The sequence below is a fragment of the Panthera tigris genome, chromosome F2, assembly GCF_018350195.1.
Source record: "Panthera tigris isolate Pti1 chromosome F2, P.tigris_Pti1_mat1.1, whole genome shotgun sequence".
In the NCBI taxonomy this organism is placed as follows: Eukaryota; Metazoa; Chordata; class Mammalia; order Carnivora; family Felidae; genus Panthera; species Panthera tigris.
The window spans coordinates 12655170-13231885 of NC_056676.1; the positions used below are offsets into that span (position 1 = coordinate 12655170).

General features: G+C 41.1%; 2 protein-coding genes across 6 annotated transcripts; one reads left to right on the forward strand and one right to left on the reverse strand.

Moving 5' to 3' along the window:
• Positions 1 to 70336: 70336 nt before the first annotated feature.
• CLVS1 (clavesin 1) lies at positions 70337 to 230837 on the forward strand. Its single transcript, XM_007085004.3, has 5 exons — positions 70337 to 70791; positions 142895 to 143069; positions 196642 to 196752; positions 200504 to 200739; positions 229191 to 230837. Exons 1-5 carry the CDS (start codon positions 70337 to 70339, stop codon positions 229276 to 229278), a joined length of 1065 nt encoding a protein of 354 aa, XP_007085066.1. The 3' UTR covers positions 229279 to 230837.
• An 89-nt stretch (positions 230838 to 230926) lies between these two features.
• On the reverse strand, positions 230927 to 453180 carry ASPH (aspartate beta-hydroxylase). Of its 5 annotated transcripts, XM_015538820.2 has the most exons (25): positions 418958 to 419038; positions 412965 to 413114; positions 409490 to 409558; positions 382124 to 382216; positions 378998 to 379072; positions 374702 to 374827; positions 370973 to 371005; positions 369904 to 369960; positions 369369 to 369419; positions 368889 to 368921; positions 364240 to 364278; positions 363590 to 363625; positions 359282 to 359326; positions 346545 to 346586; positions 305822 to 305907; positions 298687 to 298773; positions 292171 to 292321; positions 289629 to 289765; positions 282250 to 282348; positions 280052 to 280141; positions 274164 to 274301; positions 251650 to 251785; positions 245616 to 245707; positions 245093 to 245226; positions 230927 to 233148 (listed from the first exon to the last, which is right to left on the reverse strand). In XM_015538820.2, exons 1-25 carry the CDS (start codon positions 418965 to 418967, stop codon positions 232998 to 233000), a joined length of 2160 nt encoding a protein of 719 aa, XP_015394306.1. In that variant the 5' UTR covers positions 418968 to 419038; the 3' UTR covers positions 230927 to 232997. The 5 variants fall into 5 exon arrangements, with proteins under 5 accessions (XP_015394306.1, XP_042829422.1, XP_042829423.1 ...); XM_042973488.1 differs by lacking the exons at positions 230927 to 233148; positions 245093 to 245226; positions 245616 to 245707; ... (18 more) ...; positions 382124 to 382216; positions 418958 to 419038 and adding exons at positions 392605 to 393434; positions 395663 to 395704; positions 411176 to 411220; positions 452002 to 453180; XM_042973489.1 differs by lacking the exons at positions 230927 to 233148; positions 245093 to 245226; positions 245616 to 245707; ... (18 more) ...; positions 382124 to 382216; positions 418958 to 419038 and adding exons at positions 392605 to 393434; positions 395663 to 395704; positions 452002 to 453180.
• Positions 453181 to 576716: the final 123536 nt, after the last annotated feature.

Sequence of the window (576716 nt, forward strand, 5' to 3'; positions counted from 1 at the left end):
ATTTGGATGTAGGTACTGCTCTTGGCGACAAAATTATTGGTGTACAAAATTATTTGTATTAGTCCATAACAAAGTACCACGGACTGGGTGGCACAAACAACAGAAATTTATTTTCTCAAAGTTCTGGAGAATGGAGGTCCAAGATCAAGGTCTCAGCAATTTTGGCTTTCTCTTCTTTTTTCTTAAAGTTCTTTTAACTTGAATTAAATTAATTTAAATGAAATATTTATTCTTATTATTATTATTTAGTTTTTGGTTTTTGGTTTTTGTTTTCTGGGGCATCTCTCCCTGCTTGTAGATGTCCATCCTTTCCCGGTGATCTTGCATAGCCTTCCCTCTCTGCATGTGCCTCCCCGGTATCTCTTTGTGTGTCTAGACTTCCTTTTCTCGTAAGGACACCGCTCAGCTTGGATTGGGGCCCATCCATACAACCTGATTGTACCTTAATTACTTTATTGGGGTCCTTAGGTCCAAATACACTCTCTATCTGAAGTACTGGCGTTAAGGGCTTCGATGTGTGAATTTTCAAGGGACACAATTCAACCCATAACACTTATCCTCCCCAAGTTCAGTTTCTTTCCTCATCTCTAAACTAGGGATAACAACTACACCTTCCTCACATGGTAGGCTTGCATATTATGTGAAATGCTGCACGAAAACTGTTTAACACAGCACCTAACACTAGTGCTCAGCCAATGTCTGCTACGTGAGGCAGAGTCTGAAGACGGCAGCCCGCGTGGTGACATTTACAAAGAGGGTGAAAGTACGTTCTTTGACCTCAAAAAGGTGTTTAAGTTCTGTGCTCCTTTCAGTCCACTAGAATTCTTAGATATACATCTAGAACACATAGGAAAGCAGTAATACTAGTTATCTCTAGAGTAAGGAGTATGTGGTTAATGTTTTAATGTTGTTGATACCATTTTTTGTTATAAAAAAGTTTTAAAAACTTCGATGTGGACATTTTACGTCATGTACTGCCTTAATAGCTTTTATCTCTAGACTGGTATATTTAATTACATAAAAAATTTTTTAAAAACCTTCTTTACAACTATATGTATGTTTATATTTATGTTTACTTTTTTATTTTTATTTATTTTTATTTTTGAGAGAGAAAGCACAAGTCGGGAGGGGCAAAGGGAAAGGGAGAGAGAGAGAATCTTTTTTTTTTTATAGCCCTTTTTTATTTTTATTTTTTTTTAATTTTTTATATGAAGTTTATTGTCAAATTGGTTTCCATACAACACCCAGTGCTCATCCCAAAAGGTGCCCTCCTCAATACCCATCACCCACCCTCCCCTCCCTCCCACCCCTCATCAACCCTCAGTTTGTTCTCAGTTTTTAAGAGTCTCTTATGCTTTGGCTCGAGAGAGAGAGAATCTTAAACAGGCCTCTCACTCATGGGCTCACTCTCATGAACCATCAGGTCATGACCTCAGCTGAAATCAAGAGTCTATGCTTAACCAACTGAGCCACCCAGGGACCCCTTAATTTTACATTTAGATACTTAACTCGACATGCATAAATTTTTGTACTTGGTTTTCAATAGGGATTTAATCTTTCTATTTTGTCACCATATAGGAAGTCAGTGGTCTCAACACTATTGAAGAGTTCATCCTTTCCCTATTGATTTGTGATTTCTTCTCTATGATGTATGAAAGTTTCATATGTATGTACTTGGATCTGTTTGGGGCTTCGTGTTCTGTGCCATTAATCTATCTCTGTGCCCCTCTCATAGTTTTAATTATTATCTCGTTTTAAAGAAGTCTTATTATCTAGTAGGGCAGGTCTTTTTTTTTTATCTTTGCAGAATGAACTTATCTATATGAATTTTATTTTATTTATTTTTTGAGGGGAGGGAGGGGCAGAGAAGAGGGAGAGAGAGAATCCCAAGCAAACTTCAGATAGTCAGCATAGAGCCCGATGTGGGGCTCCAACTCACAAACTGTGAGATCATGACCTGAGCTGAAACCAAGAGTTGGATGCTTAACTGACTGAGCCACCCAGGAGGCCCTCTATATGAATTTCAAAATCAGTTCCTGTAATTGGTGATTTTTAATTTCATTGTACTAGAGTCAGAGAAAGTGTTCTAATGACCCCCTCATCCTCTTCCTCTTCCCGCACATTTAGGCTCGTATAGACCTGTGATCTCACCCCCAGAGGCTCTGATTTCATTGGGAAGGTGTGTTTCCTGAGACCTTTGAGAGTTAAGTCTATTCAGGTAATTCCCATGTCTCTGCAGTTGTTTCAAAGTGGATTTGTGGGTGGTAAACTCTCCTGTTTGTCTATCTCACCCCGCTTTTCCAGCATATCTGCCCCGATGAAATACCTACCGTCATAAATGTTCCCTTTGCAGCAGTTTGATGTTTTTCTCTCTTGTGGCTTAAAAAAGCTTTACCTTTATTCTTGGATTCTACATGTGCATTTTTGTTTGTTTTTATTTATCCACTATGGCATGTGTCCCTCTGCCCTTATTCAGTTGTGGACAGCTTTGAGCCATTACCCCTTTAATTTAGGTCTTCTGCCTCTGCATTGTCTTCTGAACAGAGCTCCTGTTAGATGCATGAGGAAATCTTTTGCTCTTTCCTCTATGTCTCTCAGATTCTCATTTATGCGTTTTATCTCCGGGTCCCTCTGTACAGCATTGCACATGAGTTGCTGCATACCACATCCCTTCTTACTTTAACTTTGTCCTGTGCTGAGTTTATCCAGTTTGATAAATTCTAAAAAGTTAATTTCCATGGCGATATATATTACTATTTCCGGGGGTAACTGGCTAGTCCACTCTATTTTACATCATACTTCTGTGGTTTGGTTAAATGAATGTTATTTGTTCTTTATCTCTCTGAGGCCCTTCGCCATTGCTCACGTTAAGATCACTTCAGATTGGTCTATTATTCCAGTTTGTTGGAAGGAGAGTTGCTTGCCAGACTTAGCAAAAACCAACAGGAAATAAAAAGGGTGACTAATTAAAATTAAATTTTATTATTTATTTATTTACTTATTTACTTAAGTATTTAGAGAGAAAGAGAGAGCAGGGGAGGGGCAGAGGGGAGGGATAGAGAGAACCTTAAGCAGGATCCCCCATGTGGGGCTCTATCTCATGACTGTGAGATCCTGACCTGAGCCGAAATCCAGAGTCTGAGGCTTCATTGACTGAGCCATCCAGAGGTCCCTAAAATTGAATTTTAAATAAACAAGGAATAATTATTTTTAGTATAAGTGTGTCCCATGCAATATTCTAGACATACTTATGCTAAGAGATTTTCATTGTCTTCCATTGTATCTGGCAATTCTATGCCTGTTCCGGCACCTTTGGGGCAGTGATCTGTATTTTTAACGCGATCCTCTGGTGACTGTGATGTGCATCAAACTTGCGAAGGACAGGTCTACACCACACTACCTCCCTCGTTGCGGGGAGAGTCATTCCTGATCGCGGTTTGTGGGCTATCTTTCTCAGTGTTAATTTTTTCCCCGTGATTTGAAATGATAGTTTGCTGTAGAATCATAAGTAGTTTACCTTCAAATTTTTCCTTTTTTTTTTTTTTTTTTTTTTTCCTCCCTGTCTGGCGGCCCTACAAGTTGTCTCCATCTGGTTTCCTGGAAGCTCCTGTTCAGACGCAGCTCTCACACTGGTGGCGTGAGCTCCATGGCGATGGTGCAGACATTGTGGAGCCAGTCGTCAAGCCAGTGGACGATCTGCCGCAGGACCAATCTGCAGCTTTAGTTTCGTTTACAGCAGTGCCCATTTCTGGTCGATAGATGGTTTCTTTTGTTTTTAACTGCGCACCAGCCGTTCAAACGAAACGTGTGTGATCTCCGATGGACAAAACAAAGAGGGGAGGTTGTAGTGTTAACACCATTTTTATGAGAAGTCTTTATGGTTACATTCTAATTCCTGTTTCTTTAGTCAATAATTTAGTGGCAACCAAAAAGTACAACGAAGAGTTCTGAAATGCAGTTGCCCTCTGGGAGTTAAATTGATGGAATCCGCCATGCAGATGCGTTTGGCCACTTATGGAAGGAAACGAGGGAGGGGGGAAGGAAATGTGTGACTCGAGGGTTAGGGAACAGCCCCAATCCAAGTAAGATGCTGGTTAAGAGAGGCAGGACTGAAATGAAAGTGTAACTCAGGAAGCTTAGGTCTAACCTCCTGCGGGAAAACTGCAGCACTGAGGGGACTGGCATTACCAAACTCAGAATGGAGGTCCTATACGCTCAGATTGGTGTTTCCAGTCGGAGGGAGTCCCCTGAAGGGCCCACACAGCAGCACATCTGCTCAGTGGGCTCACCTTGCAATGAGTACGAGTGCAATGAGCCTACAAAGACATCGGTTATCTCACCTTGAAGGTCATCCTTTGTTACGGGCTGAAGCGCATCCTTCCAGAATCCATAGGTTGAAACCCTAACGCTAGACACCTCAGAATGTAACTACATTTGGAAATAGTCCTTAGAGGGGTAGTTAAGATATAATGAGGTCATATGGATGGGCCTTAATCCAATGTGACTGGTGTCGTTAGAAGAAGAAGAGATGAGGTTTAGACCCAACATACAGAGGGAGGACCATGCGAGGACACAGGGAGGAGGCGGCCATCTACAAGCCAAGGAGAGAGGCCTCAGAAGAAACCAACTCTGGGGACACCTTGATCTGGGACTTGCAGCCTCCTGAACTGTGAGAAATCAATTTCTGTTATTTCAGCCCCCTGTCTGTGGTACTTTTTTGTGGCAGTTTCAGAAAACTAATATATCCATCCAACTCTTTGCGCCCTGATTTCAGACCACTGGGGTAGCCTTCTGGTTATTATTTGACCTCCTGTGCAGCGACTATTATGGGGAAAGAATGCATTCAGCAGACATCATGAGAATCCTGGCCCGCTTGTCAGCTCTATTCTCCACCGTAAGTTAGCTAACTGGCATTGCGGTTAATGTGTCCGTTTGAAGAGCATGTTTATAATGGCTCAGTCTTTAATCCCCCCCATTACTAGGGAGCCCTGTAAAAGTGAGTTTCTGGGCCTGCAGAGGCATTTTCACGCTGGAAATGTATTGAGCACATCTATTGTGTGACATCAAGTAGCTATCCGGCTTTTACAAATGTTTTCTCTAAGCAGTGTGCACAGCGGACAGCCGCATCCCACCTCAACCCCTCACCTCTGCAAGCTTTGAGGTCAAAGATGGGAGGGAGAAATGGAATACAGTTCTGGTACAGGAGGAGGATATCAGGTATTCAAAGGACTTAGTTTTTTTTTTTTTTTTTTAAAAAAAACCTTAATATTTAGAAATTTGTTTTTAGGCTGCATTAACTATCCTAGCAGTCACTTTAAATTGGCTGTATAAAAAGCATCCAAACTTCTGTTTTGGCAAGACTATGCGGCACACAGATCAGTGGGAACAGACATACAAACAGCTGAAGAGATGAGGAATTGTACCAAAGTCACACTGTGTACCTGAACTTGACAGCCTTTGAATTACAGATCCTATGACATCGGGCTAAACTCATGAGCTAGCTCGTTTGCCAATGATCAAAGGTAAGGTTTAGTCAATGTCTCTCTCTCTCTCTCTCTCTCTTTTTTTTTTACTGTGCTATGAAGAAAAATCAATAGTTTTCACTTGAATTTTCATTTATCTACAAACAGGTTTCTACTAGCTAGAAGAAGTTTTGAAACATCATTATTTCCCATTTGTGTTCGATGGTGTAAAGTCATTATCATAGCACTGAAACCACAAGTGTGTGTCTGGTGTGCATGTGGTGTGCACGCAATGTGTGGGTGTCTATGTATGGCATGTGTGTATGTGTGGTGTGTGTGCATGTGTGGTGTGTGTGGGTGTGTGGGTCTGTCTCCGAGTGCCATCCTACTCATACACGTCAAAGCTTCCCAGGCACTGCTAAAGCAGGTGCAATTCCGTTGACAGCAGGAGAGCTCTGTGGTCGCCCAGCTTCTCGAATGTGTGCGTGCCTGCATAACAATGGTCATGCCTCCGTCCAGGCAGAGGAGGCTGGCCTGGGAACGGAACTGGATCAAAGCCCGTGCCACTGGGTAGAGGAACACGAGTGCGGTTTCTTTCCAGGAAGCTGAACTTCCATCGGCAGATCTCATCTCCTCCTGCCCCGGGTCCCCTCACTCCTTGTTCATGCCACTTCTTGGGTCGTTCCCCAGGGTGTGAACATGGTGGCTGGGCAGCGGACATCCAAGCCTAATTTGTGAGTTGGTCATCTTGGAAAGAGCAGACCAGCCCAGCGTGGCAGGATGGGAGGGACCTAGAACGTATCCCCTTGGCCTTTACTTTCTCTTCTCCAGGCCTGCCCTGGGGCTCAAAATCCCTTTCCTGTCATTCTGAATTTAGGGTCCTCTGGATGAAGAGTGTTTCTAACTGGATTGTATACCAGTTTCTCCTGCAGGTAGTGGATTAAATGTTAGCACAGGCTTCTTGCTCTTTAAATCCATTAGGAACTCATTGTCACATAACAAAAACCGGGTACCAAGGGAATATGATCGAGACGCTAAAGTCCCTAAGAGGAGTGCGAAGGGTCCCCAAGGAGAACCTTTGCCCTGCTGGCCACAGACATGCTCCGCTCTCTAAACAGATCTGTTTGGCCCCTCCCTGCCTAGTCTTTCCGGAGGGAAGAGTTGAGCAAACCTTGCTAGCATCCGTTCTATTGCTTCCGCACAAAGACTGCTGCTTTAGGAAGCTGGGGTCTGGATCACAAGTGCTCAAACATTAATGCACTTGGATTACATTACCTTCAGATCAGGATTGCAAGACGGTGCTTAGCAATAATCCTTGACCGAGGAAGATGGACAAATGTTGAAAACATAATAAGGATTTGAACACATAGTTTTCTGCCTCCTCTGGGACCTGGCCTCTTGCTTCCTGCTTCAGCAGAGTCTAGCCTCTGGTCCTGAGATAAGCCTTCGTTTCGATCCTGGCAGTTGAGGGTGGACAGTTCCTGACTGATACGTGGGCAAGGTTCTCTTTGGCACTCTTCTATCATGGCAGCACACAATCTTTAAAATCATGTGCATTCCACCTTCCTGGCTATTCTAAACACGCTTTCATTCAAAATAGCACCGATTTAAGCATTTTTAATCTTCCTAATTATCCGGAAGAGTGCTCATCACTTGTCTAGATCTAGATTATTCTACCTCCTCTTTTCTAAAATACCATCCTAACTAATCTGAATTTCTTGAAATGTCAGCCCCTCCAAAATTTTTCACTTAACTTTTCTGAGGCTTTTTCACTACTTTCTTGCCTTTTTCCAAGTGCGGTGATAAGTAGCATCTCTAATCTAGGTGGATGTGATTTCGATTTACAGAAGACTTCTTGGATTTAGAGATTTAGAGAGTTGGGTTTCAGATATTTCTAGTTTGCTGAGATATGCATGTCCATGAGCCATAAGGAGGGCCCAGGAAGGGCCAGATGAAGGCGCTACAAATCTTTTTGTCTGACCAAAGGTATGTCTTAAGTCACTGTTTTGCTTCTCTTTTTGGTCATTAGTGACTATATCAACCCCACGGTTCAGTTCAACACATTTGATTTTTTTTTCTTTTATTTATTTTTTAAATTTACATCCAAGTTAGTTAGCTTATAGTTCAACAATGGTTTCAGGAGTAGATTCCTTAAGCCCCTTACCCATTTAGCCCATCCCCCCTCCCACAACCCCTCCAGTAACCCTCTGTTCTCCATATTTAAGAGTCTCTTATGTTTTGCCTCCCTCTCTGTTTTTATATTATTTTTGCTTTCCTTCCCTTATGTTCATCTGTTTTGTCTCTTAAAGTCCTCATATGAGTGAAGTCATATGATATTTGTCTTTCTCTTAGACTAATTTCGCTTAGCATAATACCCTCTAGTCCCAGCCACACGATGCAAATGGCAAGATTTCATTTTTTTTTGATTGCCAAGTAATACTCCATTCAGTTCAACACATTTTAATTAAGCATCTGTTATACACCAGGCCATGGGCTCAGCACAGATGAGATAAACACAAACAAGAGACAGCAGCTGAGCTTATAGTCTTTGGGGTGGGAAAGATAAAAAAACAGAATACCTCACTAAAATGTAGTTGATGCTCAGTCAGAGGTATTTATAGGATTTCAGGGGTCACTGACGGCAGGGGGCAAGGGGGGTGTCCTTAGCTTATGACCGTAGGGCATTATCTGTCATATCCTATGAATTCTCCTCTATGACTCCGCCAGAAATTGAAATACATGACATATTTATGTTTTACCAAAGTAATCTTATAGTTTCAAAAACAGAAATTTTAAATCATGAACATAAAAATGTTTTATGCCTTGTGGTGATTAGCTATGATCAACCACCGTTTATGCTTATCAAATTCTGGGAAATGGGTTTGTAAAAGATCATGCATTGTTATTGTCAAGTGAAATCTTTCCCAGTCTTGTTTGAATGCTCTGGACTTGTTGGGATTTGAAAGTGAGATTTTCCCCTGGATGCCCAAATCCTGGTGAGGCGGTTTGAACTCTGAAGGGCTTTTTCTAAATTCCTATCCCAGTTCCTATTACTGGTTTTACAGGGAATGAACTACTAGCACGATACTTGAACCAGAAGCAACAATAACAACAACGAAAATCCTTTTTGGTTTTGTTTTGCTTTCTTTTGCTATGCAGAATGCAGAATTCAAACAGCAGGGGAATGCATTCTGTAAGTCAGCGTGTGTATTTCAGGCTATTTGCACAAGCTACAATTGTCTGAGCCACCTAACTGGATAGCACATCCTAGGGCAAAATGATTAGTTGGAATTAATGACATTTTGGCATCAACTCCGTCCATTGTCAACCCCTGAGCTGTCCTTAATCTCCAGGATGCATTTGCCTCTCCTGGTAGTGCGTCCTCCTGGGTGGCAATTGCTATGTGTAGTGCCCAGGAAAAAGTCATGTCCACTATTTCCAGTCATACCTGAAAGATGATGTAACCACTGAATTTCTAATATTGTCTCTAAAATGTCCTCTTATTGCTGAAGACATTTCATGTAAGCTTTTTAAGAAAAAAAAATAACTGAATTTCCAATTTGAGATACACGCGTGATAACAAGTAACTTTGACTACAGTGAACATAATCGCTAGGTTTGTTTCGGCTTTAGAAGGTTTGCAAATGGAGCGGAGATGCTTACTGAAGTAAAATTAATATGTTCCAGAAATGAAAAAGTAGAAGCTTGTCAGATAATTATCTTCTTAGACACCTGCTGGCTCTTTTTGAGAGAGCTAGATTAGCGAATAATAAATGTCACCTTTAAAAGGAGAACCGACCCACAATTTCTCATTCAATGGTATTGTTAGAAGTTGTGGTTTCGAAGAGTGACTGCACTCTTGGCTTGGAACATGTTAGACCCTCAGAACGTTGGTTTGTTTTTAATCAAAACACAATTTGCAAACTTTTAAGACCCATGAAGTTTTCCAACTTGAGCCTTGGCCCTTCAAACCAAAGACATTTTTCACACACGGCTGACGCGGTTCTAACCCGATCAGAACAAGCGGGGGAAGAAATGTGACACTCTCCACTTGTGCCTCCTGATGTCTTCCTGTAACAACAGACTTTGTGGTAGAGCTCACTGTGCCCTTAACATCAACAGCGTCGAAGGTGAGGGATACTCTTGGAGTCCTTTTCACGTTGACTTTTTAGATTGAAACCAGCTTCTCTTCACTGGCAATCCTGCAGGCCGTCCTGTGGCATTAATCTCCCACCTCACACGGAAGCCGCTGAGGAAACAGAGTCACACTGGGGGTGGCCGATGTCAGCAGAAAGATCGCTGGTTCCTATCTGTGATCACTGCCTTAGTGCCAGCAAATGATCATTCATGCCCACCCAGCAAAGGACGTAAGGAACCACCGAGTTCTAAAGATGCTGCAGCTGGGGGAGATGACGGTGTCCCTTTGGAATCTAATTAGAATGAACGAGAGTTCCTTTCGGACGATCTGCGTCTTTAGAATTATACAAAGAACACCTGCCCTATGGTGAAGACATATGCTATTCCTCGCTCAGCTTCAGTGTTAAATTTAGCTTTTCTTTTTTTTTTTTTAATGTTTATTTATTTTTGAGACAGAGAGAGACAGAGCATGAATGGGGGAGGGTCAGAGAGAGAGGGAGACACAGAATCTGAAACAGGCTCCAGGCTCTGAGCTGTCAGCACAGAGCCTGACGCGGGGCTCAAACTCACGGACCATGAGATCATGACCTGAGCCGAAGTCGGACGCTTAACCGACTGAGCCACCCAGGCGCCCCTAAATTTAGCTTTTCAAAAGCAGTTCAATATCATATCCGTGATCAATCCTAATAGATAAACTCTGATAACAGTTGAAAGGCACACGATATGGAAGATGTCATCAATGCGTCCATGATGTCTATGTGTGTCCTTAGCTGAATAGAAGTGTCCTAATAAATGAACATTGAGGCAGATTGCCTTATAAAACAAGGTTCTATCATAGACAGCGGGGCTATATTGAGTGAAGAATCATTAAGAATGAAGTCCACTTAGATGTGAGGAACTAGCCCTTCAAGGATTAGGTGAGAAATGTGAATCCTTTGTTATGTGAAAGATTCTACAATCTTTCTGATCAGGCGCACTGCTGTAAAATCTGATTCTGGGAAACTGTATAATCACATTTCCAGCAAACCTTTGATGTACCCTGAGCTGAAACTACACCATTACATTTTCATAAGAACTTGTTATTTGCCTCATTATAAACATTTTGTCACATTTCCTTCTGTTTAAATAGTCCAACTTAAAAAGAATTGTCTTGAAGAGACATGAGTCATTCTTTTTATATTAATTCCTGTTTTGGGTTCTGCCAACAAAAATTGGTATTTGTTTTCCATAAATGTGACACATTCATTCTCGTGTTTACTTTTTTGCTGTTGTCATCACATCCAAAAGAAGACACTGGGAGGCAAGGCTTATTTTGTTCTATAGCAAAGGTCAGTCGCAAAGAAATGAGTCATTTTGAGACATTTTATATTGCAAAGACTGGAACCCACATGTTAAGTTTTGGGGGTTCCAAAATGTTTGGGTGCCAAGTGAGTTAAGGGCAGGGGTTTCCCAGGACACAGGACCTTCAGTGCTAACATTGTAAAATCCTGGACAAACCAAGACTATCGGTCAACCTATTGCTATGACAGCGGAACAGTGGAGCCGTAAGGACAAGACAGAGGGGCCTTCTGCTTTTCTGTGTTGGGTGAATAAGTTAGATATTCCAAATGTCAGGGCAGCATGTAGCACAGTGGTTGATCACACTGACTTCCAGGTCTAGATTCCAGCTCTCGAGTCCCTGGCTGTGTGACCTTGTGACTAACCTCTCTGAGCTTCAATAATCTCATCTATAAAAGGATCATGATAAAGATAGCATCTTACTTAGAGGTCATGAAAAGGAATCCATTAGTTAATAGATAAAATCACTAAAGATAGTCTCTGGAACACAGTAAGTATTGGCTAGAATTAGTCAAGTCCAAGGTGAATTGTAAGGCAAGCATGATCCCTACTATTTAAATTCCTTTAATTGTGTACTTTATAATTTGCTGTTTTCTGTTTACTTCTCCTGTGCTTATCTTCTCAGGCTTCCTACTTGAATACAGTAGGTTAAGTTACTGGGCTTATTATGCAAAATTGAACAATGTTGTTTACTTGGAGATGCAGGATGCAGAAAGCTACCTTCCCTGAAAGCTATTTGGATCTATAGGGCCAGCTGCGTCAGTCCCCATGAGAGATTTGCTTTCACTGAAAAGGACAAAAACTTCAGGTCAACTGCCACCTGCACTCAGTCTCCTCCCTCAGTGAATACATGTGTACACACAGAGAACCCCCAATGCTGGGGAACTTATTTTATAAAGCAGAGATTTTCATTGCTGGATGCACGCTAGAACCATTCAGGGAATTTTAAAAATACTTCTGCCCAGCAATTCTCAGCCTCCACTCCAGACATCTAATTAGAAACTAAGAATGGAAATTATTATAACAGGTTTTTCACATGACTTTGCACACTCAAGTTGGAGAACCAGAGGCTAAGAGCGGTGGGGACCCATGGCTAGAAATGAGGGCAGGATCACTTCACTCAAACCTTATAAGAGTTGCACAATGCAGGAGTGGGTGTGTGCTGGGTAGATGTTGGGGAGGCAGTCGCAGTGTTGTCTATGCGTACATTTTGCTGCAGTAACATTGGATGCTTCCAGACCCTTGTGGCCAAGGGAGAAGCCAAAGAAGGAGCCCTGAAAAAAAGTTCTAGAATAATTTTAGAGTACAGTTTGCATGGGTGACCTCCAGTGGTCTGTTTGGAAGAGGTCTATTTATTTGGGTCAGTCAGATTTGGGACTTTTCTGGATATGGAAAGTCCATGGAACCTGTAGAATAAGAACCCAGGGTCCAAATGCAGTCTTATTTAAGTCCAGATTTTTCCTGACTAGTTTCCTTCATTTGAAAGATACATCACCATAGAAATTCTACTAAATGGAAGCTGGTCAGATCTGCAAATGGTAGGTTGGTTTCTGGAGGTCACCATGATATAATCCATAGTCTTTTTAATGTGTGAATATTCATGAATCTGGGAGCTTTCTTAGTGAAAGCCTCCCCGTAACTGCAATATCAGTCTTGGGATATCCTTTGCCCTGGACTTTTTGACCCAACATCAAAAACATAGCAGTTACCATAGCAACTATCTGGCAATGTCATCATATCTCCCTCTAAGATAAGTAAGGCCTCTTGAACAAAGGGTAACAGTGTTAACGATATTTTATATTTATAGTTTGCGTTAAAATAAACCACCTTGATCATCTCTATAACTCTGCTTAATGGTTGAGATTTTCATCATCATTTTTTTTTTTTTTTTAGTTTTGGTTTCCCAGAATCTTTGGAAAGTAAAACAATATCTAAAAACTATGTAACCGTACAAAGATTTAGCAGAAGGTCAAATACTATGGTTATTTTCGAGCATGTCTGAAGAACATAGAAATTGGTCTAATATCTTTCAAAAGATCATGACTTATTAGTCACAAGACAAACTCTTTAGGCATGTGAACATCTGAAGGTTTGGACTATTTTTTTGAATTAATTTATTTTGAGAGAGAGAGAGAGAGAGTATGAGCTGGGGAGGGGCAGAGAGTGAGGGAGAGAGAGAATCCCAAGCAGGCTCCGAGCTGTCAACGCAGAGCCCCACGCGGGGCCCCATCCCACCAATGGTGAGATCATGACCTGACCCAAAATCAAGAGTGGGACTCTCAACTGACATAACCACCCAGGTGCCCCAGAAGGCTTGAAGCTTTACAAGGAAATCACATATAAGGGAGTTCTCTATTAAGCGAAAAAAATTAGGAAATAGACATTCTCTGCTAGTGAAGTTAAGCAAGGCCTTATTTCATATTTCAACAGGTTCAATGGGAATGTGCAGGGTATCTGCATATTCTGAATTCGCTTGCCTCGTGGGGTACTCAGGGTTGCTAGATGTTCATCACTGCTGTACTTCGTATTTGGTGGGGTACAAACGTGGAATGGACTTCTTTCTCCCTATCATTGCTGTCAGCCATTTTCCATCAACTCTACTCCCATTCTTTCATGAAGTCTCAGGAAGGCCCCGTAGCTTTTTAAAACGTTCAGGTATTTAAAACTCCAGGCCAGTCTAGCCTCGTTTAAAACTTCAGACTCACTTCTGGCTTAACGCTTCTCTCTTTCCCCTCTCCCGGAAGCGGACCTCCGCCAGCCTGCCGGCTGCACTGCCTCTCCCAGCTGCGTACCCCGACCCTCTGTCGCCGAGGTCTGGTCTCCCGCCAGCGTGTCCTCTTGGCTGGGGAAATGGCCTGCTGCCCCCACAGCGCACATCCCCCGCAGAAACCTGCCCAGCCTCGCCACACTCAGGGGGCTGCCCTCCCCCCGCGCTCTGCCTGGCGGATGGGGGGCTTCACGTGGCCACAGCCACCCACCCCCAGAGTGAGATGCCAGCCCCTTCTCCCTGCCCACCTCGTGTTCGGTTTGGTGTTCTCGGAGACTTTTTCCCCCTTTCTTCTTAAGTCAAGTCATCCCAAAGAAAGAGACTTGCTCTGGGGGTAAGTGATATGCTTTTCTGCTCTCTCTACCCTATTCAGGAGGAGGCGAGCAAGGAGCTGGGGTGGCAGGCAGACGGCAGCAGAGTTGGTGGGTTGTTTTTTAGTAAGTCGTGGAGGGAGGCTCCAGCCTCAGTTAGGTATAACTTCCTTGGGAATGGGGGCCAGATAACCCCGTTTGCTTGAGCTTTGTGTCCCAGGCACCCACCTGGGGTGACAAGGAAAGGCGCACTCGGCATCCTATCATTTGTACCAGTTCCCCCTGGAGGGACCTCCGTGTAGGACCTTCCTACAGACCCCCGGCGTCAGGGACTACCAGCCCCAGTGCAGGCGTCTCATCAGCCCAGGCAGTGGCGAATGAGGGCGGGCTGGATCCTGCCCTTGGGTTGGTGGACAGTGAGGGCGTCCTGGATGGAGGGACAGAACTTGGTTTGACCAGTGCTCATCATCCCTTTTCTGCTCTTTCTGTTGGAGTGTCAGCTTGGCAGAGGATGCCTGTGTCTGTGCATAAGTAACCGTGGATAATTACTCCAAAGGAAGAGCTGAATTATCCCTGCTGGGCCCATCTGTATCGATAGAGCTCGTACATGCCTTTTATCTGAGTCCAGACGGGCAAAGACCCAAAGCGCATTTGAGCTTTGCTCTCATTCAGCTGCTCGAGCAGGAGGGCGAGTGTGCTTCCCTAGCGGCCCCACACAGGACTGGAAGAGGGGGTCCTGGCATTTTAGGAAGAACACTTTAGCATCCATGACAAGTCCTGCTAACTGCCGACTGTCAGATGTCCCTGCTTCCACAGGGCAGAGAGCAGGCACTCACTCTTCCCTGGAATGATGTGTCAGTGTCTGAGATCCTGTGTCATAGACATGATCTTCACAAAGAGGAAGCAATAAAAATCAACCGGGAAAGAGTATCAATACATTTCTTACGAATAATGGTAGTTTGCATTTGCAGGTGCTTTTTTATATGCTAGGTTTTGTGCTAAAAGTTCGGAGCATAGAGACACATGTTCCTGTTCTCCAGTGGAGGACAGCTAGAAGCGGTCCCCAGAAGCCAGAGAAACCCGGTCAAGACTTTGTTACTTTATAGGCACCATCCCGTTTGATCCTTACAACCACCTTATGGGACTAGATATTTAATTATCCCCACCTTTTACTTTTTCAGATGAAAAAGATAAAGCTTAGGAGTATACATAACTTGCCCCAAATCGTACATGGCCGACATGTCACCAGCCTCAGTCTCCGGTCTCTGGCACTGAGGCTGTTATCCCTCGTGATATTGACCGAATCTTTACCAGCTTAGGGGATGTGGGTCTCAGCAGGTAAACAGAGGTGTTCAGAGCTCGCAGATTCTGGCATACCTAGTACAAGCGGAGTAAACAGAATGACTGCTGTGACTATCTTCCAGCTGGATCTCTAAGGAGCAGTCCGTCTTCTCTGCACAGGACATCCAATTCCGGGCCGCTCCAGAATGATCACTGTTACCCTAGACAGAGCAAGACGAGTGTCGCTTTTTAACATGACTGTGCTATTAGGTGAACCTGGCAGGCCACGTAAAGAGAAAGTCTAGGGAATGGGGTACAAGGAGGCACTAAAAGCATCTGTGCAAAAAGCATCTCAATGACTCGGCTGTCCTACAAGCAATTACTGTTAGGGTTCTGGAAGAAATGTCTCGAAGGTCAAAATCCAAGCATGTGAGCAGAACACAAAGATATTCCCATAACCTGAGGATCTGTGCCCCAAAAGTGAACAGAGAAACTACCCATGGCCCAACAGAAGCCCATTTGAGCTACACTGAAATGCCTCCTCCCTCTCCCCCTCCCCCTTTTAATGGTTTCGGGAGGCAAAATTTCCAATCACAGATGCATTCACCTAGTTCTGTGCTCTTGTCAATAACCACAATTAAAGCTGAAGAAAATGGAACTCGAGTGGACACATGTTGCATTCTCTGTTTTGTTTTGTTCAAATTTAGCCCAAGTCACCACTTTATTTTCTTAAAGCTTCTGACTGTGTCTTTCAATTAAGAAAAGCGATTACCATCTTGAGGACAAGATCTTTCTATAAAGTAGAGGGTGGAGGGAGAAGTTTTCCGCAAGGTTCCTCTTCCCACGCTGATATTCGCCAGCAGTGTTAAGAAAGGGAGACTCATTTGTAAGCAAGCCAAACCCCACAAATATCAGATGATTTGAACTGAAGATTAATAATATGAACACCTTGCTCCCTGGCACATCCTGTGTCCTGCCGTTAAAACAGAATGCTCAAGCCTCTTCTTGTTGCTCTGGATAGAGACCACTGGGGCCAAGATCTTTGGGGACTTTCCTTCTTTGTTAATCGTCCCCATCTCCAAGCCAGAAGGCCTGTAAACAAAAGCGATATGTCATCTGGCACATGGTCAGGTGTAGTCAGGTTTCCGAGCGATGAAATCAGAGGCTGCAGTCCCATCCGCTGAGACGTGCTATCGATGTCAGGATCCTTTGTGAGGCGTCTGGACCGCTTTCCATAGTTGGAGAGGGAGCAAAACCTGTCGGTAATGAGTTGGCCTTGCCATAAATCCCCAGGCACCCGAGCCAAGCTTTCCTCCATTCATCTTGGCTGTGCTGATCTGATGTTGAAATGAGGCAATGTGTTGCCAAGGTCAAGGAAAGAGAGGGAACGGTAGACTGGCCAAGGGCATGAGAGATAAGCAGGACACTTCTCAAGCCAAAGAAAGGGTGAATGAAATCTGTAAAGGCTATGTGACGAACGTTTACACGGTGGCTCAGAATGGCAATAGATGTGGTGACAGCAGGCAGTTAGAGATGAATGTGTTCGGCTTGCTCACTGCAGGGTCCGGAGTGAGAGCAGGTAGGTTTGTTTCCGGTGGCAGCAGGCTCTAAGAAGGCCTCTTTCCAAGATGCAGCCTGCAGCCGGGCACGCTGACATCCCTCTACAGTCTGCCACTTGCCCAGGCCTCCCTCTGGGACCCAGAAATCCAGCCGAAACCGGAGCGATGGAGTTGAGAGTAACATTTTACAAATGTAGCAGTGGCTTGCTACTCGGTGGACAGCCTTTTCTTTTTGAGAAATCATCTCTCTCCCCCCAGCGCTCAACACCTGCTCTGTTCTTTAATAGCTCCCCAGGGCCTAGAACCAGCTGGGCTTCATTTACGAAAACAAGAAGGATTACAGGTTTTTAAATAGAAATGACTGTAGAGATCATCTAGTTCACTGACCTCATTTTACAAATGAGGAAATGGTGGCCAAGAGAGGCTAAGTTACTCCCCTAAGGTCACACAGCTAGTGCAGGGGGATTAGCTCAAATGGATGAGCCCTCACTCAGAATGGGAGAGGTCAATGGAGCCAACACCTGCAGCCTCAACATCCTGTTCTCATCAATGCTGGTGGATGATGGGATGGAGGGCAATTAAGAAATGGAGTGCAATTAATTAATGAACAAAGTATAAGTAAGCGTGACTATAGTATCATGAGCAACTTGGCCAGAGGACCCAGAAACACTTCAACCCTGCCTTAAATTCATCAATTCTTCCTATGAAGTCCCTAAGGGAAATATATCCATGGAATGATGATCAGTAAAGCAAAATGGAATGTATATAATAGTAATAATAATAATAATAAAGGAGGATATATTTTAATTAGCCCAGACTTTGCTCTCAAACCTAAGAGAATTCTCGTGAATTAAAGTCAAACTACAGGATGACGCCTATTTCTGGCGAAGCTGGCCTAGGCAGCAAGCCTCTGGCAAGAGTGACAAAGTCAATTTTAAGGAGGTGGCTGGAAATGCTGGCAAGGGAGGGAAGGGAAGAGAAAGGAGGTCCACGGAGAAAAGAAGTTCTCCTGTATTTTGAGAATCCTAAAGTCACCGAGCCGGACATAGAAACAGACTCAGGGGTCGTTTTTCCAAGTTCTTCACTTAATTTAAGAGCAAAGAGTATTGAGGTCTAGAGAGGTAAAGTGAATTTTCTCTCCAGCGTTAACAAAACTCGAGGATTTTCAGACAGACCACGATGAAGCAGCCACCCCAGTGGGCAGTAGATTGATAGGATCCTGTGGAAAGCAATAAGCTGTGGGAAGGGCCCATGGGGGAGCAAAGGCCCACCTAAGAAGCTGCAACATTCAGAGATTGTGAGACTTGAGACAAATGGCAGAACCACGTTGTTTCCCCCTCGGAAGTCAAGGGATGGTCAGGAAGTGTGGCCATTGCATCGCATAAACCGTGATTCTCTTCCTATCCTGACGCCCCTGTGAAGAGGACCCTGGGGGAGGTCAGAACTCTGAAATGCTGAGTATGTACCTGAGTCATCCAAGCAGAGACCGAATTAGCTAAAGAGGCACTTTGATCACTGCTTTGGCTTGAGAACCTAATTTGGTCTTAGAGTGGCTAACTCCTAGGGTTCCTCCTATCCCATCCCACATTACTTCCTGACGAAGCAGGGGGTCTCATAGAGAATCTGAACAGCTATAAAGAAGTTACGAAATCATTTGAGACTGGGCCATGAACATTACATATATACATATATATATGTATACATATACATATACACATATTACATCTATCTATATATATATACATATATATATATATATATATATAAAATCACCTATAATTCTTACACTCAGAATGGACCTATAGCTAAAATTTTTGTCTCTCCTCTCTCTTTCCTTTCTTTTTTCTATTTTCTCCACTTTATTAGAAGACTACAGCTTTGTTTCTCCAATGAAAGTATTTCATTCAGTTCTCTGCATGAATGGGTTTTCTATGCTTCTTTTTTTTTTTTTTTTCTGAGAGAGAGAGAGAGAGAGAGAGAGAGCAAACAAGTGAGCAGGGGAGGGGCAGAAGGAGAGGGAGAGAGAGAATCTTAAGTGGGGTCCAAACCCAACGTGGAGCCCCATGCAGGGCTCAATCTCACACTCAATCTCACAACTGTGAGATCGCGACCTGAGCCAAAAATCAAGAAGCGACTGAGCCACGCAGGCGCCCCTGGTTTTCTTTGCTTCTTTTCTTCATTATTATTTTTTTTCTTAATGTTTTATATTTCTTTTTGAGAGAGAGACAGAGATAGAGCATGAGTGGGGAAGGGGCAGAGAGTGAGGGAGAGACAGAATCCGAAGCAGGCTCCAGGCTCGGAGATGTCAACACAAAGCCCGATGTGGGGCCCGAACTCATGGACTGTGAGATCACGACCTGAGCCGAAGTCAGACACTTAACCAACTGAGCCACCCAGGCGCCCCATGAGCCACCCAGTCACCCTTCTTTGCTTCTTGATGCACCTGTGGCCCATTCACACCCACAGCCTCCTGCAGGGTACTTCGAGCCATTCAGTCTCTTAATTGTAATCTCCTTGCACCTAGTTGTTAAAAAACAAAAACAAAAACTTTGTTTCATTTAATTTTATATTGTGTGGAATTTTTCATGCTATTGGATATTTTCAAAGAATATTCTTCCAAAAGAAGACAACAATTGATCTAATCCATCTGCTATCGTGGCCATTTAGGTAGTTTTCTAATATTTTACCCTAATGCATATCTTTGTACATGCATCCTGGTCCATGACTATGATTCTTTCTATAAGGTAAACTCCTTATATTCTTAGAAGGAAAATTTTCATGTTCAAAGATGAACTTATTTTAGTGGTCTTGATATACTCTGCCAAATTTCTTTCTGGAAGGAGCAAACCAATTCACACTCCCACACCGCCAGCAAAATATGTGTCACCATCTCAATGCAGCTTCTTCAGAATTCTACCTTTGCTATTTTGACAGTTGAAAAATGGTGTCCAACTTTCGTTTCAATTGGTCCTTTTCATTTTAAGGACTCTTTATTTATTTATTTTTTTTTAAAATTTTTTTTTTCAACGTTTTTAATTTATTTTTGGGACAGAGAGAGACAGAGCATGAACGGGGGAGGGTCAGAGAGAGAGGGAGACACAGAATCGGAAACAGGCTCCAGGCTCCGAGCCATCAGCCCAGAGCCTGACGCGGGGCTCGAACTCACGGACCGCGAGATCGTGACCTGGCTGAAGTCGGACGCTTAACCGACTGCGCCACCCAGGCGCCCCTTAAGGACTCTTTAAATAGTATGGTATTAATGGCTATATTTGTTTGATTTTTAAACCTGGTCTATCTAGTCTTTAACTTATTCGTGATTGTTTCGTAAAAACATACAGTTGCTTTCTATAAATCTTACACAACGGGACCTGTCAGCCCTACAGAAATATTTCTAAATTTTGTTAGAATCACTTGTGAAATTTGTGTCTATTTCTTTCGTGATTTCTTTGATTGTTATTGTACTTAGAAAGCCATGCCTTAGCCAGAGATGAATTAAATTATAAACTACATATTTTTCGGCCTTTTAATATTGTTTTTGTGATATGAAAGCTAATTTCAGAAAGTGCTTCCTTTGTGCCACTCCTTATGTTAAACTTTCATGTAAGATTTCATTTAATATTCAGATAAGGCTTGCAAAGTGGATACCCTTATTATTTCTTTGTTTAGAAACTAAAGGCACTGAGGCTTGTCGTGGTTAGGTGACCTGACCTCAGGCCGCAGGCCGGAGACCCAGTTCATGCCTCTCTGACTAACACCAGGGCTTCTCCCTAGTAAGCCATGTGGTCTCAGTGTTTTTTTGTAGACTGGGATTTATTTATTTTTTTACATAGCCACGTCCCTTTACTATGGAGAGAAAACCTATTTTTAGCAGGAAAAAAACAGACCAACAAACAATGAAAAGCAGAGATGCGATAAAGGGGGAGAGGGTCTAGCATGCTCTTCTCTGTTTCTTGGATGTTTCTGTTTCTTGGATGTTTCTCTGTTTCTGTTCCAAGGGTTTCTTGGATGACTTCACGCCACCATTGGAATGAAACCAGACTCTTGGATGGGCATCATCAGACCCCCATTTTCCTCCTGTCCGACTCCACTCCCCCTGTACTCACTGGGCTCAATTCATATCAACATTTTCCCTGTTTCTTTAATAGACCAAGTTCATTGCTGGCTTACGGCCTTGGCATGGGCCATTCCCTCTGCCTAGACTGCCCTTTACCCAGAACTTCTCATGGTGGCCTCCTGCCTGTTGTTCTAGAGCAGCCTCTTTCACAAGAAGTCTCCCTCTATTGTATCACTCTGTGTAAGCTTCAGGGCACAATTTCTATTCAAAGCACTCTTACTTATTTTTATACATATGTATTTGTCTCCCACACAAAAACGTATACTGCAAAGAAGACAGGTTTCTTGATTATTTTATTCACAACAGGGATTCTCAATGCCTAGCATTTACCTTGTGTTCAGCAACTTTGCTAAATTTACGTATTAGTTCTAATAGGTAACGCATATACTTCTTTTGGATTTTTTATGTACCCAAAGGTATCATGTTATCAGCAAATACTAAAGATTTCATTTGTTTCTTTTCAACTGTATGGTTTCCCCTACCTCCTTGCACTGCTAAAAATCTACAGTGCAATGTTGAACAGAAGTAGTGATAGTGGGCTCTCTTGCCTTGGTCCCGATCTCAGGGGTAAAACTCTGAGAATTTTAGGATTAACAATGACATTCATTTTAGCTATTTGGATATAACTGTTATCAGATTGAGGAAGTCCCCTTCTATTCATAGTTTATTATGAATTGTTATTGTAAATGAATTCGAATTACCACAAATGCTTTTTCTGTAGCCATTAAGATTATTATTTGGCATTTTTCTATTCATGAGGTGAATTACAGTAATGGATTTCAAATGTTAAACCACCTCTGCATTTCTGAAATAAACTCAAGTTGGTCACAGTATATTATTTTGTTACATGCTCTTGAATTCAGTTTGCTTTTTTTTTTGTTTTTTAGTGGCTGCTATAGGAAAAATATTTATATTGCAGTACATATTTTTAACTTTTTGCCGTCAACTTGGGGTTAATTAATATTGTACCACTTCATTTCAAAAAATGTAAAAAAAAAAAAAAACCAGAAAAGGTAAAAATCTTGCAACCATAAAGGTCTATGTACTCTCTTCCCATGATTCTTTGTTATAATTTTCATACAAATTACACCTATATACGTTATAAACTTTGCAAGACAATGTTATAATTTTTGCTTTAAGTCGGCATACATTTTAAGTAATTAATAGGAAAAAGTAGTTTTTATAATTATGTAAAATTAATTACATTTACCATTTCTGATGCTCCTTCATTCAGGAGGATCTGATTTCCTCTGTAATCCTTTCTGTTCCCCCTGAAGGAATTTCTTTAACATGCCTTGCAGTGTAGACCTTCTGGTGATTATCTCTCTTAGCCTTTCTTTGTCTAAATATGGCTTTATTTTTGTCTTCATTCTTGAAGAATCTTTTCACTAGGTGAAGATTTATGGTTTCACGGGGTTTTGTTTTTGTTTAACACTTTAAACATATTATTACATTCTATGGTCTCCATTTTTTTTTTTTTTTTTTTCCTAATGAGAAAACTGCAGTTAGTTGAATCATTGTTTTTCTGTATGTAATGAACTGTTTTGTCCTGGCTTCTTTCAAATTTTTCTCCTTATTTCAGTTGTTAAGAGTGTAACCATGACGTGCCCAGGTATGTTTCTTTTACAAACATATCCTGTTTAGAGTCTGCTGAGCTTCTTGAATTCATAAATTTGTGTCTTTTACCAAATTTGGGACATTTGCAGTGCAGTCATTTCCTTCAAATATTTTTTCTTCCCCATTCTTTCTCTCTTCTCATTTTGAAACTTGGATTATTCATATGGTAGACTTTAAAAAATTACTCCATATATTCCTGACACTGCATTTTTTAATCCTTTGTTTTTCTTTTTCAGATCGGATGATTTCTAGTCACCAACCTTCACGTTTTCTGATTTCTTTCATTTCTCTTCTGCCATTCCAACTATCTTGTCAATTTTTGATTTCAGATATTCTATTTTCATTTCTAGAATGTCTGTTTTTTAAAAATCCTATTTTCTCTTTCTCTGCTGACATTTCCTGCCTTTCAATGTCCACATATTATCCTTGACCTCATTGAGCACTGACGATGGCTGCTTAGAGCGAGAATTCCAGAGTTGGCATCTGTTGTCTTTTCCCTTGACAGTAGGTTTAACATTCTCCCTGCTCCTTTCTTTTTTAAATCTTTTAAAAATGTTTATTTGTTTTTGAGAGAGAGAGAGACAGAATATGTGCAGGGGAGGGGCATAGAGAGAGGGAGACAGAATCTGAGCAGGCTCCAGAGCCTGATGGGGGGCTTGAACTCATGAACTGTGGATCATTGGTAATTGAGACCTAATTTCAAACTCCTTTCGAGCTGACTTGCACGTGCGTGATTCAAGGGCCAGCAAGAGACTTGGACAGAATTAAAGAGACTGCTGTTCACTTCTCTAGATCTTTACAGGGTGCTTGGTGGTCCTGGTTGCCACGGGCTTCTTCAAATCTGGTTTCTCCAGCCCCCAAAATGCATATTTCCATTGAGGCTTTAGGTATTTGTCACTGCCACCGTATTTGTGGTGAAGCCAGAAAACACTCACCCCATGTTGATGGTTTCCTCCAAACTTCCGTTCGCCTCCAAAGTCTGCCAGTTTTTGCTTATTCTCCAGAGGATTTGATTACTATATGATCCAGCATTCACAGTTGTTGTTTGCGAAAGGTACCAATTTGTGGGAGCTTACCTATTCCTAACAGAAGAGGAAATCTTATAGGAAGGTTTTACTTTCATATTCAATTTCCTTAAATTGTGATACTCTTCTAATTTTTTGTTTCACCTGGTGTCAGTTTTGGACTAGGTTTTTTTAGATTTCTACACATCATCTCAGTTGATGAATTCGTTGGCAGACAGTTGTTCATATTATACCACGATGATATTTTTTTAATGTCTGTAGGCTTTGTAGTGAAACCCTCTTTTCCATTCCTGATATTATTTATTTATCTCTCCTTTAATCAGTCTCACTAGGGGGCTAGCAATCATTTTAGCCTTTCGAAGAATCAGTTATTGAATACTGATGATATATGGTTGTTATCTACTTCATTAATATCTGCTCTTTCATTGTTACCTTCCTTGTACTTTTGGGTTTAATTTGCTGTTCTTTTTCCAACCTCTTAAAAAAATTCTTCTTAAGTTTGTTTATTTGAGAGAGATAGAGACAGCGTGAGTGGGGGAGGGACACAGAGAGAGGGAGAGAAAGAATCCCAAGTAGGCTCTGTGCTGGCAGTGCACAGCCCGATGCAGGGCTTGAACTCACAAAACCAGGAGCTCATGACCTGAGCCCAAACCAATAGCTGGATACTTAACTGACTGAGCCTCCCAAGTGCATCCTTTTTCCAACCTCTTGAAGGGATACTTTACTCATTGATTTTACAATCTTTTCTAGTACAGTTGGTCCTCATTATTCATGGATTCCATCCTTGCAAATTCACCTCAGATTTATGCGTAGCCTCAAAATCAACACACGTGGCATTTTTGTGGTCATCCGTGAATATGCACAGAGCCTTGAAAAATGGGAGTCCCCTCGTGTGCATGTGCTCGGCAGAGACTGAACAAACCCAACGTTGGCCTTCAGGTTTCAGGAGATGATGAGGGTGGAGGTAGGAGAGGGGAGTGAAGTGCCGTGCACTGGGTTTCTGTTTCACCTTTCAGCTCAAAATATTTTCTAATTTTCATTTTGATTTTTCCTTTGATCCATGAGTTATTTATAAGCGTTTTTCTTAATCTCCAAGTATATGGGATTTTTATACATTTTTTATATTGATTTATTTCTTACTGCACTGTAGACGGAAAGCATATTCTATATGAGCAAAACATCCTTAGACAGTTGTTGGAAGTTGTTTTATGGCCTAACGTGTGATTAATTTTTGTAAATTTTTCACGTACATCTAAAAATACGTTTCTGCAGTTGTCGGGTGTTGTGTTCTACAAACAACAATGAAACCAAGTTTCTAATGTTGGCATTCCATTCTTCTATGTCCATACTAATACTTGCACACTCATTTTATTAGTTACTGAGAGAGCTTTGTTAAAATGTCCCCTGTGAATATCCATAGGATGTACAACACAAAGAGTGGGCCCTAATGTAAAGTACGGACTTTAGTTAATAATAATATATCATGCTGGCTTATCACATGGTTCACACAAACTCCAGATCTTAATAATAGGAACATTTTTCTGTAGAGGGTGGAGGTGAGGGGGATAAGGGCATTCTTTCAGGTGTTGATAAGTGTTCTCTATCTCCTTTATGGGCTTCTCCTTGTAATCATTTCCGTTCTGCAAATAAATCTCTACCTTCCTTCTCGTAGGCGTGGACAGCTCTGGTATTTGGTTTCAAGGTGTATCTTTGCAAGTAAGACAACAGAACAGAAAGAGAGGTCAAATAAACCTCTGAGGAAGTACATCTTGTACCATCTGTCAAAAATAACTAAAAGATTTGCCACTGAAGTGTTCATAATTCTGTTTAGAAACCCTGAAGGTTGACTCTACTAAAAAAATAGACCCTACTAAATAAACAAAGGGAAGGTGTATACTTTTAAAATCTAAGTACTACCTTTGACCTAAGGAATACATAACTCAACTTTCTTTCACATGAATTAGTTATTACTGCTTTGGGAGGAAGGCAGCTAAAATATTAATTTTTTAATTTTATTTGTTGTAGTGGTAACAGGACACAACATCTATCATTTTAACTATTTTTTGAATGTACAGTTCTATGGTATTAAGCACATGCACATTATTGCACAGCCATCACCACCATCCATCTCCAGAACTTTCTATCTTTTCAAACTGAAATTCTGTCCCCATGAAACAACATCACCCCATGGACACCTGTCCCCTGGCCTCCGGTAGCTACCCTTCTGTTTTCTGTCTTTATGAATTTGACCACTGTCAGAACCTCATGTATGTGGAATCATAAAATATTTTATTTATTTTTAATGTTTATTTGTTTTTGAGAGAGACAGACAGAATGTGAGCAGGGGAGGGGCAGAGAGAGAGAGACAGACACAGAATACAAAGCAGGCTCCAGGCTCTGAGCTGTCAGAACAGAGCCTCACAAAGGGCTCTCACGGACAGCGAGATCAGGACCTAAGCCGAAGTCGGACGCTCAGCCGACTGAGCTGCTCAGGTGCTCCAAAATATTTTAAAATATTATTTTTTAAAAGCCAACCTACTCTATGTAGAAATCAAACAGTAAGTTACTAGCACAAGTAACTATTCTGAACATTGTTGTTGAGTGCGGCTTTTATGCATTTTGCTTATTAAACCTACGAGGCGGTTTTAGCCAAGGAGGCAATGTCAGAACGTTTCAACAAACTAAATCACCAGAGCCTTCTCATACAGGGCTTCTAAGTGAATTAAAAAAGGCACGTTTCAGAACCACGAGCTTCTCAACGACTTACATGTTTATTGTCATTAATTTCCTAGTCGGAAATATGTTATAAGAGCTGTCGGTCTTACACGGCATGCATTTGGAGTGGTGTTTCTGGTGCAAATGAAAACATGTCTCTGATGTTCACAATGATTTCCTTCCCTGAAATAACACTAAAAAATGGTTTTGATTGATCATAACACATGCATTTTAAAATGGGTGAAAATCGATCCCAACCACACCGTTAGATTAAACAAAACCCAGATTGTGGGGATAACTCCAACAAACGCCATCAGCAACATTGCTTTCATTTTCTGACTCTGTGCTAATCAAGCAGACAGACTTTTCCTTTGCAGCAAACAGGTATTGATAAAACAGCCTTAGCTGTTCGGTCTCCCATTAAATTGACGGTGGGCAGGCCTTCGATGCCTATAAATTTGATCTATTCAGCAAAGCCACACATTTAAAACCTCGACTTTTAACATTTTAAAAGTCTGAAATATATTTTAATTCCAGACCGGAAACACTTAAATTATATATGACTCAGGCACACTTGAAGAGCCTGGGTAAATTGTTTCGGATGCTTTCAATTCCCTGTCCTTTAATTAAATTAACTTTGGACACGCTCCTGTCTGCTCACAAAGTTGAAGTGAGTGGATTTTCTGTATGCACGAGTGCAGGCTGCTGGCTGCAAAACCAGTAAGATTTGTACCCATGTTCCGAGGGTGTTACCGAGCATTTTTCAGCAAATTAAGGGGGTGAGGACTGGGAGCTTTAGAGAGAGGTGAGTAAGAGAAGGAAAATGGGAAAATAGGAAAGCAGACCCTGATGGAAAAAGTAGATAGGCTATTGTTATGCTTATGAATGCATATATGAACCTAGATCCAGAGTTTAGGAAATAAATATGCCCACGTGCCCCTCACTGTCTCCTGCAAACCCTGAAATACCATGTATCTAACTAATGTGCCCTGTTTCTCTAGCCGAGGAGGAGACTTGCTAGGCACTGCTATTTTCTTAAATACGTATTTATAGTTGTTGATGATGATGGTGACGATGACGACTTTACTGAGAAGGCCAGGAACAGGAGAAAAAGCAGGGTGGGAAGAAACAAGGACATGGAGGAAAGCAAGGGGCAGAGTCTACTGAAGAGGGTAGAGCCAGCCCATCCTGCCAAGCTGCTTTGCTCCTGCCGCTGGCCATGCTGCCGTTTTGCAAGAACTTCCAGCCTTTATCGTTTACCTGAGGACGAGTCTCATTTTCATTGCAAAAGCCTTCATTTGCAGTGAATTTAATAACGGACCAAAATTAAATTTGCTGGTAAGGCTGTGGAGAAAAAGGAACCCTTACGCACTGCTGGTGGGAATGCAAATTGGTGCAGCCGCTATGGAAAACAGTATGGAAGTTTCTCAAGAAGTTAAAAATAGAACTACCATATGATCTCACAATCCCCCTTCTGTATCGACATCTGCAGGAAGTGAAACCATTATCTCAAAGGGATGCCTGTGACCCCATGCTCACTGCAGCATTATTTACAATAGCCAAGGTATGGAAACAACCTAAGTGTCCGTCAACAAATGAATGGATCAAGAAAATGTGGGGTGTGTATATATTATATACAGTGGAATATTATGCAGCCTTAAAAAGGAAGGAAATCCTGTCATTTGCAACAACATGGACCAAACTGGAGGGCATTATACTAAGTGAAATAAGCCAGACCGAAAAAGACAACTGCTGCCTGCTGTCATTTACTTACGGAATCTAAAAACCAAAAAACCGGGGCACCTGGGTGGCTTAGTCGGTTAAGTGTCTGACTTTTGATTTCGGCTCAGGTCATGATCTCGAGGTTCGTGGGTTCAAGCCCTGCATCGGGATCCCTGCTTGGGATTCTTTCTCTCCCTCTCTCTCTGCCCCTTTCCCACTCTTGCTCTCTCTCGAAATAAACAAATAAACAAAAAAAAAAAGTTTTTTAAAAATAAAAAAACGAACTTTTAGAAACAGAATAGAAAAGCAGTTGTGAGAGACTAGGGGGTAGGGGAAATAGGGTAAGCTTGGTAAAGGGTACAAACTTTTAGTTATAAGATTCATAAAGTCTGAGGATCTAATGTACAACACGGTGACTGCTATTAATAACACTGTAATGTATAATTGAAATCTGCTCAGAGAGTAGTACTTAAATGTTCTTCCCCAAAAGGAGGAGTAGTAAAGATGTGAGGTGATGGATGTGTTCATTAACTTTCTGGGGGAATCTTTTCACAATGAATACATATAGCAAATCATACTGTACACTTTAAATATCTTACAGTTTTATTTGTCAGATGTGCCTTACTAAAGCTGAAAAAAAGAAGTAGATTTACAGATTTTGAATGAATCGAATGCAAAAAAAATTCCTTGGTATTTTAGTAGTCAAGATAATAGCATTCCTCCAGAAATCAGCCCAACTCAGTTTACCAAAGGGTTGATGATTTCAGATTTTAAAACATTACTTTTTCTCTGACATCTTAGAAGGCACAAAGTGGTGCCATGCACCCTGCAAGAGGAGGGCAGGAAAATGTTCTTTCATGTTGCCGGGGGAATACCTATCAGGAGGAACTCTTTGGAGCGGGATTGAGCCAAATAATCAAGGCAGCCCAGGGGAAGGGTGCAGACCAGGAGACAGAAGTGACCCACCACGCACGGGACCGGCACAATCAATTCTCCCCCTGGTGACCCAGACAGAAAACCCCAACCCCAGCACAGACACAGCTGTTATTTATTATTCTCCTTGCCCGGGGCCACTGAATGGCTTTCCCCTAAACCACACAGAACATCCTTGGTAAGTGAATTCACAACTGCCACTGAGTGAATGGCATAAGAAAGAGGTGTAAGTGAATTCCAGTAGGGCTCAGATTAGAACTTCTATTTACGTGTCTAGTGAAATTGTGACAGAATTACTGTTCTTGTTCCCATAAGAGCTTATTCTGTACAACAGAATGTTTTGAGGCAAAGCAATGCCTCACTTTGGCTTCATTTTACATGTTCCAAAGGAACAGCGTGAAGGGACACCATGAACCCAGAGGAAGAAGATGAGGCATATTCCCCAATTCTGGGCCTAGCAGGCGCAAAATATTTACAAAGTTCCCATATCTGAAAAGTTGCATAGGAAAGGTTCCTAAGCCAGGCTTGGGCAAGAACTGTATAGCCAAACTATTACGGTGTGCTAGCCAAAACATATGTTTAAAAAACACTTGGGGCACCTGGGTGGCTCAGTCAGTTTGGCGTCCAACTGTTGATTTCGCTCAGGTCATGATCCCAGGCTTCGTGAGTTCAAGCCCCGTGTTGGGCTCTGCACTGGCAGGGTGGATGCTGGTTGTGATCCTCTCTCTCTCCCTCTCTCTCTCTGCCCCTCCTGCATGCACTCTCTCTCAAAATAAATAAGTAAACTAAAAAAAAAAAAAAAAAAAAAAAAGACAGAAAAGAAACACTCATGAAGTGCTTTTTTTAAAAAAAAAAATTTAATGTTTATTTTTGAGAGAGAGAGACAGAGTGAGAGCAGGGGAGGGGCGAACCAGAGGGAGACACAGAATCCAAAGCAGGCTCCAGGCTCTGAGCTGTCAACACAGAGCCCGACGCGGGGCTCGAAGTCACGAACAGTGAGATCATGACATGAGCAGAAGTCAGACACTTAACCGACTGAGCCACCCAGGGGCCCCATCTTGAAGTGCTTTAACATATCAAGTCTGTTTAAAAACTGCAGTATATATAATTAGCAACTAAACTTCAGAGTGCATTGAAAATGAAAGCTTTATTTTCAATCTTAGAAATGAAATCCTTATTTTCAGTTTTTAAAATGAAATCCAGTAACCACTGCTTAGATAGCTGGAAAGTCAACCCTGGTTCCTAGGTAGACTTTCCATTGGGGCAGGGGCCAAAATGAGAGGTGGCCTCCTTAACAGAGAGACTATTTTATTGACAGTAAAGGCACCAAAGTACACTCCATGGTATGTAAACGACAGCGTCAGAGGCGGTCCTCACCTTGGTATATCAGTGGAACTTCCCCAAACACAGCAGGTCAGGGAACCCTTAAATAGCAAGAAAATGCTCTATAGGTAAGAATCACTGTCATGGTATCTTCCTTGCTGGGAGAAGTGTTACAAAGCAGTCCTTGTATCATGGTGGATACGGGGTGCAGTCCTGGGTGGAGGTAGGTTAAACATGACAGTAACTGTACCCCAGATGTTTAGGCGAAACCAGAGATGTGGTAGCAGAAGAATGAGACGACATGAGCTGGACGTTGCTCACATGCGTGGCGAGGGGGAGGGACTTCAGTAGCATGGATCACGATGGAAACGTCCATGAATTCATAGTCACCTTGTAGCCTGGACTCGGGAACAGAGACCCACGGGCTCCCTGGGCACTCAGCACCATCCGCGCTCCATGGGTACTGACGGGGAACAGCAGATGGCAAGCAGGACGTTGCCCGGGTGGCAGGTGGTCCAACGCAGCTGTCCGCAGAGCGCCTCATGCGGGGGTGCTCCGGCCCCAGCTGTCCTCTCGAAGCACCATCTTGTATTTTCTCTTTCACCTGTGCCCCACCTGCTGCTGTAACTCCAGGGCCCACCTGAGGCCCCCTTCATGCAAATGTCACCTCTGCCTGGACGGCATGCACACCCCCCCCCCCATTTCTGATTCCTCTTCCTCCTCTGCTCCCAATTTAAATCACCTTTGCTCTGCCCCAGTGCCCATCCAAAGTAGGGTGGTGTTGCCTGTTTTTCTCATTCTCCATTCCAATCCCTTCTTGCTTCCCTTCCTAGCGTTTATGGGTTAGATTGCACTTATCTGGATACCATTCAGTCCAAGCCCTTCCTTTTATAAACAAGGATGCTAATGGCCAGAGCATTGGGGAAGTGCCTGTGGTCGCTCACTTAAATTAACAGAGGTACCACAGTTATGTCTATAACATCTGAAAGGGCAAGGGCATCTGAAAGTCCATTTGCCTCTAAACAAATCCAACAGTTCAGTGATAAAGCAAACACACAGCCCAGAGGAAGGAACAAAACCTTTTCTTTTGCTTTTTTCCTTTATATTGCCTGCAAACAATCTCCCTTTCTCTTCTTCCCACACACCAGGTAAACAGGAAGATGCACCTTCCCCGCCCCCCCCCCACCTTCCCATATGAGGGTCTCATCAGTTCTTCCTCTAACCCTCTAGTGAAGTGGTTGGTTAATAGAAGGAGCTGGAACAAGACTGGGGAAGGGGCTTCAGAGGGGCAAGGTGCTCGGGTCTGGTGTATAAAAGGAGGAGATGAAGAATCATTCTTCCTGGTCCAGCTCAAACACAGACAGCCTCTCTGCACCCAAGTTCTGCATTTTTATTATGCTGAGCCTTTTCTGTTTCCTCTGTCTTCCGTTATCCTGATTTCATAACTGCCAGCTCCCTAGAGGAAGCACCCGTCTCCAGCAGGTGGATAAAGGAGAGAGAAGATAACAATGCTGGGGGCTTGGGGAAATATGGTGACAAGGGAGGTCCCAAAACACAGCTTTGCACGCTGAAGGTGCATGAGAACGGTACGAGCAGCTTGCTTACGTTCGAATTCCCGGGCATCCCTCACCCTCGGAAAGTTGGAGTCAGTAGCTCTGGGGTGGAAATGTTGGATGCCAGAATCTACATGTAAAAGAGGCACCTGGTAATACTGTAAAAAGCAAGCCTTACGTTTTTACCTGTCGTAAAAGAATCAAGCACCGTGGCTTGAGCTCTCTGCTCTGACTCAATACTTCCAAATGAGGCGTGCTCAGATACTGCTCCCCAGAGGCGGCTCCGGGACCCAGCCAGAGGGATGCCCTCGACCAGCCTCACCCATTTCCCCTGCTGGGCCTTATACAAATACTGTCGTCTCTTTTGAGTGGGCTGATGTGGAAGAGATTGTGAGGCATTTTGGCTCAGCAACCCCGTTTCAGAACCCCCACACAGGCTAACTGTCCCTTGAACAATAAAGTTAATTTCAGAACCAAAAGCAGACAGAAGAAAGGCGAGTCTCTCCAGAACATCCTTGTCCTTTCTACACACAAATCGGGAGATACAGAAAGGCCTGGAGGGCATGAGGGCTCCACAGTCTACGTTTTCAGTCAAGACATGCTGTCTTCTTGTGGGGGGATCACTGCTTCTTTCTTTTCTTCCACATTTGGACAGCTCTTCTCGCTGCCTTGTGTTTTTAAAGCACATTATAGGATGCTGCTTGACTGCCCGGATCAAGTGTATGGTTCCCTCGGCCTATCTGCTGAGAATTCGGAAGGGTTTGGGTCCTTGTTCTGAGATGGGGAAAGGCACCGCTTCAGAGAACGTGCATCTGCTGAGCTTGCCTTGGACTTCAGGGCCTGGAAAGATAGAGATTCGGTGCCCTTTCTCCGCCCGCCAAAGCCTGTCCCCTGTTAGGACAAGTTTTCCCTTGACACAGAGCTTCCCAGGCTGCAGGCAGTTTTGGCGACAGGGTGACAGCCGTTCGGGATGCTCTCATGCTTCCAGCTCCTTGCCATTGCCTGACTTGCGCTTCTGTCTTCCAGAAGGTTCCGAGCTACAGCAGCAAAGAGCACTTGTTGCTCTGGGAGTCTGTCACATGTGTGCTCGCGCTGAAGTTACTGGAACAGGCAGAGGGGGGTGGGGGGGCAGTGCTGGTGATTTAAGACGGTCTTACTGGCAATTTCGTTAAACCTGCTGTGCAGCACTGTCTCAAGGCAGGAAGATGAATGCGCCTTTTAGTGATTGAATCAGCTGGCATTTGAAAGAGGAGGAGCAAGAGACAGACACCACCCTGGGAGGCTTGACAGCTGAAAAATGAGCCAGAAAAGTCCACGGTTAAATAGCAGAACAGCTGGCACAAGGTACTGGAAACCAAGTCATATTTGCCATAGTTTAAGATCTCCACTAAAGCCCTCTGTCCCTCTCACTAGCACACAAAAGATAGGGTTTGTGTTTTCCAAATTGCTATTTTTTACCTTCTGCTTTTCTCTGAATATCAACTCTCTATTATTTGTAATACTGCAAACATCCGATTGTGGGAAACAATCCATAGATTATTTTTAGTTGACTTTTAAGTGTCGTTTTGTAAATACGTATGCACATAGGTGTGTTTCATGCTTTGAGAATTCATGTTTAACAAACTAATGAAGTCCCATGGGGCAGATCTCCCTGTGCAAGTGTTGGAATCCTGCCCAGTTCCTGGCCGGCTCCTTTTATGGGCTGTTATCTATAATCCGTGATGTCTTGGGATTCAACATTATCAATCCTGAGACATTTTGTCTAGTAGGAGAGATAAAGTTCAGTGTTTGCATTTCTCCCTTTTTCTTTTGACAAAATGAATACAGTTGCAAATGTTATCATGAAGTTCACCGGGTGTGCTGACCAGGCAGTTTTGCAGAAAGGGCACAGGATTGGGTAGTGCAAGATGTGAGTCTGAGTCCCAGCTGTGCTGCTTAAGCCGCGTAGCCTGAAGCAAGTTATCAAGTCTCTCTGAGCACTAGACCCTTATCTGTAAAGGTTTACTATCATCAGTACCCAGCTTACTTCCTGGGGTAGTTATGAAGGTCAAATGAGATGCAGATAAGAAAGCATTTAGTGAATTGCAACGTGGTTTTCTGGATGTCAAGTGGTCTAGGGCTCTAGGACCAGGTCAGCAGCCCGCATGGTAACAAAGCACTTTCTCATGTTGAGAAAGCAGTCATTCTCGCAGTGATTTGAGTGTGAGATTTTATATATACAAAGAGATAATCTGGCCCGAACAAATGCAAATTGACTTTTTAGCTTTTTAACTTTTCAGTTTCTTTTGAAGCTGCAACAGTATGAAAAGGAGGTATCAGAACAGACACCCGTGGTGAAAGCAAGCAAAGCAGGGAGAAAGGTTCTGGGCTAGGAGTGTCACTGCTAAGCGCCCGCCATGCCCAGGGTGCAGAGTTTGTCTTTTTCTTTTCTTTCTATCTCTGCAGATCATCTAACCAGGAACATGAAATGCCATCTATGTTGAAGATGCTGAAAGTTATGGCCTCATTGGAAATTCCCCTGAGCTCCCAACATATACCCAATTAAATTTCTAATGCCATCAGTTGGTTGTCTAATAAGCATTAAAAAATTAACGTGGCCTATAACAAGCTACTAACCTCCCCTCAAATCCACTTCCCACCAAGCCTTATTTATCCCACGGCAGGACCCTTCACCCAGTGGCTCAGGTCAAAATCATAGGAACCATGCATATTAGCCTCTGGACTGAAACGCACAGGGCCCAGGTCTGCAGCTTATTAGCTCTGTGACTTCAGATAAGTTACTTCATCTTTCTGTGCCTCGGTTTCCTTATCTCTAAAATGGAGACAATGTTGCACCTGAGTCTTCACATTTTGGGGGGAAGATTAAATGTGCCAGAACACGTAAAGCACTCAGAATAGTGCCTAGAACACTGTAGGTTCTAGGTGAGGGTTTGCTGTGGTTAATACCTGGTGCCTCATCCACATTTCTTTAGAAGACATTGTCCGTTCTGCTTCTAAAGCCTATCCTGAATTCCTCTGCACCATCCCACTACAAAAACCCCTGTCTGGACGGACCATCATTCTATATCTGTTGAATTCCCAGGCCCTTCTTAACTTGTCTACTTGTCTGTGCTTTGCCTCTGCTACTGTCCATCCTGGGCACAGCAGGTCCGACCTGCTCTGACTGCTTTCCCTTCCAATCAGTTGCTGCTCTCTCCTTGGGATGGTCTAGCTTGCTCTGACTGCTCTTTGGTATTATTCATTTCTCGACTCAAATGGCACTTCCTCCAAGACACTTTCCCTCATCTTTATGATCAGAGAAGCCTCCTCTTCCAGCCCACCACCGTCCTATCCACCCCTTTTATTTGTAGGCTTAACAGAATCTGAAATGACTGTACAATGGACAGACCTAAGGTTTCCTGTTCATCTCTTCCCATGGACAAGGTCCTTGAGTGTGGAAACCCACTTTGTCTATTTGTTGCTATGTCCTGATAGTGTTGAACTTCATCTGATTCCTGTGATGCTAAGAAATCCGCTCACCCTTTGTGTTCTGAGAAATGGCTTACTTGCAAAGAACCATCCTTCCCCAAATGACTTAGATAAGACTTACGGATGCCCCCCCCCCCATTTCCTTATAACAAGGCCAGACATAGACCCTCCAAATTCCCATCCTTTTCTTCCCAAGTGATTAGCTGCACTGCTTATTCTCCAGTCGGAATAAAATGCTTGTTAACCAAAATTTGGTTAATATCCTCTCTACCCCACATGCCACTGAACTTTGACCTACTCTCAGCATGAGCCAGCAGATGCATAAGAAGAGGTTGGCCACAGGGTGAAACATTCTCTGATCTGCTCCCTGATCAGGCCACTGCCCAACACCTACTCCTGTGTAGTTTTTTGGCTTCTTTCTATAAAAGAAAAACTCTTTTTGCCTAACTCTTGGGGTGCTTACAGAGCTTATGGACATAGTATTCTTCTTGTGGCAACAATTCCTTTCCCCCTTTGCAATAATTCTTAAAGTCTCCCTGATAAATCTGATTTTTTTTTTTTTTTAATTTGACAGTCCCTAGTGTCTAAAATGTGCCTGGTACGTGATGAGGACCTAACAGATATCCATTATGGATTTAAAAATGCATTGCTATTTGGGAGTCTAGTCAAAATATTGTAGCTTTAGTATGGGAACCCTGTGCACAGTGAATCCCAATGCCCATTGCTGAAAATCCCCATGGCAGAGCCCACTTTGGGCTGATTTCTGGACATAGAGTTAGAAAGAATCTTAGGAGAGACTGAGCACTCAGGCCAGGAGTGAGTAGCCGATGGTAGGGATGGGATGGCCATTCACTCATCAACTCATCTCGTTCTTTTCCACTTGCAGGAAAAAACTGCGTACTCTGGTCCTCTTGTGATTTTAGTTCCCTTGTTCCTCACCCAGTCGTTCACTGCATAGGACCTGGGTGGTACACTGAATAAAGACGAGAGTATTACGGTGTGTGTGTGTGTGTGTGTGTGTGTGTGTGTGTGTGTGTGTGTGTCTTGTTATCTGCAAGAGGCTAAATATCCATGTAATCAAGAGTATTATTAGAAATAAAATCTCCCATGTTTCAAGCAGACGCTTAGCAACTTATAAACCTTTTACCTAAACTTGTGCTGTATTCCTGGCTGTGTTTAAAAATTAAAACCAACAGAAACAGAGTAGAGTAAAATAAAATAAGCCGTAAATACTCTGCCCAAAGCATAACCTTCTATTTTTAAGACATTTTCTTTGTTTTAGACCACCCCTGCCTAATGTCTCACCCTTTTGCCCAGAGTAGGTAGCTCACTATTATTATATAGAATTACCTTCAGCCTTGAAAGACAGACCAACTGCTACATTTTCCATATACTGCCTAAAGAGCTGTGATTAAAACAAACAAGTTTCCATACCAGTTTAGTTTTTCCTTTTCTTCTGACTAATCTAAGCATCCATCTTAATTGCAAATATATTAAATGATAATCACGACTGAGGTACATAGCTAATTTGGGTTTATTGCCTTTTTATATGTATAACAAATATGAGCTTTCCAAGTTAGTATAATTATATTTCAATACCCATAAAATATGCTTCATTTTATTGTAACTATATTGCCATTTTGAGTTAATTTATTTATGAAAATTCTGCTCACTGCTATTAAGAAATCTATTTCAGGGTTGGGCATGAAAAAGGCCATTAATTAACTCTTTATTGATGGATTGATCAGGAAAGGAGACTCCCATTCACAGATCCTGATGGTTACTCAGCACAATATAAGTCCTGATGCCAGCTGTTTGGTGATGGGAGAATAATTTTGAACTTGGAAGAATTAGAAATGGCTAATTATTCCAGATAAAAATTTATAAGCACAACATACAGTTTACTGTAAATGTTTCACATGATATTAGGGAATTGACAGTAATTTGTGGCGTATTTTCCTTGTACCCAGGAATGTGCTAAGAGCCAATGGAAGATTAAAACGGTATAAGAGCTATTCTTTCAATGCTGTTTTAGAGAATCTATTTTGCCGCCATTTGCTTAGGTCAGATTAAACATTCTTTGACTTTATTTTCGCCGCATGACTGCCAGATGTACTCGCTTATTCCAGCTGAAATTAGCTCTATTTCCGAGTTTAAATCTTCTGGACAGTTATTGATAATGCCATTTCTCTAGCCCAATGAATCACTTAACCAAGAACATACTTAATTCCTTCAAATTTTTCTTTGTTGCTTTCTTCTCTTCCTTCATTTTAACCACATTCTGATTAGTGAGCTCATTACTGTTTGTATTTGGGTGTCTTTTAACATGTGGCGAATTTGAGATGTTTTCATCGAAGCAGGGAAATTGCTACTTCCCTCTTTCATCCTACTGCAATTGATTTTCAGGCCCCAAGAATTTATCTCCATTTTGAAGATACATTGTGGCAAAGGAGTACACAATCACTGGTTATTTTTAAGTTTGGGTGGCTTAAAATGGACTTAAAACACATCCTTTTTCTCCAGATGAAGTTGCTAAAAATTTGGTGCTGCTTTCTTAAATTGATTAACACTTGTAGTCTCTGATGTCTTCATAATTCATATTAAAAGCTTTGTTCATTTCTCCAAGTACAAATAAGGTTGTCAGACAGCTTTAAAGGCTGCAATCACTGAGTAATACATAAAGAGTGCAACCAAATAAGTAATTTATGGAAGGGCTCTCTGGTGGTGCAAAGAATTAATGAAGTTTTCAAAGGTTCCCTATTTGCAGTCTGGGGATAGCTCAGATGCTGAGAGATTTTGACTTGAAGCCAAAGAAACAAGGACTTAGGGGAGGGAGAGAAATATTGTCTAACCCAGAGATTGCAAACAGGGGAACTGCAGGATCCTTCTGGCTTACAGATTGCTGTTATTTCTTCAACTTTGGTTCTGAATACCTTTAGGAGAGGGAAACTGATCTTCTCCCCACCATGTTGCCCATCATTATCACTGTCTGACCTGTGTGAGCCCAGTCACACACTTAACATTACCTGCCTGGCACCTAAATGCACTTCGATCTGTGACCCAGTCCTTACAGATGAGGAAACGAGAAAACTGCGAGCTGAGTGACATATTCCAGGTAACTGATGAGCAACAGGTCTCATGTGTGGATTACCTCACAAGTAAGTATCTGGAGTCCCATCCAGTGTTCTTTCTACTCCATGTGTGGTTATACTTGTTTGAGAGATTAAAATCAGAACCAATGAAGAGTTGTGTTCATTAATATAACATTTCATACTTTTATGGAGTCACAAAAGTATTTTAGAAGAAAGAGTTATAAAAAGGACATTCAGGAAATTGAGTAATTTGGGGGCACCTGGGTGGCTCAATTGGTTGAGCGCCGGACTTTGGCTCAGGTCACGATCTCACAATTTGTGAGTTCGAGCCCTGCATCAGGCTCTGTGCTGACAAGTCAGAGCCTGGAGCCTGCTTCAGAATCTGTGTCTTCCTCTTTCTCTGCCCCTCCCCAACCACCTCTCAAAAATAAACATTAAAAAAAAAAAAAAAAGGAAGTTGAGTAATTTGGCCAAGTTGAGGGAGAAACCTGGGTTTGGAGTCTTGTATTCAAACCCCACCTCCCACACCCCGTAGGTGGGATTTATTGCTTACTTTGCACAATGAAGGAAGCAACCAGTAAAAGGTGACTGAATTATGGCATTTCTATCAGCTTCAAGTCACAATTTCCAAATAACCCTCTCATAGTCCTTGCCTTCAAAATGCCACTGACCCCTCAGAAGACCAAACCACTGGACTAAAAGAAATAAAGCAAAACCTATGGCATGTATGCTCAGAAATTATTTTCTCTTAACCATCATGTTACTCATGCAAGATTTCTGTAAGTCTGACTTCATTTCAAAACGATCATTTGGGTTGCCTTAAGAGGCCATAGTATTTCTTAATTTAAGGTGCCTTTAATGGGATAACCAACAATCACAACTGCATCATAGAAGCCTAAAAGGCAACAAAGAAAGGTTTAACTTGAGAAATTCTGGATTCCTTGCACATTCTGACTCTGAACTAATCGTTCACTAAAAGAACAATAATTCTTGCAGTTTTCTAAGATATTTGGAATAGGCCATTAACAATCATCAGGGAAGATGCCCACAGAACGAAGGACAAATTCCAGACTGGTAATTAGAAATATACTCTTCCATCATTCTTGGTCCAAATGGTGCCTTCAACATGCACCTACATTTGTTTACAATATTTTCCATTTCTCCCATTCTTATTTTGTAATCATCATGGGTTTGGAATACCCTCTCTTTTCTTGGTTTACTCTTGTTTTTCTTTTGCAGGCTGATCCCAGACAGTTCCCTGCAGGAGATCTACCTGAGTTAGGAGGATTGCTTGAGAAGCCCTTGCATTTATGCATCAGAAAAATTGTATTTTGGCTATTGCCAAAACAAAATTGTGTTTGTTTTTAGACCTTCATGTAACAACTAGACTCTTAGTTTTTTAACCTCCTCTGTGCTCCACAGCAGTTTTTCATATCTGTGCCTAGCACTTATCAGATTGCACTATAATTATTTGCTCTCATATCCAGCAACCTTATTTAACACTGCAACTCAAAGACAAGGGAGTATATTTTAATCAGTTTTGTATTCCTGGCACCTAACATAGTACATGTGATATTATTCAAGGAAAAAAAATGAATGAATAAAACCACACAGATAATAGGTCGGCTGTGAAGGGTTCGGCTTAAAAAAAAAATCCAGGTTTTATAGAGAACAGACAAGAGACAATGGTTGAATTGGAAAAATCAGGCAGGACAATTTATGTAGGGGATGGTGCCATCAAGTGAGGGGAAGCTGGCTTTAGTCCAATATCCCAAATGGATCATAGGACTGGCTGAATGGCTACCATTGACCTCAGATGTTCTCCCTGTCCCATGTCAAGTTCTGTCCTTCCTCCGATGTCTTCTTTCTTACCTCTGCCACCTCACTGATGCTTGGATGAGCTGTGCCAAACTTGTCTTTCAGATTCTGGTTTTTCTAAACCACCATCACATACTCAACTCTTCTTTATCCATATCTTTTTATTTCATGTCTTTCGATCTGTTCAATCCGATTGGAGTCAGGTCTTGTTGGCTCAGAAGCCTCTCCTCCCACCACTGACATAGCACTTAGTAGGTACCAGGCAAGTCTTAGGTACCAGCACTTCCTGTAGAGCTGGGTAATGGGAGCTTTTGTCCTGGCCATCTCCATATTATCACCATGCAATGAGGGGCTCGTGGCACCCAGAAACATGTCCAGCCAGAGTCTGCACCACCCTCCCATATTCCAAGTACCCAGAACGCAAGAATAGCCTGTCCAAATGGCCCCCAAACCTGCATCCGGGACTCGTACAGACCTCTTCCAAAGGTTCTGCTTTCTGAGAGCACCTGTTGTCTGTGGATGAGCTTTGCTGTGTGGAATGTCTGCACAAATATCCATGAGCTCCCCCCCCCCCCACCGCCATATAATACCAGACAGAGACAAGGGTAATTGTAGGAGGGAGTGGTCTATGGGTTCTGGTGGGAGGGTGTCTCCTTTTTCTCGATTACTACTTTTAGCTCCCATAAATTTTAGAGCCTGCTAAACGCTTTACATTCCTTATTTGTTCTTTATAGCAACTCCACGTAGGAGAAATCAAGGTCTTATGGGGAAAACAGAATTGAGGGAATTACTAACATCTCACGTAAACTCATCCTCTCAACGAGTATTTATCGATAGATACAGTGGTGAGCAAAAACAGATGGTCTCTTCCCTCACGAAACTTTTTACATCCGCTAAACATAGCAATAAAGGCAGTGCAGTAAGCAGAGGAAACACTCTGTCATTGTACACTGCTTTAAATAGCAATCACATGTACTGTAACACTAATTTCTGTTTACCAGTCTTGGATGACAAGGAAACATTTAGCTTCTACAGTTGCAAGAAGGTCCTTGTGAATGCTTCCTTTTTGTGAGCATTTTTTTCCTATGGCTTGTCTTCAAAGAAGATGTTAAAAATGTCTCTGATTTTATAACTGGGAGAGGTGGGACACAACCTCCCAAGTTCTCTGGCACTGCAAGTGACACAAACTAATTTGGTTATGTGTGTTGTTGGATGTCATCAGAGATTAAATTTATAAATATATATATATATAATGCATATAGATATTTATTATTTATAAATATATAAATATTTATTTATTCATAAATAATAAATATAAAAACAATAAATAGTATTTATATATAAATATATTTTTAATTATATTATATATTATTGATATATTATATATTATTTATATATTATATAAATAATACAAATATTATATTCATATATAATAATAAATAAATATAAACACAATAAATATATAATAATATATAAATATATATTTATAATGTATATAAATATTTATTATCTATAAATATATAAATATTTATTTATAAATAATAAATATAAAAACAATAAATATTATTTATATATAAATATATATTTATTTTATTTATATTTTATTATATATATTATTTATTTATATATTATATATATTATATATTTATATATTGTTTATATGTTATATAAATAATACAAATATTATATTTATATATAAACAATAAATAAATATAAACACAATAAATATATAATAATATATAAATATATATTTATAATGTATATAAATATTTATTATTTATAAGTATATAAATATTTATTTATTCATAAATAATAAATAAATATAAAAAATAAATATTATTTATATATAAATATATTTTTTAATTATATTATATATTATTATATATTATTGATATATTATATTATTTATATGTTATATAAATAATACAATTATATTCATATATAAATAATAAATAAATATAAACATAATAAATATATAACAATATATAAATATATATTTATAATGTATATAAATATTTATTATCTCTAAATATATAAATATTTATTTATAAATAATAAATAAATATAAAAACAATAAATATTATTTATATATAAATATATTTATTTTAATTATATTTTATTATATATTATTTATTTATATATTATATATTTATATATTATTTATGTTATATAAATAATACAAATATTATATTTATATATAAATAATAAATAAATATAAAAACAATAAATATATAATAATATATAAAATATATATATATGTTTCCCTTTGTCTTCTTCAGTGAAATAGGAGCCTTGATATCACTGAAGGCAACTTCTCTCCTCCAATAACCCCCTTCCCGCCAGTCTAGGACCAGAACCCTTGGAGTGACCAGGTGGGTCTCCTTCAAGAAAGGAAATCATCTTGGGATCACTAAGGGTGGCTTTTCCCTGCATCCCAAGGATGGTTGTCATCTTCCTAATCCCATGCCCCTAGAGCCTCTGGGTCAGGCTTGAGAACCTTGACAGCCTGAGCTGGGAACAGAGGCTGCAGTAATGAGTCAGGTATCCCTGACGGGACTGGCGTCCCGTGTGTAGGAATAGGTTGCTGGCCCGAGTGACCAAACTGTCCTCTCGGTCCCGTGGGGGGGTGGGCAGCGCTCCCCTTCCGACTGAGTTAGCTTCTAAGGCTCCTGGACAATGCAGGAGAGATGGAGACTTCCTGCTGACAAGGCTTGGGGAGAGGTATTTTAGGAACTGTTTTGCAAGATAGGGGACTGGTGGTCCTGCTGCAATGAGAATCTGCGATGCAAGTCATACAGGTTACACTTGGCATTGTAGACACTTGAGGCTTGAAAAACACAGTGATTACCTCTGGCTCCTGCCTCTGAACGACCCCGCCCTGCCTGCGGTGTCTTCACGCCAAGGTGCTTGCTCGGAGCCAGCTCTTCTTTGTGTCCCATCTCCCGCTCCCCATTGGGCAGGGGCAACCGTGCCCACATGGGCCCAAGTCTTCACGCAAAAATTCTGCTCCTTTCTACCTATTCCCAAGAACGAATTCTTTTTTTTTTTATTATTATTCTAGAAGTTTCCCAGAGGAATGGCTTATGAGCTGCAAATTCAGCAACTGAACTCTTGTGGTTGCTGAGGAGATGTACAGAAATAATTCCACGTGTGTTCCACTTTTGCAGAAAGAAGAACTGACCGTGGCGGAAATCCATTTAGAGCCTACTTACGGCACTGATTCTCCAAATCATGATTCTCCTCTGATCCCCTATTACAATACTCCCTGAAAGTTTTAGGGAATTGGGAGGATACAAACTTTAACTGTACAACAAGAATATAAATTTGAATTATTAGTCCAATAAGATATACAAGTAAGGTGGAGGTTTGATTGATTATCTATTTATGAAATATTTGTGTATAACATATATGTCAAACATACCGAATATAAGACCTAGTAGATATTTCACTTAGTTTTTGGGGTCTCAATAACATTTTTGGTAAGATTGGTGTGAATTTTGGAAGTAATACTAATAACTTTGAAATTGATTAATTTCATTAGAAGACATGAGACTTCACAAATCTTGCCGCCCATGAGAAACAGACCGACCTCAAACTCGTGCTCTTCTCCACTGAACTTTTGTTTAAAACTCCCTCCCAGGTTTCCTCCTAAAACTTAATATAAGCTGATCTTTCCTTTGTGTCTCCAGACTTCCTCTGGTTCACCATAGCTTGCACAGCCAGTACTGCGATTTCTCTGCTATTTCCCAAATAAATTCATTTTGCTGGAAAAAAAAAGAAAGAAAGAAATGAGGCTTCATTTAACATGATAGGGTTTGTCGTAAAGGCATAGAACTATATGAGTAGAAGACAAAAGTAACTTTTAAACATCTTATTTTAAATAAGATAAAAAGCCCAGTGCACTTTAATATTTTCTGAACACACTATTAATCATATTATTCAAAGTATGGTACAAAAGGATTAATTTTTAAATTAAATGGATGTTTAAATATGTTAAATAAAGAACCTAATTAAATACACATTTGCTGAAGTATATCCCTTGTATTAGTCAGAATTTTTCCTTTGGAATTCAAAATGATGTCCAATTTCTAAGAAGTCCAATTCTTAAAATCATTGTGTTGACATTTGGTATTGAAAAGCTATTTTATCATGGCTTTTTTAAATAAAATATTGTTTTAAATTGAAATGGAAACGAAAAATAAATGAACATAGTAAGACTATTAAATATCTACACTAATAAATATCACATATTTTATTTTCTTTCCAGTTCTTTTTTTTTTTACTTGCTTTATTTTTTATTTTTTTAACTTGACATCCAAATTAGTTAGCACATAGTGCAACAATGATTTCAGGAGTAGATTCCTTAGTGCCCCTTACCCATTTAGCCCATCCCCCCCTCCCACAACCCCTCCAGTAACCCTCAGTTTGTTCTCCGTATTTATGAGTCTCTTCTGTTTTGTCCCCCTCCCTGTTTTTATATTATTTTTATTTCCCTTCCTTTATGTTCATCTGTTTTGTCTCCTAAAGTCCTCATATGAGTGAAGTCATATGATTTTTGTCTTTCTCTTACTGACTAATTTCACTTAGCATAATACCCTCCAGTTTCATCCATGTAGTTGCAAATGGCAAGATTTCATTCTTTTCAATTGCCAAGTAATACTCCATTGCATATATATACGACATCTTCTTTATCCATTCATCCATTGATGGACATTCGGGCTCTTTCCATATTTTGGCTATTGTTGATAGTGCTGCTATAAACATGGGGGTGAATGTGTCCCTTTGAAACAGCACACCTGTATTCCTTGGATAAATGCCTAGTAGTGTAATTGCTGGGTCGTAGGGTAGTTCTATTTTTAGTTTTTTGAGGAACCTCCATACTGTTTTCCAGAGTGGCTGCACCAGCTTGCATTCCCACCAACAATGCGAAAGAGATCCTCTTTCTCCACATGCTTGCCAACATCTGTTGTGGCCTGAGTTGTTAATGTTAGCCATTCTGACAGGTGTAAGGTGGTATCTCACTGTGGTTTTAATTTGTATTTTCCTGATGATGAGTAACATTGAGCATTTTTTCATGTGTCGGTTGGCCATCTGGATGTCTTCTTTGGAGAAGTGTCTATTCATGTTTTTTGCCCATTTTTTCACTGGATTATTTGTTTTTTGGCTGTTGAGTTTGATAAGTTCTTTATAGATTTTGGATACTAACCCTTTATCTGATATGTCATTTGCAAATATCTTCTCCCATTCTGTTGGTTGCCTTTTAGTTTTGCTGATTGTTTTCTTTGCTGTGCAGAAGCTTTTTATTTTGATGAGGTCCCAGTAGTTCATTTTTGCTTTTGTTTCCCTTTGTGTTGTCGGATTGCAGAGGCTAAGACTTCCAATACTATGTTGAATAACAGTGGTGAGAGTGGACATCCCTGTCTTGTTCCTGACCTTAGGGGGAAAGCTCTCAGCTTTTACCCATTGAGGATGATATTAGCATTGGGTTGTTCATATGTGGCTTTTATGATCTCGAGGTATGCTCCTTCTATCCCTACTTTCTTGAGGGTTTTTATCAAGAAAGGATGCTGTATTTTGTCAAATGCTTTCTCTGAATCCATTGAGAGGATCATATGGTTCTTGTCCTTTCTTTTATTGATGTGATGAATCATGTTAATTGATTTCCGGATATTGAACCAGCCCTGCATCCCAGGTATAAATCCCACTAGGTCATGGTGAATAATTTTTTTAATGTATTGTTGGATCCGGTTGGCTAATATCTTGTTGAGGATTTTTGCGTCCATGTTCATCAGGGAAATTGGTCTATAGTTTTCATTTTTACTGGGGTCTCTGTCTGGTTTTGGAATCAAGGTAATGCTGGCTTCATAGAGTTTGGAAGTTTTCCTTCCATTTCTATTTTTTGGAACACCTTCAAAAGAATAGGTGTTAAGTCTTCCTTAAATGTTTGGTAGAATTCCCCTGGAAAGCCATCTGGCCCTGCACTCTTGTTTTTTGGCAGATTTTTGATTACTAATTCGATTTCCTTACTGGTTATGGGTCTGTTCAAATTTTCTATTTCTTCCTGTTTCAGTTTTGGTAGTGTATATGTTATTAGGAATTTGTCCATTTCTTCCAGATTACCCATTTTTTTGGCATATAATTGCTCATAATATTCTCTTATTATTGTTTTTATTTCTGCTGTGTTGGTTGTGATCTCTCCTCTTTCATTCTTGATTTTATTTATTTGGGTCGTTTCCTTTTTCTTTTTGATCAAACTGGCTAGTGGTTTATCAATTTTGTTAACTCTTACAAGAAACCAGCTTCTGGTTTCATTGATCTGTTCTACTATTTTGTTTTTTTGGTTTTTTTTTGTTTGTTTGTTTGTTTCAATAGCATTAATTTCTACTCTAATCTTTATTATTTCCTGTCTCCTGCTGGTTTTGGGTTTTATTTGCTGTTCTTTTCCCAGCTCCTTAAGGCGTAAGGTTAGGTTGTGTATCTGAGATCTTTCTTCCTTCTTTAGGAAGGCCTGGATTGCTATATACTTTCCTCTTATGACTGTCTTTGCTGTGTCCCAGAGGTTTTGGGTTGTGGTGTTATCATTTTCATTGACTTCCATATAGTTTTTAATTTCCTCTTTAACTGCTTGGTTAGCCCATTCATTCTTTAGTAGGATGTTCTTCAGTCTCCAAGTATTTGTTTTCTTTCCAAATTTTTTCTTGTGGTTGATTTCGAGTTTCATGCTGTTGTGGTCTGAAAATATGCACGGTATGATCTCGATCTTTTTGTACTTACTTAGGACTGATTTGTGTGCCAGTATATGGTCTATTCTGGAGAACGTTCCATGTGCACTGGAGAAGAATGTATATCCTGCTGCTTTAGGATGAAATGTTCTGAATATGTCTGTTAAGTCCATCTGGTCCAGTATGTCATTCAAAGCCATTGTTTCCTTGCTGATTTTTTGATTAGATGATCTGTCCATTGCTGTGAGTGGGGAGTTGAAGTCTCCTACTATTATGGTATTACTGTCAATGAGTTTTTTTATGTTTGTGATTGATTTATATATTTGGGTTCTTCCACATTTGGCACATAAACGTTTACAATTGTTAGGTCTTCTTGGTGGATAGACCCCTTGATTATGATATAATGCCCTTCTGCATCTCTTGATACAGTCTTTATTTTAAAGTCTAGATTGTCTGATATAAGTATGGCTACTCTGGCTTTCTTTTGTTGACCATTAGCATGATAGATGGTTCTCTATCCCTTACTTTCAATCTGAAGGTGTCTTTAGGCCTAAAGTGGGTCTCTTGTAAACAGCATATAGATGGACCTTGTTTTCTTATCCATTCTGTTACCCTATGTCTTTTGATTGGAGCATTGAGTCCATTGACGTTTAGAGTGAGTACTGAAAGATATGAATTTATTGCCATTATGATGCTTGTAGAGTTGGAGTTTCTGGTGGTGTTCTCTGGTCCTTTCTAATCTTTGTTGATTTTGGTATTTATATATATTTTTTCATCTTTTCTCCCCTCAGAGAGTCCACCTTAAAATTTCTTGCAGGGCTGGTTTAGTGGTCACAAACTCCTTTAGTTTTGTTTCTCTGGGAAACTTTTTTATCTCTGCTTCTATTTTGAATGACAGCTTTGCTGGATAAAGAATTCTTGGCTGCATACTTTTCTGATTCAGCATATTGAATATATCCTGCCACTCCTTTCTGGCCTGCCAAGTTTCTGTGCATAAGTCTGCTGCAAACCTGATCTGTCTTCCCTTGTAGGTTAGGGACTTTTTTTCCCTTGCTGTTTTCATGATTCTCTCCTTGCCTGAATGTTTTGTGAATTTGACTATGATATGCCTTGTTGATGGTCGGTTTTTGTTGAATCTAATGGGGGGTCCTCTGTGCTTCCTAGATTTTGATGTCTGTGTCTTTTCCCAGGTTAGGAAAGTTTTCCGCTGTGATTTGCTCACATAACCCTTCTACCCTTATTTCTCTATCTTCCTCTTCTGGGACCCCTATGATTCTGATGTTGTTCCTTTTTAATGAGTCACTGATTTCTCTAATTCTTAAATTGTGCTCTTTTGCCTTAATCTCCCTCTTTTTTTCTGCTTCATTATTCTCTATAAGTTTGCCCTCTGTATTGCTGATTCTCTGTTCTGCCTCATCCATCCTTGCTGCCGCGGCATCCATCCGTGATTCCAGCTCAGTTACAACATTTTCAATTTAATTCTGATTACTTTTTTACTTCTTTTATCTCTGCAGAAAGGGATTCTAATCTATTTCAACTCCAGCTAGTATTCTTATTATCGTGATTCTAAATTCTGGTTCAGACATCTTGCTTGTATCTGTATTGGTTAAATCCCTGGCTGTCGTTTCTTCGTGCTCCTTATTTTGAGGTGAATTCCTTCACTTCGTCATTTTGAAGGGAGAAAAGGAATTAATGAGGCAGAAAAATTGAAATTAAAAAAATTAAAATTAAAAAATTAAACACACACACACACACACACACACACAAAATCTAATAAAAGATGTTAGATCCCAGGTGTGTTTTGGTCTAAGTGTTGAAAATGGTGTGACAGATTAGAGAAAAAAGGGGGGGAAGGAAATCGTTTGAGAATTTGAAAAAAATGAATACACTGAGGTAGACTAAAATGAGATGATGGGAGTAAAATACAATTTGAAAAAAATTACACAAAAGTAAAAAATATAGTAGATAAAAATAAAGAAAAATATTTGTAATAAAAATTAAAAATAAAAATGAATTTTTTCTTTCTGTATTCAAGAAAAAGAAATGAAAAAGAAAAAAGAGGAAAGAAAAGAAATTGTTTGAAAATTTGAAAAAGTGAATACACTGTAGTAGACTAAAATAAAATGATGGAAGTAAAATAGAATTTGAAGAAATTTACATAAAAGCAAAAAATATAGTAAAAAAATAAAGAAAAATATTTTTAATAGAGATTTAAAGTAAAAATGAGGGTTTTTTTCTGCATTCAAGAAAAAGGAAAGAAATGAAGAGAGAAAAGAAAGAGGAAAAAAGGAAATCATTTTTAAAATTTGAAAAGGTGAATACATTGAAGTAGATTAAAATAAAATGATGGAAGTAAGATAGAATTTGAAAAAATTTACACAAACACAAACGTAAAAAATATAGTAAAAAAATTAAAGAAAAATATTTTTAATAAAAATTAAAAATAAAAATGAATTTTTTCTCTTTCTGTATTCAAGAAAAAGAAAAGTAGTGTAAAAGAGAAAAAAGAAAGAAAGAAAATTAAACAGATGGACCTGGTAACAGATTGATATAGAACTGAAATTATTTCATTTTCCCCCAGAAGTCAGATCATGAAGTGCGTTATAGTCCATAAACTAAGCAGGCGGTGAGACTTGTGTTTTCGAAAAGCGAGGTGGGTCCGGTTGGGCGGGGCTCAGTGTAACGGCTCCACTGTCCACTAGATGGCGCTGCTAGCCTCCTGGGGTGGATGGTTGCGGCGCTGTAAGTATGTGCAGGACCGTGAAAATGGCGTCATCCAGCTACCCTGTCTGTTCTCCCCGATCAGCAATCACGCACCTGTCCTCTGTCTTCAGCTTCTGTCCACTCCCTGCCTCACTCTCCATGACCAGGCCCCAGGCAGTACCTCTCTCCCAAGTTTTGTCTCAGATGCGGCTGTTTTCCCCGGATCCTTACTTCTGACGGACTGCGGCCTTGACCCGCTCGGCCCCTCTGCGGGAGGGGCTCACCGAGCAATGGCCGAATGAGCAACGGCCGAATGTCGGCTGGACCCAGGACCGCTTGTGGGACCCTGCTGCTGCCGGAGCCCCGAGACTGCGGCCAGGTGCCAGCCCGCCCCAGACAAAGGTCGCGAGATGGTGTCGCAGCAGCGTCTCGGGGATTATGGAAAATCACAACACACGCCTGGCAGCGGGCTTCACCCTCGACGACCTTGTTCCAGCACCAGCGACTGTGGCCGTTTTCCGGGGTCTGCCTGGACCAGGTGGCTTCAACAGTCTCCACCAAATGTCCTTCCAGCAGTGGAGCCGCTTCTCCCCGTGTGGCCCCAGCGCCTCCCGGACCCCACTCTGCTCCTGGGGATTCGCCCTTCCCACCCGAGCACCGCCAGGTAGGGAGCTGCGGAGTTGCAGTCTCTGCGCCCGCCTTGTTTACAGTCTTAATGGAATTTAAACCGTCTCCTTTCTCCTTTCTCCCTTTTTGTTTCAGTCCCTGTGGCTGTTTCCAATTTTCCACTTTCTCTCCAGCTGCTTTTGGGGAGGGGTGCTTTTCCCGTATTCTCCGCCCCCCCAGGCTCTGTCCTCTCTGCGCCTGCAAAAGCGGCTCCCTGCCCGCCGCCGGCTTCTCTCTCCCCAAGTTCACCTCTCCTCGCCGCGTACCTGCTGAATTCTGTGGTTCAGGTCGTGCAGATTGTTGTGTTAAGCCTCCAATCAGTTTTCTAGGTGTGGAGGATGGTGTAGTGTTGGTCTGGCTGAATTTCATGGATACGAGACACACAAAAATCTTCCATGCTGTTTCGCCATCTTGGCTCCTCCCTAAATAGCACATATTTTAAAGTAAAATTATTTACTTATTTTTATTTTATTTTGGAGAGACAGAAAAAACACACACACATGAGCAGGGGTGAGGGACAGAGGGAGAGAATCCCATGACCCTGGGATCATGATCTGAGCTGAAATCAAGAGTTGGAAGCTCAGTCAACTGAGCCACCCAGGCGCCTCAGTAACATTATTTTTAAAAGAAACTAGATATGAATTTCCCTGGGACTTTGCTTAATTAGTTGTAATAAAAGCCCCATTTGTAAATAAAACAGACCAAAAAATAAATGAAAGTTCTAGAGTATATTTTGTCATATACTTTAAAATACATTAGCCCTTCAAAGCAGTTATTTACTTATTAATATGAATATGCAGATTTTATAGTTTTCTCCTTTAAATGGCATTAACCCTCGCTTGAGAAATGCATGTGTTTTGCAGTCTCAGAGACAATGATAGAGACTCCCCAAAACTACCCAGAGACTTGTACTTGTGTATTGATTCTGCAGTTTCCTTCTCTTGAGCAGAATCAACAGCATCATTACAAAAATTTCCAGAAAGTACCAATGAAATGTGGATTTTCCTGTATGCTGAAAGTCAGCATTAATTTTTGAAGTGTGTGACAATGAGAAGGATAATTACAGAGCTATTCGTGACCCAGAGGGCAAGAAAAGGAGTTTGGGGGTATTCCAAACTGAATTGTGTCCCTGCCCCCCAAATACATTTGTTGAAGCTCTGCTCCCCAGTGTGACTGTCTTTGAAGATATAACCCTTAAGGAGATAGTTAAAGCCAACTTAGATGGGTCCCTAATCCAATATGACTGGTGTCCTTATAAGAAGAGTCAAAGACACCAGGAGTGTGCAAGGACAGAGAGAAAGCCATGTGAGGACTCAGTGATAAGGCACTGTCTGTGAGCTAAGGAGAAAGATCTCATGAGAAACCAACCCTGCCAGCATCTTAATCTTGGGCTTGTAGCCTTCAGAATTGTGGGAAAATAAATTTCTGTTGTTTAAGCCATCCATTCTGTGACACTGTGTTATCAGCCCTAGCAGGCTCATATGGAGAATGCCTTTCCACTCACCAGTCCATTCCTTCCCATGTTTCTGCCGTACTTTCTTTGTTATGTTAAAATTATGTCATCCTATCATCACCCCTGGACATAACCAGTTAGAACAGAGCTTGTCTTGAGCAAAAGGCAACTAGCAATGGGACAGCCATTTTACCTGAGAGGACACTCCTCACCTGATAATGACTAAGTGAGCCAATCATATTGTGGTTCTAAGACAGTTTGAATGCAATACTCAGAACCTCAGTAAGTCATGTGGGGTAAGACACAGAGAGAGGGGGTCGTAGACATAAGGCACAAGTAGCAGAAGTCATGAAGAAGAAAGAAGAATAAAGAAGCATCTGTAGAAACAGCAGAAGTACAGGAAGAAATCAATAGAGACACTGATTATAGGAGCACAGGAACAACACTGAAATATATCTTTTAGTCTCCCCAGAGGCCTGATCATCCAACTCTTTTGGGATTCATACGGTACAGTAAAATGGTGGTTAAGAACACTGACCTTGGGAACAGACGTGGCTTATGCTCCCAGTCACCCAAATAATTCAGGCACTTTACCTCTTTATAATTCAGTTTCCCTGGTAAAATGGGGGCAATAAATGTGCTTCCCTCATGGGATTGCTGTAAGGAGTCAATGACATATTGCTTGTAAAGTTCTTACTATATTGTGTACCTATACAAAAAGCTTTGTAAATTTTAGCTATTACTTTTATTACTGTTATTATAAACTGTGTATACTTAAGCTCCCATCTGATAAAGTAAATGACATGTAGATCTGTTCTTTGCAACCTGAAAGATGCTAGAATGGTTATTATGATGTAATGAATAACCATCCCCAAAATGGACTTACATCTTAGAGAGGTTTGTTGGGAATGAAAGCATTTGGTTTTTAGTACTTAACTGTCTCTTTTTGCCCTAACAAAGGGGGAGATTCCTGTAGAAAAGATTAGGATTCTCCAAAGTCATCTGGCCACATGGTAAAAAGTCTCATAGGCAAATCCTACTATGGGTAATGCCAGTTAAACTCACTACTTCTCATTTCCTTCCCCCAAGATTGGGTATTCACCAAGGGCTCCTATTTTCTGGGAGGTAGACTTTCCTCATGGGACTAGGTCTCATAGGGAAATTATGGTCTGACGAGTAAGATCTCCTCAAACGATTTTAGAGAAGTCAGTAGAATTAAATAGAATCATTTAATAGTAATGATGTAAACCTACTTCAAATGAATTTGATGGACTGGTTCTTGTGGCTCAGATGATTGAAGGAAGAGATGTAGGAACCAAGACAAGAAATGGGACCTGTAAGACTCAATCTCCGTAGGTGTCCAAACTATTACTGGCTCCACCCCTTCCTCCTTTATCCACAGTGACGCTCTGCAGCAGTGATTGACCAGGGTCAAGTGCCTTCCCACGACCTGGTCTGGACAGAACTATTAGGTAACAGTAAAAGGAGCTCCTACAAAGGAGTATTGGCCAGTCAGAAAACACATGTTTACTATAGTAATTCGCCTGAGATCCCACAGCCAGTAAGAGGCAGAGAACTAAACCAAACTTCTATTTCCAGATCTCGTGGTCTTTCTTCAATCATGTGGATGTTGATTACTGAGCTCTTTTGTTTTCAAGTCATAGAAATAATAATCCTGATAGCAGTGGCTCTGCTTCCTTTTTAAAACATAGTAGACATTCATTACAGGTTGAATTACTTTACTCTTCCTTTCTGTCAAGAGCTCCTAACCTTGTGCACTGCCTGCTGTTTGGTCCCGCACAGTGATTCGCTGGGATGAGTATCAGTACATAATAATGCATCGTTAGTTCTTTGTGTTTAGTCTCTCAAGTATGGAAGTGAGATTGTTTGCATTTTCCTATTAAATTTTACTGCACATCAAATACTGCCCCTACTGTTCCCAGCTCCGTGCAGTCAATTAAGACCAAAGATTTATTCTGGTCAATGAGTTATGAGTAGAAATGATATCTGTCACTTCCAGGTTCCAACAATAGGATTAAGTATGAGTTCGCATGTATCTGTTCTCCCTATTGTGACAGATTTGCAAATGATGCATCTTTCCAAAGCCAGCTTTGTGTAGCAGAGCCCTTCTAAATCCGCTAAACCCTATCTCTCTGCCAACTAGCACTGAACCTCCAGTATGAGAAATCAAACTTTGTTGTATTAAACCTCTGAGATCTTTGGGTTTATTTATTATCACTATCACCTCCTGGATAGTGGAGTTCTGTATTAAAGAATGAATTGTGTAGTGTTGACTTAAGGGTTGGCAACACATGATTAGGAGGCTGATATTGAAGGTAGGAAAGATAACAATCCATGTTATGCAGTGGTAAACCATTTGGTACAACTGTCACCTGTAGTAACTTAGGGGTAAGACTGTATTCTTAACAAATTCCCATCCTAGGAGAAAGTGTGTGAAAAACAAAGTGTTAGTAATATGCCCTGGTTATTATTTGCTGCACTTAGCAACATAGTAAAATAAGAAGTGACTGATTTTATAAGTAGAAATTAAAAAAAAAAAAAAAAAAAAAGGAGTGATGCCCAGAAATCCAAGAACTTGCCATGCTGGAAAAGCCAATTAATTTTTGCTCCCCAAGAAAAAGATAAAGTTAATAAAGCATTTGGGAAAAGTCAATTAAAACCAAATATTTTTAGCAAGAATCTGATTCAGGATGTCACCTTCATGCTTACTTAAAACCTCAATGGTTTAGGACTTCTCAAGGAAAAGATCAGATACAGGATTTGGCTTTATCACTTACTACTCCAAAAGGGCTCAAATACATTAAGAGAGGTTTGGAGCTGAAAAAGCAAATAAATATAGCAGATCTGAGATACATATCTCCAAAGAACCATGATGTGTATACTGGAACATAGCACTGATGAAATCAGACAGACAATATACCTCTAAAGTCTTCAGGGAATTATACTTCCATGGAAACTATGAACTTGCAGTGTGAGCCTTAGAGAATTGAAATAACCCTTTGGCCCCCAATCTCCAATGGGAAGGGAGTTGGTTGAAAAACTGTATCCTCTAAAGAAGTTGAGGTATGTATGTTTCAAAGCATGCCTCATCCCATTTGTAACCACCTTACACGTGAAATTGGCTAGATGTGAACTTAATTTGACCTTAAACATTTTAAATGTCACCCCAAAGGAAACACTGCTTTGATAACCATATGGCCACAGTGCTCTGGATAGGTTAGAATATTGCAATATAGGAACATTCCAGTTTAATGATGTAACTCTGAATGTTGTCACTTTGGACCAGTTAGAATGTAAGGTCTATCAATGCCATACAGGTCCCGGCTGGAAGAAACCAGCAGCCTGCTTGTTTTGGAGCAACCCATGATTCTGGTTTCTTGAATGGCTCCAAGAAATATTGAAATGTCCATGAGCAGAAAACAACTGATAGTGGTCAAGCCCAAGAAAGGCTGACCAATTCAGAGATTTATCTTGTATATCACTTTCCCACCTTTTAGAGCTTGCTTATGCATTTAGACTTGTAGGAAAGAAATACTGGAATTTATAAATGTTTCATTATGTGGTTGTGTGGGGTTCTTTTGAGTGCATATTGCTACTCAAGGAACTTGGTGTTTGCTGTAACCCAAATAAAACAGAAATTGAACCTAAATTAGAAACTCAATTTCAACTGAGGGCATATTCTGTAATTCCTATTTTGGATGTGGCCAAGGAGTATAATGGAAAAACACACACACACTCAAAAGCCTCTTAAACTTTGATGCCAGAGGTCATGGAGAACAAAGGAGTAGGAAGCTTTTCCAGAGACCAGTGTAAGGCCCTGATCAAAAACCCTTTCACGCCTGCTTAGGAGGTCTTTGCCACGTGTCCAGTGTGATTTCAGAATTGCTGGGCTCGGTGACTGCCAGGTATCACCCTTGTCTTTCTGACTGGGAATGTTTTTTGTGGTTATCCAGTCTCTCTTCTAATGTTGTCTGTTAGGGGTGTTGGGGGGAGGCACTGCAAATAGTTTACATTTTTATTTATACATCTCTAGAACAAGAGAAGCACGTCTGGATATGTAGTAGAGATAAAACAATGGCATAAAACTAAGAGGTCTGGAACTTGGAGCCAGATGAAGAGAGTAAAGGACTCTGTAGATGGGTTGAGTGTTAGGAAGGGAGCTAAGATATTTTTAGTAACCACAGGGGTAGACTGTTGGAGAAACATTGATATTCACCAAATAGTCCTGTGCTTGTCCACACTTCCCAGCTCCCTTGCCTTTCACAGAGCCCTGTGTCTTGTTCTGGCCAACGGGCTATGAGCAGAAACGATGTGTGCTACTTCCAGCTGAAGCTTAAGAGCAGCCCCAAGTTCTCTGTGCATCCTACTTCCCTGCTGTGGCAATTCCTCACCTGGCCCCTGGGTAACTATTTCTGTAAGTGGTTATAGAAAGGAGAAAAGGAGGAAGAGGCACAGCATAATTAACATTAACATCTCAGGAGGAAAAAAGTTTACAAAGTTTTTAAAAGGATTGAGCTCAAGAAGAAAAGAAGAATATTTGAGTGGGAATGAGAGAAAACTTTCTTTAAAAAATTCACAGTTGATGCCACTTTGTAAGTCGTGTCCATGATTAGATATATATTAGAAGATGCACCTTTAATTGAGCTCATTTACCTGTAATCAAAACTCAGCAGCAACCTCAGATCATTTTGGGGTGGTATACCTTTTTGAATAACTTTCTATATGAAATTCATAACTTTATAAAATATTTAAAAATACATCTATATGTGGGAGGGTTTATCATTCATTTATTCATTCATTCATCATTTATTCATCTATTCAACAAATATTTATTGACTCCTCTGATGTTCCAGGCACACTTCTAGATGCTTGAGAAGCAGTAGTAGTAAACAAAACAAAAATTTCTAACACATGGTGTTAACATTCTATTGAAGAGAGATACAGTAAACAGATACATAAATAAATATATGATGCTACATCATAGTTGGAAGAATTCTGATAACTTCAAACCTTCCATGAGATATATAATAAAAGATTGCTTTAGGATATTTCATAAGTTTTCTTCTTTTAGTAAATATAGGAACTTTAGATAACCACAAGGAAGAAAAGCAACTTGTCCAACTTGACAAAAAGCAAATTTACCTATAATCTCACTGTGCTATCTTATGAGCTCACCAACTTGATATTTGGGGCAGGAGGAGAGTACTGTATTTGGTATTTTGCTTTTCGTTACTATTTTCTGAGCATTTTTCTGTGTTGCTAATAGTTTTTAAAAATAAGTTTTTAGTAGCCACGAATATAACAGGCTATATACAAACAATGTTAATGTTTTTATTATTTTTGACAAACTTTATAACTATAAATAGAATTTATATACATAAGTCTTTATGTAAATTTATGTACATAAATTTTTATTTGCATATCTGATTATATCATTAGGAGAAGGTACATAAAGTGGAATTACTTGATGTATATGTGTGTATATTTTATGATACTGGATGTATGTTGCAAAATAGGCCTATACAAATGTTACATATTCTTACTATTATTATCGTATTGTTACTGTTGTAACAGTATGGGACATTAAGTAGACTTACAACCTCAGCCCAAACTGCACCTTGGTGTTATTTTAAATTACATATCTGTATACTGGTAAGGTCGATGTTTTAAAATAGGTTTCGTATACACTTACCTTTCCTTAGTGAATTCTTTGTCATTTGCTCTTTCTCCTTGTTTCCTCTTAAGCCATAAAAATTTTTCTTTTGATATATGAGACATTTTCTGTATGAAACATATATCTGTTGCAGTTTTTCCAAATAGTCATTTATACTTATGCTTTTATGATAATTTACATTTGAGAGTATTCTTATGCATTCAATCTTATTGATATTTTGGGGGTGGTGATTGCTTCTATTCCTCTTATTCTTAAAAAGCCTTCTTGGGGCGCCTGGGTGGCTTGGTCGGTTGGGCGTCCGACTTCGGCTCAGGTCATGATCTCATTGTCCGTGAGTTCGAGCCCCTCATCGGGCTCTGTGCTGACAGGTTGGAGCCTGGAGCCTGTTTCGGATTCTGTGTCTCCCTCTCTCTCTGCCCCTCCCCTGTTCATGCTCTGTCTCTCTCTGTCTCAAAAATAAATAAACGTTAAAAAAAAAGCCTTCTTTATCAGTAAAATATTTCTTATATTCTTCTAGTTTATTTTTTTAAATAATTTTATTTTTTATTTAGTTCATTAATCTTTGTGTAGCTAATTCTGGTGCGGTGAGGGTTAATTTGAGCCTTTTCCAAGTTGTTTATTTTCTCACTACCATTTGTTAATAAAATAATCCGTGCTTTTCCATATAGGTTTGTGATACTTTTTCATTTGTTAAATTTACACACACACACACACACACACACACACACACACACACGGGTCCGTTTCAGAGGTTGCATTAATCTGAAAGATTCTGTTTTTGAGATTGGTGGTAGTTGGGGTCGGGGGTGATGGTTCCTGTACTTTTTGTCCCAGGTGTTACAAAATTACAGTAATTCTTGGTATTGTCTTGATGGAACGGGGGGAAAGCGGCGGTGCGGAGGCACTTAGGACCCAGGGGAAAGCCAGGCTTGGTATAGAAGGACAGAGTCTCCGGCGCACACGCCTCCTACCAAAATCACAGCCCCGTGGAGCCGGGGCTCTCATTCACAGCTTTCTAGAGAAATCTGAGCCCGAACCTGCCAGAATAGGGGATCTCACCCACTCAGCTCAGCAGCGAGGACACCTGCAGAAACACATTCCTAAAGCAAGGCTGAGCGGCTGTGTGAAGGTATTTGTTGCCTTTTTTCTCCCTTCTGTATTTGCAGCGCCTCCCCGCCTTTCCCCCCAGCTCTTGCGATGCCATGGCTGCGGCGTTTCAGCACTTCGGTGCGTGGACAGCTCCCATCTGCAATCCCTCCGCACTCCATCCCTCCCGCACCCCACTTTCCACGCCTTCGCGGTCCATCCTCCTCCTCCCGGCGCCCGCTCAGCCTGCGCTCCCTTACACCATCAGCACCCCCATCTCTCCACCATCACCGTCATGATCTCCACCATCACCAGCGCCGTAACTACAGTCCACACAACTGTGTCTTGTCACTTAGACAAAGCCCGAGGTCCTCAGGGTAGAGCAAAAGAACCCAAGTTTTCAGGCGCAGGAAGGAAAGTTCAGGTGTACGACACCCTTGAAAACAAAGAGACGCCTGCTTGAGAGAAAGGGAAAGTGAAGCCAGGACAGAAAGAGACCCTGAACAGGGGGACAGATGGGGCACTTGCCAGACACCAGCAGTTAGCCAGCTGCCTTTCAGCAGATTAGGGGCTGTTTTAGTTAGTTCAGCAAATTAACATGGCCTGGGGTATAGTGTTATTCCAGCAAAACAGATATGTAAGCTCAATCTGTGTTTCTGGTTTTCCAATGGAGAATCACCAGGAAGCAGGGTGGGGGTGACTGATGACTCATATTCACCCACACGCCAATTTGCCTTCCTAAGCGTTTATTACAGAAACTCTGGAATTAAGTTTTTTACTGAAATGTTTTGTAAAATGGAGACCCCCAAAGATAAACTCTGTGGCCAGAGTAAAAATTAAAATGTTGATGATGATAACCTAACAAATGTGGCTCTCATTGGAAAGTGCTATTTGTTCCAGGGTCTCTTCCTGTCTAGTTATTTCATTTCGGTTTTCCAACCTTAAACCTCTCTTTGAGGCAGAGAAGATAGATCCCTTGGCCAAAAGGCCAAAGTAGTAATGATATTCAGAGCAGATGGCCTGTCTTTGTTCATCACTAGTCAAGGACTGACTCGGATTTGGAAGGCGAGATTTTTGTGTGCTTTCTCAGTAATCAGGCGATAACACCATTTTCCCATAATAGTAAAGGGTAATAGAGTGCAAAAATTGAAAAGGCATTTTATGTAACTATGTTCTGCTGGGCTCTGCTTTTAGAGTGCCATCATTTTCTATCTCAGCTGAAGGGAAGTTGGAACATCTTTCAAATATCCGGAAGGTCCAAACCCAAGTCATAGCACCTCTTTAATTTATCCAGGATCATCTCTTTTATAAGAGTTAACAAACATCAGAAAATAAGAACTTGAGCCTGTCAGCAATGAAAATCTTTCAATGAATACCCATTTAATCAATTATCACTGAAGAGCAAAGTATTGGGTGGGTTTTTTTGTTTGCAAATTATTTTTCATAAAAATAACAAAATAACCTCTTAATTAAAAATGAAATGGATCGTGTTTTCATATGAAAATAATGTCAGGTCACATGTAACAATTAAGTTTAAAGAGCACAGAGAAGGCTTATTTAAAAATCACTCTTGTACATTTATTCTGCTTTCCTTAAAAAAAAAAAAAGAGTCAATAAGGCAAGTTTTGTCTAAACTGGCTTGCTCATTTTGTCACAAATAAAGCTAGTCAGAAACAAGTATCTTCTGGAAGAAGTTTTGAGGAAAAATTCACACCAAATACTCTTCTGGAATGAAGAAGAGTAGATTTTGTCAAAAGGTACTTGCTGCTATTAATTACATAAATACTGGCATAATTCAATTTGCCTCTAAAATTCATTCACTTTTGAACTCAAACTAAAAAAAACTAGTGAAAATATTTGGTGAAATATTTGCTCATTTATATACTGTCTTTAGATTGGTAATATCCACAGTAAAAAAAAGACCCCTCACATCCCAAAGAAACAAGATTCTTAATATACCCTTATCTGTTTGCAAAGAATGGTTCATCCCAGATAATTTTTTAAAGTGTACATATTGCCTGTTCTAGCTGCTTCAAAACAGAAACTCAGGCCAGGAATCCAGTGCCTCTAATGCTGCTGCCTTCCTGTGCTTAATACAATTTCCTGAGGTTGGGGAAAATTCAAAACAATGCTGCTTCGGTGAGATTTACAGGCATCTGTCTCAGAAGTGATGCCTTTCTCTGATGAAATATTATGCTAGGCTTATTAATTTTTATAGAGTGCTCCTATCCTGGCTGCTTCTTTTATTCTTTCTTCTATTAAGGGCTATTTCACTTTTTTCGTATTTTCAGTAACATAACATTCTCATTTTTATAATGGATTTAAAGGTGAACAGAAGACATATTTTCCATCACAGTGGCATCATACATTTTTGTAGACATGTTTACAAAGGGCACATCCTTTTGGAATCATGGAGTGCAAAGCTGGTAAATTTTTATTTCCCAAACGGGGGACTCGGGAACTCTTCAGAGCTAGTGGTGTCTTCTCACTTTTGCAAGCTTTACAAAAAGACACCTTATTAACCCTGAGAAGTCTATTCATGACTTTACACACACTTCCTCAAAGCAGAGTCATCCTTAGTAAATGCATTCAGACTTATTTGGATCATCTCTCCTTTCCTGTTACATAGTTACTGAGACAGGAGGTAACATAGCAAAATGAATATAAAAACTACGAAGTTTGGTCCCATGTAGTCAGCCCAGAAATACCCCTCAACATTGCCAAGAGAGATCTTTTCCTACATTACACCCTTCTCCCAAATTTTGATAATTTTGATCGTTGTTCTTTTTATCCAGATTTCAGTGGAATAAATTTGTTTCAGGAGATCCACAGTGTGAATTACTGCAAGTCTGTAACCCCCTAACATCAATCCCAAGTGTTGTATCTCTCTAGACAGAACCATGCTTACCTTTCTATCCAAGTTTGTCTTAGCTAAAGCGAAGTTTGTCTTTGGTTTGATTCTTCATAGACGTGGAAATCAACTGGACACTCACCTTCCCTCAAACACCTTTCATTTATTCAGTTCATAAGTTCATTATTGTTCACTACCTCTGCTCCCCTTCACAGCCCTTTATCATCTCTTCTCTGGCCAGGTGCTCTCCCTTTTCATGGACATGTTTCGGTATGAGAAAGTTTTCTGTGTAGGCAGCTAACTTTCTATGAGCCTTTCTTCTTCCTGATTTCTGAGCCAGCAGGAATTTTCCCCATAGGTGTTTCAAGATGATTGCTCTTGTCTTCTGGACCCTTTTAACCACATCTCCAATTTATTGATATTATGTAAGCCAACTTTCTCCACCTCTTCTCCTTAAAATCACATCATGTCAATTCAGCTTCTGTTACTGGTCAAATGTCTTGCCTAAAGCTCCATACCTTTATATGTCTTAAGTTACATAGTGTATTCAGTGTTCATTATGTTGTAGTTTGGGAGGAAGGGAAGTCCTGGGCCTGGGAATGGCGGAAGGGCTCCCATCACAGGTTTTATGAGTAAGAGAACTCTAGCCTGATGTGTGATCAAAATAACACAAAATAAACAAAACATGAGATTCTCCTCTTTTTCTCTCTCTTCCTTCTTTTTCTCCCTTCCTTTCTCTTCGCATTTCTTGCTTACCCCACCCCTTCCTTTCTTCGTTGTTTTCTGTTTACATATAGAGCACACAAGCACATGTACAACTAATGGAGTGAGTGATCTGATAAACTTCTATGAGCATTGGTATTCCAAAAGGAGTGAGACACTGGATGTGCTTTTAGTCTCCTGTTGGACACAGTAGCACCATTTTTCACAGACAGTGTGAGCTTGACCTCACAGGTAATTAACCTACCTTCTCAATCCTTTCGATTCACTGCAAATCCTCTTGAGCAGTGCTTCCCAAAAAACGTACATACAAATTGCCCGGGAATTCTGGTACCCGTTCAGCAGGTCTAGGTGGGTACTGACATCCTGTATTCCCCATAAGCTCCTGGGTCCTGCTGATGCTGCTGATCCATGGACCACACTTTGAGAAGTAAAGACAACAAACAATTTCCTTCTTTTTAAACATTTCCACCTTAATATCTGATTAACAAATAATGGCACTCATACTAAAACACAACAAGAACCATCCTGGGATCTAAGACAATAACAGCTTAGAAATTATAACTGTAGTTGAGGAGAAATTTATACAAATAACCCCTTTCTTCCCACCTCTCCCTTATGCACCTTGTTGTGTTCTATGTTGACCTCGAAGTTTTCTTAACTTTGATTCCTGTGGCCAACATCATCTGCCTAATCACATCTAGAAGGGTCCCAGTCACATAGAATGCTGGGGAAAACACTGAGAGGAAAAGAAATCAAGTGGATTTAGTGGCCGTCTTTGGGTGAACCCTGCCTTTCTTACATTTTTCCAGATCCTCTTCCTCTAAAGAGTCTATTCTTAGAGAAATACCCTCTTCCCTTGATGAGAGAAGAGTCACATGTTTGTTTGTTTTTTCCTTTCCCTCCTGCTGATACTCCTAAGAAGCACAACTAAAATTAAATTTTAAATTGGGGCATTGACTGCCAGTGACTTCTTATGGGGATAGTTTAATAGCATAGAAAAAGTTCTAGTCTAATTTTCTACATCTTAATACATTTTTCCCTGTAGATTGTCTTTATTTAACATACAGTGAGGTGTAAGGTAAACACTACTTCAACTAAATACCCTTCTACAGTGAAGAGGCAGAAAAACCCCATGCCTTCTTTACAAGTTGTCTTTTCCATCAACTCCTTGAATTATTTTTCCCAAAGCAAACTAAAAGAATAAAAGTCGTATAGCTTGTTCTAGAACAAAGGTCACAATCGTCTGTCAAAAGGTCCATCTTCAGCGTCCCAGACTACTCTAATTCTGACCTGGCATTTATTTTGGGTACAAGTTCCCAGTGTCCCTACTCTGATGGAACTCATTCCAATTTACTCTTAATCTTTCTTGTGGGCAAGAGCAAATGGGAGAAGATGACTGTGTGCTTAGTTGCTATTTTAAAGGGTGCCAATGGAGTCAACACAATGAATATTTATATGGCAAGGGTAAGCCCTGGGCTAAGATTGAGCTAAAGGTGATGGACATTTGACCGTGAGCCAGGGGCTAAATTCTGGTCACACTGTACTTTCAGATGATTAAAGGTCTCCCTTTTATCCTTCTAGACTTCTCTTCCTGCCCCTGGTATAAGTAGTTCATAACTGCAAGTTGGGTAATGTTTGAGAGAACATTGATGGACTAGGAACCATTCTGTTCTCCCAGGATTTATGTTCTTTTGCCAGTACTTATGCAGAGAAGTCCTACAAGCCCTAATGGTCAGTTTCAAATTCATCATTTGGAAAAAAGACTCTTTTCTATTTAGCACCAAAGAATATTATAATCAGCCAGCCTCTAAGATTAAATGTAGGTGCCACTGGCAGTAAGGGAGCTTATCATCTTTCGGAAAAGATTTCAAATACAGTTGTACTTAAAAAAAAAGATTTTTGCTCACTGTGATTTTCAATTTTTGTCTAGATGTATCAGCAGCATCTATTTTTATTTCATTCAGTATAAAAATTCCTTTCAGCATTCCTAGGGGAAAAACATAGTTAAAAAATTTGAAGTGAGATTTTAGAAAGGTGAAGAGTCATTGGGGTTAACTTAATTCAATATTCATTTAAAATCTGGAAACATAATTTTCACACCTACTAATGAATGAGGTAGTTGATTAGACTTTCATGTGGAAAGGTTTATCTCTGAGATTCATTTTTCATTTTTTTCTCATAAAAACAAATATGGGTATAGTTTCTCACTTATATTTATATTAATTTAAATTTATGTGTACTTAAAAGGATTCTTTGTATTACCAAGAACATCCCAATGCAATAAATATTTGAAGTATTTTCATTATTTATTGATGTTCTTGTATTTCCAACAGTATCTAGGCTTCATAGATGTTATCTTTCTGGTCGTGACAACAATATACTCTTTCCTCCCCAGATCTGGCCAACTTTACAACATCCTTTAAATGATCTTCCTTAGGACTGGTGGGGTGTGGGTGTGTGCCTGTTGTGTGAGTGAGTCATTGTGAGGGCACAAGTGGTGTAGAGAAATCACCTACACTGAGTGGCAGGGCAAGGTCATTGATAGAACATGGGCTTTATGTCAGGTGGACTGAGGTGTGAATCTTCATTCTTCTAGCTATAATTAATCTATCTAAACCTCAGATTTATCCTCTCATATAATAATTAACAACCCGGCTTTAAAGGTTGGTGTGGAGATGAGATCATAGAACATCAAAGCTGTAGGCACATAATAAGTACTCAGCAAATATTTGTTTCCTCATGCCCCGAGTTTTTAACATTAGTTTATTATCTGACTTTAAGACCAGTGCTTAGTTGTTCTAAGACTCAGTATCTTTTTATTTACCTGGAAACAACAAAATTATGGTATCAACAAGATTACAGTAAGTATAAAATGGAGCTTTTTATTTCCAAAGCACTTTTACCTACATCAGTTCACATGGTCCTCAGCATCTCCTAAAGAATTCTTTTGCTTCTATTTCTTGCAGTACCACTGTAACAATGAAGAAAGATAATTGGTGTAAAATGCTTTGAGGTAATACATACACATGTACATAGTCTGTAGACAAGATCTGGTTATTGGCTTATATTTAATGTGTGTTTCTGAAGATAATGAAATAAATGGAAGTAATAAATTATAAAATAACCAAAATCAATTTTATTTGAATTATTTTGCTTTCTGAAATGACTTTTCCACCTGGACTCTTTAGTTCATAAATACTAGGATATATGTTTATAGGTGTGTAGGGGTGTGTGTGTGTGTGTGTGTGTGTGTGTGTGTGTGTGTGGTGTGTGCGCGCGCGCGCACGTGCACTGAATTTTGCATAAGGGAATACACAAATAGATCTTTTCTAATGGAAACTTGAGAGGAAGTGAGAATCTTAAATCTATGGATGCCATGATTTCAAATATCACGATACAAAGATTCTTCTTTTCTCTCTCTCATACAAAATACTACTACTTAAATGTGTAGTTTATCAGAAAAAACATGCCGTTAGAAGTGGAAGTTAGCTCCTATGTTGGGCTCCCTAGGGCACGTGGTGAGTTACTCTCCATGTATCTGTAACAATGTCTAAAAAAAGAATCATTTGGGACCCAAACAGCAATGGGAAAGATGGTTTCTGAGGCCCACATGCATCTACCTCAAGTACCCTTTTTGATTATCAAGCACATTTCAGTCCCCGGATCATGTTTCGCACTCTGCTAGGCATGGCAAAGTATCAATCCTTCAAATAGAATGGCAAGATCTTTGATCTGGCATTTTAGCCAAAGGAAAATACATAAAGGAAGAGCAAAAGTTTGCGACAGCTGGAAAAGGCATCGACAGCTAGATTTTTTAAACAGCTTTAGTCATCTTCTGGCGAAGAAACAAGGACAACACTAGACTTCTGTAAGGTATGGTATTAGGCTACCGAAGAATGTCTGTCAACTCCTTCAGCACATTTAGGCTTATAGAGTGGTAAATCTAGAAGGAATTTTAGTAAAGGACAGTAGGGTTCTGAGAGGGAAGGTGACTCACTGAAGGTCACACAGCTCTTAAGTAGTAAATATTAGAACCTCTTTGCTACACATAAGAGGCAGAACAGCACAGTAGAAAAGAGCATGGGACTGGAGAAAGATTACTTGGTCTTGAATCCAATATCTGCCAGCTAGTAGCTGTGTAACCTTGGGAAACTCATTTTACCTCTCTATGCCTCAGTTCCCTCACCTGAAAAATGCAGACAATAATATACTCTTCTCATACAGTTGTTCTAAAGATTAAAGAATGTAATATATAAATAGAGAGTATTAAGTGCCTGGGACATAATAACTACAGTTATAATAAATTGGAAATTAAAGCTCTTGTTATTATTCATACCCCTAGGACAGAAAACAACTCCTACTTCATGTGATACCAAGTCCAATGTATCCCTCTATCCTTGTTTGACAAATTTAGAAAAGTTGAATGAGAACCAAGTCCTTCACGTGAACAGAAGATGACAGTCAAGTGAAATGTTACGTCCTGGAGAATGTTCTTGAACGGCATAGCATTTTTAGCCTTAAATATTATCAATTGACATTGTTCTTTAAGTAGCAGTTTATTCAGAGATCTGAAGTGAAGGATTTGCCTTTAATGGAAAATATCTGTTTCATCCTGAGTATGAAACCCAGCGATCCTAGCTTGGGTTCTCTCCCCAGAAGCTTCTACTGTATGCTGAGGACAGAATAAAGATGTAGATTGAAGCAAATTTATTTCAGTTATTATAGATTGGAGGCATAGCTATGTGTGGAAGCAGGCCATGAAAAACGCAACCTCCGCTCTCTCCTTGAACCCATAGTAATTTATTTCAGAAACATTGTAGAGTTCCCTGAACTATAAGGTGTTTAACTTGCTCCCAGAAATTTTAAATCTTCTGAAGGGGACAAGCTATTGCTATGACTTGTCTAAACGTCCTGTGCCATGGCTTGGAACAGGGACCATCACCGAGCATGCTTCAAGGAGGCAGTGATCTGAAGTACAACGTGCCTAGGCTAAATTCTCCTAGGAAATTAAGTTAGCTGCAACACTGTCATTTAAGGAAAATGATTCCAGAGGCATCCAACAGAATGGGAAGCAACTCACTCATTGAAACAATGTTTTGACTACCTTCTTTATGCATTTACTCTCTATATTTTTTCGGGCACCTATGCCCCGGTAGACACTGTGTTAGGTGCTGAGGATAGTTGGTGAGCGTAACAAAGGTGCTCCACCCATGGAGGTGACACTCTTTGTGCCAGGCCCTGTACTGGGGATACACAGATGAGCGGGATCCAGCTCTTCTCCACAAAGAGTTCAGAGGAAAAAGGGAGGGAGGAAAATGGCAGTGAAATGATGCGGTCAGGGCTGTGAGGCTACCAGTGACCTGTGAAGGTCAGGGAGGCTTCCTAGAGAAAGTGGTGTCCAAGATGACTCCTGAAGGGCAAAGAGGAGTTCGTCAGTGGTTATTCTTTGTCAAGGTCCTGAGAGGTGAGGAGAAATGTCAAGTGACTCTGAGTGGCTACTTGGCCAGATGGTGAATCTGGAGAGAGATAGGCACCACACGGAGAAGGGTCTTAAAAACCTTATTACATAGTTTTATACTTTATCCTAGGACAATTGGACAATTCAAGGAATGACATGAGCAGATTTCAATTACAATACAGAGAACGGACGAGAGAAGGGCAAGTTTGGCAGCAAAGGTGCCATAGGGAGAACGTTGCAGGGCTAAACAGACAGTGTGAGATTGGATGGAAAAAATGGGCAGATTTAAGAAATATTATGGAAGTAATTGTCTGGAAGTGGCCAATAAGGGAGAGAGTGGAATAATAGTGGACTCCCAGGTTTTTAGAATGGAAGCTGCACAGAAGGTGACATTAGTCACTAAGGGATGGAGGTGGAGGGACAAATTCAAGATGAGGAACGATGGTTAGTTCAGGTTTAAGCATATGGAGTCTGTGGTGTGTAGAAGATGTGTCCGTGAGGTTGCTGAAAAGGCAGTTGGATATGTAGCCTGGAGACCGAGAAAGAGCTATAGACGGAAGTTATATTACACGTAGGCGGTCACATCATGGGGCAAGATCCTGGAAACACCCACTAAAGTGTTCACAGAAAGAGAAGAGGGAGCAGGGATCAACACGGCTAAAAGAAAAATCACGGCGTCTGGAGTTAGAGAAAGAGAGTGGGAGAATGGGGGAGAGAGTTTTAAGAAGGATGAAGTCAGCAATATAAAATGTTGATAGGGGTCACCCATAAAGAGTACTGAAATTTGTCTATTGGATATAGGAACAAAAATATCATCACTAGTAGGGTGACCATCTTTCTGGGTTTGCTTAGAATTGTCCCAGTTTATAACTATTGTGCTAGCATTATTATTATTATTATTATTATTAGCATCCCCTCATGTCTAAATTTGGATAATAAATTATATGATCTTCCTGGTCAGTTCGTTGGTGGAAATAGTAAGGACATATTGCTGTGAGTGTAGGGATGAACCAGAAAAGGAGACATCAAACAAGGGAATTTTCTGAACGGCTTTTGTAAGGCTACTAGACAGGGAATTTTAACATCAGATGGGTGTTGAACGAGATGGGTTTGGCAGTTTCTTCCAATCCTGGGAATAGTTCGTAGCATTATTTTCCATTTACAATCCTAAGTCCTTAAAATTAGTGAAGCTCAAGACTTTATTCTATTTCTTGTTTTTGCATATGGCAGAGCTAAATGCCGTTTTCTTACAAACTATTCTACAAAGCCAACATTTTACACATCGAATTTCTATTACTCCCTCATCTTGACAATGAATACCAGTTACTTTAACTATTCTTCATCTCCCCTATACCACAATATAAAACAGAAATGTGTGAGTTGACTGTCTCCCTTAAGAACTAACTGGTCATTCTAAATTAAGCAGAAGAATAATTTTGTCTTTTACATTATTTTGTATGATAAAGCATTACCAATAATAACTAAGTTGGGAATAAATATTCTTCCTCTGATTGCAGATACTGTCGACCTAGGAAAGCTAGGAAAAAAAATATGCCTTCAAGTTCATTTACACCTAGTATGTCTTCTGATGTTTAGAACTTCCAGATCATACCAAACAAATATCTGAAGGCATTAGAATATGAATTTATATTTAAAATGAGGAAGATGTAAATAATATAGATGTCCTTCTGTATACCGTTTAGGTGTAGACATCTTAAGAGATATATATGAGGAGATTAAAACAATCATCATAAGTAAAATAATATCTCCGAACAACAGGAAAGTTATGTAAATGGGAGGATTTTTAAGCCTGTGTGGATATTGGGTCAGCAGGAAAGCAATCAGGAGTTTCAAATCCCTTTGCCTTTCCTACAGAAGACTAACAAAGGCAAATAATAAAGCCGCTTGTAAGACACGTGAGCATCCTTTCTCATTGCTGTTGAATTTGATTATTGAAGGTCAGGCTTCCAGCCACGAGGCTGCCCCCCTCCCCCTCCCCCCAGCTGTTGTCAGCTCAGTTTTGAGTAATTAGGTACCTGTGGGGTTAGGATAGAGTGACCTTTAACAGTCCCTTTTTATTGTTAAGATGCAAATAACTGCCTTTGAAAAAGGTGGGGGGGGCATTTCTGTGAAAGGTACTTCTCTTTGAGAAAAGAGGCTAATGGGGAGGCTAATAAATTGTACAGCAGCCCTAATTTCTCTGCCACATCTAGGCCTGTGAACAGCCCCATAAAGCATGCTGTAACAGAGAAGGATCTTTCTTCTTAGTGTTTCTTAAAGTACTTAATAAAAGAGCGATCTATTACTAATCGGACCATACACTATTATGGTAACTAATCAGTGTGACTAGAAAGTTCCAAATATTTGCATATTATGCATTCAGGAGGTCAGCAATAAAATTATCCCAATTACACCATTTTAAAGATAATTTAGCCTTTGTTCTTTGGATACCTAATCAAATCCACAGCACAATACTGCCTTTTTTTTTTTTTTATCTAAGTTCCAATTAATTTGCCCAGATTTTCTTTGTATCATCACTGTTTTGTCTCTCTTGTGTGCATTTGTTTTGCAGTAAGAAATGGTCTCGTTTTTGCCTCCTTTCTGGATGGCCACCACCACATAGGACCTGAATGTCCTACTGCTTTCTAAGAACAGAAAGAAGGCCTTCGATTTGTCTGTTTCAGTGGCAGCTTGGTAGCAGAAAAACTGTTGAATGGGCCCCGATTTCAGCAGACCATCGGGTGAATGGGACCAGTCTCCCTTCTTCCAAAATATCAGCAATTAAGCACTTGGAAAGGAGATTTGGCCAAGATGACCCATTTACAGGCCGGACTCAGTCCAGAGACTATAGAGAAAGCTCGCCTGGAACTGAATGAAAACCCAGATGTTTTACATCAGGATATCCAGCAAGTCAGGGACATGATCATCACCAGGCCTGACATTGGATTTTTGCGTACAGATGATGCCTTCATCCTGAGATTTCTCCGAGCCAGGAAGTTTCACCAAGCAGATGCCTTTAGACTCCTGGCCCAGTACTTTCAGTACCGCCAGCTACACCTGGACATGTTCAAAAACTTCAAGGCTGATGATCCTGGCATTAAGAGGGCTCTCATCGATGGGTTCCCCGGAGTGCTGGAAAGCCGAGATCACTACGGCAGGAAGATTCTTCTGCTGTTTGCGGCCAATTGGGACCAGAGTAGGTAAATGTAGATAGTGTCTTTCCTTGGTTTTTCCTTTTTATAAGCATACGTACTGCATGTTTAGGGTCGTATGGCTTTCATTTAAAAAAAAATGAAAAAAAATGTGTGACTAACGAGCTTTTCTTTAAAAAAATATGTATATGTATATATATATATATATATATGTATATATATATAATATATATATATATATAGTTTCCCCTCCCCGACCCCAAAGGAAGTTTTAAGGCCAGAGGATTACTGTCATCAAATGCATTTCCAGATTCACAGCAGTGTTTTGGAACAATAGAATCGTAGTGTCAGAATGGCAAGACGCCTTAGAAATCATTATTATGTTCATCAGAGTGGGTCATTTATTTTCATAAAATTGAAAGCTGGTCTTCTAGAAGAACCATATATTCTGCCTTTAGTGTTCTCATCTTTAACAGCAAAAACAACAAAAATGGATTCAGTAGATGGCTTTAAATCAAGTGTTTTCATCACGTAAATAATTTCTTGGATCCTCTCCATGACTTTAATATCCTGTATTTCTTCGGAGTGCCAGACCTCTCTACCCAAGTGCATCTCTCCCTGAAAATCCTGTAAAGAACCCCAGACTCAGCATGTGTCAAATCGAACGCACCATCTTTCCCACTATACCTGCTTTTCCAGCCTTCCAGTCTCCCCACCCAGAAATCCGGGTGTCGTCCGTGACTGCTTCTTGCCTTTGCTCCTCACATCCGATTAATTGCCAAGGCCCACGCCTTTCTTCTCAAAAGTCTCAAATCTCGTCACTTCTCTTTGCTCCCCTTGTCACTGCCTTGGTTTAGGTTCTCTTCATTTGTCCCTTGAATTTCTGCAGCAGGCTTGTCACGGGCACCCCTGCCTCAGCTCTAATCTTTCTCGAGCCATTCTTGTCCATACTGTAGCTGGAGTGACCCTTCCAAAATTCTGTGACGTCGCTCTGCTGATGAAAATTCTTCCATGACCTGCGAAGCCTTCAAGGTAAAGTCAGGTCCTTTGCAATCCATCTAGTACATCTCCTATCTCCTGCTGTACTTCATCCTCTGGCCTTCGCGTTCTCTGGTCCAGCTGGAAGGAAGTATAAGCCTTGCTTTGAATGGCTGAGGTTTTTCCATGCCTCCAAGCCTTTGGACTTGCCTCGACAAGCACCTAAAGGAGAGAACCACCACTTCTTATCCCAGTTCCAACCACCCTGGACCCAATCTGCCCTACCATTTATACTCATCTTCCTGCTTCTTCACTCTATAGTCTTCATCTACTGCCAGCCCCAACCCTTTTTAGTTAAGTGCCCTTCTTTTGTTCATATTTCCATTAACCTATTTGCAAGAAGAGTGTAAGAACCATTGTTAGTACAGCTATTATTTTGGAATACTTACCTCATACTCTGTTAAGCATTTATGTATATTGTCTCATTTAACCCAATGAGAACTTTCCACAAAAGATATTATTATTATCCCTAGTTCACATTTGGTGACACAAGACTTTGCGAAATTAAGTAGCTCGCTCAATGTCACAGAACTAGTGAAATATGGAGTGGGAGTGGACCCCCCAGCAGTCTGACTGGAGAACGAGTTGTCTCAACCCGGCATTACTATAATCGTGTGTTTACTTGTATACCCTTTCTTACCTCTCCACCCGAGTCTGCAAGTTCCATGAGGTCAGGAAACTGCCTGTTTCGTGTCTTTCATATCTTTTTGGCACAGGGCACACTATCCAACAAATGTTGAATGAGAAAGAATGCATGTATCACTCTCCAAAAGTTCACCTGTGGCTTTAGTTTTCACAGAGGTATAATTGTTGAAATTTTTATGGTAGCTGGGGAGACGCAGGTTTGACTTTCAGAATAAACCAAATAATTCCTCCCCAGTATAATTAAAAGGAATTTGTAAGGTGGCCCTTTATTACTTCCTATCATTCCTCCTCCTCTTAAAAATGATAATATTATAAACTAAGTAATCACTGGCTATTTTCTGGTTGATAAATTGTGATAGCACAACTTAATCCTGAAAAGGTATTTCAGGGTCTTAACTCTATGAGTCTAGAGTTTGGTCAGCTCTGCATCTGGGCGAGAATGCCTCTCCACGTTTCTGCTCTGTTAACACAAGGTCCCTGCCAGAAAAGAGTCCCCTGTGCAATCCAGTGTCCTTCAGTGTGCAAGCATACGAACAGCTAACTCCCATCTGCCATCAGTGAATTCCTTCTGAGACACACAAACCATCAACACAGGGCATCCGTCTTATACCAGAGAAAACGGCCATCCTTTTGAGAATGGCATGTTAACATGTTGAATTTTGGAACAGGACAATTTTGATGATTCTGGAGAATAATCGTGCTGACTTCATTTGTTCTTAGTGGTTGTAAGTATTCTAGAACTTCCATCTGTTTGGATGCTAAGTAGTAATTTATCCATAAAAATACATCAGAGCAAAATATCTTATTTTGTATTAGCATTCGGCCCATGTATATCACAAAATGTGTTAAGAAATAATAACAAATAATAATAGTAAAAAGAAACGAGTCTCCAAGAGAATAATCCAAATGTTTATGACTACAATAACCTTGAACAAGTTACTTCACTTCTCTGTTCCTCAATTTCCTCAAGTGTAAAATAAGAAGCTCAAGTTAGGTAATCCCTGAGACACCTTCAGCTCTAATGGCTCATGAACGTGGAGTTCATTCAGCCTGATCCTATGGATGGATGGATAGGGATTTTAAAATTCACTTTATAGCTTCCTAATTCACTAGGCTTTTTGAAGTAACCTCTCTCTCTTTTTTCCCTCCCACCCTCGCCCCTAGCCTACAAAGGCTGAGTCTACTTGAGACGATTTTTTTCCCCAAACTATACAATACCATTTGTTCCAAATATTTTGGTTTCAACAGGAAGGTAAATGATCAGGCTATCCCAGTGACAACCAAAGATCATTAGAAACAAGCAAACCTCAGTTGGAACCCGGCAAGTGACGTGTGCTTTATTGGTTATATGACCTGGGACAAACAACCTCTCTGAGACTGTTTTCTCATCTGTAAGGTGGGGATGTCTAGCTAATAATGCAGTTGGGACGACCAAATGAAAGATGCACTTAAGGAACACAGCTCGTTGTTTGGCACATGGTAAGCACTCAACAAATATGAGCTTCTGGTATTATTATTAATATTATCAAACATCCCACTACAAAAAGAACGGAGCACAGAGAGTAGATAAATAAAGATAGAGACAGGAGTACAACACTCGAAAATGAAAGTGGGCCGGTGGGTGCGGTCTGCCTGTATGGCCATCCTAAGAACTTCTTTGTTTTCTCCCCGAACACATTCCCTGTCACACAGACCCAGATTAAATGAGGCCCAAAAGGCCCGGAAGGGTTGGCACAGCTTTGCAAAATGATTACTTCACTCTCATTGGGCCCCTAAGATGAGTGGGAAGTGATTTGAATATCTCCTGTGAAAGGTTTGCTGAGATTAAGATGGTTATTAATATTTATTAAAACCGTGTAAATCTCATTCATCTAAACCCAGATGCCACGAACAAAAGCGCAGAAAGGTGACCGGTAGGAAGCGCTGTCCTCCAGAGGCGGGGCTCCCCGGGCCTGGGTGAGGGTGCCAGCTGGAGTGCGGGGGCACTGGGCTCCTGGAACACACACTGGCCTCCTCCAGAAATCAGGCCTCAGCAGAGAGCTTTGTGGTTTCTGTATTTTCTGAGGCTACCAGGCTGAAGTGAGATGAATTAGATGAAATCAGCACTCACATATTTATTCATAAAATGAAGCTGGCCCTTTCTGAGTCATCAGAGGTCACCTTTCAGCCCACCTGCTTGGTAAGTAATGGAGACCTGGGGGGGCACCACTGCTCAATGGGCCTTTTGATCTGTCTCACCTAGACTCTGTTTCCCCCTTAAGATCTGATAAAAAGGAAATCCATTTCTTGTTTCTTTCTGGGCTGCATACTTGTACCTGGTCATACAGCCTGATTTGCCCGTGAATGCCCTTCCCACAGAGGGAAGTGTGATCATAAAGGAGCATGTCTTGTTTTCTTGGATTTTACTCAGCTACAAAGGAGTTAAGTTTGGTCAAGTTATTTTACTTTCTGGAGTCTCCATTCATCAAGTGGAAATGGGTATAATATCTGGCATGTGGAGCTGTTGCAAGGATTAACCCCAATTGCCCTGCTTGATGGTGTCCAAGATGCGGAATAGAACAGTGATTAAATGCACTCAGAAACTCCGAAGCCAGACAGCTGGCTTCATATCCCAACTGTCTCCTAATCAGCCATGTGATTCTGAGCAAGTTGCTTAAATTCTTATTACACTGTTTCTCACCTATAAAGTGGGGCTGATGATGATCATAGATTAACATTAGTTGGTGTTCCACAAATGGCAGTTGTTTCTTAAGAAAAAAAGAAAAATTCCAGTCCAGCAAATATCTAGGCTACTGGGTCACAAGATGTACTTTCCAAATCCAAATAGCAGGATTTGAACCATTACCAACTTTCCTCCACCTGGAAAGGTATAAAGGATGCAGTTGAGTCCCCAAGCCACCATGCTCCAAAGTGCTTTAGGGAAGCTCAGTCATGACTGGGAGGCTCTGAGAAATGACCTGGTCTTAGTGCCCCTCCCTATTGTTGTTTATTACATTCTCAGGCTATGAGAAAGATATTTGGGAAGGAAGGTCCAGATAATAAAAGTCCCATGATAAACTACCATAATATCCATGTGTAAACCAGCTGGTCCCCAGGGAAAAACAATTGGAAATGCAATGCCAATCATAATATATAAATGACACTTGACCTTCTTTTGTCAGTGTATTGTTTATTTCTCAAAATTAAGAAAACTCAGAAATCCGCAAACAGGTTGAAAATTAGTTGGTCCTTTCAGGAAGCTGGGGCACCTGAAGGAAGAGCTAAGTTAGGGTAATTGAGTAGAGCAAAAAGGGGGCTAATGGACCATTTCATTACTACCTTCATGCTTATAGAGTTATTGTAAGAAGCCAATGAATCTTGTAGACTGTCTTTCCCCACCGTACATAACAAGGGCTGAAGGTTTGGATCAAAGCACAACCAACTGGATGGAAGATTAGGGAATCTGAGCTGAGACCTCAGACCCAGGGCCAGCATGAGGGTGAGGGATGGGGCCATTTGCCTGGGGTGTAAAATTTAAGGGGGGCACTAAAGCTCTCAGTGATCAAAATAAATAATTTTGTCATAAAATGTTTTTATAGTTCTAATTTTTATTTTATTTATTTATTTATTTATTTATTTATTTATTTATTTATTTAGAGAAAAAAAGAGCATGAGCTGGGGAGGGGCAGAAGGAGAGGGAGAGTAAATGTTAAGCAGGCTCCATTCCAGCACGGAGCCCAGCACAGGGCTTGATCTCACTGCTGTGAGATCATGACCTGAGCAGAAATCAACAGTTGGACGCTTAACTGACTGAGCCACCCAGGTGCCCCTGTCATAAAATATTTTAAAATCAAAATTAATGCCAAAAAATCCATGATGAACAAAATGTCAAAATTTAAAAGAAGGCAGGATAAGATCATTAATTTTTCCTTGTGCCTCAGGCTCCCAATATGCCTTGGCAAAGCACTGCTCAGGCCAATCAGATTTCACAAGAGAAAAGCCTTAAGTTGGCTCCTAGTCAATTGTATTATAGCACATAATACTGAATATCTGTATACTATACAGCTGCACAGAACCTTATGATTCCCAAGCGTTTCCGTGTATGTTTTCTGATTTAATGCTCATTAACCATTTGGGGAGTTTTAGTACCACTAAGGGACAGATGACAAGAGATCGGAGGAGGAGAAGATCCTTTCTAACCAAGGAACTGAATGATTCATCAATGGAAAAACTTAGACTCAAAGCTTCTAATTCCAAGCTCCAGAGACATCTGGAGCCAATTGTTCAGCCCCTGAGTGACTAGTTATTCCAAAACATGCACAGAGCTTCTGAAAGTCTGTAAGTGGATTTCCTGGAGGTGGGTACGTGTGTAGATGAGTGCAGTGAGTCACAATGGACAGATCAGCAGGTTAGTGGCAGTGATTCTCAAAAGGAGCACAACGGCCATTCAGAGCTGCTCAGTTCTTAACGCATAGGGCTGTCGAGCATTGTGGAATGTTTTGTATCCCATCTCCCAGGCACTGTGGTAACTGTAAAGGTCACCTTCATGTTTCAAAAGCCCTTAGGGGAGCTGGTGTCCACTTTGAGAACCACTGATGGAGAGTGTCTAGAAATGTCCTAACACCAATGTCAATAACTACCATTTGTTAAGCACCTTTATGCCAAGTTATTATTTATACCAAGCTATACAGTAAGTATATGTATATATATACATATATTTATGTGTATATATATATTTATATATATATATGTATATATATATACGTATATATATATACGTATATATATACACACATTTTTTTCCCTAATCCTTTCCACAGACCCACAAGGATCTATATGGTGTTTAGATAATATATAACAGAGACAGAATTCTTCCCTGTTTTGTCTGAACATAAAGGCTATGCTTTTCTGCTAAGCCTTAGCTGTGGCCTCATTTCTACTCTGACCTCAAAAGTTTCCAGAGCCTCTTACAATCAAAATCTGAATCACTCGTATGCTATTAAGTGTTACTCGTATGTTACTACAGTGTGGCTCCAGGGCCCAAATTCAAGGTGTTTCACAACTTCTCCTCAGTTCCCTCTTCTAGCCAAGAGACACTGGGAAGTTCAGGGTAAACCATAAAGCCATTCCTTGTGCATGCGTTCTAATGGGGCTCCAAAGGTGAGGAACGTGCTTTAGAGGCTGGGAGCACCAGAAGTTGAGATGATTCTGGAGGCTCAATGGCAAGGGCCTGCCTAGTCCCTAATATGAGGGAAAGGAAGTGGAGAAGGACTTACCGCTTCAGATTGAGCAAATACAAAAGCAGTTGGGGTGCTGACCAATAGACAAGAGTTGTCATTCTTCCATGGGATGAATCCAAGCCTCGTTCATTCCTTCATGTACTCAGTAAACGTCCTGAACTACTGCAGTGGTCCAGCCCTGTGTGGGTTCCTGAGGGCCCACAAGCTCCTGTTCTGAGCTCCCGCTCCCAGAATGGCTTCTCACACCAGTTTCCCCTGAGTCCCTCTAAGCATTAAATGACAGGAAGATGAATGTTAGTAAGGTGCTTGACCTTCTCGCCTTCCCAAGTCTGAAAGCAAGGACGCTGTCATATTTACTTTATCATGTAGAAAACAACCTGGCCTCTGTCTGTTCTTAGGGACAGGTGCTTTTCCACTCACTGTTTTGTTCTGGGAAGGTGTTCAGCTGCTCCTCGTCCCCTCATGCCAGGCAGTAATTTATTTGATGGATATGCTGGAGATAGAAGCTCCTTCAAACGTCACTGCTTATTGCTGACCTGTGGCAACCTCCAAAGGGCTGACGTGGCAAATGTCCTACAGCTCTGTGGTGTGATTTGGCAGTGGGAGATGAACAGTAAGTAGGTTCTTTCTTCTGATTAAAACCCTGAGGCAGTAGGAGGGATATAACTCTTCAAACTATAAATAAGCCAGTTGATTGAGGTTCACCTTTAGCTTTTGGAAGAGCATAAAAGAGCTTTTTAGAAGTAGCAGGGGGTCTACGCCTCTTTCAGTTTGACTGTGCTCAGTATAAGAACTTTGTGGCACAAAAGGGGACAAATTTCTAATGTATCCATGCCGAGTATTGGTGAGGTGAGAGGAGATGGGGCAGGCCAAGTGGGTTTTATGTTTCTCACCAGGGCCAGGAAGTCACCCTCCTCCCCAGATCCCAAAGCCTCTTGAGAGCAGCTCAAGAAAAATACTCACCGTCTGTTCTTCCTACAGATACGTTCCTGGAATTGCTCTGGTTGTGATCAGCTTTTCAATTGTTATGAGCTTGGAAATGAGCAAAAATGAACAGAGGGGAGTTATTACAGCCACAAAATCAAACTTGCTTACCAAGTGTTTACCATGTGGCAGACAGTCATGCTGTTACATAGGCACTATTAATATCCATATTTTGCAGATGATGAAATTAAGGATCAGCGAGGTTAGGTAACCTATCCCAGGTCACACAGCTTAGGTAAGTGGCGAAAACAAGCAGGATCTCAAACCTAATTCATTTGCCATTCTTGGGGGCCACTAAGTCAGACATTCGGGGGGGCGGTTCCCAGTGAGGTCTCAGTAAGCAAGCAAGCTAACACCAGTCACTTCAAGGTCTCAGACAACTTGAAAAGGATGTCATAGCTCAATAGGCAAATCCTGTTGCCACAGATTCCAATCTCACAAAATCTAGGCAAATTAAGTGTTGAAAATCTTATCCACTAATTATTTAGCCCTAATTATTTGGCAATGGTAACAGTGATGACAACTTTGATTATCTTTTTTTTTTTTTTTTTAAATTCCAGCTCCCCAAAGGAATCTGGTTGTTCCTTGGAATATGTTACCAAAAGGGGTGTCAATATGAGCCTGACTTAAGATAGTGATCGGAGGCCCTCCCCATACCTTGCATTAAAACAAGTGTCCACATGGACTTTCAACTGGCTCACAGCCTGCAGGCCACCAGCTCTGCAGCCTGCTAGTGACCCTGGTGCCATATGTAATTCTTCTAACGCGTAGTTTCCTCTTTGTCTGGTAATGATCATATGTACTTTGCAGGGCTCTGAGGATTAAGTAAGTTGCTAGATCAGTAAGGGGTCTGGCACATAGGGAGCCATTTATTTCCTTTCTTAACTGTAATCCAAGTGGTTTTTCCACTTTTATCTCTCTATCTAATCCAGAGTCTAAAATGCCCAAGATATGATTCCTTATTCTGTTAAAAGCTGTTATAAAATAGACTATATCTCTGTTATGTGCTCCTAAAAAGCTGATGATTGATGAGAGGATGGAGTTGGGAGAGTTTATGTTGCTTCCTCGCCCTGCTGGACGAGTATATGGCTTGTCATGTGAGTCAGCCAAACGGTTCTTCAAATATTTCTTTTAAATCCCCTTCATCCTCCACAAAACTCCTTATCAGACATTCTCCAGCACTTCCACGACCATTCCGCTCGGTCCAGGGCTCAGCTGCTTTCTTCCCGCAGTCTCCATCCCCTTTGGATTGCGTTCAGGCCCTTGGAAGCTTGCCTGTTAGAAGCCATCTCCCACGGGGTTTGAAAAGGGTCTCCGTTCTGAGATAACGCAGCAGCGTATGCCCCTGCCTAACTGGGTGGCTGGCCCTCCAAGACATGGCAGATGTCTTATGGCTCCTGCAACATGTTACAAAAGCAGGGCAGCTTTGCAGTGAGAAGGGGCTACAGGGACCAGGAAAGCAAGCTTTTATTGACAGCATATCTTTCCAGGCCAGCTGTTCTTCCCAAACTCACACTTAAAAGCCCAGGAGTTTAAAAGACACGACCCTCATTACCTTGTAGATAAAAAACTGTCCTCCAATGGCTAGAAATCTAAGGGCCTAAGAATAACTTCCTGCTCCTCAGCGCATGGCCTGGATAAAGCAGCCAACACCGTGAGCTTGCTCTCAATTACTTGACTTGAAATCATGCTGCTATGGGGGCATGCCCTGCGTCTGTTCTTGTAAAGGCCAGTGTCAGTAAAGGAGGGCACGGAGAAAGGGCAAGTTTTAAGCATGATGTTGCCTCTATGCTGCGTTCACTGTTGATTTTCTCATGAGCATAGCTGGCTTCTTGAAAGAGTATATTGCAAGAGATGGGACCTTTTCCTGTACAACGTGAAGCTCTTCTGGGTGACTAACTGCTTTCCCCAGTTCTCAATAAACCAGGAAGCATCTTCTGATCCCCTTTACAAGGAGGATACTGTAGAAGGAAGCCCTTTGGCATCTGCCCAGACTTCAACCCCCCAATCCCTGAGCCCTGAAACTCAGCTCTTTAAGAAGCCACCGGCTCTCCTGCCCTTTAAATATGGTTCCTAGATAATCGCTCCTGAGCGGTGATATACAGATCCTTAAGCAGCTGCTGGAATGATTAAATGTCTGCGCTTCCCTGAGGTTGTAAATCAGGCTCAGAAGCCATTTATTGTGAGTGTACTATAAAGCAGTAGAAGTTATTGCTACTATACTGCAAAATGTAACATTGGACAGGAAAATAAAGAGAGGGTAAATTTTGTTGTGAAGGCTTTAAAGTGATGTGTTGTTTTTCCTTTGCACATTCTCTTTCTGTTCCTCGTCATTTTTCTCTTCTCCTTGCCTCTAATTCTTCCCTATCTCCAGTTGTCCCTGCTGGGTTAATTTCAAATATGGCACTCCCACAGATAGCACCCAGTGCCTTTCTGGAATAGACAATGTTCATGTTAGTAACGCTCCCAGGCTTCGAGCACCTCCTTATGCTGCACTATTAATTTAATCCTCACAACAATTTATGAAGGAGATATTATTATTCTTATTTTAAAAATATTTTTTTATGTTTATTTATTTTTGTGAGAGAGAGGGAGAGAGAGAGAGAGAGAGAGAGAGAGAGAATCTGAAGCAGGCTTCAGGCTCTGAGCTGTCAGCACAGAACCCAACGCAGGGCTTGAACTCTCAAACCATGAGATCATGACCTGAGCTGAAGTCGGACGCTTAACCGACTGAGCCACCCAGGCACCCCAATTATTCTTATTTTAAATAGAAGGTATTTAATCTGGACAAAATCACAAGGCTGGCTAATGGTTCGATCCCAGATATTTCTCTTTCCCCTTCTTCATGATGCCTGATTATATTTGGGGTCTGCTCTTGGGGAATGTGCCACTGAATCTCTGCTCACAATTTGTTGTAAAATCCCTGCTTGGAGTCTTTAATGGCTCCTTAATAAAGTTGGTTCAGTCCCTTCGCCACACATTGTGCCAAACAAAACCTTAAGAATTTGGCATCACTTTCCATATCCAAAGAATATCCTCTGCTTGAGTCAAATGGATCTCCCTCCCCTCCCCTCCTCCTCCCGGGTTCAGCCCAGCCCTTCCCAACCTTTGCTTGTGTACTTCCTCCTACTCAGTCTCTATTCCTCTAATGAGGGGAGCATGGGCCCTCCAGGAGCACAGAGAAGAGGCATTGCAGAGGCATTATCTGAGTCGAGGGAGAAGTAAGATTAAACAGGTCGAAGGAAGGGAACTTGAGGGAGGCTGTCTGAGACAAAAAGAACGCACTCTGCAGGGATCCAGGGTGAGAGAGCCTGCCCCACTGGGAGAGCTTCAGATGGTTGCATTGAGCATAGAATGTAAGGGTTCACATGAGGAGAAATGAGGCTGAGGAGGTAGGCTGAGGCCAGGAATTATCCTTGCTTGCCGTAAGGAACTTGGGCTTTAAGTTTAAGAACAAACCAAGTCCTACTCATCTTTCAAAGCTCATATTCATGATAAGAAGCTTTGTCCCTGGCTGGGGCAGCACTGATCTTTCCTTTGTTCTTCCCTGAATGCCTGTCACACTAATCTTTGCTGCACACTTTTTCATGCTTTGGGGAAGCTCCTGGAGGCACAATGCTGGTTTTTTGTTTTTTGGGTTTTGTTTTGTTTTGTTTTTTTTTTTTTGGTTTTTTGGTTTTATTTTTTTCCTTTTTTGTAGCCATAGGTACAGAGTAGGGCTCAATGGAGTCCCCTCAACTGACTTTTGGGGAGAAATTTGGAACAATGGAAAGCCCAGACACAGAGGCTCTTTCTAGACTCTTCCCAATGACAATAATCTTGTTGAGGGACTGGAGTCGGGTGCAGCTGAGCTTGAGAAGGAGGGAGGAAAAGACTCGGGTGCTCTGTCTACCCGTTGCCCAGGGATTCTCAGCATGACATAAGGGAGACTGAGTGTTTTAGAAGCATCAGGAGCAACCCGGGCCCAGAATCGGAGCCAATATTGTGGATTCCACAGTGGCTCCATCCACTGTGTGACTTGAGCTCAGGTACCAACTGTCTAATAATGACGTGGAGTACACGACAACCATCATTTTCTCTCATCTCTCAAATTCTATATTCTATCTGTGTCATCGTGCCTAAGACAAAATTAAGGAAATACTTTACATATGGAAACCTTCACTGTCCAGGGCGCTACCTTCTATATAGAGGTCAGGGAGCGGAACCTGATTCCCTGCCTCCTTCTCAGTGAACGACTCTTTATTTCTACTCAGGGTCTCCTCATGCTAACAGGTTTGTGTGGAGTTTGTTCATCCCTCATTTTCTCCTGAGTTTCTGATGAGTTAATCCATCCTATAATTTTATAGCATGCATATTAATTAGTGAATTGCACCACCATGGGTGGAACATTTCAGTCTGCTATTACTCATCTCCCAGAATAATACTGCAATGCCTCATTTACCTTATATCTTTGCGAGGGAAGAGGGTATCCCAGTGACGTTAAGTCTTCAAATAGTTGAGGGCTGCTTTTTAAGGGCCAATTTTAAAGTTTTATTTTATTCAGTTCTGGCTAAAAAAACCAACCAACCAACCTTAGAATGCATTGTATACTCCCTACCTTGTTAAATATAACTTAACACTTCATGACAAATGGTAACTACGAGGCATATGGATTATTGTACCCTGGGCTAGGAAATAGCTAGCAGAATGGGGATTCTGGATGCATATGGGCTGTGCCTTCATGCTACATGGCCCATTGTGCCATGCTCTGTGCACTTCCTTTTTTTTTTTTTTTTTTTTTTTGGTAATTCTTTCTCCTCTTAGCTCTTTGCTGATTACTATTAGTAGGCTTACTCTCCTAAGTTTCTGTGGGCTTGGAAGCTAGAAAACTGAGCTTGTTGAATTATATGCTTTGGGTGAGGATCTATGGGGAATCCCAAGGAGTCAGGCAAATGAGCTGTAGCAGGGCATGAATTTTATAACGTCTCATTTGTGTGCTCAGAAATACAGTTCTGCCTAATGCACCAGCAGGCAGGGCATGAAGCATCTTCCATTGCAGCATCTCTCTGGAACTGTGCGAAATTGAAAACCTGAGCAATTTTTCTTCCAAGGTTTCTCTAACCTTGGATTCACATACAACATGCCTCCCTGACTTATGTATCCTTCTTCTCTATTATACTTCCCTCAGCCTAACAGGAAAGGACCTATATCTTCATTTATACTTGTACTAAAGCCCATTTTTACCAAAGTGGGCACTATCCTTTGTATTTCTTCTTTAGCCTTTGTATTTTCATTTTTCGACTTTTCTCGCTATTAAATATAAGACTTTGTCTCTCATCAAGAAGATAGTGGGAAAAATAAAGTAGCTTATCTTTCTGCTTATATCTTGTTATATGCCTTGTCTTCTCTCCATACCTACTCTAAGCCGGTGGTGGTCCACACAGCACTGTCATGGAGCCCATACCCTTCAGCCCCTCATCTGAGCTACTATTCTCTTCTTATACGTCATAAGACCCTGGCCCCATCACCACGGCCATAATTTTTATATGGATATATTTGAATCTCTACTGTTTTTGTCCCTTAAGTACCCAGTCACCCAGGTGTAGGGACAGGGGTAGGGACATTGGCAATGATCATCAGGTCAAAAACACCTTAGTCAGGGATAGAAACGTGGGAGATACTTTCTTTCTTGTTCTTTGCAGTGGGCTAGGTAGGTAAAGCTGCTAAGTGAAGCATCTTAACTCGGGTCACTCTTAAGAGGGCAGAGGCTTTGGGTCTACAATTGGCTACCGGGAATATGTGAATGGCCTGAAATTTTAGACACATGTATTTGGTGGAGAAGGGACCCAGCTTCCACCAGATTCTCAAGAGGTTCACAACCCAAGGAAGTTTAAGGACCGCCACATTAAATTATCCTTCTACTAGTTTAGCTGTGGATACAATTCCATGATATACTGGGGAGGCAAACATCCTACTAGGATAGTATCATAGAATGGTTGTCAAATGGGTTGATGGCTCTTTTACATGAAGGGTTGTGTGATTATAAGAGTCAGCTTTCTTATTGAAGAAAATCATGAAAATGGAGGAAGTGTTGGGACATTAAAAATTATTCATAATCCCTCCACTTAGCTACTGCCATTTACATTGAAAATTGAGGTATATTTTGCATGCAGACACACACATGGTTGGGCTTATACTGTGCATAACTTTATATATCTACATGGGACAGCACAGTGGTAAAGAGCTCAAGCACTATGGCCAGATTATCTGGGTATGAGTCAGAGCTCTCCCACTTCCTACCTGCTTGAGCCTGGTCAACTTAAACACTCTGTGCCTCAGTTTCCTCACCTATTAAATGATGATAATAATAGTCTCAACCTCCAAGTGTAATAATGAGAATTAAAGGAGTTAATATAAGCAAAAACTCAGAAAAATGACTGACCCATACTTAGCACTCAGTAGATGTCAACTACTTTTTATTATTCTTATTCTGCTTTTTTTTTTTTTCACTTAAGTTTATATCGTGGTTACTTTATTAGTTTACTAAATCTGCATTGGGCACAAAATAATGACTGAATAGTTTAACACTCAATGAATGACTCAATTAATGCCATTTAGATCTTTCAATTTCAATTTTTTGGCAAGTATAAATAACAGTATAATGAATATCTCTCTATATAAATATTTTTCCACATCTTTACTTTCTTTCCCTTAGGATAAATTCCAGGAAGTTGAATTAATAAGCAATGAACACTTTTATGGCTCTTGGTACATATAGTTAAATTGCTTTCTGGAAACCATGTTCAAGTCTCTCTGCCCATCAGCTGTCCATGAGAACCCCACATCCCCTTGCCTCACAGTGCAATGCCTTGTTAGCCCACTATCGCTGAGCAGTGCTTTATGTTGGGTCTAACCAAGTTTTAGTGTTTCATGCTTTTCCTCATTTTTGCCCTTTGGGTTTGGAAGTTATCTGTTTCTATTATGTTACACATTATTTTCTAGATTTTACTATGGACGTTTTACTAGTAGATTTTGCTAAAAAGTCCAAAGTCAGTCAATCTCTCCGTTTCTCACTCAGAATAACAGAAGAAAGAACAATTTCTTTCTGAACTTCTCCATTTTTAAAACCACTGCTGTTTATTGTTTCGGTCCTCCCGTGTATTCAACCGCATTGTTATTGTCACTGTTATTACTTGTAATTAATACCTATTGAAATCTACCAAACAGTTTTAACAATTTCTTTATTCACTTTTGAATCTTACACCCCGTTTTTCTTTGTGAATTGTTTCCTTCTTGCTGAAGCGAGGGGACTGTGGCTAGTAAACTTTCTTAATAACCTTTGTATGTTTGAAATGTTATTTCTTTGTTATTCTCCAATAATAATTTATCTGGGCATATAGCTCTAGATTAAAAATGATTTTCCCTCAACACTTTGAAGGTATTAATTAATTGCATTCTGATTGTTTTTTTAAAAAAAAGTGTGTTGTCAGTCTAATTGACATTCCTTCACAGGTAATCTGTTTTTCCTTTCTCATGGCTTTAACATTTCTCTTGGTCTATGATGTTCTACAGTTGTGTCTAGGTGTTTTTATCTGTATATTTTTTTAATGATTATTTATTTTTGAGAGAGAGAGAGAGAGAGAGAGATGCAGAGGGAGAGGGAGACAGAAATTCCGAGTGTGCTCTGCACTGATGGTGGGGCTTGAACCCACGAATGGTGAGACTATGACATGAGCCCAAACTGAGAGTCAGACATTTAATCGACTGAGCCACCCAGGTACCCCTTATCTGCATATTTTTAAATCCTGCTTGGGATTTGATATATATATTTTTTATTTCACTCATTTTATTCATTCTTTCAATAAATCTTTGTTTTTGAGAGGGCTGATGTTTTCTAGATGCCAGGGACACAGAATTGAACAAAGTTCCTACTTTCAGGGAACTTACGGACGAGCTTATAGTCTTACCTTAAGATTTTCAATCTTACAACTCATAAATTTATTTTTGTTTCTTTTTAAATTCTTTTTTTAATTTGCTTATGTATACATGGTGAAAAGATTCCCACAAGCGAGTTTATTAACACATCCGTCACCTCAAGTATTTTCCCTTGTTTTGGTGAGAACACTTAAGTTCCGCTCTCTTAGCAAATTTCAGTTATGCAGCACAGTGTTATTAGCTATAGTCACCATGTTATATATTAGATTCTTAGATCTTAGTCATCTTGTAACTGAAAGTTTACACTCTTTACCTACCTTTCCCTATTTGCCCTAACTCCCAGCTCCTGGCAACCACCATTCTACTGTCTGTTTCTATGAGTTTGATTTTGTTTTTGTTTTTGTTTTTCTGATTGCACATAGAAGTGATACCATGCAGTATTTGTCTTTCTCTGACTGGCTTATTTCATTTAGCATAAAGCCCTCCTGGTTCATTCATGTTGTCACCAATGCCAGAATTTCCTTTTTTTAAAAAGCTGAATAATATCTAAATCTACCTATCTATATTTATCTATCATCTATCATCTATCTATCTATCTATCTATCTATCTATCTATCTATCATCTATCTATCTAATCTATATATCACATTACCTTTATCCATTCGTCTGTTGATAGACACTTAGGTTGTTTCCAACCTTGGCTGTTGTGAATAATGATACAGTGAAATGGAAGCATAGATACCTCTTTAGGATAATGATTTCATTTCTTTTGGATATATACCCGGAAGTGGGCTGGAACATATGGTGGTCCTATTTTTAATCTGCTATGGAATCTCCATACTGTTTTCCATAGTGGCTGCACCCATTTACATTCCCAGCAGTCCACAGGGTTCCCTTTTTTCCACGTTGTCAACAGCATTTGTTATATCGTTTCTTTTGATAATAGACATCTTAACAAGTCTGTTGAAATAGCTCATCGTGATTTTTGTTTACATTTCCCTGCTGATTAGTGATATTGAGCGTCTTTGTGTACCTGTTGGTTATTTGCATATCTTCTTTGGAAAAATATCTATTCAAGTTCTTTGCCCATTTTAATTGGATTATTTGTTTTTATTTTCTTCTATTGAATTGTATGAGTTCCTTGTATATTTTTGGATAACAGTCCCTTGTTGTGTATGTGGTTTGCAAATATTTTCTTTCATTTTGTAGGTTGCCTTTACGTTTTGTTGGTGGTTTCCTTTGCTATGCAGAAGCCTTTTAGATTTATGTCATCCCCCTGTTATGTTTGCTTTTTTGCCCTGCTTTGGTGTCAGATCCCCCAAACATTGTTGAAACCATTGTCAAGAAGCTTACCTATCTTTTCTTCTAGAGTTTTACGTCTTCAAGTCTTATGTTCAAGCTTTTAATCCATTTTGAGATGATTTTCATCTGCAGCATAAGTAAGATAGGGGTCCATTTTCACCCTTTTGCATGTAGCTGTCCAATTTTCCCAGCACCATTTACTGAAAAGAAGTCCTTTCCCCATTGTAAATTTTTAGTACATTGTCTAAGATTAATTTTTAGTAATATAAGCATGAGTGTGTTCCTGGGCTCTCTATTTTGCCCCACTGATGCAAGTGTCTGTTTTTGATTGCCATACCTTTGTAATATAGTTTGAAATCAGGAATTATGATTCCTCCAGATTTGTTCTTCTTTCTCAAGATCGCTTTGGCTATTCATAGTCTTTTGTAGTTTCATACAAATTTTAGGATTGTTTTCTCTATTTCTATGGAAAATGTCATTGGAATTTCATAGGGATTGCAATGAATCTGTATATTGCTTTGTGTAGTGTGGATGTTTTAACAATATTGATTACACTAATCCATGAATACAGACTATCTTTCCAATTATTCAAGTCTTCTTTAATTTTTTTCATCAGTGTTTCATAGTTTTCAGTTACAAATATTTTACCTCTGTAGTTAAACTTATTCCTAAATATTTTATTCTTTTTGATACTATTGTAAATGGGATTGTTTTCTTAATTTCTCTTTCTGATAGTTTGCTGGCGTGTAGAAATGCAACTGGGTTTTGTATTCTGCAAATTTACTGAATTTATTTATTAGTTCTAACATTTTTTTGGTGGAGTCTTTAATATATATAATATCATATCATCTGAAAACAGAGACTCTGCCCTCCCCCTGCCCACCCCCCATGAACGATAAAAGTCCCATTCTCTGTTATACTCAAAGATAAGCAGGTAGAATTTCCTTTATTCCTGTTACAGTTGGGATTCTCCACTTCCCAGCTGTTTGTTTTATGCAGAGAAACATTTCTAGTTTTAGTCTCAAGGCCTCATCATCATCATGGAAGCATTAAAACCCTAGCCCCTGAGAGACAGATCTGGTTAGTTGCTTCATAAGGCTTCAACCACTCATCCCTTTGATGATTCCTGATTCATTTGGGACCCTTGGAGATTTCCCTTTCTTACTTTTGATTTTAGCTATGAGTTAACATTTTAAAATTATACTTCTCCCACATTGCTGTCTGGTTAGGAGAGGTTTGCTGCTTTCTGGCAGCAACCTATTCTACCACGTTAAGCAGAATTTTTAATGTATGATAATAATAAATATAATAAACAACAATAATATATTTGTATATTTATCTAATATTTATTCACCTTACTTAAGTTTTGAATCTCTTGGGTCTCAAGCATATTCTAAAAGTATTGATAAATTTATTCTCTATTTTATCAACCACTTTCATATCTTTGTTTTTACTTAGGTGTTCTGTCATAAATTGATAGCAGTGGGTCAAATTCTTCCAATGTAATTTTTTTAAATCAGTCTCTCTATAGATTTGCTTCCTATAAGTACTATGTTATTCACTGTATCTTCAGCATTGATTATAGCTTTTTTCCATATAAAATAATGCTCTTTTTTAAAAAAATTTATTTTTACTTATCAGATATTAAAATGCTTTTCTATAGCTCTTCCTTTGTGTGATCTGCTCTGCCTTTGGCTACCTCAGTTGTTTTTCTATGTTACTTTGTTTCAGCCATGGTTCTTTTTTTTTTTTTTTTTAATGTTTATTTATTTTTGAGAGAGAGAAGAGAGAGAGCCTGTCCGTGTGAGCCAGGGAGGGACAGAAAGATGGGGGGACAAAGGGCCTGAAGCTGGCTCCATGCTGATAGCAGACAGCCCTATGCTGGCTCAAACCCATGATATGAGATAGTGACTTGAGCCAAAGTCAGTGCTTAGCGGACTGAGCCACCCAGGTGCTCCTCACCTGTGTTTCTTATAAGTTATTATTGTGGTGTTGTTACTATTATGGTGTTGTTACTGTTTAATGCTTTTTATTTTTGCTGTTTATTTGTGTTTTTTTCTGGTTTGTTCATTTTTGCTGTATAAATTTATTTTTATTTGCATTTTGGGGCAGTAATTTAGAAGATAAGCATTGTGCTTTCGATTTTAATGGCGGTTAACGTAGAATTTTTCAAAGATAATGCTAGCCCTGTATTACATTAACTCTTACAGTAAATAATGAATTTGTTATTTTAAAAAGTATCTGTTATGGAAGAGAAGATACGGAATACTGTTTCCCTTTACTCTCCACCATTCTAATCCTAGTTTGTTTTTTTTATCATAACTCTGTAGTTATGGATGCCATCATTTGGCTTCTATTATCTTACAAATAAAAGTGATCGTTTAATTGACTTAAAAATACCTTTTAGTAATCAATTTTATAACCATTTAAAACACATTTAAGGGGCGCCTGGGTGGCTCAGTCGGTTGAGCGTCCGACTTTGGCTCAGGTCATGATCTCACGGCTCGTGAGTTCAAGCCCCGCGTTGGGCTCTGTGCTGACAGCTCAAGAGCCTGGAGCCTGCTTCTGCTTCTGTGTCTCCCTCTCTCTCTGCTCCTAACCCACTTGCATTCTGTCTCTGTCTCTCTCAAAAATAAATAAACATTAAAAAAAAATTTTTTTTTTAAATTAAAAAAAAAACACATTTAAAACAAACATTTAAATTCATCTCTGCATCTTACGCATTTTTCTGCTCAATGCCTGTCCCACCAAGATTGCTCCGTTATGGACTTGTTTTTATATTTGCTCCATTGTTCTGGCGTAGGTTTTTCAATGGCTTATTCAGCAAGACTGCCTTGGATAGTAGACTTCTGCGTGCTCAAGTAGCCAAGGACATGCTTTTGTTGTTTTCACATGTAAGGGACAGCCCGACTGGGTATTGGCTCAGAGGCCTCATTCTATAGTGGTTTGTTAGTTTGCCTTCCAGCACTTTGACTTAAGTAGTCTGACAACCTAATTTTGCTGTGGATTTTTTTTTTTTTTTTTTTTTTTTTTTTTTTTTTTTTTTTTTTTTGCTGGGTGACTTAGTTTTTTTCTTTCAGATTTCTGGAAGAGTCTCTCCTATTCTCTCTTTTCCTCATTCTCCTTTCAGATACTGAAAAATTCCTCCATGTTATGCTTAGGAGCAGTTCTTATCATGACATTTTGTTTTCTTGGAACATACCGTGTGCTATAAATTTTCTAACTAGCGTATTTCTTTGTCTTATGAAACATTCCCCATATCGCTACGGTTGCTTATCCTGCTGCTGTTTCTTATTAAGCAGTCGTGTTGTGTCCATGCAATTCCTTTTGCCAAAGTGACCGCTTTCATAGCAACTTCTTAAAGTTTCATAGATACGATATTCTCTGGGATTTTTTTTTAATGGATAAATGAGAAATTTAAAAATATTTTCTCTTGTTTTAGAGAGGGAAATATTTCTGACAGTTTCTCTCCTTTCCTATTCTCAGCAAAGGCTATCCTGACCATCCAGTTCAGCATTGTTATCCCTCCCCAACCCTTGAGACCAGATTCCCCTGTTTCTGTTCAATTTTCCTTTGTCCATACACTTATCACTTTCTATTTTCTAGTTTGTTTCATATACCTTTTAATTGTTGTCTTTCTTTCAATCCTCCTCCAGCTTCATTAGAATATAAACTCTTAGAGTGAGGATAGGGATCTTTTTATATTTTGTTCTCTGGTGTATCCCAAGCACCTAAAACAGTCCCTGGCACATACTAGGTCTTATTAAATATGTATTTAATGAATGATCAAATTCTTCAGTGTACCTAAATATCTGGTGATTCTTTTTTTCTGCTTGCTCATATTTCTAGAAACAGATATGTTCTTCTCTAATATTCATTTAAAGTCATGGCCAATTGAAATGCAGTAGATCCCTATGGAACCTCATGTGGATCCTTCAAAGGTCTTTCAACAAAAACAAGAAATGCACATTTACTGTAAATTTACATCAGCATTTCGAGGACCGTCAGCCTGAAGTGAGGGGTGAGAGATGGAATGATCAGTATCAGAGGGTCATGTCTCTCTCCTGCAGAGCATCTCTGTGTGTCTGATGTCAGTGCCTAGGAGCAAGTTTGCTTAAGGAATACGTTTTAGGGACTCCCAATGCCACTGGTGGTACCAAATTCTGCCAGCCTGCCCAAAGAGGAATTTACTCAACTTGTCTTATCAAATAACAAACATAAAGTAAACTAGTTATTGACTGAAATACAAAGTAGAGTAGCTCTTATTTTCTCCTGGAAACAGAGGAAAGGGCTACTGAGAAGTCAGAATAATTGTTCCCATCTTCCCTGGCCCACTCCTGTTCCTTTGAGAAGCACTACTCTTCTCAGCTCAATAAATCAGCAAAGGAAATTAGGGAGCCTCTTTTCCAAGAAAACCTCTAAGATTTCTGTTTATGCTTCTCCTAAACTAAAATATTCTTCAAGATTCAGTTCAAAAATTATCTTTTCTATAGATACCCATCCTCCCAAACAAAATTGAGTCTCCCATACTTTGAACTCCCAAATTTTATTTTTTCAAGTTTTTATTTTAATCACCCTGTGCTTGGGGCACCTGGGTGGCTCAGTCGGTTGGGCGTCCGACTTCAGCTCAGGTCATGATCTCTCACGGTTTGTGGGTTCGAGCCCCGCATCGGGCTCTGTGCTGACAGTTCAGAGCCTGGAGCCTGCTGCAGATTCTGTGTCTCCTCCTCTCTCTGCCCCTCCCATGCTCATGCCTTGTCTCTCTCTATCAAAAAATGAATAAACGTAAAAAAAAAAATTAATCACCCTGTGCTCATCATGACATGTGCACTCCTTAATTTCCATCACCTGTTTCACCATCCCCCTACCTACCTCCACTCTGGTAACCATCAGTTTGTTCTCTATAGTTAAGAGTCTGTTTCTTCGTTTGTTTCTCTGTCTTTCTATTGTTCCCTTTGCTTGCTTGTTTTGTTTCTTTAAATTCCACATATGAGTGAAATCATACTTGTCTTTGACTGGCTTACTCCACTTAGCATTATACTCTCTATCTCCATCCACGTCATTGCAAATGGCAAGATTCCATTCTTTTTTATGGCTGAATCGTATTCCAAAGTATGTATATACCACATCTTCTTTATCCATTCATCAATTGATGGACATTTTGGCTGCTTCCATAATTTGACCATTATAAATAATGCTGCTATAAACATAAGGGTGCATATATCCCTTTGAATTAGTGTTTTTGTATTTTGGGGGTAAGTATCCAGGAGTGTGATTACTGGATCATAAGGTAGTTCTGTCTTTAACTTTATGAGGAAACTCCATACTGTTTTCCAGAGTGGCTGTACCAGTCTGCATTCCCACCAACAATGCACGAGGGTCCTTTGTCACCACATCCTTGCCAACACCTGTTTGAACATTCAGATTTTAGTATTGCATCTCTTATAATACCTAGCACAATCATTCTTACATGAATCCTTAATTAAGTGTGCACATCTCCTCTTTTCTAATATGTTATAAGCACTGAAAGAACAGGAATGAATGTTCAGCTCTCTTTTGCCACATAAAATTTAGAGGCTTAAGAGACAATTTATGATTTTTTACAGTTCTGTGCACCATAATGGGTGCTTATTCCTGTTTTTTTCTGCCCACTCATAAGGTAGCATTTAATGGAGGGAGGATGGTGTCATTGGGCACTGGGCTCAGCTGGAGTAGTTGGGATGGTTAGGCTTCTCTTTCGTCCTTGGTTTCTTCAAGACATGGTGTTCTCAGAGCAGTTCTTCCAGAGGGGAAGTGCAGAAGCTACAAAGTCCGTTGGAGCTGAGGCTTCCACAGTGTCATTTCCACCACATCCTACTGAGGTATCAAAGCAACTCACGGGCTAGTCCAAACCCAAGAGATGAGCAAGTTTCTTTTATTTTTTTGAAGTTTATTTATTTATCTTGAGAGAGAGAGTAGTGAGGGCAGAGGAGGGGCAAAGAGGGAGGGAAAGAGAGAATCCCAAGCTGTCTCCATGCTTTCAACCCGAGGCGGGGCCCCATCTCGGGAACTATGAGATCAAGACCTGAGCAGAAATCAAGAGTCAAACTGACTGACCCACCCAGGGACCCCCCTCCCCCCACCAAGAGATGAGGAAGTTGACTCCGCCTATTTATGGGAGGAAGGGTAAAGTGAGGTTGCACAGGGATATGCAGGCTGGAAGAAATTGTTGAGGCTTTGAATGTTTGCAAAGTTGTGTCATCTGGCCAAAATAATTTGCATCCCTTCCAAATGCAGATATACTCACACCCTCCCCTAAAAGTCCCACTTCAGTTTTCAGCATCAAACTCTGAGGCCGTGATCCCATGGTTTTCATCAAATCCAGACATGAGACAAGGCTTCTCTGGTGCCATGCCTTGGGAGGAGCAGTTCTTGATCTGGACATCTATGAATTAAATGTCAAGTTATCTGCCCCAATACAACCCACATACCACGGCATGAATAACTGCAATACACACACCTATTCAAGAGCGGGAAGAACATGGGGAAGACAAGCACATAGCAGTCACTGACACAGAGCAGTTTTGAAATCTGGCTGGGTCGTCTTAACAGTTCCCTCTACTTCAGGGATAGAGAATGTTCCTTTTTTTTTTTTAACGTTTATTTATTTTTGAGACAGAGAGAGAGACAGAGCATGAACAGGGGAGGAGCAGAGAGAGAGGGAGACACAGAATCGGAAGCAGGCTCCAGGCTCTGAGCCATCAGCCCAGAGCCCGACGTGGGGCTCGAACTCACTGACCGCGAGATTGCGAGATCGTGACCTGAGCTGAAGTCGGACGCCCAACCGACTGAGCCACCCAGGCGTCCCGAGAATGTTCCTTAATTAGAGCTTGTTTATGCTCCTTTGAAGTGTTTTCCTGGTTTATTATTCTCCTAGACTCTTAGCTGTGCCCTGTGGGCTGTTGGTTCTTGTCTCTGAAGCATCTTTCCTTTTCCTTAAGAAATGACCAATGTTTGCTGCTGAGTAGTTTTCTGAGCCTACTTCTTTTGGCTGAGCATTGGAGAGACCAAGAATAGGAAACAGTTTTATTTTCCATATGACACGTTCTGGGCCTTTTACCTCTCCCCTGAGTTTTGCTTGCTGAGTTGAGTTCATCTGTCCTTCGACATAATTTATCATACGTAGCCAAAGTGTGCCAATTGACACTCGGAACCTACTGCCCTAGCTACAAGTTCCTTAGGTACGTTTTCTGTGCTCTGCTTTACCTCAGAAAACGTCTTACGAATGTTCCATCCCTCCATAACATGAATTGCCATCCCCCAGCCTTTAATAGCAATTCCTTTCTGCTCTCCAAGCCTCTACTAACAGCCTTTTCACTGCCTTTCAGTCTTCACCTACAACCTAGAACTAAAACCAGTGCCACATTGTGATATTGCGATTTATCAGAAGGAATATATATTTGGTCTTTGTCCACGTGTCTGGCACAGAGCTTTCAAAACCCTTGGAATTTCCTAAATGATGAGCGCATAAGGGTGTCTTTGTTATGTTAATGAGGTGACTTTTGGACCATGCCTGGTTGTCAGGAGCACCATCCCTGGGAGTAGAAAGTTAGAACTTCCAGTCCCACCCTCTTGACTTCAGGGAGAAGTGTTAGTTTGAAACTTGGAGGGCTTCCTGGGTGAAATCTGAAACCAGCAGGATATGCAGAGGGCAGAGAGAGACCACTACAGATTGGTAGGTGGCAAGATTCAAAAACTAGGAAACTTACACAGGAGGCTTGTCCTGGGTGGCCACAGGATGAGTAGATCTCCGTACCTGCCTGCCACATCTTAAGAGTTTATAGAGAGATTTTAACTCGATTTGATCATGTATACCATTTAGATGGTCTCAACACCGCATCAATATCTCAAGGCTATGTCCTTGGGGCAGCTTCTGGGAGCGAAGACGGCAAGCAAAATGTACATTCCAAAGATGGGGAGGGGGTGAGGATCCTCTGATCACATGGGTCCAGCTCAAGGGTCATCTGGCAGTCATGTCCTCTGGATGATCTTTCCGAAGAGGGAGAGGGACTGGAGGTCAAATCAATCACCAAAGGTCAATGATTTAATCAACCGTGCCTATGTAAGGAAGCCTCCATAAAAATCCAAAAGGAAGGGGTTTGGAGAGCTTCCTGGTTGGTGAACATGTGGACATTTGGGGAGAGGGACATCCTCCAAGAGAGCATGGAAGCTCCATGCCTTGCCCCCATACCTCACCCAGGGCATCTCTTCCATGCGGCTGTGCCTCTGTTGTATCTTCCTATACTAAACCAGTTATCCAGTAACTAAAGTGTTTCTCTGCATTCTGCGAGCTGCTGTAGCAAATTAATCCGTTCCAAGGAGAGAGTCACTGGAACCCCCAGCCTATAAGCTGGTTACTCAAAAGCACAGATGCCAGCTGGGCTTGGGACTGGCATCTGAAAGGCAAGGGCGGGCAGTCCTGGGAAACTGAGCTCTTCCCCCATGGGATCTGCCACCAGCTCCAGGTAGACAGTGTTGAACTGAGTTGAATTCTAGGACACCGGGCTTGTGGTGGAGAATTGCTTGATGGTGAGGACCTCTCCAGCCCTTGTGACACGAGCTGGAACAGGATGCAGAAGCTTACATGTTTCCAGTGTTTGTTACAGCAGAGCTCTGCTTCCCGGTATCGATTTGGGTGTGCCATCTATTATCCGGTAGGAAACTGTACCGAAATTTAGTTCCTTAAACCAATAGTGATTTATTATTTCTCATGATTCTTTGGCCTGAGTGGATGATTCTTTGCTGGTTTTGCCTGAGTTCACTCATGTGGTTGCATTTGGTTGTAGGGTCAGCTGTGACTTAGGCTCTGCTGGAACAGTTGGGGAGCTGGGCCCCTGTCTCCAAGTAGTTAGCCTTTGACCTTGGGCTTCCCTACAGTATGGTGGTCACAGGATCCCAAGGCACAAAGGGCAAAAGGTGTAAGGTGTCCTCCTGGACCCTGGAAGTCATGTTATTCATCAAAGTAAGTCACATGACCAGCCTGGTTTGAAGAGGGGCAGAAAGAAACTCCATCTCTGGATGAAGGGTCAGCATAGTCACGTTACAGAGAGAAACGTCTCCTAAAATGGGAGGAATTTGTGACCATTTAACAATGTACCACAGAAGCCAAGTCCTGTTAATTTTTATATTCCTTACAGCACCAAGCACATCATATAACATAAATAAATCTATAATAGATATTTGTGGAAGTGAAGGAGGAAGAATTTAGGTCAGTAATTCCAAATCTGATGTTCTATTTAAAATAGACTTGGCATTCAGATACCTCCAAAGGCATTTTCTTCTGTTGATTTGGGAGGATTTCAGTCCACATAATAAATGGTGGCCAGGAAGATGCTGATTTTATCTTATAATCCTTGAAACCCTAAAAACATTGTTCAGTTAAAAGATTTTAGATTTGACAGCTCTCATGAATACAATATTCAGGTTATTGTTAAAAGTGAGCTGAAATAGATCTCCATATATTAAAGGCAAGAAAAACTCACACGCATAAGTATATCTCACTGTATTTGGCTGTATAAATGAAACTGTTAAGAAATGAATAGAACATGAGAGAATTCAGAATGAGCATTTTAAGGAGTATAGCCAATTTTTTCTCTTTAGTTAAAAAAACAGGGGGGTGGGGAAAGCTTTGTTTTTATATATTGCAGGAAATCTTATCTTGAAATAATCTAAGTAGCTTTAAATCCCAACAATTTGAAATATGGTCAGTATGAGTATAAACCTGTAGATATCAGTACAGTTAGCATTCTGGTTGTGCCAATAACATCCTATTATTCAAAATCCTGAAGTTCATTTTATATTTCTACTTATTAATGGATAGAACAGTGAACAGAGAATCACTTACCATTTTTAGCACTCTTATTTGTATGTAAATATTTTTTTTCCTCCTAAATAAGCTCTTTATAGTCAAAGACCATATATTATTCACTTTCTCATGTCTGGCTCCAAGCGTTTCATTCAGTCTGCCTACAATATTTGCTGAATTAAATCAAATTGGACTTGTAGTTCCAATTCCAACAATGACGTAATTGTTTCAACTTTTCTGCATGATTTTATAGCTATATGCACATTGGAAGTAAATATTTTTCAGGTACTTTCGAAGGCATTTTTCTCTTTCTCATCATTTAAAGTGGTGTCACAACACACTGGGACCATTGACTCACACCTGAGGATCCTCGCTCCTGCGTCTGGATACGATTCAGTGGTCTCCCCCCAGCTATTAGCACTTAGAACCACTTTAATTAGTGGCATGGGATTCTCCATCTTTAAGCAACACACTGTGCAGTAGCTAACCAGCCCTGTCTTGAGCCGCCTGCACGGATTCAGTCGTATCCACCATGTGCCTGGCACTATGATCCTGAGGAGGGAAAAGGACAAAGTCGCTGCGGTCGAGATATGCGTTGTTTAGCTGAGAAAAGAATATTTACATAAACAATAATAATCTTGGTGATAATAATAGCAGCTACCGTGTCTTGCACACCTACTCTTTGACAAGTACTTCACATGCATCGTCTCTATTCTTCCAAGAACGTTGCGAGTTGGACAATTATTATGCCCAATTTGTAGGGAAACAGGCCCAGGGAGTTTTGGAAACCTGCCCGATACCACAGCTGTAGTAAGTGGTAAAGCAGAAATTCCAACTCAAATTCAACTCAACTTCAACGCTCTTGTGTTGTCTTGTGGTCCAGGGAAGACTGGATCAAGACACATGCAGAACAACCTGTAAGTGCCCCAAATGAGGGTGTGGGACCCCAGCTAAGGGCGAAGAAGAGAGAGACACTACTGTTGTCTTTCCTAATAGGGCACGTTTTGTGGCTGAGGCAGAGGTGAAGCTTGAATTGGAAGGTGAGGGTTCTCTTACACACCCAGGATGGGCGGGATTAGCAGGCTAGATCTGGTCAAGGTGGGCAGGGGGGCTCTATCTCTTCAGCATTAGTTGTTTGCTATCCTGTTTGACTTTGTCCTGGCCAATCTTAACTCTTTTTATCACCTCCCTTATCTTCATCCAAGAACTGTCTGTTCTTTCTTCATTCAATGCCTCACACAAATCTGTTACTTCCGTAAAGCCTCCTTCCCCTTCCGACTGCAAATTCCCTGAAACCTCAGAAGTTCTCCAGCATGAGTCGTTTCTACTCTGCCCTGGATGGGATTTCTATGTGTTTCTCATTTGTGTATTCATGTTTTCCCACTTATGCTGGTTGTCTCTCAGCAGGAGGTAAATCTCCTGGAAACCAAGATTTATTTGTCTTTTGTTCTTAACTCCCTCCTTGACCTGCAGTCTGCTTATGCTGGACATTTGTAAATGTTACAGACTGAATAACTCAGAGGCACATTGTGAGGAATAAATTAAGGCAATAAAATTAATGAATGACAATCCACGAAGGTTCTGCAGAATGGTGCACTGGGTCTAAAATGAAATTTTTATTATTATGTCTGCAAGTTGGACCTATGCATTCTTTGCCTTTTTATTTGTCTTTATTTTTATCAAAACAATTTTTGTTCCTTCCTTTTGATGTTTCTATACTCACATTTATTTTCCCCCAGTATTTCCTTTTAAGGATCTCCTTTGTTTTAATTTAATTTGTTATCAGACAATGCAAATAGTTTCAAAAGTCAAATTATAGTAGCCTTTGGACAGTAGGTATCATCTTTCTACCTTTCTATCTCTCCCTCTAATTCCCACATGTAAATTTTAGTTTTGGCTACTATTTAGTAATTCTACTGTGGAACTTTAACCCCACCTCACACAGAAATTTCCCCTCTTCCAAACATCCCAAAATAGTTCAAACACAATTTGGGGCTAAATCAATATTTAATGTCTATATTACTATAACTATATAAATATTATTCATAGCTGGACACATAAAAAGCTGATTAATATTTTAAATGCTTTTTTAGTAAAAATCTTTGGTGACATTTCCTTCCTTATATGGCATTTCCTATCCCTTAGGTTAGTAATTGCTTTCAATCTTTTTTAACGTTTCTTTATTTTTGAGAGAAAGAGAGAGACAGACAGAGCACCAGTGGGGGAGGGGCAGAGAGAGATACACACAGAATCCAAAGCAGGCTTCAGGCTCCATGTTGTCAGCACAGAGCCCGACGTGGGGCTCGATCCCACGAACCGTGAGATCATGACCTGAGCTGAAGTCGGACACTCAACCTACCGAGCCAGCCAGGTGCTCCTAGTAATTGCTTTTATAAGAGTTTACTTGACATACTATGCATCTGGTACTACCCTTAGACCCAGGCCAAACGGCCCTTTGCCCTGGGCCATGACCTTTAGACTCTGGCCTTCCCCCATCCTCACCCTTCCGTGGCAAGGGATCCATGGAAGCTGAGGGAATGGGGACATGCCCACCTAGAGCCTGGGCCACTCTGTCCTCCTAGACTTTGCTTCGGAGACTCAGACTCCAGGAGTTCCTGCCCAGATGGTCCCGGTGCCCTTTTCAGGTCCTTTTTGGTAAAGACAGGAGGTGCTGCTATGTGCACACTCCAAGGCCAAGGACTGCTTCTCAGGGTCAGCTCTTATAAGCAATGTCCACAGGCTTGTGCAAAACCCCTCATGGTGGAGGAAGGAGCCAGGGCAGGAGGCAGCAGGTGGGCTATGGGCGGGAGGCCTGCAAATGTGAGGGGCCAGTGCATGTGCACCCGTCAGTAGCTCACCCCCAGCAGGTGATGGGACTAAATCTCTCGGTTCCTCTCAACACAACCGCTAACATCTCTGTTCTGTTTTGTTAGAGGAGTCCCTCCCTTCACAGTTGTCCAAGCCCACCGGCCTGCTGGGCTGCAGCCGCCCATCCCCTCCCTTCTCCATCCTTTCTAAAACCCTTTTGCTTCTCCTTTGTCATGTCTCTGCTGTTTTCTGGACCCCATGTCTTTTTCTCTCTTGGATTTATTTCAAAGTTTTTTGAGGATGCACGGAAGATACACGGTCGATCGAAAAATATTTTACTTCATCCTTATGCTAAGCTTGGTATCGAATTTGTAGGCTGGATATCGTTTTCCTTCAGAATTTGGAAGGTATTGCTTTATTGTCTTCAAGCTTCCGATATTGCTGTGAAATTCAATGATAATTAAATCCTGGGTCTTTCCATTGCTTGTCTCCTGGAGTCTATCTCAGGAAACTTGGCCTGGTGTTTCATGACTCTGTACTGATGCGTGTGGCCCGGTCTTTTTCATTTATGCAGCTGAATACTCTGTGAGCTCATTCAGTCTCAGAATTTGTGTGTTTCAATCCATGGAAAGTTTCTTACCCTATTATTGTTTTTTGTGGCTGAATCCCCTCCTTCATCTCCCCTGATTTTTATTTCTGTAATTCCTGTTCATTGAATATTTGCTTTGTAGGAGTTAACTTAGAATTTTTTTTTTTTACTCTTTTCTTCCACTTTTTGAGTTTGTCTTTTTGTTCAGTTTTCATTTTTATTTTTTGGGTTCCCTTGTTGTGACCTTCTCTTCCTTTTCTGCATTTTCCATGCAGGGGTGTCATACTTTCCTACGAGTACTTGGTGGTTGTTGTTAATGGCATCTTATGCTTTTTCTCCCCCCAGAGATGTGGTGTTTTTATTATCTCTCTGAGGATGTTAATTATAATTCTCCTTTTTGCATTTTCTCATTTTCTCCAAGTTAATCATTTCTTCATTTATCCTTGATTCTTGGCCAAGTTATCCTTCTAAGTGGGAGCGCTAAGGACCCATTTGGAAGTTCTGCACGCATGGGAGGGGCCTGCACCTTAGATGAGCTCCACGGTGGCAGGACAGAGTGGCAAGCTGTCTTTTTCTGTGGAGGACCCCCAAATGTCAGCGTCTGTAGGTCTTTCTTCCTTAGCAGATCTGTCCTTTCAGTCTCCTGCCCAAGGCTGAGGGGGGCTGCCCGCTCTCAGGAAGCTGAGAGGGGAAGGAGAGCTGGTGGTTTTGCAGCCTCAGAAATAGACTTTTGCTTCCCCTCCTATCTGGCCCTTGACCTAAGCCTCTCTCTGTTCCAACCCCATGACAGTAAACGGTCCCTCTTAGGCTGAGTGGGCATCTAGGTATCTAACTGTGCCTTTAAACGCATTCTGCAGACTCCCCTGGTTTTAGCCACCTGTCCCTGCCTTTAGAGACTGTATCTCCTGGGCACTTCCAGGAGTTTGTGCTGCATGTTGACTTGCTTCTTACTGGCTTCCTTTCTCTGGTCTATTAGGTCAATAGCCACTTGTCCATCTTCTTGCCGACTTCCAAAATTTGTTGACATTTCTCCATACGTTCTTTTTGTTCCCTAGGTTTATGCATTAAAAAAAAATTCCTTTACTTTTATGTAAATGGAGTTTTAAATGGAGAAGAAATAAACTATGTCCATTCTGCCATGTTTAACCGGAAGCTCTACAACATGTTGGCTTTGTTCATTTTTTTTATGCTCTCCCGTGAATCTATTCTGAATGATGTGAGTTAGCATGTAAAAGACCTATGAATTGTCTTTAATGTCATTAAAGTTTTTGAGTGCTTTCTTTTCTTTTCTTTCTTTTCTTTTCTTTCTCTCTCTCTTTCTTTCTTTCTTTTTAATATAATTTATTGCCATCGAATGCTTTATTTTTATATGCATTTACTGATTATGGGTTTTTTTTTTTTGTTACATTGCTTAGGAAGCAGGAAGAGTTTCAAAATACCCTTTAAATTAGGGCAAGAATAATGTATGGGAAAATTTGAAAGTTTAATAAAGAATCTACATATCCCATGATACATAGGTAAACATCATAGTAAGAAGTAATTATAATCAGAAAATTTATTTAAAAATCTAAGCCCCATCATCTAATTGTGACACCTGACAGAATCCTATAAAGATCTCAAGGGTAAGAGAGGATACTGACTTAAGGGTTCATGACTAACTGAAGCCTGCCAGAAAAATAACATAGAAAGGAAACTTAGGGATTAATTATTAATTAGAAATGCTGAGTTTCAAAACTGACAAAACCAACAACAGTTTAAAATGTTTCCAAGACCCACTGCGCAAGAGCATATTGTCAAATAAAAAACAAATCTGGACTTAGGAAGGAGTGACTTTATTCAAAAAGATCATTGCAAGGGGAGAAAAAAAAATTTTTTTTTTTTTTTGCAATTCAAGATTTATATGAGTTTAAGCTACTTATTTGACATTGCCAAATGCTGAAGCCAGTCCAAAGGAATTCAAACACATGCCACTGCAAGGCAATTCAGTGAGTTGCTTTTTAAAAACAAATTTGTACAGCAAAAATAATCAATCACCCAATCAACCAATTAATTTTAAAATGCCAACTCACAATTTAGACCATGCAATCACCCCGTCCAGTATGCAGGAAGCCATGGGCACTCGGGGCAAGAGCTGGGATGGGTGGCTTTCCTCTGCAGGAGTACCCTTCCCTTACAGATGACATGGGATGTGGAACAATCTTGAGTCTCCTGTTGCAGGAGGGGGAAGGGAACTAGCTCAATAAGAACACTCTGAACATAAATCTGCAAGCGTCTCAAGGGTTAGGCAAAAAGGGGTTTTCTTTCATAAGGAAGAGCATGCAAGGCCAGGAAGAACAAGGTGTGGGGAAGTAGGATTAAAGTCTGCCAGATCAATAATAGATGAGAGAAGGTTTACCCTGAGACCAGGTGAGGATGAGCCAAAGTTCAAGGCCTAGGGGAAGGAAGGAATCATAACCAAATTAGGTTAACAAGCATTGTTCCATTGATCATTGGGGACGAGTGGTTCAACTAATTTATGAGGCAAAGAATGGGAAGCTGGCGGGTCAGTGCCTGCCTTGTCACAGGTAAACAGGGGGTGAGCATCTGTGTGAATCCCACCTAAGTCTTAAGGGAAGGGTGGTTCTTTGCCGTCTGCCGGTGTTTCCTGGATCACAAAGGATGGGAAGATTCCATAACCTTTGCTGTTTGCCAGGATCACAGAAAGTGGGTAAATTTTAACGTTGTCAACATGCATAAGCAAGATGGCTACCCCTGAAAAACTAAGTGGCTACTGAGGGCGATATCTGAGCAAAGTATTTCCACACACAATGTAGTAAGTGCTGTGATAAATAAATATGCAGGTTGCCATGGCAACACAGTGGCACTGCACCTCACATCGGAGGAGGGGCAGGCGGTGAGAGCTACACAGGGTCTTAACGGATGGCCAGAATCTCTCCATGGGGACAGGTGAGCATCAGCCCTACACCAGGACATATCGGCCAAGACCATGAAGGTGACTGTGCTTTGTAAACTCTATGCAGCAGAGCCTGTGTTCAAGTGGACCAGCGGAAAAGAGTCTTTTTCGGCTGAGAGATTTTTCTACTCCTTAGGGCTGTTATACCAATTTTCTTCGGAGTAGGAGTCTATTTGTAAATGTGTAATAGAAACCTAGGCAATACATGTGAATTTATCTAGAGTTTATTTTCTAATTTAAGGCTTTTGTTGTCTTTTGGCATCAAACATCACATTCTAAAAAGTGTCAAACTCCGACTTTACTCCTTTTGAGAAACAGACTGCAGCAAAACAGATTCCTTCTCTTGCACTCCAGACACAGAGCAGAGCCTTTAGGGGGCAGGTAGCAAAGGGTCCAGGGACAGCACACCTCTCCCTTGACTTTGTATTTGTGTCTGACTGACTCGCTGGAAGGAGATCCGTCTGGGTGTCAGAACTCAATCAGAAGGCACACCAAGTACAGAGGATGAGGGACTCTTCTGGGGGGCTGAGGGGTGAAGGACCAGGGTCAGAGCACAGATGGACACTGTCTGAGAGGAGAGGCACGGTGTCCCTCAGCAGGGTTCAATGAGCAGGATTCACTGAGGAAATCAAGAGGTGGGCTCAGGCTTGTATACACCCGCTGGACTCTCCTTCCCACAGTGAGCTGCCAGCCTGGGCTGGGGACTTGCAGCAGACCCAGAGCTGCCCCCAGCAGTTGTTATGACATCTGTCAAGCTTCCCTTCAGACCATAAAGTCTCGCCATACATCCATCCTGAAGAATTTCCAGGATTTACCCCAATTTGAGACTCACATTTCCCTCTAGGAGTGATAAAGATCTGTTTTGTTATTATTTGATCTCTGTAGCTCCTTTCGTAACTTCCAAAATGGTAGGGCATTTGTAACAAGAGGAAAACAAATAAGGTTTTACAAACACCAGGAGAGTAAAACACAACGTGTCCTAAATTTAGAGGCAGTGGCTAGGCATGAATGTTTCACTGGCTTCAGGTCTGGTATCCTGACTTTCTGCAGGAGGGAGGGGTCCTCACCACTCTGGGTCAGGTGGCCTGGAAGTAACCACAATTCTCACTGTCCTGGCACGTTGGTCTCCGTGGGAGGAAAGGTGTGTAGCAAAGGAGGGGGCGAACAAAACAGAAAAAGGAGATTTAGGGGAGTTAAAAGTTAATAATAATAGTGATAATCCTAATCCAATAGAATGAGAAAGGAGCTAAACACCTAAAAATCAATAACATGGCCTAGGAAAAAATAAGGTGGGAAATAGGGTGGCAGATCCATGAACCTGAAGATTCATAAAGATTGACAGAGGTAGGTAGTGCAAAATGCAGGCATCTAAGGCAGGGTAGAAATGAATGTGATCTACTGGTAATGAATAAAAAAGGAAATGTAAACTAAAAATAAAATAAACTTCTCTAACCAAAAATACAGAAGGATAGATTAATCAGCAGGAAGAATGAACCGGGAAACACAAGGTGAATTCAGCATTGGGCTTAGTTGGTAATTAATTCAATGTTCCAGGGTAAAGATCATGTGGCTTTCTTAGCTTCCATTTCTCAAACTGTGAACTCAGTTCGTAATTCAGATGTGGGTACCTGACTACAATAACTACTGAAGATGATTATCTACGTCACCCAGATGTCCATGTTGACTGCAAGGAAACCAGGGGATCAGAACTAGTGGCTCTTAATCCTTGTCTACTCCCCAAACTGTTTCCAGCCCAAGGGAGTGAGCGCTTTTAAACAGCAGATTTGGCTTTACCTGTGTCCTAGGGCCATCCCAAGCAAGTCTGTGTATTTCAGGAATCTCATGCCACAAGTGGGTGAGTTATGGAATGTTTCCCCTTGTGATGGGACCCTCGCCCCACAACTAGTTATTTGCCCTACAACTGCCAGCTAGTCTTGGAGTCTGCATCCTGATTGGGGCTCTCATGCTGCCGAGTCCTGGCCAGCCCCTCCTCCTCTGACCGGAGCAATTGCCGGATGGCCTGCTTCAAATGTACTGCCCTCTTCACACTCCCTGCCGTTCCAGAAACACAACCAAGACACCTGCCATATTTTAGAGATTTCTGTCGCTGTGGCCTGCCTTGCAGATGGGCCCCCATCCGATGTGACCAGTTGTGATATTGTGATCTGTGGTGTGGGCTGCTACCTAAGTGTTTTTACCTACAGCCATTTAATCTGCAAAACAGATGCGTGAAGTGGGCTGCCGTAGATTTTATTTTCAAGATGAAGCAACTCAAGTCCAGAGTCGTTACATAACTTGCCCAAGTTCATACAGCTAAGGACGGGGCAGGCTGGGATCTAGATCCTGGTCTGGGTGACATCGATAGCTTGCATGTTCTTGTTTGTTTTTTTGTCTTTTAATGGTTATTTATTTATTTTTGAGACAGAGAGAGAGCGTGAGAGTGTGAGAGGCAGAGAGTGAGCGAGACAGAGAATCCCAAGCAGGCTCCACACTGTCAGCACCGAGCCTGATGCGGGGCTTGAACTAACCAGTTGTGAGATCATGACCTGAGCGGAAACCAAGAGTGGGACGCTTAACCAACTGAGCCCCCAGGCACCCTAGAGCTCACTTGTTCTGTCACCTCATACAGATGACTAGAGAATATTTACCCTAACGGTCTCATTTTAAAAATGATGAGGAAAGCAAAGAACGTCAAAATTGATTTGCCTCGTGTTGCACAAGTGGTTAATGGCAGAAGTGGCTTTAAAAAAAGTCTCCCTTGGGGCACCTGGGTGGCTCAGTCAGTTGAGCATCCAACTTTGGCTCAGCTCATGATCTCACGGCTCTTGGATTTGAGCCCCTTGTCGGGCTCTGTGCTGACAGCTGGGAGCCTGGACCCTGCTTCAGATTCTGTGTCTCCCTCTCTCTCTGCCCCTCCCCTGCTCACACTCTGTTTCTCTCTCTCTCTCAAGAATAAATGAACATTGAAAAAATTTAAGAGAAACAAAATCTCCTCCCTCCCAGACAGGTAACCAACCTTCAGCAAGAGACCTTGAGACGTGGCACTATAAAATGGGCAGTTTCCATGATTTTCAGTCTCTCTGTGTTTCTTCAGGAAAAAGTCCAGACCACTAGTTAGCATGAGCATGCAACTCACCTTCTGTCACTTCACTTTGTGTCCCTGCAACGCCAGGCACAGAGCCTCCACCGTGCAAATATTTCAATTGAATTGATTTGTTAGGACCGTATACTTCTTCATTTCTGGACGGGGAAATGGAAATTAAGGTTATTATTTGCTAAGTATTTACCATTACAGACACTGTAATAGGCACTTAAAATTTTTTTTTAAACGTTTATTTTTGTGAGACACAGAACGTGAGCAGGGGAGGGGCAGAGAGAGGGAGACACAGAGTCCCAAGCAGGTTCCAGGCCCTGAGCTATCAGCACAGAGCCTGACAAGGGCCCTGAACCCACGACTGTGAGATCATGACCTGAGCCGAAGTTGGATGCTTAACCGACTGAGCCACCCAGGCGCCCTGTAATAGGCACTTCTAAATCGATCAGTGGTTCTCAAACTTGGGGGTACATCAGGATCACCCGGATGGCTTGCAAAAAACAAAGATTGCTGGTTCCCCCTCCCTTTTCCCCTTAACGTTTCTGGCTCAGTAGCCCTAGGGTCCGGTCTGAAATTTTGCATTTCTTTTTTTAAAGTTTATTTATTTATTTGAGAGAGAGAGAGACAGAGAGAGAGAGAGAGAGAGAGAGAGAGAGAGAATGTAGGGGAGGGGCAGAGAGAGAGGGAGAGAGAGAATCCCAAGCAGGCTCCACACTGTCAGCAGAGACTGTTGTGGGGCTCAATCCCACGAACCATGAGAAACTGAGCGGAAATCAAGAGTTGGACACTTAACTGACTGAGCCCCCAGGCACCTGAAAATTTGCACTTCTAATAAATTTCTAGATGGTGCTGATTCTGCTGGTCCAGGGACAACACTTTGAGGATCACTGGTATAGTGTTATATGTATCTCAGTCCTCTCAACTCACTAGGATGCTATTATCTTATTCCTTTTATAAAAGAGGACATTGTGGCTCAGAAATGTTAGGTAAATTCCTAAAATTACCCAGCTAAATAAGGATGAAGGATCCTAGCACAGAACTTTCCGGTTCCCAAACTAGGTCTTCGTTCTTCCAAAAGTCATCTCCCTCCCTAACATGCAGCAGAATTTCCAAGAAGCAGCTGAACTGATGCCTCTCCTTCCTGGTGTAGGAGCTGTGCACGAATCTCCTGAGCTGAGCCCCGGGTGTGGGAAACTCGCACAGGGACCTCTGCTCTGGTTTGATGCTCAGCGGCAAAGCACAGATCAGTCAGGTGTAGTGTAGAGCCAGCTCACCCTTCCCTGTTTTCCCAGGTCAGCGGGCATGGTAATAAAGGGGCTATTTTGTTCATGTATGTGGATTTATTTTGAGGGCCTGAGGATGCTTTGAAGATGAGGGTAAAGAGAGGGATGGAGAGGCCCCCTCAGGCATGACCCTTAGAGGACCTCCTCTACTGTCCCCTCGGGGGCCATGGTGATGCAGGGAAAATGCGCACCAGAGTTCTCTCCCCGGTAGCAATCTGAGCAGTTTGCAGAGTGAACACAGCCGAAGAGACAGAACAGAAAGGACCCTAAGGCATTAGGAATTTTGCTTAGGATGCAAGAGATCTTTATTTTCGAGCAGTTAAGCAACAGGAGAGCGCCTGACCACCTATGGGCATTTATGAGCCCTGAGTGAGATATTGAAGGGTCCCAGTCAGAGCCAGACCTGTGACCTTGTCCTGTGTCCCAGGAAGGTCACTGTGCCTGTGAGGACAGGGTTTCAACTAAGAGACCCAGAACCCCCAGATATATGAGAGGTATCACACCAAATTGAAATATTTGACTTGTATCTAATCAGCAAACAGGTATTCAGGGGAGTTATACCTCAGGCAAGCTGATGGACTATTTAAAAGGAAAAAAAAAGAAAGGGAAGGGGGGGGAGGAGAGGAGAGGAGAGGAGAGGAGAGGAGAGGAGGGGAGGGGAGGGGAGGGGAGGGGAGGGGAGGGGAAGGGAAAGGAAGGGAAGGGAAGGGAAGGGAAGGGAAGGGAAGGGAAGGGAAGGGAAGGGAAGGGAAGGGAAGAGAAGGGAAGGAAAGGGAAGGGAAGGAAAGGGAAGGGAGGAAGGAAGGAAGGGAGGAAAGGAGGCAAGAAGGAAAAAAAGAGAAGGAAAAAAAGAACAAATGTCTTTTGCTGGGTACATTTCTAATTTGAATCAATTTCAATATCATATTGTTGAAAGAAGGCAGAAATCCTATTTATGAATCTCTTTTTAAAAAATGGTTCAATAATTTTAAAATGCTGGGATAGAATTTCAGGTTGGAAGCTTGGAGAATGTGTATGTCCTGGTTTCTGCTTTGTTTTGTTTGGTAAACGAGGTGTCCACATGTCAACTCAGCTCAGGCAGGACATAGGCACTGATGATAACACTCCTCTCTCTCTTACAAGTGTTGTTGATAAAAACATATACCTTTCAAATGCACTGAAAAGAATAAATTATGCCTAGTTGGTAAATGATAGAAAACATTTCCTTTTCAGCTTCTTGATGGTTTCAGTGTTTGTCGCTTCTACTCACCACAATGAATGAATTCTGTTCCACATGTTGATAAGTCCATCATTCTGTTTAGAGGGAATCGGGTCTGAAAATTGCACTGGGACTGAAATTGGATGGAAGCACAAAGCTGTTAAAGATAATAGGTCTGTGTTGAAACCCGACAATGAAGGAGCAGTCCTCTGGCCCCGCACTCGTTGTCCCCCGTGCGCCCTTTTCCACACATACAATGTGTTCACAGCTGGCTGTCCATTTGGGGCACTCGTGAATATGCATGCCCCAAATCAGCGGCCTGGCTCCCAGGCTGGGAACTCACGTTCATGCCCATTTCCTCCGGCTTCTATCCGGAGGACCCCAGCCAATTGTGCGCCCACCATCTGGGGTGACTGTTGGGGCCCGGCTCTCCCAGGGACTGCACACGGGCACCAAGGGCAATCCAGGCGCATCCGGTTTGAGTGTCACTGCGATGGACTCTTCCCCAGGGTTCAGAATTTTGTCCCAGGCGGAAGAAAAATGTATCCACAGGAGACAGTCTGGCAGTATTTTCTACCTTTTAAGGCTGTAGTTGCGCTAGCACATTGGGATAGAGCTACCAGACTCTTACCCAGTGGCTTCGAAGGGGGTTCGCAGAAGCCTAGGGTGTGAACGTCCCTGAGTGAAAACAGCCGCTGTCTCTTCTCTTTGAATGGATGCCGAACTCCCTGCCACTTCCTGGAGGGCTTTGAGGGCTTTTAGTGCTTGGTATCTTGAGTGGCACAATCAAAAAGCCATGAGAAGCTGCTAGTTGGCTGTCCAATAGAAACCGGTAGAAGTTCCAATCTTCAGTCTCTGAGCACCCCACATTCCTGAGAGGTGTTTGCAAGGAACACGCCAGCTAGGGGTGGTTTGCCCCAAATCTCCAGTAGCCCCAAGTGTGGTGAGCCGGCTTTGCTTCCTCTTCTCTCTGTGGAGCATTCAGCCTAGGGTCCCCTCTGCCCCTTGCCCAGGTCCCACCCTGCCTTCGTTCTGCCGCCTGCAGGAGGGAAAGAATTCTCTGCCCCAACCACAGGGGGCTTAGGGCCCTTCTGATCGCATCACTGGCCTGGTGGAAGGCGAGAGAAAAGAGAGCTGAGCCCTGCTAAGAACAAAGGGGTGATGGGTGGGGAGATCCCCTACCCAATGGGGAGGTCTTAGTAGCTTGGTGGCTTCGCCAGTGAAGTCAGATGTGAGCATTTATTGCCTATATCCGTTCTACATGTAACTCTCAGAGGGGAACTGCCTGGGCTGCCTTGTTGGCCGCCCTGTTCGCTGTTGCATTGATCTCATGGGTTGGACTGCTGGGTGTTCTTCGCCGTCTCCCCCTGAAGGGTAAGCTTGGGAACAGAAGCTGTGTTTCCTTTGCTTCTGTTTTGCCTGCATCTGGCGCAGCGCATGGCACAGAGTTCAGTTAACCTTTGCAGCAACGCTGAGTGATATTTATTACATCCTGTCAAAGTTCAATTATAACAAGTTATATTTACGTGGTGGCTTAGGAAAGCAGCCCCATGTGTCAAACGGAGCGCGTTAGGAAGGTCCTCTGGTGTCCCAGAGCAGCAGATACGGACAAGGGACTTCCTGAGGCTTCCAGGAGATCAGTGTGTATACCCAGCAGATTTTTCAAACCACTACCCAATTGTAATGTGTCGTTATTAACCTTTGAAAAGATAAAACAAAGTCCAAAAAAAGCAATGTGTTGGGCACAGAAATGATCAAAGGAAATCATGGTTGGGAGAAGAATGAAAAGTAGTGGGAAAATGTACAGGCACAGTATTTTTAAAATCCCGTTTTTTTTCAGTGTCCATCTGCTTTCAGGTAGTAACACCTTAGGTTCTCTATACTAGAGCAAGACAGAGACCTCATTGTTCCACCCAATGTAATGAAACTAATTGGAAGTATCTTTGGTCATATTTTATTTAGCATTACCTGGTACAACGCAATTCCCTTAAAATACATAAAGTGCTTCCTTCAGATTTGCCGATGATCTTTGGATTTACAGCAAAGCAGTTTTGTTTCCAAGAGATGAACATCTATGGGGATGTTTTATTGGCTGCAGTTTCAACTAACTTTTAGAATGCAGATTCTACTGTAGCTCCTGGTGGCTAGTCGTAAGGTAGACCCATTTAAAAACCATTTTTTTTTTTTACATTTATTTGTTTTTGAGAGACAGACACAAACAGAGCACAAGTGTGGGAGGGGCAGAGAGAGAGGGAGACACAGAATCGGAAGCAGGCTCCAGGCTCCGAGCTGTCAGCACGGAGCCCGACGCGGGGCTCGAACTCACAAACTGCGAGATCGTGACCTGAGCCGAAGTCGGTCGCTCAACCGACTGAGCCACCCAGGAGCCCCATGGTAGACCCATTTTTAGAATGAGTGTAAAATAGGGAGAGGAGATCATTGCACATTGACGGGACAGCTATTTAAGACCTGATAGAGACACTGCTCTGTGTGCTGATACTGCCCGACTCTTAGTGTTGTGGTTGCCCAGCATTTTCAAAGCAGCGTTTCTATAATTAAAGACCACGCACCTGGAGTGCCTGAGGGGCTCAGTCAGTTGAGCGTCCGATTCTTGGTTTTGGCTCAGGTCACGATCTCGAAGTTTGTGCGTTCGAGCCCCACGTTAAGCTCTGCACTGGTGGCGTGGAACCTGCTTGGGATTCTCTTTCTCTCTGCTCCCCCGCTGCCTGTGCTCTCTCTCTCTGTCTCTCTCTCTCAAAAAATAAACAAGTAAACATTTAAAGACAATGCACCTGGACTAAATACTTCAGATCAGTATCAAGTTTTCGTTGTTTTTGTTTTAGTAAGTCTGAGTAATAATAAGTAGCATCCACAAATGAAGAGGAGGATTACAAACCTAAGACCCAGAAATGTGGACCTAAACAGTCTGAGCAAACTGTAAGCAACTGGGGTAACACGGGGTCTCAGGGCCAGTTGCAAAATTTATGTCAAATAAAGAGTCTCCCAACTCCTTCTGAATTCAATTCCTCTGATTCTCCCAAGCAAAATCCTGGGGATATCTCTTACAGGTACAATTTTTCAATTGGGTGATAGGTTTGAAAAAATATCGACACTCTGATATTGTCCTAGAAAGAAACTGCTGTATAAAATAAAATTAAGCTTTCTGTAATTATCAGCCTCAATTCACTTCAAACCTTAATGCTAGGAGCTAGGAAGTGTAAAGAAAGCTCAGACCCATTTCCTCTCTTGAGAGGGCTTATTGAACATGATATATACACACGCACACACATACATATTAATATAAATCAGAATAAAATGATATGACAAGGGATCAGTATGTGCATAGTAGTTGCCAATGTTCATCGTTCACTTACTTGTAAGCCCTGTTTTCAGTTCTTTAAATGTATTAATTCTTTCATAAAAATCCTTTGGGTTTGGTACTATCATTTTGATTATACAGATGAGGAACTTTGATTGTACGGGGAAATTAAAAACAACAAGCTTGATCAAGTCAAAGTGATAGATTCAGATACAACATTCGACCTCGCTGTCTGGCTACGGCGTGTTCACCCTTAACCACTGTGCCACATGGCCCAAGGACTGTCAAGAGAACAGTGCAAGGTTAATCTCTCCTTAATTCAGTAGGACGAGGCCAGGCTTGGTGCTCAGCACATTATTATAGGGTTAGATATCCCCAGGAAATGGAGCGATCTAGTTGGGCTGGATAACCTCCACCTCCTCCATGACCCCACAGCAATCTGCTCACCTCTCGATTTTGGCATCTTGCAGCATAAACTGGAATTTGTGCAGCTGTCCTTCTATCTGAGCTGTTCCAGCATGGAGCATATGGCTGGTACATCACGAGCACTTCATAAATAAATGAATGAATGAATATCCAACTAGGATCTGATCTGAGATACTTTTTCCCTTGTTGAAGGAACCAGCTCTGGGTTGTTGTTGGTTTGTTTTTTGGTTTTTGTTTTTTTGTTTTTGTTTTTTTGTTTGTTTTTGTTCTTTCCCCATTGGTTCTAACACTTACCTTGACTTTTTAGCCATGAGATACGACTTTTGGTAAGCACTGGTTTTCCACCCTTCTTAAATTGAGGTTTTGCAAAAGGTATACTATTTGGGGACTGAGCTACCCAGGAAAAAAACACTGTTTCAGAAAGAATAAAAAGTACCATATAGAATGGATGATATGAAAAATTGTATCCATGTGACCCACTGTGTTACCAAAAAGCAAAGGTATTTTGTTTGCTCAGATTGGCTTATCTGTTGTTTCTCCTCTCTCCTAGTGTCATTTTAGTGGTAGTTTTCTAAACCATCCTCATATGCAAAGTTTTTAATAAAAATAAATCCTTGTGTTAACCTATTAAAGAGTGCATGGGTACTCTTTAATAGCAATGGCACCTAACAACATATGTGTGAGAGCCGAGATAAAGCAAGGTCAACTTTCTTTCTCATGGCTATGTGCCCCAAACACTTGCCAACCACATTTTCTTTATTATAATTCTTTTAATTATATTTTTCCATTATTGACCATAATCCTTATGACTATTAGTTACAAAATCACATTTTCATTTAAAATTTTTTTATTTTCAGAACATAGTAGGCTGGTGTTTGAAATATTCCTTCATGTGAGTGCATCACATGGCACATCACATTAGCTGGGGGCGGGGGACAGATGGTGGCAACAGGTGTCTGAGCAGGTGAGAAATTGGGCCTGGAGGTTGGCAGTGTCACTTTGAGGGGGCCAGGGAGTCCCCCACCCCCAGCTTGGGTTGTAGGGCAGGCATTTCAGGAAACTCAGTCAAAATCAGCTCAAATGACTGCACTACTCTGAGCCCATATCCATTCTAGGTTATTTTAGACAATGAAGAGAGAGCACATTTAACTCCATGGTGAAATATTTTTTAAGGAAGCGTGTTGCTTCAATGGCCTAAGGTAAGATTGTGTCCATCACATCCTAAAGAAAACTTATTAAAAAATGAAGGAACTTCTAATTTCCCTACAATAAGGCATTACACTGAAGAGGTATTCACGTCTGGTATGGGGTCTCATCATATTTCTTATCCCAGGTTGCCGGGACTTGCCCCAAAATGATTACATCAGAATCTCTGAGAGTGGGGCAAGGCTGTCAGTATTTTGGAAGAACTCTTCGGATGTGAAGCCAGGGCTAAAACCCTGCCCTAAGCAGCCTTCACATAGAAAAGTAGAGGTCATGGATGAGGAAAGTAAAGAAAAATTGAAGGATGGGAGTTTTTCAGAGACCCTTAGCCTTTGTATATGTTTGTGCTCACTAAAAAGATAATAAGGACTCCTACCAAACACTAATCATAACTTCTTGCGTGTCTCCAATGTAGTTAAAAGGCACCATGCAATTGATTTCCATCTGTCATCACTTTCTCACCAGCAGACCCTCAAGATTGTGCCCCCCTGAGGTTTCTTTGTGAACTGTTTCTGACTTCTTTTTCCCCCAGATAATTTATTCATCTGACAAATCTCGAGCTCCTATAAGACACAGAGCCAGGAGCATGGCAGATGGCAGTCCCACACTCATGGGGCCTCTCTCCTAATGGCAGAGACATTTGTAAAACAATTCACCACACAAATAATGTCTCAGTTAATTTTTAAAGCACAAGTGTGATAGGAGTTCAGAGGAGAAGAACAGGATGGTCAGGAGTAGAAAGCAGGATCCCCGATCTGCTCTGGGGCAGATATTTAAGAGGAGACCTGAGAGAGCCAGAGTTAGCATCCCAGGCAATGGAACAGTCTGTGCAAATGTCCTCAGGGGGTAAAAGTATATTCAGGAAACTTAAGGAGGCTAATGAGGCTGAAGAGTTAGAGTTTGAGTAGTTAGAGTTTGGTGCCCCCCACTCTTGTTAAATGTACGCACAGTTGAGGCTGCTAAATAGCCAAGTGCAGGGTGGCATAGATCACAAGAGAGGGCTATGGCAGCACCAAGAATGCACACTGAGTTGCGTGAAAAGGCATTGAGAAGGAGTGAGACAAAGCCATGCAGAGCCTGGTGGCCATCCTAAGAAAGGGCAGGAGGAGGCCATTGAAGGTTGTAAGGAAAGGAACAATAGCATCAGTTTTGTCTCTTGAAAACTTACCTCTGCCTGTTGGGCTGAGATGGATTAGGGGATTGTAAGAGTGCACACAGCAGAGACCAGTCCCAAGTCTACTTCCTAGGGAGACGGAGAGGAAGGTGACAGTAGGAGCGAGGCAGTGGTGGGGTAACGTAACCTGGGTAGATGGAACAGCTCTCGGGAGATAAAACCAGCCGGGCTTGGTGGCTGACTGGATGCGGTCAGAGGAAGGGGATAGGGAAGGAGGACGAGGATACCTTTCAGATTTCTGCAGGAGAACCCATGTTTGGGGGCGTGCCATCCCTTGAGATGGGGAGCCAGGGGAGGACCAGATTTGGGCTGTCAGATGGCTCAGCGTGCACAGCAAGTAGTTTTTTGTTTTTGTTCTTTTTCTTTTTGATCCCCCACCTGAATGCTCAGAACCTTCTTGATTTACCACCCGGAGTCAGGAGGAAACTATTTGAAATGATTTGCAATTCTAGTGTACTTGATTCCAAATTCCCAAACTCTCCAGGTTTGAACATTCCAAAGAGAAAAAAAACACAAATGCAAAAGAAGCCTACGCAAGCTAAAGTTTCATAAGGAAGGGGTCACCAATTGGTGAAGAACCACTCTAAGCAGTCACGTCCAGCGCGTCTGGGCTCTCTGGCATTTTCCAAACACGACATGGGTGTGCGCTATACTATGCGCATCTTTCAAGCCCTGTCTGAAAGATCTCAACTGCATCACTGAGGCACACGCGCTCTTTGCCATGTCATAACTTTTTTCATAAAGCTTTAATTTTTTCTCCTGCATAGGCTAATAAGGCTGTGGGGGGGTACTATAGTAACCAAAACACATTGAACTGTGGCTCCTTTCTACTCAACCTCCTGCGGAGTGTTTTTGACCACTGAAGAAAATCCAGTGTCCCATATGGGTCGTTGTTTACTTCGCTTACCAGAGGTCTAGTTAGCATCTCTCACTCAATACATTTTCTTCACTTCTATTTCCCAAGTGAGCTATTTCTCTTGCAAGTCTGTGTATCTGGCATTATCTTATGTTGTATTGGAACGTACTTTTCTCTTTATCGTCAAGTGCGGTGATAATACGTTGCAAGAGGGAACCATTTCAATAAACCGCTAGAAGATTTTTGGTTCCTGAATGGTAGTTTTTATTACTCTGAAGATAAGCTAGCGGCATAATCTGCCATCTTGTTAAATGCACATACACATTTAAACAATTGTCAGACTCCAGGCAGCTTAGAAAATGCATGTTCTCTTTTACCCTTCTTATATCATTATGTTTTTGTTCATGTTCACTGAAACCGAAGGTAAAGCAAAAATGAGCAAAGCAATTACCATGTTGAGTAGAGGGAATGCAGCTGAATGGAAGCCTTTAGTTGCCTGTGTGATTCCCAATCATCCATGTAGTGGTGATGGTAGCAGAGAGCTGCAGGGGTGTCTGGCCCATTTCTGTGAAGCCTTACTCACCTCTCTCTTGCTGTAGAGTTGAGTGGAAATGGCATACTGCCTGCCTTGTGGGCATGGTGTGCTGATGGAAATTTCTAGAAAAGTTTAGGTTGCATGAGGGGGTTGGTGGGGAATGGAGGCATGGCTTCATCCGTTCCAGAAGGATGGGTTTGGCACTATAGTTGGTCCCTGTAAGCTATTTTGTGTAGTACACCCCGCATCTGGTCCTTCCTCTCTACTTGCTCAGGTCTGGACTCCTCTGAGGAATCCCACGTAGTCAGGAGTACTCCAGGAATAGGGTCTTCTCCATGAGGCCTTCACTCCATTTTGAGCAATCTCTCTTCCCCCTGAGGGGTTATGGTGAACTATTCTAGGCTCATAAAGAAGTTCTGGGGCTACAGGGTGTGCTCAGGCTACTTTAGGTCTAGTCCAACTATTTTATTCACACGGATGTTTATTGAGTGACTTCTCTATGCCACACACAGATGCTGCTCCTGTAGAACTTCTATTCAAGCAGCTACTAAGTTCAGGGTTCTAACAAATCCACAACCCCTGAGGCTGTGGTTTTCATGGGTGGGAAGGATCAAGAGAAGCCAGGAGCCCTGCTGAGCCTTTCTGAGTCTGGGCGTAGCTGGTGTGGCTGCAGAGATGAGGCCACTCTGAGAGCAGGGCTTGGCTCTTTTTATCACGGTCTCCTTTGATACACATATGAAAGCTCCAGGATACAGAGAAAAGCAAATGCACACAAAGGCACAAAATCCAACCTCAGATTATGATCCCCTGCTCTGGAAACAGAAAGCCTTAAAAAAGTCTCTTCTGACTTCCTCTCCAGACAAGACAACATAGATGGGCTTTTCTTTGCTCCTCCACACTAACCACAACTGTCATGTCTGGAAATAGCTCCAGAGACAACCAAAGGAGTACCCGGAAAAGTGACAGGAGGAAGGGAAACCGATTAAGACTCCAGGACCGGAAAACGGCACAGCGACAAAGCCTCTTATGTCCCCACCCATGGGAGAAAGCGACCCAGGCCTGTTGTTTCCTGACACCTGCACTGGCCACAGAAAAAAAAAAATCCCAGGTAGGCTCATTCCTCTCCATGGGATCTGACAGTCATCTGCCCAGCAACATGAGGAGAGCCATGCATCATGAAAAAATAGAAAATCTCCACAAAGGAATAGAAGTTATAAACAAGAACCAAGCGGAAATTATGGAACTGAAAGAAAAAAGAAAAGAAAAACCTTGCTGGATAGTCTCAATAGTAGAATGAAGAAAAAAGATAGTAAACTTGAGGACAGATCAATAGAATTTACCCAAACTCAGTAAATAGAAAACAGACTGAAAAAAAAAATTGAACAGGGACTCAGGGATCTGTGAGGCAATATTATAAGATTGTATATCCGGGAGCATCTGGGTGGCTCAGTCGGTTGAGGTCTGACTTCGGCTCAGGTCATGATCTCACGTCTCATGAGTCTGAGCTCCACATCAGGCCCTGTGCTGACAACTCAGAGCCTGGAGCCTGCTTCAGATTCTGTCTCCCTCTCTCTCTCTCTGCCCCTCCCCCACTCATGCTCTGTCTCTCAAAGATAAACATGGAAAAAAAATTAAAAATAGAGTGTATATTCACCTGATGGGATTTCCAGAGGGAGAGAAGAAAGTGTGCACACCCCTGTTTTATTGCGTCTCACTTTATTGCACTTCACAGATCCTGCGTTTTTTACAAATTGAAGATCTAAGACTTCAGTGGAAGAAGGAACTGCAGATGTGGTGAAAATAGCAAGAGAACCAGAATTAGAAGTGGAGCCTGAAGACGTGACTGAATTGCTTCAGTCTCATGATGAAACTTTAACGGATGAGGAGTTACTTTTTATGGATGAGCAAACAAAGTGGTTTCTTGAGATGGAATCTATTCCTGGTGAAGATTGTTGAAATGACAACAAAGGATTTAGAATATCACATCAACTTAGTTGCGGTACAGTGGTGAGGTTTGAAAGGATTGACTCCCATTTTGAAAGAAGTTCTACTGTGGGTAAAATGTTATGAGACAACATCTCCTAGAGAAATCGTGCAAGGAAGAGTCAATCGGTGCAGCAAGCTTCACTGTTGTCTGATTTTAAGAAATAGCCACAGCCATCCCATCCTTTAACAACTACCCTCTCATTGGTCCGCAGCCAGCAACATGGAGGCAAGGCCCTCCACCAGCAAAAAGACTATGACCCACTGAAAACTCAGATGATGATTAGCATTTTTTGGCAATAAAGCATCTTAAAATTAACATATGTATCTTGGGTTTTAGACAATGTCATTGAACACTTAATAGACTACAGTGTTGTGTAGTTATAACTTTTATATGCATTGGGAATTTTAAAAAATTATTTGACTCACTTAATTGCAATATTCACTTTAACTGAACCCATAAGATCTCTGAGGCACGTTTGTATTTGAAGAAATGGTGCCTGAAAACTTCCCAAATTTGGTGAAAACCACAAATCTACAGATCTAACAAGCTGAATAAATTCTAAACAGGATAAAGCAAATTAAGACAACATCATTAAACAAAAATAAGACAAAAATCTTGAAAGTAACCAGAAACATCAGTTCAAATGATGGTGGGCTTTTTATCTGAAACCATGTAGGCTGAAAGAATAAACACATTTTTCCAGTGGCAAAAGAAAAGACTTGTTAACTGTGAACGTCACATCTAGTGAAACTACTCTTCAGTAATGAAGAAGAAATAAAAATATTCTCAAAGAAAAGCTAAAAGAGTTTGTCCCTAGGAGAACTATTAGGAAATACTAGCTATTGACATTTCTACAGACAGAAAGTCAAAGATAAAAGAATCTTGGAGCATCAGGAAGAAGGAACATGAAGAAGAGCAAAAACATCAGTACGTGTAACAGACTATTCTTTTCCTCAGGAGTTTTAGAAATCATATGTGATAATTGAAGCATCAACTCCGACATCTGATACTGAAGGCAACGATATTTAAAAAGTGAAGTAAGTAAAGGGAGCTAAATAGAAGAGAGGTTGTCATACTTTATTGGAAATAGTGCAATGTTAATACCGTAATTGTTCGTTGCATATGCACATTGTAATACCTACAGCAACTACTCTGAAAATTCTATAAAGAAATACACTAAAGACACTATGAATAAATTAAGATGGAATTACAAAAAATTATTAAAGCAACCCATAGGAAGATAAGAAAAGAGGAACAGAAGAATGATAATCAGAGAAAAGAAAAAGAAAGCAATCAATAAATGGTAGACTTAAGCACTAACATTAATAATTATGTTCAATGCAAGTGGTGTACATACACCAATTAAAAGACAGGGATTGGCACTAGATATTAAAAAACAAAAAAACAAAAAACAAAAACTCAGGGCACCCGGTGGCTCAGTCAATTAAACGTCCAACTTCGGCACTTGTCATGATCTCACAGTCCATGAGTTCGAGCCCCGCGTCCGGCTCTGTGCTGACCGCTCAGAGCCTGGAGCCTGCTTCAGATTCTGTGTCTCCCTCTCTCTATCTTCCCCTCCCCTACTTGTGCTGTGTCTGCTCTCCAAAAACAAATAAATGTTTTTTAAAAAAAAGGCTCCAACAATATTTTCTTTACAAGAAAATCACTTCAAATTCAGTAACACAGGTAGGTTGAAAGATATATGTATATATATATAATATATATTATCGCACACATGCAAAGTCGAACCTAGGAAATAGACATAGCAATACTAAGATAAGACAGACTTCAGGTGAAAGGGTATTACTAAGATTATTATCATTATGTAATGAAAAAAGGATCAACCCACCAGGAGACATAAAGATACTAAGTGCATGGTCACCCAACAGGAGTCTTAAAATACATGAAGAAAAAACCAAAAGAGCTGAAAGGAGAAATAGATAAATCTACAATTATCATTGGGGACTTCAATACTCCCTCTCAACAACTGATAGAACTAGTAGACAAAAAATCAGCAAGAACATAGAAAATCGGAACAAGACAATCAACCAACAGAATCTAACTAATATTTATAGAACACTCTACATAACAACAGCAGAATACATATTTTTTGAAATACCCTTGGAACATCAATCAAGACAGATAGTAAAGTAAACCACAATAAATTAAAATGTAAAATAATATAGGGTGTTCTCTGACAATAATGGAATCAAACTAAAAATCAAAAACAGAAATGCAATAGGAACAGCTTCAAAAATATGGAAATTAAACAACACACTTCTAAATCATCTATGGGTCAAAGAATAAATCATCTATGGGTCAAAGAAGACTTTAAAAAAATTTTGTTTATTTATTTATTTAAAAATTTTTTTTTTAACATTTATTTATTTTTGAGACAGAGAGAGACAGAGCATGAACGGGGGAGGGTCAGAGAGAGGGAGACACAGAATCTGAAACAGGCTCCAGGCTCCGCGCGGTCAGCACAGAGCCCGACGCGGGGCTCGAACTCACGGACCGCGAGATCATGACCTGAGCCGAAGTTGGCCGTTTAACCGACTGAGCCACCCAGGCGCCCCCCAAAAAATTTTTTTTAAATGTTTATTTATTTTTGAGACAATGCGAGAGACAAAGTGCAAGCAGCAGAGGGGCAGACAGAGGGAGACACAGAATGTGAAGCGGGCTCCAGGCCCTGAGCTGTCAGCACAGAGCCCAACGCGGGACTCAAACTCATGAACCGTGAGATCATGACCTGAGCTGAAGTCGGATGCTTGAGTGACTGAGCCACTCAGGCGCCCCTCAAAGAAGAAGTTTTAAAGGAAATTTTTAAAATTACATGCAACCAGGGGCACCTGGTGGCTCAGTTGGTTAAGCAGCCGGCTTTTGGTTTCAGCTCAGATCATTATTTCATGGTTCATGGTTTCAAGCCCCGCATTGGGCTCTGCGCTGACAGTGCGGAGTCTACTTGGAATTCTCTCTCTCCCTCTCCCCTTCTTTCTGCCCCTCCTGCTCGCTCACTCTCTCTAAATAAATGATGTCATTTTCATTTAAAAATAATAAAAATTACATGCAACTAAATGAAAATATAAAGAAAAAACATCGATACATGTGGAATGTAGATAAAATACTGCTGAGAAGTTTAACTTCGAGCATGGGAAGTTGCTATTAGAAATTATTGGGAAAGATCTCAAATCAAAAACCTAAACTCCAACCTCTTTCTCCAAAAGAGAAAGTCAAAATAAACCCACAGCAACTAGAAGAAGGCAATAGTAAATAAAATAAATCAATGAAGTTGAAAGTAGGAAAACAAAGAAAATCAATGCGAAAAAGCTGATTCTTCAAAAAAAATCAAGAAGAATGATAAACCTGTAGCAAGACTGACAAAATAAAAAGAGAAGACACAAATCACCAATATCAGCAATGAAATGGTGGTATCACTACAGATTCTACAGCCATGAAAAAGAAAATGAAGGAATACTTCTACAATTTTACCCTTATAAATTCAACAACTTAGAAAAAAATGGAACAATTCCTCAAAACCCACAAAGTAACAAAACTCAGTCAATATGAAATAGATAATCTGGATAGCCCTATAACCATTAAAGTAATTGAACTAATAATTTAAAAGCTCCTGAAAAAGAATCCCCCAGGTCCAGTTGGTTCTACTGGGGAATTTTACCAAACATTTAAAGAATTAACACCAAGTTTATATAATCACTTCCCAGAAAAAAGAAAAGAAGGGAACATTCCCCAATTAATTTTAGGAGGTCCATATTATCCTGAGGAAAAACCAGACAGTAGAGAAAAGAATAACTACTCACAAATGCCTTTTATGAACTTAGACTAAAAAACCGTCAAAGAGTATTAGCACATGGAAACCCCTGAGTAAAGAAAGAATTATACGTAATGACCAAATGGGATTTATTCTGAATATGCAAGGCTAGTTCAGCATTCAAAATTCAAGCAACATAATTCACCACATCAACAAGCTAAAGAAGAAAACTCCTATGATTATATCAATTGACACAGAAAAAGCTATGACTAGATTCAATGCTGTTTATGATTAGAAAACAAGAGGTCAGCAAGTTAAGAATAGAGGGGAATCACCTCAACTCGGTAAAGGGAATCTACAGAAAACCTACAGCTAATTATACTTAAGGGTAAAAGACTGAATGTTTTCTCCCTAAGATTGGAAATAAGGCAATACTGTTCATTCTCACTCTTTTTATTTAACATAGTACTGGAAGTTCTAGCCACTACAGTAAGTCAAGAAAAAGAAATAAAAGGAATACAAATTGGAAAGGAAGAAATAAAACTGCCTCTATTTGTAGATTACATGATGTTTCAGGTTGAAAATTTCAAAGAACTTACAAATACTCTTATAATTAATAAGTGAGTTCAGCAAGCTTATAGGATAGAAGATCAACACATAAAATTGAATTGTGGATGACCAATGAGTTCTCGGAAACCAAAATTAAAAATACAGTATCAATTTACAATAGCTCCAAATAAAATATGATATGTAGGTATATATTTTACAAAACATGTACAGGATCTGAATCCTGAAAACTGCAAAATGTTGATGTAATAAACCGAAGAAATCCAAAACAAATGGAGACGTATTCCACATTTTTGGATTAGGAGATTCAACCTGGTAAAGTTCTCAACTTAACATACACACCTCATGTACTACCTATCAAAATTTCAGTAAGTTTTTCTGTAGACATATACAAGCTTACTCTAAAATTTACATAGAAAGGCACAAAATCTAGAATAGTTAAGAGAATTTTGACAAACAGGAATAAAGTGAGGAATCAGTCAGCACCCAATATGAAGTGTTACTATATAGCCACAGTGTGGCATTGATGGAGGGACAGACACGTAAATCAATGGAACAAAAAAGAGAACTCAGAAACAGACCCATACAAATATGCCAAAAGATTTTTGGCAAAGGTGCAAAAGCAATTCAGTGGAAGAAGGACAGCCTTTTTAAGAAATAATGCAGATGTAACTGGACATAGATTTTTTAAAAAGTCAATTTAAACCTCACATCTTGCATAAAAATTAATGCAAACTAGATCATAAATTCAAATGTAAAACAAAAAACTATTAAATTCTTTGAGAAAAAAATAGGAGAAAATCTCTAGGATAGGCAAAGTGTTCTCAGAGTTGCATCAAAGTCACGAACCATAAAAGGGACAGCAATGGTATACAGGGCATCATCAAGATTAAAAACTTTTTTTCTGCAAAAGCCTGGGTGAAAGGGCTGAGAATACAAGATACAGACTGGGAGAAAACATTGGTAAACCGATTTAAGAAGAACAAATTAAATGGCATAAAAAGAAAACAAAAGTGTAGAACATTCTACAGGATGGTAACATGTAAGTCATAAAAAAATTATATGAAAATTTTAATTTTACAGGACACCTTCTTTTTTTAAATTTTTTTTAATGTTTATTTATTTTTGAGAGAGAGAGAGAGAGACAGAGCGTGAGTGTGGGAGGAGCAGAGAAAGGGGGAGACACAGAATCTGAAGCAGGCTCCAGGCTCTGAGCTGTTAGCACAGAGCCTGACGCAAGGCTTGAAATCACAGACCATGAGATCATGACCTGAGCTGAAGCTGGACGCTTACCTGACCAAGCCACCCAGGCACCCTGTGCCAGGACATTTTCTTAATGAAAAGTTGGTGGAAAACAAATCCTGCTGGCTGTCTAGGGATTGGATGATCTTTAGGTCCCTTCCCTCTGTGATATTCAGACACTGAAGTTCAAATGTTGGCTCCGATATTTATTAACTGTATCCTGCAGGCCTCATTTCTTCCTCATGTATAAAGATGAAGGCTTTGGAACAGATCTAAAATTCTATAATGTCTTAAGGTCACTAGAAATTGATTGTAAATCTCTCAGTAATCTGTTCACATCGTGAGCAATCGTCACTGCCAGCACATTTTTCTTCCAACCTGAATCTTCCAAACAGTAATCTAAGAACTTTCTTTCTTTTTCTAGACGCAATAAATAGAGAAGGAAGAAGAGAAAGTCATCTCCAAACATTTGAAAAATGTTCTTTGCCCCTTATTTATGTCCTTTCCTAACCAGCCATTTCCAGCAAGTCAAATCAATATATAATCATATTGTATACTGTGTGCAGGCCTCTTTCGCCTTTCCAGTATCAATATTTAGTCATTTTTTACTTTCTTTTATACCTTTCCCAAGGCCTGTCAGTCCAAAGTCTAACTAATTTGCTCAGATCACTCCAAACTGCCCGACCAGTATGTCTGATCCAAAGATAGGTTCCAAATTTGGTCAGAATTCCGGACATGGCACCATCGTTCCTCTTCTAAGGTATAAAGCTGAACGTGATTGCAAAGATTTATGTCAACAGTGTGTTTCCTGTTAATGCAAAGCCCAGCTTTGGGAGCAGAGAACTGAAAACCTACCTCCACCATTAAGGTCTGAGTATCCTCAGGACAGAGGCTGCCCAAGTAGATTACTGGAGTAAGAACAGGGTAGAAGTGATCACAAATCTATGAAGCTAGGGTACATCAGACACATTGAGGATTTTAAGTTTTTCATCATAACAAGTAGAAGACCTTATGAGGCCTTTCTCTTTTGTGGTTGTGCTCAATAAAATATACATTTGATTTTTTAAACATTTTTTTTATAGTAGTGTTAGGTTCACAGCAAAGTCGAGAGGAAGGTACAGAGATTTTCCCATATACTCCCTGCCCCCTCACATGAATAGTCTCCCCACTTGTCACATCTCCCACGAGAGAGGTACACTTGTAATAACTGATGAACCTTCACTGACACACCGTAATCACTCAAAGTCCACAGTTTACATTACAGTTCACTCTTGTACATTCTGTGGGTTTGGAAAAATGCATTATGGCCAGTATCCGTCATGATTGTATCGTAGAATATTTTCACTGCCCTAAAATTCCTCTGTATTCCACCTACTCTTCCCTCTCCCAATGACCACCACTAGCAGCCATCACTCTTTTTACTGTTTCCATTGTTTTTCTTTTTTTCAGAATGTCTTATAGTTGGAATCATACAATACGTAGCCTTTTCAGATTGGCTTCTTTCACTCAGCAATAAGGGAACACATAAAAATAAGTGAAACATTCTGCTGTCTTGAAGTTCAACAGTTTAGCCATTCACCTACTGAAGGGCATCTTGACTGATTGCATGTTTTGGCAATTATAAATGAAGCTGCTTTCAATATCCGTCTGTAGATTTTTGGGTAGGCATCCATTTTCAACTCCTTCGGGCCAACAACAAGAACGATCGCTGGATCATACGAGAGTATGTTTAGTTTTGTACGCGACCACCAAACTGTCTTCCAAAGTGTCTTCCACTTTGCATTCCCACCAACAATGAATGCAAGTTCCTTCTGTTCCACATCCTCACCAGCATTTGGAGGTGCCAGTATTTCAGATTTTGGCCATTCTAATACATATGCTTTTTATTATTATTATTATTATTATTTTAGTTATGTGTATGTTATCTAAGTATTTCCCCAAGCAATCTTGAATATTTATAGTATTATTATTTAAAAGTTTACAGGGCACCTGGGTGGGTGGCTCAGTTGGTTGAGCACCCAACTTTGGCTCAGGTTCATGGGTTTGAGGCCTGCGTCAGGCTCTGTGCTGACAGCTCAGAGCCTGGAGTCTGCTTCGGATTCTGTCTCCCTCTCTCTCTGTTCCTCCTCCATTCATGCTCTGTCTCTCAAAAATAAATAAAAGTTAAAAAAATTTTTTAAGTTGTTATTTATATTCTTTACTATGGACATATTTTCAACAGTTTTCTTTTTGCCCCAAGTTGTCTTGTTGATATAAAGGAAATGGCTCTTAAGCTTTGCTTTAAGAAACATTTTCAGTTGCTGATAATGGTTTATTATGACTGTTATTCTAAAATCAAGTCCTCATCATTTAAAGGACTAAATTACCAACCACTCTACCACAGAGAGAATATTAGGTTCTTGTAACTTTATTATGTCTATAGCATATGACCAAGTTTATAGACCCTGTAAAGTTGATATGTGTTAAAAAAATTGAAGAGGGAGAGATTGCTTATTTCTATGATATAAATATAAAGGTGTATCTCTGTTTAATGATGCTAAAAAAGACTGCTATAATCAATTTAGATGTAAGAACTCTGTATCCACTGTGCAAGGCACTTCATTTTACTAGTGGTCAACTTGAACCTTGAAGAGGTAACGTAATTTATTTCAGTATATATACTTAGCCAATGGCAACACCTGGTTTCCTTGTTTCCAACTCAGTGTTTGGAAAACACAGGCACAGCCTAGACCAGTGGCAACAAACTGGTGGCCAACAAGCATTTGCATGGCCCACTCAATGTTTTTCAAATTTTTGAATTAGCTGGCCATGGTACTGTCCTTAGAACTTGGCAGCAATGGGCTCCTGTTCTGGATCTCACATTTTAGGGGAACTTCCTCTGTTCCTAAAGTTGTGCTCCTTTTCAAAAAGGTTAGAAGCTTGTAGGACCAGGAGAAGTGCCCAACTGGAGTCCATACCCTCTCCTTCTAGACTGTGCTCTGGAATCTACAAGCCCAGAGTTGTCTGCCCAAATGATCCCAAACCCACTTCCAAGGTCTGTGTGGATCTCTTCTCCAGATGTGACTTCCCCCAGAGTGTGCAAATGTGCATCTCCAGGCTTGAGACATAACCAAAGAATACTGACTGTAGAAAATATGTCTGGAGCTTAGACACATGAACTGGGCTGTCGATCTCCCTGCATGCGAGGCCCAGCCTACATCAGATGGAGCCAGGGGTGAAAAGAGCAGTGGGTGGGTGCACTCAGGCTCGGGGGCTGGCTTTCTCAGTAGTACTACAATTGAGCATGGAATTAAAAAGATCCCCCAGATTCTAAATTAGAACCTGGCCTTCCGGGTCGTCATGCAGGTATATCTGTTAGAGGAGGGGTTAGCACATATTTTATTTAACAATCTGTTGACTTAGTTTCTAATCTTGAAATATTTAGACAGATGGTATATGGACCCCCATTTGTACTCTTTTCCCAGGCTGCCCAAATGGTAGAAGCAGACCTGTCAGTCGATGAGATTCACATTAGAAATCTCAATTTCTAACTGCTCTTGGTGCCAACTGGGGGCTTCCCCATGGTCACATCCTGCCGGGGGGGCTGCATCCCCCAACCTGCTTCCTTCATTCACAAGCCCTGCCTGGCCATCACAGGCACCTGGGCTGTGAGCCGCTGTACCCTATCTCTAGAGCTGAATTTGGATCTCCCTTATTCTTCTAGCTTACATAGTACTAGTTATGAGCACCGTCCCGTACTGAACCCTGGAGATGATACACATCTCAGCCCCCAAAACCACTTGCAATTTTGGAAAGCCATTCTAGGCAGACTGGATGGGAATTTGGGAAGGAGTAGATTTGTGCAGAGATGGACAGGGATCTGTGTGTTGAGATCTGGGGGGAAAGTCTGGGAAGGGACCACTTAATCATGGTTTTTAGCCAGAAGGAGTAGCTTTCTTGTTGCTTTAATAGGCCTTCCTAGTTTCTGCGTAGGAATGGAGAGAAGATGTTTTTTAATTACCTTTAAAAAAACTTAAATAGAGTTTTACTTGGGGTGTAGGTGATTCTGGAACCCTTCTTTCTCCATTCCTACCATGAAAATTCTTTAACTATAGGAAGCATCCCACAGTCAGAGACACAACTCTTTAAAAAACCTGGCTGAACAAGCATTTTGCGTGTGTGCTTTTAAAGCAGAATCACCAGTCAGTCAATCACAGAACGTAACCAACTCTCAATCCTTTGCAGTCTGCATTGCAGAGGAGGAAGGACAGGACAGAGGATTTGAACTCAACTCCAAATACAACAGGGGCAAGTGGGAACCTGGAGAATTGGGAGGTTTGGGAGCCACGGGGATGCCAAAAGTATGGCCTGGGTGGATGTTGTTCACTCCCAGACATTTGGGGCTAAGGGAAGCTTCTAGAACAGGCATTTCTCCAGGCAGCTGCAAACAGGTTTTCCTCTTTACCTTATTTATGAAGATATTTTGAGCATCAAGACCTATTTTTGAAGGGAATGTTTGGGTCAGATCCACATACCTTGCTCATGGTTCCTTGAGAACAAACTGTGGACTATGCCATTGGACACCTGGGTTCTAATCTCTGCTCATCATTTTGCTGTGTGGCTATCAGTGACCTCAGCAAGGCACAGTTTCTGCACTTGTGTGCACTAATGCCCACTTCATAGGATTGTTGTGAGGGTACTGAGCTTGTGTATGTGCAATTGTGGCACATGACACGTGGCACTTGGTACTTGTTGGTGACCCTTAAATGTCAGCTCCACTCCTTTCTTCTGAGATTAGCCAAAATGAAAATCAGCCAGACCAAAACTGTGTCTTTGGCTTACTGAACCTCACAGTAAGCGCTGTGCCCCTCTGAGATGACTCTGTCCAAATTGCCAGAGTCAGATAAATGGAGAAGTTACTCTTTTATGAAGTTTCAAGATTAGTATGGAGGGGAAAAAAAAAGGTAAACCTTGTTTTCCTTGACAACTTCACATTAGGCTAATTAAAGAATATGTGAGTTGTCATTGCACAGTATCTGGGGCGGAATAACAAACAGATGCTCTCCTACTGATTCTTGAGGAATTTGTGTCTTCTTGCTTAAATAATAAGTAACAAATACCAGAGTGGACTTTTCTAATGGATTTCTTCAGTCTCTCAACAATGACAAATGTGTCCATGAAGAATGCATGAGTCAGTACAAAAGAATGTGTCCATTCAGTATGGAATAATAACCAGAAAGGTCTGTTCTACTTGAGAGTATCCTAGCCCTTCATTTTGTCCATGTAACCCCCCAGGTACCAGCTTGTCTCTTTTGCAAATTGAATACCCCCAAGGATATTCTCCAAGCCTCAAAGTGTTCCACCTTTTCCTGGCCCGTGGATTGGCACAACGGGCTGCCTTAGCTGCAGAGAAGGCTCGTTGGCACAAATGGACCCAATGGTTGTCCCAGCACCCGTCCCTGGGAGCACAGGAGAGCTCTTCAGGGTCAGATTCTTCATTGCAGTCATTCTGGGTTCCTTTAGCTCATCCACCAGGCTTTTTTCCCCATGTGGGGACATCTATCTAGATAGCTTCTATCAGGAATTCATCCATTTGACATGTATGTATTGACACTACAAGAGAAAGATTTTTCACTGAAAAAAATTATTTTTTTCAAGACTATTGTAATAGGAAAGAGAGTTTGAACTCAACTCGGAAAACAACAGGGGCAAGTAGGGATTTACAGCCGACAGGCAGGGCAAGGTAGTAGATGGAACATTACCAAGAGAAACTTGGTTACGTGTCAGGGATGGGTGGTGCAGAGAGGAGTTTGACTAGATCTCAAGGCTGGAGAGATTCTCAGTTTACTGGCTTAGCAGGGTTATTTACTGTAACTGGGTTCTGTAGGCTGAGGATGTAGACCAAGCATGAGGCCCAGGTAAAAAGGGCTCAGAGGAGCCTGACCAAAGTTTGGTCAAGGTGGGACCTTGACAATACTTGTCAATCCTTGTCAATACTTTGCTACTTCCTGTGGTAGGAAAGTCGCCCGGAGAAAGTAACATTTGTCTTAGGGCTTAAAGAATGAGAAAGAGTTGGCCTGGTGAAGGGAAGGGAAAGAACAGTCTAGGCACAGAGGAAGAAAGTGCAACAGAGAAACAGCAGGAGATATTCTTCGTTCCATACACTGCCCAGCTTCCCATTTGAGTTAGTATTTCTTCCTTTGAATGTTCTGTGAGTCTCAGGGATATAGCAGGCACACTGGACCCAAGAGTCAGGAACCTAGTTATTGCTGTGCAACTAACTGCTGATGTAGTTTCTCTGATCTTCTCTGGCTCTGAACCTCATTATTTAAGATTTAAAAAATGCAGGCATTTGGGATGGGCTCTAATTCTGGGGCTTGTACTTCACATTGCAGGATATTTAGCATCATTGGCCTTGGCCCAATAAATGCTGGTGGCAGTATCCAAATAATGTGGAAATCATCAATTCCTCCCCCCCACACATTACCAGACATCCCCCAAGTGGGAGGAAGTGATCTTACCTTTAAATGAGGATCACCACGTAATCACAAAGATTGCTACTCAAGGTCAGTTGCCTTATTCTATTTGAATTGTAAATCCATTCTGGAAGAACCAGTCTCCATCTTAATCCACTCTCCTTCCAAGCTTTCCCAGTACTCTGGCCTGCTTTGGTCAGCAATTACTTGTACATAGCAAGTACATGTAAGCAGTGCTGACGTGTTGCTTCAGGATCTAGAGAATTATGTAGGTGCGTAAGTACCATCACCAATTCCTGAATGTGGGTCAAGCAGACAGGAAGTTTCAGTTCCTTCTGGGAACGTTATGAACCAGAATGAGGAAAACCCTCCTTGTGCCTTGTTTAATAAATAGAATAGGGATGGATAATAGCCCATCAATTTATAGCAGGCAAGGATTAAAGCCAGAGAATAAACTTGAGATAGAACCTTCCAGAGCCTGAGCATTTGAATTTTTTCCTCTTTTCCTCTTTGGAAATTAAACTGCTAATCTTTCCAAGTAGTCCCTTACAGTCTCTGAGATTTTGTTAGAATAAATATAGGCACTGAAATCCTCCTACAATAAAGAGGAACAAAATCCCAAGTCCCAAAATGTTGTATTTTCTCTTTGTGTGAATATTTAAATATGTAAGTTATGTGTCTGTATACATATGTAACGCATTTTCCAAATTCTGTTCTGCTATTCAGAGTAGGATATTTTGGACCTATGTTGAAGATAAATGTATGTTGATGTTTTACAGTATCTCCTGCAGTGTAGCTACTAAGTGGCAGCAATAAATAATAACCGCTGGCTCTAATTGCTTAGAGAATTGCCAAGTGATAATCTGTGATGTAATTAAGTAAAAGAAACTAATGTTGTCTTTAACCAGCTCCATAAAATAATTCCCCAGAGTTTCCCTGTGTAAAGTCACCTTGTAGGGCAAAATCCTCTCCAAGCACACTCTACCTCAGGTAGGAAAAGTCAGCCAATTCTTTGGGGGGTTTTTGTTTTGTTTTATTTTATTTTGTATTGTATTTTTTTAATGTTTATTTATTTTTGAGAGAGAGAATGATCAGGGGAGGGGCAGAGAGAGAGAGGGAGACACAGAATCCAAAGGAGGCTTCAGGCTCTGAGCCGTCAGCACAGAGCCCGACACGGGGCTCAAACTCATGGCCTGTGAGATCATGACCTGAGCCGAAGTCGGATGCTTAACCAACTGAGCCACCCAGGCGCCCTGTACTTTGTATTGTATTGTTACATCAGCTATGATGAGCCTATGTTTATTCTTTTATAAACATATTACGTGTTACCTTTTGTTTCACTTCCGATTCCTAGAATTAAGCAGAGTGGAAATAAGGAGTTCTGGCTGGGGCTCAGTAAGTGCGTCCATCAGAGCTCCCAGCTCACTGGTTTATAGAGTCCAGGGAGAAGGATTACCACCCTTCAGTGTCCATTACGTGCCTGATTCGGGCTGGGTGGAGTGTGTGTGGGTGCATGTGGATCTTTCTCAAGGAGAATTCTAGAAACTCCCATATCTCTATTCTGACACGTCTTCTCTTGCCAATTCTCTATTATAAAGTCACAGGACTCTAGGCTCCAGCTGTCATCTGAAATGTCCAAAAGGTTGTTTTTTGTTTTTCTGCTGAAGTTAACCACATGTCCGGTTGCAGAAGCAGTATAGGGGGTATTTGCAAAAAGCTTTTTCTCTCCAGGCCATGGGAATATATTTATCCTGGTTTCAGAAGCATGTTCAATCCTCTTATCATTATTATGATTTGTGAACCATCACTAAGCATTTTAGGAGTTGATCAAGACCCAAATTTTCCTCATGAGGCTTGCCGTACTGGTGTTCAAACTCAGAAACAGTATAGATGGTGTTAAGAGTCTCTCTGAACCTGATAGCTTTGAAGGCACAGCCACCTTCTATCCTTCTCTCTCCAAGAATCCAATAACCTTAAAGTGTCTTAAGGAAGATAAAATAGTTGAAGGCTGATAGCCAGGTAGAAGAATGTCTACCCAAAAATGAGCCAACAAGTTACATCTCTGTCAGGGTAGATAATAAATATATAAAAATACACCATCTCCGAAAATAAGATTTTTCTTTCTATTACATAATGATTTCCTGTGGCTCTCTCCTTTTCATCTTTCGTGAATTTGATTGCTTGCTGCTGTTTCAGTAGCTTATGATTAAGAGGGCTAGAATTTTTAAAAGGGGAAAGGATAAACCAACTTTGAAAACTTCAATCAGACTGCAGACTCTCCAAATTCAGTCTCCATTAAATATTCTGATGTGAATTATCCATATTTTTCAGGGTTGAGACTCCTACTTACAGACAACTAATTTTAGAGCCTTGGGACTTCTTGGTTTTAAGATATTGTTAACCTCTTTACTAAGCACAGAGATTTGGAATTTTCATCGGAGTAGGCAATTTTCTGAATTAATTAAAATTATAAGATGTTGTATACTTCCAACTCAAGTCACAGGTGTGCTTTCCGTGAAATGCAACATCTATAGGGTTGTTTTGCTAATGTACTATTTAATTCAAGTTGTCTTGCACACTATTATCAAGTTTGTAATTTGGGAAAGGATACTCTTGATTGCAAGAGTGACAGCAGCATACGAAAGGGAAGATGCTCAGGAGGCAAAATCATTCAAAGCAATGCACTGTTATGGGATGGTTGTTTTTCTAAAATACCTTCTCACCTTACTGTCCAGTGTATTATCCTGAAAGCAATTTTGTTGTAATAAGAGCCAGACAGACTCATAGGAAAGAATATTCTAGTTCACGTGGTGACTAGTCCATAACCATGAACCCTGTGCAAAATCTATAAATGTCACTTGAACTCCATTGGAAGTAAGAGTAATGTGACCATCCACCTTAACTCCCTCACATCAAGGGGGATCTTGCTCTTTGTGACCTCAGTTAGGCTGATATGATCCTAGCTCTGTGCATAGTATTAAATACGCGGTACTAATTATTTGCAATCTTGAGACTCTTCCTAGTTTTTACTCTTCTGCAGCTTCTCAGCCAGGGGAGTTAGCAGAAGAGAGAAGCATGAAATTAATTTTTCATAGTCATTTAGTAATGGATGGAATGCTCATAATTCATTTCCATTATAGGGTGGTTTTTTAATTCTTCTTCTGTGGCTCCCTATAGACTTTGGATCAATCCCTATCTGGAGAGCTGGATGAAATAAACCTTTTCCTCACTTGCATGTCAGGCTGTCTTTAAGTGGTATTTGGGGATGAGTTTTTTCCCAGTGGGCTAAGAATCTTATGGTATACCAGACTTCCTATCTAGAAACATCCCCATCTAGCATTTATTATTAACTCTTCTAGATTGTCATTTTCTTGGTCTTAATTAATGCCATTACTAACCTTATTTGAAAACATGCATGGTCTTTTCCTAAGCCAAAATCTAATCATAAAGCCTAGTTTCCTTTCCCCCTCTTGGATACATGGTGCTTAGTAGCACATTATTCTATAAATGCGAGCCATAATGGCGAAAGTGCTTAAGGACACGCATCTGACACCACTACCTCTAGCAATGAGCATAAGAGACATTGATGCGGAGGAAAATTTACCCACTGGTGTTCTCAAAGTGGCTTTTGTGTATTTTCACTGTTTCGAAGCATCTAACAGGTTGGTTTAGCCTACCTGCCTTTCTTCCTTCACCGAGCATCATTTGTTGAGTATCCACTATGTGTAGGTACTGGTGATTGCCAAGGATTCAAAGACAAATAATACACTCCCAGCTCTGGTGAGCTCATAGTCTAGGCTATAGAGGCAAGTGGTCTTTTATAAATAGAACAGGAAATATTCTTGTCTGCAGACATGGCATCTATTTAAAGTGGTATTTCATCACCTGTGTGGCAGGAATTCAGACTCCAAACAACCATGTACTTCCAGGCACCCTCTTGACAGCTTTGGTGTCAAATCATATTAATACGAATATCAACACTGTATGCTGTCCTGGGTGCTGATTATTGCTATGTAAGAACCTCTGTAAGATACAACTGCAGCGCCTGTGACTCACTTCTTACCTGACATTTGTCCTATTAAGTAGCCCTGTCTTTCCTCTCTTCACACCTACATCTAATCTGTAACTAAGTCCTAAGTACTGTCTTTCCCAGTTCTTCTCACATCTCTACAATTTCCATTCAGTTCTCGCCTAATGTATTGCTGTCACCTCCTCCTAATTGGGCTGTGTGACTCCAGTCTCCTGACTCCAATTTACAGTCCCTGTTGCCAGTCCAAATCTTCCTAAAACATGACTACCGTTGCTTCCCCCTACTGCATAAACACTCAGTAGTTCTCCCATTGAGCGGAATGAAGAAGCCACAACCCCATTTCTGACCATATTTCTACATTCTATTCTCTTTGTTCCATGGCATAGGCAAGCATGCCCTGGCTCCCAATACTTGGTCTCTGTGCTCTCAACTTTTACTGGTGTTTGTATGGCTCCTTCTTCCCTTTCCCTTCTCTGTCCAGTGTCCAAACCTTCCCATTCTTCACAGCCCAGCTGAAGATGTCCCAAGTCCCCCAGCCATAAGTGATCTTTTCTCAGTACTGTGGGCGAGTTGCTATGATCCTTCTTCTGCAGATGAGAAAACGAAACCACAGAGAGATAAATAACTTACGAAGCTCACATGGCCAGGAATGGCCAGGATTTGAATCAGAGTCTGCCCAACTCTAAATCTCATTGCTTTTAATGATTCTGCTTCATTTGCCTCCCATATACATATTTTTAAATGTCTCCTACCAGTTCCCATGTACTTGCAGAAAAGGAAAAAAAAAAAAATCCTCTTATCTTACGTGTTTTCCATAAAGTTGAACTTTTGTTAAATCTTTGAATGAATGCCTCCTGACTCCTTATCCAGTTCCAGCTACTTCAGAAATTTAAAAGAAGACATTAATTGATGAGAAATTATATTATCTGTTTAAGTGAGCAGATAGATACACTTGGTGTTAATTTAATTATTTTTAATTTGGGGGAGACTTCAGAAGCATTTGGATCAAATGTGATGAAAACACAGGTTTTATTTATTCAAACTATTTCTTGATTTAAACAAAAAAATAACTGAACGGGATGGAAGACAAGTTCTAGGAGAATTAACTCTAAACGGTGAGTTATTGTAGGTGCACACGCACACGATTTGTACCCTTATTTGCCACAGAAACACAAAAAAGGAAGGACGCTGGCCGACTGGAATTGTGAGCTTTAGTTCCAGTACCATTTTGAATGTCGGGTATGAATACTTGACATTCTTGTGTCTGTATCTCGAGATGTAGGCCTGTCGGGATTGGTCTACAGAAACACGGCCTCTTATCTTCAAGCTTTACTTGAGTGACAAAACACTGTTTTCACCATTTTTATCTCTGTTTTCTCTACATGAGTTCTAAGTGAGGGTCCCGTTCTTAGACAAGATTATTACCCTTTTGTGCTCTGTCCTCTGTAAGCAAATGGTTGGGGAAGAGGTGAGCTTGGACCAGAGATGACAGCCCCATCCTCTTTCCATGTATTGTTGCCATACTTGGTAGAGCTAGACAAACATCTGAAAGGGTTGTACTTGTTTGTATAAACTACACTCCATTTAACTTGAGAATCTGTCACCCGGACTGCGCTAAAAATTCTGAAAGCAGATGATATGCTGTAGCTCGCCCCTTATCTAAAACTCCACACACAGGAAGGGCCCCATATGTTATGTTTGAATGGTATTGAATACATTATTCCTTTTATCTGATGCAGAGGCTTTGAGAACCAGATATTCCCATACTGCAACTAATCATAAATCAATAGGCAACTCATTATTCTGGTGTTACAAGGAATTGTGTTCTTATGTTAACCTAAATCCTATTCACTGACCGGAATAGGATGAAATTAATAGATGATAAGTTAATTGCAAGATGTTCCCTCTTCCTTTTTTTCACTCATTCTTTCTCTTTTCTTCCCTCATCTCTTTTTCCCTTTCTCCCTTTCTCTTCTCCTCTTGAGAGCATGAGCCTCATCAAATCATGTGAGGCAGAATTAAATCCAGGCTTCTGTTCCCTCAGTGATCATCCCTGCTGAGAAAAGTAATTGTCTAATTTACTTTCCAGCTAACATTTAGGAAAATAAATTGAATAGTAAGCGCCTGCAAATATTAAGTCTACTACAGCAAAGCTAAACGTTTTTGTTAGTATCTTCCTTGCACCTAATGTTTTCAAAACACATTTTTTTTCACTGTTCCTTGATTACCTCATTGAGAAATATGGGTTCATTTTCCTCAACGCACAATGACACACAGACATCGTTCAGCTAAGCCTTGATTCATGTAGGAATTATTAGAAGTCATTTAGGAAAATATATCACCAGAAGTCCCATCTCAGACCATGTTTTGAAAACCCTCAGTTTTAGAAGAGGAGAAAGTAAGTTCCTCTGGATAGAACACGATTCAGTTTGTACATTTCTTGTTGTCCTGTTATCATCACCTCCATGAGATCAGTGGGACAAAAAGGTTATCCCTGTAATTCATGCAAGTACCAATACTGCCTCCTATTGGGATGTGCTTCACAAAGCTTCTTCACACATCATTTTGCATAATTCTTGCAACAACCTTCTCATGGAGGAGCAGGAAATTACCCCTTACTGAACTCCAGACTCCTATGAGTGTGGTCGCATATTTGGTGTGTGGCACAGCCGGGATGTCAAGCCTTGAAGTACAAGTCCTTTGGTCCCTTTACTAAAATAGAGTTCTTCCCCTGTCCAGAGACAAAAATGCACCAGAGGATCAACGGATGGAGCACGTGTTCCTCTCCACCTCGGCCAGGGCATCCTTACCAGATAAGGGGCAAAGTGTAGTCAGTAACTATGAAAGCCATGCCATGGTTATTTTGATAATTAACATTGAAAGAAGCTTCAAAGGGGTGAAGACATAAAGAAGCATGCTCAGCTACAATGTTTCTGCATCTGTGAATAGAACATAGATATTTGGTAGCCATCTGCTTAGCTACCATTAGCCATTAGCCATTAGCCATTTGCAAAAGCATTTTGTGGTTTAAGGAGGACTTTAAAAACTTCCCAAGAAAAAAACTAAACACTTGATGACATTGAGTGTGAAGTTAAGAGATTTTGAGATAGAACTGGCCAAAAAGCTTTAACTACAAATATTAAGAGACTTCTTGCTGCAGTAGAAAAGTTAGAATAGGAATATACACTGTGACTTCAGAATGATTAAGAGGCTTCTCACTGCTCTTCCTAAGAACGAGTGTCACTGGCAACCTTATCATATCTTTACATGGTTATTTGATCACATGTAGCAGGGTTTTTTTTTTCCTTATGGGAGTCTAGGATCTAGGTTCTAAGTTCTAGAATCTCCACTGAAATTTCAAAGCACAAAAGAATCACTTCTTGAAGCTTAAGTGTCTTCTCATTGATACAAGGCTTACTATCTCCACTATTTTGCGTCCCATTTGTAGTATGCTCTTGCTAAATTGTAAAGCCTCGGGTAACAATATTGGGTGCTCAGCTCATAAAAACAATAGGACCTAAAAATGAGTCACTGCTTGTAATCTTTAAGTGCTCACAGTATAATAATAAAAACCCTTAGATAAACCATGACTACGTCCTAATCAATATAGATATTAATATAAATATATTATCCTTTGTGGGGGGAGGTTTCTATTGGTTAGTAATATAGTTCTTTACATTCCATTGGCAATTTGTAGTTCATATAGTGCTTTCACATATATTATCACATTTGTGCTTTTAATTGTCAATTGAAAACTGATACAATCCATAACCGACTTCTGTTCTCATTTCTACAATTTACTTAAAGTAGCTGAATTGTTCATGACCATTTTGGTTTGCTTAGAAACCCTGTTAGAAGATTCATGGAAACTTACCACAACAGATTATAAACTCTAATAAAAACTTTAAAAAAACAAACTTCTTGGTTAGAGCAATTTTAGATTTACACAATTTTTAGGAAGAGAGCACAGTTTCCCCTGTGCCCTGCCTTCAGTTACCCCTATTATTAACATCTTACATTAGTATGGTGTATTTATTATGTCTAATAAACTGATATGACCCATTTTTGTTTACTAAGTCCACAATTTATTATGTCTAATAAACTGATATGACCCATTTTTGTTTACTAAGTCCACAATTTACTCAGATTTCCTTAGTTTCTACCTGGTATCTTCTTTCTGTCGCAGGATCCCATCCAAGATACCACATTACATCCAATCTTCATGTCTTCTTAGGCTCCTCTTGGCTGTGACAGTTTGTCAGACTTTCCTTGCCTTTTAATGAACTTGACAATTTTGAGGCATGCTGGTCAAGCATTTTGTAGAATGTCCCTCAGTTGGAATTTGTCTAATGTTTTCCTCTTGATTTACTTGGAATTATGGCTTTTTTGCAAGAAGATCACAGGGGTAAAGTACCTTTTTCATCACCATATCAAAGGATAAGACTATCAACATGAGTTGTCTCTGTGCCACAAATGTGAGCAATAATAAATGATTAGTTTCTTCAGCCGCTGAGTTTGGGGACCCTAGTCGCCGGGCCAAGGTAGGGCTTGGAGGTTTCTCCAGCTTATACTTGTTTCCCTTTCCGTACTGTACTCTTTGGAAGGAAGTCACCACACTCAGCCCACACTTAGGGAGCGGGGATTTATGCCGCACCTCCTTGAGGGCAGAGTATCTGCATAAAGTATTTGGTCTGAGAGGTATTTTTAAATTATAAAAACCTGGGAGGATTTCACAAGTCAACAGTGTTGTAAGGAGGAATGAGGAAAAAGATGAGGAACTCCATAGGAGGAAGGCAAGAAGTAAGGAATTCAAGATAATCATCACAACTAAGGCATGAGGTGAGGTTGGATGCCTCACCGGGGGTTTAAAGTTATGACCTGAAACATAATCCATTCAACTTTTTCCTGCTCATCCAGTTCCTCTGTTAAAGTGAAGCATTTGAACATTGGGGAACTGTAATGAAGTCCAGAATCCCTTCACTTTTCTCCTGAGATCATCCCATGGATATAATACTTCATGCATTGACAATGCCTATCCTTCAGTAAGGTTCTGGTGTTGAAAATGCATGAAATGGTTTCCCCATTTCCAGAGTTCGATACCTTTTCTTGGGAGTGGATTCAAGAGGATACGTGATGAGAAGAGGTGTTATCTCTCAAATTATACTGTTGCATTTGACTTAGTTAACTACTGATATTGGACAGCGGTTGCTGTATAACAAACCATCCCCAAACTCAGTGGCTGAAGAAAGTAATCACTTATTATTGCTCACATTTGTAGGACAGCTAGAGTTTATCCAGCCTGGGTTCAGCTGGGTAGTTCTGGTTCTCATGAAGATCTGTTAGTTGGCTGGGAAGTCACTGATCTGTGTTCCTCACCCTTTTCTTCAATTCAGCATGCTAGCTGTAGCATGTTTTAATCATAGCAATGTCAAAAGGCAAAGGAAGAAGTAGTAATATTTGCAATCTATCATACCCTTATTTCTCGAAACACTCTTTTTTTTTTTTTTTTTGTAACTCAGGACTATCTCCATTCTCTTATCTTTTATTTCCTTAATTCTTCTTCCTTCAACTCAGTACTGTAAATAGGCTCTACCTAAGGTTTTGCCTTATAGTCCTAACCTTCTCCATGTGTGTGCTCTTCTTAAGAAGGCTTATCCAGGGTCAGATTTTCTAATTCCCCAGTGGTAGTTTCCAGTTTACTATTAGGCACTTCCGTATTTTCATAATCTTTAGTCCCATGCTCCCCTTAAAGCAATGTTTCTCCTGAATACAAAGCTGTATGGTTTTTTTAAGATTTTATTTTTAACTACTCTCTACACCCAACACGGGGCTCAAACTCACGACCCCAAGATCAAGAGGCACGTGCTCTACTGACTGAACCAACCACATGTCCCTAAAGCTGTATGTCTGAAAAGGACTTTGGTCTTCATTTAATGTTTGATGTGGATGCAAAAACAAAAAGTCCTGATGAAAACCTATCCTACATTAACAGGAATCTGACAGCTCTTAACGTTAAGAGAACACATCTGAAAGAAAACAATAATGATGAGGGGAGTATTAAACACCATTTCCTATGAGAAACGGTTAAAGTTACTAATATTTTTTTTTTAACCTAGAGATTACATGGGGCATCATGATCATCATGCTTACAGAGTGGAAGGTATGAAATATGGAAGACCTGAGGTGTTTTCTTTTATAGCAGAACTACAGCCAATAGGTAGATTTGGGGAAGAAAAATTTTAGCTTGATGTAAGAAAGAAATTTTTAGTAAAAGAACTGTATGGAAACAGAATGGGCTATATGTATATCTTCATTTTTCAATTATCGTCACCCATCTTTCCTGAAATGTCTCGCTTCCCTTTCTCTCGATCATCATCAAAATCCTATCCATCCTTTAAGATTAATCCCAAGCCTTCATCTCTCCACAAACTCTTCCCTGACGACTCAAATTTTATTGATCCTTTCAACTCACGTCCATAATTTCCTAGCCCACCCCAGCTAAATTAAGCGCTCTTTGAAAATGGAAATACAACATATAACTTTATAATCTTGAGTATGAAACACAATGTTGAGCTTCTAATAGACATTCAGTAAATTCTTACTGATTTACTATTAGAAATCTTCCTGATTTCTCATCCGGAATCATTAGGCTTGGGTTAGAATTTGAACCAGGTTGAAATGCCCAAGAGTCTGATCATTTCATACTTCTTTCACAAAAGGAGATGCCTTCTGATTTTAATAGTAGCCTGAAGAAAATACGGAATTTTGCCATCACTTGCCATCCAAGCTTACATTTTCCTACTTATCAAAAAAGACACTGAATTCACAGGTTCTCTAAGATTTTTGATTTATAGCTCAGATAATTTGTTGGAAGAATTAGCAGAAGGAAATTGGCATCAACTTCCTCATGTCTGAAAATTATCTCACCCAAAAATCATCTGGTGAATGGGAATATATGGCGTGGAGGAACACATACAACACTGGAGAACGTCACTCTCGTTGGCATTCCGGTCTGCCTGTTGTCATAGTTACCGAGGTACTCCAAGCGGTTTCCCTCCTGAATCATACTCTGCAAACCCTCAATGAAAATAAGCTATTCTTCCTGCTTTATTTTTCTCTCACCCAGAACTGAAGCTAGAAAATAGCCTCAATTGCATGGGTGTTTTTATACTTTCAGCAAGATTTTAAGCAACGAGCAAACAAAATTGCTTTTGTTTTAAGCAAACAAAAACAATGAGGAATTTAATCAAAATAAGTGCCTCTGATTGCAGTTTTTACCTTATTGGTTCAGCGATGATTCACTGAGGAGCTAGGTGTCGAGGATACAACTAAGATTGTGGCCCAGTCCTCGCCCTAGAAGCTGACAGAGCTCTGCGAGGGAGAGAGACGGGTAAGGGATGCATTTCGGGGAAATGCAATCAGTTTTGTGCCAGAAACAGAGTATGGAAACCAATGGAAACGCTAAAGAGAAATAACTTTAAAGTTCGGGGTGCTGATGCAGTTGTATCAGAGGGAGGCCCCCATCCTGTGACTCTTGCCGCGTTGTCCCTGTGAAGTTTAGCAAACGTATTTTTGGTCACTTTGGATACAGGACACCTGCATCACCCTGCAGGTTGGGCTTATGGGGCAGCGGCATGAGGCGACCAGCCCTCTCCTCACAACATGCTATCGCCTGCTGATACTCACACACAGTCTCCCCTTTGTGCTTTGGCTCCAGGAACTCCTTCACAGACATCCTCCGTGCCATCCTGCTGTCCCTGGAAGTCCTTATCGAAGATCCAGAGCTGCAGATAAATGGCTTCATTTTAATCATAGACTGGAGTAATTTTTCCTTCAAACAAGCCTCCAAACTGACACCTTCAATCCTCAAACTGGCTATCGAAGGGCTGCAGGTATGTTCACCCAACGTACAGTACGGGACTGTGTGACAGTCTACTTTTGTCTTATTCCAACCCAAGTAATATTTGTCCTTTGGAATAGGAAAGGAAAACTTCGGTGCAGTTCGCCTGTGACTCCTCCATATTTTCACTCCAGCCTGAGTTAGACTTTTTGTAAAAGTCAGTCTTCGTTTTCATTAACAACTCTAAAGTACTGTTACCACAGGCACAAATTACCTACTGTAGCAATTATGAATAAAGTTCAGAGATTATCCGAGAGTTCACAAAAATTAAAACTAGAAAACATCTGCTCTATGAGCACGCCCTATGTAGAGGTGGCATGGGGGCCTTCCACTCTTTCTAGAAACAGTGTTGCACTCTGGAAATGCACCCCGTGGACCCTCATTTCCCAGAATGCACTGTGCTTGAGTGTCTGTACTAAAGTAAACCACGTCAGTGCAAACAAAGGAAACAGACAAAACTCTATGTATTGTTTGTGTGACCAGTTGTCAGGACTTTGGGGAAGGGGGTTTTGTGCTGCACGGAGGTCGGGATGGTCAGTCTTGGGGTTCCTTCTACTTTTCAAAGCCAGTGATTCTGTGAAAAGTAACAAACTCAAAGGGCACTGCTGGGTAGCTTTCTGGTGACAACACTATTACAGTACAAAGTAAAGGCACAGTTCGGGAAGGTTCAGAATCAGCACAGATAAAACCCATGTCCCTTCTTAATTTTGAAGGAAGAATGACTCAATGCGGTGACCCTCCCCAAAGATGGCAGTGACATGAAGCTATGTAGAAAAATAAATACTTGCTAATTCTCAGATCAGCAGCCATTACCCTTGCTCTTCGAAGTGCAAAAGTAGGAGACCCATTTCCACCACTCATCATCGTCTAGTGTGATGGGTGGTTGATGGGTCTGTTTCTGGAACTGTGGCTTATTCGTATCGGGCCTCCCACAGATCTCTAGCACCTCGTAGGCCTCTGATAAACAGGTTTCTTGAATGGATCTTATTTTATTGAAATGGTTTCCTATTTCAAGGGTAGGAGAAATAGAACGGGCATTTCAGAAGAGGAGGAGCAAATACACCCTCTTCCACTAATGCCACGTTATCCTGGGGGGCTGCATCGTGCAGTGTACTGGGGACACGTTTTGGAAGTTGCTTTCGCATTTCTAGACTACAGGCAGTGTCCTGCCTTGCCTTAACCAACCGGATCATGGATTGGTCAGCTCTATACTATCGATCACTTTCTCTCAGCTTTAACTCCTTTTGTCCAGACTCCTCTTATCCAAATCACTGAACCTCTGATCTCTCTCTCCTTACAGCTTTTATCAAAAAGAGTTTTAAAGGAAGCTGCAAAGTTTATTTCATGCTCTATAGTTATGCTGACCATAGTTCCAGGGTTTTCTGTGGTGGTACAAGCTTCATCTGATTTTATCCATTTTAAAAAAGATAATCCAATACACGTATAAGTAGCTGTGATTCTAGCTCTGTTTTTATAAGATTTTTTTCATAAATCAGGAAAGACAATGTCCTTTATCCAAACTTGTATTCCAGTTTTTCTTTCTTAAAACGTGTGAACTATATAATATGTCCCTTGCCAACTCCACTGGGCTGATGTGGGTCTTACTGAGTTAATACATGTGATGAGTTTTAAAAGGCAAGGCTACACATAAGCTCGTAAGATGTTTTTGTGAGAAATAGTAGGTGACCTTTTGTGGGCAAGGTGAGTCCCATCTGGGCCTTTACTTGTACCAGGGCCTGGGATGAATCTCACAACATCCTTCCTACAGCTCTGGTTAAGGAGTAACTTCTACTGAGAGAAGGGAGATGCATGAGGTCAAGGTCAGAGTGGAGTAAAAGTACTTCCTCCCATCATCTCACAGAACAATGACCTGAATCCCTTTACTCCTCTCCCTTTATGTAAAGCAAGGTAAACTCCTTTGACGGTGGGTAAGTATCAGGCCAGTCTGGAGTCAGGCAGTCTGGATTGGAATGCAGATTTTTCTGGGAATTCTGCCTGCCCAGGCCCTGAATCCCTGGGAACGCTTAGGAAGGTGCAGTCTCTCCTGCTAGGAGAAGGAAGCCAATGGTTCCAAGGGAAGCTAAGCATGGGTGTAGCTCCTCCATTTTGGATACAGGCTCCCTGGACCATCTAGCTGTTGTCTGGGCCACTGTGAAAAATCCCTCAGGGCCACTGCAGATAGGTGCTGCTTTTGTTCCACAGAGGGCCGTCAGATATGGCCATTCACTGGCAACTTCTCACTCCAGGCGATTATCTCTGAGGCTCATTCCAGGCTTTTCTCTGAGGGGACATTCAGATACCATCGTCACCCCTCTACTGGCTCTCTCAGTGATCTTTCTTCATTGCAGGGATTGTTTTTATCCACAATGTAGCCATTAGCTCCTTTGACATTTCAAAAAAGTCAGAACTTGTACTGAGCAGAATTCATGCCTTTGGTATTATACTAAGTTAAATAAGTCAGTCAGAGAAAGACAGATATCATATGATTTCACTCGTATGTGGAATTTGAGGAACTTAACAAAAGACCATGGGGGAAGGGAAAGAAAAGTAAGATGCAAACAGAGAAGGATGCAAACCATAAGAGACTCACAAATACAAAGAACAAACTGAGGGATAATGGGGTGGGGGAAATGGGTGATGGGCACTGAGAAGGGCACTTGTTGGGATGAGCACTGGGTGTTGTATGTAAGTGAGGAATCATGGGAATCTATTCCTGAAGCCAAGACTACACTGTATGTTAGCTAACTTGACCAAAAACAGAGAAAAGAATTCATACCCATGTGGTCACCCTTGTTGTAAAAGGAGGATCTCATACAGGTCTCCATTCGCCAGCCACGAAGATTCGAGATTAATTCTACAATACTGCTGACATGGGCAAAGGCATAGATAGACTTTTGCGGAGAAAGGGAACGCGAGGAAAGGCCAGTCAGCGAGAGAAGAGAAGCCCCTGTTCTTCTTCCTGTGCACCCTCTGAGAGGCCTGAAGAGGTTAGAGTATCTGCTAGGCATGCGGGAAATTGCAGGGGACGGAGATCCTGTGTTCCAGTGAGGAGACCTTGCTCTCTCTGCCGTTCTGCCTTTGTAGGGTAGATGTGAGACAGCAGCCTTGTCAGAAGGAATCATCAGACCGCTTTCGTGCTAGGCCATCTGGTTTAGGGTTTTAGCTATTTATAGGAACTGTCTCAGATTACCTGCTGCTCAAACCCTAGATAATTTGGGGCCCTGGGGTATTACCACACATAGGTAATACAACACCTACCGCAGGGAGGAGGGGGTGGGGGCTCACTGCTCAGGCAGTGAGAATTTAGAATTGTTTTTGGTCATCCCACACCTTGCGTAACACACTAGTTCCCAAACCCTGGGTTTTAGCCCTATTACCCCCATTCTTAGTTCTCTGTAAAGACAGTTGTTCGGCGCAACCTTCAGTTACTAATTGTTGTGCATTGAGTTCCTTGAGGAGCAGACTCTGCCAGAGATTAGCATGAGGTTCATCAAGGAGTGCTCTTGGGATCAACTCCTGTAGAAGGGAAGCTATGGAAGAATGTTTGCCAGCAGAAGTCAAGCTAGGATTCTGGCATTTCCCGTGAAAGCCTCGGGTGTTGTGACTGAGATGACCCTTCAGATTTCTCCCTGACTGGGGCCAAGGGGTTGGACTTTGATATTCCCACACTGTTCAGTCATTGGGTACAGGCTGCTCTGGGAAATGGGTGTGAGTTTGGGCGAAGTGACTCTCTTCAGCCGAAGCCCCAGAGAGCACTGTTATCTGCCAGCTTTCTGCTAGCAACATCCCCGAACAACTGGGGAATAACTCCGCAGGCCTGAATGAGGCCTGGCAATATATCAGAATTTCTACCATAATACGAAGCAAAAGCTATTTGGAATATTCTGTAATGTAATGTCAAGGAGCTTCCTTTATTTTGAATCTAGGTGTTGAACCGCTTTTTTTTCTTGGTTACATAAAGTCCTCAATTCTACCCAACGTGGAAGAAATACCCAGTAATACTGAGGTGATGGGCACTGGGCAGGGAAATCAGTGGCCTACCAGTTGTATTTCTGTGCCTCAAAAGGCAATTATATATATTCAACTGATCCTTGATAAAGGAGAAAAGGCAGCACAATGGAACTGAGATAGTCTTTTCAACAAATTGTGCTAGAACGGGACATGTCATGTGCAAAAAACTGAATCTAGATAGAGACGTTACACTCTTCACAAAAACTAACTCAGAATGGATCACAGACCTAAGTGTAAAATTGAAAGCTATATAAATCTAGTAAGATAACATAGGAGAAAACCTTTGTGACCTTGGTTATGGCAATGACTTTTTAGATAAACCACCAAAGGCACAATCCATGAAAGAAATAATTGATAAGCTGGACTTCATTAAAATTAAAGACTTCTGCTCTGCAAAAGACCGTGTCAAGAGGATAAGAAGAAAAGTCAGACTGGGAGAAAATATTTGCAAAGATACACGTGATAAAGAACTGTTATCCAAAATATACAAAGAACACTTCAAACTCAACGATAAGAAAGTGAACAATCCAATTAAAAAATTGGCCAGAGACCCGAATAAACACGTCACCAAAGAAAACACATAGATGGCAAATAAAATAAAAAGAATGCTCCACATCACATTCATCAGAGAAATGCAAATTAAAACAGCAATGAGATACCACTGTCCACCTAAGTAGAGAGGCTAATATCTGGAACACCAATAACACTAAAGCCTTTCAAGGATGTGGAGCCACAGAAACTCTCATTCAATCCTGGTAGGAGTGCAAAATGGTGCAGCCACTTTGGAAGACAGTTTGGTCGCTTCTTACAAAATTAGACATATTCTTACCATACGATTCAGTAATCAAGCTCCTTGGTATTTACCAAAGGAATCAAAAACTTATATGTACACAGATGTTTTCAGCAATTTTATTCATAATTGCCCAAATTTGGAAGCCACCAAGATATTCAGTAGGTGAATGGATAAATAAACTGCGATACAAAACAATGAAATATTATTTAGTGCTAAAAAGAATTGAGCTATCAAACCATGAAAAGACATGGGGGAAACTTAAATGCATATTATGAGGTGGAAAAAGTCAATCTGAAAAGGCTACGTACTGCATGATTCCAACTATATGACATTCTGGAAAAGGCAAAGCTATAGAGACAGTGAAAAGATCAGTTGTACCCAGGAGTTGTGGGTGGGGGTGGGGGGGGGGTGGGGCCGGATGAACAGACTGGGCACAAAGGCTGTGTGATGCTATAATGATGGATACGTGTCATACATCTGTCCAAATTCATAGAACAGACAATACCAAGAGTGAACTGTAATGTAAACTATGGACTTTGGATTATAATGATACGTCATTGTAGGTTCATCAGTTGTAATAAATGCACCACTCTGGGGGGGCGGGTGCTAATAGTGGGTGAAGCTACATATGTGTGTGAGCAGGGGATATATGGGATTTCCCATATCTGTGCCTTTCCTTCAATTTTGCTATGAACTTAAAACTGCTCTAAAAAGTAAAACCTTAATGAAAAAAAAGGTAATTATATTGCGTCTAACAACAATTATCCAAAGAATTGTCTGTGCATAGAACTTTGGTTATGTGCTTCATAGGCTGAATTAGTGAGTTATAATAATAATTCTATAGAAGACTGCTCTTTAAGGGATCATCAGATTTCTAGATCAAAAGTTACGCTGTATCAGCCAGTCATGAAATTCTAATAGTGTATGTATTATACATTCCTCCTTTCACAGCAATGCTTTGAGGAAATGTCATTGTTTAGAATGTTAAGTTGTCCCAGTTACATAAATATTCTATGAATATTAGTTCAAAGAACTTCAGTTAAAATACTAATTTTGAGAATGCCTGGAAGTCATTTTCTCTCACTCAGTTGTTTGATCTCTTAAATGCGGTCAATAATGTCTAAAAGAGTCATGTATCTGTTCATTACAACTTGTTTAAATTTTAATCAAACTTAAAGTAATATTTATGCCACCATTTTAATACAGCTCAGTGTTACTCTCAATTCTGCTGGGGAATTCTGGCAGAATGAGCAACATGCTGAAATCCTGTTCGTGAGTTTTGTGATGTCTCCAAAATCAATTTTTGGAATTATTTCTTGTAAATCATTGTGGCCCAGCCATTACAATCAACACACGGCATTTATCAATGTTCAGCCAACCCAGATACTTACAAAGAGCTTACTGGGCTGAAGTGTTTTACTTGGGAAGAGCTGTAGCCTTGTGTCCCGCAGGCTATTTACAAAACGTTTGATTCCCTTAAAGACCCAGGCATTTGTTAAGGGTTTAAAGAAGCTTACTTTTCATTCACTGGAGGAGAGCCAGGCATCATTCATTCTTTTTTCTCTTTTCCCCTCATTTCTGGGCTTAGGTCGTTTTCCTCTGGCCCATCAGACACTTTTTCTATTCATTCATTCTTCATTCAAGGCTTACTGTGTGACTGTTTTGTTGTGGTTAAGGATGGTATTATAATATTTATATGATAAATACTATAAATATTTGACTTATACTGTTATAAATATTTGATTTACACTGACTTTGCCCCAGGCACTTTTCACACACCATTTAATTTCTACCATAAACCTATGAGGTAATACTGTTATGACACCACATTTTACAGGTGACAAAACTAAAATCTAGAGAGATCAATGGCTTGCCTGAGGTCTTTAAATGGCAGAACCAGGATCCAAGCCTGAATAGTTGGACTCTGCTCTCACCTACATCAAAGCGTGGTTGTACCGCAGCAGCTGCAACACCTGGGAACATTTTTGAACGTTCAGAATGTTCAAATGCTTTCAATAGAGTTATCTCCCTTCCTCCACCTCCCTCCTCAAACACCCAAAGCTTTGAGCCAGCGTACTGCAAAAGGAGGTCCGCTGCTTTTCAAACTCTTAGCCCAAAAGTGAGAATGGATTTGGAGCAATGCTCAGAGGCTCGGCCAGCTGCAAATCATCTCTCTCCTGGGTGTCCCTTTTTGTTACACTGCTTCCCACCTTTGTCCAGTCTCTCTACCCGCTTCCCACATTCTACTTTTTCATCCCTTTTCTAAAACATATGACATGCTCACTTGCCTTTAGAGTATCTCAAGTGCCCTATTCGCCTAAAAGACTAGAACAGTAAAAAGTCTGTCCAGTCAATGGGCAACCTGAAAGTTCTCTGGGGCAAATGAATGTATAGTGTGGTTAGAAATTTGGAAAGGCAGGTTGGGCAAGTGCACTTCAAGTTAGCAGTAGATTCGCACCGTTATCAAGCATCAATGACGCATACATGCAGATACAGTGACTCCCGGTGTATTCATTCCACATAGAATGTGGGTCAGGTACTCTCTAACTAAACAGGATTTACAGCAGAGAACTGAGCTGGCCAGGCTTACTGAAGCTTACTTGCTAGGGCTTTATTATGCAAAGTGTAGTCCACAAATCGGCAATATCAGCATCACCAGGAGCTGGTTAAAAATGCAGAAACTCAGGCCACTGAATCAGAATCTGCATTTCAAGTTCTTTAATGTGTAAGTGGTCTGCATGCACATTAAAGTTGGAGAAACACTACTGTAACAGACGGCATTACAGTATAATAGGATCTCTGCGTCAAGTGCGTCAGACTTCCCTGGGGGGCTCGGTACAAACCCCATCGACTGTATCTCATCTCCAGTGTCTCTGAGTCCATAGATCTGGAGCAGAGTTCACGAACTGACCTTTCAAAAACATTCCCAGGGATGCTGTTGCTCGTACAATCACACTTTGATGTAGGTGGGCATCGACTCTAACTATTTGGGCTTCAGTCCTGGTTCTGCCACCTAAAGACCTCAGGCATGTCATTGATCATTCTAGATTTTAATTTCATCATCTGCAAAATGTGGTGTCATAACAGTACTACCTCAAAGGTTTATGGTAAAAAGTGGATTGTACGTGAAAGGTGCCTGGGACTAAGCGTCACAGACAGTGCTCGCTGAATGATAGAGTGTTATGGAAAGAATGAAGAGACCAGCCCTTATCCATGGGCTCCTGTGCCTCTAACGTATGGATTTAAATGAGTATGCTCTCCATTGTCCCAGGTCTGCCAGTGTGGATCCCGGAAAATGCGATCTCATCAACCCGTTCCCTGGCCCTGAACAGGGAGCTCCCTCTCCTCGCTCGCCTTAGTTAATGACTTAGGTCCAGCTTGTTGTCACCTGTCCAGGCGGTGGTACTTGAGATGCTGTATCTTTCTATTCATGTGGTGTGATCCTTTTCATTATCACCAAACAGTCAACTGTGCACGCTTTTGCAGTTGGGTGATTAATGGGGTCAAAATCGCCTCTTTCATCTGGCAGGACTCTTCAGCGATAGCATTTATGGTGTCTTTTCTTGATCCTTGCAGTTGTCATGTATTAAAGAATATTAGATAGAAACAGATTGAAGGAAAAGGATATTTCTGCTTTGCCAAGAGGTTGCTTAATTTATGTTTCCTGAACACTCCTGGTATATTTGAAGAACACTTTCCCTCCAAACTATTTTTTACCTTCTCAGCCACAAAGCTGTAATTCTGAATTTGCAATAGTGCAATATGTTACTATGGAAATATTAGAAGAATAAAATATCTCCTTTAATGCACTACCTTGTTAAGTATCAATTAAACTCGGGAAGATAATTAGAGCTAATGAGACTCTGGTGATCCTGATGGCAAACAGCATGGCCTATTTAAAACAGTTCCAATTAAATAGGCGTATCTCTAGCATATTTTCGATAAATAGTTTTTCTGGACTTTCATGCATTATAGATCTAGCCAATGCTCTGATTCACCCATTTAAGAAACAGGTACTAAGTCTTTACTTTGTGCCAGTCACAAAAGTAAACAGATGCAGTCCCTGCTTTCAAGGTGTCAGGGGTCAAAGCAGAGGCAGACCCATGAACAAATGATGAAACAATGAGCACGCGCAGAAAGGGGATATGCACCGGGTTCATAAAATCCCAGCCCAGGCCAGAGGTGTTAGAAATGGCATCCTGGGAGGGACACACATCAGCTGATTCTTAGCAGCTGAGTGCAGAATAGCCAAGAGAAGGCAGGGTGGGAGACTTTCAGGCGTGGGGGATAATACAGGCAAAGACATACAGGCAAATATACTCAATAGGAGAGAGAAATGGAATTAATTTTGTATTCCTGGAGTGCACCAAGGACCAGGCAAGGAGCTTGTGTGCCCTGCAGACATTGAGGGCCACTGAATATATTGAAGCAGAATGGCCACACACATTTATATTCACGTGGGATCAATTTGGTGGGTATGAGCAGGGAAGATTCAAAGGCAGGAGAATAATTAAAAGACAAGTGCAGTAATTCAAATAAGAGATAATAAGACTAAGTAGGGGTGGTGGAAGGGATTTGATAACTACACAGGAAGTAAACTAAGGCAGCGTTTGGTGGTTAGATGCTTGAGAATGGGATGTGGTGGAGGAGTCAAGGCAAAAGCTGAGGTGTGCAGCCAGGGTGAAGGGCGCCTTGTGGTGCCAACCAATGAGATCATGCAGACAGGAATGGCAGGTGTGGGGAGATAATGAGCATTATCGGAATGTTGGACATGGTGAGCTTAGGATCCCAGGAAATATTTGAAAGGTTTGTATGAAGTCTGAGCTGAGGGGAAAGGTCTAGGGCGGATCTGTAGAGTTGGTGGTGTCTGCAATCATGGGAAAGGAAAAGATCATTCGGAGAAAAACTAGAGTGATGAACAATGACCGAGAAAAGAACCCAAGTGATGAGCAATGTAAATGAACAAGTTGGACGAAGAGGAGTCCGCCAAAGAGAAAGGGGAGGTGGAGATGGGGAGGTGTGAGAAGAATCCTGGGCTCATCTCCCGACAGGAACTAAGGGACTGGGGCTTCAAGGAGGGAAACCATTTGAGGGTGATGGTGGGAGGAGCATCTAGAGAGCCCTGGTTTGAGGGCGAGGACGGTGGAAAAATCTCTATCAAGAAACTCTATCAAGAAATACGTCCCGGAGACCACAGCAGGTGGTGGAGAGAGGAAATTGGAGGAGAGGGAGCAAGAAGACGGTAGTGGAAGAAGTTTTGCATCTTACTCTTCCATTGGACAGGACTTTCAGCAGCAGAATATATTAAGGGCCTTCACACAGCCGTGGCAGATCAGTCTTGACAAAAGATTGACCCTTGTGAATTGTTTAGTTCCAGGTTAATATTTCTCAATGCACCAGTGTAGAGATCTCTGCCTTCATTATTATGAAACGAGTAGTGACATGGCTATCCAGGGACTCTGCTGAATATATTATATATTTGCAAAAATATGGACTACCTATGAGTTTCTAGTCCTGTCAGTGTCCTAGGGGGCATAGTGGCACAGAGTTAATCGGTATTCAGCTGCCTTGAAGTCCAGCTGTTGAAAGAACCTGTGTGGAAAACCTTGCCCTGTCATCCACATTCTCTGGTGATTAAACTGTAGGCATTAAAATAATACTACATTTCCAAAAAAAATCAATCAGAGCCCCTTTGTTTCCTGAAATGAAACAGCAACTCAAATCTGGCTCAAACAAAAGAAAAATGCAGGCGTGGGACACGTACAGAACAGGAAAGTTCCTGGCTACTCTATCTTCCATATTTGGCTAGTCCTGGAGGCAAAGTTGCAACAATGCTCTAAGAGCTCAGTCTTTCCTTCTCTGACTGTCTCTTAGTTACACCTTTCTCTGTACTGACCTTATTCTCAGACAGGCTTTCTCCTGAGAGTGACAAGGAAGTCTTCAACAGTTCCAGATACAGGTGACCTCTCGTGTCTGCACTCTTGGCAGGAGTGAGGGGGTTGGCCAGACCAGTTTACGAGCCCTCTCAGGATGCTACACATGAACTGCATAGACTCAGAATGTTGGAGGAGTGGCACCCAAAAGATGCTGAGAAATGACAAAAGTTTTGCTTAGAAATTTAAGGTAGAAGATTAGAAGTTTTATTCAAAGTCTTTACTTGCGATACAACGTAGCTACTAGGAGTTTGTTTCTGTTTGGCAACTAATTCCATGGATAACCTTGGGAAAATGGTTTAACATCTGTACACCTAAGGTTCTTTATCAGCAAAAAAACAACAGGATTGGACTAGAGTAGTGGTTCTTACACTTTATCACCCACAAAAATCACCAGAGGGCTTATTAAGGCTCTGATTACAGAGTCTCGACCTTGGAGTGTCTGATTCAGTAGGTTGGCGGGAGTGGGTGAGTGAGAAAGCATTTCCAGCAAGTTCTCAGGTCATCTTGATTTGCTAGTCCAGGAATTACACTTGACAACACTAGACTAGATAATTCCTCACCACCCTTTTTATCACCTAATGCCACAAACCTATAATTTTACCTCCATGGAATAGTTTTATAGCTGATGTTAGGGAAGAGAAATAGGCTTTCCCCACATAACAAATCTAAATACGGTTGACCCTTGAACAACACAAGTTTTGAACTGTGCGGGTCCACTTACACGTGGATTTTTTTTCCAATAAATACAGTACAGTACTATAAATGTATTTTCTCTCCCTTATGAGCTTCTTTTTTTAAAGTTTATTTAATTATTTTGAGAGAGAGAGAGGACAGAGTGGATGAGTGGGGGGGGGGCAGAGAAAAATGGGAGAGAATTCCAAGCAGGCTCCTTGTGGGCAGTGCAGAGGCTGATGCAGGGCACAACGCCGTGAATCCTGAGATCATGACCTGAGCAGAAACCAAGCACCAGACACTTAGACTGAGCCACCCAGGCGCCCCCTTATGAACTTCTAGATAACATTTTCTTCTCTCCGGCTTACTTTATTGTAAGAATACGGTGCATAATCCCTATAACACACAAAATATGTATTTATCGACTCCACGTTATCAGCAAGGCTTCCGGTCAACAGTAGGCTATTAGTAGTTACATTTGGAGGAAGCTGAAAGTTATATGCAGATTTTCACCTGTGCCCCTAACCCCCGTGTTGTTCAAGGGTCAAGTGTAATTAGGTTGCAGTGCAAAGAAGAATTTTGAGGCAAGCTCCATGAATGCTAGCATTTATGTGAGACGTCTGCCTTCATTAGAGATAATAAAGGGGCAAGCCTGCCCATATACACTGACTCAAATAGTCTCACTAACCTGTTCAGGGGACAGTCCAGTGTTCATGGTACAAGAAATAAGGAGAATAACCATAGGGGGAGACAAACATCTCAAGGAGCTCATATTTTCTAGTCTAGGTTGGAAATAAGCACACTTGATGATGCTGATGGTGGTAATAGTGATGGTGGTGGTGATGGTGCCCATTCTTCGTCCGGCACTTAATGTACTTTCGCCCCGGGGCGCCTGGGTGGCTCAGTTGGTTAAGTGTCCAACCTGATTTCAGCTCAGGTCATGATCTCACAGTTCATGAGTTCAAGCCCCACATCAGGCTCTGTGCTGACAGCGTGGAGCCTGCTTGGGATTCTTTCTCTCCCTTTCTCTTTGCCCTCCACTGCTTGCTCTCTCTCTCTCTCTCTCTCTCTCTCAAAATAAATGCATTAAAAAAAACAATAAAAATAAAGTACTTTCACACAATGTCTTATTTGATTTTCCCAACAGTCCTGTGGAATAAGCAGAGCAAGAGAATAATAAATCATCACTTCAAAATAAAAACATGAAAAAAACCGATTGGAACAATCAGTGAAATATCAGTTCTGCGTAAGGTCATAGTTGCCTTGGAGGCCAACTAAAGACCCCAGACATTGTGTCGTGTCCCACCATGAGAGAAGCTGGACTTTGTGAGGATAAATAGGTGATAACTTTCACCAAAGGAAAGCATTTGTTGCTAAGAAACCATTAAGGATTGTTAACCCCTTTTAGCCCAAAGACAAAATTTCAAAGTGCAGTTTCTTATTGTTATATTTAGAAGGACCTAATTTTTGTGTAATAGAATATTGGTGTGCAGTACACAGAGAACTACTGAAATTGTAAGTGAATGCTGAGAAATGACAAAAAACTTTGCTTAGAAATTTTAGACGGAGCGTCTGGGTGGTGCAGTCGGTTAAGCGTCTGACTCTTGATCTCAGCTGGGGTCATGATCTCACGGCTTGTGAGTTCTAGCCCCACATCAGGCTCTGTGCTGATGGCGTGGAGGCTGCTTGGGATTCTGTCTCTCCCTGTCTCTGCCCCTCCCCCACTTGTGCCCCCCCCCCAAAATAAATAAATAAACTTAAAAAAAAAAGAAATTTAAGGTAGAAAGTGAATTTTTCAGAAATGAAAGCATTTAAATGACTCAACACAGATCAGGAAAAAGACCACTAACACTTACCCTGAGGTCCCTCTTTTCTCCTCCCAGTAATAGACTCCCAAAGGTAGCTACTTCCCAACAGTCGACATTGTAGTTTTACCAGAGTAGAGTCTGATTTCCAGAAAGAAATGACACCTCCTGTGTCCAGGTGTTCCCGAGATCAATCATTCTTTTGTGTTACAACCATCATTGTGTGCTACCTGTTTGTACTTTTTTCATCAAAGATCTCAAACTATAGACGGAATTTAAAAATAAAATTATTCTTGAAAAATATTAAGGCTTAAGAAATGCAGTAGCACATTTTCTTTGTGGAATTTAATCAGACAGCAACCACATCTCACAGAATATAGAATATGCAGCAACAAATGTCACAAGAAATGGCTGTATTTAATGCATGCACTTCATTTTTAAGAGATTCCCTCAAACTTTCCCCCTCGAGCCTATTTATTCTCATTTTACACGTGATTCTCGTTGATTTGGTTGTGTCGTTTCCAACCTCACCGTGTGTTAAAAGCCTCTAATAAGAATTTGGTTGAGGGGGTTGGTCCACATTAGCATATAGACTATATCAGGAAACAGCAGCTGTCAGCCGGGGAAGAAACACAAATAACATAAAATTTTACTAATGAAACTGGAAACACCACGACTGAAGCCATTTAGCACAGAAGTTCATGCACCCTGGAGGGCATCAGCATACCAGAGAGACGTATATGATGTACACATCCGTGATCCTTAGTTGTCTGGAATAGTCTCACTCGCACTCAGTAAGCTTTACGGAAGACACTGAAGATGTGTAAAATTGTAGAGAGATTTCATCCAAGATATTTACGTGATATAGAAAATGTCATAGCGTAAGAGACAGATTCTTAGCCGCTTATATAACTAGACAGTCACTTACAGTGACTAGTGTATGTCACTTAGTCGCTTATATAACTTAGGAATCCCAGAAATTATTCATTTTTCTAGAGTTCTAGAAAAGTTTCATTATAGAGTGAAAACAGTTGCCTCGTTGCCAAGACGCATCCCTTTGAAGGTGTGTCTTTTAAATTCCCCGAAACGGAAGAACAGTGCTATTAGCTGTTGAAATCTGCAACATTCTCTAAGCTAAACTTCCACTCCCCAAACTCCCAAACCCCACTGTTGTGGGTTCATTATACATGGTCAGATACAGAATTTTTTTTTTAATACTGGCAATATTGGTCAATAAAAATAAGAAAATGCAAATTGCACACAACTTTACTCATCTTAAACCCAGGCATAGTATACAGTGAACAGTATTCTAGTTCTTTAAATATTGTACCTCAACATCATTTATAATGATGACATAGTATTTTATTATTTAATTATACGATGATGTATTAACCAATTCCCAGCTTTTGAATGTCTAGATTGTTCTCATTTTTTTCAGCAGTATGTTACAATGCTGACATGAATGTCTCTTTAGCTAAATTTTTGACCACATAAATTACTTCCTTAGAATTAATGTCTAGAGGTAAAATGTATCTTGAAGATGCTCTAGAGAAGGGTTTTTTAGTATTCACCAGTAACGTATGAGAAGGTCTGCTTCTGAACTCAAACCCTCGCTGTTAAAAATAAATCTTGGTGTATTTGTAACCTTCCCATGATGGCTGCACCATAAGGCCCCTTTTTGTTTTAATTTGCTTTGATTACTTTGATTACTTGTGAGACAGAACATTTCTCTGTATGTTTATTAGACATTATACTCCCTTTTCTGTGTATTGCCTGTTAACATATTTCATCCATTTTTCAGTTGATGTTTTTAAATCTTATTTTACTGCCAAATTCTAAGAGATTTTTATTACTTAAGGAAATATGCCTTTTATCGTACTGAACATTTTTTTCACAATTTTCATCTAGAATGAATACTATTTATTTTTGCTATCCTTACCTAAAGCAGTTTAAAAAGTTTATATGATCAGGTCTGTTAAGGCGCCTTTCATAGAACTCAGAAGGTCTCTTTTTTCCCCATAATTGTAGCAAAGTCACTAGTGTTTCCTTCTAGACTTAGATTTTTTAATTTAGCTTTTTTTATCTATCAGAATTTGCATTTGAAAGATGTGAGGAAGAGATCTACCTTCATTTTTTTCTCCATGTATTTTGCTTAGTCCTAATACTAGTTATTGGACAATGCATCCTGAAATGCATTTTAGAAGGTGGATAAATCAATGCTTAGGGAATATTGACAGGGAGAGGAATGAGAGAGGTGGTTATTCATTGCACGGTCTCTGTAAGAAATTTGAGGCAATTTTTCATAAGTATGAGTAATGTGAATTGACAAAGAATGGAGAGATGAGACTCACTTCACTTTAGCAACTATTTACTCTACTTACTATGCCAGAATTCCAAGCAGGCATAGATGGAGGGACCAGCTGGTCACGCCCCCAGGACAGAGCAAAGATTAGCTTGGTGTTTCTTTGGAGCCATACGGGAGAAAAGGAAAAGCGAGATGGCTTAGCCAGGTAGAGGGCAGTCATTGTTGGGCCCAAAAGCTGGAGAGCTTGGAAAATATCTTTCACTGCTAAGGAATAAATACTCATAATGAAGATCTCTCCTGTTTCAATAGTATCAGAGTGGAGTTTAGTAAGTTAAAGATGTTTAATGGAGAGTATTAACACTGTGAAAAATCTTAAAAGATTAAGCTAATGCCAGCTCAATTGGAATGTCATTAATTGAGAGGAGTAATCCCTAATGCCTTAATCTGTAGACTCATTAAGGATTTGAAAGAAATTATGAATAACTTGTTCCATTAACTGAATGAAGTTTTAATTAAGATATTCTTGGAAAAATAAGAGTACAGGGCAACACTAAAGAGGATTTTATGACTTTGGAAGGGGAGAACTCAGTTCTAAAAGAGGTCTACAGGTCTAGGTCTCCATCTCTCCCTCCGTCCCTCCCCTGCTTGTGCTCTCTCTCTGTCTCTCTCTCAAAATAAATAAATAAACTTAAAAATTAACTGAAAAAGATTGCTGAACTCATCCTCAGCGTTTCTGATTTCCATAGGCCTAAGCGACCCAAGAGACCATCTCACAGTGTAGACTACATCACTCAGAATAGCTCACAAGGGTTGTTCCCCAAAGGCTAAGTGGTTGGTAGAAAACTCCAGAGAATATTTGGTTGGCCCTAACATATGAAGAATACCCAGCACCATGTCTAGAACATGTCTAGACATGCGATAGATATTTATCCCTCGTTCTAAAACCTGACTTATTATCTGTAATTTCACCTCATTAATAAAGGACATATGTTTGAGAAGGAAATGCATTTTCTAACAAAAGATTTAAGTCTCATTAAAAAGCACAGATATTATTTGTAGTCTTAAATATAACTAATTATGTCTGTAGGATGATTAATATTAATATTGTAAATGTAGCCTTATGCTTAGGACTGACTAAACCAACACATCAGTAAACTCTAGTTGTTTACGCAACTTAAAAATCTATTTTTATGGTATTTGAAACTGGAATAAAGTACTTAAAGAAATACTGCATTGCTCATGACAGAGAATTTTGTGCAATTTATTTTCAAATCAGTTATGAGAAGAAAAATTGATTCAGTTTAATATGTGTACCATTGATTCTCAAGAAAGAAATTATATGTGTAACAGATAGGTCTGATAGTCAAATAGCCTTTTAAATTAAATAAGTCTTTTAATGCATATTAGGCCTTTCCTAACAAATACTAAAATTATAAAAGAAAGTTGGGGTTTTTTATTCAAAATTTCAGAAATCTCAGTAATTACTTTAAGTAGTTATTTTAAGTATGATAAAAGAGTGATCACTGAATAAGTGTCAAGCCAGAGTCTTGTCTTTGCCAGACTGAGTGTTGTAAAAGGCAATGTCCATGTCTAATGGAGAGTTTGCTTGAATTTATTCATTCACTGAATGAGTTTTGTTAAATGTTTTTCATATGCTAGGTTTTGTGTACCCAATCAGACATGGACCTTAATTCCCATTTGTTCATACAACAAATATTTTTTGAGGTCTTCTAATGGGCCAGACACCGATCTAGGCACCGAGAATACATGGGAGGGTAAGACAGACCAGGTCCCTGCTCTTCTGTAGTCTGTAATCTATTGGGTGGTAGAGAGAAGAGGGATAATAAATGATAAATAAGTAAAATACGCCAACTAGCAAGTTCGTACATGCATCATTTTTGTACAATTGTACAATTGTAACTTCAAGATATATTCCCAGAAGTAAGATTTTCTAAAATTAGAAATTATCCATTTGTAATTTGGGTAAATATTCAGAAATAGCTCTCCACGCACTACTACAATATCCACCATCAGTAATATATGAGAACACGTATTGTTCAAGGCCTTGCTCAAACTTGGATTTTTGACAGCCTGATAGAATGAAAAATGTTGTGTCTGTGAATTTTTAATTCGCATTTCCCTAATTATAATTGAGATGGAGCATCTTTTCCTATGTTTACTTGGAATTTGTATCTCCCTTTTTTTTTTTAATTTCCTGTTCTCATGTTTCCCCCATCTTCTTTACTGCGTTATTGGTCTTATCAATTCACGGTAAGAAAATTAGCTTTTTGATATGAATTGCAAATATTTCTCATAGTTTTCTTTCAGTTTTCTTTTTATTTTCCTTACAGGATTTTTTTTTTTGGGGGGGGCTCTGTTTTGCTTTTGCTAGCTAAGAGGATTTTTTACTATAGTGTTTGCCAATTTTGTATGGCTTCTGGAATGTCTTCTAAAGTTTTATGGTTTCTTTTTATTTTATGTTTAAGTTTTTCATCTGTTTGTAGTTTATGCTAGTGTACAGTGTGAGGGTTTTGGCTTTTGTGTTTCCTAGAAGGCTGCCTGGTTGCTCCAACACAATTTATGGAAACTTTTATTTCCCCACTTCTGACTATACTTGCTGTCTTTATCACGTGCCATATATACTTGGGTCTCTTTATGCAAAGATACCCATACTGTTCTAACTATTGAGGCTGGAAAAGAAGTTTTAATATCCAGTGCATCCTCCTTTGAATAATTCTACGCAATAGAAATACATTGGCTGTGAAAACAAACAGAATAATAGAATAATGTATGACAGTAATAAAATAAAATAAAAAATGAGAGGCAAAGAAAAATAAATCTGGGTTCCTGCCCCAAAGTGGTTCACACTTTGTGAAAGTGGCAGACATATAAACTACAGGTCGTAGAGAAAAGGGAGAAGTATGAAAACAAACGCACGCCCAAGATGCTATGAGGTTCTGAGAAAGAAATGCATCACACTGGGAGTTATGCCATCAGCCCCGTGGCTAAGATCAGATCTGCAGGGAACTTTGAACAATTCATCGGTTATAAAAGTCTCAGAGGAAAGACAGAGCATTCAAGCCTCATTTGGAATTTACCAGAAACTCCCCCCCTCCTCCCACATATTTTCCATTCTTGTTTTCTCTCTACTAACAGTGGGGCTGGGATAGTTTTATGACACAACCTGGGGACAGAATGAGGTGTCTTTAATGGAAACATGACCTTGACTTGCCAGGTCTCACACTTGTTTTCCCAGAGACAGAAAAATGGCCTCGTCCTTAGCTGGAACTGCGGGTGGGGTCTGAGGCTTCCGGACTGGTACAAGGAGCCCGCTCTGACCTTCTTCACGATTTCCAGCATGTAATACACTGAGGGAAGCTGTGGGGGAAAGAGAAATCTACAGAGAAAGAGAAACACCTCCGAGGGCCTGAGAGATATCATGACTGAAACAAACCCTCTATGTGAGGAAAACTCTGGCTGACCCTGTCAGGCAGGGCAGGCCACTTCCCCCCAGGCCAGTCAGATGAGGTGTCAAATACAGCTTGTCCTCACAGCACCTGCCTCTGCTTTAGGTCTCCAGCTGGGAAAATCCACCTGCTTATCAAGCAATTTATTAACATATGTTATAGATTCACAAGGCTTCACTTACTCTCTGCACCCCCCTGTCAGCCACAGAGGGAGGCAGCGATCAGGCACCATCTGGGGATTGGTAAATGAAAAGAGTCAACCAAAGTTCCCCACTCCAATCAAACAGGAGATGGGAGTGAGTGCTTCCCTGGGTGAGGGCCCAAGCCTTCGGCCTTAATTATCCTCCCTGGCTCCTGCCTCATCTGCATTCAAGGCCTTTCCCCCACAACCACTTCTCTGCACTTCTCTGTTCTCATAGGCTTTGTCACTTTACATCAGGCCAATTTTTTACAGGATTCAGTTTGGCCTGTTAACACTTTCCTGAGGGTGGGAACAAAAGAAGTGGCCTCCCAAGTGGAGGTGCACACCGGAAACCAGGACACCTGGCCCTGGACGCTCATCGTTAGGGCTGCACTGCCATCAGCCCCCTGATCTCTATTTCACAGTCCTAAACTAGGGCTAGAACATTTTCTAGCTAAAAAAAAAAAAAAAAAAAAAAAAAAAGGTAAAGTCTATAATAAGAAAAAAATGGTCTCTAGGAGATTCTTAATTGTCTTTCAAATGGTGATGGCTAAGGTCATCTCAAGATATAGAACTTTACTCAAAACATCAAAATAATCAGCAGTCCAAGAGATTCCCCCCACTCCCGCCCCGTTCATCCAAAATACCTGGGCAACAATTAATGGGAGGGCTGCAGAGCTTCTGGAATGGCAGCAGAACTGTGGGAATCAAGGGACTTTAAAGGAACACTGGCTCTCACAGTAGCTTTCAAGAGGGTCGACGCATGCTCCCCGCTGTTTGTCCAGACGTGTGAAGAATTCCCCATGAGTGGCCACCTACTCTTTCCTTGAGGAGATGAATCCCACCTAGTGGTCCCCAGACGGTACACAAGATGATCTATAGGAAGAAAATTTTCTGTTTTCTATTTTCATTGATTTTATCCATGCATTCATTTTATACATAAGTATACACTATTGAAAAGTTTGAAAACCCCTGAGCTTGACCCTGACCAGCAGGAAACAAAGCCTGGTGAATTACTTGTACCATGTGGATTCAGTGGATGTTCTTAGACAACACTTGCACAAGAGCTAAGCGGAACCCTGCAATTCTGAAGATATGGAGATGTGCCCTTGGATAACAAGGTTATGGAAATCATGACGAGAGAAAATAAGAAATAACAATCTTCTAATTTTGCGCAATTTCTGGGATTAACAATTATTATTCTGGAGCTACCTTCAGATATGGAATTTGAGAATTCTACGTTTATGTAAAATGGTGACACAAATCAAAACCACAATGAGATACCACCTCACACCTGTCAGAATGGCTAACATTAACAACTCAGGCAACAACAGATGTTGGCAAGGATGCGGAGAAAGAGGATCCCTTTTGCATTGTTGGTGGGAATGCAAGCTGGTACAGCCACTCTGGAAAACAGTATGGAGGTTCCTCAAAAAATTAAAAATAGAACTATCCTATGACCCAGCAATTGCACTACTAGGTATTTATCCAAGGGATACAGGTGTGCTGTTTCGAAGGGACACATGCACCCCAATGTTTATAGCAGCACTGTCGACAATAGTCAAAGTATGGAAAGAGCCCAAATGTCCATCGATGGATGAATGGATAATGAAGATGTGATATGTGTTGTGTATACACACACACACACACACACACACACACACACACACACACACACACAATGGAGTATTACTCGGCAATCAAAAGGAATGAGATCTTACCATCTGCAGCTATGTGGATGGAACTAGAGGGTATTATGCTAAGTGACATTAGTCAGAGAAAGACAAATACTTCACTCATATGAGGACTTCAAGACACAAAACAGATGAACATAAGGGAAGGGAAGCAAAAATAATATAAAAACAGGGAGAGGGACAAAACATAAGAGACTCTTAAACATGGAGAACAAACAGAGGGTTACTGGAGGGGTTGAGGGAGGGGGGATGGGCTAAATGGGTAAGGGGCACTAAGGAATCTACTCCTGAAATCATTGTTGCACTATATGCTAACTATCTTGGATGTAAATTAAAAAATAAATAAACTATTTTAAAAAAAATAAAATGGGGATACTGTCATTTTTCTCTTCTGAATTTCATCCCTAGTTTCCTAAAAAGATCTACTTGAGCAAGATATAGATAGATGATGACCATGATCATGACCAAGATGAAGATAGATAGTGGGGCACCGGGTGGCTCAGTTAGTTGAACATCTGACCCTTGATTTTGGCTCAGTTCATGATCTCATGATTCGTGAAATCAAGCCCTGTGTGGGGCTTTCCACTGACAACGCTGAGCCTGCTTAAGATTCTCTCTGTCCCTCTTTCTCTGCCCCTTCCGCACTCATGTTTCTCTCTCTCGCTCTCTCAAAATAAATACATAAACTTAAAAAAAAAAGATGAAAGTAGATACATACATAAAATGCAGCATGTAGAATAAATATTAGAAACAATAGGTGGAAAAATACTGAATTTCGCATTGGTTCATCCCAAGATAATCTGTCACTTGTGTTAAAGGTCTTGATTCCTACTTTTGCTATTTCACAAAATATGAAATATTGATGTGAAATACACTATGCTGAGCCCTCATCTCTGCATCTACCTCCTTCAAAAGAGTGGACCACAAACAGGAAACCAACGGATACAGCTTCCATCTAAGAATGCAAGAATGGAAAAGCAGCAACTCAGTCATGGGAACCTTCCTTGATGCAGACGCCATTTTTTTCCCCATTATTTGCTATGATCTACTAGATTATCATTCCATACATTGGGGGGGTAAGGTGAAATTCAGTCTTATGGGGCGGAATGTTCTATCAGCCAGAATTCTGAGGAGTTTGGGGTGGGCGGAGGGAGAATCCAAAGAGCAGGATGGGGTTGATTGGTAACAGAATAGCAACTAAAGTGGATGCTCTTCCCCTACTGTGTGGCAGGAAAAGCTATTTGTCAGGAGGCAAGGGAAAGGAGAAATAATCCAGAGGCCCGCCTGGTCGAAGGAGATCGGGAATGGGGAGAGAGACTGAAAAGCCAGCACAAGGAGTGAGATGGAGAGTAAGAGTGAAGTCTAAACACAAAACAAAGAAGTGTAATGCTCGTCAGTAAAGTAGCCCCCACTCTGTCTGCCACCCCCACCTGCCCCGCCCCTGTCTTTATGCCTGTGCATGGGTGTGCTAACACTCTCTATATCTGAATTCTTTAGGCCTTGTTTTTCCACCAGGCTTTTGTTTCTTTAAATGAGGTGCTAAGCAGAAACTGGACCATACAAAGTTCTTGGTTTTAAGTTTGGCTTTACCTGTTCAACCTTACGGTTTTCTGGCAGCCTGCAGCAAAGGCCAGAATTCTGCTGGTTGCTCACTTGCTTATTTCCAGGTGCTCTTAATTTTTTCATCACTACGGGTTATCACCACTATAATATCTCTCCTCTTTTTCGAGACTCTTCCATGGGAGAGGTGAGGGCCTTCTAGTATGTAAATTAATTTTCACCAGCATCAGATGTTAAAAACTATACTCAAAACAGAGAAGCAGGTAGAAAAACATCCTAAGCATTTCCCAACTGAGTACTCACAGCCCACACAGTTGTGCCTACCTATGAATTACAGTCAACCTTAACCACTTCCTTAAGAGTGGTTTGTCGATATCTGGAGGCTATAAGAGGGTCTCTGGACTTGGGAGAAGAAGTTATGAAGAACTTGGTGTAGTCAGTCCGGTGTCTGACATCACACCCAGGGCCAACTGGTCTACTATTGATCCCTTTAGTCAAAATGTCTTATCCCCTCATAGCAGAGACTTTTCTTTTGCTTTTGTACAATGCCCCAAATCCCCAAATCCTAACAAGTGGTGATGTGTTTGTTCCGTGGAAAAGAAACAGCTGCTGTGGGTAGAAATCCCACTGTCCTCTCAAGCAGAAGGTTTGGAATGAAGCCTGGCTCTGTTTATTTCTGGCCCTATCATCTGAGGAAGACCTTGCTTTCCCTCAGATCCAACTTCTTCACTCATAAAAAATGAAGAATTGCTAAGCTCAACCTCATAGTATTATTTATTTTTCTGCTTGTTTCTTAAGTGTAAAAATTGTTGATACTTTTCAAACTACAAAACTGATGCATGCTTATTTTACCTGATGAAACAGGTGCTAACAAAACAAAACTGTATAAAAGCAGGATGACTTCTCCTTGTATCCCTCCCCTCCCACCCTCCTGATATTGGCAATGCACATGGCCCAATGTGTATCCTTCCATTGCCTTCTCCTGGTTCATACAAACACATATAAATAATGAGGAATTTTGTTTGTACCTAAATTTATATGTAATATTATATTCTGCAACTAGAGTTTCCCCCACTCAATATATTGTTGTTTTGAGAAGCAAATGAAATGAGATTCATGACAGAGCTTGGTAAACTATAGTCACCACTCAGCCTCCTGCTTTCTTACATAAGTGACTGAGTGAAGGCATAGGTGACTTGATTGAACACAAATGAAGTCAGTAACTTTGTTGCATAGAATGCAGAGTTGTCTTAGAATGCAGAGTTGCCAGGCCTAGATAGAGTGGGGGCAATTTAAGGGCCCAGTGGCTGAGCAGGAGGAACACCAGGGCCACCAACTCCACGTTTGTCCCCCAAGACCAAGTCGAGTACAGAGTAGCTGACCAGTAAATAAGGGAGGAGATGGGAAAGATAATCAGAAGTATTAATGAACAGACCGATGAATTTAAGAAGGAGCTGCAAATGAGGACCATTTGTTTAAGAAGTGTTGCAGTAAAAATAAAGAAGAAAATAATGAGGGGAAATAGGGAATTTTCTCTAAGAGATTTAGGGATTGTATTTGAATGAGCAACAAAAAAAAATTGCTGACACGCTGAAGGCTGATGGCAAGGGACCTGTAATTGTTTCACCAGCCAAGGGAACTCCGAAGCTGAACTGGAGATCAGGCTTCTCTTTTACCCTCTTAAATTAATACAGTTTAACATAATTCTTTGGAACTTCCTCGGGGAATACTGCCTCTGGAAGCGGCTGACTCACAGAACTGGATGCCTTAGTTATACACTTTATCTTTCTCAATGTCTCCATAGGCTCTCTGGCTTTGGGGGCATAATTTCCTGATTCTAGAAGCTTCTAGACTTTGCATGAACTTAACTGCTTAGTGCAAACCACTAGTTAAAGATGTAATGTCCAAAGGGGCTTCTAGAGTTTCTAAGAATAATTGCCTAACCTCTTGATACTTGCTACTTCCCCATTAGTCATGCTAAATAAGTTTGCTAAGGCTGCTGGCTCAGTAAGGTAACAGGCGAGTAACCTATCCATTATTTACTCAGGTCTGGAAACTTCGAATCTGATTATTTCTAATATAACTAATCTATTTATTTTTTAATGTTTATTTTGAGAGAGAGAGAGAGAGAGAGAGAGAGAGAGAGAAAATGCAAGCAGGGGAGGGGCAAAGAGAGAGGGAGAGAGAAAATCCCAAGCAGGCTCCGTGCTGTCAGTACAGAGCCTAACACGGAGCTTGATCCTACAAAATGTGAGATCGTGAGCTGAACCAAAATCAAGAGTCAGATGCTTAACCAATTGAGCCATCCAGGTACCCCTAATCTATTTCTAATACATATCTAATATATTTCAATAACTTTCCTCCCTTTTATTTCATGGAATTCATATTCAGTATAAGAACTCTGCAGTCAAATTGCCTGGATTCAGATTCTGACTCCAGCGTGTATTAGTGGTAGGTCATGGGGTAAGTTAGTTAACGTCTCTGGACTTTGACTTTCTCATCCCTAAAACGGAACCAATAATATTGTCTTTTATAAGATTATTATGAGATTTAACTGATAAGCTTGCAAAAAGCATGCAGCAGGGAAACTGGTACATGGGAAAAACCCAATAAAGGTCTGGGGAAAAAAAACCTTTTAAAAATCACTGTTATTAGTGTAGGAATTAGGTGTATCAATCATTTATTTGTCTCAAAGACGAATCCTAAATATCGTCTGCAACAGAGTATACAAGCTAAGAAAAAGAGAAATCAAAACTAGCATCAAACATAGGGTTGGTTTTGCTTTTTTGTTTGAGGTCGTTGGTATTTTGGTTGGGATGCAAATCCCATTCTGAGGCAGACTCTTTGAAATATGAGACACGGCTGGCAGGACCTCTAAAACCCACCCCCTCAAGAGAGCCAATGGGATGGCCCTGCTCGGTTGTAGTGAAGAACGTGAGTGTAGCTGTGCCTCTGAGAACATCGCTCCCTGTTTAACATCCAGGAAATGGCAGTTTCGGCAAGGTAGGCGTGGGGAGGGCTGGTAGAAAGCGACACTCCATATAACAAAGCCCATCCTATGCCAGAGCTGAGAGTCTGCTTTAGGTTTTCTCAGAGTTAGCAGGAGGTTTTTGGGGTGGTTCTCGCAGGGACAGAGCCATCCTCCAACCCCCAGGAGAGCCCATAGCTGGCTGATTCTGATGACAGCAATTCTAACTCTGCCGAGTTGAAGTGGGGGTGGCTCTGGGTTGAGCTGATTCTAACACCCTTGGACTATCAAAAGGCCTAAGGTTTCTCAGCCTCCGATTACCAAGCTGTGACCGCTCCCAGGCGCTCAGCAGGTAAGCCCAGCGCTGGTTGGTGGAGTATCCAGTAGAACAAGCTGCCAAGTGTTCCCCCCATTACAGGACCAGTTCCGCAGCTCTCAGACAGTTTCTGTTTCTTTCTCTGGAAACAAAACAGCGGGAGATGTTATTGCTGGCTCTTCGTGGCAAAAGGACGTGTTTGCAGTTAAATGGGAAGAAGACAACCAAATGTTATTTTATTCCTCTGTGGTCACGCTAGGATGCCTTTGTTCTGGAATGAGATGGAAGCGTGCAGCTAAGGTAGACTCCATCATGGGGCGAGGATCTCACAGTGATGCCTCCTGCTGTGAACACACAGATTGAAATACCAGACCCATGAATAAAAATGTTGTGCCTTAGTCAAGAAGCGGGGTTCGAATAATGAAAGAGGATTTTCTTGCTTGGGAAATAGTGTGAACTGGATGATTCTACTCCAGTGCTCAGTGTGTGATTCACTTTCATCAGCTTAATTTTTTTTTTCTTCTGAAGAGAATTTCCAGGTAGCCATAGACATAGTGTAGATTATGTTCAAATTTCTGATTTGAAGTAAGGAATAAAAGGCCTCGAGGATTTTTAATCACCTAAGTAAAGTCAATGGAAATACACATATATATAGAAACTGAAGATTACATATCTGCTACCATACCATCAATTCATTCACTCAGTGGCTACTTACCAAGCCCCTTTCACACGCCAGACGCTGAGTATTGAGTGCTGGCTTTGCAGTGTGCAGAGCAAATGTGGTCACCGAGTCACAGGGACTGAGGTCCTGAGGAGGAGAAAACATAGGACAAATAAGTATGTAACTAAAGATGACATTCAGTGCTATGAAGAAAAGAAAAACACATAAATGTGATTTGTGTGGTAAAAGAAAATTCTCCTCAGCTAAGCTTTCTTGCTATTTGTCTTAGTGGTTTTGCTAATTGCTTCAACTTTCTTGTGTTTAAAACAAAATATATATCCAGTACCTACTTTTCAAATTGCTGAAGTTCCAGTTAGGAACTGTCTTTAACTTGAAGCGGGGGTACCTGGAATATAGAGGAAAATGAGGGATAGGGTAAAAATAAAACAACAATCATGGTGAATCTTCATAAAGGAAAAGCATCTTTAAAACCCATCATCAGCTATGTGTGCTCTGGAAGACTAAAAGAATAAAAGCTACGGAAATGTGCTTATCAACAGTATTTCTTAGTCTACTCATGAGTTAGTTGAAACAACAGGAGGAATTTAAAGAAGGAAAAGAGGCTTATTTACAGAGGGCAGAGGTCAAAGAAGACAGAGGTAGAGTAGCTGCAACCACCCATCACCCTGTCCTTCAGACCTGTCGCAGGTGGGCCGTCCCCCAGCTGGCAATGGATGCGTGATCAAGAGTGAGCCTTCTTGGATGATGAACTAACCCCCAGTATTCATTGATTGGTTTTAAGTTGATTTATTTTGAGAGAGACGGAGAGAGTGAGAGCGGGGGAGGGGCAGAGAAAGAGGGAGAATCTCAAGCAGGCTCCGTGCTGTCAGTCTGTCAGTCATGTGGGGCTTGAACTCATGAAACCGTGAGACTGTGACCTGAGCCGAAGTCAGGAGTCGGGTGCTTAACCGACTGAGCCACCTAGATGCCCCTCCATTGATTTGTTCATAACGGGAAACTAGGTGGGTCAGAGTGAATCTTAAAGGTTTACCAGAGTAAGCAACGTGTGCCCTGCACGGTGGATTTTCCTCCTTCTCTGGCTCTGCCCTGCAGATGAGGCTACCTGCCCTGGTCCAGTCCCCTTCGTCCACCTCTCCCAGGCGGTGGCATCAGAACCAGGCACTTACTTCTTCATTAGCTCATGTAATCCTAAAACTCATGTGAGTAAATGTGTAACTGTTTAACTTTAGCAGAATTTAGTAATACTAAAAATGAAAATACTCTTGAAGCCAGGCCATATAGAAAACGATGGAATTCACAGAACATGTTAACTTATGATGCTCATTAGCTGTACTCAAAACAAATGCGTTATGACTTTTACATCGTTTCTAGGGCAGGACAAGCACAGGAAATATACTGTAGGGATTTCTCCCTGCAAGGGGCACCTGTTCTCCTTTCTCACCTAATTATAAATATCCTCCAAAATGTAATCTGTGTGGTGTTATAGAATTGTACCTAAAAACGTTTTTCAATAAGAGAATGACTGGTAGTGAGGAATGTGTCCTAAATCTGACCAAAGATAAGTATACAATTTGTAAACCTGTATAGGAAAAGTTGACAACATATCTATGCTCCCAGTTCTAAAGAAGGAGCATATATGTGCTGCCCACAGAGATTTCATACGGGTTCTTAGTGTTCTGTAAAGTCTATTTATTGGCCACTAAAATGCGTACACACAAGCAAAACCTCTTATCCAATAATCCAATGGGTAACAGCCAGTTTCCTTGCCTAATTGAATTTAATGGAATTTCCTTTTTGCTGTCCCTCTCTTTTTTCTTTTAAGAATGACTTGTCTTTTCTGGGTTCCCTTAAAATGCTCTTCAGGGAGGTTTCAACTATGCATGCCCTCTCTTACTCTTGCTTCTTACCAGCAGCTGGTAGAGGGATTCCAAATAATTGTACACAGCTGCGTCTTCCAAAAATGACCAGAATATTCCCTTCCTACTGTTTAATAGTAAACCACGTTTGACCAAAGTGTCTCTCAAGTAAGAGTGGACTGAACCGAAATGGAAGTGTTACTGGAGCAACATCAAAAGATTAGAATGGTTAATTTACAAATATGAGAACACTGATTTTTCCTATGTAGCAAAGGTGTCTAATTTACAAATCAAGAATAATCTTCAGAGACTTGGAAACATTTATCAGTGATTTATAAGATTATTATGCAACACTACAGAATGCAGACCAACACCATCCATGCTCATCTCTCCTCCTTTGTGTGTATGTGTGTGTGTGTGTGTGTGTGCGCGTGTGGACACACACACACTATAAAGCCTGCACTATACACAAATACTCTATATCACAGCTATATCACAGAGAACTAATTAGCAAATTCATTAATTAGTTCATGTTTTTTCCCCTAAATTGTCACCTATAATAACTCATTTGTTTTCCCAAATTGTCTGCCATTATTATCATCATGAGTGCCTCTCAGTGAAAACTTGAACCTCACAAAGGTTTTATTCTTCCTGCAGAGCAAAGCCTCTAGTACACCAAGAGTTGTGGGCAAAGCATACAATGTCCTGAACAAATGGCTGCTTTTTGGCGTAGGGAACTAAAACAAAAGACTCATTCCTAGTTTGTTTGTTCTAAGTCACCAGCAGCAAAGAACCACAGACACAAACATACACCGAAGTAGTATGGACTATAACTTCCATAGCCAAGATAATTAATTAGCAGATCATTCATTTATTGTTGCATAGCAGTAGAAGCTTTGTTAACCAAGTAGTAGTCTATGTAGACTTGTCTTTAATTATTTACAAAAGTTTCCATGTTTTCCTACATCTACTAGTAACCAGATATCACAATTATATCTACCATTGCTTGAGTTATTTGTTTCCTTGTGTCTTTCCCCTCCCAAACTGTGTCTCTCTCTCGGAAGGCTACCCAGTCATTTCATCTTTGTATCTCTAATACCTCCACCCTGACACAGTGGATCTCATTACAGAATTGGTGGCCAAGAGCTTGAAGTACATATGAGTTACTCTGCAAAATTTGGGTTCTTCCACTGGGACTGTTCACATAAAGGAAATGCACATAGAACGTGTCCTGAAGAATATACCCCTACGTTTTATGCAGTTCAACTGTATTTATTTCTTTCTCCTTGCTGTGAGCTCTTTATCTAGATGGACATTAAAAATATAGTTTGCAAATGACTACTTATATCTGGGTAAAGGGCTCCAGCCGTGTTGATCCTCTCTCTGCATCCAATTCAACTCTCCAAACATCCAATATGCTGGTACGTAACACAGCAGTCAACATTAGCTTCTACGTACCGTCTAGCTCTTGATGCCCAGCTACACGAGCTGCTTATCATCAGCTGGGATTCCCCTTCCCTCCCTTATCATCAGCTGGGATTCCCCTTCCCTCCCTTCAGGAGGGAAGTCTTGGTTACAAAATGGCATTAATATTTCAGAACGGCTGAAGGGTTGAACCACCTTTTGGAGTAACCTAATTCTCCTAATTTCTTCCCCAATTATGACAGCGGTTACAAAAAGTTAGTAAGCAGAACTTGCCAGGCCTCTCTTTGCCCCTTTTGATGACATTCTTTGTCACCTTCACAAGGCTGCACTCTCTTTAACAGTCTCTTGGTTGTTCATCCTCAGGGGAGGAATAGCTATGTTTGGGAGGGGTGATATATTTTATTTCACCCAATATTTCCAAAATAGTGTCACTTCAACATGTAACATAGATTTAAAAATATTAAAAAAAAGTAGATTCTAGATTCTTTACATTTGGTGGGTACTTTATGGTGACAGCACATCCCAATTTGGACAAAATACATTTCAAATGTTAATAACCTTGTATGTCTAGGGGTGCCTATACCTGACAGCTCAGGGTTTTGAGAATTGATAACTACAGTCTGTTGAAGCTTACTGTGGATTCCAGATGGAGAACTGATGATAGTTCTGGGCCATAAGTGTTAGAAAAAAGTCACTATATCTAGGAAAGAATTTCCATTTTTGTGTTTATGAGAGCATCAGGACTTGTGGTCAAGATGGACCCAATTCTGTTTGAGCTCTGTCCCAGTTTTCATCTGAGAGAGCCCGGATCTGTACAGCCCAGGATATAGTATAGTCAAGTGGTCTTAGAGAATTTCAAACCTTTCTAGTGTTCAATGATTCAGCCCAGTGATGATACAGCTCTTTAGGACCTTAGAAAAATATTGCTACTCAGATTTCTTAATAAATGTTTGTTGGATGGAATGGCCAGATGAATCAATAGGCAAGCTACCAATTCTCTGATACACAAACAAAATATTTTGGGCTCCAGGTTAATGAGCCCATGCTCATTTGCATGCTGGTCTTCTATTTAAAGTGGTTTCATATTTCAAATGAATAATTTTTTCTCTATTGTAAGGTCATAATTTCCACTGGGTTATAATGTAAATTTCCTCATTTTCAAGAATAAGACTAATTTATTACACCATGCACAATGAGCTGTATTTGGATTCTAGAATTATAAAGTATCTCATTAAGACTGAATCTCAACTGTGTTTTTAAAAAATCATTTATTGAAATATAATGCACATACCACAAAATTCATCCTTTTAAAATGCATAATTCAGTGAGTTGTATTCAGAGAGTTGTGCAACCATCACCACTATTTAATTTCAGAACATTTTCATCATCCCAAATAGAAACTCAGTACCCATTAGCAGTCACTCCCCAGTCCCCCTGCCTGCGGAGCCCATGTAGCTCCATTTGAATGGGGGAAAAATCGCCTTAAAGACGGCGTGTAAAGTTTTCATAATCAGAATAGGCAGTGGACTTTTTTGGTGTGGTAGTTTATGCACCCCTACCGTTCTCTTATTCATTTGGTCTACAAATATTTACTGAATAGTGGCTAGGGTATAATGACGGAAGAGAGTAAATAGGTCAGCCTATTAGAAGTGGTTCTTTTTGAGAGAAGCCCAGAGTGCACAGACTGGATCTCGTTTCTGTGCTTGATTGCTGTAGGGTCAGATACAACGTTATTTTATATGAAGTGAGAATTTTAAGTTGCTGGAATGCCATCATTTGGTATCTCTGGCTCTGCAGGGCTGTGAATACATTTTTACAAGTTCGTTTAGAGTTAGCCCGTGGCTCTGATCCAGAGACCACGTGGCGTGTAAGTGACGACGTCTGGCTTGCTTCCATCACACACTCTGCTTCTATTCCCTTCTTTCAGGGGAAACCCAGTGAGGGTTACTCCATAAACTCCAATCTGTCGTTCCTACACATGTGTCATTCTCACACTCGCCTCTTCTACCGGGGGCTCTATGGTGTCACCTTAGTGTACTCAAAACAGTCTCATGGGCATTTACTTCTGTGGCATGGATTCGTTGAAGTAGGAGAAGCTTACCTGACAGACAATTCCCACAATACACAATCACGTCTAGCTCATGATCTTATGCTTCATTGTATACAGACGTATTATTTGTTATTCGTATTCTGTATTTGTCTTATCTTCACAAATGGAATAAGGTTGCCTTGAGAATAGAGAGCAGGGTGTCCCTGTCTGACCCTAGCCCTGTGACAGGGTAGTATGTCCTCATGCCATTAATACATGACAATTGATGGAATTGGCTTAGCTATTACGTGGAAAGCCATAGATTGAACCACCTTTTCTCCTGGCTCCTATTTTGTAATAGAGAGTCGGACCCCTGCTAACCGGTGTTGCTGGGTCCCTGCATTTGGTTTGCAGACCCGGCAAATTCCATTACTGGGTTTACCTCATATTTGAACACCTACTATGTGCCTCGCTCTGTGCTAGGTGTTTGAAAGCAGCACCCCTCCTCTCTGCTCACCTTGTATCCTCACTCTTACCCTGACATTTGTTCTGCAGTGTAATGGCTATTTTGTTTGCTGCCTCTCTCCCTAAACTGTGAGCTCATCAGGGATGGAATGGAGTTTTACATAGAGCCTGGTACACCGCAGGCTCTCAATCGATGTTTTTCATGTGAATACGTAAATAAAAAGGCAATTGTCAGTAGCATTCTGCCTGTCTGAAAGACAGCACACAGACATGGGAAATGATGGGAGAACAAGGTAGTATCATTTAAGGTGCTAATTATGCACAGCAGAAAACACGTAAACCAAATAAACTTCAGCTACCCATGCAGTGTGGAATAAGTAAAACATTCTTTTAAGTACAACCCCTTAACTTCTTTTCTAGAAGTGGGTGGAGATGAGGGGACCGGCAAAGAGGATTTATATGGATGAAGACTAGGAATACCCCAACAGTAATTTTTGTCCTTGTCATGAGTGCAATAAGATTATGAAATGGAGAGAACCTGCCAGTGTTGCTAAAGAATCTTCCTGTCCATTTGGGGGCATGCCACTAGATATTGTGATGCAAACAGCAGCAAGCACACAGAAGTTGTTTGTGACCACTTAACCTGGACTCAATGGGATATCTCATGCCCTCGCCTAACACAGAATAGTAATCACATATCTTAAGAAACGCGTCCTGTGCTCTCCTCCTTGCTGGGATACGGCATTCCTGGTCACCAAGATTCTTACTGGTCCTTCCTTCAGAAGTTTTGGCTCCCCATTTCAATTCAATCTGTGGCCAAGGTTAACAGGGGTCCTACTGTGTCTTCTGTGCCTATGTGTACAGCTATATTCACCAGTCTCCTTAAGTCACCTTGGCCCTGTGATGGTCCAAATCCTTTTACCTGATGAGTCTGAGGACCCACTGCTTTGAAACTCTGTAGTGTGTTTCCAGCTCAGAGGCTAAAATTTAGTAATGTCGATAACACAGCATCTGTGGACCAGTCAGGGTCCAACCAGGAAGAGAAACCACCATAAGTGGTTAAAACAAGGGTAACTTAATTTAACATAAGGAATTGGCTACCCCATGCAGGAGATGGAAAATCTGAGAAGCCAGAGATGATGAAGCAAGCTAGAGATTAGCAAGAATAGGGAGCAGAGACCTACCTGAGGCTGAGAGTGACAGGGTTAGCAGAAAGGGACCCTGACTTGAGGGAGCAGGAGCCCTGGGATGGGTCGGGGGGGGGGGCACCCAAGGTAGAACAACCTGATAGAAATGTCCCGGTTTCTCTCCTTGCTTCACCCACCTCAGAGTTTCTGCCAATAGTTCCTATTGACTAAAAAGGAACATGGAACATGAGGCCAGGAGCAGGGTCAGAAGCCTGTATTATAGCCCAGGTCAGGGGAGGCATAGTGATGGAGGCACCTTGGGGTAAATCAACCCAGGATGTGCACAATCATGAAAAACATGACTGACAAACCTGGAAAATAGAAGGATATGAATGAAAGACAGATATGGTGGCACAGAAATGGCCTGGCCATGTGGCCAAAAGCACTATCACCGAGAATGGGAACAGTGGGTAAAGGCTCAAAAGAGGGCCATGCAGGGCACATTCCAGTTGCCAGATGCTGTGGATTACATACACTGATCCACTGAAGCCTCACAATTGCTTGCAGAATTTTGCCAGAAGCAGACTGAGCCCAGAGAGATTAAGTAACTTGCCTAAAGGCACACTATAGGTGGCTTTGGAACCTCAAATCACTGACCGCCAAGTTTCCACTGACTGCCAAGTTTCCATTGACCGCATTGCACCTGAAATACAGCGTTGCATTCCTAAAGGTGTGCATTCATATGTCCCTTTAGTAAGACCATTAGAGAGACAGAGTTAGTACCGGTGCAGGGACACTTTGCAGTTCATGTTTTTCTATCTTTCATGCCAGGGTCCCTCCTCAGCCCTACAAATATCCTCTTGCCACCAACACTCACGTTCCTCCCCCACGACCAGCACAAAATTTGTGCCAGTAACTGCTCTGAATCCGCTCCCAGGAAATAATGAGAGAAAAATAACTGAGGTGTTACCCCCACAGTGATGCCTTTAATCGACCAGGAGATTCAGCTGTGGGGCAAAGGGATGATTCTTTCATGATGGATCTGTCAGTTCTAGAAGGGGTGCTGATTTGTTCCAGCCCCTCAGTGAGCACCCCATAAGTCACAGCTGGCTCACCTGCTGAGAAATCCAACTTTTGAGTCATTTTTATTTGTAAATTTGAAGGCTTTGAACCCTAAATTTAAGAGGCCTTGCCAATGAGAAAAGAAGGGGAAAAAAACCCGAAATAGATATATATCAACTGTGTGCTGGGGTGTGTGGCACATGATGTGTGTGTGTGTGTTGTGAGTGTGTGTGTGTAAGAGGGGGAGAAAGGAAAGAATAAAATACAAACTTTTATCCTGAGTGAATGTAGGTAAGGCATAATATGGTCGCATAAAATTAAGTAAGAAGGAGGGTAACATTATAATATCCTGAATAAAATCCCTGGAAATCTTAGATACCCTTCGAGAGTCTTTTCCCTCAAGTAGTGGATTTCTCATTGCTTAAGTAAAACTCCGCGTAAGACATGTAGCCAGGACAGCAGATCTGAACTGAGCTTATGTAAAAAACATTCTTCCCCTTGGAGCCGATTGAGATATTCCCTGATCATTACGAATCCCTGATCCTGATCCCTGGTGATGTTACCGTGTGTGTGTGTGTGTGTGTGTGTCATATCATTATATCCAAAAGCATTTTCTTGATGATATAAGCTAATTCTGGAAGGTTTTAATCTGAAATCTTTCAATAAGAATAGTGTTTCTTGGTAGTATAAAATAAAATACTTATAAGAATTTGCGTAATAAAAAGCAGAAAAATCATTTTTCCCAAAGTATATTATAATGGTGGTGGTAAATTTTGTCTAATAGAAAATATCTAATTTTATTAGCAATAATATTCTTTTACTTGGCTGTTATATTCTCAGAGTTTCTCACGGCTGAGTTAAAAGCACCAACAGTAGAATTTAAAACTTAACAAGTCTTACTGGTAAGCTGTTATTTTTTCTGGGATCATTTCTATCATTTTTTAAAATTATCAGTGTAAGTGTCTGTCCATGAAAAAATTACTCAAATATTTATAATGGTCAATATTTGTTAAGGAGCCTATTGTGGTTTGTAAGTTGTGCCCTTAAAATACCACTTATTATTAGACCAATGCAATATATAAGTAAGTGTATAAAGAGTGTTGTAAAGTCTGCACATTTGTCAAAACTCTTTTGCAGATGCCGTTATGAATCATAAGTATATTAATGCATCAGATCTCTAGAGATGCTTACATCAAACATTAAATTTCACGAAACGATTTGGATAGTTGTAGTGTGATTTAGTGAGAATCTTATTTGAATTGTGGAATTAAGTGGTTACAAGTCAATAGAAGCCCCATTCAACATATGAGACAGATAATCAAAAAGAAGAGGTATATGAGATAGTTTTTCAATGCAAGAAAAATAGAATTTCCCCTCAAGGTCACTTTCTTGCCCTCTCAGTTTAAGTCATGTTTTTATTTTTGTTTTAGTTTTGCACTCAGCAAAGCAGCAAACTCATATTTCAGCGTGAGAGGCAATATTTCCTACATGTGCAAAATGGGTCTTGGATCCAATAGGAGGCTCTGTCCAGGCCCAGCCTGGGTCTTCTCCAGGCTCCCAGGTCATAGTGACCTGCCAGTCCTCTCTATGGCTCTGCTACCGTCAGTGTCCTGCCCTCAAGATGACACCAAATCTGTGCTCAATATGTTCCCATTTGAAGGAAAGATTACACTCTATCAGACAGGCTTGATGCCATTTAAACGTAATGGAGAGTGCAGCTTTTTCCCAAGGCCAGAGATCACAGAATTGGAGTGAACAAATAGCTTCCTCAGGAGAAGATCCCGTTCCCTGGTCTTACTTGGTTAGAGCCAGAAACCAGTGGGTCTCTCTTTCAAAAGGCCGGGGACAAGCTGGGTGAAATAGGAATAACACAGAATTCAAATGACTAAAACATATTTCTAACTTTAAAAAAGAGACAAAATACCTTCTTAAAATCACCTACTTGCTCCCTGTAACTATATGACTTTCATAATAGATTTGTTTAAAATAGTATGTGACAATATTTAAACTGTCACACTGCTGACTCAAATCTGACAGATGTGATACCCCAAGTACACGGTTTTCTAACTTACCGAGAGGTTAAGTCCAGAATTTCCCTTGCACATTTTCCAGAAGATTAGTTTGGTTAATAAACTCCCCAAAAAAGGTCCTGTGGCTCAAATCCCATGGGAAACAATGAATCAAGGAGAGTTCAGTTGGTTTCTTTGCTACCAGACTTTTTTTAAAGGCTTTAATTAAATAGACAAATGCATCCTTTAACTTCCAAAGGGAAGGCTGAGTGTGCAGTGTTTAATTTGGAATCCTCTTTTGTATGGAGAGACCCTTCGGGATTAATATTCTGCAGTGCTTTCTTTGGGAAATGCTGGTTTAGTTGATTCCTTTCTTTAGACGTGGTGGAAATGCTCCCACCTCTGGATTTTTACACCGCTTCCCTTTGCAGAAATACCAGCCCTAGGCAACCACACAGCCGGCTTACTCAAAGCAAGGGTTCGTTTCTCAGTAGGCTTTTTCTGACCAGCTATTTATTTACTTACTTATTTATTTATTTATTTATTTATTTATTTATTTATTTATTTTTAAATATGAAATTTATTGTCAAATTAGTTTCCATACAACACCCAGTACTCATCCCAACAGGTGCCCTCCTTAATACCCATCACCCACCCTCCTCTCCCTCCCATACCCCATCAACCCTCAGTTTATTCTCAGTTTTTAAGAGTCTCATGTTTTGGCTCCCTCCCTCTCTAACCTTTTTTTTTTCCTTCCCCTCCCCCATGGTCTTCTGGTAAGTTTCTCAGGATCCACCTAAGAGTGAAAACATATGGTATCTGTCTTTCCTGTATGACTTATTTCACTTAGCATCACACTCTCCAGTTCCATCCACGTTGCTACAAAAGGCCAGATTTCATTCTTTCTCATCGCCACGTAGTATTCCATTGTGTATATAAACCGCAATTTCTTTATCCATTCATCAGTTGATGGACATTTAGGCTCTTTCCACAATTTGGCTATTGTTGAGAGTGCTGCTATAAACATTGGGGTACAAGTGCCCCTATGCATCAGTACTCCTGTATCCCTTGGGTAAATTCCTAGCAGTGCTATTGCTGGGTCATAGGGTAGGTCTATTTTTAATTTTCTGAGGAACCTCCACACTGTTTTCCAGAGCGGCTGCACCAGTTTGCATTCCCACCAACAGTGCAAGAGGGTTCCTGTTTCTCCACATCCTCTCCAGCATCTATAGTCTCCTGATTTGTTCATTTTGGCCACTGTGACTGGCGTGAGGTGATATCTGAGTGTGGTTTTGATTTGTATTTCCCTGATGAGGAGCGGCGTTGAGCATCTTCTCATGTGCCTGTTGGCCATCCAGATGTCTTCTTTAGAGAAGTGTCTATTCATGTTTTCTGTCCATTTCTTCACTGGATTGTTTGTTTTTCAGGTGTGGAGTTTGGTGAGCTCCTTATAGATTTTGAATACTAGCCCTTTGTCTGATATGTCATTTGCAAATATCTCTTCCCATTCCGTTGGTTGCCTTTTAGTTTTGTTGCTTGTTTCCTTTGCAGTGCAGAAGCTTTTTATCTTCATGAGGCCCCAATAGTTCATTTTTGCTTTTAATTCCCTTGCCTTTGGGGATGTGTCAAGTAAGAAATTGCTGCGGCTGAAGTCAGAGAGTTTTTTTCCTGGTTTCTCCTCTAGGGTTTTGGTGGTTTCCTGTTTCACATTCAGGTCCTTTATCCATTTTGAGTTTATTTTTGTGAATGGCGTATGAAAGTGGTCTAGTTTCATACCTCTGCATGTTGCTGTCCAGTTCTCCCAGCACCATTTGTTAAAGAGACTGTCTTTTTTCCATTAGATATTGTTTCCTGCTGTGTCAAGATTAGTTGGCCATACTTTTGTGGATCTAATTCTGGGGTTTCTATTCTATTCCATTGGTCTATGTGTCTATTTTGTGCCAATACCATGCTGTCTTGATGATTACAGCTTTGTAGTAGAGGCTAAAGTCTGGGATTGTGATGCCTCCTGCTTTGGTCTTCTTCTTCAAAATTACTTTGGCTATTCGGGGTCTTTTGTGGTGCCATACAAATTTTAGGATTGCTTGTTCTAGCTTCAAGAAGAATGCTGGTGGAATTTTGATTGGGACTGCATTGAATGTGTAGATAGCTTTGGGTAGTATTGACATTTTAACAATATTTTTTCTTCCAATCCATGAGCATGGAATGTTTTTCCATTTCTTTATATCTGCTTCAATTTCCTTCATAAGCTTTCTATAGTTTTCAGCATACAGACTTTTACAGCTTTGGTTAGGTTTATTCCTAGGTATTTTATGCTTCTTGGTGCAATTGTGCTTTTTAAAATTCAGGTACTTTCCTCAACATTCTGCAGCTTTCTCCCCTGTTTACTTTCCAGTGTAGCACCTTCTAGCTTTTATTGTTGTTGTTGTTTATCTCTCTTTCCCTCCCAGCTGGAAGGGAAGCCCTTCAAAGGCAGGGACCTTCACCCGGCTACATTCAAGGGCCATTTCTCAGCTTTCATATTTTGTCAGCCTCAGAAGAATTTGACCCCTCTGAATGCTCTCTCGATTGGGAAAATACTGAGATAGTCTGAAAATGCTCCTTGGCCTCCAGGACACGGCCCTCTTTCCTGCCTGACGGGCCACCCTTCCGACATCCATCCTAGATTCTTCTCCTGCTTCTGCCTTTCAAACTTAGCGATGCTGAGGACTCAGTCTCTACTCCAGCTTCATTCACTTCCTGGGTCACCGCACAAAACTCACGGTTTGAAGTATCATCTGCAAGATGGTAACCCCCACGTCGTGTCCGTAGCCCAGATGCCCCCTACCATTCACTGTGAATGTCTGCGCGCATCAGGACAGGATAAGTTATGCTGTGTTTGACTTTTCTCGCTCCCACAAATCCTCTCCTGCTGTTCCTGGTGAGGCAGTTCTATGGTCTCCAACAAGTGGCTCATAGTGGCTCCATAGTGGCTCCATAGTGGCTCCCTGCATTCTGGGCCTCCCCTATCTTCTAAGGGCTCTGAGTTGTTCACTTCCAGCCACATGGAGAAGAAAGAGAGAGCATAGAAGAGTCATATCTATTTGATGTTTGGGTCTGGATGTGGTGATCTTACTTCTAACCACATTTCATTCTCCAGAACATAGTCCCATGTGTCACTTTGTAACGGGGACAGGGAAATGTAGTTTAGCCATGCTCCCAGGAAGACGAGGCCAAGGTTTTAATGAGTTCTACCAACTCCATTACAAGGAGGAAGAAGCAGTACCGCTAATACATTTTGTGAATTGTCTAAGCCTGTCCTGACAGAACCCTCCCTACTGTTTGTTTGGGGGATATTTTATTGATAGTTTTTTTTTTTTTTAATTTAGTTTCATTTTACTTTTAATTCCAGTACAGTTAACATACAGTGTTATATTAGTTTCAGGTGTACAATATAGTGATTCGACACCTTCCATACGACACCCGGTGCTCATCATGACAAGTGCCCTCCTTAAGCCCCATCACCTATTTCGCCCATCCCCCCACCCCCCTCCCCTCTGGTAACCGTCAGTTTGTTCTCTATAGTTAAGAGCCTGTTTCTTGGCTTGCCTCTTTCTGTCTCTCTCTGTCTCTCTTTTTCCCTTTGCTTGTTTGTTTTGTTTCTTAAATTCCACATATGAGTGAAATCGTATGGTACTTATCTTTTTCTGACTGACTTATTTCACTAAGCCATATATTCTCTAGCTCCATCCATATCATTGTGAATGGCAAGATTTCATTCTTTTATATGGCTGAATAATACTCCATTATATATATATATATATTTATTTTATATATTATAAATTATATATATATATTTATATATAATATATATATTATATATATTTATAGTATATATTATTATTATATACTATATATAAATATATATAATATATTTATATATATATATAATATTTATATATATATATATTTTTTTTTTTTACATCTTTTTTATCCATTCATCTATTGATGGATACTTGGGCTGCTTCCATAATTTGACTATCATAAATAATGCTGCTATAAACATAAGGGTGAATATGAATCCTTTTGAAATAGAGCTTTTGTATTTTTTGGTAAATAGCCAACAGTGTGATTACTGGATCATAGGGTAGTTCTCTTTCTAACTTTTTGAGGAGCCTCCATACTAGTTTCTACAGTTTGTATTCCCACCAATAGTGCAAGAGGGTTCCTTTTCTCCACATCTTCACCAACACTTGTTGTTTCTTGTGTGGGTTTTCTTTTTAACGTTTATTTATTACTTTCAGGAGACAGAAAGAGACAGAGCGAGAGCAGGGGAGGGGCAGAGAGAGAGGGAGACAAAATTGGAAGCAGGTTCCAGGCTCTGAGCTGTCAGCACGGAGCCCAACGTGGGGCTCGAACCCACGAACCACGCGACTATGGCCTGAGCTAAAGTTGGACACTTAACCAACTGAGGCACTCAGGCGCCCCATCTTGTGTTTTCAATTTTCGCTATTCTGACAGGTGTTATTGGTAGTTTTTCACATGGAGAAATGATGTGTATTTAGAGATTAGAAAATGAAATGTGCTTCAGTACAAGAAAATTTTTGGCCGACTTAGATCTGCAAAATAAGGCCATGTTAAAATAAAGATATCTATGCTATAAAAAGTACAATGTTCCCCAATAAGGCACGACGAATATGTGGATTTTCAGGTTCACCTTTAAAACTTCTGTAGTCCGTATTAAGAATAGTTGTCCATTCTATTCTAATAATAGCAGAATTAATCTTACTGATCTGATTAATCTTACCTGAATTAGTAAATTTATGCATCCTTAAAGCCCACATGAAGATAGTCAACAGTCAAAATTTTGCTGATGTAAAGAGCTTAAATAAGAGGAATAAAAGCTTCAACTATAAGAACAGACAGATCTGTATTAAAATCCATTCAATCTCTTCTTGATGTGTGAATTTGGACAAGTATTTAACTACCCTAAGTAAGACTATGCTTCCTCACTTGTTAAACTGGTATACTTTAATAGGTAATACACTACATATATAATATCTATGTAATATTGTCATGAGTGTTATATGAATTAACACATATAAAAGCTCCTGCCAGATACGAAATGCCCAATTCTTAGCTATTGAGTTACCTTTATTGATTTTAATATTTTTTCTTAAATTGTATTTATTAAGACTTTACCATTTTAGTATCCTTGCTTATTACAGCCTTAGTTACAAACCAAAGACATTTGTGTGGTTAAAGGCTTACCATTGGCTGAAAACTTAGCTTTGAGTGATTTCTGTGTCTTTTCCACCATGCTTCTTTCTCTCAGAGACACCATGATTCTGTGAGTTTAAGCACTAAATTGCAGGTTGAATTATATGAATGATACTGTATCTTCTGGCATTGATTTCCTGTGCAAATCAATGATTCAAGCAACCTGGGTTTCTCCATGAATTGGCTTTTAAATAATGAACAACAATCATCTGTTTACTAGTTAGGGACCCCGAGGGAAACCTGAAAATGAAATATTATGTCCTTACCATAATGTATTTGCTATTTAATAGCCAGATATAAGGTCACCGTGGTTAGAGAAGCTGGAAGTGATTTTTATGGCAAATTAAGTTTCCATTGCTTGAGCTCACCTCTGCAGACTCAGAGCGATCATGCTGGATGGGCTTGTATTTTATTCCTTCTCTCCTGGTAGCAGTCATGGTCACCTTTTTGCTCATCCCACTTGAGCAGCAGTGAGATTGCCAGAGTCAAAGAAGGATGCAATTCTCCTATATGGAGCTCTATTAAGTAGGAAGTTAAAAAGACAATTGGGATTGTCTCAGTGTTCTTGTTACTAAAGCCTTTCCTACCAGACACGAGGTGATACCAGTGTGATCAAGATATTCTTTTTTTTTTTAAGTTTTATTTATTTATTTTTGAGGGAGAGAAAGAGAGAGAGAGAGAGAGAACAAGTGGGGGTGGGGCAGAGGGAGAGGGGGACAGAGGATCCCAAGCAGGCTCCAAGGTATAAATGCAGAACCCAAGGTGGGGCTCAAATCCAGGAACCATGAAATCATGGCCTGAGCTCAAGTCGGACGTTTAACTGACTGAGCCATCCACGCGCCCCAAGATATTCTTTAAATTTATAGTCATATTTTCCATTATCTTGGCAAAAATTTGATGTGTATGCACCACAAGATGATTTTTGAGCTATTTCCCTTCCTTCCTTCCTTCCTTCCTTCCTTCCTTCCCTCCTTCCTTCCTTCTCTTATGTTTTTATGTTTTAAAATAGAGATCATTTGAAACTTATTCTTATAAAATAGTGGTGCTAAGTACTAAACTCTTGAAGCAAAGAGGTGCTAAGCAAATGAACTCTTGAAGACTCTCAAACTCAGTCACATACATTTTCTGTTAGCTCTTTACATAAGGCATTTTTATTTGGCCCTGCAGGACATCCAACCTTCCCCTGATCTTCACCTCTGGCTATCTGAGCTGTTTATTAGCTTTGCTTTAAGGAACTACCATAGAACACAGAACCTAAACTCTGAATTCGGTGTCTTCCCCTCAAAGCATCGTCATTTCCTTATCTCTCCCACTGGACAATGAACTGGTTGAAGCCAGAGAGTATGTTTTGTAGGTCTGTGCACCCCTGCATTTTCCTCATAACAGGGGCCTGATACCTGCTTGCTTAACTGGTGGACAGAAACGGACACCAAAGAGATGGTCAAGGAATGTCGTTTCGGAATGTTGAAACCGGGGAGGGTTCTGAACTTAATCTGCTGGTCGGGTCAGTTTGACAGAAGGCGAGCTTTGCTTACTATGGTTAGGAGCACTGCCAATCTGTTCCAGGATCTGCAGATAAAACTTTTACCCCCTAGCCTGTCCTGATCTAAAACCTGCATTAAAAAAAAAAACCCAGCCCTTCCTAACCTCAAAAGAACACCAGGTCAATACAGCTTCTTAGAAGGCAACAATGACTTCTAGGAGCATGTACTGGAAGAAAATCCATAGCCTGTAATCAGTGGAAGCCATTGACCAGCTGCCTTGCTAATCAGCATGTTCTCTCCTCTTTCATGCTTGCTACTGATATATATATATATCGCATTTGGTGTGCAACTGCTATGGCATGAGCTGTCCATTTCCTTGCAAATAGGTGGATATGTGACTTTCACGCTAATGACTACCACGTGGTATAATAAAAACCCATCAGCATGAAATATAGCATTTTTAGAAGGCTCTCTTGCATCAGTGAAGCCCATTTATGCTGCCAAAAATGTTTTTATCTGTCCGCTCTGATGTGGGAAATGGGTGTCATTAGTAGGACACGCATAAACTGAATAGATAAAGCTGGACTCCATGCATGTGTCTTTATGCTGCCTGCAGACCTCCATACGTGCTGTTATGTGAATGAATGGATGCCATCTGCCGAGGCCCTGAAGAAAACTCAGAGCTGCTAAAGGGAAGGAGGCAGAAAGTCTGAGAGACAGCTCTTGTGCTCATCCGTTCCTTTTTCTTCTTTGCATTTGGTTTTCGAAGGAATCTTAATAGGTGGGGTGGAGGAGGAGTTCATATATTTGGGGATTTGCCTGGTCCTGTTCTACTTTTCAAATAAGGGCAGTGGAAGAGGTGGGAAAGGCTGGGAGTTGGAGAGGGCAGTTGTGAGCAAAGTTCCCCAGGCTTCACAGGGCAATGTGATTTTGAGGTCAGTCATGTTTTGAGCCCCATTGTGAAATATAATTCGCCTGCAGGCATTACAAATCTTAGCAAATGGCACTAGTAAGTGCTTCATTAGCCAGCAGGAAACCCAACCAACTGCCACCAGTAACATCTGTATCTGATTGTCAAAGAAAGAGAGAGGAAATAGTTTTGCCTCTGTCACGTTGCTCCTAAATCCCCATCAAACACAAGAAAAAGCAGCCGAGTGATGCTTGAATAGAGCCAGTGTGAAACTGAAGTGCAGACGAAGTGCCTATTAAAAAATAAAGTACACTTCCAATGGATTGCTGGAATCACTGAACACTGGCCAAAACTCCCAAAGAAAATACAGAAGAGCACCTTAGAATGCCCTGCGATGCATCTTGTGCCTTATGATTTACTTTGGCATTTTTTGTCGAACATTCCATGTAAGACAGAAAAGATCATCTGTAGAAATGCTTCCGTTATACTGTAGAGATGGCTGCTTCCACTTTGGAGACTTTTGGAATATTCACAATAGTCATATTCTTTCATTTTTATTTTGAAATAATGTAGATTCACATGCAGTTGTAAGGGATAATGCAGAGACATCCCATATAGCCTTTATTTCGTTTGCCCCACTGGAAACGTCTTGCAAAACTATAAGCAATATCACAACCAGGATACTGACATTGATACAGTCAAGATACAGAACATTTTCATCGCCACAAGGATTTCATCGCCACATTTTCATCCTGTACCCTTTTAAAGCCACACCCACTTCCCTCCACCTTCACCCACTCTTTAACCCCTGGTAACCACTAAGCTGTTGTTTCTATACTTTTGTCATTTCAAGAATGTCATATGAATGGAATCATACAGTATGTAACTTTTGGGGATGGGGTTTTTTGACTTAGCACGATTCTCTCTCCAGAGATTTTTCTGGATCGTTGTGTATATCAGTAAGCGTTCCTTTTCATTGTTCCTTTTAGTGTTGCACGGTGTGAATGTACCAATATGCTTAACCATTCACTCACTGAAGGACACCTAGGTTATTTCCAGTTTGGGACTATTACAAATCAATCTGCTATAAACACCCTAGCACCAGATTTTGTGTCGACATAAGTTATTGTTTTTCTGGATGAATGCTCTGGAGTGTACTTCTTAGGTCATATGGTAGCTGGATATTTAGTGTTTCAGAAAACTGCCAAAATGTTTTCCAGAGTGACTGTACTATTTCACGTTCCCACCAGCAATGTAGGAATGATCTAGTTTCTCCGTATCTTCACCAGAATTTGGTGTTTTCATTTTTTTAAGACATTCTAATAGGTTTATAGTATAATATCTCATCGAGTTTAATTTGCGTTTCAGTAATGGTTAATGATATGGAACATCTTTTCATGTGCTTATTTGACATCTGTGTATTTCCTTGGGTAAAATGTCTCTTCATGTCTCTTGTCCATGTTCTAACTGGACTGCTTGCCTTTTTGCTGTTGAGATTGAAGTGTATTATGTATCCTACATATTACTCCTTTGTGAGATAAGCGGTTTGCAAATATTTTATCCCACTCTGTATCTTCTTAATGTTGCCAATATCCAATTTATTATTCTTTTCATTTTATGGATCATGCTTTTGGAGTCAAGTCTAAAAACTGTCTACTCCGAGATCCTAGAGATCGTCTCCCACACTTTTTCTAAGTCTGTGTAGTTTTACATTTAAGTCCATGATCCATTTTGAGTCAATTTTTGTGTGAGGTGTGTAGTTGAAGACAGATTTACATTTATTTATGTATATATTTATTTATGCTTATGGAACTCCAGCTGCTCCAGTCCTATGTGTTGAAAAGCTTTCTTCCTTCAATGAAATGTTTTTGTACTTTAGTAAAAAATCAGTTGAACATATTTGTGTGGATCTATTTCTGAGTTCTCTCTTCTGCTTCATTGACCCATGTATTTCCCCCTCCCCTAATACCACACGGTCTTGATTATTGCAGCTATAATAAGCTTTGGTTTTGGTAAAATAATTTCTTCCACTTTATTCTTTTCAAAATTGTTTTCACGATTCTAGGGTCTATGCCTTTCCATATAAATTTTAGAATATCCCTATTGATGTCTACAGAAAAAATCTCACTTGGCTTTTGATAGATACTGCAGGTTTGTTTATCAGTTTGAGAGGAATTGACATATTTAGTATGTTCTCTTTTGATTCACAACATAATATGTCTCTTCATTTATTTAAACCTTCTTTGATTTCTTTCATCAGCATTGTGTAGTTTTCAGCCTACAAATGCTGGATATGTTTTGTTATGCATTTTTGAATTTTGATGGCTTTGTGTTGATTCTTTGTATGTTTATTTTCCATTCTGCAATGTTAATGAACTCAGTTATAGAAAGCTTGTTTTTTTCTTTTTTGGTGTCTGGTTTGTTTTTTTTTTTTTTAATAGATTCCTTGGGATTTTCTATATAGATAATCATGTTATTCCCAAATAGAGTCCCATTTTTCCAAAAGTTTTTTTTTTTTTTTTTTTTTTACCACAAATGGGTGTTGAATTTTGTTAAATTCTTTTTCTACATCACTTGATATGATCGAGTGATTTTTTCCTCTTTGGCCTGTTCAAACAATGGATTACTATTGTAAAGGCACCTGGGTTTTGTTTTAATCAGGTATGGTGAGACACACAGACATGGAAATGACTGTCATGAAGGAAGAAATTTGTTCTTTTTCCAGATCCCTAGAAACTGGGTCAAGGCACGCCGTGATGGGAGGGGCACAAGAGGAAGCCCTGCGGTTTGTCAGGAGGCAGAGAGAGTGAGGAGAAAACTTGGGCAAGGGTCTTCATTGTGATTTAATGGGAAGAAATGAACAAGGCAGGGAAAAGAGGCTAAGCACGATTAGGATTTAGGCTAGTTGGAATAATTTCAGTGGGCTCCTGGGTATAGGAGCTGCCCCTGGTTCCGGGGGTGATTGGGGCAGAGGAATAGTGACCCAGAGTGTAAGAGTCCAATAAAGGAGGCAGTTGGCGTATGGGTGCTGGATTGGTTAGTCTGCATATAAAAGGAGTTCTCTCTTGCTCTAAGAATCAGCCAAGGGACAGTTCCTTCCTCATCAACAAGTCCTCAGATGGCAAGGCATCAAATATAGAAACTAGAAAATATGGTTAATCATTCAGTTAATTGATTTTTAAATATTGAGCCAGCCCTGCATCCCTGGATAAACCCCACTTGAACATAGTGTATAATTCTTTTTGTATATTGCTGAATTCTGCTTGCTAATATTTTAAGGATTTTTACAACCATATTAATGAAGGATATTGATCTTTTTTTTTTTTATTTTGTGGTACTGTTTTTGTTTCACTTTGGTATTTGGGAGATACTAGCTTCATAAATGAATCAGAAAGTGTTTCCTTCTCTTCCACTTTCTGAAAGAAATTATGTAGAATAGATGCTAACTCTTCTTTGAAAGTTTAGTAGAATCTTCCAGTGAAACTGAGCCCAGTTTGGTTAACTTTTAAAATTACAAATGTAGTAATGTTCTTAATAGTTAAGGGCTATTTTAAGTACCTATTTCATATTGGGTGAGTAGTGGTACCTTCTTTCTGAGGAATTAGTCCATTTCTTCTCAGCTGTTACGTATATGTGTGTATAATTGCTTATAGTATTCCTTGATTATCCTTTGGGTGTCTGCAGCGTCTATAGCAATATCTGCACGTTCGTTCCTGATTTGGGTAATTTGTGACATCTCCCTTTGTTTCTTTGTCAATCTTGCTAAATGTTTGTTTATTTTATTGACCTTTTCAAAGAATCAACTCTTAGTTTTATTGGATTTCTTTATTGTTTTTCTATTTTCAATGTCGTTATTTCTGCTCTTTATTATTTTCTCTTTTTTTAACGTTTATTTATTTTGAGAGAGAGAGCATGCGTACAAGTGGGAGAGGGGCAGAGAGAGATGGAAAGAGAGAGAATTCCAAGTGGGCTCCACACTGTCAGTTGCAGAGCCAGATAGGGGCTCGAACCCACAGACCATGAGATCACGACCTGTGCGGAAGTCGGACACTTAACCAACTGAACCACCCAGGCAACTCTCCCTCTACATTCTTTTTTTTTAAATTTTTTTTAACGTTTATTTATTTTTGAGACAGAGAGAGACAGAGCATGAACAGGGGAGGGGCAGAGAGAGAGGGAGACACAGAATCCGAAACAGGCTCCAAGCTCCGAGCTGTCAGCACAGAGCCCGACGCGGGGCTCGAACTCACGGACCGTGAGATCATGACCTGAGCTGAAGTCGGCGCTCAACCGACCAAGCCACCCAGGCGCCCCTCCCTCTACATTCTTAAAGTGGGGACTTTAATTATTGATTCAAGACCTTTCCTCTTTTTGCATATATGTATTTAGTGCTATAAATTTCCCTGTCAGCACTGCTTTAGCTATGTTTCACAAACTTTGATACATCGTATTTTCATTTCCCTTCAGTTCCGTGTATTTGTTTCCCTTGAGACTTCTTTGATGCATCCATGAATTATTTAAACATATGTTCTTTACTTTCAAAGTGCTTGGAAATTTTCCTGTTATCTTTCTGTTAAATTTCCGGTTTGATTCCATCATGGACAGAGAATATACTCTGTATGATTTCACTTCCTTTAAGATTGTTGAGGTTTTTTTATGTCCCAGATATGGTTGGTGTGTCTTGATATATGTTCTATGGGCACTTAATTTTTTTTTAATGTTTATTTATTTTTGAGACAGAGAAAGACACAGCGCTAACAGGGGAGGGAGAGAGAGAGGGAGACACAGAATCTGAAGCAGGCTCCAGGCTCTGAGTTGTCGGCACTGAGCCCGAGGGAAGGCTCAAACCTACGAACCACAAGATCATGACCTGAGCCGATGTCCGACGCTTAACTGACTGAACCGCCCAGGCACCCTGTGGGCACCTAAAAAGAGAATGTATTCTGCTGCTTTGCATGGAATATTTTACACATATCAAAAGGATACTTGTTTAAAATATGAAACATGAAATAATAAAGTGAAATATTGTCTTTTTGGGGATGCCTAGGTGACTCAGTGTTAATGTCCAACTTCAGTTCAAGTCATGATCTCAAGGTTCATGGGTTCGAGAACTGCGTCGGGCTCTGTGCTGACAGCTCAGAACCTGGAGCCTGTTTCAGATTCTGTGTCTTCCTCTCTGTCTCTCTCTCTACCCCTCTGCTGCTTGTGCTCTCTCTCTCTCTCTCTCTCTCTCTCTCTCTCTCAAACATAAATAAATGAACATTAAAAAAATAAAATAAAATAAAAATTATTTTCCCTGTTTGTTCAGACCTATTCCTTACTACCCCATCAGTTTATTGGTCACTGGCTTCTCCTCCATTTATCTTAAGTCAGTGTTATTCTACTTTTCACACTCTGATATCAGATCCTTATCTTAATAACATTGAGATGCTTTAATAGTTATCCCATATGGGAAACCATAGCACATAGTTGAGAACAGCCTTACTCTGCATATTCAGAGAGCAAAGGGGGCATCCTGGACATGAGTGATTGGAGCTCAGATCTGTAGGTCAGTTGTTGAGCCAGTATTCCAGGTAGTAGAGATTTAAAGGTAGCACTCTTTGAATGTGGAGTTAGAATGCTTTGAAGACTAGTCTGGAGGATGTGTTTGCCCTCATAGATATGTGCTGAACTGAAGAGGTGCAAGGTATGGACTGATGTTTTAGTGAAGAATTAAAGATGCTAAAGAAATCATTACTTGATTGCCATTGTCTGTGTCCCCACTACCCCGTGAATGCTATATTTGTATTATTCAATACTGTGTCACCAACATCAAGCAGGCCATTAATGAATAGTTATTAAGTCCAATTTCAAAAACATAATCCCACTAGGAAAGGAGAGAAGGAAGAAAAGAAGGAATTGAAGGGAAGGGAAAGGAAGGGAAGAAGGAAGCAGAGCTTGGGTAACCTTAGTGCTCTCTACCTGCAATTTTAGTCTTTCCCTTCCTAGGCACATGGTTGCATCCCACTTCCTGACCCCTTGGAAGTCAGTCGCGTGTTTGGCTTCTAACGTATGACAGATGAAGCATGTCACTTTCTGGTGGCCAAACCTAAGATCTAAGGTGTGATTCTTTCGGCTCTGGCAAGGAGCACTATTCCAGATGGGGAAGGCAGCATCCGTGGCTGAGAGCAAATCAAGCATGGCTCCCTGCCAGCCCAGCAAGGACATTCTATTCTGCGTGAGCAAAAAATAAATCTTTATAGTTTTAAATGATAAAAAGCAGGGGCTGTGTGTTATTATAATATAACAGAGCCTTTCCTAAATGATAGAAAACAGCAAGAGTATGTCTTCAGCAGTGAGAATATACACGAATTTTCTTTTCTTCTTTCTTGTCTTTCTCTGTTTTCTAGTTTTTCAAAAAATTTTTAAATCTATTTTTGACTTTTCTAGAATGGGTATTATTTTTGTCTTAAGGAAATAAATTCATTTAAAATAAACTGAGGGACAAAATTTATGATTTGTATATGCTTATAATTTGAGATGATGTTATATTTTTACTGAGAGATGCATGAAATGTAGAGAAATTGACACCATTTTCTTGAACCTAGGGTATGTTTTAGCACATATTCACTCTGACAAAGTGTTACACTGTCATTGAATCCTGGCCTGTCATCTTGAGACAGATCTGTTCCAGACCCTAAGAAATGCAACTCAGTATGGATAGTGGACCACTGAGGTCTTTGGAGACATTTTCCCTTTATCCGTGGTTTGCTTCCCTCTATCTGTGGTTTGCTAATGAGACCAGGAAACACCACCAACAAGATAGCCATTGCTTCTAAGAGGGTTGTGTTGGCTAACTTTTCCTTCCCTCATCTTTCCCTGGCACAACACACACACACACACACACACACACACACACACACACTCCATTATTAATAACGTGGTCAGGCTCATTTGAGAATACCAGAACATTTGCACATTGTCTTTATTAGGTAAGAGGGAATTTCATTTGAATCTTTTAGAGAGACCTGAAGTGAAGTGATCCTGTTTCCACTTTGCCCTAAACCTAAGACCTCTGAGGCACAGGATTTTTACGTGCATGTATCTGCACATAGTTGCTGGCTGACCTGGATGAGATTGATAAAATTCCATGCCTTCAAGCTGGCAGACTTGAAGCCAGGGCCAACCTAGAGAGAATTGACTGGGTCTCAGCCCTGTGGTTTTTTTTTTTCAACCTTCTCTGACACAAACCGAAGAGAGTTTTGATGTCTTTGATGATTGAGTTTCCATGGACTAAAACTAAGAGTCTCTAGATATTTTAAAAAGTCTAATGTTTTCTTTAAGATTTTGCCCACTGCCTCTAGAGTATTATTTACAGAGTTTTCTTCCACTTTACTAACGTAAAAATGTGTAACACAATAGATTCTCAATAGAAATAAAAGCCCTGTTGTTGTTCCTCTTAGAAAAAGACGGTAAAGCCCTGGTTTTATAGATAAACCCTTTGTAGTTCTCTCCTCATCTTCTATAGTCCTTCAGAACCCATGCTCAGTATGGGATAATGAGTTTTATTTCTGAATAACAAGTTCAAAAGGACCAAAAAGAGTAAGGTTAGTATTTAGCACTTTTTGTTAAGGGAAAACTCTGGGGAATGATCTTTTTTTAAGGCACCAACGAACTTTTAGATCCCAAACTACCCTAACAGAGAAAAGACAGCCTTATTGAAATCTTTTACATAACTAAAATTAGATTTGGAATAATGAGAGATTATGACACATGTACAAATTAATAAAAAAAACAGCCTCGCCACCCTTACTTGGTGGTTTCATTAAGTTTTTAAAAATAAAATAAATTACTGGGTCATAGGGTAGGTCTATTTTTAATTTTCTGAGGAACCTCCACACTGTTTTCCAGAGTGGCTGCACCAATTTGCATTCCCACCAACAGTGCAAGAGGGTTCCCGTTTCTCCACATCCTCTCCAGCATCTATAGTCTCCTGATTTGTTCATTTTGGCCACTCTGACTGGCGTGAGGTGATATCTGAGTGTGGTTTTGATTTGTATTTCCCTGATGAGGAGCGACGTTGAACATCTTTTCATGTGCCTGTTGGCCATCCGGATGTCTTCTTTAGAGAAGTGTCTATTCATGTTTTCTGCCCATTTCTTCACTGGGTTATTTGTTTTTCGGGTGTGGAGTTTGGTGAGCTCTTTATAAATTAAAAAATATATACCGTCCCACCCAAAGACTTTTAATCAAATTGTCTGGTTTATCTTCAAAATATGCAATTCCTTTGTACCCTGTAAAACATCTAGATAGAGGCAAAAATTATTTTTAAGTTTTTAAAATGTCAACCCTCACGTACAGTTCGTGTACTTACATTGGGAACTAGGTCTCGGTGTGGAAGATTCCCAGGGATCTTGCAGACTCACAGGGCTCTGAAGAAAAGTTAATAACCCTCTTGCCTTGTTACTAAAAAAGACTCAGGCAAGGCATTTCATACACCCTCAGGGATCAGCTTGCTGCCTGAACTGTTAGCTCAGGCGGCCAGGCTCCTTCCGCTTTCCTCTCTTCTTGCTTACATTTTACAAAGATGCTTGTTGCGATGAAATTGATTGGCAGCACACTTGGCAATTCAAATTGCTTCAGGTGTTCCTTCTTTTTTTTTTTTTTAATTCCATTAATCAAGATGAATGCAGTGTAATCTGCAGAAGCTCTGCATCGGGATTCGGGTCCTGGTGCCGTGGGACTAGCTCAGACTTCATGGTCAAGGCCCCTTATTTTGTGGGTCTAATTAGGATGGAGAATAGCTTCTCGGTTTTTCTAAAAGATGAGGCCGTGCCCTGAGCTGTATTCTAACATTGGAAGCATTTAAAAGATGCTCTCATTTCCTAATGTATACAGAATATATTGATGTGCAGAAGCGGAGGCCCATATTTCCTCAGTTAGGGGAATCAACTAGTCCATCAGTCCACAAGTGTCTTCTCCCTGGGCCCTCCCATGTGGGTCCTGAGACGAAAGAAGGAACTAGCTCTGGAATCTGTGGAATAGTTGCCAGCAAATGCTGTCATACGTTGGGGTGACATTTCTGGAGCATTCCAGAAAGCTCCTTCTCTTCAGCAACTTTGAAATCCTTTTCCAATCCCTTCCTACTCCCAGGGAGTTCACCTGCTGTCATGATAATGCCACTGGAAACGGTGGGGGGGGGGCGCAAGAATGAGGGTAGAGGGTATATACTCAGAGCTCGTCTGACATGTGGAAGAATCCCGACTCCCTCACTACCTGGTTCACACATGCTCCCGTGCCACGTCAGAGGTCCTATCACTGCGACTTGGGGAAGACAGGGCTGGCACGGAGGCACAATTTTTAAGTTTTGGAGTCAGAGGGGAGGAAGGAGGCAAGGGGAATAGAGGAGATGTTACCAGCTAGGAAGTGTGTGTGCTTTCTTTCTTTCCTACCACTAGCTGGTGCTTCAGTCAGAGAGAAGTAGGTTGCTCCCGGGGCTGTGGTCCTGCGGGCCCAGTCCAATCTGAAATGTGTGCTAACTGGTGTGCATTTCTCTCTTTCCGCCCCAGGACAGCTTTCCTGCCCGCTTCGGAGGAGTCCATTTCGTCAACCAGCCCTGGTACATTCATGCCCTGTACACGCTCATCAAGCCATTCCTTAAAGACAAGACCAGGAAGCGGGTAATGCAAACAAACACCCAATGGGGGGTGCAGAGGGACAGTGACCGGACCCTCCTTTCAATCTCTCTGCTTCCCTTCTCTCTCTTTCTCTCTCCGTCTCTCCTAAGTTTTCACTGTGGGTCTTCTGCTTTTCTGCACTCCCTGAGCCTTTGAGCCTCAGCTGGAGTTTGCAAATGGCCTGGATTTAATCAATAATTTAGTAGAACTGGGTTATTTTCAGAGTCCCAGCGACCAACCAAAGGAAACTTTGAAGGCATGCAAATACCAGATGCCCATTTTACTGTAAGTGCTCGAGGGAGATACGGGGTCAAGCAGCTTCCCGTTCGTGGGATATTTTAAGAGCTAGCATTTTGTCCTGCAAATGTATTATCCTGATGAAGAATGTTTACCATTTGTTTTTCTCCCCCATGGCTCTTGGGTCATAGCTGCCAGCTCCGTCACCTTTGAGGCTGGGAAAGCATTCTTCACGAGAAATAATAATGCTCTGAGGAGGAAGGCTTTTAAAGTCTTAATTGCATCGGCTGATGACATTTGGGAGGCCAGCACCTTCGATCAGGGCTGGGGCTTTTCATGGCATTCTGATTAGCTGAGAGACTGAACATTGTTTCTGCACTCCCTCTGAATCTCAGTTTCCTCATTTATAAGACAGAGAAACAAACACCCATATCACAGAGCTACTGGGTAATTGGGTAATTTAATGAAGCAGCATGTGAAAGCAGGTAGCATAAGGCCACTGATGTGGTAGAGACTCAGTGACTTTCATTCTCTTCATCATTTAGCTCCCGTTCTTTTAAACTTTTTGATTTCAGCTACCTCCTGGGTCAGGTGCACCACCTCTCAAGGGAATCTGGCCAGGGTCAGTCTTATGGCACCTTACGTATGCCCCTATACCCAGAGGAACCCGTTCTGGGGAAGAGCCTGAGAATTCAGGGGGAATGATCATGTGAGGAACCCCCCTACATACACACCCACATACACACTCTGTGTTATCCCCAACTCCTAGACCTCAGATGCTTCCAGATCCTTAGGAAATAGTACAGCAGGGAGGGGTAATTCTCCTGTCCCCAAATAAGCATGGAACTAAGAACTAGAACTCACCAGCCTAAGGAGACAGGGACCTTTGGAAGCTTTTTGCTAACTAGGGCTCAGGGCATAGAAGGGAGTTTCTGGAACTCTGGGCACAGAACAGAATCTGACAGGTGAAGAATCCAGCCTCCTATCTGCTGAGTTCTTCCATCCCATAGCACTGCAGGAGAGACGGCCAGTTTCCACAGCACTCATTTGCCCTTTCAGAACTGGAGGCGTTGGCTATCGGTGGGAAAGCAAACTGGTGTGGCCACTCTGGGAAACAGTATGGAGGTTCCTCAAAAAGTTAAGAATAGAACTACGATATAGCAATTGCACTGCTAGGTATTTACCCAAAGGATACAAAAATACCGATTCGAAGGGACTCGTGCACCCCGATGTTTATAGCAGCAGTATCGACAATAGCCAAATTATGGGAAGAGCCCAAATGTCCATCGATTAATGAATGGATACAGGAGTTGTGGTATATATATACAATGGAATATTTCTCAGCCGTAAAAAGAATGGAATCTTGCCATTTGCAATGACGTGAATGGAGCTAGAGTGTATAACGCTACGCTAAATAAGTCAGTCAGGAGAAGGACAAATACCATATGATTTCACTTGGATGTGGAATTTAAGAAATAAAACAGATGAGGATGGGGAAAAGGAGTGAGAGGAAAACTATAAAACAGACTCCTTTTTTAAATGTTTATTTATTTATTTTGAGAGATAGAGTGCACGCGTACACAGGGGAGGGGCAGAGACAGAGGGACAGAGGATCCCAGGCAGGCTTTGCTCTGTCAACACAGAGCCCGACTCAGGGCTCCGTCTCATGAACTGTGAGATCATGACCTGAGCCCAAATCAAGAGTCGGACGCTTAACCAACTGAGCCACCCAGGCACCCCAACAGACTTTTAACTGTAGAGAACAAATGCTAGGGTTACTGGAGGGGAGGTGGGTGAGGGATGGGCTAAGTGGGTGTGGGTATTAAGGAGGGCACTTGTGATAAGCTCTGAGGGTTGTATGTAAGTGATGAATCGCTAAATTCTACTCCTGAAACTAATATTACACTATATGATAACTAACTGGAATTTAATTTTAAAAACTTGAAACAAACAAATGAATATCACAAATAAAATTGAAAGTATAAAGAATTCAAAAACAAACAAACAAAATAACTGGAGGTGTTAGGTGGGTGGGTACAAATATTTGCTCTAAAAACCAGAGCTAATATTTAGCTCTGCTTTTCCATGCTTCAGATACTTTAGCTCCTCCTGAAAAGTGTTTTGCAAAAGCCAGAACATGGGAATTTCTTCAAAAACCATCATTCTTATTAAAATTGAAATCCACTGTCCGAAAATGTATATTGTTTTCTGAAGTGCTACCATATTCTTCTGAAGAATCTTAGCACTTAGCTTCTTGTCCCTTTCCTTTCTAAATGATGCCATTATATCATAAATTGAAATCAATGTAACAGAGCAAGGTAGTAAGTGTATGTGTCCGTTACGTGGTATATTTTAATATAGTATATGGCATAATTGATAATACTTTTATGGTATATTATGCTATATTTAAATATTTTAAAAGTCACCTTTATATTACAGAAAGGCTAACTGGTATGCATGCGTACACCTAGGTGAATATAATCAGTGGTCCTACACTTGCCTAACTCATGTGCATTGAGTTTGCAACACGAAGTGTGGGAACCGAGATCACTCCACAGGTGCGCTTTGAGTAGACTTTCGGGAGTCAATTCCTAAATTGTAGGAAATGGTAATTATCAACTAGTGGCTTATCCACTTTGTGGACTTGTCTGAAAATAATTGGGATCTGGGGATGTTTTCTCCCCTGCTCGGCCAGTTTCCATCACCATCCACTATATGTTCAGAAGACGCAAATTTATGTGGGTGTCAGCCCTCAATCCACACACAAATGGAAGATGGCTGCAAAAATACCCATAAATTCTCAGGCCACAGTTTTCAGTTCCACTGCCTAAGAATTGATAAGGCTTTTTTTTTTACCTCGTGTCCACACCACCCTGGGAGCTAGGAACGTATTAAGAGAGTAAGAAAACATCACCCCTTTTCCCGAGGATTCTTCTCTTCCTGTGGGGACGCAAGACATAAATGAACAGATCAGAGAAAATAGGAGTCAGCAGATACTAGTTAATTGGGGGAAGCGAGGAGGAGAACCAGAGTGTGCGGGTGCCTCTGGGACAGAATGAGGAAGAGGCTGCCACTTGGTGAAGGTTTGGGAAGGATGGTGAGATGGGGGCGGGGTACAGAGGGCAGAAAGCACTGGGGGGGGGAGGGAGTGGAAGGAAGAGAACAATGTGGGGATGCATGTGAAGCGTGATTGGGGGTTTGTGTGGTCTACGTCATAGCCTTTTTATCAGCAGGGATAATTAGGAGATTACTGTATGTGTAAATTTGGGCCATGGCCAAATAAGACCCAATTTGTTCATAAACTTCATTTTTTAAGGACTATTAATTCAGCCCCTTTTCTGAGCAATAAATTAACATTTTACAAAGATTAAGCTGCAGACACAAAATTGAATGCCTCTTTAAACACCATGATCACCAGCAGCACATCCAATTTGTCATCGCTAAATTGTGTTTTAGGCTAAATAGTGGCTCGTAGGTTTGGGGGGTTTTTTGTTGATAGTTGTTTTTTCCTTTGCAGATTTTCCTGCATGGAAATAATCTAAACAGCCTTCACCAGCTAATCCACCCTGAATTTTTGCCCTCTGAATTTGGAGGAACCCTTCCTCCTTATGACATGGGAACGTGGGCCCGGACGTTACTTGGTCCAGACTACAGTGATGAAAATGACTATACTCACACTTCCTACAATGCAATGCATGTGAAACACACATCCTCCAATCTGGAGAGAGAATGTTCGCCCAAGCCGATGAAGAGGTAAGACCTGCATTATCAGAGCCTCCAAGTCAGAGGTCAATAAGCATTTTTGATTTGGGCCTATTGTGGGTTAAGTAATTGCAGAACTTTATGGGCACAGAACTTGAATAAAATAAATTGCAATACATTCTCAGCTGATTTCACTAGAATTGAAAGCAAATGGGGCTTGGCTGGCGCAGAAATCTAGTTATCCCTGTTGTATTAAAGAAACAGTTAAAGGCTGGACCTCGCTCATGTCATGATTGCAGTGTTAGTCTCTAGAGAGTCTGTTAACACACACAGAATGAAATGCTGTGCCTTTGAAATACCCTGGATTGAAAAAACAACCTGCCAGAAAACATTCCTATCATCTGTGAATTTAGAACCATTTATTGAGCCTTTGCCTATAAGCACTGATAGGTGCTGCAAACACACGAATAAGAACAGAGACGTATAGCTCTGGAAAATCTGATGAGTAAGACTTTTGTCGACGTATTTATAAAGTGGGTGACATTGGAGCTAGGTTCTGAAGGGTGAAAATAAGCCAGGCTTAAAAAGGTAGAGAAGGCATTCTAAGCAGATGGGATAGAAAGAGGCACAGAGGCTTCAGAGGGATGGGATAGTCTGGTGTGGCAAACAGGTGAGCGAGGGGTGGGGGATGGGAGTGGGCATGGAAGGAAGTTCTAAAGACTGTTGCATCTAGGGCGTGAAATATATTGCATACTGTATTTAATGGAGTGCCGTGAAAGAGGGTTTTTTTTTTTAACTGATGCACAAATAATATATGAGTGCTTTCTCATTGTAAAAATCAAAACCTTATTTTTAAGGCTACAATCTGTTTAACCACTACTCCCAATCTCAATCCCAACTTTTCCCAAAGGTAACCATTGTTATCAGAGTAGGGTGGACCCTTTTCCATTCTATTTTCTAGATATTACCCACATCTATCCATACCCATAGAAAATATCTAATATTATGTATTAGTTTGCTAATCCAACTCCTGCAACAACAAACCAAACTGGGTGGCTTAAGCAATAGAAATGTGTTTTCTCACAATTCTGGAAGCTAGAAATCCAAAATCAAGGTATTGGGAGGGTTGGTGTCTTATGAGACCTCTCTCCTCGTCTTGTAGATGCCTGCATTCTCCCTGTTATCTTCACATGGACTTCCCTCTGTGCGTCTGTGTCTTAATCTCTTTTTACAAGGATACCAGTCATATTGGATTAGGACTTACCCTAAAGACCTTGTTTTACCTTATTTACATCTTTTAAAGGCCCCATCTCCAAATACAGTCACATTCTGAGGTGCTAGCAGTTGGATCTTCAACAGTCCAATTTGGGGGGCAGGGCATGGTTTATCCCGTAACATACTGTAACATCTTTCTATACCAGTAAATCTAGAGACATCTCATGTTTTTCATGCTGCATAGTATTCCGGTACATAGTATTCCAGTATTCCAGAATATGTCACAGTTTAGCCATTTCCCTATTGATGAGCATTTAGCTCCTCTGAGTTTTTTCTCTATTCCAAAGGACGAGACTTAATGAAAGTCCTTGATATGCTTCCTTCATTCTCACAGGAAGTCCCTCAGGTAAACTTGGAGACTTGTAGTTGCTGGGTCAGAGAGTATGTGTATTTTCAATAGCCCACACTGCCCGGTGGCCTTCCTAAATGACGGTACTAATGGATAGCCCCAGCAGCATGTGTGAAAATGTCCTTTCCCCGGACTCTACCTTTCGTACTTGATATTATCAGAATTCAATTCTAATCATTATCCTGATGGCAGGTCAATTCTATGCCATTTTTGTTTTCATCTGTATCTCCTCACTGGACACAGTTGAGCAGAGAAATGACACAATGACAAAGTAAGTCTGGGTTTTATGAGGATCGTGGAATTCGCAGGGAAATATGGACTAAAAGCCATCAGAAGGCTGATGCGGGGACTCAGGTCCAGGGATGAGGGCCATAACTAACACCTAACCAATGAAGACTGGCTGTAGTCTTGAGGTGTTTGGGGACGGAGGGATGTCACTGTGAGAGTCTTCTTTGGATAACTACACTTACACCGAGGCAAGAGAGAATGTCCAGGAGGAGGATCTCCACATTTTCTGCTCCATTGGGAATATTACATGCAAGTGTCTGGTGAAGCCTTTCTGCTGAGACTGGAGGGATCTGGAAATTCATTTACTCCCCGGGTTAACAGCTGACATTCTCTGGGAAGTGTTGGTCATGGGAGCTGATAACCTGGCTTTGTGTCTCCACAGTGAAGAGACTGACCTTACTGGTAGAGGTGAGATTGTCCCGCCCAGATTCTGAGCTGCTCTCAGGCCAGGCTACAGCGCAGTCATCACAGTCATCGTAATAATGTAACAACTCACACTATTGACACCGTTCTGAACCCATTACCTGCATTAACTCTCTAAATCCTCACCATAACTGTATGAGAAAGGTATTGTCACTATTCCCATTTCACAAGTGAGGAAACAGACACAGAAAGGTTAAGCAACTGTCCAAGGTCACACAGCTAGTAAATGGCCAAACTGGGATTCCGAGCTGGGCAGCTTGGCCCCACACTCTGTGTTCATGTCCTCTGTAAGATAAAGCACACTGTCTGCTTTTCCTCATACTTTCTACCTACACCTCTAGTGCCAGCCTTCTCTCTCCAATCCCTCCATGGGCCGGGACAATGACACTTCCTGTGGTTTGTCCTTACCTTATTTCTATAGACTTAGATAAAGTCAGCATACCCTCAGACTTGTTGGAATGTCCGAAGTCAAGTGGAATAAAATAGCAATTTGCCGCTCTTTCTCCAGGTGATCAGTTATAGAGTTACATCTCTTTCGGGTGACCAGCCATGTCCTGATTCCAAGTTCTGCCTCTGAGTTGATGTTGAGGATCAGAGAAGGTGACGGCCTCCGTTATTAGATGGTGGGTTCTAGAGGGTAAAGTCTTTGTATAACATTTGTTCACCTTATGCCCTCCTCAAGAATCCAATTCAATGTCCAACACACAATCGACACACATCAGACACCCTGTACATGCCTGCTGCTTATGAATGAATGAATTAGCGTTGAATGAAAGCTGCTACTTTCAAAACCCATCCTTGGGGCAGTTGTCCAATTGCTTCAGCCAAACTGTCAGCTCCTAGATGGAGAGAGAGCTAATTTCTTCTGGATTTCATGGATCCTGGTTATAGGATCTTACGGCCTAGTAGGGGAGATAAGATCTGCCCACAAATAACTATAATATAATGCAGAGTGGAAGAGGTACTAGACAAGAGATGTAAGAACCTGCTGAAATGTTCTTTCAACCAGGAAGACTCTTAGAGAAGTCTTCATGGACAGAGGTATAGCTGACCCAGGTTTTGGAGAAGGGAAGACATCAGAGTCAAGCTCCAAGACTATGCCAGAGGAGCTAGTAATTGTGTACACATCTCATCACCCCACCATGGCCATCAAGGTGTCCTGCCCACTCCTGCTGTCACAAGTGGTGACATCTTTGATCCTTTGCTTGGGGATTTTAGACAGCAGTAGGATGGGCGGTGAGGAGACTGGCACCAGCAGTGACACCGCGAGGAGGGACCCCCTGTGGAACCGTGCCTGGTGTCAGGTGCTTCACTGATGGAGGTCTGTGCTGACTGAGAAAATTATAGGGACAGAACAGCCACCATTCATAACCTCTCTGAGTCCTCAGAGCTCAAAAGGCCATGGGAAAATTGAAAACAGAATTGGAGATCTTAAAGATCCAGCTTCCCACCTGATATGGTATCTGTTCTCCAGCCCAGGCTGCCAGCCAGCCTCAGTTTGCATTGCCCAGAGATGGGCAGGCAGCTAACGGGGCAGCATACTCCCAGTAGCATAGTTTTAAGAAGTACTTCCTTGGTCCAAGCCAGATGACCTGGGTCCGTTCTGCGGGATAACATTTCACCTTCTAATGGGTAGACGCTGTGTCCCAATCCCTGCCACTACAGTTCCCATTTGGGGTCAAATGGGCTTCTGTGAACTTTCATTGGAACCTAGTCACTATTTATTATGTGGCCTCTGAGTTCCTAGTGGCTCAGAACAATGCTTTCTGGCATATGTAGGGTAAAATCTAAAATGTGTAAAATTCTCAGTGAATTAGTGGTTCTAACTAGCTCTTTTCTTTTTCCAGATAAGTTTGATTCAACCCTTAAGCAGAAAAACTTAAAAAGAAATGTTGGTTTAGATGGAATTTTTTCCAAACAGATTCTTTCAATATTGATCTTTTAAGAAAATGATGCTTTTATAGGCTTTTGAGTGTGTGGCATTCTCTGCTCTGACACACTTTTGCATTTTTAACTTCTTGTTTCTGCTCTTCATTTTACAATTTAGTCTATTTCCTTGCTTCCAGGCCATCAGCTGTCACTTTCTGTTTTTGGAACCACGTATGTAAGAAGCACTCTGTTTCCTCCTATCTAATTTACTACTGGAATACGTTTTAGGTTTGGAAAGTAGGGAGTCCAGCTTAATAAAACTGTCCAGCACATAACAGTAAATCGGCGTTGTCATACTTATGATTATTTTGGCTGCAAATAAGATACAACTCTGGTTGGACTGCTTTAAAGGGTATGGAAAATTTATTATTTCATATAATGAGAAGTTGCAAAGTGAGGTGACCATAGATCTGTGTGTTCCAGAACCTCGGCGGTGGTACCTATGACCCAGGCTCCTGCCCCTGTGTCCCACGTGATGAAGACTTCCCGGGCGGGAGTGCTCCCTGATTCATGCAGGAGGATAGGCCCCAGCCAGAGGGGCTTTTTTCCCCTTTAGGAAGGAGGAGGGGATGGCTTGTGGTGGGGACCCGGCAGCCTTGCTTCAGGTTTGGGATTGCAGGCCTGACGTTTCTGCTTCAGGAAGCAAGTGTGTGGTCTTTTCATCAGTGCGTTGATTTTGTGGTATCTCTTTCACTTATTAGGCATCGCTTATTAATTGCTTTCTGGTTGTAGCCTTTATCTCCGATAAAGTAATTAAAATGGTTATAGATATTATTTAAAAGGCACACACACACACACACACAGAAATGCACTGTCTTGAGCTACTGGTGGATGATTAGTCATTTTTGGAGAAGTTATACTTAAAAATATATATATGTATGTATTATATATGTGTACATATGCTCGGACATACATATACTATATGTTGTGTATGTATGGACATATAAACATGTATGCACATGTATGTATTGAAATATATACAGGTATGTTTTGTTTTTTAACGATTCCTGGTAATAAACCTTATGTAAAGTTTATCCTAAGACCTGGATTCTGAGTAAGGAAATGGGGCCTTTCCCCAGAGCCAGAGCCTGCAGTTAGGGTGGTTCAGAAGAGGGCTGCTCAGACCCAGCGCTCAGAAGGCCCCCATAGGACCCGCCTCCTGAGCCCACTAGGTGTCACAAGTGGCCCAGGATGCCTTGCCTCATTCCTCTGCTGGCTGGTCTCTACTAAGGCCCTGAGAGCCGCTGTAGACAATGGAGCTGCTGATCTCACAGAAATACAAAGCAGTTTCCTGGCATTTCTGGGCAAAAGTAAAAGCAAGCGCTCTGGAAAGCCAGGTTTTGTGCCTTCTGAAGCCACCACCACGGCCAGCAAAGGGAGCATCTGATTTTCCAGGCCTGGGGTGTGTGCTTTCGCTCTGGTGGAGGGGCCGGGTGCTATTCTGGACCAAACAGGACTGGCACAGAAAGGAGAAGGGAAACGGACCAGATCAGAACTGCTGTGTCCCTGCCAGAGCCGGAAAGCATGTGGCCTCTTCCGGGGCAGGCAGGGAGAGAAAGCTTATATTTTACACCATCCTCTTGTTGCTTTTGAGGAGGCTCCTCTGGGCTGTACCAGTGCAGGCAGCTTCTGTCTGCAGGACAAACAGCCTCCACAAAAATTGTATATAAAATATTACAGTTATATATAAACATGCATTCTATTATTCCCCTTATTATCAGGACTTGGGAAATTTTAGAACCAGGGAGATCCTTAGAAGTCACCTAGGGGTCAACAGCCTTTCTGCTACCAAGGACCTCTTCTTTTGCCCCCCGCCCTCCACATGGTATGTATATAGGTTCTGGAGAGAACATCGCATTTATTAGGAAATTACAAGCTCATTTTGCCATAATGTAATTCATGTTATTTCACAGAATTATCCTAAGATCTTTAATTTTAATAAAAGCAAAGCTACTTACGATTTAATTTAAATTTTAGTCTCATAGATGGTAAGATCTCTTAAGTTTTGTGGCTTCTAAACAATGATGTAAAAATATCTGCCTATCCCCGTGCCCGTTCCTGCTTAGGTGACCTAGCAAGCTTCAATAGAGCTCAAGCATCCAGACTTAGGGGATTAGTCTGGTGATTTTCTGGACAGCCATGTAGCCAGCTTCTTCTGAAAGCAAGATGTCTTGCACAGGGTAGGTGCTCCATACGTATTTGATATTTTGTCGCTTGAAAAGTAGAAGTAAATGGTATACATATGTACCCTTGTTTTCCATTGGTGCTTAGATTTAAAAAACATGTTCCTTCTTTTAATTATGATAGTCAAGGTCCTGAGAAGTCTCACAGGGTAACAGACTGTGTCACCAAAGCTATTTTATCGTAGTAATCTTTCTGGTCCCTTGTCTCCTGGAGACTAGGGTAGGTAAACACTGTGCCAGAGTTTGAAATGGAAAATCAGGAAACTGATTTAAGTTCATGGAGACCCAACTGGTCTGAACCGTGGCTGACAATTTTCATCCTCATTGTTTTCTGGAGGTCCCCTCACATGTGCTCAGATGTACCAATCTGCATTTTGATCTGGGCTCAATCTGCCATTCAAGGAAAAGAAATATTATCATTTTTAAGGTCTTAAATTGCAGTCTCCTTAAATTTTTTTCAGTTTATTTATTTAGAGAGAGAGAGAGAGAGTGCGCAGGGGAAGGACAGAGAGAGAGGGAGAGAGAGAATCCCAAGCAGGATCCACACTGTCAGCCCAGACCCCGACACAAGGCTCGAACTCGTGAACCGTGAGATCATGACCTGAGCCGAAATCAAGAGTCGGACACTTAACCAACTAAGCCACCCAGGCGCCCTTGTATTGCAGTCTCCTTGGCTCATTAATTTCCCAAAAGATATTCATGTCTCAGGACTGAAAGAGAAACGCCAAGCCCGATGGTAGTGGAACAATGGCTCCTTCTCAGAAGTTCAGAAGCTGCCATAAGCAGAAAAGCACATTGTATTTCCCTTGTGTAGCAGGTGCACTGCATGGAGTTATCTCTACAGTCAGCCACCTGGAGGAACAGAGTCAGTGTGAGGAAAAGCAGAGCCAGAGTGGCCTTGAAGATACACAGACAGGGGTTCTAACCTGCAGAGTCCAGGGCAGGCAGCAATGGCCACGCCTACCCTGGCCATGTCTATCCAGCAGGTACTTACTGAGTGCCTCCTCTGTGCTGACCACAGGCTTTAATGGAATCCAAAGACCAGGGTCAGCATAGCACCCCAGTGCAAAAAGTAGCAACATTGCAGCATTCATGCACATGAGCATAATCGTAACATTTTGGTTATTAATTCTGTACCAGCGTGCTAAAGTTGGCCTGACATAGCAAAGATTCAGATGCCTTCACTATGTATTTACATTTAAAGATGTTTGTCTCCAGGTTTTTGTTTCAAATGTTTATTTATTTATTTTGAGGGGGGGTGCAGAAAGAGAGACAGAAAATCCCAATCAGGTTTCACCCTCCCAGGGCAGAGCCTGATGTGGGGCCGATCCCACAACAGTGAGATCCTGACCCCAGCCAAAATCAAGCGTCAGATGATCAACAGACTAAGCCATCCAGGACCCCTCCAGGTTTTTGGTTTTTGTTTTTTAGCTATGTGATAACAGCATTCATAGAGTCAAAACAGTCAATTCTTGAAATTTCCAGGAATGCCTGAGTTCATATTTGGTACAGCCTGATCACAAGCAAGGCTTGGCTGAGTATATGCAATAACTCCCACTTTGTTTATTTATTAAAACCTCAGCACTTCTCGGGGATGCAGACAAGTATTTATAGAGGAAGAAATCTAGGCAACCCAAACCGCATTTCCACTCATGCCAGTGAAGAATGACCCCAACCTTCAGAGAAATGATCCACCCTGGTCTACACTGTATGCTACACAACTGGAGGGGCCAATGCTTTGGGGTCTTGGCCAGCTGTACTGTATGGTAGAATTATTTCTGATCCTTTTGACCAAATGCCTCCATCTTTCTTTCCTAAACACCCTTCCCTCCTAGAGGAAGTGAGGAAGATGTGAGCCACCTGATTTGGGAGAAAGGGAGAATCTGGGAGAATGCCTGGGTCTAGTTCAGATTTCTGAGCCAGAGGGAAATTTTGTCTTCTGCCTGGGTGGTATAAGTCAGTTTAACTGTTTTCAGCTGTCCGTGGAATTGGCCATGACCTTGGCGATCTTCCAGCATGCGGTCCTCTTTTTATAGGGTGAAGGTGTGCATTGGCTGGATTAACTACTCACTTCCGGCAGAGTGATACATCATCAAGAAATACAACCCATAGGAAAAGAATGAGGGGTGGCAGTATGGAACAGGAGGACCCTTGTCTTCCAAGCAGTCAGGGCAAAAAGGGTGCATTTTACTGTGTGGCCCGGGAACAGATGTTCCATCTGGATGCCACGTTCAATAAAATCACAGAATGCATCATTTCTTAACGAATGACCCGCATTCGCTACTGCCCTCTAAGTTGTCTTGTGACTAGTTTCCAATCCAAAAAAATTGAACGTCTTAGTTTCAGGCTGTCACTCAGTCCTACTCAGGCAGCTAATGTCTGAGATGTCACCACTTCTAGAAGCAAAGACCTCGCGGGCAAGCCATGAATGCCCAGCATTTTATGTTGGTTATCGGATACTGCTGTGTTTCACGGATACCAACAAGAATTCGTTAACATTTCTTAAGGAACATAGAAAAATGGCTGCAGAGCCTCATCACTATTGTGTGTCTGGCTGAGATGGATTTCCCGCTTTTCTAGGGCTTTCTTTCTGTGGCAGAACTGAAGGGGGGGCGTCTCCTTGCCAGCACATCCTATATAGCCATGTAACATCAGAGAGAAAGAAAATCTATGCAATGGATTTGGTCAATAAGAGAATGAATGGGGCTGGATAAAATGTTGTATTCAGGGGCATGTTTTCTCTTCTTTTTTTAAAGAATGACATGAAAAATTAGGAGATAAAGAGTTCGAAGCTCCTGGCAAAGCAATGAAGTAGGGTTGATGTCGAGAGAAACCAACACATGCGGCTGAACTGGCCGCGTCGTCTCAAATACAAACTGTTTGATTGCTCTCGAAGTGTGTTCTTGAAACGATTCTTATTTACTGAAGCGCCACAGTCAGATGCAACTAGTTGGAAAGGGAGATGTAGTCTGGGCAAGAAAAACAAAGAGCACTTTCTTGTGAACATATTGCTATTGGTAAACCAACATTTTGCCTGATTTCATTAAGCCGATGCCGTTTGGGCCCAACAGCTAGCCCACGATTTATCTGGCTTATAAGCTTTAATGATCATATGGATGAAAACAAATATTTGACATAAGACGTCATCAAAATCTCTTTGCGGTGTCGTTCTTAAAAATGATGTGCTGCTTGCATACAGGATTACGGTGCCTGTTTAGGAACCTAAGGGGAACTTTGTTGGACATATCATTTGGGCTTCAGGTGTGCAAACTGTAGCACTGAAGGTTTTATGTTGAGGCCGCAGAGGAGCGTTTTTGAGCTTCCAGTATCTCGTTGGAAACTCCGTCAAGGCCCCACTTCAGATGTGTTCCTGTTGTTATGGGTGATCAGCCCCAGGGAGCCCGCTTCACGCTTGCTTCACGTTGCTCTGCTACTCTCGAGATGGGCCTCAGGGGGCTATGTACTGCATCCTGAGCGTGGCCTCCTTGCTTCAGCTTCGTAACTTTGTGACTTTCGTGGGTTTGCATTTCTTTGTCTATTTGTCTTTTCTTCTCAATCTTCCCTTATCAGAGTAGACATGGCTTCTGATCACATTCTTCCTCCAATTTTTTCTGGTTGTATGACCTTGAGTAAGTCATTTAACCTCACCCAGTCTTGGCTTCCTCAAGCATAAAGTGGCTGTAACCTTAGGGGATCACTGTCAGGGTCAAAAGGCGGCAGGATGAGAAGTCTGTAGAGCACTAAAGGAAAGCAGTACAGTAAATAGCCCTTTCCTTTCTTCCCCAGCCTGTTCATAAGGATTTCCAGGGGGGCCTGGGTGGCTCAGTCGGTTAAGTGTCTGACTTCGGCTTAGGTCATGATCTCCCGGTCCGTGGGTTTGAGCCCCTCATCGGGCTCTGTGCTGACAGCTCAGAGCCTGGAGTCTGCTTTGGATTCTGTGTCTCCCTCTCTCTCTGCCCCTCCTCGGCTTGCTCTCTCTCTCAAAAATAAATAAACATTAAAAAAATAAAAAATAAAAATTCATGAGGATTTCCATGTTGTTAGAGTTTGGATTTATTTTCCAATGGAAGTTCCTCACTAACAATGAAAATTCCCAACCCCTTAATAGAGAGGCAAGCAGCAGTTAGTTGTATGGGCTAATGGAGGGGGGAGACCTTGACTGAAAGTCAGACTGACATTGGTTGTTTCCTTCTTCTTTGCCTTAATTTATGCATGAGGCCAGTATTGGGCCCTTCTGTACCCTTGGAGCCCTGCACCCAGAAGATGCCCAGGCCCAGTGAGTGCTGGGCACAGAAGGCAAAACCAAGGAGAGGGGGGAATTAGCAATACAGACACCCCTGCCTCTTCCTCCCTGTCTGCCAGGAGGACCTCACCTTCGTACAGCCATGATTTCCCACTCTCCACCCTAGGCAATCTCTCTGCCTGCCCTCTCTGTCTTTGTACACCTTTATTGGTCTTTGCTAACGTTCCCCTCCTCTCCGTCCCTCTAATCTTAATTGTTATCCATCCAGTATTGAGTGTAATCTTTAAAAATGGTAATGATGCCACTCTTTTGCCCAAGAGCCTCCCAACACCTCCCCTTGGTCTTCCGCATGTCATAAAGGCTGCCCTTGCTTGTCACAGGCCTGGCCGCCCTGACTTCTGTCACCCACTCAGTGTGCCAGGCTGTGTCCTGCTCCTGGGCCTCCCCTGCCCTGGGTTACTCTTCCACTCACTTGTGGCTAACTCCTCATTCATCAGGTCTGACTTCTCCAATTACTCCTCTGAAGGGAGTTCTTCACCTTTTCTATCCTGCTATTCTCTATCACCAAACCATTTCCTTCTTAACAGGGATCACGATTCCATAATCACATATTTGTTGGTTTTACTTATGTAGGAAATCTCCCTTCTGTACATTGTTTACTCTCTGAGTGCAGGGATGGTGCTGTTCCATTCACAATATGTATCCTGTGTGCCACATATCCCCTAGTATGTAATAGACGCTCAGTGAATATTTTGTGAGGAAGCAAGGAAGGGGAAAGAGAGAGAGGAAGAAAGAAAATCGAAGAAGGGAAATAGGAAAGAAGGAGGGTAAAAAACACAGGAAGGAAGGCAGGGAGGGAGGGAGGAAGGCAACAAGGGAAGGAGGAAGGAAGAAAGGAAGGGATTCCATGACAGTAAGTGCTGTTAAGAATAAGGTACTTTGTAGAGTGGCGAGGAAATTGTTGCCAACCATCCGGATAGAATAAGACGATGCCATGGTCTTTGCGATCAATGTTTGATTAGAATTTGAAATGGTTTCTGAGTTTATCAATAACTGCCTCCTTAGTCTTATTATTTCTCCTAATTTCTAGATTTCCATTAATAATTAATACTTACAATACTTCTTGTCTTTTTGAAGACTTTTTTATTTATTCAACAAATATTTACCGAGTACCTACTAGGCATCAAGATATAGTATAGGATAAAAGTGGTTAAAAGACCAGAATCTGAAATCAGATTCTAGGAGTTCAAATTAGTAGTCATGTGGCCTGAGGAGTATCTCTCTATGGCCTTGTTTTCCTGTCTCTAAGAGGGGTAGTAATAGAAGTGCCTTATTATTGTGCTGTGACGATTACATGAAGCAAGGATAAATGTTAGCTGCTGTCGATAGCATGGTTATCTCCTGGTCTGAGTCCATAATCCGTAAGGGGGGGACAGACTTTAAACACATTACTATGCAAAAGGCTGTTTCATTAACACCATGACAAGTGTTTTGAAAAACTAGAGTGTAGCATGAGGGTGTATAACGGGGTCCCAACCTGTGGTGGGACCATAGTGGGGGTCAGAAAGGGCTTCCCTGAGGAGGTAACACATAAGCTGAGAGTTGAAGGATGGGAGAAAGAGTTTCCTGGCAAAAGAAAGAGTGATGTGGTAGCAAAAACCTCCCTGTTTAGAAGGGGCAGGGCCAGCTGCAGGAACGACTGTTTTTTAACAATTGTAAATAAGATTCTTTTTTTTTTAACATTAAAAATTCCCATCGGTACCTGGGTAGCTCAGTTGGTTACGCATCTGACTCTTGATATCGGCTCAGGTCATGATCTCACAGTTGTGATATTGAGCCCTGCACTGGGCTCTGCGCTGACAGTGTGGAGCCTGCTTGGGATTCTCTCTCCCTCTCTCTCTCTGCCCCTCCCCTCTCTGTCTCTCTGTCTCTCAAAATAAATAAACTTTTTTTTTTTTTAATTCTAGAAATCAGGACATGTTCTATTAATGACCTCTCAGACTCAATGAAATACAGAATTTAAAAAATAAACCAAAACATCATGGTTGGAGAGCAGAAAGTAAGAAGAAGGATGGCCGGGGATGTGTGCAAGGCCTGCTGTGTAGGGCCGCATAGGTCTTAAAAAGGATATTGGACTTATGAGCAGTGGAGAGCTATAGAAAGATTTTAAGCAGAGAAAAGATATGAATAGGTCGAGCTTATTAAAAATCTCACTCTGTTGTGAGAAGATTGAACTGAAGTGGGAGAAAGTAAGAGTGAGAAGACCATCTGGGGCTCCTGAGACAGTGTAGGTAAGAGATAATGGACACTTGGACTACAGTGGTGGGACAGGGACAGAGGGAAGAAGACAGACTCAAAAACATTTGGAGGGTAGAATAAGGCCTGACAATCAAGTGGTTATGCGAAATACATAAAAGAGTTCTCAGGAATGACTGGAGGTCCCTGGCACGTGAACCTCGATGGAGAGCAATTCCATCTGCCAAGATGGGCAACTCTGGAGGAGGGGCTGGGGAGAGCACCTCCCTTCTCTGGGGGAGAAGGTTATGAGTTCAGGTGTGGGTATGGTTGGTGTGAAGAGTTACGTGACACCCGGTCGCAGTGGGTCACGTAGGCAGTTGCACATATGGTTCCAAAGCTCAGAAAAGGATTCTGGAATGAACATAAATTAGGGACTCAAAGGCATAAAGAAAGGAATGCATGCCAGGGGAATGGAGAATTCCAGAGTGAACATCCAAAGTGGTAGGAGGTAAACCAGATGCATGGTGTCCCTGAAGCCAAGGGGACAGAGTGAAGTCTCAAGGACCGTGGAGGGTCAGCTCAATTGACTGCTGCCAGTGACCAAGCAAGATGAAGACTGAAAGGTGTCCGCTGGGCCTCATGACTTGAAGGCCATCGCTAGCCTTCGCAAGCGTGAAGGTGACATCGCAGCTCAGATGCAGATGGGAGGTGAGGCTCAGAGACAGAGAATAGAAACAATCATCATGGAGGGTTTGTCTGTGAAGGTGGAGGAGATCTTTGTATCTGGAGACGTATGTGTTTTTACTGTAGCTTTTGTTTTATTTTGCTTTTCTTCATCGTTGTCTTCCTCTGCTCTTTATCCTTTTCTTCATCGTCTTCCTCTTTTATTGGAAAATGAGGAGAGGAGAGGGGGATCTTTCAAGACTAATAGCACAGAAATCAGTAAAGAGGGCGAATTTGAAGACATAGAAATGGGAATAAATAGTAACCTAATTAGTAACCTAATTAGTAACCTGACCAAGCAGGTGTGATGGGTTAGGACCCAGCACCTGAGTGGAGGAGGTTTCTGACTTGCTGAGGAAGCTCCCTCAGCAGTAACCAGACAACTGAACGTGGTTGTGGTGGCCTGGAGCTAGGGGGGCTCGGCTCTCATGGGTCTGTTGGCTACCATTTTCCCCGGGAAGTAGGCAAGTCCTACCAGTGAGATCAAAGTGGTGTGCAGGGGGTGGTTTGGATAAGGTGACACGGAGGTGTGCGGATTAAAATTTGTGGAAAGTTGGGGAGGTTTGAAATTGCTTTCAGGGGAAACATAGCAGGTGTAAGACAGTATTGAGAGGAGAGGTAGGAGAGGTGCTAAGGAGTATACAGTGACCTCCATGCTACTGGGTAGCGTGAGCTGCATTTCTCATTAGCTACCAGGCTGACCCGGACGAGCCATATTGTTGGGCCCAACTAAAGTTGGGATTTGTTGGATTTTATTAGATAGTTCAGGGTATGGCCAAGAGAAAGATTAAGGGCTTAACCATGTAATCTCAGTCTGTAGGGAGGGAAATGGAGCTGAGAGGGACCTCGTGCACAAGGAGGTATGGGTGTCGGCCGGAGACGGCTGTAAGGAGACAAAGACATCCAGTCACTGACCAAGATGCTCAGGAGTCATCGCCCTGAGCCCTTGCCCTGTCATTGGACATAGAAGAAAGAGGATGAATGGTGGCCCAACGCCTCGGAGAATGCCAGAAGGAACAGGAACGAGACTGCAGGTGGTGGTGTAGCTTCGCAAAGGGGTACTCGGGGGGGCAGGTAGCATGCTTGCGGTTTACGTTCTCAGGGCCTCGCTCAGAGGCAGGCCAAAGATAAATGTCCAGCGCGTACTCCCTGAATGAAGAATGAATGAAAGAACAGGGCTCAAAATTAATGGAAATATTTTCGTAAGAATTCACCTACCTCAGGCGGTTATGCTTCTGGTGAGTCTTTGACGTTTGACTAAAATCATAGTTCCGCCTATTGATCTGGATGCGTTATTGTAAAATCTGACTTTTGTGTTATTTTGAAAGTCAGTCAGGACCTTTCATTTGAACCAAAGTAAAGCAATAATCCAAGTGAACGCACAGTAACCCTTTATGTGGCTTGAACTATAGACAGACATAAAGCATCGTCCAAGTTGAAAAATGAATTGAGGGGCGCCCGGGTGGCTCAGTCGGTTAAGCGTCCGACTTCGGCTCAGGTCACGATCTCACACTCTGTGAGTTTGAGCCCCGCATCGGGGTCTGTGCTGACAGCTCAGAGCCTGGAGCCTGCTTCAGATTCCGTGTCTGCCCCTCCCCTGCTCATGCTCTGTCTCAAAAATAAATAAAAACATCAAAACAAAATTAAAAAAGAAAAGAAAAATGAATTGAATGAGTTGCACTGTTGCAAATGGAGGAACGGGGAAGGTGTCTGTGGGTTGGTTCTAGGAAGGGAACACCGCTTTCTCGCAGGTATGCTTTAGGATACCCACTGTGTATTCTACCCTCGTGGAGGGTAGAATGAGGCGGGATAGCTGGTTCCCACCACAGATACACAAAGTTGCTGGAGGAGCATTCTTACTAAGCAGCACGTCTCCTTTCCCCGGGGCTTCTTCATCACCTGCTTCCCAGCACCTCTCAACTTCCAGAGTTTCCCGTTTGCTTCTGTTTCATTGTCTGTGTCAGCCCCCACCACCTCTGCAATCAAGTGTCCTCTGACTGGGTCAGTCCTGTGGCCCAACACCTAGACGGATCCCCAGCTTCGAGAAGGCATAATTCTGACTTGACTACTGAGTCTTGGCATCCCCTCTCCAATGTATGAACTAGCTCCAGAGGTGACAGACAGAGGTCGTGATAGTAACTTCCTTCTCTTTCATGTAAGTGCCTTGAAGCCAGAGATTTTTTTCTTTCTCAGCATACAGCGTGCGCTCGAACCTTGTGAAAGAACGTATCGTATGACATAGACGCTGAAAAATGTGAAGTGGAAAAGCAGGATGGCCTCAGTTCCCCAACTTGGAATTTCTGAAATGTTTTCCTGTCCTCCCCACCCCCCCCCCCGCAAATCATTTTTCAGAGACGAAGACAGATATTCCTAAACTGAAAGCTATTCTCTATTAAGCACTATTATTCTCTCATACGTAAGACACTTCATGAAGTCTTTTAAACCTCTAAGATATTGAGTGAACTAGGGAACAGAATCAGGAATGTGGTTGGAAATGAGCCGCACCTGACAAATGCTTACAGCTCTTCTTGACGTAGACAGAAGCAGGTTTCCGCAGTGTTGGATTTGGAGCAATGCTTTCTTTCTTAAAAAATAAAATGAATGTTTATTTTTGAGAGAGAGAGAGAGAGAGAGAGAGAGAGAGACAGAGACAGAGCTTGACTGGGGGAGGGGCAGAGAGAGAGGGAGACACAGAATCCAAAGCAGGCTCTAGGCTCTGAGCTGTCAGCACAGAGCCCGATGCGGGTCTTGAACCCACGGACCTCGAGATCATGATCTGAACCTCCAGATGCCCCTGGAGCAATGCTTTCAAATTTTAACTTGTGCACAAAGCAGCAGGATCTTGTTAAAATGCAGCTTCTGATTCCATAGGTCTGGGGTGAGCCTGAGACTCTGCATTTCTAACTAGCTCTCAGGTGGTGTCCATAGGGCTGGTCTGACGACCACGCTTTAAATGGCAAGGCCCTGAACTGTAGGATTTTTCCCACAAGCCAGAGCAGATACGGATGTTTTTGGATTTGTCCCGAGCCTTCTTGAAAAACGAACCTTTCAGGTGTTTGGGATTTAAAAAATATATAGATTTTTTAAAATAGATGCCTTTTAAAAATAGATTTAAAAATAGATCAGAATAGATTATTCTGCCCACGTTATAAATAAAGTGACTCAAGTATGCAGAGATTAAATGACTTAGGCCAGATTACAGAGCTAGTAGGTGGAAAAGTGTTTTAAATCTAGTTCTTTTCTTTCCAAGTTAAATGCTCTGTCTCCTTTATCACGACTGTTCTCATGTTACTTGTGTGTTCATTCCTTCATTCATTCCACAAAGGTTATCAAGCACCTTTTGGGGGATGGGATTTGCCTTTGCTCGAGCTGCTGCAGCTGTCATGGATATCTGTCCCCATTTCTGCCAGCCCCGATTTCTACCCTGTCTTTAAGATACAGTGGAAAAGCAACTTACTCCCTCCCGCTTGCCATGCACTGTGCTGTCCCCAAACCCCACTGTGAGTGGGGAAGATACAGACGTTCGGGAATTCAGGCTCATACAGTAATATCAAAGGAGATCCATGAATATACTGTCATTTAGATCCGTGAACATACTGTCATTTGACTCAAAAAATAGACTTTTATGAAGAGGTAGTTTCTATCGAGAACGCTAGCCATCCTTTTCAAACTCAGAGCGAATGAGTCATCCTCATTGTCTTAGTTCTTGACAGCTTTTGGCATTTCTCTACCTGCTTCGGGACATTATATCCTAGTTCTACCAAAGCAGCTCCTCTGAGGGTGGGCACCACCAATTTCAGAGGGAGGAGAATAATTAGGAACAAGTAGGAATGCTCTGACACTGGCAGCTCTTTGTGCCGGTCTAATTCTAATGCAAGGTGACTCCATCCAAAGCAGGTGATGCACGCACCTGCAGCCATTTGCAGCGATGCTGTTTTAAGTTATGATTGGGAGCAGAAGAAAACCTCTCCAGAAATATCTGCATGTGAAGAACATATTTTTGTAATGCTCCCGTGACCATCTCAGAACCCCTGAATCATGCCATTCCTCAAAATTTGGTAAACCTACACACACAGAATCTGGAACGACTGTAAGAACAGCTGACTGGTTCGGGTATAGATTGGGTCCTAAGACATCTCTAGACCTCACTCTGACGCTTGGGGTTCCTATGCAGGACTTGGGCCCAACAACACTACTTATGACCTTGTAGGTGCCCCAGGGTGGCTCTGCTTATAGGAATTCTTTAGTAAGTTGCTCGGTAAAGTTAAAATTCTTTTTTTCACGTAGATCGTCTGCTCCATATCTATTTTCTAAATTTGCAGTCTTTGGCTTTCTTCAAAGCCCACTCGGGCTCTCTCTGTCATCAGACAAGTCAGAAGATCATACTCAGGGAAGTGTCAGTGAAAAGATAAACCCTTCCAATTTACATCATCTCTCCTTGAAAGAGCTCTGAGCACTTTATTATATCTCTTATCTCTCATAGCGCTGTGCAGAAAACGGTAATACGATCTCATTTTACAGCTGAGAAACTTGGAGTTACTCTAACAGGAGCGCATAGCTTCCTAAAGAGCGATAAGCCCCTTTGTAAATAAACTAAGCGGATGTCCATTCGCAGCCGCCAGTTTCCAGCGCGGGGTTCCTTGGCTCCCTTCTCCTGTCCCTTCCTCCCTACACCCCTTGGCTCGTCTTTTGGTGGCTGAGCTCTGTTCTCAGTGAAATCTAATCGGCTCCCTTGCTTCACCCTACTGGACTTGCCCTATCGACCAACTGCACGTCTGTATAGGCGTTCCCAGCTATTTGCACAAATGCTGTGCATTTAGAAAAATTATGAAGTATGATTAAATACTCCACTGGTCATTATCGATGAAGATATAACCACATAACCTATAATTCTTAGAACGCTTTCTTTCCTGAATGAAGTTCTATTTTCTTTTCTGATTTCATTCGCTTGCCTAAAAATCACTTTTTTTAAAAAATAAATAACAGATGATTGGTGATATTTGGGTTCAGATTCTAGTTGCACAACGAACTAGGAAAATCTTGAGCAAATTAGTCAACTTCTCCGAGGCCCAGTTTCTTGATCTGCAAGATGGGATTCATAATACCCACCTTGGAAGGTTATTGTAAGGATTAAACAGAGATAATGCAGGCACTACTCAGTGCCAAACCTGGCCTGCACGAAGCGTTCGGTCAATGGTTGCGGTGGCGGCCGATGACGGTGACTGTGGTGACAATAATTATAACCAGCTGTGGAGATGGGAGACTCTCCTGTAGGTGGTAATTCTAAAAATATCCAAATAAAGCGTGTGTTGAAAACTTCTTCAAAACCTCCTCAGACAGATTTCAGACGTGGCCAACAAGGTTTACTAAACGCCGAGTGGGATTTTTTGTGCAAGCTGGAACAGCCTTGGTGGCTACAGACTGGGCAGTGGCCTCCTCTGCAGTGTGAAACTACTCTCTGAGCACAGATCATGTGCAGCGATAAGACATTTTAAATAAACTAAAACACATCAACAATGACACAGGAAAATAGTTATTATGTAGCACCTGGCAGATCTGAATGCAACATTTAGAAACTTGGAGAAGTACAGGGGCTCCTGGGTGGCTAAGTGGGTTGAGCATCTGACTTCGGCTCAGGTCATGAACTCATGGATCCTGAGTTCGAGTCCCACGTCAGGCTCTGTGCTGATAGCTCGCAGCCTGGAACCTGCTTTGGATCCTGTGTTTCCTTCTCTCTCTGCACCTCCCCCGCTTGCTTGCTTGCTCTCTCTCTCTCTCTCTCTCTCTCTCTCTCAAAAATAAAGATGAAAAATTTTTTAAAAAGAAGAAACTTAGAGAAGTATAAAATATTTTCAAAAGATAACTCTTTTTGACTCTCAAGATCTAAAGGTGTTGGTCACATACTAACTTCAGGGAAGGCATTCCATACCTGGCCAGCTGTTGTCATTTGTAGTACTTTTATGCTTTTCTAGAAGGAGGTAAAAACCAATGATGAGGCAGAGAGGGACTTAGACTATGTGAGTCAATTTAGCCTTACATCTGAATTGGAGAACTGTGAAAAGTGCTTTTCAAGATTTAATGGTTTTTCAGAACAAATGCTGATTGTAAGTCAGTCTGGTGGAGTTCATGGAATCTTGGGGCTGAATATATCACCCCATCCAAAATGATTATTTTACAGGTGAATAGTGTGAGGCCAGAGAAGCTGAGCGAGGTACTCCATAGCGCCCACCACGAGTCAGTGAGGCAGTGATGAGAAGAAGGACTTAATCCGTAGCCTAGCCTTCTTCTTCCAGCTCACTTCTCCCAGGCCCCTTACAAGGAACGGCAAAAACCATCTGTAGTCATAACGTCAGTATTAACCAAGTTAGTAGTAATTTTGCTATATGTGCAGAAAGAACTTATTTCTTTTTCGTCAGGTAGTTACAATTTCTAAAGTTTTTTAAATATCACTTATTCATTTAGGGACAAAATAAAGGTATATGTTAACCTTCCTCTAAATGATAGCAAATTAATGGAGTCTAAACTAATGAAGTTTCTTTCTAGTTAGGATTCAAGCAACAACAGTGGTACTCAGTAAACAGCTCTCAGGTCACATGGGACCTTGTGTGTGTCAAAGGGAAGATTAAATCAATCAATGCGTGGAATGAGCTTAGAACAATGAATATTGGCAATGGCAGACAGTAATGTTGCTGAAGTCCTTTGAGGTGGCTATAAATTTCTTTTTCTTTCTTCCTTTTTTTTCTTTTTACGGTTCATTTATTTATTTTGAGAGAGAGAGACCATGAGTCGGGGAGAGGCAGAGAGAGAGAGGGAGAGAGAGAATCCCAAGCAGGCTCCGTGCTGTCAGCATGGGGCTCAGTCCCACGAACCATGAGATCATGACCTGAGCTAAAACCAAGAGTTGGACGCTTAACAATCTGAGCCACCCAGGCACCCCTAAGATGTCTGTGATTTTTCAATGAGGATTAGAGTATTATTCTAGGCTCAGCCATAGGCATGATGGAGTATATGAAGCGCTAGACCAATGTTGCCCAACAGAAATACAATGGGAGCCACATACGTTAAACTGTTGAAGTTGTCTTGTAGCCACATTCCAAAAATAAAAAAGTGCAATTAATTTTAGTGATGTTTTTATCTAACCCAATATATACAAAAATTATGATTTCAATATGTAATTTTGAAAAGTATTGAGATACTTTACATTCTTTTTCTAATACTGTCTTCAAAATCCAGCCGATCTCAATTCAGACTGGCCCAATCTCAGGTCCTCAAGAGTCACGTGCGGTTAGGGCTGGGTATTGGACAGTGTTGCTCTACTCCTATTTACTTGTGAGCCTAATTTCACAACAGCAACGGCCTCCAGCCTTTCTGAAGGTGTGTGTAGTTTTTCTTGGCTCTTTCTTCCTTGTTATAAGATCAGTAGTCAGTGCCCAAGCCCATCACAGCAAAATAGAAATACATTATACATTTAAATTGAGTTATGGTACATAAAAGGCAAAAACTAAGCTGAATGTTTAGCTCACTCTAAAAATAGTCCACTTCAAAAGTAATAGAATATTTTTCTTGGATCAGTTTCTTTCTATTTCCAGTTCAGGAAATTGTGGCAAACTGTATTGCCAGAGTAGAGGGAGGTTTATTTGTTATCTCTTCACTTTGATGGGGAAAAGGTTTGCTGCTTTATGCGAGAAATACTTAGGCTTATCTTTTAAAAAATGATTTATTGATTTATCCTTCGTGATTTGTTTGGTTCAATAAACAGTAATTGTTCCCAGTGAAAACAACTATAAATATGTTGCACTGAAAGCTGCATAAATGATTGCTAATCAGATGGAAATTTGTGTTACTTCTAAAAATACAAGGTAAGGCAGTAAGGTTAGCATTCATGAGCAATAATCTATTTTGAATTTTTTAAATGTTAGTCTTTCTCAATTTTGAAATGTTGGTTCTTCACAATGCACACACAATGTACACACAATTCTCTCTGGTAAACTTTACAATGAAGCAATTGGAACTTTGAGTTGAATCCATGCTTTGTGGCTGCATTTATGAAAGAATTCAGTGTTCCCAGACCTTAAATTTCTTATCTGCAAAAGGGGTAGAATAAGAAGTGCTAAAAATGAATGGGCATGTTTAGCTGAACACGTTATATGTCTCGTTCATCGAATCCTCTTTATTCCCACCTCGCATGATATCATTTTACATACAAGGAGGTGGAATTTGCCCAAGATCAGAAAGCCAGTGGTGAAGCCATTATTCAAGCCCAGGCTGGAGCTCCCTGGCAAAATGTCCTTGATACTTGAAACTACAGGGAGAAAAGGAGGCTTCATAGAATTACTTAGAAGAATTCTTTAATGATACATTTAAAAAAAATATTCTTTCTGTTTAGAAGTCCTTACATAGGCTCATTAGAATATGAGGCAGTTCCATGCTATTCCACAAAAACAAGCCCATCCTTGACTTTAAGAAGTAAAACCAGGGTAATGGAATACTTCCTGATGGAGCGATGAGGTTGGTCCCTGGAAAACAAATGGTTAGGACCTGAGTTAAATGAGGGTTTGACTTAATTGCCTCTGAGCCTCCTTCTATCTCTGGCCTCCCGTGATGCCTGGTGAATGCCTACGGTTGAAGGGCAGAGTTCCGGTGTCCTCCTCACTTGGGGTCTGCATAGTCAAAGCCAGGCAATGGCAGTTCATTAGTAAGAACGCTATGTAGTGATGACTTTGAAGATAAAGTAGCTAAACAAAGTTTTGGAAATAAACTTCTGAGAGCAGAAGTCTCAGTCCGATTATTGGTCAATGCAAAATGGACTGGCTCACGGTGAACATTTCCCACCTTTATCTTGTTCTTTCTGGAATTTAATTGCTTTCGTAATCAGTAAAATTCAACCATGGCTAAAGATCTTTGGTGGTATGGAGTGGGGAAAGCTCCAAACGCTAGAGAAGTGACAGGGAAGGTAGTGGGTAAAAAGAGAGAGGGAAGGGGAGGGAGAGAGGGAGAGAATGAATATAATGGCGGGAAAACAAAATGTTGCTATCAAGGCTGGAATGAAGGCTTTGTTAGGGTAGTTGGCTACACCACTGAGATAACCATGGCGGAAATAGCTCAAATCCCTCCCCTGTCTGCCCTTGGGGTCAAGCTGGCTTCAGTGTCGGAAAGCGGACCCCAGAGAAAAGCCTGAAATGTTTATTTCTGTGAAAGTGTCAAGCTTCTTGTGAGGAGGCAAAGCCACTGAATGGAGAGATTACCACCGAGAGTGATCTGGACAAGGAAGTCGCAAGGCGAGAGGCTCCTTAGTGGTTAATGCGCTAAATACACAATTTCTGAGCACTCTGTTTACCCGTGGTGGAGACACTTTTATCAGTGAGCACTTGATCGGTCTTCTTAGAGAGTACTTTGACTCTGCTGAATGTCCAGAGGGAAACATTTAAGGAGGGTGTTTCTCTTGGGTTCTTTATTTATACCAGATTTGTAAAAAAAAAAGCAACATTTGGTTTCTGTTTCCCCAGTGAATTTCAACTACTTCACAACGCAGTGTGTTCCTTATATTGAATGTCCATTGTGCGACCAGGCACGTGGGATGATGTCATGCTGAGAGTAAAAAGGCTATGGTCATTGTCTCAATCAGGGGAAAGGCAGATAAAAAAGAAAACATTAAGTTCCGTTCCTCATGCTCGGCTCCTCCAAATTGATCAATTTTACCAAGACACACAGCGTATTGACTGAGGTAAAAAAGCCTGCATCGTGTCCCTGCTGTCAGTACAGGTATTGAAAGAAATCACACTGATCTAAATTTGACCCCAAGTGGAAGGAGGAAGAATCACCCGAATGAGCACTGTGAATGATGTCATTGTGTGAATAGCCTTTTCCTTCCTTCTTGTCCTTCTAGAGCTAATGCCTCACCTCCTCCGAACACCCTGTCTTCTGGGTGCCTATCACAGTAATCTCATATCTGTGTGTGAGTCTAGCTTGGGGTAGCTGAAGCAATATTTCCACAAGAAAACTAAGGTTCCTGAACATTTGCTCAGGAGACATCCTCAAACATTTCTCACTATGAGTAAATAAGTGGTTTTTGTTTGAAAATTCAATATTTGACATGTTGTGGATCTGTTCTTTTCTCTTTTTTTAAGTTTACTTATTTATTTTGAGAGAGAGAGCGCGCAAGCAAGGGAGGGGCAGAAAGAGGGGTGCAGAGGATCCGAAGCAGGCTTCTCCCGGACAGCAGAGAGCCTGATGCAGGACTCGAACCCACGAACGGATAGATCATGACCTGAGCCGAAGTCAGACGCTTAACTGACTGAGCCACCCAGGCGCCCTGAATTTGTGTCCACAGTGGCTCCCAAAATAGGGAGGGGAAGTTTGGAAACCAGTCTAACTCTCTTTAAAATCACAGACAATAATTTGGAAGGGTAACAAATTTCGAGATCCAAAGAGACAGAGATAGAGATATGAGCCAAATTTCGGAAGAAGAAATTGGATACTGAACCATGCACCTTCAAGATGAAAGAGGAATGGTTTACCAGCAGCCTATGCGAATATGGCTAAATTTTCCCTCAGCTGTGTTGAGTGGGTGCCAGAAAGGCTAATACAATTTTAGGTGCATTGTCTATGCTTCAACAGAAGCATAGAAAAAGAAAGAAAACAAAAACCAAGAAGCCACGATTTCACTCTATTTTGGGGTGACCCCCTGCGGGCAACCAGTTGATGAAGAGATTCAGGAGAACGTCCCAGCAGTAATTTTAGAAACCGTGGCACGAGAGGCATCTGGTTAGCCTCGGCGGTGGCAGGAAGAGAGGGCTGAAGGTGTAACCTGACCGACGGGAGGTGGCTCCTTGGTGAGTCACAGAGAGAAACGACACCAGGTGAACCGTCACACAAAAGAAATTCTATTTGCGACAAATAAGGAGATCACAGGGAATAACTTCCAAAGTCATGACTTCCCGAGCAAGGGTGGTTAGGTTCCTTTGATTTGGGGTGAAGATAAATATTTAAAAAGAGGCTCCTTGTCACCCTATGTGCAGGTGGGCGTAGGGTTGCGCACGTGCCTATACATATTTTGTGTGTTATGTAAATGAGGCTTGTGTTCCCCGTGGGGCAGAGATTTTAGTGTTATAATGGGGTGAAGGTAATCGTTGGTAGTTCCAGGGGCCACTCCATGGTCCCGTGTAGGCGCGAGTCAGGGGGTTTCTCTCAAGCTGGTCTGGATGGCCTTGTCCGGCACTCGCTATCACCTGAGGGGCGGGGTCGGGTCTCATTTGCCAACCAGGTAAGCTGGAAAGGAGAGCTTAAGGAAAGATGGGGGAAAAGGGAGTGCAAGCGGGTGGGCAGTGATGGTGAGATCTTGGGTTCTAGCTGGCGACAAGGGCACTAGATAAACACTTAGAGGGTGGTCATGTGAGGGCGTCCGGGTGGCTCAGTTGGTTGAGCCTCTGACTCGTGGTGTCGGCTCAGGTCACCATCTCATGGTTTGTGCGTTTGAGCCCCACCTGGAGCTCTGCGCTGGAGGTGCGGAGCCTGCTTGGGATTCTCTCTCTGCCTCTCTGCCCCTCTGCTGCTTGAGCCCATGTGCGCGCTCTCTCTCTCTCTCTCTCTCAAAATAAATAAATGAACTTAAAAAGGGGGGGGTGGTTATGTGGACCAGGCGGATTACATGTACACGGGTGGCTCTAGCAGACAGAACAAGAAACGGTATCTAGAAGCTGCAAAGACAGGTTTGAGTTCAATGTAGAGAAGTTTCTGGGAGAGTCGCCCCTCTAGAGCGGCATGGAGGACTGGGGTTCTCAATTTGGATTGATTCAAGAAGAGGCTGCACGGCCCCTTACTGAATACTCCCTGTTGGGTTCATCTCGAGGGGTCACTGCGGTGCCTTGTCACTCTGTGGTTGTGACCTCCCTTGCCACGTTGTAAACGAGAAGCAACCAGCTCGAAAGTAGGGAAGCGCAGTGCAAGGCCCCCGAAGTGGGACAGCCAGCAGCATCTTCTGCGCTCACCAGGGCCTGAGGACAAGGCAGTTAGGCAGCTGCCTGAGGGGCCACACTTCAGGAGGTGTTTTCTTCCTGCTTATGGCAATGCTTCGGCTCTCAGCTTTGCTATAAACCTATAAATCTATTGCCCCCACCACACACACACACACACACACACACACACACACACCGGACCCCTCATGAAAGCAGAGGGAAATGCATAGCAAATGTGTCAAATAGCTGAGCCATACTGCAAGCGGGGGCTTCCTCCGTCCTGTCCCGGGACAACATGAAGCCATGTCACTTTCAAAGCTTAGGCTTGGCACCCAAAGTGGGACTGTGCCTGGAGTCACAGTAGAGTCAGAGTAAAAATCTATTGTTTTGAGACAATTGTACTAATTTGATTCTTGATTTCTTTAAACTTTCTACGGTACGTGCATATCCTGAATGGACGTAAGAATCTGGGGCCGGTGCGGGGGGGGGGGGGGGGGAGTTATTTTTACAGTGAGGTAAAACTAAGGAACACTAAATAGTTCAGATAAACAGCTCTGCAGCCCTAGGTATGCCCGGAAGTGGCATGATGGTGACAACCCTGTCCTCTATTTGTGTTGCCTTTCCTATGTTACTCGCCCCCCCCCACTTCCTCCCCTCCCCCTCCCCTGTCTATAAAATGGAGATAATAGCATCACTCCTCACGGGTGTGAAAATGAAGTAAGCTAATACATCTAAAGAACTTCCAACAATACCAGGTGCACACAGAACAAGTTGTTAGTGTAATTATATATTATTCTGGGGGTCATTTCGACCACCGCCGGGTTTAATACGTTTCCAGGACACACAGGTCCCAGAAAAGCTGTTATACTCAGTTGTGGTTTGTTACAGCAAAAGAATACAGATTAAAATCAGCAAGGGGGAAAGGTGCATTGGGCGAGGTCCAGGTGCACAGGACCAGTCGCTGGCTTCCGGTTGTCCTGCCAGAGTTTCATTCTCCCAGCAACATGTGACAACATGCACCAAGTGTGACCAATCAGGGAAACTCACCCACACCGTGGTGTCCAGGATTTCTCTTTATTTTTTTAAATCTATTTATTTTGAGAGAGAGAAGGAGAGAATCCCCAGCAGGCTCTGCACCGGCAGCACGGAGCCCAACGTGGGGCTCAATCCACGAACCTGTGAGATCATGACCCCAGCCGAGACCGAGTCGGACGCCTAAGTAACTGAGCCACCCAGGCGCCCCTGGTGTCCAGGATTTCTACTGGCTGACAGGGGTCAGTCACACAGACCTGCAGTCTTCAATTCCTCCTTCCCTACCTGACCCCACAAGAGGTCACACTGATACAGGGTGACTCCAAACCCGGACATACAGAAAAGGCATTCACAAGAAATCACATTTTTAGCATCAACTATATGGCATGGTGCACAGTCTCAAGCATGCGGAGACATTTTATCAGGCAGGATACCCCAAGGGTTCAGAAGAGCCAGTCCAGGGATAGTCCTGAAGGTTTGGGCAACTCAGGCCTTCTGAGTTCACATTTTATTGCGTGTCGTATGTAAATTTTGCTTGTCTGGACAATCAAGTTCAACCATTTTAATGTTTAAATATTTTTGTAATGTTTTTCTTTATTTTTGAGGGGGGGGGGGAGAGAGAGAGAGTGAGGGAATGGCAGAGAGAGAGGGAGACACAGAATCTGAAACAGGCTCCAGGCTCTGAGCTGTCAGCACACAGCCCGACACGGGGCTCGAACTTGTGAACTGTGAGATCATGACCTGAACCAAAGTCAGACACTTAGCTGACTGAGCCACCCAGGCACCCCTTAAATTTTTTCTTTTTTAGCATGTGAACATTTATTGAACGTATATTGCACACCTCTTATAACCTCTCTATATACTGGAAAATAACTTCAGTTCACATTGTAAACCCAAAATAGAAACTGTTATCATCTGATACGAGAGGGCTTATCAGAAACTACGGATTGCTATTACTGCACTATGGTGACAGAATGCTCTGAAAATTTTGATTGAAATTACACGTCAAATGCTTTACAAATATGATTAGCTTTAGTCCTTATCAATAGCAGTGGGAAGTAGGTAATAGTTCTGTGTTACAGGTGACAGAATAAAGGTCCAGAGAGTTTTAAGAACCCCTCCAAGACTCCTCAGCCAGTCAAGGGCAGAGTCTACATTTACCAATCCGATTCCAAACCTGTGGTCTTAACATCATGCATGATAGTTTCCTATGATCTTGAGAAACATGGGCATTTATTAGTATGACCAGTTGGTGCTCAATGTCAAATAAAAAATATTTTAGTTGATAATGGGCAGAAAAAATATGATTTTATGTTTTAAGTATTTGGGAGAATTAACTAAAAAATTCAAAGAAAGGAGGTGATTCAACTAGCCGTAATCACCCTCCATGGATGTTATTACTAATCGTAACCATTTATTACATCTCTTTCTCAATGAATCTAGCGTTGTAATTTTTCTTTTCTACTGGTAGAGGAGAATAAGAGAAGTAATTTTTGTATTCCACCCTTGAATACTAAATACTAAAAAGTATTTGGGAACATTAAAAAAATCCGGTATTCATTTGACTTGATGCATCTCAAGATCCGTAGAATGTTTAGACACTGGGGCAGCCTTGTGGCTAGAACACACATGTTGCTTTGACCACCAGAAAAGATCTTGGCAAAGAGGCTTTCAAGATGCCTCTCCCCATAAATACGTGGTGTAGAACGCAAAAAAGCCAGCAAGAGAGAGATACAAAAAAAGAGGGGGATTATATTGTTTGGATTAATAAGGGGAACTTAAAATCTGAATGCCCTCCAAGGTTCCAAAATTGTTGCCACCATGAATGGTCTGTAACTGCTTCTTTCTCCTTCCCCTATTATTAGATCTCAGTCTGTGGTAGAAGCTGGGACCCTGAAACATGAAGAGAAGGGAGAGAACGAGAACACTCAGCCACTCCTGGCTCTGGACTGAACCCCGGCTCACCCGACGCTCCCGCAGATCGCCAGCCTTCAGTGGTATCAGCCACCCGGGAAGCACGGGCACAACTGACCCACACAGACATGTGCGTTCCCCTTGACATGAGGCCCTCCACTCTGCCACCTAGTAATGACTGTCACCAGCCATCGGTCTGAGCAGCCAAAGTGAACAGACTTGAGAGATGGGTTTTCTTTGTTGTTGTTGTTTTTCAGTGAGGGGATTGGAGGTGAAGCAAGGCGGTATTCCCCTTTATTTACGGTATTCCCCTTCCCCTTTATTTACGGTAGTCAATGAATTGAAAAAGGAAAAACTAAATTGATGCACACACTCCATTAGGACAAGGATTTTTCTGAGGCACCGCAGACACCCTTTCCAGTTTTTGTGATTTAAGAGTAAGCACACTTCCAAGTAGATACACCAGAATTAAACTGTGCAGACACAATTGTCAAGCTCAATGTAAGTGCAAGGCCCCAAGACAGTAATCTCGCCAGTGATTTCCATTCTTATTGAATTCTTTTCTTTGACCTCATCACCAGCATCGAATTGTTCAGCCTAAGGGCATGTTCTTGTAGGTCCGGCTATTTGCGGAGTTTGCTTATTTGGATATCCTGCAAGAATGATTTTGACGTCACATCTTTTTTTCAGGCCACCAGCTGATTACCATGATCTGACTTTGAAGGAAGACGCACACAACTTGAAATATGATTGTTTCATCTTAATAATGTGACTTGTCACAGGCAACATGTATCTGCGGGGGAGGGGGTGGGGGTCTCATTGAAAACACATGTCAGTGATGAATGAATCCATTCAAATTGCCTCACTCGGGTCACTACAGCAAAGAAAAGTGCTACTGAAGCGTTTAGCGCCCCCCATCCTCCTGCAACCAGTTCAAGGTGTGGAGAAGGGACCTGGCTGTTGCTGAGAGGGTACATATCAATCATGGAGGAAGACCCTTAAAGATGGCTAAATATGCAAATACTGAACATAAGAGATTAGGATTGCGGGATAAAATGCCAAAGATCATTTTATTTCTTTGTCTATTCTCCTTAGAAATGGAGTCCCCAACTATCCAGTCAAAGGAAATGAAAGGGAATAGGATACGATATCCTTACTTGGGCCATGTTTCCCCAGATGAGTTGTATGTTTTTACATATATTTTATGCTCCCAGCCATCTGCATGACATGGGCATTTATTAGTATGACCAGTTGGTGCTCAATGTCAAATAAAAAATATTTGAGTTGATAATGGGCAGAAAAATATGATTTTATGTTTTAAGTGTTTGGGAGAATTAACTAAAAAATTCAAAGACAGGAGGTGATTCACCTGGCCATAATCACCCTCCGTGGATATTACTAATCGTAACCATTTATTACATCTCTTTCTCAATGAATCTAGTATTTTAGGTTTTTTTTTCTACTGGTAGAGGGGAATAAGAAGTAATTTTTGTATTCCACCCTTGAAATAAAATTTAAATAGAATTGAAAATATTTCTCAACCAACTGTATCACAGTACAAGTAAAACCAATTCATTTTATGTAGACATTTCAAATAACAAAATAGTAACACTGAAAATCATTCTACCAATGCAGTGACCAAAATGCTTTCCTTATATTCCATGACAGAGGGAAGAAAGATAAAGAATTAAAGTGAATTAGAAAATCCATTTTATTACTTGTGTTTATAAAATAGTTGAGGGATCCAAGTGTTTAAAACGGTATCAGAGTCAATTATTGCCAACACTTTACAACAGTAAGGATAACTCTGGCTTTTCAATTGGCAACATTTAGAACCTACTGTAGTGACCTGATTTGAAATACCATATTATAATTATTAAGTCAAGAGCTAGTTTTTACTCTAGTCCGTGATTTCATTAAATGAACGTAAGATGATGGTTTAACACTGACAACTCATACTTTAAATTTCTTTATGTGTATGCGGTATACATGTAAGAACCAAATTCAGTAAGTGACATGAATATTCTTACAGGAGCATTGGATTGTGTTGTCCTTTGTCAGTCATTTCTTCCGTTCAATAAATACTGAAGGACACAACACCTTTTTATTTTCAAGAGTTTGCTTTTTCTTCTGGACTTTGGTAATTTCGATACTTTCCTCATGTGCTTCTTCATCTATTTTAGTGGGATTGTTTTGGCAAAACAGACGGGAACAAAATATCTTGCAAACCCTTCTCACTGGAAGCTCACGTCAAGCCAAAAGGGTCCATTTCAACGTTAAAGAACTCTTTTTAAAAGACATAAAGCATCCCTCTTTGTCCTTAAATGGAAAGGAAGCACAAGTGTTTTTTTCTACCCGTGAATGAGATTTGGTAACTGCTGTGTCATTTCTTCAGCATTTTTGTTCATATTGGCTTAAAATTCAGGTACATGAATATCATTACATTCACATAGCTATCATTTCTAGTTTGGACTGGAAACATGCAATATTTAATGCATTAATACTCTTCTAAGTTTGATCATCTTTGGAATAAGGAGGCAAAACCATTTTTCAACTGTTACTTCTACGCTGTGCGTAACATTAAAGCTAAACTATGGACAACGATTGCTACTTCAAAGCTATATTTAAATGGCAGAAGTTTCTCAAGCCAGGGAAACACAAGAGTCTTCCAAACTCTGTCAAAGAGGAAGGCGATCTGGACATCCTAAATGCAGGACAAAGATCCTGGCATTCTTGAGGTCTTTCACTCTGCCATCCTTCAGATTTTTACAAAATTGTGGTGGGGACCCACCTAAGGACCTCCTCACTCACGTGGATCTACAACAGGCAAGGAGACTCTGGGTTCCAGCCCTTTCTCAGACGGCAAAGAGGCCAAGGAGCCCGATGTCCTAGCAGCCACCTCGCTATTTGATCCTGAGAGAACGTTTTTACTCCGAGAAATGTTACTTTTTCAAGTCCTAATTCTTGGCATTAAAAAAATTTTCATGTGGCACTTTCATACCTCGATATAAAATAATTCCATGTCTTCTTTCAGTGTGAAAAGTTCCTCTCAGAAAGACAGAGTCTCTACCATTTGCATGGTGAGGAGAGAAATGAAGACACCGTCTTTCAATGACGATTTGAAATAGCAAATGGACTCAGTTGGTAGGAAGCAGTACAGTCCGCAGACATCAGCACAAGTACATCTTTCTCCTTTGTAGTAGGAAAATATAATTGCTTCTTTTATGAGTGTCTTTCACTAAAAATAATTAAAAGAGGGAAGTATGGGTTCACGGGGAAAGTTACCATTGAACAGCATTTCCACAGCTCATTATCAAAATCAACAAGAAAGTAGTGGTACGTGATGACAAAATTGCCTAGCTACCCTAGAAAAATATAATTGCATAGAAAGATTACAAGCTAAAGCGATCCATTCACAGTTTCTACATATCTTCTCATTGTACACTGATTTAGGCCTCTTCTAAGTGGAGAAAGCATCTTTGGCTGACAAGGTAGAAGCTATCCCGTGTTCACCTGAAAATGTGGCATCAGATGGGAGCCGTCATGGGAGGAAGTACAGCAGAGTACTTTCTACATGAACTGCAGCAAGGCAAATATTCCTTTTAGTGTCTTCTAATCCTAGGAGGAGCCTCGGAATTTTTCGGGCTGCAAGTCAAAGGAATCAAGGGCCCCAGACTTGGAACCTGTGTCCCTACACCCAAGGAGATGGAAGCGGAAAGGCAGCCTCTCTCCAGTGTGTCCCAAGCCTGTACAACACACTAAATCGCAGGAAGGCTCTGTCTCTGCTGGGGGGTCAGCTCTGGGTGCCACACGTCCACGATGAATATCAGCCGGAAAGACGCAGCGTCCTGCCATACCTCGTGCTCAAAAGAGTCATCAAAGATGAGCACCTTGCCTTCTTCCCACGTCCTGGAACAGAAAAACATGGGTTCAGATGTCTGAGAATCAACCCATGGCTATGTGCAGATGGGCACTTTCATGATAACCTTTGGGAGATGACCAGATAACTGGAACACGAAGCCAGCATTTATTCTCTCCTTGGCGATTAAGAAAGAATTTAAGGATTCTTACCATGAATACAATTTTCGATGCTGAGCCCTGAACGTGAACACAGGGCAGGGGACTGGTGATAAGAGCATACTGACCTCACCACAGGCTTTGCAATTATTCTTGGAACAAGCCTAGGTGTGGCTTGTAGAGTCAGGCAAGCAGTGAAAGGCGTGCCCCGGTGGCTCAAGCCCACATGACTTCCCGGTCAATGACTGCATGCTGTCCTCCCTTGGCCTTTCAGAGACTGGTCTAGACCTATGGGCAGCACCTGGGTATCTTCATGCCCCGTAGGACACCTGGAAGGGTGCCAGTGCATCTCCAAATGATTTTCTCAACGCTTTCCGTTGGTTAAAGCTCCATTTCGTGGAAGAAGTCCCATTTTATGGAAAGGCAGATTGGGAATGGATTTTGTTTATATTTTTAATGTCATTTGCAATGCAAGTGGGCTATCCATGGAATATTTTAAATCAATGCTGCAAAACATTCTTCAGGGCCTCCAACATTACTTCATAAAATATGTGTATAGAAGCTAAGACCTAAACATAGTACTAGTCTAAATAAAGCAATCAAGACAGAAATATGCAGGGGCAATTACACAATGCCTTTCAAATCCAAAGAAAGTTTATTAGTCATGCTAATGTTCTTCTCTTTTTAAAATAGGTATTTACTGCCAATTTATTACATGCTAAGTTACATTTTTAAAATGAAATCTTTACTAGGAAATTTTCCTTAGTATTAAAATTCCATGCAAGCATTTGATATTCTATATTGTGGATTAGCAAAAAATTAAAATCATAGGATAGAAAATGCTAGCTTGATTTTAAGATTTCAGATAACTTGGGGGCTGTCCTGTGCTCTGCATATGTTTGACAGCCTCTCTGGCCTCTACCCACTAGATGCCAGTAGCACTCTCCCACCAGTCATGAGATCCAAAAGTATCCCCAGTCATTGCCAAATGTCCCTGTGGAGTGGTGGTCGGGGTGGGGGGGTGGCTGTTGGTGAGAGGCACATTCATCCCAGACACATTGTATTAATCAGACAATAACATTTCTACGTTATTTAAAGTAAATGATAAACAAATGAATATTTGCCAGTTGAAAGTTCCTTGAAGTTGAGAATTGACCCCTACTTTTCCACTCGTCCCCACCTTCCTACCCCACGTCACACGCTGTCTCACACACCTAGCCTAACAGCTTGCATTCAATAAACATGGGCTGCTTGACTCTTCGCTATGATTCCTCTTATGGTTCAAAGAGTTCCACTGGAGTTCCATCCAAGTGAAACCAACAACAGAAATATACAGACACCAGAGCACTAGACAGAGTATATATTATTAAATATTATTAGACACATATTAAAACCAAACTTGAAAAGAAAGTCAAAGTTAAGAAAAGGACAAGAAAAAGGAAGTGGAATGGCCCATAGCTTATACAGTTTGGTGGTGATGTTCTAGGTCTTAGTGTTACTGGTGGGGCTATGCAATGTGTATAGGGGATCGCTGACAAGCCTAAATATAGGCAGCAGATAAGGGGGGCAGTGCACTGACGGGGGAGCGGCAGTACGCCCGTGTGCACAGCAGCATCGCCCATAGCAGCCAAAAGGCGGAAGCAACACAAGTGTCCACGGACCAATGAATGGGTACACAAAATGTGGAATATGCGTACAATGGAGTATCATTCAGCCTTCAATGGGAAGGAAATCCGGACCATGCTACAACACGCACATTATGCTCAGTGAAATGAAGCACTCACACAAGAACAAATATGGTGTGAGTCCACTTACAGGCGGTACGTAGAGCAAATTCACAAAGATGGTAAGAACGATGGGGGCGGGGGTTGTTCAGTGTGTTCAGTTTCACAAGATGAGGGGTCCTGTGGACGGACGGATGTTGGCGATGGCAGCACAGTACGAACGTACACAGCGCCACTGAACTGTGTGGATATTTAGAAACGGGATGGTAAATTTTATGTTATGTGTTTCACCACTGTTAGAAAAGGAGAAAAAAAAAAGGTGGGGGGGGAAGGGAAAGGGGAGCATGCGGTAGAAGAGAAAGAGGGAGAGAAACGGCAAGGCACAATGGGCAGGTTACAGCCCTGAGTGGAAGCAGATTTAAAACCAACTGGCCATTTACTACTGTGTGACCTGGGGGGTCACTCAGCATACAGGAGCCTTTGTGTCTTTATCTGATGAAGGGTAGAGAATGTAAAAGAGGAGGAAGGAAAATACAGAAAAAAAATAGGGAAAAGATAAGAGATGATAACATATGTAAGTGGTATAATGTTACCAAAAATAACCTTGGCTTCACGCCCTATGAATTGGCCTTCATTGAGAAGACAAAAATCTTCCAAGGGGGTGAGACACCAAAAATTCCAGAGATCTGCGAAATAACACTTTGTGCTATCATGGCAAGGGGTTCTCAAAGTTTTTTTTTGAGTGGCAGAGGATCTGGAATCTACTTAAAATACTGGAAGTAATTCGAAGAATGGAACAGAAAATTCTAGGTTGCACAAGATGGTATTTTTCACTCGATTCTGATGGGTGTAAGAAAGTCAAAGACTTAGGGATGCTTTACGGGAGAAAATTATTGAACATCTCATTCATTAACTTACATTCCCCATGAATTGGGAAAAGCTTTTAGTGTTGAAACACACTGGTTTATTCGAGGAACACCAGTGCCTTTAAGGGTGGAATTTGAGTGACCACTGTCTGTGGCTTTTCAGATATCTTAAGTCAAGTATGGACCAGTGTAAACCATTGATGAAATAATTTATTTTTTAACAAAAATCTGGGAGGTATTCTAAAGAGTTGGATTCCTTTAGGGCCCTAAAACTCACGGGGAAGTGTGTCCCGTTATCGTCTCTTTGCCCTTCCGTTTTCTTTTTTTTATTTTCTTCTTTTTTTTTTTTTTTTTAATTTTTTTTTTAACGTTTATTCATTTTTGGGACAGAGAGAGACAGAGCATGAACAGGGGAGGGGCAGAGAGAGAGAGAGAGACACAGAATCTGAAAGAGGCTCCAGGCTCTGAGCTGTCAGCCCAGAGCCCGACGCGGGGCTCGAACTCACGGACCGCGAGATCGTGACCTGAGCTGAAGTCGGCCGCTTAACCAGCTGAGCCACCCAGGCGCCCCAGCCCTTCCATTTTCTTTCAGACAGTTTTCCAGAAAAACTGCCAAGATACCCAATTATTTAATGTAGATTCCTTGTGAATACTTCAAAACTGGCATCTTTCAATCCCTCATGAGAGCTAAAATGACAAAAAGTGCAGCCCTCATTAACCTGAAAGGGAAGAACAAAAAAATCCCATCCAAGCCACGTGCAGGCTGAGGGACTGAGGTTAACTTGAGATAAATGCCTTGCTTGGGAAAGGATGAGGTTTTCCAGAAAAAGCGACAGCTCTAAATCGGTCAAAGGTCTTCAGATCTCTTCTGAATAACAAAGACTCTCACTGCAAGGTGAAGAAAACAGTTTTCAGGCCGCTTGCTTTGTGAGCAAAGCTTCGCCAAATATGATTAAGTTATACTCCAAGTATGACCTGAAAGGTGCCCTCTGGAGAAAAGATTTTCAGGGTTGCCCTTGAGTTTCCTGAGGGCGCACGCTGCCTTTCTCTCAGGGCTCAGGAGAGCAGGGCCAGAGTGGGGGGCTGCACCCTCTCCCCAGATGGCTACCTCATCTGGCTTTGAGAATGCCTTAGCATCGAGAGAAGCACGCCTCTCCCTGGTTTGCAAAAGATACAAGAATACCTGGTCAAAGACAAAGTAATGTCACATAATTCTTCAGTTTCTCAAATTATTGTAATTATAATTAACGATCCTGGTATAATGGTGGCAGTATTGTACCTAACAACCACACTGTGTCACAGAATTGTCGTCAACACTTAATCATGCTAAACAATGATACTAGGTGCTTATAGAGTCTGCCACCTAAAAACTTTATTGATCGCATCTCAGTGATCCTTGCTAAAATGTTGAGGTAGGCAAGAGACAGGGTTCTAATTTTCCAGCAGAGGAATCCTATGGAAGCAAGTTCAGATGTCTGCAGTGATACTGCGGGTCTGTGGAAAAAGCGCAAAGTCACCCGCCTTGCTTCAGTAGAGCCCAAACCTTCAGCTAGGGATCACGGCACTACTAGGGGACGTGCTCAGTGCCTGCGCTGCTGTGGGAGGTGGCCTGGAAGGCATTTAACGGGCTGAGTGGAATACAGAAAAAGGGTCAAAGAGCTCAGCAATAAGGCTACATAACACAGTACTTATTAATCCTGACCTACTGAAGTCCCTCAATTCTGACTGCATTAGAAATCCTGGCACATACTAGAATTGTAATGTAAAACTCTTCTCTCTCTCTCTACCTAATACACGAAGACAGAAATACACACGTGCACAAACGCACATTCTTTTTCTATGTATTATATAGTATCTATCTATCTATCTATCTATCTATCTATCTATCTATCTATCGGGACAAAGCATTTTTCTGGAGGCCAGGACACCTGTGTTCTTGTTCTGACTGCTGCTAACTAGCCACGTGATAAAGCACTTCACCAAGGGGCCTCCATTTCCCCATCGGTGCAACGACAGAGATGAAAAGATGGCCTCTAAGGCTCCTTTCCACAGGAAAATTCCCTTAATTCTCTGAGCCGAGTTGCTGGTTAGGACTTCGGTCTTCACACTACATTTCACAGGGCACGCGTAAGCTTCCATCTGAGAAATGGAGAAATAGTATTTGCTGCTTTGTTTCAGGTCAAAATATCAATTCCAATGAAAGACGGCTGACTTCACAAAGAAGCTCTCTTCCCGACAGATCGTGTGCATATGCACCCCTAGCACATCTCCCAGCCCCTCACAGGAGAGCCCGGCCCGGCTGCCACAGGGCCGCCCTCCCCTCCACACAGGCCCGGGGACTTCCCCTGTCTCTGTGGAAGCTCTGGACCTCCTCCTCTTGGTCCTAGGTCAACCAGCAGCCGAGAAAGCCAAAAGGGGGCCAAGAAAGAGAAAAGGCAGAGGAAGGCAGACTCATAAGACCCCAGATGGGATGCCGCTGCCCTGTCCCCACAGACCTCCAGTTCCAGGGTGGGGGCTCGGGGAGGAAAAGGGAAAATGTGGGAGCGGGGTGTGGAGCTCTCAGCTGTGCTCCTGCCGGTCCTCCTTTCTCCGGGATCGCTCCTGGCCCCACGCCTATCAGATCACAGTCCCCATCTGTATCTGTTCCATCCCTCCACACCCTTGGCCTCCTGTCGTGCTCCCCTTTCCTAACTCCTTAAGGCCCCGCCTCCTCCAGGTCACAAGAACCATCTCCAATGGTGGAGGGGTGCTTGGTCTCACTCCCTGGAAGGTAAGAGACAAAGGTCCCCATTTCTACAGCGATCCCACAAGAGGACAGTAAAAGATCAAATACACGGAGTGCTTTTACCACACAGCACTCTGTAAATACAGTCCGGACTGTATCTAGGTGGACGGCTTTCACACTCAAAACCACAGAAAGATACACTTTTATTCTTCTCCCATCTCACAGGTGAGGAAATCAAGGCTTAGAGAGATTATGCAAGTTGCCTAAAGATGGAGTGAAAAGCCTTGGAGGACTGGCCCAGGAACCTCCACATCATTTAATATTGCCATAGCAAAATGGATGCCAACTTTCCCATTTCTCGACCATCACTTCAACAAACGAAATGTTTGCGCACGATTCGTACTGCATGTGGGAATCGCCATTCCCTGTGCAGGGATCGCTGCGTATCTGTGTGTACGAATGCTAACCAGAACAGGGGCTAAGAGACTTCACTGGACGTCTTTAATTCACCAAGTTGCTCAAGGAAAGGAAGACAGGGGACAAAATGTTACTATTTAGTAACAAATACTCAGGGAACACATCCAGGTAAAATGCCATGTTCGACCTGCAATCCCAGGTGCGCAGGCTCGGGTGGTGACTTATGGACGGGTAAGGTCACGTTACAGTTGGGCTGGAAGATGGTTACGTTCTGTGAAAGAGAAGAGCTATGATGTCCAAAGGAGAATCCTCAGACTTTAGCTTCCTGGACTCTTTGTGAAAAAAGAAATGCTGTCTATGAACAATTCATGGTGACTTTAAAAAATTAAGTCTTTCTCTCACTGTTAACATGTTAGCAGGCTTTCCACATAATCTTCCTAATTAAAAACTTGAGAGATTAATGGAAAGAGTATGCTACAAAAACACTTGAGGTATGCTGTGGTAGAGGGCCATTATTTCCACAGCAGCAGAAAGAGGCATCACAGGACTTCTTGCCAACTCATGTCTTCAGCGTGCTGCTGACGTGACACCCATGCACATTTTCCTGACGATCTGGTGGTCCTGTCCAATATTTTTGGCTGGTAAGTTGCAGGCAACAAGCCTGAGTCTCCAGGAGAGCCACACAGTCACTCTTCTTTCCCGCAGCCTGGTTCCAGCACGTCCTGGAGACTCAGTGGAAAGAATTCCCGTGTGCGATCGTCCAGAGCTCAAACAACTTGGCCGCTCCATGGGAGTAACGATGAGTCCTGCTTGCCAGTGGCACATTCATCCGCCGACTCAAGTTCATTCAGCTTTGGGTGGCGATCCTAAACGAGCTCACTTGACAGACCACAAAGCAGGGCTTGTCAGGGGTGACACAAATGGCCCGGAAATGGAGATTCTCGAGCTCGCTGCTTGGCCGTGAAGACCAGCCTTCACACTGATTGCCTTTCAAGTCCAAGATGATCTTAATTTTGTAGCCACCACCAACAAAACCCCCAAAGCCCAGAAATGTATAGTTAGATGCCGTGGGGTTGAGGCTACACAGACTTTCCAACCAGCCTGCTTGAGACCAAACCTTCGTTCTGATATTGTAGCGGGTTGAATGGTGGCCTCCCCAAAAAAGTATGTCCACCTGGAACCTGTGAATGTAAGCTTATTTGGAAAAAGAGTCTTTACGGTTGTAATAAAGATCTTGAGATAAGACCCTCCTGGATTAGGCTGGGCCCTAAATCCAATAGTAAGTGTGTTTATGAAGAGAAGGGGAGAAGATATAGGGGGAAGGTGGTGTTGTGTTGGCAGAGGGAGAGATTGGAGCCATGTGTCCACAAGCCGAGAGACACCAAGGAATGCCAGCAGCTACCACAAGCCGGGAGAAAGGCAGGGCACGGACCCTCCCTCAGAGCCTTTAGAAGAAGCCAACCCTCCTGACACCTGACTTTGGACTTCTGGACTCCAGAGCTACGAGACAATGAATTTTCTGTTGTTTAAAGTCATCCGGTTTGTGGTAATTTGTCATGGCAGCCTCAGGAAGCTGAGACAAACATCAGCGTTTCTTGAGCTGAGTGACCTTGTGGAAGTTACTTGGCATCTTCACACCTCAGTCTCCCCAGTTACAAAAGAGATTTCAATAATCCCTTAGGATTGTTGTGAGGATTAATTAATAATATAGCGCCTGTGGCATGCGAAGAACTACTTCGTACAGCAAGCACGCTCTCGATCACTACTGTGTTCCTCCTCCTCCTCCTCACGGACACACACATGCGGTATGGAGAAGCATCTGGACAGTATCTTGGGGCATCAAGATCAAACATAATACTGACTTTTTTCTATTGTGCTTCTCTGTGTTTTACAAATTACGCACAAGGAATGTGCATCACGTATCAGTTTTACAGTCAGAGGGCACTTATTAATGTTAAGTGATCATTTTTATTTGTAACGATAAAAGGCCACGTAGCTGCGAGCTCGTCGTCAGATAAAAAGAGCGCGGCTGTTCGTCTCCGGCGATGGAATATTTAAACGAGACGCGTGCTAGCAGGACTCACACAGCGCTGGAGGAACAGCAGTGTGATTATTCACACCTGAGAACTACGATGCACGAATTGCTACGAGTAACCTCCTCTTTTGGGAGTCGAGAGCCTCTGAAAATTGCTTCCTGTAGCCTAGCGCAAGGGAGCCCGATTTCTTGGTCTATGTGTTTCTCTTTCCACACTAATAGTATTTCTACGCTAACAGCATGACACTTCCAGGTTTCATATTTCAGTATTTCTGCCTTCAGAGTCTAGAAACTGCCTGTCTCCCATCCAGATACCCAGCTGTTTTCCCCATAGGCATCACACAGTACTTAAATGGAGCCACTTCCCTTATGAAAAACATGAGTTTTGTAACGAAGTGCTTGGCCTGACCCAACCATTCTTGAGTGAAGGCTTACTGAGGATGAGAATGTAACACAACATAAAACTCAAGAGAAGGGGCGCAGACAAGGCTGTTGACCAGCCATCATGGGAGGTGGAAAGGCATCGATGCTGTAGGCTCTTCAGGGAGGAGAGAACAGGAAGCACTTCATCCTCTGCAAAATCGCCTCCCTGACCCAACAACAGGTAGGTGGGTGGGGAGCACTCTTAAATTTGTTTTTTAAGTTTATTTATTATTTTGAGAGCGAGAGAGCGAGATTCCCAAGCAGGTTCCATGGTGACAGCGCAGATCCCGATGCGCAGCTTGAAGTCACAAACCGTGAGATCATGACCTGAGCTGAAATCAAGAGTCGGACGCGAAACTGACTGAACCACCCAGGCGCCCCAAGGAAAGCACTTTTTACTAATCACTGCAAAATACACCATCTGCAAATTACTGTTTTCAACAGGTACTTACAGTCCGTGGAAATTGAGGGGCGGCCAAGTGAACGTTGTTTCTCGAGCTTACCGAGGCCGGTGCAGGACGGACGCTACTTCCTGTCGGTCAAGACCGTTAACCTAATCATGCTTTCAGCTTGAGGGGAGGGCCTGGCAGTCCCTTTCTTTGTCAAGCACGGTCACCAGGCGTCTGCTGGGAGCCTGGTGTGGGGAATGCACTGTGGACGTGCCGCTGGGGCGGCTCTCCCAGTGCCGCTCCTGCAGTTTGAGCACTGCTGGGCTTCTTGTTCAAGCTTCCGGCACTCTCTACCTGCTCCCCTTCCTCACTGCCTCACTCTTTCCAGCTGGGCTTCTTGCTGCCTCAGGCCTCGGATGACAAGGATCAGTTCATACGTGTCTTTCTCCCTACCTGTTCGTAAGTGGACTTTTGTTCAGTGGTGTTTTCCCCCAGAGTATCTATAAGCAGGACAGACAAGAAAATTTAAAAAATAAACAGAAGGCAGGATGGAGGGAGGGAAGTAGATCCAGAGACAGGAATAACAAATGACAGACTTCCAACCACAGGCAGTACTCAGGAAACAGGCCTGGTGCTCTTCCCCGTCTTCACTGCCCACGGTTATTTGGTCTCGTTCCCCGGCATTCTCTCCATTTCCCTGGGTCCCCCATCACGTCCTCACCCTGTTTCCCTTTGGTGGAGAGCTTGTGTACACAGAGTCCCCAAAGGCTTGACAAGGTCCATTTCATCTTGGGAGAAACTTCTTCCTGTCCGGCTGTCTCTGATTCTCGTCCTGGTTCTTCCCACCTCTGCCCTTGGCCGCCCCACCTCCCTGGTGGTTCTCTTTCCTCCTTCGGTCTTCTAAATGTGGATGGGTTCATGGAGTCTCAAGTTTCCTCCAGAACCTGCTAAGTCTGCCTCTCTAACCTTTATGGCCAGACATGGCTTCTCTCCCGAGCTCCAGGCATCTCTATCCACCTGACTCCTGGATGTTTCCATTACTGTCTTCCAGTAGCAACTTAAGTAAAATATATATAAACACTGAACTCATTACTCATTTCCCTGAACTTGCCTCACACCTCCCAAGTTCTCAATATTCGCTAAAGCATCAACCGTCTCCTACTGACCCAAATAGACACACGCCGAGGCATCTTGGACTCTCCCTCCCTTACACCACACGCTTGAGTCAAGGCGCATAAGATCTCCTGTACCTGCCCATTACTCTCCCTTTGCTTCCAGCATCCCGAGTCCAGCTCTTCTTGGGTGGGCCACCATGACAGGGTGCTAACTGTTCTTCCTGCCTTCCCGCATCCTCCCCGCCATGGCTTCCAGAGTAACTTCCTGACAAGAGTCTGATCCCACTATCAAATACTGATCAAAGCTTTCTTTAATTGGGCTTCTATTCTGCTTTCATTTTCCAACCGTATTCTATGTGAGCTGTTAAAATTTTTAGCCAAGAAGGCCGTTAGACGAGGGTGGCTTCCACGCCTTGGCAGCCTAAGTAAGCAAACTAAAGTCTAAGCCAGAGTCAATGCACCTGAATCTGAGAAAGTGAAGCAGAAGAGCAACTGATCACAAACAGCCAACCGAGTTTTCCGAAGCAGGGCCAACTGCTTACACGGTATCTAGTGAAATACTTCCTTTGCTTGGCTTCAGCATCTTCTCTCTGGAAACCCTGCCCTCCAGCTCCTGCCCTGGGGCACTCCTACCCACCTTTGCTTTGACACTATGCAATGTGAATCGATGCATGCCCAAATGAACTCTCGAAAATTTTAATGTGCATCAGTTTACTGAGGTATACTGTTGTATACACTTGTGGTTGCTGGCATCACTCCATATTCTCCCTATGTGCCCTCTCTCATTTTTGGCTTCTGTGCCTTCGCAGATCCTATTCTTTCAGCCTGAAATGCCTCCCCCCCCCCCGCCCCAGCTTTCAATGTCCAAACCCTTCCTGTCTTTAAGAGTCACCACTGTCAAGATTCTCAAAACCCCAGCAGCAAATGAGCTAGCTGCCCATTGTCCCATCTGTAGCATTTTTATCTGTACTGCTCTTATGACTCCGACATTTGAGCCTGTGGTATGTCCCTGACGAAGCACGTCTGGCAGAGGAAAGCCCTATCTGAACCTCCCACAGCACTCCGTGTCGCCACGCCATGTGCAGGACAGGCAGGTCTCTGCCAACAACCAAACGAACAACTCAAACTACCTCCCGAATAGGAGGTACCTCCCCGCCCCATCGGACCTCTACTGAGGACCCTGAGAAATGACTAAGAAGATAGCAACCTGGTTTCTGCCCTCCAGGAGCTTCTAGCTCACAGAGATTAGGCAGAGCATACGCCAACTGATAAAAAGCAATGGGAGATACAGAATAGGATTACTGAGAATCTATACTATATACGCACTCAGAAGTCAGAAGAGAGGCTCCTTTGTATGAAACGACATTGGATCTTAGCAATAGGCTTATTTTGGATGAGTGTAAAGAAGGGCATTCTCGGTGGCCGGAGTAATAGGATTAGGACAGCAAAAGGCACGGGCAGAAGGGCCTAACATTCACCACATCCCACTCATGTTAGGACGTGGGCTCGGTGCCTTGTATGTATTATTTCATTCGATCCTACAATAATCCTGCAGAGCAGACAGCATCATTGCCAATTTCATAAGTGAGGAGGCTGAGGTTCGAAGGGATTAAGGAATGGGTCCAGGTTACGCAGGATTAGGTGGCAGAGCTGGGGTTTGAAAACGGCAGCCTGGGATTTGAAACACACAGCCTGTTTCTGTTGCCCCATGCTGCCTCCCCTAGAGCAACACACGTAAGTATCACCGGGCATTTTCTTCAGGAAGGGGGACCCTCGGCATTGATGAATAATTCAAGTTGTAGAGCAATAAACACAATGTGTAATATGCATAGGGCTCAGCACAAGATGGTTGGTCCTGAGTGCAAGTCTGTCCATCCAGAAAGAGAAGCGAGAAGGCTCTTCACTGAGATGACAGTGGTGTGGGGAGAAATGATTAGGGAGGGCAGCCCTAGACCTGAGGAGTCCCTCCAGACTCACGGAAAGCACAAGGAAGGGACACAGACTAGAGTGTGGATTAGTATCACCCGCTCCAGCCTACTTCAGTTACAAAGGGAGAGAAATAACCCAACTGAACACAGACTGGTTGTAAGGAACACCCCTCTTCAGAGGTGATACGAGAGGAAACGATGGCAGGAAACATACTTGCTCTCGTTGGCACATCGGATCTTGCAGCCTTCCTTGGGAATCACCAAGCCCAGGTGCATCCGGAGCCGGCAGTTGGTGGGGCCCGTGTGCGGCCACACGTGGGTTCCCGGGTGCATGACGGAATACTTGATCTGCACAGGAAAAGTAACACACCGGTCATCCACGCATCGAGGGGTGGAGGAAATGCTACATTAAAGTGACCGCAGAAAATCACTTGGGAAAGTAATTACTTCTTCCAAGAAGGAATTACTTGGGAAGACTGAGAATGTATATTCTCGTCTAGTTTCTTTGTGAAGGAACTGAAGATAAGGACTCTCATTTTCCACGAAGCGATAGACACTGAACATCTTCCACCCTCAGCTCTGCCATCGACCGCACGGAATGGCGTTTCGTTAAAGAGAGAAGAAAAAAAGAGGCCTTTGTTTGGCCCAAAGCAATAACTGTCGCTTTATAAACATTAGCATTCCTTTATTCCTAATAACTGTGTTCTTCGGGTCACCAAAGACACGCTAGGTACTACCTGTCCTCTTCGGCATCCTGTTGTCTCGGGGAATTTATCGAGTAGAGAACAGGTTTTAGGAGCTCCTTTACAGGCATTTTCATTTTTTCTTCCTAGAAGAAGAAATGGTAAAACCATCGTTAGAAACAAATCACAGTAAAATTTTAGCTCATCCTGTTTTGCCCATGGGCAATCTGTATCGTCACCCTCACTGGGAATGAGGAGGCTGAGCAAACACAAGAAGACAAAGCATAAAGTGTCTTCCACCAGCAGACGAGCAGGGCAATGACCAGAAATCTCCACTCAGCGTTGGGCGACTTGACTAAGGATGTCTAACGGACAAGGTGAGTGCCGAATCCTATTTTTCTCCCGGTGACAGGCAGAATAATGCCCCCCTCCCAAGGGTGTCCATGTTGCAAGCAGGAACCTATGAATATGTTATGTTACATGGCAAGGGGAATAAAAGTTGCAGAAGACATTGAGATTTCTAATCAGCCGACCTGAAAATAAAGAGATTGTCTTGGATAAAGTGGATGGGTGTCGTGTCATCAAAGAGTCCTTCAGTGTGGAAGAGGGAGGCAGAATAGTGTCTGAGTGATACAGAAGGAGAAAGACTTGACCGGCCACTGCTGGCTTTGAGGATGGACAGCAAGCTCAAGTCAAGGAATGTGGGTAGACTCCAGGAGCTGGAGCCTCCAGAGGGAATATGGCCCTGAGGACACTCTGATTTTAGCCCGGGGAGACCACTGTAGACCTCCAGACCTGTGAAGGTAATACATTTGTGTCATTTGAAAGCCACTATATTTGTGGTCATTTGTTACAGCAGTCACAGGAGACTCCCTAAGGAAAAAACCAGCTTCTGTTTCTAACCTAAAAATGCATTCCTAGGACTACAGCAAAGAGTTACCTGAACATTTGTCATGGGAGTTCAATGTCATTCTCATTGTACAGATCATTCTTCATACGTTGATAAAGAAGAGGATGTAAGTGAAGAGGGGAAGGCGTCTCTGAGAGACGATGTTTTTCTATAAGTGACAGTGTCAGGAGGACAGATTTTGGGACATGGTCTTAAGCATCCTGAACTATATAAATTTCTTCACCACTGACAAAATAACTGTGTTTTAGAAAAGACGTGCTCAGAAATGTACACGGCATTATTTGCTCTCATGGAGAAAAATGATGGATTTTTTTTTTTTTACAGATAGAAAAACTGTAATTCCCTATTCAAGAGTCCTACAAGGGACTGCTACATCTAAAGCTGAGTTTAACTTTACTTAATTTTTAGTTGTGTCGCAGGATAATCACATACCAAGAATAAAATGAGTTACAAGGAATGCAACTTAAAGGTATTCTCCTTGGGGTGCCTGGGTGGCTCAGTTGGTTAAACATCTGACTCTTGATTTTCGCTCAGGTCATGATCTTACAGTTCTGTGAGTTCGAGCCCCACATTGTGCTCTGTGCTGACAGTGTGGAGCCTGACCGGGATTCTATCTCCCTCTCTCTGCCCCACCCCTGCTCTCTCTCTCTCAAAAATACATAAATAAACTTAAGAAAAAAGTGTTTTCTTCAAATGGACCCCAATGTTCTAGAAAACAATGTCTATATGTACAGTAGCTTTTCCTAAGTAATCTTTTTGCCCCTTGAGTAAAGTATTAGTTGTTATTTTTAGTGATTAATGGAGTTGAATGATAAATGGCAGTTTGGCCAAACAGATTCCTGTATCATGTCATCATAAAGCATTTTTAAGCCTAGCTTCCCATGACTTCCCATATGCAGGATCTGGGGATGGCCTGGTAGAAAGCCCCGATTCTGGGTTCTGTGCTGTGCAGGCAGCAGTTAAGTGAAGTCTGGGGGCTTCAGGAACAGCCAGAAGTGGCTGGACTTTCCGTGGGCGCGGTAGTGAGGACTGAGCAGGTGCCCCGTAGAGAACAGGTGTGTTGTACCTTAATGAAGGGTAACCTAATGGATTGGGTTTCACTAGGACTGCCACTTGGTCAGGGCTAAACTTGAACATCTTTAGCCTTGGAAGACACGGTAAACACATATGTAAACACATATTCTCCATGTAGTAGATGCTTGGCATTCGTGGATTTCCATCGGCAGCTTTAAGTATTCGCACGTGATGGTGAGCATTTAGGAAGGCAACCACAGTTCCGTGGTGCTCACGGTGGGCCAGGGACCACCTGACATACTCAAAAGGACTCATCTGATGCCTACAACTCCTGGCGAGGGAGGTGCCGTCAGAGCTGTGTTTTAGAGAAGAGGAACTGAGGCACAGAGAGGTGACACAGCAGGAATTCAGCCAAACTGGACCCAGAGTCCATGTTCTTAACCATGACCCAAGTAATCATGACCTAAGACCGCCCCTCCCTTACTGTTATTATTATATAACATATGGTTATTAGGTAGTAAAAAAGTAGTACCACTCTCACTTAGTGGATAATTGTGTACCAGATCTTTCGAGAGCACTCACTGATTCTAGTAACAACCCCATACTTGAGGCACGGTTCTCATTGTCCTTTTTCGGATGAGGATCTGAGGCTCAGAGATTCAGGAACATGTTTGCATCACACAACTAACGAATGGTGCGGCCAGGCCTCCAGTTTGGGGTTGCTGGCCTCCAAAACCTCTGCTTTCAGCATAATTTACAACTCGGTCACATCACGGGTTAGAAAGCAGCTGTGAAAAGCAGCTCCCTCAGCTGAGGAGAAGACTGTCCAGCGGCGGGATTCAGTGTGGCCTTACTGCTGTCTGATTATTTCTCACCGAGTTTAAACTAACTCTGAAGAAGCGATAGACTTGGGAGAAGATGGCCCTAGAAGGAGTTTTATCAATGCAGATTTGGAAGAATCAGTTGGATATTTCATTTACATGTGAAAATACTTCATAAGAAATATTCACGGAGGCGGGATGTTTAAAGGTCTTGGGTTTTGTCTTTCTTAAGTTTCAAGGCTCTGCTGGGATAACAACAGGTTCGTCTTGCACGACGAATCTGACCGACTGTCAGCGGCTCCCTAGAACACCGTGTTGAGAAGGACTCAGAGGTTCAGCTCGAGCTTATCCAGAAAGGCTACTGAGACTGGTTAGCACTGTCTCCTATGGGCTCGGGAAGAAAAAGTGCACACATACGGTGTATTTGCCAACTACATATTTTACTGTTCACTGCTGGTGATGATTGATAAGTACGAGCAAAAGAAACACTCCATGACATTCACTTAGCAATTTGAAAACATATTTTTAGGCAAAAAAATAACCCATTATTTACATTTGTTGATTCTTTTCCTCCAAGTCCAAACAGTTGTCCCTTTAAAAAATTTTTTTTAATGTTTATTATATTTGAGAGAGAGAGACAGAGAGCAAGCAAGGGAGGCGCAGAGAGGGAGGGAGACACAGAATCCGAAGCAGGCTCCAGGTTCCGAACTGTCAGCACAGAGCCCGACGTGGGGCTTGAACCCACAGACCGCGAGATCATGACCTGAGCCAAAGTCAGTCGTTCAACCGACTGAGCTGCCTGGGCGCCCCAACAGTTGTCTCTTTAAAAAGGAATAAATATTCTTCAGCCTTGATGATGTTACCTGGAGACCCACCACAAGACCCAGTACCATTGGGAGAAAAATGGAATTTCCAGCCATAGCTTTATGGCCTTCAACCATTTAGCAGCATCCTCTCTTGACTAGACTAGAGGACTACTAAGTCAACTAATTCAGATACTCAGCAGCCTCTGTGTGTGGACCTGAGCTCTCAGTGTGGCTGAGACCGCCCTGCTGCCTCTCTTCCTCATATCTCCCTCCACCGCGCCCCCGCCCCCCACCACAGGATTCTCTCTCCAGTTTCTGCGCCACAGGGCCTGAGAGGGCACCTGGCTTCAAGGATTCCACCCTGCGTCCGTGCAAGCTATGGTACTAGTTGTCTTCGAAATTCTTTAAACTGTGAATGTGTTCGCAGAAACTGGCTCCTGGATTCCTCCCAGAAGCCTGGAACCACAAACGAAAGGCCACAAAAAACCTTAACAAAACTTCCTAAAAGAGGAACCACGTGACTTCTATTGTCTTAGGACGCACACACAAAAAAATACAATTAGAAATTAATTTCTGTGTAATTAACTGCAACTAATTGGAAAACACATACTTATGATATCCACCGCCCCCCCCCCCCCCAAATACACACACAGGTCAACTATTTTGAGTCAAAATGGAAATCAAGCTAGAAATGCAGTCACTCTCTGGAAATAATACAAGTGAAAAATATCACATATTACAGCTTAAGGAATACATTTTGTCACAATTAAATTATTGTTAAATGCGGAAATTTAAGTCAAAATATTGCCTTCAACCAAATCTTGTCACCATCATTTTTTTCTTGCTTGCCTAAAACATTTATTTATTTATTTATTTATTTATTTATTTATTTATTTATTATTTTTTAAGTAGGCTCCACACCCAACGTGGGGCTTGAACTCACAATCCTGAGACCAAGAGTTGCATGCTCCAGTGACTGAACGAGCCTGGCACCCCGCTTGATAACTTCTATCTGCCTATAATGCCCTGCCGATTTCAACTTTATCAGAGCACCTGTTTATAGCAGGGACTGTGGTTCTGGAAATTACTGCCAGGAGGCCTGCTGTACTGAAGCACTGTTCTAGGAGGGCGTAAGGACGCTGGTGCAGAAGCGTATTAATGCCACCGAGGCATCAGATGAACTGGTGAATGCTTAAGGCCAACACAATTCATGCATTCTAGTGAGTTGCCAGCAGACAGATTTAGCATGTTGTTCACATAGTGACCCTGTCACTCCCTTAAAAAAAAAACCTTGCTGGCAAGAAAGCTGACAGTCTCTAACAATCACGCGATCTCTCTTCTGAGAGACTGTCTTTGAAAATGTTACTGAAGTAGCTCTTCTCTTCTGTGCAAACCATTCTGAGAGCACAAGAGAGGAAAATGTGCTTACTTGTCCTTCAATGTAAGCCCCACCGCCTGTCCTCTCGATTTATTTGGTGCCGCGGACTCTTCACCATGGATCTGTTTCTGGATGGCTGTTAACCCAGGTTGACTTGATTTCTCAAGAAGTGAACTGGAAAGAGCCTTACACATAAAATCCAATGCTCCTCATTTACAGGACAGATTGATATATTCACTCATTGAACACACACATATTGGAGTCCCGTGTATGTGCCTGAGCCCGGGTTCAGCCCAAGGGATGTTCGGTGGAATGTGAACCACTTCCTATTCTTGAGGAGCACAGACACTAGTCATTATCTCCTGTCACTCTGTCACACCTGTCACTCTGGACTGTTATCATCTCCGACCCATGGTGACTCCATCTTGGCACGCGACATCATCTCCGTGCTACAGAGCAAATGAGGCTCAGGGTAGGTCCTTTCTAAGATAGTAATTAGCACATGGTAGACTTTCAGTTAAGCCTACACAACAGGGTTAGTCTTTGTAACATATCATTTTTTAAAAATGTTTATTGATGTTGGAGAGAGAGAGAGAGATAGTGAGCAGCAGAGGGGCAGAGAGAGAAGCTCTGGGACAGGGGATCTGAAGCAGCCTCTGTGCTGACAGCAGACAGCCTGATGTGGGGGCTCGAACTCATGAACCATGAGATCATGAGCTGAACCGAAGTCAGAGGCTTAACATACGAAACCACCCAGGGGCCCCTGTAACATGTCATTTAATGGGAAAGACCAGATGAATCAAAATACTATTTATATATTTATCCAAATACACATGTGAACACACACACACACACACACACACACACACACCGGTAAATGTTCACATGTAGTTTAAAGAAACAATAATGGGTTTATTTTTGAGACAGAGAGAGACAGAGCATGAACAGGGGAGGGGCAGACAGAGCGGGAGACACAGAATCGGAAGCAGGCTCCAGGCTCTGAGCCATCAGCCCAGAGCCCGACGCGGGGCTCGAACTCACGGTCTGTGAGATCATGACCTGAGCTGAAGTCGGACGCTTAACCGACCGAGCCACCCAGGCGCCCCAACAATGATGGGTTTAGATAACGTATTTTTTCATCTAGAAGTCAGGAGCTCACCTTGCTGCCACAGCGTAAACTGACTCCAGTCACCTTTCTCCCTCAGGTTTTCATCTTCAGGCAGGAAGAGGCCTTTGGCTTTGTCCATCACTGCAAGGCCTTCATCGCGGATTAACTTCCAGTTTCTTTCTAAGGACTAGAAGGAAGATTCTGGTGTTACTGGACTGAAAACATCCCTGGGAGTCATTATAATGACTCTCAGCTTTTTGTTTGTTTATCTGATTCATACAGTAACGAAATTTGTGCTCTCAACTACTTGCTTATTTCAATTTCCTCTGGGACTTCTTGTCGAGGGTTTAAAAGAAGCCCTATCATTTTTGAGAACTGAATGCCTTTGCGGCATAAAAATTTCAATAACCCCTCAGACAACAGTCCCCTCCAAAACGTAAGTGTCTTGTTTTGTTCTTTTAAGATCGTAAGCGAACAAGACCATTGCTCTTGCTGATCCTGGCACATGTGACCCTGCATGTCACACCCCGGCGTCCAAAGTGGCTTGCAAATCACAGAGTTCATCTTCCAACGGAGGTCCTCGGGAAGATGCCATTCAACACGGTGAACGTTAATCACATTTTAAAGACATTGGAAACGTGTCCATTGGGACTTTTGATGAATTACAGAGTGAACAGCAAAACAAAGCAAATAAATGCCCTCGTGTTTAGAACTCAGCCAAACAAACCTATTTCTTTGACTTCTTATTTATAAGGGTGGTTAGCCCTGGTCAGAAAGTGGGCTTAGGACCAGCACAGCCTGGAGTGGCCAGGCAGATGCTGGCAGACCGGCGGAAGGAGCATTCTGGAGCTCTCGCCTCCTGGTAATCCTCACTACCACGCTGCGATGTTGACGAGGGCAGGACAGAGAGCAAAGTAGGCCGGAGTGAGCAGGTGGAGTGGCAAACGAGAACTACCCTCAGAAGAAAGAACAAAACCTGCTTTCTTACTGTACAATGAGACTAATCGTACAGCTAAACCAGGATTTTGAAATGTTAACAATGTCCAACATTTCTAGGTTAAAAGGAGGTAGATGGAATAGTTGAATATATGGGTACATGGATAGAGAGGAACACAGTACCTGATTTCAACAAGGATCAGGGCTCAAGAGCATGGAACCAGAACTAGTAAGTTACAAACAAAGAGAAAAATTTTGACACACAAAAAATGGAAACAACAATTAGCGCTCCCCGAAAAGGGATTAAGGTACCTTGTAAAACATGGTTCTCTATCTTTTGAATCAATCAAGCGAAACTGGTTGACCGATTATTGGACAGAGCAAGGCATGAGATAATGTGTGAAGTGTTTTTTACCAACCCGTGCTTTATGAATTCATGATTCAACGTAGGAAGAAAGATAAGGAGTCAGGAAGGCTGCATAGGCAGAGGGCCCTGAGAGACGGGTGCCCTCAGAGATTTGTATGAAAACATGGCGTGAACTTCGGCCAAACACTTGTTATATCACGTGACAGTAAGATATTCCAGGGCAAGACCCAGATTTTAAGATTACTGATTTTCTACCTTTTTTCCCCCCCTCCGTTTCTTTGAGTCTACTGGCTTATTTCTTTTTTAAATGTCAGCTTTGTTGAGGTATGACTGACACGTAAAATTGTAGGATACTTAAAAGCGTACATTGTGGTGATCTGATGTAAAAATACATTGTGAAAGGATTTCTTCCACCTGGTTAATCAACACATTCATCACCTCACAAATTTATCTTTCATTTTTTAACTTTTAAATGTTTTGCTGAGAACATTTAAGTTCTACTCTCTTAACACATTTTAATTAGACAATACAGTGTAATCAACTACAGTCACCACGTTAATTAGATCCTCAGACCTTATTCATCTTATGGATGAAAGTTGATACCCTTTACCAACGTCTCCCTATTTCCTTCACGCCCCCCCACCCCCTGCCCCACGCCACCCTAGCCCCTGGCAACCATTTTTCTACTCTCCATGTCTAGGAGTTTGACTTTTTCTTTTTTAAAATTTAGGTCCCACATGTAAGTGATACCCTACATTATTTGTCTTTCTCTGTCTGGCTTATCTCACTTAGCATAATGCCCTCAAGGTCCATCCATGTTGTTGCAAATGGCAGAATTTCCTTCCTTCTTATGCTGAATAATATTCCAGTGTGTGTGTGTGTGTGTGTGTACATGTGTGTTTATGTGTACGTATATCACATCTTCTTTATCCATCCGTTGATGGACACTGTGGTTGTTTCTCTGTTTTGGTTATTGTGGATAATGGTGCAACGAACGTGAGAATGCAAAAATCTCTTCCATATCTCACTTTGGATATATGCCCAGAAGGAGGATTGGCAGGTCATATGGTGGTTCTATTTTTAATTTTTTGAGGAACCTCCATATTGTTTTCACGGTGGCTACACCAATTTACCCATTTTACGCTGCTATTTCTGTGAGACCCACCTATTGATTTGTGTCAAAATCCAAAGCTGTAGCTACCATCACACTGATTCACGCTGGTGCTGTTCATCAGTAATTCCAATGCTACTTCATCCCAAGTAGGTGATTCATAAATAGCAAGTCAAAGACAGAATTCCAATAAAAAGATACTCAAAAGCCCCCACTTTGGCATGATGGTCGTTTTCAAGAATCCCAAGATTATGGAAAAGAAAAGAAAATGCTCCCCGTATATTCACATCTTCTTAAATGGACCAATCGCCAACACTCCTTGTGGCTACTGGAATTTGTTCAAGTTGATGGATAATTCGGTTAGACTCGTGTTAAACTAGCACGCATATGAGGGGAGAATGACCTTTCTAACACATGAAGTTGCTTTTCAGATGAGGTTACGGGAGCCTTACACAGCAGGCTCTTCCCTTTTTCCCTCCTGGTATTTTAGAAGTTTCCTTCATTTCTTCTGAAAGCTGATGTCAGGGAAATCTTTGCAAACAGCTGATCTTTAGTTACTAAAACAGGGCCCTGAAGCCCTAAGGAGAATGTTAAAGGGAAAGCATCACTACACACAACTATTTTTTATTTATTTTTTATATTTGTACTAAATAAAATTTTTAAAATTTTACTTACAATCAGGCTGCCTTTCACCAAAGTAATGAGTGTACTTGTTTTTTTCAACTCTGGAAAGATACGGCACGGTCTCTTTTATCAGTGTCAGGGAGAAATTAGGGATGGGACATGGGAATTTTATTTTTAGGCATAAATCGAGGAACCACATTGTATAAAATCCGCATGATTACAGGGGACTAAACACCAAACCTAATTACGCAGTGTGTGTGCGTGTGTGTGTGTGTGTGTGTGTATGACAAAGAGAGAGAGAGAGAGAGAGAGAGAGAGAGAGAAAGGATATGAATTTCTCTATAGCAATACCACTCAGATGTCCAACAGGAACTTGAAGGCTCACACAGACCAGGCCATGCCTACCTTTTTAAAGGACTCATCTAAAATATTACTTCTTTGATCCTAAATACACCCATTTCATAAAACCGAGAAAAGACACTGACAAGGTTGATACTTGGGTTGGTTGCCGAGAAGATAACAGCTTGTAATTCACGTTCCTTCTTGTGGCAACAGAGACTAGAGAGCACAGAGATCGGATTGTTGTTACGCTACATGGCTTCATAAACCCATCACGGGCACGTGACTTTTGCTAAACCTCACTTACATTTGGCAGTCAAGTCATCTCGACGTGGCGTCCCCAGCTTCGAGCCTCACTAATCCCACGACATACTACAGTTCTCCTGTTTCTCCTGAATCCAACCCCCACCCCCAAGCAGTTCAGGGCATGGTCCTCACGTCCCAGATGTTCTGCTCATTCACCTGGATGGTATGCTTTTCTCTTCAACATCAAATTAGGTTAGGTCCATTTTTATTTTTATTTATTTTTAAAATTTTATGAAAACATTTTGCTTTAATGTCTATTTATTTTTGAGAGAGAGATAGAGCGTGAGCAGGGGAGAGGCAGGGGGAGGGAGACACAATCTGCAGCAGGCTCCAGGCTCTGAGCTGTCAGCACAGACCGAGAGATCATAACCTGAGCTGAAGTTGGATGCTTAACCGACTGAGCCACCCAGGTGCCTCAGATGAAGTCCATTTTTAAAGTCTTCTCCCAAAACAGATTTCTTGTACAACGTCTTTAAAGAAGCAAACTAAAGCCAAACTGATTCTTCTAGTTAAATAGTTAAATTTCTCTGCATATTTTTATTCTTAAAAACACACATTTGCGGGGCACCTGGGTGGCTCAGTCAGTTAAATGTCTGAGTTTGGCTCAGGTCATGATCTCATGGTTCGTGGGTTCGAGTTCCACGTGGGGCTCTTTGTTGTCGGCATAGAGTCTGCTTCAGATCCTCTGTCCCCCCCTCTCTCTCTGCTCTTCCCCTACTTGCACTCTCTGTCTCTTAAAAATAAATAAACATTAAAAAAAATTAAAAGCATAACATTAAACATTTTAAAAAGTCAAATATTACTGCAGGTCTTACAATAAAAGCAACAGTCTCTCACTCGATTCTTCCCCCATCCCGAGTCCAACCCCAGTGAATTCCTTTGAACGCTCCTATTAGGAAAAGTAACAAGTTAACAATCCGATGTCTTCTTTTCCCTCTTCGCCATCTTGCAATACAGTTAATTTCACGAGTCTTTCGCACATCGGCGTAAATTCACGTTAAGGTTTTATACTGTTATCACAACGAGGGATCGTTCACCCCTGAGTAGTACTGTAGTGACACTTCATTCCACATTTTTCCCCCTTTCCCTTGGCTTCATTCTGTAATGCACTTAGAGAATTCTATAGCACTAAAAGGGCGATAGAAAATCTCTTGGTACCATTCTGCCCTTTACCAAACACACCATATAAGCCACTCCTTTCTTCCTCTCTTTTTCTGAGGGTAACGGTGCAGTAGCCATCGGCCTTGCTTTGACCTGGACTGGCTGTTGTCTGGGCCTGCAGGGCAAGCATCAGCAGGGAACTTCGTCTGGCTCCTGCCAGGTACTGGCCTTCCTAATTATTGCATTCTAGCTGTTCCCAAGAACGCAGCGTACGGCACAGGTAAAACTAAAATTCTGAAAATATCTGAAGCTATATTTACATCTGATTGAAGGCGGGGCAGTGCCCCGAATTCTAGGCAGGAAATACTTTCTCCTGAGAATTCTGAAAGCAATGCTACATTATATTATAATTTAGGGTTGCTGTTGGGAAATCTGAACTTTTAGGTGCCTTTTTTTTTGGGGGGGGTCCCTCAGAAAACTTTAAAAGAAGTCAGTACAGAATAGTAGGTACGGAGCTAGACTGCCTGGTTTGGAAATCTGACTCTCCCACTTACCAGCCATGTGATATTGAGCAATTTACTTGTCCACCATGCCTTGAGAGTGAAATATTCCTACTTCCCTCAAGAGTCTCTAAATTAAATGTGCTGAAAGTATCATTGCCTAAGCACAGCAATGATAATGAGGATCTTAAAATCTTCTCTTTGTTTCCAGCTTCTGGAAATTTCCTGGAACTATGCCTTAGTGTAAGTGCTGGTCACTTACCTGTCCCTTCAATATGGAAACTCACATTTTTCAGTTGTATTTCTTTAATAATTTCTTCTCCATTCCTTCCCTATTCTTTCTGGAACTTCTTTGGTTTGTTAAATTGAGCTTCTAGTTTTCCTAACTTCCCTGTTCTCCTTTTTTTTAAAAAAAAAAAAAGTGTTTTTAATGTTTATTTGAGACAGAGAGAGACAGAGCACCAGCCGGGGAGGGGCAGGGAGAGAGGGAGAATCTGAAGCAGGCTCCAGGCTCTGAGCTGTCAGCACAGAGCGCGACGCGGGGCTTGAACTCACACGCCGAGAGATCATAACCTGAGCTGAAGTTGGACGCTTAACTGACTGAGCCACGCAGCCGCCCCTAACTTCCCTATTTTCAATTTGTTTTTTGTTTTCCCTTCTGGGAGATTTTCTTGACTTAGCTTCCAGTGCTGTTATGAAATTCCTACTTTTGCAAATCATATTCCGTACATTTCTGAGACAGCACTATTTGGGTCTTGTTTCCTTTCCACAGTATCCTACCTATTCTTTTTTCCAGTTCCTCACAGCTCTGAGGGTCTTATAGATATTATTTGTGTTGGCATCTGCTTCCGGCGTTTTCCGTTTCCCCTGAGCTACAGCACTCCTTCTGTTTTGTTCTTTATCTTCTTTCACACTGGGTATCCTGCAGGAACTCAGACAATGATCGGGAGGTGTGAAAGGGGAGGGTCTAGGGTTGGCAGGCCTCAGGCTGGGTGGGTGGTTGGGGGCATCGTCAAGCCAGTTTTTTCACTGAGCATCTGAAACGAAGGCAGAGAGAGGCCTGTTCTTGGAGGCCATGCAAGTGCCGTAGTAGCAGCTACCTTCGATTCCTTCTCTTTGGAAGCCCCTCTGCCATCACTTGGGTTTGAGCTTTCTTGGGCTCGCCAAGTCAGATACTTCTCTCTTACATTTTCAGAAGACAAACAAAAAAACATGCTGACGCTGTTCATCTGTTATTGTCTCTCTCCTGCTTTTTTTTAAAGTCATTTTTAAAAAATTATTTTATTATCATTCAAGAGATTTCATGTGGGAAGTATTAAATGTATCACTCAGTTCTGTGTAATCTTTCTTCACTCATATATTCTATAGATCTCTAAATGTGGATTGTTATTTATTTACCTTCTTTTCTCATAGGCTAGAAGGGACTTGTGATATATAATCTGACCTTCCAGTAAAACTCAGAAACAAAATCTTATTAGCCTGCAAAACCCTTTTTTAGTCCCCGGAATGCCTCTTCAAAACCTCACCACACTCAAAGTGATGACGTTTCACAGGACAGAGACAGGCAGTAGAGAGAAGAAAAAAATTTCTCGACATCATATTTCACATTTTAAATCCAACTCTGCTACTCCATATATTGATTGATTGTCACCCTAATTTCTTTTCACCTCTTGGGTGGTGAACGCCCAGTTCCACGATGTGCTCAGATGATGACAGAATCGATTATGATGCTTGAAGTCTGACATAAGATCACTTTAATTTCGTCTTAATCAAGCAGCATTCACCTAACTGAGCTTTAAATATTTTTTTCTATGTAGGAAAATGGAACTGCTCAGAGAAATGTTTTTGCTAAGGCAGTAAGTAAACACTGCAGATTGCTAAGTAAGGAGACTTTCTTCACTAATGGTATTAGCTTGCGTAGGCTGCCATAGCATATAAATACCGCAGACCGGGAGAGTTAAACAATAGAAAGCTATTGTGTCACAGCTCTGGAGGCTGGAAGTCCAGGGTCAAGGTGTCGCAGGGCTGGTTTCTTTTGCACTCTCTCTCCCTGGCTTGTACAAGGCCATCTTCTAGCTGTGTCCTTACCTGGTTTTTCATCTATGTGTGCCCACATCCCTGTACATGTCCAAATTTCCCATTCTCGTAAGGACGCTAGGCATACTGGATTACAGCCCACCCCAATGGCTTCATTTTAACTTAACTACGTCTTTAATGACCCTGTCTCTAAATACAGTCCCATTCTGAGATACTGGGGATCAGGGCTTGAGTTTGGGGGAACACCGTCAACACAGAACGCGAATGTACATCCAAGTTAGAACTAGTTCCAACTAAGAGAGCAAATAACAGATGGAAGGGGATGAGGAATAAACTCACATCAACATGGAAAACTACATTTATAGGAACGAAATAAAACATAGTCATGAAAAAGGCAGGAAAAGCAATGCTTTCAACATGTGGACAAGACAACACAAGAACTCTTAGAGCTCAGAGTAACATAGAAAAGATTCGGTAAGTAACTGTATGATTAGCTGTTAGGAAAAAGGGAAGTGGCAAGACGCAGAGAGAGGCAATTGAGAAGTCCCAGAGATATGTACGTACCTTGTAAGGTTCTGACTCTAAATTCAGAGATGGCATGTGGCCAATGACTATGCTAGGCAAAGTTTGTGCATTGTTAACAACAGGACCTTAGAACAATATGTACCAAATGTTATCTAATTGGCTATGAACATGTTATAGTTAATCATTTGGGGAATTGCATATCTAATTTTTGGGGAGATAAAATTCAGCCTGAGTCCTAGCCCAAACATGTCTATGCCTTACACCATGATCATGAAACAACGGGTAGCATATCCTAGATAAGACATGAGTAGTGGACTTTGCCTTAGAGAGAACAGCCCAGGGTGGAGGGCATCTCTCTGAGCACTGAGCTGAAGTTACGCAATCACAGCAAATGGCACAGTGAGTATAATGTTCTCACAGCAAACTGCCTTTACGAGAATTTTAATAAAATCTCTGGGGAAATTAGTAGCATTTAAAAAAGCAATCTCTTGCTGGAACGAATGCATTTTAATCAGATTTCCTATTTTTCAAGTTTGAACAGAAAGATAACAGGAAGTATCTGACATTTCTTATTGTGGCAATAGATGAGGACCAACTGAATGAGAAAAGCAAAGGCTATTTATTCACAGCATGCCATAGCAAGGGAGTCGGCCACCATCACTTGTTGTGGAAGAGAAGCAGGAAAGCTTAAAGGTAAAAAAAAGAAAGGAAAGGTTCCTGGGTACCCTGAGTGTAGGCTGCTGGAAGGTAACTAGAAGTGGGCGTCCGATGTGATTGGTTAGGAGGGCATTTCCGGTTTTCTTGGGTTGGTTCCAAGTTGGAGGCAGGGGTAAACATTAAGGCGGCTGTCAGTTATTAATCAAGTCCTGGCCGTCTGGGGCCAATTGTTATAGAAGTTATTCTTTAGATTCCTGGATTGTCACTAGAGATTGTTATCTGGCTACTCTGGCTTCCTGCAAGTCTGATTTACAGCAGGCTGGCTTCCTGGGTTATTTATTACAGAAAAGGGAGCGGTTTCCTAGGCAGTTTGCTGCAGGTTGTGGGTCAAGGTTCTAGTTTTACGTATGGTCTGGATGCCGTCTGTACATTCAGTCGCTCATTATCCTTACTGAAGAAAAATGGCAAGATGAGGCACGCAGCACGGGGCAAGAGAAGAGTCTTGGAGAATGGGATTTGGCTCTTTCTAGAAAGTGGCTGAGAAAGGGGTGTCCACTACTAGGATAAAGGAGAAAAGACAGTCCAGGTTACCAGGGGAAACATTCAGCCTGAGGGCTTCAGGGAGCAAATGAGATGCATATTCCTCATATCATAGGCCAGACTGGCAGGCACTGGGCCAACATTTTTAGAGGAAATTAAAAGGGGACACAGGGACCGTCTCCCTTTCCTGTTCCGTCTACAGGGAACAGTGCACTGAGCTATGTCCTAGACAAGCAAAACCCCCCAAGTCCCTAATATCAAGAGACAAGAGTGTGACAGGAAAATATCGAGGGGCTAGGATTCTGATGGGGAGGCTTTCTGTGCATATATACAATAAATCACTTATCTAACAGATAAACAGATATCTATAATATGTATGTACATACGTATATGTAAGACATTGACCTGTGTGGATGCGTACTAAGACACAGATCATGACCAACAGGATTCAAAATTTTGGCACAGCAAATAGAGTACCATTCCACAGATACAGTTCACAATTTTTCTGAAATATTAAACACTGCACTGTGAGTTCCCAAAGAGAGTCACAGATAAAGACCATTTTTAGACATTTTTTTTTCCACTGACAAATACTGAAAACATGCTGATTCCATCTGGAGAAGGAAAACCACCTTTCGGTTTGAAATAATTGAGAGAATGTAAAATATTTTATTCTTTCGCTGTGTTGCCAAAATCGTCATCACACGCCAGTCTAGAAGCTCAGCAGAGTGCTGACTCTTGTTAAGGGCTCCTGTGCAAACACACACAGGCACACACAGCATGGAGGGTTTTCACTGGATTGTGTTTTGTTTTGTTTCATTTTTTTTTTTAACGTTTATTTATTATTGAGAGACAGAGAGAGACAGAGCGTGAGCAGCGGAGAGGGAGACCCAGAATTTGAAGCAGCTCCAGGCTCTGAGCTGTCAGCACAGAGCCCGACGTGGGGCCCGAACTCATGGACCACGAGATCATGACCTGAGCCGAAGTCGGACGCTTAACCGACGGAGCCACCCAGGCACCCCATGTTTTCAGTTTTGAGCCTCATTAAAACCTTGCAGAAGAGAAACTGATGTAATTATTTTGAATTTAGAGATTAAGAAACTGAGGCTCAGAGAGTGAAATGACCCTCCTGAGGGGTCAGAGCTGAGAAGAAAACTAATGTTTTCAACTGCGGAGCCCCCTTTAGAAGCTTCCCTTTGAGTCATACCCCCTTCTAACTCTCCGAGTTCTCTGGACCCTACTGACATTGGGTTGTCATTTTTTTGTGGGTGTGAAACCATCACTGGAATCCTCAAAGTTTAACGTTTGATTTAGAAAAATAGGATTAAACTATTATGTTAATCTTAAGGAACTGCTTTGAGCACTTCTTTGTCTTTATAGGACGATACCTACTTTCATATAAAATTGCTTATCTTCTTAATTTACAGCTTAATGCCACTGTAAATCTGACACTCTTGCTTCTTTCTTAATCCATTTCATTTCAAAAGCAGTTCAGTGGAAACATTCAAATATTTAATTGCACAGACAGAAATGTTGAATAGACAGAAATGCTGAACCACTAACAGATTACTGTATAAGTCTTATTTTTGTCAGGTTGACGTTATTCTTACACAATGGGTTTCTTAATTAAAAGCCACAGTCTGAAGGAAAACAACACGGAGAGTAGCGTTTTAATCAATCATTCTTATGCACTGTGTCGTGCCATCAGAAAAATATTACTGGGCACTCCTCCAACTAATATAACTACAATATGAGGAAGGGGAAACTTGTCTGTGATGCTATTTGCTTCAGAGCAGGTGCTCTGAATAACTCAGAAAAAGGATGCAAAACTTTTCCTTTGGCCCGTGATGAATGCAAAGAGGTATCAGGAAACACAAATACAAAAGGTGTATTTTAAACTATAGTTTTCAGTTGCTGTTCGCTGTTGTTGAGTTTTCAATGTTAGGACAGTGATTTCTATATTAGGAATGGAGTAGTGTACATCAAAAAGCTAATCTCAAAAGGGAAGAGGAAAACTCTGACGGTATGGTGGCTTTTCTCTGGCCAGAAGAGATATTTTTTCTATTTATAACCTAGCAAAGACTTTAATCCATTTGTTTCAATTGCTCTGTGAAATACCCCTAAAGCATTTATAGCTTTGATATTTGCGATCTGAGCAGCAACCTACATGCTTTTAATGAAAATACACCTAAAAGAGAAAACTCTACTGGGATATTTTTTCTCTAATTTTTTTTCAATCAGTTGCCATAGCCTCTTACCACCCCCAGTGCACCGAGTTGCCAAATTGCAAACTACAGAAGGAGGGAAAACAATGAACATTCAACAAGAGGGAAAAACACAGATAATGCATTGTCCCATGCCTTCAAGAAAACTGTACAGTGCGAATAATTTAAATGGAAATGTGCTATCCATGATAGTTAATTGTCATATGAGGGCCAAAAGGATCCTAAAAAGATTTTGGCCAAAAAATGGGGTGTGTGAGTGGCTCAGTCGGTTAATTAAGCCTCTGCCTTCGGCTCAGGTCATGATCTCAGTTTGTGAGTTCGAGCCCCGCGTCGGGCACTGTGCTGACAGCCCAAAGCCTGGAGCCTGCTTCAGATCCTGTCTCCATCTCTCTCTCCCCCTCCCCTGCCCACGCTCTGTCTCTCTCTCTGAAAAATAAACGTTAAAAAAATTTTTTAAAATGTCAGCTACCTGATCTAGAAAGTTTCCACTTTAAGATGTTAATACCCAATCATGGATTGGGCCTCTTTGCATGTTATGTAATTTGTATGTTGTGAAACTAGACATTTTAGATAATGTGGCAACTCTAGAAATCCAAAATATATATAACTTGAAAGTGGAAGGAATATTGATGTGCAAGTGTTTGTCAACTAAATGGTCACTCGCCCTGGATTTCCTTACACAGCAGGCTCTCTCCTGTCACAGTCATTATTGGCAGATGGTCACCTTGAAATTACTTTCTTATTTGAAAGTCATAACCAGACACAACATTAACATTTTTACCAGGAAAGACAGTTAGCAAGTAATGCACTGAGTTTCAAACACAAGATGTCACACACTCTAAGATTCTGTGCTGCTGGGGACCCTACGATCGATGCACAGGTCCTGCTTTTCTTCTTAAATAAAGAAGAACTTAAAGCAGGCAGGGCTGAAATCAAGAAGTCTAGGTAAATAGGGATTTTGAAATACAGGGTTGACAAAAAGGAGGACTTGAAACTAAGAGCAGACGCCAGTAACTCTGAGGGCAGAGTGGGCTACAGAGAAGGTATGGACTTTGGGGACAAAGATTTTCCTTCAAATCCCAGCCCTGCCAGCATTAAATATGAAACCATGGACAAACCTCATTTCTCTACTCCCTCCATTACTCATACATAAGTGGGCACAGACACACCTACCTTGGAGAGTTCTGTAAAGATTAGAAGTACTATATACAAAAGCGCTCAGTGCATTGACTGCAAACACATACACTACAGCTGTTACATTATTATTTTGATAATACACAATATTACAAAATTGCCTTTCCAAGTATTTTGGAAACTAAGAAGTATTTTCTATGGAAACAAGGTAACTAATTAAAATCACAAGTCATAACTAATACTTACTGAGCACTTCCTAGTGACTTGTTAAATCTGAACAGTCAGGGAACAGATCCCATTTCCACAGACACTGCAGATAATGAAATCAAAAGACACAGAGTGTTGCTCAATGTTACACAGCTAGTAAGGACTGGACCAAAGTACCAGAATGAGGCAACGTGGCCACGGAGTCCTATGCTCTAAACCGCTTCACTCTATGGTCTCACTGATGATTGTTAAGGTAGGTGTTTTTCATCAACCCCCCAGAAGCCTATTTATTTTTATTAAAAACATTTTTTTAATGTTTATTTATTTTTGACAGAGAGAGAGACAGAGCATGAGTGGGGGAGGGGCAGAGAGAGAGGGAGACACAGAATCCGAAGCGGGCTCCAGGCTCCGCGCTGTCAGCACAGAGCCCGACGCGGGGCTCGAACTCACAAACCCTGAGATCATGGCCTGAGCCGAAGTCAGACCCTTAACTGACTGAGCCACCCAAGCACGCCTTACTTTTATTTTTTATAGTTTATTTATTTTGAGAGAGTGTACATGTGCATGTACACACACACACACACACACACACACACACACATATTGGTGGGGGGGGGCGGGGGGAAGGGGCAGAGAGAGAATCCCAAGCAGGCTCCATGCTGTCAGCACAGAGCCTCACTCAGGCTTGATCTCACAAACCATGAGATCATGAGCTGAGCCGAAATAGAGTTGGACACTTAACTGACTGAGCCACCCAGGTGCCCCAGAAACCTATTTATTTTTAACATACTTGAACTACAATATAATATCATGGTTTCCTTTTTTAAAAAACAGATTTATTGAGCTATAACTCACATACCAAAATTCATTTGACTTTTATAATACAGTGGTTTTTCATATATTCACAGAGTTGTGCCGCCATCAACTTTATTTTAGAACCTTTTCATCATGCCAAAAGTAAGTGCTTACCCATTAGCTGTCACTCCCTCATCCCATCTCCTCAGTCCCTAGCAATCGCCAATCTACTTTCTGTCTCCATGCATTTGCCTAATCTGGACAGTTCACATAAACAGAATCACGCAAAATAGGTGGTCTTTTGTGACTGTTTTCTTCCACTCGGCGTAATGTTTTTTAGGGTTCATCCATGTTGTACCACGCATCAATACGTCATTTTTCTTATTGCCCTTGTGTAGTTATACCACATTTTGTTTACTCATTCAATCATCATTTAGATTGCTTCTACTTTTTTTGCTGTTATAAATAATGCTATTGCGAACATTCACGTACAGATTTTTGGACGAACGTACGTTTTCGTTTCTCTTGGGTATACACCTAGGCGTGGAATTGCTGGGCCATGATTACCCTGTTTAGCTTTTTGAGGAACTGCCATACTGTTTTCCAAAGTGGCTGCGTTACTTGACATTCCCAGCAGCCATGTTTGAGGGCTCCAATTCCTCCTTGTGCTTCCTAACACTTGTTAATGTTCATCTTTTTTGTTATAGCCATCCTAGCGGGTGTTAAGAGGTATCCTGTGGTTTTGATTTGCATTTCCCTAATGATGAATGACATTCAGCATCTTTTTTTGTGCTTCTTGGCCATTCATAGATCCGCTTTGAAGAAATGTCTATTCAAATCTTTTCCCATTTTAAAACCGAGTCGTCTCTGTATCTTAGAGTTAAGAGAGTTCTTAATATATTCTAGATACAAGTCCTTTGCCAGATAATGACTTGCAAATATCACCTCTCATTCTGTGGATTTTATTTTCACTTTATTGCTTGTGTTCTTTGAAACACAAGAGTGTAAGTTTTAATGAAATCTGATTTCTCTATTTTGACTTCTGTCATTGTGCTTTTGGTGTCATATCTAAAAAAAAAAAAAACACCACTGCCTAACTCAATGTTATGAAATTAATTTCTATGTTTTCTTCTGCAAGTTTTATACTTTTCCTTCTTACATTTAGGTCTATTTCCATTTTTGGTGTAGAGTATGAGGTAGCTTCATTTTTTTTGCAGATTGATATTCAGTTGTCCAACCTGTCCTTTTGTGAAAAGACAATTCTTTCCCTGTTGCACTGTCTCGGCACCCTTATCAAAAAAGCAACTGGTCACAAATGTAAGACTCTCAGTTCTATTTTATTGATCTATATGTGTACCCCATGGCAGTTCAGATGTAAGAGTGACAAGGGAAAAAAATGTACTCTTTTATGTTTACCCATGGGGTTACCTTTTGGAATGCTCTTTTTTCTTCATGTGGGTTTAAGTCATCATCCAGTGTTTTCATTTCAACTTGAACATTTACCTTTTGTTGGGGAGCTGGTCCACCAGCACGAAACTCTCCCAGTTTTTATTTCTCTAGGAATGTCTTCATTTCTCCTTTATGTTTGAGATTATTTTGCTAGCTATGGAATTCTTTTTATTTTTCTTTCCGCATTTAAATGTCACCCCACTGCCTTCTGGACTCCGTGGTTTCTAATGACCACTTAGCTATTAATCATATTGAGGATCCCTTTTCCACAAGGAGTTCTCTTTCCCTCTGCACTTTCGAGAGACTTGCTGTGTTTTGGCTTCTGACAGCCCGAGAAGCGTCTAAGCATATTTTTTGAGTTTATCATACCTGAAGCTCACTGAGCTTCTTGGGTGTGTCACGTAAGCCCTTTCATCTAACTTGCTAGGCTTTTGGCCACTATTTCTTCCAATAATCTTTCTACCACCTCTCTTTCTTCTCTCCTTCTGAGGATCCCATTACACATATATCGTTACACTTGACGGTGCACAAGAGATTGTGTTCTTCATTCTCTTTTCTTTCTGTTCCTTAGTATGAATAATCTTAATCAACCCAACTTCAAGTTTGATGATTATTTCTCCTATTAGCTCAAATCTGCTGCTACGCCTCTCTGGTCATTTTATACTCAAGGTGTTAGTACTCTAACGCTCCAGATTTCCCATTTGGTTCCTTTCTATATTTCTATGTCTTTATTAATATCCTTTATTAAATGAACTATCACTGTCATAATTTCCTTTAATTCTTTAGATATGGTTTCTTTCAGTTATTTGGGCACATTTATAACATTGATTTAAAGCCTTTGTCTAGTAAGTTCAGCATCTAGGCCCCTCACGAACAGTTTCTATGGACTGTATTTTCCTGTAACATATATACTCTTCTGTTTCTTTGTGTGTTATGTAACTTTTGTTGCAACTAGACATTTTAGATAACGTGGCAACTCTAGAAATCAGATCTGCCCTCCTCCAACATTTGTTGTTGCTGATTTCCGTTGCTGTTGCTACTTGTTTGTTTGGTGACTTTCTCGGATTAATTCTGTTAAGTCTGTCACTCTATTGTCATGCATGACCACTAAAGCCTCTTCTGGGTTAGTTTGATGGTCAGCAAATACATGGCCAGAGATTTCACTGATTGAATTGAACTAGTAACTCTCCCCTCTTTGTGGTGAGAGGCTCTGTGTGCGTTCTGGAGTATGCCTGCAATACCCAGGCAGTTTACAACTCTGCTTTCTTCTTCACTTCTTGCCTCCGCGGAGCCTCAGTCAGCCAAAGGCAAAGGACTGTGATCCCCTTGATATTTCCCGGGCGTGTACCCTACAGTGTACACGCACTGGAATATACATCCCCGGCAATACGTCAGAGCTTTTCAAAGCCCCTCATGGGCATCTTGTTCATCAGATTTTCTTTGTCAAGCATTTTTCTTTGCCTCAGTTGGTACAACTGCCTTGGGCAGCTGTGGTATTTAAAAAATGGCCACTGATTGTTTTGACTAACATCCTGGGACAAAGCTGTACTTAAGAGCGAGATCAAATAATAACACTGTCCTGAGCAGCACAAGATACGTCAAATAATGGTAGTGCCCTGGATACGAAACTTTGCAAAATGCCCCAAACCTAATCTGGTGACAGTAATGCCCACAAGGCTGTGGTCTTCACAGCTAGAGTTGTAAGACTGCCAGTTTTCAAGGCTATCTGGAGGTGGGGAGGAATGGATGAGAGTAAGTCAAGTTACTATCCCACAAATCCTTCTGTTCTTACTGAGGTTGAGCAGATTTTCTTGAATAAATGTTCCTCAAGTGGCTGCAACTCTTTGGTTAATGTACAGAGCTCTGCAGAAGTTGATTTCGATGTTTCTTCTCAGCGCTTTCATCACAGAGTTACAAAGATATTCCCTCGGTCGTTCCAAAATCCTGTCCCATCCCCCAACAGTTTATAAGAGTAATTAAATACTTGAAATTTCAACAGGAACTCTGAACACTCTAAATATCCTTACCTATCATACGAATTTCTAGAAAAGAATTTCTAAAGAAATTTCTAAAAATTCCTAGAAAAGAATACCCTTGTCCCTTGTTCCTGAAATAGGGAGAGAGGATCTCTTTCTTCTCCAGGCAGCCCTCTGAGTGCAGTGGCAGTATGAGACAATTTCCCCTACATTCAGGAAAGGCCAAAAAGGATGCTGTGCCGATTGCTCATACGTACGAAATAGAAGTGGTAGGATTTTTATATCCCTGGGACTTCCGACACAACTATGAAACAACTTGAGAAAAGAAACTTTATTATAGAAACTTATACAACAAATCCCATTTGTGAGTACCTACCCTGTATCAGATGCTGTGCTAATCACGCATGAATGTGACAGACACAGCCCTGCCATCTTAGGGCACATGATCTCAGGGGGCTACAGGGAATTAAAGAGGCTGTTAGAATCCTGCGTAAGTACTTAAAAAGGATGTATAAGGTGCTTTTGGACACATGCAAGGAAGGACCTCTACCTTATCCTCCTAAAAGAAATGACCACTTCTCTAACATCTGAAGGATAAACAAAAATTGGCTGTCAAGGGGATAGAAAAGAAGGAGAAAATGAAGGGAGACACGGGCGAGAGACTATCACATGGGATGGTCTGGTGGGAGGAGGAATTTTGGCTGAATTAATAATAGTAAAGGGCAGTACTAAGAAATATGGACAGAGCAGTAAACCTGGGATTTTGAGAAAAGCTGAATCCCTGACCAAAACCATATAGTTGGAAAGGAGTATTAACCATGGGATCACATGGTGAATTAACTTTCACATTGAATGTTAATGTCTCTAGGCAGCTGGAGATAGAACAAAATGAGTGAAAAACTCATTTGGGGAGCACAGCTTTGGTTGTAACAAGAAACTTTCACGGCAGTTGAACCAAAGCGAGGAAGGTTTTTTTTAAGAAAATGAATGACAAGAAAGAGGAGAAAGCAGAGAACAGTGTTTGAATCTGAGCGCATGTCCACAGTCAGCAAGGGCACTGAACACTGGAGGTCACTGGTCCAAACATTTGATGTGTCTCCTCCTCCTTCCTGACAGAACCCTGATTTAGTTCAGATGAGGGAAACAAAGGCAGAAGGAAATGGTAGATAAAATTAAATGTCTTTATAACCTGAAGCCCATTGACAAATATTTGAGGTAAATACAGAGTGAAACATTCCTCCAGGGACTCCCTACTCTCTTAATGTTAATGCTTTCCTAGAGGGAGAAAGGACTTCAGCTCAGCAATAGCAAGGCCCCCAGTATCTTGCGAGTCCGCTTTAGCACATGAAAGTCCTTCTGGAGACCTTCCTTTTTCCTTACCCTCCCCCAGCTCCCAGGTATATAATCAGTCACTCCTCACAACCTTGGTGCAGCTCTTTCTGCCCACAACTCCTATCGCCCTGCTTTAATAAAACCACCTTTTTGAGTCAAAGGTGACTCGAATTCATTCTTGGCCATCAGCTCCGGACCCCCACCACCACTCCAAAATCATTTGGGTGTTCACTTCCTCTCAGATAATCCATTCAACTTAAGAGAAATCTGACCTCTCCCTGGCTTCAGGAGTTGATCTATTGGTTTAAAGATAACGTCACAGCCCCTTGCCAGTAATTCATCCAGAAGGGAAATGTGACTTAACTAGCTCAATCAGACCGAAGGAAAATATTTTTGTTCCCTGGTTGATGGAGAGGTACACTCTTCCTCCAGCTGGACGCGTGCTGTCCCAGCCTGCTGCCAGCTTCCTGGTCCCCAGACTCCTTTGTAACTGTGAATGCCCATGTGACATGGTTATGACCACCAGGACGAGGTCTGCTAGGAGGTTTCTAGAATGCCATTTGGGCCTGGCATGGTGGTTCAACAACGTTATGAAGCTCTCAAACACTTCCTAACCTTTTGTTTCAGGTGCTGCTGGCAGCCATCTTGACATAAGCCAGCACAAGGACGAAGCTAGCTGGGGAGGAAGTGAAGACACAAGAAAACCTTCTGCCTGGGTGCACAACCTCTAAAGTCTGCCCTACTGCTAGGCTTCCTTCACCGGAGTCAATCAAATTCCTTGTTACATAAGCCAGGTTCCAGTTGCGTTTCTGTTCCTTGAACTCGAAAGCATCCAGAAAGCTATAGTTGGGAAATAAACTCACAAAGAGACCAGGAGATAAAAGATTAGACGGTAGAAAGAGAATCAGAAGAGCTCAGTGTGACACAATCTGAGACAGGATGAAATTTCACAATGGAAAGAACCGCTGACAGTGCTAAATGTAGTAGATTTATCCAGGAAGATGTTTTTCCTTTCCTAATTCTGCTTTGGATATAGAACCTCTTTAAATCCAACTGTAGGGGCGCCTGGGTGGCTCAGTCGGTTAAGCGTCCGACTTCGGCTCAGGTCACGATCTCGCGGTCCGTGGGTTCAAGCCCCGCGTCGGGTTCTGTGCTGACAGCTCGGAGCCTGGAGCCTGTTTCAGATTCTGTGTCTCCCTCTTTCTCTGACCCTCCCCTGTTCATGCTCTCTCTCTCTGTGTCTCAAAAATAAATAAATGTTAAAAAAAAAATTTTTTTTAAATAAATCCAACTGTACTCATTGTCACCATACCACGGTTTTCTGGCTTATTAAATATTTAAAATCTAACTGATGGTGGCCTCTTTACAGTTGGATTATGATGATTATAGTGTGCTTTTACAAAGAAATACAGAATAAATATAGTCGAGTAATGCTTATTTAACGTAAGTAAACTGAAACCACCCTGAGCCTTTTTTTCCCCAAGTAGAAAAAATTCATCAGTGAAGACTTAGAAATCTTGCATATTTTGTTCAAGATGTTCTTTAACAAACAACAACAACAACAGCAAAATGGAAAAATGGAAAACACCTAAAAGTAGAGAGAACGGTATAAACTTCCATATATCTATGACTCAGAGTCCAAAGTGATCAATATTTTGTTACTCTTGCTTTTCCTCTCACCTCTCCCGGGAGTAGCTACACTGGCTGGTGGTAAGAACAGCCCTCTAGTTCTCACCTACTTGCTTTCCCCTATCTGCGTGGGAGGGGCAGCTGTCTGCCAGACTAGCATCACTGCCTGCAGTCTAGGCCAGCACAATGGTCCAACCTAATGTGCTTTCCAAAAGTGGACATATTCTGAGTATAAATGAAGAGAAGGAGGAAAAGTAGCTGGGGGTAAGGGAACGAACACATAGGTTCTGGAATGGAGGGAATGGAGGGAAAGCCAATATTGTATTAATGCCTCAAAAGAGGCTCAGGGCAAGAGATGATATTGTCTCTTAGCTCAATTACACCAGATGCCTGAAAAGGTGAAGCCATATATTTCTAGGGCCACTCATACTTCTGGAACCTGATGAGATCTAATGGAGGCCTGCCAACTTGAGCGGCCTTGCCCTGGGAGATATTTTCAATTGATATGATGATGAACTAGACTAATTATTAGTGACTGAATGGAACTCTAGTAATGTGCCAGTATCTATTAACTGTTATGATCCTTTGTTATACAGGATGCATAAAAACAAAACAAAACAAAACAAAACAAAACAAAACAAAACAAAACAGGGGGTGACCTGTGGTATCAGGTTCCTGGCACTGATCTTTGTCTCAGATTCCTGGCACTGAGCTCCTTAAAACCCTTAGGACTTCCTGAATTATAGGAGTGTCTTGTCATTTAAATAAAGGCTTTTTGAGCAAAACTGAGTTTATGTTAATGAGGTGACTTAGAATGGGGCCCCTTGATAACCTCAGGATGGTCACCAAAAAGACCAAATGGTTGAAGGGTTAGAACTTGTAGCCTCACCCACCAGCCCCCAGGACAGGGTAACAGGTATTGTCAATTAAGCTCTATAAAAACTTGAACAAGATTTGCCGAGCTTCTGTGTTGATGAAAGTGTCCACACACCAAGAGACAGCAACATCCCAGTTCCATGGGGACACAAGTTCCTGCACTCAGAACCTTCTGGACCTTATCCTAGGTACCTCTTTATCTGGCTGTTCATCTGTATCCTTTATAACATCCCCTTCACAATAAATGGATAAACCCAAGCAACCATTTCTGAGTTCTGTGAGCCACTCTGGCAAAGCAATCCAACCCAAGGAGGGAGTTGTGGGAAACTCCAATTCATGGCCAAATCAAAGCACAGGTGGCTGCCTGAACTTGCAACTGGTGTCTGAAATGGGGGCAGTCTTGGGAGACTGAGCCCTTAACCTGTGACTTGATGCTCTCTCCAGGCAGACAGTGTCAGAACTGAGTTACATTTGTAGGACACTCAGCCAGTGTCCCCTGAGAACTGGAGAATTGCTTGGTGGTGTTGGAAAACACGTATCGGAGGAGTAAAATCAGCTGACTGAGCAGCAGAATGTTATGTCTGAACAACGTCTATATGGCAGTTAGATTCTCAAGCTGGACGGAAGCCCATCGAACCTATAAGGCAGATGACATCTTCTACATTTTGAGTAGAAAACAACATTATTAAAACTATGAGTTAATTTACCTCCCATTTTATTAATACAGGTAAGAAGAAGGAAGAGCTTACCAAAGCAACAGTAAACTTCTGACCAGCCTCTACCAAAATCACAGACATTCTTACTGTTTGGATTTAATCTACCAAAACAAAAGCTTCCAATTTCTCTCTCTCTCCCTCTCTCTCTCTCTTTGGCATTAAATTGTTAGAATCACTTAGCGATTCTCTATCCTACAAATCTGCCACAACATTTTCTAAAAATATTGCCTTTTATTTTAATAGACTCAGAAGTAGTGGTTCCCCGAATATAGCCCAGGGATACCTAGGGTATTCCTTGCCCTTCAAGGGGGTCTGTAAGATCAAAACCATTTCCTTAACAATACAAGGATGTTATTTGCCCTTTTCATACCCAAATCTTTCACGGTGTACAATGGAATTTTCCAGATGCTACCTGACATATGATAATAATACCACTCTAGATGACATATATGTGAAGTAGATGTGAGAATCCTGTTTTGTATTAAGCCAGACATCAGAGATGTATAAAAATATAAAACAATTCCACGTACTGCATATTTTTGTTTTGAAGACAAAGTTACTTTTTAAGTTATTTATATTAGCATGTAATGAAATGTTTAAATCTTTAAAGAATTCATAAATAGTACATTTCTTTTTAGTGTTAATCTTGAATAGTTAGACTGACAGACACAACCCCCCATATACAGGCTCCTTGGGGTGCTCCGTAAGTTTTAAGAGTGTCAAGGGTTCCTAAAGTCAAAATGTTTGAGAACTGTTCTTCAAGAAAAATTCCTTTCTTCCCCGTCTAAACTGACCTTTTTTGGGTAATGGGAGAAAAGATTCTTTTCCAATCTTTTTTTTTTCAAGTTTATTTTTATTTATTTCGAGACAGTGAGCTAGAGAGCGAGCAGAGGAGGGGCAGAGACAGAGGGAGACAGAATCCCAAGCAGGCTCCATACGGTCAGCATACAGCCTGATGAGGGCCTCGAACCTACAAACTGCGAGATCATGACCTGAGCCGAGACCACGAGTCGGACGCTTAACCACCTGAGCCACCCAAGCGCCCGTCTTTCACCAGTCTTTTTGCAAATGTCACTGGATATAAAATCAATCTCCTCCCTGACATTCCTCTACATGGTAGGCATTCTCTGATTCTGAGTAGAAAACAGACAACGATTCGTGGGCACTCACGTGAAGCACTCACCTTCACCAATTCTGTGTAGCCCGTTTCTTTTGGGGTCCACCATGGCTGGGCTTTCAGTCCATGCACGTTGTAGAGGGAGCGCTGCCACACAGATGCAAAATGTCCCCTCTTGTGCCCAAGCTCGTACCACTTATAGGCCTGAAAGGACAAAGAGACTGAACTACAAACGAAGCATTTTTATTAATTTAAAACTACAGTGTCATTTTTTTAAAAATTTTTTTATCGTTTTTTATTTATTTTTGAGACAGAGAGAGACAGAGCATGAACAGGGGAGGGTCAGAGAGAGGGAGACACAGAATCTGAAACAGGCTCCGGGCTGTGAGCCATCAGCCTAGAGCCCGACGCGGGGCTCGAACTCACGGACCGCGAGATCGAGACCTGAGCTGAAGTCGGACGTTTAACCGACTGAGCCACCCAGGCGCCCCTGAAGTGTCATTTTTGTAACATGTAAATAAACAGCTGCTAGTCAGGTGCCCAAATCTGTTAACACTGGCGAGAATACGATCATTTGATTGGGTTTCTGCTCATGACCCACGATGACAAATGCATGTATGCATTTTAGTTTCACTCTGAGGCTGTATGCTCTTGCAACGCAGGGTTCATGCTGCGATAACTGTGGTCTTCCTTGGAGTGTCCAGCACACAGTCTAGGACATATTTGTCAAGCGGATAAATAACATAAGAAACCATAGCGGATTGTATCTTTTGGCTTTCATTTCTCAAGTTCTAAGTTTCCCTTAAAAGGAAAGGGCTAGGGCTAGGATTTTAATTTCTTCAAAGACGTCTGCATTTACTGAATCGGATTGCTAAAAAGAAATGTTACGTCTTTTCCCATGCACTTTCTTTCCAAGTCCCCATTCCAGAAGCCGGCCCCGAGGTGGCGGAGCACAAATCCTCCATTAAATTAAGCAGACAGAAAGGAAATATCATTCTGAGCTGGCCATAAATACGGCGGTAGCCCACAGTGGACTTTTTTTAAGGGGGAAGTTTTGTTCCTTTTTTGGGTTTTCTGCCGCCATGAGGAATAACATTTGTGGCTTTCATCTAGTCGTAACATGAGGCAACTTGCCTCCAAGAAGACTAGCCTTTTCAGGGACAGCTGGCTGCAGGGTGTGCTGCTCCACAGGTCTCCTTCGAGTGACACCCTCACCATATGCTCCCCAGGGGCCCTCCCCACGGGACTGCTGCACCGCGCAGTCTCCACTGTCTTCGGGGTGGAAGGCCCCCCGAGGGCTGTACTTACTAGTACTGCCTTCATGACTGCAAGTCTGCATAGCGGTTGCTTTGGAAGAGGGCGTTCGAATACAAATTCTGATCGCTTAAACAGAGGCATTTACTATCGGGTGGATGAAGAAGCTATGCAAAGAGAGAATCTTCATAAAACTCCAGATAGACTTAATTAAAAAAATATTTTTAAGCTTTATTGTTTTTAATTCATTTTGGAGAGCAAGAGAGAGAGAGAGAGAGTGCATGGGAGGGGCAGAGAAAGGGGGAGAGAGTCCCAAGCGGGCTCCACGCTGTCAACGTGGAGCCCGACGTGGGGCTTGAACTGAGATCATGACCTAAGACGAGATCAAGAGTCGGACGCTCAACCGAATGAGCCATCCAGGCGCTCCAACTCCAGATATACTTTAATGTAAAGACTAGTACCTTTTAAAGGTCTTAAAATTCTTAGGTCAAAATTTCCTTCACTAGAAAAATCAAGCGTGGTAACAGTACCACGTCATATGTTCAGTAACACTTTTCAGGTTATTGCTCACTTTTACATGTGTAATTGCATTTGATCTCTTTAATAACCTCAAATATCTCCATTTTACAAATGTTGAAGCTAGTATTTAAAAAGGCTAAATATGTTGGGGCACCCGGGTGGCTCAGGTGGTGATCCCAGGGTTGTGGGACTGAGCCCTGTATCAGGCTCTGCACTGAGGGTGGAACCTGCTTAAGACTGTCTCTCTCTCTCTCTCTCTCTCTGCCCATCCCCCACTTGCACGTATGCTCTCTGTCTCTAAAATACAAAAAGGAATTAAAAGAAATTTTTAAGAAATCAGTAAGTATTTTGAAGTATAACCCAAGGCTCTAGCAACTTCATCCATCCTCCTTCTATCTTCCTATCATTAAAAAAGAAAAAAAAAACTATCAGAAGTGATATTCTTATTTATCTCTCTCCATAATACCTCAAGTTAAGAATATATATACTCATCATTCTTACATGTCTTCCTTGAAATACATGTTAAGTTGTAGCCATAAAGTAGTTTCTTTAAAAGCCCGAAACTTAAAGTGGCTAGTCATTGCGTGAATTTTGTTTTTGAATTTTGAATGGAATTTTGAACTTTGCGTTTTACTTTTGAAATCAATTTGACTATTTTAGTTATTTCTGTCCAATTTAAATTTAGGATCTCATTTCCTACACCGTTCAGTGTTAAAAGTGAACAACAATATGAATTACCACTGTTGATTTTTTTTTGAAATGTTTATTTTTGAATCAGGCAGTAATTCATTTTATGGGCCAGGCACAATGTCAGAAGGGAGAAAAAAAAAATCTTCTAGAGAAACCAAAACAGCAAAGCTCATAGCTCTAGTTCAGGAGTTAAAAGTCACAACGTAGTCCCAGACCTAACATTCACCCTGCCGGATGCCTGGGCAAGTCGTTTCACCCACAGTGTCAGGTTACCGCTATCGCCAAGGTCTCTTCTCACACTCAAAGCCAGTCCTACTGGACCCTTTTTTTGTACCCCTCTGCTACTTAACTTTTCAAGAAACAAAACTGTGACAGTGATGCGTCAGGAATTTTAAAAAATCATCTTCAATGAAGGTAAAATAATCTTCAATTATGTAGAGGACCCAATGAATTCAGTCAGGCTGCTTTCTTACAATACAAATTGCTAGAAAATCAATGATCAAGTTAGAATCCTCTGAAAATTCTCTCTTTACTCTTTCCCTTTTATACCTCTAATCAAGGATATGAAAATAAACAGAAAGATCACCTGTGGATACCTTCTTACATGTGTTTTATATTAATGTCTCCTATACTTCAAATTCTTGCCAGGTATGGTTTACACACACACACACACACACACACACACACACACACACACACTCCCACAACACAGAAACAGTATATCAAAAGATCCCCACTCTGAAAAGCCCAGGCCCCGTCTGGGGTACAGGCCTGTCAGGTGTGACCCCAGCTGGAGCCTGTGCCCCTGGAGCTCTGTGCACAGTGGGGCACATGAGCCACACTTGTGGTGAGGACGGCTGGCTGCGGCTGGACCGTGAAGGACTACGAATGCCATCACTTGGACATATGACTTTATTTGTAATTTTGCACCGTACGGTTTTTGAGCACACGATGTCCTGGAAGAAAGTAAGACAAAAGCAATAAACAACAGCCAGGCTTGTCCAGCCCTCTCCGAGGCTGACAACACTGACCGAGCAAGCGGGAAGGTGAGATGGGTGCCAGAGGCTGGGGAAGTGAACTTCCCCAAACGTGGCCCCGACTGCACAGGAGAGAAGTTGGCAATATCATCAAATGAGAGATGGAGCCCAGGAAGAAAAACGGTTTAGAAGAAGACAAGTGAGCTGTCTCTGTGACCTTGCATGGTGCCACCACACAGGCAGCAGACACAGAAATCCTGACTTTGAGTAGGAGACCAGCTAAAATGTGGATTTGTGCATTAATGGAAATACTGAGAACAGCTGCAGGTGAACTGCTCTAAGACGATCATGGTTTAGGGGCACCTGGGTGGCTCAGCTGGTTAAGTGTCCGACCCGGGATTTTGGCTCAGGTCATGATCTCATAGTTTGTGAGTCAGAAACAACCCTGTTAGAAAAACCTTCTTCAAAAACAATTTTATTGTCAGCCTCTGCAGCACAGAAGCTGTGAGTTTGGTCCTCTTTTGGTGCCTGAGCAGAGCCCCATGCATTGGAACATGAAGGATGGTTGCTTCCCAATTTGTAAACTCAGGGCATGACAGTCAATTCACAATACCTGATATCGAGAATATACTAACACGGGTTTCCTATAGGCTTATTTTTGTTCTCCTGTAAGGATGAATCCCAGTGAATTTTTTAAATTCAAGAACTGTGGTGTTCTTTGCCATCTTGATGGTAATTAAGCTGATAGAACAGTCCCATAGGTTCAAATCCCAAGCCCTCGACAAATGTTTAGTAGTGAATTCTTTGCCCTTGAAGTAAGGGCTGTTTTCATCTAAGATGTGAGAAAAAAAATCACAGACTTCTTTTATCTGTCTTTGCCCTGGACCCTAAGAAGTTCAAAGATAAATTAATTAGTGACAATTACATTTATAGCAATCAGACATGAACATTTATCCAGTGTTAGATATTATAGCAAAATCTTTTTTATCCTTCTCATTCAAAAGAGGTACCAGGGATTTATATCTAAAACAAGGAACACAAAAACGAGAACTGATCAGTGAGTTATTTTCCTTTCTTCACGTCTAATGTCTCATTTTATTCCAGTTGACTGACTGGTAGGTTAGAGGAGAAAGGGACAGATGCATAGAAATGTATAAAGCAAACTGACAATCATCCAAATCTCTCTTACCGCAAATCAGTTCATGTCTCTAGCTGGCAATTACCCCATCACAAAACCCCTGCTCTTATGAACCCTCAAGTGTCAAGATACCTCCACGTTCTTATTAATTTTAGAAACCTGACGCTCTGTTATCTTTTATTTTTATCCTTTAAGCCTACTGCATTTTACTACATATGTGGAATGCAATGGTTACAACGATTCAGTGTCTCGCTTCGCCCTTTTGCCTCTGACTGTAAGGAGAGCCCACTCTAGAGCCTTGTGATGATGTAAGACGGAAAAGGTAGGCTTCACTCTCCACCAACAGCCTGTAAATCATGGTGATTGTTGACAATTTGGTAACTTCAGTATATGATGTCATGATTAATAATCTCAAGTTATGTTTAAAGAAGCTGACACGGTACTCAGAAAAAAGCAGTAATCACAAAGAAAACACGTAATTTGGTTTAGCTAGTACATTTTGTGTATCAGTACCTGTCATTACTCTAGCTATAGGTATTCATCTCAAACTTGGCATTAAATACCAGAAGGTAATTTACATAATTAACCACTGAGTTCAGTGTGCTTAGGGATCAGTTGAATAAAGACTTCATTCTAAAAATAACTACTTTTTAAATACCCCAAATAAAATAAAAACAAATCTAGATATATTGTTAAAAGATATTTAAGCAATTTCAGACATCTCTTCGTTTCATAATTTTAAAAATATTTTTTCAGGACAATGCTTATGCTTTATGCACACAGACACACACATGTGCACACACACACACACATACACACATATACACGTACTAAATGAGAGGCTGGTCTCATGATTACTCAGCTAGTTTCTTAAAAGAAACTATAAGAGTCAAAAATCCCCAAAATTCTTTCTAGGCTTGTAGGAGTTGTTGGGTTGCTTTTTAAGAAAAGTTTAAATAGCTAAATAGTTTTGGCGTGCCTGGGTGGCTCAGTCAGTTAAGCATCCGACTCTTGACTTTGGCTCAGGTCACAATCTGGCAGTTTGTGAGTTCAAGCCCTGAGGAGAGCTCTGCACTGACAGTGTGGAGCCTGCTTCAGGTTCTGTCTCCTCTCTCTCTGCCCCGCCCACACTGCTTCAGGTTCTGTCTCCTCTCTCTCTGCCCCGCCCACACTCATGCTCAGGCTCGCTCTCTCTCTGTCTCTCTCTCTCTCAAAGATAAATAAACTTAAAAAAATAGCTAAATTGTTTCAATCACCACCTTCAAAAGTCTACGCTCAAAATATTTTTTCAGTTGTTAATTTCTCCTAGAATTACCCTCCCCACCCCACCTAGTCTACCCTCTGTTAAGAGAACAAAAACTTCACAAACTCATTACCTCTTTGTCCCCAACCCTCTGCATGGCATCCCCCAGGTGGAAGTAAAACCTGCCATCGTCAGTGCCGGGGTCCCCAGATTCTATTCCTTCCTATAAAAAGGACAGTGTTAGCATTTAATGAAAAAATTAAATACCAGCTTTTGTTCATTGATTTACTTAATCTTTATATACCATATAAAAACCTAAGGAGCAGAAAAGTTCATCTCAATATTAAAGTTTGGCAATTAGGTTACTGGTCAACATTTACAGTGCAAACCCAAAAAGAGGTCATAAAGCTTAATTTAACAATACATTTGCCATAAATTAACAATCTCCTAGCCCATAAAATTAATATATGAATCATCTCTGTGGAAACTATCATATTTCAATATCCCAAAGAATTTCTTGACTGGGTATCTATCCCATTTATTTTGCTCTCCAAATCTGACCATATGTCATCTGGAGGCTTCTTATTCCTAAACCAAAATGTTTAGTTGCTCATAAAATGTTTGAAGTGATAGAGACCTAAATGCAAATAGTGTTTCATTCTACTCAAAACAAATGCGTCCTCACCTTTTAATGAAATCTTTTACAAAACTTACAGTTAGGATTAAAGCCAGCTGGAATCTTCGAAAATGTAGCTGTTATTCAACAAATCCTATGCTAAAACATTTAGCTGATTTCTGCCCTGTCTCCCGCATAAGGACTGAATTGAGATGTGTATACACAACAATAACAATAACAAAAAAAAGAGAGTGAGAGAAAAAACATTAAAATAAGAGAGTAAATTTAGAAAAGCATAAGAAGGACAGAAGTAAAAAAATATTTAAATATCAAGAATTTTTTCTAAAAATCTGCATTTTCAGGTCTCTTCATGAGAAACCCATTATCTTTACTAGGAAGAAATTTTATTTGCATAATGTTGGAAGGTAGCAGCGAGGAACAGAAGAATCACTCAGGAGAGGAGGAGAGCTGTGATCGGGGCTCTTGACTGACAGGTTAACTAACAGACCCCGTGCTCTGTTTCCCCATCTCTGAAGCAAGGAGGGTACTAATAGCCCCTTATTATGTCAAAGGAAATGTAAGGGGAACACTTTCAATCAGAGAAACCCACATGCCCAGAGGGTCCTGGCAGAGAATGTAAAGGTTTGCAGAGGCCTGGTGACGGCCAAGGCAGACTGGGGGGTGCGGGCCACCTCAAGGGGACAACACTGCTCTTCTCCAATGCTGGGATGTGGGCCAGATGTGATCTTTCAAGAGAAATCAGAAATGTGCATGATTATATAAAACGCTCAGATTCTTAACTAAAGCAAGCAATTTAAAATTGTTTTTAATAGAACTGTGCTGGCCAAATAAAATATGCAAGTTATTTGCAATCAGTGGATTGCTATTTGAGAGCTCTGATTTAAGTCATGTGAAAAAGAGAGATCATGGAAGTGTGATATATACTCTTACTTAAAAAAAAAAAAAAGTTCATAGGTATTCCACCAGCTACCTGTCTAATATGGTAGCTGCTAGCTACATGCTACTATTTAAATGAAAATGAAAGTTAAAAATTCAGTTCCTCAGTCACATCAGCCATATTTCAGTTGCCCAATAGCCACATACAGCTAATGGCTACCATACTGGAACATACAAACAAAGAACATTCCCACTGTGACAGAAAGTTCTACTGAATAGCCCTTAGCTAGACCAAATGTGATTCTGGTATATCTGCAAGGATTCAATTAGATATACAAGGGGAAAAAAAATGACAGCATATTTTAATCTGAGTATTTGAGCTATCAGGTTTTTTAGGGTTTGACCTATTCAGGTGCCATTTGTTACCATACTTTATGTAGGTTGCCATGAGCCCTTGTTCAACCTAGACTGAATGTATAATTATATTATAACAGGAACATTTAATGCATTGCCCATATTCCAAAGTATTACATTAGTAATTTTGATCTACCTTTCCCATTTCAATAAAAACTAGTAACTACAGTTTTAGGAATTTCTTCATAACGTCTTTTCCAAATAATCTCTGCTCGTATGGTTGGCATTTCTACATCCAACACTCTCAATCACTGCCCATGAATGTCATGGTCAGAGGGTGTACATTCTGAAGATGAAAGTACTCCGCGGTGCATGCCAATTAGTCGACAATGTATAATCAAGGGAATCCAAATGACTCAAAGGAATCAGAAGATGAAAAAAAGAGGAAAGGCAGGGATAGTTACCTTTAAGTAGGGAATGCTCTCAGCAATTTTGTTCTGCGCCTTCAGGATAAAGCCATAATGCACTTTAGCAAAGCCATCATTAGGCGTCACATTCAGAACCTAAACTCAAAGAAAATGGAAAGCTATTGTGACTGATACACATTCTACAAATGGCTGTCAAAGGAAATTTTAATTAGCTTTGCTGTGCTTGGGTCCACATTATGATGTTACAGCTTAAAACACTACAGTGTTTTGTCTCATTGCGATATTAGGCTTCAATACCCCCATTTCTTGTCAACTCAAAAAGTTTGCACATCTATCCATCAGTTCTTCATGAATGAAGAAATCTGGGCACCTGGGTGGCTCAGTTGATTAAAAGTCCAACTTTGGTTCAGGTCATGATCTCACAGTTCATGGGTTTGAGCCCCGCATCAGGCTCTGTGCTGACAGTTCTGTGTGCTTCAGATTCTGTGTCTCCCTCTCTCTCTCTCTGCCCCTCTCCCTCTTGCACTCTGTCTCTCTCTCAAAAATAAACATTAAAAAATTTTTTTAAAGGAAGGAAGACTACAGTGAAAAGGCAATGACCATTAAAGCATCAATTGAACAATGCAAATCAGCAAAGTATGTGTCAACTGATATGACCTGAATATTTTTTTTAGGGATCAGGGAAAAACTGCTTTAAATTTGCTGTATTTAAAGTCAACTCTCAGTGGTTATTATACCTTTCTTTATGTACGTGCTTTACACATTGCCTTAAATAAGAGACAATTTAGATTTTTACAATCTAAATTTCACAATCCATTTATTTAACACAAATTTCTTGAATGCCCAGACCGTTTTAAGGACTGAGGATGAAGTGACAAGCAAATCCAATAGTCTGTGATAAAACCTAAGTAAATATTTAATATACATCGAATCCCTACTATCATATGCATTTATTATGATTAAAGATAAATTATGCAACATGCCTCCAAGTTAAATATTAGCAGGGAGAAAGCAAAACAACAACATTCCCCTTTGAAGCTGCCCAGACAAACTAATTCATGGAACAAAAGCGAAAGCCAACAGTTTGAGTTGAGTGAGCATAAGACGAATGTCCTGAATATCCCGTAGCTTCTCTTCATCCTTCAGCCTGAGTGGGGAAAGGGAGTAGCAGCCAGCCTGGGCTCTGTACCCAGGACCAAGTGAGTAAGGGAGACGGGACGCCCTGCCCTTCAAGAGTCCACAGTGCATACTGCTGATACTTTATAAATTTTCGGTTCCTGTCTGGTCCTGCACCTCCTCCACGCACAAATCCAGTCAGCACCACCTTTCCCATATATTCAGAATCATGCCCCTGCCACTTCCTTCACCACTGCCACCCTGCTCTACGCCTTGTCACCTCTCCCCTGTGTTCTCACACAAGCCTCCTAACTGCTGACCTTCTGCACCACCAGCCTGCTCTCCTATAGCCTGTTCTCCACAGGGGCCCTGAAGGAGCTCACTAAATCCTATGTCAGACCTCATTCTTTTCCTGTTCAGAACCCAGATGGGTTCCATGCCACTCAGAGTAAAAGACTAAGTTCTAGGGATGGTCTCCTGGGCCTCCCTTGAGCTGGGCCTCTCTACCTCTCTGGCTTCCTCTCCTAAGCCCCTCCCACCAGCCAACCTAAGGCACCTTGGACTCCTTGCTGCTGCACAGCAAGCCAAAGGCACCCCTGCCTCAGGACCTTTGCATGTACAGCACTTCTTTGCCTCAAAGAGTCTTCTCCCAAACATGGAAATGGCTCACTCTTCACCTTGATGAAATCTGTGCTCAGAGGTCACCATCTTGGTGAAGCCAACCCCCAACCACCCCCTATAAAACAGAACCAACCTCCCATTTACTAGTCACTCTCTTGACTTTTATTACGCTGATTCTTTTCTTTACAGTGCTCATCACCATTTGACTTATTATTCTGTTATTTTTCCCGCTAAGGCCTCAGCTATACAGGGATTTTGTCTGCTGCACTCACTGCTGATCCCCGGGGCTTACAACGGTGCCCGGCACATGGCAGGTCATCAAGAAAGCTGTGCTAACTGAATGGGTGAGTGAGTGCCAGGCTGTCCTCCTAACCAGATTTCTGAAAGCACAGACTCTGTTTCTTCTTCACCTTCCAAGCACCTGTTACTGAGCAAGAGTACAATAAATGTTGCTGGAACTGAACTGAGTTAGTTGAGGCCACTCATGTTTCTGCCAGCATAAGGGGACTGTTATATGAGGGGACTATTATAATGATTGCAACCACACAGATGGCATTTCTATCTATTCAGACCCACAGTCATCCTCTCAGGTAATTAACAAATGTATTCATTTGCCAGATATTTTAGAATATACAGAGTTCTTCTGGGCTCTGGACACATAAGCATAAATGAGATACACTCTTTTCTCAAGGGAAGTCTCAGTCAAGGGAGGAAGACAGATTCACAAGCAGACAGTGATAATCGACATGGTGATAGACACGAGGCATGCAGGGGGGTAAAGAGGAGGAGTAGCTTGCTCGCTCTAAGATTGATGTGGCAAAAGCAAGGTCTCAAAGGTGCTCAGGAGTTCACCAGGCAAAGGGAAGACGGCGGATGGTGGGGGAGGAGGCACTCAAGGCATAGGAGAAAGTGAGTGGAAAAGAATAATGGACCAGGAACGGCAAAAGGGAATGAGACTGGAAAAAGGGGGACAGAAGGCAAATCACAAAAGGTCCTGTCCCTATTGTAGTTTACATGTAGATGGAGAATGAACACGTAGCTTATATTATCTAATGGCAATCAGCAAAGCTCCATGATATGACAAGTGGCTTTATAAAGTTTCTGAGAAAATAAAATTGAGATTAATATTAATACTGTATAGATTCTGTCTCTTTTTCTTTATACACACACACAACAGAGATAGTGACAAAAAACAAGTATAGTTGATATTTCTGCTTCCAGTATAAACTCTGCATGGCACAGTGCCAAGAAAAAAACCCCCAAATCCTGTAATTACAAATTATTGCATATACATATCATTAAAATATCAATTTGTTCTTTAGCACATAATCCAGTGATTTCACTACTGGGTACTACTGGGTATTTAACCCAAAGAAAACAAAAACACTAATTCAAAAAGATATATGCACTCCTATGTTGATTGCAGCATTATTTACAATAGTCAAACTATGAAAGCAGCCCAGGTATCCATCGATAGAAGAATGGATAAAGAAGATGTGGTATATATACACAATGGAACATTACTCAGCCATAAAAAAGAATGAGAAAGAATGAGATCTTGTCATTTGTGACAACACGGTTGGACCTAGAGGGTATAAGACTGAGTGAAATTAGTCAGATAAAAGACAAATACCATATGATTTCACTTATCTGTTGAGTCTGAAAAACAAAACAAACAAAAAAAGCAGAGACGCACCTGGGTGGCTCAGTTGGTTAAGTGACCAACTTCTGCTCAGGTCATGATCTCGCGGTTTGTGAGTTTGAGCCCCGCGTCAGGCTCTGTGCTGATGGTGCGGAGCCTACTTGGGATTCTCTCTCTCTGCCCTCCCCTACTCTCTTTCTCTCTCTGTCTCTCAAAAATAAATAAAATTCAAAAAAAGAAAGCAGAAACCGACCCATAAATACAGAGAACAAAGTGGTGGTGGCTAGAGGGGACGGGGCTGTGGGGATGGGCAAAATGGGTGAAGGGGAGTGGGAGGCACGGCTTCTAGTTATAGAATAAATCACAAGGATGAAACGGCAGCACAGGGAATAGAGTCAATGGTACTGTAATAGTGTTGTGTGGTGACAGATGGCAGTTACACTTGTGATGAGCTTAGCATAACATATGAAGTTGTTGAATCACTATGTTGTACGTCTGAAACGAATGTAACATTGTGTGTCAACTATACTCCAATAAAAAAAATACATAAATTTTTTTTTGTTCAAAAATGTTCATTGCAGCATTGTTTATTACAACAAAATAATTATAAATAACCTATCCAGGTTAAGAAACAATCTGTCAATCAGCTAAGCATCTGACTTCGGCTCAGATCATGATCTCACGGTTCATGGGTTTGAGCCCCGCATCAGGCTCTATGCTGACAGTTCAGAGCCTGGAGCCTGCTTCAGATTCTTTGTCTCTCGCTTTCTCTGCCCTTCATCCATTCAGGCTCTGTCTCTGTCTCTCAAAAATGAAAAGATGTTAAAAAAAAATTAGAAATAACCTATCCAGCCAAGGCAGTTTAGTTAATGATGATATATCCCTAAGAAGGAACACTTGGTAGCTACTAAAAATGAGGTTCTAGAAGAATATTTATTCACTTATAAAAATTCCGGTGATAGTATGGTTAATATAAACCAATTTAATTAAAAAAGACAAGTGTATGTTCTGTGTATGGAAAAGAGATTAGAAGGACACATACCACATGTTTTCATGGTGGTCTGCATGTGACAATGAGGCTGCAAATGATTTCTGCCTTTTGTGCTTATCTGTCTCCCTTGTTGGTTGCATTAGGCTTCTCTTAAATTTTATCATTAGAAAAGAGAATAAAAAAGTTTAAATAAAATAGAAAATTTTCAGTGACTAGATTTTTTTTTTTTTTTTTTTGCAATTTAATGAAATTTAAGAGTATTCAGAAGACTTCGTCTCATCTTAAAACTTATTTGGGGGCATGCACCTTTCATGATGTACATTACTACCTAACATGTATCTTGTATTATTAAATAAACACCATACATAAATACTTAAGCATACATATCGCACGTTTTTGCTTGAGCCTGTTTCACCGGAAGGCTATGCAACCAGGCATGTGGGAAGACCACTGCTGGGGGCAGTGCGAACCAATGAGGAGTTGAAGCCAAGGGTGGGATGGTCTGATTTGTGTTTTGTGTTGATGAAGGCTGGAGGACGGCAAGCCTGGACAGGATAAATGTGCCTTAGTTTAGGCAAGAGGGGATGAGCCCTTGGGTTAAAAAGAGAGTGGATTTGAAAGATATTCAGAGGGTAAATTAACAGAAGCTTAGGATTTGACATCAGGTTGAAAGTCCATGAACTCACACCATATGTTTGTTTCCTTAACTACCATTTCCCAAGCTGGCGTGTGTGAGTTTCAATCAACACGTGTGGGCTAAGTGAATGGAGGGAAAAATCGGGAAAATGCTAGACTCTAGAACACGGGTGGCTTGGTTAACTGTTAATGCCAAGGGGAACGAGGGTCATCTCTAAACTACAGCTGTCAGCAATCTACATCAAACCATTGTAAAGCAAAGTCTTGTTGAAACTGAAAAGCAGCAAAGAAAAAAAAAAAAAAGAAAAGAAAAAGAAAATCCCAGAAAGGAAACCAACAATGACTTGAGTTTTATAAATTTACTTAAAGACAAAAATCAACATGAAGAAAAGAAAATCAACAAGAAGAAAATTTCTTCTGAAAATGACCTCTGAAACACAGACATATCAGGATCAACTTTGGGTAGGGAAAGAGCATGCCTTAGACATAGCTTATTAACTTAGAAGTGAGGGGTGGGAAGAAAAGGCAAACCTCACATATATTTTCAGACTATTAATGCTTCTTTAAGAAGAAACCCACTCAATTGTGTAATATGGCCCTGTTTTAGACTTTCTGCATCTTGTTATGATTACTCAGATGAGATTATGATTTCAAACATATAAATTACAATAGAAAAACATTATTTTTCAAGATGAATTAAAATGTTTCACATATCTGGCATCTACTAACAGGTAAAAACAATGAATATATTCAAGGAAGGTTCTGGAAAGAAATCCATAGTGAGTGGGAGAATCTAGTATGCTTTCAGATCCTGCCCTAACCTCAAATCTACTTGGTATGCAGTCAATATTTGCTCATGATTTTTGAAAGGAAGGAAGGAAGGAAGGAAAGGAGGAGAGAAAGAAGGAAATCTACAATTCCATCTCTAAGGCTTCTAGGATAGGCAGGATAATGGGTATATCTAGGTATTCTGATATAGGTGGAAAATTCTTATATTCATAAGGTCCTGAATTGTGAAATACATGATATGTCTCTTAAACAAAACTAAGCATTAGGTTTTGGTCATTAGCAACTACAAACCCACATGGACTTCTTGTATGACCTGGACCAGGTATTTTAGTGAATGGCACATATTTTCAATGCTGTAGGATCAATCTACTTTATGCAGATATTACACACATTATAAAATGTGTAATATTATATTACAAATTCAAATATTACATATTATAAATTCAGCAGCCTTCAGAAAATATAAAAATTATGAGAAGGAAGAAGAGAAAATTGTTCTGAAATTCAATGATTTTCAAGTAAGCCTCAACACCAATAAAAGGGAGAAAGCATCCCTTTGTGAATAGATCCAGTCCCTAGCCTGAGTATGAAATCACCATATTTTGACAGCATTTTTAAAACAGAAGGAATTGGGGTGCCTGGGTGGCTCAGTTGGTTGAGCAGCTAACTCTTGATTTTGGCTCAGGTCGATCTCACAGTTCGTGAGTTCGAGCCCTGAGTCTGTCTCCATGTGGACAGCATGGAGTCTGCTTGGGATTTTCTCTTTCCCTCTCTTTGCTCTCCCCCTCTTGCTCATGCATGTGCTCTTTTTTGTCTCTCTCTCTCAAAATAAATAAACTTAAAAAAAAAAACAACCAGGAGGAATCATATTGGATCACTGAGTAGTAGCACTTTGATGTAAAGCACACCAGCTTAAAAACCATGGACCAAAACACCTAAATTAAAGAATAACAGGCAAATGTGTTCCTTTTCTTTTATAGATGCATTAACTTTCTCCAGTGTCAAAGTTCATTTGGTATCCTATTTATACCAAATGAATTCCTTATTGCTTGAAGGAGTCACAGCTTCCTAGATTTATAGTTACTTGTGACTTGGAGGTTATCTATTAAAATAACCACTATAAGGTAAAAATCCCTTCAAAGGCATCCCTGCTGGAGGATCAAAGAGTCACTGCCCTCCAAGAGGTGAGTAATTTACTCCACATGCCTGAAAGGCTCCTGATCTGTAGTCTCTCTGTAGATCGGACTTTTTGTGAAAAAAGGAAAAGGCTATGTATTTTAACGTTCATGGAAGAATGGAGTTTCACTTCCTGTCATGAAGCACACTGTTAGAAAGGATGTCTGTGGACTGATAAGTACAGTTTTAAAACGATCACAATTATAAGTTGAAGGTTTTGCTGTACCAAGTATGAATTAAAATTTACATTTTTCTGATTAAGGGAAAAAAGGGATGAAAACAAAGTTTCGAATATGTTAACATAATAATCCTTACATTCCACTTAACCTAATTTAAAACAAAGAAAACAGGAGATTGGGTACAATAAATGCGATTTACAATAATATTAAAACTTCTTGCTCAAAACAATCTGATGTAGTTACCAGGAGACTGCTGTTTGCTTACCTCTTCATAAACCTTCTTGGCATTGTTATTATCTCCTATCAAGAGGTACCCCACTCCAAGGTCATTCTTTAAAGAAGTATCATCAGGAAATAGTTGAACTAACTTCTGTAGGGTGATCAGGGAACCCCTCATATGACCTGATTTGGTAGGAAGAAACAAACAAACCAACCAACATCAATAATATATCTTTGTATTGAGAGTGTGAATCACAAGAGACTCTTCAATAGAGCCCTTAGACCAGCTTAAATCTGACTATACAGTTTTAATGATGGCCTCTTCAGCTTTCATCATGCAATTGCGATGATTATCAACAACTTCTATAAGTAGATAGTAAATGTAATACTGATTATAAACATTTTAAAGACATTCTCATTTTCTAAATCCATCAACATTTTTCTTACGTCGAATTCCCTCTTTGAAAAGTTTTATCAATTCCTTGTAAAAAAATGTCTCACTGGTGTATCTTTGGTTTATCATGATTAACTTCAAGATTATGAATAGAGAACAAATAAAAAGTCTAACAGATTTCGAGTCTAGCACCTTGTATGGAACTTGAAAAGGCACTGAGGTACACCTCTGTAGCTGTTTCCAAATAAGACTGTCCTCATCTCTAGGTAACGAATAACCTAGTCATGGAGCGAAGGAGACATCATCTGGTATTATGGGACCCTCTGGTGGACGATAGGATACTATGCACAACAGGAATCATGAAAACCCTAGCTAATTCTGGTCGATTTTTAAGGCTATCGGATGGAAATTTAAAATTTCTGGGGCCAACTGTCACTACTCCTCCACACAGAAATAAACTGAATATGGGAAAATGTGCAAAATATGGCTAGTATACATGACAAAATTAATTCCCTAAAGGGCTCAGTTGCCCACAAACGAAGTATTAGCCAAGAGTATGATGGGATATCAGGCTAATGCAGTTGTACGTCCTGCTAACAGTTAACCCGTTTGGCCTAAAACATCACCAGTTTATCCCATGGCCTTCCCCCTCTACTGGGCAATCTTGGATGGATTTGCTGAGCTATTCATTCCCTCACTAACAAATCGGACTCCACTCTTCCCTTCCTCCCTACCTGCCCAATTTAGATTCGTATGTTTCTTCTGTTCCTACAGTTCCCCTGTTAACCACTGCAAAGGCCCAGATGGAAAATCCCTTTGGCTACTATCTCTGTTCCTTCCACGCTGCATCACCCAACTGTGTTCTACTGTGAGTAAACTTCACCACCTTGTCACCTTCAACAACATCTTCTCCCTATAATCCTCTCCTCACAGAGCCTCCTCTCATGAACTTGCCTTATTCTCATTTGGGGAAAAAGACTATATTCAAGTATTGAAGGATGGCTGCAGAAGGGGGGTTAGATTTATTGATAGTCAGTCTTTTTCCACTGGGGCCAGAAACAAGGTGAGGCAAGCGAGATACTCAAAGCAAAGTTGAAGAGGCTGCCAAAAATTCAGTAATCAAGATGAGCGATACTTTTATGCATTCTTTCTAAAAAAATCCACAATGAAAGAAATATCAACATTTTAAGGGCAGACTAAGTGAATAGTGCCTAACAGAGCCATATTGGAGACTGAGGCAAGAAAAACACTCAGTAATACTGATTTTATGCCTAAGGCAAGTGCCTCCAGTGAGTGGCACCCTTGCCTTTTCCATCCTGTGTGGGTGCCATATGCTTTTCTTCTTCTGGACTGGCTCTTCTGAATAGAAGTCTAATGGGCCTTCTAGTTTCTAATCATAACTTGGGTTCTGTTCCTATCTGATAACAGGGTCAGCTGGCTTCCAATATTACTTATATGAGCCTCTCCTAGTGACATCAATAATTATTCACGTAACTTACCCAGCCACTAGCACCCACCTGAGCAGTTACACTTGGCCTAGATTCTTCCATCTGGTTTACTGATGACAAGTTAGGTGGGAGAGAATCACAAGCCTGATAATAATGAAGTTAGGTTAGAGCTAGTCTTATCTGCCTTTGGCATGGGAACCTGGGTCAGAGAGGATGCTTTATGCTGCTCTTTTCAAAGCATTTGTAAATTTACCTAGTGGTTTTAAGAAGTTTTTTTTTTTTTCCTATCATTTTCCTTGGGATGGAGTCAAACTTTGCAGGCAACATTTTTAGTGCCTGGAACTCCTAATATTCCCTCTATAAAAACTGCTGCACTTATAACTTCAACCTCCAGGAATCAATTTGTTATGGTTAAGAGAGAAAAGAGTCTGGCACCGCAGGAAGAGTTTTTGATTCCAGACCTATTAGTTTATTAGCTATGATTCTTTAGGCAAATTATCCAACCTCCGAGCATCCCATCTGCCTAGCTTTAAAATGGGGTGGGGGGTGGGGTGGGGAAAAGGTGGTAAAATACCTTATGCATCTTTCTAAGTATTAAGGCTAGGACTGCCATTTCTGTCTGGGACACTTTCAGGTAAATTACGCGAAATCAGTTATGAAAGTCAGGTTCCCTTCCAGGTAACTACACTCTTCTAAGAATATACAGCATGGCATTTGCTGTTGAATTAACTCTTACTCCACCTTACCCAGAAATTGCTGTCGGTCTGAGCGCCGCTTCAAGGTCAGCTTCAGCAAGTCTGTGGGGACATCGGGCAGACTGGCCACCTCCTGGTAGGTTTCGATGGCCCCACGAAGCACCTCATTGCTCCTTCTTTTCTCGGCCAGATCGTCTTCACACTAGAGGAAGTCCCCACACTGGATAAATGTCTCATGACAAGATATATTTGTAATCACCCAAAATATGCACGCAAACTTAATTTCTGGACATGCATCAAAAGCAATCTGAGACACATTAAAATTTTCTCCTTTTCAAGTGATTCAAAAGCAAACCAAAAAAAGCAAGACAACATGCTATCTAAGTAACACGAAGACGGGTTAGCTATCAAGCTGCAGAGGAGGAAAAATGCCATAAAAGCAAGAGGAATTAATATATGCTGGGCTGATGGAGATCTGTATCATGTTATATATTAACATTACACAGACAGAGCTCCAGTCCGTACTTCCTATTCTCTCAGTAGTTTGTGTGTTCACTCATTCATTCAACAACTATTACCCGAGAGCCACTTGGCAGGCAAAATAAACAACACAAAGCCCTTTTCTCATTCTGCTTCATTATGAACAAAAAGACAACATACAAATCAAAGTACCATGTGCCTGGCAGCCATAAATGCTGTGGGTCAAAAACGCAGCCGGCTCAGGAGTGCTGGCACCGGTGTGGTTGGGAAAAGTTAGTTTAGGCAGGATGAGCAGGGATGGCCTGACAGAAGTGAGGGAGTGAGGCATGAGGATATGTGGAGGAAGAACATTCCAAGGCAGAGAAAACAGCAAAAGCAAGGCCCCGAGGGAGAAGTGACGGGTGGAGGAAAGGCGGGTGCAGGCGCGGGGCAAGGAGGAGACTAGTGGAAGGGTGATGGTCAGGCAGCGAAGAACCTGGCAAGCTATTGCCAATTCCACTACGGTACCTCCATGTGAGATGGAAAGGCACCAGGGTTTGTTTTTTTTTTTTAATGTTTATTTATTTTAAGAGAGAGAGAGAGAGAGCACGCACACATGAACAGGGGGAGAAGCAGAAAGAGAGAGAGAGAGAGAGAGAGAGAGAATCAATCTGAAGCCAGGCTCCACCCTGTCAGCACAGCCCAATGCAGGACTTGATCTCACGAACTGTGAGATCATGACCTGAGCCGCAATCAAGAGTTGGACGCTTAACCAACTGGGCCACCTAGGCGCCCCCACAACAGGGGTTTTTGACATGATCGAAAGGACCACACTGGCAGTGGTATGGAGAACAGACCGAAAGAGTGGCAGAGAAGCACAGAGGCCGGTGAGGATGCTCCAGTAGGAACCCAGACAAGGAGTGATGATGACGGTTTGGATGAAGGTGGTAGGAGATAGCTGGATTACAGATACATTTTGAAGGTCAGAGCCAAAAGATGTGCAGATGGTCTGAATGTGGCAGAAAGGGAGGGAGAGAAGTCAAGGATGAACTCCAGGGTGTCGGCTGGAGCGATTACCAGACAGAACTGCCGTCCTCCGAGAACGGGAGAAGAGGGCAGGAACAGGTTGGTAGGCATTCGGAATCCGGAGTTCTGGTTTGGACCTACTAAACTCAACACTGATTAGGCACCCAAGTGGCGATACTGGATAGAAAGGTACATATAGGAGTCTGGGGTTCAGGAGAGAGGTTGGAAAGACAAGGAGGACCAGCAAAAAGCACAGAGAAAGAAAGGTAAGGAGAAAATAACAACAAAGAAGTGACAAAGTGATACAAGGTAACAAGAGGGAGCGATCAATCATGTTCAAAGTGGCCATCAGCTTGGGCATCTTGGTCATGATGCTGGATTGGGCACTGTGGCACTTCTGATGAGCCTCGTAAAAGCATTTTTTATGGGACAACTGGGGACCCATAACAGAATGGAGCAGGATCAGAGGAAACCAGGAGGGAAGGAGGTGCACACAACCCTTACAGGGAAGCAGAGAAATGGGCCAGTAAGTGGAGAGGAATGTGGAGACCAGGGAGAGATTTTTTTTTTATAATGGCAAATATTACAGCATGTTTCTAAGCTGATGCAAAAGAGTTGGTAGGGAGGGAAAGTGTGAGGATGCAGGAAATGCAAAAATCAGAATGATGTCCTTCAGCAGGTGGCAGAGGCTGGGAAAGGGAACAACTCATCCATGCGAACAGGAGAGAAGGCAGAGCATATGGCAGGAGGGGAAGAGAGGCTGTTAGTGCTGTAGTGGGATCATGCAGAAGTTCTCTTTGGATACTTCCATTTTCTTAGTGAAATAAGCAAGAGTCTTCGCTGGAGATTGAGAGTGGGGAATGAAATAGGAGAGGGATAAAGAGGAGAATGTGTAAAATGGTAGTTAAAATCCCATCAGATTTAGTACACTATAATCCAAAGATTACCATTTGAGGAAAAATGATACCAGTTAGAGGCTAAAAGTGGCATATAAAGGGTTTTCTCAGAATATCCTATTTAACATGTTTACCTTTTCTAAATAAAGTGTGGGCTGCAGTCAATATATAGTTGTCTGAAGAACCAAAATGAAGCACAACTCCATAATTTGAGGGCGTGGTAATAAAACGATCCACCCTCCCCTGTTCCAAATCAGAACTAGTAAGAATCGGCACAAATTGATAAAATACCTGTGGAGAACTCTTCAGAAAATATCACATCAAAGAATAACTTGTTCTGTGTACTGATTAGGTAAGTGTCCCAAGATGATGAGGACTAGAACTGAAGCAGTAGAGAGAGAGAGAGAAGTGGACAGATTTATGATTTTTCTAGATGAAAATTTCCCGATAAAAGAGGGGCAGTTCATCCTAAGTTGACAGAAAGAGCTTCAGAATATACTGCTATCCACCTGTTCATATCTGTAAGTGGTCTGTTTCCATTATAGACTTATCTACCAGGTGAGCAAGTCCAATGTCAATGACCCACACTGGTCATCCTGCCCCTATGGCCTTCGGTATATTCAGATGCTGGCTTTTCTGTTTAGGCATCAGTTTCCTCTGAGTTTGGCTATGGTGAGTTAACTCCCCAAAACATGATTATTCATAGATAACTTCCAGAATGACAGAGTCCTGGAGCTGAGAGAGCCCTTTTGAGACCATGCAGCTCAGTCTCTTCAAGCTACCAAACAGATCCTGGATCCGGAGGGTCTCTTCGAGGTTGGCGGAAGGAGAAATGTCTACCAAGATAATCCTTCTTTAGAGAAATTGAAATAAATATCTAACTAAAACTCAATCTGAAAAGACAGAAAGATGATAAGGTTTATATACCTTGTTCCCTCTCCTCCACCTATCCCAAGTTCCTTCATTTTAATGAGGTAAAAACTTCTTACAACTTCCAGAATTGGGAAAATATCAGTATTAAAATGGCGTATACTTCTTAAAATCTCTTGAATGAAACTAATAGACTGCTTTGAAAATCAAAATTGTACAGATTTATTGCTATCAGCTTAGCATCTGTACGTAAAATGGTTTGGGCAGGTACAGAACATTTGTTCTAGGATGTTAACATCACAAAGCCTTTTGTTGACTTGAAATAATTCAACCATCCAAACTTCCTAGGAAACGTGTCATTTTCTGCCTCAGAGGCATTAATGGTTTGTGTAAGATAATAAAGTGAACTGAATTTATAATTTAACATTTTGTATTGATGTTCAGGGAACTTGGTCAAAATTGATTTTCATGGTGATCCAAAGAATAACATAGTATCAGTGCTGCTTCAGAAATGATGGATATTATAGTTTGTATTTAACTTAACGTTGCTGAATTTAAAAAAAAAATTGTTGGGATATTCCCACAAAATTGTTTAATTTGCTAACAAAGAATGAAAAATTCATCATTTATTCCTCCCTATGGAATCCATCTTCTTTCAAATTCTTATTTTTAAAACTCCTAGGCATTTAAAATTTCTTTTAAATTACTCTATTAAAATTTAATTTACCATGCCTAAGTTTTGCTTAATACCATATTAACATTACTATCAATAACACCTTGTAGCAGAATAGTTTAGGGACAAAAAAATATTGCCTGAGGCCAAAATCTCAAATTCCTACTGTTAAATAAAGATACGAATCCAACAATCACATGTGCGAAAGTACTGAGTTTATTTAGACTCTGGCACCCACAATCACCGTCACGTAAAAAGAAAAATTCTAAACACAAAGAATTTTTGCCACAATTAAATTACCATGTGTATCCATCATTATTCTGTCTAGTTAATATGCTTTCTTAATCAAATGACTGTCAATACTGGTAACAAAGCCCATCAGTTATTTGAACAGGCATCATCTTTTGGTAATGAACACATTCTGTCTTGCTTAACACCAATGAATTTAGCAATTTTGGAGGATGACTGACCAAATTAATTTACAAAAATGATATCATTGCTGTCTACTACCCCTGGTCTGTACCATGGACAGGGGGAACTTCTTGGCATTAATTTTTCACAAACTTAATTTATTAAAATTTAATAAGTGAGTGTTTAATAGAAAGATAAGAATTTGAGCAACTGGGTCTCAAATGGTCGCCGCCTTTAGTTCAAAGCAAAACCTGTTTGTTTTATCCACAGATGTGTCAGTTTCCATGTGAGTGCCATATACAAGTCACGGCACTGACCCCCTCCAAAGGTGTGACGTCAGGTTCTCCTTGGTCTGGGAAGTTTTGGTATTGTGTCCCAGTAGGGCTGAGAATCTCATCCCACCAGGCGGGACTGTGGGAGTTTTGCTGGCTCGACACATCGTGTATCAGCCCTGGCTTTTATCCTGAACTCCAGACATCATAAATTCAATGTCTCCTTGCCATGTCCAGTTGAATGTCCGACAGGCATCACAAAGATTACGGGATGAAAAGTGAATTCTTGACTTCATTCCTACCTCCCCAATCTGTTCCTCTCCCAGTTTTCCCTGTGAGTAACCAGCACTCTCTTTCCTCACCTGGCTGAACCAAAAATCCAGGACTCAAGTCCTGTCTTCCTCTGACCTGTACACCTAAGCCAACATTAAGCCCTCCCCAGCCATTTCTCTGTCTCCACGCCACTGTCCCTTGAGTATACCTGGAATAGTGTCCTATGCTTCTTGCTCCTACTTTTGTTCCCTTAATCTATTCCCCAACCGGGAACCAACACAATCTCTACGAAAAAACAAGATGCCCAAGTCCACGCATAAAGCTGGGGCATGGAAAATACCATCCGTGAGGCCCTGGCCTCACCTGTGCCGCCTCACCGTCTCTCAGCTTGCCCTTCTTGCCGTTCTGGAGCTTGTTCTGCCGACATCGCTTCCTTGTACAACAGCCTTTGGCCTAGCTGTTCCCTCGGCCTGCACAGCTCCCTCAGTAACCTTGTCACATTTCAGCCACTTGCCACCTTGATAGAGTGGCCTTTTCTGATCAACTTATCTAAAGTGCTATCTGCCCTGTCGTCCTCAAATCACCTCACCTGCAGCCAAAAAATCTTAATAGGTATGCTTTTCTTTTCTTTATGGTATGTATTATAGAAGATGATCTAATATATTTATGTTTAATGCCTTATAGTATGCTTAAATATATGTTTCTTTATATATTTACTCATGGCCTTGCTCAACTGTCACCTCCCGGGTAGACTTTTCCCTGACACTCTATCCAACATATCAACTCCCTCCCACATCGTATGCTGTACGGTTTTTGGGGGGTTTTTGTTGTTGTTGTTGTTTAGGTTTTCCTTAGCCCTTACCACTAACAAGCATTATATCTTATCTTGTCCCAGGCTTCGCCATCACAATGACAACTCTGTACGTTTTGCCGAGGGGTTCATCTGCAGGGCCAAGAACAGGGCCTGGCATAGAGTGGGTTTTCTCTAAGTAATTTGTGACTAGGTAGCTTTCAAAATACCTTCCACGGGAATACAAGATCCACAAGGACAGAGACCTCTAGAGTGTTCATTATGATAATCCCAGGGTCTAACAAGAGCATGTGGCATCTGGTGGGTGTATGCAATTACAGATGAATGTGGACACGCTTCACAAAACAAAGAGCTGGAAGGTGGGGAAAGTCAGAGAAGAAAGGAGACGAGGGAATGGAGGGAGGTAGGGAGAAGGGAGCTGGTGAGAAAGGAGTCAGCGGAAAGAAACCACAGCGAAAACAAAGTACATTCCACTTGATATTTTCACGTCTTTCCTAGGCACACTTGCAGCCTCTAGTTACAAAACTGAGGTTCTTAAAGCTCCGAGGAGCCTTCAGTGAACACTTTGAGGAATGGGGCACCACAGTGACGGGAGATCGAAGACAAAAGCATTCTTCTTGACCTTCTTTTGAAAACCAGAGAGAAGTCCGATGGAGGGAGGACAGGAAAATGTTGTTGAATTCACCAGGCCACAATAGCAAGTTAATCGTCTTCTTTACAACAGTATTTTTTGCTTGACTTTACACATATGCATGAGAAATGGATTCTATACATAAGTTACAAGAGAAAAGAGAAGTGCAAAATAGTGGGCAGCGAAAGAATGACACAGAATACAAACACCAAAAACATTTTCTACAGAGGACGGTTTTCGAATACCTGTGCCTTTCCGTATCTCGCCCGTGGACTCTGAGGGTATTTGCGAACCAGTTCTTGGAATGCACTCAATGCTTCCTCAATTTTTCCCTGTTAGGAAGAGGCAGTTACGTAAAGACGGCAAGTTCAGATGCATAATGTTATTCAGTGTGTGTGTGTGTGTGTGTGTGTGTGTGTGTGTGTGTGTGTTTTAAGTAGGCTCCACGCGCAGTGTGGGGCTTGAACTCATGACCCCGAGATCAAGGGTCAGATGCTCTACCGACTGAGTCACCCAATATGGTTTTTTTAATATTCACCAGCTAATGCTGTCAAAACTGCCTGGACTCCATTTTGAGTCTAAAGACAGTTTTACCAAAGATTTTTAAAACATTAACAAGTATGGCAACCGTACAAGTAAAAATGAACACAAATGTACTTCATTTCTTTTAAAAACAGAAACCTGGCAAATGATGTACTATAAGTCTTTGTTTAAAAAGTTGCATCTTCCCTCTAGATGCACAGTTCCCGTGGGCATTAGTTCTTCATTTTCTTTTCAACAGAAGCATAGTTGACACACAATCTGCCATTGGCTTCAGACGCACAACACTGTGATTCAGCAACGCTACGTTACGCTACGCTCAGCACAACTGTAGCTACCATCTGTCACCAACCACTACAAAATCCCTGACTATGCTCTTGAAGACAATATTTAGGTTTTAAGTTGGGGGAAGAATACTGCTGGCAGCTGGAATGTCCTGGGGTCTGCAAGGAGAAGTCTGAAGCACCTGTTGGGGTGGGGGTGAAGCCTGCAGGTTGAGAAGGCCACCTGGCATGGTACCTGTCACCCACTGGACATCAGGATTGATTTGGCTCCTCTCCGATCAACTTTGAGGGTTTTGACTGGGAAAACTCACTGACTCTGGGTCATGTGACCCCTCCCCGGAGCGCATGTGGGCCCTTCAGAAGAGGGCCCAAGCACCTGTGATAAGTCTCTGACCACCACCACAGGAAAAGGAATAGAGGGTGAGGAACCCTCTCCCCACCACACTCCATCCACGGCCATTCCAGGGGGTAACACACGTCTCCCGGTTTCTAATGGACGGATGCAGGTCGAGGATGTTGGGAGCCATGGGATAGAGACGGATTTTTTGAGATGAACTTTGGGAGGCACTTCAGCTCCCTATACACTGGTAAACCCACTCGTTCCTCATCTAAACGGAAGCGTGCTGTGGTTTGTATGTTTTGACGTTCACCGAGCGAGTTTTCACGCAACAAAGTGTATCTCTCCAACATGGCTGTGCACAGCAAACTGTACCTACTACCCCACTGTTATTTACACCGACTTCGGACAGACTTGACTAGAGAAAGGTCGGGCAGTGTTCATATTAAAGGTACGTAAGATCAGTTCTCTAGGCAGACGTTCTCGAAGAAAGAGGTTTTCACTTCCTCTCACGTGCCCGTAAGTGGTGCTGAGGGGCTGCTGGGAAATACATGCACCGTGGAGCGGCTACGAGGGCCGGTTCCAGAGCCAGACCGACTGATGTGAGTCTGCTCTCCACCACTTGGAAGGCGCATGACTTATGGCAAGTTACTTACGACTCTGCCTCAGGTGCCCGGCCTGTAAAATGGAGATGAGGGTACTCGACTCGGCTGTGGGGGTGCCGTTTCGGTTAAGTCTCCTAACAGTGACGAAGCTCTGGCTGACACTGCACGGAGCATGTGCTGTGTGGGGGATGTGTGTGCAGCACAAGATAACGGGGCCCAGCCCAGGGAGGCCTCGGACCCGAGAGGCAGGTTCATGCTGACAACGGGGACTTGGCTGTAGAGATCAATCGGGCCGGGACCACAGACTCCACGTTACATTTAGTGTCACAAAAGTCTGTAGAGCTTTTTAAAATATGCTGCCCTCTCACGGTATTAATTTCTTTAAAGATTTTATTTCTCAAGAGCAGTTTTAGACTCATGGCACAATTGAGAGAAAGTATAGGTTTCTCATATACCTGCTACCTCCCCCACGATTAACATCCTGCACCACAGTGGTACATTTGTTACAACTGATGAACCTGCCATATCAAAATCGCCCAAAGTCTATAGTTTACCTTAGGGTTCATATTGTATATTCTGTTGTATATTCTGTGCGTTTGGACAAATGTATACGGACTGTATCCACCATTATAGTATCATACAGACTAGTTTCACTGCCCTAAAAATCCTCATCCCTCCCCCCACCCACTTTTAAGGGATGAAGGATTCATGTTAAATATCTTTTTCTGTGTGACTTTCTTGTAACTGCCCTGTATTATTATTATTATTATTATTATTATTATTAGAAGAAGAAGAAGAAGAAGAAATAAAAGAAAGGAAGGAAGGAAGGAAGGAAGGAAGGAAAGGAGGGAGGGAGGGAGGGAGGGAGGAAGGAAGGAAGGAAGGAAGGAAGGAAGGAAGGAAGGAGGAAGAAAGGGAGGGAGGGGAGGAAGGAAGGAAAGGAGGGAGGGAGGGGGGAAGGAAGGAAAGAAGGAAGGAAGGAAGGAAGGAAGGAAGGGAAGGAAGGAAGGAAAGGAGGGAAGGAGGGGGGAAGAAGGAAGGAAGGAAGGAAGGAAGGGAAGAAGGAAAGAAGGAAAGGAGGGAGGGAGGGAGAGAAGGAAGGAAGGAGGGAAGGGAGGAAAGGAGGAAGGAAGGAAGGAAGAAGGAAAGGAGGGAGGGAGAGAAGGGGGAAGGAAGGAAGGAGGGAAGGAAGGAAGGAAAGAAGGGAGGGGGCAGAAAGGAAGGAAGGAAGGAAGGAAGGAAGGAAGGAAGGAAGGAAGGAAGGGGAGGAATAGGAGGTGGAAGATAGAAGAAGAGAGGAAAGGAATCACTGATTCCAAGTAGCTTCAAAATGCAGGCAGGTAAATTCTTAGTTCTGAAGGTTTGGAGCTTGAGGCCCTGCCTTCTGAGTCCTTGGCTCTGGCTTCAGAGCCCTTATCTCTGGCCTCTGGGTCCAAGACTCTGCCCTTGGAATTATCTTTCCTTTCTATCGAAAGGGTGGTTAGTGTTATCAGCCTGGTTCTTGCCTGTAGAATTTTAGGACTCTGCCAGCCTTCTTTCAGTTTGTCCTCTGTCCCTTTCAGGTCGAGGTGGTTCTCCTGGTATAAGATTCTCAAAAACCTTGTGGATCTTTTGTGTATGTCACAGGGATTCACACCATTAGACAAGAGTCACGGCCACAGACCTCTCCAGGATAATCCCATCTCTATTCCTGGCTTCTGCTGGATGGCTGAGTAGATCCAAGAGCCACACATCCACTCCCTTCAGGAGAAGGATGTCTAGCATGCCCTCGGCCTTCTCTCCAGACCACCCTTTCTTAACAACGAACTTCCTACCTGTAGCATCTTCTGCAATCTGGATAGACTAAGAAATCTCCCCGAACTGTCATGTCCTGGCTCTTTTTTCTCTAATAGTTTCTTCCTTAATTATCACTTTCCTCTCTTATTTTACGAGAAGCAGCAAAAAAAGAAATCAAGCCACATCCTCAACACTTGGCTTGGAAATCTCCTCAGCTAAATATCCAAGGTCATCGCTTACAAGTTTTGCTTTGCCCAGGCCAGTAAGATGTAATTCAGTTAAGCTTCCTGCTACTCTCTAGCGGGGACTGCCTTTCCTCCAGTTTCAGGGACCTGTTCCTCATTTCCTTCTGGGCTCTGGCCAGAAGGGCCTTTAACATCTCTGTCAACATGCTGTTTGCAACGATAATGTGCATTCTCAAAGATTATCAATAAACCTTTCTCTAAGGTGCTCCTCACTTCCTCTGAGAGCCCTCGCCAGAAGCAGCTTTCGCATGCATATTTCTACCAACAGTCTGCTTCAGGCAATCCAGGCTTTTGCTCTCATGCCTCTCAAAATTCTTTCAGCCTCTACTCCTAACCCAATTCTCCAAAGCCACTTTCACATTTTTAAGTATCTGCGACAGGAGCAACCCACTGTCCAGCACCAAAATCTGGATTAGTTCTCTATAGCTGCTGTAACAAATTACCAGAAACTTGATGACTGAAACAACAGAAATTTATTCCTCAGTGCTGTGGAGAACAGAAGTCCAAAATTAGTTTCACTGGGCTGAAATTGAGATGTTGTTAGAGCCACGTTTCCTCCAGAGGCTCTGGGGGAGAATCTGTTCCTTGCCTCCCGACAGCCTTTCTTGACTGTGGATGCATTACTCCAGTCTTTACTTCGGTTTTCACATTGCCTTCTGCTCTCTGTCTCCTATGTCGTCTGTATTCAATTTCCCTCTGCCTCTCTCTTATAAAGACACATGTGGTTGCATTTGGGGCCCAACTGGATAACCCAGAATAATCTCCCCAGTTCAAGATCCTTAACTTACTCATATCTGCAAAGACCCTTTCTCTAAATATAAGATCCAGGGATTAGGACGTGGGTATCTTTTGGGGGGACTATTTTTAGCTTTACCACATGCATTATGTAACTCAAATTGCAAATGTTGAGGCTATTTTTATGAAAATCATGCCAAATGCACCATTATGCTTTAAAACAGAAATAACAATAGAAATAACAATCTTCATAACAAATTTGCTAAAGTATTTTGTCCCTTCTAGACACTCCCTTAATTGGTCATCAAGGTTATAAAAATAATGGAATATTTGGCTTGACCTAGGCATCCTTGCGATCCCCTTAAGACAGAGACGGTGTTGCCTTGCTAAGGGCTGACAAAGTAAATGTGTTTGCTTTTGGTCTGAAAGAATTTCCCTTCCCCAGAATCTCCTAACACTATTATGCATTTCTTATTTAAAAACTCAAAAGCAAGACACAATGCTTGTGAAGAACTGCCTAAAAATCATCTCTTTCAACATAGCTTACATTTTCTCCCAGGACCAAAGCCAGTTCATTGGAGAGACTCGTACTTGGGCCCCACTGTGCTGGCATGAGGCCAATGGGCCATGCTGAAGGACATTAAGACACCCCCCCCCCCGCCACACACACACACAGATGTGTTGTAGAATCCGCTGGTGTGATGTTAGGGGGGAAGCTGTGCCATCCATCAGTGTACCCTTTATGAAGATCCACAGCAGAACGTTTCTCTCCGGACTTGGTAGAGGACAGCTACTCTGATGAACACCATTAATCTTACAGGACAATGCTATTCCCCGTGTCTTCTGCCTACAGTGTACTTCATTCATCCCAAGCACCATTTAGAGCCTGGGATGTAAGCTTTCATGTGCTGGCCTTACTTACCCCGGCCTTATTACGTTTTCCATTTTCCCTCTCTTTTTTCACTTAAAATACAGTAACAGTAAGTGACTCCAGCAAATAAAAGAATCTTTCAGTATAGCACTTCAAATTCTTTTTTTCTAGGGATAAGGAAGAGTTTCAAGCAATACATACTTCTGAAAAATAGAAGTATTTTAAGCAATACTTTTGAAAAATAGATGATTGAAATACGATCTGATCTATGCACTTTGGATGGAAAAATAAAGTGACCTCATACTTTCATGTAGCATAGCGCTCAAAGCTAGACTGGACCTCCTCCGTCTAGGACATACCTCAGCATGGGCTACTCCAGCACGTCCAGTCGCATCATTTGAAATATCAGCCATAAAAATAACCTTAAAAAATTACGCTGATGATGCAGCCAATAATATGGATCCCTGCTATTTCAGAAGCAAGGACTGTAGCTATTTCTTCCTCCTTTATTTAGTCTGTTAGAAATTCAGGGTGCTTCTGGAGGAATGAATGATAATTTCTCCAAATAAGCAAGAACCAGAGAATACCCCATGGACTGTTCCAGCACTTTTATGTCCCATTGATGTATCTGCCCCTTGGTAACTGAGCTCTTTACCGTTCATTAGAATTACATAAAAACCCTTCTCTAAAGTTGTTCCTTTGTCCTTTATCCCAAAAGTCACCTGTGAAATAGACACCCCACATTTTCACACGTGGCATTTAGCAAAGAGCAAGTGGAGGATGCCAAAGAAAGTGACAGAAAAAGAAGATTCCCACTTCATTTCTATTAAGAAATGCAAATTTCCTACAAATAGTAGAGGGCTTCCTCTTATAAAAGCTACACAAGACAGACTCAGAAATCATTCCAGCAGTTAAACTTAAGGGCAGTGAACAACAACTTGGCCGCAATATTCTCTGACGTGACTACATGTTTATCAGCTGCTAAGGAGGGTAAGCCCTCCTTGGCTTGGGAACCTTGTCTAATACTAGACAGAAGTCTCCGTGCTTACTGGTATGGTTCCGATAAACATGTGGGAAGCACATTCTTGTCCCACTTCAGTTCCTAACTTGTGTGCTTTTGTCGTTGCTTATTTACTTACAATCCCCCTGTCCTATCTTTGCCGCCAATGTCTACTTGATAAAAAAAAGCATTTACAGGAAAACTAAATGTTTACGCAACTAAATCATTACGCAAAGTCTAATTCATGTACAGAGTAGAGAAAGAGCAATTTCCACGGCAAACAAGTAGATGATTAAGTGAAGGTGTTATTAAATGCATTATTATAAGTGTTTGACATGATAATTAGATGAAGAATATGACTAAGAGAACAAGTAACTTCAATCTAGTGTCAACTTCTTTTTTTAACTGCAATATCCAGAAACAAACGCAAGTAGTATTTCAAATTAACGGGTAACAACACAAACCACATAATAGTCTCCCTGAAAACTGCAGGTGCATGGGATTAACCCCAAGTGAGAAGAATGTTAAACCCAGTGTCATTTCACTTAACAGTAACTACCCTAAGAGTACTGGACTAACTTACTTTCTTTTTGCATTGAGATGCTACCCAATCAAAAACTTTTAGAAAGAGTACTTACTATTCTCCTTTTTTTAAATAAGGAAACTGAGGCTCAGAATGGCCAAGTGTTCTGTCCAAAGCCACACAACTAGCAAGTGGTGGAGGGAGGCTGACCTCAGGTTAGCCGACTTCAATGTTAGTTCTACTTCTATTTGGTCATCCAGCCATGATTCTTCCTTCTACTTGACTCATTTCACATGGAATGCTGATGTTCTTGGGGAAAAATCCACTCTATTCAAGGGCTGTTTCTATTGTTGTTGTTGTTGTTATTATTATTATTATTATTATTATCATTTTAACAATTCAAGAGTAATGCCTGAATTTATCTTCATTGCACATTTCTCCACCAGACAAAAACATCAACATACCCTTTTACGAAGTTTTTCTGCAGCGTCAAGTTCAGCTTTAATAGTCTTATCAAATTTATTTAATAGTTTAGGCTTCTTTTTCTTAACTGAAAGACAAAAGAGGTTTTATTTTGTATTTTTTTTTGTCTGGAAATAATTATTAAGAATAGTGATTTACAAGTAATGAGAAACCTACAGCTGCAGGAGCAAACCCACTCCCGGCTCACCTCTTCCCACCCCCATCCCTAGCACGACACAGTCAGTAGCTGCCAAGGGAGGTACCCGCGCCCTTACTTCGACGGTCACAGGTGTTCCTGGGAGACTGGGTGGGTACTGGCATCCTGAAACTCGCGAGGGATACTGGCCTGGTTTCCAGAATAAAAATGGGAGGTGTGATTTATGAACTCTTATTGTCAACTTTTGGGCTAAGTGCAAAAGACTGCTTAAAAGAGCTTTTGAATATTTCTGCAATGTTTCTGATCAGATAAAGATAAAAATGGGAAAGTCAGTGGGAAATCTCAAGGGAGCCAACGCTAACAGAATTTCATAGTCTAGTGCTCAAGGTTCTTCCATTGCATCGTGGATACCACTCCAGCCATATTCCATACTTCAGCCAAACAGGACCACCCTGTCTTCCCCAAATAAGCTCTGTGCCATTTCGGACACTACTTTCTCTAAGTAAAACGGCCCATTTTTTACCTTTGTCAGTTGAAAATACGCTCATCCTGCAACAATCAGCTCTAAACTACACTCTTCATAAGGTTTCTCCAGGTGTCACTCACATAAGTGCTCAGTTCTGCCTCCCTCATGTCATTTCCCCTCTGGCTTAGAGTCCACAGCACCCTGCATCTCTCTCTTTCATGGCCCTTCTCCTATATGACTTGTACTATTTTAAGATTTTTTTTTTTAAACTTTGTGCCCAGCGTGGAGCCCAATGCGGGCTTGAACTCACAACCCTGAGATCAAGACAAGGCACCATGTCTTAGATGCAGACTAAATTGATTCACGCTCACTTAGCATAAAGTCACATCCAGCAGGAGGGGGACGAGTCCTGCCGGTGCACACCTGGCGGTGCCTGTGGGGTGGATGGAGGCCGCATGGTCCCTGGAAGCCTACGGCGGACCGTCCTGTGGGCTCAGGAGAGTGACGAGGGCGGGACCTTGAAGGGTAAGTGGGATGTTCCAGATAGAGAAGGGGGTTGGTAGTGGCATAGGGGGAGGAGACAGAATGAGGAAATGAGGACAGAAGAGAACTTCTCTAATGTTCTGACACTGAACCTACACATCCAATTGCCTCTCTCCTGTCACAGAGGAGGAGGGGCTCTCCTTTTTAAGATCCCGCCCCTCCGCGCACACACACCTGTCCTCGGCCTTCTGCACCTTCTAGTTGTCTCCTCACTCGCTGGCTCTATTCCAAGCATCTCTTGTCACTTAACAATGCTGAAGTCTTCATCGTCTTAAAGCAAACCAACACCAGCCAGGACAAACGTCGGGCTACCCTCGTCTACTTGCCATCCTTTCTTCCTCACCCCTCACTCATGGCCCCCTCAACTCACAGTGCTCTGGTTTCCTCACCCAACACAGGGCAAAAGCAAGTCTTCTGGAAGGAAGGGGAACTCAGCGGTTAAGAGTCAGAAGGCAGGGGGTCTGAGTCCCAACTCTGTGATTTCCGTGCTCTGTGACCTGAGCCAAGCTGGTACCAAAACTTTTCTGGCTCTTACTTCCCTAATCTGTAAAATGGGGATATTGTTTCTGAGAATTAAGTCAAAATTGCACATGAACCTACAGCACAGTGCCTGGCATGCATTAAGGTGCTCCATATCTGACAGCCAGTAATGCCTACGGCCTTCTCTGCCAATCCTTTTGTTCCTTTTTCTCCCGACTTCTTTCAGCACCTGGCACGGCTGACTCTTCCCTCCTTCCTGAAACGATCCCTCTCCTTGACTTTGTTCTGTGTTGTCCGTCTTCCTAGTTTTCCTCGTGCTTCTCTGGACTCTGCATTTCCCCCCCAGCTCCTCTCTGGCTCCTGCCCCCTGCTGGTCCCTGGGATGCTGTCTTCAGGGTCAGTCTTCAGCCCTGTACTGGGCTTTCTTTAACAGTTTAATTTCCAAATGGAACTACAAATTAACTAGTTTAAGTTTCTTTTTTTTTTTAAATTTTTTTCATGTTTATTTATTTATGTTGAGAGAGAGAGCGAGAGAGAGAGCATGAGCAGGGGAACGGCAGAGAGAGAGAGGGAGAGAGAGAACCCCAAGCAAGCTCCACACCGTCAGCGCAGAGCCTGACCTGGGGCTCCATCTCATGAACCGCGAGATCACGACCTGAGCTGAAATCAAGAGCCAGACGCTCGGCTGCCTAAGCCGCCCAGGCGCCGCCCCTCTTTGGCAGTACAAAAATCACAAATCCACGTGCCTGTGATTCGTGACACTGATGTCTCAAGCTCAGCACCTAAGAAATCGAAGGCACTGTTGCTCACTAATCTGTTCTTGTCACGTCTGCCCTCTTTCAGGGGATAGCGCCGTATCCATCTGGTTGTCCAAACCACAAAACCGGCTAGAGGTGGCAAATAAAACGGCAAAGGAGGAGCGTGTGGATTTGTCCAAAGAAAGACTGAATGGAATCGCTACTGTTTTATTTTTAGCATTCACTCTGGGCTGGCCTCCACACTGGGTGCTTTACGTATATCTCCTTGTATCCTCTCGACCTCCCACCCATAGGGAATTTAACTTCACGGGCATGTCACTGAGGTTCCGAAAGGGTTAGTCCCTTGACGCCTCCCCTCGCTCATCCACATGGGAAGGATGGTTTCCACTCAAATGGTTTCCAAAGGGAAGGACACTTCCTAAAGCCTCTTAGCCTCTTGCCTCTCCCCACAGGGGAGATGGTGTGACTTATCTGCTCACTGGGTTGGGGGATATGACAAACTCGGGTGACTCAGTCCCATCCCTTCTCTTCCTCCCAAGGGCACATCTGAGCCGACCACGTGGGGGAACCAGGCCTGTTCCATGCTGCCGGAAGTGGGCAGTTACGTCTGATTCTGGGGTGTATTACTAATAAGCCCATGGTTCCTGCTCATCCCGCCCATCCTTCAATTCAGGCTTCATCAGCAAAAAAGCTGACACTCTGATCATCTTTCCTTTATTTCCTTCCTTACGCATTAAAAAAAAAAATGTTATGCTCTTTTATTTGTTTATTCCATCTTTCTCTTCCCCCTCCCTGAACCCTCAGGACCCCTATTGGTTTTTTAAATAATTTTTTTAAACATTTATTTTATTTTTGAGGGAGAGAGAGAGGAAGAGAGAGTGGGAGAGGGACAGAGAGAGAGAGAGAGAGGGAGACACAGAATCTGAAACAAGCTCCAGACTCCGAGCTGTCAGCACAGAGCCCGATGCGGGGCTCGAACTCACAAATGGTGAGATCATGACCTGAGCCGAAGTCGGACGCTTCACCGACTGAGCCACACAGGCTCCCCATCAGGACCCCTAGTGTTAAAAAATATAAGCGGCTAAAGCAGAGACGGACAAAATAGGGAATAAAGGGCATTTCCAGCTGTGTGTCACTATACGTTAGCATGTGTGCTAAGGATATGGAAAATAAACTGACGTGTGACCGAGATGAGAATTCACGGTGGTGAGCTACTATCTTGTCGTCTCAGCACTGACTCACGTCTCTCAATTGTTCATTTTGGTTTTGCAGAAGTGTCTGTTGGCAGAATGCCAGTGGGACCAAGAAAGCCCAGGGTGTACCCGACTAGAGTATATTATTGCTGGCGTCACTGGTTTTCCCACCTCTGTCTCCCGTTTTATAAAGTTAACATGAGGCTTATCTAGAAGAAGAAAAATAAACTACTGCCAGCTCAGGACATCCAACATAATATGCTTGTTAAACAGCTAAGCTGTAAGTATCTCAATGTCAAAATATTTCAATATTATCACAAAAAAATAGACAAAATATTAAAAACCTTAACATATTTCTTTTCACGTATCTTCAAATGTAATAGTTCCTATTTCGCCTCTCTTTGAAATTCAAGTCTCATCCCATCATGGCTATTTTTATTTTTAAATGTATGAGAAGTCTAAGGCAATTTTCCCGACTCTCAAAAACACAGACAGATCTCCTCCTTCTTGTGATGGGGAGGCACAGAGCCAAGCCACAGAAACGACAAGGAGCACTCGTGGTCAGTGATGGAACCAGGCTGTCAGGTGCTTTTGGCCTCAATGTTCTCTCATCTACCAATGAGTCACTTGGGCTGGTTGTGCTCAGGTCTCTTTGAACTTGGAAATCCTGTGCTTAAAAAAAAAAATTTTTAATGTTTATTTATTTTCGAGACAGAGAGAGAGCATGAATGGGGGAGGGTCAGAGAGAGAGGGAGACACAGAATCCGAAGCAGGCTCCAGGCTCCGAGCCATCAGCACAGAGCCCGACGCGGGGCTTGAACTCACAGACCATGAGATCATGACCTGAGCTTAAGACAGACGCTTAACGAAATGAACCACCCAGATGCCCCGGAAATCCCGTGCTTTTAATTTTCAGTTGATTGAAATCAAGTTAATCTTTCAGAGTAGACCTAGAAGGTACTGGAATGAATTGTGAATTTTGTTGAACACGGATTTAAAAACAAACGGTTTGGAAGGAAGCTATTTATGCTATATTAAACTTTGTGTAAAAATAATCACGGCCATTGCAAGTATTTTATCTTCTTCCAAAAGCACTAAGAAGGAAAAAAGTGCATTTCAGTTGCATTTCAAATTCTTAGTTCCCCTGCCATGCCATGGCTGAAATGGTAAGAAAAAAGAAGAAAAGAAGAAAAATAAAAGAATAATAAAGAGTATGAAAAAAGCCCTCAGATTACATAAAAATTAATGTTGATTCCCTTTTCATCTCTACTTGGCCCACAAATGACGATGTTTTTATATTATGGTGCCTGGGTAGAATTTGACCACCAAGAAAAACAGACACAGAACCTTTGTATTAGATTTGTGTTCTAAAACTACTCCATTAAAACGGAGTGATGGAAATGGCAATGTCTCCACACGGTAGGCAGAAAAGCAACAATTTCCTAGCCAGTCTCCCTGTTTCCAGTCTGTCTCCATGCTCTACACTGTCCCAAGGATATTTCTGTCCATGTCTTCCGCTGTTTAAATACACCCATGGATCCCTGAACATACAAAATAAAAAGTGAAGTTCCTGAGAATATCATGTTAGCACTCCTGATCCTGGTTACCTAGCCAAGAGAAATGCAAACATATGTCCACACAAAGCCTTGCATGTGTATGTTCACTGCACCATTGCTCAGAACAGCCGAAGAGTACAGAAAACCAAATGTCCATCCACCTGGGAGTGGACCATCTGTGGCATAGTGATACAACGGACTACTGCTCCATACTAAGCCATAATATGCATAATGCACCTCAAATGTATCACGTTAAGGAAAAGAGGCCAAATTCAAATGGCTACTGGTTGGATGATTCCCTTTATACAGCATTTTGGAAAAGGGAAAACTGCGAGGAAAGAAAACAGGTATGTGATTCCAGAGGCTGGGAATGGGTAAAAAGGTTGACTACAAAGGGTACAAGATAATTTGGGGGTTACAGCATCGTGTATCTTAACTGTGGTAGATGGACTGTATCTAGACGTCTATACATATGTCAAAACTCATCCCTGCACACTGGGATATATATGGTTTGGACCTAACCACGTGTAAATTATGTCTCAACATGGCCTTCATAAAAACGTTACAAGGAAGAGACAATCTAAGTGATTCTCAGTAAGGATTCTTACTTTATGTACAACAGTATGAAAAGCATTTGGGCATGGAAATATAATACTTGTAAAAGTAAAAATAAAATTGAATCTGATTTTGAGCCCCCTCCTTGCCATGAATCTATTGGGAGGTAATGCAAACTCAACCATAATTCAGAGGCTTCTCCTTGTAAAAAAAAAAAAAAAAGAAAAGAAAAGAAAAGGAAAAGGAGAAGGAAAAAATGCTCCTCCAGACCTAATGAGGCCTTTGGTGACATCTATATATTCTTCCTGTTTAATACCCAGCTACTTTTTTTAATCCTGATTGCTCACATCTTTCTTAGTGTTCATTCCACCCTCAAAGCATTCTACTCTTTAAAAACAAACAAAACAACATCAAGGAATTTTTGACTACTCTTGAACTACATCAAAATGTAGTTCTTCAGTGTTTGAACACAATGGACAGAGCCCGAGGTCTCTGGATGGAGACCAACTTTCTTCACTGACTGGTTCATTCTTCCAACTATTTGCTAAAATCCCACTGTGTTCCAAGGACTGTTGCTAGGTGCTGGGAATTCAACAGAAATCTTCTCAAGGAGGCCACTGTCGTATTGAGAAGAAGGATGTAAATGGATAATTAACCTTCAGAGGAATGAGTTTAAGGATGGATCGGGAGTGGTGCTAATCTATTTGGGAGGCAAAAGAGAAATTTTCCTGGGGAAACTTAGAATTCAAGTATACCCAGGTAGTGGTAGCATTATTCTGGGCAGAGGAAAGAGAATCTGTTTTGTAATTCATTTACAACTGGGGACTTGGACCTTCATCATGAGTTATTTTTCTTGGAAGCGAAAGCCAAGCATCTCCTTCTGTTTGGATGGTAGCGTTTGGTACCACCTATGTGAATGCTCTTATTATGGGAGGCTGAAGGCAGAGATATCGTTCAGGGACTCTGGGCACTGACTTGCTCTCTTCCCACATTTGAGGATCTAGCCTTAGTGATGCTGAGCCTGCTTTAAGAACCAGCAGAGGCCCAAAGTGCATGTTAAGGGAGTATAAGTTTTGTTGAGAGAGGATGTACACCCCAACTGTAAAACGGCAGTGGGGGGTGCCTGGGTGGCTCAGTCGGTTAAGCGTCCGACTTCAGCTCAGGTCATGATCTCACGGTCTGTGAGTTTGAGGCCCGCGTCGGGCTTTGTGCTGACAGCTCGGAGCCTGGAGCCTGCTTTGGATTCTGTCTCTATTTCTCTGCCCCTCCCCAGCTCGTGCTCTGTCTCTCTCTGTCTCAAAAATAAAATAAAAACATCAAAAAAATTTTTTAAAAAAATGGCACTGGCACAGCAAGAATTGGGCTCTTGAAAATATGCAAGACACAAAGTATACAACCGTAACTCCCTACCCCGACCTGGACAAGGGATTCCAGATGCCATGTGTCTTACTTGCACTGAAGGCCATGGTATCTGCTCCTGCCCTGGGCTTCCATTTTGCTTTTGATACAATTTTGTATGCTAATTAAGGACCTTCAATTAACTGAACTCTGAGACACAGGGAGAAAAAAAACGAGAATTTCTCCTGCTAAGTCAAAACCCCCCAAATGCTTCATTTGTTCAAGGGAAATAATGTCCATCTTGAGCTATTTCACAGTTGTGTTTCCTTGAACTAAGTTTACTGCCTTTTGCAAACTGTCCCCTGGTTTCTGTTTTCCTCTCCTGTTCTGTACTGTAAAGCGTTTTAGATTTCCTTTATATAGCCTCTCAAATATGGCATGAACTTCGACACCTCTGTGACTCTTCTCATGGTGTTTTCTTTGTCTGGAAAACACTTCCCTCTATTTCTACCAAGGAATACTCTGCACTTCAACCTTTAAGACCTAGTTTAAATGCCATTCCTCTATTTAGTCATCTAAGACTTCATCATGCAAAAAAAAAAAAATCCTTCTCTTCTGTGCTCTTATAGCATTTTGTTTCTAGAAATAGTAAACTTTTCAGGCTGTGTTTAGTTGGTTGTATATTTAGCTTGTGCACGCTCACCCCCTCTCTCTTCCTACCAAGACTCCCCAACCTTTGCTGGATTGTTAATTCGTGTGAGAAAAGAATTTACTTGCAACTTATTTCCAGCATTTAGCCCATGGCTTGTCCTACAGAGAAAGTCCTTGACAAATGTTTCCAGACATATGTAAGCATGAATGAATCAAGAGATTCTGGAAGGGGGTAGGACAATGTCAGTCTGTAACTTAGGCATATCAACTATTAAAAAAAAAATCAGCAAACCATAAGCAACCAAGAAGAGAACTGAGAGTAGCTTGCTTTAAAAAAGAAGGTCTAATCCAGAAAGCATCAATGGACAATAGTGGAGGGGACAGAGGAAAAAGATAAGACAAAGAAAAAGGTATATACGCAAGCCAATCCTCCCTGAAAAAGTATAGAGAACACTGATACTTAATTCTCATGTCTCATTCCATCCTTATTTTTCAGTATACTCAGCAATTTAGAACACAAATGGCAGAATACTAGCACAACTGCAGGGGCCAAGGGCAGGCTGCCCCAAGATGGGCCACTTTGGCATGAAGACTTCTTCAAACAAAAAGCCATCAAAGCCCAGAAGATTCAGGAAAAGCTCTGTACCTCCCTGACAGCTGCTGTAAAGGATTTGGTTAGAGGACCTGCTCCAGGAAGAGAGCTACCCCCATAGATAACTAACTACGTCATGATATGAAGTAGGCAAGTAGACAGGGAGGAACCTAGCAAGGCCTGTTTGATCCAAGTTCTGTATGTCCCATTGTTTCAAATGGCAAACATTTGTTTACCAAACATTTACTCTTTTTCATCTTCTCCTGAATTGCATTCCTTCCCTTGGAAGTCCCAGATCCCTACCCGCTTCTCCTTAGTTCAAAATGACCTACTGACTGTCCACAGTTTCCATGTCTGTATGGATCCCCCATTGGTACAAAATTAAATTTGATTTTCTCCTGTTAATCTGCCTCATGCCAAATTTGATTCTTATTCTGGCTAGAAGGACCGTGAAGGACAGAGAAAATTCTTCCAACCTAACACAACTAATCAGTAAGTTCTTAGACTGCAAAATTCAGCTAATTTTAGTAGAATATAAGTTCACAAAACATCTTGTTTTTATGTTCTGAGTCATTGCGTAATGCCTTATAAAATTGTTTGCTGATAATAGTTGACATTTACTGAGCACTTACTCTGCTTGACATATGTGACTCACCCAGGCTGTGCAAACTGTAAACAGCAGAAGCCAAGGTTGGATCTTGGGGTTATCTCGGCTGTAATGTCTATGCTTTTGACCATTGTGCTGTATCTCTAGCATCTGGCCCAAAAGTTAAGAAACTAGGGTGTTTCTAAGGGTTTTGAGAGTGATGACAGAGTAGAATTAAATGTTAGTGTATCATGTTGTTGTCAGACAGGAAAAATTCCTGTTCCTTTCAAGGTCCTTCTAGTTGGATGAAGAATCAAATGGCATGAAACAGATTAACAGGAGAAAATCAAATTTAATTTCACACGTACAAGGCATCTACACAGATACGGAAATTCCAAAGACAGTGAGGCAAAATGAGATATATATGTCATCCTGAACTAAGAAGAAGTGGGTAGAAGTCTGAGACTTCATAGGATGGAATGCAGTTCACAAGGCAATCATGAGAAGAGCAAATATTTGGTCATTAGATGTTTGACCTGCCATACGGATGGGTCACTCAGATCAAGTTTACCTCTGGTAATAACTCTTATTCTGAGAAAGACCCCCAATTTAGATTCTTCTATGTAGTTAAAAGCAGAAGTATGTCTTGAGTTCATAAGATCTAAACTGTCTGCGGTGCAAAATAATCTTCATGCAAAAGTGGCCCACTTTGGGGCAGCTTGCTCTTGGCCCCTACATTGTATAAAGGAATAAGGTGACCTTTGTACTGCCTGTCTTGAAGGATAAACGTAAATAACCACAGTAATTTTCCTTTTGTGTCTCTAAGATCCAGGGTTTATACATTATGCATAGACACCATGGCTTGGTAGGGTAATCACAGTGTATAGAGTCTGGGGGCCAGAGTTTGAGCCTCAATTTTGCCTTTCTTCAGTGACTTGCTTAATTTTGCTTCCATGAAATTGGGATAATATCTAACCCTCATCTACCAACCATAAAGGAGCATAAAACATCAATATCAATGTTATTCATGACTCCCATCTATAATAATACCTTATTTTCATGTCTCTTAAAATTCTGTTCTTTAATTATATGGGATATGTGTATGAATATATCTTTGTAGGGGCCAAGGGAAGGCCACTCCAAGATGGGCCACTTTGGCAAGATTATTTTGAGTTAAAAGGAATCAAAACCCAGCGGATTCAGGAAAAGGACTTTACCCCTCCCTCAACTGCCCAAATTTACATTGAAAAGGAAAGCCTGCATCAGCAAGAGAGCTACTAAGAGATTCCTTTTTACCTAAGAAAGCTATTTGCATAATAGGGCAGCCTTTGCTTCTCAAACAGCTCCTCTTACCGTCTGACAAATGGCCTTCCTTCTCATTGTATCCCCAGACCTCTACCTTGGGGGGGGTTATTAGCTTCTTAGCTCCGAATGTCATGTAAGCCTCATGTTGCCAGACTGTCCTTGGGAGTTTTATGTCTGTGTACGCCCTGCATGTGCAACACTAAATGATATTTTCCCCTGTTAATCTTGTCTCACATCAATTTCATTCTAACTGGAAGAACTTTGGAGAGAGGAAACTTTGCTCATCCCCAACACCTTATTAGCAAATGGTTTTAGGAATTATTTTTATTCATTTATTTGTTTTTAAGATACCAGATTTGCTCTAGAGTCTGAAAGGGCGGGCCTAAGGCCGACTCCATCTTGTTCTGTGTCCTTCACCTTGACCACGCCTCCTCCCCTTGAGTAACCTCCCGCTCACCTGCCTAACAGGACTCCGACCCTTCCCCAGCCAATCGGCTGAGGCCACAGCCATTACCTCACCAACTGCCCCTAGGCCCCAATAAAACCTTTGTCCTTCTGAAACTCACTCTCTCTCCCCGGTATCTCACCACTGTGTCGTGCAGGTAGGGGATTGAGCTCCAGCTAGCTCGAATAAAGGCTCTTTTGCTTTTACATCGGACTCGGCTCCCTGGCGGTATTCGGGGATCACGAATTCTGGGCCTAACAGAGTCAACCATTTCCCTGACAGATTTTGGGCACCTAATAACTTTGCCACACTATATCTGTATCCAGTTTGCCTTTTCTGAGTCAACAAAGGACTAAGGACCTATGGGGACACACTATACTTCCCTTGTTCCCTGGACCCTGCCATGCGTCTCCAAGCAGAATCACACAAAATACGAAAAGACTGCTTTTTGTAATAGGTATCCAAAGGTGGAATATGATGAGAAATAATCTAAAAAGCAAAAATATTTTAAGGGACGGAAGAGTAAGACTAAAATAAGACAATGAAGGAAAACATGCTCTCTCTCTCTGAAAAGCAGCCTGAAGCTAAAATAATCATGTAATACACTATTGCAATATTATTCATGTTAATTAACAGTTAACCTAAGACATATTTTAATCTTCCTGTATTAGAATTGGAAGTTAATTTTTCTTTTCTTTTTTTTTTTAAGCTTATTTATTTTAAGAGAGAGACAGCAGGGAAGGGGCAGAGATAGAGGGAAAGACAGCACCCCAAGCAGGTACTGTGCTCACAAAATGGAGCCTGACACGGGGCTCGATCCCACAAACCATGGGACCATGATCTGGGCCAAAATCAAGAGTCAGATGCTTAACCGACTGAGCCACCCAAGTGCCCCGGTTTCCTTTTCTTTTTAAAATCAATGCTAGATTTCAATGTAAGAAAAAAAGTCTCTAAATTTGTCTGACATTATGGCAAATCTATAGATCAAGGCAAATGATGAAAAAGAAGGAAACAATAGAGCAAAATATTCAAGACTTGGAAGAATCCAGTACTAAGATTTTTGATGGGATTCCTTCTGCTGGGTATAGGGAAAGCAAGCCCGCATTTGCTCATGTACCAGTGTTCCTCCAAGGCTCAGGCAGGGGAGGACGACAGGGGCGCACAGTTCTTTCTCTTTCTTTTAGAAGTGTGAATTGAGCAAGATATTTTAGGGGAGCAAATTTTGCCACCCCACCCCCCCACCCCCTGATATGCCTCTTTGGCATGTCGTTTATTTTAAGCTGGTTATTTTTAAGAAAGTGTAGACACAAGACAAGCTCCGAGAATTGAGTAGAAGTTACCCTTTTGTAAGAGACATTCCCATTTTAAGGGAGATAGCCATTTTGAAGGGTGTCTCCCTCTCTGTCTTTAAGGGTATCCTTCCGTACCAGGAAGGAGGGATGACTCAATGTACAGAAACTCTTACCAATGGAGAAAGCCCAAAACTTAAGTCTGCATAACAACCTGATACTCGTTTATCGGGTTTTCCTGCTAAGCTCCCATGACCGACTCCCCAGCCCCACCACCTTTCACCTTTAGCTGCAGATGGTATTTAGGGTGATGGCTTCAGTCATTTTGGAGAGTTACTCAGTTTTCCAGGGTCTAACCCATGGATACAGAAAGTACACGTTATTAAACTTTTTTTCTGTTAGTCTCTCCTATGCCCATTTCATTATTAGACCACACAAAGAACCTAAAAGGGAAGAAGGGAAAACTTCTCCACCCTTACAGTATTCTATTGCTTTGCTTCACAGTGGGGTCTGAAATAAACCTGCTTTCATATCAAGAGAGAGTCATGTTATTTGCTGTTGAGAAGCCCAATCAGCAGACAGCCATGGAAGTGCTTCTGGCAGGAATCATTGTATTATCACTGTGAGAGAGGAAGATTAATGTGTTTGATCCAGAAAGGAACCCCCTCTGAGCCTGCTTCCTCTAATACTGTCTACCTTGTAGGTCTATGGTCCTGGGAGAAGAGGCCAGTCCGGGCAACAACTCTTACCTGCCGGCCTTCACTGCAGATTGGAGGGAAGGAGAATGGTCCACCCTTCTTTCGCCTCCTACAGCTAAGGAATAACGGACCCCTGTTCTCCTCAGAAGTAAATAAATATCAACTATGTAGCCGCAGGAGTTCAATAGTCAGAGCTTAAACCTAACAGTTAACATGAATATTTTTCAGCTGAGAGACACTAAGTAATACAACACAGTAAACATTATATAAAGGCCAATTGTTTTCGCCTGCCCCCTCTATTGAAATGATGTGGGATTCCACTGGGAGCATTCAATGGAGCCAGCAAGTATTCCAGTTTATTAAATGTAGTCTGCTATCTCCCCATAGAGTTGTTTTAATAAATTATACATCACTCCCTTTCTAGACTAATAATCCTTTAACAGATGTGACCCCATATGTTAGATTAGAAATTTCAGAAACGCTAAGTGATGTGTTTTCCATACATAAAAGAAACCCCTTCGGTGCCAAGGCAGTGCACAGGCTTACCGACAGCTGCTTCAGACATTATGAATTTATCTCCATGTGCACTGTTCCATGAGAGGTCAGCCACCTTCCCCAAATCTTATTTTAGATACAATTCTAGCGATCCTGCTCTTCTGGGTAAGCCCTTAACTCACTTTTAAGTAATACATTACAACGAGTGTTTGACTCAGACACACCAGCAGCAGCAAAAAGTAAAAGCTGACAGACTGAAGTAAGAAACAAAAACCAACAGAAATTAGCCCATTTCAACATGGGCCAAACTGCGTAGGGGTAAACAAGTGCCAAACGGCATCACTTCACAGCAACTGATGTTTATTAAAATGGGCATCATAGTCTCCAATCACCAAAGAAAGTTAAATTAAGTGCAGCACACCGTTTAAAGTTTTTTTTAACATTTATTCATTTTTTGATAGAGAGACAGAGCATGAGTGGGGGAGGGACAGAGAGAGAGGGAGACACAGAATCCGAAGCAGGCTCCAGGCTCTGAACTGACAGCACAGAGCCCGATGTGGGGCTTGAACTCACGGACTGCGAGATCATGACCTGAGCTGAAGTTGGATGTTTAACTGACTGAGCCACCCAGGCGCCCTGCAGCGCACAATTTTAGAAGGCAGAGATGCATAAAAAGTATTTTAGAAAGGTATCTACCAAATTTTTAAATTTTTGTTTAATGGTTCTTAAAGGTAATTTAAGCCATTTAATAATGTTTCTATGAAATATTGATTTCCCAGTAATGTTAAACAAAGCAATAATTTCCAAGCCTGGCTGTACATCAGTATCACCAAGGGAACTTGAAACAAAATAGGCATTCCCAAGTACCATCAAGTAAGAATTTTGGGGAGGTGGGTATTGCAAAGGTGAGGAGATAAGGATCTATACAATAAATAAATAAATAAATAAACAAATAAATAAATAAATAGTTATACGTAATTCTATTCTGTAACATCACAGATATAGCTAAATATTAGTACATATATATGAATGAATAACTTAGGATATTTGGAAGCTAAGTTTCTAATGCTACCTTATTTTTTTGATTATCAGATGTCAACGTATGTTTGCTTGGTGTCTGTCAGCATTAATATTGGCTGGCTATGATTATTATATCTTTTAAGACACTAGTTACACCTGATTCATATTTTTTGACAGTAGGTGAAATGTCACCAAACCCAAGTGGAAATCTTTAAATATCATTCGATCACTGTAATAAAAGAAATCCCAAGAGTGCTTTGAGAATTCCTCCCTATGTGAAGAAAATGAAAACCTGATATCAGAGAATTTATTAATCTTGGTTTGTAGGAGTGGGGATAAACATAAGATAGCCACAAACTTTCAATAAGCAATCCAACTGTAAAGATCTGGGTCTCCAGGGAATGAGAAATAGTTGAGCTTATTGGGGAATAGCAGAAAAGTAGGGTGACAGATTTATAATTTAAAATTATAAAATTTTAAAAATATTTAAAATATTTAATTTTTTAATATATTTAAATGTTTAAATTTAAAAATATTTCTAATATTTTAACAAACAGAAAATACATGTTTAACTGATAGACTTTTCATTACAGACAAACATGAATATGGATCAGTAACAGAATCATAAACCTATAATTCAATATATTGAAAAATAAAGCCATTGCCTCTCTGAAACAGATGTAGTAGAAATAGCAATAAAGAAGAAGGGGATATTATCTCCAAATACTAACTTCAAATGCATATATTAAAACAAAATCAAGTTCTTAAAAATTTCCTTATCATATATGAAACAAAGGTTTGCAATTACTTTATACTGGACAATGAAGGGTAGTAATTCCTGAGAGAGAGGAATCAAATTTCTCAAAACCAGTGATAAAAAGAAAACCTTTTATGTAGACAGGGGAGAACAGACATGCTACATATATGGAACAAAAAAATAAGGATGATAGCAAACTTCTTGTTAGAAAAAATGGAAGGGAAAAGAGAATTTTACTTTTTAAAGTACAGTTGACCCTTTAACAACATGGGTTTGAATTGTGTGGGTCCACTTATACTTGTTTTTTTTTAGAATATAGTGCTGTAAATGTATTTTATCTTCCTTATGATTTTCTTTCTTTTTTTTTTTTTTTTTACAATTTTTAATGTTTTTGTTTTTGAGAGACAGAGAGAGACAGAGATTGAGCAGGGGAGTGGCAGAGAGAGAGGGAGACACAGAATCCAAAGCAGGCTTCAGGCTCTGAGCTGTTGGCAGAGTGGCAGAGCTTGGTGGAGGGCTCAAACCCAGGGACGTGAGATGGTGACCTGAGCCGAAGCTGGATGCTCAGTTGACTGAGACACCCAGGGTCTCCCTTATGATTTTCTTAATAAAATTTTCTTTTCTTTAGCTTATTTTACTGTAAGAATACCGTATATAATATATATAACATACAAAAGATGTGCTAGTCAACTGCTTGCTACCAGTAAGGCTCTGACTAGGCTATTAGTAATGCAGTTTTCGAGGAGTCAAAAGTTATAGTGCATTTTGACCGTGCAGGGGGCTCAGTGCCCCTAACCCCTGCATTGTTCGAGGGTCAACTGTACTAACAGAAAAAAAAGTCAGCTGAGAATTCTATACCCAGCAAAAATATCCCTCAAAACAAGGGTGAAATAAAGGCTTTTCAGACTTACAAAAACTGAAAGAATTCACTACCAACTGGCCTATACTAAAACATATGTTAAATGACATCCTTCAAACAGAGGGCAAATGGTAATAGATAGGAATGTAGATGTACACACAAAAAGAAAGGACTGAAATGGTAACTGCATGGCTTACACTATGTTTTCTTTCTTGTTACTTAAATCTCTTTAAAAGATAATTGTTTTAAATAAAATAATTGGTTAAGCAAAAACAGTAACAATGTAGGGTAGGTTTTAAAATAAAGGTGAAATGTATGACAACAATAGCACAAATTTAGAAGGGAGAAGTGGAAGCATATATTGTAAAGTTTCTTATAGTATATGTGAAGTAGTATAATATTACTTAAAGGCAGACTGACAAGTTAAGGATGTATGCTATGGACCCTAAAACAAAGACTAAAGAAATAGTTACAGCTAATAACCCAACAAAACAGATAAAATGGAATCATAAAAATTATTCATTTGCTCCAAAAGAAGGTAGAGAAAGAGAAAAATGGCACAAATAGATGTGACAGATACAGTGAGAAATAGATTTAACCTAATCAAGCCAATACATTAAATTTAAATTAAATTAAATATAAATATCCCAATTAAAAGCGAAAGAAGTCCAGCTTGAATGAAAAAGTACAACCCAACTATGTGCTGACTATAAAAAATGCACTTCCAATACAAAAACACAAACAAGTTAAAAGCCAATGGAAGGAAAATGGCACGCCCTTTTAATAATACCAAAAAAAAGCGCTGGAGTGCCTATATTAAATCCAAGTAGATTTGAGTTCAAAGAATATTATGACTGACAAATAAGGTTATTCCATAACAAAAAAGGAGTCAATTCATTAGAAGAATATAATAATCTTCAAAATCCATGACCCCAAAACAGAACTCTGAAAAGAGTAGAAAAATCTGTTAGTCCATCACAGATTTTCATAGTGCTCATCCAATAACTAACAGAACAAGTAGAGAGAATGTCAGCAAGGATATAGATTTCAATAAGAGTATGAAACAACCTGACTTAACTGATATTTCTAGAACTCTCCCCTCCAACAACAGGGAATACACATTTTTGCAAGTGCACATAGAGCATTTTCCAAGCTTCCACCTTAAAGAAACTAGAAAAAGGAGAGCAAATTAAACCTTAAGTATAGAACAAAGGAAACAGTAAAGCTCAGAGCAGATATCAATAGCTTACAAAGCAGAAATATAAGGAAGTCAATAAAATTAAAGCTGATTTTGAGAAAAGATAAACCGATTAAACCACAGCCAGACTGATTAAAAAAGACAGCAAAAAACCCATAAATAACCAATGAGGAATTGAGGAAATGAGTATCAGGAATGAGTCAGGTGGATCGCTACAGATTCTACAATTATTAAAAGATAATAAGAGAATATTATGAACAATGTTTTGCCAATTAATTCAACATTTTAGATGAAATACACACAATTCCTGAAAGACACAAACTACTAAAGGTTACTCAAAGAGAAATAAATAACTTGAATATCCTGTATCATTCAAAGAAATTGAATTTATAATTAAAAATTTTCCCACAGAGAAAACTCGAGGCCCAGTCATTTTCACTGGTAAATTCCACCAAACATTTAAGGAATAAATAATATATATTACATAATTTCTTGAAAAGGAGGAATGGCTACCCAACTCATTCTATTGAGGTCAGCATTATTACGAAACCCAAATCAGGCAAAGACATTACATGAAAAAAAAAAACAAACTATTGATTTTCCTCATAAGCACGGATGGAAAAGCTTCTAAACAAAATTTCACAAATTAAACCCAAAAACATATTTAAAGGATAATGCATCATGAAATTTAGCTCAGGAATATACATATTTGGCTTAATATATGAAAATCAATCAATGTAACCTCTATTGTAACAAACATATAAAACAAAACCAAAAAACCATATGATCATTTCATTAAACACAGAATGTGTCTGAATCCAAAACTCATACCTGATAAAAACTCTTAACAATGTAGAAATAGATGGAAACTTTCTCAATCTGATAAACAGCAACTATGAAAAATCTACAGCTGACATCTACTTATTGATAAAAGACTAATTTTTTTTCCTCCTAAGATCAGGAACAAGATAAAGATATCTACTAACATAACTGTTCAACATTGTACTGGAGATTCCAGCCACCGAATCAAGCAAGAAAAAACATCCTGTTTGGAAACAAAGCAATAAAACAGTCTTAAATAAAGAGATGACATAAATATCTTTGTAGAAAATCTGATATAAACTACAAGAAAGCTACTGGAACATCTCAGTCAGTTTAGCCAGACTCCAGGATACAAGATCAATATAGAAAAATCATTTTTTCCCCATAGACTAGTAACAAACAACAGAAAATTGAAGTTATAAAGTAATACCACTTGTAATCACATCCAAAAATACGATATACTTAAGGATAAATCTGACAAAAGTAGATCCGTACGTGAAAACTGTAAAACAATGCAGAAGGAAATTTTATAAGACTTTAAATGGAGAGACATACCATGTTAACAGATTAGCAAAACTCTACATAGTATAGACTTCAATTTCCCCCAAATAAATATATAGATTCTATGGGAGAGCAAAATCTCAATAGCCTTCTTCATTTGGTAGAAGACGACAAACTAATTCTAAAATTCACATGGAAATACAAAGGACCTCCACCATAACCAAAACACAACTGAGAAAAAGAACAAAGTTTGAAGACTTTATTCCTCCAGTATTTTTTTTGACAAATCCTGTGATTTCAAGACTTATACAGCTATAGTAATCAAGGCAGTGTGGCATTCCTGTAGAGAGAAACAGATCCATGGGACTGAACAGAGTCCAGAAAGAGACCCATACATACATGGACTTTTCAACAAAACCATAAAGAAAATTGAGAGGAAATAAATAATATTTCTAGCGAATTCTGCCAACATAATTAAATAACCATATTTTGAAAATGGACTGGCATTTATGCCTTTACCATAAACAAAAGTTAATTCAATGGAACACAAACCTAAATATAAAACCTAAAACCATAATACTTCTAGGAAAAATGATATGAGAAAATCCTGGTGATCTTGGATTAGGCAAAGATCTCTTAGGCATGACTCCAAGAGCACCATCCAGAAAAGGACAAATTCATAAATTGGACTTCATAAAAATTTTAAATATCTTCAATAGCTACTATTAAGAAAATGAAAAGACAACCCAGAGGTTGGAAGAAAACACCTGCAAGTCATAAATGTGATAAAACTGCTATAAAAATGGTATATAAATAACTATCAACAATCAAGGAATAACAAAACAGACAACACAATACAAAGTTGGGGGTGGGCAAAAGATTGGAGCAAACATTTCACCAAAGAGATAAGAATTAAGTTCATGAAAAGATGCTCCACACCATTTGTTTGTCACTAGGGAAATACCCATTAACACTCAACTGAGATACCACTACACACCTATTAGAATGGTTAAAATTAAAAAGACTGACCATACCAAGTGTTGGTAGGTGAGTGGGAGAACTGGAATTCTTACACGTTGCTGGTGAGAATGTAAAATCAACCGTACATCCACTTGGAAAACAGTTCGAGAATTTCTTAGAAAGGTAAACATACAGTTACCAAACCATCCCACCACTCCACTTATGACCCAAGGGAAATGAAAGCATGTGTTCACAAAATGACTTGTACGTGAATGTTCACAGCAAATTTATTTGTAATAAATAGCCCCAAACTGGAAACAAGCCAAAGGTCCATCAACAGGTGAACAGATAAGAAAATTATTACATCAATAAAATGGATACTGTTATACACACTATACCATGGATGAATGTCAAAATAATTGTTGAATGAAAGAAGCCAGACACAGAAAAAGGGCACATACTGTATGATTCCATTTATATAAACTTCTAGGAAATGTAAACAGCACGGAGATGAAGGGACCTTAGCGGATGGGGAGGGAAGGGGCATAAGGCGAGCATACAGGAGGGATCACAGAAGGGCAAGAGGAAACTTCTGGTACCATTGGATGTGATCTTGAGGGTTTCATGGCTGCATATATGTCGAGACTTATCAAACTGTAGGCTTTAGGTGAATTTTATCTATGTGAACTAAATCACAAGAAAGCTATTATAATAAACATACACAAACACAACCACAATAGTATAATCATATCTAAAAAGAAATTAACAATAATTCCTGAATATAATTTCATGGGAGAGTCAGTATTTATATTTTGCTATCTTATGAACTCATATTATTAGAGTTTATTATTCTGAAAGGGGATCCAAACAAGACCCAAAGACTGTAATTGGTTTTGTCTCAAACAAATGAGTCAAAACTTCCCATGAGATCTTATGAGATATTAATGGTCCAATAAGAAACACTGAACAAAAGAGTGCCAAGAATGTTTCTGGACATTCGTAACTATTGTCCAATAGCTCCATAGAATAAAAATCCAATCTAGCATCTGACAATCTATTCTGATCTGTTCATCTAAATTTCTCTACTGCATGAATTTGGTTATTCTGGATTTTCTAGAGGAATGTGTACATGAGTTTTCAAATCATTTTGAAAAACATTTATGGAGTACCTGACAAAATATTATGCTGGTCAGCATAGGGGATACAAAGATGAACAGAACACAGTACTGCTACAGATTAAATATTTTTTCCCTTCAAATTTGTAGGTTGAAACCCTAACCCCCAAGGTGATGGTATTAAGAGGTGTGGCCTTTGGGAGGTGACTAGTTCATGAGGGCAGAGTTCATGAAGGGGATTAGTGCTTTATAAAAGAGACCCCACAGAGCTCCCTACTCCCTTCCACCATGTGAGGACTCAGTGAGAAGACACCATCCATGAACCAGATACCAAATCTGCCAGCGCTTTGATCTTAAACACCCCCACCTCTAGAACTGTGAAAAATAAATTTCTGCTAAGCCACCCAGATTGTGGCATTTTTGTTATAGCAGCTCGAAGGGACTAAGACAAATCTCTAGCCTTAAATAATTTAGATCTTAGAAGGGGTGGGGGAAGGAGGAGTCAATTAATGACTAGAATAGAAGGTTGAAAATTATCAGGCAGGGGCACCTGGGTGGCTCAGTTGGTTAAGCGTCCCACTTTGGCTCGGGTCATGACCTCACAGTTGTGAGTTCGAGCCCCGCGTCGGGCTCTGGGCTGACAGCTCGGAGCCTGGAGCCTGCTTCGGATTCTGTGTCTCCCTCTCTCTATCTCCCCCTCCCCAACTTGAGCTCTGTCTGTCTCTCTCAAAAATAAATAAATGTAAAAAAAAACAAAAGAAAATTATCAGGCAAAATGAGAATCATAAAATACTCTGGAAACATAAAGAAGCAAGACATTACTTCTAACTGGAACAATAAGGTAAGAATTACCTGGGGTCTGAGCTGAGTTTTAAAGCCCAGATCTAATTTGGGATGAGGCAGAGGCAGGCAAAAACCTTCCAAAGAAAGAGAAAACTGTAAAGATGGGAATGTGGAAGAGGCAAGCTCAGGACTGAAAATTCAGGCAGAATTGCACTGGGTCGTGGATTAGGAATAGTGAAGATGAAGACTGAGTAAGGAGCTGGGCGCCAGACTATGCAATTTCTTGCACAACATTCTGAGGGATTTAGACTCTGTTCCACAGGCAATGTGGCATTACCGATGGTTTTAAGGAGTGACAGCAAATAACCTGTGTTTTAGGAAGTTCCTCTTGTCAGGAGTATGGGTAAGTAGAAAGGCAAAGAGCAGAAACAGGAGTGATTTCAGGAGGAGGAGAAGATTTCACAGAGCTGAGGGGTTGCCAACGCAGGGAGAGAGTTAAGTTCCCGACTAAATTAAATGGTTAAATTTTAAGTTAGAAAAAAAAAAAGACTTGAACATACAATTCTGAGAAAGAATTGCATTTGAAGCGATCAAAGAAAAAAATTACCATGTCTTATCAATAAAACTCACATTCAGATAAATCCGCTTTCATGAATAATAATATACGCTACATGTTGATTTTTGATAGCTTTTCATTTTCTGTTTAACCCAACGCACTACCGATCCCACCGTCACTTAGAGAGAAGGTGGGGAACATTCTAAAATGGCACAGATGACTGTCAGCCCAAATGATATGTGTTGTGTTGTGATTCTTTTTATGAATAATGTGCACTTTATTTTTATGCCACAGCACACCACATGTTTTGGTTTTTAACAGATGGCAAACTCTTTTTATCAGGGTTTTAAACTTGCACACTGGGAACAAAAACTATTTATACGGTAAACACTTTAGCTGATCCTATCTTTGGACAAGTTTAATTAAAGAATGAGATACCAACAGCACAATCAAGCAGACTCACGGGAGGAAGCAAGAAGTTGCTTCCTTGCTGAATACATTATTTTACCCCTGCAATTTAAAGCATCCATGGAAATAAATGGCACTATGGAGTTTTATAATAAACCCCATAAGCATTTAGCTTTTTCTGTTGTTGTTGCTAGCTGTTTTCAAACCTGGTGTTAATAAAGCTTTCACACCCAAGGAGAAGGAAAGCATAACTTACTTTTTAATGAGATGCCCTGACTCGACTGCTCACATAGCCTCCAGTAGCCTCACACCTTACACAGCGTGTAGATGCTGGTTCTCTACATACAAACACTTTCTAAAACATCCCTGAAGAATCAGTATTCTCTTGCCCCAAAGACACTGAATATGTTGGGATATTGGGAGGATCAAGCTTCAAATTCATCAAGAGCCTCTTAGAAACGGAACATAGGCACATAAACAGTATGAAACAGACTCTGGATTTGGGGATCACTTATATTTTTTATGAAGTAATAAAAGGAGGGAAAGTAACAATAACAGTTGCTCATAACCATAGAGCAGGACGCCTCCAGCAAAGCAGAATGGTCATCCAAGGACAGGGGGATCCTGCAAAAACTGCCGGAGGCCAGGCAGAATTGGCTCCGTATCTTACACCTGGAAGGCTTATTCAAGACCAAAGAGCAAATAGGAATTGGCAGGGCTGACGGTACGCCTCCTGGGAAGGGACTTTTTCATCATACTCCAGTAATTTTCTTTTTTCTTTTTTTTTTAAATACACTTTTTTTTAATGTTTATTTATTTTTGAGAGAGAGTGTGTGAGCAGGGGAGGGGCAGAGAGAGAGAGAGAGAGGGAGACAGAGGATCCTAAGCGGGCTCTGTGCTGTCAGCAGAGAGCCCAGCGCGGGGCTCAAACTCATTAATGGTGAGAGTGAGATCAGGACCTGGGCTGAAGTCAGACGCTCAAGCGAATGAGCCACCCAGGCTCCCCAAGAATTCTCTAGTTTTGATCCAGTGACTTTAACCAGTAAGAGGAATTCCGGTGCCTATGAAGAAAATGTTCCTGGAAAGAAAGGAAGAACTGATGACTACTTTAAAGGCTGACGCAGGCTGAACAGCACTCATGTTCCCACATTTCCTCTCATGTTATTATGGGCCTCAGTCTCCCAACACCACATTCAGCCACACGCTTTAAAAACAAAACAGATGGAACCAAAAATTCAGTCTACGATGACTGACCAAGGGGGTGGGGGAGAAACCGTGTATTTCCATTACTTCAGTGCCTGTGTACTAAGTATGTCTGACCCTGTTAACCTAAGAGCCAATTTAAAACATTCCTCATTTTTAATTTCTTACTAACGAGTCTCTTCACTCATGTTTTATCATCACAGGGAAATACTCCAGGAAGTGCATGGCTGAGCTATTATCATACTTCTCAGGGGGCAAAAGCCGGTCTGCCTCTGGCCTCCTTCCTCACCCCACACAGAGGTGTGCGGTTAATGGCACAACAACAAGTGCCCTGCTGGGTCCTAGACCGCTCTGCCTGAGACTGTCTTCAAGTGCCATGGAAAAATAGACCGCAGAGAGATGCACACGGGGTTCATGGCAGCAGTTATAAAGCAAGATGTGGTATGAATCAAAGTGACAAGGCACAGGAATAAAAAGCTCACCCAAGTTCATTGGTTTTATGTTGAAGCTATAATTTGGAATTAATGCTACTTCCACCCCACGACTAGCTGAATGACATTACTAATGACATCACTAATATGGTGGTAGAAATGCACAAAGGAGTCAGTGATCCTTGGGGGAGAGGAGCCAAATTTCAGTGATGCATAAAAATCAAGGTCATTACCTGAAACACACCGTTATCAAACCTTGCCTTTTGTGTAAAGCATATCAATTAAAGGCATCTTGCTGTATAGATTTCATCCACGGTTATTTCAAGTTTAGTTTTGAGTGTTTCATACAACCTGAAGAGAGTTGGTATTATAATCATGGTAGCTAACCAGCCTTGAAGGCTTCAGATGAGTATATACACACACATACATACATATATACACATTCCTAGAAGTAGGTCCTAATAAATCTTCACATGGACCAGGAAAGGAACAAATAGGAGAAGGTAGCATTAATGGTATTGACAAATTAAAGGAGAGAAAGTGTAAAAACCGATGGATATTAGAAAAAACAAATCATGACGATTTTCCTAAAAGTGGTAGTGTCAAAGGTTTCCAGAAAAGACTCTAACAAATTTAAACTGTTTTACAGACAGCACCCCCATGATACCCTAGCAGAACTGCTCCTGGGGAAAGATGAGTGAACTGTGCACAGAAACACCGAGGAGCTGTTTTCCACACCAACACCTCATGTCTTTCATTCAAAAATAATTAAGTATCTGAATTCACAGGTCTACACAAAGAGAATTCTGTGGATATAAGCCTGATTTGCTACTTGAGGACCAGCTCACACATCTTCCCCCCTTCCCCCCAAGGAAGACTTCAGCTCCCTGCCCACCCCCGCCCCCCTCCTCCCGCCCCCTGGCTGTGAGTTATTCTGTTCTCCGGGCTCCCTCAGCATTTTGACCATAACCTCTACCTCCTTCTATTCTAGTGGTTTATTTGCTCTGTTTTCAGGGCATTCCACAGAACATGGCAAACAAAGGAAGTGGAAATATTTGTTAAATTAATAAGGTATCCTCTTAGCTAGAAGTTGTTGTCCCTTTACTCAGTTCCCATGTACATTCTCGAAGCAGAGTCAATGTTCAGGGGGTGACTCAAGTCCCAGGACCTGGCAAAAGAGGATACACCTTCACCCGGCACAAATGAACCTCCTGTACAAGAAAAGGGTAGAAATACATACAATTCCTCCTCTTACTCTCTACCCACACATGCGGGCTTCTTAAAAATTAGCACAAAGGCAAAAATCACTGTGTTTTCTGATTCTACCATGCCAAGTGAACAAGTGTACTTGAAATGGGTTTAGAATTTGCAATACAAGTTGCTGCATATTTGCCTTAAGTGATTATTAACTACATCAGTGGTATTTTCGTATCACTTTAATGATAAGAGTTTTGAAAAAGTTCACTCTGGCAACCCAAGAATGAACGGGTACACAATGATCCATTAAATGCTGAGCACGTTTTGTGTGCAAGGTGCTCATTGGGAGAGGGCATAGAGGGAACCAATCTAGTCAAATGCACTTGCTTTCTAGTTTTAGGCTCCTATTTTTCTCAAAGCATCTTCGTCCCAGTTAGGAATATATCTTCAGTGCGTGATTTGTCCTAGGTTCCCAGCTACTTTCTAACCCATACATGATGAGGGTTAAATTAATTGGCTCTAACAGTTAAGCAGCAAAAATGCCAAAGAGAACAGTTTCCGTCCCTGGCTTCTGTAGATGGGTGCAGACAGACAACAGGAGAGACAGGATCATTGATAACAACCACGTTCTTCGATAGGTGAAGTTTGAGCACGTGCAGACGGCAGGTAAGAATTCATTAACATTATTCTTTTGCAATACTGGCTCAAGTTTGTGAGGTTTAGCAAAGGAATGGACTTGTGCGAGATGAGAGGAGTGTGCAGATGAGACAGACCAGGGCCCCAAAGGGCCCACGACCAGATTCAGAAGCCTCCCCGGCCCAGCTCAGTATCCTACCAACACCACGATAAGGAAGTGGTCTGTTTTTCTCAGATTCACACACAGTTAGGTTTGCTCGCCATTTGTGACTCATATACTTATTGTTAAGACAGCCGTTTAATAAACTTACAATGGTCCTTTCCCTAGTTCAGGTTCAGCTCACAGTCCAGTGTTGCTGATATCCCTGCACTGGTCCGACGCCCTGTAGCTGTCGTCTGGACCAGCACCTTAGCTGGGCAGGGCTAGCGATGGGGCCCTGGGCTGCGTGCCAGTGCCTCTGGAGGAATCCAATGCTTCCCCTCTACGTGGAAATCCTTCTGTCAGCAAACGTGTTCCTGCTCCCGGGACTTGTTGCCTGTTCCTGATGCCCTGTGATAAGGGCTTCGACCTGTTTCTGAGATATATCTGCCTGCTGCCTGGCCTCCCGGACGCCACCTGCTGCTTGCACCTAATTTTCTGTCCCACCCTTGAGTGCCTGTCTGACCTCAGGCTCCAGCCACTCTCCACCCTGCTGTAAGCCACCTGCTGATCACACTCAGTAATAGCAAAGGACCTTAGGACCTAAGTAGACGACGAGTGGGAAGAAGAAGCATTCTGGCACAGGAAAAAAACATGACTGCCGGGCTAAGGTGTTAGGAATAAGTAAGGAGTCTGGCTTCCTGGGCAGAATGTAATAAAATCGCCTGAACTGAAACAGAGAGGATCTGATTTATCTTCACTATTATTAATACTTTCTACTGTCAACACATATTTGATTTTGAAATGAAAAACATATAAACATACGGCAAGAATTACTGCTGTAAATGCCGGTACAATCAACCATTACATCAGAAGAATAAAAAAATGCTGTGGAGAAGAGCTCTGTAATCAGACTGAGGTAATTTTCCGTAATGCATTTTCCAAACTAATGCGCTCTCCAATTTGAAGCCTTGTTTAAGTAAATGAATGTATCTGACTACTGACGGCACTTTTTATGACAGCACTGTCTTTTTATGACAGTTCTTGAAGGCTTAATTTTAAGCTAGCCTGAGCATATGTGGCTAATATGTTCATCTTTAATTTGCTTCGGCGTACAAATAGACCATGTGTTAATACACAATAAAGTGGATCACTCTGATTTGAAGACAGGGTCATACTTCCCATCAGTCAAAAGAAAATTTAGACCCAGATGATAATTTTCAAACACACTAATATCCGGGTTTTTTCCTTGATAAACCTATTGTGCTCCCCTGCTCATGTTGTCACAACCGCGGCAGAAATCAGCTCTGTAAGCTGTTGAGTGCTCAACGGAAAGCATGAGAATGGGATTTTACAGATAACGAAGAATTTGCTATTATTGTCCTGCGGGTGCATCTGACTGAAGATTCGTTCCGGTGCAAACAGGTGCCCTGAATTATCCCTGGTACCACAGTTTGGCTGAAATCATGAAATGAAAAATAAAAACAAAGCAAATGTGTATTTCAACACGGCTAAAATCTCTACTGCACTTGCTGAGACTGGTAATATATGCTGAGCTCATTTAAATCACCAAAATTGCTGTAATTAAACTTCTCTCTAAATCAGACTTGTAGAAGAGTCAGAAATCTCCTATAATTAACTTATCTGTGGAAGTAATCAGACAATAACTGCTGGTGTATTTTAGGAACCACTAAAACTACAGTAGCTGTTGAATGTAATGATTATAATAAATCTTTAACAGCAGGTTCCCTCACAACCCCTTCTCACAGCTGCAAGGGTGGGAGGGAGACTTCTCCCCGAGCATTTCCTGGAGTTGGTTTAAGTGTGCTATTGCTACACTGCTCTTCGATGATACGGGAAGATTGCTAAGGCGTCACGGTACGGCCTGAATGGAACCACCAGTCGGCGCTACACCTAGGTGGGCTGTTGGTACTAACAATAAGAACAGATAGCGTGTTAGGTTCTGCTAAAGACAATGAACCAAAGCACCTCCAAAAAGCAGCTGAAAGACAGAAGACCTAGGGTACCTGGGTGGCTCACCTAGTTAAGCGTCCAACTCTCGATCTCGGCTCAGGTCATGATCTCATGGTTCGTGAGTTTAAGCCCCACATGGGGCTCTGCTTTGCCAGCGCGAAGCCTGCTTGGGATTCTCTGTCCCCTCTCTCTCTCTCTGCCCCTCCCCCACTCGTGCTCTTTCTCTCCCTCTCAAAATAAATAAATAAACTTAAAAGACAGAAGACCTACCTGTAGAAATCATGCAATAATTAAGTTCAAGGTAGTGATGACTTGGTCAAGCCCATGTGAAGGGCTCTCATAGACCAAAGCCACTGAAGCTTGATGACGGCTGTCTTCCCAGACAGGTACTACCATTTGTATCCCAAGAAGACAAATGAATGAATTATTTGAGGGAAAAACAATGCTTCCAAGCCAAAGCCATCTGAATCAAGGCTGTCCAATGTTTTGGTACATATTTTATTACAACAGAAAAGTATATGAAAGCAAGAAGATACTGCTGGAACAAAGTACTACAGCAGGTGAGAGAACAATATTCTCATGCATCGATTCACACACTAACTTATTTCAACGATTATGTATCTGTAAAGCACTGTACACGAAACTGATAAAGCACCAACTGGGAAAGTATTTTTGCAATACAAAAACCAACAAGGGTTTAATATCAATATTAATGAAATCCTAAAAACCAACGAGAAAAAAAATACGTGAATAGGCAGTTCGCAGAATGGACGCATTTAAGATGTTCAGCTTCTCTAGCATTCAAAGAATGTTAATATTCATATTTCATTACATCAATGAGTTATCACGGATTTAAATAAATTAAATCAATGAAATGTCACTGAAACATTAAAGCACCTATTGGAAGGCACTGGAAAATGACCAAAGATAGGTAGAAACTTATAAACAAAAGAATTTATTCTTGACAGTTTCTACGTTGGATAAGAATGGTAAATTGTTGATCTTTTCAGGTGTGAGGGTACTTGCTCCCCAAACACCCCAAGTCAGGCAGTGGAACTGTGTCCTTCCCTGCTGAAGGGGGCAGGTGACAGCATGCAGAGAGCAGAGCTGATAAAAATTTTAAAGAGAAGTTTTAGATGCAAGAGAACCACAGAAGGGCTGAGATCCAAAGTTTGAGAATACACTCTGCACAGATCCTGGCTGACTGATAACTTTCTATCTTCACGGACAGCCCCTGGGAGGCTGGTGAAAAATCAGGCAGAATCTCAATGAGGATGGACTGCATCCTTCCCGTATCATCAAAGAGCATATGTAGCTGCAAAAACAATTACCCCCAAACGTAGCAGCTTACAGCAACCATAAACATTTCGTTTCTTCCACAAGAAGAAGACCTATTTTGCTATCTAGACCTATTCAAAGTGCTGCTTATGTATTCTCATGGCAAGGCAGCCAGTTTCCTCCAGAGCAAGCAAGTGATCCAAAGGAGAGCGAGGTAGAGTATACACTGACCTAGACTTGGGATTCACCCTCGGTCAATTCTGCATTGCCCTATTAGTCACATAGGTCAGCCCTATTCAATGGAAAGAGGACCCCACAGAAGCACAAATACCAGGAGGCAAGAATCACTGGGCGCCCTCCTGGATGTTAACTACTACAGAAATCTACCTTTGAAAGACAGAACTACTGGGGCGCCTGGGTGGCGCAGTCGGTTAAGCGTCCGACTTCAGCCAGGTCACGATCTCGCAGTCCGTGAGTTCGAGCCCCGCGTCAGGCTCTGGGCTGATGGCTCGGAGCCTGGAGCCTGTTTCCGATTCTGTGTCTCCCTCTCTCTCTGCCCCTCCCCCGTTCATGCTCTGTCTCTCTCTGTCCCAAAAATAAATAAAAAACGTTGAAAAAAAATTAAAAAAAAAAAAAAATGAAAGACAAAACTACTCTGGTGACATGTGCAAGTGTGTTGTGTTTTGCCCGAGTACATTTCTCAATACACACTCAGTTGGGGTAGCAGAGATTAGAAGTCCTAACGGCTTGAGGTATAAGATAGCAGAACCTCAGGCCGGCAAAGCAACTGGAAATTAAGATGGTGAATATCAGAAAGAAGCCCCCAAATCTGAGTATGAATTCTGCCCACATCTAAACTACACAGGCCCAGAGTACCTCCATTTCTACTCTCCAGAGAGCTGAACTTAAAAAATAGCAGCTGGGAGCCAAACAACAACAGCGACGACGACGACGATGACGACGACAACAAATTGAACAGGGAAAGCAGTCACTTTCTGCAGGGGAGATGGATTTTTCAGTTTGAGTCCAGGCAAGTTAACTGTCTACTAGGTAGCAACAATCATTAGAGGGGGAGAAAAGTTCCAGAGTTGCTGTAACAGATTATATACACAGTCCAGCTTTTGCCCACAATTTACTGGACATGCAAAGAAACAGGACGCTCCTGATCCACACTTAGGGGGAAAAAGTAGTCAGTAGCAACTATCTCCAAGTGTGCCCAGATACTGGGTTTAGTGGAAAAAACATTTCAGATCGCTGATTATTAATAAGTATAAACACTTAAAGAAAAGCATGGTATTAATGAATGAACAGATATGGAATCTCAATAGTGAAATGGAAACTATAAAAAAGCAGCAGAGATCTAGAGTTGAAAAGAAAAGTAGCTAGAATGAAAATTTTACTACATGGGCTGAAGAGCAGATTTGAAATAGAAGAAGAAAGACTCACTGACCTTAAAGACAGAACAACAGAAATTATCCAATGCAAGAGGGGAAAATGATAACAAAAACAAAAGTTTCAGAAACCTGGATATTATCATGCAGTCCAACAAGTAACTGGAATACTACATGTAGTGGAGAGGAAAAGAAAAAAAAATAAAAAATAAAAATAAATAAATAAATAAATAAATAAGGCTGAAAAACACTTAACTCATAATAAGAAATTTTGGTAAGAATTAAATGAGAACCTATGTGAAAACAACATGAAATACAGTACATTATAGACAGTTAAGGTTAATTCATATATTGATACTTCTGTTTATAAACTCTTCTTGCCCATCACTTGGGCTATTTGCATCTCATAATATCACCATCAGATGAAGAGGTAAATTAAAGGGAAAGGGATTAAGCCACACTTTTCATACCATAACTATTTATTCAACTCCTATGATATTATGGTTCAGTGCTATTAGAGGGACGTGATGGTTTAATTTTATGTGTCAACTTGACTAAGCCATGGCACCCATATATTTGGTCAAACGTGTCTGCATATTGCTGTGAAGATATTTTTTAGAGGACATTAACATTTAAATCAGTCAGCTGGGAGTAAAGTGGATTATCCGCCATAATGTAAGTGGGACTCATCCAATCAGCTGAAGGCCTAAAGAAAAAGACTGACACTGACCCCCCCCAACCCCCCACCAAGGAGGAGGAAACTCTGCCTTCAGACTGCCTTTGGCCTCGAGCTATAATATCAACTCTCCCTTGGGTTTCCAGTTTCCCTACTTACACTGCAGATTTTGGACTGGCTAGTCTCTACAATCATGCAAGTCCGTTCCTTAAAATAAATCTCTGTGTCTCTGTCTCTATCTCTCTGTAAACATACACACATACATACACACACACACACACACACACACACACACACACACCTATTGTATTAGTTCTGTTTCTCTAGAGAACGTTGACTAATACAAGGTGGGGGAGGGTGTCACGGTTCCTACCTTTAAGATCCTTCTGTCTATACTCAACACATCTCCAGAGACAAGGGGAAACAAAAGCAAAAATGAACTATTGGGACCTTACCAAAATAAAAAGCTTCTGCACAGCAAAGGAAACAATCAGCAAAACTAAAAGGCAACCGACAGAATGGGAGAAGATATTTGCAAATGACATATCAGATACAGGGTTAGTATCCAAAATCTATAAAGAATTTATCAAACTTAACATCTAAAAAACAAATAATCCAGTGAAGAAATGGGCAAAGGACATGAGGAGACACTTCTCCAAAGAAGGCATCCAGATGGCCAACTGACACATGAAAAAATGCTCAACATCACTCATCATCAGGGAAATACAAATCAAAACCCACAATGAGATACCACCTCACACCTGTCAGAAGGGCTAACATTAACAACTCAGGCAACAACAGATGTTGGGGAGGATGTGGAGAAAGAGGATCTCTTTTACATTGTTGGTGGGAATGCAAGCTGGTGCAGCCCCTCTAGAAAACAGTATGGAGGTTCCTCAAAAAACTAAAAATAGAACTACCCTACGACCCAGCAATTGCACTACTAGGCATTTATCCATGGGATCCAGGTGTGCTGTTTCGAAGGGACACAGGCACCCCCATGTTTATAGCAGCACTATCAACAATAGCCAAAGTATGGAAAGAGCCCAAATGTCCATCGATAGATGAATGGATAAAGAAACTGTGGTGTATATACACAATGGAGTATTACTCGGCAATCAAAAAGAATGAAATCTTGCCATTTGCAAGTATGTGGATGGAACTAGAGGGTATTATGCTAAGTGAAATTAGGGAAAGACAAATATCATATGACTTCACTCGTATGAAGACTTTAAGATACAAAACAGAAGAACATAAGGGAAAGGAAGCAAAAATAATATAAAAACAGGGAGGGGGACAAAACACAAGAGACTCTTAAATACGGAGAACAAACAGAAGGTTACTGGAGGGGTTGTGGGAGGGGGGATGGGCTAAATGGGTAAGGGGCTTAAGGAATCTACTCCTGAAATCATTGTTGCACTATATGCTAACTAACTTGGATGTAAATTAAAAAAATAAATTAAATTTTAAAAAGATGCCTTCTGTCTAAAAATTAAGGGAAAAACTCACAACACATGCTAAAAATCTACAAGCACAGGGTGTCTTGGGAGTAGAAAGGAAAAGCACATCTTCTGGTCTGGAGTGAGAGGCAGGGGTGCACTTGGGGGAGGATTCCTAGCAGAGGGAAACTTTAAGCTCATTTCCAAGGAGCAGGAGCTTGTCAGGTGAATGTGAAGAGGAGAGGCAGGAAAGAACATTTTGAACAGGGGAAAGCCATAAACAGGAGCCAGATCCCGAGAAGCTTAGGTGCTATACCAGTAAGTTTAGTTCTCATCCTCAAGACGATGATGAACGACTTTGATCAGATATGTTACATGCAGTTCTAAGAGTCCCAGGAAAAACTTCACTGACAGATGTATTTTTTAATAATGAGAAAACTTCCTAATGAGCCTTGACTATTTGCTCACGTTGGTTTTGTGTTTTCCTTACGATCACAGAAAACCCAGAAGTATTTATACAAGGCACTGGCTGCAGCAAGCTGATTTACTGGCTATATTATAACCTTCTCAGCCTTTGAAGCTGCAAAATGTGATTTCTGTTAGTGTAAAGGTGACTTGTTTTCTAGTGCCATCTGGCGTTTTATTAGGGCACTGATTATTACTTTTCAAAAGAATGCAAACGGTAAGCAAGACACCTTTAAATGCCTAAAAGACAGTCACAGAATCTACTGTTTACGCATATCCTTAATTGTAATGAATGATAAAATGAGATATTAAATATTAGTCTAAATCAAAGAAAAATTTCAGGAAAAGTCCTCGATTCAAATGCAATTTTAACACACACACACACACACACACAGAAAAAAACACATTTCCTTTTTGCAGGCATGGGTATTTTGTTAGTTTTTTTCAAATTCCTTTAAAAGACTCACAAATCCTCAACTAAAAACTAACACTTGATAGGGGCGCCTGGGTGGCTCGGTCGGTTAAGCGTCCGACTTCGGCTCAGGTCATGATCTCACGGTCCGTGAGTTCGAGCCCCGCATCGGGCTCTGTGCTGACAGCTCAGAGCCTGGAGCCTGTTTCAGATTCTGTGTCTCCCTCTCTCTCTGCCCCTCCCCTGTTCATGCTCTGTCTCTGTCTCAAAAATAAATAAATGTTAAAAAAAAATTAAAAAAAAAAACTAACACTTGATAGATGTTAAATCAGCCACCTGTTGCATACTTTTCTGTTCAATGAACTGTTAAAGCCCACATTTTTTCAGGAGCTTCAAGTCATTTTTGGCTCCCGTCTTTCTTTCATACTTCATATCCTATCCATTCGCAAATTCTAGTGACTTTATCTTCAAATACACGGAGAACCCAAATGCCACTCACCTCCACTACCCCACATCCTAATCCCGACCATTACTACCTCTAGGAGTCGCCTAAGTGGTCTCCCTGCTTCCAATCTTGCATCCCCAGAGCTAGAATGAGCCTTTTGTAACGTGCCAACCTTCTGTTCAAAATCTCCCAGGGGCTTCCCACCTCGCTCGAGGTAATACACAAAATCCTTCTGGCTGGTGGCCTTCATAGCCCTGTGTGATTTGGACCCTGCGAGCCCTCGGAGCTCATCCGCTCCTCCCCCTCCCCCTCCCACATTCCCCAGCCGCCACACTGGCCTCCTCTCCGATCCACATGCTAAGCACCCTCCCTCGGGGGCTATGGATATGCCCTTCCATCCCTGGACTTCCTTCTCCCAGATGCTTCCACAGCTTATTCCCTTGCATCTTCAAATGTCACTGTCCCAGAGGACTCTCTACGGAGCAATACCCCTGCTCACTGTCAGGCTCTGTAGTTTTCTTCCCATTTTATATTCCTTTTCATACTTATCACTATTATATTCTGATTTTTAAAAATTACATATCTAACCTTCCCCCTCCACACACATACACATTATAAGTACCATGAGAACTGGGACTTTGTTTTTATGGTGTTAGCCCCAGTGCCTAAAATAGGGCCTGGCACATAGTAGGTACACAGCCATGTATTGAATAAATGGATGAATAAAAGTTAGTGTTTGAATGTGACATCTAGTAAGCCATTTTAGCACTGCATTACTTTGTAGTTCATGCACTTTGCGGTTGTGGAATACAGAATAAGTGGGAAAAGATGACATCCAGTGGGGAGGAACTGATACAGCAACTTTATCTAAAATGGACAGAAGTAATCTGATTCAGTTTAAGAATCTGGCACCTCCAAATAGGGCCTATTTTGGAATAAGCCTTATTTCAAACCCATGACTCCATCAAAATAAACTTAATATGACTCTCTAAAAGGAAGGGACGTAGAATTATTAATTCTTTTTTTTGTAAGTTTTATTTTTACTTATTTTGAGAGAGAGAGAGAGAGAGAGAGAGAGAGAGAGCACGAGTTGGGAAAGGGCAGAGAGGGGGCAGGGAGAGAAAATCCCAAGCTGACTCTACAAAGTCCGTGCAGAGCCCCAAGGTGGGGCTCAAACACTCGAACCACAAGATCATGACCTGAGCTGAAGTCAGATGTTCAACTGACTGAGCCACCCAGGCGCCTCTAGAATTATTAATTCTAAGTAAAAGCAAAATCTTCCATTCTTACCAGCAGTCCCTCAATGCACTTGAGGAGCGATAACATAAGTAGAAAATCAGGCAACCTAATAATTCATCTTGAGATAAATTCGTAATAGCCACTAAAAAGAAAACAAAACTCCAGTTCTATTATTTTGAAACTAAGGTCTATTAAAACACATTCCACTTTTTCACTACATGTTCCACAGGTGGATTATACCGTTCGCTACAAACATCTTTCGGTTGGAACGGATAGTAACTGCCAGTTTTACACAATGCAAGGCGACGAATCAGTCAAGTGAAGCTGTTCCGTGGCTTCTCTCCAGGGATTCCCTGAAGAAGCAGCCAAGAGAGGCCAGCACCCACCACACTGGGAAAGTCCCCTTCGCATCAGAAGCAGCCTGGAGGGCAAGGCTGTACAGAGCATGGCGGGCAGTGCAGAGGGAGGCAAGGCCCCCTGAGGAAGAAACGGAGCCTCTGCAGACAGAGCAGCAACACGGCTTCCAGTCATGCTGTGAGCAGCAGAAACAACACCCACGACCTACCCTCTCCGTCTCTACCTTTGTCAGAAGCACCGGGGCAGACCTCCCAAGAACACACAAGTCAACGTGTGAATGGCAAAGGCTCTGATTTGCAGACACGCACAGGGCCTGGGTATGCCATCCTACTACCTGAAGGAAAATGTCAGCCCCCCCTGCCATGGCGTTGCCTCTGATTTTCTCTCTGACCGCATGGCATATACTCTCAGCTTGGTCAGGGTGCTCTAGCTTCACAGGCTTGGCTTTCCCGCCACAGGACCTTTGCACAGACTCTTCCTCTGTTCAGTGTGCTCCTGGCTCAGCATTCGCACAGCTGCCTTGATTACATGGCTAACCCCCTCAGAGACCTTCTCCCCTTCCCATTTCCCTCCAGCACACTCTCCTGTTTGGTTTCCTTTAGAGCACGATCTCTATTTTAGTTTGTGTATGTGTTGCTGGACTCCTTACTGGGATGTAGGCTCTATGAAAGCAGGGATTTTGTCTTATTCGCACCTGCATCCACTTATCTGGCATGCGGTAGGCATGCAAATATTTAAGTGGATAAATAAACCAGTGTAGGTTTTCGTGAATGATGAGAAATTGATGGTTTTTTTAATTCTCCGGTGACTTACTGACTTTTGAGCACAAAGCAGTAGCCATTTTCATAAAATCTGGTGGCAGGGCATACTTTGGTGACAAAACAGTAAAATGCCGCATGCCCAAGACTGCGAATTGCCACTTCCTCTCAATATTCGATGTTCCTTTCTTCTGTAGAACTAGAACCCTGAATTTTTAGCTGCACCAACATGCTATCAGTTAAAGGCAGTTCTCCCAAGAACTACCCTCCTACTCTCCCCACTTCCTTCCTGTTATCTCGATGTGGTGATAAGGGCTTGGGCTTGAATGGCCCTTTTGGAACATAAGGTTATGGACTAAAGACGGCAGAATGGCAAGAGAGGAGCTAGGTCCCTAAGGAGCCACTAAAGAGGCCCTAGTTTATTTATGTGGATAAGAAATAAACTCTTACCTTGTTTAAGCCACAGCAACTTGAGGTTGTAAAAACTAGATGTAACTGTATTTAATTGTAATGGGAATGTGGTGATCTGTAGGGAAGGTCTGAATCTAACTCAAATGCTAAAGACACAGGAGGAGGGTAAAAACGGGGGGCTGTTAAAAAAAACCAGGATTTTCCTTAAAATTGTTTCTTTCCCTAATCAACATAGGGCAGGAAAACAAGAATAAAGGCCAAAGAGGATCTGTTTTATATCCCTTCTCTGTTATACTTGGGGCTGGTATCTGGGATCACAGAGCGAGACGCTGGCTAACTTGGTCCCAAAGAACAGCCTTGGTGCAGAGGCAGGACAGGAAGTGTTCATTGGTCCAAGGCCAAGCAACCAAGTGAGAGCAAGGTCCAAGGCCAAAATGATGTGGATCATTTTGTGAGTTTTTTTGCACAGCTAAATTTATTCAATCAAAAAAAAACAAAAAACAAACAAAAAAAAAAACACCCTTTATTCTTTCACTTATATGTGTCTTACTTTGGGAGCTAAAAATACTTCTGCTTTTGTAACTGATTATGACAGTACATATGGATCTTTGAAAAGCACTGCTTGAACAAAATTTAAAAACTTGGCACACCGATATGACTGACCCGCATCAACGAACTGAACTGCTAATCAAAAGCGATCCGAAGTCCAGATATTTGGATGGCAGTAGTGTAGCAGACTGCATTTATCATTTACAAATACTAGTTTCATTTTAACTTCCTGTTTTGAAGTAGGGCCTGTGAGGCACGAGAAACACTATGCTTATTTCTGGATGCAGAAACTGTAAGTGTATGTAACACTTTAACGCCAGTCAGTTCTGCGCTCCGAACAGCAGGGGTACGAGGACACATCCACTGAGCTCAGACATACGAGGTCACGGAGGAGATCACGTAGTCGTCCCAGCATCTTGAGGGATGACCACAGCAGTCTCCTTACCCCAGTGTCGCTGATTCAGGTCTGGGTTCCCCATAGATCTCCATCCTAGGAGTTCTAGCTGGGTGTGCTTCTTACTCCAGAGCTTGGGTTTTAAAGAGCCTATCATGTCTGTTCATATTAATCCTTAGGAATTAAAACATAATAGAAATTCATTCAAATACTGACTGAACGCCTACTGTGTGCCAGGCACAAGAAATGCAGCGGTGAGCAAAACAGACAAAAATGCGTCTCCATGAAAATTTAATTCCGGGGGGAGGTTTGAACAAACACGAAAGAATGAGACAAACTATCAAATATAATCACATGGTAGTAAGCGGTATGGAGAAACCAAAGCAAGGAAACAGGGTGGGGAAAGTAAGGGGGGTCGGGAGAGCGTGCAGAGAGAGCAATGCTCTGAGGACCGAGTCCCGGGCACTGGGGTGCCGGAGGGTCAGGGAGACGAGCGGCCATCTGAAGAGGCTGAGAACAAGCAAACAGCAGACAGTCGGAGAAAAACCAAGAGGATGTGGCATCAGCAAACCAAGTGAGAGCAGGATTCTGGAATCGAGGATCTACCCAAGACCCGGTGACATCCTCCTCCTTGCTTTCTTTTTTTCTCCTCAGTACAGTCATCCCCCCTCGTCTGTGGGGGATCCACTCCAAGATTCCTAGTGGATGCCGGAAACCACAGACAGTACTGAACCCTATACAGACCAAGTTTTTTCTGATGCATATACACCCATGATAAAGTTTAGTTTACAGATCAGGCACTGTAGGAGATTAACAACAATACTAATACTAAAATAGGACAAATACAGCAATATACTGTAAGAAATGTCATATGAATGTGGTCTCTCTGTTTCTCTCTCAAAATACCGTACAGTCCTGGACTCATCCTTCTTATGATAACGCCTACATGATGAGATGAAGTGAGGTGAAGGATGTGGGCATTTCTGACAACACGTCAGAAAGAGGGTTCTGCTTCCTGACCACATCTGACCACGGGTAACTGAAATCGCAGAAAACAAAACCGAGGATAAGAGGGCTCCTTACTTACGATCGGAGGATGTCATGGCATCCTGGAAGATTAGGAAGGCAGCGTGGAGAACTTGCGCCATGACTGAGCTAAATCCCAGTCACCTACGTATAAAAACCAACTAACAGTTTCTGATACTGACGAGAAACGTGCAGAATTAGCAAGTTATTTAGAAATGCGTAGGTAAGTACCAGCAGAAACGGCTAAAAGAAAGTCAGCAATGGGACTCACGGACAGGGAGCGGTAGGGGAGAAGACTGCTGTTTTCATGAAAAGTCATATGTTAAAAACTACCCATATTAATTTGATAAAAAATTAAATACAACTAGTCTGGAAAAAAAAAATACGTGACTAAATGCCCAGTTCCCAGCCTAAGGGCTACCGAATTACAGCCAGCGGCTAGCAATTCCACAAGTTTTATTTGTACACTAAGACTGCATACATTATGTGTATTATAACATGTTATGTGTAAATATAATATATCTACTCTAATATCTTCTCAAATGTAGATACCGCTTTCATCACTAAAAATTAAAGGCATTTATGAAATTCTAATGCTTAATCATTAAAGTTTTTTTTTTAATTTTTTTTTAACGTTTATTTATTTTTGAGACAGAGAGAGACAGAGCATGAACAGGGGAGGGGCAGAGAGAGAGGGAGACACAGAATGGGAAGCAGGCTCCAGCCTCCGAGCCATCAGCCCAGAGCCCGACGCGGGGCTCGAACTCACAGACTGCGAGATCGTGACCTGAGCTGAAGTCAGACACTTAACCGACTGAGCCACCCAGGCGCCCCAATTAATCATTAAAGATTTTATCATTCAAATGATACTAAAAGCAAACAGAACTACCCTATGATCCAATAATTGCACTACTGACGATTTACCCCCCAAAAACAAAGAAAAAATAACTAATTCAAAGGGATACATGCACCCCTGTGTTTATCGCAGCATTATTTACAATAGCCAAACTATGGAAGCAGCCCAAGTGTCCATCGACTGGTGAATGGATAAAGAGGATAGGTAGGGTATACACATCTTCAATGCAACGGAATATCATTCAACCATAAAAAAGAATGAAATCTTGCCTTTTGCAACAACAGGGATGGGGCAAGAGAGTATAATGCCAAGTGAAACAAGTCAGCCAGAGAAAGACAAATACCGTAAATTTCACTCATATGTGGAACTCAAGAAACAAAACAAATGAGCAGGTGGGGGGGGGGGGAAGAGAGAGAAAAACCAAGAAAGAGACTCTTCACTATAAGAACAAAATGAAGGTTACCAGAGGGGATGGGGGTGATTAAGCAGCGCACGTATCATGATGCAAATAAACAAACAGATAACTAATTAAATAAATAAAATTACTGAAAAGATTTATGAGAGCTAAAATTTGCAGCCTTATTTACTAGTTAGAGATTCTTACTGACTGGGCTTGAATTAAATATTTGAAAATAAAAATGTCAAGGACTGGAAAGAATAAAGACAAGTGGAATATGAAAAATAAAGCATAAGCACCATTCTGTGATCATCGATACCACTTTTTAACTTAGTTCCTCACTCTAATAAGAGCTGACTTAAAATTCTACTGGATTCTTAAACTTATTGGAATCCCAATGTAATCAACTCTGGGAAGGCAGACATGATTCATTCTATGTGGATGTAACCTTGTTTGCATGTCTTTCCAACAATTCAGAGTTCCTTGAATAAAGAGAACATGTTCTAGTAATCTCTGGATCTCTATTCCTGGCACAGATGCTAAGATAAACAATCATATTTGATGTTTCCTAAGTGCTTTCCCTGTGCTGCACACTTCCTTAAGCACTTTGCACATATTTTCACCCAATTACTATTGTAGAAACAGGAGTCGTCTGCTTCCTGAACTTGGTACTGTTTTATTACCATATCACAGAAGAGGAAACTGAGGCACACCAGGCAAGGGATTCTCAGACACACATAGAGTGAATGGCAAAACGAGGATTAAAAGCCAGGCAATCTCTCTTTAGAGGCTTGGCTCTTAATGTTTATGTAAATATTACTAAATGTTTGATAAAATCATTGGAATAATCAACCCAGAGACAACTTCTTTTAACTGGTAATAAAAAAGAAAGTCATGCTATTCGTGAATGCTATGCTGATTTTTTTCCTATGCATATTTGAAGGGTTGTTTGTCTGATAATCTCACCTTTTTCTTTTTGTTCTGGATCATCTGTTTTTCTATTTGTTTCTGAAAAGTAAAGATAAAACAAAATGAATATTGTGAATGTCACCATTCAATATCTCAAAATATAGGACCATATTTAAATGAATTCAAACAAATATAATTTATGAAAAATATTTCTGGGCATAGAGTTTAACTTTCCAAAACCCTAAATTCTTTCCCACATGAAATTTGTTACAAAAACATTAAGATTAGACTCATTTGAATTACTTAGAAAAGTCACCAGGCAGTGGGGGGTGCCTCGCATCTCAGTCGGTTAAGGTTCCAACTCTGGCTCAGAGCATGAGTCTCACAGCTCACGAGTTCGAGCCCTGGTTCGAGCCCTGCGTCGGGCTGCGCTGACAGGGTGAAGCCTGCTTCGGATCCTGTGTCTCCCTGTCTCTGCCCCTCCCCCACTCATTTTCTCTCTCTTAAAAAAAAGTCACTGAGCAGTAACCAGGGCTGAGGCATCTGGCTAAGTGTTCCACATCTACAGGAAACTGGCCATGGGTCATCCCCACCAATTCTTTTTTTTTTTAATTTTTTTTTTTAATGTTTATTTTTGAGACAGAGAGAGACACAGCGTGAGCAGAGGAGGGGCAGAGAGAGAGGGAGACATAGAATCGGAAGCAGGCTCCAGGCTCCAAGCTGTCAGCACAGAGCCCGATGTGGGGCTTGAACCCACAAACGGTGAGATCATGAGCTGAGCTGAAGTCGGACGTTTAACTGAGTGAGCCACCCAGGCACCCCAATCCCCGCCAATTCTAAGTGCCTCTGTGGGGACAAAGGCAAACTGAAGTGGAGAGAAGCCCTCATCAAAGCTCACTCAATATCTGCATTGTCTCCTAAAACCCTAAGAGTACTTTATAACAGCAATTGTGTGCTTTAAAGGAATACAGCGTGTCCCCCTCACTGGGGTGACACCAGTCTCCCTTCCCTAAGGACTTCACATATACACAGGTGGCCCGCTGAGGGTGCTCGCACTGAGCCCAGGTGCTGAGGAGCCAACGGCTTACCTGTGTCAGCCTCTCACTAAGTGAGTTAGAGTCATAGGGTCTGTCCTACAAACGGGGCTGAGTGCAAACCCACCCAGAACCTGGGCCAGTCAAACAACATCCCCCCTACATGGAAAACTATGGTACCTGATCTGACCATGCACTCATAACCTCATTTCTGCATTATCTCATATCTGGCCTGCTGTTTAATATAGGTTGGGGTCTAGTAGACCAGTTGATTATCGTTCCAGCAGGTTCTTATCCAGCTTTGGGTATTTCTCGGCACACGTGTTTCGGCATGGATGTTGGAGTCGGGATGGGGTAGCATTTGGGAAGCTGATATAAAATCTGACTCAGTTCTTCCCCCATCGTAGCCTGGGCTCTGGGGTGAGATCAGGGATACAACCACAGAACACTAGACTTTCTGCTCCCCAGTTTCCTCTATACGTTCATGATCACACTTATCAGTTTTTAGAAGTGAAAAGTCAATCTGAGGCAGGCTCCCAGACAAAGAAGGAATTTTCATAGGTCAAGTGTTTTTGAGACGCTAGTGGAGAGGAAGGGAGCAGCCTTTCAAAGCTGCAGTGTGCCAGGCTCGGTCTAAGCCCATGGCATCTGTCTCCTGTCTCCTCACACCCGGGAGGGAGGGAGGTCTCATCTCCCTCTGTGCAAGGGAGGAAGCTGAGGCTTAGAAAGTAGAGTGTCTGACGTTATCAAGGTCAGTTTACATCCCTCCAGAGCATATAATCTTCTACCGTGCCCTTCTCTGAAAGAGAAACAAGGGGTAGTGACGTGTAGGTCTCGCCTTCCACAAAGAGTGGGTTTTATAAAGTTGAGTGCCACACACTTCCTGCCACTGAGGCAGGACATACACAGGGTATTTAAAAACAAAAACGAAAGCACGTTCTAGATCTCCGGTGAATGTTCTAGAATTTCTGATCTCATTAAAGTTAGGCAGTGTATCATTTAACAGGCAGACATCAAGGATACAGGATTGAGGGAAATCATCAACAATTTCAGTCCTCGAGAAGTCCTTCCTATCATCAGTGTCTGCAGGAAGGTTGTGACCCTCCACGTCCTCAGTAATCTGTCACCTGGCACACGCTAATGTAATTTGAAAAGTCAAGCACAAAATGCAAGTTCCTAACCTGACTAGAGAAAACAGGCGGGTACTGGTCATGAAGAAGAGTTTAGGGTTCTCCACACATCTTCTGCCCCAAGGGAGTTAATAAGGAAGGAGGAGTGGTTTGATCACATTTTAAATAGGTGTGAGAGGGCCCTGGCCAGGCGTGCTCCCAGGAACAAGGGACACCACCTTTCTTGCTCTTCCAACGGAGTATCTATGATGAGGCAATGAGCTTGACCTAAGAAGGCCCAGCCCAAACTCCCCCAGCTCTGGGCAAAAGCTCTCGCTCGTGTCCCCTTCTGTCCCTCACATCACATCAACATGCTAACATCTGTGACTCATATTTGGATATGGGGAAATGCACAGAGAGCAGGCAGGTTAGCCTCTCTGATTTGCAGTGCGGAAATGCAGCTTAGATAAACGGGTTTTCTAAGAGTTCCAGCTTACTCACTGCTACTCTGCATAGCTAATAGTAAAGTGTTACTCTGCTTTACTTTATTCTCTGCACATACGTGTGTCTGAGACTCTTTATGTGGACCTTGCTGTGCCACAGAGGAAAATCGACTTGTTGGATGCTTATTGTGTGCCCAGCATTGTTCTAAGCACAAAATGCAGATGATCCCATCAATTCCATCGACCCAGTCCAATTCCGAAAGTTATCAAAGTACAGTTCACTTGTATCTCATAGTGTTTAAGCACTCATACTGAAGAAGAAAGACATTATGCAATCTTTAACCGTACTTAACTCTTTTTTTCCCCTTTCAGAATAAGAAAACTCTTACTAAAATGAATGGGATGTTAAATGTCCAAAAATTATCATGAACCATTAAAGAAAATCACTTTCATGAATTGAAAAATCCTCAACTCTATGATGTTCCAGATACTGTGCTGATCTGCTTTCTGGCCAGCTCTTCTTGGACCCCAGGCACATCCCAAAGCTAATTTCCATCCGGGTCTAGTTGTCCTCCCAAGCTCATCACAATGGCATCTGTGACTCCCCAGGACCCAGACCTAGGGCTCTGCTTCCCCTCTGACAGCCCACCCAGCCCAGCCTTCCAGTACAGCTTTCTGTCTTCTTCTGTCTCCCTGCCAGTACTGAGTCAGGTCCTACCACATCACCCGGACTATTACTGGTTAGTCTCCAACCTGCCTGCCCTCCAGCTGTTTCCACCTTCCACCTGTTGCCCATTGCTCACTTCAGAATACCATGAATGACCACGGCTGGCAGGTGTTCCCCTCTCTGACCTTCAGCATTCCTGTCCACAAGCAGGGATAACCCCTATCTGCTGGGGAACCTCAACTCCCTAACGCACACGAAGCACATAGCAGAGTAAATGAGGTCAATAAAAGTGGGTCCGCTTAGCCCGTGTTCAAAGTCTTTATTTTATTGTTTCCTCTGGGCATGCTGGGGGAGAAAACAACACTTTCTGGAATTTTCTAGTGCTCCTTTTCTGCCCAGAGAATGAAGATCAAAAGAGAACTTCCTGTACCCTTTTCTGCTCTACCACCTGCTCAGACTCTCTTCTCAACTAGGATGAAGTTCATTCATGTCCTCACAGAACAATGATCATGGTGGCAGGGGAGGGGGGGCGGTCAGAAGGGTACAAGGGAGTGGGGCTTGCCAAAACTTCTAGGTGCTGAACAAAAACCCTACAACAGATGGAGGTAGGGGCTATTTCATTTTAATCTTGCCCCCGGATGAGTATGCTACTCTTATGTAGCATAAGAGTAAATGGTAAATAAAATAAACATTACCTATTAGAAATACGTTAAGAAAGAGTTGAAGGTACACTTTCAAGATTTCAGTCATCAAAGATACTGTAACATTCTAGAATACTAGTAAGCGTAAAATGAACTGATTTCGTTATATAACAAAATAATAACAATAAATAATGACAATATAGAGAAGAATTCCGCATTTTATTGCACTCAAATAACAGTAAACAGAAGACATTTACATTATTTTTAGAAAATCCATTGATGTTGCCCATCCTTGGCATCTGTTTGTAAAGGCAAGGCTCATTAAGTCAGATATTTGGAATTAAAAAGTATTTGAAGTTGACTACAGCATAATTAATCCTCAATTTCCAGAGTTGTAGAGATGATTATATACAAAACTCCAGCAAAATTTTACTCATTTATCAGTTCTATGTCACTTCTAAGTTTCCCTAAAAAAATATGGCTTTATAAAAAGTAGTGTTCTATAATTCACAATATGAATTAAGAGCTTTATTAGAATTTGAGTAGCAACTCTGTATTACCCATATCACAGCTTCGGAAAATTATTGCTTTTCTTAGTAATTTAATCTTCCGGATTTCGCTACACACTGGGTCAGCATGCATAACTCACTACATTGTAACTATGATCTATAATGATATAAATATAAAATCTCTTTGATTGTAGCCCTAAAAGCAGGAAAAAAAAAGTCACCTTATCTTAAGACAATGTTAACATAATCAAGCTTTCCCTGACATGGAAATGAAATGACTTCTTATGGCTTTTTTTTTTTTTTTTTAACAGCTCATGGTCCTTTTAAATGATGTCACTGACTTCTTTTCTAACAAATGAGTATTTTCATCACAGCAACTATTTCTGAGCCAAAATAAAGCACATCAAAAATAGAAGAAACTCTTCAGGATAGAAGAGAAAAAAGGCTCATACATTGCAAACAGCAGCAGGCATGTGGCTCTGTGAGTGTTTTTCACACATCCTAAATCAACCCATGTAGGGGCGTTATTCTTTAGCAAGATCACTGTGTGGTCTTCAGTGTCGTGAGGGCATTACTTAATTAGCCAAAGGCAAAGCAACCTTTAAGACGTGCACCAGTAACTGATACAGATTTTCTAATATTTAAACCAATACTGACTGGACTACAGCTATCATATGACGGACCCGAGGTGCCAAACAGCATTTTTTGCATTATATACCAGGCCATTCCTTTTGCCTACGTCCCAGCAAGGAATTTTAGATGTCCCCCCCTCTATCTGAAAAATAAATTAATCATGATAATTTAAGACTTTCACTGAAATATTAAACTTTGCTAATCCATGAGCTAACAGCTATAAGAATCTCAAAATTTGAGTTTTACCCTGAATACTCAAAGCTAATGGTAGAAAAGTCCTACGAGGAGATCAGTGCAGAGATACACAACCCAAATCTTTACAGCGAATGGCGACCTCTACTAGTGTTTCTCAGAGCACGGGGCACTCTTCACGGCTTGGAAATCACGTGTATGCGGTTACACAGGTCAGCCCAACAGTTAGTGGTAATTACTAGTAACGTATATATATATATATATATATATATATATATATATATATATATATATATATATATTAAAACTGTGCCAAGGCAATTGCTGCTACATCATCAGTACAATTAACTGCTGTCTGAAAAACACACATAAATGTAGGTAAGACTAAAAGCTTTGTCATGAAAAGAAAAGGAAAAGAAATCCAAAGGATCCACTAATGCTATCAAAAATGCACATGCAGGAATGTAACATCACATGTAATTTGTTTCTAAGAAAAAAGAATACGCTAAAATGCCAGTGGACTATGATCGACTGAAAACATCTTTAGTGTTCATTCATTCCCAAAGATCTTGGTCTGCTCAGTAATTACGTCACAAGATCTATCACAGCCATCTTTTGGAGCGTATGGTTAGGCTGGTCCTCCTGTGGGTAGTGGGGGCAGTCTTTCTGAAGCTTTAAGTATCTGTAAAAATAAGGGGAAATCTAAATTAAAGGACCAACTAGACACAGACTGTGAAACTGCTTCATTTCATTCCACTTAAAAAAAAAAACAAAAAAAAACCCCACCGACAGAAGTAAATGCCTTTTTGCATGTTGTTGTTTTTAAGGGCAACTTGTTAAACAGAGTGATTAACTACCCAGAGAAGTCCCTGGGAATTACTTGCAAAGCTGCTGCTGCGAATTTAAGCTTCTTAGAGCCATCTGAGAATTACAACTGAATTTAAGAATTTCAATCTTTTGAGAAACACAAGCATTAAATCTCTTTCTCCCGCCAGTGTTTTCACTGTATTAAAAAGAAATGTGATAGAGGAAAAAAAATCTAGCATATGGTATTTGAAAAACGAATACAGGAGAGATTTTCAAGGAGCAACTGGATACTGTAGGTTGCAGTTAAAATACATTTCTTTAATCATTTTATGTCAGCTTTTAATGTTACAAACAATATGAATGATGGATTTTTAAAAAGTATGCAGTATTTTAAAAAAAGTAAAAGTCATTCTTGTCCAATTTTTTACAAATATTTTCTCATTCCACACTTTAGTATCTGGTTGACTTTACTATCACAGTTTTAGATCTGTTATAATTTGAGTAGAAAAGAAGACGGTGTATATACAGGCCCAGCCAAATTGCGACAGAATTTCTAAATCTGGGTTATGATCCTTCCTTCCTCCCTTCCTATCTACCTACCTACATAGGTGTGTTTACACACGTGCGCACGTGTGTGTGTGTGTATCCAGAAATTTTTATATAAGCAGAATTGTTTGGTGCTAAAGTGAAGTAACTAGAAATTATATGTATACTTTCATATATCCAACAGAAATGAGTGTTTATGCACAAAACACAAGTACAAGATTATTCATAGAAGCTTTCTTCGTGACAGCCAGAAACTGGAAACATTCACAACAGCCATCAATGTAGAATGTATTTTTTTTAATGTAGTGTACTTACAGTAGATAGTAACGGATAAAACCAAATTATTATACATTACAAAGTGGAAGACACTCATACACGATGCTGAGCCACAAAACAAAGTCACCAAAAAAGTATATACGTATTTGTGTGTGTTTACTAATGTTTTTTATTTAATTAAATTCAAGAGCAAGCAAACCAGTCAATGGTGATCCAGATCAGAATAGTTACTGCTGGTGGGGATGTTACTGGGAGGGGGCAGGGAGAGATTTCTGGGGGACCAGAAGCGTTCAGAGTAGTGGGTACAGGAGGGTATCCCATGTACAAGTGCATCAAACTGTATGCTCAACGAGGGAGCATGTCTCTGTGTGTTAATTATACCTCAGCAGAAAATGTTTCTAAAAAGGAGTTTGACTTTAGGGTGTCTCAGAATTTATCAACTAGCTTGATTGTAAGAGGAATAAGCGTATCTGTAGCCTGTGCAATCAAAAAACCTGAGCTTGTGGGAAGCTGTTCAAAGTATAATGATGAGTACTGATAAAAAGGCAAATAAACTGGAGCTCCTGGCTGGCTCAGTTGGAGGCACACACGGCCTTTGATCTCAGGGTAATGAGTTCAAGCCCCACGTTGGGTGTAGAGATTACTTAAACAAATAAAAAAAATTTTTTTAAAGGCAAATAAACTAAAAGCCCAGTTACAACAATATCCGGAATGCCCTAATTATATGCTCCTAAATATTTAAAGACAACTCTGCTCAGAAGTGGTTCGCTGAGCTGCACACCCAGTATGTCTCACACCAGGCCAGTCACCTCCTCTTTCTCTCCATTTCTCCTTCTCCTATAGGTCCATGAAAGGCTGATCATTCATTCACTCAGGTCAGGAACACGGGAATCATCCTCGACTCTTCCCCTCAATCAGCCCTCTTTCCTGCAAATTATTTCCAATTCCAATGCTCAGGGGTCGATCCTGCCTCTCCAGCCCTGCTATGATAGGGAAAAGATAGGAAAAATAGGTGGAGAGAGAAAGCATAGGACCTGAGGTCCCAGGGTGGGGAAAAACACGTATTCTGAAACAATGATGGGAGTTTCTGACTGTAGCAAACCTCTTCAAGCGTAAGGTTCCTGTAAGACTGTAACAGACCCCACCTACTCCCCCTCGGGTTCCCTCAGGAATTGGACAAAAGACCTGACTAAAGATAAGTAGGAGACCATAGAATGTATGACCCACAAGGAATAATGTGGCCGTAGACCCCTCATACAATGGAAACGAGCCAATCAGGAATGGACAACCCAGCACCCTGAGCTACCAATAAGTGTAGAAACTGAGAAGGAACAAGGAGGGGAGGAAGAGAGGGCTGGCCAGAACCTGATAAAACAAGGACACTTGCCTATAGCTGCCCGGCGTTCACTTTCAAATCCTGCCTCTCTGTAAAGAGAGCTTTTTCATACTATTCTTCCTTTGTGATCTTATACTCTAATAAACTTTTGCCTGCTGTTCATTCTGTGTCCACCTCTTCATTCTTCGAAGCGGTGAGACAACGAATACCAGGCATTGCGGAAAATCCCACAACACTTCCACGGTAGCTGAAGCTTCCGGCCTCCAGCCAGTCGGTACACCTGCCCCCTGCCTAGTCACCCACCTCCTCACTGGGCTGCTTTTTTCACATCTGGATTTGACCATGTGACTCTTCTGCTTAGAATTTTTCAGCGGCCTCCTGCCACTGTTAGGCCCAGATTCTAATTTTTAAGCATCATGTATGGGACACTCCAGGAGGTGACGCCTGCCCATTTTCCCACTTGTCTTATTACACCTATATATTATGGCGCACTGTCTTCGTCCCTGTTCTGTAAGCACTTGCCTCCTCTGCTCCCCGCCTGCCAGCTCCTGGCTCTTCTAACAGCACCTCGAAACTCAGCGCCAGCGTGATGACACATGGGAGGCCTGCCTCACTTTCTGCACCCTTGCCCCCAAAGTTGGGTTAGTTATCCCTCCTTCTGTGTGCTGCCCTGTATGCCTGTCTGGGGAATTATTGACATCACAGCAGTTGTTTTACTCAGCTGTACACTTGTAGGACTGTGAACCACTACGGGGCAGGCACTGAATTGTTCGAGTACCTTCTTCACCCAGGGCAGAACCTGTACCTTTGTAATTGCTCAGTATGCATTTCTTGCATAAATGGTGAAATCTGTAACAATAACATTTATATTAGGTACTTATTTCTTAAGAAATTCTTTAGTGTTTATTTTTGAGAGAGAGAGTGTAAGTGGCGGAGGGACAGAGGATCTGAAACAGGCTCTGTGGTGACAGCAGACAGCCCGATGTGGGGCTCGAACTCACAAACTGAAATCATGACCTGAGCCAAGGTCGGACACTTAACAGACTGAGCCGCCCAGGCGCCCCTCATGTTAGGCATTTATGAACATAAGCTAAGACCTCTAGTGCTGCCACACTAAAGCTGGTTATGTGTCTCACTGATCATGTTAGAAAATGCTGGGTGACCAGAGGAGGCAAGAGTGAAAGTCGGTACAGATGCAGTGGAGTGAAACCATCCCCACTGCTAGGCCAGTCCACACTGGGATGAGTTACAAGTGTTAGCTCCATTTTTGGAGACACAGGAGCAGAAGAAACACCGATGCTCACTCATCTCCATTTTCAATAACATGACTATCATCATAAAACATAATATTAACTTTTTTTTTTCTTGGCATGGTAGGACAGAAAAAAATTGTTAATGGAACCGGTTAGTGAAACAGCCTTCAAGTACTGTTGGGCAGGAAATTGTACTCTGATGAATTTTATAAGCGATTCCTTCATAAATGCATCAAATTGTGCTATGCATATTCTGTCATATTGCTAGAATCACATGCTACATGATTTCAAGTACAAATCTGAGTTTGAAGAGAAAGGTAAAACTTACTGAAGGAGTAAGGGTTACAAAAACAATGTTTTAAAAACATCTGGTATTCAAAATGATGGACTTCTAGAGTCAGAATGATCGATCCTTAGGACTTTTTACATCCTTGTTGATAGCAAAGCACTTATAAACTTACAAATATAAACAAAAAGTGCCAAAATTCCAACTACTGGACAACTGGCTTTTCGACATCAAATCCTAATCTTCAATACTCCCAGGTCCTAACTGAAGTACTAATATATATAAGGAGAAGGATGCTGAAGAATACGTATCTTTAGTTCTACCACATCACAACAGCTCTCAGAACTCATCAGCTCTCAGGCCTTCCCTTATGTAAAACCCTCTAGGGCACAGCGGCCGAGAGTGTGAACTTGGGAGCCGGCACGCAAGGAGCAGCCTCAGCTCTACAGGTACCACCTGTCAGCTCTCGGATCTCGACCTGCCTTGCTGTGTCTCAGTTTTCTCATCTGTAAAATGGAAATAATAGCATGTCTATATTTAGGCTACGGAAGGTATTAAATGAGTTAATTAATGTAATTAGAGCGTCCAACTTCGGCTTAGGTCATGATCTCACAGTTCATGGGTTCAAGCCCCGCGTCGGGCTCTGTGCTGACAGCTCAGAGCCTGGAGCCTGCTTCGGCTTCTGCGTCTCCCTCGCCCTCTGCCCCTCCCCTATTTGTGCCCTGTCTCTGTTTCTCGAAAATAAATAAATATTAAAAAAATTTTTAAATAAATAAATACATGATTGTGAATTTTTAACAAGCAATATGAAGACAGTAGAACTTAGTCTTAGAATGATCAGGGAAGGCAAAGGAATCATCAGCCCGAGTCTAAGGGCCAGGAAAAAGTGAACAAATCACTACCATGTTGCAGAGGGTCCTGAATTAAAGTTTCCACTGAATAACAGAGTTTAAAGATTAGAAGGTAAGGAGAATTGAAAAGTAAGGAGACAGGCCCTATGATCAGTGTTCCTGCAGTTTCTGTAATCACACAGATAATTAAACCCTTACAAAAGCAGTCAGCTTATTCTATAAAAAGATCATGAATATAGAGTTTTAACTATTATTTCTTTTGTAAGATTGAATAAAAGAAGTTGTAATATAAAGTAAGGCTATGAAAATAATGGGAAACAGGCAAACCAAGTGCAATCATTAAAAATCACTATTGTTAACTCTTGGGCTCACAGTGTCTTTTGGCAAGGTCAAACTGTAACTGGGCAGTGGGTCAATCAAATTTTTATGACACCAAATTACAGGTTACAACCTCTTGAGTGGGTCTTTCCGGACTTTACCTCTCTTGATCCACCTCGAAGATCAGGCTAATTAATTACTAAACAAAAATAGCCAAGGTCACCATTTATTGGGAGCTTACTGTAGGTCAGAAAGTGTGCCTATTAATCAAATCTTCATTTTTATGTGCTTCCGTTGTTAAATGGTAAATATCTCATCTAAAAAAGCACCTGATTCCTGCACCCCAACCACGTGGATTTTATATGTATTTTCCAAGGAAATTCTTGGGCTTAGCTTATAAAACATGGAAATAAAAGCACAGACATTTCTGGCCCTAAAATGGTATTACCTTTTATATCTTTGCTAAAGGCAGGTCAATATTAAAAAAATATGAAGTGTAACTAGGAAAAAAGCCAATGTTGTAAAAACTCACTATTTTTAAAAATACTTATAAAACAATTTTCTTTCAAGGCATGAACAATAATCATAATGCTAATTCGGTAACCCTGCTCTGCCTCATCAAGACAGAAATAAGGCACTCCGTGAGGCATCACTCAACAATAAGGAGGAAATTACAAAAGTGGATAGAAACATTAACTCTCCCTGCTCTGTGCACCTTTCCTGAACACAAAATACACACACCTGCCCAGTAGTCATCACTTAAAAGGCCGACTTCTCTGTGAATTTCTATTCTCTTTCACATTATAATACCAACAACTCAATTCCCTTCAGCATTTGCACATATTATTATAAATACACGTGGTATGACAACTGTCTAAACCCAAAACATCCCAGTCGTTAAATAAGCAAAGATGAGCTGGGGTATTAACTAAATATATTCTTTGATTAGAAAAGTTCTTTTTTTTTTCCTTGAAATTTACAATTCCATAGATTCTGGCAGTTTTATAATTACTTCTACCAAAATCAATAATGGTAATACACACCATTGCTATAAAATTCACATTAAGCCTAATGTAAAAAATAGGAGCAAAAATTCAACCAATAAATGACACAAAAAGAAAGAAAATGGAAATAAAACACAGAAACAAGAAGACAGACCCTTGGGAAAGAGGTCCTGGAAATTCCGTCTCTTAACCAAACATGTTTTTCCCACTCTGAGAACAGGAGGCTTGTACATTAATTTCCGACTGCAGGTAGAGTTAATGTCATCTCTAACATGCATTTGAAAGCACAGGCCTTGGTTGAAATGCTGTTCCCATTCTCTAAATTCCCTGCTGACGAGAGGGGCATGTGGCAGAAGGGAGGGAAGACTACAGAAATGGGTTAACGCAGTTGGCTGTAAAAGAGGACTTTGGGAACTGACACGGCCTGGGCAGCCGGGATTGCCCCGGGGACACCGAGATGCTCTCAAGGAAATGGGGGATGGGAAACAAGAGGAAAGTCACAAGGTTATGCGCTATTAAACTTTCATCTTAAAGGCAATTCTGATTCCATATCCTCCATCAATTAGCCTGTCAAAGAAAAAAAAAACCCAACAACAACAACTCCACCCCACCTATTACTATGACTACTACCGACTACAATGGCAGATCATTAATACTCCTCATATCCCAGCTCAAGAAACATGAACTAGACTGATTCTAACATGCATTTCCCTTACTTTGGCTCAACTGATCAAAACACAGACAATTTTAAATTTGGGATAATTAAACCTTCTTTCAGGAGTTTTACTCTTCACACAGACTGGTTTCATGCAGCTACTGTGAATATCAACAGTCCATTTTAAATTAAACAGAAAAGGAAAAAGGCAACACATCTAACAAAATGTCCTACCTGGTGGTACTTCCTGTTGTTCTTCGGCAGGGGGCACATGTGCTTCTACAATAAATAATGAGATCACAATCCATTACATATTGCTGACCAGTGTTAAGTTACAGTGATTATTTTTACAGACATTTTTGTGATTCGATTGCAATTATCACAAAAAACATCAGGTTTTCAGGCTGTTACAACAAAGAAGCATTAGCTATAACTTTGCAAAACGTCGTATACTCTGCCAGTGTTCTGCAAGGCAGGCTGTACATTATCTGCCCAACTGACGAACCTCAAAACTCACTTCCCCGGGCAAAGGAGATATGAACTCAAACCTAGGTTTTTGTCACAATTTTGCATCAGACTTGAAAAGAAAGCTGAGGAAAGACGTTCAGAGCCTCTTGTTAAAAAGTTTTTAATACATAACCCTAATTGTAATGTGAATGAAACAACATGAAGGAGTTGAAACAGAAACCTAAAAGTCAATCACTACCTTTAATAAAGGTTTTGAAAAAGAATATTCAAGTTAACATATCCTAAGACTAGCCAAAAATGTGGATATGACTTTTTTTAACATCTTGCCTTTTTCCTGGCTGCTTCAACCCACCTGCAACTAAAGAGACTGTAGACCTTATCATCTAACGGTACAATCATACATTGATCTGCTTCATTCTATAAAATTACATCATGTACTAAGATCTTCATATCTAACAACTCACCGATCATTACCTTAATCTAGAGATAAGATTATATCAGCTTTCCTTTTGCTGCTGAAGACTTGTAACAGACTTGGGTCAAAAGGAAGAATTTTTAATAGCTTTTTCTAAAACTCATGTATTTATGCATCTATTTTAATCATTTTTCTTCTTACATTATTTATCTTCTAATTTTAAGAAGAATGCATGACCAAATGGCAGATTTGGAAATACTTTACATAAAAGGAAAAAAGGGAAAAAAAATTTCACCTACTCCCCCTAATCACTGTTAATATTCTGGCATATTTCTTTGTTTCAGTGGCAGTACTAGGAGTGTTTACTAGCTTTCCATGTCGTGACTAGCTTGTTAAGGTTTGCCTACTGATTTCATTCTTAGTAAGTTAGAGATATATTAGCACTTTATCAACTGTTAATATTCTTTCTCTCTCTGAATTTCTTTTACTTGTCATTTTACGTTTAAAAAAATTGTGTGCAGCACAAAGCATTAAGAGCTTCCACTGTTATTTCCATCACTGATGTTATACTATGAAAGCCTTAACATTACAAGATAAATTAAATTTTCAACCAATTTTATTCTGAAAAAATGTACATTTAACAAACAAATTACAAACAAATGACCTGAAATCTATTTGGGTAATGATGTAATGAGAGGATTTTGAAAAAGGAAATACCTAACTAATTACACCAGCATAACCTGATTTTCTTTCTTTATTCCAGGACTTTTTAAACCCACTCCAGTATGGCTTTCAACTCCCATCCGTTTACTCAAATAGCTTTATCTATAATCACCAATAATCTCTATATTCCCAAATGCAATTGATACTTGTCAGTCCCCAAATTCCAATGGCAATAGCATGAAACATATTCCCTTTCTGCTCTTTAACATTCTTTTCTAATGATTTTCCTCAGGTCTCGCTGGTTGTTCATGCTCCATCAAACCTCAAAATGTTGGGATTCCCTGGAACTCAGTCCTGGGATTGCTTGTCTACTCTCTCTATACTCACTTACAAAATTTTATCAATTTTCATGGAGTTAGTACCATCTTCGTGATGATGGTTCCCAAACACCTATATCATCAGTCTCACGTTCTCGCCCATCCAGTTCAGATTGGCATATCCAACCCCCTCCTTGATATCTCCATCTGGGAATCTTACATCATTCCTCAACTTAAAGTGTCCACTATGAAGCCTTGATTTCCTCCCCTACACCAATTTCTTCTATATCCTAGTTTTCTTCTCAGTAGATGGCCCCATCATCCAACAGTTTTTCAAACCAAACCAAAGGCTCCCTTTATTCCTCTTTCCTTCACAGTCATCAGAAAGTTCCATCAGTTGTGATTCAAAAATACGTCTCAAATTCTCCACTTTCCCTTCCATTTCCACTGCTGGGACATTACTCCAGGCCACCATGATCACCTCCCAGATTGGTACCCAATCATTTCCTAACACAGTGGTTCCTGCTCTGGTGCTTGTTCCATCCATTCAATTAACTAGGAGTGGAAGTAATTCTTTAAAACATAAGTCACATTATGTCATACCTCACTTAAGTATTTCCCCAGATTCCTACTGTACTTGGAATATAATCCAAATTCCTCACTACGTTCTCGAAGTTCACAACTGACCTGTCACCTGTCTCTTTAATGCTTAAGCCAATTCAAGTTTAGTTTTCTGTTACCTGTAACAGGAAGTACCCTTACTGACACAGATGGGGAAGAAAAGAGGGTTTAGGCACAGGATTGATATAGCCAAACCTGTACTTTTGAGTAGATCACCCTAATGGCATCATGACAGAGAGATCTGGAGGGGACAAATGTGGAAGTGAGAAGATGGGCTAGAAGGGCTACCACTTATTGTCCAGGAAGGTGATGAGGGCTGAACTACATCACTAAAGCCACAGAGAAAAGAATGGATTTGAGAAGCCCATTCAACAGGACTTGGGATTAGCTACAGAAATGGAAGGAGTGTCAAGATGACACTCACATTTCTGGTTTGGGAATGCAAGTATATATTGATGCATTCAGCCAAGTCAGGGAAGAGGAGTAAAGAGAAGGTTGGTGGGTGTGTGAAGATGATGAGTTCGTTCTTTTTATTTTTTTTTTAATGTTTATTGACTTTTGAGAGAGAGACAGAGCATGAGCAGGAGAGGGGCAGAGAGAGAGGGAGAAACAGAATCCGAAGCAGGCTCCAGGCTGTGAGCTGTCAGCACAGAGCCCAGCACAGGACTTGAACCCATAAACTGTGAGATCATGACCTGGGCCGAAGTCAGACGCTTAACCGACTGAGCCACCCAGGAGTTCCAACATGATGGGTTCATTCTCTGTCCATTCAGGTTCCACAGGAGCACAGAAACTACAGGCTGGGGTAGAGGTGCACAGTCCAGAGCCCCACTACCCCCAGAAGGAACTCCCTTCGCAGTCCCAGCCATGTCCTCTCCTGGTTTATCAAAATGCCTGAAACGTCTCAGGAAAGACTGTACTTTTAATACAGGAACGGCAGGGCCAAGATGCATATTGTGATGTTTTGTCTCCTGTATAAAACAATATATGTGGGGTGGGATGGATAAAGTTCTTCCTAGGGATGTGGGGTTTCCATTTGCTGATTCTAACTGAATAAAAACCAGACTCGGCTATATCCTTCAGAGAGAACAGAGTAATCGGAGGGAGGAGCAAATCTGAAGGCAACCCAGCCTGCCACGTGGAGATGAATTGGCGTGTACGCAGTGCCTCCACAGCAGGTGGGTGAACAACGAGGGCAAGTCTCGTATCTCCACGTTGCCTCCACCCCTCCCCATCTTCTCCCATTTCAGTCAACTGTACTATTAGAGATGCTGCCTAACCAAGCTCAAGTGCAGTAACATTTCATCTGAAAACTGACAATCAGTGGCTCACGAATGAATTCTAAGAGTAACTTGTAAAAATTCCCCGTTACATGTTCCCGGTGGCAACTTCCTGCCGTTCAAGCCCATGGACTCCAGAGTCTACTACAGGCCCCACGCCTAGGTCAAATACCAGCTTAGCGACGTCCAGCCTGACGTGGAGCCAGCCACTGACCTCCCTCCCATGTCAGCCCTTCACTTATTAAAAAAGCACAAAGGTATTTATCCCACCTCCTCCTCAGTGTCCACTGTAAGGAACTGAAATAACATACGTGAAGGAACTTTGCGAACTGTTGGAATCTCTGTGACTCTAGCTGGTGTCAAGGCACCACCATGTAATATATGCATCAATTCTACTTTTTCAGAAACAATCCCTTCACTTGCAAAAAGAGTCTGTCCAGCTGTACAGCAACATAAAGGACCCAACTTTCAACCCATCCCTGCCCAAGGCTAACCCTTTCTGAACAAATCACCTCCCCTGTTTAGACTAACCCTCCTCATTTTCTATTGTGCTATCCTGTTTTTTTAATCTCTGTTGTTGCACTTTTCATAACCTTTGCCTACTTTATCACGTTTGACCACCAGAATGCCAACCCCAGAAAATAGAAATTCTGTCCATTTTCAGGCTGGTCCTCCTAGCCCCGAGCACCACATAGACAGCCAAGTGTTCAAGGCACACTTGTTGAATACATGAACGTAATTTTAATACAAAAAGTAAAGCGATCTCTATAAAACTTACCTTCTAAAATTACGTTTGAATCTTCCACAGCGTTATCTTAAAAAAAAACACAAACACACATTTTACATTAACTCACACTACATCCCTAAGTTAGCTTATCTCTACTCAGATACCTAAATTTGGCTAATTTTAGAATGGGGCTTCTTATATAGAGAGACTCACAAGTATTTATATTAGCATATCAACTTTAATCCCTAAATTACATTAGAAGAATATACCAAATAGGCTAATATCATTCCTGATGACATAAATAGGAAACAAATATATTGGCAATATCCAATTACTCCCTTGGAGACTTGAAAATATATTTCTTTTTTAAAATTTTTAAAGGTTTATTTATTTTTGAGAGAGAGAGACAGACAGACAGAGCATGAGTGAGGGAGGGGCAGAGAAAGAGGGAGACACCGAATCCGAAGCAGCCTCCAGGGTCTGAGCTGTCAGCCTAGAGCCTGACACAGGGCTCAAACCCATGAGCTGTGAGATCATGACCTGAGCTGAAGTCGGACACTTAACCGACTGAGCCACCCAGGCGCCCCGAAAATGTATTTCTTACCACATCTGTCTTTGTTCTACAAGTTATCTGAGATTCGATAAATATAAGGGGGGTGGGGCTGACTTGTAGGAAACACCTGTTTAGAGAAAAAGCTTACCTGAACTTTCTATCCCTTCATTTTCTGACGGCTCGTATACTAGAAAATACACAGAAAACATAATCCTTTAGGACTACATAACTCTCACTATAAGACAACAGTCATTGTATGGTATGGAAAGCAGAGACAATGTCTGACTCATCCTTGAGCCCCTAGGGCTTAGTCACTGGGAAGCGGCAGGCTGCAGAGGAGGGTAGGGAAGGGTTTGTAGCCAGAGGAGATGGGCAATTACATAAGCTGTCTTCACATAAAATGGGGGACATTAAGGTTCTTCCCAATCACTTGTGGTATCACCAAGATCCAAAAGTCGTTTACTTCCTGACGGCACTCTCTTTTCCATTTTTTTCATGTCTTTTCCCTTTGTTTGGGGAATAACTCTCAGACCTTCCATGGGGGTGGAGGGCAAACACTCCCGGTGCCAGCCCCTCCGAGCGAGGGTTCAGCTGGAAGGCCCTGAACTCACTGCCTCCCTCCTCCTCCTGTTTACCTGCATGGGGCTCAGTGGCTCTCAGCTCTGCTGCAAAGGAGGCTCGGCCTCTTCTCTCGGGCTCAGCTGGGTCACAGCCTTTTCAGTCAAGCTTTTTCCAGCTTTTTCCTTTCTCCAAAATGCCTCAAATTTTCTGGTTCACTGAGAATGAGCTTATTATTTTCTACCATTTTCTACTATTTTCTTTATTCCTTTTGACCATCTATTATAGAAAAATTTCTGAGTACCTACTATCTTTCAGATAGTACTCTCAGTGCTGGGGTAGAGCAAGGGATGCCAATTTTTAATACATCACCTTCTGTCCTCCTGGTGGTATTTGTAGGGCAAAGGAGCCATGAACGTTCACTTGCTTTGTCACTTTGAACTGTGTTGATATTTAACCATGCTCCAGTGTCTACCAACTTAGAAAAAAAGCGCTTACTTGAGCCCCTTCCCCTCTGTTCCCTCTCTTCCCTCCATTTCACCATCTAATTTCTTCAAAGAATCATTTACATTTGCTGTCTCATCCCTCACTTCCTTCCTCAACCAGGTCTTGGGCCCTGACTCACCCCTGAAAGGCTCTTCCAAGACCACCAGTGAGCACCTCATTCCATCTAATGGACACGTTCTACCCTCTCCAGGTTAGATCTCTCAGCAGCTCCTTCCTTCTCAAATATTACTGCCCTTGGACTTCAGTGTGACCATGTTCTCCTTTTATTCCTTCCTTTCTCCTCCTCAATCTTCTTCATCAATTATCCTTGTCCTACTCGGCATTCAATGCTGGCTTTCATCAAAGGTCAGCCACAGAACCTCCCATCTCCCCACACCGTCCTCCCTCCATAAGTGACCTCAGCCTTCGGCTTTGATGACCTTTTATAGACTCATGATTCCCAAACTCACAACTACAAATTAGAGGTCTCTGCTGAGATCAAAGCACCATCAATAGGCTCATTAGATATTCCCCCAGATACCTTGACATATACTATCAACACATACAGACTGGACTCGTGGCCTCTTGGTCCGTTCCTATTTTCCAGTCTCACCTGTCTTAGGAATACAGCACCGCCATCCATCAAGGGCACAAGCCAGAATGGTGGGTGGGGCTCCTGACACCTTGCTCTCTTCCCCCAGCTATACCCACACCACATTCCTTGTCAATTTTATCTCCTTACATGTCTCAGCTTGTCCACTTCCCTTCACTGCCATCACCCTGGTTAAAACTGCACCGCCATCACCCTGGTTTCTGTCTGTCCATGTTCACCTGTGTCCATGGAAAATGGCTCCTGCCAAGGTCACTGGGAGGCTGCTGCAGTACTAGGTCCGATGCATGTTTTCTCAGTGCTCGCCTCGTGTGGGTCTCCAGCAGCACGAGACGCTGCTGACCATCCCTTCCCTATAACTCATCTCTTCTGACTCCTCTTTTGGCAGAGATGTGACTCAGGGCAAGATCAGATTGGGATAATTGCACACTAAACTAACCGGTCCCCCCATATCCACTCTTGTCTCTCTCCAGTCTATTTGCTGCATGACAGACTGATCAATCTTTACAAAGTGAGTATCCGATTCTATAGTGCCTTGAACAATGCCCTACGGGAAGGTGACCATCCCTGATTACTGATAGGCACTCTCTGCAGCCGGGACATATTGCAATCTCAGCCCGTGTCCCTTACTGCCAGCACTCCAGACACTTCGGATGCTTCCCGTGGCACTCTAGTCACCCGCCCCTTGCCTGGTCAAAGGCTCTAATCTTCACCTCAAACTTCAAGGAAGCCTTCCCTGGTCCGCTAACGAGGTAGGTCTCTTCACTATATGCTCTTGTTACACACCATACTTGTTCTTAGCAGCACTTAGCACAATTGCAACAAAATAGTAAATTGAAGTTATAATTTCTACTCCCTGCTAAAATATAGGGTCCACGGTTATATGGAGCATGGGTGTGTTCTTCACCAGAACTGCTCCAGTGTCCTATGTTTTAGACATAAGGCAGTTAATACATATGCAGGATATGAATCAATCAATCAGATGGTAAGATGACATTTCTTAGGTACATCCGATGTAGGCTTGATGCTTTCTAAATGTTTTTATGTGGACAGCTGGGTCCCTCCCCAGCTTTCATAAGCCACAGGGTCTAGATATGGGGAGTTTAATACACAATATATTCTGGGTTCCCAATGAAAAATGATTTTGTTTTCACCCTACTTACAGCTTCAGTTACACATGTTTACTTGGTTTCCCTAGTCTGGTTCCTGAATTTGACAAAGGTATCTTTTTAGAACAGCGAAAAATCTTCTATTCTATTAAATCCATTGTTTGAAAAGTTTAGGGTCTATAGCCAGGTAATCCAAAGTATCTCACCAAATCTTGATGACCCCTTAGGTCATATTTATTACTCTTTCTTACCATTTTAAATTATACTCATTCTGATATTCTGCCTAAGAAAATACATTTATTGTTACAGCATTCTCATCAGCATGATATCTAATTTTACACTTCTTTCAAGTTTGATTTTAAGGGTCTCTGGATCTAGTCTGCAAAATGCCTTCCAAACATGTTCCTTCTACCATATTTAGAAAAACACTATAATGAGTGGCAGAAATTAGAAAAGTATCTCAAGTCACATCTCTACATGTAACTTTTAATTTCCAAATTCCTATTTTCTCCTTCAAATTCAAAACTGAAAAGAAAATATAAATGCAATCATAGCAGCCAAGTTATTTAATTTCTTATAAAAATATTAGTTCTTAAAGACAGAACCCAGCATTCTTCCAGTGGCATCATCCATATCCCATTAGAAATAGCCACGGTGAATGGTCATCTTAGTAGGACCTCAAACCTTTAATACATATGCTTAATAAATTAGCCTATCAGGTTTATACACAGCCGTTCCTAATTTTCTTCAACTGAGAATCACCAATTATCATGAGACCACAAATTTCGTGAGAGTAGGGACTCTCTGTTGATCATATTTAAATGTTAAGCCCCCAAACCGTCCAGCACATGGAAAGTCCTCCATGTTTCGAGCACTGTATGTTTCTTTATCGTCTTGGTTATACTCAACTGACTTCTTTCCTTTGATAGAGCCATCCTTGAAGGTGGTGGAATAAAAATGGTCCGCCCCTGGTTTTATCATTTCTTATTCACCATGAACTTAGGCAAATCATTTACATTCTCTGACCCTTAGTTCCTTCATCCGGGAAGTAGCAAAAATAGAGTCTACTTCATGGGGTTTAATGAAACAGCATGGGAAGTGTGGGGGCAACAAAAGCAGCTACAGCAGCCTAAATCTGACTCTAGTGCCACTCGCACCACAAACGCGCCCGGACTCTTCTCTTCATACCACTGCTAAGCCTGCAATGACATTTTTTTGTACCTTTCTCATGCTAGCAGATCCGTCACTCTAAGAATGGGATCACTTGGTAGAGGCAGCTAGGGGAGTTAAACTCTGACCAGTTTTCCACGCACAAGACGTATTTTAGTCAAAAGACAGCTATGACTATAAAGTAATGAGGTAAGTTTTCGTGCATAATTTTTAACTGCTTCCTAGGGCGACTTTGCAAAGGGTTTAAGAAATTATTTAGTCAATGGCAGAATTACTGGAGGGGGTAAATGGTCTCCCCAAGTAAATTCTTTGAAAACTACCATTCATTTGGGTATTTTAAGTTGTGGCATTTGCAGCTTAAAACATTATTCTCCACACTTTACAGTCAAGCTTGGAGTATATCTTAAAACAAGAAGATGGCTTAAGGTTAAGAAGTGTTTTCACGAATCTGAGGAGAAAGAATGAAGTATGGCCCTTTGTAGCAACGTGGATGGAACTGGAGAGTGTTATGCTAAGTGAAATAAGTCATACAGAGAAAGATACCATATGTTTTCACTCTTATGTGGATCCTGAGAAACTTGACAGAAGACCATGGAGGTGGGGGGGGGGGGTAGGGGAAAAAAAAAGTTAGAGAGGGAAGGGAGCAAATCATAAGAGACTCTTAAAGACTGAGAATAAACTGACGGTTGATGGGGGGTGGGAGGGAGCGGAAAGTAGGCGATGGGCATCTAGGAGGTCACCTGCTGGGATGAGCAGTGGGTGTTGTATGGAAACCAACTTGACAATAAATTTCATATTAAAAAAAATAAAATAAACACTCAGCCAGAGGAAAAAAAATTTAAAAAAAGAGAAGTGTTTTCAAACCTGGTTCATCATAGTCTTGGTATGTAATGTCATCTGCAAAAAAGAATAAAACCAAAGTATTAAATGAGTCATTCAGTGTCATTGCTTAGCTAAAAAACACAACTTAATCTCAAACACAGAATTCTATTCCTTGCAATATTAATGTCTGCAGTCAGTAATCAGTGCCTCTGCCCAAAAACGAGACAAAATGACAAGTACATTATTTTCATAAAAATCCGTCAAACCGGCAGAAAGCACAATACGCAAAAAGGAGCATTAATGATTAACATCCTATTTTGCGGTGCCAGTGTGGGTGAGGCAAAATATGAAAGCCTGATATATTTTTAATCATCTAATCTCATTACAAAGCAAAAAGACTTGTATCAGGTGTTAAAATTACTCCTCTGACACCGTTGAAAGAAAAATCACCGTGTTACCACGGCACTGCAACTGTAAAGCCTGAAGTGATGTTTACCGTTAATGAAAATATTCGTCTGATACCTGCATCATGGTATGTTCTCTCCTCGCCTCCTGCTACTGGTTCCATGGGATCTAAAAGCAAAAAACACACACCTCTGCCAAACATGAAAAAACCGAACACATTACCAGACACCATTCTAAGGTATTTACAGATTAATTCTCATCTTCACAACTGTGTAAGATAGGTATTCTCATTATCATTCAATGAAGTTTAAGCCGAATAAAGTTCCATAATTTGCCTCATCACAAAGATGGGAAGGAGCAGAACCAGTCCGGCTCTACCACACCACGCTGCCTCGTTAACGTCCCAGTATCCTTTCCAGTGTCCTGTCTACAAAGAGCAGAATCCCAACGGTGGTTTGAAACACACATCTCCTTGTTTCCTCATTCACGCAGGTAATATTAAACTATGTTCAGAAATTTCCATAAATGTCTGGGCAATCAAGAATGGTTATGAGTATTATAAAGAGCACTCTGAGTTGAATCAGAGTGAATCATTAAGCCTGGGGGAAAATGGCCTTGGCCAGTGCTTCACACAGAAACACATATCACAAACCTGGATTGTCCTGTTCGTACATCATCTCCTCCATATCCTGGTTATAGACCTGTGAAGCTATAAATTAAGAAATGATGAGGAAACTTCAAATATGTCTAAAGAAGGATTACACTTGATATTCAAAATAGGTAAAGCACAGTATCTAGTAATGACAGAAGTATAAAATCACATTATAACGATGCTCCCATTTATATTCACTCATGGAACACCCAGGTACTACCTTTGCTAGATGCCTAATAGAAAGCTGAGTAAGACATGACCCATCATCAATGGGTTTCTAATCGAACCAAAATGGCGAAGCTAATATTCTCACTTAAATTATGCATATCAACTGTACTCAGCAAAAGACTAATGAGGCAGAGACAGACAGACAGACAGACAGAGACCACAGACCTAGCAGTACAGGTGAGCCTTCCTCCCAGCCACTCAGCAAGCACCTGCCGCAGAGTGTGCCTGAATAGGGATACAAACATTTCCTAGCCCCTTACACTTGAACTTAAGACCTGAGTACTCCCAGACTGCAATATAATTCTAGTATTTACAGATTTATATTGTTCAGCAATATAGGTCCTAAGTGACAGCCAACAATATGACGTGGTCCTCGAGCACATAAAGAGGGATCTACTTCAACACTGGAAGAAAAACTGGCCAACACAGGCTTACCAAAAGATGCCCATCTCCAATATGGCCGTATCTTCTGGGCACGTGTGACCAGTGACATTCCACAATTCTGACCTTTTATGGACTTTGTAACTTAAGATTACAAAACATGTACTTCTATTGTATCTTCTGACCTAGTAATCCCACTACTGGGAATTTATCTTCAGGAAACAGACTTCAAGAGCACAAAAACTAGATTCACAAAGAAACATATATATGAAATTATGATACAATACATGTATGCCATATATAACAATTAGCTATATATATTACACATATTTTATGATATATTACAAAATACAATAATAAATAATTATAGATAATACATTCTCTCTCTCATGATGTTCTTTTACAGGAAAAGACTCATTCTAATAAAAAAAAAAAGAACAGTATTAAGTTTAAATCTCACCTGTCTCTTCTACATGGTAACTATCTTCAATTTCTGGAAAGAAGAACATCAAATCAATAGTGCTACTTTCATAAAACTGTACGTATATATTCCGCAGATGTATATTCTGAATCTATGCTTATCATTGATTTTATTTTGAAAGTAAATATTAAAATAGAACACGAAAATACCTATTAACTGTCTGCTAAACACTTTATCTTTCACAAGAACTACACTTAGAAACGCCTACATTTTCTCTTCAATCCACTCAATACCACCATAACCTGGACTAACGAGGAGACAGAATAACACAGGGACAAGGCTGGACCCAGGAAAGGGGCGAATTCCTAGTCTACTTCACATTCCACTGCGGTGTCCTATTCTCTAGAGCAAAAGCACACTGTCTACAGATGGGAACATAAGGAAGAACGGAGGAGACTTTCTAAGACGGGGAGCTGAAGGGCAACTGTGTTCCTAACTGAACCCGCACACCCCCAATAGCAAAGTGCTACCAACACAGGGTCCTCACTACTCCTGTGACCCTTGTTAATGCGACAACTACACAAGGTATAAATATTTTTAATTTCTGAAGACTTTTAATAAACAACTTTTAAGTTCACACTGAATCTATGTTCCAAATTAAGATGAAGTCAGAAAGTAAGGTTTTCTCAATTTATAAACTTTTTAGAAGTATTTCTTTCTACTCCCAATCTATAACTCCTAACCTCCAAAATATCAAATTCCTTATGTTTCAGATTATTTGAGTGTCTTAACTGAAATCTGTTATATAAGCAGCATCTAAGACACCAAAATTCCGAGGACCTGTTAATCTTCCTGAGTCATCTTGGCCAAAGACAGGAGGGAGCAACAGATACCAGGGAAATGTGGAAATCATTTTATCAGCATCCCTACTCAGCAGTTAGAAACACTGTTTGTTCCCAGAGAAATTTTAACAGACGTGACAACTAAAGGTCCAAAGTTCTAAAGCTGGTCTATAAATGCCTATTTTTGATATACAGTGCGGCTGAATTCAAATACAAGCTCAAAAGCATTTTGAGTGTACATTTTTCACAGAAAATTCTGTGTTATATACAACTTTGCAGGTTGGTAATGGAAACCAAACCATCACTGGTAACATTACTTCTACGGAAAAGTGTATTTCCAACCTCGACAACAGGCACGAATGTTAAGTTTCTGGAAATACATTCATTCATAAATCAAGAACTTCTTGCTTCTAAAGTAGTTTCCCAATACATTGAATGTTGTGAAAAGTAGATATACTTTACTTTTGTGCTTTAAAAAAGTCCTAGGAACCATTTACCAATTGTATTGTGACCAGGCTATCCCTCCACTCAATTTTCAGCCTGCACAAGGGCTATGGCCCCACCTGGTTCCCACTGGCTATGAGCACAGGTGTGCAAGGCTGAGCTTGTTCATACCCACCAGAGCAGGATGTGAAAAAATAAACAGCCTGGCCACACTTTCACTCGCTCCCGGCTGTACTTTGATATGATCTGGCGACCTTTTACAATTATCCATTTTCGGGGCCCCATACCCCAAACATTACAATTCACTCTGTGTAGAGTGTGTCACAAGTATTCTTTTTAAAAGCTCTCTACGTGATCTGAATTGCATCTAAGATTGAACACCATGGGTAGGCATATCAGTCAACCTTATGTGGACCATATTTGCATTCTCTCTTTGAATCCACAGCTCTATGGCTATGGTTCTAGACCTTCCTACCTTGATTGCTGCTATGGATTTCATTTATTACTTGTTTCTCACAGTCTGCCTACCTGTTAAGACTCGATTTAGGCTTGGCTAATCCCTGAACCCTGCCAGACACCTCTGATCCAGATCCTCTGTGGCTTGTGGTCGTGTGTCGTTGCCTGGGTCCTAAAGCAACTCAACCACGGGCTCTGATGGTTATTATATGGCGGGACATGATGCGCTATATGGTTGACTGGGGGCGGGTGCTGTCGCCCTTTTTCTTCAGTTTGACTCTTCAGAAATGAAACATGCATCTTAAATGATGTTTCAGGGGATTCCTTTTAAGTATAAAATTATATACATGCCATTATATCATTTGTATGTTCACATATGCTAAGTAAAACAACATCAATCAATCAGAGTACAACACTTATGGATTAAAATCTTTCGGGGCACTAGCTGGCTCAGTTGGTAGAGCATGTGACTCTTCATGGCAGGGTCATGAGTTCAAGCCCCACATTGGGCATAGAGCTTAGTTAAAAAAAAAAAAAAGTAAAAATGTTAAAAAAAATCTTTCATGAACTCATTAAAGTCTTAAAGGGCTACTTTAAGAAAAAAGAACAGAAAATAGATACCGTGAGAACAAAACACGTGTACTTGTTTAACAAGGCTTCAAATAATTGCAGTAGGGTCACATTAAGGCATAATAGAGCACAAAATCTATGAAGAAACGTTTTCACCATCACAGAAATGATTTCTCTCTATAGGGCAACAGTGAATGACGACAGTCTAATCTGCCTTCTGCAAATGATCCAAGGTGAACTACACAACTGGTATTTAGCCAGCATTTAACTTAAGATACTGATACAGGACAGATGTCACCAAATCACGGTCTGTAGCTCAGAGTAAGCCTGACTGCTGACTTTGCAAATAACGTTTTGCTAGAACACAGCCATACTTACCCATTTAGATACTGTTCAGGGCTACACTGCACTACGACTGCAGGGCTGAATAGTTGCAATAAAGCCTACATGGTCTGCAAAGGCTAAAGTATTGATCCTCTAGCTGTTTACAAAGAAAGGTTGTCAATGCCTGGTTTAGAGGCTAAGAACTGTGTTCTATAAACTGTGATTATGGAGTTTATGTTAGAATAAGAGCCTGTGATAGACAGCCAAGTAAAATATTTCATCAATTTTCTGAATTTCTTCTAATACACGACACTCCAGAAGAAGTATACAGTAAAAGTAACATGCTAAAGTATTTCACTTACTTTCTATAAGAATTTGTATATCCTGGCAGTTTCCTTAAAAGTGCTTTGACTCAAAGTTGGGATATATATTTATTTTAGGGGAAAAATTAGTTGTTTTTTTTGGAGGGGGGAGGATTAGTTTTCATTGAACTTTTCAGCTTCAACTTAAAAATAAACCATATAGGGGCGCCTGGGTGGCACCGTCGGTGAAGCGTCCGACTTTGGCTCAGGTCATATCTCACGGTTCATGAGTTTGAGCCCCGCGTCGGGCTCTGTGCTGACAGCTCAGAGCCTGGACCCTGCTTCCAGATTCTTCCTCTCTTTCTCTCTCTCTGCTCCCCCCCACCCCGCTCTCAAAAATAAACGTTAAAATATATATGTGCTTGCATGTATATGTATATGTGTATGTGTATGTATATGTGTATGTATGTGTATATATACAAACCAGATAAAAATTAAGTATTTGTTTTAAAGATATTCATGAAGGGGTGCCTGGGTGGCTCAGTCGGTTGAGTGTCTGACCCTAGCTCAGGTCATGATCTCTCAGTCCGTGGTTTGAGACCCACATCAGGCTCTTGTGCTGACAGCCCAGAGCCCAGAGCCTGCTTCGGATTCTGTGTCTCCCTCTCTCTCTGCCCCTCCCCGACTCATGCTATGTCTCTGTCTCTCAATAATAAATAAATGTTAAAAAAAATCATAATAAAAAACTAAAGATACTCATGAAAACTTCAATAACGATAATGAAAATTGCCTATCGTGTTTTACTCTGAAACCAGAGACATGTGTTCTACCTTCATGAAATGCTCCAGTGTCCAGAGGCTCAAATCTATCATCTGTGTCACTTCCTATAAGGAAATCATCATCTTCCAGCGGTGGTTTTCTGGCTGGTCCCTCCTCTTCTTGCTGCACATCGTCTCCTTGAACAATGATAATGAACAAAGCGTCACGGGTCCGCCACGAGGGTCCACGGGCAGCAGCTGACACAGGCACATGCCCCCTCCTGCTGCCGGGCACTCCTTAGCCCCCGTCTGGTCCACGGCACATGCCGTTGCCCACTCTGAAGCTCTGTCCTCACTCCGGTGAAGTGCTCGTCCACCTGAGCGGGGGACAGACCCTTCTCTCACTGGAACGTGAGCTCACCAAGCACAGAGACCTCCTCTATTTTATTTACTATGTATGCCCAGCATCCAGGGCCTGTGCCCAGCCATGGGAAATGCTCAGTAAATATTTAATGATTGAATAAATGAATTCACAATTATTAATATAGCTGCCTCTTCATTTATCACTAGGTTAGAGAAAAGGTCACCCTGTGACCTCCCTCATTGAGAAATGGCATAAAATTCCATGTAACAATCTTAACTAACTACATACAAATATTCTATTGCAAAGAACACCTAGACACCTCTCTAAACCGTATGCCAGGTCATCCGCGTTAGGTCACCTGTATTATACTTTGCATCTAAAGATTACTATGTTTAGCCTGTAAGTCATGCAGAAATGCCCGTTTTTCTCTTCTGAGACTTTTACGACATACTGAACTGTTCTGCTTCTTTTGTGTAGATATTGGATATGCTACGTTATCCTGCTGCAATGTGGTTTAGCTTTCCAGTATGGTGTAAGAAATTCCCCCAACGGTAACTTGACATGGCTTCAGGCACAGAACATCCTGTACATAACGCTCTAGGCAAACAACTCAAGCGACTTAGCTGGGCAGGGCAGTACAGTGGTTAGGAGTGTGAGGTCCGGAATAGATGAGTCCAGATTTAGTTTTGCCACACCAGCTGTGCGACCCCGGAGAAGTTCCTTACCTACTCTGTGCCTCAGGGTTTGTTTCTATGAAAAGGAAATAATAAGAATACCTACATATAACACCGTCGTGAGGACTCAAGCACTTAGAAAACTGCCTAGCCCATAATAAGCACTTAGGTGTTACTGTTCTTGTTGTGTCATTATTTTTACCATCATCATTGTAATAATATTACTATTTCTGCTGCCACTGAGGTCTCCTCAAACACTGCAGGAAGGAGGGCTTCCTTCCTTCACTTTCAGTATGACCCGGCGATGCTCTCAAGCGTCACTGAACTACGTGGGCCCATGTATGTCCACACTACGTGTTTCCTGTATTTCCATCCCAGCCTGCTACATTGTTCTCCTCATTTCAATTTTCTGCTGCACACCAATCACCCATTCCAATTCCTGTCACTGACTTTACCATATTCCTTTTTCCGTATTCTTTCTGAGCACATTGTTTTTTCCTCACTCTTATGTCACCCAGTGCAACTGCATGGTTTTTACGTGAGCAGGATTTAGCTCTCTCAGTCACCGCTGCTTAATGGAAAGTCCCCATTTTCAGTAGGGAAGCCCAGTAAACAGCACACAGTGACAGCCTGGTATGAGGAAAACAGTTCCCTGAAGGCTGGCTACAGTTGAGGCACTGCCCTCTGCAGCCGTTAGGTACTAATATCCCACTTTGAAGGACGAGAAACTTGGCTACAGCCACACAGCTAGTAAATGGCAGCTGCAGGATCTGAAACACAACAATGAAATACAGAATATTGTGGACAGAGAGTCTACTGCAAAGAAGGCGGTCAGGGAGGCCACGTTTGGTCGGACACGATGTGAAGACTGGAACACACACGTGCCAGTAAAAGATGTAAGTACCAAGGCTCCGAAGCAGGGATAGACTTGGGGATGCCAAGGAAAGGAGGGAAGGTCGTCTGGGCTCAAGAAAAGCAACTGAGGGGAGAAAAAGACCAGGCCACATAAGGCACATCACACACACACCAAACACAGCCCCAACTGGATGCTACCGCAGCAGTCACGCAGGAGGGGACGGTGACGCCGACACACTGCAGTCCAGATACGTGCTGGAGGCAAAGCCTGCAGGACCTGCCCGGGGCTTACACAGGAGGCGAGAAGAGGAGACAGAAAAAAAGGAAACACCCCGGTTTTTAGCTTAAGCTACTAAGGGGAGGGGAGACCATTACCTAAAATACAAAAGAGTGGAAGAAAAGCGAAATCTGGGGGGGAGTGAGGGGAGAACTATGAAATGTAAAGGAACCGAGAATTCTGTCTTAGGTACATTTTGAGTCTGAGACACCCATAAAACATGCAAATGGATATGATAAACCGGGAGCTCAGAGGAGAGACAGGGCTGTACACAAAGGCTCAAAAACAACACAAAAAACATGTACGGCCATGGCCTCTGTGAATTCCTAAATAAAGAAGAGAATAAGTCCAAGAGGAAGGCTTGGGGCCAGAAACCCGGGCATGGGAGACTTGACTGCTCCCCTTCTGTCTGGCTTCCTACACCCACCTGCCTAAATGTCTACTGTGTCTGCCCACACTTCTCTCTCCCCAGCTGTGGCTAAATTTGGTTTGAGTGACCATCTTGAGCCCCTTGGATGCCCCCCTGCCATCTCATCCCCCCCCCACCCCCCACCCCGGCACACTCCCTCCACGTGTGCTCACGCTGCAGACAGAAGCATGACACCCTCCAATGTTCACTTACTCTCCGAATCAAGTGCAAACACCCTTTCTCAGTCGCTCTCCACCTATGTAACTCCGTGTGCCAGCCACCCTGAACTACTCTGGGGTCCTCTTTTCCTCTGGACTTTCATACATGCCACGCCCATCGCTTAGCCCTACACACCCGCCTGGCGAAGCCCTACGCTCTCCATCCTCCAGCTACTAAGTCAGAATGTCACTTCTTCTAAGAAGCCTTTGCTAACCCCAAAGTCTAGGCAAGGTGCACAGAGCCACTTACATTTCACCATTACAGCACTTACCTCATCAGACGGAAGTCACTTATTTATTTAGACTGCATCATCCTTAGGTTAGGTTAAAAAAAAAAAAAAAAAAAAAAAGACACAGGAAGGGAAAGCTTCCTGTGTGCTGATAGAGGCAGGTGCGTGCTTGGGTAAAGCAACCCTCCGAGCCGAGGAGAACCTCCTAATGAAAGGACACAGGCTCCTAGACCGGGAACAGCCAAGGGGCAAAAACCTACACAACTCAGCCAAAGCCGGTCTCCCCAGCAGAGCACAGATGGAACCGGATGGGCTGCTTTACATGGAACCCCAAACACCTAAGACTGACTAAGACAGTTTAGCAGAGCTGCTAAAGCAGAGTTTCAATGATAGAGGACCGCATTTGTTTTCAAGAAACGGAATTTTTTCCTTCAGGACTCTCTTCAGCTCACACCAAACCATTAGGCGTATCGGGATACCATGTGTTCTGCCTTCTTGGAAACCCCTTCGTGAGTTACATCTTGGGGTTATCCTCTCTGCTTTTATCAAGGGATGTTTCAAGAAACGGTCTCATAAAATCTTAAAACATGGGTTTCGAGAGTATCATTTAATATTCTCTGTACAGGACTGCACCTAAGAAATGTCTGAGATGTAAGAGCTAGGATACCGCTTGGTAGCCTCTAAGTAGATGGCGTGTTCATTTCCTCTCTGGAAATATGACGCATATAATTAAAAAGTTTCTCCTTTTGCTTTGGCGACCACCCTAGCATGCAGCAGAGTTAGGCTGACGACAGCACCCAGATAGCCCGTTACCGCCTGCCTGGTTCTGTTCCACTTTCCTCCTCCCCGTTCCTGCCATCTGTTCTTGATGTCTCACTGGTCTGGACTTGTTTAGTCTCATTTATCCCTACCATTTCCTTACTAAAATTTATGCAGTACGTTTCTTAACAGTAAGGCGAGGTAAAATAAAGTGAGTCTAGTGCTCTTTCAGAAATACTTGCCCTTGGGGCGGGTGGGTGGCTCAGTCAGTTAAGCATCCGACTTCTGCTCAGGTCGTGATCTCAGGGTTCAGGAGTTCGAGCCCCACACTGGGCTCTGTGGTAACAACCCAGAGCTGGAGCCTGCTTCGGATTCTGTGTCCCCCTCGCTCTCTGCCCCTCCCCCACTCACAGTGTCCCTCTCTCTCTCTCTCAAAAATAAATAAAACATTTAAAAACAACTCGCCCTCTGATAATTAAAAAAAAAACACTTATTCACATTTAAAAATAAAGTCCAAGTCACCTATGGAATTAACCATTATGTCAGCAAGCAATTCATGAGAAAACAGATTTTAATTCATACCATGTTCTGTATACACTGCCTCATGGTGAAGGGACTGAATTTGTTCTTGTACTTCATCGTCAATATTCTGAGGACCTGAAATGATTACAAAACATAACTCAGTAGAAAAACTCTAGACGTGAATGAAGAACGTGAAACATGACATCCATGTAGACACATGCAGTTGAAGATATTTGGTTAATCCACTATGCTACCTTTTTGTGTCAGTTTACCACTTTTTTCTCCATGTTGGCCAATGTGGTAAATATGTAAGATTGGTTTTATTTTGGCAGCAGATATAAATGTTAAATAAAAACCTCCCCACGCGGAATTCCTTCAGTTTCTAACCAACAAAATTCACAGCAATGATAAAATGAAGAAAATGGGATGGGCAAAGCTTTCAGAAAGGGGGGGGGGAAGTTCTGGGAAATAAAGATGAAAATGTGGAAGACGAGGTCACCACGCGTTGAAGTACGTGGTCGGCCACCGTCTGCCCTGACAAGTGAGGCCCCAGGCTGGTATGAGGGCGGAGAGGGGCAGGGTTGGCTGACCACTCCCCAAAGCTGAAGGAAGACCCAACGTTGTAACTGATAATCCTTGCAGCTCTGGAGAAGCCCATCTGACAGTCAGATCCACAGAGGCAAACAGACAGAAATTACAAAATATCAGTAACGATGTTCTGACAACACCATGGCACGTACTGGATTATCAGGTTTATTACAACATCACACACAAGAAGCCATAACGACACTGACACTATTATAAATTTTCTGTGTAACAAACATCCATGTTCAGAAAACTGAAGTTGGAGAGACGTGGCATCACAGACTCTGTCACGTGAAATAATGCCAACCACAGTGGTTATACTGACAAGTTAATCCTCGATGACAAAAACAGGGTAAGCTCATTTGAACGTCAGGTAGGAAAAAAGTTTAACAACCTATTATGCTAATCACACTGGTTTTGTAAACCATTCCTGAAGCACAAGAAGTACCTCCTACTTTTATAGACGTTTGTATGTCACAAAGCATTTATATACACATTTGCATAGAATTACAAAAGGGCCTGCCAATCTCTATTTTTCCCTCCTCGCCTCTCACAGTACCCATGACAGCTTCCTAACCAATTCCCGGTTTTATAACTGCTGACAGCGGCATCCACATAGAATATAATATTAGTAACAGAAGTGGACTATGGTGCCCTGTTCCTTCGCTTAACCCTTTAGTGGCTTCCTCTGCCCAAACAGATGAAAATCTAACTCCTTGGAACAGAATACAAGATCTCCGCAATTCAGCTCTCACATGCCTCCCCAGAATCACCAGCTACCAGCACTGGCTTTGAACTTGGTGAGTGCACCAGGCTGTTTCATCTTTCCATGATTCCATGAGGCTCCTGCTTTCCTCTGGGAGGATTAGTAGAGGCAGAAGCTAGATTACAGTGAACTAAAAACTGAGTGGAAAGTAAGGCAAAGAAAGCAACTGTAGATTCTTTTTCCAAAAATCTGGCTAGTACGGCAAGAACACGGACTGGAGGCCAGATAGAAAGTACTGTAGAGATCGAGAGGGGGTTTATTTTATTGTGTTTTAATGAGAAGTATGTACTTATATCTGTAGAATAGGTAGACAGAGAAGAGAAAGAACCCAAAAACCTAGATAAGAGAAAGGTTGAGAAGGCAACATTTAAACTAAACCAAACACTGCCAAGAAGTTGAAAAGGATTATGAGCTGAAAACTGATGGATTTAGGACAAGTGGTCAGATAATATATATTTATACATGCGTGTACACACATACACACACACACACACACACACACACACACACACACACACAGTCTCTCTCTCTCTCTCCATATAGAGTAACGTTAACAAAAATTTTAAAAGGAGGGGCATCTGGGCGGCTCAGTTGGTCAAGCGTCTGACTCTTGGTTCCGGCTCAAGTCATGATCTCCCAGGTCGTGAGGTCCAGCCCCACATCGGGCTCTGTGCTGACAGTGCAGAGCCTGCTTGGGATTTTCTCTCCCTCTCTCTCTACGCCCCTTCCCCACTCACGTTCCCTTTCCCAATAAATAAATAAACTTTAAAGGAAAGGAGAAAGCAGAAAGAAATAGCACAACATTTCAGAGTAGATATTACCTTTAAGAAGCATGATTTTTAAAGTATAACTTTATTGAGTACAAAGTAATGTTTGAGATGCTAAATCCAAAGACACATTTAAATTAGCACTTTTGCTCCAGAGCTAGGGTAGGATTGCAGTACTTCTAAAGAAATGGGAGGGAGGCAGTAAATTCTCCTGGAATTATGATTTGAACAAATAAAAAAAATCAGAGAAGCATACTGATCTTAAAAGGGAGAAGAGAAAATCACACATTATTCATCCGCGGTGATAAAAGCAGCCACAGCACTTCAGTTGCCAGTAAACATGGAGTGTCATACCGAACACTTCCAGTAGGTGGCGAAATGAAACCAAATTTTGGAGAATTATTAGGTAAACAGAAAATGCGCAGAAATTAAATAGTACTTTGTAATCAATATCACCGCATAAACAGGAAATGCTAGTAATGGATTCAAATTTCATTTGCCAATTGATTCACAGATTTTAGGAGTTTTCATTCTGTGGGTCATAGGTGCTTGGGTGACTTAAGGAGGTATTTAAATTAATCTGTGAGTTCATGTGGATGTAACTCCAGGCCTCACACACCATCGTATGGAGGTCTGGGAGGTCTCTGATGTAGAAAGGAGACTCCCGTATTACAAAGAATGGGAGCCCATAGGCCTCTTCTACTAGACCATGTGACAAACGGCAAAACTCGTGTAACACTACACGTCTAATGGTACTTTCATTTTAAGAAGTTCTGGAACTGGAATCAAGAAACCTAGCATTTAGTTCAGGATGTTCTAAACTGTGCCATCTCAGGCAAAAAGCACCCATCTGGGCCTTGGATTCTTGATCTCAAAAATTAAAACTGTCCTGAGTATTTTAGTAGAAAACATTAAGTTTACTGCAAAATCTCAGAAGAGAAGAAGAAAAAGTACTTCATTATTCCATAAACACTGTGACACAAATTATGGGTAAAACGATTCTGGAAACTGCACGCTGGAAACCTGGCAGGCCGAGGCCCATCGGGTCAGATGTAGAGGTGAGCTTACCTGAACCCTCGGAAACCTGCTCCCCCAGCCAAGGGTATGGCTCAGCTTCTTCCGGTGGGACTGTTGGCTTTGAAGCAGATCTTTCTTTAAGGCCTGCATTTTTAGTCACAAAGTTAACTTAAGTTTTTTTTTTTGTTTGTTTGACATATTAAACCAGGAAAAACAATATTCTCAAACACTTCATCCATAGTACAAATAACTCAGTTTCCAAGACTTTACATACTACATGAAAATGTAGAAATGCTTAAAAACCCAAGTAGGAAAACAGTATGCTCTTTAACTTCGCATGGGCCTTCAACATCTCTTTACCTAAGTTAACCTTTCATTTAAAAACAATAAAACAAAAAATCATTGCTTCAATGTTCACGAATCTCTTAAACAGTCATGTCTGAACTTGCCAAAAGAAGTTCAATAGTTCAAGCTCCTTGTGTTCAGAAATGATTAATGAATTGCTGCTTGAGCTCTGAATCCAGCAGTTAAGACAACTAAGCTACACTTGAACTTTGGTATTGGTTTGTATGCCATATTTTGATTTATGTATAATTTCTTGAAACCTATAGTTAAAAATGAGAACAAATCAGACATAACTATTTACAACCTTCTAAAGGTACCATTTACAATCATACTATGCTATAAGGAGCTAAAAGATATGAAAACAAAGTTTTTTAATGTCTTAAGGAAAATAAAACATCAGGGTAAATTAACATGAGAGCTGATTTCAAAGTCAACACCAGTCTAAAATCTACCAGACCAAATTAATTCTTTGACATTTTATATGTGAAACATTAAAATAAGTCCTCAACTGAATACAACCCTTTAGAAAGCTAAACAGGGTTCAAGAGTCTGTCGATTCCACTTCCCAAATCCTGGCTCTTCACGACCCCCAGTGAGACTCTTGTACCAACAACTGTTCCTGGAGGAAGTGGGTTGTGAGTCTAGAGTGAAAAGGTCAGTACAGAATCGAGAGGCACTTTGCCAACGTTGAGCACTTCATACCACGTCTAATATACATCCGCTACTGTAGTCTGCTAAATTCTCAGTGTCTTTTACTTGCTTTTTGATCACACTTTTCCTTACTGTTCCCTTTTTATGTCTTTATTTTTCTCTCATGGACAAAAACACGATTCCCACCTTCTTCTCCCCAATCGTAAAGAGAAGAAGACAGAGATACACAGGACTCTACCTCACCATTTATATTTGTTTGAGGTACTTATGTCCCATACTATTTACACGAAAAGCCTAAGGCTATTACAACAAACACCAACGGACACAGTTGTGTTCTACTTCTAACTATATAGGGACTTCTAACAAAGGGATAATACACAAGTAACCACGGATCCCAAACGTTCCACTTCGGGGCGTGGCGGGTAGAGATGAAGGCCTTGTTAGTAAAACACATCACGTTTCAAATTCCAAGTTCAGGACTGAAAACTCCCGTGCTCTTTCGCCTTTAAATAATCCATTCTTGCATCTCCCAACAGTAAATGGAACAGGTATGGAACTATTACTCATTGCTACGTTCTGCTGAATGAACAGGGTAAACCTTCAGAATCCTGTAACTTACCTTGGAACCCTGAGCACCTCAGAACATACCTGGCACATAACAGGTGCCTGGTAAACAGCTCAGGGGCTGAACACACCCCACAGTGGGGCTGCTCTGCCGGTACCGATGACTGCAGACATCCTCTGTGGGACCAGGGCTCCTCAGCTACACTAGACAAGCGAAAGGTGGGAAAGGGGATCCGAAACAATTTCCTACTACTACCAGCAAGGAGATTCCTATCTGGGCTCTAGAACCCACTGCTGCAGAACCAGGGGCCTAATTTGCCCGGGACAGTCCCAGGTTAGTCTGTTGTGCTAGTGTTAAGTATCTTGCCCTCAAGAGCATCTCACTTTGGATGGGAAATCACGGGTCATTCTTCACTGATCCTCTAGGTAGCAGGGTTTCAAATTGTGCTCCATGGGTTCGATAAGCAGGGAAATAGTTCCCCACCAAACAACAGAGACTTAAACTGCCCGAAAGCCCCATTCTTATTGGATTTTGTGAAGTTTCATTTGAAAACAACTTATGATGTGAAAAGTGTTTGAAAACTACTAGCATTGCCAGTATTTAGCCATGAGGTTCTCCTCATTGTCAGCTTTCTCTACATCAACTGGAGTTATTTGTCTCTAAAATTGAAATGGTAAAACCACAGGAGAAAGCAAAAGCACATAACAAGAGAAAATACTGTGCAGTTTCCTTTTCTGCCCCAAGTGGCAGTTGAGTTCTAAATTTACCGATACCTGGTCACAGCTATTTTTCCAGAGGTGAAAGCAGTGCAAAAATAAACAATATTGTAAACTTCAAAAAAGCTGAGGATCAAATTAACACATATCCTTCCCCAGACCCCTAAAAAACTTTCTAAAAACAACAACAACAGCACACACTCTAGACTAATTATTACTTTGATAACTCATATGGAAGAATTAGCCATACAAGCTTTCATTTTGGTGTTTCCAGAAATTATACTGCCACCCAAATCCATTTTAGTCCACGAATGAGTGGCAGATACAGGTCTCATATAAGATTTCAGGTCTCATATAAGATTTTAAGGCAGAAAGTAAACAAAATATTAAACAAGAAAAAAATACACATACGGTCAATTCAGAATCAAAGGAAAGGTATTCAAATTGGATTTATTGTGAGGTACAAATGGCAAGGAGACCGCACTGAAATAAGTACTCAAGGTTACATTATGAAATGACTGTCATCAGTGTTGACGCTCCTGGGGCTGCAGACAACAAAACACGACTCACACTGGCTCGGGGGAGGAGGAAATTCACTATGTACTCTCAGGAGGAGCGCGGGGGTGAGCGGGCTTGCTCTGGGCGCTGGCTGGCTTCACCCTCCCACCGCCAGTCGGGGCTTCCCCCGCGGCAAGCTTCTCTCTCGGACCCCAGGGTGTCCAGAAGCAAAGACCCACCTCTTGCTCTGCCTCTCTGGGGCTTGAGGAAATCTTTCCTAGAAGCTGAAGCTTCCAGCAGTCTTCTCCTTCCACTTAACAGTCAAACCAGAACCCACGTCCATTCCCACGCTGGCAAGAGTGACAGGACGGCCGTGGCACCCGCGAGTAACTATCTAGCTGCAAGTAACCACACCAGCCCCTGCGCAATTTGAAAAAGCAACTGTTTCCCTTAAAAGACACCTCGTTTTCAGTTCTTCGGGCACATCAGAAAAATTAGGAAATAAAAAAGTGCCTGCATTTATTAAACATATAATTTTCCTACAATTGTCATTCAAAATGGAAGCTATAAAAGGTGACGTGAGCGCTTTAAATCAAGCATTCATAGCAAATTTGATTATGTGACAGTTACCTTAGCCCAACATTCGCTTACTTCATTCCCTGCTACCCCAGTACACCTGACAGCAATGGGAAATGTGTATTTTCTTCCCATAAATACGCTAACAGTTTAAAACTTACTAAGTTGCATATGGCCTTCGTTCATTCATTCAACAATTATTTGGCACCTACTGATGCAAGGCACTGTTCTACAGAAAATGAGAACTGAAAAGCCCTACCTCTTACAGGGAGGGAACGATTTAAAAAATAAGAAACATGAAATATTTAGAACATATTAGATGGGGGAAGGCAGGGGGCAGGGAGTGCCAGGCCATCAGGGAGAGGAGGAAGCCTATCTCCAGCGAACTGATGAGGAAAGGACTCGTTGATAAAATGTGAACAGATTCCTGAAGGCAGCCAGGGACGTGGCCCTGTGACTCCCACTGGGGGAGAGTACTCCAGATGAGGCTCCGGACCAGCGAGTACAAATTCCTCGGCTGGGGGTGAGGGGTGTGTGTGCAAGATGCTGGCAGTGGGGAAGAGCCACGGGGCCCATGCAGCTAGAGAGGAGTGAGGGTGTGCGAATCTGAAAGGCCCTGGGGCCACCGGATCTTGGAGCTATTCACACTGACTGAAAACGAAGGATTCATTTTTCGTGAAGAATTCTACACAAACCACTTCCTCGGCAAAATGTGGGAAAGAAAGAACCACAAATAGTGTTGTGCTTCATAGGACTTCAGGCACTTAGCCCATAAAAGCTAAGACATTTTAAAAAACTGGTTTATCGGGGTGCCTGGGTGGCTCAGTTGGTTGAGCGTCAGACTTCAGCTGAGGTCATGATCTCGCAGTTTGTGAGTTCGAGCCCCGCGTCGGGCTCTGTGATGACAGCTCAGAGCCTGGAGCCTGCTTCTCATTCTGTGTCTCCCTCTCTCTCTGACCCTCCCCTGCTCATGCTCTGTCTCTCTCTGTCTCAAAAATAAAGATAAACATTAAAAAAAATTTTTTTTAAATAAAAAAATAAAAAACTGGTTTATCAATCTCTGGCATATGATTCGGTAGTGCACAGACTGAAGGAAATTTTGGTCTCACCGACCCAGGTTACACCAGCTGCCGTTATTCAAGGGGAAGAGCTCAGAACTGCTGCTTCTTTAAACACAAGTAGGCTAATAGTATATATCAATATATCCCAGGAATAATCCTAACAGGTACAGGAACGTGAGAAATACTCCGGAAAATCAACAAGCCAGAAAGATGCACATACTGATTGACCGTGCTAATTGTCGCTGTTGCTCCTGGCTTCTGTAATCAGCAAACACAGATCTTAGCAGGCATCCCAACCTCAGCCCCATCAAAATTCTGACACTGCCAGAAACCAGAAGAGCTGCCCCACGATATACAGTAAGAGCCATTCCAGATTCAACGCATCTTCACACGACTCAAGATAGAGACAAGATTGCAGGGACAGGATGACCTACACCTCGAAAGAATAAAACTGCCGAAAGGGTTGCTAAGAGCCTGGGTTTCAGGGCCACTGAAGGGTCTCCACAAAGGCTGGAACGGAGTGGACTCACGTTAACACCTGCAACGCGAGATGGCCCCAGGAGCTCGGGTTTGTGAATCAAGAGGGCTGTCGCTTGTTTCCCCTGGAATCCCATCCTGGGCACATTCCCACCGACAGGACTGGGTTTCCCCAAGTGTGTAAAGGGAACACAACTACCTCCTCAGAAGGGTTTTAAGAATTAAAGGAGATAATTTAAAACCAGCAAATACACATACATTTTTTTCCACAAATTAATTTCTCCCTTCATTTCTTCTAAAAAAGTAAATTTACCGGGGTATCTGGGGGGCTCAGCCGGATAAGCATCTGACTCTCGATTCCGGCTTAGGTCTATGATCCCACGGTTTGTGGGTCAAGCCGCGCATCAGGTTACGTGCTATCAGCGGAGAGCCTGCTTGGGAGTCCCCCCCCCCCCCGCCTCTGCCCCTCCTTTACACTCTCCCAAAAAATAAATAAACCAAAAAAAAAAAAAAAGAAAGAAAGCGTATTTACCATCTTCCCTGCACACACGCACACAACATGAACACAGCCACCAGCAATTTCCAAGGTGGTTAAAGCCTACTGCAATTACTGCAGAAATGCCTAAGTTTTTCTTTAAAAATTTTTTTTTAATATTAGTCACCAGTATATACAGATCTGAAATATTTTTAAATGATCTGTTTTAGATGCTCATCATCCAATAAACACACATTGAATGCCTGTTATTCTCAGCCACTACTCTGCTAGGTACTGGGCATAAATCAGGCTGGTAGAAAGCAAAATCCAGGAATGAAGTGAAGTAAGGAGCATGGCAAAGGGAAGACACACAGTCCCACCGCCTGGGAGGATCACAGAAGAAGTCAGTGTAGACGTGATGACTCAGCTGGATCCTGCAGCAGAGGTGGAAGGTGGCCTGCCACCGAGTCGGGAACACATTCTAGGCGAGGTGAAGAGCGGGAAGTGGTGGCGACAGCTGGCTCCGGCTGCACTATTTTCTTTCTCAGCCCCTTGTTTATTTCACGTTTCACCGCAGGGATGGCAGTCCCCTCGTCACCTGTATCCCTGGTGCCTGGCACAGCCTGCTATGCTGCAGGCACTCAGATTATTTGTTGAATGAGTCAATAAATGCAAAAGAGAGATGACAGAGCACATGGCTATTTATACCATTGTCACAAGGGACACAAAAGCTTTGTATGTCTTCCTCTAACCTCTTGGGAAACAAGAGAAGTAATGCTTGAGGCCAAGGAAGAAGTAAATGACAGAACTCTATGAGGTACGGATGCTAATACAGAGTGATAAATACTCACAAAGTGAAATCAAATGAGGTATGAAATGAGAACAAAGAAAAGTAGGTAACTTCATGCTGTGCAGGGCTTACAAGATTGAAGCTTTTGTGACAACTGGTTTCTCTATGTAAAAATGAATTCCAAACAGGTAATAAACATCTAGGTCACGTGGTTTTATCTTCAGGCAAACAGAGGAGGAAGGACAAGAGGCTGGAGGCTGTCACTGGGTATTTTTTCAGATTACCCCAAACAAGATTTCCATAAGCAAAACGCTTACAGATCTGCTACACAACACCGCTCCCTTCAGTTTCCGAAGAACAAAAACTTTCTCTTCAGCTAGAACCTGGGGGAAATGAAATGCACAACGTGCCGGCTCTTTATGCATATGCAATACCAGCTAGTTCTCACAGCCACCTGAAGGAAAGGTTTTATCTTCAGTTCACAAATGAGGAAACCCAGTATTTCCAAGGTGCATTTTATAGTGAAACAATCCAAGTTATCGATCTGGAGAGTTGTCACCAATGGAGAATTATTCCAGGAGAGGGGAATAGTGGAGGACAGAGGAGAAAGGAACCAAAGCCAGGAGATGTAGTCCAAGCCATCAGACCCATTTCACAGAAAATGACTCTACAGTTAAAACAGTTAAAACTGAAAATCATACTTGTGTATGACCTTTATCTGTTCTTTTAGTGGAAGTGCATATAGGGAGTCCTTATTATTCACATGATCACTATGAGACCCTGAAGGGACGGAGTTGTATGACTAAGGAGGTCATAACACTGTAAAATATTTCCTACGAATCAGTTACTTACAGAATTAATCCTCCTGGATTAATTCAATCATTCATGCTCATACCAATTTCTTTATCAATCTCTCCCTGACTGTGCAACGTTGAGAAGACAGTACATACACAATGCAAATCACCCACAAAGTAAAGCTGAAAATCTTGTAAAAAAAACTAGTCGGATTTCAAAAAGTTGGTTACAAATGATGTTAGCAAAAATGAAAATTCACACACAAAGTCCTTAACAAATGAGGCAGACATTATTGTGATGTCACAATACGTGAAGAAAAAAAATCAATGATGATAAAGTGTTTCAAAAAAAGGAATCTGAGTATTGAAGACTAAAAAAGATCCTTGGAATACTGATAGGCTCTCAAATATTTCTGTAAAACTGGCCATCTTTACCTTTATAGCGATTGTGACACTCACACATGAAATACTATCATACGATGTTTGGAAAAATGTGCCAGGAATGTCATTTTTTGAAATTTGAAGTATCATCTCATAGTGTAATTTAAACAGAAATTTTGTTTGTGATATGACAAAATAAACTTACTTTCTTAGTATCTCATTTTCACTCTTCAGGGGTTCTTCTGGCTCCCAGGTACTTTGCATTAGGAAATTTTTGTCCCTATGTTTAGGCGGCTTTTTAAAAAGGACAACCTTTCTAGTTTTAATTACCCTTAGATAATATGAAGCAGCAGAAAATAGAAATAACTACACACCAAATTTTAAGATGAGTGAAACTGAGAGTGCAAGCACCGTTTTAAGCCCATTAAAAGCTTCTCCCACATGAAAGTTTCAGGTGAATGGTGAGGGCCAATGCAGCTGGGTGAAGTGTGACCTCAGCTTCAGAAAATTCAGTTGCAGCCTTTATTTGCTGAACAAAAGGGAAGGAAAGAAAAAAGAGTAAAGAAAATAAATCCATCCCCAGCTCACAAAAGCTCTCGAAATATATTGAAATGCATTCAGTAGAGACATTTCCATTTAGTTCTTGAGCTGATATGCAAAGGAAAGCTATAGCAGAAGATATTTTTTTTTATTAAAAAATTTTTTTTTAAGTTTATTTACTTTTGACAGAGACAGAGTGTGAGCATGAGCTGGGGAGGGGCAGAGAGAGAGAGGGAGGCACAAAATCCGAAGCAGGCTCCAGGCTCCGAGCCGTCAGCACAGAGCCTGCCGCAAAGGCTCGAACTCATGAACCGTGAGATCATGACCTGGGCCAAAGTCAGACGCTTAACCGACTGAGCCACCCAGGTGCCCCAGACGCAAGATATTTCTAAGCGCTTTACTGAAGAGCAACAGGTAACGTGAACACACTCATGTTGATTAGGTTATTCTAAGACTTTTTTCCCCACTCACGTTCTTAGACTTCAGCATTTATATACTTTATCCTGTATCACTTTTGTCCTTCAAAACCCAAGGTAGAAATTATTAGAATGCTCTCAGTAAATGCAAATGTAATGACCAGCCCTTCTCCAAGGAAGGGGGGGAAAAAAAAAACCAAAACACCAATCTGTAGAAAAATTAACACTTAAAATTTGGGACATAAATTTAAAAAATCAATCCATTTATCTTAGCAGCATGATCTAACATCAAGATATGTTTTTAAGATGGTGTAACCTTTGTGTGTGTGATGAGTATCTGTTTTGCTTCTTGTTCTGCTCAGTGCGCAGTTGGAGTGTCCCTCTTCTCCTCCCAGACACCCTCTATCCTGGGGGAAACATTTCATAGGGTTTCAGCAGGACCCAACCCAACCCCCAGCCACAGCTTTGTGCACAGGAGCCAGCCTGGGAGGACTAATCCCCGACTACAGGAATGGTCACAAACGGTCACCAGGTCTAACCAGGCCCGGCTGCAATTCTTCCGGACTTTCCTCCCAAGCCATTTCAGAAAACTTGCTCTCTGCACTAGGACTGCGCAACTAGAAAGATGCGTCTGGAGCTTTCTGAGGGCCGTCTTCTTCATCAAATTGTAGCTACTCTATATAGAATAAAGTCCAGGGGGGCGCCTGTATGGTTCAGTCGGTTAAGCGTCCGACTTCAGCTCAGGTCATGATCTCTCAGTTTGTGAGTCTGAACCCCGCGTCGGGCTCTGTGCTGACAGCTCAGAGCCTAGAGCCTGGTTCTGACTCTGTGTCTCCCTCTCTCTCTGCCCCTCCACCTCTCTCTCTCTATCTCTCTCAAAAATAAATCAACATTAAAAAAAAATTAGAATAAAGTCCAGGAAAAGCATCAGCAGAGCTAAGACTCGAGACAAAAGCTAGGAAGCAACAGGTCTGATGATAGGTCCGTATTTGGGATCTATTCACCTGAAGCCAGCCCCTGTATCCACCAACCAGATGAGTCATAAAATGCCCTGTGTGGCTTACAATGTTCCGGGAATCGATAAAAACAATGAAACCCTCACTACAATTTCTTTGGGCCGTAGTCCTTGAACAAGAAAATAATAGGACTGGATTAGCTACAGCAGGTATTCTCTAGGATTTCCCCCTCGCTGTGTACTTCTGTCAGTGGGAATTTCTGTCAACTAAATGTCCAAGTGCTTGATTTTAAGCAGGAAAGGTGCAAGTATAGAAGAAAAAGGTGCACAGTATTTTTGGAAACACTTGCACTGATGCTTATTCATGTTTTATTTGAAACGTCTTCCATTAGGTCAAATTCTCTGGTTTTCAGCTCTTCATAGACAAAGTTGAAGAATTATTTAAAAAAAAAAAAATAAAACCTTTGTGGCAGCACTTTTGATTCTGTTACAACAAATCAGGTTGCTCTTCTCTAATTCATAACTGAATCTCACCAGCGGTTACAATTAAAGATTTAAGACTTCACGCACAGGACAGCACAAACCATTTGTAGAAATGCACTCTTACTGAAATTTCATTTTATTAAATATTTTCTGATTAACAAAGTTCTGACCTCTAGTTAGATCTCAAATTTGCAGCGCCTCACAAACGGTAAACAATGATACAATCAAACATGGAAAATGTATGCCGTGTTCCACCAAAATAACTATAAAACCGTGCGACATAAAATGAAAGTATATCCTAATTTGAAACACGTAGTCTTTTCGTAACTCTTCTGGGTCTGTAAAGACACCATAAATAAAAGCGCTCTAAAATTGGTCTTCTAAATCAAGTTCCTTCTTTTATTCACAAGTGTATCCAGAGTTCTTAGAGCAGTGTATGGGACACACCGGAAGCACTAAGTATTGACTGGGTGACAAAAGAAGGCGGGCAGGACCGGCAGGAAGAGAAGAGGTTGAGGAGTGAGGAGGCACGGAGGGATGAGGGAGGCAGGAGAAGAGCCAAAAAAGACTGAGGAGGAGAGACCTGAAAGGAGGGAAAGGGGAGGAGAAGGGAAAGGAGAATCCAGGGAAGAGACTGAGGAGGGGGCAGCCCCCCCAAAAACAGGGGGTGGGTGGGTGGGGGTGGGCGCCTGGGAAGAGGACTCCGGGGGTTGCCACAGGAGCCTGAGGGGAGGGGTGGAGAGGTCGGGAAGGAGAAAGGAAGTGGAGAAGGAGAAGGGCAGGTGAAGAAGAAAGGAAAACAGGGAAGCCAGAAGGGAAACGAGGAAAGAAGACAAAGAATGACGGGAGAAAAGAAGGAAGGGAGAAAAGATGCTCCTACCTGAGCATCTGTCATAACTGAAGGCCACTTGGCATGTATGTACTATGCAAAATCTTAACGTTCTTACTCAACTCCCATGAAAGTATTCAGTCGATTAATAAATTCACTCCATTCATATTATATACATTTATCTGGATACATGATCAATAAATTACTAAAAACAGAAGCTATTACATCACATTTTTATTACACGGTTTTTACAAGCTTCATCTTTTAAATTGAGAAGCATGAGACAGTGTCTCTAAATTTCAAACAACTTCCTTACTGAGCACCAACAAATAAACTCAACGGCGATGGGACACATCTTCCCCAACTGGTGCAATACTAAATTTTCCAGGCCCTTTAGCAGCAAGTGACGATGAGATTACCATTTCCTGGGATGATGACATTACAGCTCTTAGTTCTTCCTTTTCTGGTTATTTCCCTTTGCCAAGTGTGCATGTTTGCTAGAACTCCTACCTTCCTTCACGTCATCTTTGTCTCTGGATGCCATTTTACTAGAAGTATCCTTTATAGTTGTCGATTTTTTCCTACTTTCCTTGGCTTTAGCACTTTTGTCTAGGCCCACATTCTCCTTCTCTCTGGGCTTTTTACCCTTAGGAGACTCTTTCCTGGATATATCTGCATCGGTAATTTTCTTAGCCTTCCGGTCATCCTCCTTTTCTTTCTTCCCCTTTTTTCTTTCTTCGCTCTTACTCTCCTTCCTTGACTCGGGTTTCTCTTTTTCCTTCTTGGGCTCTTCCTTAGTGAGTTCTTTAACTTTCAGGTTTTCCAATCAAAGGAAAGAAAGTTTATTGAACGCATCTCTTAATTCACAAAACAGTAACTTAGTGCAAACGTATGCTCTTTATCTCTCCACACACATGAAATGTTCATTCAGAAAGTGCTTTAATCCTCTAGTTTTCAATCGGCTAAAAACAGATGCAAACCTCTACAAAGTATCCACTATCAAAAAAATGCCAGAAACTTGCCATCCTATTTTTCCAGTGGGAAGTTACGACTTAAGATAAAACTAACATGCAAGATTATTAAAATCGAGTCCATCCATAAAGGCAGTACTTTGCACAAAGGGTTAGCAACTCCCATTTCACAACTGTAATGACATAATTAAAGGAACACGGCAGCATTACAAAAAAAAATGTCCGTAACGTGCAAGTATTCATACGAAGAGAATTTTAAAACTTTTAGTTCTAACAAAAAGTGATGCCCTTAAAATATTTGTGCTTACGAGCCTTGAAAATATAATGCACCAATGGAAAAAGTAAATGCCATTTAATTTTCTTAGCTAAGAAAAAAAACCCCATATTCATGAGTATGAAATTTTAAGTTCATCACTTACAGTGCTTAAAATGACAAGTAGAATTTTTCGCCTGCTTATATTCAACATTATGAGATCAGTATTCCTTTAAATATGTTTTCTTGTTAATCTATGTAAAGCTGCTCAAGCCAACATGTTGTCCATCCATGCTCATAGGCGAGAGAGCAAATAAATGGAACATACAGGTAATTCCAAATTTCATCTAAAACCAACCCGTTTTCACCCTGTTTTACATGAAGTGTAACAGAGCTGCTTCTCTCTCTCTCATTAGGAAATTTTAGCTTCTCACTCTCTCATTAGGAAATCTTAAGAGAAGCAAGGTGCTTACTGTATTATACAGCATGTAAACAGAAACAAAGAAAATGAAAGATTTCCTTTAATAAGATGTGGAGATGTTTTTGCCCATCAAAATTCACATAGCACAAAATGTTACTCAATTCTTCCTGAAAATCTTGTTAAAACCTTCTAAAAATACAGAATAACATTCATAAAGAATCAACTGTCCAAATCCTCACCTACTTCAACGCTGTTTGTAGAGTAACAGACATAATGTCACTGCACGAACACACGTGCACTGCTCTCAGATCTGGTTCTGCACTTTTTACAGCATTAAATCCTTACTGCTGGATTTGCCTCTTCAGTTCGAGAAGTACAAACTATACTTTATTGGGTACTTATTTCCTAATTACTGACATAAGAATAAAATGGCAATAATTTTTCTCTTCCTGGGAATTATTCAGGTGGAATACGAAGTGAAAAACGTTTCAAATTCCCTAATCTTAAAATTAAAATACAAACTGCAAAACCCTGCAAGTCACATAGTCAAAGTCTCACCTGTTAATGTTTTACCAAAAAACAAAAAAACAAACTAAAAACACTAGAGGCCAAGCACTTGAACATGAAAGAATATTGCAAGTTTGTAAAGGAAAACCATGCACTGCTCCCATGCCCCTGTCCTTAAAGGACATATATGTCCTATATTTATATTTACTTTTGTGTTTATATTTATATTTACATTTATTATTTATATTCATATATATTTATATGTGAACAAGAGAAACCACAGGGATATAAATAAAATCAGGCTGTAATAATAAGCTGTTAGCCTACATATAATGGTTGGCAAGTCTACTAATTTTTAAAGAATTAAAATATGAAAAGACAACAAATTCTATAGCAATGAAATACAGACCTCCAGATTATAAATCTATGTTTTCATTTCATTGAAAACTAGAAGTTTGCTCACACTCTCTCTGATTATGCTCTAAGATACAATGTCATCCGAGCTTTTGAAGAAATGAAATCCATCAGTGGAGAATTCACCTTTTTTCCCAGAAGTCATTAAAAAATTCAAACTAACAAAGGTTTTAGATTACACGATAGCAAGTACAGAAGTAAGTTTATATGTAAGAGAACAATATGATATCATCATGTTTTTAATATCAAGTCTGTTATAAAAGTCTTGATAGAGTAATGAAGGAAATTACTTAAAATTATAGGCTTGAGGCAAAAAAATTCTTTAATGATGCCTTAATAAAACTACTTATGACCAAAGGTGCAATGCAAACCAAAAAGCATTAGTAGCTGCAGTAACATATCTAGAAAATGTCATGCATCTTCAAGCATTAAACTTGATTCACTCAAGGCTAATTTGAAAAACAGAAAATACCTTTAGCCTTAGTTTTTCTCTTGGCTACCCCACCAGGTCCTTCTGTTGGTATTTACAAGATGAAAATAGGTTATAAACAGAAAATATTAAGGGAATTAAAAACTAAGTATCTTTAAAAACTAAGCAAATAAATATAGTCAAAATCAATGCCTCTATTAAACAAATTAAGTTAAACTTACCATTCAAAAAACATACTCCTTCAACATATATATATATATATATATACACACACACACACACACACACACACACACACACATACATATATATATACATTTCATACATAAAACCTTACTTTCACTATAGCAAAAATGCATTATAATCACCCTGTAATTCAGTCAACTTCATGACTTATCTTGGACATGAAAGGATTTGGGGCTTCAGAAATACTTAATTTCCTCTGGAAATGGCATTTCCCTCTCTGGTGTGGCTGCACAGCCAGGGCCTTGTGCTTAGCATGACACACGAACAGACCAGGGAACTTTACTCTCCTACTCAATCATCACTGCCATGCAAAAAAAGGACAGCATATTTTGACAGGACTCTAATCATTGCTTTTTTTCCTCCAAAGTTTCAAACTTCCTTTATAAGAAATTACACAAGCAAGAATTACACTGTCATACTGGTGTATCCTTCTACTCTTCATTTTAAAATTTGCAATGCCTTTCTATTTCTTATCTTGGCAAATAAAAGCTGTGATAATAGGTTTACCCTCTAACAAACATCAATACTACATACCTCTCAGTACACTGTCATTCTAACCAGCCTGTATTCGGCATCCTGGGCAACTGATGTTCTCAGTTCTATCCCCCCATCACATAAATGCTATTTTATACTCATGTATCAGCAAACTTTCCAAGGTGGCATTCCAAGTTGCCAACACACTTCCTAGGCTTAGAGTGGGAGGTGTGGTGATTACCGGTAACCGCCGGTGGGGGCGGCACCATGCACGAACCGTCACTCAGCAGTGAAGGGCTACGGTTGTATAAGAAAAGCCCCCAAGCAGAACCTACTCTCTGTTTCTCAAAACCCTAATCACACTCCCATTTTCAGTATGAGATGTTTTCACTCCTATTCTGTTATACTGTTCAAATCACCCTCCATGCCTAAATTCCTTTCCTCTTTCTCTACCCATCACCATTTGCTTCCATCAAATGAAATAGTCCATTTGAGAATGGCAATTTATTTTGGTTGAAATGTTATTATCAACAGATGATAGCTATACTTGTGGTGAGCACAGCATAACATGCAGACTTGTCAAAACACTATGTTGTACATGTGATATCAATGTAATATTGTGTGTCAACTATGCTTCAGTTAAAATAAAAAAAAAATATCATCATCATTATTCTGGGGGGAAAAGTATTAGTGTATGCCTTACTATTGACTACACATAAAAAGAAATGTAAATTAACTGTTCCATATGGCTATCTATATCTGTCCAATTACTTACACACATACAGAACCATAACTAATGTGTGTGTGTGTGTGTGTGTGTGTGTGTGTGTGTGTGAGAGAGAGAGAGAGAGAGAGAGAGAGAGAGAGAGGGAGAGGGAGAGGGAGACGGAGACGGAGAGGGAGACGGAGGGAGGGAGGAGGAGGGGAGGCAATCATTTTTCACAGATAAAAGTTGACTCTTCTCTAAACTCTATTAAAAACAGCACACGATGGGGCGCCTGGGTGGCTTGGTCGGTTAAGCGTCCGACTTCAGCTCAGGTCATGATCTCATGGTCCGTGAGTTCGAGCCCCGCATCGGGCTCTGTGCTGACAGCTCAGAGCCTGGAGCCTGTTTCCAATTCTGTGTCTCCCTCTCTCTCTGCCCCTCCCCTGTTCATGCTCTGTCTCGCTCTGTCTCAAAAATAAATAAACGTTAAAAAAAATTAAAAAAAAAAAAAACAAAAACACAGCACACGACCCTGTAATACTGAATGCCATCTTGGACCACTCCCCACTAAAGTTTATTTCAGAATGAAATAACAAACTTATACTTGTAATACCAACTTTTAAATGAGCATCATCCAATGTGCAAAAGAAATGAACATAAAACATCAAAATGCATGTTTAATGCTGTTCATGTCCCTCTCCTGACTCCTGCATGTTCTCTCAAATGCATGCCCAGATTTTCCTGTTAAAAAGCTGAGAGGGTTAAGAAGCAGACTCCCCAACTGCCCAACCCCACTGTTAATGATACAGTCAAAAGAGCTATATGGATAAAAAAGCTAGAGTTAATGTCTGACATTAATAAAATATTAGATTAGCATTAGATTAGTGAAACAGGAAAAAGTAATGGGTGCTTTATTTAAAACTTTTCCAGTTTGGGCACAAATCCTTAAAGTGATATATATACAATGTGCAATGCACTATACAAAATGCCAAAGCATCAACTCTAGCTACCTTCTCTGAACTTAAAGTATACTGATAATTTTTCAATTATTTTTGACATGATAATGACTGAGCTAAGAATTTAAACCACAATTATCATATTCAGTCTCAGAAAGCAAGGGTTTAGGCATGAGAGAAAGCACAGCACCAAGAAAATACGATGCTAACAGAAGAGCCCTTACGAAAAGAAGAAATGAGAGAAGAGTCAAGAAAATGAAGGGTTCTTCAAGTCGAATGTGCAGTTTTAGGAAGGAAGGTATACACAAAGGTTTAGGATGAGGACATAACTTAATTATATTAGTTATTAAATGTTCCATAAGGTTCTTCAGATTACAGTTTTACAAGCAGAAGAGGTGATCACATTATAATGAGAAAACGTAGGAGGAAAAAAGGTGACCAAAAACCCAAGGTGCTTATCCCCCCCACCCCCACCCCACCCCCCTGCCGACCACCTTCTTCTCAGAAGAAAAATGATCATATGTGGACTTTCCTAAGGTTCCTAGGGAGCAGAAAGGATCAAGTATTTGTAAGATTTCAGTGTGTTTGAATGTCTGATGGCTAGTCCTCTAGTGTAAAGGAAAGGCATGCCTATAGGAAAGAGAAACGGACCTAGCAAGAGGGGAGAAATTATAATGAGGCCAGAAGATGCAGGGGTTGCTACAGGGAAAGAGTCAACTCTGGAAACCAGAAGACGCAACACCTGCAAAAATGACCAATGAGAAGAAACGATGAAGAAAATTGTGAGAATAAAGAAATGCTATAACATGTAGAGACATGAAGACAACAGAAGGCAAGACAAAGATGACCGTCTTGGTAAAGGGAAAGCAAATTCATCTTTACGGAAGAAAAACAGTGACTCCAGAAGATGGAAGAGCATGTGGAAGGTTCTGGATACCTACTAAAAGAGGAACTGTTGATGACAGTGAGCACCTCACATAGGCTCAGTTCAGGGAAATTTAGATAGACCTTTTTCCATAAATGACACGAAGCTCAGTGGTGAAGGGGTTAGTGGTGATCCAAGACGAGCATATAGAGCGGGGGAAAAAAAAAAACAAGACACCTTTGGAAACATTACAGAAGTGGCTCCAGAGAAAACCACAGGCAAGTACATAAGACTTTGTTTTTAAATAATTCCTAAGTATAGACAGAATTACATTCTTATTTGTAACTGTGGTTGATGTGGACTCCCTTTAGCATCAAAACATCAACAGGCATGCCCTATTTTTCTTCTTTTCTCTCCTTACTACCATAGCCAATAACCAAGGACAAAAAAAAAAAAAAAAAAAAAAAAGGAACAATTTTATCAATCAATCAAATTCATGACAATATAACTCCTTTAAAAAAGTTTCCAAGTAGTATAAAGAAAATTCTATCAATTGGAGCCTGAAAAGGAAGCATTCTGGTATTCTCATTCTGGTAACTCATTTGGATGAAAATTGGTTTTGTTGATAGAATACATTCCAAATGAAAGCAGTCATCAAAAAAGCATCAGGATGTGGTTGTAGTCAAAGAAAATGGCAAAGAATAAATAATCACCATGTTCTTTACTTCCTTTTGCCTTTACGGTTACTGTGATGTTTTCTTTTTAATCTTTTTTAACGTTTATTTATTTTTGAGAGAGAGAGAGAGAGAGAGACAAAGCACAAGCGGGGGAGGGGCAGAGAGAGAAGGAGACACAGAATCTGAAGTAGGCTCCAGGCTCTGAGCTGTCAGCGCAGAACCTGATGCAGGGCATGAACTCAGAGCCTGCGAGATCATGACCTGAGCTGAAGTCAGACACTTAACTGACTGAGCTACCCAGGCGCTCCTAAAAGTCTGACGGTTTTCAAGGTAATTACTGTAAATAGCTCTGTTAACTATTTGAGAATTTTTGAACAGAAAGTTTTGAAAAGCAGGTCTTATGTTCTTTCCTTAGAACATGAGTTGCCTAAAAGTAATTAATGTTATTTTGGCAACTGCCTCAGAGCCACTACCCCACACACATTTTCAAGATGAAATGTTCTGTATCAAATTAACATGCTGAATCATTAAGCCAATGGTTGGTTCCACCACATGCAACAGACATAATTTTAGAAGACTGGCTCCATTACAGAAACCCAAGTAGCTACTACAGGTTTTTGGAGACATGGCCATACACTTGGTAGGCTGGGAATCGCTTTGTACTTGGGTCTCTTCAGCCACTCCCACAGCCCCTGGTGAGACCTGTGAATCACCCTGAGCTTTAGTTTTTCATCTTCCTCCTCCCCATACCAAAACATCACAATTTATTTCAACGCTGACCACAGAGAGAGAGAGAAAAAAAAAAAAAAAAAAAAAAAGGGCCCAAATGCCTAAGTTCTCTGAGCTATGCAGACTGTTGCTCTAGAATGGATGCCTACCTAGTTCAGCTAATGCCAGGACACTACTCCAATTTCTTTTCTGTTTTCAAATAGATGTCATAACAGTATTATCACAGGCATTTTTGAAAAAAGCAAGCTACAAACCTTCCAATGCTCTGTGTTAAGCGGGGAAGGGAAGATCAGAACAGAAGAGAACGGAATGACTAAAAGTTTAGGAAGGGATTATATCCAGAGACAGAAAGTCTGAATGAAGATGCAAACTCAAAACCAAACTTATGAGACATGGGAAAGCTCACCTTAGACCTCAGTTAGCACAGGTTTACTGTATGGAATTCAAAATGGCACTTCTCTTGGGGGAAAAAAAGAGTCCAATAATCTTTTCACTTATTTAAGCTGGCTTCGGAAAAAGAAAAAAAAAAAAACAAAACACCTCAGTATTTCGTTATGCAATGAGTAACTCTTGAGGTTATCACTCATCAAGACTAATAACCCCAGTAAATATTTAATGTCATACGTTGGGTTCAGCTTTGAAGAGGGATTCAAACGAAGCCTACGACCTGGTTCCTAACTTTAAGGAGCTCACAATCTAGTTAATATCTATTCCTATGTATTACTTGGTTATGCAACTAACAACAAGTATCAGAGGCACAGAATTTGGCATACAATTCTATCAGTCGACTTGTATAATAAAGTCTGAGTCAGTGAATTTCATGAAAATGCTCCAAATATGCGTTGTAATCAAAGAAAATTCCACAGCCCAAATCACAGAGAACTATTTATTTCACAGACCAGGATCTCATTTAGAAAGGATCATGAATATCAATCACCAAAAGGCACAACTACCAAGTGATCGCTCAAATTAAGAATAACTGCCAATGCCTTTAGCTGCTTTTGAGAATTCTCCAAAGCTTTATCAGGGTAGAAAGGAAACATTGTATTCAAACTGTAAGTAAGTACGTACACACCAGAACTCAAGCAGAGAAGTTTTGCTTACATGTCTGGATACAGCTCTATGAGGCAGGTGGGGAATTCCTAGAATAAAGAATCGAGTACAAGATGAAAAAGCACCACCACCCAGCATTCCATTATGTCTGGGGCATCTACCTGATTCTCCCAGGCAGGCAGCTGGCAGCTAGGCTTTAGGGATTTAACAAGACCAGCACCCACAAGATAGTTCTCCAACTGCCTTACGCCCCACCACTCACGTCCCAGAGAAAACTGGGACTGAAAGAAGCTACAATGCAGAAACGAAACCCCCAGAGTGCCACTGCTTGGTTTTTAAGCCAAACACCAGAGAACCCGACTCTGCAGTTCTAAGGACACAAGGCTACATCTGAACACAGAGCACATTCCGCGACGTTCCTCTGGTTGTTCGAACTGAGAAAAACAGAGTACATACAATACAACTTAAAATTGCATGACTACAAATAAAGATTCCAATGTACAGAATACAATTTTGCCTTTTTAAGTAAGTCCCTAAGCTTAAAACACATAAAGCTAGGAAAATATTTATACTATGAATTAAAAAATTATACAATAAATCCTTAGAAAAATTAAAATTTATAACAAATACAATACAAAAAATTTAAGTGAAGTAATTTTGATCAGCTTCAAAATACGCTACACTTGTTTTGCAAACAACTTTATTTTTTCTCACCAAAACAAGCCTTAGCCACAAGTTGAAGGAAGTCACAGAAGTCAGGGGTTCGCCAGCTCCCTAGGTTTTACCTTGATCAGAGACTTTTCAAAAGGGGTGACTAGACAGGGTACTGGAAAAATAGAAAATTATTACCTCACTTATTTTTCACTTACAAAGATAAAGCATAATTAATTTCTGTACATAAAACGTGCATTAGTATCATTATCACGGCACAAAAAAAAAAAAAAAAAAAGAGCCTGATGAGAAATTAATGATTCCAAACATTTTTAACACACAAATTTAATTAATTTACTTCTCAAACTAATCACACATCTTCTAGAGTTAGTAGTAATGAACACTGAAACATGACTGCTCTAAAAAATACATCTTAGATGTCTGGCTACATGAATTTCATTGAGCATGAGGCATAAGATTATTTCGAATTTAAACCTAATGAACTTTGACATTTCACAGTACTCAAATCCGAAGTGGAAGACACAATCAAAATGGACAAAGACTGCATAAACTTTCAAAAAGAACATTATTAAGATCACACTCGTGTGTTCCAGGATATTAACATTTCAAAATCAGAAAATTTCCACTGTCAGAACCATTAACAAAATCATATTCCCTGAATAATTAGGGAAGGACAGACTAGAGTTTTAATAGCCACGTAAGCTTCAGGAGATCACTGTCCCATGTACAACATGCACATCCACATGCAAAAGTAGCCTTAAAATAATGCTTTTTAAGATTAGCAAGTTGCAGTTTTTTTCTGACACATGTGAGTGGTGGGTAAAGGGGAAGCTGATGTGCTTCCTGTGTTCTGATTTCATACTTTTCCGTTCTGGCCATTGCTGAGCTGAGCTGCATACTTATAAATACCTAAATAGCCTCCAACTGTGATTTCCAGCTGAGAAACCAAATTTGTCACATTCCCCTCTGGAAAAAAAATGGGTGACTTATCTATCTTACCAAAAGCAATTTGGTTAAATACAAAAAAAAAAAGGAATGAATATTTGAAAAGGAGAAATTACTATAGCTACATAAAGGTTCAAAAATAGAAACATATTCAAATTTTAAGCTCAATGAGTAATCAAAGCTAAGTTTCACAGAGAGCTAAGCTCAAAGAGATTTAAACACATGAAACACCACTCCCTAAAAGGTAACAGAAACCAGAGGTCCTAATCGCTTTCAAGCAGTAAGGATACACATAAAGTCTCATTTTATGAAATGCAGCTCATATACAATTAATACAATTGCTTTTACTATTACTGAAGCAAATTCATTTTAAATAAACTGATTCAAAAATGTTTTCAAGGTTTTCTAATGGCAAAAAAAATCATTCTCCTGAAAAGAATGACCACTTTAGTAAATTTAATTTATAAATCTAAAAATCATATCTTACCTAAGCCGAAGTTGATAGTCACTTAATAAGGAAATACAGGGAAAAAAATGGAAAAAGACTTATTTAGGATGAATAGTTTTAATATGTACAACATTATTTAAGATACATATTCACATTTTCCCTCTTGTGTGGTAATATGCCTACTTAAAAAAAATACAAATTTCTTTCTCTGGATGTAATTTGGAAATAAAATTAAAAATAAATTTTGCTTTTGTACAGAAATATTCAGACATACTGCTATCTGAATACAGTAATTTCACTACCCTAAGGCAAAAACATGGGCTTATTTTCAAATTATTTTAAAAGCACCGTTAATACAGAATTTTACACTGAAATTTGTATTATCCTATCTGACAAATCAGTTCACCTAAACAAATTACAATAAAGAAAATCAGCTTTTTAAAGAACCATCACTTTACGCACCAGTCATATTAAAGAACAGAGAAGCATTTAATGTATGAATCATGCCAGAAACATTTTGATAATCAAGTGAATTATAATCATCTCCATTAATAGTGTGTTAGAAAGACAAGCATCAAGGGTTAATCACAACACAATTTGCCATTAAGCCTTCTCAATTTAGTTCAGTGAATACATAAGTTGCAACAAAACGATACAGAAACCAATTATACCACCAAGAACAACATCGTCAACGCGCTTTGTAGACTACTACAAGAACGAGGGGTGCCACTTTCTCGTCTAGAGGTGGGGGAGCCGAGCAAGGGACTAGCTAGGAGCTGTACTGGGGAGAGAGATCACGTGGTTGCCTTTTACTGTTTGATCACAGCTGCCCCACTGCGCGTTAAGCCCTGGGTGAGCAAAGGAAAGAAAGAAACAGGAGACTGCTTCGGGTTTTCATAAGCCAATGACTTCAGTCCCTGAATCAAAGTTACTGGTTATGTAAATCCAAAATGACACAAGTCTTGCCCTGAACCCCTTCGTTCTGTGACGTACCATCAACACCATCTGCGGTTTCGCTTTCTTCTTCTTCTTCTTCTAGCATTTCAAAAGGAGTCATTATATCATAGAGAAATGAGAGGAAACCATAAAACCAATCTGAACTCTCCTCTGCTAAAATATTAAGGACTTCCTCAAGAGAATCAATATTTTCATTACTGCCATCTTTGGTCAGGCCTACATAAGAATAAAGGAAGAGAGAAAGAGAAAATAAGGAGAGCAGTTAGGTGGAAAAAAGAAGTTGAGGAAGAGCGATCTCAAAAAGGATGTGCATCATGGTCACAGAAGTTTATGGAAAAGGTATTTTGGAAACTAAAGAGGCTGATTAAGATGCACACCTTACAATCAACTCTCAATCATATGTACCACAGGAAAGGTCCAATTCGACCAGTCCTCGCCATTCCTACCAGCCCCTAACCAGGTTTGCCTTTGTCTCAGTAGAGAATCTAGAGCCCCAAAACACAAAATTGCATCAGCCAAAATCAATTGATTAATGTCAGTGGAAGAACGAATGAAAGTACTATGAGGGTAAAAAGATAGATACTTCTGACCAACCTCCACATTTGCTGAGTTACCAACCAGATATTATCGAGAGTTGATTATACAAGCACTTACATATATCGGTACATATTCATTGGAAGAAAATAAAAAGGTTCATTTCCTCACACTTTTCCCCTTGGACCCAGAGTTAACTTTAGAAACTCTGGAATTACATGACTCCCAAGATTACTGTCGATAGCATCCACGGATAGACATGTAAATGTATTCAAATTATACCAGATAATCAACTTGAAGTTTAACACAGTAAGATGTTAGCTGTAATTTACAGTGTTCTGGCTACTGACTCATGGTCCTGTAATTCTGACCAAGGGTAAGAGTCAGTTATTAATAATAATTCACTCTGCTTACCAATATTAAATTTGATCCAGGTCCCAGTCAGTCATTTGCTAATAGGAATAGTCCAAGGTTCTCTTTCCATACGCCTAAGAAATAAGCTTCTACTGCAAAGACCCTGGCTCTTGTTTTTGTTGTTGTTGTTGTTGTTGTTTAGACCCTGGCTCCTGTTTTTGTTGTTGTTGTTGTTTTGTTCCGTTTAAGTATTAGTCCCAAAACAGGCCATCGAAATGGAAAGAAAGCAAAGTATATATTTATATCATAGGTTTTTCCTGTGAAGAACTGGCTTTGGGTAAGAAACATCTCTGGACCCAGTAAATATAAAAATCCACCAATACTGCCAAGCCATATATAACAAAACCCATACTTGTGAAGAAGAAAAAAAAAACACAGGGTAAAGGGCTTTGGCTGTAAAAAATGTGAACATCCATGACTTTGGAGCTTTTCAGATTCTAACCACCTCATTGAGTAGGTCAGGCTTGGACAACTCAAACTTTCTCCATGTGGCATAACCGCCAGCAATCAATATTGGCAGCTAAGCCACAACAATAAGACACCTAGTATAAATATTAAAGTATACAGTGTATTTCCCCCACTCTGGTCCACAGAAGAGCTACATCATATCATTCTTTGTGTATGGGGGGTAGGAGAAAACAAATTGCAGTATTCTGGTATTTAAACTACTGGTTGGTACAACTAGAATGTTTTCCACTGAACTTAACAGTTGACAAGGGCTATGAACCGAGGAGGTCTGTATTTCCCATTCAAATCTCTGTGGGAGTAACATTGTTTCTTCTTCCTGCCTTAAAACACTATAGCTGTATATTCACAAGAATCATGTTTCTTTTTCTCCATTTTCAAATACTAGTACTTCCAAGTATCAAATATAAATTATAAAACTTTACTACCCTTCAGTATGACAGGCTGAAGTGTTCAACAAATATGCAGAAGTATCTGGACAAAACTATGACTCAAGTATGCAACCTTCCTGCAGTTCTTAAGACAAAAATACTACTTCAAGGAGAAAAAGGGAAATATTCTGGGGATATAATTCCTCAGCCTCTGAGAGCAGGCCTGAACCCAAGGGCGGAGGCGAATGCCTTGGAGTAGACAAGATCCAGTTCACTCATGGATGCATCCGGTCTACAAAAGCTTATCCAGGCTCTAGAATTGTTGACGGTGTTCCTTTTTGTTCTCCAGCCATGCCTGATGTGGTGCCAGGTAGGTGCTAGTCACGGACAAAAGGACAATCGCGTAATCCTTAGATTGTGTTACTCTACGATGATGCTACTCTAGGCATTTAGTCCTTGGATCACTTTCCTGTTAATTTTATTCAGGAAACAAGTTTTCAAAGAACACAATGTCCAACAATGTAGTTTTCAATAATCCAAACCATTATCAAAGATACGTTATTTTAAGTAATTTGGCCACAGAAGTAGGCAGTATGTAAACAGGCTGAATATTTTCGAAGTATATCATAAGGGCCATGGCCAGAAACAATGAAGTGAAATTAATGATGGCTGTTCAGAATATCTTGATTTACCCACACATATTTCATTCTCTCTTTATATTCCACAAGAAAAACCAAATCTTAAAATGTGAAATGTAAATATGAATGGGTACATTTCCTCAAATTGATAACATTTAGATACACGCAGATTTAAGAGTGCAGAAAGAAATACTTATGAAAGAAAGGCCAACCCTACGAAAGTTCAGCATATCTCAACTGTTAATATATCTACAAGCCAAGCTCTCCCTTATCTCCAGCTTCCTACCTACGTCTGTCCCTCTGGTTTCCCTGTGCCTTAATCCAAAGCCCATACCTTGAGCAGTCTCTCCAGTGAGAATGTACCCAACAAGTCTGGTTTATTTTGGGATACACACTCACTGAATTTGCTCCCCCCACCCCAATACCTTTCCCTGAACATACAGAGCCCATTAATGACTCCGTAACCAAAGAATTCACCAGGCTCTCGTTTTCAAACGACCTGCCAGTAACAGAGGTACAACTAAGCTACGATAACCTCACCAACTAAAAAAGAACTTTAGCTAGAAAATTCAATTCCACTCAAGCTTGTATTTCATGCAGAGAATTCAATCACTACAGAAATAGGGTCCGAGGACATAAGTGAGCCAGACTGCTCACTTCTGGTTTGTTTCAGCTAACTGTGAAGCCACAGGCTAACTGTGAATTAGGACATTTATATGGTAAGATAGTTTATCTTAGCCTTTGTGCATTTAATAGTCAAATGACCAAAATGAATGCTGAGATTCACCAAATTTGGTTCTACCTCCAAATATACAATTTTTATAAAAGGAACAAGTTATAATTTGCCCATACCACATATATGTCTATTGTAAATGGCAATGTTCTAAGTTACAATGAATTAACCTCTTAATGGTTGCTTAAAAACATTACAGGAAATAAACTCTTGCAAACTAAAATACTAAAAATCAAGTTATTAATGTATTTGCTATGGAAATCAGTGTGTTCTATAGGCGAAATAATATATTTTAATATTTAATAGTTGATATTCCCTGACAAACCACATAGCTGATTTCCAGCCCTCCCCCCAAAAAACCCAACGAAATGTAGCAGATGGAAGTAATATTATCTCTAAAAATGAGGAAACATGGCCCACATGAAGTTATCTTTAAAATGAAAAAGCTTCACTACTCAGAACCCATCGTTTAAAGTAATATAATGGAATAATAAACCATTTATAGGCAAGCAAATTAGCATCATTCCAATATGTTAAATTCTATATATTTTACTTCTTTTACATGTCCTGGATTATAGTCTTCTGAGGATTTACCATATTCATAGAAAAATTTAGATATGTAATAACAAAATAATAGAAAATTCCATTAAGGTTAAGACAGAGAAAAAACTTCATGGATAGTAAGCTTCCACTGGCAAGCAGCAAACCTAATTCTCACTGAGCAGTAATAAGCAAACATAAACTAAGGTCAAAATTAGGAAGCTAAATTACACTTAATCACAACTATACCTTTTTTTTTTCATATTCAGAAGTTACTGTTTTATAAGGAAGTTAAGATTGACCATTGGTTATAAATGTGATATCCTCTCATTTTTTTTCATATCCACAAAATAGACACAAAACTGTGTGTCTAAGATGAATTTCTTTGCACTAATACTCTGGCAAACATAGTGTACAATACCATGTCTCATTTGAAATTTTTCTAAAAAATTTAGTATATAAAATTTTAATACATGTAACACTACATAGTAAAGCAAAGGAGGCAATGCTGTTTCACAAGCAAAAACACACATCTCACCAGGCCAGATTATATAAAATATTAAAATCAGCACCATCCTTTCTAGGAAGGCAGCATTTTAAAACAAATGAGGGGGGGGCGCCTGGGTGGCTCAGTCAGTTAAGCGTCCGACTTCAGCTCAGGTCACGATCTCGCGGTCTGTGAGTTCAAGCCCCGCGTCGGGCTCTGGGCTGATGGCCCAGAGCCTGGAGCCTGCTTCTGATTCTGTGTCTCCCTCTCTCTCTGCCCCTCCCCCGTTCATGCTCTGTCTCTCTCTGTCTCAAAAATAAATAAACATTTAAAAAAATTTAAAAAAAATAAAACAAATGAGGGAATATCACATATTTATATATTACAAGAAATATCTCAATGATAAAAGGTAATTCTAGAGACAGAAAGAGAAAGTTTCAAGATTTCTAAAATAAAGAAACCCAGCCAAAAACTACTGGTTCATATTTTAATGTTACCTTTAAAATATGCATAGGACACTTTAAAATGTTTAGTACCACTATTTTATTTCAAAATGAATTTATGTAAGCCTTTAGAAACTTACATTTTCAAATGGAAGTGAATTATGTCAACTGGTGATAATGAATGGCTATAATTACCATATCTGAAAACAGGCTAGGATGTTATCTATATGCTCAAATATTAAGTTCAGAATATGAAGTGCTTTAAATCTGAAAATAGATATGAAATTATTATGCTTATAAAAACATTACGTGCAAGAGCTATACACTTATCCACTTATAAAAGTAAATTGAAACGTAAGTCCATGGAAAAACAATTAAGCCATCAACACATCAGTAAGAATGAAATATACAATTAAATTGGGAAAATATCTTCCATAAAATGTGTACGACTGACATAGATATTATTAAGGCAAACATATTGTTTTGTTTCCAGCAAAAAGTAAAGAATCTACTTGCCTAATAAAACTTTGGCATCATCCACATCAAAATCTCCATCACCATCAGCATCATAGACTCCCAGTTTTCCTGCAAAGGGGAGGAAAAGATGGATGGGAAGAAAGGAGAAAAGTTTGATAAGGTATTACCACTTACTGCAGGCCTGAACATTAGCCATAAATGTTACCGATCAATGCAATTCTTTGCTCTCTGAATCCTGAAAATCCTGAAGATCCTAACTGAACACCTTACCTACAAGTAAGTGACAGGCAATTCTCTTACAGATTCAGGAACTGTTTGGCTAACAATCTAAGAAATATAACTGAGATAAAATATTTTCTTTAAAGTTTTAATGGTGTCTGATTTAATCCTTTCAGAAGAATTTTATTACGCTACTAAAAAATATTTTAGGTAAAATTTTCAACATATATAAGAAACATTCTTGAGGTGTTTCTAACATGAAATTTAATGCATCTAAAGTAGGAAAGTTCCTACCACCATCAATATTCAAAACAAAAGGAACACCCGCCAAACGTCAAATAAAGACTAAATATAATTAATATTTATTAATATCAAGTATAAATACTGAAAATAAGAGGGCAATTAATTTTATATTTTATAAAATAATGATTTACAACAGAAATATCATGACTCAACCTTAAAGACTTCTGAAATAAAGTATGTAAAACTGGCTTTCTGAAATTCAAAGGAAAACTTAATTATCTCACCTAAAACTTAATTAGCACAGCTATCTATTAAAGAAAAAAAAAAAGGATTAAACCACAACTTGAGAAGACAACAGAACCAGAGCCTTTCCTCTTCAAGCAGAATAAATATATATTTTAAGGCTTTATTATCTAGGAGCACTGCTATGCTTAGCACTTCAAATATGAGCCGGATACATCCAACCCTAAAAAACGTCCTAAAATCAACATGATTTATAACCCATTATAGGATAATGGCTGTGAAGAGACATAACGTACGGAAATATTTTAAACAGCAATCACAAATACAGCATTAGTACTAAAACATCAGTTTGTAGTACTGTTATCTCTTTAATAAAAAGTAAATTAAAACATTGTGTAAGAGCAGGCAGAACTTTTGGAGGAAAGTAGATGTGATCAATCTTTACCCTCCCAGAGCCCTCGTTCTACTTAGGGAACTAGTTAACTTGCTATGTAAAAGTCTGGTTTAGAAAACATATTAGAAATGATGGTGATAATAATAATAATAATAGTAATAATAGTGATGGACAGATAAGGCAGTATCGTTTCCATTACTAAGAAAATAGAAAGCACTGGTCTGCACGTTGAGGCAATCTACAGCACAGAGCTCAAGTAACATTAAAAAGACAAAATATCAGGGCGCCTGGGTGGTGGCTCAGTCGGTTGGGCGTCCGACTTCAGCTCGGGTCATGATCTCATGGACTGTGGGTTCGAGCGATCTGTGCTGACAGCTCAGAGACGGAGCCTGCTTCGGATTCTGTTTCCCTCTCTCTCTTCTCCTCCCCCCTTGTGTTCTATCAAAAATAAATAAACATTAACAAAAAAAAAAGACAGAAAATACCATACTTTCTGACAAACTTAAAGGGGGAAATTGGTCCTACCACTTATATTCTCTGATGCATGTGACAACTAAGTTAATAAAATAAGGATGACGTTTTAGAGATATCACAAGTAGACTTAAAATGCATCTCCAAAGGCCTACCTTGAAGTACCTCTGATAAGTTATAACGGAAGTCCTTTGCTTTGGCTGCATGCATGTAAAAACATGAAAATTGTTACTTGCTCTTAAATGTACAATAATTTTAAATCTCTTCTTTTGTTTAATAGATGTTCCCTAGCAATATACCATAGTACGTCAACAAAAGCACAGATGTACTCAGCAGTTTGTCTCCAAACTAAAATTCTTCCTCTATTACTCTCATAGTCTATCCAGAGACACTCTGCTTTAATCACAATGAAGAGCTTCAACCAAAGGGAGATTACACATAAGCATGTTTTGCCTTTTCTCCCCCAGAAAGATGGCTATAATCTAACATCTAAAGCAGAAGGCTTTATGGAAGAGAGGGGATTTTCTATGCAACCTGCTACATATAGAACAGCACGGGTTTTGTTTTCAGTGACACGGTCCACATTTTTCACTGGATTATTAAAGAGGAAGACCACTTACAATAACCAAAAAGTGGAAACAACCCAAAGGTCCATCACAGATGACTGGATAAGCAAAATGTGGTGTGTTTCCATACAATGGAATACTATTCAGCCATAAAATGGAGTAAGTAGTGAACCTTGAAAACAGTATGCTGAATGCAAAATGTAGGATTGTATATGAAATATCAAGAATAAGCAAATCACAGATGCAGAAAGTATACTAGTAACCTGTACATTGCCAGTAAACTGTACATTTTCACATATCAACAATATTGAATTTTATGTTATATAAATTTTATCTCAATTTAAAAAAAGACTTCATGAGGCAGAAAAAAAAACAAGGAATATGACTCTACAAATGGTAATGAATCGTTAATGTAAAAAGTCATGAACAACTGCAGTGATTATTGGGAGAGAAAAGGAAAAATCAGGAGAAAGGAAGACAACTATCTGAAATAATATGACAACTGCAACAGCAGACAGACAGTACCTAACACACGCACACCTACACACACATGCACACCCCTATCCCAACACCTACACGCACATGCACACACACCAATCTCAGCACCTACACACACACACGCATCCCTATCCCGGCACCTATACAGCACAGACACACCTTTATGGCAACACCTACACATACAGACACACCCCACCTCACCACCTACACACACACACGCACCCTTATCCCAACACTTACACAGACACACCCCCATCCCAACACCTACACACATACCTCTATCCCCTATCCCAATACCTACACATACATACCTTTATCCCAATACCTACATACATATACACACTCCTATCCCAACACCTACACACACATACAACCCATCCCAGCACCAATACATACACACGCACGCACGCATGCGCGCGCGCGCGCGCACACACACACACACACACACACACACACACATTCATTCCAAAAAGAAGAAGGGGTATACTTCAAAATGCTTTCTAAGGAAGGGTCTTGCAAATTGGGTCTTGAAATAAATTCAGTGGCTCATGAATACTTAAAACTCCTAACACGATGAATAAAAATGAGAGTACTCCATTTCCTAAGAGTTAAGTGCTATTTGATAAAACTTTTCTGTGTGATATACATACAGTATAAAGCCTTTTTTTTTAAACTGCAGCTCATGTTCAAAGAAGCTGAAAAGTCATTACTCCCAGGTAACCCTGCTAACATCCCCTTGTATTTCTACCCTGTTGAGAACAAGTGAAAGCCTACAGAAATTAAGAGTATGCCCCCAAATAATGACAAATCTTTAAGATTACTAAAGAATGTCTTTTATGCTTTTACAAATTCACAAAAGAAATGATACCAAAATTCTTACCTAAAACTTCCTCATAATCAACAAGATCAAACCAGACGACAGCTACTGATGTCCAGACTCCCAGCAATGCAATGACCATAAACCATGTGAAAAATGAACTTCCAGAAAGTCCTCCTTTCCTCCCATTTTTATGTCCTCCATGCTTTGTATCTGTTTAAAAATAAAACAGATGAACAATGTCATTATACAACATGACACTTTATTAAACACCTCTTTTCCTGAATTATTTCTCCAGTAATTTGAAAGTGTTTACATTGGTAAATCATTTCAAAAACAGTTTTCACTCAAATTCTCAGAACATGTTATGTAAAATGAAGATTTTGAAACAGAAAAGATTCTGTTTAGACCCAACACTACATATGTAAAACTTTGACTTAGAAGTAATGAAAGAAATAAACTACTCGTTGGCTAACAATTTTTTAAAAATAAAATGTGATATAACATGTGTATTATATTATATGCAATACATATAATATGTATACCTTCCAAGTTCTTTACCCAAACCACCTAAATATAACCTCCCCTAAAGTTCAGTGCCTATCAACGATTTAATGAAATCCTATAGAAATGTAGCCAAATCCTTTTCTCTGACCCACTTAGTGTCCGTAGAATCTTAAAACGCCTCTTAATGGTCACAGAAAATATCTCCCCCCACAATGGCTCCATATTCTTATCCAGAGAAGGACAGAAGAAGGAACAAGACTATTTAGAGCAAAGAGAGGTCAAGGAAGAAGGGAAGCAAAATAGCACAATTAGTCCCCCTCTGTGACAAGATCCACTGGGGTCTAAGGAAGCAGGAAAAGGCTCATCATGCACAATCCAATCGGTCTCAATGCAGGAAACAGCTTTGTAAACTCTGTCCGCTGAGTGTCATGTATCACATCTCGTGTGTTAAATACACCTTCTCTTTTGGAAATATTCTTACGGCCCAAAGTAAACAAACAAACAAAACATGACAGTCAAGTGACACCGTGAGAAAATGGACAACACTGTCCTTGAAAGAAAGGACCACGGTGTTCAAATTTCTCTTACAAAGGAACATAGTAAATACTATTAAAAGGATAGGTCATATTCCCATATGCCCTTGAGAAAAGGAAAAGTTCAACCAGGTAGTAGAGCAGGACACTGTCTTCTCTTTGTGGAACGCGGCTCATACATTTTAAAGGGCTTCCACGCGCACAACTGCATGTGACTCTCACAGAGGTCTTGTCAGTGTATCTCGAGAGGGCATTTCTGGATGTCTGTAAAGAACAATTCTTTATCCTGTGCAATTGTGCCTCACACTGCTGGGCAGCTGGCATCCCTGGTTTCCTTGGGTCCCAAAGGTAAGGAGCTCCCGGTGATTATGACAAACAAAAGCACCGCCAATGACCCTACAAGGGTGATGCCTGGTTCAGAACCACTGCGGGTAAGGACAGGAATAATCAACGCTGTTTTATAGAAAAAAGTTCAAATGATTCACCAGGACAAGTTGGGTAGAGCTAGGAATTAAATCTGACTTCCATGGTCCTGAGTTCCTTGATCCATACGGGTGAACCAAATTACAGGATTTCAAAAAAAACAAAAAAACAAACAAACAAACAAAAAAACGCACTAGCTCTAATCTAGAACCTGCTTTCTGATTCCTAAATCCAACTCTCATTAAAGAATGCTGGTAGTAGTTTTCCAATGGCTCAAATCAAGAATATACTGCCAAATCTTCTAGAAGAAAAAAAATGAAATGAAAATCTTATTAAAAGGATAATTTTTTTTAAATAAACCACTAGATCAACTTTTCAAAAGGGGCCACAAAAACTAAATCAGTCTGAGAAAGTGAGAGTGTATATGTGTATACACACTCAAATACATATATTTTTTCTAGATATCCATATTTAATTATGTAAAATTATGACTAAATAAGACAAATGTAATTCTTAAAAAAAAAGTCCATTTTCTTTTCTTATGTTAACATTAGGACCAGATTTATAATCATATGGTGAATTCACAAAAGAATACTTACCAAATAACATATGGCCATCTACTATTTCTTATATGATTATTAAAAGTCTCCTAAAGGCTGGCTATCTAAAAACATAATGTATACTTTTTCAAATTCTCTCCGGGCATAGATTATAATGTTACATATTAAATGCACTTAAAACAGGCTTTCCTGTTTCATTACCTGAACACAGCCATGGGAGGGGGAGACTGGGTGAAAACTTCAGAAATGTTGGTGGGTGAAAATGATGATTTCTGATATTACTGAACAATATAGAGCATCACTAAAGTTTTAAAAAATAAGAGAAAAAAGTGAGGACAGAGGAGTAGCATAGATACACCAGCAGTGTTGTGTGTTTATTAAACTCCTATACATATGAAGACTTTTCAAAAAAAAAATTAATGTTTATTTTTGAGAAAGAAAGAGAGAGAGAGAGACAGACAGACAGACCATGAACGGGGAAGGGGCAGAGAGAGGGAGACACAGAATCCGAAGCAGGTTCCAGGCTCTAAGCTGTCATCAGCACAGAGCCCAACATGGGGTTTGAACTCACAAACCATGAGATCATGACCTGAGCAGAAGTCAGATGCTTAACCAACTGAGCCACCCAAGAGCCCCATGAAGACATTTTTAATGCTGTATAGGGGCACCTGGATGGCTCAGTTGGTTGGGCGTCCAGCTTTGGCTCAAGTCATCATTTCATGGTTCATGGGTTGGAGCCCCATGTTGGGCTCTGTGCTGGCAGCTCAGAACCTGGAACCTGCTTCAGATTCTGTGTCTCCCTTTCTCTGCCCTATACCCACTCATACTCTGTCTCTCTCTCTCTCAAAAGTAAATAAACATTAAAAAGAATTTTTTTTAATGCTGTATAAAAAAACTTTTATTTCTATATTCATACAAATATATGCACATATACTCTCATTTATATAGAATACTAATTATAATAAGAAAAATGCCTTCTGAAATACCCATTTACTGCCAAATACGGATTTATAATTTAAAATGAGTTTGTAATGAAATCGTTAATGAAACAAAATAATTACTTGAATTCAAAGATCAATTCTATGTCCATTTCTCTTTCTTAAAGCAGAAATGAAGGAAAATTTCTAAGATTCTCAAAACTAAAGTATCACTTAACCAAGTTAATTCAGTAAATACTCATCTAAGTTACTGACCTGCAACACTAAATATAAGTAAAAGTGCGAAAAGTGTTTTTAAAAAAATCATATAAATGCGTGCACCACAGCAGAGCTCAGGGATGGGGGGGAGGGGCAGCCAAACACAGTAAAGAGCATACTTTATCTACAGACCGTTTACATTTGTTTTAGAAATGAGGCTAACAACTTTGATCACGTTTCCTAACTTACTGCAAAAAACTACAGAATATACTTTACAGACAACCTCACCTGAGTCAAAGCAACAAAGTGCTCAAAGAAATTAGAAACCAACAGTGCTGATGGAAGGCAGGCCTGTAGGAGGTATGAAAACCAGCAGCAAGATAAAGAATTTGAAAAGAATACATGGCAGGGGGCTATTCCCCTTGAACTGTCCTTAAAACAGTCTTATGAACAAGGGAATAATGACCATCAAATTGAGTCTGTCATTAAAATAATATTTCGAACTGTTTAAGAATGCAAAAAATGGGGGTGCCTGGGCGGCTCAGTCAGTTAAGCGTCCGACTTTGGCTCAGGTCATGATCTCACAGTTTGTGGGTTGGAGCCCAGTCGGGCTCCATGCTGACAGTTCAGAGCCTGAAGCCTGCTTCTCTCTCTCTCTGCCTCTCTGCTCACACTCTGTCTCTCTCTCTCTTAAAAATAAATAAATGTTGAAAAAAAAAAGAATGCAAAAAATGTACAATAAATCTTAGATTTTTCATTTAAGATACTGTTTATCAAACAGATTAATCACTTTAAAAGAGATAAATGTCAAAAAAAGGGTAAATGTTACTTAGCTAGAATATGAAATTATTAGCAATATTTTATCCATCCTTCATAATGTCAAATAAATTGTTACTCTAGTATTATTAATCTTATTACGGTTAATATTTACTAATTCCATAAAGGAACAAACAGCAAATTATAAAAAGGAGTCTTTCCCAGGACATCTTCGTTAGGAGAATGTTTCAACTGACACCAAATAATACTCCCTTGATATGTCACTTTGAAAATATGGCGTACCTAGTCCCAAAGGGCAGATTAGTTTCTGTCCAATGAACTGAAATAAACACAGTAAGATAAACACTTCAAGAGAAACACCTTAAAGAGACCTGAAATCAGCACTTTGTCCCAAAGCTATTTCTAGTAATCAACCCTATTTTCTAAGATCAGAATAAATCTGAGAGTGTTCATTTCATTTTCTGACTCGTGATTCCACCTGTAGTCCCAGGGATTAGTCAAGATTTTGTTAATGGAGGTTAAGAATATGGCAAGAACTGTGGGATTCATTTTCTTCCACACTGACCCACCAAAAGTAATGACCTCCAAATCAGAACACTGTTCTTACTACCAAACACAGAAAATTACCACAGCGAGCAATGAAATGTGTGTCTACAAAACGTGGGCTAGGGATCATAGGTAAATTTAATTGTTCATTTGAGGAAAAAGAAAATAAGACATGCCCCAGCACCTGAACAGGGGTCAGTCAGTCACTTAACTGGATTACGACAAACTGGATTACAAATCAACCATGTCCAAGTTTTGCTTAGCGTTATGCTGATGATTTCATAAATTTATACATAAGCCCCACACATTTAAAGTTTAAAAAAAAAAACCATAAAAGCTGTCAAGCCACTCATCAAACTGATTATTTTTTTTATGTTACAAAGCATCACCTTTTGGAAGCCAAGAACTGGTAAATGTGGGTCAGAAGTACCAGCTGATTTTACCTAACTATGTAGATTATGTAATCACCAGAGAAACAGGGAGAAATGTCTTCTAAAAGAACTAAAGATACATATTTCATATTCTTCTTCATGGCTGGATGAGGTACTTCATCAGAATAGTCAGGTGACCCATTCTAACCATTTATTTAAAACAGTGTTCAAAGTAAAGATATTCATATTCTCCATACTAATAATAGACTCCTTCCAGTGGCCACTTAGGCAGCTGAGAGTTGGGAGCTGTCTTGGTGTCTTAATACGTCTTTTTTTTTTTTTTCCATAAATAAATTTTTGACATAATGAACTGGGACGGCAAGGTTACAGAAATCTGGGGTCTTGAGATGGGGTTCTGTTTGTGAATGTATGTGCCACAGCAGGACTGCGGTGGCTCTTACCTCTGCTAGGGTTACCTAATGTAACAAATGAACATATATAAATGAAAAGTCCAAGTCAATTTGAAAAACAAAAACATAACGAGCTAATGTAGCTTGCTTTCAACTAAATGGAAAGACATTCTTAACTCACAAACTAAAGCAAAAACAAATATACAAAAATGTAAATTCAACACATTATTTAAGAACACTTGAAGCTAATGATTCAGTTTAAAAACAAAATAAAACACTAGCATCTTTACTTTGCATTTATCACCCGCTTCGCAAAAATTAGGTCAGTTTCCACACATGGTAAAGCCTGAGTCAAGCTCTGCTTGCACCAACTAAGTGTGCTCACTAATACAAGACTTACACATGTCTTAGATTTCCTGTAATGTCATATGAGATCTAAATCTAACTACACACAATTCTTTGAATTTACTGTAATTATAAGACCAAAGAAGACTGCTTGTACATTTTTCTGAAGTTTTTAAAATGTGGTTTCTGCTTTTACAAATATATAATCTAATATACTAAAAGGTATTCTAAGACACCAAAACATATTCAGATCAAGGACAGATTACTCCAGGAAAAATTAAACTACCATGAAAAGGTGTTGTCTCCAGGAGTTCTAAATAGAAAAGATGTAGAAAACGTAGTCGAACAGTCAAAACTATTTTAAAGGTGCACAACTGAAAATAAAGCTAAAAGCTGTCAGCTAGATCCCAAACCACTTTTAACCCAAACAATAAAAATGTACCTTTACCTTCAGCCATTTTAGTTTCTTCAATCCATGAAGAGTATATATGGAAGACAAAAATCAGCTATCAGCAGGTATCACGCACGCCAAGTGCCCTTCCCTACAGAGCTTCAGACTGGCCAACTGTTCCACGGGCAAGGCCTCTAGAACTGAAATTGGACCTGACTGCAAACTCTGCTCAGCAGTTATTTTTAGAGGCCCCTTCCTCATGGCCAAATACCGCTAATCACTCAGGCTGAAATGCTCTCCTAACAATGCGACAGCCTTTCTCCCACTTACGGGATTCCTTTCTCGGTTGGTGCTGTCTCCCAACTCCAAACCTTAAAAAAATTATGCATGCTGGACAAAATGAAATGGAACAAAGTGTATTGCCAGTTCTGTTTTCTTGGAGTCAGTCTCGAATGGTTTTAGCCTAAGGACCGAATCATTCAAAACTGAAACAGGCCTTGCTGGAACATGTGGCCCCACGCAAAACCAGCTTGATCTGGCCCTTCAGGGTCTAATGAAATCCTACATGAAAAGACCATTACTTAGTTTGTTTGAATGAGACAGAAAACTAAATGGTAAGAAATTAATTAATGTTCTAGAATTCTGATTCACGGGTATGATCATTCCAAGTCTAATTCCTAATGCAGCAAAAGTAAAAAAAAAAAAAAAAACAACATATTTCCCCAGAGAAGAAGGGAGAAGGAGCTGGGAATGAAAGCATGGAGGGAAGATAGGCAGGGGAGGAATGGGGGAGAGGGAGGGCCAATAGGCTGGAAGGGAGCAGGCAGGGAAAGAAGGAACCCTGAAGCGTGGCAACAGTGATCCAGGAAACAGGACCTCAGAGAAAATACTGGAAAGACAGTGTGCAACTGTTTCTGATTTTTTCCACTTCCTTCCAATCCCAACTCCACATAGTCCCTTCTGGGAAGTAAAACCAGCCCAAAGTTACTACCATTTATTCACTGATTTAAAATTAGCAGTTCACAGAATTCATCAGAACTCTGATTAGTACATTAAATTAATTTAGCACAAATGGCATCGAGAGCAAGGCAGCAACCTTTATTTATGAGGGTTTAATTTTTTTTTTCCAGCCGAACTGAATGCTTCACAAGCAAATTAAACATTTAAATGTTTTGAAGAGGAGTCAGTCGCCTATGGTACCCATATTTGATGGCCAAGAGCTGAAAGAGTGAACAAGGCATCAGGGCAACTGAACAAAACTGCTGAGCGTCCCAGGTGTCCTCTGACCAAGAGCCATTTCCTCAAAGATCCGTCCTGCTAAAGTGAGTGAGTGCTAAAATGTTACATGATAGTGAATCAGTTGTTGACAGGGAATTAAGAAGACCCGCCACCATACAAATTTATTTGACAAATATTTCGGAGGTTTTCTTGTGTTGTTTTCAGAGAGAGGAAGAGTGACAAGAGACCTGTCCTGGGGCCACAGGAAACCAAGCCACTATACTCACATGGTAGGTAGCCCATTTCAGACTTAAGAAACCCGGATTCGATTCCTGGCTTCCTCACTGACTTTGATTTGGGGGCCTCAATTTCCTTGCCTTTAGAATGCATCTTGGCATTAAACCAGGCGTGCAAGTGTTTGTTGAATTCATCCATGAGATACGTTTCCAATGAATCAGTTGGGACACATGCACAAGCCCCCACCCCTCCAATCCCAATTCTGTTTCATGACACCAGCCTGCCACCACGGCTGCCCAAGCTGCCGGAGTTCCTTCTCTCCCTTTATGGGCCTGCACCAAGGTAGCTGCATTCTGAATTACAGGTCTGTGGCCAACGCCGAATTGAGATGAGAATCACGCCTACTAAATTCGGGGGTACCTCACCCCTGAGGCTTCTCCAACACAGCTCCAATCATCCCCCTTGACAAATGTTCATCACACACATTGACACCATCTTCTCCTTCACCTTTTACAAGTTTTACAGGTTTTTAAGAAAAGGTCTTCCCTCCCTAGTGGCACAATAACGGCACACCTGCTATTTGAGATAGGGTGAACAGGCTAAGTCTGTGAAATAACATGTAACCTGTCTTCTTCCTTAAGGAAAAAGAAATTCTGAATTCCAAGTTACTCTCACTTATAATAAGCACAACTTATTTTTATGACAGGAAATATTTATGAAAAGTTTAAAAGTAAACTCATGTGCATATAGAAAATCACGGTTTTAAAACCCTGGCAATGACAACTAAAGTCAAACTAAAGTCATAAATTATTCCTCGTAATCAATCGCTGCTGGGGCTAATAGCAAATTCCTACATCCAGACAAAGATCAAACTCCTAACATGTGCTCTGAGACTATTATTATCAGCCTGATGCCACTGGAGACCACAAAAGCCCAGTCTCATGTCCACGGATGTCAGGCTCTACCTGCTTCCAAAACATGCCAGGGGAAATCCATGAGACTGTTCACGGGTCCCAAGGACTACTTCCCTCCCCTCACCCAATCAGCTTTCATTCGCAGCAGTGGCTCTCGGGAGCACATCACAGTCACCTGGAGGGCTTGTCAAAACACAGACTGCTGGGCCCACTCCCAGAGTTTCTGAGCCTCTGGGGTCCGAGAACGTGCATTTCTAATAGGTTCCCACCCGGGTGACTGGAGGCAGCTGGTGCCGGGACCACACATGAAGAGAACCATTGCACGGCTTCCCGTGCTAGCCAGCTCTGATTCTCAGGCTCTGGAGGAGGAGGAAAGCAGGGCTTGCTTTGACCAGTTTGCCGAGCATCATTTCCTCACCCCCTAAAAAAGAAATAACAACAAAACCCTCTTCCTCTGAGGCCCATGCCGTCCAGTTATACTGCCCTCCAACCTGCCTCCTCACTGCCATCGACCACCTGCGGTGCTCTCTCCCCTCAGTGACGTACTCACCTGGAAACCAGCCAGTACCGTGTGATGTCAATGTCCACCTGTGTGGCAAATGTGACAAGTTCTCTTTCCTTCATTTCTTCACCCCCAGTGACCTTGCTCCCCTCCATCCTATAGCCAACATTCATTCATTCATTCATTCATTCATTCAAGGCGGAGAAGGGGCAGAGAGAAAGGGAGAGAGAAAATCCCAAGGAGGCACAGAGCCCCATACACGGCTCAAACTCACCCACTGTGAGATCAGGACCTGATCCGAAACCAAGAGTCGGATGCTTAACCAACTGAACTACCCAGGCACCCCCCCCAACATTTATTATTATATCCCTACCGGGGCTCTTGTGACAAACCCACCCTAATTCACCTGTCCAATGGCATCTTCATCCTTGTTGAGGTATCTCTGTAGCTTCCCTGGCACAACCATCTTGACAGATTCTGTAACCTTGCTAAGAAAGCTCTGTTGGCTTGAGTCTATCATGAGAACTGCAGGATAGCCGAAGATACCAAGGATACCAAAATATCTATTTCTTCAAACACACACACACACACACACACACACACACACACACACACACACACACCCCTCATCTACATATAGTCTCCACAGCAAACATGAGCAACTTTTTTGACATCTAATTATTAAATAGCCAGTATTACAGACAGAACTCCTCAGACATTGAGTGAAATCTACTTGCACACACACCCCCCCCCCCGAGCTAGGGAGCACCACCTCTAAATGTGAAGGTTTAGGCTGTCCCGAGTATGTGATGCACAGAGTAAAAACACCCACTCGGATCACACACCCTCCTATTTTTCCAGCTCGTTTACTCAACAACTTCTTCTTGGATCCTGTAGTTCTCTTGCTTCTACTTTCTTCTGAACTCCTCCTCGCCTGCTGCCTTCACATCTTTCCATGTTGAGAGTCCACAGTTCATCGGTTAAGTCACTCCCTGACTCACTAAAGCCTTTGCTCCTCAATCCATTCGTTGCATCAATCCGCCATAACGGTCTCTCTGGATGAACACAATCACTCACCCTATCCACGACTGTTAAGGGCAGCAAGGGACACCAAAAGAAATCACGCACAGGACACAGTGGAGCGAATCCCAACGGGCCCTCAGGGCTGCCTGTCAATCCTGCACACATCTCTGGAACACTCCCTTTCCTGTTCTCCAGAAGGACTATTTCAAACATCTCTGCCCCTCAAGAATCCTATTTTCTCATACTCGGAAAACGCCATAGCCTCTTATAGCACAGAAGACAGAAGCATCAGCAGGAAACCATCTGGACTGCACTGCCACCCATCACAAACCTACATTCACCAGCATCCATTGTTTTCCTCCCAATTCCTCAGCTACCTCACCCTCCTTATCCTTTCACTCTCCGGTACTGTCAGCCTTTCTGCCTTTACTACATCTTCCCTCAAGCCCAGAGTGAGCCCCTGCTCTTTCTCCTTCCCATCATAGATGAAATTCTCAACAGAGCTATGATTTCACTGCTTTCATTTTGTGATGGCCCACTCACTCCTTACCCCCTGTACGTAGGCTGCGATGTAGCTTCTGCACAGGGCAGTCACTCTAATGTGACGCCAATGACTTCCATGTTGCTGAATCCAATGGAGTATTTTCAGTCCTCATCTAACTTGCCCTCAAAGGAATTCTTCCTCCTAAAACATTCTCTTTCCTTGCTTGACTTTTTCTGATTCTTCATCTCGTATTTCTTCTACCTTTCTGAACTTTCTACTTCTCAATCCCCTTTGCTACTTCATTCTCCTCTAGTTGACTTTCAAATGTGGAAATTCCATATGCCTTGCTCCTATGCCGTCTCCCTAGTTGACTAATGCATCCATAGGCTTAAACTTTCCTCTCCTTTTAGGTCCAAACGTATCTGTCTACTCAATATCCATTTGAATCCGTATGGAAAACCCAAACTCTGCATACACACAACTGAACCCATGATCTTTCTCCTCTCCTCTCTGTCCAAATCTCAGGAACACTTCCATCAAAAGCCAGCTGCTTAAACCAAAAACTTGGCATTCATCCTTGACTTCATCCTCTTTCTTTTCCCAAATACCCATCTCTCAAGTCAGAGTCTCTCTAGCAGGCTGTTGCAAATGGCTTACACCTATGCCAAGACGTGAATTCCCCTCAGCCCCTGGGTCATCCTTGCCTATTTACCCTGGCATGATATTTTAAAAAACCATTTATATGTGCCATGACATAAAAGAAGTGGAAAACTGTGTCTCAAACCACCCATAGTTCTGCCCCTCTACTGAGACCACCCAAATCCATGTTACCATCATCTCATAGGTTACTATAATACTTTAACATACTTTTCCTGCTCTATACAGCAGCCACAATAATTTTTTCAACCCGATTGTATCATTACCCTTTTTTAAAAAAAACCCTATTTTTCTTAGGGGTTCACACTGTTCTTAAGATAAAATAAAAATCTTTGATGTGGCCTATAAGACTCTATTTGACATGGCCCCAGCCAACCACTCTGGCTTTCATTTTGTGTCACTTCCTATGGCTGTGTATGTTCCAGATACAAAACACTCACCCTGCTCTGGTCCTGCAAAGGCCATGCCCTCTTCCTGAATGAACGTCAACACTGGGTTACCACCACATAGTTGCCCCCAGCCCAGCTATCTACTGCTTGTTCTTCTTAAATCCCACCTCTCCAAGGAGGCTTTCCCATAACACTGTGACGGCATTTTCTTTTTCTTTCTGTTTCTCTTTGTTACTATGATTATTATTTTCTCTTTCATCATGAGAAGTGTACTCTTTAATCTCCATCCCCTATTTCACTCACTGCCCCACCTACCTCCCCTCTGGTAACCATCAGTTTGTTCTCTATAGTTAAGAGTCTGTTTCTCGGGGGGTGGCTAGGTGGCTGAGTCGCTTAAGTGTCCAACTCTTGATTTGGGCTCAGATCATGATCTCACAGTTCATGATATCGAGCTCCACTTTGGGCTCTGTGCTGATAGCCCGGAGCCTGCCTGGGATTCTCTCTCTGCGCCCCTCCCCACCCTGTGCACGCAAGTTCTGTCTCAAAATAAATGAATATACATTTTTTAAACGAAGACTTTTTCTTGGTTTGTCTTTTTGCCTTTGCTCATTTGTTCTGTTTCTTAAATTCCACACATGAGTGAAATGTGTCTTTCTCTGACTTATTTCGCTTAGCATTATACTCTCTAGCTTCATCCCTATTGTTGCAAATGGCAAGATCTCATGCTTTGTTATGGAGGAATAATATTCCACTATATACACATACCACTTCTTTATCCATTCACCTATCAATGGACAGCTGAGCTGCATCCATAGTTAGGCTGCTGTAAATAATGGTGCAATAGACACAGGGGTGCACGTATCCCTTTGAATTTGTGTTTTTGCATTTTGGGGGTAAATACGATTACTGGATCATAGAGTAGTTCTATTATTAATTTTCTGAGGAACCTCCATACTGTTTTCAGAGTGGCTGCACCAGTTTGCCTTCCCACCAACAGAACAAGAGGGCTCCTTTTTCTCTACATCCTCACCAACATTTGTTATTTCTTGTGTTTTTATTTTAGCCATTCTGACAGGTATATTTGACAGATGTATCTGACAGGTGTCTCTTTCATTGAAGTTTTGATTTAGATTTTCATGATGAGTGATGTTGAGCACCTTTTCATGTGTCTGTTGACCATCTGTCTGTCTTCTTTGGAGAAATGCCTGTTCATCTCTTCTGCCCATTTTTAACTAGAGTATTTATTTCTTGGGTGTTGAGTGGTATCAGTTCTTTATATATTTTAGGTACTAACCCTTTATCAGGTTTGTCATTTGCAGATATCTTCTCCCATTCAGTAGGTTGCCTTTTAGTTTTGTTGATTGTTTCCTTCACTGGGCAGAAATTTTTTATTTTGATGTAGTCCCAACAGTATATTTTTACTTTCATTTCCCTTTCCTCGGGAGACATAGCTAGAAAAACACTGCTATGGTGGCCAATGTCAGACAAATTATTGACTATTCTCTCTTCAAGGATTTTTATGGTTTCAGGTCTCACATTTTGAATCTATTTTTATGTAAGGTGAAAGAAAGTGGTTGAGTTTCATTCTTTTGCATGTACCTATCCAGTTTTGCCAAAACCATTTGTTCAAGAGACTGCCTTTTTCCCACTGTCTATTTATTCCTGTGAGAGCATTTTCTAATACACTCTCACAGTAGTATGTACTTCTTCACAGCATTATTTCATCGGTAATTTAGTTCTTAACTTCCTTCTTCCTTCAGAATGCATGTTTCATCTGCCTTGTTCATTCGTCTACATTTTCCTTGCACCTAGTAGGAACTAAACAAACGTTTGTTAAATGCATAAACTCCTTCTCAAATTCTTGATATGATATGAGTAATCACACTTCTTCCTGCTCATACTTGACAAAAAAAGTGCACAAAATCTAATCCAACAAATGTCACACCACTTCAAGTTTCTTCCATTTTCCCAAGTTATCCTAAAATTAATTCACACTAGGAAAAGACCTATAAATAGTTAAGGGAAATATTAAGAAAGAAGCCCATTGTTTCCCAAACACTGGTTATGAAGCCAAGCTGGTCTACGAGCAAGTTTTCACTGCTTCTGTGTCAGATAATTTCCTCACTGATCCATCTTTGGTGACTGCCACCTATATTGAACGTAAGTAGGCCCACGCTGGAAGGATGCTGCAGCCCCCGTGCACCTGGCCCCACAGTCAGATGCCTGACACTGCTCTCCTGACTGACCCTGTATAGAAAAGGCACAGGGGGCTGAAGGAGTGACAAGGGCTATTAGAATTTAGTAAGACAAAACTGAGAACTCGTCTCCATTTTCATTAGTGTAAATAGTAAAGGAAAGTGAAATATTAGCTGTGACTATCTATATCAGCCTCCCTTTATTTTTAGGAACCTTCACTGCTCTTTGGAACCCCAGGTTGAGGAACCACTGTCCCAACGTCCCCCTGTTTGTGTCCTGGATTCAGCTGTTCTCTTCTGCAGTGATGAACACAGGTCCATCAACCTCCACCTATGAATCTGCAAGGGACTGAAGTGCCATTCGTAAGATGCTAAAACCATACTATAAATGGTAGTTAACTCCAAAAATTCATTTCCTCACACCAGGCCTAACAAGTTAGTGTTTTAGGCTTAATTAGTTCCCCCTACAGAGCACTCAATAAAGAGAAAACAGTCTCAGAGGAAAAAGCACTCCCTGGCAAATCAATCATCAATGTGGGTAACAGTTATTAGTGGTGTTTAGTGATTATGGAGTTCAAAATCAGACAGTCTCCTGCTGAACTGGGAATGGCGGAGGGTCTAAAGAAAACTGAGTTGTGGTGTCCATTCAGAAACTCTGAGGTGGTAAAAAGTTGTTAGAAGAAATATGAAACAAACAATAAGTTTCTTTTTTCAAAACTAAAAACAGTAACAGTAAAAAAAAATTGTAAAAAAAAAACCCAAAAAACAAAAAAACAGTAAAACAAAAGCCTAGCCCCACTCATCTAACTCTAAGGCAACGAGACTAGGTCATAAAACCAACAGGTACGACCACAGTTGATTTGCAGCTGTGTTCCCAAACGCCTTTGACCTTAACCCCTTTAGACAGCGGAAGATCCATAGCTATCCTACCTCACCAGTTCCCACTTTCTAGGACAATGGAATTCATCATTTACAAAAAGTGTCCTCAGAGGCAAATGGGGAGAGATGGGAGGGGGACAGAAAAGCACTAGCACAAAGTGTGCAGGGGATTCACGTGTAAATGGCAAAGCATATGGGTCTCAGAGTTAACTTACTAGAAAATCATAGGCCAAAAGCATAGTTGATGCAATTATGCATCACAATGTATTTTGAGGACAGCCTACAAGAGGCAAGGAAGGCACTGCCCCAAAGAGGGCCACGTAGAGCCCTTCCCCTCCTTCGTGCCCTCCAGTCTTGCTGCTAATAGGAGATAAAAAAAAATTCTACGCTGAAGAGGAGACCTGATTTAAAGCAAACAGACCAGAAATGGAGAGTGACTGGTACGTTAGGGAATCTGTCCCAAAGACGGTCAAGAGCCTTGCCAACCACACATTAATCCAGTCCAGCTAAGCACAATGACTGAAAGAAAATGAGGCTTTGTATCAACGCCTTGTCAGACAAAGACTCTGCTAAATGAAACAGCTACAAAATGTGGCCACATGTTATTAGGACAGCCCATGAAAAACTGCCAGTATTTAACTATTTTTCATATGACCGAAAAACAATGTATTTTCCCAAGGTTTTATTATGAAACTTTTCAAACACACAACAAAGCTGAACAAATTTCACAAAGAATACCCATGTGCTATCACTTAGATTCTACCATGAACACTTTATTATAATGTTTATGGCATGTCAATTCATCCCTCTATATCCATCTACTAACCTATTTTATATGTAATACATTTCAAGATAACTTGTAGACACTGGTTCACCTCCTCTAAGTACTTCAGCTTCTATCATAACCTACAGTTTTATATTTCTTTACCATTTTTTAAAATTTTTTTAAGCTTTATTTATTTTTGAGAGAGAGAGAGAGACAGAGAGAGAGATGAGCATGAGTGGGGGAGGAGTGGAGAGAGGGAGACACAGAATCCCAAGCAGGCTCCAGGCTCCTAGTCGTCAGCACAGAGCCCGACGGGAGCTCGAACTCACAAACCATGAGTCATGACCTGAGCCGAAGTCAGACGCTTAACCGACTGAGCCACCCAGGCGCCCCATTCTTTACCATTTTTTATGTAAAATTTACATGAAATGAAACGCTCTCATTTTAAGTGTACACTCTGAGTTTTCACAAAAATACACACTGTGTAACCCAAAGCCCTGTCAAGACACTGAAGATTAACACCACCCATAAGTTCTCTCATGGGCCTTTCCAATCACCTTCCACCCCAAACCCAACCCCAACCCCAGTGTCAGACCCTTTGTTCTTCCTTCTTTTTCCCCCTGGTTTTGCCTATGTGTGCACACAATATGTGCTTGTTTGTGTAAGGCTTCCGTCCCTTGGCGTTACGTACCAGAGAGCCAAGCATGCTCTGTGTAGAAGCAGTTCATTCTTTTCTGTTGCTCAACAGTCCTCCACTGTATAAACATACCAGAGTATATTAGAATGTAGCCACTCTACTATTGGTAGAAACCTGGACTGTTCCCCATTTGGACTATTACAAGCAAAGTTATTAGGAATACTCTCGTACAAGACTATCGCTCGCATATAGGAAATAACACGCTTGCATTTCTCTTGCGCTAAATCACTCGCAATTACTGGATCAGGGGCCACATGTATATTCAGAATTATAAGCAGCTGCCAGACCTTTCGCCAAAGTGGTTCTACCATTTTATAAACCTACTAAGAATGTACGAGGGGTCTTTTCTAGGATCTTGCCAACATTTGGAATTGTCAGTCTTTTCAACGCTGGCCATTCTGACCACTATCAGTTGTGTCTCACTGTGGTTTAATCTGCATTCTCCTGAGACCAATGTTTGAGCACATTCTTCATGTGCTTACTGACCATTTATCATCTTTTGTGAACTGTCTGTTCACGTCTTTTGCACACTTGTCTATTTTTCCTAACACTCTTAAACTGAATTGCAGGAGTTCCTGATATTTCCTAAACACCTGTCCTTTAATAGATCTATGTGTTACAAAATTTTCTGCCAGATTACAACTTTCCTATTCATTTTCTTAAAGCATCTTTTGATGGGTAAAAGCTTTTAATTTTGATGCTGTCTCATGTATTATTTACTCATTCTTTATATATCACCGAATTGGAAAATGGTATTTAAACTTTAACAGGGTTCCATGCTTCACATTCTGAAATGTGACATCCATTTCAGTGCTCACACTTAATTACTGGATCTGTGACATACTGTCCCTGACAGAAGCTCCGTCACTGGCTCAAACACTGTGCCCAGGAAAGAAAGGTCAGAAAGTGAAAGGCCAGGTCAGAGATACGTCGACTAAATGTCGTTTAGTGGCAGGTATCACAGAGAGTAAAAGCAAGAGAAATTTTGAGAGTTTTAAGGAATATTTTCGTTAGATATGATGAGTCACAAAAATGTTTCTAAGCCAATTATTTTCCCCTCAAATTCACGGGGATGGAATAAACCTAATTCCTCTGCCACCCAACAGCCCCACCAACACTTGAACCCTTAGCTTTTTTTCAAAAACAAGTTTACCTGTGCAATTATTTGTACATTTCCCCCCAACTTTTCATGACTCACAAATTTACATTACCAGAATACTGAGGAAACCAGAAGGTTTCTCTTTACTGTAATCTTCACCTCGTACACCCAGTAAAATCTTTAGAAAATCACAAAAAGCAACATGTTTTAGCGAGAAGGCATATAGTTTACCTGTGAGACTTTGTGGGGGGAAACATAATTTTAAAAATCTTTATGTAAAATAGACATCAAGAATTGAAAGGTGGGCTGGAGGGTCAGCTTAAAGGATATTATTGGAATAAATTAGGAAAACTTGAGTATGGACTTTATATTAGGTAACAATACTACAGCAGTGTTAAATTTCCTAAGCATTATAATTACATGGTGGTTATGCTGGAGCATATCCTTGTTCTTAGGAAGAACACGCTGAAGAATGTTATTATGACTTAAAGTATTACGAGGTGAAGCATTATGATTTAACTTTCAAATGGTTCAGCAGCAAAATGCATAAATACATAAAACAGTATCTTTGTGTGTGTCTAGAGAAACAGAGAACGCAAACACATTAAAATACTAACAACTAGTGAATCTAAATGAACTTTTCTTGTAACAGTCTTAAAGGATTGAATATTTTCATATTAAAAAGGTGGGAGAATATAGATTTCCAGGCCCATTCTAGTCCTAAAGAATCCAATGCTCCAGATGCTTAAGGCTAGGAGCCTGAAATGTTAAAAGCTAGCTCCCAAGTTAATTCCTGATTGGATTCTGGATAAGTAACCAATTAAAAAAAAAAAAAAAAAAAAGCTTCAAGTTTTAAAGATGCTTCCAGAAACAACTAAAAAAAATCTGAAGACGGAGTGCATTTAGATAATTTCTTGAGTTGGAGAATTCTACAGTGGTTATGTATGAGAATGTCCTTGTCCTTAGGAGAAACATGGGGAATTAGTTAAGTGAGTTAAATTGTTATGATGACTACAGCTTACTCTCAAAGAGTTCCAAAGAAGGAGAGAGAGGAAAAGGAAGACAGATAAACACACACCCGGAGCAAATGTGGCAAATCCAAGCAAACAGTATGCAAGTCTTTCAACGTACAAAATCTTTTTGCTGTTGTATAGGTTTAAAGTTTCAAAACAAAGTTGGAAAAATATAAAAATAAAAACAAAATTAGACTGGTTTTAGAAAAGAAGATCAAAGAAGTTCAGGACCAAGTCCTCAACAAAGTAGTAATGCAAAGGATCCCAATTCAGCCACTGGTCTCAAAGTTAGTTAAGAAGCGGGGAAGCTGTCTCCACCTGGACGTCTCCTACAGGCAAGTTCTACTCACAAGCCTCCATGTGCTTGCTGGACATCTTCCACCAGATGCCCCACCTGGGCCTCAAATTCACCTGGGACAGTAAGCCTACTCCTCTGCCCCCCAGGGGCTGCTCAAACCCTTGGAAATGGTGATGTCCCCCAGGAGGACTCCGTAGTCCAGACTAGCCATCCCCCGCGTTTTCACCCATTCCTCGCATCATTGTCAACACGCCCTCAGCCAAGGACCTCACCGAAAGCTCCTCCTACTCCAAGAAGTCCTCCATCATTGTCTCCTTAACAGCAGCCCCCTCATCTGAAGCCACAATTCCAGAGGCAGCCCACCCAACACAATGGGCTTTTCACCTCCCTCACTCTGGTCACCAAGAACACAAATACTGAAGGGGACTCTTCCTCAGTCACATGATGCAGGCAACTCCCTCTGAGACTAAAAGCAATTAAAACAACCACACCCAAACAAAATACTAGACCTTAAAAAAAAAAACAACAAAAAACAACAACAACAACAAAAAAAAAACTTCCTACTTCAAGCTTCTCCCAGAGTTTATTTTGCAAATACCATGCTAACCCGGGTAAAGTCCACCTTCCCAGCCAGGCTGTTCTTTTGCAGTGTGTTCTTCCCTCCTGGCATTAGGTTTCCGTCAGAACTTAGTGTCACCCACAAATTTAACAAGCATTACGTGGGTGGGGCTCCCTTGAAGTTGACATGTGCCCATTAAATCAGTGCTCCGTGGGTACAGTCCCCCAATGTTTTGCCATCTTTGGCACAGGTGGATTTTCAGAGATGGTGTTAAATACCTTGGTGAAGTCAGGAAAAGTATCAAGATTGTATCCTGACCACTTATTTGGAAAGCTTATCAAAATGCACAAGCAGTTCTGGTTTTCTTAGTAACCTGTAGTTACTTAGTAACTTAGTAACCTTGGTAAACCTGTCTGTCTCCCAGTCTTCAAGGCTTTCTTTTCTGGGTGCTTAAAAATAATTTTTAAACCCAGAATTTGCCTACGGGTGCCGTGAGACTTCAGTTTAGTTACCCTGAACCCGGCTTCCTTTAATAAGAACGGGCCGTCTGTCCTCTGGGGGGTCTTTGCCACCTCTCCTACTTGTCCTGATTCCCCAAAAGTTAACTACCCAGAAAACATTAGTTGGAGTCTGGAGTCTGGGGTCTGGGGTCTTTAAAAGCCTCAGATCATTCTCAGTTTAGTCTTCCTTTCCCTACTCCTTGCTCAGGCACAGCTCATTGATTCAACCAATATTTATAGCTTGGCCGCCCACAGGTCAGCAACATCCCCAGAGGCGTGGTGCTAGACTGGCCTGCTGTGTTCTCTCCCCACCGAGCATGGGGCCTGGAGCACAGCAAGCCCTCAGTGACTTCACTGGACAACTTCCACGGGATTCCCACAAGAGTCTAAAAACAGGAATAGGAATTACTTTCGCCCCATCTACACGTACAGCAAATATAACATGCACGAGTACTTTAAAAACCAAACCAGACCAGACAGCGGTGCTGGGGGAGGGACAGAAATGGCTGGGGCAGCTCCAGCCAGAAACCCGTCAGCTTCATCAGCTTCATCAACAGCCCGCACCCTGCTGCACACTCCAAGTCTGCCCCTCTCCTCCTGATCCCGCCCCAGTTCGAAACCGAAGCAACGGTCAATGGCATCCTCCGTTGGCAGATGTCACGTAAGTCTACTCTTGCTGACCCATTTTGCTCTAAACTCCCTCCACAAACACTTCCTCAGCTTCAGCTTTGCCAGATGCACCCCCCTTCCCCTGCCTGAATAAAAGTCACCAAGCGCCCCACTGTCCTGAGCTCAGGTGGCACTGCAGGGGACACTGTTCCAATGCTGGTCTCTCGGCGATACTCCAGAGAAACCGGTCTGCCGCTGAAGGTCCACGGGAGTACGACCCCAGTAAGATCTGACTCACTAAAAAGGCTGAAGCCCCAAAGCCCACGCAAGTTACAGAGAAGCTAATGTTCAGGCAGAAGGCACAGGTATGCGGTAAAGGTGCTGTCCTTCTGAACAGGTGAGGCCTCTCCTGTGGCAGTGGGCAAGTGGTTTTAACATCATCCTGGATAGAAGTACTGCCCTCAATGCAACATCTCCAGTCAACGTCATACAGATCAGCAAAACAAAGACATTTCAGCTCTATAAACTAATACAGATTTTAAGACACAAAGCAATAAAAATCACAGGATGGTATATTTTAAAAAGGTTTTCTCCATACATCTGAGTATTCATTCATTCAACAAATACTCTTGAAAACCCTACCCTATGCTACAGCAATGAACAAGAGAGGCCACTTAGCCTACAACCCCAGTGAAGGAGAAAATCAAATAAAAATAAACTAAAAATCCATTTTGCTAAGTACTATGTTAGGCATATATCCCATATGGATAAAAATAATCATTTGGGAAGAATCATAGTCTTGAATTTTAAAGATACAGCATTCTAAGGTACAATCTGTTCCAAATTCTTCTATTTTATTTTATTAATTTATTTCACTTTGAGAGAGAGCGCACGCAAGTCGGGGAGAGGGGCAGAGGGACAGGGAGAGGGAGAGGGAGAGAAAGAGAGAGACAGAGAGACAGAGAAAGAGAGAGAGAGAGAGAGAGAGAGAGAGAGAGAGAGAGAGAGAGAGAGATTCCCAAGCAGGCTCCACGCTCCATGTGAAGCCCCACATGGGGCTTAATCCCACAGCCCTGGGATCACGACCTGATCGGAAATCAAGAGTTGGATGCTCAACGAACTGAGCCACCCAGGCGCCACACCCCCCACCCCAAAGTTTTCTTTATAAATGTTAGCTCTGTTCACTTCATAGTTTTTTTAATTTTTAATCAAAACTGACAAAACATTATCTTGAGTCAAAGAGGAAATATTCATAATTCTTATAAAGGAATTTTAAAAGCCAAAACCAAAAAAAAAAAAAAATGAGCAGAATTTCATTATTCAGTAAATAATTCTGGCCTGTCTTTGAGTCACATCTAAAAGTAAAGTGATGGGAAAATCAGCATCTTCCAAAGTAAGCGAGCTTTTCTAATTTCACAAAATGCAGAACAAACAACATAGCTGTGGAACCTTCTTCCCCATCAGAATGCAAACTGCCAATGAGAATGTGAGCGATGGGGATGGCTTCCGTGGGTGTAGCTACTACTTTGGGGGAACTATTAGTGTGGTGTCAGTGCCTAAACAGAACCTATTAAAAGACCTGACTTATTTAGACAATCCTCCACATCAGCGAAGAACGCACACCCCTAATAATTCTGTTCTTTTTCTTCAGCTCCAACACTTACAACTTCACTAGGAATTTTTTTATCTGCTCTCTTGCCCATAACATCAACCTGGAAAAAAAAAAATCCATCCGTGCAATGCATGATATGTGCACACTTATTACATTCATGGCAATGTAGAATACACAAAAACACAGCCCCTGTCCTCAATGTCCCTTTGGTCCACTGGAAGGAAGGCTTTTACCTGTATTTGTTCATTCCAATATTAATTACCTACTACATACAGGCAATCATTTAAGCACTAGAGTTAAAAAGAAAACAAAACATGCTGTTTACCTACATAAACATTAAGAGTAGCTCTCTCAACCCTCCCGATTACTCTAGACCAGGATGAGCCGAGCAAATGACAGCCTACCTCCTTCTTTGGTATGAACCATGAGCTTATGAATGTTTTTCACTTTCTAGATCAAGTGAAAAGAAATCAAAGACAAAAACTTATTAACATGAGAAAATGGTATGCAATTCAAATGTCCACGCCCATAAACAAAATTTTGCTGGAACCCAGCTGTTATTTGTCTGCTTACATTGTTGTCTGTGGCGGTTTTGTGCTCCAATAGCACAGCTGAGAAGCTGCAAGGGTGACTGTGTGACGGGCACTGCTGACCCTGATCTAAACAATCCTGGTAATCACTCCACAGCCAGTGACTTAGGCAGGCCTAAGCCAGTATAAAGCAATGCGCGGCAAGGACTCTCAGTCTATGCAAAAGAGAAAAAGAAGCTTCTTTTCTTCCACCGAACAGAAACAAGGAAGCATGCAACCTCAACTCCAGCTACCTTCCTACCTCCAGGAGAGGGCCCAGCCTCAAGATGAAAGTAGGCTGAGAATCAGAATGGAGAAGCAGAAGGAATGCGAGTCCCTGAAGACATTTCAAGCCACTGATCGTACCACGTCTGGTATGATCATATCACATCTTTTGAAATGAAACAAATTCCTACTTGTTTATGGAAGTTTCAGTCTGGTATCTGTCCCTGCCACAGATGTTGCCCTTACCATCAAGCCAAGAATAGAAGACCACAGATCATGACAAATATTGAAACAAAATATCTGTTTTGTTCACGGGGAATATCACTATCACCATATTTAACAACCATATCAATGAAGCACTTACTACGTGACACTTGGTCATCAATCCTTTTAACTATGGTGCAAGTACTGTTATCTTTATTTTAAAGTGGGAGAGATAGTTAAAGATACTAAAAGAGGTCTGAAGACCTACTAAAAGTCAACCATGAGTGGCAGAGCCGGTGCTTGGGTCCAGTCCAGTCTGATGCCTGATGGGGTCACACTTTCCTCTGCTGAAGGAACCGATAAGTGAACGAAGATGCTAAAATAGTGATACGTAGGGTGCTACGGAACCCTGTGCTTGGGGGTGTGGGGTCAACAAAGCCCGGGTTACGGGAAGACAATGGACTAGAAGGACTATGAAGGAGCTAAATTGTGAAGAATATTTAGGAGTCGCACAGGGAGAGGCAAAGTGAGGAGCTATCCCAGAAGAAACAGTACGTGTAGATACAGAGACTACAGAAAGTGACTGAATATGGCTTAATTAGTATAAACACAGAGAGTGAGGCTGAGAATGGCTACAGAGGGTAAGAGGGGCAAGATCATGAAGTGCTCCCTAGATCAAGGTAAGGAATTTAAGCTGCATCTTGACTATTTGGGGAAGTACTCAAGGCTTTCAAATAAGGAAGGGGTATGACCTAGCTTCCACTGTACAAAGTGGGTATGCCAGGGATGAGATGGGGCCAGTTATAAGTAATCTAAGCCACCACTAAAGGATCTAAAATGTTCAACGAAAGAAGCTTTAGACTCGGAATTGGGATCGCAACTCCAGTTCCAAGTGTTACTAGCTCCGTGATATTTGACAAATTAATCTAAGCTTCCATTTCTTTACCTACAAAAAGAAGAGTCAGAGACTTACTATGAGGATTAAATGCCAAGTTACAGAAGCACACAATGTCTGACATATAGTGAGCACTCAGGAAGGGGCAGTTAGGTTCTTCATCTGTCGTTATTGTTAGTACTTAAATCGATAGCTCAGGAGCAGCAAGGGTTGGAAAGTATCAATAGACAGTAGTTAAAGCTACAGAGAGTGTGCAGCATAGGATTAGAACAAGGCCAAGCAAAGAATCCTGGGAAGACTACCCTTCAGCGAGCAGCTACAGAAAAGGAACAAGATCTTGCCCAGGGGATCTGGGGTTAATGGAGCCTCTGTTGACCCCGGCAAGACCTGAAGGAAAGGAGAAGAAAAGGAACCCAGGTTACTGTTTGTGATACCTGGCTGGGTATGGGAGGTTGACCAGAAGGAGGCTTTTGTGTTTTGTTTTGGTTTTCATTAAATGAGAGAAACTAAAGAAAGGGGGAAAAGCTGCGAGAAGGTGCAGAAAAGGAGAGTTCTCAGGGGGAGATAAGTGATGGCTCAGTGGTGTGGACACACCTTTATAATGAAGTGAAGGCTCCCTCAGTGGGGGCCCAGGGCTCCTGCCCCAGTCTTTGCTCTTCTCTTAAACAGGTGGGAACCCAGAGGTCTATAAAGGTTGCGACTACCAAGATTTTAAATTCTATCTGTGGTACTGCTCATCTCCCCTCACCCTCCACCCTACTGGGCCTCTTCCTAAGTCTAAAGAAAGAATAGGGACTATACTAAACTACACATTAAAGATATACCTCATGAGCTTAGTCTTTGCATACTCTCACGTGCAAAATTAAAGCAATATCTTGCCAAGAGCCTCAACTGAACTGGCTTTTGCAGCCGTCTTAGATGAGGTCCCAGACTCCTGTCTCCTCACTCGGGAGGTAGAGGGAGGGATATAAATCAGCCTCATGTTCAGTCTGCTCCCCAAGTCTAGCACCTCAGAGGCCAAGCCCCACCCATCATGCCAGAGATAAAAGACTCTTGAGGATGTCCCTGATTTCTCTACACAATGGGAGGAAGTCATCTGTCAAAATGCAATGGGAAGTAGTCAGGTACGAAGCTCAAGTTGTTGAAGATTTAAATAGCTATTACTGAAAACACGGGTAAATGTCAACTACCAACACAGAGAGGACTGACTGCAAGACATTGTCCAGGGGCCAGCTGAGGAGGAAGGTCTCAAATGCACATCATTTATTCCAAATCGGTACTTATCTGAGCTACTGAACAGTTCTTTACCTTACTCAGTCTTACTCAACCTTACTCTGTCCTAGTTCGGTCATCTTAAATGTCCCATTGATCACAACAGAATTCTGAAAAAGTAGCCTAATGCAAATTTGCAGTACTGATACAAATACTGTACTACCTCTAGAAGAAAAAAAAAAAAAATCCAAATTGTTTTATGAGCTTTGTACCTTCACATACATTAATTTCACCTTAAAAACATCCTACCTTTATAATCTCACAGAATAAAAGGGAAATGGAAACACAGGGCACATAAATCTACTGGTACCTTCATCCTTCATATGAGATACAGAGCCCATCAGTAACTGTATCTCAGATCTGCATCAGGTACCCTAGACCTCCGGGTGTATGGACTGTTTACAACTAAATAGACTGAGTAGTTAAACCCCATAAAATAATCAAGTTAAGCTGAATGTTCCCCAAATAAGCATTATGTTCTACTCACAAAGAAATTTCAGTTCTGAACAAAGTAACGTATCCAGTGCTAGTCTTGAATTACCATTTAAGCAGGAAAATGGGCACCAGAGCAAGTCAATCCAACCAAATTACCAGTATCAAATGGTTTACCTTCTCACAGGTATTAGAGTATCCCGTTTATTTTATAAAGACTTTTCACTTTAATAAACTCAGAAAAAACTCTGTCTAAAAAGTAACTCGAATTTACAGACAGTTAATATTTAGTGACCTTTCTAAATAACTTTATTTCATTGCAAAGTAATAGCAGGCACGCAATAGCGGTATTCTGTTTACAAGGTAAAGCTAAAACCATAAACAATTTGTTGCCCTAAGTTTGAAAACTCAGACAGAAAACTTTTTAATAAAGGTAATATGTCTAAGAAGAAACAAAATGTACCCTAGCCAACCTGACTCAAGAAACAGAAACTAAAATGGTCAGTCAAACATTTAAAAAGTGAAACCTACCCCATACCGTCTCTAATTGTGGGTAAATGACAAAAAAGTTCAAATGAGCTCTACTAATCCCCTAAGACTATTCCAAAGAATAGAAGAAATTCCAAAGAAATTCCAAAGAATATTCCAAAGAATATAAGAAGAGGAAATACTCCTAAATTCATTTATGTGGTAGAATAACCCGGACAACATCACCAACAAGGAAATTACAGGTCAATTTTATTTATAGATAAACCTATATATAGATATAGATACAGATATAGATATAGATATAGATATATAGATATACAGATACAGATACAGATATTTTTTTAAGTAGACTTCAAGCCCAGCATGGAGGCCAATGTGGGGCTTGAACTCATGACCCTGAAATCAAGACCTGAGCTGAGATCAAGAGTCAGATGCTTAACCAACTGAGCCACCCAGGCACCCCTATTTATGGATATAGTAACAAAACTAATCCAATAATATGAAAAATATGTATTATTACAAGGCTGAATTTTTCACTGAAAAGTAAGACTGGTTTTAAATTAGAATGTCTATTGCTATAATTTACCAGTTAAAATATGGAAGAACAATTATATAAATTTTATAAATTGAATAGTAAACCACTGATGCAGAAAAAATTTAGTACTAATCATAATTCCTAGTAAGGGGAAGAGGGCAAGCCAGGGAAGGCAGGGAGAAAGGGGAAAGGAGGAGAAGGAGAGAAGAGAAGGCAGGAAGAAACTACAAACCCATATGCCTCATGAATGTGGAGGCTACTTTAAGGCAACAGGCTTGAACAATGGAATGTGGAAAGGATCCGCAGCGACCATTGAGCAGAATACCAGACAGGCCCATTAGGTGACCCACCTCAAAATATCCACAGGCCCTACTAACCAATGGACTACTTACAACCAGGCATGGTTACCAAAAAAGGGAAAATCCCATACATCCCTATAACTCCTCACCTCCCCTCTTTAAGCTCCCACCCAGGGCGCCTGGGTGGCTCAGTCAGCTAAGCATCAGATTCTCGATCTCAGCTCAGGTCATGATCTCATGGTTTGTGGGTTCGAGCCCCAAGTCTGGCTCTGCGCAGACAGCACGGAGCCTGCTTGGAATTCTCTCCCCTTCTCTCTCTGCTCTTAACCCCCCCCCAAAATAAATAAATAAACTTAAAAAATAAAATGAAATAAATACAGCCCCTACCCACTGCTATGTTGCAGAGTCTCTCCTTTGCTGGCCTGCTTGCTGCTTCCTTGTTCTGCCTCGGGTGAATCATTTCACCACCCGTGCCATAAGCTTCCGGCCTGTAGGGTGACCCAATATTTGGGGAGTCCCATCCAATTGGGAGAGACACCACAATGAACACAGATACAAGACTGTTAACAAAAGATTAGCAAAGAAAGCACAATATACACAAGATATCACATCCAAGTGAGGCTTATTCCAGGAATGCAAGGGTGATTTCTCATTCAAAACATCAATAAAGGGGCGCCTGGGTGGCTCAGTTGGTTGAGCATCACACTCTTGATTTGATTTTGGCTCAAGTCACGATCCCAGGGTCATGAGATAAAGCCATGCATCAGGCTCTGCATTGAGCATGGAGATTCTCTCTCTCTCTCTCTCTCTCCCTCCCTCTGCCCCTGTCTCCTGCTTGCATTCTCTCTCACTAAATTAAATAAATAAATACACCAATAAATATAATTTACCACATTAACAATAAGGGAAAAAACCATAGGATCATTTCGATTAGAGAAAAAAATATTTGACAAAATTCTCAGCCTAGAAATACAAAGGAATACCCCAACCCAATACAAAGCACCTATAAAACACCTAGAAATAATATTATATACTTAATGGTGAAAAGCCAAACACTTTTGCCACTAAAATCATAATAAACAAAGGCAGAATGTCTACATCATTTCTATTCAACACTGTATTGTAGGTCCTAGATAGCATAGTCAGCCAGGAAAATAAATAAAAGATTCACAGATTAAAAAAAAATATATAAAACTCTTTATTCGTACACGACATGGTACTTACAGAGAAAAATCCTAAGGAATCACTTTTTTGATAAAACAAATGAATTTTTGCACATGGGTACATGGGTCACATAGGTACAAATATAAGTTCTATGTCTATATGCTAGGAAGAAATAACAGGAAAATAAAAAATTTAAATACAATATAAAAGCATCAAAAGCATAAAATATTTAGAAAAATATTTAACAAAAAATGTGTAAGATCTTAACACCAAAAGCTACAAAACAAAGCAGAAATAAATTACAGGCCTCAATAAATGAATCTATTCCACTGCCAGGGATTAGAAAACTCAATATCACTAAGATGTCATTTCAAATGAACTGGGTCTATACATTCAGTGAATTCTTTTTTTTTTTTTAAGTTTTTTAAATTTATTTTTGAGAAACAGAGAGAGAAAGAGAGAGAGAGACAGAGCATGAGCAGGGAAGGGGCAGAGAGAGAGGGAGACACAGAATCCAAAGCAGGTTCCAGGCTCTGAGCTGTCAGCACAGACCCAACGCCAGGCTCGAACCCACAAGCCACGAGATCATGACCTGAGCTGAAGTTGGACACTTAACCGACTGAGCCACCCGGGCGCCCCCATGAATTCTAATTACAAACCTTAGCATGCTTTAGTCTGTAGAAATTGATCAGTTGATTCTAAAATATACATGGGTATACAAAGGACCTAGAATATCCAGAGCTAGATCATAAAGAACAACAAAGTTGGAAGATCTACACTACCTGATTTTAAGACATACAATACAGCTAGACTAATCAAGAGTGTATGATAAAGGCATTGTACAGACAGAAAACAAAAAGACAGAATAGAGTGCCCAGAGACAGATCTACAATTATATTGTCATTTGCTTTCTGACCAAGGCACCAAAAGCGATCTAATGATGAAAGCAAAGTCTTTTCAACAAATGATGCCAGAACAACTGAATATCCAAATGGAAAAACATAACACTAATCCAAAATTTATCTGAAATGGATCACAAACCTGAACATTGAAACTAAAACTATAAAACTTCTAAAAGAAAATATAACAGGATAGCTTTGTAACTTGAAAATAGGGAGAAAAAGGCAAAAAGAGGAAAAAGAAAATAAGAAAAGTTTCTTAGGTAAGATACAGAAAGCAAAACCCATTAAAAACTAAACATCAATATAAAAATAGTTGCTTTTCAAAATATGCTGGTAAGGAAAAGGTAAGCTACAGCCTGGGAAAATGATTTGCAATACATATAACTGAAAAAAACTTCTATCCAGAATATATAAAAATTACGACTCAATAACAAATTTTTTTTAAAAAAAGCAATAATAGGCAAAAGAAAAAAAAACAGGCAAAAGAGGTAAACAGAAACTTTGCAAAAGAAGATAGTGTAGATGACCAATGAGCACAAGGGAAAGTACATGATGTCACCAGTCCTCAGGGAAATCGGCAAAAAGCAATTTTAAACAACAACGAGAAGCCACTGACACCCACCAGAATGGCTAAAATTAAGAAGACTGACAACACCAAATGCTGGTGCCGATGTAGAACAAGCAGAAATCCCACACACTGTTGGTGGGAGTGTAAGATATATTGTACAACCACTCTGGAAAATAATCTGGCAGTTTTTTTATAAAACTAAACAAACACCTACCTTATAATCCCAGTAATTCCTCTCCTAGGTATTTACTCTGAGAAATGAAGACATACTAAAAAACAAAACACAAAAAACAAAACCAAAAACCCTCCAATATTGTAATATTCACAGAATGCTCTTCTTAATAGTCCAAACTAGGAATAACCCACGTGTCCACCAGTGAAAGAAAAGGTCAGCATGCTGTGCTATGGTCGCACAATGGACAAGTTGGCAATAAACACAGCGAGATACTCATACATGCAACATGGGTAAACCTCAAAACTGTGCCGACTCAAAGAACACTTAAAAAGTACTTACAAAATAAAGTTCTAGAGCAGAGAACACCAGCCTCTGGTGAAAAAATACAGTGTGATGATTGCCTCTGAAGGCAGAGGTGCTGGCTAGCAAGGGACTTGAGAGAATCTTCTGGGGTGACAGACATATTCTGTCTTAACAGGTTGGGGCATGCAGATGTAAACATTTATAAAGACTATTTGAGGATACTACACTAAGATTTGTGCGATTCCCTATAGGCAAACATTCCCTCAGGGGGGGGAAAAACCCATAAACAAATGTTGAGCCCCAGTTAATGTCAGACACATGTAAACGTTTAGGATGAGGTGTACTGATGTCTACCACTTACACTGAAAAGCATAAAAAGACAGATAAATTGATCAGTACAATCTAAAGCAGATATTAAACGCTAAGCACTGTAAAATCTAGGTGGTAGAATCATTGTACAATTCTTGTAACTTGGATGCACAGTCTAAAGGTTTGATGATAAAATATTGGTTTAAAAAATAAAAATATATGAAGCACCCAGGCTAAATGTAAAGATGTATGTAAGTTTTGGATAAGATTATAAAAGTGAATTATAAGGCTTAAATAAATAGGAAATTATACCATGTTCATGCAGAGAAAGACCTGGTATTCTAAATGTATATTTGCCTCAAATTGGTTTTTTTTTCAAATTTTTTTTAATGTTCATTTATTTTTGAGAGAAACAGAGAGAGAGAGAGAGACAGAGCATGAGCAGGGGAGGGGCAGAGAAAGAGGGAGACAGAATCTGAAGCAGGTTCCAGGCTCTGAGCTATCAGCACAGAGCCCCACACAGGGCTCGAACCCAGGAAACACGAGATCATTATCTGAGCCGCAGTCAGACGCTTAACTGACTGAGTTACCCAGGCGCCCTGCCTCAAATTGTGCTATAAATTCAATACAATTGCGGTCAAAATCCTGAAGCATTTCTCATGAAACTTACTTAATAAGCCGATGCTAAAAGGTATTGTCACGGTCACGGAAAGGTCCCAATAAAAAGCAAGGACAATGGTATAAAGATGAGGGAGAGCACTTGCCTGGTCAGATACACTACAGAGTGACTCAGTGACGTACTGCTCCTACACACTGGGAATAAAACGGAACCACACAGATTTATACACAAAACGGGATACCGCAGATTAGCGTAGAAGACACTTCAACTGATGGTGTAGAAAATTTTCATCATCTGGTTTTTAAAAATATTGAATCAGATCTCTACCTCACAATATACACAATAAATCTACACTTGGTAGTTTAGAGATCTAAATGTGAAAAGACAAAACTTAAGATATTTTTAGAATAAGAGAATGTTTTATGATCCCTGTGTTAGAAAGGATGTCTCAAAGCACAAAGGTACAGACCATAAAGTAAAAATTATATTCTTAATACATTAAAATCTTAAAATTCTGTTTGACAAAATATACTATAGAAAATGACAAGACAAATAATCAGATTGGGAGAAGTAATCAAAAGGTTTGGGATACAGAAAAGAAATTCTACAAATCGAAATAAAAAATACAGAACAAACAAAAACAACAGCAACAAAACACCAGAAAAATAGACAAACTATATGAACAGGAATTCACAGAAAAGGAAACACAAATCGCCGTTCTCTGGAGCAATCTCACTGCGGATCAAGTAAATGCACAAAATAACTGCACAAAGTAAACGCACAAAGTAAAACCACAAAATAACTACTTCATACGCACAAATATTAAACCTCACCAAGTGTTGGTAACGTGGTTGCAGCAAAAAGGAACTGTATCCTCGGCGAGTGGGAGTGTGAACAGATACTACCACTTAGATGGCAGGAGCTAGTTGAGTTTAATATACTCATTTTTATGACCAAAAATCCCAATCTAGAAAAACACTCAGACATATACACATATACCCAAGGGGACGGGTAGCTACAAGAATGTTCAGAGCAGTAGTGTTTGAAAAAAGAAAACTACAGAAAAGAAGGAAAGTGGTCTTTGACAGCAGGATGGCTGAATAAAAACCGGCACATTCATACGGGGAGGAGCTATACACACGACACAAAGGGCCAGATTTGGTAGAATTCCAAACAAATGGTGTCAATCTAGTATGCCAAGTAGGAGCCTATTCACAAAACTTTTCACATGTGCTAAACAAATTTACATTTGTACACGCTATATATGTGTGTGTATATATACACACATATATATACCTCTTAAGTAGTTTTTATGTATGGCTTTTAACGATAGGTATATCTACACAAATGGATGCATAGTATATAATGTCCAACATGACCTTATATTACACATTTATCTGCATGCCTATATATTATACATTATAAAGAAATACAGGAAAATAATTATCACAAAATGTGTAAGAGTGGCTGGGAAGGGATAACACAGGAGAGGAGAAACCGAGAACTTGGTAACATTTTATTTCTTCACCTGGATAGTGGATATATCCCACTGCATTACTCTTTATACCTATTTATAGGTCTTAAAACATGCAATATTTCAGAGAGAGAGTTTTAAAGAACAGTACGTAGAAATATGTGAATTCTAGAAGTTAGCGAGATGGCTTACTGACAAAAAGGATGAATTAATTTATAAAACTCAGTAAGTGACGATCATTCGAAGCAACTTGATTCAAAGAATGGAAAAGTGAAGTTACATGCTAGATACACTTTCAACAAATACTTACAACACAGATTTTTATTAACTGCTCCTAGATAAAATTTACATGTGAACCTAAGGCCAAAGGGCTTTCCAGTATAAGTTTTCAGGAAAACTGAAATATCAGACAGTGTGAAAAATGAGGAGGAGGAGGAGGAGGGGAGGGAATTATGTATATCAGTGACACGATAAACAAGAAACAGAAGTTAGGGGCACCTAGGTGGCTCAGTCAAGTGTCTGACTCTTGATCGCAGCTCAGGTCATGATCTCATGGTTTGTGAGTTCGAGCCTTATGTTGGGCTCTGCACTGACAGTGTGGAACCTGCTTGGGATTCTCTCTCTCCCTTCTCCCTCTGCCCCTCCCTCACTCACACTCTCTCCTTCTCTCTCTCAAAATAAACAAATAAATTCATTTTTTTTCCCCTTAAGAAACAAGTGAGAGAGTATAACATCAAAACAACACCGAGTTTACACCATACTGGTTATTTATCAAACAATATTCTCTCGCTTTAAAATGAAGGCTGGCTTCCGTACAGAATGAGTCACTGGGTTAAATGTGCAGGCACATTTGTGGGAGAGAAGTGCTGGCATTTCTCCAAGTACTGCAATAGTGCTTTCCACTCTGCTTTAACTGGACACCCCTCCTCCACCACCCTAGCCCCACTTGACTCACCACCCCTATCTGCTTTAGAGCACAGAGAGCATCTATGGCAGATGATGACAGTTCTACTACAGCCAGAATGACTAGGCAAAGCCACCAGGATCTCACAGGGAGCCAAAGACCAGCCCAAATCCTTCAAAAGTTCTGATACACTATTTTTTTTTTTAAGATTTATTCACCAAGTAAATTCAAAACTTCCTGAGTCTAACAGCTTAAGTGTAGCAAATGTGTCCTCAAGTGTCATCAATCTGATGAGAACTAAACTGCATTCAGTGATTTCCCAGTAAAAGATAACATCAGCCAAAGGTAACTAAGACACATCCCTGAAAAACAAATACAAAATGCAGACCAAATGCCTGAAGCTCCCTCACTGCAGGAGAATCAAATCTAAAAAAAAATAAATAAGTAATGAATGAATGACAAGAAAATACCATCTTGGCTCCCAGCACTACTAGAAGAATGAGAAAGGTTAAAGCACGGGACTCCAGAATATATGCCTACAGTTGACACACAGAGAACAAAGAAATGAACATCGAGTCTCGTAGCAGACATGGCCAGAACTGTAGGACCAGGGCCGAACCAGACATGAATCCACCCAGACAGACTCACACTCCTGCGGGAGAGCTGGACAGACACTGGGGCAGCAGATACTGAAACATGAGAGTGAACCCAAGCACCCCCATATCTCCCGACAGGTGACTGATGCTTTTTCCCCAGAGACTGGAGTAAATTGTAGAGGGGCTCTAAATACATTCCAGTTTTATTAAAGGGAAGTTAACTAAAAAATTTTTTTCTGTATCTTAGTACAAAAGATACTTAGTACAAGATACAAGATCTTAGTACTACGATACTTAGTACAAAATGAAATCAAACTACTTAGGAGATGCAGAAGTCTCTAAGACACAAAGTTGCATATTTTCATATTAAAAACAGTGTGCTGGACTAGCGTCAAAAGACTAAAATGTATCCGAGCTCTAGTATAATAAAAGAATGCAACACATCTCCAGGGATTGGAGAGTAAATCAGCAAGTTGAACGCTGTTGTGCAAAGAGCATACTTTCACCCTCAGAGATAGAAAACAATGTGTCAGGTGATACTCCAAGCCACAGCATAAACACTATTGCTAGGACAGCCATCCTACTTAAATGTGCTAACAGAACATATTAGAAAATGATTTCTTTTTCAATCATAAAAAAATGTCAAGCATGCAATGACCTGCTTAGCTCTGCAGCCTTATATTGACCACCCTTACCACTAGAGACACTTTAATGAATGTATCTGAGAAACACAAAGGCACAGAAGATAGGTTTGAGGGCTTTTACAACTATGAAATGAAAGGAGAGAAGAATTCTTCCCATCTGGAGAGACCGAGATAAGAGATTCTGAGAGAGACTAGCTATACAGGTCTTAAATGGACATAAATCCAGGTTAATAGACTCCCAGCGTACATTCCTTTCTAGAAGAAAAAAAAAAAAAAAAAAAAAAAAAGTTAGTTATTCTACTGGGACCAGCGAGCTCATCAGGGGTTAAACTTCTGTACTAACTAAAAATAAGATAGACAAACCACTTGAGCCTTTTTCCAAGTTACTCTGTTGCTAATTAGCAGAAAATGAAAACTTCTCCTTTTCTAGTAATCTCTCTGCCACAAGGGATTTTAAAGAAGACTAAAATAGAGATCTCTCCTTTTACTTCCTACAGGTTAATATGTTTGTTCTTTTAAAAATGTGTACAAGAATTCCCTCAGAACATCTTTTAGTACTTGGTTTCATATGATCTGACCAGGCTGAACAAAATGCCGTGCAACTGAACACAAACTAGCACCCAGTTCTTGCAGTAGAAGAGTTAGGGCCTTGCTATCTTTTCATCCCAGAATGACTAAGGGAGGGTTAAGCAACTGGCCCTAACTGATAACATTTGGATAAAGAAAGGGAATTTCATGAAGGCCTCTGAATTCAAGGGAGCCAGAATGCAATCAGCAATGTGTCTATGTTAACTGAGTAGTCCAAGAGATAAAGAAAGAACGAAAGAAAGAATGAAAGAAAGAACGAAAGAAAGAGCAAATTTCTAAATGATTAGTATCCATCAAATGAATCTGTGAATGCATACATTTTACAGATAATACATGAATGCACTTAATTCTAAGTAAGATAAGCTAAATAAATACTGCTACTAGAAGCCAACTCTAACTACTGAATTTCAAAATCTGTTAGAGACCTTGAGTTCAATGGCTACTAGTCTTTAAGTTGCTGTCCATCAATACTTCTGAATATGTACAGAACTGACTAAATGAAAAAACTAAGTGGTGTTATATAACCCGAAACTTCAAACTGAAAGACCAAAACGTATTCTACAGTGACATCTACCGGTAAAGGGTAATGTACTAGCCTGACACGACTAGACAAACAGATGTTTACATCCCTCTAGCATGTTACAAGAAGCTACAGGGAAAGACTTAATGATCCTCAAAAAGGAAAAGCTAACCAAACAAAAACACTACACGTACCAGTGTCTGTAAGCTACAAACTAAGCCCAAAAGGCCATCGTGATCCTTCCTAACCAAGAATGTTCCAATCAATAAATCTGAAATAGGTTTCCCCTGGCCCCAACTGGCAAGTTAAACTTTTATATGCTGGTTAAAGGCAGTATGTCCACTTTGCTCATGTTTATTTTCTATTTTACAGAGTAAAACTGAAAAGGTAAAATTGAGCTCTGTATGAAACTAGCCATTTTATTAGTTTTCAATTTAAGTCGAAGATGTAAACGAAAAGCAGACAGTTGCTTTAAAAAATCTGCTCTATAAACCTCTACGTCCTAAACGTTGCTTGTCAATAAAATCTGCTCTATAAACCCCCTACGTCCTAAGCGTCACTCGTCAATAAAAAATCTGCTCTGTAAACCCCTACCTCCTAAACATCACTTGTCAACAAAATGATCACAAAGAAAGAGAGAAGGCCAGAGAATCACTTTTTCCCTCAAGTGCATGTTTCAAAGTCCTCCCCCCCATACTTTTATACAAAAATTGAAGAAACAATGTTTCATGTGACCAATGTCATCAACTTGAGACTGTCAATGCAAAACATCTCAAAAAACTTACTATTTGAGCCCATGTACTCCTTCTCAAATTAAGATTTTAAATGAACTGTATTTCAAATACAATTTTAGTCAAATTCAATTGTTGATGTGAAAAAAAAAAGCATTTATTAGATAAACTATTGTAGTATGCCACAGACACAGCCAGAAAGGAAGAGATGATCTGCAGAAGGAAATGGATGGTCTATTTCAACTCTAAAATTCCCATAAAATCTCCCAAATTACAGGACCTATAATTCAAGTACCATGGTCTAGTGAACGAATGACAGAAAACTTGAGTTCTAGCCTTGGATCTTCCATTAACTAGCTGGGTTTCCAAGACCCATGCAACTTTTAATAAATTATACAACTTTTATGGAAATTAATTTTCTCATCTATAAAGTTAGAGAAGGGAACTGAATGGGCCTTACGGTAATGCCACTGCTAAAGTTTCTTCAGCTTCTATGATTTCCCCAGCAGATGAGAACAGTTTGAGAACCTATGTCTATACCTCAGTGACTCAATAAACACGGCAACAAAAAGGAAGTGGGCTTAATGTTTCACGTATAATCTGCTGTAAGCAAACAATATAAACAGGATCACACTTTCACACTGTAGTGTAACTGCTTAAGGCTGAAAGAATCCTTGTTTCCACTCCAGTGGTTCTACCTGGCCCACAGTCAGAAGTCTGTATTTACTACAAAATATGGTTACAGAAAAAGAATACTCCTCACATAACATGCAAGACCCCCAATAGCAACTTTTTAAATGTTTTGTGTTTTGTTTCTGTAATATAGTTACTTTTCTCTTTTACATATTCTTTTTTACATACCAGGTCGTTCCATGACAATTATGAAATCAGTGTGAGCAATGCTTAAAAGGCTACATATCCTCAAATATGGACAGGGCTAGCTCTTAAATATTTGAATATGAAAGTCAGAATATATTAACTTAGGTCGTAACATTTCCTAAACTTATTATCTGCCTGTTAAAACTCACTCAGTGGGGTGCCTGGGTGGCTCAGTCGGTTAAGCGTCTTGGTTTCAGCTCAGGTCAGGATCTCGGGGTTCGTGAGTTCGAGCCCCACATCAGGCTCTGTGCTGACAGTGCAGAGCCTCCTTGGGATTCTCTCTCTCCCTCTCTCCCTCTCTCTCTCTCTCAAAATAAATAAATTAAAAAAAATAAAACTGGTTCAGTTATTGAACCAGTAGAGGCGGGAACACAATATACATTCCCCAGTACTAATTCTAACCCAGTGATAGTCTATCTACAGTCACTTCCTCAGATGCAATCAGCCCTCTCTACTCATGAGTCTGAAGGGTAAAATGGAACAAAGATGTGCTTCACTTGTAAACAGCTACAGAAAACTTCTGACAACAGTTAACATTAACAATTAACAACTAACAGTCTTGTTCATCAGTGCTACTGCTTGGTGTTTAGGCTCTTCTCATTTGGAAATTTTTTAATGGGTAGCCAAAGCCACCCGGGACCATTCATCTACTCTTCTGCCCATCTAAGCACTGGCCGCCATTTAAGGACAAGTGACAATGGAACACAAACTTATGTCAAAAGTGAATTAATATGTTTTCTTTTTAGTTTTTTTTTTTTATTTTAGAGAGAGAGAAAGCACACACAGGAGCAGGGGACAGGCAGAGAGAGAGAGAGAGAGAGAGAGAGAGAGGCGAGAGGTTGAGAGAGGGAGAGGGAGACAATCTTAAGCAGGTTCTACAACCCTGGGATCATGACCTGAGCTAAAATCAAGAGTCTGACTCAACCAACAGAGCCACCCAGGTCCCCCTAATATGCTTTCTTTGAACTTCAAATTGTGTGTATCTTTTTCGATTTACAATACAAGCATTAGCTTTTAGAGTCTAAATTTGTGCAATGACTTTAACTGCATTATGTTCACCATTTAAATTTACTCATTCACTCATTAATTAAATATTTACTGAGCATCTATTACAGTCCGGGACTATTCTAGGGTTGGGAATAGGAATGAACAAGAGGAGGCGGTAAGACAGGAAGACAATACACAGGAAAATAAGATACTTTCACAAAGTGGTAAGTGCTATTTAAAAAATAATTCTTTGAAGCATGAGTATAGTCATCTGATTCATTTTCTTTACGTATGAAACGATTATGTGTAGACCTCAGAAACAAAAAGTCTAAATCATTTCAAAACGGTTATCTGCTCCCAGTGTACACATGTGTATTGCAGTTTCAATATCCTAAGTGAGTCAAGGAAGTATAAAAGAAACTGAGAACCACTGAAATATGAGATGAAACAGATTTAAAACATCTGCACTGTTCTCTTTGCTGGGTAAGCACATGGAGGAAAAAAGGTGAATACCCAACATATTTTTTTTAAAAAAAGAGAAGACAAAGTGAAAAAATAGCAAAGTTCACCCGGTATTCTACAATACGTTAAAGGCAACTACAACGCATGTTAAGAAAGCTACATAAAGGCAAAAATATTGAAAATAATTTGCAAGTACATTCAAATCACTCCCTCTCCCCGCCCCCCCGCCTACACACACACACACACACACACACACACACGAGTATTATTCTTTGAGCTGCTCTTAAAAGCTGCAGGTTTGGCAGGAACTTATTTTCTCCGACTTTGGCTCGTGTCCAAACTCTCCAAAATGTGCAAGGCAAAAAGGTAAACTGGCTCCCTCACTCCCATCTTTCATTCCACGCAAAGCCAAGCAAGAGCAGATCAGTCACCTCCCTCCCGGCGGCGCCCTGCAGGTGAGGGGTCAGCCGGGAAGGGGCTCCCCGGCGCGACCAACCCAAGGCCGCGGACCCAGCTCCGCCCGGCCCCTCGGGTCCGCCCGCCTGCCCACGGAGCGCGGCCTCCGCCCCGCGCCAAAAGGAGGAGCGACGCGGGGGATGGAGGAGATGCACGGCGGGATCCGGGGAACTGGAACCGCAGCTCCCGCCGCCCGGGCCCCTCCTCCCAGGGGGCCCCACTCGCCCTCCCCGGCACGCCTCCTCTGACCTCTCCGGGCCCCCGGGCTGCTACTGCTGCCGCCGCTGGTGCCTGCGCCCGGGCTGCCGCTGCCGGAGCCACTGCTGCTGCTGCTGCTGCCGCTGCTGCTGTTGCCGCCGCCGCCCTTGGCATTCTTGCGCGGGGCCATTGCGCGCACTGCTGAAACGGGTGAGGGGTGGGGGGCTCCCTCAGTGGGCCGGGACACCAGAGGCGCGGGGGCCGCTGACGGCGGCCGGCGCTGCAGCGGGTGCGGGCCGCCGCTCCTGCAGCTGCGCCTGGGTCTCGGCACCGCCCGCCGCGCCTCCGAGGACTTTCGCCCGCGTGCCGGCTGCGCGCGCCCAGCACTCGCGTGCGCCGAACCTGTGACTCCTTCCCCAGGCGAGAGCGCGCGGCTCACAGGCCCACCTCGGTCACGCCCCTTCCCGCCCGAGCCCCGCCTCCTCCCCGCCTCGGGGAGGCTGAGTGACGGGGGTGACAGCCAATCACAACGGCTCCTGCGAAAGGGTGGAGCCCTGCCGTGCTTCCCCGCCCCCTGCAGACTTGGGGCTGTTCTGGAGCGTCGCAGCCGCCTGTGAGCGCGAGCCGCCTTCGACTTTCCAGGCTGTCTGGGTCCTTTGGAACGTGGCAAACGTGGAAGCCAAGAGGGCTCTCGCGAGCGTTGGCGGACCCTGTAAGATCGGGATGGATGGGGCGGGGCGAGGAGGCGGGGACGGCGGACACGTGTGCTGCGTTCACACCCAGCGCGCGGCCTCTAGGCCCTTCTCTGCGAATTTCGTTCACGTCCCACTCGACTGTACGCACGGACACCCAGGAATGCAGTCCCGCTTCTTGCGAAAGAGTTGTTTCCTGTCAGTGGTAATATTAAGCCATTTTTGAAACGGTGATGTTAGGAGTAGTTCGATGCCTACGTCACAGGTGACCGATCGGTTGGGTTTTAAAGCAGGACTTCAATTTGTGCCATCAGTATTTTCAGAGACTCTTAGTTAAAGGCGCAAGTGTAGATGTAAAACAAAAAGTTCATTTTCTTGCCCTTGGAGAGCGCCCTCTCTCTGAATTCTCCGTCTGCTGGGCTCACGCCTACAGTCATCTTTCCTTGGTGTCCCCAACCGTGGGTCCCCTCGTGTACAGTCGCAGAGTGCCTGGGCCTGAGCTGCCTCTGAGCTCTTAAAAATCTGGGTCCATGGATGATCCAGGCAGGAACTTGAGGAACTTGACGTCACCATCATCTTTGTGTCGCCAAATCCAGCACAATACCTGGTGCGTAACAGATGTGCGAGAAACGTTTCGTGATTTGATACATTTCTGACAACTTCTTAAAATCTTCCCCCCGATTCTTGGCCACGTTGCGGAGACCCTGACCCTGGATGTGTCTCAGGAGGGCTCTGAACCAGAGAGCTTTGCAGTGCGGCATCTGGTTTCCTCCCCCCTTCTCCATCCAACATCACTCTCCACCATTGGCAGGTTCCCCCGGGGCCCACTTGACTCTTACGTGAATGGCTGGATACTGTTTGGGCACTGCCCACATATTTCCTTTTTGTGAAATAATGTTAGATAGTTATCAAGAGGTAACAGGTGCAGGGGAGCTCACAGCTTTTACTGAAACGGGTCTTTGTTTTTCTTATCCCATCTCTTTCTGCCTCTACACATCCTTTCTGCCATCCAGGTCCCCTTACGTTATTCCAATGGGGAGGTGAGGAGCTGGACTAAGACACAAATCCAAGTGAGAGTACTTCATATAAAAGAATAATGAGAGCTGAAGTGAGAAACACAATACTGTAGATATTTGAACTCTTAAATTCTCACCAAGTCCTGCTACTGTGTCCATATTTTTAGGGATGAGGTCACTAAGGCCCAGAGAGGTTAAGCAAAGTAACTGAGGTCACAGATCTAGTGATAGAACAGGGATATGAACTCAGTCCATCTGGCTCCAGAGTCTCTGGTCCAAATTTTCTTTTCAAGACAAGGCTTGGTTTGGAGCAGAGATTGTCTCAACCTGGCTCCCTCTTCTCTTAGCAGATGTGTCCCTGAAACCTCCTTGGTCCTATCTGCAAAGATAAGTCTGAAGGCTGACGGTGAATGCTTATCAATATGCACCTCTTTGAGGGAATCAAATCTTTGATAACTGACTCCAGAATGTCATGAACTGATGCTTTGCTCCTGCATTTCCGAAACCAAATCTGGTACTATTGACAAGGTCCATTGCCACGTACTAAGGCAACACCAGGACAAAATAGAGGCTTAGGGTGCCTTGGTGGCTCAGTCGGTTAAGCATCCGACTTCGACTCAGGTCATGATCTCGCAGTTTGTGAGTTCGAGCCCCGAGTCGGGCTCTGTGTTGACAGCTCACGACCTGGAGCCTTCTTCAGATTCTGTGTCTCCCTCTGTCTCTGCCCCTCCCCTGTTCACGCTCTGTTTCTCTCTCTCTCAAAAAAAATAAATAAATAAAAATAAAAATAAAAAAATAACCATTGAAAAATCTTCTAAAACAGAGGCTCTGTAAATGCAGATCACAAGAAGTTAGAGGTTACCTGTTACCTGACTTCCTCCTTGTATCACAAGGGAATAGTTACAATGACATTTAAATACTCAATATTATAAAGTAAAATTTATAACAAGAGTTGTAACATCAGATGTTGTCAGCTATATATACAGTTTCGTTTCAGGGACTAAATTCTTCCAGGCTAACCATCATTATTAAACATTTTACATCTGTTTATACTTCCCACTGTATGAGCATTACAAAACCACAAAGCTTGCCTTGGACCTATGAATTTCTTCATATAGGTTCTTTTCTTGTCTTTGGGATGTGAGGGGCTAGGGAGTCAAAGTATCTTTGAAGTTGAGTAAAAGGTCAAATATCCTGTTAGCCTATCCTCATTTCTGTGATTTCTGAGTAAGCTATGGATGAACCCTGGCTAAAGCAGTGTTAAAAGGACCATAAAGACAAGACTTAACTAGGACAATGTATTAAAATACTAATTTAATAGAGCTTCTGAACTAGGCCAAATGTGCCTTTCAGATATCTCCATAAACTTTCCATTGGCTTCACTGGGATTTGCAAGTACAAACCTGAGGACAAGATTTGTCCTAGATTTTTTTTTTTTCTTTTGTTGACCTTTCACAACCTCCAGTCAAATGCTTTCCAAATTAAGCATTTCTGGACTTACTTATACCTAGTAGAACACTGTTTTAAAGTTGCATTTCAACTTGCTTCCTAGAAAGCGCCTCTCTATGCAGTTCTCCTAATGTGAAATAAATTTTATTATTGCCCACTAAAAATGAGTATTTCCTTATCTTTATTTACCATAGTAAATTCTGCCATAATGGAAAAAATTGAATTTCAACTGGTCATGACTCAGTTGTGTGCTTTCATTTTATATTAGTAGAATTCGTTGCAGTGAAGGCTATGCAAGTACTTTTAGGCACTTTTAAGGCATTCTGTACTCAAAAATGTTCTCATAGCAATTTTTCTCATATTGGTTAGATCTCAGCAAGTAAACGAACTGTGTTTTTCATCAAACAGCCTGACTTTATGTTACTGCAGAAAAAATAAGCCTGGCTAGTATCTATTTTATAAAAATACGGAATGAACTTACAGGAGAAGTAATTTGAAACCTTGTCAAAAACAGATTTGAATTAGAAATACTGTGTGGTGATATGGAAAAACAATCTGTAAACATATTATCTAAGCAATCTATCATTTTTTTTCATTTCAGTGCTTTACATTTTCTGTCAGGATTAGTCCTTCTTAACGCCAAATTCCCTTCCTAATAAACAGCATTTATGCAATGCTTATTGCTAGTTCTTAAGGACAGGGAACTCATAAAATTAATTGATTCTTCTTAAGTCTCAGACTTAATGCCGGAAAGGATCTTAAACCTGGAGAGAAAGACAAATAATGAGAGAGTAGCAACTGATTATAGGCATGGCAATTTTGCAGTATATAAAAGGAAATAGTAACATGATTTGGTAGTCCTTAGAAAGTATCAGAGAAATCAAATAAAGAAACAAAAGGTGTGGAAGCATCTCAAGGATTCAATTGTTTGCAAGATAATTTTTCTTAAACTATATTTGTTTCAAGGATCTCAGGGGTGTGTGTGTGTGGGGGGGTGAGTAATGTAGTTATTTCTTTGTCCTTCATGAAAGCTACCATTCTCTTCAGGTGTAAACAGTTCCCTAAATCAAAATAAAAGTATCCTGAAACCAGTTTCTAGGATCCTCCAATTTTACCAAATCTAAATACACAATGCAGATGTATTTGCCTTAATACATCTTAATGTATTTGCCTATAATAACACTAAGGAATAGTGTTATTACAATATGCAACATTGTATCAATTAGTCAACTCAAATCATTGGTTAAGTGGTGGGCAATCATGCATACATCAAATTAGTATTGACTTGACCCTTTTTACACTGTCATCATTCTGACTCAAAACTATTCTACGTTTTCATAAGCACATGACAAGCACTGCTGAGCCTGTACCAAAAAAAAAAAAAAAAAAAAAATCCTAAGAGACTCTGTCATGGAACTTCCTTAGATGGAAAATAGAGTCTCCTTGTATCATTGCAACAAGATTTTATTAACCTAAAGACCACTGCTAATATATTTGAAATTCTACAGTATGTATTTAAGGAGTACAATACCCATTACACTTAAAAATTGTTAGCATTATATTGTGGCTACAAACGAACTGTCCTGAATATTTTGTAACTCTTCATGGAACTGCTACAGTATTGACTTCATCGCTTGATGAACTCATTTCTCTGTTGCAGATCCCTCTGAGTTAGAGACAGACATCAATACCCTACATGTTTACCAAAGCTACTCTTCCCAGTGCCTGAAGCATATGAATCTAGTAAAACTTCACGGAAATCATTTCCAAGCATCTGTCTCACCAATTCTATGATTCTATTTTCCCTGCTTCTTTATTATATCCATATTGCACGTAGTTTTTCTAGCTATAACACACAAAAAAAGAATTGAGGAATGCAGCTACCAAATTGGTATCCTTAGAAAAGCATTTGTATAGGGGCGCCTGGGTGGGTCAGTCGGTTGAGCGTCCAACTGCGGCTCAGGTCATGATCTCACAGTTGGTGGGTTCGAGCCCTGTATCGGGCTCTGTGCTGGCAGCTCAGAGCCTGGAGTCTGTTTCATATTCTCTCTCTCTCTCTCTCTCTCTCTCTCCCCCCTCCTCTGCTCATGCTCTGTCTCCCTCTGTCTCTCAAAAATAAATAAATGTTAAAAAAATTTAGAAAAGCAGTTGTATAAAAACCCAAGCGCAGATGTTTTGACCACTTAGACATACCCCAAGAAGTTATTTCTAAAGAAAAATTCGCTTTCCCAAATTTGAAAGAATGGAAAGCAAATGTGAGCAGCATGATACAGTGCTTAGGCTTCTACAAAAATAACCAAGTCACGAACAATATTTAGGAAACTGTGCAGAGTACAGACCAGGGTGAGGACTGCTGACCCCTTTTCTACGTGTCCATTCTTGTGACTCGGGCAGTGTCCAGCACAGAGTAGGTGTTACGTAAGTGTTTTCACCTCAGACTCTTTGTACCCGCTGCTCTTCTGCCTTGGGAATGATCCAGTCCAAAGGGTTACAGGACTCTTGCGACCCTAATGGCTTAGCCCCAAGCCCTGCCATCCCTCTCAAGCTGAAATGTTCTTGGTGAGCACTCTATTTGCTCTATGCGTAGGTATGAAATAGCCATAAAGTACTGGGAAGCTGCTTACCTTTATAAGGTAAAGGCTTACATTTGATAGTAATGCAAAAAAATATATAAAATCAATGTCTTTTTGATAGAAGAGAAAATATTTTCGAGTAGTACATAACCTAAATTTTTAGTTATTTTCTTAAAAATAGGTAAGGACAGCCCTGTGCAGCCAGAAATAGCTAAGGTAAGAAATTAAAAAGCCAGCATAGGAAGACACGGAACTGTTGTATGAATCTGTGCAGTAATCACTTAGGAAATATGGTAGCCTGAGGTAGAGAACTGCATGTAATCAGTACCTATTTAAAACATGAAATCTGACCAATTATAAAGAGAGAACTGTTTACAAACAGTTAAACTCTCTACAATTAGAATAACAAAACTTGAGTTTAGAAAACCTAAACTCTCTACAATTAGAATAAGAGCCTCAAAATAAAGATGTGACTTCCAAATCAGACGGGCATGAGACACAGAAGAGAATCTATGAATGACATAAAACTAGGATGGAAGAAGGGCGCCTGGGTGGCTCAGGTGGTTGAGCGTCCAAATCTTGATTTCGGCTCAGCTCAGGTTCCCAGGGTCACAGGATTGAGCCCCGCATTGAGCTCTGTGCTAAGTATGGAGTCTGCTTGGGATTCTGTTCTCTCTCTCTCTCTCTCTCAGTAAAACAAACAAACAAAAACTAGGATGGGAGAAAAGGTTTATCCCATTAGCTAGGTATGCCTGGGTCTTTTTTTTTTTTTTTTTTTCCAATTTCCAAGTTAGAAGAGGTTGACTCTAACACCAGAAGTGTGCTCAATATTATTTATAGTTGGTTGGGCATGTGTGCCTGTATGTTAAGGATTTGGTAAATTTCACATAGGTTATTGTGTACTATCAGTTCAGATTGTCATCTAATTCTTAAAAAAGAAAGTCAAGTCTAAAGTTGAAAAGATCACTTCAAGTATTAAACATATGTAAACTGGACTCTGTTAGACTCAAATTCAGGTTCTCAGAAGGAGCAGATCTTATAAGCAGCAACACGCACTGAATTATGCTCGTTCAAGTCTAATTCCTGCTTGTACGTGCACTGTGGCCCATACCTCAGGAGACGAGAGAGGGGGGTGACCGTGACCAAGCACCGCAGTGTGCCCCTCACTCCTTTATCATCTACCTATTGCGTCCAAGCATCAGCATTATGGAAAGATGTGTGAGATCCCTCAGTCCCTTCCCCTTCTGAATTCCCTGATAGCTTTTCCCCTCCCAAACTGCCTGCGATGGTATCCTTATTTCACTCTGGTACACATATTGGCACAAAGGAAAAGGGGAGCACACAGAGTGTGGTTCTCCGGGGTCCCTTCCCCCTGGCCTCTTCTCCCTGGCCTGTCAACAATGCAGGTCTAGATTATTTTCAGCCTGGGCTATGCTGTGGACTCAGAGCGAAAATGCTTTCCATGGCTGAGGCTTACAAAGCAGGTGAGAAGCCCTGGTTTGGGGGAAAAATCTTCACCCGTCAGCAGAAAGCCCCCCTTCTTCCCATCCCACACTTGGGACTCCCAGTAAAAATGCAAGTTGTGAGGAGGAAGGATGGCCTATTCAGCATGACTGGCAAAACCCTGGCCTGCTTCTTGGCTCTCATCAGCCAGAGTCACAACTCTGCAAATAAATAAGGCACCATGCCAGAGAGACCGGCCAAAACAAAGTCCTATTGGGAGGGCAGGTGGCGAGACCTGATCAATAGTGCAAGGCTGCAGGGGAAGCATGGCAGGCACAAACCACGTCTCCTCAGCCCACCATTTCCCCCACGACTAGCACAATGGCCATCCTAGAAGCCCTCCCTCTAGACAGGCACCCCTCTTCTCAGTTATTCTAGCAGGAATGCTCGGGGTTACTCGCAGTTCCAGAATCAGCAGGTCATAGTCAGATGTTAGGATAGGGAAAGAAGTCAGTGTTACCCTTTGTGTTTCCCCTCTGAGCTCTCACCACTGGGCCCTGCACAGAGTAGGCTGGGCATCAGTGCCTGATGGAATCACCCTTTGTGATACCTTCTTTAGACTCTCTGTTTCTGAACGATTACCAGTCCTCAAGACCGTGGTTCTGTGGCTGCTCTGAACACTCTCTGGCTGTTTTCTGAATGGCCAAAAGCTGGAGCAAAATAACCAAGACAGGGAAGTAGTACTTGCCTTCACCTTCCAGGGCATCAGACGGATGACTGACACTGTGGCTGGCTTCCCTGCACCGCGTCTGACCCTCCCCTGCTTACTTCCTTATCTCTAACCCTTTCCCTCAGAGAGCCCTGATACAAGGGACTGCAAAAGTTTCCGGCGGTCCAAGCCTGAGGCTGCGAATCTCTGGGCTTGCCAACATCAATTCCTTTCTACCAGAGAGACAGGGAGCAGAGCGCAGGAGCCCAGAGAGCCAGCTCACCGCCACATCCCCGTCTATCCCTTGGTTAGGAAGCATGGTGCCCAAGGCCTCTCTCTTGTCCACCTCCCTCTCTCTATAACTCCCCCCTCGGGGGCATCTGGAAGGCTCAGGAAGGATGGGAAGCCGTGCTCCCTACAACACTTGGAGGAAATTTGTTGGCTCCCTGGTTCGGGAGAATGCAGTCACTGTGTCCTCCTCATTTTGAAGCTGGGGCTTCCTTTCCCCAGATCCACACTCTATTTTCGGGAATATTTCAGACCAGAAAATATTTGGACATTTGTTAATAGAGTAACACATGCTTTTTCTTTTCCAGTTTCCCCCTTTGCAGTTTTTGAGATTTTGGCAGTGTTTCTCATATAGACATAGCAATATTGTCAAGGCTTTATTTTTTAGCATCGTGATCTTTTTCTTGAGAGCCAACAGTGGCGAGAAACAATATATGGCATTTAAAGATCAGAATGGAGGAAGGTGAGAACAGAAGCGTGAAATGCTATTTTTTAAAAAACAGCTACACCTGTTTCCTATTCTTACATATGTTAGGCATCCGTTGATGTTTATCCTTACATTGTATTCTTGCTGATAATATAACCATATATTTTTTAAAGTGCTACTCAAGATAATGTGGGCAAATTCCCACAGACAAAAACTAAGGAAATCTTATTTCACATAATTAAACTAACATTTTCTATCTTCCCACTTATAACTTCAGCGTTGTTGCTTTTTAAAAATTTGTTCTCGGGGAGCCTGGGTGGCTCAGTTGGTTAAGCGTCTGACTCTTGGTCTTGGCTCAGGTCATGATCTCATGGTCATGAGACTGACCCCCCCCCTCAGGCTCTGCACTGACAGTGGGCAGCCTGCCTGGGATTCTCTCCCTCCTTCTCTCCCTGCCCCTTCCCAGTTCATGCGCTCTCTTTAAATAAATAAATACTTAAAAAAATAAAAATAAAAATTCGTTCTTGATATTTACATGATTATGAGCTTTTTCAGCATCTTTTCTACTGTCTTTTATATACGTGAAGGTTCTGCATTGACAGACCCCACCTTGGGTTCGATTAATTTACTACAGCAGCTCACAGAACTCAGGGAAACATTTTTTCGTACTTACTAGATAGTAACTCAGGAACACACCACATGGAAGAAATGCGTAGGTCAAGTTACGTGTGAAGGGGTGCAGAGCCTCCAGCCTCTCTGAGTACATCGCCCTCCCCATATCGCCATATGTTCACCATGGAAGCTGTCAACCCCATTCTTTTGGATTTTTCAAGAAGTTTCTTTACATAGGCATGATTGATCAAAGCACTGGCCATTGGCAGTTGGTTCAACCTCCAATCCCTCTCCCCTCCCCAGAGGTCTGGGGTGGGACTGAAAGTTCTAACCCTCTAAACACATGATTGACTCCACTGGCAACCAGCCCTTGTCCTTAAGTCATCCACTAACATAACAAAAGACATCTTTATCACTCTAATCCTTAGGAAATTCCAAGGGCTCTGTGATCTGTGAGCCAGGAAGTTCGGGTGAAGAACAAATATAGACATGAAATATATTCTCCTCATCTGAATGACCAAATACATATTTTTTCTTATAAGTCGTAATATCACAATATGAGTTAAAGCTGTTGCAGGATACAAATGAGATTTGCTCCCAATTACTTAATTCTCCTCTGCCCAACCATTTCCAAGGAAACTGAATATATGTGTTAATCTGTAATCATGGAACATTACCAGTTCTATTCAAATTTTAATGCACACCCACCGAATTTTCACCGTTTGAGATGACTCACTTTCTCTATACTTTACTGCTGAGGTTGTGTAATTAAGATAATAATAAATCATCCTAATTAAATGTTGGAAGCTTAGCACAAACCAGGCAGGTGTGTGTAAGATCCTTTCATGTTCTAACTTCAGAAACAGAGGGATATAGCTCTTCCCTGATTGGGGTCAAAAATGTATGGCTCCTACATGCACTTGGGTGATGAGCAAACAGCATTCAACTAGTAGTACCACAAATCGAATTCAGCCTCTAATTAGCTGTGTTCTAGAACCCCAAGAAATTCATTTGGCCTCTCCAGGATCTATGATCTCATAGGTCAGTGGGGGCTGTTATCATGGCGCCCATCTGTCTTCATAATCTAAGGAAAACTATGGAATATCATGAGAAACATGCTCATAGCCATAAAGTTTGCTAGTCAGTTTTAGGGATTCATGTGTCTAAGACTGTCTGCACCAGAAGATAAAAGTCCTTCTTCCTCTTGCATTCTATGATGTTAAGACTTAGTAGCTGATAATGAGAAAGATTTCGTTCATCTTCTTAGTCTATTCACAGGGCTAGTGGCTGAGGATGAGGAATGGCAAATGGCTTGTATAGCTATCTTGTATCCATGGCAACTTTGAATACTCTCAACCAGTCTGTGAAAAGAATACTTAAGATATCTACAAGAGATGAAAATGTGGTTATTACTGGTTCAGTGAATTTAATTAGTTTGACTACCTTTTGCACAATATGAAATTTTTCTGGAGCCTACAATGAAATAATTGATAAGAAAGTCCTTTGGAAGTTAGAAAGTGCTATCTATACTACTCCTTCTTAATTTTTATGACATAGATTTATACTATAAAGAGCAAAAAAAAAAAAAAAATCAATGGCAATATGCTTACATCCCCAGTTTTGACCAAACTCAGTAACTAACCTGCGGGGTCTATAGAAGAACAATCTGGTATAGCTAAAAGTTTATCAACCTAAATAAAGAGGTAAACTGAGGCAAGCTCAAATTACCAGAAATTGAGTTTATTTGGGAACAGCAGAGGAACTGCAATTCCACAAATGCGTGACGTTGCAAGCTACAGGTGAGTCTGCTGAGGGTTTGGAGCAGGCTGTATTTATAGGCAATTTGTGCAAAGAGGGGGATGTCCAGCCAGAGTCCAAGCAGTGAGTTCCATGGCTTGAGAATGGGAAAAGATTCTTGGCAGTTGCTCATTGGTCAGGGGATAAATCTTGGTCTTCTGTACATCAGACATTTCTGAGAAATCAGTCTCCAGGTTCTTGAGTTCTGTTCTTCTAGGAGGTGCGCGTGCGACATTCTCCATTTCATATAATCAGGTTCCACTTTAGATTGAAGTTCTTTTACAAGTTACTAGGAATTTTTGAAGAAATAAAATATTGGCAACAATATGATTTGTCTACCTTTTCCCTGTCTTACTTAACTTCTTTACTTACCTTCCTTACCTTCAACTTACCTTCCTTAAACATCTCTAGACTGCCCAACATGTCAGACACCGACCTGAGAGCTAGAGTACAGAGCAGGTGTCCTTTAATTCCATAGTTAGCCTGAGTTAACCTATAGATTTGCTGTCTAAAGGTCTAACCTGGGCAGTTGCATCTAGTTCACCCTGTAGGTACACTGTGCAGCCCATTCTACAAACATTGACCAGGTGCCTGCTTCCTGCCAGCTACTGTATCACATGCATGTGGACTTTGTCTTCAAGCAGTTCATGTTGTTTGGAGGGAGCCTGACACGCAAGCTAACAATCACGATAAGATACAGCGACAGCGTGTCCTATCTGTAAAGGTAGGTGGGGAGGGGAGCAGGGAGGGCGGGAGAAGTCAGTTACGCTGTGTCCACCAGTGCCATGCAGAACTCATAGGACTCCAGGGCTGTGAGTGAGGTTTCAACAGCACGTTGTTCAACCTTTTCATTTTACAGATGAGAAAACGGAGTCCCAAAGAGCGAGAGTGACTTATAAATGGTTGAGTAATCAGTTAGTGCAGAACTAGAACTCAGGTTGCCGTCCGGGGTGTCTCCTCAGCAAGGGCCATGTTGCCCCCATTGGGGTGAAAATTGGTTCTTGGAGACAAAAATTTTAGATATTCTAAGGGTGCAGGGAATCCACAGAGGTGGCAGCCAGAGATGTTGGCCAACTGAGTTCCTCGTAGCAGGATCTCTTGAAGGACGAACTGTGTAGTGCATCTTCGTGACTACCACAGGGACCTAATTCTGGTTCATTTTCAACCACCTCACAAGTTAGGTGTCATTATCCCCACCTAAAGAGAGAGAAACATGCTCAGAGAGGCTAAGCAACTTTCTGGAAGTCACACAGTTGGTAAATGGCAGAGATGGGACTTGCACCAAGGCTTTTCTGTTTCAAACATGTCCTCTTTAGGATTTCTAAAACTTTATTGATGTTCTTAGCAAATTCTTAAAAGTAGGCAGGGGAAGCTCTGCATTATCATAGGGCAGAAGGGGAGGAGTCTCGGACTGCACAACTCTACCAACAGGACACAGGATATAGAACAAATTAGCAGAAACTGAATGTAATAAATTCAGACAGTAGATCATTGGCATTCTTGGATTTAAAATTCATGGTTTTAATCATTTGTGAGACTCCCTGGCTCATAACTTGAAAGAATTTCAAATTTTACTGATTCATACAGCTGAATACTTTGGGGATGGGCATGTCGATATTCCTGATGATCTACTCAGCTGGTGAGAGATGCTCATAGCTGATTTAGCAATTCTGCCTTCGCTTGGCTTTCTTATGCTGAGTCATTGTCCCATATTCAGAAAGACTCATAAGGTGAAACCAATTTGATTTCTTTTTGAAAAGTGTCCAAAAAGGAAACTAACTGCTAATGCTGATGACAGAAGTGAAATGCCTGAAACAATTTTTAGCTAACAATGAAAAGTGTGGGATATGCTAGAGTGAAATGTCAAATTTCTCTGTGGAACAATCACACTCTAGATGGGGGCGTCAGGTGGTCCCACAGAGGAATACGAGACACCTGTGACACCATTTCAAGAGGGTGCTCTGGCCTCTGGTGTAATTGTTCCCAAGCAAGGGAGAGATTTTTAAGAGACTAAAAAGAGGCCACGTTACTATATCTTATGGGAAATATTAAGGCTTATGGTGGTATTTATGAATTTGGGGTATTCTTGAAGGCCATACACCTGTCTCAAAAAAATAAAATGTTAAGTTCCAGCATCTACTGTAGTGGAGTTTCCTGAAATCTCTCTAGATATCTGTTCCGCCCCCAGTGTTGCCCATTTCGGAATATGGTATACCATTCACCTAGTCCCTCAGCCGCACAAACTCAGCCTCTCCCTGGGCCCTTCTGTTTTGCTCACACCATTTATTTAATTCCCCAGCAAAATCTTTTGACTCTAAATTGAAAGTATGTTCTAAAGACAGTTCTTTCTGTCACTTCTACCACGATTATTCATTCTCAAATAACCACCCTCCCATAGAAGAGCCTCATGAAGGAATGTCCTTCCTTTAGAATCCAAGGTGGTTGCTGGAAAAGAGAAGCTAGATCTAAGCAAACAGCAAAAACCTTTCAATAACTTTCCACTTGACTTAGAATGAATCCAATAGCCTATTCATTGCCTCTAAAGCTACCCATGATCGGGTCCCTGGATTCCCCTCAGAGTTCATCTACCTACCCCCTGTTCACTCACTCTTTCTCAGTCATGTTGGCTTCTTATCTTTTTGGATGTGACAAACATGATCCTACCTCAGGGCCTTTGCACTTGCCTGGGACTCTATTTTTCTACATATCCGTATGACCTTTCTCTTAGGTCTTCCTTAGGTCTTCACTCAGTGGTCACCACCTGACCTCTGACACAGGCCTTCCCTGACACATCTATGACCTGTCACCCTGCCAATCTCTACTTTCTTATTCAGCTTTACTTTTCTCAGTGACATTTATTACTGTGGCCATTGCATTATATATGTGTATATCTTTCTCCTTATATATTTATTCATTATCTATATCCCAAACAGGAATATAAGCTCCATGAGAGAGAATTTCTTTTGTTCACTGCTTTCATACCAACACCAAAACAAGGTGTGGCCCATAGTGGATACTCAGTAAATACTTATGGAATATCTATGTGAATATCTGGACAGTGTGCGCCCTGCTTTAAATTGGTCATTTAGGATTAAGCAGACACTGGAAAGGAGACAGAGTGTCTGTGGAAGACCATGGTGGGCTTGGTTAGAGGTACCCGTCCTTTTCTGCCCCCAGGTCAACCCAAGGTTCCCCGGCCCTCAGAGGTACCAGACATGGCACGCTGTGCATCAGGTAGCCTGAGCACACTGGTATCCATCCTGATGGGGTGGTTCATGCAGGCAACTGGAAAGAAGAAGGTGTGGGCAGAACTGAGCTGTGTTACAAAGCAGGGGCGGAGTAGATTCACATCCTATTAATAAACTGAAGAATTAAGGTTGTTGAGACTGAAGGGTGAAATCTGCATATTTCTCTGAATGACTTTTGCATTGTGTTATACAAGCAGGCAGATTTTATTCCTCCCTTTCTATTAGAGTTCTATTACTTTCAGGATGAATGTAGAATATTTATATTGCCATTGTTTATTTTAAAAAAAATGAAAGATGCAAAAAAATAATAAAAAAATAAAATAAATAAAATAAAAAAATGAAAGATGCAGGGCACCTGGGTGGCTCCGTCGGTTAAGCGTCTGACTTCAGTTCAAGTCATGATTTCACGGTTCATGGGTTCGAGCCCTGCATTGGGGTCTGTGCTGACAGCTCGGAGCCTGGAGCCTGCTTCAAATTCTATGTCTCCCTCTTTGTGCCCCTCCCCACTCGTGCTCTGTCTCTTTCTCTCTCTCAAAAATAAATAAACATTAAAAAATTTTTTTTTAGAAAATGAAAGATGCATTTCACCCTCCGTTGTATAAAATATTAGTAGCTGAAAACAGCACAGACTTAAATTATGTAAGTGGTAGCAAAGTCACCTTTTCCTGAGATAAACATTAACACATCACAAGCGTACTCTTTGTATTCAGAATGTCTAGTGTTTATCTGTAGTTTGGCAGACAGAAACCATGGACAGCTGAAGAAAAAAATTCATGGTTTAAAGGGTAAACATTAAGCAAAAACACATCAAATTCAGAATGAACTTAAAAATAAGGTGACGATTTTTCATTCAATATGAACTAATCATTTGATAAACTAATTTTGCTTTTTGAAATCTAATCCCACGTGAACTATTTTTCAGTTAACTTCATTTAATTTTCTCAGTTTTCTTTCATAATTATGTGGTGTATATGATTCCCTATGCCAGTCAGATAATACTTTTTAAAAATCTCTTCATTTCTATCACCAAAATATATATGTAGGTAGAGCACAATAAGTCCTATAGAATCTGTATTGAGTGAGTTTCTACTTCTTTGTTCTGAATGTGAGAAGGCTTTGCACAGAGAGTATCTTTGATACTTAGTTTAGCACTCTGGGTACAACAGTAGTTCAATTAATGTCAGATGATTGCTAATACTGAAAAGATATTCTGTCTTTCTGGGCTACCCCTTTTTTCATCCTTTGGGCTAAAGAGAGCAGACTTGATGGGTTAGTATTATGATTAAAAGAAATTCTGGTCAGAGTAAAAGAAAAATGTCAATCGGCTACAGATTAAAAATACAACTGATTTTTCTTTTTAAATAGTGCTGGCTAGGAGACTTCCATTGCTGGAGAAATAAAATGGATACAATTTTCCTAGGAGTCTACTAAATGAGTTGGAAATTTACACACACACACACACACACACACACACACACACACACTGCACAGGAATGTTTATAGCAGCTTTATTCATAATTACCAAAATTTGGAAGCAATGGAAATGTCCTTCAACATGTGAATGGGTAGACTATGACACATCTGTACAATGCAATAGTATTCCGTCCTAAAAAGAAACGAACCAAAAAAGAAACAAAAAGAAGTCGGGGGAAACTTTAATGCATGTTGCTAAGTAGCGGAAGCCAATCTGAAAAGGCTACATATTGTATGAGTCTAACTCTGTGACAATCTGTAACAGGCAAAATTGCACAGACAGTACAGAGACAGTACAAAAATTGTTAGTTGCCAAGGATTTGCCTGCGAGAGAGGGGAGATTGAATAGGCAGAGCCTAGGGGGTTTTTAAGGCACAGAAACTATGTTCTATGTAACACTGCAATGGCAGATATGTGGCATTATGCATTTGTCCAAACGCGTAGAATATACAATACATAGAGTGAACCCTAATGTAAACGATGGACTTTGTTAATAATACTGTATCATTATAGGTTCATCAACTGTAACAAATGTTCCACACTAGCGCAAGGTGCTAATAACAGGGAAATGGGGGTGGGGTAGGGAAGGACAGGGAGGGTATATGGGAACTCTCTACTCACTGTTCAATTTTTCTGCAAACCTAAAATCTCTAAAAAATAAAGTCTATTGATGAGTTTTAAAGTTAAAAGAAATGACACAGTGATAAACTGTCTATAATAAATCCAATTCAGCTATAACTATATAGATAGGCTGCAAGTAAGAGAATAAGAATCATGCAAACATTAGTCAGAAAAAAAATCTTTAGAGCAAAGAAAATTTCCAGAAACAGAGAGGAACACACTGGTAAAAAGATCAGCCTGCCAGGAAGACCTAGCAGTCGTACTTCTGGGCATTTACCCCAGAGGAATAAAAAATGATAGACTAGTTCTGTGTCTCAACGGCGGTGATGGTTACATGAATCTACACACCGTGACCGAAATGGCATACGTGACACATGTACCAGTGCCAGTTTCCTACAGTGACACAAAGTGCAGCCATGTGGACAAACTGAGAGGGTACACGGGACCTCTCTGTATTATCTTTCCAATTTCTTAGAAGTCAGTGATTATTTCAAAGGCAAAACTTGAAAACAAAAAGGATGATGTGGGTTAAGAAAGTGATTTTTTATTTTTTAAATGTTTATATATGTTTGAGAGAGGGAGAGAGAGAGCACAAGCAGGGGAGGGGCAGAGAGAGAGGGAGACAGAGGATCCAAAGCAGGTTCCGCGCTCTTAGCACAAAGCCTGACGCGGGGCTGGACCTCACGAACCCCGAGATCATGAGCTGAGCTGTAGTGATCCGAGCTGAAGTCGGACCCTCAACGGACTGAGCCACCCAGGTGGCCCATGAAAGTGATTTTTTAAGGTATAGTTTACGTCACCCGAGTGGGTTTTGCCAGGGGACGTGTCCTTCCAGCTTCTGCTTCATGATCCCCCATGAATCTTCTTGAAGCGGCCTCTGTGAGCTTGGCCAGCCGGTGCTCCGGTGCGTCTGGAACGCCTCATTACTGCAATCTGGCCAGCTGTGGCTCTGTGCTCGTCGTTAAACATTTCCAAGCTGCCCTCAACAAGTTACTGCCAGAGTGACTTTTCCATCGAAGGTGTTTCTTCTCTTTTGCCTTTTTGAAGAACCTAAGAGATGTGATTTGCCCTTTACTTAATTATTTTTCAAAGGACCTTAGGCGTCCTTTTCTGTTTTCAGTTGATTTGTTTAGTTAAATTTCCCAAAGGAGAGACCAAAAAGGCAGATGCTGAGGACAGGTGCATCAGCGTTGTTTCTACCGGTTGGTGGTGAGCCAGGAACGGAATGAACAGGTATTCAGAACGGCTGGGGCATCAAAGGTGACAGGAATGTTAACAGTCAAGACTATGCTTTGATATTCATGGAACAGAGGAGAAAGGCTCCCCAAATTCCATTTGGATTTAACTGAGTTGATTATACAGAATATTGGCTACTTGTAAAAATCACCCTGGAAGCTTTAAAAAAGTAAAAAAAAATACTCAGGCTGGGTGGCTTCCAACAGTTGAGCATCTGACTCTTGATTTTGGCTCAGGTCATATATCAGGATCATGGGATCAAGCCCCGTGTCTTGTCAGGCTCTGCCCTGAGACTGCTTGGAATTTCTCTCTCTTCTTCTCCCTCTGCCCCTCTCCCGGGCTCACGTGCGCTCTCTCTCTCTCTCTCTCATTCAAATTTAAAAACAAACAAGCAAACAAACAGAAACAAAAAAAAATAATGCTCATGTCCTATCACAAACCAGGTAAACTGGAATTCTGGTTTAACATATACCAAAGACACAGGAATATACATGTGTATATCTGTATACCAGATTTCACATATACCAGTGGTATAGATAGTATGTTAATAAGTGGCCTAGAGGGAAGTAAAGTTGAAAGGGGAATAGGAAATGTATGTGTGTGCTTATTGGAGAGGTTGTCAGTTAAAACTGGGTCGTCAGAGAAGGCATTCTTTGCCTGCTCTATTGTTTTTCTCTTTCATGAAGCTCCTTCAACATAATACGTAACCTTAGGAAAGGAAGTCTTGTAATATATCAATGTCAGTCTGCATTTATTAAGTCAACATTATGAACATAAGGAACTTGTCTTGAGAGTAAATATTTATAAATTGAAATAATTAGGCCTGATTGCTATCTCATAGTTTAAAACGAGCCAGAAAGAAGTGACTCATTGGAATTACTATTTACATTAGGTACTCTACTAATACATGACAATATGTTCCATAGTTCAGAATATTACTTCCTTTCAAGCCTGAGATATCCTGAAAGAAGTTCACTTGGGGTACACCATTTTCTTTCAAAATATAAAATGCATTGCCTTTTAAGATTTTAGAAATACTACTGGCTGTTGTACAACATTTGAAACGCAAAAGAAAAATTATCAGCCATAATCTCACTGTTAACATTTTGGTTTATGTTCATCTAGTCATTTTTTATCTATATATACATGCGTGGAGTTTTCCTTTTTTTCTTTTATGTTTTTAAAAACATGCTGGGTATGCCCAGCAATCTATAATTATACATTATATATAGTGTATATTTACATATGCTACTTATACTGTAACTATGTAGTATAATTATAAATTATAAGTAAGACTTAATTAAAATATTTGGAAAAGTAGGTTTTCGACAAAATGGAAGGTTCTGATGCTTTTTCTCTGATTTTGACTTGGCCATGCACACCCTTGGCTGTCACCAGACCTGGCTGTCAGCCAGCTCTGCCCACGTCTGAAGACTCAAATGTCTACATCTACTCTCTGGTTCCAATCCTGTGATCGCCCCTTTTATTACTCTGCTACTCTTGCTGTATCACTCTTCAATGTCATCGATCCTTCCAGGCTCTGTAACTTTTCCGATTTCTTCCCACCAACTCGTCTCCTCAGTTCCTGCTTCACGAAGCCTAGATTCTGCAATCCACATCTGAAAGACCGCTCACCGCAGTTTCTTCATTGTGTCCCTTGGTCTCCCAATCATGAGCCAATATAACTAGAAATGTCCGCTTTGCCTGTTTTAACACTGCCAGAGAAAGTCACCTAAGAACGTAGACTGGTTCCACTCCAGCCTCAAACAGGTCCTCAACTGTGTCAGAAATTCTGTTTCAGGCTCTATTAAGGCAACCATTTCAACCCTTCTCTGTCATCCTTAATCTCTTCTCCAACTTTCTCCACAGCCCTTAGGACATGTTTTCCCCACATGTCTCCCAGGGGCTGAGAGAAAACTTTAGTTAGAGGTTTTCTGGAGATGCCTCTAATCGTCATACTGCGTTTGGATGCTTGGCCTGGAGTGGAAAGGAGGACAGAAAAGGTAGCTCAGGTGTCAAGAAGGAAATCAACCAGTTTTCGTTCTATATTTAGAGTTACCGGAGGCTCTGGGTTTCTGATAGACAGTTGGTTCAGGGGAGCCTCGGTGAAGAGCCCCAGGCCCCGTCAGTCCCTTGCAGGGACATGGTTATCTGAGCCTCACAGATACAGGTCCCCGAGCGGATTCAGATCTCCGGTGGTTGTCTCCACGCAAGGGGCCTGGCTTATGGGGTTTTCATTTCTGTTGTCCCCTCTGAGGACGTTCTCATTTTAGTGCTCTGAACGGCCATATAAATGGCACTTGGTGCCAGGACCTCGGGAAGTCCGGTCTGACATAGTACATAAGGCCACAACTAAGACCTCAGATTTTATTATTTTTTATTTTTTTATTCTCCTCTTGATCTTGGTTGTAATATATCCAGTTGGCAGCTCTTAAGAGCTCCTCAAGGGTCCCTTCTGGACCAATAGCCAGTTTTTGCAGTTTTTTTCTGAATATTTGGGGCCAGTCGAGTGACAAATTTGTCTTTTAGAATCGTCTCAGCCTCAGGGGTATTAGGGGAGATAGCTGTATATTTAATGAGAGCCTCCCTTAACCTTTCCAGGAAGGCCACCGGGCTTTTATTTTGTGTCTGTAAGATAGTGGATAATTTAGCGTAATTTAAAGGTTTAACCTTAGACCTCCTGACCAGATATGATCTTTTTTTAAGATTTTTTTTTTACAAACTTATTACAACTTTCTTTTGCTTTTAGATTTTGACCTAAGTCTTTTTTTTTCTTTAAGAAAAAAGGTATTTCCATTGCTTATATACATATTTTTTATATATCTACTCTTTTACATGTAGAGTTTTTAAAATTTTTATTAGTCTTTACTACATTTAGCAGAATTTTAACTCTCAGAAACCTTAGTCATCAGTGAAAACTAAGTAGTAACCAATTATGAACTGTTACATTAGAATTTCTTAGATGGCAAACTATGAATCAGTTAAGCACAAAGCATGTTTTTTCAACAGATCCAAATATCTTTGGTTTTTCTGCAAGAAGTCAAAAGCACAGACTTACATCTAGTAATAAGCACTTTAGTCTCTTATCTCGTTGGATATCCAATGAATTTAATCCCAATTTATTATGTAAGCAAAAACTGTAACGTTTTAGGCTACCAAAGACTTTGACAGCTATGCTAACAATTAGCCATGAAAACTATGAGACAAAGTTAACCATTACTTTAAGTCATCTTTTTGCTAACAAATTGGAACAGAGATAACATGAGTTTATTTGACCTTAAATCTAGGTAGAATGAAAGCTTTTTTTTTTTTTAATGTTGATAAACATTGTCTATCTTAAACCAACAAACTTAAATTAGCTTAAACACTGAATAGGTTTTACTTGGGTCCACGGAAGTCACTTTGTTCCCCATGGTTAATTTTTACCTGGAACGTTGGTGGGGACATCTGACATCCGAGGTCTTTGCTCCTCGACATCTAGGGTGGGAGGAGGAGTTGATGGTGCCTGAGGCATTGGGGAGCCAGTTGTGCAGGCCGCCCGCCAGGTGGGGCAGAAACAGGAGGGGGGGAAGGGCAGGCAGAAGAGGCGAGGTGCCAGCAGAAGGCAGAGAAAGAGAATTCCTTGGTTTAAATCTTATCAGGTCAGACAGAGGAGCAGACTCCAGGTTTCTTTTGTTCTGTTTTGTTTTGTTTTGTTCCTCCCCCCCCCCCCCCCCCCCCCCCCCCCCCCGCAGTCCGTGTCAGTCTGGAGAAGACAGGGAGTTTCCCCGAAACAAAAGGAGTTTCAGCAGCTGCTTGAGAATATTCCTTAAAGTCCCCGTTCTGAGGTAAACCGACCAGAGACAGTTGTCTCTAATTATCATAGTCACTGACCCAGGAAATGAACGAGAGACAAATCCCCACACACAATCACACGGCCACTCCAACCCACCAGCCAGTACCCAGCGCCTTAGAGTTGCAGCTTCGTTCCTCGTCCCTCTTGGACCTACTAGGGCAAAGCTGGGAGGTGATCAGGGTCCCCTTCTGACTCTTAGGGGCAGGTCTGCCAAAACGAACCCGGGCTCTTACCAGTCTGACGGGCGATCCCTGAGCCGGCTCCTGGGCCTCATGGATTCCGTTGGTGCACATAGGGTCCCTGCCCCAGTGCAGGGCTAGTCTCCTGCGGATCAAAAGGTCTGCTGGCACCAGGTGAAGCCGCCTCTCCTAGGGCCCCGAGGTTCGCATCCCCAGTGGCAAAGGAGGTGGAAACCACTGCCTCCGAATCCCGATGCAAGCCCCCAAGTAATGTAGCAGGATTCTCACACAGTGGTGACACAGAGGCTTTTCTTTCCAGGATGCAGCTGTATTCCTGCCAGCACTGCTCAGTTGTGTTCGTACCCAAAGAACTGAGCCCCAAATGCCACGTGGCATAGTTCTTTATATATTTTTCACTTCTTTGTCTCCCATATATGGTACAGATACAAACATGCAGTCTGATTAAGTGGTCTCATGTTACAAGATCATGAGGGTTGTTGTCATGTACACACACAGCCAGATTACCTTGAGGTTTTTTTTTTTCCTTAGGGAGGGGACCCTACCACAATAACACATTTATAAAAGTAGACCATACACTAAACACAAAAGAAACCTCAAATATTTCAATACAGAGATGTTGTATTGACCATGATCTTTGACCACAATGCAAATAAAGTAGAAGTGAATAACAAAAAAGATACGTTACGCATTCTCAAATATTTGGAAGTTAAAAATAACACTGTTGAATAACACATGAATTACAAAGATCACCCGAATACACACACACACACACACACACACACACGTGTGTGTGTGTATATATATATATATATATATATATATATATATATATATATCAACTTAGCTGGGCTAAAGGGTATCCACTTAGCTGATAAAATACAGCTTTTGTGATGTCTGAGTGGATGTTTCAGAAGAGATTAGCATGTGAACCGGCAGACTGTGTAAAGAGATCCACTCCCATTAATGTGAGTGGGCATCATATGACCCTGTGAGGGCCTGAATAGAGCAAAAGTGCAGAAAGGGCAAATTTTCTTCCTTTTCTTGAGCTAAGACATTCATCTTCTCCTCCCCTTGGTCCTAGAGTCCAAAGGTGTTTGGGCCTTTGGACTCTAGGACATGACACTGGTGCCCCCTTCCAATAATATAATGGGAAGATAATATAGAGACTTCCCATATATCCCAAACCCATGTTCCCTTATTATTACCTTCTTATATTAGCATGGTACAATTGCCTCAATTAACAAACCAAATAAGGGGTGCCTGGGTGGCTCAGTCGGTTAAGTGTCCAACTCTTGATTTCAGCTCAGGTTATAATCTCATGGTTTGTGAGACTGAGCCCTTCTTGGACTCTGCAGCACAGAGCTTGCTTGGGCTTCTCTCTCTCCCTCTCTCTCTCTGCCCCTCACCCACTCGTACTTGCTCTCTCTCTCTCAAAATAAATAAATATTAAAAAAAACAAACCAAATAATACATTCTTATTACCTAAACTTCATACTTTATTCAGATTCTCTAGGTTTTTCCCTAATGCCCAAATATAACATTACACTTAGCAGTCAAATCTCCTTATGCTCCTCTTGGCTGCAACAGTTCCCCAGACTTTCCTTGATTTTGTTGACTTTGACAATGTTGAGAAGTATTGGTCAGGTATTTTGCAGGATGCCCCACTTATGGAATTTGTCTGATGTTCTCTTATGATAAGCCTGGGATTATGGTATTTGGGAGGAAGACTGCACCTAAAGTGCCACTTACATCACGTCACTTCAGTGGTAATTACTATCAACATGAGCTATCGCTGTCGAGGCAGACCTTGCTCACCTACCTGGCTGAGGCAGTATTTGTCAGGTTTCTCCACTGTGAAGTTATACTCTTTCCCCCTTTCGATAGCATACTCTGCCAAAGGCAGTCGCTATGGAGAGCCCACCTTACGGAGTGGGGAGTGAAAATATTATCTAAAAAATGATGCTTTGAGGGAAATTCACAGCTTTAAATACTTCTACTTTAGAAGAGTTGACCATCAAAATTAACGATCCCAGTGTCCATATTTAGAAGTTAAACAATGAACAATAATAAACCTAAAGAGTAGAATAAAAGAGAAAAATTAATTTAGAAATTGGTACAATGGAAAACAACAATATGATAGCTATCAACTCAACTTAAAGTTGGTTCTGTAAAAAAAAAGTAACTAAAATAGACAAATCTCTGGAAACACTGATCAAGAGAAGAAGAGAGAAGACTTCAAACAATATTATGAAAAAACTGGAGTATGATAATCTGTGTGGTGCCCTTCAGCTTCTAGCTCTTGAATCCATCTTTCTTTTCTTCTTTCATTGAAGTTATTAGTATGAACAAAGCCATGTTTTATATTCTGAGTTCATGGATTTTCTTTCTTTCTTTCTTTCTTTCTTTCTTTCTTTCTTTCTTTCTTTCTTTCTTTCTTGTTTACCATAGTGCTTATGACTCACTTCCCATTAGCCCAGTAAGCAAACAGACTCTTGCAGTCAAGGATCTCGGTTTCAGGTCTTAGCACCAAAACCAGGAGAATAGCAGGTGTCAGAGATTAGGTCTTGGTGCAGGTTGGGGTCTCCTAAAGCAGATGACGGGATGGACACTGGGGAGTGGGATGTTTATTAGGGATCACCATCTATGAAAGGGTGGGCAGGGAGAGATGTCCACCTAGCATGTGGCAAAACTAGCAAAACCTCAGCTGTCCTGGTAGGGAGTTCGGGGGTAATGGTGCCCAGAAGTACATCCTGCACTGACCTAAATGGCCTCATCCTTCTGGATTTGCATGTCACAGTCACTGGATGCAGGCTGTTTCAGGGAGGGCAAAGAGGTTCTCTATTGCCACGGGAAACCCTAAAAGAAATGACGCCTGGGCACTCTCAAAACTTCAGCTTGAAGAAAATGAACAGGATGAGATTAATGCTACTGGATGTCAGGATTGATTATAAAGCCACAGTAGCAAAGACAGTAAGATATTGGCATAGAGATGGGCAGATATACCCTTGGAACTAAAAAGGTTCAAAGAACCTTTCAAATTGCCACCCACATACGGCAATTTGATTTGTGCAAAATGCGATTACAGTACACTGGATGAGAGAATGGTCCTTTAATGAGTGATGCTGGGCTATGGGCTGTTGTGTCAGTCAAGGTCCAGTGAGGAAATCAGAAATCACACCACTTATTTTAACAGAGACACCTGAATATGAGGAATGTGGTACATAACTTAGGGAATCGCAGTGACAAAAAGGACACAGGTAGTTACCAGAGAGTGTATGCAGGAGGCAGCTTCCAGTGCTAGGCTGAGTAGTCTGAGAGGAGGGGCTTGTGATTATTAGAACCCAGAAGCTTGGAGGAGAGGTCCATCAGATGGGGTGCGGGGGACCCGGATCTCAGAGGATGGGGTACCAGCTGGCAAGACTGATTCCCTGCACAATGGGGCTTGTTCTGGGGGTATAGAAATAACTAGAAACCAGAACAACTACTACTGAACAAGGCCATTGCTGTGTTGAGGGTCACTGGAGGAGTGACACTAACAGGCGTAACAGAAAGGAGCACGTTCCTGGTCCCTCTTGAACTTCTAGTCTCCTTCCATGGTGTCTTACTGGTGGGATGGAACAGGAGGCAGGGTGGCAAAAGAGACAGGGGTTCATTGAGTCCCACCCTAACATCACAAAGCAAATAGAAAAAAGGAGGGTTTTTAACCCAGAAAATAGCATTAAGCAATATAGCACCGATATCAACACTAAAAAAATGAATCTTGATCACAACCACATTATACACAAAAATCTATGCCAGAGAGATTTTTAGTTTAATTACGAAAGGAAAAATATAATCCTCTAGAAGAAAACAGACATTATAAGAGAATATTTTCAAGAGATATAGAGACAGTGAAAGCCATAAAATGTTAACAGAGGATGAATCTAGGTGAAGGGCATATTAGTATTTACTGTACCATTTGATAACTTTTTGTGGTTTGAAATTTTTCAAAATAAAAATTTGAAGCAAAAGAAACAGTCTTTTGACTGTGATCAATGACAGTAAAAAGATATAGTCGTATCCCCATTTTCCAAATTACTTCCCAACTGGTTCTACTTCTAGAGACACTATTTGTCAACATGCTTGTTCAATACCAGTGTTAGTACACTTTGCCCAATAACTGACTTAAAAATCTTCTTTGCCAGTAGAATAAAACTTAAACTTCAAGGGCAATTGAATAATTTCAATTCCAGTAGGAAAACATTATTCATTCAGTTTTTATGGTAATAACTCTTAAGATGATTTGATTTGACTGCTGCTAGGGCCAGACTCACATTGACTTAGTATCACATTTAAATTAATACAAGTATGGTGGCCGGAATGATTTTTAAATATTTTAGATATTTATATTGTCAAAGAAAAGTCAAAAGGAAATGCAATGAAAACCAGCAAGTTCTTAAATGCTTCTCTTCCAGTGATCTCTCTTTGTCTCCTACACATTCTCTACAAATCCCAAAATGCTTCTCTAACCTGAAACATCTCTCATTTCTCAGTTCCAGTGCAAGCTCATTTTCTCCATGCAGTTTCCTGCATTTTAAATTCCACTTTTTCCTTCCTCCTACTATGTGCTTCCATTTTCAGTGTGGTCATTCAGTGATCCAGGTTTCCTCCATTGTGTGACCTCACAATCTCCTCAGGCAATGGCATCACCTGTATGAATGAGGTGTGGTTGACCTGGATTCCAGTAGAAAGGAGGAATAGAATATCGAGGAGGTAGTCCGAAGCCTCATACCAGAAGTAGCATATAAAACTTCCTTCCACTTGTCTGTACTTACTCACATGACCACACTCAAATATAAGGGAGTCTGGGAAAAGTGATTTCGTTCTGTATCCAGGAAGAAGGGATGAGTAATGAATAGGTTTGTCGGGTAATCGTCATAGTTTCTACGCAATACCCATTATTCTATAAATTAAAAAAAAACTTGAAGATTAGTAAGGGAGTGGGGTGCATGTGTCTAGGATTATAGTTGTGAAGAGGCCAATGGTTGTGAATGGCCCATGCTTTACTGCCTATCTGCAAGGGATTTTACTGTGTACTTACGTGCTCAGTTCAAAAACATCTCTTGATCATCTGCTATGCGGTAGGTACAAAGTTAGACACGGGCATTACAGATCCGAATATCACATACTTGCTTCTTTGGAGAGTTTGTTATTCAGTGGAAGAGACAAACATAATAAGATGATGTCAATATTCTGTGGTATATTAAAGGGACTTTTTGATGGAAGAAGATACATTTGATTTAAAGTAATGAATTTTATTCTCAAAGATGTTTCTATTCACATTTTTCCAGTCAGTAACTTCAGTTAACATTTATTTCTGCTTATATTATAACTCCTTTTTGCCCATCCAAAGCATTCCTTCTGTCCATGTAGTTCTATTGGCAGTCCCCAGTCATGGAAGGGCAGCCACTTCCTGTGTGGTAACTGGGGTAGAGATGATCACGTGACAAAGGTCAGAATTCTCACCCAATCAGAAGTCTCACCCAGGGAGCTTTTCACAACTGATCTGGGGAAAGAGTACTTTCCTTCCTGGCTGCAGAACTATTAGGATGTGTACTATCCATAGCTGACTGCCATGTCCCCTGTCCTGTGAAGAAACCTGCAGCTTCAGAGAACTTGCAGAGGGAATCAGAAACAAGAGACAGAGGCAACTGTCTGATCTAGTCTTTAAGGGTGCCTGGGTGGCTCAGCACGTTAAGCATCTGACTCTTGGTTTCTGCTCAGGTCATGATCTCACAGTTTTGTGAGTGGGATCCCCACATCAGGCTCTGCATTGACAGTGTAGAGCCTGCTTGGGATTCTCTCTCTTTCCCTTTCTCTCTCTGCCCCTCTCCTGCTCACACGCTATTTCTGTCTTTCTCAAAATAAATAAACTTAACGAAAAATTTAAAAAAGATTCTGGTGTTTCAGTTCTTGTCATACCTATGGTCATGTGGTTTGGGGTTGTAAGCCAATAAAATCCTTTTTGGTTTAAATTAATTTGAGCTGGGTTTCTCTCATTTTTCAATCAAAGGAGTCCCAGATAATTCAGTAATGGAGTGTTGTGTGTGTGTGTGTGTGTGTGCGTGTGTGTATTTTTTTAGGATAGAATTTTTCTGGGAATAAATTTTTTTCTAACTTTTGCAGTAAAGGCAAAATGAAAATAAGATGCTATTTCAAAAGTGGAAATAAATGACTATGAATGACCTAGGTATATCAAGGCAAAATGCACAGCATCAGAATTCATTTAAAATCTATTTAAAAATCTGAAAATTCTCCAGGGGCGCCCGAGTGGCTCAGTTGGTTGAATATCTGAGTTTGGCTCAGGTCATGATCTTGTGGTTCGTGGGTTTGAGCCCTGCATTGGGTTCTGTGCTGACAGCTCAGAGCCTGGAGCCTGCTTCAGATTCTGTATCTCCCTCTCTCTCTCTGCCCCTCCCCTGATCGTGCTCTGTCTCTATCTCTCTCAAAAATAAACATTAAAATTTTTTTTTAAAAATCTGAATATTCTCCAAAAATCTACATAATAAAACAAAAAAATTATAAATTAATCTCTTAGATTTTAAAAGTGGGAATTTCATATTAAGTCAAGTTGGGGACCTATAGCTCTTGTCTCCAAGTACTAGATTCTATTTTTATAGTGTTAGGAAATGATTCAGTTGCAAACATTGGTGCTTTTAAAAAAATATGGTTATTATGATAGCTGAAGCAAAACAGGTGTGAAAAAAGGACATTTTAAACTTGCAGCTCCTTAGCCTAAATTAACTGTACCAGCCATGTGTTAAATATTACCTCATACTTTCTATACACTAATAATGAAGCAACAGAAAGAGAAATCAAGACATCGATCCCATTTATAATTGCACCGAGAACCATAAAATACTAGAAATAAACCTACCTAAAGGTGTAAAAGATCTGTATGCTGAAAACTATAGAAAACTTATGAAAGAAATTGAAGAAGACACAAAGAAATAGAAAAATATTCCATGCTCATGGGTTGGAAGAACAAATATTGTTAAAATGTCAATACTACCCAAAGCAATCTACACATTCAGTGCAATCCCAATCAAAATTGCACTGGCATTCTTCTTGGAGCTAGAACAAACAATCCTAAAATTTATATGAAACCACAAAAGACCCCGAATAGCCAAAGTTATGTTGAAAAAGAAAACCAAAGCAGGAGGCATCACAACCCTGGACTTTAACCTCTACTACAAAGCTGTAATCATCAAGACAGTATGGTATTGGCACAAAAACAGACACATAGACCAATGGAATAGAATAGAGAACCCAGAATTGGACCGACAGATGTATGGCCAACTAATCTTTGACACAGCAGGAAAGAGTATCCAATGGAAAAAAAAGACAGTCTCTTTAGCAAATGGTGCTGGGAGAACTGGACAGCAACATGGAGAAGAATGAAACTGGACCACTTTATTACACCATACACAAAAATAAACTAAAAATGAATGAAAGACCTAAATGTGAGACAGGAACCCATCAAAACCCTAGAGGAGAACACAGGCAACAACCTCTTTGACCTCAGTTGCAGCAACTTCTTACTCAACACGTCTCTGAAGGCAAGGGAAATAAAAGCAAAAATGAACTATTGGGACCTCATCAAGATAAAAAGCTTCTGCACTGCAAAGGAAATAATCCACAAAACTAAAAGGCAACCAACACAATGGGAGAAGATATTTGCAAATGACATATCAGATAAAGGGTTAGTATCCAAGATCTTTAAAGAACTTACCAAACTCAATACCCGAAAAACAAATAAGCCAGTGAAGAAATGGTCAGAAGAAATGAATAGACACTTTTCCAAAGAAGACATCCAGATGGTCAACAAACACATGAAAAGATGCTCGATGTCTCTCATCAGCAGGTAAGTACAAATCAAAACCACACTGAGATACTACCTCACACCAGTCAGAGTGGCTAAAATGAACAACTCAGGAAACAACAGATGTTGGTGAGGATGTGGAGAAATGGGAACTTTCTTGCACTGTTGTGGGAAAGCACACTGGTGTAGCCACTCGGGAAAACAGTTTGGAGGTTCCTCAAAAAATTAAAAAATCTACCCTATGACCCAGCAATAGCACTACTAGGAATTTATCCAAAGGATAGGAAAGTGCTGATGCAGAGGGGCACTTGTACCCCAATGTTCATAGCAGCTCTGTCAACAATAGCCAAATCATGGAAAGAGTCCAAATGTCCATCAACTGATGAATGGGTAAAGGAGATGTGGTTTATATATACAATCCAACACTACTTGGCAATGAAAAAGAATGAAATAGCCCCATAGTGCTATTTAGAAAAGTTACCAAATGGAAAATCTAATCACCCCATAGGAACTGGCTTTTAAATAATACTTAGAAAATATAAGGTGGCTTTTAAAATCTTTTTTTTAAATTTTTTTCAAGTTTATTTATTTTTTGAGAGACAAAGACAGAGCGCTAGTGGGGGAGGGGCAGAGAGAGAGGGAGTCACAGAAGCTGAAAGCTCCAGGCTCTCAGCTGTCAGCACAGAGCCTGACGCAGGGCTCAAACCCACGAACCGTTAAGATCATGACCTGAGCTGAAGTTGGATGCTTAACCGACTGAGCCACCCAGGAGCCCTGCTTTTAAATTCTTTTAACTCTTGTTCCTGTCTGTCTCAGACTTCATCTCTTAGTCCCTCTCTTGTTACCTACCCCTCTCCAGTTATACTGTGGTTCCTTCCATTTCTTTGCCTCTGTTTTGTCTTGGGTCCCAGTACTTCCCTTTCTGCATGGCCAACTTTCAGATGTTAACCATTGCTTCCTCAGGGAGGCCTCTCTCACTGCCCTGGTCAGCTTTGTTGCCTCTGTTTACAAAACTTGCATCTGGTAGATATTGGATCTGTCTTTTTGCTGCTGTACCCCCAGTGCCCATGTTGGGGCCTGGAACAATACATACCTGTAACATATTGAATTAATGTTCCCGTAGACCAAGCAGTTGTGAAAGGGATTCGATTAATATAAGAGATCTGAAACTGTACTCCGTCAGCACTATAACTCAATAGGAACTCTTTCTTGGGAGAATTCTTGGCTGGAGTTTCTTATTTTGATGACTGAGTGGCCACATTTCCATGGAACAGAGTGGATTTACGACTTTCAGCTCATTGATTGGGTGGTAAAACAAAAAATTAACATAGATATTGCACAAAGTGTTTGTTTTAACGAGAGAAGTAAGGACAATTCATCATATGAGCTGCATTATTTTCAAATAACTTGTATGCTAATTAAAATGTTTATTGAAATCCTAATAGTAATTGATACTGAAAAGAACACATGAATAAAATGATGTGATGTATCATTTAAGGTGTCACAAGACACGTTAAAAACTACCTAATGTTATCTGCCCATTTGAGGCACTGGCCTTAAATATTTCTGACCTTAAACGACAGTAAAACTCCATGTTACATTTCTGTAAATGCATTTATAGGAGTGTCTGTGTATACATGTCTAATGGACTGTATCTATGTCTAGCTGTATATATCACTCTAATTTCTTTTCCAGAAATTGATTTATCCTTACTATACATGGTATAATCTGATATTTTCTGCTCTGTCCTATTATCAGTAATACTGGTTTCCCGTGAACTAAATTGTTTTTTCATGAATGGGTCATAACCTCAAGTTTGAAAAACACTGATCTACAGAACTTCACTTTTCAAATGCTTGCTGCTTATTTCTCTCCTCCCTCACCCTTTCTTGGCCTATGTCCCTGGTTCCCGGCATAGAGAGCTTCTAAAACCTTTGGAAATTCTCAAGTGGAAGTGCTTTTACTATTCATGAGCCCCTTGGATCACTGAGTTATGCTAATGAGGTGACTCACGATTGACCCTTAGATCTTTAGACCAGGGGTTGGTCACCAAAAGACCAAACACAGCATTGGGATTTTCAGCTATCTGACCTTTTGGGAAGGAAAAGTGGTGGAAGATTGAGTTCAATTATGTGGTCGATGATTTGATTAATTATACCCCTTAATAAAACTCCATTACCCATCAGTTACTCAGTGAAGGTGAACCCATCAATGTTCTGGGAGGGGGATATACCCTTGATTCCTTGAGGAGAGGGCACAAGGCTTCAGGTTTGTGAACCAGTCCTAGCTCTTTGTGTCTCGTTATTTGACTACCTCTGAGTTGTGTCCTTTAAAACTGTAATCATATGTATACTCTTTCTTAAGTTGTTCTGTTGAATTATTGAAACTGAGAGGGTTTGTGGGAACCTCCAAATTTGCAGACAGTTGGTGTTGGTGGCTTAAGGACCCCTTGAAATTGTGGCTGGTGTCTGAAGTGGGGGCAGTCATGTATAAGACCAAGGCTTTAAGTAGTGAAGTCTGTACTAACTCTCTCTCTCTGTATATATATATCTATGTATATACATATGTATATATAGAGAGTATATACATAGATACATATGTATATACATATATATATATCACAATTTTTTATGCATTCATCTATCGATAGACACATGGTTGTTTCCATAACCTGACTATTGTAAATAATGCTGCAGTAAACAGGGGGATGTATATATTTTTTCAAAATAGTGTTTTCATTTCTTTGGACGAGTACTCAGAACTGGGAATGCTAGACCATAGTGCAGATCTATTTTTAACTTCTTGAGTAACTTCTAATTCCTTTCCATAGTGGTTGCAGCAATTTGCACTCCTACCAACAGCACACAAGTGTTCCCTTTTCTCCCTATCCTTGTCAACACTTGGTTGTTTCTTGTCTTTTTGATAATAGCCACTCTAGCAGGTGTGAGGTGATATTTCATTGTGGTTTTGATTTGCATTGGCCTAATGATTAGTGGTGTTGAGCATCTTTTCATTTACCTGTTGGCCATCTGTATGTCTTCTCTGGGAAAATGTCTACTCAGATCCTCTACCCATTTTTAATTGAACTGTTTGTTTTTTGTTATTGAGTTGTATTGAGCTCCATATATATATTTTGGATAGTAACTCCTTATTAAATATATAATTTGCAAATATTTTCTCCCTTTTCCTATGTTGCCTTTCCATTGTGTTGATTTTCTTGTGTAGAGGTTTTTTAGTTTGACGTAATCCCATTTGTTTATTTTTGCTTTTGTTGTCTTTGCTTTTGGAGGCAAATTAAAAAAACAAACAAAAAACATTGCCAAGGGATACCTAGGTGGCTCAATTGGTTAAGCGTCCAACTCTTGATTTCAGCTCAGATCATGATCTCATGGTTTGTGAGGTTTGTGAGGTTTATGAGTTTGAACCCCACATCCAGCTCTGCACTGACAGTTTGGAGCTTGCTTGGGATTCTCTCTCTCTTTCTCCCTTTCTGCCCCTCCCCCACCCATGTGCACACACTCCTCCCTCTTTCTCAAAATAAGTAAATGGACAAAAAAAAAAAAAAAAAAAGGAAGAAAACATTGCCAAGACTGGTGACATGGAGCTTACCATTGATGTTTTCTTCTAGTTTTATGTTTCGGTTCTTAGAGTCAAGTCTTTAATCCATTTTTTAGTTAATTTTTGGGTAGGGTGTAAGATAGTGGTCCAGTAAAGGCATTTTAAGTGGAATCAAATGTTGTCACTTTTCAAGTTGGGCACTTGAGAGTGTATAAAAATAAAAATTTGGGAGTGTATAAAATTACCTCAATTACTTTTTTATATTTTCCCATTTATTTCATGTTTCTTAGCCATTTGGACTAATTCACATTCATTTGCTGTGAATTTTTATTTCATAGCCTTTTGTAATTTTTCTAATAGGTCACTGGGTATTTCCTTCTAAAATTTTAACCACTTTATGTTACTTACAGACATTAAACTTTTATTTGTTGTCTACATTAAAACTAATTTCTCTGGTTTTATCTGAATATCTTTGATCTTGCAGAGTCAGGGTCCAGTATCTGTGCCTGACTCATATAAATAATTTTCTGATATCAGTGAATCTGATACCAGCCCCTGCCCAGCCTAGTTTTATGGCATTGTCAACATTTTAATTTTTAATTTCTTTCTTTATTTTTTCGGATTTTTCTCTAATTTAGTGTTACCAGATAAATATAGGATGCCTGGTTAAATTTGAGTTTCAGAATATAGGAGTTCTGTATTTTAATTTGCTAAGTTTGACAGCTCTACTATAGTTATTCTTATAGTAATGAAAAAAATAACTGGCTTTTAGAAATTTTCAGGCAGGGTGCACAGCTACTGCACTCAAAAACATCAATCATGCTTAATTCCACACTGAATTCAGTACTATTAAAGTGGAAATGCAAGAATTAACATTGAATTTAACACCAAAGATGTGAATTTTAAAGTAGAAGACATTCCAGATTCAATTTATCTATTGCCTTTTGCATTCTGAATTAAAAAAAATAAATAAATCTTTTTTGTTAAGTCCCCATAGGATTTTTACAAACATTATTAGAGGAAAGCAGGTTCTATCCCCACTACTGGCTTTCATATAAATTTGTCTAACCTCCCACAATTGCCAAAAGGTTTATCCAAGACTGAATCGAAAGTCTCTCCTCTACCCCATCAGTTCAGTAGCCACTTGAGATTGGAAAAATTACATACATTTTAGGGGTCAGTTTGTCCCAACCAAGTTCAAAGTCATTCTCAGCTAACCTCCCTTTCCAGGAGTTGCATACCCCATGTTGAAGTGGGGGTGTGTGTGACGGGGCGGTTCTTCAGAGGCAGGAACCGCCAGTAACTTTCATTCTTCCCCTTTTTTTCAAACAAACAAGTACTGTACAATGTTTTGAAGGGAACCTGGAGGTGTGACACTTTTTATTTAGCAGAACTTGGAGAGTAAAGCAAGGAGGAGAGAAGGGGTGAGGGGGGAAGTAGATTTCCTTAAGTACCCGGAGAATGGTAGAGGTCAGGGAGAGGTCAGGAGGAGTAGCGTGTTCCTTGGACCTGACACAGGATGCAGGACTTGCTGCTTATGGTCTGTCAGTTTGCATTAAGTTTCAGAAAGAAAAATAAAGGCTACTTTGATCTCTTCCTGGTCATGCATGATAATAGGGCTCAAAATCCTTGTCCTGGTTCAGGGACACGCCAGCTCCCAGATCAAATGAGTCATACACACAAACAAGCGAGACCGTGGCCATGAGTCACATGAAATAGTTTAGAACAAAATTACGTATGTCTAATGAGTTAGAGATTTTTAGAAAAGCTTTGGTACTGCCCAAAGTTCAGACAGAAGAGGCAAGGAACAAGAAATGTTATTTGTGCAATAAATTATCTACGCAATAAGGCACAAATTAAAACACACACACACACACACACACACACACACACACACACAGAGTCATATTTGAGGTTCATATTACAAGTAGTTGAGGAAAAGACACACGGAGCCAGAGAGGATGACAGAGTGTCAGGAGTGGTATAAGCTCCTAAGACCTTGCTCCTCTGACAACATCTGCAATTGGCTGATAACAGGAACACTGTGGTAGGGTCCCCTCCCCAAGGAGAGGAAAAAAAAGAGAAGAGGAAAAAAAAAGAGAGAGAGAGAAAAGGAAAAAAGAGGAAAAAAAAAACCCCTCAAGGTAACCTGGCTATGCCCTTAGGTGACAACATCCCTCATGACCTTGTAACATGAGACCACTTAATCAGACTGCATGTTTGTGTGTGTTACCATATATGGGAGACAAAGAAATAGAAAATGTCTAAAAAACGATTCCACTTGGTGTTCGGTGCTCAGTTCTTTGGGTACGAACCTAACTGAGCAGTGCCGGTGCAAATAAAGTTGCTTCCTGGAAAGAGAAGCCTGGGTGTCAGGACTCTGTGTGACAATCCTGCTACAGCACCACTACCAATAATAACTACCAGCCTTCAGTGACCCCTTCTTACGTGTCAGGACCTCTTCTCTGTGTTAACTCATTTAATGCGGATGAAGTTAATTCATCTATTGGGATCCAGAAAATGGAGGCCTCCCCAGGGGCCCAGCCCACATCACAAATCTAAACTTAAGTCAGCCTGCACTTCTAAGAAACGCCTGTCGTGGACACCTAAAATACACCAATCATAATTCTCCAACTCAACTTTAGCTAGCTCCTCTTACCCTGGAAAATAGGCCCTGCTAGCCTTAAAAGGAAGCCCCCAACCTCCCCGTCAATCGTGCGTGCCTCCCTATTGCCACTTTCAGCAATAGGGGTCTTGCCTATTGGCAAGAAAACTGGGTCTTGGCCCCCAATCCTCCAGATCGGTCCTGTACTGCTTGTCAGGCACTGGATTCCCCCAGGGCAAGGGTCGTTTTTCCTTGTGTAAAGAACACCAAACTTGTTACTAAATTGTTTCAGTTTTGTCATTTGGCAACACTTGCAACAATTCCAAGTACCAGAACTGTTACAGGAAACTGGTTTTGCCTTGTGGTGGATGTTGAGCCAAAAGATACAACGGTTTGGTTGTGGTCTTTGGTTTGAAAGAAGAGGAAAAGGAAGGCCTTTGCTTGCAACAAGCAAAGGACAATACTGAGTATCTTTCCCGAAGCAGTGTGCCCTGAACAACAAAACTGGGGAAGTTTGAAGCTAAGGGTGCGTGAGTATTCATGACGGGGCTTGCACAATGGGGAATACAGCATGGAACTGGGGCAAAAGTCATCCTAAGGTGACTGAGTCCAGGTCAAGGTCATGAGGGCAGCAAGGGTCAGCATCATCAGTTCTCTGGCTCCCATTGGTCCACATCTGAGTGCTCAAAGGGGTTTAGATCCTGCAGAGATAACTCAAGAAGGTGCCTCAGGTCAGTCTTCACTTTTGAATCAGCACTGGGAGTTTTACCAGTGATTTATTGTCCCTCATATGATTAGGCTATCTCCTGGCCTGATACTGGCCATTTGTTCTTACATTTTTCACAAGATGCCGTCAGGGGGCTAAAATGATTTTTCTTATGTCAAGAAAGCTATGTCAGTCTTTCTTTTTCCAGGGACCCCTAACTCTTTCTGCTTATAAAACCAACGTTATTCCCATCACTGACAAGGAGGAAATGAATGCAGGAACGATTACTTTATTTGCCTAAGCATTCACAGCAATAAGGACATGTGCATCTGTTTGCAAGTCCCAGATTAGCTTCTGCTAGAATTTTCTCATGCCATCCAGAAAACAGGTGAAGTGTGTCAGGGAGGAAAAACAATTTTCCCTCTACTCTTCTAGGTTATTGGCTGAGATACTGTTATTGACCGATGTATCCCAATTGCTAACTCAGGAAATGAAACAAATTGGTAAGTCCTGGCACACCGCCACAGCCACCTGCTGCATCCTGGGGATCCCAAGGGTGCTGGACAGATCAAAAGCATAGTTCCTGGCTTGGTTTGCCAACACTGTTGCCAAAAAAACTCAGGTGAACTCCTTGAAAGATAAACCAATAACTCCAATAACTCAAGAGATCAGAGTTTGCAAAAGAGAAAGGGAGAAATTTATTTAGGATGCTAGCAGCCAGGAGAGGTGGCAACCTCAAGCCTCTATGCTGGCAAGATGGGCTTGTAGAGCTTTGTAAGGAGAGGTTTGGGAGGGTACGTGAAAGAGAGCAGGCAGAGAGCTCATGATCATGGGTGGGGGTGTGTTCAACCCATGATCATGGGCAGGGAAGGGGTACTTAAGGGGTGTGGTCTTCTAGGTATTCCACTGTTATCAGGACTTTTCTGCTCTGGTGGTTGGGATGTTCTAGGTCATTGCAAAACACCTGCATCATTAACTCAAGAAATTGCAATTGGAAATAAGCACAATGTGGGGGGCTGGGGCAGCGCCCGGGTGGCTCAGTCGGTTGAGCATCTGACTTCGGCTTGGGTCATGATTTCGTGGCTCGTGCGTTTGAGCCCCATGTCAGGCTCTGTGCTGGCAGCTTGCAGCCTGGAGCTTGCTTCGGATTCTGTGTCTCCCTCTCACTCTGCCCCTCCCCTGCTCGTGCTCTGCCTCCCTTTCTCTGTCTCTCTCTCTCAAGAATAAACAAACATTTAAAAATAAATAAACATTAACATAAATATAAATATATTTATATTGTATGAATTTTATATTAATATACATATTTATTCTTTATATATATAAATATACATATATATACAAATATTCATATATCCATATATATACATATATATATTCTTTAGAGCATGAGTTCAGTGGTTTTGTCTATTTCTGGTTTGAACTGTAGGAGTCTACGGTTGAGCCAAAGGGCTTGCTAACAATAGCATTGTAATAAAAAGACAGATTAACAGGAAGATAACAAACAAAAGTTTGCTGACATGTATACCTCCCATGTACATGGGAGATACTAAAAAAACTGAGTAACTATCAGAAATGGCCCATGTCAACACCACAACAAACCACTAGCTAAAAACTAAACAAAATGTGGAGGGAAGGCTAGTTATAGGAGGCTACCAGGAAAAGCATAAACAAGGGTAAGGTGGTTATGAGACTTAGGCCCTTGCCTTCTCCACTGACAAGGGTTTCTAGAGATTTAGTCATTCTTCCTGGTACAGAGAGGGAGACAGGCTTACCAATGGGGATTTCCCTTATAAATGAAAACCTGTCTTACAAAAGGGCAACTTTTTTAGGTTTTCAGAGCTCTTCCTGTGTCTGCGGTTTCATAAAAACAACCCGCTCAAAATAATCAATATTGCAAAGAGGCATATTTTGGCCAGGTATATTTTACTCCTCTATGAGTGGAAGGGGTTAGGGTGTTAGGTCTCCTTAGCATTGGTTACTGTGTCTTTACATAGCACCGTAACAGTATTCTTGGTGCTTTAAAACCCTTAACTATTAATTTTCTTAACTTTTTAATGAACTCCTCACCTAGTCTCACTAAAAACTGTGTGTGTATAAACTATTATTTCACTCTTTTTAAAATGGAGAGTTTCGGTGAAGTTAAGTAACTCATTTTTGATCGCTGGGTACACTGGAAAACTGGTCCTCAAAACTAGGACCTGCAGGGGATGAAAAATTGTTTTTCTTCTACCCATCTTGGTTCTCCAGCAGGAGCCCTTGAAATGAGACTGGCCAGAGGCAGATGAACAAAAGAAAAACAAACAGAAGTTTATTAGCATGTGCATCATGCTTCCACACAGCAATACCCAGAGACCAATGACTCGAAGGGGTTAGAACTTGGGTTTACATGTCATTTTAGGCTAAAACCAAGGAGCAGGGATTTTGGTCTTCTGGCTGGGGGGGCAACTCGTGGGAAGGTGACTGGGGAACGTATGTTGAACAGCATTACTCAGTAATAGTTGCTGTGCAGACTGAAGTCACTGCCTCTCCAATGAAAAGTGTTGTTAATGGTCCTCCTCTTGCTGCTAAAGGAGAGAGAAACATCTCTACAAATGGAAACTTCCTTTTAAATGCAAATTTCCTTCAGAAAAGGAAACCGTGACCTGTTTTTAGAGCTTTTCCTGTATCTGCTGGTGGCTCAATGGCTTTTTTTTTTTGCTCAAAATAATCCATATGCCAAAGAAGCATATTTTGGGGTGGCATATTCTGGTACCCTCGGCCCCACGGAGAAAATCTTGAATGTGGTGACGACTTTTAAAATACAACATCAAAGGCATGATCTCTGAAAGAAATAATTGATAAGCTAAACTTCATTAAAATTAAAAACTTCTGCTCTGCAAAAGGCAATGTCAAAAGAATGAAAAGACAAGCCACAGACTGTGAGGGAGAAAATATTTGCAAATACGTATCTGGTTAAGGATTGTTATCTGTATGTAGAACTCTTAAAACTCAACAATAAGAAAATAAACAACATGATAAAAAAATGGACCAAAACCCCAAACAGATACCTCCCACAGAAGATATTGTAGGGACTAAGGGCCTCCTCAAGATGGGGCACTTTGGTATGAACATTATTTTGAGTTAAAATAAATCCAAACCCACCAGATTCTAGAAAAAATCTTTGCCTCTCCCTCAACTGCCTGCTTGTACCAGAAAGAGAGCTATTAACAGAGCCTCCCCCTTACAAGAAAATTACCTACATAATCAGGCAACTTTTGTTTTCCAAACATCTCCTTTCACCTTCCTGCTAATGGTCTTTCTCCTTTTTATATCCTCAGACCCTAGCCCTCTCCGTAGCTCATATAAGCATCGTGTTGCCTGCCTGTCTTTGGAATTTCCATGTCTGTGTGGATTCCCTGTATGTACATTATTAAATTTGATTTTCTCCTGTTAATCTGTCTCATGTCAATTTGACTCTTAGTCCAGCTGTAAGGTTCTTGAAGGGTAGAGGAAATTCTTGCTGCCCAACACTATACAGATGACAAACAAGCACATGAAAAGATGTTCAAGATCATATGTCTTTACGGAAATGCCACTTAAAACAATGAGATAATACTACACACTTACTAGAATGGCCAAATTCTGGAACGTTGACAATTCCAAATTCTGGCAAGGATGTGGAACAACAAAAAATTCCATTAATTGTTGGTGGGAATGCAAAACGGGACATCCACTTTGGACAACAGTTTGGCGGTTTCTGGCAAAACTAAATATATTCTTACCGTACGATCCAGTCATCTTGCTCCCATCTACCGACATGAATTGAAAAATTACGTCCACAGGAAAACTTGCATGTGGATGTTTACAGAAGCTTTCTTCATAACTGCCAAAACTTGGAAGCAATCAAGCCTTCAGCAGGTGAATGGCTAAATAAACCGTGGCATGCTCAGACAACGGAATTATCAATCAGCACTAGAAAGAAATGAGCTATCAAGCCATGAAAAGAATCTCAAATTCATATCAGTAATTAAAAGAAGCCAATCTGGGGGCACCTGGGTGGCTCAGTCGGTTGAGCGTCCGACTTCAGCTCGGGTCATGATCTCACAGTCTGTGAGTTCGAGCTCCGCGTCGGGCTCTGTGCTGACAGCTCTGAGCCCGGAGCCTGTTTCAGATTCTGTGTTTCTCTCTCTCTCTGCCCCTCCCCCATTCATACTCTGTCTCTCTCTGTCTCAAAAATAAATAAACGTTAAAAAAAAATTTAAAAGAAGCCAATCTGGAAGGGTTACTTACTGTACAGTTTCAGCCAGATGATATCCTGCAAGAGGCAAAACTATGGAGACAGTAAAAAGATCGGCGGTTGCCAGGAGTCTGGGGTGAGGGAGGGAGGAACACGTAGAACACAGGCATTTGGGGGGCAGCGGGGCTACTCTGTATGATACTACAGTGGTGGACACATGCCATTATACGTTTGTCAAAACCCATGGGGGATGTTGACAAGGGGAGAGGCTGTGCCTGTGTTGCCGTAAGGGATATGTGGGAAGTCTCTGTACTCTCTGTTTCATTTTGTGGTGGGCCTCAAACTGCTTTAAAAGAAAAAATAAAATCTATTAAACAACAGCAACCACTAGGTCCTGTGGTTGCACACCCAGTTCTTTTTGCGGCCCAAACTCTTGCCGTAGACTTTAGATTGGTCTGAGCCCTACCGTCCTCTTGGTGTGGTTTCCTGCTGGTCTCAGGGCACCGTGGATCTGTGCTGGCCACTGCGTGTGGATGCTCAGCCCTTCTGACCCGGGCGCCACAGGGCCCTGCGGCCAGCCTTTCCCCGGCTTCCTCAGACATCGAAGAGCTGTGCTGCCAGCCTGCCCGGCTCACACTCTCCTGGCTCCCAGACGGCATCTCATCTTCTTGGCTCTGACTCCTCACCCTTAGCCTCGTGTGCTAGCCCCGTCTGAGAGTCATGATCAAGAGAGATGTTAGAACCAAGAAAAGCAGACAGACACACATTCTTTTGTAAACACACACCCGGTTGCCCACCTAAGCAACGGCTGCTTGAGGATGGAGGATAGGCTTCCATTTTTTTTTTAAACCAGGATATCATGAACGTTAAGAGCTTAAACTGGGAAAGACCTGTATTTGGATTCTATACTATAAACAAAGCTGCTATCAGCATTCTTGTATGTGTCTTTTTCATGGACATTATGTTTCCATCTCTCTTGGAAAGGATTTCTTGAGAGGAATTTCTGGGGCATGAGTACTTGTTTAGTTTTACGGAAAACGGTCAGAATGTTTCCAAAGTAGTTGCATCATTTTATCTTTTGCCATTTGATCTTGGAAAAGTTCACTGAGCCTCTCCGGGTGTTAAGTTTTCTCTCCTGAGGATAAATGGAGATAATATCCACCCTCAGGATTTTGAAAGAATTTAAAAATAAGCTATAAGGATAACAGAGATCGTGGCACAAAGTAATTTCTCAATAAAAGCAGGTATTCTTTTTTGGTTGTCATTCCTGATTTTCTGAACATTACTTTATGGAAAATTCCAAAGCTACCGAAAAGAGGACAGTGAGCACCATAAAGCAACTCCTAGAGCTTGTAAGTCACATTTTCTGACCCTTACTGAAGTAATGTGTCTGAGCACACATTAAACCTTTTTTGAATGCATTTCGCTCTAAGTTTTAGACATTAGTACATTTCCCGCTAAACACTTCATTATATGTATCATTAATTAGAACTCGACATTTGTTTATGGCTCATTTTTTTGCCTCTGAGGTAAAATTTACATAGATGTATGTATATTAAATGTATCATTCTGTGGGTTTTGACAGATGCATAAAGTCGTGGAACTCAAGACTCACCAAGATACAGAACTTTTCCTTGACACCAGAAAGTTCTCTTACCCCTTTCCAACCTCATTCTTACCACAAGTCAATAATTCTTTTTCATTTTTCAACTACACAGATTAATTTTGTGTGTCCTAAACATTCACATAGTATTTACTATATTGTCTTTTGATAAGGCCCTTCTTGCTCAGCCCAATATTTTCATGTTCATCCATGTTTACTACTTTATATAATTATGCTAGCATTTATTTACCTTTTCTCTTACTTATGGGCACCTGGATGCCTTCTGCATTTTGCCTCTTCTGAATAAAGCTGCTATGAACATTCTTGTATAAATCTTCTGGTGGTCATGTTTCATTTACCTTCAGGAGGAAGTCTTTAAAAAAAAAGTTTGCTTATTTAGAGAGAGATTGAGAAAGAGACAGAGAGAGCACGTGAGCAGCAGAGGAGCAGGGAGAAAGGGAGAGAGAATCCCAAGCAGGTTCCACACTGTCAGTGCAGAGCCTGACATCGGGCTCAGTCTCATGACCATGAGATCATGACCTGAGCTGAAATCAAGAGTCGTCGCTTAACCGACGGAGACACCCAGTTGCCCCCGTCTTTGGGTGGAATTCTTGAGTGGAGTTGCTGAACCGTAAGTATTTGTTCAGTTTTTTGTAAAACTGCCAACGGTTTTCAAAGGAGCTGTACCATTAATAGTCTCACCAACTCCTGCTACTCTTTGGACTTTTAGCCACTCCAGTGAGTGAGTGAGCGGTGGTTTCTCCTTGCCGTGTTAACCCCCGTTTCCCCCACGACTGACGATGTGGAGAACTGCTATGTGCTTCTTGGCCACACGCATGTCTTCCTTTGTGACGGGCCCGTTCAAATTCTTTTGCCCATTTTTTAACCGGGCTGTTCGTGCAGCCAGTGTCACTGCTGGCAGGACAGAGGACAGAGGCAGCCAGACACCCTGATGGAGAGACAAAAAGAATAAGGGAAGGGAGGAGGCTAAGGCAGCAGGACGTGCATCTTTGCCCGCGAGTCCCAGAGCCACCCGGACGCCACTCCTCTCGTCCGTGAGGCTCGGCACCCATCTAGTTTGCTTTTTGTCAGGCTGCCCTCAGGGCAGTTTCCTGCTGTGGAAGCCTTCACAGTCCACTCACACAAAAGCCATGGAGACTGTCTTAGTTTTGGGTTTTCCCCCATGCGAACCAGGACAAGACTTGCGTGCCCGGAGCTCATGTGGGAGGTGATCTCAGGAAGCGGCCCAGGGGGTAGGATTGTGAGCGGCCAGAGGCGGGCCAGTCGGTGGGGGGTGCTCTGGGTCGCTGCTCTTTGGCCAAGTCGGTGGGCGGTGCTCTGGGTCGCTGCTGCAGCCAGCGAGGCTCCTTTCCAGCAGGGCTTCTGTGAACCCTGCAGTGAGCCTCTGAGCGCTGTTCACAGCAGGCCAGTCATCACCTGGCTGCTGCTGACATGAACCCTCTGCGCCTCCAGGTCCCACACTGGCTGAGTCTTGCACAGCACTGGCTGTGACCCGCGGGCCCAGGCAAGTGACCAAGCAGAAAGGGGCCAGCTAGCACACACTGCATCCTTTCTGAGGACTTCACACTGGAGATGGAGGAGGGCGGTCTCGCTCGGCAGGGACAACTTAGCAACTCCCCTGGGCGCTGACGCTCTCCTGTAAAGTCGGTCACCTGCTGGCTTTGGCCTCCAGGGCTCCCCTTGTGCCTCCTCCCCCAGCTCTCCCCGGGGCTCCTGACTTCTGCCCACTGCCTTCTCCCCACTGTCAAAGTCCTCTTCCTCCCCCACCCAGAGCTGGCTTCCCCTTTCTCTGAAGCATGGGGTACCTGCCACTCAGGTCCTGGGGCTCAGCTTCTACCCCAAAATAGGTATATGCACACATCTCTTCAAAAAAGGCAGCAACTCAGGGCGCCTGGGTGGCTCAGTCGGTTAGGTGTCTGACTTCAGCTCAGGTCATGATCTCACGGTTCATGGGTTCGAGCCCTGCGCTGGGTTCCGTGCTGACAGCTCGGAGCCTGGAGCCTGCCTCGAGCTCTGTGTCTCCCTCTCTCCCTGCCCCTCCCCAACTCGCGTGCGTGTACTCTCTCTCTCTCTTTCTCTCTCTCTCTCAAAAATAAATAAACATTAAAAAAAAAAAGGCAGCAACAAATGACATTGATTCTCATTTTCACACTCGATTTCCACAAGCCTGTCCTGCCCAGATCTTGGTTGGCTTCTTCGCTCACTTGGGCTGTCGTCACTCTTGCCCATCACAGCCCTGTCTACTCTGTGCTCCACTGCACCGCCCCTGTCACCCACTTGGGAACAAGAGCTCTTGTTTTCTTCAGAGAGACAATTAGGTCACTTGATGAGGAAGCTCCCACTAAGAGCAATGGCTTCATGCCACTCAGCATCAGCCCGTCAACTCCTGTTTTCCGTGCACCTGCCCTGGGCCGGCGCCCTGACCACTGCCCTCTGCTCTATCTTTCGTCTTACATCCACAAGAGCAACGCTTTGCCTTTTAATTTTCCCCACGGCTCTTAAGATCTACCTCGATCCCTGCTTCTGCTTTTTCTTCTCGGCCTGCAGCAAACTTCCGCTGTGTTTAACTGAATATACGTATGTAATTCAATACATATTGAAGGTAGCTGAGGTGTACCAGGTTCCCACAGCAGCACTGCCACATTATGATGAGCACGCAATTCTGGAGCCGAGCTGCCCGGGTCCAAATCCTGGCCCTGCGATTTCCTTAGCTGTTTGACTCAGGGCAACCACTTACCTTCGCTCTATGCCTCGGTTTACTCATCTTGACAGGGGGTGCAATAACAGTACCTATCTCATAGGGCCGAGGGAGCGATAACAGATACAGAACCCTTAGAGGGCGCTGAACGTTTTGTTATCATCACCATGATGTGGCTCTGTCAGGGAGACGCAGACACCACCTACAGGATTTTTGCCTCAGACTTTTGTATCCTGGAGGCAGAGCTGCCTTGACAGGATAAGGCATTTACTCACTCCTCTAACCAGTGGGGTTTTCAGACTGCGCAGGGGAGGTAGTTTAGAACTAAATGTTAAGGACAGAGAGCAGATATGGATACATCCCATGGAGATGTGCTATCCTCTATTCCAACTTGGAAGACGGACGCTTTTCTTTTCTTTTTCCTTTCCTTTTCTCTCTCTCTTTTTTTTTTTTTTTTTAGTGTTTATTTATTTGTGAGGGAAAGACAGAGTGTGAGTGGGGGAGGGGCAGAGAGAGGGAGACACAGAATCTGAAGCAGGCTCCGGGCTCCGAGCTGTCAGCACAGAGCCCGACATGGGGCTCGAACTCACAACTGCGAGATCATGACCTGAGCCGAAGTCAGCTGCTTATTGACTGAGACACCCAGGCGCCCCAAGACAGACTCTTTCTTATCTATCAGGCCGGGGGCAGGTAGCAGAGTGGTGCATAATAATGACTTTCCTCGAACCTTGTAATCTCTGACCGTTTGGTGCAGCAAGAATGACTATAACGTATGCTACCTGTTTTTATTTTACAGGGGATTTTTTTCTTCTCTTTTTATAAAAATGGTTACGACTTTTATACTTTGCATCTTCGGAAATCTCAAAATTGAGACAGCAATGTCTGCATCCTATTTTCATCTGAACTCTGCACTTTCGCTGACTTTTCATTTTAATAGTTTAATGGTAGTGGCTTGCATTTAGCGATTACATGTCACATGTCAGGAACCAGGCGTCTCGCACTGATTATCTCATCCAGTCCTCCCGGCAAGCCTGTAGCGGGGCAGTCCACAAAGCAATGAATTGGGAGCTCTCTGAAGGCCACCATAGGCCACATCACGGCTCTCCCACTTTCTCGTGACATGATGGCAGAGGTATTAACCTTCTCTGGTTTTGTGTCCTCACCTGGCGAAAGTGCTCAACTGTCTTCCCCATTGGGCTGTTGTAAAGAATTAAGTAAAACACTTAAAACATCATGTGGAATACAGTAGGAACAGGTCAGTAAATATAAGCTGTAATTATGCAGGTGAGACAAAGGAGAGCACGGAAAGAGAGTTCAGTGGCTTCGGTCACACAGCTCATTAGCTAAGGAGCGGGGCTTAGCAAACGGGCAGTACAAATCTCATAACCTCTATGGTGTCGTATATCATGAAAACCCAAACTGACTGTTTTTGTTCCTGTGCTAAATAATTCTGGGAAGAAGCATACTAGACAGTGTTGAGGCCAAGCAAAAATAACTTAGCCGCTTACTCCAAGAAATAATTGCTCCTGGGAGATAAGACTGAACCAACTCAAATTGCTAATTTATCGAGACGAACATATTATTCATCAATAGCTACTGTAAGACTCTCTCCTCACTATGCCAACCCATTCAAAAATGTTTTGACAGGTGCTTGGGTGGCTCACTCAGCTGAGCACCTGACTCTTGATTACTGCTCAGGTCATGATCCCAGGGTCATGGGATTGAGCCCCCCAAAACTGGCTGGCTCTGACCATGAAGCCTACTTGGGATTCTCTCTCTCTGTCTCTCTCTGTCTCTCTCTGCCTCTGCCCCTTTCCTTCTCATGCATGCACTCTCTCTCTCTGTCTCTCTCTCTCTCTCAAATTAAAATATATATATATATTAAAGGGGCGCCTGGGTGACTCAGTCGGTTAAGCATCCGACTTTGGCTCAGGCCATGATCTCATGGTTCATGATTTCGAGCCCCGTGTCAGGCTCTGTGTTGACAGCTCAGAGCCTGGAGCCTGCTTCAGATTCTTTGTCTTCCTCTCTCTCTGCCCCTCTTTCGCTCTGTCTCTCTCCCTCTCAAAAACAGATAAAACATTATATATATATGGATATATGGATAGATAGATAGATAGATAGATAGGCATTACTTCTGTCCAATATCAACTAGTTCCTTGCTTTGCCGAAAATCATTCGGCCGAGTCCCTCAAATGCTGTCAATATCCCCTGACTTCTCCCTTCTGACTCCCTTCTAAGACTGTCAAGGTGGTTTGTGGTATCTGGGGGGGTCAATAGCCAACAGTCCTGGAGAAATCCCTGGCTGTTGAGGCCCAGGGCCCTTGACTCGTGAGTGGGTGCTCCCTTGGGGACCCCACAGTCTTCCACTCAGGAATCTCTTCAACTGTGAGAATTGATGGGACCCAGGTTCTGTCTGAACTCCTGATTTCTTATTTTGCTGTTGCTGAGTTTATTTTCAAATAAGTTTGTCCCCTAGGAATGAGAAATCAGTTTAAGAATCCTTTCATTATCTGATTAAATATGAACATTATTATCGATGGTAAAATGCCTTGATAAACGAACACCTCCACTTCATGTATGACCATATGCCCTCCTCACTTTCTCCTGTGAGTCTAGGGAGGAAGTCCTAAGGGAGGGATGGGCACAGGCTCCAGAAGTCCATCCTCCAGCCAACTCTAAGGATTGATGAGTTCAGTTCTCATCAGACTGACGTCCTTTGGACAAACTTTGGCTTGGGCCACCTTCTCAAAATTGTGTAAGAACTTTCCTCAGTCTTATCTTTGCATCCTTGAGAAATGTTTTCTTTAGTTTCTTCTGCCTATTTTTTGGGAATTTCCTTGGGCTTCCAATTAGTGATGACTGGTCAGTAGGCATACTCTAGAGACAACAAGTTGTAGAAGTTGTTCAAGAAACGTTCCTACTGTCTGTGCAGTTCTCATGGGATTTTCTGTGTGTTTGGCCCTCTGGGACCAACACTTGCTCCCTCAAAGCTTTAACTTCAGTGCACATCTCTCCAACTGGCATAAGTACACCGTGTTTGAATGGGAGTTGCAATGGCCACTTTGAGAAACTTTTGACATAATCATCATTGTCTATTTGAGATCTACATTAGAATATAAATGGGAAGAAACCGTCAGAGGGATCATCTGCCTTATTGATCTAAAAGAGAGATTACTTTATTTAAAACAGGAGATTCCCTTTTACTTTATTGTGTATGCGCCTAAGTGTTTCGTCTGAGTGTATGCATGTGTGTGTGAGTGACTACATGTGTATGAGTGTGTGTGTAAACGAGAGACTGGTCTTCCCTGCACACCTTTCCTCTCTGTGAAGGAAGAAGGTAATTAGCTTTTAACAGTGATGATTTCATCTTTGAAGTCAGCTCTCTCTCTCATGTCTTCCCTTCCTTCCTCTTCCATTTTTAACTTCTCTCAGAAAACTTGGGGAATTAATGGATCACACATTTTTGAGGTTCATTTTTTAAAAAGAAGACTCTTTCATCACATAAGAGTAATTTAATCATAGCTTATAAAACCTCTACATATTTTTCTCTGAGCTTATTATCTCATAAAAATTATTAGCTTAATTTAGGTAAGGCAAGACTTGGGTATAATTTCTGTGATTAAAATTTGAAAAAAAATCCATATTAGCTCTATGGGCCCAATAAGTTATTACTGTAATGGCAAATGATTTAATGTTAAAAAAAATATACAATTGTGCTTGGTCCAATTAAATTTCAATTATGAATATCCTTTAATCCGGTGAACCTCATGAGATTGTAGGGCTTAATATGTTGGTGAATTTTGTAATTTCTAGACCTGTAGTTAACTTTAAGACCTTAAACTAATATTAAATTAAGCTCGTTAGTGAATAACGTATGTTTACCTTGACCATTTCTAAGTAAGAATAAAAAGGGCAATTATTGTTCAAGAAACATGCTCTTTCTACAGTGTTCTTCTGACTTCGGAAGGAAGAAATATTTACTCATATGATTGGAACAATGAAACTGAGTCTTAGTAAAAATTTAGTAATTCTTTTCGAGGAAAAAGGGTTTAAATCAGGCTAATTGTACTGACTGTGATTAAGTCATTTGGCAACTAATTAGATTTCTTAGAGAACTGGAAATGGCAGTAGTAATCAGCTAGTATCTATATTATATACATTGAAGTTTATTAACACTCTACCTTCATGTCTTCAACTTTTATAAACCCAACTCAATAAACAATGGTGGTGACTGCTTATTAAATTTTAGCTGGCTCTTTTTTTTTCCACCCCATTTTAAATTCTGAAAGCAAATATCATTGGACAATTCCATTACTACTCGGTTTTACCATCAACATGGAGAATTCAACCAAATTGTGTAAATGTCTTCCTTTTTGAGCACATCACATTGATTTATTTTTAAGATGGCCATAAAAAATGTATACCTTTTAGCAATTTGTGATGCTTTTGTAAATATCTCATTTTGTAATGCTGTAAAATAATACATTTACCACACAGTAGCTCTAAAGGCATGTTAATGATTTCCTGTACTAAATCCCTCACTTTATTGATGAGGGAACCAGATCAGAGACACTCCGGGACTCACCTACAGTTATCACTGAATAAATGGTAGAGCTGGGCTTATATCTAGGCTTTACCTCAAATCTGGCCCTTTGTGCATGGCCTCAGAAGCTATGAGCTGAATCAATTAAAAAACCCCATTTAACTCCATATATTACATGCCATCTCTTTTTAAATGGGTTGTAGTTCAACAAAAATGCTTATCCTTGATGAAAAATCAGCTGTTCCAGAAGAGGCGGTTTCTCTCAATATAGTACCAAGCAGTCTCTGGTGGCGTTTTCACATCTCTAGAGACATAAGATAGAGTCCACTGGCTAAAGAAGATAGAGGATCCTGAAACTCACACTGTCTGCGGATACACAAGACACAAAACTTCTCCATCACCTAAGAGTCGATCAACCACTCATACATACTTGACTAAGCTATGGGCGTGTGATGGTTGGTCCATCCGGACCGCCCCATACATCCTCTGCATTACAGCCTGATGAATCACCCTCCACCTGTGGTTTGATCATTCCAGCCACCCCACCTCCCAGGCTCCAGCTCAGAAACGTTCAATGCCATGCTACTGAATTTTCAGCTTTTTGATTTGACATTCAGACTTTCCAGGATATGGCCTCGGCTATCATTTTTTCCTTTTCCTTCCTTTCTCCCTCCTTCCTTCCCCTTCACAAATGATGATCACACATTGTAAAAGCCTCTATACAAGTGCTGGGGATTTGCTGATGAGCAAGACCAACTCCACCCCTACCGTTCTAGAGTGTGCAGATGAAAGAGATAGATGAGGAACTTCTTCCAAGTGTGATAAGTGCTTTGATAGAAACGTATGGGAGTGAGGAGAGCATGTACAGGGAACCCCAACCAACTGAGCAGTGTGATTTCCCTGAAGAAACAACACCTGAGTTTAAATGTGCAACTATTAATCAGCAGAAGAAAGGGCTTGACCTAATTTGCATTTTACTCACATATAGTTTATACAATTAAGTATAATTTTCCTGAAGGCTATACATTCCATGCTTTTATCTCTCTGTTTCTTTGCTTATTGTGGTTCCTCTGTCTAGAATTTCTTTCTCTAGTTCCTACTTATCTCTGCATGTCAAAGTCCTATTTCTCAGGATCCAAATCAAATGCCACTTCCTCTGTGAAGCCTTCTCGATTGCTCTCTGGACAGTGATCTCTCTCTTCTCAGCTCCTACCACCCTTCATTAATAATCTCATTTTTTTAAACATTTATTTATTTTGAGAGAGAGAGAGCGTGTGCACGCATGCATGAGCAGGGGAAAGACAGAGAGAGAGAGAAGGAGAGAGAGAATCCCAAGCAGGCTCCACACTGTCATTGCAGAGCCCAGTGTGGGACTGCATCTCAAGAACCATGAGATCATGACCTGAGCCGAAACCAGCAGTCAGATGCTCAACTGACTGAGCCACTCAGGTGCCCCTATAATCCCATTTTAGAACAAACCATTTTCAATCTTGTGTTTAATTTCTTCTCTATATACCCACTGGTGATGATGGGTCCTTTCATGTTTTAGAATTCTCATTTATACACTAAGCCATTTCTTAAAGTGAATTCTGAAGTTAGTTTTAAATACTGTAGGTAGCTGCTGCTTTTACTTTTCACATCCATTTGGATTTGGAGTTGAGGGTACTCTTATGATTTCCTTGTGTTTAATAAATCACACTTGTACCCATAAAGACATGGGTTTATTTCCTAGCTGTTTATTAACTCAGTAGTAATTCATCATATCAACAAATTCTCTTGCGTTATTTTCTTCTCCTTGGGGAAAATGATTTAGCTATAAATGAGAAGACTAGAAATCAATATTGGTTTCGAGTCCTAAAAGTAAATGCACATTCTTTTAATTGAGTGAGAATATTTCTTTTTCTCTCTCTCTACACACACACACACACACACACACACACACAGCATTCTCAGTAATTCTCAACACTCAGTTCGGTAGCATTTCAACAAGTTCTACGCACGGAATATGCTCTTGTTAAAGAAGCTTGTTCCTAGCATCCCGGCCTCATTTCTACCAACGAATATGCTCCAGAATGTTTTTTTAATTATTATTATTACAAAACAAGCTGGAATAAATCCAGAGCCTTTACCAAGAAATACTCCTTGATCATCTTTTTCCCTGAGGAGGGTATAAGTGGATTAGAGCACTAAAAACAGGAAATACTTTGGAATTTGCTGAAAATCGGTGTGGGAAAATAATAACATGAAATATTATTCTCTTAAACTTTTTTTCCTGAAGATCACGCTTCAGGGAAGGAACTAATAAACATATTTTTCTTGAATTGCATCATTATATTATATTATTCCTTGGAAATGATAAACTTACTCTAATAAATGAGAACTCTTCCTTGTGGCAAAAAGAAAGATTAGGCATAAAACAAGGCAGTTTATGGTTAAAGAAAGTTTTTTCCTAATTACACTTGTGCCACATTAGGTATTCAAAATATAGGGAAGCCTGATATTACTACCATACACACCCATGGTCTTTCCTTTCGTATCTGGAGAGTTGTACCTTTGGATGACTGGGCATGAAGTATTTTACTTGTTCCCTTTGCAATTTTCCAAACAACTGCTCTCCTGCCTAGATGCACCAGCAAACAAGTTTCTTTCTGCCAAAGTTAGGTTTTGCATGTTAATTTTTTTTTTTTTTTTTTTTTTTTTTTTTTGTATAACAAGGCCTTACAAAGTTTGAGAAAAGCCAGGGCCAATTTCTTGGGGAATCATCATAAACAGTGTTTGTCCAATTTCCAACATTTGCCTACTGTCTTCATGAGTTCAGACAGACCCACCTAGCAGCTCTGGGGCTCACCTGAGGTCCATGCCCTACGTGTCAGGTGGGTAACAAAAATGCTTACTACTTCTGCCTTCTTGTTGGCAATAATACTGTGAAATTGTGGGTCTGATGCTAGATGTATTTTAAAGTGCATGGGATGTTCGTACATCCATGACAATGAAAAAGACATCCCCGTTCTGTAGTAGCTAACCCCACTCCCGTGCTTACAGTGTTCTGCTTACTACATCTGGGGAAACGCTGATCATGGCGACAGATGGCGTAGTGTGGCCCCGTTCTTCCTACCCTCCCATCTTGAGTGGGGCTGTGCTGAGTTCCTTCTTCTTCTTAACCAGGGCAGCCTCAGTCTAGATGCTGCTTCCTTCTTGGTCAGCTCCTTCCCCCTGCCGGTCTTCCCTCTTGATCATCCCTGATGTGGCTGCAAAGCTAGCTACCCATGTACGGCTTTACTTTTTACTGTTTAACAATGTTTCTTAAATCTTCCCCATCCTTCCCCTTCCATAGTGGGGTCTCTGTGACTCTCATTCTTTATGCATTTCCCCAGGGGGCTTCATGTTGTCTCTCTTTTGCTTAGGACATTTGGAACATTTGGAACAAACTTGGTGCCTCCTTTATCCTGTTCTTAACTTCGAGGGGTTTATTTGCTGATGCCTTTCCTCTTTCACTTACGAAACTATTTTGCACACATTATTCTAACAGTTTGAGGAACTCTGTGGCCTTTATGGTATCTCAGATGGGTCAGAAGAGAAGACTCCGTGGATTCTCTTGCTTCATCCCATATGGACAAAATGATTTCCCCACAGACTCCTTAGCACAGGCTTTGATTTGCAAAAACACATTCACCATTGTTATATACAAAATATTAAGTACTTTGCACTGTGGTGACGTGCTATGTTCTGTTGCATTGTCTAGCAATAACATGTCCCAAATAGTTATGGAGGGTGTGCTGTATGCGAGGCATTGTATTCCTACTGGACGTCGTGCAAAGATGAATAAGAAACGATTCCTGTTCTCAACCTTGGCCGGAGGAGCTAGAAGGATCTGCAACTAGCTGGGAATCAGACTAGACACCTCCACCTTCATTTTCTGTTCCACGCTGCTTGTTGTTGAGACACTTGGTTTTTGTCATAGTAACCACCAACCACATGGCTTTGCAAAGATATGACAGTGTCTAAAGAAATGTAACGCAGTCTGATGTTGAAAATGTGAATGGACAGGAACTAGTAGTTTGCAGGGTGACTGGCAGATGTCCAGCAGCACTGTGTTTCCTCTGAACACTTAAAATGTCCTGCAACATCCCCATGAGTACACTGTGGTAGCTGGGAATGTCTTCAAGCGCATTTTGGGAGCTGTGGGTATTTTAAATAAAATCAAATTATCATCATTCTATGATCTCACAAGTCTTAAAAAATGCTTTATTTTTGTTGGTCTTGCCATTTAGTAGCCCATACCAATGTGTCACGCAGCTTAAGTGTATGATTTTAACCTTGTTTACTCTAAATGCTTATATTTACTTACAATTATCTCTACATGCATGATCCTTGGAGAAAACCAATTGCTACTGTTGAGTGTTGGGTTAGAAAGCTGCACACTGAATTTTATGCACACAACTGTGAAACAAGAAGGGTTTTTTTTTGTTGTTGTTGGAGATACCTAGTTGAAGACTGTCTAACAGGTTATTTGTTTTACAGTGACCACCTATTTTTAGATTTCAATTAGGCAAATGACTAGGAATAGGAGCGAACATCTAGTAGTGCTTCAGTGTGCTTGGTGTCTCACACACACACACACACACACACACACACACAGCCCTCCAATCCTCTCCCTTTGCTGTCAGCCTCTGCACCATGATGGAAACACTACTCTATCCAGGGTACGGTCTTGACCTCACAGAGATGGGAAATTTTGAACTACTGCTGCAGGAGAGGGTCAAGGGGACACCTTTTCTTCCTTAATACCCTCAGCCATCCACTTCCCGTGAGTCCCTGCATGTCAGTCTTGGAGTAGGAGTCCCCCGTGGCCACCTGCCCCAAACGGTTTTGCACAGAAGTCCTGGTCTATGGACATGACTCCTAGCACATGCTTTCTGGCAGTAGCTCATAGCTCAAGAGGGTCCTGTGAAGAATGGATATTTGTTCATTTTCTTGCTTTTATGGACACCCGCTCTCTCCATTAAATGTATAATTAGTGGTAGAATTTAATGATGGTAATATAATTCTTATACTCAATATTAATGTGATTCACCTTCTTGCAGTCATAATTGGCAGACGATAGCACATTATTTGGGGCTGAGTGAAAATGAGCTCCCAGGTTCTCCACCGCATTAGATTGTGTTACTTCCTATGGGCTAATCATTGAGGACAAGACAAAAATAAATACCAATGGTGTAGAAGAAATTCTAATGAGTCCTTTGGAATATAATTTCCTATAGGTTGCAAACTGTTACTTGTCATAATAAATTCTAGAATCAAACATATGCTAGGCTAAACAAAATCTAGCAAGTTTCTCTACTACAGGAATACTCAGAACCTTTAATAGATTTATATAAATGGCCAACCTTCAAAAGAAGGTCATTGAAATACTGTTCAATATTTTCTAAGCTATTCTAGAAACTTTTACTTACAAAAAAGCAAACCTGGCTGATATTCACAGAATGTATGTTGGAAGCGATGTTCTCTTGAAGTCGGGCCCTGCTGTTAGAAGCCAGATATTTGGACCTTTCGTTGCTTCCCCCAGGTAACTTCTTCCTTAGTGAAATGGAGATAATCACACTATTAGTTAAATGCTCAGGAGGCCCATTGTGCCAGCTGGATTTACACAAGCACAAAAAGGCAAATTAATACAAAATATAACATTATTTTCAGCTGCACATCTTCCACAGAACCCAATTTTATCCACTCCTTATTAAAGTGTAATTGTAGTTTTATAATCTATGAACTTTGCTTATAGATAAAAGTCTAGGTTTTCAAGGAGCAACTTTTCTCTGCATCCTGAAGGAAGCACTGTGTAAACATTTTGCGTGCAACTCGCCGGACTGGTAATTCCCCTCCAAGGTCAGCTCAGAATGGTGGCTTGTGTCTGAGAAAGAAAGACTCTTTAAAAATGATCTTGGTCTTTCTCAATCCTTAAAAAAAAATCACTGATTCATCCAATATCGACATTGCTGATGATTTGGGATGTTGCATTAGAATGTCACTTAAACACGCAATGACTCACTGTGGAAAATAACCTTGGTGTCACTACAGGAGTCAGACTTGAAACCCTTCTCGTGTGAAAATCTGGAAGCTGCAAACAGCCCATTTTACACCTGAGTACCCCACCCATACATAGGTTGCAGAGGCAACTCTGCTGCTTACATGTGGAGAAAAGACTGACTCAGAGCTTGAACGGTTTGAAGTGTGCGAGAACAATGAGATACAGGTATGAAAGTGCTTATGAAAAGAAATTTTGAAAGACACGAATTAAGAAACAATTCTACTTAGTTTTTAGAAACTGTAGTAAAATACACAAAATGTATAATTTACCATTTTAATGAGTTTTTTTTTTTTTAACGTTTATTTTTGAGACAGAGAGAGACAGAGCATGAATGGGGGAGGGTCACAGAGAGAGGGAGACACAGAATCTGAAACAGGCTCCAGGCTCTGAGCTGTCAGCACAGAGCCCGACGCGGGGCTCAAACTCACGGACCGCGAGATCATGACCTGAGCCGAAGTCGGACGCTTAACCGACCGAGCCACCCAGGCGCCCCTTTAATGAGTTTTAAATGTATACTTCAGTGGCATAAAACTTATTCGTAACGTCGTGCAACCATTGCTACTCTCGAGTTCCAGAATTTTTACCACCCCAGTTGGAAATCCCTTACCGATTAAGTAGTAACTCCCCCTCCCTTGGCAAACCGCTAAGCTTCTTTCTGTCTCCTTGGATTTGCTTATTCTGGATATTTCAAATACACGGAATCATATGCACTATGTGGCCTTTTGGGAGTGGCTTCTTTCACTTAGCGTAATGTTTTCAAGGTCCGTCCATATTGCAGCATGTATCAGTACTCCACTCCTTTTTATGACTGAATAACTGAATAATATCCTATTGTGTGCATGTACAACATTTGATTATCCATTCATGCACTGATGGATGTTTGCATTGCTTCCCTCTTTTGGCTGTTGTGAGTCGTGCTGTTATGAACATTATACAGGTTTTTGTTTGAACACCTGTTTTCAATTCTCTTAGGCATATGTCCAGGAGTATAATTGCTGGGTCATAGGGTAATTTTGTATTTAACTTGTTGAGAAATCATCAAACTGTTTTGCACAGAGGCTGCACGCACCCCATATCTTCCCACCAGCAAAATAAGAGGGTTCCAATTTCACCACATCTTTGTCCACATTTATTATTTTCCATTTTTTAAAAAAATAGTCACCCTGGTGGGTATGAAATGATGTCTCATTGTGGCTTTGATTTGCATTTCACTAATGATTACTGACTCTGAGCATCTTTTCATGTGCTTGTTTGGTCCTCTGCATATCTTCTTTGGAGAAATGTCTATTCAAATCCTTTACTCATTTTTAAATTGGGTTGTTTGCTTTTTGTTGTAAGTCCATTTTGTTTTTAAAAAGGATTTTTAAATGTATTTTAAATTTTGGATACTGTGCTAGGTGGAATGATCTCTCAAAGATGTTTATTTCCCAATCCCCCAAACCTGTGAGTATGTTACCTTCCATAGAGAAAGGGATTTTGCAGATGTGATTAAGTTAAGGATCTTGAGATAGGGTGATCATTCTGGATTATCTAGATGGGCCCAGTGCAATCACTTATAAGAGCCAGGTGGGAATGTCAGAGTGGGGGGGGAGGTGCAGTCGTGGAGCAGAGGTTGGAGTGGGGCACTTTGAACAGGGGCCATAAACCAGGTGGCCTCTAGAAGTTGGAGAAGGCAAAGACAGATTCTCCCCTAGAGCTTCCACAAAGGAAGATGGCCCTGCCAACGTGTGGATTTTAGCCCTGTGAAATCATTTCTGACCTCTGACCTCCAGAACTATAAATGTTTTGAGCCATCAACGTTGTGGTAATTTGTTACAATAGCAATAGGAAACTAATACAGACCCGGTATTTTTGAAGACAGGAGATATATTTTAAAAGTATAATAAAACAATTTAAAGCTCATTGGAGAAAGATGAGAGAATGATTTCAGCAGACCGCACCCCATGGCAAGTAAGTTTTAAGTCCACTGAGCCCCTCCAGTGAGCATATGATGATTCTGACCCTGCAGATAGCTCCACCAGCCATTCTCATGGAAATATATCCTTTAGATGCAATAGTTTTGTTAAATATAAGTATTGCTGAGAAACAGTAACCAGTATAACTGGTAGAAAGGATACCTATTAAGGATTTATAATAAATTTTCTTGTAAAATCCACTTAATGCTCAGTAGAGGTCAGTAATGGAGCATGGCAGAAAAAGATAAAGACATGAAAACAATAAATATGAAGAATTTGGGGACATAGGAAGATTTTTATATATGCTTTTCAAAACTAAGTTAGAGATATCCTTGGTTTAAATATATATATATATATACATATATATATATGTATATGTATATATACGTATATATATATGTATATATATATGTATATATATATGTATATATGTTTTTAAAGAAATATATAATAAATACAACAAGATAAAACTATACATTGAATATATATAATATATATTTTGTTGTATTTATTATATATTAAGTGTATATGTTTGAAATGTGCATACCTTTGGGGTTTTTTTTTTCATGTTTATGGAAGGTAATGTATATTCAATAAAAAAATCACCTTTTAAGTGAATGATTCAGTGGGTTTTGACCGATGTATGTACCCATGAAACTACTCCCCTGCAGTCAAGACATAGAACATTTATCACCCTCCAAATACACTTGGGCTCCTCCTCAACTATTCCCTACCCCCATTCCCCTACCCAGGCAATCACTGACCTGCTTGCCAGCACTGTGGATTAGATTTGTTCTTTCTAGAATTCATGTTGATGCAAATGTATTTTATCTTCAATTTTATGTCTCAATTTTTTAAATGTGATGAGACCCATACGTTAAAGAATGGCAAAGATTCTAAGTGAAATGTATAGTAAATTCTCGATAGGAATACTTGCCTCTGGATTCTTATTTTAGGGTTCTACTAAATTCTTTACAAATATATACATATATTCATCTTGCTAAAATAGTTCCCCTACTCCACAGCAGAATTTTTCCTTCCTAGAAGTAAAATAATATTTTTAAAGTTCTGTTCAATTTAAATGGGTTTGATATTTCCCTTTTCAGTTTATGTTTCTTGATGAAGAAATCACTTGGCTACTTTAGAATCCAAGTTGGTGCTTATTTTTCAAGCCAGCAGTCACGGTTGTTTGCGGAGCAGATGTGGATTACAGGTAGGCAGAGCAGAACGTCTTGGAAGGATTCTCAGCTAGGGTACATGAAAAAGATTTTTAAATGAGTCCTGATATTTCCCAGGAGATAATTGCTTAAAAGTTAAGAAAAAGACCCTAGTAATGAGCCAGATAGATAGTCTATCTTAAAGCGTATGACACTGATAAAGAGTAGAATTTTAAAATTTGTGCATCTTGTGTTCGCACATATTTCCTCTCTACAGCTTCCAGTTTGAGTAAATCTGAAACATTGGCACTTGCTGGCTTTAGCGGGGGGAATACTAGAGAAGGGGGTTATAATGTATGTATCACCTGAGGCATGACTGTGGCCTCATTCTAGATTCCTTTCTCTGCGGAGCTGTACCTCTCTTACCCGTAATTTGTTTAGATCACCTTAAGAAAGCAATTATAAACAAATTACAAGTGTGCACATGAACTATTAGAGCTTGCACCATTTAATCACTGTTTTCCAAAGACTGTCACTCACAGGATGGAGGGGCAGCAGCTTCCCTAGACTGAGAACGGTGGGTGCCAACCCAGCTCGATAAAGTAACCACCAAAACATATCTAATTAACAGACCATGGAGAAGGGCCTTTTTATGTGTTCATCAAATAAACAGAGCTAACTCCTCTGGGCCAGCGCTGAGACTCAAAGCCTCTTTCAGGAACCGACAGTTCTCAAAGGGAATCTGAAAATTCCAGCTTTTGAGAAAATGACCATTTCCCACATTAAAGTCCATGAGGCCGACGTTGAGAAAAGCAACGGAAGTGGGAGCAGAAGTTGAAACAGACTCTGCCCAGACACATGGGTGACAGGTCTCGAGTAAAAGATTAGCAGTGTCCACGCAGGTTGGCGTGAACAGAGTCGGTATGAGGTTGGTGCTGCACCTGCAAAGTTGAAAAAACGCAGGTGAGGGGCGGGACACGCCGGCCCATTCCTGAGCGGTGATGGGGCTGGGTCGGACCATCACAGGGACCCCGGGGGAGGGGCATGTGTGGGTACCCAGCCAAGGCCAAAACGACTCTTTGGGAGAATTTCTTATTCCTGATCTTCTCTCTGACAGTCTCTTCTCCGGTAGCCAAACTAGGGGAAGGTGGATGACCCACACTTTTTTTTTTTTTTCCTCTTCGGAATTTAGGTGAAGGGGTCTTCTGCTCTCAGTAGAAATGGCGCAATGGAAGGCGAGGGGAGCAGGCGAACAGCAGGGAGACCATCCAGGCTACCCGGCTTCCCAACATGGCAGCACTTCCGTTTCCGTTCCTTCAGACTTGTCCTGACGAACTTTGTGGCACTCGATTCTCCTCAAAGTACTTTCCTGCACACCATTTGCAGGCAGCTTAGTGCGTGAATGATTTTCACTTTGTTCCACAGACCTCAGGGCTCTGTGGGGATCTCTTAGAATCCATGCACTAGTTAAACCACACCAACTGGGTCTGCAAGGTTTATTTATTAGAGAGCTGAGTAATATTCAGATACAAAGCATTTGCTGCTGAGGAAAAAGTTTGAAACACACATATAATGTGCATGAAAGGCCTGGATTTGAATCCTGGCTCTAACGCTATCCAGTCGTGTGATCTTGGGTGGTTTAACCCATCTAAGCCTTAAATGATCTGTCTGTAAAATGAGGGTAATAATACTTCATAAGTTATTATGAGGATAAGAGTTGATGGTGAACATAGAACGTTTACAATGCATGACACATAGCACTCAGTATGCAGTGGTGGTTGTTAATGCCATTGTTACGATTTCAGCTGCAGACATTCGGGAAGGCTCTGGAATAGTCTTCAGAATCTGGGGTCATAGTGATCCCTGGGTGTAGTTTTAGCACAGAATAGTCTGGTCCTTAATGCATCTTTAGGACCAGTTGTGGACCCTGGGTATGGAGGCTTGGGGTCCTTGTGGCACTATTGTGAACCAAGCGGAATCTTGGAGAACAAGGAATTCAGGTGCTTTTTCATGGAAGTGGGCTTTGGAGTGACATAATGGTGTAGTTTGTTTGGGCTACTTCTTTTTTGATAAACTAAGCTGGGTAAGCAGGTATGGTAGAAAAATATCCCAGCAGCCTGAAAGAACTAAAAAAAAAAAAAAAAAAAAAAAAGCTATAGAGAAATCATTAAAGGATGTATCTTAGTTTTGTGAATTACATTCACTGCAACCTGATTAGTTCATAGTATTATTTATAGATGCAATAACATCTCCCGTATTTCATACTTTACTTACATTTTTATCCTCATTCTCACAACACACTGCAAGGCAACACTGTAAATATGAGGACAGGGCCCCGAATCGGAAGTGAGATAGCAGCAAAGTCTGGATTAGGCCTCCAAATCTGTCAGATCTAAAATGCATGCAGTTTTCACTCTACCACACCCTTGGTTCCCCAGCAAATGTCAAAATCCCTGAGGATGGGAGCCCTTGCTCTGGGGACAGATGCTCCGTGTCTGTCTGTTTAGGTGGGACTTTTTGCTGCACTTTCTCTGGTACATTGTTCTCAGTGTCCCCTCCTTATAGGAGGTCTGATCAAATGTGGGCATCAGACAGGCTACAGATCATGGCATCTTCCTCTGGTTTGGTCTTGGGATGGTGAGAAGGGCAGAAACTGCTCTTTTCATTTTCTCCCACCTATTCCTCTTCTATGTGGCTCTCATTTTATTTATTTATTTATGAAACAAATATTTTTTGGGTAATATTTATTTATTTTTGGTAGAGCGTGCAGGGGAAAGGGGAAGGGAGGTGGCGGGGGGGGGGGGGAGAGGAGGAGAGGGAGAAGGGAAGGGGCAGAGAGAGAGGGAGACAGAGGACCCGAAGCGGGCTCTGCACTGAGAGCAGACAGCCCAATGTAGGGCTCGAACTCATGAGCTGCGAGATCAGACCTGAGCTGAAGTCGGACACTCAACTGGCCGAGCCACCCAGGTGCCCCTATGTGGCCCTCATTTTAAAATGATCAGAAATACTCTTTTCACAGAACATCAAAATTCTAGAGCCAAGTAAATATAAGGTTATACTTGAACCATCCCTGTGGCATATCCCTGCTAGTGCCTTCCTAAGAATTATTTTACATTAACTTTATGATGTAAAATGTTAAAATTTAAATTAAAAAGCAATATGCACTCTACCAGATGCACTTAAATTTGGTGGACATTGAGCCATGCCCTGTCCTTTGTTGTTGACACAGAGGTATGATGTCTCTAAAGGAAGATCATTGCCGCTGAGTGACTCACTTTTTTTTTTTTTTTTTTCTAAGAAAGCTTTCAGCCTCTGTCACTTCTGGAGAGTGGCAGTCAATAGGTAAGACTAAATGGAAAGGCTAATGTTCAGTTCAGAGCCTAAATCTTGATCTTGTTTGCAGGTGAATATTCAGGAGGGAGCCCATGGCCTGGAGAGGAAGCTGGTGACCAGGGAAGAGCAGAAGAGTGATATCTGCTGCCATTTGCCATGGCAGACTGCCATGGGCACAGTGGCTAACTCTGCAGGTGCAGTGATCATGACTGAGAAACAGAACCCCACGTGACAGCAGCCCCCTGGGGCAGGTTAGTGGTCACACTAACTCTGGAACTTTGGAATTCTGGAAGGGTTTCATTGTCATTTTTATCTGGGACCCCAACCAGATAATGAAAGTTCCCACTAAAAAAGAACTTGAAATGACTAATATTTCCAAAGTATATAGAAAATTAATGAGAAAAGATTGTGCCCACAGAAGAAGACTCTAGACCCAGGTGAAAGGACATTCACCTTGCAAAGAGCACACAAAACCAAGTAAACAGACACGGATACTCCTGGGATAATAAATAACAATGAAATGGATTGGTTAAGAGCTTCCTGGAAGTCACTGTAGAGACTTTGCGGATATTAAGTCTAAGAACTTACTACAAATAGTAAAACCCCAATGGAATACAGAGAGAGGGAATAGCTTTGTGTTCAAGATAATGTTCCATAATATTTTTCCATTATGTGAATTATCATTTTCCACATTTGTTTTTTCTTTAAAATATCCCAAGTTGAACTACTGGTCCAAAGAAGCAGTAGTCCTGGGCATTGTGTGTCCTAGGAATCTGGTCAGATTCAATGAGAAATGGGTGGATGTGAAGACGGTTGGTCCTCTGTGGGCTGTACTGCATCAACCCAGGGTGGGTGTACAAACTAGTAGGTTCATGGGGAAGAATTTCAAATGAAAATCAAATAGACCACCCAACCAACGTATTTGTCAGAGGGAGCTAGAAAAGAGGGAAGATCCAGGTATGAGGCAAAGATATAGACGCTTAGGAAAATGGATTAAAGCAAGTGGCTTCTGAGCAGTGGCTGGCTGGGGAAGCCTGGGAAATACCCTGAGCCTGAGAGAGTAGCTGTAGTCTTTAATCTTTATTTATTTTTGAGAGAGAGAGAGAGAGAGACAGAGTGCAAGCGGGGGAGGAACAGAGACAGAGGGAGACACAGAGCCTGAAGCAGGCTCCAGGCTCCAAGCCGTCCTCACAGAGCAAAACACAGGGCTCCAACTCACAAACTGTGAGATCATGACCTGAGCCGAGGTCGGACGCTTAACCGACTGAGCCACCCAGGCGCCCCTAGAGAGTAGTTGTAGTCTTGTGAGAGAGCAGCACAGGTTTCAAGCATTGGTGGTGGGAGGAGAGGTACTTACAGCCTGGCCAGCACGGAGCCTTTCAGCGATCTGTTGCTGGACAACTGACTCCCAGGAGGGCACCACTGATTATTTCTCATGATTTTGCTGCTTTGCAGCATAGGTGGTTCCTTTTCTGATTGTGAGTGGCTTGGCTGGGGCCTCACTCACATGTCTGGCAGTGGCGATGGCTGTTGACTAGGGCGGCTTGGTTCTCTTCCATATGGCCGCTCGTGCCCTAATAGGCTACACCCAGATTCTTCCCAATGTATTGGCTTCAGTCTTCCAAGAAAGCAGGATCAGAATTTGCCAAATTTTTTTTTTTTAATTTTTTTTTCAACGTTTTTAATTTATTTTTGGGACAGAGAGAGACAGAGCATGAACGGGGGAGGGGCAGAGAGAGAGGGAAACACAGAATCGGAAACAGGCTCCAGGCTCCGAGCCATCAGCCCAGAGCCTGACGCGGGGCTCGAACTCACGGACCGCGAGATCGTGACCTGGCTGAAGTCGGACGCTTAACCGACTGCGCCACCCAGGCGCCCCAGAATTTGCCAAATGTTTTAAGGACTCCACTTCGTAATTGACAGAACGTATCTTACCTTATGCTCTATTGGTCAAAAACTTACAAAGCCAGATTCAAGGAGGGGGTGACAGAGAAATAGACTCTACCTTTTGACAGGAAGAGCAGCTACAACGATGTCGCAAAGGAGTATGGTCATGGAAGAAGTATGATTCATTGGGGACCATCATTAGAACAATCTAACACATGGAGTTTTTGTCTAAACATGCCTTCTCTCTTTTGGGGATATACATTATGCCACACAGACAGTCCTAATTCTTATTTTCTCATCATCCTATAAGCCTTTCAAAATGTATTCAATAGGCATTTATTAGGCATCTATTATATTATTGGCATTGTGCTAGATACTGGGGATACGATGGTAACTAATACCGGTTGCTGTCTTTAAGGAATTTTTCTTTCTTATCTATAAAATCGGGAGAACAGTATGCAGGTCGGGTAGGAAGGGAAGAGATACAGCAGGTCGGAGGATGGGAGGGATTGTAGTAGAAAGCCAACAAAACAGTCGGGGGAGTTGGAAGCAAAGCAGGATTCCATTCTCAGATTTCCCCCAAAACTATTTGTAAGGGAGGATTTCATCCTTCCAGAAATCAACTTAATTTTTCTTTTTTCAGGAGTAATCTGACTTCAAACAACAGAAAACCCAGTGCTGGGTGTTCTTGGTTCCAGTGGGAAATAGTTTTAATAAGGTTATGGGACATCTCCTAGAGAAAGGAAATGTCCAGTGATTACTCAGAACTATGGTAAGTCAAATGTGGGTCATCCCTGACCTTTGCCAAACTCAGAGTTAATGCCAAGCCAGTCCATCTGAGCAACGGTGCCCTGCGTCTGTCTGTACTCCTGGAGCAATCTCATATATAGATGCAGCCGTGACCCATTTCCTGGGTCTGACTGTGAGGAAGGAGCCTCCTGCACGAGCACATCTCATTGGTGCAAACATGCCATCTGTCGCTTGTCTGGCCCACAATTACCCCTTCAAGTATGCCCGCATGGGATGGAATACAGAAAACAGAGCCGGGCTATGTTCACTCCTTTGTTAAGCAGAAATGGCTGGCAGGGTGCCACCCACTCAACTGTGAACCACCAGGGTTTAAAGCAAGCAAAAAACCTCATAGTCTCTCAAATCTCATGCCTCGTGTTGTATAAAGAAGTCTTAGAAAATGTACTGTCAGCGGGCACGATGGAAAGCTAAGTGGATTTCTTGCTTCTTAAAGTGAGATTAAAACTCAGATTATAATAATTTAAATAACCTTCTGTTTCCATAACAGTTAATTGTGGATGTATCAAAGATTACTGAACGCCCTTTGCAATATTTCCCTGAGGCAGATGGAGAATAAACACCTTCATTACGGGTGCTCAGATGATCCACTGTGCTGAATTACCTTGAGAAGCACCTGGTACGTTTCTTGATCTACCCGTGCACTCACGTACCCTGCTGTGACGTCAGGATTGCCCTAAGTGGGTACCTATCTCCTACGAAAGAGCAAGTGCGTTTTCCACAGCCTTTCAGAACCTCTGATAGTGCTACCCAAACAAATCCTGGAGTAACGAGGCAGTTCTAATGTAAATGTTTAATAGAGGCAAGGGATTCTCATCTGATTACTTTGCTGCTGCAGAGAAAGAGGATCTAATTTAACATTAAGTCTGTAATTAGTGAATGGTGCTCTTTTGCCTGGGTAAACGAAATCCCTTGCATTTTGATAATGACTTGCATTCAGAATTGAAATTAAACTAAGCTAAAAAAAAATCATAACTTTACCTCAGGGTAGCACACTAAGTCAATGCCATATAGACTGTTTACAACAGTAAATCTAAAGCGCAATGTTCTGGAGTTGACTTTACTAGGGAAGCTGCAACCTTTATTTATTTTTATTTGTTTACATTGGGATCTCGTATTCTTTCTGCCTTATTTGTTTATTTACTTACTTATTTTTGGTTGCTGATTTCTTTAAGTGACCCTGTGGAAAATGTGGGTAGATACTGCAGAGTCCATGTATTTTATTACCTTAAGAGAACAGTGGTGTAAATAATACAAATAGGCATTGATATTCATTTTCACGTGGGCTCCTTCATGTGGAACAAAAAGGCCCTCCATCTTTTACTTTTCAAGTAGAAGTCGTTTGGCCAGATTAGTGTCTGCAAGTTCCCGGGCATTTATTCCCTGGTGTTGCTGTAAGGTTTTTACTGATGACCAGAGTTGCTCAATTCTCATTTAATGGGGGCTGCAGACTGAGGGCTGAGCAGAACCCGCTGTCCCGTTCTGTAGTTATTGGTAAAGACAGACCTAGGATATCACCATGGGAGGGACTGGATGCGACCCAGTGGGTGGGTGTGGTCGCTGTGGCCGGAAGATCAAAAGGCTGAGAGACCAGGGGGTTGTAAATGGAAATTTCCGAGAATTAAGTCAGGAGAGGATCTCAATCCTAAGGGAGGATGATAGTGATGCAGGAAGTAGAGTCACTGAGATGTGTAGGGTACAGAAGGGTCCAGCAGTGACAGCAAAAATGAGGAGTTACGAGTGTTATCCTTTTATGCCATGATCTTCAAAGCTGGCAGGTTTCGGAGAAAAGAGAAGGAGAATGGACTAAAAGTGGAAAGGAGGAAGAAGAAAGGTATCTACCCCATCTCCAAGTTGAACAGTACAAGGATGGTAGGAGAAAGTGTTTCCCGAAAGTGTTTCGGGGAAGTAGTACCTTCATGAGATCCGGGCTTTTGTTCTACAAAGAAGGTGAAAGGAACATTTAGGAAGGAGGCTGACAACACGCAGGACTTTGCTAATAATGGATGATGAGCTTTGAAGGGCACAGTGGAAGGGCTTCTGGAGTTAGAGGTGGAGAGAGGTCGGGAAAAGGAAAAAGAGAAGGGACCATGTGGTCTGACAGGGCTGGGGACTGGAAGATGGATGAGGAATGACAGGAAGTCTAGGGCTTTTAGTGCTGACTAGCGAGGAGGGAAAAAAAGGCATAATGAGTTTGGTTATCCAGAATCATGGCAGAGTGTGTGTTAGTGATAGAACAGTGCATTTCAGGAGCTCTCTCTTTATCCCTGATAAGGGCTACGAGGTCTACAGGAGAAGAGCCCTTTTCCACTTGTAATCTCTGCTGAAGAGGAGGTGTGTGTCGTCTGTCTCGACCCTTATGGACGGAAGAGAAACTTCGGGAGAAGCCTGACATATTCCATACAACCAGACCTTTGCAGTCCTGATGACACGGATAGAAGTCTTATGTAGGCAAGGCCTTGTTCCAGTGCTCTGGTCCATTTAACACTGGGATATTACACTCTAGTGCCAGAATGGTCCAGAATTTGAGGTTTGTTTTTTTTTTTTAATTTGCAGGGACATAAAATATTTAATGGATGAAGAAGCTAAGAAAACTTCAAGTTCAATTCCTCAGTTTCACAAGACAGAAAACTGAGGCTGAGGAGGTTTGAGAGCCTCTGCTGAGTTTTTTTCTAACGATAATGAGGATTATAACTCTGATACTCTGACATCTAAGTACCAACCACACTGTGCTGATGCTTAGATGTTCATAGTTTTAATTAGAAAACAAAACAAAACAAATCTTTCCCGCTCAGAAAATATCCAGATTCTTTACTGCTCAAATTAAAAGTTTTCTTTTAAAACTTGTGTCTTGAGAACAGGAATCAAGAGTTTGCTGTGACTCAAGAATTTTTTTCACAACGTATGAAAAGCCATTCATCCCATGGACAACATTAGCATGTGTCTAAGAGGATATTCTTCCAAGGCACAGAGGCTGAGAGCAGAGTGTGAAGTTGAGGTTTCTATGGAGACCGTACCTTAAGAAGGTCTTTTAAATTGCTGAGGGTAAAAGTAAAGCCTCTCTTTCAATATCCCTGGAGGTATAAAACACATTAGGCAGTCAGGACTCCTGCATTTTACATCTGTCTCTTCAGTCGATGGTTTTTGAGCTCTCCTTTGAGGACCTCTTTCTTAGGTGACTTGGAGCTGTAGACCACCTATTCAGAAGAATGGATAGCCCTTAACTGGCATACTATTATACACCTGATGCATCGGGATGGTTATATGGTTAATGCTTTCATGTTAGGATGTTACAATGCTTTCTTTGAAGATACGGTAGTTTAAACTTCTCTGCTCCTTTGCGGGAGGGATGCAAACATATGGCGGTAAAGAGGGATATAGGTTATTCAAGAATATAAGGATTATAAAGAATCAGGTGGAAATATTTATGTATGCTACACTTTATTTTTTGTTGTTTTTTTAAAAAAATGTTTATCTGAGAGAGAGAGAGAGAGAGAGAGAGAGCGCACATGAGCAGAGGAGGGGCAGAAAGAGGGGGAGACAGAGGATCCAAAGCAAGGTCTGCGCTGACAGCTCGAACTCACGAACAGTGAGATTATGACCTGAGCTGAAGTCAGGTGCTTAACTGACTGAGCCACCCAGGTGCCCCTGTGTGCCACATTTTAAATAATAGCTTTATTTACATATATTTCACACACCATCAAATTCACCTACTTAAAGTATAAAATTTGTGTATTACTTTATTCATATTTAGTTTATGTAATATATGATATATTAAAGATTTGTGCAGTGATCACCACTACCTAATATCAGAACATTTTCATCAGCCCCAATAGAAACCTCATATCCATTAATCATCACTCTCCATATACTCTTTCTCCCAGGCTCTGGTAACCATGGAACTTTTATCTCTATAGATTTTCCTATTCTGGACACTTCAGAGAAATGCAGTTATTCAATAGATGACCTTTTGTGACTGGTTGCTTCCATTCCACATGATCTTTTTCAAGGTGCATTCAGGTTGTAACATGTATCAGTATTTCATTCCTTCTTATAACCGAATAATATTCCATTACGGGGATCTACCACTTTTGTTTATCCATTCATCATCTATGGGCATTTGGATTGCTTCTACCTTTTGGCTATTGTAAGTACTGCTGTTATGAACACTGCACAAATTTCTGTTTGAATGCCTGCTTTCACTTCTTTTGGTGTATGTAACTAGGAGCAATCTTGTCAGAGGATTCAAATGTTTATGGAACTAATCTGTCACTAATTTGACGTACAGAAATTCTTCTGTCGCCTTCGCCAGGGACATGTATCATGCTTTCAGGGAAAAATGTTTTGAAATTTGCATTTTATGCTCTGCCATTTTTCAAATAGAAAATCTTTTTGTGGAAAACAATGATATACTTTTATTACAGTATATGGTACATGTCTAATGATGCTCTTTAAATGAATTAAATGCACTTTTAAGTTTATCTTTTTTTAACCTGCACGTTTACTTTCTAATTCAAAATTTGCATCTCTACTATATTTGTGGTAGATATAAAAGGACTTACACATTAGCCTGTGCATTAACCTCAGAAGGGTGACATAGTTTCATATTTTTCTTTTATCAACTGATTGCTTTAACTTTAAGGGAAATCCAGATGGGAATTTGCATGGGAGGCATTTGTCATTATGGAAAACTCTGTGGAGATTTACTTTCTTGGTGGGTGATATATCTGAATGATACTTTTGAGTCTAGTCTTTGATGGATAGAAAATGAATACGCATATATATACAATGTCAAGAAGCTAAACGTCTCACTTAGGTCATTTGCAGAAGCAATCGGTCCTATTTTAGTGGAAATATCATGAAAAAACGGAATCCTTCCAATGTTCTCCACTCCCTCAAAATCTTCGAGACTCAAAATTCAAGTCACAGAATTTCTGTAATATGACCAAAACTCAGAGTCATTTTATATTAATGTGGTGAGACATAAACCAGATGTCCTTCTAACGCATGCATAGAGGGCACGTGTTGCTTGGATTTAGACAGGTGTAAAATAAGAGAAACATTTCAATCATTGAACTGGCACCATGCTCTACCAGAAGTCTCATATGAAACTTTTTTTGGGGGGGGATTGGACTTTGTGCCATTCTCAAAGTAGACCATGACTTAATAGCACTCAAAGCAGATGATTATTTAAGTATTTAATAGTTGTTTAACCCAATTAAAAAGCCAATTGGTTGGGGGTCTGTTTTTTTCTTCAAATTTTCAGTTGATTGTTAAGGCATTATATAATCCCAGCATGATTGGCAAAAGCCACTGGGAAAATATCCTAGGAAAGGAAAAGATGTTAATGCTTAATGCCTTAACTTATTAAATTATATAACAAGCTTGTATGAAAATGCCTCAGATAGAGCACTGATTTACCTTCCCCCCCCCCACCCCAGCTCCCTCATTTAATGGCTTCTGTGGTGAAGGTTAAGCTTCTTAACAGCAAAGACAGCAAACACAGAAATGCCACTTCACCTGGCTTAACACTCAGCTTGGCCACTAATTACTTGTGTGATGCTGGCCAAGTCACTGCATCTCTTTATTTTCAGTTTCTTCTCATGTACAAAGGTGATAATGGTGGTTACCTCATAGAACTGATACAAAGGTTAGATGAAATAATACATGTCCAATATTTTACGCTGTGCCTGGCATATAATACACGCTATACACACTTGCCAATATTATTGTTAGTAAATCATTTTATAAGACACAGCATATTAGAGATTTTAAGAATAATTTATTATTTATCGTCGTTAAAGAGTATCTTTATTTTTGCTTTTGCTTCAAAGATCTGTTCACCATTAATTCAGAAAATAAACACTTTTTTTTGAACCTCTTCTGAGCCTTTTGCAGAATGGAAGCATCTGGGACACTTTCACTAAATCACTCATCAGAAGGTCCATTACCATTAGTTGAACTAATGGCTACTTACACCATTAGCTTAAATCAACTAATGGGCAGCAGCAATTTCCTCGGCTTTTTAATCTTTTTTTATGAGGGACGTTTTTTCCTACTTAGACACTTGTTTTGGTTTAAGTCCAGATGAGTTCCTTAGGATGGCTTTCTCTATATATGTATTTAAAAACATCTTGACAAATACTCATACATTTCCTGTGCTAGCTTCAGTGCGTATCTTTTTAAAGCCTAAAAGCCACGAGGCAAAGAACAGAAGGACAACTAAACTCTTGAAGGTGGGGGCGGATTCAGGGTGCGCGTGTGCAGCCCTTCTCTGCTTGTCTGGGGAAGTACCAGCTTTTATTTCCAAGTTCCCACCCTATTGTCGACCAATACTCATATAAAATCCAGTAAAATTAAACATCTAAAAAAAATGATCATGCCGTTAGATGACATGGTGCTCTCAAACTGCTATAAAAGTTTTGAAGCCTCTGATTATAAATGCTATATGCACCTTGAAATGGAGTAGTAACACTGTGGGGGTTGGTGCTTAGAATAGTAGCACTGATACAGAGTGTATTCAAAAAGGCATGTTTATGAGGGCGATTTTATTGTATTTTGAGAGAGATAGCGAGTGTGGAAGGGGCAGAAGGAGAGAGGGAGAGAGAGAATTCCAATCAGGCTTCGCGCTGGCAGCATAGAGCCCAACGTGAGGCTCGAACTCACAAATTGTAAGATCTTGACCTGAGCTGAAACCAAGAGTCAGACGCTTAACTGACTGAGCCACCCAGGTGCCCCTAGAGTGATTTCAGAACATCAGAATTGGTTTCCTAAATGAGTGGCAAGACATTTCCACCAGCCTTCAGCAGAACTGACTTTGTACAACTTACTTATTTCTCATTCAGTATTTAAATTTAATTTGCAATCGAATCCATAATAACAGAAAACAGATCAGTGGGGTAGGAGGGTATGGATTGCAAGAGCCACAAGGAACTTCGGGGTGCTAGAAATGTTCAAGTCTTGTTTGTGCGTGTAGATAAACATAAATGCGTTTTCTAAACTCTTTGTATGCTTATAATGAGTGTATTTTATTGAATGTAAGTTATATCTCAATAAAGTTGATTAAAAATACAGATTTTACAAAGTACGTTTTTTACTTTGGGAAGAGTGAAGAAATTGAGGAATATCCCTAGTTCTCTCCTGACCTCTTTAAGATAAGTTACTGCAGACACACATCCCTTTCACTCTGCTCCACACCAGAATCCCATCACCCACTGTGCACCAAGTGGCACTCCCGGTGCAAAGAACATTATGTGGTTCGAAGCTCCTCCAACTTTGTATTCATTGCCTCATCTTTCCTGGTTGGCTAGCAAAGTCCTTTCCATTTTCCCAGAAGTCATGTCTTTAAACAAAAAGATTCGGTTGCTGGAGGGGAGGTGGGTGGGGGATGGGTTAAATGGGTGATGAGCATTAAGGAGGGCACTTTCTGGGATAAGCACCGGGTGTTATATATAAGGGATAAACCATTGGGTTCTACTCCTGAAGACAAGATTACCCTATATGTTAACCAGCTTGAGTTTAAATTAACACACACACACACACACACACACACACACACACATCCTAAGATATTTTGCAAGAGACTTTGGAATTCTTTTTGAACTTATGCTCACCACAAGTGTAGCTACTACCTGTCACCATACAACACTATTACAACACCACTGACTCTATCCCCTATGATGTACCTTCTATTCCTGTGAGATATTCATTCCATAAGTGGAAGCTTGTATCTCCCAGTCCCCTTCTTCCATTTTGCCCATTCTCTCCTCTGGTAACCACCAGTTTGTTCTCTGTAATTATGGGTCTGTTTCTGCTACACCTGAAATTATTGTTAACATTGTGTGTCAACTCTACTTCAGTAAAAAAATACGTAAACTTGAAATCAATCTACACAAGAAAATAACAGAATGAATATATGAAATCCCTCCATAGTGTTTATATTACAGACACACTCATGATTTCATTACTAGCAATAAAACTCTTTTAAATCCAAGTTGAGAATAATGAGTGATTACTCAAGGAAGGCTAAGGATACATTTTTTTTTCTGCCATAATTACAAAGCAGGTAATTCCACACTATGCATTGAAGGAAAAGTCTTTCAACCAAAAGCAATGTATCATGGATTGCCTAGGGCCTCAGATTAGATGGGAAAGTCATCTTTCCTCCAAATTCCTTATGGGAGTACACATTTGAAGTTGCCATTTCCTACCTTTCTGTCTCTGTCCGTCTGTCCATCTATCTTTCCATTTCCCTGTTGGCTATATAGGCAGGAGAGAATAATTTTCTTCATATCCTTGGGCATGTTTCACTAGTTGCAACAATGACATTTCATACCAAAAACAGTATTTGCTTTTTCCCTGATTAGGTTTATTGCATAGAAAAGTGTGAGAAAAAATTAATTTCACTCAATCCACAATACAGAGATAACTAGCATTAATGTCATAGTGTATATATTTTCATTTTCCCCCATTGACCACATATACATATGTAAAGCAGGCACTTGATGCTAGAATGTTTTTAGGCGTAGATGCAATTGGCTTGAATATTTACCCAAATTCATACTATTATATATTGATAGTGAAATGTTTAATCTAGTCCATTATCTACTTTATTTGACTTGATTTTTAAAACACAATTAAACAAACATAAAGTTTTATTTTCTCCACAAAGAACTTTGAAATGAAACACAAAAAGAAAATAAAGATGAGATTATGGAATGATCAGCTGTATACAGTATGCAACAATAGAGTCAAAAAGTGAGAGAAAGGTTTGTTGGTACTTGGGACTAACCCACCTAGAATAATCCCCCCAAAAGTAGAAGAAATATGAAAAACATCTATTTACACCATTGTAAGAACTAATTAGATTGGGAGAAATTACTAGAGAAAAGAAGAACCCAGAGACAAGCTCACTACTCAAAGTTACTTTTTTTTTGCGAACAGAGATGAAATTTTCTCATGATGGTGGAATAGAAGTCAATTACAGGGCACTTCTGGTGGGGAATCAGATAACCTACTTTCCTTCCTCCCCACTCTAGGCACATACACATTAAACCAGGTTTTTGAAGGGCTGGGTAACAGGGTAACAGGGTAACAGTGAGCCAGAAATAAAACATCCCTCACCCTGACTTATGGTTCTAGTCTTCATTATGAGAATCTCGGTCTTTCAATTTATGCTACTCCTAAAGTGTAAGCCTCTTGGTTGCTGGCAAGGAAAATAAAGAAACAAAAAAACAAAACAAAAAACAAAACAAACAGACAAAAAACCCGACAAAACATCTGGGAGGAATATATCTTATCCTAGGCCTCAAATTATTTCTAAAAATAAAATTTAAAAATGCTATGCTATGACATAGTTAGAGGTATCCAGCTGTACAAAGAATCAAGACGCTATAAGTAATAATCTGCATAAATGAAGTAATAATCCCTCCAAATTTCAAATATAGGAATTATTAGATACAGATTATAAAACAATAATGCCTTCTATGCTTGGATATATAAAAGTAATGCTTGAAAATATCTGCAAATGATAGAAAGGTATAAACAGTGACAGTACATTTGAAAATGGAATCAAGAACTCAGTGGACAGGTTAACAGCAGAGTAGGCAGAGCAGAAAACAGAATGAATGAACTGGAAGGTAGATTACAAGAAATTATCCAGAATGAAGTATATAGAAATTTTAAAAACATTGAAATACAGAAAAGAAGGTAAGAGATGTATAGAATAGAGAGAGAAAGTTTAAACATGGGTCCCAGAAAGAGAGGAGAGGAAAGATAATAGGCGGCAATTTTTAAAATCAATCCATGAATTAACAAACAACAAACCCCCAAACCCTAAGTAGAATAAAACAAACAAACAAACAAACGTGAAGCCACACCATAATAAAATGACAAGAAAATAAGGTGAAACAATCTTTTTTTTTTTTCTTTAAATGTTTCAGCTTTGAGAGAAAGAGCACGAGCTGGGAGGGCAGAGAGAGAGGGACAGAGGATCCGAAGTGGGCTCCACACTGACACCAGCAAGCCCTACGTGAGGCTCGAACTCACAAACTGGGAGATAATGACCTGAGCCAAAGTCAGACACTCAACCGACTGAGCCACCCAGGCACCCCTAAGGTGAATCAATCTTAAAAGTATCCAGAAAATAGATTGTGCCAGCAGACCTGTACTACATGAAAATGGTCCTAGATGAAACTCTGAGATGCAAGAAAGAATGAAGACTAAGAAAGTGCTAAAATTGTGTGTAAATCTAAAAAAACAAAAACAAAACAAAAAACAAACATTTTAGATCACTTTATTTTAAATGTGATCAATCTTTAGTCTACATTGTCAGTGAAGAAACAATCATTGTGTGTTAGGATTCTTTGTTGAAAACGGTAAACACAAGTTCTAGATATCTTAAGCCAAAAAATAAAAAAAAAAAAAAAAAAGGAATTTATTAGTAGATACCAGAAACTCAGTTTGAATGAGAAATGTTGGACAAAGAATAGGAAGACCTAACAGTATGCTGTATAGTCTCATTCATACAGCAGGTGCCAACTTAATGAATCAGACTCCCAGCTACTCCCCCCTTGCTTCAGTCACTTCAGTTTCACCCACAGAATACAATTTGCCACAAGGCCAGACAGGTGGGGAACCAGCAGCTCGGGTTTCTACAATGGTAAGTGGCTACTTCTTTCCCAGCCTCTATAGTGAAAAGTTCCCCAGAGGAGTTAGGGATGCTGGCAGAACTGGGTGCTTGGGTGCGAGAGAGCCCAAAACTGACCAATGCCAACTTTAGAATTCACCTTTGCCCCCCGCCCCCCAGCATCCATACACACCACCTTTATGTATTTATGCTTTAAAATAAAACTACTTCCACGAAACAGAGTGAGACTGCTTCTCATACAACCAAAGGGAGATGACCCAAAGTCTAGTCCGATCCTGCAGGCAGGTCTGAGAGATGCCATGACAATTACCAGTGATTACGGACAAGATTAAAAAAACCAAAAAACTGGGACATTAACTACTTGCAATACATCATATATTGAAAGGCTGGGGAAAGAGGAGAGGAATTATCTTTGCTCAGGCTGCTAAAACACAATACAATAAATACTATCTCTATGCCATTAAATTCCACAGTGGAGAATTCCTGAGGAGGATATCAGAAGTGGGTGGCAGAGAAGGAAGTCTGGTTAGAATGGGTATTTAAGAACATGCTAAATGTATACAGACAACTGATCTGTTTCTGCTGAAAATCCAAACTCAAATTTCAGGGGTTTAATACCACGAAGTGTATTTATCAGTCACGTAACAATCTAGTGTGTCTGTTCTTGGCTGGTGAGTGGCTTTCCTACATTTGGCAATTCAGAGTTCCAGCCTCCTTCCAATCATACGGTCCACTACCCCACAATGCTATGTAACCCTTTGTTTCCAGCCAGTCTTAGGGAAATTGAAAGAAGGCACATCTGCTTTTTAAAATTCTTTGGCTCAGAAGAGTCACACGCATCATTTTCATTCATATTCCACTTGTGAGTTATACCTTGGTGCCATCAGTTATGCCTTGCCCTTGTTGGGGGGGTGGACTGCTACTTCCAATCGGCAAATTCAGGCCATGAAAAGGGGCAAAGCACTGTCGTGCGGGTCAGCTGTCTCTGTTACAATTGATTGCTGGCTTCTGTGTCTGCCTTGACACGGTTCCACATGCCACCCTATTACCTGATGGAGTGCTGCTGAGCGTGTTCAACTTTAGGGCAAGATGGATCCATTAATGTGCAGTTCATGGTGAACATCTTGGCTATAAATTATTTACGATCCAGTGGACGGTCATTTGATATCCACCGAAGCAAATCGTCAAGCCATGAACTACTCTCAAAAGACTAATTATTTGCTGAAACCTGGCAGTGCTTGAAACACAGTCTTAGAGGACAAATATTATTGGTGCCTGCCATAGGCTCTATATAACTTTGTGATTTCTATGGAGAATTTAGGTGATTTTGTATCTGCTGAGTTAGGATGGGGAATTAGGATTAAAATGGAGTGTCAACTTTCACTGCAATTTGGACCAGATACATTTTCTTCTTTTGCTCTGGGCCCACTCAAATTTTTGAGGCCAGCATATGTTTTGTGTCATAGACTCTGGGTCTGGAGTTCTCTCCTGTCCAGCAAGAGAGCAGGACACAGGATGCAGGATTAAAATGAGAGAGAGGCGGGCGCCTGGGTGGCGCAGTCGGTTAGGCGTCCGACTTCAGCTCAGGTCACGATCTCGCGGTCCGTGAGTTCGAGCCCCGAGTCGGGCTCTGGGTTGACTGCTCAGAGCCTGGAGCCTGCTTGCAATTCTGTGACTCCCTCTCTCTCTGCCCCTCCCCCGTTCATGCTCTGTGTCTCTCTGTCTCAAAAATAAATAAACGTTAAAAAAAAATTAAAAAAAAAATAAAATGAGAGAGGGGCTAATGTCTGGGAGGAGACAAGAGCCCCGAGTAAGGGTCCTTGCTCTGTTTTTAGTAGGATCAGAAGGCTCATAAGCATGATGGGTGTGCGCAAAGAGACAACGAAACCATGAACATTAACTCAGGGGCGTGAGGGAAAGGGCTTTGGGAGATACGCGGTGTTAGGGGTTTGGGTCAATACAAAACAGTCTTGGCACCGGGCTGTGGGGTGGAAGGTTGTTTAGAGCAGACATGAGGCACCACCTCTGTTTACCTAAACTGACTTAGGGGATGAGAAAGACAGGGCATGCTACCTCAGGGTCAACAAGGCACCTTTCTTTTGCTAATTAGCTCTGCTCTGGGCAACTTCACCCTCCTGTGGTCTCTAGCCCTGTTTATCTGTTTATCTAATTTGGTCCTTCCTTCATGTGAAAGCAGCATTCTGCTATTCTACTAAGTTGGGGGGCATTTCTGCCCTGAATACTTACTCTTATTTACCTAATCTTGGATGTTTTCATCCTGAGATTTCCTATTCCAATACCTTTGTCCTATCCTGGGGGCCTTTAGCCCTGTTTACCTAATCTTGTTTACCCAAATTTGGGTGTGTTCATTCTGTGGTTTTCTAATTCTTTATGCCCCTTGGTGCGGGCTCAGGGATTTCCTAAGCTTATTCCCCACAGTTTTGCTATCTTTAAAATCCCAAAAGATCATAGTTTCCTTAATGTGAAGGAGCCTGAAGTATAACATTTCATTTCCTGTTTTCTTTTAAGTAAATAACTTAAATTTTTTTTTTTAACGTTTATTTATTTCTGAATGACAGAGACAGACAGAGCACGAGTGAGGGAGGAGCAGACAGAGAGGAAGACACAGAATCTGAAGCAGGCTCCAGGCTCTGAGCTGTTAGCACAGAGCCCAATGCGGGGCTCGAACCCACGAAGAGTGACATCATGACCTAAGCCGAAGTCAGACGCCTAACCTACTGAGCCACCCAGGTGCTCCTAAGTAAATAACTTTTTGAAGTATAACTTATATGCCATAATATTCACTCATTTTGAGTTATCAATTCAATGGATTTTAGTAAACTTGGAATTTTACAATCATCACCATGATCTCATTTTTTTTAATTAAAAAATTTTTTTTAAATGTTTACTTATTTTTGAGAGAGAGACAGAGCGCCAGCAGGAGAAGGTCAGAGAGAGAGGGAGACACAGAATCCGAAGCAGGCTCCAGACTCTGAGCTGTCAGCACAGAGCCCAAAGCAGGGTTTGAACCCATGAACCATGAGATCATGACCTGAGCTGAAGTCAGGCATTTCATCCACTGAGCCACCCAGTGTGCCCCATACCATGATCTCATTTTAAAGTATTTTTTATCCTAGGGGCGTATGGGTAGCTCAGTCAGTTAAATGTCTGACTTCAGCCCAGGTCACGATCTCACCGCTAGTGAGTTGGAACCCCACATCAGGCTCTGTGCTAACAGCTCAGAGCCCGAAGTCTGTGTCAGATTCTGTGTCTCCCTCTGTCTTTGCCCCTCCCCTGCTCACGCTCTGGCTCTTTCTCTCAAAAATAAATAAACGTGAAAAAATTTAAAAATATTTTTTTATCCTAAAAAGAAACCTCATGTACACTTTCTTTTACTTTGAGGGGAGAGGGTGGTCTGCGTGCTACATCAGGGTTTTTTAATTCTGGCATCACTGGCAGTTGGGGTCAGATAATTCTTGTTGGGGGGGCGGCTGTCTGGTGCAATATAAGATGCTTAGCAGCATTTCTGGCCTCTATACATGAGATGATAGTAGCACTGTCTCTCTCCGTTGTGACAAATGTCCCCCGGAAGTGGGGGAGAATCACCCCCAGTTGACAACTACAGCCCTAGATTAAAATGTAAATGCGATGGCTGCTTCATGTACCATGTGGATTCATTCTATACTCCCAGCATCCGTTAAGGCATCTAGGATTCCTGCTACTATACATATCCCAAGTCCCATCAGCTTAATGTTACCAACGTAGGAGGCCAGTGTTATGTTCTATGTAACAGTGCAAAGATCCAAAGATCCTGTGGAATTAATTGTATCTTAGAAGCTGTCTATAATGGTTTACTGCTGCCCTTGTCGGGTGAAAGAAAACTTTCGAAACTCCTATATTCAGTAAAAAAGAAAAGAGAACGTTTGCCAGATAAAATGCTGTATACCAAGTGCCAGGGTCTGTGTAGATTTGCTTCAGTGAGATAAAATCTGAAATATCAGCTTTCATTTCTGTCATCACCTGATTACATTTACAATAATTCGATGTCATCCATCTTTGGTGTTATTATACTAGAGAATTAAACAGAAGATATGAGAAAAATCACCACCTGTAAATTTTTATGTTGTTAATGTTGTTCTTATTCTTATGATTATCATGGGAGTGTATAACTGTTAGGAACAAGGAGTTCTGGAGACTTCCATTTGGCCCTTTCTACCATGATAATACTGATCAAGGAGTCAATGTGGGAATTCTGACAATTTTTAAGGACATCTATTCAAAATATATAACACTTAATGGATTTAATGCAGAGTTCTTGAAGAGTATCCAGTCTTCTCTTTATCAAGGAACTCTTTGTTTATGAAATAATTAACATCTAGAGATTGAACAATGATTACAATTCTTTGCTGTGCTTGCTGAAGAGAGGCTTGTTTCCTAGATCTGGGCTTTTTTTCCATGCAAACAAAGAAGGATCTATTTCCTTGAGAGCCCATTGTCTACAACTCACACTTTAGAAATAATGTCTATATCAGGTAGGGTTTTTGGATGCAATCAACAGAAATCTCTTAGCAAAAAAAGAGATTTATCAGTATACTATTGGAGGAGCTCACAACATTGATGGGGGGGAGGGTGGTGGACCACGGGCTTGGAAAGCAAGCTGGGATGTGGAAACCCAGTTGGCTGGACAGGAGGGATGACAGTTTGTGGAGACAGGGACAGTGATGTCAGGGTCCACCGTGGTTCACGATTACATACATAAGTAGGTCCACTCACAGCTGATTACTCTTAGCATGTATTCACTGCTTTTGATTCCAGCAGACCTTGAAACATAGAAAATAACTTAAATGTACGTATGTCCTGCAAAATATTTGAAGAGTTTTATTAAAAGTAGTTTTCATTATCTCTAAAAAGAGTTTTTTTATTCCAAATATTCAGTCTAGGAGACAGAGGCACCTGAGAGTAGACATGAATAATTACCCAATCTTCAAGCATGACCTTCTTTGAGCCATTTAGCAGTATTCCCAAGGAAAGAAATGAGTGTAATTGGGACACTAGATGCATTGACATCTGCTACACAACCAACCCGAAAGGTCATGTCTTGTCTAAAGCATCTTAAAACACCTGAGGGATAATTTCCTGGTTTAGAATTAGAGAAATTAATTAGGACAAATGCTCTTATTAATTTGGAAACAAAGTTGAGTTATTTGAAGATGTAAAACTAGATAAATACCTTTGGGAAAACATCTATGAACTGGCCGAGTTCTGTACTATGAAGGGGATGACTATTTGAATAAAGAGTGTGTTCAGAGTGCAGATTTGGGGATTGAACGGAGGGTGGTACGAAGTACGAAGGGGCATATGCTATAGGTCATACAGAAGAAAATAACAAAGTCACAACCAAACAAACAAGCCAACAAAAGCAACACAATCTGTTTTCCTTTTCTGTTGTCGAAGCTAGAAGGAGAAATATAACGGACTGGTTGATAAGGTCACGTGGTTTGACATTCCTTGCAAGCCTTCAGAGGACTTCCAGCTACATGAAGGGATTATCCACAGGCAGAGAAAATGCTGAAGAAAATCAACTGGTTGAATCATAAGGAACTCTATGGCAAAAAGGAAAGCCATGTAAATCGTGGTTGGTGGGGAGCAATTATTAAGCAATTACTTCAATTTGCTGTAAGGAAAGCAGAAAAGTATGAACTAGGCTTGGGCAATGAAAGCTAGAATTCTGTGTCCATCTGCCTTTCACTTGCTTGAGTCACATCTATTTGTCTTCATAGCCTCCAGGAAGAGAGAGAGCACCTGTTTCTTGGGAAGGTGGGGGGGGGGTGGTTGTAGTAGATGTTATTGTTTATCTTGGTGATGGTGGTGAATGCTGTTTGGGGTGGTAGGGTCGTGGGGGAAGGTTTGAAAACCCCAAGGTTATTTTCCTGCACTGCTAGACCAGATTCAAGACCAGTGGAGTGAGGGAAAAGTAACTGGGACCCCACAAACCAATCCAAATGGTGTTCCATAGTCCTGAAAACAGTCTTTCTCGAATTTTTGTTCTATTAGATGCAGAGGCTGCCTTTGAAAATATCTAGGGTTCTTTCCAGGTTTCTGTTTCTTTACTAAGTGTATGGTTTAGTGAGGATGAATTATTTTATGCAGGAACACATTTTTTTCTTGTTCTGAATGAAACAAAATATCACGTAGTAAAACAAACTGCCAAGTTTTTCTTGTGCTATTTCAGACTCCACACCGACTTCCTGCCAACAGCAGGGGTCAGACAAAGAATAGCTGTATTTTTCTGGTTGAGCTCAAACCTCCATTGCCGTTGCTTTACCTTGGGTAAGGATTTAAAACTAAGTCATTTAAAAACAAAGAAGCCGTATTATATGTACTGTGGGTATTTAGATACGAGTTTTTTAAGGCAGTCTTTTGAATCCTCATTTTTTATTGCTTTGGCATGCATTCACAATTTCTTCATACTGAAAAGTCTTTCCCAAAGGTTAAAAATCAAAGTAATAAAAAATATACATTCAATACTTATTGCAAAGATTTTCCTGATAATATCACACAATGTAAGTCAAGTAATGTTTAAATATAAGTCTTAGAATCATATGAATAATAATCAGCAATCCACATTCTCTTTACCTAAATGTGCATTGCACCTTTTCTTATGCTAATGGCCTCAATTCCTTTTCCTTTTCCTTATCATATTACTTAATGATGAAATCGCAAGTACAGTAAGAATGGCACCTATATTTTCCTACATTTTCAGAAACCCTTGAAAACCAAGGAAGTGTAAATCACAACGAGGTCGAAAATTCTTTTTAAACTTCCTTGTTAACTACCTTTAAGATGTAGGCTGTGCTGAACTTATGTGGGTATTTTTTTTATTTATTTAATTTTACAAATAAGTGATGCTTGCTTACTTATTTTAGAGTACCATACACAAAACCGCACTCACACAAACTGGATACACTGCAATAAGGAAACATCACAGTAAATCCTTAATTCCCTTGGTGGGAATTCCCTTAATTCCCTTAATTCCCCTGTTCAAGATGGTGGCCAAGATGAATTAATTCATTGCTAGTGACACTAGCTAATCCAAAGTAGTAGCAAGAGAAGAAAAATAGAAGAGAATGAAAGTGCACAGGAAAATAATTAAAAAAAAAAATGAAACTATGGTTGGGTTTATTCCAAAGAGCAAATGAGGAGGTTCCACATCCCTATGCCCTCCACGAACAAAGAGGCCAAATCGGGTCAAATTTAGGTGGAAGAAGTTTCTCTGCAGATAAAATGTACTTCTCACTTTAAATAAAAAGAAACTTTAGATTAAACAAAAACGTTTTTAAACATTTTTTTCTTGGATGCCTGAGCGGTTCAGTTGGCTCAGTGGCTGACTCTTGATTTTGGTTCAGGTTGTGATCGCAGGGTTGTGGGATCGAGCCCCCTGTTGGGCTCCAGTGCTGAGTGTGGAGACTGCTTGAGTCTCTCTCTCTCTCTCTCTCTCTCTCTCTCTCAGCCCTTCTCCCCTGCTTGCACACACACTCTCTCTCTAAAAAAAAAAAACAAAAAACAAAAAACCCACAAAACCACACTTTTTTTCTTTAAAAAATACGTATCTATTTTCTTCAATTAGATTACGAATTTTTGGAGAGCAGTCATAAGTCATTTTATATTTTGCCAACATAGCACCACACACATGTGCATCTTGAAGAAGACTGAAGTCCTCCAAAACAGAAGAAGAACAATTCAGAAAATATTCTTCAATTTCCAAAAACATCAGTTGACCAGTATGATCAACCATCTCTAAATTAGAGGATCTTTACCTGAAGAATCATTTGATAAGGAAGTGTCAAGTCATACGGAGGGAAGCTTTTCCTAATAAAGTTCTTGGTGTTGAGACAGTGTGAGCCCAGGGAGGAAGGATCTTCCCCACCAGTCCTCTGAGCTTGCACTGACCCAGCACTTGTAACTCCTGCCTCCTTCCCCTATCACTGAGGGTCACAGGCTCTGGCTGCTGTCTGTAGACAGTTTGGGTTATTTGACCTTTAATGGTTTTATTGTTTAAATTATCTATCATCTTTTTTTTTTTTTAATTCAAGTCTAGGGGATCTTTCCAGACCTAGACAGGTAGCATTCCTCCTCCTCTATGGAAAATGATGACTCTTCTCAGAGCTCATTGAAAGGTCTGGGGTGGGGACTAAGAACAGGGCTGACATTCCCTCCTTTCTGAGGCTGTTGAATCAGAAGGAAAAAACCACTATCAGCTTTTGCTTTTGGGATGATCTCTCTCTTTTTTTTACCCTAATAGCAAGGTCATAATTTTAAAATGAAAAAAAAAAAAAAATGGCAGCCAAGAACACAGGTTTTTTTTTTTTTAGCACCTTATTAACGCTTGTTATCCTTCTTTCCCCCAAAATGAGGTGAGACATTGCTATTGCTCTTGTTCCTGAGAAGTCCCTCCACCCAGGCCTCTGAGTCTCAGGGGCATCGTATCTCTCTGAATCACCAACGGCTTCACGCATGTCAGTCTGGACTGTTGCAGAAGATTCTCTTTTTCCAGACCTGACTCAATACAGGCAATTTTCCAGCTGGTTCTCTCAGTAAATGGGCTGGAGCATCGCACCCAAATAAGGAATGATCACACCTGAACAAGGAATATATTCCATCCAAAATCTAAAGAGGCCCATGAAGTATCATGCCCCTTTCTTGAATGCAGGACAGACCAGGTACAGCAACTTATCCTTCACCTTGGAAGAGTATCTTGAGTCCACCCCAACCAGAGCCCTACAACTTTGACTGAGGTAGAAGGTCTTTGGAATTTTGTAAGATTTATTGTCCTCTTTCTGACATGCAAATGTCTTATGAACACATCTAGAGTAGTTGCTGCTTCCTGCGCACCAGGTCCGACCACCATAACGTCATCGATGTGATGGATCCGTGTGAAGTCTTATGGAAGGGAAAGGCAATCAAGTTCCCTGCGGACTAAAGTATTACTGGGCCAATTTATGTGAACTAAATATAAGGCTGGAGAGTTTATATACTCCTGAGGTAGGATAGTGAAGGTATATTAGTGGCCTGACAGCTAAAAGAAAATTGCTTCCGGGGATCATTACTATCAGATATCAAGAAAAAAGCACTTGCCAGATTAATATTCTGCAAGTACCAAGGGATGTGTTAAATTGCTCAACAATGAAACCACATGCCAAAACAGCAAGTGAGATTTGAGTTACTGTCTGTTGATCTTAGGATAATCCACAATCGTTCTCCAAGATCTATTTGTTTTCTGCACTGTTATAGCTTGCAGAGGACCCAGCTCAAGCCATATCTGGACTTCTGATCTGTAGGAACTGAGAGATAATAAATGTGTGTTGTTTGAAGCCATGAAGCTGTGGTAATTGAAACTAACAGCAAGAGAAAACCAGCAGTGATGTTTGAGTTCTGTCCTGTCTGGTTCCCAAGACTTGTTCTTTCCCTATAAAGCTATACTGTACCAAAGAGTGTAGAACCCTGCCTTAGATGGAGGTGCTCTGGGTCACATGCAGGTGGCCCAGGACACAGTGCTTGTAACAGGGCTGGATTACAAACATCCCTCCATTGAAAATTTGATTAAACCACCTGAGGGGTTTGTAGAGAACCCAAAGGCTAGTTTAAGTAGTAGTTCTGCAGAAGCCACTGGTGTTAACCATGTTAAGGATGCCTGGAAAGCAGAGAAGGCAGAGAAAGATCAAGATAAATGATCTTGCCTTCACAGCATAGAGACCTTTGGAAAATGAGAAGAGGATAGTGTCTATGGACCAGAGGGAGCTAAGTTAGAGCTAATCAGGGAGAGAATGATGAGGGGTTCACTTTAATGTTGATCAATATAAAAATGCAGATATTCAAAGCTTTCAGGGAGATGACAGAGGGTACTTTATGTGGCTTTTAACTGTAAATCTTGCCTTTTTGTGAGAAACATCTTAGAGACTGCAATGGGCATCATGAGCACAGGAATTCTTTTCATTGAACTTAAATCACGGAGAGTATTACACAACTTTGAAAAAGAAAGTGACCAGAAGACCAAAGTCTCCAGAAGACCAAAGCAAAAGTTATTCTTGCTGACTTGTAAATCGCTGGCATTAGATGGGGAATGCAATGACAGACATACTGGATTGCGCAGCTGTGAACCCCGGACAGGTGGACACGAGGTCCTGCAGGGTCCTTTTTTTTTTTTTTTTTTTTTTTTTTTGCCTTCTCGCACACACACACTATGGTGGTTTCAGCAGTGGTGTAAAAAGTGTTCTAACACGCAGCCTCCTGGGAGCAGGGCGTGTAGACTGCCACACTCAGAGGCCGGGAAAACCTGTGTGAGCCTCCACGCTCCACGTAGGCCACGGACACAAACTCAGGCTGTGAGAATTAAAAAAAAAAATGACCTTGATGCCAGTGGCAAAACGTTAAACTCTCCTAACAGGCAAATTCCATATTCTTCTTGACGAGGGATAAAACTCAATGAACATTTTATTAAAACAGGATGCTGCTTCATCATAATGTTTTCACAATGGGCCGAGTCACATCATCAACAGAAATTCTCTAAAAGATTTAAAAGAAAATGGGTAACTACAAGGAAAAGTCCTTTTCTCCTGCCAATATGGCCACAAATAGGAAGGGAAGGTAAACTGTAAATGTACCTATATATTCAGGAGGAATTTATCATCATGTTTATAGAGAGTGGACCGCACCAAAAAACTCGGCGAGCTCAAATATGTCAGAGTCGATCAGCTTGATCCTAAATGCCAAACAGGGGATCCTCTGGGGGCCAGAGGATGAGAGCAGCGAGGGCACTTTCTAAGGAGTCTCTGCAGAGACTCTGAACATGTCAGGAGGTTTGGCACGGGAAAGGCTGTTCCAGTGAGCATCCCACGGGTATACCTTTAGCACTTCGCAGGTATGTTCCCGTATCGCAAGCGATGTGTAAAACTCACTTTGTTTCCATAGAGGACATAATCTGTTATTGCCATTTTTATATAAAACACTGAGGTGTGGGGGTCAGACAAAACTCTGTGGATCAGGGTGCTCCTTCTTACAATTCAGAAGTCCAAGTGGGTAACTTAAGGTCGCACTGGCATCAAAGGAAAACTGAGTCTTTTCTGTAATAAGAGAGAACTTTACCCCTTGGTTATGTCCTAGAACTATATAAAGCCATGAACAAAACAAGGCCCTTGAAAAACTCTAAGTGGAAAAGGTGACAACCACTTTTTTTTCAATTTTACGAAGCATGCTTCTTTTTATTGAAAAGGTTTTTTTTTTCTTTTTTTTTTACTGCTAAAAACGTCAAACAAACACAAAAGCAGAGAGAATAGTCAAACGAAGCCCCATATGTATGGCACTCCAACAGTTGTAAATTCACGGCCAACCTTGTTTCATTTATAACACCACCTACTTTCCTCGCCCTCTGGATTATTTTGAAATAATTCCCAGACATATCATTCCATTGACGAATGTGAAACATGCTTTCAAAAATTGGTATCTGTATTTTAAGTCTCTCCAGGGGACCACTAAAGTCACTGAAATGTGAAGGTGAGCCAAGACTCCAAAAAATGCAGGGCTTGGGTCATATTGCATGGTATAACCCTCCCATTCCGTAAACTTTTACACAAGTGAAATTGTATTAGATGTATTTCGAGGAAAGTCTAAAAGCGAAAAGCCAGAAACCCTAAAAAAAAGATTGGAGGATACTGCAAGGATATTTGTGGTTGATTGTGAGTGTCTCTGTGTGTGCACATGTTTCTATATTTATCCATTATCTATCTATCTATCTATCTATCTATCTATCTATCTATCTTCTATCTATCTATCTATCTATCATCTATCCAAAATTAGAATATTTTTGTGCTAGTGAAGAATACATCTCTTTTCTCTACACTTGCCACATTCCTAAGTTCTCTCTCATTCTTTCTTTTTTCACACACACACACACACACACACACACACAAACACACACACAGAATAAGCGGAGAGGGGCAAAAAGAGGGACAGAGGGTCAGAAGCAGGCTGTGCACTGAGAGCAGAGAGCCCCATGTGGGGCTCGAACTCATGAACCGTGACATCATGACCTGAGCCGAAGTCGGATGCTTAACTGACTGAGCCACCCAGTTGCCCCCCTAGATAGTCTTTCTAGCTCACTAGTCCATAAATACCCAAGCAAACCTCTGGATTAAGAAAGAAATGCAAATGGTGAACAAGAGACCTGAGATTGCTAGAGGAACACAGAATTAGTTCAGTTGCCTCAATTTTTCTAGATCTCTTGGTTACTTGCTGTTGTTTGTGGGCTTGATAATAATTCATACAGTCATGCGGCTTCATGTCTCCATTCCTTTGTATTCTCTGTTCCCTCTACCAGGAAGCCCCACATTTGGTTCTTCCCCTAGGAAATCTCTCTTCCTCCAACAGGCCTCAGATCAGCACTTGGAATCACTCCAGACACCTCTAGTTTTTCCTGAATGTTATCATCAAATCATATCACCAAGTAGACCCTAAACACCCGTGGGCAGCCTACAGAGCCCATTGTTAAGAGCACAGCCTCGGGAGTCCAACAATCTGAGACTCAGATATCAGTTTTGCCATGTTTCATCTGTGCAACATTAGAGAGGTCCCTAAACTTTGCTGAGTTATAGTTTGCTTATCTATAAAATGGGGATAACAACATCTATTTTAGGATTCGTATTTGGGTTGACTCAGATAATACAGGTTGGTATGCAAGTTGTCTTTGAATGCCAGCTACATAACAGAGTCCATGGACTCTAAGGCATATCTTTTTAAAGATTTTTTTTTAATCTTTATTTATTTTTGAGAGAGAGACAGAGTGTGAGTAGGGAGGAGTAGAGAGAGGGAGACACAGAATCCAAAGCAGGCTCGAGGCTCCGAGCTGCCAGCACAGAGCCCGACGCGGGGCCTGATACCCGTGAACCATGAGATCATGACCTGAGCTGAAGTCGGATGCTCAATCGACTGAGCCACCCAACCATCCCTCTAAGGCATATCTCTACACTTAACATCTCTGAAAGGGAGTCCTGAAGTCACTGTTTGACAGGTGGTAACTCTACGGAGTTGTCATTGTCTTTGCACACATCAACCAAAATTGGCAGAATGGAAGAAAACCCCATAAATAATATTGAAACAATCATTAGCCTTTAGTAATCAACAGTTATTAGTCTATTTGTACAAACTGTTTTAAGTGCTCTGTTACTGATGCCACAGTATGTAGAAAAACACAGACATTGGTAACTCTGTGTTGAAATGTGATTCAGAATAGTTGTTTAGGAAATATGAAAAAGTCTTCAAAATGCTTTAACGAACTTACTTCACTTATGGTTTTTCTTTTAATGCATGCATAGAAGTACTATACGATAAAATAATCTATGTCTAACTAAATCTAAATATAATTAAATATAATATATTTCAATAAATATAATTAAAAACTCAAAAAGAAAAAGGAAATGTAGTGTTATCGTTTAATTCACAGCTTTTTTTCCTTGTAAGTGGTACAGAAAGCTATGTTACTTTTTAAATTGATAACACCTTAGATTTGTTCTGAAGTAAATAATAACTCCATCATTTAGGATTTCTCTCTAAGTAACAGAACATGTGTCTCACGGTGGCTTAAGCAATCAGGGTATTTATCATGTTTTTAATAAGAAGTCCAGCAGTAGAAGGATTGTATGGCTGGTTTGGAAGCTCGAACATTCCATCAATGACCCAGCTCTTTTTGCCTTTTCTCTGTCATCCCTGGTGTGTTGCTTTTTATTTTCACGCTTGCAAGGTGGCTGCTGTAGTTTCAGGCATCATAACTATATTCCTAACTAAGGTTCAGATTTGCTTATATCTCTTTGGAGAAAAGCGTTTGATATGGGCAATCACAGTTGTAGAAGAGTCTGCGGAAGTGTCTCACAGGACTTCTCATCTTTTAGTAAAAAAATTTTTTCCTAAGTTTATATGATTGCTACTCTTGCCTTTTATTTTTCATTATGAACTTTGGTATTTACTTGCATAGCTCTAGAAAAATGTCTCTCTTTTTTTTTCTTGATCACCTTAAATTTATAATTCAACTGAGGGAAAAAAGACATTAATATTTTTTATTTGTATTTTAGAGGGAGAGAGCATGAGAGCAGGGGAAAGGGGCAGAAGGAGAGAGAGAGAGAATCTGAATCTTAAGCAGGCTCTATGCTGAGCCTAGAGCCCGATGCAGGGCCTGATCCCATGACCCTGGGATCATGACCTGAGCTGAAATCAAGAGTCGGACGCTTAACCAACTGAGTCACCTGGGCACCCCGAGAAATGACATCTTAATGATGTATTCAGTTGTTCTCTCTCAAGAGCAAAGGATATCTTTCTCCTTGTTCAAGCCTTCTTTTGTCTTCTTTGGAAATGTTTCGAAGTTTTCCTTACATAAGTTTTACAAATTTCTTGTTCAGTTTTTTTCTGAAGGATTTTATATTCTATTTTGCTTTGGAAACAGGGCTCCCTCCAATGTTCTATCCCCTAACTGGTTTTTGTTGGTGTATTGAAGGCTACTGATTCCTCTATGTTAATTTCCCATTCTGCTTTACCACTGAATTACTTTGCTGAGTCTATATGAATTTTATTTTTAAAATAAACCCAAAGAATTTCTTTCATTGCAAGTTACTATAGTTATATAATAAGTTAAATAAGCTTTTGGAGGATAGTCTCATGGCAAAAACACAATTGCGCTTTAGGAAAAATGCATTTTCCCAACAGCCACGTTCCAAAGAAACTTTTAGAACACTACCATATAGATGAACAACTGCAGGAGTAGTTTAGCTGTGAATACAAAAACTCAGAACATTTTTTTGTCATTTAAAATATATGGCATATTTCCCAGTTCATTTATGTATTCATATTCTTTTATAGTATGAATTTAGCGCTATCCCTTTGAATGATTTTTAACTATAGTTTTGCTATTAAACAAGTACATGATCAGAATTACACTTGGAGTTTGATACATTTTCCTTTAAGGAATGACTTTCTCCATCTTTGCCGTTTCCAACGATACGCTGAATGCTCTGCGCGCTTAAACTTTTTTCTGAGTCTGTTGGTGTCTCTTTAATTTTTGCAATCAAAGAAACTGGGTAAATCACTTTGCTAAGGCAGCAACACTTGTTTAGTGCACAATAAATGGTAATCTAGAAGTTTTTAGATTTATTTTCTTCACAGACTGGTAAGATGTAATTTTCCTCAACTCAGCGTATTGATTTTATGGACCCTATCATAAAAGTCCCAAGCCTGGGAAGCGACTATTCAGTACCCCTGGCTCCATAGAGAACCAACAAACTTCACACGAAGATACCCTGCAATTTTCTTCAGAAGCACATTTTAGTGTTTAATAGCCCATAAGGTTCTCAGAAATTTTTTCTTATATCCATATTAAATTACCAGTGGTGCAGAGGGGTTGAGTTTCAATCCTAAATCACTGGAATGAATTCCCTTTTCTAGGGAAACAGACATCCACATAGGATCTTGAAGAAGTGCTGTCTGTGTGAAATAAACTGAAAATATTACCCTTTTGGCCTGGAGCAAGAGATGTTCATTCAACCGCCCAGCTCCACAAAGCGTTTGCGCTGCAGTAAGCTGGACAATTGTCATCAGATGGTCTTAGACATAACCCTCTCGGACTCTCATGAGTAGCACTCACCCCGGGACGGAAACTGGCCGCGCAAAATGAACTACGATGCGGAGTCAGACAGGTTGCAGCCGCGCTGGCAGCTGGTGGGTTACGCACACAGACGCGCTCCAGCCCATCTCAGCAGACACACCGTGTCCGAGCAGATGAGGACGGGCTGAGCCAAGCTCCCGGTTAGTGTCTGTGCCACCTGAGCCGAGACTCCCCTACCAGGTGTGGTGCTTCCCCCAGCACTACTGGGGGTCATTTCCGGGGCAAGACCTCTTTTTCTTTTTTGGCTGTTTTTTTTTGCTTTTTCTGGTTTGCCTGGTGTTTGACTTTGACACGTCTGAGGATTTCTGATTGTGGACAGTCTCATGTTTACAGGAACGGGCAGAAACTCTCGCGACTGGATAGCATGATGGTTCAGGGACGAATGCCATTCATCCGCTCCGACGAAGCGGCAGGAATGACAGACAACACATGGGACAGCTGCCGGGAGGTCCTCCTGAGCATGTGGCAGACTACTTGTGAGCAGTAAACAAATTTTATTGTCTTAAACCACTAAGATTTTTAAGTTTTTTTTTTAACCACTGTATACCTAGCCTCTCCTGGCCAACACAATTTTGAATCACAATTTGAAAGTGTTGCATTCTGCTTTTCTAATTTAACACTAGCATTTCCCACATTGTGCAAGATTTTAAAATAATTACCCATCAAAACTGGGGTAACAAGCCCTTAAGGAAGGGCACCTGGGTGGCTCAGTTGGTTGAGCGTCCGACTTTGGTTCAGGTCATGATCTCTCGGTTTGTGAGTTTGAGCCCCATGTGGGGCTCTGTGCTGACAGCTCGGAGTCTGGAACCTGCTTTGATTCCGTGTCTCCCTCTCTCTCTGCCCCTCGCCCGCTCATGCTCTCTTTGTGTCTCTCAAAAATAAATAAACATTTAAAAAATTGGGGAAAAAAAGCCCTCAAGGAGATGTGTCTTCATTTACTTAACTAATCCTTTATGATCAATTATTTAGACCCCCCCCTTTTAATATAAATAATGTTGAAGATGGATTAATAGAATTTCTACAGACTATTTTCCAAGAGTCAGCTACTGATTTCTTTATCAAATTATAAATTAATGTACGTACGTCTTCTTAGTCTCAAACCATGCAAAAGGTTTGAGCATTTTATAGCGGACCACGCTGAGGCCAATACACTGCATAACAGATGATCTTGACAGTGGTTGTAAGTGTATCATTGAAGATAACACAAGAGATAGGTCTACACAGCACTGTGCTCCAGTCTACCTCGGACTAAGTCACTAGCCTTGCTTTCTGGCCAGAGAGGCCCTAGCTAGTGCTGCTCTCTAGGGTATGGCCTCGCTGTCAACGCAGCAGTCCTCACCGGCTGGAGAACCAGGCAAGTTCCACGGCTGGTGGCTCCTAACCCCGCTGGTACTCAAGCTCTCAAGTGCCGGGACAGAGCACTCAGCAGGGCTCCCGTCTCCAGCAGAAGTGTCCCGGAGGCTGCGGAGGCTGGAGACCCTGAAGGATCTGATCGGGCAGGTGGTGAGAGAGGCTACCACTGAGGACAGGGCAGCCAATGAGAGGTGGAAGCGTGGACACATTCCTCTACTGTCTTCATCTCAGATAGAGTCTGAAACACAGTAGCTTCCTGTCTTGCCTCTCTGAGGATGCTGGGCGGGAATAAACTCAACCTGTTGCCAGGCCACGTTGTCCAGTAATGCACCCTCTTGTTCGCCCTTCCCTCCTCTGGCCTTCCTGCATTTTCCCTTCATTCTTGCTTCCCTGGCTGAGCGACACTCAAAACACGTTCAGACGTGAATTTTTGTCTCCAATTTTGTTTTCTAGGGAACCTAGGCCATGAAGATTGCCATTACTTGAGAAAACACCAGGAAAATGAGAGGAAAAATTACTCTTTGTGTTAGCACTTTGATACTATTCTCGCTATCTTAACATGGCTAAACACGTTGCAAAGGAGACCAAAATTCCTAGTTCAAATTCGTGTTAACCTATGCATATCACCAAAAAGCTTTGGGGTTTGTATAGCTAGGCTAAACGGGGGCTTTTTAACATTCCATAAACACTAGGGATATACTTTGTGCATATAAGCAGGATACTTTGAGCAGAAACAACAAGGAGAGGAAGATAACTTTCTGGGAGATGGAAGGAAGGAAGGAAAGAAGGAAGTAAAAGGAAAGAAAGAAAAAAGGAAGGAAGAAAGGGAAAGGAAAGAAAGAAAAAATGAAGGAAGGAAGGAAGGAAGGAAGGAAGGAAGGAAAAGGAAAGAAAGAAAAAAGGAAGGAAGGAAGGAAGGAAGGAAGGAAGGAAAAGGAAAGAAAGAAAAAATGAAGGAAGGAAGGAAGGAAGGAAAAGGAAAGAAAGAAAAAAGGAAGGAAGGAAGGAAGGAAGGAAGGAAGGAAGGAAGGAAGGAAAAGGAAAGAAAGAAAAAAGGAAGGAAGGAAGGAAGGAAGGAAGGAAGGAAGGAAGGAAGGAAAAGGAAAGAAAGAAAAAAGGAAGGAAGGAAGGAAGGAAGGAAGGAAGGAAGGAAAAGGAAAGAAAGAAAAAAGGAAGGAAGGAAGGGAAAGAAAGAAAAAGGAAGGAAGGAAGGAAAGAAGGAAGGAAGGAGATAGAAAGGGAAGGGAAAATGAAAGGAAGGGAAAGGAAGAGAAAGAGAGAGAAAGGAAGGAAGGGAAACAAATATGTCAGATAATGTTAAGTGCTAAATTAACTACTCTATATCAAGAACTTGTTTTCTTTCTTTTAACTCTGGATCTAACAAGATATATAATTATAAATAGAAAATGGAAGTAGTATATTAGTATATTTATGTTAAACTATTAGAGAAAATACGATAAACATAAAAAGCACAAATTTAATACATTTTGCTAACGGCTTTTTTGTTTTCTGAACAGGTAATATAGCTAGGGTTTACGGTTGAGATGTAAAACTGTAGGAAAGAAAAATCTTCATAGTGCTCGTCCAGCAAACTTACGCCTTTAAAGTCATGTGGACAATTAAAGCGGCAAGCAGAAAGTTTACGTCATGTCCTTGGATTGTTCTTGCTCACCAACCAATGAAACCACGTGGCTTTAACCCAGTCCTTGTCATGACATTTTAGGAGGGGGATGTGCAACACACCTACCTAAGGGGGGCGGTGTAGAACATGCCTCATATTGATGCTTTGAGGAGCCGAGTATTTATCCCCCAACTGTCCATCCGTCACTGACTGGATCTGCTTCCGGAGTCGTTAACTCCCTTATCTTGCACGTGGGCACACAGAGCTCCCACACCCAGCAGCAAGCTGTGTAACAGATGCCCATATTCCTTAAAGCCTATTATCCTGTCATTTGGCTGTGCTCTTTCTGAGAACTTTTTCAGGAGCCCCTGAGGGCTGGGCTGCCTGAATTTACACAGCAGCCTGGAAGTATCAGGGAATCAAATCCCTGTTCTGTCTCTGTAGCCGGTAACTCTTGGGAGATGCTCCATCTCTTCTTTGGTAAAATAATTCTAAAATCCTGAGACGCTACTCAAAATATGCTCTGTTGTCTGGTGCAGCAACTGTACAGTCTGTTTTGGAAAGCATCACTCCGTTTGGCTAGATGACACATAATGCACACCCAGTAGGTGTCATTTCCGTCCTCTGTATTATCTGCTCAGGCTGCTATAACGAATCACCATAGTGGTTTCAAAAATAAGCATTTAGATCTCATAGGTCTGGAAGCTGGGAAGTCCAAGATCAAGGTGCCAGCAGGTTCTATTCATAGGGAGGACTCTCTTCCTGGCCTGCAGATGACTGTTTTCCCACTGCGTGCTCATGCACCAGAGAGAAAGGGCTCTGGTGTCTCTTCTTATAAGGACACTAATCCCACCCTGAGGGCTCCACCCTCATGGCCTAGTTACCTCCCTAAGGCTCTGCCTCCTAAAGCCATCACACTCAGGGTTAGGTCTCCAACATACGGAATTTGGAGGGACACAAATGTTCAGTTCATAGCACTATCTTCTCTCCTCCAACTTCACTATTTGCTTTCCACTGTGCCTCTCTCCTCAGGTTCATGAATGTCCTCAGAATGAAGCCTGGTAACAGAAATTGCTAGCTCAAACCCAGCTTTCAACTATACCTTTCAAGGGAATTAGAGGCATCCACTGCTGGGTTCCACAAAGTGTCTGGGTCATTTGTAAGGTAATATTTACTTCTCTGTGATAACATTTCATGCACAGTGCCAGGAACACATTAGGTGTGTGTGTATATATATGTACACATATATATACACACACATATGTATACATATGTATGTATAGATATGTATAGACATGTATGCATATATGTGTATGTGTATATATGTGTGTACATATATGTGTATATATGAAGATACCTATGACAATAAATTAAAGGGAGAATGTGTTTGGGTTGAGAGTTCGAACTATGAAGCCAGACTTCCTAGGTGGTCAAAATCCTGGCTCCATCGTTTGGCAGCTGTACAACCTTAGGAGATTCAAGTAACCATGTTTTCTGTCATTTCCTTAGCTGTAACTACAGATATCAGCAGTACCTAACTTCCAGGATTATGAGGATTAGATATGCTAATACAAGTGGGGTGCTAAGAGGAGCACTTCGGTCAGAGTAAGTTTTTAGTTATTACTGTGGACATCTTCCCCGCTGAGACTAACAGAGAGCCTCCTTTTCTATGGTTTATTCTTTAATACTTTTGTTGTTCCATAGTTCCATCGGAATATCACCACTGGTCTGGGATTTTTGTTCTCTCTCTCACTTTCCCATTTATTTTGCAAAGTTCGTAAGTCTTCACAGATGGCAGTATAATAGGTAGTAGAAGGCATTGCTTTTCGTTTTTTGTTTTTGTTTATTTTTATTTAATTAATTTTTGAATTTACATTCAAGTTAGTTAGCATATAGTGCAATAATGATTTCAGCAGTAGATTCCAGTGATTCATCCCCTATGTGCTTTTTCTGTTTTTTTTTTTAATGTTTATTTATTTTTGTGAGAGAGTGTGCACAAGTGGGGAGAGGTGGAAAGAGAAGGGGACAGAATCCAAAGTGGGCTTGGTGCTGACAGCAGAGAGCACGATGCGGGGCTCAAACCTGCAAACTGCAAGATCATGACCTGAGCCAAAGTTGGACACTCAACTGACTGAGCCGCACCTTCGCCCCGAGACATTGCTTTTTTCTGTTATCTTACTTACAGAGATCATCTACTACCCATTCAACTACATGGCTTCCAAACTTGCACCAGCATCCCCTGGGGTGCTCTTCGGGCATACGGATTCCTGAGCTCCATCTCAAACCAGCTAAAAGCAGAAGATCTGGGCAGGAGGGCTCAGAGAGCTGAATTTAATAAGGTATGTAAGGAATTCTCATGATCCTGTTTCTTATCTGTCTGCAGATAGATATTTGCTCTGGTTCCTTGGGAACGGATCCCAGTATCAGCCTCCTTCTGCTCCATTTCCTAAATGCCCTCAGTCTTGCTACTGTAAATTATCTTTTGTCATTAAGAGTTTTAGGCTGAACACAATGAAGGGAAGGGAAGGCAGAAGCTGCTGGGTCATTTATTTGCTCTTGGAACAGAGAACACAGCCCCAGTCTTACTGATTGCCTTGGTCCTGATGGCTCTCAGGTGCATCACTAATGTTTATAGTTGGCTTTATATAGACCTCTCCAGGGCTGGGGGGAATGCAGCTACTATGGAATCTGAAAGTAGAATGTTTTGGCAGCCTGACCTGTGACCAAACTGCCATTCTCCTTGTTCTTAAAGCTATAGAGGTTGATTTTAGACATTCAAAAGTAGGGACGTTATCTACCTCCTTCACACAGGACTCACTAATCTCTTCTGCTCGTACATTTTATTTTATTTTATTTTATTTTGTTTTATTTTATTATTTTATTTTTTCATACATAATTTTAAAGTCCATGGAGTATATATGCACTTTGTTATTTTTAAGATCACTTTAATGAAAAAAAATATGACTTGGTGCTTAAATAGTTCAAGTAAGAATTAAATAGTTTGGAAATCTTGTAGGTTTATGGCTAATATTCTTGCTTTTAACAGAGACTAACCACCTATCTGGCACATCAAAAACACTGCAACAGGTACACCTGGGGTTGCAGGATGAAAACTAGAGCAGTTATACTTGTAAAGCACTGACGAGATCATACAGTTCACTCCTTCCTCTTGCCAACTCATAAAGAAAAGCAGTAGTTCAATAAAGTACCAGTATTATGCACAAATCCTAGGTAAAAATGTTAAAATTCTATTTTAAAATGTAACTAGGTAAGGGGCACCTGGGTGGCTCAGTTGGTTAAGCGTCCGACTTCGGCTTAAATCATGATCTCACAGTCTGTGAGTTCGAGCCCCGCATCGGGCTCTGAGCTGACAGCTCAGGACCTGAAGCCTACTTCAGATTCTGTCTCCCTCTCTCTCTGCCCTTCCCCGCTCACATTCTGTCTCTCTCCCTCTCCCCCTCTCTCTCAAAAATAAATAAAAATTAAAAAAATAAAATGTAGCTAGGTAAAGTTCTAATTCTTAAAGTTCTAATTTTAAAATGTCTTTTCATGGTTCTTCTCACTTGTATATACACAGAACTTCGAAATGCTAGAAAACTTGAGCACTGCTGTGATAATAATATCAAATTGGGACAGCTAGAAATGCAGTGCATAATATATTGTACTGATTATTTGCCTTTTGTATCAACTATTCTTTTTTCTAATTCTTTTTAATGCTTATTTATATTGGAGAGAGAGAGAGAGAGAGAGAGAGAGAGAGAGAGAGAGAGTGCATGAGCAGGGGAGGGGCACAGAGATGGAGACAGAATCCGAAGCAGGCTCCAGGCTCTGAGCTGTCAGCTCAGAGCCCGAAGTGGGGCTCAAACTCACAGACTGTGAGATCATGAACTCACTCACGAGCCATGCAATCATGACCTGAGCAGAAGTCTGATGCTTAACCGACTGAGCCACAACCGTTCTAAATATCAACCGTTCTTATATCAACCGTTCTAAATATCAGCTATAGAGATTGGAATACTTAGCATTTACTATTCCTTTCAACTCACATGTTTTATTTATCTGGTGTTCAGATGAGCCCGTCAAGACTCAGTTCAAGCACTGTGTTGCCCCAGAAGCCACTATATGGCTTCCCCCACAGGCTCTCTGCTGAATGCAGGTGTAAGTACATTCTGCATAATCTACCTCTTTTTTTTTTTTTAAGATTATTTATTTATTTTGAAAGAGAGTGAGAGTGGGTGGGGGGAGGGCAGAGAAGGGGGGGAGAGAATCCCAAGCTGGCTCCATGCTTTGCATGGACCCCATGACCATGAGATCATGACCTGAGATGAAATCAGGAGTCAGTCGCTTAACTGACTGAGCCACCCGGCACCCCCAGAATCTGCCTCTCAAGAGTCCAAAGCAAACTCTATGTCAAGATGAAGCACCCTTCCTAGTTCTCACTTATAGTCTACGTGACAAAATGATTTCTTAGTATTAATCTCATCAAATTAAAACTGAAGCATCAATTGCTCCTAACTATACTTTGGTTATATTGACATTCATTTCTACGGAACTGAGGGAGTGACTCATTCATTAATTCTCAAAATGCCGCTTCCTCAAAAACAGGATCTTAAATACTGGTTGGATGGGAGAACGTTCAGTATGACAACTGAACATTAAAAGTAGTTTTGTCATATATGACAGACTAATGTTTTGTCAAATGACAGAGAGTAAGATCGAGGACTAACACATGATGGCTACTCTTAACCACTCTTATTTAACACGGTGTTGGAAGATCCAGCCAGCACAAGAGAAGGAAAGATCAGAGATGAAGACATAAAACTGCCCATATTTGCAGATCATTTGAAAGTCTATGTAAAAAAATTCTCAAGACCTCTACATAAAAACTCCTAGAAATTATAGGCAACTTCAGTAAGATCAAGGATACAAAATAAACATACAAAGATCAATTGTATTTCTATATACTGGCGATGAACACATAGATAATGAAATTTAATATAGATTTCATTTATAACCGCTCCCCAAAACAAAAGACTTAGGTTAAATCTAACAACTCTTGTACAGGACGCATGTGTTCATGCGTTGAAAGACTCACCATGGTAAAGATGTCAATTCTCCTCACATTGACATAGATATGCATTGCAATGCCTACCAAATCTGAGCAGGAATTCTTTTTTTAGATATAGACAAAATTATTCTAAAATGTATATGGAACCATATGGGTCCTAAAACAACTAAAACAATCTGAGAAAGAATATGGTAGGAGGAATCGTCCAATTTCAACAGTTACATAGCTACAATAACCATAAGTGTGGTGTTGGCAGAGGGACAGACCCATCGATCAGTGGAACCAATAGATGACACAGGCACACAGATCAACAGAACAAAGTAAAGAATCCAGAAGTAGACACATACAACTGATTTTTGACTAAGGTGCAAAAGCAATTACATGGAGGCAGGGCAATCTTTCAACAAATTGTTCCGGAGCAAATGGATATCCATAGGCAAAACAAAAACAAAAACAGCCCAAAACCCCCGACAAAAACAATAAACTTCAAATTATATTTCAGATCGACGGGAAGATTAACTTATATAAATCATGGATGTTGATATATAAATACATTGTTTAAAGCTAGGAAACTTTTATTTTTTTTTTTATTTTTTTTTCAACGTTTTTTATTTATTTTTGGGACAGAGAGAGACAGAGCATGAACGGGGGAGGGGCAGAGAGAGAGGGAGACACAGAATCGGAAACAGGCTCCAGGCTCCGAGCCATCAGCCCAGAGCCTGACGCGGGGCTCGAACTCACAGACCGCGAGATTGTGACCTGGCTGAAGTCGGACGCTTAACCGACTGCGCCACCCAGGCGCCCCAAAGCTAGGAAACTTTTAGACAAAAGCTTAAGAGAAAATTTTTTAGGAGCTAAGGCTAGGTAAAGAGTTCTTAGGCTTGACACGAGAAGCATCACCAGTAAAATAAAAAAATTGGTAAGGTGGAATTCATTAAAAGGAAAAAAGCTTTGAAGAAGGTGAAAAGACAAGCTACATGCAGGGTGAAAACATTTGCAAACCGTACATCTCACAAAGGATGAATATCTAGCATATATACAGAACTCTAAAAATTTGAAAGTAAAAACAAAACCACCAATCCAATTATAAAAGGAGTAGAACAACTCAAGATATGTTTCCCAAAACAGGATATAAAAATGGCCGATGTGCATGAAAAGATGTCCAATGTTATTAATAATTCAGGAAATGTAAATTAAAACCACAAGGAGATATCGCTATGCACCTATCAGAATCATTCAAATGACCAAGTGACAAGTGACAAGGCCGTATGTATGACAAAGTCATACAACCTGAATGGTTGTATAATGTAGATTCCATTTATATAACATTCCTTTTATTAATATTTTTATTAATAACCATAAAATTTACCTATTTAAAGTGTGCTATTCAACGGTTATAGGATATTTGCAGAGTTGTGCAAATATCTGAGTTCATAATATTTTTATCACTCCAAAAAGAAACCCCACACCCATTGGCAGTCACGCTTATTCTCTCCTCCAAGGTCCTGAATGAATTTGCTTTCTATCTTCATGGATTTGCCGATCCTGGACATGTCATATAAACTGAATCATATAATAGGTGGTCTTTTGTGAATGGTTTTTTTCACCTATCATAATGCTTTCAAGGGTTCATCCATATTGTAACATGCATCAACACTTCATCTGTTTTTATTGTCAAATAACACTACGTCATATGAATATACTCCATTTTGTTTTATCCATGCATCAATTGATGGACATTTGGGTTGTCTCCACTTTTTGGCTACTATGAATAAGTGCCATGAATGTCTGCATGCCAATTTTTGTGTGGATGCATGCTTTTATTTCCCTTGGGCACAAAGACTGAAATTTCTTGTTCATATGGTGACTATACATTTCACTTTTCGAGGGACTGCCAAACTGTTTTCCAAAGTGGCTGCACTGTTTTGTAATACCCCCAACAAAATGTTAGGGTTCCAATTTCTTTATACCCTCACTAATAATTGTTATCTTTTCATTATAGCCACCCTTGTGGATGTGAAATGGCATCTCACTGTAACTTTAATATGGATTTAATGAATGGCACTGTTTCATGTGCTTACTGGCCATTTGTAAATCTTACTGGGAGAAATATCCATCATAATCTTTGCCATTTTAATTGGGTTGTCTTTTTGTTATTGAGTTTATATATTATGGATACTAGATTCATATCAGATACATGATCTGCAACTGTATTTTTCCTATTTTGTGGATTGTATTTTCACTTTATGGTATGATTTGGAGCACAAAGTTTTTTCATTTTGATGAAATCCAACTTATCTATTTTTCCCTTTGTTTATTGTGCTTTTGATCTCATAGTTAACCAATCAAGGTGAGCTTGGTGCAAGAAAAGGGTCCAACTTTATCATTTACTTATGCAGATATCTAGTTTTCCAGCCTCTTTGTTGAAAAGGCTATTCTTTCTCCGTTAATTATCTTGGCACGCTTGTCAAAAATGATATATCATTTGTGAAATGACAGAATTATTGAGATGGAGAAGAGATTAGTGGTTGCTAGGGGTTTACGAGATGGTGGAGACAGGAGGGAAGTTTGAGATATTTTTATAAGATTATGAGACACATAGCTGAATATGAACTTTAATGTAGGACACAGGCCAAAAAAGATAAAAATAATAAGGAAGAATATGCTGAAGTTAAGCCTATTTTTTTCCTTTAAGTTAGAAAGAGGACAGAGGGAAAATTATAACCTGAAGTATTCTGCATCCAATAATTACAATGGGCTTCCTAAAGATAAAATGGTCAAGAAGTTGTAAGAAGAGAAAAAAAGTTGCGTGAAATGTTTAGAGAGATTGGCCTGGAATCCATATGGGAGCAGGGGATATCTAATTTGCTCTAGAATGACACAAACTTAGCATAGTGAGCCAATGATGGGACAGAGTTATCATCAGGATCTTAAAGTCTCAGCATGAGCAAATAGCAAATATCCAGAAGGGAGAAGTGTGTGTTGGTGGCTGCCAGTCCATGGATGACAAATGACACCAACAAATCCCATCCTATGACTTCCACTTCCAACCTGCGGTCTTGGCATCACAGAAATCCACGTAACATAGTCACCATCTGGCGAAATTGGTGGGGCAGGACCTTAAGTTAAGATTAAGCTTCAATCACCCAACAGAACGAGTTCTCTAAAATGCAAATTATGTTGCCGGAGAGACGTCAGAAAAAAATGCTTTTGTAGAATACATGAGTTTGTAGACTGAGACTTGTACCTGCATTAAGTTTTTATCTTAACAGTAACCATCGGAATTACAATTTAAGAGCACATATTTCTTCTTTTAATTCAAAGAACTTTCAACAGAATACCTGAAAATGTATTGTATAAATCTAATGTATACTGAGTCTTCTTACAGGCATCCTATTTTTTTTTAGCTCCTCTAGACACATCTGCATGATTATAATGAAAACACAAAGAAGTTATAAAACTTCTCTAACTTTTCCAAGCCTTCACAGTTTGTTTGAGACAGTCATTTCTAGTTGTTTTACTGGACCTCAAATTTTGATAAGTATAGTTACTATCATATTTTATGTACTTAAAAACATAGTTTAAACAAAGAAAATTATTTAGAATTAATAAGCATTTTTTCTCACTAAAGGTTATTTCATCAAACTGATAATTACTTTCCTGTAAGCTTATAATATGAAAATATTATTAAGTTTTAGGCAGAGAAGCATTAAGACATATGTAATGTAATCATTTTATATATATGGTGTGGAAGTGTTGAATCACTACATTGTGCACTTGAAACTAATGTTACACTGTATGTTAACTGGTTGGAATTTAAATAAGAACTTAAAAAAATCATTATATTTTAATCCAAACCATCATTATGTTTAACCTCATTGATTTTCAATATTGAGGAAATGAAAACTCCTACCATAACAGTTTACGCTATGAGAATGTCTTCACAATGGAAAGTCACTTTTACCCCTCTGCTGGTTTTGGGTAGGAGAAATTTTTTAGGATCTTAAAAGATTCCTTTTTTTTTTTTTTCCCTAAAAAGAGGAAAGAAAAAATGGGCAACAGCCAACTCCCTCAACAGCTACCTAGACCTCTTGTTAACTCTATAATCAGTTTCTGTTTGTGGCAAGGATTTCCTACGAGGAGTTGATCTTCTCTCTCTCTCTCTATCCTCTAATCCTTTGTCACTGCCAAATTCACTCTCTTATATTCACTGCCGACTGAAAAATGCTTGTCAGAAATGGCCTCATATCCAAGATCCCTTCATTCTGGCCCCTCAGGTCCACTCTTCTGGCTGTTTCAAAAGGTCCCTCCAGCCCTGGCAGATAATCTATTTTCAACTGACTGGCTGGACACTGGAGAAGGATATTTGTCCCTACCCAGTCCTGAGTGGTCAGTGTAGCTTCTGAACCTACGGTCCCCATGTTGGGACCTCCCAACGGGTCTTTTTCTCCCTACTTCCTCAAGCCACACTTTTGTTTCTCTGGTTCTAGCCCCAGTATACCACCCCTTGCCAGTATTATCAGTCAGAATTTTGACACCTTTATTAAGTATAGTTTAAGCAAGTATTCATAAATTGTGATGATATTACTTTCTAAATTTACTTTCTAAATTTCTAAATTACTTTCTAAATTTCTCATGTCTGAGTGAACCAAAACAACAAACCAAAGCAGGTAACATTTGGGTCAACTAATTATAAGATACTTTTTGAATGAATAGTTGATTTGCTTTGCAGTTACACTAATAATTCTTGTTAACATGTCAGACATGACTGGGCTGTAAAATATTTAGTCTAGTTATGTAGGTGATTTTAATAAACAAACTGGTTCAACAGCATACTAATCTAACCATGGATTTGGTGGTCGGTTATTAAGGGTCAGTGGTTAGAGTTCAGAAGATACCGCTAAAAACTTCTTAAAAGATGATGTCACAATTTTATGTGACTTAATCAGTTTACAAGTATTCATCATGTACCCATTGCATAAAATCCACTGCACCATAAGTGAGCAGACATGAATTCTACCTTCGCAGGTTTACAGTCCATTTAGAGGTTGACAGGCCAACTGACAGGCCAGTTTTTATGAATAAAGTTGTATTGGAACACAACTACACCTATTGATTTACATGTTGTTTTTGGCTGCTTTTATGCTAGGATGACAGAGTTGAACAGTTGTGACACAAACTACATGACCTGCAAAGTCTAAAATATTTACAGAGATATCTCATCTTTAGAAAAAGTTTTCTAGGGGCGCCTGGGTGGCTCAGTCGGTTGAGTGTCCGACTTCGGCTCAGGTCATGATCTCACGGTCCGTGAGTTCGAGCCCCGCGTCGGGCTCTGTGCTGACAGCTCAGAGCCTGGAGCCTGCTTCCGATTCTGTGTCTCTCTCTCTCTCTGACCCTCCCCCATTCGTGCTCTGTCTCTCTCTGTCTCAAAAATAAATAAACATAAAAAAAAAGAAAAAGTTTTCTGACTTCTGGTTTACTATACGGTCACAGGTATAATAGCAATTTCACGGGTATATCATTAGAGGAATTGAGAAGAAAATAAGAGGCATTCGAGCATTAAGAAAGAGGCCTATTCAAATTAGACACTTAACAAATGTTGTTGAATATACTGAGGTTGTCATTTGATTTGAACCTTGAAATACTTGAATTTGTGAGATGGATTTATACTGGCAATCCAGTCAAGTGGAACATGCGAACGAAATTTCAGAATGTCTTCTTCTGTGGTCCCTCTACTTCCTACTTACCTGCAGTCACTCCCTATATTCCATCCAACAAGACTTCTTGCCCTTCTCCTCAATGCTCCTACTCTGTTGCCTGGCTCACACACGTTGATTTTAACGAATGTATCTTCTCATTCTCTTATCGTCGTCTACCTATGGAATCCTACCACTTCTTCAAAATTCACATAAAATATTCTTCTATTCCAATACAGCCTTCTCTCCTTGTCCTCACTTTTGGAAGCACTTTCTCTGACACTTTTCTTCTCTAAACTTTATCCACACTTCTTGTGACATCCACCCCCATACATTAGTCTTGTATGTACAGTAGACTGCTTGACTGTAAGTTTCTAGGGAGCAAAATTTATGGTTTACTTATTTTAGTTCCTCTCGATAGTTAGTAACAACTGATCAATGAGAATGTAATGAATGATAACTGCTACCTAGCCCCCTCTTTTTTTTAAACCTCTTCAGAACATTTATTGTTATCTGGTCTTTCTCTTTCTTTCTTCCTTCCTTCCTTTTCTTTCTTTCTTTCTTTCTTTCTTTCTTTCTTTCTTTCTTTCTTTCTTTCTTTTCTTTCTTTCTTTCGTAGGTTTCATGTCCAGTGCAGAGCCCCATGTGGGGCTTAAACTCATAACTCTGAGATCAACACCTGAGCTGAGATCAAGAGTTGGATGCTTAACCGACTTAGCCACTAGCCCCCCTCTTATTGATTGTTTTGCTTAAGGGCTGTGTCCCATCATCAGAATATGGACATGATTTGAGTATGGACCTAGTCTGTCTTTTTCATTGCCATGTCCCACTGCCTAGTGCATCCTACCTGCTCAATTAAAATGTGTTAAGTGAATTAGTGGCTGAGTGAGTGAATTAAATCCTAAACCTGCCGTTTCAGAAAGTGCTGGTAGTGCCTTCATACACTGAAATAACTTTGTTTGATGTTTAATGATAATTTTAATAAATAAGAGTCCCAAATTATCTGTGCTAACATTCTTATATTTATAGGTTCCTAAATAATTATATGGGAAATATAATAATATGCCAATTTAAAGCCATTACTTCTTCAAATAAGAATGTCAACTTATCTGTAGAAAGGTATAGCATTGTTCAAGATTAATTATTATAAAATATGGGCATTTTTAAAGGTTTTGTACTGATGCTGAAGTTCAGGAGATTGGAAAACTCGATAATTACCTAGTAATGCTTCCTACTGTCTTATAAATTCTAACAGGGTAATTACTAATATGTTCCATTATTATTCTTAAGGATGCATGATGGACAAGAAATTTCTAGGCAATTATTCTTCTCTGGTCTGGTTAGAAGGCAGATACAGGGACCATTTAATGATGTAAGAAAATCACCCATTTACTGAAAAACTCTGATAGCTTTTATCATGACCCTGAAAATACAAAAAGGCACTTTAAGCGGGGAAATGCAACAATTGCACACTATTGATATGGCTGTGGAGGTGACAAAGTGAGGCGATTTCTTGTAAGTTGTTAGTTATAAAAGCTCAGGAAAAACAGAAGTTTCTACTTAAAATCTTCTCTTTATTGCTTGCTCATTTTCTTTGACTTGCTAAATTCACATTGAAATCATATCCATATGTTCTCATCTTAAACTACAACCATATTTCTAATCTCACCCATTTCCCAGCTCGGAAAATGACTCCACATCACTTTCAGCGCCTCCTTTTATGTTCGTGTTTGGTAGAGAGTACACACACTTAGAATGTGGGTGGAGCAGAAAACGCTTAAAATGGCAAGACACGTTTCGTACCTCCCACTGGCAAGTGGAACGATGGGAGTTCTCAGAGTCTAATCTCAGACAGACCTGGGCTTGAGTCCTGGCTCACACAACAACCACCGTTGTTGCTCGAGCAATTTATCCCGATGCTCGTCACCAATTTTAAAGGGCTGTGGGGGATGGAATAAGATGACGCATCGGGGAGCCGACAACAACCATGTGCCTTGCAGTGCGCTAATAAGCATTTTTCATTGTGCTGTCTCAATTCTCACAACAGCCTTAGATGGTCAATATTACTACTCTCCCCACTCTCAGATGCGGAAACGGAGGCACAGAAGATTGACTGAGACACAGTAAGATCTCAAGAAATATTATTATTTTCCTTGGTGTATATGAAGGACTTTTATGTATTAGTTGGCTGAAAACATACCAACGCTGAGTCAACCAAAATTGCATTAACTGTGGAGCTAGGCTGAACAATTTACACGATTTTCTAAATTAATCCTCACATCATCTCTGCAGCACTACTGTTCCTCACATTCTACAAATGAACAAATTAAGGTTTAAAGAGGGTAAGTTCTGGGGCACCTGGGTGGCTCAGTCGGTTAAGCGGCCGACTTCGGCTCAGGTCATGATCTCACAGTCCGTGAGTTCGAGCCCAGTGTCAGACTCTGTGCTGACAGCTCAGAGCCTGGAGCCTGCTTCGGATTCTGTGTCTCCCTCTCTCTCTGACCCTCCCTCGTTCATGCTCTGTCTCTCTCTGTCTCAAAAATAAATAAACATTAAAAAAAATTTTTAAAGAGGGTAAGTTCTGTGTCCAAGGTACTAGAGCTACAAGGCAATAAAGGCCAAGATACAAACCCAGATACTGATTTCAAAGCCTGCAAAAGTCATCTGTGTTACTCTCCACAAGCTCCAGCCCTTTACCTAGTATCTGGGTCATTAAATAAGTAAAAGAAAATGGCTTTGACAAAGAGGGAGGCTGTGGAATAAGAAGGAAAAGAGCATTCAGAGTGACTTTAATTCAATTCAGCATGTACATATTAATCTAATTATACTACGCAGTGTACTTGGGGAATACAAGGTGTTATGATATTTAACTCACTCTAAGATGCCACAGTTTGTAATAAGAATCATAACTTTATTTTCCATTATGGAAGGAGTGCCAGGGTGGGGGTCAAGTAATAGCAGACCCTCCATGAGGTTGGGACAAGGGCCATACACTTGGTACAAGAATAAACCAGAAAGAAACCTGACAAGCAGAAAGGCACAAGGGAAGTTGCATGTTTCAATCTCGCCATTGTGTGAGGGAGGGAAAAAAATCTCACCTGAAAGATGTAAAGGCAGTACTCACTCATCTTTGTGGTCTAAATATGCAACACAAATTTAATCTAAAGTGGTTTTGGATAGGTGGTTTCTGACAGAAGCAAATTCAAATACTCTCTACGAGAACACAGTGCAATTCAAACCTACGATGATTCGAAATTGCCATTGATTGTAAAATGCATTCTGATTTCAGAGATGTTAAAATGTGCAAAAATGCATCTTAGAACAGATGAAAGAGGATGTGAACGGCACTTCCTCCTTTAAAAGGGCTTAGAGACATCTGATCTCATTACGATTAACGAGATAAAACACAAACAACAACACAAGTTATTGTATGAAAGTGCAAAATGAGTGTTGCAGATGTGTAGGGAAATTCAAACTTGACAAAGTTCTGGGAAGAACAGTGAAGTGCGAAGTCTTCGGGGGAAGGTGGGACTCCATCTGGACCTTAATACCTGGGTTAGGTTTAATTGGGAATGGAAGGAGGGAGGACATAGGAAACAGGTGTGGAGTTAGATTAGACTATTTTTAGATTGTAGGAGTGGAGTCCAGGTGGAATGCAGAGCCCGTATTGGGCAGGTAAGTTTAGAAAGATATTATAGAAGATGTTTCAGAAGACTGCTAAGAGAAGGGCAAGGTAAGGAATTAGGAATGGAAATGACAATTCACTTATTCAGTTAGCCACCCAATCTTAATCAGTTGCCCAACCAACCAACAAGTGTTAAGCGGCTGCTACATGCCAGGGACTGTGCTGGGGACTAAGTAGAAAATGATAAGTGATACAAGATCTCATCTTGTGAGTTACGACTGTTTAGTAGAACAGCCAAGTAAACAACTGCGATTATACCACAGTATGTCCTATCATACTAGCTGCAATTTATTGAGCAGCTATTATTTCCTCAAGTACTAAATAGGTAATGTATATGTTATATATTCTATATTAAAAGAAAAAAATAGGGGCGCCTGGGTGGCTCAGTCAGTTGAGCGTCCGACTTTGGCTCAGGTCATGATTTCACAGTTCGCGGGTTCGAGCCCAGTGTCAGACTCTGTGCTGACAGCTCAGAGCCTGGAGCCTGCTTCAGATTCTGTGTCTCCCTCTCTGTCTCTGCTCCTCCCCTGCTTGCGCTCTGTCTCTCAAAAATAAAGATTAAAATTTTTTTTTAATAAAACAATAAAAGCAAAAATATACTTATTTTAGAGATGAGAAAACTGAGGCTCAGAGAGATGGAGATTTCTTTATACCTCTTCTTCACACCTACTTAAAAATGGATTCTATTACTTATGACATACTCTCGATTTCACAAATTATATATAGCTACAATCATAAAATAATGAAAACTCTGAAGGACAATTTTGCAATTTCTTTAAAATAATCAAATAATGTATATCTTGGTATTAAGAAAATTCACTGAGTGATGATATTCTAAGTTCACTAATATACCTCAACTGTATATAAACTCTGGAGGGAAGCTGGCCAAAGTTGTTTTGGAAATTTAGCTAGGGTGTGGCAAACCAAGGACTTAACCTAGTCTCTCTAGTAAATCATTAACATGTCTCATAAGTTTTATTAAATTACAGCCACACAATGATAGATGGAAAAACATGTTTAACTTGTTTCATGGAAGCTGTTGTATGGATCCCAAATCCTTCTTACTACCCTGTGTGCAAGATTGACATGACTTGAGACGCTTTAAAAGGGAGTTGGAGCGGCCATTGTATAGAAACTGCCTTACTCACCTTTGTTTGAACTGGGCCAAATGCAATTATTTTAAGCAATTGTTTGAGAAGTCAGCAGAACAGACACTCTGATCACAAGATGATAGTTATGGACTTTCTGAAGTTAAAATCAGCAGTTATTAATGTATAACCCAGAGGAGCATAACTTGTTGACACCCATAGAAAACTTGTTAGCATTCACAGAAAACCTTTTTTTTTTTCTTTAACTCATGTAATTGCCCCTACCTCTTCCTCATAAAAACTCTTTGCTTTCACCCTATAAGTGGGAACACCATTTGGGTATCTATCTGAATCTGTGCTCTCCAACTTGCAATTCTTCTTTTTTAACATTTATTTGAGAGAGAGAGAGAGAGAGAGAATGAGTGGGGGAGAGGGGCAGAGAGAGAGACAGAGAGTCCTAAGCAGGCTCCCCTCTCAGCACAGAGCTCAATGTGGGGCTTGATCCCATGACCCTGGAATCATGACCTGAGCTGAAATCAACCAACGGATCCACCCAGGAGCCCCCAACTTGCAATTCTTTAATCTCAAATAAATGTTCATTTGCCTCTCACTGTGGCTCTTTACTTTCAGGCTGACACATTCAAGTCAGGAATACTCCTTTCCCTGCTGCCAGTGGCACAAGAACTGACAACTCTCAGCTGTTCTTAATTCCCCCCAAGGTTGTCCTACAAAAAGAGCTGCCTCACCCAAGATCATGTCCCCTTCCCAGGAGATCTATCACCATTGTTCCAGTTCAACACGACTCTGAAGGGACATCTTCTCTGTAGGATAACTGAATTTACTTCAACTTCTCCATGGTAGGCTGAATAATGCTTCCTCTCCTTCCCCAAAGATATCCACATCCTAGTTCCCTGAACCTGTGAATATGTTAGGTTCAATAGAAAAAAGGAATTCAGGTTGCACACCCAACTGAGGTTGCTAATCAACTGACTTCAAGATAAGGAGATTATCTTGAATTATTTGAGCGAAACTAAAGTCATCACAAGGTCCTTAGAAGTGGCAGAAGGAAACAGGAGAGGAGACCAGAGTGACGCAATGTGAGAAAGATTCTACCTGTTATTGCTGGATTTGAAGATGGAGGAAGGAGACAGGAAACAAGGAATGAGGGTGGTGTCCAGATGTTAGAAAAGGCAAGAAAATGGATTCTCCTCTAGAGGTTCCAGAGAACTCATCCTGGAAGACATTTTTATTTTAGCCCAACGAGACACATGTCAGACTTTTGTGGAACTGTAAGATAATAAATTTGTGTTGTGTGAAGCCACAAAGTTTGTGGTAATTTGTTATGGCAGTGATAAAAAACTAATGTATTTTCCCAGTGATCAATTCTTCTCCCTTCCCTCTCTCAGGGGTGTTGGTTGAGAGCATTTTCCAATCAACTTCTTGTAGCAAATCCTTTCTCCAAGTCTTGCTCCCACGGGACCTATGATACTAAGAAATATAGTTCTTTCCTATTTTTTCTTTTTTTTTTTAAGTTTATATATTTTTTTAGAGAGAGAGAGAGCATGTGCATATTGCACATGTGTGAGTGGAAGAGGCGCAGAGAGAGAGGAGAGAGAGAATCCCAAGTGGGCTTTGTGCTGTTGATGCAGAGCCCGATGTGGGGCTTGATCTCATGAACTCTGAGATCATGACCTGAGCCGAAATCAAGAGTCGGACACTTAATTGACTGAGCCACCCATGTGCCTCTCTTTCCTATTTTTTCTAACTGAAGAATAGATTTATATTCACCTAATCACTGTTGGTGTTGCTAAGGCTATTATCTCAACTCAAAAGCACAAAATTAGGGCTATTTTATTTTTCAAATTTGCAGTTTGGATAGACTAGGTTAGCTTAGGAGGGACCGTGGTCAAGAAGGTGACTGGACAGGAGAAAACTGACAAATTCTGTGAGTCTGGTGAATCAAAAACCTTGTTCAGTAATGTCAGGCAAGCTGCATAGGCTTAGGGTCACAGGTGGGAAAATCTCTAGAGCAGATTTTAAGAACCCAGTCCAGAAGGCTGGTAAACAGAAGATTAAGAGCCACAGGGCCTGGTCAGTAAATTTCCTGTGTGAAGGTACTGAAGCTGGAACACAGGCAATTAATAAATGTTAGCTCCCTGTGTCCCCATGTGGATTTCTGAGAAATTCCTCTATTGCTTGGGAATCTTCTTTAGAGTATATTTTCCACAGAGCAACAGGAAAAAAGTATTTTTTGTTTGTGGGTACTTTAAAGCAAATAAAGCCGTTATAGAAGGCAAAAGGAAAAAATGTCAAATTGTCTCCTTTCTAATTTAAAAACAAAACCAAAATAACAAGGCCCTAAAGGGAAAACAAAATGTGCTCGGCGTTACCACCTGTCAAGGCAACGTGTGGCGAACCGTGGAAGAGAGATGGGATAAAAGCTACCATTACTGTCACCCAGTCTGCACTGGGGACCTGTGAGACATAGGAAATGCATTAGGCACATAATGCTCCCATTTGAGCACTTTTCTTAAGATGTCATGAGGCCTTTTCACATTAGTCCGCACTTGAGGCTTACAGCCTTCTGACGTATTATGAACAGAATCACCAGACACCAAATGGACTATGATGAAAACCCAACTAACTTCATCCGTGTTGTAAATTCATCTCAAGGCTGGAATTATCCCAGCCCCCGAGAGAGGGCTGGTGGCTGTGATATTTGCTCAAAGAGATCCAGAGAAAGAGATTCCTTCATTTCTTTCTTTAACGCTGCCAATTTCTTTTAAGCACTGCCTTAACCACTTTTCACAAATGTTGATATGCTGTGTTTTCATTTTCATTCATTTAAAAATGTTTCCTAATTTGCCTTCTGATTTCTTCTTTGACCCTGTAAGTGGGACAAATGTAAAAGGACATTGTTTAAATTTTCAAATACTTGGGATTTTTCTGATATCCTTCTCTTACTAATTCCTAGTATATTTGTTTTGTTCGGAAAACCTAGTTTGTATGATTTCTATCATCTGAAACTTATAGAGACCATTTTGAGTGTCCAGAACAGAGTCTCTGAGTGAATATTCCATATGAACTTGAAGAGAACGTTTGTGGATGGAGTGTTCTATAATGTCAATTAGCCTGAGTTGAGTTTGTTGATCATATTGTTCAGGTCTTTTTTTTTATCCTTGCCGATTTCCTTTTGACTTGCTCTATTAATTACAGAGAGAGTGGTATTGAAACTTCCAAGTATAACAATGGATTCGTCTACTTTCTAAATTTCTGAGTTTTTATTTCATGTATTTTGAAGCACTATTATTGGTGTCATACATATTTAGGATTGTTATGTGCTCTTGATGAATTTATATCTTTGTTATTAGTAAATACATGATTTTTTTTTACCTAATAATATTCCTTGTTCTGAAATCAGCTTTCTGTTATATTCATTAATGACACTCCAGCTATATTAAACCATTTCTGTTAGTGTAATTAATGATATGGTTGGTTTTAAATTTACCACCTTGCTATTTTTTTCTTTTTCTTTTTTTATTGTTTTTTTTTCTTCTGTTCCTGCCGTCTTATGATTTCTTTGAATATTTTTATGGTCTTTTTTAACCATAGTTGGTCTATTAGCAATGCCTCTTTGTTTTGTTTTTAGTGATTTTTCTAAGATTTAAGAAATACATTTTTAATCATCACAGTCTACCTTGAAACAATATTGTACTGCTTGATTATATTACTTCACAGTCTACCTCCGTTTGCTCTTCTCAACCTTTGTACTGCTATGGTCAATTACTTCTCCATTTCACTCATAGATCCTACAAAACATGGTTATTATTTTTTATTTAAACAGTTATTTATCTTATAAAGAAATTCTAAAAGGAAGAAAGATAAAATGTCTTTCATATTTATCCAAATAATTTTTATAATTACCAATTATTATTAATTGTTATTAAATGATTATTAATTATTAATATTTCTGATCTGTCTCGTGACTTTCTATAGACCCATAGTGTTATTTTCCTTCTTTCTGCCACACATTCCTTAACGTTGCTGGTGGTAAAAGTTCAATGTGACAAATTTTCTAAGCTTCTGTATATCTTAAAAGTCTTACTTTCATTATGTATATATATGTATATATATGTGTATATATATGTATATATATGTGTATATATGTGTATATATATGTATGTATATATATGTATATATATGTGTATATATATGTATATATATGTATGTATATATATGTATATATATGTATGTATATATTTTACCATTTTATAAAGATGTGCTATGTTATCTTCTGGCTTGCATAGTTTCTGACAAGAAACCTGTAGTCAACTTTAGGTGTCTTCATACGTATCATGTTTTACCTATGGTTGGTCTAAAATTGTTTTCTCTTTATCACTGATTTTCAGCAATTTGATTATAATATGAGTTGGTTTGGTTTCCTTTATTTTTATTCTACTTGTTTTGTTTTAGTTATCTGCATTTCTTGGGTCAGTAGGTTTATAGTCTTCATCAAGTTGTTAAATTTTCATCTATTATTAATTCAAATGTCTTTCTGAACACATCCCTATCCTCAACTTTCTTTTCTCTTTATTGGACAGCCCAATTAAACATATATTAGATTATTTGATATTGTACCATAGGCCATTTGGTTTTCAGCATCTTTTTCCCTATTTGCTTCACTGTGGATAGTTTTGACTACTAAATTTTTATGTTCATTGACCATTTCTTCAGCTGTGTCTAATATGCTGCTACACTCCACATTTCAAATATTATATTTTTCATCTGTAGAGGGTCAGTTTTGGTCATTTCATAAAAGTTTTTGAAAAATTTATTTTCTCATATTGTTCACGTTTCCCTGTTTTCTAAAGCACGTGCAGCATATTTTTAATAGCTATTTTAATGACCTTGTTTGTTAATTCCATCACCTTGGTCACTTCTGGGTCTATTTGTATTGATTGCTTTACCTCTTATGGATCATGTTTCTCTACTTTGTATTTCAGGAATTTTTTTTAAAGCTTATTTATTTATTTTGAGGGGGGAGGGGCAGAGAGAGAGAGAGGCAGAGAGAGAATCCTAAGCAGGCTGTAAATTGTCAGAGGGGAGCCTGATGAGGGTTAGAACTTACGAACCAGGAGATCATGACTCGAGCCAAAATCAAGAGTCAGATGCTTAGCCAACTGAGCCATCCAGGCACCCCTGTCAGGAAATTTTTAATTGAATTCTGTAAATTGTGAACTTGCCATTGTTGCATGCTAGATTTTGCTGTGTTCCTTTAAAGAGTGTTGGGCTTTACTCTCGAAGGTAGTTATTTGTGATCGGCCCAGTCCTTTGAAGGCATGCTTTTAGGCTTTGTTGAGGCAGATCCAGAGTTGTCTTTAGTCTAGGGCTAATTTAGCCCCATTGTTAGTGTAATTCTCTTCTGAGGACACTTACAAATACCTCAGTACATTTAAATCTTTGCATTCTAGCTGATAGGAAAATAACTACTACCAGCCTGGTAATACTATTGCTTGTAACACTGTTGCTTTGTGTTGGTTCTTTGCTGAGGCTCATAGATGAACCAAAACCTTTATAGGACCTCTCTCCACAGACCTCTGGATCTCTTTCTTTCTCTCTGTCTCTACCTGTCTCTCTTTCTCTCTGTTACTCCCTCCTTTCTCATATTAAGCCCTGAAAATTCTGTTTGCCTTGGGCTTTCTGATTTGTGATCTCTGTCTCTTAACTCACTGAGAATGCTGGCCTCTGCCTGGTTCTACTGCTCTGCTCAGTAGCCTGGGAACTGCCTCTAGGAAATAAGTTTTGGGGAAATATTTAGTGCTTACCTCGTTTTTTTCACTTATCTCAAGGATCACAGTTCTGCACTATTACACCATAACCATTATTGAATATGCAGTCAAGCCTCATGCTATTTGAACCCTTTTTTCATTGTCTTATTTTAAGATCCTAACGTGTCTTTTTTTTTGTTCTAAACCATGAAACACAGAAACTTGCCAACTATAGGCAGAAAATAAATACATACTATAATAAATTAATTAACACTTTTCCATTAAAATGATACAAGAAACCAAGAATTTTAATTTTCTCCAGCTTGCAAGACTTTGACACATTAATAGTTTTAGAAATGATGGGAGAATAAAAAGCCCATCTTAATATGTCCTCCTGGCTAATACATGTTGAAAGGGCATTGATGTTAGAATCATAACACATAGTCACAATAGGCTGGTTGAATTCTATCTCTATCAACTAATTCGATGTTTGACTTTGAGCAAGTTGCACTGACTTCTTTGAGCTTAAGTGTCCCTTGCTCTAAAACGAGAATCATGCTATTTGCTTCATTTATGTTTAAATATGATCATATAGGTCAAATGCCTAGCACTGAGCTAGCCGTGGGCACTCAATAGTTACATCTCCTTTAATGAATTAAAAAGAAAATTTAGTAAAGCCTGTGTACATGGTACGTAAAAGAAAAAATAAGATCCTGCCTAGTTTGATTGGCTTAGATACGTGAAAGGCCAAGATGTATAGATTTATTTCACATAGAGGAGTTTCCTCGGTAGAAAGGTTTAATTGAAGATAGTTGTGTAAAGAAAGAATGAGGCATTCAGAAAAAAGATATTTATCAGCTACAAAACAGAGCTAAAAGAGTCACGCACTGGCACATGTGTGCAGTGCTCACCAGAGCCTTGTTCTAGAATGAGGGTGGCAGGGCCCCAAGTCCACATTAAGGAGATGCAAGCATCTGACTTCAATCTGATGCTACTAAATATCTAAAGTATAAAACCAATCGCCTTGTTCTACTTCCATGCGTATGAGGCAATGTTCAAATAATAATTTGGCTCTCCTGTGTAGTCTACTTATAGGGGGAGAGCGTATTGTCAGAGAATGCAAGTGTTTGGCCCTGTGGTCAATCGTCTTTCTATTATTTGCTTAAATAAATCGTGTTTCTCAGGAATACATCCATATTGTATGAGCTGAGTCAGCATGGATCCGTGGATTAGCACCTGTTGTCTCAATTGCTCTGTGGCACACACAAGGGCAAAATTCCGAGCCCTTGTGAGGGAAAGCGGCTAGAACAAGCAAATTCAATGCCAGCTAATCTCTCCAGATGGTACCCAATTTTAAGAATATAACTTATTCTACTTAATATTTTATGTCTATGAATAGAGAAATAGGTATTTACTTACACATCAAGTTCTATAAAGTGCAATAGAGTTCAGAAGATAGTTTGCAAATGTTATAACACTCCTGAGAGGAAGTGAGAAGCAGAGAGAGGAGAGAATTTGAGACAATGGATACTAAAATTCAATCCCTTCCCTGAGGTAACTTTATCAGTCAGCTACCTTTATCCGCTGATAAAACACTACGTCCATTTGTTTTGCATTTTGCACTATGCAAAGTAGAACAGTCACATTCCATGAAGAAGGCACATAAAAAGTTGCTTAGCAGGGATGCCAAAGGATAAGAGAAAGGATTCAGCTGAGTGATTCACGGCTCTGAATCTGTTGGTCTTGATACTGACTACAATTAACTAAAATGGCTTGGATATATTAAAAACAGGTAATTGTCACACTTAACCTCTGCCAATCCGTCCCATATAAAGCACACTTTTATGGGTTCACATTACAAGCCCTGGTGCAAAATGGTGAAGACACACTCTACAGGAACATCTAGATAACACTCATATTCCCTTACAACGACAACATGATGGAGGATGACTGGACACCTCTTGGTTACCTGTGAAGTCTCCTTTTCTTCTTCACCCTTTCTGACAGCAACCGATTTTCTTTTGGGGGATTCTTGTGCTCTGGAGAAGCTGTGTCTGCCCACCATTGCTACAGAGGTGGAACTAGCTAATGATGTAGAATTAGGCAACCAGTGCATTTATCTCATTACTCTGCCTTCAGTGACTGATTCAGGAGTGGATATAGGATGTAATGCAATTAAATTGGAGTGAATATCCAAACTTCTGCTTAGAGCTGTGGGACATGGGCACATCATTGCCATCCAAATGATGTTGGATAAACATAGGAGGCCTAGGACTAGAACAGCCAATTAAAATTTTTTTTTAACATTTTATTTATTTTTTAGAGACAGAGCATGAGCAGGGGAGGTGCAGAGAGGGAGGGAGACACAGAATCCCAAGCAGGCTCCAGGCTCTGAGCTGTCAGCACAGAGCCTGACGTGGGGCTCGAACCCACGAACTATGAGATCATGACCTGAGCCGAAGTCAGATGCTTAACCAACTGAGCCACCCAGGTGTCCCTAGAGCAGCCAATTTTAACAAACCAACAAAGAGAAAGAAAGAACCAAGGGAATTAGAAAGACACAGTGACAAAGCCCCTATGCCATCATAGTCCTAGAACTCAATCTGTATCTAATGATGGATTTTTATCTATACATCTCAGTTATATACACCAATACATTCTTATTTGTTGTTTAGGTCAGATGAATTGATTTTTTGTTTGCTTGCTTGCAACATAAAGTACCCATGCAAATACAGAAACATACTGTATGCTGTGCTTAATAGTACTTTAGTATGAATAGACATTTATTTTCTCAAAGTTTTTAATAAAAACCTCTCAGAGGTTTCTATATAAGTTTCTAAATAAATTTCTATAAGTTTCCAAGTACATATCAGTTTTTAGTGTTATAATGTTTTTAGAAAAGATTCTAACACAGTGTGAACAATCCTATAATATCGCAAGTGCTTACTTATCTGTCCCATCAAATCAATATAATCTTGGCACTAAAATTTCAGTTTTACAGTTAAACCACTGTGAAGAACACCTGAAGGAAACAACAGAATGTTCTTGGGCATAAATAGACTCTTCTTAAATGTACAAAGTTGAGAGATAAGCTCTCGAAAAAAAGAAAGAAAGAAAGAAAAGAAAAGAAAAGAAAAGAAAAGGAAGGAAAGGAAAGGAAAGAGAAGAGAAAAGAGGAGAGAAGGGAAGAGAAAAGAAAAGAAGAGAAGAGATGAGAAAAGAAAAGAAAAGAAAAGAAAAGAAAAGAAAAGAAAAAGAAAAGAAAACCCAAAGCCCAGAACCCCAAACCCAAAACTCAAAAACTCAATTCCACAGGGAAACTAGGATGAGAGAAAGCCTAACTGCATGTGCTCTTATGAAGCTTTGCTTGTGCCCTCTCTACATTTCCCAAATAGATATAACATTTCAAACCATCAGGAAAAAAGGCAGCACACTAAGACATTTCATATAAAGATGAAAGTGTTAACGAAAACATGATTGTACCCTAAGGTGCTACATGAACTTTCTTACTCTATAACACAGGTCGTACCATGCTTCCACTATTCACTAACTTAATTGTGAATGGTTAGCTTTTGAGGACTGGCTCAAATACACAACCCTAGGATTTTGGTTCTTTCCTTTCCTATAAGACTTAGAACCATGGCGTCCGTATCAGGTAGGTCCGTATGCAAGGAACACACACATGCATACGACGGGAAAGAGGCAGCACAATAACAGTATCTGCACACGCACAGCCTGGGCAGGAATCCTCACCTCCTAAAAGAGGGATGAGATGACCTCCAATATTCCTTCTCACCACCTCACTTGGTCAAGATGCAGCTTCCTAGGAAGCTATGGACCTAGGAGATACGGACCCTGTGGTCAAATGGAGGTAACACGAAAGGAAAGAGAGGCTCAGGTCTCTTTGGCTTGTGCTTTTGTAATGAGAAGTAAAATCCTGGAGTTACTCACCCCTCCCCAAATTAGGGTTCTATTAGGAAGAGACCTAGACTCCATCCAGACAAAATGGCACAACTGGCGACAGCGTTATCTCTAGAATGGGGATCCAAAGTGATTCTTAGCCTCTCAGACAGCCAGGATACTGGAGAGGAAACAGCGTGGTTACTGTCATTTTGCTTTGTCATTTTAACTTGGTCAGAACATTAAATGTTTCTAAGGGCGCCTGGGTGACTCAGTTAACCACCTGACTTCAGCTCAGGTCATGTCTTCATGGTTCATGAGTTCCAGCCCCACGCTGGGCTCTGTGCTGACAGCTCAGAGCCTGGAGCCGGCTTCGGATTCTGTGTCTCCCTCTCTCTCTCTGCCCCGCCTCTGCTCAGGCTCCGTCTCTCTGTCTCTCAAAAATAATAAACATTTAAAAAAAGTTTAAAAAAAGAAAATTAAATGTTTCTAGAAATACAAGTCTCAAAGGTAAAATGCCACTACTCTGGTAGGACAATTTTGAGGAAGGAATTATGTAGAGATAATATCTGTGATCATGCTGTGTGGCTCTGAAATGTAGTAGGAGGAAAAGCTGGAGATTGTAGCCTATAAGTTATGTTGTGTCACTTAAGGAGATTGACCCCTTAAGTCCCATGCAAATAATAAAAAGCAGCCTTCCTAAGAGAAAGGGTTGGTTTCTCAAATTCTCCTTTGAGGAGAGAATAGCAGATGAAGTCCGTTAATCTATGAAAATGTCTTTACAGGTATCCCTCTCTTTTGAAACACCTACATTAGGGTGGTAATTACTGTTTGTAAAAGCAGAAATCCTCTTATTTCTTTCACTCAGAGAAAACAGGTACTAATGAAGGACTTTCATAAAAGCAAAGAGGCCTAACATGAACTTCCAAACTTTCAGAGAGTGGGGGATACTGGTTGCCTTATGCCATTTTGGTTTATGCAAGTTTTCATAGGAATGCTCTACTTTCGGATGGTGGGTGTGGAAATGGGGGGCTGATTTGGAAATAGTACACTGAGTAAGAAAATAAGGTAGCGTATTTAGTTCAAGTCTTTGTCCTCTAAGTTTCTAGTAAGCAATGTGGTTTATTGTTCTCGTCTATAGAATCTGTCATGATGAACCTGATTTTCAAACGCCTTGCCTTTGCCATATTGCATTACACGAAGCTAGCTGAAGGAGAGTTCATCCTTAGACTAAAGCCTGTGAACAAAAGCCTTGGGGTTTGTTTCAACTGCAGCTAAGCAACACGACAGAGGTGGTAGGATGAGGAAAAGGAAAATGCGTCATTGTTCTTTAACTACCAGCCCATGTCCTTAACGCTCAGAAGAATAGTCAGAGAAGAGCAATCACACTTTCCTATAATGCAGTCCTTTGTAAATGTAATACACCAGTGCAATATCTAAATACTCAGCAGGTTCTGACAGTTCCATCCATCAAAATACCGTCCTCACCATGTCATTGCCTCAGAGGAATGGATGCAAAATGACAGCCATTCAACCAGCCAAATAGAACGCGCCAGAGAAAAACTATAAGTCACTTAGGGCCCTTTGATATAGCTTTGCAATATGTGTCTTTCCCCCTATTCCTTTGTTGTCTGTGTGTAAAAGCCAGCATGTCTATACACTGTGCACAAATTTATAAACAAAACTCATTTCCTTAAATGAGTATAAAAGTAAAAATTGTAGCATTTACTCTAATTTCTTTCTTTTAGGCAATAATACCACAAAAATATTGACTCCATTTATATGTGCATTAAAGAAAAGTGTTTATAGGGGCGCCTGGGTGGCTCAGCTGGTTAAGGGTCCAACTCTGGTTTTGGCTCAGGTCATGATCTTATGGTTTTGCGAGTTTGAGCCCCACGTCAGGCTCTGTGTTGGCAGTGTGGAGTCTGCTTGGGATTCTCTCTCTCCCTCTCTCTCTCTGCCCCTCTCTTTCTCACATTGTCTCTGGCTCTCTCAAAATAAATAAATAAACTTAAAAAAAGTGTTTATGGATTCATTTCAAAATAGGCATACATAATATGGATATATAGAACTACATATCTATAAATAAAAAATAAAATAAAGACACTGAAAGTCTGCTTTCTCTCCTTTTCTTTTCCTGTGACTTTTTAAAATAAATTGCACTATGTATATCAATATTTAAGATGATCAGGTGTTGACTTAGTAATAAAGCTAATTTTTGATCCAGATATCTTATTGCAGATTATTACACAAATACATGGAATCTCAAACAAATACATTTTTACTTAACATACCTTTGAGGAAGATAGCTTGAGCGATACAATAGAAATCATACCAGGCATAAAGTAGGAAGACAGCTCTGGTCTCAAATTCTTCTTTTACAGCTAATGAAACTAGTTAATATCCAAGTTTCTTTATTCTTAAAAAAAATCTTTTTAATGTTCATTTGTTTTTGAGAGAGAAAGAGACAGAGCATGAGCAGGGAAGGGGCAGAGAGAGAGGGAGACACAGAATCTGAAGCAGGCTCCAGGTTCTGAGCTGTCAGCACAAAGCCAGATGTGGGGCTCGCACTCACAACCATGAGATCATGACCTGAGTCAAAGTCGGACGCTTAACTGACTGAGCCACCCAGGTTCCCTTCTAAGTTACTTTATACTGTTGCACACTTCGATATGGATTTTTATTTTAATAATATCAAAAATTATTAAGGATATTATTTCATCTTATACTCTGGGAATATTCCAGTGAACAAGACAAAGACCATGCCCTCTGGAGCTTAAGCTCTAATGGGGGAGATGAAAGTCAACAAGAAAAAAACTAATATTATTTGTGATAGATAAGTGTAATAAGGAAAAATAAAGCAGGGCACCTGGGTGGCTCAGTTGGTTAAGTGTCTGACTCTTGGTTTCAGATCAGGTCATGATCTTATGGCTCGTTGGTTAGAGATCCACATCGGACTCTGTGCTGACAGTGTGGAGCCTGCTTGGGATTCTCTCTTTCTCCTCTCTCTGGCTGTTTCTCTCAAAATAAATAAATTAATAAACTTTAGGAAAAAAGAAAAGGAAAGCAAGGTAAGGGGACAGAGAATACCATTATGGGCCTGTGGTCAGGGGCGGCTCTCAGAGAAGAAAGAGTTTGAAGCAGAAAGCCATAAGACATGGGGGAAGAACATTTCAAGCACAAGCAGGGCAATACTAGAAGTCATTTCTATCCTGGATCAACACAATAATTTAACAGGACTCAGGTGTGTCTGTGAACTACATAAACAAACGCCATTGAACTCAAACTATGTGCATCCCTAATTCAACTTCCTCGTAGACTAGCATCTTCTCTTATGTTAACTGACACAAGAAAAATGTGACAGAAGGGAAGTATGAAGGCAGAGAGACAGAACTGGGGAGCCTCAGTGGGTCTCATTTTGGCATGAGCTAAGTGACCCTGAATCCAAGGTGGATGGATTCAGGGCCCCTCAGGATTCACCAATGACCTTGGCGGGTGAATTGTACTCATCAGAGCTGGAGAGAGGCCTGCTCAACCGCGGGTTGCTGGACTCCCCAGGAGCATGGCCTGACTGAGCAAACACATTGGGAGAGACACCAGCCAAGGCCTGAGCAGAAACACAGGCCGACTCTACAGTTAAGAATGCATCCACCTCATCCACCTCATCCACCTCTCAGAGATCAGCCAGAGGATAGCCAGGACCAGCCGCTGCAGGGGGACCAGCCCTCCCTGGTGAGGCCTCCCGTGAGGCCAAGATCCCTTCCCCCATCCGGACAACAGGGGGATGGGAAGCTCCCACTCCTGGGAAGCCAGCCACCATGTGGGGGAGGTGCAGGGGAGAGTGGGGAGGAGCAGGTCTGTTAGGAGTGAATCACTTTGATGGATTGTTTCCCCAACAGACATGATCTAGACTAAAACTAACTGGGGACTGCTATGTAGACATCTCCCCCACCTTCTTGGCCCAGCCCCGGGAAGTAGAGGCTGGTGAGCAGGAGTAGGTCAGCCAGAGAAAATTTAAAAAGGTTCTATTTTATTTGTTTTTATGAATCCAGTGTGTTAAATTGTGACCTGTCAACTTGGAAGTCCGGGGACTGTGAAAAGAGCAGCTTCAGCCAGAAACCAAGTGGTGGCCTGATGCTCAAACAGAAAAGGGCATCACGGTCCCCAGCATTCGTGATGGCCCAAGGACAGTCACGCCTGACTGGGAAGGGGTGGAGAGACAGAAAACAGCCAAAGGTCCAGACCACAGCAATGAGCTTGCTGACCCTGGGACTACAGCTAATGGGCCTGAAACAGGGTATCTGTGCTCTGAATGTATTTTCAACTAACTGAATAACGTAAGTGTGTTTGTGTCAGGATCCTGAATTCGGAGTATTTTGAAATCCCTAAAAGGTGGTGAGATTCAACTGTGTATTTGACCCCATGTTCTACTATACTGTTCGCAGGGGCTATTCAGTTGGTGGAATGGAATGGGGGAGGGGCAACAAAAGGAAAATCTCTTGATGCCCAGAGGGTTACAACATAAACGTTTCTCAAGATGGCAATGACTGAATGGGCTCCTGGCTGCTGTTGGCAAGCCCTCCTTGGTCCTGTAGCATCCCATTCTTGCCTGGATTGAGGAACGTGGACCCGAAGGATGTGAGAGATATTTAAGGAAAGGGGTTCTCCAGTGCTTTTCAAAGGCTCTACAATTAATTATTCCCTCATAAAATCCCCATATCCAGAATTGGGTTAAGATCACAACCCTTTTATCTGTAAGTGCCCTGGATACTTCTCCTTTGTGAGTTAATGAGTTAAACCTTTAGTCCAGGAGATCTGATAGAGATGTTATCCTCTACGATCAGCTTTGTTATCCCACTGGAGAGTCCAAATTGAAGGCGACATTAAGGCCACAATCTTTGTATTTTTCCAGTTCCTCATCTCTCTGAATATGACCAAGTTATTGGTCTTCATTTTCTTTAAAAAGATTTTTTTTTCTAAATGGAAACTCTTATTTTTAAATGTATAATTCAGATGTGTATACCTCCTATTTATAGACTTAATTATGGATTGTAAAACTAATTATAATCTCTGTGGTGTTTCCCTCTGAAATTGCTTCAGATATCCTACATTAATCTTCACTATATCTTTATGAGGTGTGGTCATAAAATCTATTAAAATTCCTTTAATAGAAAGAAGAGAAGGAAAGTGGTTTGCCCAAGGTCACTTTGCCAAATTAGTGCTGGGACCTGGCAGAAAGCCCAGGTCCCATGAATCCTGCTCCTGTGCCCCATCCAGGAAACCATGCCCCTAAACCATGACACCGCCTCAGGACTGGCCCCAGTTCAGCTAAGCAGGCAGACGTCCCCCGGGGCATCTGGCCAGCCATAGAGGGTGCAGCCCACCTCGTGGTCCAATCTATTCTGACCCTTAGACCAGAAAGCAGCACAGACCAAACAGATTACAGAATGACAAAGAAGCAGTTGGCTGTCTCCATCCAGCGTGACAAACCATGCCGCAGCACCTCAGTCCCATAAACTTGTTGTTGTCACAGTGACAGCGAAAGCAGAGGTGCAGTGTACCTGACAGTCACATGA

What these genes read in the sequence shown, in the direction of transcription:
- ASPH (XM_015538820.2), bottom strand. An exon ending in CAGAAAAACTTCGTAAAAGG is followed by an intron (nt 298,774 to 305,821) that starts GTATGTTGATGT and finishes TCTTCCTAACAG; the next exon opens with GGAAAAATTGAGGAAGCATT. An exon ending in CAGGATGCCGAAGAGGACAG is followed by an intron (nt 245,227 to 245,615) that starts GTAGTACCTAGC and finishes TTTCCTGTGCAG; the next exon opens with ATCAAGTATTCCGTCATGCA.
- CLVS1 (XM_007085004.3), top strand. Translation starts at nt 70,337, where the DNA reads ATGGGACCAGTCTCCCTTCTTCCAAAATATCAGCAATTAAGCACTTGG. An exon ending in GCCAATTGGGACCAGAGTAG is followed by an intron (nt 70,792 to 142,894) that starts GTAAATGTAGAT and finishes CTTTGGCTCCAG; the next exon opens with GAACTCCTTCACAGACATCC. An exon ending in AAGACAAGACCAGGAAGCGG is followed by an intron (nt 196,753 to 200,503) that starts GTAATGCAAACA and finishes TTTCCTTTGCAG; the next exon opens with ATTTTCCTGCATGGAAATAA.